The 492,202-nt window shown below is 43.6% G+C and overlaps 10 protein-coding genes, 6 long non-coding RNA genes, 2 other non-coding genes and 5 pseudogenes across 63 annotated transcripts, besides 47 other annotated features; 9 read left to right on the forward strand and 14 right to left on the reverse strand.

Annotated features, from left to right (window-relative positions):
* Positions 1,288–1,789: an enhancer, noted in NCBI's record as "NANOG hESC enhancer chr16:71595643-71596144 (GRCh37/hg19 assembly coordinates)". NCBI's record gives its function as "activates a minimal SCP1, AML or CMV promoter by ChIP-STARR-seq in naive H9 embryonic stem cells {active_cell/tissue: H9 hESC(naive)}" and the evidence as "EXISTENCE:reporter gene assay evidence [ECO:0000049][PMID:30033119]".
* RNU6-1061P (RNA, U6 small nuclear 1061, pseudogene) lies at positions 2,978–3,076 on the reverse strand (annotated as a pseudogene).
* Positions 3,201–4,488, reverse strand: LOC124903710 (uncharacterized). Its single transcript, XR_007065106.1, has 2 exons — positions 4,441–4,488; positions 3,201–4,372 (listed from the first exon to the last, which is right to left on the reverse strand). It is a non-coding gene; the product is annotated as an uncharacterized LOC124903710 (long non-coding RNA).
* TAT-AS1 (TAT antisense RNA 1) lies at positions 4,564–11,986 on the forward strand. 2 transcript variants are annotated; one of them, NR_103852.1, is made up of 3 exons: positions 4,564–4,670; positions 5,599–5,749; positions 11,568–11,986. It is a non-coding gene; the product is annotated as a TAT antisense RNA 1 (long non-coding RNA). The 2 variants fall into 2 exon arrangements; NR_103851.1 differs by lacking the exon at positions 4,564–4,670 and adding an exon at positions 5,337–5,469.
* Positions 4,984–5,515: an enhancer, noted in NCBI's record as "H3K27ac hESC enhancer chr16:71599339-71599870 (GRCh37/hg19 assembly coordinates)". NCBI's record gives its function as "activates a minimal SCP1, AML or CMV promoter by ChIP-STARR-seq in primed H9 embryonic stem cells {active_cell/tissue: H9 hESC(primed)}" and the evidence as "EXISTENCE:reporter gene assay evidence [ECO:0000049][PMID:30033119]".
* Positions 5,208–16,640, reverse strand: TAT (tyrosine aminotransferase). Its single transcript, NM_000353.3, has 12 exons — positions 16,557–16,640; positions 15,729–15,975; positions 15,470–15,574; positions 13,087–13,154; positions 12,078–12,236; positions 11,734–11,872; positions 11,154–11,206; positions 10,227–10,379; positions 9,817–9,945; positions 9,402–9,485; positions 8,259–8,357; positions 5,208–7,832 (listed from the first exon to the last, which is right to left on the reverse strand). The coding sequence occupies exons 2-12, from the start codon at positions 15,961–15,963 to the stop codon at positions 7,692–7,694; spliced, it is 1,365 nt and encodes a 454-aa protein (NP_000344.1). The 5' UTR covers positions 15,964–15,975; positions 16,557–16,640; the 3' UTR covers positions 5,208–7,691.
* Positions 11,342–12,541: an enhancer, noted in NCBI's record as "BRD4-independent group 4 enhancer chr16:71605697-71606896 (GRCh37/hg19 assembly coordinates)". NCBI's record gives its function as "activates an origin of replication core promoter dependent on BRD2, P300/CBP, MED14 and CDK7 cofactors, and independent of BRD4, by STARR-seq in HCT116 cells {active_cell/tissue: HCT116}" and the evidence as "EXISTENCE:reporter gene assay evidence [ECO:0000049][PMID:35650434]".
* Positions 11,342–12,594: a biological region, named in NCBI's record as "BRD4-independent group 4 enhancer GRCh37_chr16:71605697-71606896".
* Positions 12,445–12,589: an enhancer, noted in NCBI's record as "145 bp enhancer 32 fragment used in the MPRA reporter construct; PK_construct_590". NCBI's record gives its function as "activates an SV40 promoter by MPRA in HepG2 cells {active_cell/tissue: HepG2}" and the evidence as "EXISTENCE:reporter gene assay evidence [ECO:0000049][PMID:23512712]".
* Positions 12,450–12,594: an enhancer, noted in NCBI's record as "145 bp enhancer 166 fragment used in the MPRA reporter construct; PK_construct_971". NCBI's record gives its function as "activates an SV40 promoter by MPRA in HepG2 cells {active_cell/tissue: HepG2}" and the evidence as "EXISTENCE:reporter gene assay evidence [ECO:0000049][PMID:23512712]".
* Positions 12,510–12,523: a transcriptional cis regulatory region, noted in NCBI's record as "HNF1 motif; enhancer 32 activity is reduced when this motif is scrambled". NCBI's record gives its function as "necessary for full MPRA enhancer 32 activity {active_cell/tissue: HepG2}" and the evidence as "EXISTENCE:site-directed mutagenesis evidence [ECO:0005528][PMID:23512712]".
* Positions 12,517–12,528: a transcriptional cis regulatory region, noted in NCBI's record as "FOXA motif; enhancer 166 activity is reduced when this motif is scrambled". NCBI's record gives its function as "necessary for full MPRA enhancer 166 activity {active_cell/tissue: HepG2}" and the evidence as "EXISTENCE:site-directed mutagenesis evidence [ECO:0005528][PMID:23512712]".
* LOC105371334 (uncharacterized) lies at positions 23,317–60,929 on the reverse strand. The gene is made up of 3 exons (XR_933717.2): positions 60,827–60,929; positions 51,322–51,457; positions 23,317–23,398 (listed from the first exon to the last, which is right to left on the reverse strand). It is a non-coding gene; the product is annotated as an uncharacterized LOC105371334 (long non-coding RNA).
* Positions 47,522–47,571: a silencer, noted in NCBI's record as "silent region_7681". NCBI's record gives its function as "represses an Ori minimal core promoter by ATAC-STARR-seq in GM12878 lymphoblastoid cells {active_cell/tissue: GM12878}" and the evidence as "EXISTENCE:reporter gene assay evidence [ECO:0000049][PMID:35858748]".
* A 4,802-nt stretch (positions 60,930–65,731) lies between the features above and the next one.
* On the forward strand, positions 65,732–81,513 carry MARVELD3 (MARVEL domain containing 3). 4 transcript variants are annotated; one of them, NM_001017967.4, is made up of 3 exons: positions 65,732–66,244; positions 68,915–69,042; positions 79,938–81,513. In NM_001017967.4, exons 1-3 carry the CDS (start codon positions 65,778–65,780, stop codon positions 80,573–80,575), a joined length of 1,233 nt encoding a protein of 410 aa, NP_001017967.2. In that variant the 5' UTR covers positions 65,732–65,777; the 3' UTR covers positions 80,576–81,513. The 4 variants fall into 4 exon arrangements, with proteins under 4 accessions (NP_001017967.2, NP_001258258.1, XP_011521751.1 ...); NM_001271329.2 differs by having other exon boundaries at positions 65,732–66,081; XM_011523449.4 differs by lacking the exon at positions 79,938–81,513 and adding an exon at positions 77,459–79,443.
* Positions 66,553–66,602: a silencer, noted in NCBI's record as "silent region_7682". NCBI's record gives its function as "represses an Ori minimal core promoter by ATAC-STARR-seq in GM12878 lymphoblastoid cells {active_cell/tissue: GM12878}" and the evidence as "EXISTENCE:reporter gene assay evidence [ECO:0000049][PMID:35858748]".
* Positions 77,032–77,583: an enhancer, noted in NCBI's record as "OCT4-NANOG-H3K27ac hESC enhancer chr16:71671387-71671938 (GRCh37/hg19 assembly coordinates)". NCBI's record gives its function as "activates a minimal SCP1, AML or CMV promoter by ChIP-STARR-seq in naive H9 embryonic stem cells {active_cell/tissue: H9 hESC(naive)}" and the evidence as "EXISTENCE:reporter gene assay evidence [ECO:0000049][PMID:30033119]".
* Positions 77,383–80,468, reverse strand: LOC124903711 (uncharacterized). 2 transcript variants are annotated; one of them, XR_007065108.1, is made up of 2 exons: positions 80,383–80,468; positions 77,383–77,931 (listed from the first exon to the last, which is right to left on the reverse strand). It is a non-coding gene; the product is annotated as an uncharacterized LOC124903711 (long non-coding RNA). The 2 variants fall into 2 exon arrangements; XR_007065107.1 differs by lacking the exon at positions 80,383–80,468 and adding an exon at positions 80,070–80,156.
* Positions 81,514–84,471: 2,958 nt separating the features above from the next.
* PHLPP2 (PH domain and leucine rich repeat protein phosphatase 2) lies at positions 84,472–164,249 on the reverse strand. Of its 2 annotated transcripts, NM_015020.3 has the most exons (19): positions 163,877–164,249; positions 154,060–154,349; positions 142,146–142,279; positions 130,067–130,257; positions 124,024–124,149; positions 121,299–121,453; positions 118,937–119,083; positions 118,303–118,533; positions 115,995–116,197; positions 111,810–111,870; positions 108,823–108,918; positions 106,726–106,881; positions 103,447–103,647; positions 98,201–98,363; positions 97,781–97,911; positions 96,119–96,229; positions 94,788–94,982; positions 92,338–92,569; positions 84,472–89,592 (listed from the first exon to the last, which is right to left on the reverse strand). In NM_015020.3, the coding sequence occupies exons 2-19, from the start codon at positions 154,341–154,343 to the stop codon at positions 88,438–88,440; spliced, it is 3,972 nt and encodes a 1,323-aa protein (NP_055835.2). In that variant the 5' UTR covers positions 154,344–154,349; positions 163,877–164,249; the 3' UTR covers positions 84,472–88,437. The 2 variants fall into 2 exon arrangements, with proteins under 2 accessions (NP_055835.2, NP_001275932.1); NM_001289003.1 differs by lacking the exons at positions 103,447–103,647; positions 163,877–164,249 and adding an exon at positions 155,102–155,388 and having other exon boundaries at positions 154,060–154,782.
* On the forward strand, positions 105,639–105,745 carry RNU6-208P (RNA, U6 small nuclear 208, pseudogene; annotated as a pseudogene).
* Positions 110,134–110,428: an enhancer, noted in NCBI's record as "tiled region #2747; HepG2 Activating DNase matched - State 5:Enh". NCBI's record gives its function as "activates a minimal TATA promoter and a strong SV40 promoter by Sharpr-MPRA in HepG2 cells {active_cell/tissue: HepG2}" and the evidence as "EXISTENCE:reporter gene assay evidence [ECO:0000049][PMID:27701403]".
* Positions 110,348–139,121, forward strand: LOC124903712 (uncharacterized). The gene is made up of 2 exons (XR_007065109.1): positions 110,348–110,435; positions 138,906–139,121. It is a non-coding gene; the product is annotated as an uncharacterized LOC124903712 (long non-coding RNA).
* Positions 138,115–138,249, reverse strand: SNORA70D (small nucleolar RNA, H/ACA box 70D). The gene has a single exon (NR_033337.1). It is a non-coding gene; the product is annotated as a small nucleolar RNA, H/ACA box 70D (small nucleolar RNA).
* Positions 140,502–140,561: an enhancer, noted in NCBI's record as "active region_11076". NCBI's record gives its function as "activates an Ori minimal core promoter by ATAC-STARR-seq in GM12878 lymphoblastoid cells {active_cell/tissue: GM12878}" and the evidence as "EXISTENCE:reporter gene assay evidence [ECO:0000049][PMID:35858748]".
* Positions 147,429–148,057: an enhancer, noted in NCBI's record as "NANOG-H3K27ac-H3K4me1 hESC enhancer chr16:71741784-71742412 (GRCh37/hg19 assembly coordinates)". NCBI's record gives its function as "activates a minimal SCP1, AML or CMV promoter by ChIP-STARR-seq in primed H9 embryonic stem cells {active_cell/tissue: H9 hESC(primed)}" and the evidence as "EXISTENCE:reporter gene assay evidence [ECO:0000049][PMID:30033119]".
* Positions 162,586–163,087: an enhancer, noted in NCBI's record as "H3K27ac hESC enhancer chr16:71756941-71757442 (GRCh37/hg19 assembly coordinates)". NCBI's record gives its function as "activates a minimal SCP1, AML or CMV promoter by ChIP-STARR-seq in primed H9 embryonic stem cells {active_cell/tissue: H9 hESC(primed)}" and the evidence as "EXISTENCE:reporter gene assay evidence [ECO:0000049][PMID:30033119]".
* Positions 162,586–163,822: a biological region, named in NCBI's record as "H3K27ac hESC enhancer GRCh37_chr16:71756941-71757442".
* Positions 162,853–163,822: a silencer, noted in NCBI's record as "silent region_7683". NCBI's record gives its function as "represses an Ori minimal core promoter by ATAC-STARR-seq in GM12878 lymphoblastoid cells {active_cell/tissue: GM12878}" and the evidence as "EXISTENCE:reporter gene assay evidence [ECO:0000049][PMID:35858748]".
* Positions 167,605–167,674: a silencer, noted in NCBI's record as "silent region_7684". NCBI's record gives its function as "represses an Ori minimal core promoter by ATAC-STARR-seq in GM12878 lymphoblastoid cells {active_cell/tissue: GM12878}" and the evidence as "EXISTENCE:reporter gene assay evidence [ECO:0000049][PMID:35858748]".
* On the reverse strand, positions 168,548–248,382 carry AP1G1 (adaptor related protein complex 1 subunit gamma 1). 2 transcript variants are annotated; one of them, NM_001030007.2, is made up of 24 exons: positions 248,311–248,382; positions 228,827–229,030; positions 214,016–214,140; positions 212,769–212,910; positions 210,704–210,800; positions 209,171–209,247; positions 207,425–207,433; positions 205,037–205,132; positions 204,194–204,274; positions 203,898–203,996; positions 201,060–201,115; positions 198,356–198,469; positions 195,567–195,707; positions 193,381–193,435; positions 189,758–189,880; positions 189,442–189,531; positions 187,799–187,926; positions 186,136–186,240; positions 185,021–185,162; positions 184,692–184,818; positions 178,782–178,889; positions 178,490–178,650; positions 174,157–174,255; positions 168,548–172,707 (listed from the first exon to the last, which is right to left on the reverse strand). In NM_001030007.2, the coding sequence occupies exons 2-24, from the start codon at positions 229,025–229,027 to the stop codon at positions 172,606–172,608; spliced, it is 2,478 nt and encodes an 825-aa protein (NP_001025178.1). In that variant the 5' UTR covers positions 229,028–229,030; positions 248,311–248,382; the 3' UTR covers positions 168,548–172,605. The 2 variants fall into 2 exon arrangements, with proteins under 2 accessions (NP_001025178.1, NP_001119.3); NM_001128.6 differs by lacking the exon at positions 207,425–207,433.
* Positions 197,950–198,035, reverse strand: SNORD71 (small nucleolar RNA, C/D box 71). Its single transcript, NR_003059.1, has one exon. It is a non-coding gene; the product is annotated as a small nucleolar RNA, C/D box 71 (small nucleolar RNA).
* Positions 214,519–214,746: a silencer, noted in NCBI's record as "fragment chr16:71808874-71809101 (GRCh37/hg19 assembly coordinates)". NCBI's record gives its function as "represses an EF-1alpha promoter that drives an FKBP-Casp9 reporter gene in an ReSE screen in K562 erythroleukemia cells {active_cell/tissue: K562}" and the evidence as "EXISTENCE:reporter gene assay evidence [ECO:0000049][PMID:32094911]".
* Positions 217,085–217,471, reverse strand: LOC124903713 (parathymosin-like). The gene has a single exon (XM_047435017.1). It carries the CDS (start codon positions 217,380–217,382, stop codon positions 217,182–217,184), a length of 201 nt encoding a protein of 66 aa, XP_047290973.1. The 5' UTR covers positions 217,383–217,471; the 3' UTR covers positions 217,085–217,181.
* Positions 247,513–248,160: an enhancer, noted in NCBI's record as "H3K27ac hESC enhancer chr16:71841868-71842515 (GRCh37/hg19 assembly coordinates)". NCBI's record gives its function as "activates a minimal SCP1, AML or CMV promoter by ChIP-STARR-seq in primed H9 embryonic stem cells {active_cell/tissue: H9 hESC(primed)}" and the evidence as "EXISTENCE:reporter gene assay evidence [ECO:0000049][PMID:30033119]".
* Positions 247,513–248,793: a biological region, named in NCBI's record as "H3K27ac hESC enhancer GRCh37_chr16:71841868-71842515".
* Positions 248,104–248,793: an enhancer, noted in NCBI's record as "active region_11077". NCBI's record gives its function as "activates an Ori minimal core promoter by ATAC-STARR-seq in GM12878 lymphoblastoid cells {active_cell/tissue: GM12878}" and the evidence as "EXISTENCE:reporter gene assay evidence [ECO:0000049][PMID:35858748]".
* LOC124903714 (uncharacterized) lies at positions 248,506–257,906 on the forward strand. The gene is made up of 2 exons (XR_007065110.1): positions 248,506–248,750; positions 257,610–257,906. It is a non-coding gene; the product is annotated as an uncharacterized LOC124903714 (long non-coding RNA).
* Positions 249,354–249,433: an enhancer, noted in NCBI's record as "active region_11078". NCBI's record gives its function as "activates an Ori minimal core promoter by ATAC-STARR-seq in GM12878 lymphoblastoid cells {active_cell/tissue: GM12878}" and the evidence as "EXISTENCE:reporter gene assay evidence [ECO:0000049][PMID:35858748]".
* Positions 257,846–257,895: an enhancer, noted in NCBI's record as "active region_11079". NCBI's record gives its function as "activates an Ori minimal core promoter by ATAC-STARR-seq in GM12878 lymphoblastoid cells {active_cell/tissue: GM12878}" and the evidence as "EXISTENCE:reporter gene assay evidence [ECO:0000049][PMID:35858748]".
* On the forward strand, positions 273,864–275,486 carry LOC100420489 (tripartite motif containing 13 pseudogene; annotated as a pseudogene).
* Positions 281,862–281,981: an enhancer, noted in NCBI's record as "active region_11080". NCBI's record gives its function as "activates an Ori minimal core promoter by ATAC-STARR-seq in GM12878 lymphoblastoid cells {active_cell/tissue: GM12878}" and the evidence as "EXISTENCE:reporter gene assay evidence [ECO:0000049][PMID:35858748]".
* Positions 284,596–285,368: an enhancer, noted in NCBI's record as "H3K27ac hESC enhancer chr16:71878951-71879723 (GRCh37/hg19 assembly coordinates)". NCBI's record gives its function as "activates a minimal SCP1, AML or CMV promoter by ChIP-STARR-seq in naive H9 embryonic stem cells {active_cell/tissue: H9 hESC(naive)}" and the evidence as "EXISTENCE:reporter gene assay evidence [ECO:0000049][PMID:30033119]".
* Positions 285,102–285,151: an enhancer, noted in NCBI's record as "active region_11081". NCBI's record gives its function as "activates an Ori minimal core promoter by ATAC-STARR-seq in GM12878 lymphoblastoid cells {active_cell/tissue: GM12878}" and the evidence as "EXISTENCE:reporter gene assay evidence [ECO:0000049][PMID:35858748]".
* Positions 285,369–286,140: an enhancer, noted in NCBI's record as "H3K27ac hESC enhancer chr16:71879724-71880495 (GRCh37/hg19 assembly coordinates)". NCBI's record gives its function as "activates a minimal SCP1, AML or CMV promoter by ChIP-STARR-seq in naive H9 embryonic stem cells {active_cell/tissue: H9 hESC(naive)}" and the evidence as "EXISTENCE:reporter gene assay evidence [ECO:0000049][PMID:30033119]".
* Positions 285,412–285,721: a silencer, noted in NCBI's record as "silent region_7685". NCBI's record gives its function as "represses an Ori minimal core promoter by ATAC-STARR-seq in GM12878 lymphoblastoid cells {active_cell/tissue: GM12878}" and the evidence as "EXISTENCE:reporter gene assay evidence [ECO:0000049][PMID:35858748]".
* ATXN1L (ataxin 1 like) lies at positions 285,524–296,876 on the forward strand. The gene is made up of 3 exons (NM_001137675.4): positions 285,524–285,652; positions 287,558–287,619; positions 289,172–296,876. Exon 3 carries the CDS (start codon positions 289,289–289,291, stop codon positions 291,356–291,358), a length of 2,070 nt encoding a protein of 689 aa, NP_001131147.1. The 5' UTR covers positions 285,524–285,652; positions 287,558–287,619; positions 289,172–289,288; the 3' UTR covers positions 291,359–296,876.
* Positions 285,942–286,011: an enhancer, noted in NCBI's record as "active region_11082". NCBI's record gives its function as "activates an Ori minimal core promoter by ATAC-STARR-seq in GM12878 lymphoblastoid cells {active_cell/tissue: GM12878}" and the evidence as "EXISTENCE:reporter gene assay evidence [ECO:0000049][PMID:35858748]".
* Positions 290,248–291,027: an enhancer, noted in NCBI's record as "H3K4me1 hESC enhancer chr16:71884603-71885382 (GRCh37/hg19 assembly coordinates)". NCBI's record gives its function as "activates a minimal SCP1, AML or CMV promoter by ChIP-STARR-seq in primed H9 embryonic stem cells {active_cell/tissue: H9 hESC(primed)}" and the evidence as "EXISTENCE:reporter gene assay evidence [ECO:0000049][PMID:30033119]".
* Positions 292,847–292,986: an enhancer, noted in NCBI's record as "active region_11083". NCBI's record gives its function as "activates an Ori minimal core promoter by ATAC-STARR-seq in GM12878 lymphoblastoid cells {active_cell/tissue: GM12878}" and the evidence as "EXISTENCE:reporter gene assay evidence [ECO:0000049][PMID:35858748]".
* Positions 295,487–295,536: an enhancer, noted in NCBI's record as "active region_11084". NCBI's record gives its function as "activates an Ori minimal core promoter by ATAC-STARR-seq in GM12878 lymphoblastoid cells {active_cell/tissue: GM12878}" and the evidence as "EXISTENCE:reporter gene assay evidence [ECO:0000049][PMID:35858748]".
* Positions 296,877–299,227: 2,351 nt separating the features above from the next.
* Positions 299,228–334,804, reverse strand: ZNF821 (zinc finger protein 821). 21 transcript variants are annotated; one of them, XM_047434342.1, is made up of 9 exons: positions 333,724–334,804; positions 324,717–324,824; positions 322,759–322,821; positions 319,455–319,571; positions 307,460–307,585; positions 304,451–304,596; positions 303,686–303,790; positions 301,324–301,490; positions 299,228–300,220 (listed from the first exon to the last, which is right to left on the reverse strand). In XM_047434342.1, exons 4-9 carry the CDS (start codon positions 319,492–319,494, stop codon positions 299,566–299,568), a joined length of 1,239 nt encoding a protein of 412 aa, XP_047290298.1. In that variant the 5' UTR covers positions 319,495–319,571; positions 322,759–322,821; positions 324,717–324,824; positions 333,724–334,804; the 3' UTR covers positions 299,228–299,565. The 21 variants fall into 21 exon arrangements, with proteins under 21 accessions (XP_047290298.1, XP_011521514.1, NP_001188483.1 ...); NM_001376298.1 differs by lacking the exons at positions 324,717–324,824; positions 333,724–334,804 and adding exons at positions 320,865–320,982; positions 323,456–323,730 and having other exon boundaries at positions 299,233–300,220; NM_001376297.1 differs by lacking the exons at positions 324,717–324,824; positions 333,724–334,804 and adding an exon at positions 324,142–324,204 and having other exon boundaries at positions 299,233–300,220.
* Positions 322,556–322,755: an enhancer, noted in NCBI's record as "active region_11085". NCBI's record gives its function as "activates an Ori minimal core promoter by ATAC-STARR-seq in GM12878 lymphoblastoid cells {active_cell/tissue: GM12878}" and the evidence as "EXISTENCE:reporter gene assay evidence [ECO:0000049][PMID:35858748]".
* Positions 323,116–323,235: a silencer, noted in NCBI's record as "silent region_7686". NCBI's record gives its function as "represses an Ori minimal core promoter by ATAC-STARR-seq in GM12878 lymphoblastoid cells {active_cell/tissue: GM12878}" and the evidence as "EXISTENCE:reporter gene assay evidence [ECO:0000049][PMID:35858748]".
* Positions 323,256–324,015: a silencer, noted in NCBI's record as "silent region_7687". NCBI's record gives its function as "represses an Ori minimal core promoter by ATAC-STARR-seq in GM12878 lymphoblastoid cells {active_cell/tissue: GM12878}" and the evidence as "EXISTENCE:reporter gene assay evidence [ECO:0000049][PMID:35858748]".
* Positions 324,596–325,096: an enhancer, noted in NCBI's record as "H3K4me1 hESC enhancer chr16:71918951-71919451 (GRCh37/hg19 assembly coordinates)". NCBI's record gives its function as "activates a minimal SCP1, AML or CMV promoter by ChIP-STARR-seq in naive H9 embryonic stem cells {active_cell/tissue: H9 hESC(naive)}" and the evidence as "EXISTENCE:reporter gene assay evidence [ECO:0000049][PMID:30033119]".
* Positions 333,956–370,747, forward strand: IST1 (IST1 factor associated with ESCRT-III). 6 transcript variants are annotated; one of them, NM_001270976.1, is made up of 11 exons: positions 333,956–334,029; positions 334,269–334,406; positions 355,174–355,276; positions 356,010–356,190; positions 356,595–356,682; positions 360,287–360,370; positions 360,891–361,001; positions 362,022–362,228; positions 362,836–362,928; positions 364,317–364,365; positions 367,162–370,187. In NM_001270976.1, the coding sequence occupies exons 2-11, from the start codon at positions 334,383–334,385 to the stop codon at positions 367,359–367,361; spliced, it is 1,140 nt and encodes a 379-aa protein (NP_001257905.1). In that variant the 5' UTR covers positions 333,956–334,029; positions 334,269–334,382; the 3' UTR covers positions 367,362–370,187. The 6 variants fall into 6 exon arrangements, with proteins under 6 accessions (NP_001257905.1, NP_001257908.1, NP_001257904.1 ...); NM_001270975.2 differs by lacking the exons at positions 333,956–334,029; positions 334,269–334,406 and adding an exon at positions 335,079–335,137 and having other exon boundaries at positions 367,162–370,747; NM_014761.4 differs by lacking the exons at positions 333,956–334,029; positions 334,269–334,406 and adding an exon at positions 335,079–335,137 and having other exon boundaries at positions 364,321–364,365; positions 367,162–370,747.
* Positions 334,467–334,976: an enhancer, noted in NCBI's record as "active region_11086". NCBI's record gives its function as "activates an Ori minimal core promoter by ATAC-STARR-seq in GM12878 lymphoblastoid cells {active_cell/tissue: GM12878}" and the evidence as "EXISTENCE:reporter gene assay evidence [ECO:0000049][PMID:35858748]".
* Positions 334,467–335,419: a biological region, named in NCBI's record as "H3K27ac hESC enhancer GRCh37_chr16:71929209-71929774".
* Positions 334,854–335,419: an enhancer, noted in NCBI's record as "H3K27ac hESC enhancer chr16:71929209-71929774 (GRCh37/hg19 assembly coordinates)". NCBI's record gives its function as "activates a minimal SCP1, AML or CMV promoter by ChIP-STARR-seq in naive H9 embryonic stem cells {active_cell/tissue: H9 hESC(naive)}" and the evidence as "EXISTENCE:reporter gene assay evidence [ECO:0000049][PMID:30033119]".
* Positions 335,147–335,336: an enhancer, noted in NCBI's record as "active region_11087". NCBI's record gives its function as "activates an Ori minimal core promoter by ATAC-STARR-seq in GM12878 lymphoblastoid cells {active_cell/tissue: GM12878}" and the evidence as "EXISTENCE:reporter gene assay evidence [ECO:0000049][PMID:35858748]".
* Positions 358,881–359,060: an enhancer, noted in NCBI's record as "active region_11088". NCBI's record gives its function as "activates an Ori minimal core promoter by ATAC-STARR-seq in GM12878 lymphoblastoid cells {active_cell/tissue: GM12878}" and the evidence as "EXISTENCE:reporter gene assay evidence [ECO:0000049][PMID:35858748]".
* Positions 369,086–439,950, reverse strand: PKD1L3 (polycystin 1 like 3, transient receptor potential channel interacting). Of its 12 annotated transcripts, none has more exons than XM_024450254.2 (30): positions 439,232–439,950; positions 437,820–437,939; positions 432,764–432,880; positions 429,828–429,877; positions 425,769–426,017; positions 423,584–423,715; positions 421,607–421,783; positions 419,555–419,682; positions 419,334–419,460; positions 417,803–417,931; positions 416,784–417,015; positions 412,872–413,065; positions 409,423–409,653; positions 407,454–407,555; positions 406,685–406,863; positions 402,753–402,899; positions 393,653–393,849; positions 392,442–392,641; positions 391,112–391,292; positions 389,666–389,858; positions 389,331–389,565; positions 387,040–387,139; positions 383,578–383,718; positions 382,108–382,572; positions 376,840–376,967; positions 374,906–375,066; positions 373,463–373,673; positions 372,968–373,069; positions 369,600–369,731; positions 369,086–369,226 (listed from the first exon to the last, which is right to left on the reverse strand). In XM_024450254.2, exons 1-30 carry the CDS (start codon positions 439,524–439,526, stop codon positions 369,086–369,088), a joined length of 5,196 nt encoding a protein of 1,731 aa, XP_024306022.1. In that variant the 5' UTR covers positions 439,527–439,950. The 12 variants fall into 12 exon arrangements, with proteins under 12 accessions (XP_024306022.1, XP_024306025.1, XP_024306023.1 ...); XM_024450257.2 differs by having other exon boundaries at positions 425,955–426,017; positions 437,820–437,942; XM_024450255.2 differs by having other exon boundaries at positions 383,578–383,700; positions 437,820–437,942.
* Positions 377,153–377,730: an enhancer, noted in NCBI's record as "H3K27ac-H3K4me1 hESC enhancer chr16:71971508-71972085 (GRCh37/hg19 assembly coordinates)". NCBI's record gives its function as "activates a minimal SCP1, AML or CMV promoter by ChIP-STARR-seq in primed H9 embryonic stem cells {active_cell/tissue: H9 hESC(primed)}" and the evidence as "EXISTENCE:reporter gene assay evidence [ECO:0000049][PMID:30033119]".
* On the reverse strand, positions 430,599–430,953 carry RPL39P31 (ribosomal protein L39 pseudogene 31; annotated as a pseudogene).
* Positions 444,451–446,292, reverse strand: ATP5F1AP3 (ATP synthase F1 subunit alpha pseudogene 3; annotated as a pseudogene).
* Positions 448,044–448,143: a silencer, noted in NCBI's record as "silent region_7688". NCBI's record gives its function as "represses an Ori minimal core promoter by ATAC-STARR-seq in GM12878 lymphoblastoid cells {active_cell/tissue: GM12878}" and the evidence as "EXISTENCE:reporter gene assay evidence [ECO:0000049][PMID:35858748]".
* Positions 448,044–448,286: a biological region, named in NCBI's record as "ReSE screen-validated silencer GRCh37_chr16:72042438-72042637".
* Positions 448,087–448,286: a silencer, noted in NCBI's record as "fragment chr16:72042438-72042637 (GRCh37/hg19 assembly coordinates)". NCBI's record gives its function as "represses an EF-1alpha promoter that drives an FKBP-Casp9 reporter gene in an ReSE screen in K562 erythroleukemia cells {active_cell/tissue: K562}" and the evidence as "EXISTENCE:reporter gene assay evidence [ECO:0000049][PMID:32094911]".
* DHODH (dihydroorotate dehydrogenase (quinone)) lies at positions 448,292–467,207 on the forward strand. 3 transcript variants are annotated; one of them, XM_047433674.1, is made up of 9 exons: positions 448,292–448,457; positions 451,598–451,810; positions 454,021–454,220; positions 456,572–456,654; positions 460,672–460,859; positions 461,910–462,023; positions 462,713–462,866; positions 463,022–463,181; positions 463,693–467,207. In XM_047433674.1, exons 2-9 carry the CDS (start codon positions 451,661–451,663, stop codon positions 463,745–463,747), a joined length of 1,104 nt encoding a protein of 367 aa, XP_047289630.1. In that variant the 5' UTR covers positions 448,292–448,457; positions 451,598–451,660; the 3' UTR covers positions 463,748–467,207. The 3 variants fall into 3 exon arrangements, with proteins under 3 accessions (XP_047289630.1, NP_001352.2, XP_005255886.1); NM_001361.5 differs by having other exon boundaries at positions 448,292–448,333; XM_005255829.5 differs by lacking the exons at positions 448,292–448,457; positions 451,598–451,810; positions 454,021–454,220 and adding an exon at positions 455,279–455,406.
* Positions 462,956–464,155: an enhancer, noted in NCBI's record as "MED14-independent group 3 enhancer chr16:72057307-72058506 (GRCh37/hg19 assembly coordinates)". NCBI's record gives its function as "activates an origin of replication core promoter dependent on BRD2, BRD4, P300/CBP and CDK7 cofactors, and independent of MED14, by STARR-seq in HCT116 cells {active_cell/tissue: HCT116}" and the evidence as "EXISTENCE:reporter gene assay evidence [ECO:0000049][PMID:35650434]".

Below are 492,202 nucleotides of genomic sequence, written 5' to 3' on the forward strand. Positions count from 1 at the left end.
ATGTTTTCTTCTAGGAGTTTTATAGTTTGGGGTATTACATTTAGGTCTTTAGTCTATTTTGAGTTAATTTTTATATATGGTGTAATATAAGGGCCCAGTTTCCTTTGCATGTGGATATCTAGTTTTCCCAAAACCATTTGTTGAAGACACTTTTCTTTCCCCATTCAGTCATCTTGGCACCCTTGTCAAAGATCATTTGACCATATATACAAGGGTTTATTTCTTGGCTATTCTATTTCATTGGCCCATTTATCTGTTTTTATGCCAGTACCACACTGTTCTGATTACTGTGGTTTCGTAATATCTTTTGAAATCAGAAAGTGTGACTCCTTCAACTTTATTCTTCCTTTTCAAAATTTTTTTTGGTTATTCAGGGTCCCTTGAGATTTTGTGTGAATTTTAGGGTGATTTTTTTCTATTTTGAAAAAAAATGCTATTGGGATTTTGATATGGATTGTGTTGAAATCTATTGATCACTTGGGGCAGCATGAATATCTTCACAGCATTAAGTACTGCAATCCATGAGAATGGGACGCCTTCTCATTTATTTGTGTCTCCTTTAGTTTCTTACAGCAATGTTTTGTAGTTTTGATTGTACAAATCTTTTTATTTTTTTTCTGAGACAGAGTCTTGCTCTCTCACCCAGGCTGGAGTGCAGTGGCATGATTGCAGCTCACTGCAGCCTCCACCTCATGGGTTCAAGCAATTCTCCTGCCTCAGACTCTTGAGTAGCTAGGATTACAGGTGTGCACCACCATGCCCAGCTAATTTTTGTATTTTTAGTAGAGATGGGTATTCACCATGTTCATCAGGCTGGTCCCGAATGCCTGACCTCGTGATCCACCCACCTTGTCCTCCCAAAGTGCTGGGATTACAGGCATGAGCCACCATGCCCAGCTGATTGTACAAATAATTTACCTCCTTGCTTAGGTTTATTCCTAAGTATTTTATTCTTTTCGATGCTGTTGTAAGTGGAACTGTTTTCTTAATTTTCTTTTTGGATTGTTCATTGTTAGTGTATAGAAAAGCAACTGACTTTTGCATATCAATTTTGTATTCTACAATTTTGCTGAATTTGGTTATTAGTTCTAACAGAGTTTTTGTGGAATCTTTTAAGGTTTTCTACATATAAGATCATGTCATCTGTGAACAAAGATAATTTTACTTCTTCCTTTCCAATTTGAATGCTACTGGGGGAACCAGCCCCCAATATTTCAACATGGTTCTTTCTATTTTCCCTAAGTGTCGGCTGGTCTGAGAAATAAAGAGAAATAGTACAAAGAGAGGAATTTTACAGCTGGGCCTCTGGGGGTGACATCACATATTGGTAGGACCGTGATGATGACCCCGAGCCGCAAAACCAGCAAGTTTTTATTAGGGATTTTAAAAGGGGAGGGGGTGTACAAACAGGGAGTAGGTCACAAGGATCACATGCTTCAAAGGGCAATAAAGATCACAAGGCAAGGCAAAATTAGAATTACTGATGAGGGTCTATGTCCCACTGTGCACACATTGTCTTGATAAACATCTTAACAGGAAACACGGTTCAAGAGCAGAGAACTGGTCTGACTAGAATTTACCAGGCTGGAATTTCCCAAAGCCTGAGGGTACTGCAGGAGACCAGGGCGTATTTCAGTCCTTATCTTAACGGCGTAAGACAGACACTCCCAGAGCGGCCGTCTATAGACCTACCCCCAGGAATGAATTCCTTCCCCAGGGTTACTCCTTGCTGGGAAAAGAATTCAGCAGTATTTCTCCTACTCACACATCCGTCTATAGGCTTTCTGTGAGAAGAAAAATATGGCTGTATTCTGCCTGACCCCGCAGGCAGTGAGACCCTATGGTTATCTTCCCTTGTTCCCTGAAAATCACTGTTATTCTGTTCTTTTTCAGGGTGCACTGATTTCATATTGTTCAAACACACCTGTTTTACAATCAGATTTCATATTGTTCAAACACACATGTTCTACAATCAATTTGTACAATAGTGGTCCTGAGGTGACGTACATTCTCAGCTTACAAAGATAACAGGATTAAGAGATTAAAGTAAAGACAGACATAAGAAATTATAAGAGTATTATTAGGGAAGTGATAAATGTCCATGAAATCTTCACAATTTATGTTCAAAGATTGCAGTAAAGACAGGCGTAAGAAACTTTAAAAGTATTAATTTTGGGAATTGATAAATGTCCATGAAATCCTCATAATTTATGTTCTTCTGCCTCAGCTCCAGCTGGTCCCTCCATTTGGGGTCCCTGACTTCCTGCAACACAATGCCTTTTATTTCTTTTTCTTGTCTTATTGCTCTGGCCACTACTTCCAATACTATGTTGAATCAAAGTGGTGAAAGTGGGCATCCATGCTTTTTTCCTGATCTTAGAAAAAGAGATTTTAGTCTTTCACCATTGAGTATGAAGTTAAATATAAGCTTTTCTTTTCTTTCTTTGTTTCTTTCTTTATTTGGAGATGGAGTCTTGCTCTGTCACCCAGGCTGGAGTGCAGTGGCACGATCTTGGCTCACTACAGCCTCTGCCTCCTGGGTTCAAGCAATTCTCCTGCCTCAGCCTCCTGAGTAGCTGGAACTACAGGCATGTGCCACCACGCCTGGCTAATTTTTGTATTTTTAGTAGAGATGAGGTTTCGCCATGTTGTCCAGGCTGGTCTCAAACTCCTGACCTCAGGTGATCCACCCACCTCGGCCTCCCAAAGTGTTAGGATTACAGGCGTGAGCCACCTTGCCTGGCCGATACAAGCTATTCATAGATGGTCCTTATTATTATCTTGAGGTAGGTTCCTTCTGTTTCTAGTTTGTTGAGTGTTTCTATCGTGAAAAGGTGTCAAATCTTGTCAACTAACTTTTCTACATCAGTTGAGATGATCATGTGGTTTTTGTCCTTCATTCTGTTAATGTGGCATATTATATTGATTGATTTTTATATGTTGCATCTCAGTAATAAATCCCACTTGATCATGGTGTATAATCCTTGTAACATACTGTTGAATTTGGTTTGCTAGTACCATGCTAATCTTCTCTGTATTGTTCCAATTTTAGAATATGCACTGCCAAAGGGAACACTCCCACAGCTTTACTTTTTAAATATGGTATAACGTAAAAATACATTAAATTTAGGCTATCAAATGAGTTAAAGACCAATAATTCTTTTCTACATTTGAAACACACAAAAATTAAGACACACATGTGCTAGTTCTTCTGTTTATTGTTTTCTTTGAGGAATTGGGCATCACCTCCTATACAGCTTCAACCTTAACCTTAGCAAATGACTGACTGCCTCTTTGGAAGGTGCTGTGAAACAATTTGGCCTATAGAGAGCATCTGTATTTGCAGGTTCTATAACATTATATGAAACTTGTTTGTAAATAAACCTAAATTGTTTAAAATAAATAAGGATATAAATAATATGTACTGAGAATTCAGTTCTTTTCCAACATATATGCAATAATTCAAACTTCAGGGTACGTAAAATACAACACCTCACACAGAATAATGTGCAGAATATGCGGAGTAACAAAAATTCTCTCCTTGACCAAACTCTAGCCAGGTTCCTCTGAGCCATTTGTGGACTAGGCCTCAACAGACTTGAACAAAACTCTAACACAGTCTCTAACAGTTCAAGGTAGCATCTCTAGGATGACTCCAGCCCCGCTTTAAAGGGCCTGCCTAAAAAAACTCAGGCTGCCAAAGGAATTTACTGTTCCAGCCAACACCTTAAGATATGGCTCCTATCTCCCAGCATCTGTAGGAGGATAAAAGCCTAACTTCCAGAAACACCCTTTAACAAACCCAGATGGGTTTCACATGGACTAACCCCTACTTCGCACTTTTTGTAATCTTTCACTTCCCTCACTCTTCTGAGCGCCCCCTCATTCCTCTCCCCTTCCCTATTTCCCCATTTTTCCTTTAAAGTCTGAGTAACATTTGTACAAATCAAAGTTGAGTTCAGTTCGTGCTGGACTCCTCCTTATTCCATTAGTATATTACTGGTTAAAACCTGTCTCAACCGCTTTACTGTCCTGCTTTGTCTTTGACAAAGGCACGGGGGTGGATTTATTTTTCTGGCTGAGTAGAGATCCTAATGTCAGGCACTGCGGACGGTGAGGGCCACGATTCTTTGGAGAAAAGTTCCAAGGGGCTATACCATTGGAAACTAACACCAGCTAATAGAATTGTCTGCTCTGCGTCACAACTCATGGAAGTTGCTGCTTCTGATCCAGAGCTGGGAAAGGTTAACAGGTGATTACAAAAGCCTAGGATGTTTTGTCAACTTCCTGGAACAATTCCACCAGTCAGAGCCCAAACCGGGGGCAAAGGAGGAAGAGAAACTCGAAGCAGGGTGTGACCAGGGTAGACAGGCTGAAAAAGGAAACAAAATGTAACATCCTAAGAGAACGCAGAGGCCGAATAAAGGAACTAACCCTCACCTGCAGCTCAGATTCTACGCCGGCGCCCGGAGCTGTGTCCTGTTGCCTAGCGACGGCGCATGCGCACTGACTAGCGCAGCCCCCTAAACATGCATCCGCGCCTGCGCAGCCGCGGGTCGCCCAGGGTTGGGATGTTGGTGTCGGCTGGGGGCTGCTGTGAGGCGCTTGGTAGCACCCAGTCCTGATACTCTCCAGTTACCCGGTAGGCGGGGCTCGGACACAAAGAAAAGGTGAATTCGCAGCTGAGAGCCCTTGTTTCCGGTCCTTTTTTTTTTTTTTTTGAGATGGAGTCTCGCTCTGTCACCCAGGCTGGAGTGCAGTGGCGCCATCTCGGCTCACTGCAAGCTCTGCCTCCGGTGTTCAAGCGATTCTCCTGCCTCAGCCTTCTAAGTAGCTAGGATTACAGGCGCGCGTCACCACGCTTGGCTAATTTTTGTATTTTTAGTAGAGCCGAGGTTTCACCAAGTTGGTCAAGATGGTCTCAAACTTCTGACCTCGTGATCCGCCCGCCTCGGCCTCCCAAAGTGCCGGGATTACAGGCGTGAGCCACCGCGCCCGGCCGTCTCCGATCTTTACACGCATTCTTCGTGTTATCTGAAGACACTCTGACGCCACCACCCAAAGCAACTGGCAGTTGACTCTTGGCAATTTTAAGCTTGTGTGGAAAGCAGCCGCCGCCCGGTAGCTCCTTTTTATCTAGAGACACTCAGGATGTGGGGGACACCCCAGCAATGCCATCCCTCCTTTGACCTCCAGAGCGCGCAGAATTACAAAGTTGAGTAATACTTTATTTGAAAAAATGAAAAGTGCACACACACACACACACACACACACTTACATAGGCACAGTATAATCTGGAAGTATGACCAGCAAATGATAACTGATTCCCTCAGGGGAGAAGAAACTGGGTGGCTGAAGGACAGGAATGAGAAAGAAGGACAGTTGCGTTTGTTTGTATCGTTTGAAATTGTCCAGTGTGTATGTGTTCTTTTCAAATGTTTGAAGAACCATTGGCTCCCTTATCAAAATGTAAATACCAAGGAAAATCAGGAATTTAAGAAGTCTAAGAATTCTGTAATGCTGGGTAGAATTTTCTGTACGTGTAAAACTAAAATGTCTTTTGTAAATCACTGAGTCTTCCTGTTTATTTCTGGTTAGAGATCTTTGGGGGCTTGGATGGAGGAACAGGAAAAGAGGAGCCAGGCTTTTTTGGAAAATTGGCGGCAGCGGTGGCATACGGGAAACTGAAATCTTTATCTAATCTCATCCTTTGTATATTCGTCTTGGATTTGCTGAAGAAAATTAAAAGGTAAATTTTGCTGTGAGCTCACTGAACTCAAATTGAAAGGGAACATATGCTGTTTATTTTTGTGAAGGACATTAATTGGGTGTGACTGGCAGGGTTGAGACCTGAAGTTCCTCTTTTAGATAAGGAAAATTTCCCTTGGTGAGAAATCTCTAGACTAGTTATGATAGATTCCTAACCCCCAACCTTGAAAGGTAACTTAAGGCTCCCTCCTCTAAGGGAAGGGCTGAAGAAAAAATTAAACAGGCAACTGTGCCTATGAAGATTTGCGAAAAAAAAAAAAAAAAAAAAACATCTAGGACACTTCTCATTCACTGGGTCAAGCCAGAGCCATCAACTTTGTGACCTAGTGAGTGGTTAGTGGATATAGGCAAGCGTAGTAACTTGGGACCAGAGGTTAGGGATCCAGAAAGTTGAAAATGTAAAGACAAAGGCCAGAGGTTATAACTTACTGCCTCTTGGTAAGTAGGAAGCCAGAAGTTGAGCTCCCAAATAAAATGTTTTAGGAACTGTGGTTCTTAAGTAACTCCAAAAGTCAGTACATTTACAAAGAAGTAAATGAAACCTCATAGGTAATGAAACAATGAGACTGAGGAGTGCCTGGGATTAGAAATTCCCAAACGGAGAAAAAAACACATCACAGAAGAGCCATACTTGGTGAAATTTATTAAAAAAAAAAAAAGAAAAACAATAATTTATGCCCTTGGCAAAATAAAAGATCTTATCAATATAAATGTTTCTTAGAAAATGTATGAAAAGATAATATATATTAATAAATCAATATTAACATTACAGCAAAAGTAATAATGATTATATAACAATGACAAGTGAAGATATTTCTGGCCCTTACACAGTAGTATTTCTGGAAGGTCTCTGATTCCTGCTTGCTCTAGTACAGGCGTGCTCTCACTTTAAGAAAGCCTGATGCCGCTGGGCGAGGTGGCTCACGCCTGTAATCCCAGTACTTTAGGAGACCCAGGCGGGCAGATTGCCTGAGGTCAGGAGTTTGAGACCAGCCTGGCTAACATGGTGAAACCCTGTCTCTACTAAAAATACAAAAATTAGCCGGGCATGGTGGCTCACGCCTGTAGTCCCAACTGCTTGGGAGGTTGAGGCAAGAGAATCGCTTGAACCCAGGAGGTGGAGGTTGCAGTGAGCCGAGATCGCGCCACTGCACTCCAGCATGGGCGACAGAGCAAGACTCCATCTCAAAATAAAGAAAGAAAGAAACAAAGAAAAGAAAAGCTTATATTGAACTTCTCTAAAAAAAGAAAAAAAAGAAAGCCTGATGCACACAAATCTAAATTTGGCAAGTCGATCAATTAAAGGATATTTATTTGCATCACAAAATAATTCTTTACTCCCCCCAAAAATCAATAAAAAGTTCAAATAGCAACTTTTCCTAATGTGTTTAAAATGTAATCACCAAATACATGTGTCCCCAACTTCTTTCCAGTTATAATTCTATTGTGTAAAGTGAGGTATACCTGAAGTGAGGCAATAAGAGAGTTGAGCTTCAGACCTGCCTGGAGAGAGCGTGTTCTTTCTTAGAGTCTGAGGAAATGGTTGGGGGCACAAATTCTCTCAATCTTTTTCTTTTCCCTCATCCTGAGCTCTTATTTTCTTGTCTCAACTGCTTTCTGGTAAACTTTGTTCACCTGGTACTTTCAAGAAAAAAAGAAGGAAATCTTACGAGAGGGAGGCAGATTAATGAATTAGTGAGTCACTCTAGCAGCGCAGAGCAAGGGAGAATCTGCGATGTGAATGAGGAGGATCTGAGTGTGGGTGTGGTTGTACTTGGGGAAAAGCAGGAACAATCTTGAACCCTTGACATGGTGCATTTGAGGCCCCTCTCCCAGTAGGGCCACCTGAGTCCCTGAGGAGCCGCAAGGCCTAGTCCAGCCTTCCCTAGATGGGACACATCCTCAGGAGAATGGATGCAGGCCTATTTATCACACTCCTCCTGGCTGCCTTCAGCACAATGGTAGTGCTGCTCACAGAACTCCTGGATCCGGCTGCACGCCTCCAGCATCATCACCTCGGGGACTGTGATGACCACTCGGATGAAATTCGGGTACTCAAAGCACTGCAAAAAGAAGAGTCTGTTACTTTCAGAGCAATTGAGTCTGGTACTGGACCACCCTAAAATGGTCAGGACCCTGATCCACAAGAAGTGGTACCATTTCATCAGGGCCATCAGTTCATTCAGCTCCCATGACTGGGATGCTAAGTCAGCAACTGAGTTCATTCATCTTAAAATGACTTGTGGGACAGGATCAATTTCCTCTCACCTAGAACGTTTGTTTACAACTTTTCTTCCCAGTATGGATGGGATTATGATGGGGGGGAGAAGCAAATTTTAAATAGGATCCATGAGACACATCAGTTTGAATCTTATCAAATGAGAAGACATTTTGTTGGAGGAGAAAAGATCAGGCTAAAAACCAGCTCAGAACTTGCTTCTGGGGCTCTAGAAACTGTTGAGAATGTCCTGAGGGACACAGGCACCCACCGTTGCTGGGAGGCAGTGGACAGACTGCTCAGCAACTAACCGCTCCGTGAACTCCACATCGTTCTCAAATTCTGGGAAATGTTCCATCTCAATTCCAACCTATACCAACAGGAGGGAGAGGCCAACTTATCAGAAGGAGGGAGAACAGGCCAATTTCCTGTGCCAGAAATTAAGGTAGGGGCTACTTTAAAAGATATCTTGGAACTGTGCTACTGATCACTGATAAATAAGAGGGCTAATATTTATGGAATTTTTCTCAGGGAAGACAGGATATATTTTTATTAATAAATATTAAAGAGTTCCTTCCCTGATGCTGATAAATAAAAGCTGGAAATAGAATGCTAGTATGTCTCAAAAGAGACACTACTGGCATTAGGGCCAGGCAACTCTTTATGGCATGAGACTAGCCCACCCCTTGCAGGATATTTAACATCCCTGACCCACAAAATGGCAGCCCCTAGTCATTCTGAAAACAAACAAAATTCCCATACATTCCCAGATACCCTTAGGGAACCAGTATCACTCCCAGTTGAGAATTACAATGGTATGAAAAGCCTCTTATTTGTGTTTTAAATCTTCCCTGTATCTACATATATAAAATGATTCTCTGTACTGAAAAATTAAATCTTTTTTTTTTTTCTTTTCGGATGGGGTCTCACTCTGTCTCCCAGACGGGAGTACAGTGGCACGATTATGGCTCACTACAGCCTCAACCTCCAAGGCTCAAGTCATTCTTCCATCTCAGCCTCCCAAGGAGCTAGGACTACAGGAGTGTGCCACCACGCCCAGCTCATTTTTTTTATTTCTTGTAGAGACAATAGAGTTTCACCATGTTGCCCAGGCTGGTCTCTAACTCCTGCGCTCAAGTGATCCGTCCACCTTGGCCTCCCAAAGTGCTGGCATTGCAGGCGTGAGCCACCATGCCCTGCCTAATTAAGTCATTTAAAGAGTTTTATGAGAACTGATAGAGGCTAAATTACCTCAGTGGGACAATTCAGAATAAGACAACTCCTAAACTGCTTGGCTTAGGAGGCCAGCTGGTTGTCTTTGTACCCTGCGTGACTGCCTGTGGCAATTCTGCTGAATGACTGCCCTTTGCCTTACAACATGCATTGACCTAGTGCCTGCCACCCACATACTCACCATGAGGTACATAGCCCCAGAAGGGCGGACTGGCCGGAGTCCAGGGATGGCAGCCAACGCCCCATAACAGAGATCAGCATTGGACTACAAGAAGAGGCAAGGAGAAATCAAGGATCAAAATTTAAGTAAAAGAAAAGCCAAGTCATTAAAAATAGCCCCCTCATTGAAGAGTGGGAACGTAGGTGTGATGTTCTGGCATAAGGAGTGAAAAAGAAAAAGCTCTATTACTTGAAGCTTTTCACCAGGGGCAGAGAGAATGGCCGGAAGTGAGAAACGTGTGTGTGGATGCTTACACCGATGCCGTCTCCTAATATTGGAACATGGCTCCAGAAAGGAGAACCAATTATTCCTAATTCCACGGGCGGCATTCTCTGACTCCCAAACTCCCAAAGTGGAGGGCAGGAGCTGCCCTTACCTTGAGGAAGCTCAGAGTGTTGTGGTAAAACTCTCCCGGGGTGCGACATAGGATGCTTTTCAGAGCTCCCTGGACAATGGTACAGGGTCCCAAAATGCGCTGACTCAGCTTCACCAGCCCATCTCGGATCTAAAAGACACCCACAAGAAACATGTTGTTTAGCTTTTCTTAAGCATCTCTGTCTTAGAGTTTCTTGTTCTGACCTTTCTATCAGGTTTTTAATCTTGGAAAGTGATGGTGTCTAGTGGCATTCTTAGATCAGACCCTCTGGGTTCGTAGCCCAGCTCTGCCACACACATGCTGCTTGACTGACAAGGAGAAAGAAAAGAAAAAAGCCTCCCTTGTCCCCACTGTGCTCATGAAATAAATATATACCCTAAATTACACATACTCTTTCACCATATTATCACCTCATTGCCAAAAATGTCTCTTCGGTCATGAATGAGGATCCAGCCCAACCTCCAGCCAGGAACCAGCCAGCGCTTGGCCAGCCCTCCACAGGACAGGATGGGGACATCGGTGCTGAGGGTGGCCAGTGGTTCATATTTGCAATCCGAAAACACCTGAGAAGAGGCACTTGTTATGGTTGTTTTCTTGTCTACTTCTCACTGCAATCCCAGATCCCGTGGCTCCCACCCATTTCCTTCTATCACTAGGGACAGGTCCTTGGATTAATGGGATCATCCCTACCCTGAAGCATGACTGGGATTGCAAGAGGCTTTGAAGGGGACTACACAAAGACATTTAATTTGGTGTCTGGACTGGATTAAAGGAAGCCTAAAATGAGGAAACTGACCCTAGCCCAGTAATATTTACAACTCCATGAAGCTGGCTCTATGAAATTACTGTCTATAGGAGTTACAGATTTAAAATATAAGTCCACAATCCCTTATCTGAAATTCCTGGGGCCAGGTATTTTCATAATGCAAAATGGTTTGGGCTTCAGAAAGGCCATGTAGCACACTTACCATACGTTATGTAACACTCCCAGAGCTGTCTAGGATAGTACCCCTAATCAAGAATATTAACATTTCTGCCATTTTCCCCACACTCTTAACAAATATATAGATCCACAAGTGGGAAAAATAAAAATCTACAAATATCAGGTCAAATCAGGTTTTGTAACCAAATGAATTCCAGGAATCTTTGGATTTCCAAAGTTCTTTGGGTTTCAGAAAACTGGCTAAGGAGTTGTGGGTCTATATATTTGTAAAAAGTGCAGGGATGCTGATTTGCTGTAATGAAACGATTAGGAGTTGTTTCTGATTATTCCACTTCTAAAGTTCCCATAAAATAATTTGAGATTACTGTAGTGATATATCCTGATCAAGACTCACCATGTCTCCATAGATCTCATCAGCTAAGATGGGGACACACTGCCGTGCAGCCACTGAAAATAAAACATGCTGAAATCAGTTTTAATGTGAATTGCTTTATCATGTAATAGTCACATAATATCATGTAATTTCCCTATCCCGTAATATTAAGAAGTTACAATTCTTAAAGAGAAAGACAAAAAGCACAAGCAAAGTGTGATTTGCATTTCATGTTTGTGTGTTTTGTCTTCCTATTTAAGAACTGTAAATTCTTAACATACTCTTCCAGAGTGCAGAGCCTGAATTCACCATTTAAGTAACTAGATATTTCAGACCCTATCTTCAACGTGATGGGAGTGATGAAGAGGCAAGTACTATTTCTTTTTCTCCTGGGAGTGATGAAGAGACAAGTATTTCTTCTTTTTCTTCTTTTAGGCCAGGCCTACCACTCCTATGGCACAGTATTGATGAGAGACATCAGTGGAGCTCCCCACCTCCACCCCAGGCTTGGAACTTAGGGAATGACTGGTTTTTGTCATTTCACACAACAGCTGAAGGATTCTGTCCCCACCTCGTCCTCTGTGAAGTCTGCTGGACGTACCTGCCAGAATCTTCTGAAGATGACGTTTGCTGAACACTGACCCACAGGGGTTTGATGGATTATTGACAATGAGACAAGCTGTCTTTTCATCAATTAGATATTCCAGTTGTTTCAGGTCAATTTCCCAAGATTTCTCTGGCTGGAGAGAAAGAAAGGATGAGACTAAGATGATTCTGAAACATTTAGGGGGAATCCTCACTTATCTCAAGGGTCCAATGTAAGCAATAAAGTCTGTCTCTGGCTTCAACCACCACTTTGAGACCTTCCTCTGCTGAAGTAATGTTCATATATTTTTTACAGGTTAGTAACTGAGCATTTGAGTCTAAGATTAAAAAGTCATTTACCAACAAATTGTAGAGTTTGACCTCAATTCCCATAGACTCAGCCAGAGTCTTGTAGAGAGAGAAACCAGGTCTTGGAACCAGGATGTTTTGCCCTGGGTTGGCCAACACAGCTAAACAAAGGTCAATAGCTTGGCTGCAGCCACTTGTCAGAATGACGTCCTGTGAAGGAAATAAAAGGTTAATTTCATTAGGGGTTCCAACAGCAACAGGAGAAAAGAAGTTGTCAGGTGGGTGAGTTGGGAGCAATTGTGAACTTCCTTTAACAAGTTGTAAGTAGTAGGAAATGTACTAAGCCAAAACCAAAAGAAATTTATATATGTTGATAACTATTGTTGAAATGTTGGCCACTTAAATCACTTTAAAAAGGATAGGTTGGCTGTGACTCAGCAGACTTCCATGAGAGAGCATGCTGGCCTTGGACCTTTTTCGCTTGGTTATTTATTTACTTTTGGCCAGAGATTTGAAGCCTGGCTCTTCGCTGACATACAGGTGACAGACACACATTATGTTAGAAAATGCTGACCCCACACAGTAGACTATAGAGGGAAGGACATCATTTAAACTTGGCACTGCCATCAATTCAGTATGTCCTGGTACTTCTATCTTTCTCTCTAAATGACCTTACAGTAAATGAGAAAAGCTACAATTTTTTTTAAAAAAGAAAGATCCTATTGGTAAAATTTTTTAAAATAATTTTTTAGTGTTTATGAGTTGTTCTCAAATGATCTTTTACAGACAATCAAATATAGGTGCTCTCTGGATCCTTTCGGCCTCCTTGAGACAGACACCACATTAAGTTGTATGGGATGGTCATTATCACACTGTAATGACATTAACTATAATCACTGATTAGTGACCCCAACTATATGAGAAGTCTTCTAATTGCTAAAGGGAAATTGTTCTCAGCTTTTCCCCCTCTGACACCCGTACTTCTTGTGGAACAGAAACAAGTAAAAAGGGATAGTTTGCCCTAAATTGCTTCAGAGCTGGTGTCTTGTATAAGGCTCACCTTAGCTTCTAGGGGTGCCTCAGGACAGTGGTAATAAGAAGCAATCTCCTCCCGACTGGATAGGAAGCCTGAAAGAAAAGAGTGGAAAGTGGAGCTTTTTTGGTTTTTAGAGACTGTGTCTCACTCTGTCACCCGGACTTGGAGTGCAGTGACACAGCCATAGCTCACTGCGGCCTCAAATTCCTGGGCTCAAGGGATCCTCCCACCTTAGCCTCCTGAGTAGCTGGGACTATAGTCGTGCTCCCCCACATTCAGCTAATTTTTGAATTTTTTTGTTTTGTTTTTTGTTTGTTTGTTTTGTTTTGTTTTTGTTTGTTTTTTTTGTAGAGACAGAATCTCCCTCTGTTGCCCAGGCTGATTTCACACTCCTGGGCTCAGGGGCTCCTCCCACCTCAGCCTCCTGAAAGTGCTGGGATTACAGGGGTGAGCCACTGTGCCTGGCAAGAAGATGAAGTTTTCATCCCTCAACTGACAGCTATGCCCTGGAGGCCCAGCATGGGCTTCAGGCTGCCTCTGCCCCTGCTCAGAGGGCATTCTATTTAGTTCAGCTCTCAGCCATTGTGGATAAAGGAGATTCACTTCACATTTTATGTTTTACAATTTTAGTATAAGCACGAATGTATAAATGATAACAAGGAAGAGCTCCCCAAATACTCTGCACCATCTTGATTTCTGTGATTATATTTTATTCTGTGTAATACAAGGATTTCTATTATTCCCAAATCTTTTTTAGGGACTGTATTTTTTAAGAAGTTGTAATCGCCAGGCGCGGTGGCTCACGCCTGTAATCCCAGCACTTTGGGAGGCCAAGGTGGGTGGATCACCTGAGGTCGGGAGATTGAGACCAGTCTGACCAACATGGAGAAATCTCATCTCTACTAAAAATACAAAAATTAGCTGGGCATTGTGGCGCGTGCCTGTAATCCGAGCTACTCAGGAGGCTGAGACAGGAGAATCACTTGAACCCGGGAGGCGGAGGTTGCGGTGAGCCAAGATCATGCCACTGCACTCCGCCTGGGCAACAAGAGCGAAAACTTCGTCTCAAAAAAAAAAAAAAAAAAAAAAAAAGAAGTTGTAATCAGTGCATTCAATTCATGTGGTCCATTTTAAGTTTTTTATGTTATGTAATATTCTTATCAGTATTTTTGTACAAATTTTTATTTCAAATTATTTTTGTACAATATTTCCAAATGTTGGCTTACAAGCTTGAAGTATCAGCAGTTTCATGCCCATCATAATATTTTGCAAAATTTATGTTCAAAAAGACAACTTAGCAAGGCTAGAGGCACTATTTCATAATGTTTACTAATTTAATAGGTATAGATGGGTGTCTCAAAGTTATACAAATCAGCACTTCCTTAATTACTAATGAGGAAGAACACTTTTTTAGACATATATTAACACCTGTATCTCCTTTGAAATGAAATGTTCAGAACCTTTGAACATTTGTCAAATGGAGACTTGGTTTTGGTTTTTCAGGTTAAATCAGTTTCCTAATATTTGGATGTTAAAGTCATTAGAAACTTTTTTTATAACAACTTTTGGTCTTGATTTTGCTTTTATTTTTGTTGTATGAAACTTTATAAAATGTAAGTAATCAACCGAAAAACCACGAAGTCCCCGATATAACTCTTTAAAGTGTTTTTAAAATTTGATTTTATCATGAAACTGGGGTTTTATTCTGCATTAAGAATGTGTTTCTATGTACACATAAGGAAAAAAAATGTTCAATACTGAAAGTCAAGGAATCATGTACTTTACCAAAATATTCAGGGTAGAAATTTTTAATAGATGGAGAGAAACCTAAAAAGGAGTAATTTCAATCTATCAGAAACAACCTTCTATCCTTCAGTTTGACAGCCCATTTTTTGTTGTTCTTGGGTGTTTGTTTATTTGTTTGTTTAAACCCGTTAGTCATAAACGGTAACAATTGCATTTCAATGTGCTCAGGACCATAATGAAAATAGGCCTTCAATACATAGAGAAGCAGAAATGAAGCAAAGGAGCTATATACACAGAGCAATAAGTAAATCCATTTAGGACCTAGAGGCTCAGCAAACACAAAGCTCCTGCCAGACTCAAGGCCTTCAGATTAGAATTAGTAATGATAGGATAGGAGCTTTACTTGACAAATAAGTATGTTTGGGAGCCTAGAGGGGAAGTGCCCATATGTCAAAGAAAGCCAGGAAAGAAGTTGGACCTTGATGCCTTGTATTTAAGCATCCCGAGACCCGGTTCCCAAATCCAAAGGACCATGTAATCTTAGCCTCTCCTTAGGAATTGTGCATCAGGAAAGTGAAGAGGATTGCTAGACATTTAGTCCTGTTATAAGAGCACTAAAGATTTGGCAGTCACCAGGTATGGAGTCTCAGGAGGAGCTTACCGATGGATGGGGCATAGCCATTATATTTGCCCGAGTCCAGGGCATCTTTCATTGCCTGGGTAACTTCAGGGTCTGTAGGCAGGTTTCCAAACACAGTAGGGTCCCCTTTTTATGGGAGGAAAACACAAAAGGAGCCAAGAGGTTATTCTCCCATGTTCAGTACTCAGACTCACCCCCAACTGCCATCTTCTCCAACCAGCCTGTGAACATGAGAGTAGAGGAGGACAATGACAGCCCCTCAGTAGTGTCCCCAACTCACCAATGGACAGGGAAATCATGGTTTTGTTTGGATTTGGTTTCACCTTCATGTTGTCCACAATGGCTCGGATGGGGTTGAAAGTTTTCTTGGCCATGTCTGAGGGCCTCACAGACCACCTGGCCTTTCTGCCTTTCATTTTTCCCGGCACAGAGCTTCTCCCACCAACGTTGACATGCACGTCCAGAATTGAGGGGAGGTTGCCTTTGCTGCTCATCTGAATCATGTATGGGTCCATCACTAGCGAAGCCTGCGAGGGGAAAGAAGTTCCCTGTGATGTTGATAACATAGCGCTGGGGGACAGAGGAGCTACATTTGGACCTAAACATTGGGTGACTTCACTAAAAGTGTCTTTCCAAACTCTCTCTTTATTTTTTTTTCTACTTTCTGTTGTAAAGTAGCTTTACTATGAATGGGGGAGTTTTAAGAGTTTTTACTGAGATGGAAAATAAAGCAAGAACCCATTCTACTTAAGTAGGATTTGCTACACGCATCTGCAATTCCTGTCAAAGCTTAACCATGCTCTATGTGAAACCAAGAAGGAATAAGATGAAAATTGTTCATCAGTCAAAGCATAGGTTCTCCTTCCTTTCCATGCGAGCCTATCCAAGAAAATCTACCTAATGCTTCTTGTCATCTGCAGAGGACCAGGAAGAACCACTCCATCTTGTTAGAAGTTCCATGTAAATATCATTGTTAGTAAAAGTAAAACCTTATCCCATAAGCATGTTACAGCCCTAGCTGGAAAAAGAAATCAATACACCAAAAAGAAAAAAATTAACAGCTCAATCAGTCACCACTGCCTGATCAGCTTGGGCTTGAGATTTTTACCTTCCAAGTAAAGGAGAAAGCAGCCTCCAAGAAGCCAACCCCGAAAGCTCCCTTAGCTCTTCTTTGACAGGTTACAGGGGCAATGAACTCAGATGCAAATCCTAACTCCTGAAATAGTCTCCACAAATGGGCGTTGGGCTTGAAACTTTCATGCCATTGGTTGGAATGACAACTCAGCAGCCAGCTCTCCCCTCAGCTTCTTTCCTCCTCTCCCCCGTCATTGCCTCTCATCCCTAAGCCCACCTCCCACCCTCAAAGCAGGAATTTGTCCTCACTTCAAACATCTGGAATTCTCCTGTGTTAACTCTTTCTGGGCACTTGGTGAGATGGTTTGAGAACATCTACTGTCAGAAAGTACTTCTGGTTACAGTTGATAGCTTTTATTAAATTTTTTTTACAAAACAGCCTGTTAAAATTTTAACAGTACAGAAATATATAAAGTAAGAAGTGAGCATTCTTCCTTGCACCTGCTCCCTGTACACTTCATTCTCACTCCCAGGGGTAGAGGGTGGTAATGGTCAGGCTCTTTCCCTCCATTCAGAGATAGATACATTACATATAGGTGCATAGATACATAATTTCATAGATTTCAAAACACAGATAGGATCGTGCTCTACACCTTGTTTGGCAACATTTTTTTTTTAACTTCCTACATCTTGGACGCCCATCCTTGTCAGTCCACAAAGTTTTGCTCCAATCAGAACAAATTGGGCACTTAAGTTCCATTCAACAAATAGCTGAAAAGCACAGGGTGTCCAAGGCAGCTGAAACCTGTGCAGTTTTATCCTTGCACTGTGCATGAATTCTTCATTTACCTCCTATGGTTGTTGGAAGAATTTAAAATGTCAGGTGCGATCCACACAAAACAACTTTGCTAAGCAAAACACAAGGTCCACAGCCAAAATCTCAACATTCCTGTGAGCAGATGGAAAATACCACCCACTGAAGGGTTAAGAGAAGCCTCAGTGATCTCCCCAGGGCTCAGATCCTGTCTGTTTATTTGTTGGAAGACAAAGATTTTTCACATCAGTTTGTTCTTCTCCATTCACTTTTCAGGGAGTCAAGCCTCCAGTGGGGTTGAATACAGTAGTCCCCCCTTATCCACAGGGAGCACACTCCAAGACCTCCAGTGGATGCCTGAAATTATGGATGTCTGAAACCATGGGTAGTACTGAGCCCTAGGTACACTATGTTTTTTCTTATACAGTAATGGCAGGTAACGTCTATAGCATGGATACACTAGAAAAAATTATTCACGTCTTGGGCCAAGGGCATCCTTGTCATAAATGTTAGTTTACATATTTGATTATTTCCTTAAGACAGATTTCTATACAAGGACTGTGTTGCAAAGAATAAGCATTTCTCTTTTACATTTTTAGTAAATATGATATATCCTTATATAATAAATTCAAATAGAGATGTACGTGAATTAAACCCTGATCACCTTCCCTCCCTGCATTCTCATTTTATATAAAAAAATCATTTTTAGTCATTTCTTGTGTACCCTTCCAAATGTTTTCTATGTTTATTACAATACGTATAAAGCTGGTTTGGGAGTTGCTAAAAAAATGGAGAGTAAACGTGGTCTATAGTTGCACTGTCTAATATTGTAGCTACTAGTCATAAGTGGCCGTTGAATACTTGAAATGTGACTGGTCTGAATTAAGATGTGTTGTAAAATACACATCAGGTTTTGAAGACTTAGTATAAAAAAAGAATGTTAATATCTCATATAATTTTGTATGATTACATGTTTAAAGAATATTTTGGGGCTGGGCATGGTGGCTCACACCTTTGGTAATCCCAGCCTTTCGGGAGGCCAAGGTGGATGGATCACTTGAGCTAAGGAATTCAAGACCAGCTTGGGCAACATAGTGAAACCCCGTCTATACAAAAAGATACAAAAACTAGCCAGGCATGGTGGCATGAGCCTATAGTCCCAGCTACTTGGGAGGCTGAGGTAGGAAGATCACCTGAACCCAGGAGGTCAAGGCTGCAGAGAGCTGTGATCATGCCATTGCACTCCAGCCTGGGTGACAGAATGAGACCTTGCCTCAGAAAAAAAAAAAAAAAAAAATATATATATATATATATATATGTATATATATATATAAAATGTATTTTATTTTACTCAGTACACCGTATATATATAATAAAATATATAATAAAATATATGATAATAAAATACATGGTGTGCTGAGTAAAATAAAATACATTCTTAAAATTAATTTCACCTATTTGTTTTTATATCTTAAAATATTTCTATTAGGAAATTTGAAGTCACTATGTGGCTTGCATTCTGTCTATTGGACAGGGCTGTTCTGTAGCTTGCTTTTTTTAAAATCTTAATAATGTGTGGGCTGGGCGTGGCAGCTCATGCCTGTAACCCCAGCACTTTGGAGGCCAAGGCAGGCAGATCATCTGAGATCAGGAGTTCAAGACCAACCTGGCCAACATGGCAAAACCCCATCTCTACTAAAAATACAACAATTAGCCAGGCACAGTGGTGCACACCTGTAATCCCAGCAACTCAGGAGGCTGAGGCAGGAGAATCGCTTGAACCCAGGAGGTGGAGGTTGTGGTGAGCCGAGATCGTGCCACTGCACTCCAGTCTGGGCGACAGAGTGAGACTCCGTCTCAAAAAATAAAAAATAAAAATAAATAGCCTGGTGTGGTGGCTCACGCCTATAATCCCAGCACTTTGGGGTTGCTGAGGCAGGCGGATCACGAGGTCAGGAGATGGAGACCATCCTGGCTAACACCGTGAAACCCCATCTCCGCTAAAAATACAAAAGTTAGCCCAGCCTGGTGGCGGGTGCCTGTAGTCCCAGCTACTCGGGAGGCTGAGGGAGGAGAATGGCATGAATCCGGGAGGTGGAGCTTGCAGTGAACTGAGGTCGCGCCACTGCACTCCAGCCTGGGCGACAGAGCCAGACTCTGTCTCAATAAATAAATAAATAAAATAAAAAATAAAGCATATCGAATGTCCTTGTACATTCATGATTGATAGAGAACTTTTATGCATATCCTGTTATTTGAGGGATAGTTTCAATTACGGACTATACAAAGACGAAAGCAATGCAAATATGTTTAATTTGAACAACCTCTTGGAGTTCAGACTACCTGTCATGACAATATACTGTGCTTGAGAGATGACACAGGTACCTCACTGAGTGTTACTGTAGTGGTTCTCCAGGTGGACAGAGACTCAGAGGTGTTAAAAAAAATTATTCAATAACACTTGTTAAAGCATGGTAAGGCAGACTTTATTCAGGACCATTCCAATAGCTAGACGGCCCACTGCAATGGATTTTCCAGTGGGGAAGAGAAATTGGATTCAACTCCAAATATGGTGATGGCAAGTGTGGATTTATAGCCAAGGATGGAAAAAGTAAGAGGAATCATCAGGAGTAAGGGGGATTCTGCTAAACTGACCTAGAAGGCCAGTGTCAGTGTCATCCTGCTGAAGACAGGCCATGGTGACCAAACATTCCCTGGGGGACGGCAAAGAATGAGGAACCTGGTCAGATATGCAGGGTGGGAAATCTTGCCAAAATGACTCAGGGTTCTTTGCTAAAACTGGATCTTGCAAGGAAGTGCAGATGGGCTTAGAAGAAGATCCAGAAGCCTGACAAAAGTCTGGTCAATCAGAGAATCTTTGTCAGAGGTTGAGACCACTGGTCTTTAAAAGAGATCAAGTAAGAATCAGATTTTTCTCAATGTGAGAAGGCTACTATGACTGATTTCTGTCACTCAAGGTTCAGATTTTCTTTTCTTTTTTTTGAGACGGAGTCTCACCCTCCTCACCCAAGCTGGAGTGCAACGACGCTATCTCAGTTCACGGCAACCTCCGCCTCCCGGGTTCATGCCATTCTCCTGCCTCAGCCTCCCGAGTAGCTGGGACTACAGGCACACACTACCACATCCGGCTAATTTTTGTATTTTTAGTAGAGACGGGGTTTCACCATATTGGCCAGGCTGGTCTTGAACTCCTGACATCAAGTGATCCTCCCGCCTCGGCCTCCCAAAGTGCTGGGATTACAGGCGTGAGCCACTGCACCTGGCCTCAAGGTTCAGATTTTCAAGGAGACACGGATCCAACTCCCCCTCCCACATTTACACAGCCTGTAAGATTGGTGTCCTGTCTCCAACTGGACATTAAACCAGGAGACTTAGATTATTCCCTTATAGGTTGTGACCCCTGGGGTCTTCCCTTTTTATCTTGGGAGCTCAGGCATTTTGTTATATTTTATCAAGTATGTCTAAATATTTTTGTAATGGAAGATTTTCTAGGTTATCCTGTCCTCAATACAGCCAGAAAAGGAAATCTGTCTTCTTCCTTACTTAAAATGTCACTTTGTACTAAATTCCTGTATCTTCTTGACTCTCTTTCTGGCATATGCTATTCCAGAATGAACATTCTTACAGTTTTTTATACACACAGCCACATTGCTTTAAAAAAGGCCATTTACCTTTCTATCAGTAATTGTCTGCAAACCCTGGGAATTATTTTCTTAAAAAAATCTTTGCCAAACTGATTGATGGAGGAAAAATGGTATCCAAGTGCTGCTGTTATTTCTGTTAACTCTGTCCCCTCTATTTTAGCGAGGGTGGTCATGTTTCATGTTTCTTTGCTCTTCCCATTTTGTGAATTGTCTGTTCATGTCCCTCACCCGTCTGTCTACAAGGGGACTCATCTTTCTCGTAGGTAGGACTTTGGCCTAGGAAGCCACTGCAAAGCAACAAGACAGCTGCTTTGAGATCACTGGCCCAGTCTCCTCTGTGTCAACCTGACTGGCTGAGACTCAGGTTTACAGATCAAAAAACAGCAAGCAGCACAAAATTTTGGCGGGTTGTCCTGCAAATAGTGCCGCTGACGCAGAATCTGCAGGCCAAGGGGTGTGTGATGGGGACAAGAGCTGCTGTACCAGAAGGTCATCACCATGGACACACCCTCGCCTCGGCTTTGGCAGTTGACAACGAAACCTAAATCAGAAGGAAAAACAGACAAGGCAAACAAGTTTTGGTCATGCGCTCTTCTGTAGCTAATGTTTTCCCTCGGTAGAAAGCAGACAGAGAGGGCCAGGCGCGGTGGCTCACGCCTGTAATCCCAGCACGTTGGGAGGCCGAGGCGGGTGGATCACAAGGTCAGGAGATCGAGACCATCCTGGCTAACACGGTGAAACCCCGTCTCTACTAAAAATACAAAAAAAAAAAAAAAAATTAGCCTGGCATGGTGGCGGGCGCCTGTAGTCCCACCTGGAGGCCGAGGCAGGAGAATGGTGTGAACCCAGGAGGCGGAGCTTGCAGTGAGCCGAAAGTGCTCCGACAGAGCGAGACTCCGTCTCAAAAAAAAAAAAAAAATGCAGACAGAGAGAACGTGAGAGGACCCAAGTCTACTTAGGAAGCTTTCCTGATGCCAGATAAACTTTACAGGGAAGTCAGGACCCAGTAAAGTGTAGAAACACTCGTTTTTTGTTTGTTCGTTTGTTTTAAGACAAAGTTTCGTTCTTGTTGCCCAGACTGAAGTGCAATGGCACTATCTCAGCTCACTGCAACCTCCGCCTCCCATGTTCAAGCGTTTCTCTTGCCTCAGCCTCCCAAGTAGCTGGGATTACAGGTGTCCACCACCACTCTCGGCTAATTTTTTGTATTTTTAGTAGAGACAGGGGTTCACCATGTTGGCCAGGTTGGTCTCGAACTCCTGTCCTCAGGTGATCCACCCGCCTCAGCCTCTCAAAGTGCTAGGATTACTGGTGTGAGCCACCACACCTGGCCTTTTTTTTTCTTAAGTATAAAATTGTTGTTTGCCATTTTGTATTTAAAATTTTTTAATTGTGGTAAAAAAAAATACTTAACATTAAATTTACCATCTTAACTTTTTTTAAGAGGCAGGGCCTGGCTCTGTTGCCCAGGCTGGAGTGCAGTGGTGTGATCATAGCTCACTGCAGCCTCAAACTCCTGGGCTCAAGTGATCCTCATACCCCAGCCTTCAGAGCAGCTAGAACTACAGATACACACCACCACGCCCTGCCAATTTTTTATTTTATCGTAGAGACGGGATCTCGCTATGTTGTCCAGGCTGGTCTTGAGCTCCTGGCCTCAAGTGATCCTCCCACGTCAGCCTCCCAAAGTACTGGGATTACAGGCATAAGCCAGCATGCCCAGCCAACTTAAACATTTTTAAATGTACAGTTTAGTTTATTCACGTTGTTGTACAACAGATCTCCAGAACTGTTTCATCTTGTAAAACTGAAGCTCTACACCCATTAAGCACGAATTCCCCCTTCAATTTCCCCTTAGCCCTTCACAACTACCTTTCCACTTTCTGATAGAAAAGTATTTGTGAAATAGCGCCATCACCTAGAGATAACCACTGTGAACCATTTTGCCCACAATTAACATCTTGAAATTTCTACTTTTTTCTAGATATACAGAGTTTTGTATTCCGTGGTTTTCATTTTACAATATATTGTGAACATTTTCCTAAGACTATAAAAATTTTTGTAAACTTGCTTATCAATAGTCGCCTAAAACCCCAGGGCCCTCATTTTTACAGACCTGTTTCCCACACCCTTTCTTTTCTCCACCTATGCAGATTGGGCATCTATCCCACACCAAGCACTGTCTGGCATCTTGAACCTGAATCGAGTCATGTAATCTTCACATCAGTCCTAGAAGTAGAGGCTGTTTCATTCCCACTTTACAAACGAAAGCTAAGTCACACTGGTAATTGGTGGCGAGTTGGAGTTCAAGCTTCATAATCTGGCTCCAGAGCTCACTACACAAGTCTGCCTCTCTTCAGCGGACAAAGTAAGTTGAGAAGCACAGTCTTTTCTTCTCTAAGGAATATAAAAAGAGAAAACATGAAGACAGAGCCAACTGGGAAAGCCTTAAGAAAATAGTGAATTAACTATGTGGATTAAGTATGGACTACTCTCTGAACTTTTATTGCTCATCTTTATTAATTATTTTGTATCTTTGCACCCTGAATCATCATTAGTTATCACTCATCCTTGTTGGGTACAGAGAATGTACATGTTCTACTTCTCCTAGCCGACTGTATGTTACGTGAGGAAGTGCACAGCGGGGACATTCCTAATACTTTCAACATCCTCCTTTGTATCTGGCCCAGCACTTTATAGAAGCCGTGTTCAATACTCATTAGCCAGTTGGCAATAAATTACAGTACATGATACAGAGGGGGAAAAATGGTGGAAGAAGTGGTAATTGAAGGGAAACCAAAGTCTCTTCATATTTATTGTATTTGTAGATGGTGGGGTGAAGAATTTAGGAGGGATTAAGAGACCAGGTTGGACTTTGATAATGTATAATGCCTTACATTTATAGAGGGCTTTGTGGTTTGATCTCCCACTCATTATCTCAATTATCTTATGTCATTCTCTCTTTCTCTCTCTCTCTCTTTCTCTCTCTATCTCTCTCTCTCTCTCTCTCTCTCTCTCTCTCTCTCTCTCTCTCTCACCCCATAAGCTAGACAGGGAGAAGGCTGTCAGAATGGAGAGGTAAGCCTGGTTGAGCTTTCTTTTTTTTAATGAAACTATTTATTTATTTAAAGATTTTCACAGCCAGGGTGGTGGCTCACACCTGTAATCCCAGCACTTTGGGAAGCCAAGATGGGCGGATCACCTGAGGTCAGGAGTTCGAGACCAGCCTGAGCAACAACCCTGTCTCTACTAAGAATGCAAAAATTAGCTGAGCATGGTAGCACATGCATGTAATCCCAGCTACACTGGAGGTTGAGGCAGGAGAACCACTTGAACCTGGGAGGCAGAGGTTGCAGTGAGTTGAGATCATGCCACTGCACTTCAGCCTGGGCAATGGAGTGAAACTCTATCTCAAATGAAAAAAAAAAGAGATTTTCAGAAAAGCTGCAGATAGTAGAGTTCCCACATACCTCTCACCCAGTTTCTCCCTTTTCAAACATATTATATTTACCATGGTAAATTCTTAGTCACAACTAAGAAACAAACATTGGCCCGTTAATATTAACTAAACTCCACACTTTATTCAGATCTCACTAGTTTCTCCTACTAACAACCTTTCTCTGTTCCAAGATCCCATCTGGGATATCACATTATATTTGGTGGTCATGTCTCCTTAGTCCCCTCTGGTCTGTGACAGTTTCTTAGACTTTGTTTTTCATGACCTTGGCAGCTTTGGTGTAGAATATTCTTGAATTTGGGTTTGTCTGATATTTTTCTCATGGGTTCTGGAAAGACCAGTTGAGCTTTCAGAGTTACAGCCACTCATTCCACATCAGAGCTCTAAAGGTTAAAAAAGAAATAGAATCTTCATCTGTTTGCTGATTGAAATGCTTGCGGGCCACTTCCTCATGAAGCTTAGCAAATAACATCATCCTGTTTGTTTTGAGCTTTGCATAACCGTTTAAACCATGGCCATTAACTCAGTCATTTTCATTTCGTTGGAACTTAGTGTTCCTTCACTTGTGAATGGTTAAAACCTGAACCCCACTCTAGTTCTTAGCATTCATCAAGAAAGGCTGTCATTTGTACTCACAGAGGAAGCCACCAAGCAAATACACCTAGGTTCCTGGGAAATCATTCTGCATTCTTGCCATTCTGACATTCAGAATAATCTAGAGTCCAAACCATGGTCCAATCTATCAGCCGACCTCTGGACCACAATGTCCTATTATTTTTATAGTAACACATTGTTGATTGTGTTTTTCTTAATTGAAATATAATTCACATACCATAAAATGCATCCTTTTCAAGAGTACAATTCAGTGGCTTTTATTATATTCACAAATGATACAACCATCACCACTATCCAATTTCAGAACCTTGTTATCATCCCAGAAGGAAACCTTATGCCCTATCCCATTAGCAGTTACTCCCATTTCTCTCTGTTCCAGCCCTTGGCAATCACTAATCTACCTTTCACCTCTATGGATCTGTCTATACCAGACACTTCATAAAAGTGGAATCACATAATATGTGGTCTTTTGTATCTGACTTCTTTCACTTAGCATAATGTCGTCAAGGTTCAGCCATGTTATAGCATGTACCAGCACTTCATTCCTTTTTGTGGATGAATAATATTCCATTATTCACATGGACTATGCCACATTTTGCATATCTATTCACCAGCTAATGGAAATTTGGTTCATGTCCTAGTTGACTATGTTTTGGTAGCTGCTCAGTGTTTACTAATTGACTCAGTTCCTGGTGTCACACCTTGTTTTCCTTGTTAATCCCATGTCTAGCCCACAAACAAAATATAGCCAAACAGTGGCTATAGCTAAAAACAAACACAGGAACACCAAAAGATCACCTACAGCCAGGCGCGGTGGCTCACACCTGTAATCCCAGCACTTTGGGAGGCCGAGGCGGGTGGATCACGAGGTCAGGAGATAGAGACCATCCTAGCTAACATGGTGAAACCCCATCTCTACTAAAAATACAAAAAAATTAGCTGGGCATGGTGGTGGGTGCCTGTTGTCCCAGCTACTCGGGAGGCTAAGGCAAGAGAATGGCCTGAACCTGGGAGTTGGAGCTTGCAGTGAGCTGAAATCACGCCACTGCACTCCAGCCTGGGCGACAGAGCAAGACTCCATCTCAATAAAAAAGATGACCTTTACAGAAACCATTGCTGGTTTTTCTATCAGATGCATACAGTAATGGATTCACACATATTTACTGAGTATCTACTACAGGTTAAACGTTCTATGTCCTACAGATGTAGGGGTCAAGAAGATAGATACAGACTCCACTGTCATGGAGCTTAGAGTTTAGTGTCACAGATAGACGTGAAGCAAATTATTATAGAAATTAATATTTCAATTGCTATTAGAGTAAGTTCCATAAAGGAAAAGTGCATGGAGAATAGCTTGGAGTGAGGATACGGGTTAAAGGAGTCTTCACTGGAGAAGTGGCATTTAATTTGAGTTGGAAAGATGAGGTTTTGGGCAGAAGGGGGGACAGAGATTCCAAACTGTGAAAATAGCATGCTGAAGCCTTGATGGGCTAGAGGCCTGAGAGAAAGTGGTGGTGCAGGGTGAGTAACAGGGGAGTCATGGACAATGAGGCTAGAGAGACGCAGAGGGAGCTGGCTGGACTGTGCTTATGGGTAAAGTGATCAGTAGCTGTAGCAGCTACTTTTCCCCAAAAAACAAGGCTTGAACTGTCTCTCAACACACCAGGGCATTTAGAAATCCTACGAGCTGCTCAAAAGTAGGCAGTTTTCCTTCCAGTCCCAAAAGGAGTAATTTTGGTCCTAAACCTTATTCTTGCCCATGGATAACATATCCTCGATGTTTTTGTTATCCACTGATATGTTGGATGTCTTCTGTTTGCCTCCTTAGATCTACTCTTTGCCCTTCTCCATCCTTCTCATTGCTCCATGGAGCTGCCCTGCAGGAACCCAGTCAAAGGGGTCTCTTGACCATTGGGGGTCACTGGCAGGAGATTTGAAAGGGAGATGTGCAAAGTTGAGCAATTCATCCTCGGCTCCCTTCTTGTTGGGTTGCATCTTCCAGAGGCCACTGCTAGTATCAGGAGGCTGTTTTCATACAGCCATTCTTTCTGGGTCCTTTGAATCACTTCCTCCCCTTGTCCCTTGAGGCTTCATTGGGGCCAGCTCCCCTGTTGTTTGCTGTAATCCCTCTTCACACCTTTTATGGTAGACTTTAGTCTCCAAAAATAACTGCAGCAATACCCCTATCCCACATGCTCTTCAGCAATGTAACCTTGCCAGGTCCCCAGTGAGACGTAGAGTTTATTTCTCTACCCTCTTGCCTCTGGCCATGCCCTGTGGCTTCTTTGATCAATGGAAGTTGGGGGAAGTGGCGCTGTGACAGTTCCAGAGATAGGCTTGTTACTGTGCCGACTTCTGCTTCCTGCTCTTGGCACCCTGAGCATCCATGTAAGAAATCCAGTTTACTCTGCTGGTGAGAGAGGACGCAGAGAGAAGCACTTAGGTACTAGACAGGTAAGTGAGGAAGCTACCTTGGATGTCCAGCCCATCTGAGCCTTCAGATGACACCAGACCAAGATGGCTGCAACTGCATGAGAAATCCCAGGTGAGATTCACTCAAATATTCCCAGTCAATATTCTGAAGTACAAGACATCAAAAGTAAATTATTTTATGCCAGAACATCTTTGCATATGTTTCCTTTATTAAATTCTTTTCAAATTGCCAAGTTTGTGCACAACATTTGTTTCCTTCTGGGACTCCATGACCACAACCCCAAACCACAACCAAAAATGCCTGGAAACCAAAACCCTAACTTTTCACCTGGATCACAGGATCCTATGAGTAATAAAGGTTGGGATAATCCTGAAAAGCCATCAGCTTTAGGTCATCCTGCATACATGGGTCTCTATTCACCCTATTTTAAACACAGAACCTCAGTGTTTAAATCTCAGGACTTTTCACAAGCCACTTTCAAGAGGAGAGATAGCATCCTGCTACATATTGAATTACTTATACTCTCAAGAAAGCGTCGTTTGTTTTTTTCTTTTCCAGGCTAAACAAATCAATTTTTTGTAGCTTCCTCCAAGATCCCATAATTGGTCAGCCCTTGCATATTATTCCTTGTCCTTCCCGGAAAACTTTCATGAATGTTGGTACCCAAAATGGAGCCCATTTCCTCTTGTAAACATCTAACTAGTTCTGTAAATAAGAGGAACATATATAGATGCAGCTATAATATGTGTACAAAGGGAAAGAAAGAGATTATTTTCCCATCAAGCCTGATTTCTGAGCAATCAACCAAAAATATGGTTTAAATAATGACATGCCTCTGCCTCTGCCTCCGCCTCCGCCTCCGCCTCCGCCTCTGCCTCTCCCCACGGTCTCCCTCTCCCTCTCTTTCCACGGTCTCCCTCTGATGCCCAGCCGAAGCTGGACTGTACTGCTGCCATCTCAGCTCACTGCAACCTCCCTGCCTGATTCTCCTGCCTCAGCCTGCCGAGTGCCTGCGATGGCAGGCGCGTGCCGCCACGCCTGACTGGTTTTCGTATTTTTTTGGTGGAGACGGGGTTTCGCTGTGTTGGCCTGGCTGGTCTCCAGCTCCTAACCGCGAGTGATCTGCCAGCCTCAGCCTCCCGAGGTGCCGGGATTGCAGACGGAGTCTTGTTCACTCAGTGCTCAATGGTGCCCAGGCTGGAGTGCAGTGGCGTGCTCTCGGCTCGCTACAACCTCCACCTCCCAGCCGCCTGCCTTGGCCTCCCAAAGTGCCGAGATTGCAGCCTCTGCCCGGCCACCATCCCGTCTGGCAAGTGAGGAGCGTCTCTGCCTGGCCGCCCATCATCTGGGATGTGAGGAGCCCCTCTGCCTGGCTGCCCAGTCTGGAAAGTGAGGAGCGTCTCTGCCCGCCCGCCATCCCATCTAGGAAGTGAGGAGCGCCTCTTCCCGGCCACCCATCGTCTGAGATGTGGGGAGCGCCTCTGCCCCGCCACCCCGTCTGGGATGTGAGGAGTGCCTCTGCCCGGCCACGACCCCATCTGGGAGGTGAGGAGCGTCTCTGCCCGGCCGCCCCGTCTGAGAAGTGAGGAGACCCTCTGCCCGGCAGCCGCCCCGTCTGGGAAAGTGAGGAGCGTCTCCGCCCGGCAGCCACCCCGTCCGGGAGGGAGGTGGGGGTCAGCCCCCACCAGGCCAGCCGCCCCGTCCGGGAGGTGAGGGACGCCTCTGCCCGGCCGCCCCTACTGGAAGTGAGGAGCCCCTCTGCCCGGCCACCACCCCGTCTGGGAGGTGTACCCAACAGCTCATTGAGAACGGGCCATGATGACAATGGCAGTTTTGTGGAATAGAAAAGGGGGAAAGGTGGGGAAAAGATTGAGAAATCGGATGGTTGCTGTGTCTGTGTAGAAAGAAGTAGACATGGGAGACTTTTCATTTTGTTCTGTACTAAGAAAAATTCTTCTGCCTTGGGATCCTGTTGATCTATGACCTTACCCCCAACCCTGTGCTCTCTGAAACATGTGCTGTGTCCACTCAGGGTTAAATGGATTAAGGGCGGTGCAAGATGTGCTTTGTTAAACAGATGCTTGAAGGCAGCATGCTCCTTAAGAGTCATCACCACTCCCTAATCTCAAGTACCCAGGGACACAAACACTGCGGAAGGCCGCAGGGTCCTCTGCCTAGGAAAACCAGAGACCTTTGTTCACTTGTTTATCTGCTGACCTTCCCTCCACTATTGTCCTATAACCCTGCCAAATCCCCCTCTGCAAGAAACACCCAGGAATGATCAATTAAAAAATAATAATAATAAAATAAAAATAAAAATAAAAAATAAAAATAAATAATGACATGATATACAAAACCTTTCTCTCTCTTGCTGACCTATTTGGGATCCCTGGCCTTGGGAGTTCCATCCTTTGACCTTTTACTCAGGCCTACATTTCCACTGCAGTGAGAGCTCTGAGCACAAGACAGGGCTTTTCATGAGGAAGATTATCTTGGGGTAGCACAGTATATTGAAGCATCCCCTATTCTGTGCTTTGGTGGGTAATACAAGGTCTGCTTTCCATACGAGACAGGAACTGAGCTTAGCGTCTATGCTGTAGAGAGGCCTGAGTAGATCCCCATGGTCTGTAGTTCTGAAGAATTCTGTCAGCCAAGAATCATAGAATGCTCCAAAGGTAAAAGGGTTTGTCATGGCCATCCCCCAGGGAGGCCTCAAGACCACTCCTTCCCTATTCTGCCTGGAAACAAGTGCCAGAGGTGATGCAACTCAGCAAACTTTATCCAGATTCACTTCCAGAATCTGCAGAAGGGACAGTACCATCGATGGGGCCAAATGACAGTTGAATTACCCAAGTCTGGGAACATCAAGTTCCCGCAGCACCATGGGCAAAACAAAGATGAGACACAATGCGGTCTCCAGGATTGGAGAAGATGAGTACATATGTTTCGTGGGAGGACTGGTAGGGACAGAGTGAAAAAGAATGAGATGGGATAAGAGTGAACCAAGTCAAATAAGAGGATTCAGGTTTGAACCAAGTCAAACCTGGAGAGGTGGGACAGGAGAGGTGGGACATTGTGCCTACTTGTCACTTAAAGCTCTTCCATAGCAAGAGTCCTGCAATCATGTTTCATTAATACACTCATTCAGTAAGTGTTTATGAGCCAGGCTCTGTTCTGAATGCAGGGGATACTGCAATGAAAGAACCAAACCAAGCCCTACTTTCATGAAGCTGACATTCTTGTTGGGAGAGAGAAGTAATAAATAGAGAAACAGATGTTAGAAGCCACCAATGCCATAAAGAAAAATAAAGCAAGATGTAGGGTTAGAAAGGGCAGTATTTTGTGTATAATCACTAGAATTGTCCCCTAAGGTAGTGATGGTTAATGGGAGATGGGAATGATTCCTGTGGATGACTGGGTGAACAATGCCCCAGGCAGAGGGAATGGCAGGGGCAAATGCCTTGGGGTGGGACTGCGCTTGGTGTGCTCAAGGCACAACCAGCCAAGGGGGCTGGGGTGAGCAAAGCAGAACGTGCAGGGATGTCAGAGTGAAAGTGCTTTGTCTTGCTTCCAAGAGGATGAACAAGGGCTACTGGTTCAACACAGATAAATTTGTTCTCGTGTACCCGGTTGTATAGATGTCAACTAGTCACCTATGAATGCCTCTGGATATGAAGGGATGGGAGAGTGTGTCTGCCCCACTCAGAAATTAAAATATTAATAAAATCCACAGTAGGCATGTGCTGCTAACAGAGTGGGTCAGCAGGGTCACCCTACTCTGTGGGAGTTGGGCTCAGACTTGTGGGATCAAACAAGAGATGCAGATGAGGGCTGTCCTTCTGCTCGCATCTGCACAGAACCAGGGCTCTGCACTCCTCCCAGCACAGGGATTTCACACACACCCATCTCACCGAAGGACCTTCAAATCCAGTCATTTTCTTGGCCCTTCTCTGAGAGTCCTATGGACAGATGGTTTCAAGGAACAATGATTTCAGTCCCTGTTGGGTTCTATAGGAGGAATTTGAAAGCTATTAGTTAATTAGTTAATTATTTAATATCCCACTCTTTCCCCCCCCCCCCCCCCCCCGCTAGAGACAGGGCCTCACTCATTTGCCCAGGCTGGAGTACAGTTGCACAATCATAGCTCACTGTAGCCTCGAACTGCTAGGAAGCAATCCTCCCACCTCAACCTCCTGAGTAGCTGGGACTACAGCATGTCCCATTATGCCTGGCTTATTTATTTATTTATTTATGGTTGAGATGGGATCTCACTATGTTTCCCAGGCTAGTCTCAAACTCCTGACCTCAAGCAGTCCTCTCGCTTCAGCCTCCCAAAGTGCTGGGATTACAGGCTTGAGCCACCTCACTGGTTTCAGTCTTGTTCTAGAAATTAGTTATGGACCAATTGACTGCTAGATAGGATTTCTCTCTTAATCAGGTTTAACAAGGGTGAAGTGGGCAAACATAGACTGTCACAACTTAGGAGGAAATTATCCGGGGCCAATTGGATTTCATCTATCCCCAACCCCCCACCGCACTGAGTGCTGGGCCTGGGCTTCTTCCATCCAAGCTTAGACAGCTTCCCTTTCTCCTCCCTCCTCTCCATCCCATGTTCTGGGCCCACCTTCTGTATCCTGATCTTAGTGAATGTCACTGGCTGTTGGACAGCTTGTTGTCTACACAGGGCAGTTCAATGAGTCTCCAAGTTTGGTCTCTAAAGTGGGAAGTCATCTGCAGGATGGTGGCAGGAGGACTATGAGAGTGACAGAGCTCCTAGCCACTTTGCCCCCTCCCAGGTCCCAGTTGTAATCCTCTGCTTAGGGAAGGGTTGTTCTGCTTTTTCATCTGAGCTGTCTTTTCAATCCATTGCATGTAAACTATGAACTTTGCTTCATTGGATTTGCCAAAAGCCTTTTTCCTTTCCTTTTCCAAAGTGAAGAGAATCAAAAGCTCTGACTTTTATAACTATTACCTCTAAAATGGATTTCAATAATCCTTTTTGGAAATCAAAGACTGAGTGGAGATTATTCCTCTGCTGTAACAGTCCTCAGCTTCCCTGTGAAATGGGTACTTCTGCTTGTTCAAGGACCCAAAAGGCTGGTGTGGCCAAGCTTGGAGAATTGGGGGGAATGTGGTAGGATGGTGGTGGGGGAGCCTTCTGGATAGCTTAGATTTTACTTCAAGTACAAGGGGAAGCCCTCTGAAGGTTTAAAGGAGGAATGTGAAGTTTAAGATCTTTCTGGCAATGAAACATGGAGAATGGGCTCCAGGGGCGAGCAATCCAGTTGAGTTTACATTGCAATGGTGATGAGGACAGGGATTTTTGTGTCCCCTAAATTGGAATGCAAACATTCCTCAATTGGGAGACTCCTAACGGCAAAACCACACCAAGCTGCTGTCCTCCTGATACTGAATATATTTTGTTCCCAAAGGATAGTTACCTGAAAGGACCAGTAAGACACCCTCCAACTGAGGTCATTCCACCTATTTCTGCAAAATTACTTTGAAGGGTCAAATATGAGACCGAGATTCAGTGGCACCTTTCTCAGCCAGGTTTTTGCTTTGTTTGTTTTGTTTGGTCTTGTTTTTTGGAGGTGATCTTTTTTCTTTTCTGTCTCTCTGTCTTTCTCTCTCTCTCTCTCTCTCTGTGTGTGTGTGTGTGTGTGTGTGTGTGTGTGTGTTGTGTGTGTGTGTCTTCCTCCCTCCCTTCCTCTCTCTCTCTCTATTGGTACAGTACTTAAGTGGCATTTAAGAAATCAATAAAGCAACAAAAATTATTAACTTTTGTGACCAAAGTGACCTCCCTTCAGCCCCCAGTTGATTAGGCTTTTTTGTTTCCTGGCTGGTGAATATCAATAGGCAAAAGTAAGACCAAGTCAACCTGCCCTGGTTGCTTTTTGTTTTATTGACATTTGCTGGGTGCCCTTGATGTGAAAAGCATTGTGCTAGTTGCTGGGGATAGGTAGATAAGACACAGGCATTCCCAACACAGAGGTGAGAGGACAGTAAAAAATGATTATCACCATGGAGGTCTGTAGGAGGTTCAGGATGAGCCTGGAGGAAGAGAGGGGACCATATCTACCTTGAGTTGAAACTTGAAGGAGGAATTACAGTTTGCCAAGTGGACAAACAAAGGAACACTGGACGTACTGCCCTCCAAACCTCCTGCCCTCTAGACCTAAAGCTGGGTGTATTTGCTCCCTTCTCTTTACAAAATAGTTTTTGGTCCCCTGGAACAAAAGATCAGCTTTAGCTCCCTACCTCTGCCAGAGCAAATATTGGGAAATGTTGAGCTCGATGAGTTTAGTGTTGCACCTTATTGCGTGTGCCACAGGGATGAATCTATTCATCCCCCTCACCCCCACTCCCTCCACAAATGAGAATCAAGTGGCCAAAGCAAAGCTAAATCCCAGTAAATGAGATGGGGAAGAACTAGGGGCCACCCAGGGATGCAAGAGGGCGACAAAAGAACCAACAAACAGTGACCAATAATTGATCCTGCAAAGTTCCTTGTACAAAGGCCCACAGAATGTGCAGAGATGGTGATGTAATATTGCCTGATGTCAGAGCAACAATCAATAACTATAAGAAATGTGAATGCTGGCTATTCTGGGGTCTCCCAGGAACTCCTGTTTCCTTTCCTTAAAACAAAACAAAACAAAAAAAATAGATAAATAAGGGCCGGGCAAGGTGGCTCACGCCTGTAATCCCAACACCTTGGGAGGCCAAGGCGGGTGTGTCACCTGAGGTCAGGAGTTCGAGACCAGCCTGGCAAACATGGTGAAACCCCGTCTCTACTAAAAATACAAAAATTAGCCAGGCATAATGGCATGTACCTGTAATCCCAGCTACTCAGGAGGCTGAAGCAGGAGAATCACTTGAACCCGGGAGGTGGAGGTTGCAGTGAGCTGAGATCCCAACAGTGCACTCCAGCGTGGGTGACAGAGTGAGACTCTGTCTCAAAAAGAAAAAAAAAAGCAAAAACAAAAAACAAAACCAAAGTACACAGGCAACAAAGAGCACAATACCTCACATTTCAATACTAACATTGAATGGAATTGAATATAAATGGCCTAAATGCTCCCACTCAAAAGATACAGAACCATAGAATGGATAAGAACTCACCAACCATCTCCTGCCTTCAAGAGATTCACCTAAGACATAAGGACTCATATAAACTTAAAGTAAAGGAGTGGAAAAAGACATTTCATGTAAATAGACACCAAAAGCGAGCAGAGGTAGCTATTCTTACAAAACAAACTTTAAAGCAACAGCAGTTAAAAGAGACAAAGAGGAACCATATATAATGGTAAAAGGCCTTGTCCAACAGAAAAATATCACAATCCTAAACATATATGCACCTAACACTGGAGCTCCCAAATTTATAAAACAATTACTAGAGGCTGGGTGCAGTGGCTCATGCCTGTAATCCCAGCATTTTGGGAGGCCGAGGTGGGTGGATCACCTGAGGTCGGGAGTTCGAGACCAGCCTGACCAACATGGAGAAACCCCGTCCCTACTAAAAATACAAAAAATTAGCCAGGCATGGTGGTGCATGCCTGTAATCCCAGCTACTCAGGAGGCTGAGGCAGGAGAATCACTTGAACCTGGGAGGCAGAGGTTGCAGTGAGCCAAGATTGCGCCATTGCATTCCAGCCTGGGCAACAAGAGTGAAACTCCATCTCAAAAAAAAAAAAAAAAAAAAAAAAACTCCACTGTCAACACTAGACAGGTCATCAAGACAGAAAGTCAACAAAGAAACAAGAGATTTCAAGTATACCTTGGAACAAACGAACTTAACAGATATATACAGAACATTTCATCCAACAACTGCAGAATACACTTTCTACTCCACAGCACGTGGAACTTTCTCCAAGATAGACCATATGATAGGCCATAAAACAAGCCTCAATAAATTTAAGAAAATTGAAATTATATCAAGCACTCTTTTAGACCATAGTGGAATAAAACTGGAAATCAACTCCAAAAGGAACCTTTAAAACCATGCAAATACATGGAAATTAAATAACCTGCTCCTGAATGAGCACTGGTCAAAAACAAAATCAAGATGGAAATTTAAAAATTCTTCAAACTGACAATAATGACACAACCTATCAAAACCTCTGGGATACAGGAAAGGCAGTGCTAAGAGGAAAGTTCATATCCCTAAATGCCTACATCAAAAAGTCTGAAAGAGGCTGGGCATGGTGGCTCATGCCCTGTAACCCCAGCACATTGGGAGGCCGAGGCGGGTGGATCATCTAAGGTCAGTAGTTCAAGACCAACCTGGCCAACAAGGTGAAACCCCGTCTCTACTAAAAATACAAAAATTAGCTGGGCGTGGCGACGTGCGCCTGTAATCCCAGCTACTTGGGAGGCTGAGGCACGAGAATTGCTTGAACCCAAGAGGCGAAGATTGCATTGAGCTGACATCGCACCACTGCACTCCAGCCTGGGCAACAGAGTGGGACCCTGTCTCAAAAAAAATAAAATAAATAAAAATGAAGTCTGAAAGAGCACAGACAATCTAAGGTCACACCTCAAGGAACTAGAGAACCAAGAACAAACCAAACCCAAACCCAGCAGAAGAAAGGAAATAACGAAGATCAGAGCAGAACCAAATGAAATTGAAACAAACAAACAAAAAAAAATACAAAAAATAAATGAAATAAAAAGCTGGTTCTTTGAAGGTAAATAAAATTGATAGACCATTAGCAAGATTAACCAAGAAAAGAAGAGAGAAAATCCAAATAACCTTACTAAGAAACAAAACAGGAGATATTATAACTGACACCACTGAAATACAAAAGATCATTCACAGCTGCTATGAACACCTTTACACACATAAACTAGAAAACCTAGAAGAGATGGATAAATTCCGGGAAAAATACAACCCTCCTAGCTTAAATCAGGAAGAATTAGATACCCTGAACAGATCAATAATAATAAGTAAGATTGAAATGGTGATTTTAAAATTACAAACAAAAAAATCCAGGACCAGATGGATTCACAGCAGAATTCTACCAGATATTCAAAGAAGAATTGGTACCAATCCTTTTGACACTATTCCACAAGATAGAGAAGGAAGGAACACTCCCTAATTCATTCTATGACGCCAGCATCACCCTAATACCAAAACCAGGAAAGGAGATAACCAAAAAAGAAAACTGCAGACCAATATCCTTGATGAATATAGATGCTAAAATCCTTAACAAAATACTAGCTAACTGAATCCCAACAACATATCAAAAAGATAATCCACCATGATCAAGTGGGTTTCATACCAGGGAAGCAGGGATGGTTTAATATATGCAAGTCAATAAATGTGATACACCACATAAACAGAATTAAGAAACAAAAATCACATGATTATCTCAATAGATGCAGAAAAAGGATTCTACAAAATCCAGCATATCTTTATGATTAAAACGCTCAGCAAAATCAGCATACAAGGGACATATCTTAATATAATAAAAGCCATCTATGACAAACCCACAACCAACATAATACTGAATGGGGAAAGTTGAAAGCATTCCCTCTGAGAACTGGAACAAGACAAGGATGCCCACTCTCACCACTCCTCTTCAACAAAGTACTGGAAGTCCTAGCCACAGCAATCAGATAAGAGGAAGAAATAAAGGGCATCCAAACTGGTAAAGAGGAAGTCAAACTGTCACTGTTTGCTGATAATATGATTGTTTACCTTGAAAACCCTAAGGACTCCTCCAGAAAGCTCCTAGAACTGATAAAAGAATTCGGCAAAGTTTCAGGATACAAGATTAATGTACACAAATCAGTAACTCTTCTATATATCAACAGCGACCAAACAGAGAATCAAATCAAGAACTCAACCCCTTTTACAATAGCTGCAAAAAAAAAAAAAAAAAAAAAAAAAAAGCTTAGGAATATACTTAACAAAGGAGTCGAAAGGCCTCTACAAGGAAAACTACAAAACACTGCTGAAAGAAATCATAGACAACACAAACAAATGGAAACATCCCATGCTCATGGATGTCTATCAATATTGTGAAAATGACCATACTGCCAAAAGCAATCTACAGATTCAACACAATCCCCATCAGAATACCACCATCATTCTTCACAGAATTAGAAAAAAAAAATTCTGAAATTCATATGGAACCAAAAAAGAGCCCGCATAGCCAAAGCAAGACTCAGCAAAAAGAACAAATCTGGAGGCATCACACTACCCGATTTCAAACTATACTATAAGGCCATAGTCACCAAAACAGCATGCTACTGGTATAAAAACAGGCACATAGACCAATGGAATAGAATAGAGAACCCAGAAATAAACCCAAATACTTATGGCCAAGTGATCTTTGCAAAACAAACAAAAACGTAAAGTGAGGAAAGGGCACCCTTTTCAACAAATGGTGCTGGGATAATTGGCTAGCCACATGTAGGAGAATAAAACTGGATCCTCATCTCTCACCTTATACAAAAATCAACTCGAGATGGATTAAGGACTTAAACCTAAGACCTGAAACTATAAAAATTCTACAAGGTAACACTGGAAAACTCCTTCTATGCATTGGCTTAGGCAAGGATTTCATGACCAAAAACCCAAAAGCAAATGCAATACAAACAAAGATAATAGCTAGGACCTAACTGAACTAAAGAGCTTGTGCATAGCAAAAGGAACAGTCAGCAAAGTAAACAGACAACCCACAGAGTGAGAGAAAATCTTCACAATCTGTACATCTGACAAAGGACTAATATCCAGAATCTACGACCAACTCAAACAAATCAGTAAGAAAAAAATCAAACAATCCTATCAAAAAGTGGGCTAAGGACAAGAATAGGCAATTCTCAAAAGAAGATATACACATGGCCAACAAACATATGAAAAAATGCTTAACGTCACTAATAATCGGGGAAATGCAAATCAAAACCACAATGCGATACCACCTTATTCCCGCAAGAATGGCCATAATCAAAAAATCATAAAACAGTAGGTGTTGGTGTGGATGTGGTGAACAGGGAACACTTCTACACTGCTGGTGGGAATGTAAACCAATACAGCCACTATGGAAAACAGTGTGGAGACGCCTTAAAAAGCTAAAAGTAGAACTACCATTTGATCCAGCAATCCCACTATCGGGTATCTACCCAGAGGAAAAGAAGTCATTATTCAAAAAAGATACTTGCACACGCATGTTTATAGCAGCACAATTCACAATTGCAAAATCATGGAACCAACCCAAATGCCCGTCAATGAGTGGATAAAGAAACTGTGGTATATATATAGAGATGGAATAGTACATAGCCATAAAAAGGAATTAATTAATAGCATTTGCCTGTGACCTGGATGAGATTGGAGACTATTATTCTAAGTGATGTAACTCAGTAATGGAAAACCAAATATCGTATGTTCTCACTGATATGTGGGAGCCAAGCTATGAGGACACAAAGGCATAAGAATGATACAATGGACTTTGGGGACTCGGGGGGAAGAGTGGAAGGGGGACGAGGAATAAAAAACTTCAAATATGGTACAGTGTGCACATGGGTGATAGGTGCAACGAAATCTCACTAATCACCACTAAAGAACTTACTCATGTAACCAAATACCACCTTAACCCCAATAACTTATGGAAAATTAAAAAATAAACAAAATAAACAAAAAAATTTACTTCCTAAATATCTCCGGAATCCATTTCCTTCTCCTTATTTCATCATCTCCTCCTAGCCCTAGCTACATCACCATCACCTCTTGGCAGAACTATGTGTAATCGCCTCCTTGGTAATCTTCCCTCATCCTAACCTGTTCTCCGTATTGCAGTCAGAGTAATATCATCCCAAAGTATTTTCTGATCATGTCACATTTCTCTCCTTCATCCTTGCTTAAAACTTTTTACTCCAGGCTGGGTGCAGTAACTCACGCCTGTAATCCCAGCACTTCGGGAGGCCGAGGCGGGTGGATCACGAGGCCACGAGATCGAGACCATCCTGGCTAACACGGTGAAACCCCGTCTCTACTAAAAATACAAAAAAATTAGCCGGGTGTGGTGGCGGGTGCCTGGAGTCCCAGCTACTCGGGAGGCTGAGGCAAGAGGAATGGCGTGAACCTGGGAGGCGGAGCTTGCAGCGAGCCGAGATCGCGCCACTGCACTCCAGCCTGGGCGACAGAGCAAGATTCCATCTCAAAAAAATAAAAAACAAAAAACTTTTTGCTCCAGCCTGGCCAACATGGTGAAACCTCGTCTCTACAAAAAAAATACAAAAATAAGTTGGATATGGTGGCATGTGCCTATAATCCCAGCTACTCCAGAGGCTGAGGCAGGAGAATCACTTGAACCCGGGAGGCAGAGGTTGCAGTGAGCTGAGATCACGCCACTGCACTCCAGCCTGAGTGAGGCTGACTCAAAAAAATAAATAAATAAATAAAAATTTTTAAAAAAACATAAATAAACAAAAAAAATTAAAAATTAGCACCTGCAGATTGTCCTGGCTGCTTGGGAGGCCAAGGTGGGAGGATGGCTTGAGCCCGAGAGTTTGAGGCTGCAGTGAGCTATGATCATACCGCTGCACTCCAGCCTCGGCCACGGAGCAAGACCCTGTCTCTAAATTAAAAAAAAAAATTAAGAAACAGAAAAAAAGAAATAGATCATTTGTTCCTCTGTGTGAAAGTTAACTTGGAGCAAATTCTGGGGGATAGGGGATGTGGAGGTAAAGACTGCAGCCTGCTGGGGGTGACATGCATTCCCAGAGAAGGAAAAGATGCTGAATGGAGAAGTCTCAACGTGGTGAACAGCACTCTTTGTTTGTGTCCAGACTGTACTGGAAACTGGCTCTTAGAGTCAGAGTTCCAGAGTTCCACCCTCCTTGGTCCTAGCCTGCTTCTTGCTTTCATCCACCTTCCTTGGGAGATTGTGAAACCCACGTTGGGAATCACCAACACCAAGGTACGATTGGGAGAGGCGGGGCATGAGAGCAGGATAGGGCACACAGCGAACATCAGTGTGCAGAAGGTCGCCCAGGCCCACAGATGGGCTGATGCAGGTGCCGTTCCTTGGCAAGGACTGTCCATGTGTCATCACTGACCTCTTCAGGTCTAGAGAACTGCAGTTTTCTCCAGCACCTCCTGGACTTCATCCATGGGTGCTATGACAGAAAACAGAACGATGTTCAGAGGGCACTGTGCAGTCCTCAAACCGTGGAGAGGCCCAGAAGAGAGACAAATAACTACACAGGACTCCAATCTGCTATGGCTATGTTTCAGATGTAGGCCACAACAGTTCTCTTTGTTTGGAAAAACAAAGTGGCAAAACACATTGTGACACAAAAAGATCTCAGCCGGGCGCAGTGGCTCATGCCTGTAATCCCAGCACTTTGGGAAGCCGAAGCAGGCAGATCAAGAGATCAGGAGATCAAGACCATCCTGGCTAACACGGTGAAACTCCATCTCTACTAAAAATCCAAAAAATTAGCCGGGCATGGTGGCGGGCGCCTGAAGTCCCAGCTACTCAGGAGGCTGAGGCAGGAGAACGGCGTGAACGCAGGAGGTGGAGCTTGCAGTGAGCCGAGATGGTACCACTGCACTCCAGCCTGGGTGACAGAGCAAGACTCCGTCTCAAAAAAAAAAAAAGATCTCTATTCTTCGGTCCAGGAATTTTACTCTTGAGAATGTATCCTAAAAAATAAATGGCGTGGAAATAAATCTTTGGTCTATAGTGTTTAAAATCCTGGACTTCAGTATTAGAGAAACCCAGATTTTGAATCCAGTATCTACCACTTAAGTCAACTGTGACCTTGGATGAGTTACTTAACTTCCACTTCCTCACCCGCAAAACGAAGATAATAATTTTCCTACTTTGAGCTGGGCATGGTGGCGTGTGCCTGCAATCCTAGCTACTCGGGAAGCTGAGGCAGGAAGACTGCTTGAGCCCAGGAGTTCAAGATAAGCTTTGGCAAAATAGCGAGATCCCTCTTGCTCTCAAAATAATAATAATCATCATCATCATCATCTTCCTATTTCACAGAGTTTTTGAGAAATATGTAAGATAATGCAGTAAAGATCAGTGCATAGAAGGCCAGGCGCGGTGGCTCATGCCTGTAATCCCAGCACTTTGGGAGGCCGAGGCGGGAGGATCACCTGAGGTTGGGAGTTCGAGACCAGCCCCACCAACATGGAGAAACCCCGTCTCTACTGAAAATACAAGAAAGTATCCAGGCGTGGTGGCGGGCACCTGTAGTCCCAGCTACTTGGAGAGGGTGAGGCAGGAGAATGGCATGAACCCGGGAGGCAGAGCTTGCAGTGAGCCAAAATTGCGCCACTGCACTCCAGCCTGGGTGGCAGAGCGAGACTCTGTCTCAAAATAATAATAATAATAATAATAAATAAAATGTAAATAATATTTTTGCAGACAAAGCCTTTATAGGATATGCAAAAATGAAAATAGTACATAGTTAGAGGAGGGGTTATTTTTTACATTATTACATTACTTTTAAAATTAATAAGGCTAGGAGTACTGGCTCACTCCTGTAATCCCAGCTGTTTGGGAAGCCAAGATGGGTGTATTGCTTGAGGACAGGAGTTTGAGACCAGCCTGACCAACATGGCAAAATTCTGTCTCTACTAAAAATACAAAAATTAGCTGTACGTGGTGGTGTGCACCTGTAATCCCAGCTACTCAGGAGGCTGAGACAGGAGAATAACTTGAACCCAGGAGGCGGAGGTTGCAGTGAGCCAAGATTCTACCATTGCACTCCAGCCTGGGTGACAGACTGAGACTCTGTCTAAAAAAATAAATAAATAAAATTAATATATATACATGATTTTATAGACCTTTTCTGAAAACAAGGGATGCTTTGAAAAAGGCGTCACAATCTGGGAAAATTCTTTTTTTTTTTTTTATTATACTTTAAGTTTTAGGGTACATGTGCACATTGTGCAGGTTAGTTACATATGTATACATGTGCCATGCTGGTGCGCTGCACCCACTAACTCGTCATCTAGCATTATGTATATCTCCCAATGCTATCCCTCCCCCCTCCCCCCACCCCACCACAGTCCCCAGAGTGTGATATTCCCCTTCCTGTGTCCATGTGATCTCATTGTTCAATTCCCACCTATGAGTGAGAATATGTGGTGTTTGGTTTTTTGTTCTTGCGATAGTTTACTGAGAATGATGATTTCCAATTTCATCCATGTCCCTACAAAGGACATGAACTCATCATTTTTATGGCTGCATAGTATTCCATGGTGTATATGTGCCACATTTTCTTAATCCAGTCTATCATTGTTGGACATTTGGGTTGGTTCCAAGTCTTTGCTATTGTGAATAATGCCGCAATAAACATACGTGTGCATGTGTCTTTATAGCAGCATGATTTATAGTCCTTTGGGTATATACCCAGTAATGGGATGGCTGGGTCAAATGGTATTTCTAGTTCTAGATCCCTGAGGAATCGCCACACTGACTTCCACAATGGTTGAACTAGTTTACAGTCCCACCAACAGTGTAAAAGTGTTCCTATTTCTCCACATCCTCTCCAGCACCTGTTGTTTCCTGACTTTTTAATGATTGCCATTCTAACTGGTGTGAGATGGTATCTCATTGTGGTTTTGATTTGCATTTCTCTGATGGCCAGTGATGATGAGCATTTTTTCATGTGTTTTTTGGCTGCATAAATGTCTTCTTTTGAGAAGTGTCTGTTCATGTCCTTCGCCCACTTTTTGATGGGGTTGTTTGTTTTTTTCTTGTAAATTTGTTTGAGTTCATTGTAGATTCTGGATATTAGCCCTTTGTCAGATGAGTAGGTTGTGAAAATTTTCTCCCATTTTGTAGGTTGCCTGTTCACTCTGATGGTAGTTTCTTTTGCTGTGCAGAAGCTCTTTAGTTTAATTAGATCCCATTTGTCAATTTTGTCTTTTGTTGCCATTGCTTTTGGTGTTTTGGACATGAAGTCCTTGCCCATGCCTATGTCCTGAATGGTAATGCCTAGGTTTTCTTCTAGGGTTTTTATGGTTTTAGGTCTAACGTTTAAGTCTTTAATCCATCTTGAATTGATCTTTGTATAAGGTGTAAGGAAGGGATCCAGTTTCAGCTTTCTACATATGGCTAGCCAGTTTTCCCAGCACCATTTATTAAATAGGGAATCCTTTCCCCATTGCTTGTTTTTCTCAGGTTTGTCAAAGATCAGATAGTTGTAGATATGTGGCATTATTTCTGAGGGCTCTGTTCTGTTCCATTGATCTATATCTCTGTTTTGGTACCAGTACCATGCTGTTTTGGTTACTGTAGCCTTGTAGTATAGTTTGAAGTCAGGTAGTGTGATGCCTCCAGCTTTGTTCTTTTGGCTTAGGGGATATCACCACCGATCCCACAGAAATACAAACTACCATCAGAGAATACTACAAACACCTCTACGCAAATAAACTAGAAAATCTAGAAGAAATGGATAAATTCCTCGACACATACACTCTCCCAAGACTAAACCAGAAAGAAGTTGAATCTCTGAATAGACCAATAACAGGAGCTGAAATTGTGGCAATAATTAATAGTTTACCAACCAAAAAGAGTCCAGGACCAGATGGATTCACAGCCGAATTCTACCAGAGGTACAAGGAGGAACTGGTACCATTCCTTCTGAAACTATTCCAATCAATAGAAAAAGAGGGAATCCTCCCTAACTCATTTTATGAGGCCAGCATCATTCTGATACCAAAGCCTGACAGAGACACAACCAAAAAAGAGAATTTTAGACCAATATCCTTGATGAACATTGATGCAAAAATCCTCAGTAAAATACTGGCAAAACGAATCCAGCAGCACATCAAAAAGCTTATCCACCATGATCAAGTGGGCTTCATCCATGGGGTGCAAGGCTGGTTCAATATACGCAAATCAATAAATGTAATCCAGCATATAAACAGAGCCAAAGACAAAAACCACATGATTATCTCAATAGATGCAGAAAAAGCCTTTGACAAAATTCAACAATGCTTCATGCTAAAAACTCTCAATAAATTAGGTATTGATGGGACGTATTTCAAAATAATAAGAGCTGTCTATGACAAACCCACAGCCAATATCATACTGAATGGGCAAAAACTGGAAGCGTTCCCTTTGAAAACTGGCACAAGACCGGGATGCCCTCTCTCACCACTCCTATTCAACATAGTGTTGGAAGTTCTGGCCAGGGCAATTAGGCAGGAGAAGGAAATAAAGGGTATTCAATTAGGAAAAGAGGAAGTCAAATTGTCCCTGTTTGCAGATGACATGATTGTATATCTAGAAAACCCCATTGTCTCAGCCCAAAATCTCCTTAAGCTGATAAGCAACTTCAGCAAAGTCTCAGGATACAAAATCAATGTACAAAAATCACAGGCATTCTTATACACCAACAACAGACAAACAGAGAGCCAAATCATGGGTGAACTCCCATTCACAATTGCTTCAAAGAGAATAAAATACCTAGGAATCCAACTTACAAGGGATGTGAAGGACCTCTTCAAGGAGAACTACAAACCACTGCTCAAGGAAATAAAAGAGGATACAAACAAATGGAAGAACATTCCTTGCTCATGGATAGGAAGAATCAATATCGTGAAAATGGCCATAGTGCCCAAGGTAATTTACAGATTCAATGCCATCCCCATAAAGCCACCAATGACTTTCTTCACAGAATTGGAAAAAACTACTTGAAAGTTCATATGGAACCAAAAAAGAGCCCGCATCGCCAAGGCAATCCTAAGCCAAAGGGAAAATTCTTAAGGATATTATATATCAGAAGAAGAGTGATAAAGCTGGGTGCCATGGCATGTGCCTGTAATCCCAGCTACTCGGGAGGCTGAGGCGGGAGAACTGCTTGAGACCAACCTGGGCAACATAGTGCAACATCAACTTCATCTCAAAAAAAAAAAAAAAAAAAGGGCCGGGTGCAGTGGCTCACGCCTGTAATCCCAGCACTTTGGGAGGCCAAGGTGGGTGGATCACCTGAGGTCAGGAGTTCAAGACCAGCCTGGCCAACATGGCGAAAACCCATCTCTATTAAAAATACAAAAATTAGCTGGGCATGGTGGCAGGCGCCTGTAATCCCAGCTACCGGGTAGGCTAAGGCAGGAGAATCGCTTGAACCTGGGAGGCAGAGGTTGCAGTGAGCCAAGATCGTGCCATTGCACTCCAGCCTGGGCGACAAAAGCAAAACTCTGTCTCAAAAAAAAAAAAAAGCTATAATTCCCATTTGGGATACCAGTCTCCAAGACAGTCCCAATGACCCTTGCCTTCTGTAATTTAGACCTTGCTGTGTTCCTCCCACATTCCAGGGCTGGCTTGTGTGACCAATAGAATACTGTGGAACTAATAGCATGTGGCTTCCAAGGTAAAACTCAAAAAAGGCATTGCAGGCTGGACACGGTGGCTCACACCCATAATCCCAGAACTTGGGGAGGCCGAGGCGGGTGGATCACTTGAGGCCAGGAGTTCGAGACCAGCCTGGCCAATATGGCAAAAGCCTGTCTCTACTAATTATACAAAAATTAGCCAGACATGGTGGTGCACACCTGTAATCCCAAGTACTCGGGAGGCTAAGGCAGGAGAATCACTTGAACCTGGGAGGCAGAGGTTGCAATGAGCCAAGATTGCGCCACTGCACTCCAGCCTGGGAGACAGAGCAAAAACTCCATCTCAAAAAAAATATCGTTTTTTTTTTAAAGGCATTAAGTTTCCATCTTGGTCTCTTGGCTCTCTTGCTCTGGGAAAAGGCAGCTGCCATATTATGCTGACACCACAGCAGCCCTGTGGAGAGGCTCACCTTGGGCAAGCCAGCTTTGGAGGAGATCCTCAAGCCCTGTGAAGACTCAGGTGTCTCCATCTTGGATGCTAATCCACCATGCTGACTTCTGATTAACCCCAGTCCCCAGGAGTGCCTCCTGATTCCAACGTTGTTTACTGCCCTTTATGTAAGAATATGTACTCACTATAAATCCTCCCTTTAAGCCAAAGCAACCTTGAAGTTATCGTGCAAATTATAGGCTGTGACACACATAGCATTCTTGCCTGTTCTGGAGGGCTGCCTTTAATTCCTTTAATTGCGTCTATACGGCAGGCATGTACACCCCTTCCCTCTGGCGTATAAACCCTCTGGGAAGTAACGGTACAGTGATCTACCTATGTTGCTGCCGTCCAAGACCACACTTCCACCTGTAAATTCCCCAATAATTCATCCTCTACTGACAAACTGGATTCACCTGCCTTGTTCTTTAGTTTCTCCGCTCCTTCTGTGTTTGGGGGTTACTTTGCATACACAGCCCTTCCACAGAATAAGCCCCATTAAAGCCTAAATGACTGCAGTCCCTGACAACCTCTTGGCTGTAATGTCGAGGGAGACTCACAAACCCACAGTCAAGCCGCTCTTGAATTTCTGATCCGCAGTGTGGTAGAGAATATTTTCAGCATTTGTAGTTCATTATTGAATCATCAGTAACTCACTGTTCTCATTTAATGCTATTGATCACCTGCTCCTTCTTGCTAAGGTAATCACCCTTAATATCTTTCACGTTCACTTTTTCTCCCTCCCTAGGCCTCAGCTGGGACCTGCTCTCCCTCCAGAATATTTTGGAATGTTATTTATTTTTTATTTTTCTTTTTTGAGATAGAGTCTCACTCTGTCGCCCAGACTGGAGTGCAGTGGTGCAATCATGACTCACTGCAGCCTCGACATCCTGGGCTCAAATGATCATCCCACCTCAGCCTCCCAAGTAGCTGAGACTACAGACACACACCACCACACCCGGCTAAAAAATTTTTTTTAACAGATAGGGGTCTGCCTATGTAGCCCAGACTGGTCTCCAGCAATCATTCTGCTCTGTCCTCCCGAAGTGTTGCGGTTACAGGCATGAGCCGCCACGCTTAGCCTGAAATGCTTTTTGGTTTTTTTGTTTTGAGACGGAGTCTTGCTGTGTCGCCCAGGCTGGAGTGCAATGGCGCCATCTAGGCTCACTGCAACCTCTGCCTCCCAGATTCAAGCGATTCTCCTGCCTCAGCCTCCTGAGTAGCTGGGACTACAGGTGCGTGCCAACACGCCCGGCTAATTTTCATATTTTTAGTAGAGACGGGGTTTCACCATGTTGGCCAGGCTGGTCTCAAACCCCTGACCTTGTGGTCCGCCCGCGTTGGCCTCCCAAAGTGCTGGAATTATAGGCATGAGCCACCGTGCCTGGCCTGGAATGTTATTTTTATAACAAATTTGACTGAGGTACTTCTCTGATTAAAAGCCATCTCTGGTGGCTCCATACAGCCTGTACTCTCAAACCTAACCCCAACATGAACACATGTATTTATAAATTATATCTATGAACTGCTGTATTAACATACCATTTACATTATAAATCAGATACAGAAAAAGAGATTCCCAAAAAGACAATATTTCCAGATTAAATAGAGGTCTAGGATTTTTTCCCTTCACCACATTGAGAGGTTGTGTGCACCTGCTTGGAGACCACAGACCCAGAGAGAATACACGATCAGTGACTCATTGCCTGAGAACAATGAGTCACTGATGGTCAAATAAATATTCAATGAACTACAGATGCTCAAAATACTCGGTGAATGTCAGGTTCTCAATGAATGTCAGCTGCTACTGGTAGCTGTAAAATTTTTATTACAGAGAAGCTGAGTAAGTTCAAGATTGAAACGTGTCATTTGTGTTTGGAAGATGTCAATGATCTTAGACAGATCATTTTCAGGTTGCCAGGAAGGAGTCAGACTGTGTCTTGGGTGAGAAGAGTAGGAGAAATGACTAACTGCATATGCCTGGCTTTGCAGGCTTCTTATAATCTGACCCCTGCCTCCCTCTTCTGCCTTTTTTCCCTTTACTTCTTCCCTTGTGGTTCAAACGTAAGGATTACAGGGCCGGGAGTGGTGGCTCATGCCTGTAATCCCAGTTCTTTGGGAGGCTGAGGCAGGTGGATCACTTGAGGTCAGGAGTTCGAGACCAGCCTGGCCAACATGGTGAAACCCCATCTCTACTAAAAATACAAAAATTAGCTGGGTGTGGTGACACATGCCTGTAATCTCAGCTACTCAGGGGGCTGAGGCAGGAGAATTGCTTGAACCCGGGAGGCAGAGGTTGCAGTGAGCTGAGATCCTGCCACTGCACTCCAGCCTGGACCATGGAGCAAGACTCCATCTCAAAAAAAAAAAAAAAAAAAGGAAGGATTACAGTCCTACTCATTCCTAAAAACTCTCCTTAAGCACTCTCTCTCCTGGAAGTCACTAAAGGAAACGAAAAACTTTTGCCCCAAAATATACTTCTTTGACACATTTCAAGCTGGCTATTCAGAAGAACTGGAAATACAAGAATAGCTGAAAAGCCGTCTTTTGTGGGAGAGATTTTTATCTATAGAGAAAATCTGCCTTGATGCAGCCAGGCTTTCTCTGAAGCCCTCCTTTGTCCAAATCTAGGGAAGGTTAAGTAAGTGTCTAATACCTTTAAAGGTTTGAAAGGGGTTAGCTGTGTGGGAGGCCAAGGCTGGCAGATCACTTGAGCCCATGAGTTCGAGACCACCCTGGGCAACATAGTGAGACCCCCCCCCCGCCATCTCTACAAAAAATAAAAATAAAAAATAAAGGTTTGAAAGAAACATTCATATCTATTCTCTCTGAGAGTGGTTACCTGTGAAACTTTAGCTACATAACAAGACTACCTTCGCTAGCCAGGCCTGCTCCTTTCCCTCTCCCATAGTCTGTTGTGCCAGAGTCCAACCCCTATTCTTCCTGTAACCTCAAGATGGTATAAAAGCATCCAACCCAGCCTGGGCGCGCCAACCCAGCCCGGGCGCAGTGGCTCACGCCTGTAATCCCAGCACTTTGGGAGGCCAAGGCGAGTGGATCATTTGAGGTCAGGAGTTTGAGATCAGCCTGGCCAACATCGTGAAACCTCTTCTCTACTAAAAATACAAAAATTAGTCAGGTTTGGTGGCACACACCTGTAATCCCAGCTACTTGGAGGCTGAGGCAGGAGAATTGCTTGAACCTGGGAGGCGAAGGTTGCAGTGAGCCAAGATCACACTATTGTACTCCAGGCTGGGCGGCAGCGAGACTCTGTCTCCAAAAAAAAAAAAAAAAAGGCATACAACCCTCTTCCCTTTCTTTGAGATCTTATATTTTGTAAGACTCTCCGACACATTAATAAATTTCTATTTCTCCTATTAATCTGCCTTTTGTCAGTTAATTTTCAGCAACCCTTCAGAGGGCGAAGGGAATGCTCTCCCTTCACTCCTTCGTTGCTTTTGGTTCCTTTTTTTTTTTTTTTTTGAGAGTCTTGCTCTGTTGCCCAGGCTGGAGTGCAGTGGGGTGATCTCTGCCCACTGCAACCTCCACCTCCTGGATTCAAGTGATTCTCCTACCTCAGCCTCCCGAGTAGCTGGGACCACAGGCGCACACCACCACACCCAGCTAATTTTTGTATTTTTAATAGAGACAAGGTTTCTCCATGTTGGCCAGGCTGGTCTCGAACTCCTGACCTCAGATGATCTGCCTGCCTCAGCCTCCCAAAGACTTTTGGTTACTTCTGCCTCCATACCCTGCCCACATCTCATGCTCATCTTTTTCTTCCCAGTGTCACAAAGAATTTACTTAGCTGCCTCTCTCATGAGGCTGTGAGCTCTCAGCCAGCACGGCTATCTTATTTCTCTTCCTTGCATCACAGTGGCATCCACAGTGCCTGATAAGCGGTAGCAATGCAATAACAATAGCTAATACAGGCCAGGCGCGGGGGCTCACACCTGTCATCCCAGGACTTTGGAGGCTGAGGCAGGAGGATGGCTTGAACCCAGGAGTTCAAGACCAGCCTGGGCAATATAGTAAGACCCCTGTCTCTAAAAAAAATTTTAAATAAAATAAAAGAATAGCTAATACATGTGTAGTTTAAATATATGTTAGGCACTGCTCCAGTGTGTTATGCATATTACTTATTTAAGCCTATGAAGTAGGTACAATTATCCCCATTTTGCAAGCGAGAGGGTTGCATTTTGGGCAGAGGGAGGGTGAGTGATTTCCCAAGCTCAGTCTCACCTGTGTATTAGGCGAAGTTCAGGAAATAGTGAACCTATTTAGTGAACCTAAATAGTGAACTCCAGGCGTTGTTTCACAGCTGGATGAGAGAACTCTGGTCACCCAGGCTGAGTCGGGGGAGGGGATTCTCGAAACTGAGGAAGACGGCATCCTATGGGCTCCCGCGCCTCCCAGCCTGAGCCTGTGCTGCCCCCTGCTGGCCAGCTCTGGGCCCCCTGCAGGCTCCCTTTCCCACCTAGAGCGCCTGCGTAGGAACTAACCCAGCCAGAAGTCCCCTCTGCCACCAGAGCTTGAGTCTAGGGTCTGACAGCAAGCACAGGATGTGCTGAGTGGGGAAGAGAATCAAAAGATCTCGCGGGGAATGTGCAAGGATTTCCCCCTTGATCCACATACCTAAGGACTGCCTCCCTCATAAGTGAAGGCTGAAAGAAACCATTCAAAGAAACCAAATGGGAAAAGTCAGCTCTGTCCCCAAATGCCATTGCCTGTACCCAAAATCAATAGAAATGTTTATTTGTTTAAAGAAAAACTTAGGTAAATATTTGGATTATTCTTACATTAGATTCTCCTTTAGGATGGAATATTGAGTGCTAAATTAACACACCGGTTCTTAATTAGGGTGCCTGATGGAGCTATTCGAAAACACAGATGCCCGGGCTCTGTTCCCAGCCTGCTGAATCAGAATCACCGGGAGGCGCTACTTCTTCTCCGGACTAGCCTCAAACCCAGATTTTCCCAAACCCCAAAGCTCCCAGACCGTTTAATATCTCACCTTTCCAGCTGGAGGAAAACCAATGCCTTTCCACTTGAACTTCAGTGAAAAACTTCATTGTCTAGAGAATACTCCTCCAGGGTATCTGACTCTAGTCTTTCATTGACTTTGAGCTATTTTACAAAATAGCTAATTGCTGGCAATGCAAAAAAAAAATTATTGTTTATAAACATGCAAATTATGTTCTGTCTAGTAGAAAGTCAATTGATTTTGCTTACCCTCTGTAAAAAAAAAAATCCGTTTGCCTCCATTTGCACATTTATTTCATTATTCCTGGTCTACAAATGGGTCTATTTTTTGAACCTATTGTAATATCTGCTTGATTTCTTCAATGATCATTGAGTTAAAGAAAATCTTGAACATGTTCATTTTATATCTATGTGAGAGTTTCTTTCTTTTTTTCTTTTTTTTTTTTTTTTTTGAGATGGGAGTCTCGCTCTCTCTCCCAGGCTGCGGTGCAGTGGCCCGATCTCGGCTCACTGCAACCTCCGCCTCCCGGGTTCAAGTGATTCTCCTACCTCAGCCTCCTGAGTAGCTGGGATTACAGGCGCACGCCACCAAACCCGGCTAATTTTTGTATTTTTAGTAGAGACAGGGTTTCACAACGTTGGCCAGGCTGGTCTCGAACTCCTGACCTCAAGCAATCTGCCTGTCTCGGCCTCTCAAAGTGCTGGGATTACAGGCTTGAGCCACCACATCCGGGCGAGAGTTTCTTTTTTGGAAAATTATTTTTAATATACCAGTGACAAGTACTTTCCTATTCTCTACTCTTTGGTCATCTGCCACTTACACTCTTTGCTTTGGTTAAAGTTTACTCGGGGGATTTTCTCAGAAAATAACTCCCTTTTTGTAACTTTCCACTGTATGCATAATGTCTGTCCGAAGATTCCTGGAAGAACAGCAGAATAACCAAAAGGTGTTATATTTTTAATTAAGGCAAAAGAGAGGTCAGAAGATTGGTTCCTAAACTTCTCTTCCACAAATAAAATAAACTCATCAGATGTTCACTAGGCTTTAACTCTCAACTACCTTACTTACTCCGTCCTTACTTGTGTGGTTGATTAATTTATCAAAAATTACACATATTAGAGACAGAGTCTCACTCTGTTGCTCAGGCTGGAGTGCAGTGGCATGATCTCGGCTCACTGCAACCTCCACCTACCTGGTTCAAGAGATTCTCCTGCCCCAGCCTCCCAAGTAGGTGGGATTACAGGCATGCACCACCACACCCAGTGGATTGTTTTACTTTTACTGTACCTAATGATGTTATAAGTTGCAACAGAAAATAAAAGATCCCTGTCATCTCCTTGAGTACATAGAATTAATTTGTAAGAACTAATGTTTCCAAGCATGGTGGTTCACTCCTATAATCTCAGCAGTTTGGGAGGCTGAAGCAGGAGTAACGCTTGAGCCCAGGAGTTTCAGACCAGCCTGGGCAACATAGCAAGACCCTATCTCTCTCTACAAAAAAAAAAGAAAAGAAAAGAAAAGAAAAGAAAAAACTTAGCCAGACATGGTGGCATATGCCTGTAGTCCCAGCTACTCAGGAGGCTGAGGCGGGAGAATCGCTTGGGCCCAGGAGGCCAAGGCTACAGTGAGCCATGATTGTGCCACTACACACCAGCCTTGGTGACAGAGCAAGATCTTGTTATTTACCCAATGATTATTTATTGAGCATCTACCAGGTGCCAGGCATAATGGCAAAGGCATAGTCTATGGGAGCTGACAGTCCAGAGAGAGGTGCAGACACTACACAAATACAGTCATGCGTTGCTTAATGTCAGGGGTATGTTCTGAGAAATGCATCATTTGGTGATTTTGTCATCGTGTGAACATCATAGAGTGTATTTATACACAGAGTGTACCTACTTGGTATAGCCTACTAAACGCACCTAGGCTATATGGTATGGCCTATTGCTCCTAGACTGCAAATCTGTATAGCATGTTATTGTACTGAATTTTTTTTTTTTTTTTTTTTGAGGCAGAGTCTCGCTCTGTCACCCAGGCTGGAGTGCAGTGGTGCCATCTCAGCTCACTGCAACCTCTGTCTCCTGGGTTCAAGTGATTCTTCTGCCTCAGCCTTCTGAGTAGCTGGGGACTAAAGTCGTGGGCCACCATACCCGGCTAATTTTTGCATTTTTTTTTCTTTTTTTTTTTTTAGTAGAGATGGGGTTTCACTATGTTGGCCAGGCTGGTCTTAAACTCCTGACTTCAAATGATCCACCCACCTCAGTCTCCCAAAGTGCTGGGATTACAGGCTTGAGCCACCACACCCGGCCAATTAAATGTATACTTTCAAATTTTGAGAACAGCAGATGAAATGCATGTTTTGAGCCAAAATTGCAACAATTCAAAAAAGGACAGGCCAGTATGAGCTGAAGTCGTGGGAAATATTCTGGTTATCTTTTGCTGAGTATCAAATCACTCCCAAACTTAGAGGTATAAGACAACCATTTATTATGCTCATGGATTCTGTGGGTCGGGAATTTGGAAAGGGCACAGTAGGAAGGGCTTGTCTCTGTGCCACAATGTCTAGGGTCTGAGCAGAGAGACCCAAAGGCTGGGGGTCACCTGATGGCTGGGGCTGGAAGCTTCGAGAGCTCATTCACTAATGTCTCGAGACTGATGCTGGCTGTAGACTAAGATCTTAGCTAGAGACAACGAAACACCTATACATGGCCTTTTTATGTCACCTGGGATTCCTTACATTATTGTGACTGGGTTCCAAGGTAGAGCAGCCTCAGAGAGAGCCAGGTAGAAGCTGTATCACCTTTGTTGATGAGCCCAAAAAATCACTCAGCATCACTTCCACTGCATTCTATTCAGGACCAGCTTAATGGGCGTGTGACCTGTGTGGTCACACAGAGCCCCATGCTTGGTTTAATGCTCTGCTCTCACCCCCTGGAAATTCGTAATAATATTTGATGGCCAGGCACAGTGACTCACACCTGTAATCCCAGCACTTTGGGAGGCTGAGGCAGGAGGATCGCTTGAGGCCAGGAGTTCAAGATCAGTCTGGGAAACATGGCAAGATCTCATCTCCACAAAAGAAACTGAAAAAAAAATTAGCCAGCTATGATGATTATGCACACCTGTAATCGCAGCTACTCAGAAGGCTGAAGTGGGAGGATCACTTGAGCCCAGGAGTTTGAGGCTACAGTGAGCTGTGATCACACCACTGCACTCCAGCCTGAGCAACATAGCAAGACCCTGTCTCAAAACAAATAACTAAATAAATGTTTGTACAAGGGCCCCGTATTTTCATTTGACTGGGACCCACAAATGATGTAGCCGGTTTTGATTCTATTTGTCCAGGCAGTCACAAGGGCCTGCGCAGGCTCACAGGGTGGGGACACTGACTTCCCCTCTAGATGGGGCAGTAGCAAGGTTCTGGAAAAGCATGTGAAACTGGAAATATTGGTGTGGCCTTTTTTTTTTTTTTTTTGAGATGGAGTTTCGCTCTTGTTGCCCAGGCTGGAGTGCAATGGCACGATCTCGGCTCACTGCAACCTCCGCCTCCCGGGTTCAAGCAGATTCTCCTGCCTCAGCCTCCCAGGTAGCTGGGATTACAGGCATGTGTCACCATGCCCAGCTAATTTTGCATTTTTAGTAGAGACGGGATTTCTCCATGTTGGTCAGCCTGGTCTCCAACTCCTGACCTCAGGTGATCTGCCCGCCTCGGCCTGCCAAAGTGCTGGGATTACAGGAGTGAGCCACCGCGCCCAGCTGGCGTGGCCTTTCTCAGAAAGTACAATCTGCCACAGAGGGTTTGTAGAGAATTTAAGATGTAGCCTGGACCTGTAAAAGACTTTTAAGTGTGTAAATTTCTCAGGCTCCCAGGAAGATATCCTCAGGTCCCACCTGTTTCAACAAACCCTCTTAAAGAGCCCACAGCTGATATTTATCTATCCCCATATCTATTCAGCAAATCCTGGTTGAGTGCATTTGGGGACAGGGGAGCATTTACAGGTGATTTGGAGATGTTGGCTTGGGGTTCACAGTGCTGGTGTCAGTAAAAGGAGAAAAAAAGCCTGGGCATGGTGGCTCATGCCTGTAATCCCAGCACTTTTTGGGAGGCTGAGGCAGGCAGACCACGAGGTCAAGAGATCGAGACCATGCTGGCCAACATGGTAAAACCCTGTCTCTACTAAAAATACAAAAATTAGCTGGGCGTAGTGGCGTGCGCCTGTAGTCCCAGCTACTCAGGAAGCTGAGGCAGGAGAATCACTTGAACCAGGGAGAAGGAGGTTGCAGTGAGCCAAGATCGTGCCACTGCACTCCAGCCTGGCAACAGAGCAAGACTTCATCTCAAAGAAAAAAAAAAGAGAGAAAAAAAGCTACAGGGCAAAGCACAAAAACCCTATAAACAAAGTGTCAGGATGTTAAAGAGAGCCAAAGACCACTTTTAGCTGGAGGAATTTGAGCCGGCTTCCTGGAGACATGGCCCCGGGTGGCTCCCCTCCATTCATTCAAGAGTCACTTATTCATTGAACAAGTGTCTTCCGTGCCATTGGAGTTCGAGGCCCTGGGGATTTATCAGGGAGCAGGATATGTCCCCGCTTTCATGCAGCCTACTCTACAAGGTACAGTCAAATAACAGACACATTAAAAAATAAACATAGAGGCCCAGTATAGTGGCTCACGCCTGTAATCCCAACGCTTTGAGAGGCCAAGGCAGGCAGGTCACCTGAGGTCAGGAGTTCGAAACCAGCCTGGCCAACATAGTGAAACCCCGCCTCTACTAAAAATACAAAAATTAGCCAGGCGTGGTGGCACATGCCTGTAGTCCCAGCTACTCGGGAGGCTGAGGCAGGAGAATCACTTGAATCCAGGAGGTGGAGGTTGCAATGAGCCGAGATCGCACCACTGCACTCCAGCCTGGGCAACAAGAGCGAAGACTCCCTCTCAAAAAATAATAATAATAAAGTTGTGATTTCTTTAAAGTATTTTGACTGCTTGTGAGCAGACTTTTAGGCAATTAAGAGAAAAATATCCTTAGACTAAGTGGATAAAATTTTTTCTCAAATATTTAAACATAGGCAAAACATAACAAGCTTAAAGACTGTACTTTTCAAATGTTCTACAAGTGGACATGTATTATTATTGTTATTATCATTATTTTGAGACAGGGTCTCACTCCATTGCCCAGGCTGGAGTGCAGGGGTGCCATCACAGCTCACTATAGCCTTGACCTCCTGGGCCCAAGCGATCCTCTCACCTCAACCTCCCAAGTATCTGGGACTAGAGGTGTGCACCACCACACCCAGCTAATTTTTGTATTTTTTGTAGAGACAGGGGTCTCCCTATGCTGCCCAGGCTGGTTTTGAACTCCTTGGCTCAAGCAATCCTCCCGCCTCAGCCTCCCAAAGTGCTGGGATTACAAGTGTGAGCCACCATGCCTAGCCTGTGTATTATTTTTATAATCAGAAAAAAATAGTTCTTAAAATCACTGGGAAGGTGATTTTAATCACATTTCCACCGATGTACAGAGTGCAAGAGCTATGGGGACATGGCTACCTCTGCCTAGATTTTAAAGGACATTTAGTTTAGGAGAAAAACCAAAAGTTTGGTAATACATGCTGTTGATGAACTTGTGGGGAAATAAACGCTCTCATGTATAACTAATGGGAATACAAACCTATATAATTCCTATGAAGGACATTTGGCAATCTGTCAAAAGTTTAATGTCTTGGGAGGCTGAGGTGGGTGGATAACTTGAGGTCAGGAGTTCAAGACCAGCCTGGCCAACATGGCAAAACCCTGTCTCTACTAAAAATACAAAAATTAGCCAGGTATGGTGGTGGGTGCCTGTAGTCCCAGCTACTTGGGAGGCTGAGGCAGGAGAATCACTTGAACCCAGGAGGTGGAGGTTGCAGTGAGCCGAGATCATGGCACTGATCATGGCACTGCACTCCAACCTGGGCGACAGAGTGAGACTCAGTCTCAGAAAAAAAAAAAAAAAAAAAAAAAGATTAATGTCTAGGTCACTTTTTAGACTGGTTCCTTCACCACTTCATTAAAGACTCACCCCATTCCAAGCCCTGCCATGATCACCATTGAGGCTACAGATACAATATACCAGGCTCTTTTTTTTGTTTTTGAGACAGAGTTTTGCTGTGTCTCCCAGTCTGGAGGGAAATGGCGTGATCTCAGCTCACTGCAACCTCTGCCTCCCAGGTTCAAGTGATTCTCCCACCTTTGGATGGCTAGGTCACTTTTTAGACATTAAACTTTTGGAGATATACCCCACAGATGTACATGTGAGAATGCAAAATAACACACAAGGTCATTCATACAGCTTTATAGTAGCAAAAGATTAGAAATAATCATACAGCTTTATAGTAGCAAAAGATTAGAAATAATCCAAATGTCTATCAAGAGAGCACTAATTAAATCAGTTATGATACAGTCATACAGCAGGGCACTATGCAGCTTGAAAAAAAGAATGAGGACCTTTTTTATTTACCAATATGAAAAGATCTTCAAGATAATTACATGAAAAAAGCAAGTCACAGAACAGAGAACACTATGCTACCTTTCGTGTGAATCGGAAAGAAGGGTATATAGATTTGATCTGCTTATATTTATGTGAATCAAACCCTAGAACAATTCACAAGAAAATCATTGCAATGATTGTTTGTTGAGGGGGGCTCTGGATCCCCTTTTCCTGCTGATATACCCATCCCCCAGCCACGATGACACTGACTGACAGCAAGTCACAGCTGTTCCTTCTCTGGGGAATTGCCTGCCACCCAAAAGAGGGCCACCTGACTTGGAAAGGGTATGCTATGGTCTGAACATCGGTGTTCCCCAAAATTCATATGTTGGAACCCAATACCCAATGTGACAGTATCAAGAGACAGAGCCTCGGGGAAAGTGATGAGGTCATAAGGGCTCTGCCTTCATGAATGGAATTCGTGCTCTTATAAAAGAGGTTGAAGGGAGCTTCCTTGCTCCTTTTACCATGTGAGGACACTTAGAAGGCATCATCTATGAGGAACAGGCCTTCATCAGACACCAAATCTGCTAGCATCTTGATCTTGGACTTCCTGGTCTCCAGAATTAATGAGAAATAAATTTCTATCATTTACAAATTATTCAGTCTATGGTATTTTGTTATAGCAGCCCAAATGGACTGAACAGAAATTGGTAGGAGAAGTGGGGTGCTGCTGTAACAAATACCTAAAAATGTGGGAGCAGCTTTGGAACTAGGTAATGGCCAGAGGTTAGAAGAATTTGGAAGAGCACACTAGAAAAATCCTATATTGCCATAAACATACTGTAAAGGGCAGTTCTTGTGAGGAATCAGAAGGAGAGGAGAGCTGTAGAGACCTCAACCTTCTTAGAGATTACCTAAGCATACCGGCACAGTGGCTCACACCTGTAATCCCAGCACTTTGGGTGGCAGAGGCCAGCGGATCATCAGGTCAGGAGTTCAAGACCAGCCTGGCCAACATGGTGAAACCTTGTCTCTACTAAAAATACAAAAATTAGCCAGCCGTGGCGGCACATATCTGTAATCCCAGCTACTCAGGAGCCTGAGGCAGAAGAATTGCTTGAACCCAGGAGGCAGAGGTTGCAATGAGCCAAGATGGCACCACTACACTCCAGCCTGGGTGACAGAGCGAGATTCTGTCTCGAAAAAAAAAAAAAAAAGAGATTACCTAAGCAATCGTGATCAGGATGTTCATGGAAATATAGACTGTCAAGGCCATTCTGATGAGCTCTCCGACAGCAGTGAGAAACATGTTATTATAAACTGGAGGAAAGGCCATCCTTGTTATAGAGTGGCAAAGAACTTGGCTGAATTGTGTTCATGTCATAGTGTTTTGTGGAAGGTAAAACTTGCAAGCAATGAAATAGGCTATTTGGCAGAAGAAATCTCTAAGTAAGTGTTGAAGGTGTGGCATGGTTTCTCTTGACTGCTTACAGTAAAATATGAGAAGAAAGAATTGAATTAAAAATAAAATTTATAATTAAAAGAGAAGTTGAGGGCTGGGTGCAGTGGCTCACGCCTGTAATCCCAGCACTTTGGGAGTCTGAGGCGGGTGGATCACGAGGTCAAGAGTTCGAGACCATCCTGGCCAACATGGTGAAATCCCGTCTCTAATAAAAAAAATACAAAAATTAGCCAGGCATGGTGGCACATGCCTGTAATCCCAGCTACTTGGGAGGCTGAGGCAGGAGAATCACTTGAACCAGAAGGCAGAGGTTGCAGTGAGCCAAGATCGCTCCATTTCACTCCAGCCTGGGAGACACAGCAAAACTCTGTCTCAAAAACAACAACAAAAAAGAGACTGGTATATTGTATCTGTAGCCACAATGGTGATCATGGCAGGGCTTGGAATGGAGTGAGTCTTCAATGAAATGCTGAAGGGACCAGGAGCCCAGTTCATGACATTATCAAAACACAGTAGAAAGTGAATGAATCGCCGAAGACCGATTCAGACTTTGAATGACAAAGACTTCTGACTCTTCCCTAACTTCCATTCTCCCCTGTCCTGGTCCAACTGGGCTGCTCTAAGAATATACCCTAGATGGGTAATTTATAGACAGACTTTTATTTCTCACAGTTCTGGAGGCTGGGAACTCCAAGATCATGGAAATGGCAGATTCAATGACTGGTGAAGGGCTGCATTCTCTCATGGCAGAAGAGACAAATGCTGCATCTTCACACAGTGGAGGGACACAGGAGCTCCTTTCAAACTTTTTAATAAGAGCATGAATCCTATTCACAAGGGCTCTCCCCTCGTGACTTAATCACCTCCTGAAGGCCCCACCTCTTAATACTATCACATTGGCGATTGAGTTTCAACATATGAATTGTAGGGGCACACATTCAGACCATAGCATCCCCCTTACTCTTATAAAAACGCCAAGTTTTTAGCTGGGTATATGGCCACACTTCCCAGCTTCCTTTGCACTTATACATGGTCATGTTACCATCTTGGTCAACAAGAATTGAGAAGAATTAATATCTGCAACTTGTGGGTCTCATTCTTACAGAAGGAAAGCCCTTCCTGGTCCCCTTTCTTCCTCCCTCCCTGCAGACTGTAGTGTAGACATGGTGTTGGCCATCCTGGACCACGTAGATGAGGGCAATATCTAAAGGGTAGCAGAAAAAGAAGCTAGAAGGGGTGTGGACTTCTGACAATGTCACAGAGCAGAGCCACCAGATCAGTCATTTCCAAGAGAGAAATAACTATCTTGTTTAAGATACTTTTATGTTGAGTCTCTAGCCCATCCAGCCAAACTTATAACCTAACTATGACAAGCCTCAAAGGAAAGAGAATCACTCTGCATATGGAAGCAAGCAGAATGCACCTATGCAGGGCTCCAGAATGAGTATTCTCCACTCGAGGGAGCATCCAGGGAAGTGGGAACTTCAGGGGAGAGGTAGGTTAGACCAGGAGGCAAAGCAGTTATGTCAGTCGGTTCTTGCATTGCTTTAAGGAAATACCTGAGGCTGGGTAATTTATAAAGAAAAGAGGCTTAATTGGCTCACGTTTCTACAGGCTCTACAGGAAGTGTGTTGCCAGCATCTGCTTCTTGTGAGGGCCTTCGGAAGCTTCCAGTCATGATGGAAGGTGAAGGGTGAGCAGGCACCTAACATGTCGAGAGAGGGAGCAAGGGTGGGAGGAGATACCACACTCTTTTAAATGACCAGATGGATCTCTTGTGAACACAGAGCAACAACTCACTTATCAACAATGGAATGGTGCTAAGCCATTCATGAGGGATCCGCCCTCATGATCCAATCACCTCCCACCAGGCCCCACCTCCAACACTGGGAATCACATTTCATCCTGAAATTTGGAGGGGACCAACATCCAAACCATATCAGCAATTCAGCGACAAAATGAAGTCACAAAAACTGATAGGTGTATCAGGGTAATTCTTTTTTTTTTTTTTTTTGAGATGGAGTCTCACTCTGTTGCCCAGGCTGGAATGCAGTGGTGCAATCTCTGCTCACTGCAACTTCCGCCTCCCAGGTTCAAGTGATTCTCCTGCCTCAGCCTCCCAAGTATCTGGGATCACAGGCACGCGCCACCACACCTGGCTAAATTTTGTATTTTTAGTAGAGATTTGGTTTCACCATATTGGCCCAGGTTGGTCTCGAACTCCTTACCTCACGTGATCCGCCTGCCTCAGCCTCCCAAAGTGCTAGGATTACAGGCATAAGCCACCATGCCTGGCCTAGGGTAATTCTTCTGATGTCAAAAGAACAGAGAAGGCAGCTTCAAGGGACTCCCACTGGCCAAATTGGGGCAATTTTAAATATCAGAAAAACAAACAGAATTAATGGATTACAATGCATTATTAGGGAAAAAATGAGTCTACAGAGATAATAGTTTGCCTCCATTTTTTATGTCTAACTCCCAACAGCTTTGAAGCCTCATTCTGCTCCTGCCTTTTTATCCCACATGTGGTGAACTAATAAGAAAACCCAGGTATGCCCTTGGCACAGACAGGAAACTGACAAGAACCCTCACCCTAGTGCTACTCTCTAACCACAATAAAACCCCAAAGCCAGTCACCCCTTCCTGCTTTCTCAAACCATTTCAGACCTACTTGGAAACCTGCTCTGCTCTCCCCAGAAAGCCTCATTATGGCACTAATAAATATTTTTATTCCTTCATGGTATGTTTTGGGCATCTGTCTCAGTTTTGGAACCAAATTTTGGGTGTGGTTTTCAAATTGTTTCTGTGGGATGATCAGCTGGATAAGAGGGAAAATTCTTCTTTACAGGAGAATGTCAACAAATTAATAAATTTAGAAGAATTCATAGAATTAGAAACCATGACTTTGCAACTATCATTGCAATAATTGATTCAGGCAAGAAAGGTTGTGGGGAAACACATTGTCTCAAAGTTATTAAATATAAAAGTGGAAGTACTTTTAAAATGGAGAATATAGCAGACACCACCTTGCCCAAGTGATCAATTTGACATCACCAATAATGGGACAAACTGACATCTTGTGCCTCCTGATAGGATGTACCAAGAAGGATACAACATCACCTATTTTAATCTGCCTGCCAAAAATATTGAACATAAATATAATCATAAGGAAACCATAAGACAAGCTCAAAATGAGAGTCAGTCTGAAAAAAAAAAAAATAACTGGACTAAACTCTCCTAAAAAATCAGTGCTGTGTGGCCTGGCACAGTGGTTCATGCCTATAATCCCAGCACTTTGGGAGGCAAAGGTAGGCAGATCACTTAAGCCCAGAGTCCGAGACCAGCCTGACCAACATGGTGAAATCCCATCTCTACTAAAAATACAAAAATTAGCTGGGCGTAGTGGTGCATGCCTGTAATCCCAGCTACTCGGGAGGCTGAGGCAGAGAATAGCTTGAACCCAGGAGGCAGAGGTTGCAGTGAGCTGAGATGGCGCCACTGCACTCCAGCCTGGCAACAGAGCGAGACTCGTCTCAAAAAAAAAAAAAAAAAAAAAAAAAAAAAAAAGTCAATGCTGTGAAAGAGAAAAAAAATGTTGGGAAACTGTTACAGATTGAAGGAGACTTAAGGGAGACTAAACAGACATGATGATGATGATGTGACAATGCATTATTCACATATCATGAATAGTCCTTAATTGAATCCTCAGATTTTAAGTGGGGAGGGAGTACATATAAAGGACATTATTGGAATAATAGGGGAATTGGGTTATAGAGTATATATTCGATAACATAATATCAATGCTAAATTTCTGGATTGTGGTCACTGTAATGTGGCTGTGTAGGAGGAAGTTATTCTTTGGAAAAATATGTTGAAGTATTTAGGGGAAGAGCCATGTGTCTGGAATTTAGCACACATGTTTCATTTTTTAAAGTTTTCATCCATATATAGAGAGATGGAACAAATGTGGCAAAATGATAATAATTTGTGTATAAAGACACAAAACAAAGAGAAATGAAACTAAAAGGCAAGCTGGTTTGAGGGTTTGTTTATTCTGAAAGAGGTCTGCAGAAGTCAAGAGCGAAGGTCGAAGAGAGGAAGGGCTATGCTGTTCCACAAACCATCCTGTGTCTGCTTGTTTACCAGGCTTCCTCTGCATCCATAGTTGTCCCGGGTTCAGAACAGGGCTTTGCTCAATAAAGATTTGTGGAAGGTCCTAGAATTTGGCCCCATCCTCTCCACTCTGGGAAGAAAGGCTTCAGGGGTCACAGTAGCACTTCTGTGGGTTGGAGGTTGATGTCTTGTCACCCCCACCCTCTTCTTTTTCCTTCTACTCACTCATCACTTCTTAATCCTCTTGAGTCTTAGCTCTAAAAGTTAGAATTCCCTAGGGACTCTGCCTAAGGCCTCTTCTCCATTCTACTTTCCTCCTTTCTCTACTCCCACAGAGCATCTCCAGCCCAATCCTCTCCCCATATTTCAGACTCATATATTCAACTGCAACTAGACATCTACACTTGGATGAATTATAGCCATCTCAAATTTACCATGTCCAAAATGGAACTCTCTAATTTCCCCGCAAATCTGGTTCTGTCCAGTCTCCCCCGTCTCAGTGAAAAACCCCACCATTCACCTGGTCACTCCTCCCCTCCCCTCATTTCCCCACATCTGATCCATACTGTAAATTCTTCCCCAAAACTACAACCTGGATCTGTCAACTTGTCACTGTCTCCATGGCCACCGTCACCCTCACCTGGACTCCTTCAGCAGCAGCTTTGTAACTCATCTCTTCCCTCTACTCTGGGCCTCCATCATCCACCCTCCTCACAGAAGCCAGAGTGGTCTTTCAAAAATATCAATCAGAAAGGTTTACTCTCCTCCTCAAAATCTTCAATGTTCTCCCATTGTTTAGAATAAAAATGCACACTGTCGTCTACACCATCTGCCTGGTCCACTTCTCCAGCCTCAATTCATGCCCACCAACTCTACTCCCAGGGACCTCCTTGTCCAGCTCCCGCGTTCCTCAACCTTCTCTCTTTCTGGGACATTTTCTCAGCCTTCTTGTCATCCAGAACTCAATTCAAACGACATCTTCCCAGGTCTATATGAGGAAACCTGCCCTTCCCATTAAACTTTAGACACTGTCTTCTTTGTTTACTACCTGTTTTCCCTTTTCCTGACACACTAGAATGCAATCACCCTGCAAGCAAATTTTCCACTATATCTCCAGTACCTGCTAAAGCAGGTGCTCATACATATTTGCTGAAAGAATTAATTACCAGATGGCAATTGTATATATTTTGTAATATCCTTACTTGGCAGAATTAAAAGCTGCCAATTTTGTGTAAGTCCCCATTTTAAAAAACAGGGCTATTTGTAAGCCCAGGACTATTGTGATAGATGAACTGGCTGCAAGCCCCTTACAACATAGGTGTTATAAGGAAAACAGGAGAAGGGAGAAAGAGGGACAGTGGATGGGTGGAGGGAGAAGTGGAAGGTGGGTGACTGGGTGGATGTGTGGGTAGGTTAGTGGCCAGATGGATGGATGAATGGGTGAGTGGATGAATGGTGGATGGGTGGATGCGTGGGTGGGTGGCTGGATGGGTGAGTGGGTGGATGAATGGGTGGATGGATGGGTGAGTTGGTAGATGGGTGGGTGAGTGGGTGGGTGGATGGGTGGATGAGTGAATGGGTGGGTGGATGGATGGTGGATGGGTGGGTGAGAGTGGATGGTTAGGTGAGTGGGTGGATGGATGGGCAGGTGAGTGGGTGAGTGGGCGGATGGTAGATGGGTGGGTGGATGGGTGGGTGAGTGGGTGGATGGGTGGATGGATGGATGGAGGGTGGGTGGGTGGGCGGATGGGCAGGTGAGTGGGCGGGTAGATGGGTGGTGGATGGGTGGGTGAGTGGGTGGATAGATGGATGGATGGGTGGATGGTTAGATGGGTAGGTGAGTAGGTGGATAGGTGGATAGACGGGTGTATGGATGGGTGAGTGGTTGAATGGGTGGATGGTTGGACGGGTGGGTGAGTGGGTGGATGGGTGGATGGATGGTGGATGGGTGGGTGAGTGGGTGGATGGGTGGGTGAGTGGGTGGATGGGTGGGTGAATGGATGAGCGGGTAGTGGGTGATTGGGTGAATGAATGAGTGTCTGGCTGAGTGAGTGAGAGGATGGGTACCTCTGGGAAGGTAAATCCAAGTTGCAGTGTAAGTTGAGCCAGGGGAGGTGGCCACAGTTGGCTCCCTTAGGCCGCCCACCTCGTGGGGTCACCAAGGGGTTACTTCGGGGCAGAAAGGTGCGGCTGTGGGTCGCCCCGCCCGGGTTTCCAGCAGCAGCACCCCAGCCCCCACCCAGCACACAGGCACCCCTCCCGCCCGGGCCCCAGACGCGCTCAGGCCGCCCCCTGAGGGCGCCCGTTCTCAGGTGAGCTCCCGGACTAGCGCGCATGCGCACAGGTGAGTGCCCGCCCCGCCCCCGGGCTTGGCCACCTGCCCAAGAAACTTGTTGGTTGTTGCCCTCAGGTCGCTCCCGGGCGGGGACACGGAACCCGGCCATGGAAGATCCGTCGGGGGCTCGCGAGCCCCGGGCCCGGCCGAGAGAGCGGGACCCGGGACGGCGCCCCCACCCAGACCAAGGCCGCACCCACGATCGACCGCGGGACCGACCCGGGGACCCGCGCAGGAAGCGAAGCAGCGACGGGAACCGGCGAAGGGACGGGGACCGGGACCCGGAGAGAGACCAGGAGAGGGACGGGAACCGCGACCGGAACCGGGACCGGGAGAGGGAGAGAGAGAGGGAAAGAGACCCGGACCGAGGCCCCCGCCGGGACACACACAGGGACGCGGGCCCTCGCGCAGGTGAACACGGAGTTTGGGAAAAACCGCGCCAAAGCCGGACGCGGGACGGAGCCCGGGGACTGACCTGGGACGCAGCCGCGCCTCCTGGGCCCGCGCCCTGGGAAGCCCCGGAGCCGCCGCAGCCGCAGAGGAAGGGAGACCCCGGGCGCCGCAGACCCGAAAGGTGAGAGGGGCCGGGGCGCTGCGACCTCCGCGCCGGGGACACCTGTGGCCCAGGCCGGCCCGCGAGGCCCTGGCGTCCCCGGGTTCTCGTCCTAGGAGCCCGTTTAAATGAACAAATGCCGTTTCTCCCTTCTGCGCTCTCAGAGGCGACCTGGCAGGGAAGGAAAACTTTAGGGTTCCCCCTTCTCGTGGCCTGAACCCAACTAACAAAGCAAAAACCACCCCTGTGAGCAGTGGCTGGGCTGGAGGACCTGGAGAAGAGAAAGAGAGGCCCCGGGACCCGAGAGGGAGGGGTGGGAGGAGACCAGGCGGGTGGGGTTCACCCCAGGCTCCTCCCCGGCCCGGCCCGCATGGTCACAGGACTGCGCCTTGGGGTTCAGACCCTTGTCCCGTGTTCCAGAGCCAGCCCTTCCCGACTCCAAAGTCCCCTTCCTTGTGGCCGGGCCGCCCACTTGGGAAGCCCGATGAAGAGTTAATAGTTTAATGTGTTACCCCTCCCAGGAATAGGTGCCTTCAGAAACAGGTGGGCCGGCGCGGTGGCTCATGCCTGTAATCCCAACACTTTGGGAGGCCGAGGCGGGCGGATCACCTGAGGCCAGGAGTTCGAGACCAGCCTGGCCAACATGGTGAAACCCCGTCTTTACTAAAAATACAAAAACTTAGCCAGGCGTGATGGCAGATGCCTGTAATCCCAGCTACTTGGGAGGCTGAGGAGGGAGAATCGCTTGAACCCGGGAGGCGGAGGTTGCAGTGAGCCGAGATCGCACCACTGCACTCCAGCCTGGGCGACAAAGCGAGACTCCGTCTCAAAAAAAAAAAAAAAAGTCAGATGGGAGACGCTACATTTTTAACCAAAGAACAAAGTCTACGTAAAATTCTCCCACTGAAGGGTACAGGTTTGTTTTCCCTTTTGCCAGTGAGGTCTCTCTAGGCAGCGTCATTCGAATCCCACGGCTGCTTGAGACCGCACCCTCCTAATGAAAAAACTTTGCCATCTCTGCCTTGCACAGAATTCCCATAGGCCCCTTGTAAGGAGAAAGGTTCAGGGTGTACTGGAAGACTCTGTGAGCTAGGGGAGGGTGGGGGGGGAAGGGAAGACAAGAGGGGACCTGGTCCCCACACCGCCTCCTAGGGACCTGGTGTTTTTTCCATCCATTGAATACCCAGATAATGTGCCCCACACGGTGAACTGTGAGCAGATGGGATATCTCCCCTGCCAGCTCCAACAGGAGACAGGTCCGAGGTGACGACTGCTTCTGGTTTTTGACACCTGGCCTCTCCTCTAGGGAGGAGTCAGGCTCCCCTCTCCCAGGGACTTGGAGGCTGAGTCCAGTCTGTCTCCCTGCTATGTCCACACAGCGGGAGAGCTCCTATCCTGAGTTTATGTTACATTATCTAAAACTAACTAGCATAACAAAGGGTGCGCCCAGATACAGTCAAAGCTTCGCCCAGGGAAACAGCTGTTGTTTCCCTGACTAAAGCCCATTGCACTTGCAACTGCAGGACCTGGGAGAATTCAGAGCTGCATTTTTAGGTTTCTTTAAAAACCACTGTCCGAGCCGGACGCGGTGGCTCACACCTGTAATCCCAGAACTTTGGGAGGCCGAAGCGGGCAGATCATTGGAGGTAAGGAGTTCGAGACCAGCCTGGCCAACACTGCGAAACCCCATCTCTACTAAACATACAAAAAAATTAGCAGAGCGCGGTGGCGCACGCCTGTAATCTCAGCTACTCGGGAGGCTGAGGTGGGAGGACTGCTTGAACCTGGGAGGCGGAGGTTGCAGTGAGCTGAGATCTCGACACTGCACTCCAGCCTGGGTGACAGAGTGAGACTCCATCTCAAAACAAAAAAAAAAAAAGGAAGACTGAGGAGGAAGAGGAAAGGTGTCCCAAGGAGAAGAATAGCTTCTGTAGTAACCCAGAGGCATGGAAAAGCAGTCATCTTTTGAGGGGAAGGGGGTAGTTCAGTATGGCTGGGTCTGCGAGCATGAGGTTGTGAGTGTAGAGAGATGAACAGGGGCCTCCTGTGCATGCTAAAAGTTTGAAAAATTTCAAACCTAAGAGAGACATGATGTTCTAGAAAGACTGTGGGAGCCTGGCAAGTAGAATGCAGCCCCCTGTTGAATCTTGGACAAAGCCCAGGATGTGCTGCATAAAGCAAGGAGAGAAGGGACAGAAAATGCTAGGGCTGCCAGAGGAGGAAATGATGTGATGATGTCAAAATCCGTGGTCTGCAGCTCCCATGCTCCTGGAGAGTTATTGCTGACTCAACACTTTCCAAAGTAACAAAGGGAGGAAGAGAATGCCTGCCTGGGCATCAGAGTCATGTGAATGCAAACTGGTTTTGAAGAGGCCTGGTGCATGCTGAACTGAGAACTTGCACTCACAGGAAGGCAGCTCGCAGCTACCTGGTGAGACAGCTCCCAGGGGCAGACAAACCATCAGCGGTACCAATCACAGCATCTGTCACGTGGTTAGTGGAGCTGGGCCAAGTATTTGGATGTCCCGTGGGGCCACTAAACCAGAGAATTCTCTGGAGTTTAAAATACCGGGACAAATTCTATTTCTGTTCTGCTAATATTTGGGCCCAGCACGAGGAGTCAAGAGTTCTAATCCTGAACGCTATTGAATGAGACACCCCCTAATGACCATGTATGCTTTTTGGTTATAGTGAACCCCCTTCGGAGAGATATCTGCCCTCGACCCCCAGGCCTGGACGAGAGGAGGTGGAATATTACCAGTCAGAGGCGGAAGGACTCCTGGAATGCCACAAATGCAAATACTTGTGCACTGGGAGAGGTGAGCCGTTTTGCAGGCTGTTTGATCATTTACTGTCACTGGTGGTTCTGGAAGGGATGGTCTGAGCTGGTGAAGCAAAAATTTAAGCAGATTCCCTTGTGGGTTCCTAGCATTTTCATTTCTGTACTTGTGAGGTTCTTGTTTTCTTAAAAAAAAAAAAAAAAAAAAAGGAGGAACGTCTCAAAAGTGCTGCTAGATTTCCTGTGCTTCTCCTTAAACATGCCCTGGGTTTGCAAAGGCAAGCAGCCATGTTTGCAGCTTTCAGACTCCAGGTGGAAGTGCAGAGGCCTGTAGGTGGAACTGGCTATGAGCTGCCAGCTGTCAGAGGAGGGATCTTCTGGCGAGGCAGCTGAATTAACAGAGAGGGAAAGTCACCTGGCGTGGGCAGCCAAGTTGCAGCACCTGTTCTCCTTGAAGATCTGACGCCCAACATTTGATCAATGGCTTTTAAACTTTATTGACTGAGGCCAGGCACAGTGGCTCATGCCTGTAATCTCAGCACTTTGGAAGGCCCAGGAGGGAGGATCACTTGAGCCCAGGAGTTTGAGACCAACTTGGGCAACATAGCAATACCCCATCTCTAGTTTAAAAAAAAAAAAAAAAGGGAAAAAGGCTGGCGTAGTGGCTTACGCCTGTAATCCCAGCACTCTGGGAGGTCAAGGTGGGTGGATCACTTGAGGTCAGGGGTTCGAGACCAGCCTGGCCAACGTGGTGAGGAGGAGAATTGCTTGAACCTGGGAGGAGGAGGTTGCAGTGAGCAGAGATCACGTCACTGCACTCCAGCCTGGGTGACAGAGTAAGACTCCATCTCAAAAATATTAAAAATTTAAAAAATTTTTAAAATAATAAGGCCAGGCACGATGGCTCACGCCTGTAATCCCAGCACTTTGGGAGGCCAAGGTGGGTGGATCACCTGAGGTCGGGAGTTCAAGACCAGCCTGACTAACATGGAGAAACCCTGTCTCTACTAAAAATATAAAATTAGCCGGGGTGGTGGCTCATGCCTGTAATCCCAGCTACTTAGGAGGCTAAGGCAGGAGAATCGCTTGAACCCGGGAGGCGGAGGTTGCAGTGAGCCAAGATTTCGCCATTGCACTCTAGCCTGGGCAACAAGAGCGAAACTACGTCTTAAAAAAAAAAACAAAAATAATAAAATATATGTATATATATATATACACACACATAATATATTCACAAGGTTGTTACGTATATACATTTTTTACATTAAGACCGAGTTCACACACACACAGAAACAAAAATGTTGTGAAACCATACTGACCCTATTATATACCAAATATTCTGATATTTTCTATCCCGTTCATTAAGAACAAAATCATTTTTTAAAAACCATAGTTATTTAGGACCCACAGTCTGAAAAACACTTCCAGCCTATCATGTATCCACCCCAAATGTGGCGTCCCCAGGTTCCCATTCTAGCGGTCTTGGCCTTGCCAGCAATGAAGAAAATCTGGTTTGTCTGGGTGAGAGCTTATAGTTCACATGATTTGGTGAGAAATAGTTCTTGGTTTACTATGACTAAGGGAGAAAACGTTCCAGCCTAAGGGAGAGAACTTATGGAGCTCATACCTGAAAATGTAATCTCAGGATAATTCCAAAGATGCATATGATTATAGGATTATAGGAACTTTGAGGAAAGTGCTCTAGGCAATGCAGGTACAAGGATCATTACTCTAGTTGCAGATATTGGCACAACCTCACAGCCTGTAATTCTGTCAGCAGCTCCTGAGCTTCAGAGAAGTACAGTAAGATATCCAGAGGACTGTGTTCTTAATGAGAGAAAAAAACAAAAGTTATGAAGATACAAATAAAGTTCAGGAAAAAATATAATATTCACAGTGATTTTTTTAAATTGGTTGTATTACAGGCAATTGTTACATTGCATGTTTTCTTAACTCTACATTTTCTTTTTTTGTTGTTGTTATAAGTAAGTATAACTGTCTTTTTTTTTTTGAGAGTCTTGCTCTGTAGCCCAGGCTGGAGTGCAGTGGCATGATCTCGGCTCACTGCAACCTCTGCCTCCCGGGTGCCAGTTGAAGCAATTCTCCTGCCTCAGCCTCCCGAGTGGCTGGGAGGTAGCGCGTGCCACCATGCCCAGCTAATTGTTGTATTTTTAGTAGAGACAGGGTTTTACCATGTTGGCCAGGCCGGTCTTGAACTCCTGACCTCGTGATCTGCCCGCCTTGGCCTCCCAAAGTGCTAGGATTACAGGCATGAGCCACCACGCCTGGCCATATAACTTTCATAAATAAAATGGTGACAGAGTGAGACCCTGTCTGTAAAAAAAAGAAAGAAAACAATAATGTTGTTTGCATTCTGGGGGAAAATTATACAGTGTAAAGATCGCACTTGAGAGAGCATCATCATTTCATTTAGACAATGTGTAGCTGTGGTTTCATGAATAGACCAACTGGAACCAGGCATTAAATCTGGTTATCAAACATCAGGCAGGATGTTGACAGGCCGACGTTGGCAGCATGTACAATTTCCAGCTCAGCAGCACCCAGCTTATATGATGTTGAGCAAAAGAAACCACACACACAAAAGGACATAACCGTATTATTCCATTAACATGATATTCTAGAAAAGGCAGAACTAGTTTCTAACCTTCTTTCCTTTCATACAACACAAGGCAGAACTAGTTTCTAATGAGAGAGGGCTGATCAGTGGTTTGCTGACAAGGAAAGTGAGGGATTGACTGCAAAGCGTCACTAAGGAAATTTCTAGGCTAATGAGAATGTTCTGTGTCTTGATTATGGTTACATGGTACATAAATTTGTCAAAACGCATCAAGCTGTAAGCTTAATGTGGGTCATTTTGTTGCATATAAGTTATATTTCACTAACGTTGATTTTAAGGAAAGCAGCCAGTTTTCTTTGTCCAAGATAAAGAAGCCAAGGGACCGGGAAGAATCCAGCTCTGGGAAAATATCACAGCCCAGATACACTCTTTAGGGAACTAAATAAAACAGCATTAAACTTTAAGACATACTTATAAGTTAAAGTCTAAGAACAATAAAACAACTTTTTAATTCAGTAAGCATTAAGGGTTTAATTAACTTAATTTTTCCTATTTCTTTTTTTTTTTATTTTTTATTTATTTATTTATCTTTTTTTTGAGGCAGAGCCTCACTCTGTCACCCAGGCTGGGGTACAGTGGTGCAATCTCAGCTCACTGCAAACTCCGCCTCCTGGGTTCAAGCGATTCTTCCACCTCAGCCTCCTGAGGAGCTGAGATTACAGGCATGCACCACCACACCTGGCTAATTTTTGTATTTTTAGTAGAGACAGGGTTTCACCATGTTGGCCAGGCTGGTCTAGAACTCGTGACCGCAGGTGATCTGCCTGCCTCGGCCTCCCAAAATGCTGGGATTACAGGCGTGAGCCACCGCGCCTGGCCAATTTTTCTTATTTCTAATACACGAACCACAGTTAACATTTTGATGTATAACTTCCACGCTTTTTTTCTGAATTATTATATTGTTTAAGCTCTGTGATTTTCTTCAAACTTGGAGAACTCTCCCCTTACAAATTGTATTCACCACAGAACATATATAAAGAGGAGATAACGACCAGTGCAGTGGCTCACGCCTGTAATCCCAGCACTTTGGGAGGCCAAGGCAGGAGGATCGCCTGAAGCAAGGAATTTGAGACCAGCCTAGGCAACACAGCAAGACCTTTATCACGAGAAAATACAAAAATTAGCCAGGCCCAGGTTCATGCATTTGTAGTCCCAGCTATGTGGGAGGCTGAGGCAGGATGATTGCTTGAGCCTGGGAGGTCAAGGCTATAGTGAGCTGTGATTGTGCCACTGTACTCCAGCCTAGGTGACAGAGACCTTGTCTCAAAAAAGAAGAGACAACTTGTTTAGTTTTTTGTGTTGTTGTTTGTGTTTGCTTTTGTTTTTTGAGACGGAGTGTCGCCCAGGCTAGAATGCAGTGGCGCGATCTCAGTTCACTGTAACCTCCACCTCTCGGGTTCAAGTGATTCTCCTACCTCAGCCTCCCAAGTAGCTGGGACTACAGGTGCTTACCACCATGCCTGGCTAATTTTTGTATTTTTTAGTAAAGACAGGGTACCACCATGTTGGCCAGGCTGGTCTCAAACTCCTGACCTCAAATGATCCACCTGCCTTGGCCTCCCAAAGTGCTGGGATTACAGGCGTGAGCCACCATACCCAGTCTTTTTTTTTTTTTTTTTTTTAAATTAGAGATGGGGTATCACTATGTTGCCCAGGTTAGTCTCAAACTCCTGGGCTCAAGCAGCCCTCCCACCTTGGCTTCCCAATGTGCTGGGATTACAGGCGTGAGCCACCTCGCCCGGCCTTGTTTCATCTTTCTGGTGGTGGGAGGTGGAATGTTCTTGCCCTTCCATCCAGGATGGCTTTGTTCCTGCTCACTGGCCTGATCTCTCCCATCATCCTCCTGCCGCTCTCTCAGGGCACACCGCTTTGCTCTTTTGAGAGTCACCCCTCTGAGTCCATAGTATTTCTGGCACCATTTCTGGAGACCACAGTTCCCTACTGCCCCCTAGTTTTAATCGCGCTGCTTTGGCCTCGGGTCTTCCACAGGGCCAGAAGCCTTCAGGGGTCTGAGCCCTGCGCGGAAGGTGGGCCTCAGGTGGAAGAGTCTCCTGGTGCCAAACAGCATCACTCAAAAATGGTAACACCCTTTTTTTGCAGCCTGCTGCCAAATGCTGGAGGTTCTCCTGAACTTGCTGATCCTGGCCTGCAGCTCTGTGTCTTACAGTTCCACAGGGGGCTACACGGGCATCACCAGCTTGGGGGGCATTTACTACTATCAGTTCGGAGGGGCTTACAGTGGCTTTGATGGTGCTGACGGGGAGAAGGCCCAGCAACTGGATGTCCAGTTCTACCAGCTAAAGCTGCCCATGGTCACTGTGGCAATGGCCTGTAGTGGAGCCCTCACAGCCCTCTGCTGCCTCTTCGTTGCCATGGGTGTCCTGCGGGTCCCGTGGCATTGTCCACTGTTGCTGGTGACCGAAGGCTTGTTGGACATGCTCATCGCGGGGGGGTACATCCCGGCCTTGTACTTCTACTTCCACTACCTCTCTGCTGCCTATGGCTCTCCTGTGTGTAAAGAGAGGCAGGCGCTGTACCAAAGCAAAGGCTACAGCGGTTTCGGCTGCAGTTTCCACGGAGCAGATATAGGAGCTGGAATCTTTGCTGCCCTGGGCATTGTGGTCTTTGCCCTGGGGGCTGTCCTGGCCATAAAGGGCTACCGAAAAGTTAGGAAGCTAAAAGAGAAGCCAGCAGAAATGTTTGAATTTTAAGGGTTTCTAAAACGCTCTGACAGATGCAAGTGGTGGTGGAAGGTAGTCTGAGCCACTGCCTTTCCCAAGAATCCCTTGTTGTGGAAGTTTCCAGTGCTGGAAAAGCAGCGAGCCAGCGTTGGTGTGGTGGGCGGAGCTCCCAGTCGCATGGAGCGGTGTTCATGGATGCAACAGACCCTGGCTTCTGGAGTCCTCTGTGAGTGAGGGACCAATCAAAATTATTTTTCAAAAAGCAAAAAAATGGCCGGCCTCGGCGGCTCACACCTGTAACCCCAGCACTTTGGGAGGCTGAGGTGGGTGGATCACTTGAGGTCAGGAGCTCGAGACCAGCTTGGCCAACATGGTGAGCCCCCGTCTCTACTAAAATACAAAAAAATTAGCCAGGCGTGGTGGCGGGCGCCTGTAATCCCAGCTACTTGGGAGGCTGAGGCAGGAGAATCGCTTGAATCTGGGAGGCGGAGATTGCAGTGAGCCGAGATCCCGCCACTGCACTCCAGCCCAGGTGACAGAGCGAGACTCCATCTCAAAAAAAAAAAAAAGCAAAAAAACTGGACCCCAAGAGCCACAAGGAAAAAGCATGTACTACAACAGAGTGCACCTCTTCATTCAGTAAAGGGAGGTCACCAAGAGAATTTGATGAACCTTACCTTCAAAGTTCCTGGGCACAGTGGCTCACACCTGTAATCCCAGAGCTTTGGGAGGCTGAGGTAGGAGGATTGCTTGAACCCAGGAGTTCAAGTTTGCAGTGCGCTATGATTGTCCCACTACACTCTAGCCTGAGCAACAGACCAAGACCGTATTGCCAAAATACCAAAAAAAAAAAAAGTTCATGGAGAGCCACATAGACATGAGACCACACTTCAGCCTGAATTTTTCTAAAACACAGTTGTCTCAAGCAGATTACTCCACACGTTTTTCCACACTGAACTCTCCAGTCCTTCCACTTCCTTAATTCTGCAAATGGAGGGGGTGGGGACTCTTGGGAAACTACTCCTGTAAAATTGAAGTTGGAGGTAGGCGTGGGCTGAGGAAAGAGGAATCAGATTAATTCTCTGGGTTGCAAAGAGGCTATTCTGCAAGCCCCTTACAGTGGCCCTGAAAGCTCAATAAGTGTTTTGTACCTCTTGTAAATGTGCCATTGTGTGAAGCATTAAACCCAACATCTAGAATTCAGGATTCATCCAGAATAAAAGGATGTAAAATCTTTCCCAACAGAAGAGTGTTACTTTTGGTCAGACAACTTCATGGGTTCTTACTGCACATTAAATTATGACTTATGGAACATTGCAATATATTCTCGGTCCTTAAGTTATGACTTATGGAACATTACAATATATTCTCGGTCCAAGTGAGTAAGTTCTTTGCTTTATGTGAATCCAATAAAAAATCCAAAGAATTTTAATTTGGAGTTGATGTCCTCTTTACAATACATTTATAATATTCTCTTAAATACAGACAATTTTTCACATTTAAAAGGTGAGTTCCATTTGAGTTTAGAAAAGGAAATATATATATACATGCTTGTATATGATTGGAAAATTTCTTGAAGAATAACATCAGAAAGTATTAAGTTTTGCTTTTGAAGAGAAGGGGACTTTTCATTTATACATGGCTTGACTGCACATGTATTAATTTTAGAAAAATAAAAAGTAAAAAAGTTGACTTGCTCTCCTCAGTTTTTTTCAGGACCACATTTAAAGTTCAAAGGCAGGTATGGATATATAGTTAAGCAGATTATTAAATGATCAGCCACAAAAACAGCCTCACCCAGAAAGACTTTTTTTATTTTTTTATTTCTTATTTTTGAGACAGGATCTGGCTCTGTCACCCAGGCTGGAGTGCAGTGGTGGGATCTCAGCTTACTGCAACCTCTGCCTCCCAGGCTTAAGCTGTCCTCCCACCTTAGCCTCCCGAGTCACTGGAACTACAGGCCCGTGCCACTGTGCCTGGCTAATTTGTTTATTTTTAGTAGAGATGGGGTTTCACCATGTTGCCCAGGCTCATCTCGAACTCCTGGGCTCAAGTGATCCACCCACCTCAGCCTCCCAAAGTGCTGGGATTATAGGCGTGAGCCACCACGCCAGACCCAGAAAGACGTTATTTACAACAAAGATCTCATGTCGTTTCAGGATCTCTGCTTCCCTCTACCAAACCCTCTGCTGTCTTTCCGGAGACGTGTCCCATCCCACCATAGAGATAAACTGCTAGCTCTGCTCGCCACCCTTTTCCCCTTCCCCTGCCCCATGTGTCTTTCTGCACTAAAAGCATGCTTGGAAATACTTGAGCCTGCCTTGATATTGATAGCTAAGCCAGGCCAACCCTGGCTGGAACCTGGGATAATATTCCCTGGCCATATTCCTTCAACAGTCCGAATATCATTGGACCCAGCAGAAGACCATTATTCCTGTCAGTTGGCGCAGTCAACAGGTGATTGACAAGATCTAGATTTATTCCATTGTAGCCTAACAGATAGATGCTGCCTGGGTTTTGAATCCGTCCCAGAGGAATTTCAGTATTTTCAGTATAGTATTTCTGTTTTCCTTCAGGGGGCGAAATATTAACGTCCATGAAGAAGGAAAACCAAGGGAGAGAAAGGTGTAGGGTCCACTAACCCCCATGAATTAAAATGATGTCTGGGTCAATTCACTTGCTCTGCTGTAGGGAGAGTGTAAACCAGCAGCTTACTGTGCCGGAGTGATGAGTGGGCAGTTTTAGTCTGACGTTATTTTCAGTTTTAAATTAGAGGAATGTAACTTCTCAACTATCAGAGCCCTCAACTACTATGTCCCTGTGGACCGCTAGGAATTTGTGTGGGCCCAGCAGGAGATAGGATTAGCAAGCTGAGTAGCTGTTGCCTAAGTACTTTAGAGTCTTTCACTGCCCTGATTATAAACATCATGGTACCCCCTAGTGTGTTAGAGGGTTGTCCTGATTTCTGGGAAACCACACTCTTCTTAAATTTATCCCATTCTTTATTATGTTTCTCACCAATCCCCTTCCATTTTGGAAACATTACTGAGTAGCGTCACTATCCATTTGTACATTATTTTATTTTTAGAGTATTTTCACATACTTGCTTTTTTGTTGTTGTTGTTAACTTCCCACAGTATCACACGGTTGCTTTCATTTGAGCCTCCCCACATCCCTGTGGGTGAAGATTGGCAGACTTAGCTTCATTTGTCATATTGTCTGAGGCTTAGAAGGACTGAATGGCTTGGCCAAGATGACAAGGCAGTAAAAAGCGGGGACTTGAACCTGGTGGTCCTGCTCTCGGTTCATTTGTATTTCTCTTCATGCTCATCCCTGAACACCACGGGAATGGCAGGAGACCCTCTCCCAGAAGGACACCTAAGAAGGATTTGGGGCCTCTGTCAGTAACAAATAAAAGCTGACCTCGGACAAGAAGATCTTCAGTCTGTTGGCCTGTTGGCTTCCTCTGCCTCGTGCCATTTGTGGGTTCCTTTCAGTCCAAATATCTATCAGTAAGGTCCTGGTTGAATAGACAAATCCATCCATACAATGAAGTCGAAGGCCACTTAACAAAATGTGGCTCCTCTTGTAGGAACTGATCTGAAAACATCTGGAAGATACAGTAAATGAAAAAATCAAGATGCAGAACAGTGTACATGGTACACTTACTTTTGTGGAAAAATGCAGGGAAGGGAATGAAATGCAGATTTAAATGTGCTTTTTATTTGCATAAAGGAACACTGGACAATTATATTGAAACCAATGAAAGCGGTTGGCAACATTGAAGAGACGGTATGAGTGAAATTTCTCAGTTTATATCTTATGTCATTTCAATTTTTTAGAAACTTTTCGTTTTGAAATATAGATTTGCAAGAAGTCACAAAAACAGTGCAGAGTACTCCTGTGTATCCTTAACCCAGTTTTCTCCAATGATAATATACTGCATAACTAGTACAATATCAAGACCAGGAAAGTCACAATCTACAGAGCTCATTTAGGTTTCCCCCTTTTACCTGCACACATATGTATGTGTTTGTAGTTCTAAGCCGTTTTATCTCATGTGTAGATTTGTGTGAGCAGCACCATGATGCAATCCAGAACTGTTCCCTCACCCTGGACATCCCTGTGCTAAGTCTTCATAGTCACATCCATCTTCTTCCTTCCTCCCCCATCCCTACTCATTCCTGTCCCCTGTTGATCACCAATCTGGGCTTCTCTATAATTTTGTCCTTTTGAGACTGTTACATACATGAAATCACACGGTATGTAACTTTTTCAGACTGGTTCTTTTTTTTTTTTTTTTTTTTTTTTTTTTGAGACAGAGTTTCACTCTTGTCGCCCAGGCTAGAATACAATGGCGCAATCTCGGCTCATTGCAACCTCTGCCTTCCGGGTTCAAGTAATTCTCATGCCTCAGCCTTCCAAGTGGGTGGGATTACAGGCGCCTGCCACCACACCTGGCTAATTTTGTATTTTTAGTAGAGCTGGGGTTTCACCACGTTGTCCAGGCTGGTCATGAACTCCTGACCTCAGGTGATCTGCCCGCCTCGGCCTCCCAAAGTGCTGGGATTACAGGCATGAGCCATTGCGCCCAGCCAAGACTGGTTCTTTTTCACTCATCATAATTCCCTTGAGATTCATTCAAGTCATTGCATGTATCAGGATTTCATTCCTTTTTTTTTTTTTTTTTTGAGATGGAGTCTCGCTTTGTCACCCAGACTGGAGTGCAGTGGCATGATCTCGGCTCACTGAAACCTCTGCCTCCTGGGTTCAAGCAATTCTCCTGCCTCAGCCTCCAGAGTAGCTGGAACTACAGGCACGTGCTGCCACACCCGGCTAATTTTTGTATTTTTAGTAGAGATGGGGTTTCACCATGTTGGTCAGGCTGGTCTCCAACTCCTGACCTCAAGTGATCTGCCCGCCTCAGCCTCCCAAAGTGCTGAGATTACAGGCGTGAGCCACTGCACCCAGCCTAGGAGTTCATCCCTTTTTATCGCTGAGTAGGGTAGTCCATGGTATGGGTGTACCCGTTTGTGTAACCAGAGTCACCCACTGAAGGACACTGGGGTTGTTTCCAATATTTGGCTATTATAAATAAAGCTACAATGAATATTTATGTCCACGTCTTTGTTTTCAGAGTGGTAATTTGATTTTTCAAACATAGATTGAAAACAAAACAAAAACAAAAAGCAAATTAAATATACTGATGTTGAGGCTGGGTGAGGTGGCTTACGCCTGTAATCTCAGGACTTTGGGAGGCCAAGGCAGGTGGATCACTTGAGGTCAGGAGTTTGAGACCAGCCTGGCCAACATGGTGAAACCCCGTCTCTACTAAAAATACAAAAATTAGCCAGGCAGGGTGGTGCGTGCCTGTAGTTCCAGCTACTCAGGAGGCTGAGGCAGGAGAATCGCTTGAAGCCAGGAGGTGGAGGTTGCAGTGAGCCAATCACACCATTGCACTCCAGCCTGGATGACAGAGTGACACCGTCTCAAAAAAAAAAAAAAAAGTTGACATTGAATCAACCACGTCCTTAAAATCAGGTGGCCTGTGGTATGTCTCTGGCTTGGCCTGGGTGAGTAATGTCAGTGTTAAAGCCCGAATCTCTCTTCTCCTAGGTGTGGTGCAGATAGTGGAGGTGGTCTTGAATGGGATGGTTCTCATATGCATCGTGGCCTCCTACTTTGTCCTTGCCGGATTCAGTGCCAGCTTTTCCAGCGGCGGTGGCTTTGGGAACAACTACTACTCACCGTTCGAGGGCACTGAGCTAGAGCAGGTTCGGCAGCTGGACCAGCAGTACACGATCCTCCGCTCGCCCCTGATATACGGTGGCGTGGCTGTTTCTCTGGGTCTGGGGGTCCTCACCATGGGTGTTTTACTCCAAGGAGCCAAGAGTCGAACAATGTTGTCAGGGAAGTGGCTCCTCACGGAGGCCGCCTTCAGCCTCCTAGCGGCAGTGGGCTACTGCACAGGCATTGGTGTTTACCTCCACGTGGCTCTGCAGATCAATAGCACCGACACTTGCAAAACAAGAGAGAGGCTCTATGCCCGCAAGGGTCTCACCTGGATGGACTGCCAGCTGGCAGGCACCGACGGAGCAGCAGCCACCTTTGCTTGTCTTCTCGTGATCATGTACGGCGCCAGCGTGGTGCTGGCCCTGCGTAGCTACCGAGAACAGAAGCGCTACAAAGGCAGCCGAGAACAGCCCGGAAGTTACAGTGATGCACCGGAATATCTGTGGTCTGGAACTCTTTGAGATCTTCCGGAACCTAAATGTGAACGCACATTGTTTCTCTCAAAAAGACAGGTCTTTTAAAACTCCGCATTAGACAACTATGGTTTTCACACACTTGACTTTATAAATGCTCTCTTTGGACTGAGGCAAAGTTAAAGAATTGAGGACGGGCATGGTGGCTCATGCCTGTAATCCCAGCACTTTGGGAGGCTGAGGTGGGCGGATCGCTTGAGGTCAGCAGATTGAGTCCAGCCTGGCTCACATAGCGAAACCCTGTCTCTACTAAAAATACAAAAAATCGCCGGGCATGGTGGCTCACGCCTGTAATCCCAGCACTTTAGGAGGCCAAGGCAGGCAGATCACCTGAGGTCAGGTGTTTGAAACCAGTCTGGCAAACATGGTGAAACCCCATCTCTACTAAAAATACAAAAATTAGCTGGGCGTGGTGGCAGGCACCTGTAATTCCAGCTACTCTGGAGGCTGAGGCAGGAGAATCTCTTAAACCCGGGAGGCAGAGGTTGCAGTGAGCCAAGACCATTGCACTCCAGCCTGGGCAACAAGAGCGAGACTCCGTCTCAAAAAAATACAAAAAATCATCTGGGCTTGGTGGTGAACGCCTGTAATCCCAGTTACTCAGGAGGCTAAACCACAAGAATCACTTGAACCTGGGAGGCAGAGGTTGCAGTGAGCAAACTCCACTCCACGTCACTGCACTCCAGCCTGGGTAACAGAGCGAGGCTCTGTCTCAAAAACAACAACTACAACAAAAAAGATAGGACAGTAGATTTTATTAGACCCTGAAGCATACTGGAGGCTTTTTCATTTCTGCATTCCCTGACAGTGCTCCATAGAGTAGGTCTTCAAAGGTAGATAGTAATCTCATTACCCTGGACTGTTCTCATAATGTAACAGATCACTAACACTGAATCTTAAAAATAAAGTTCTTTTAGTAATTTTAATCTTACGTGTTTTATACCTATTCTTATACTTTACAGCTTGCCCCAAATATATTAGTTCAAATCAGATGCAACTAGAAATATACATTCTCGTTATGGTCTTTTTGCTAATTGTCCTCTTGCTTTTTAGTAGTGAATTCTTATGGAACCTGTTCAGGACAAAGGATCGAAGCTAAGCCTCCTACCTAAGCGGAAAAGATCTAGATTATACTTTTATAAAAATAAAGCTTGGAAAATAATCAACTGGAGATCTACATCGCTAGGTTAAAAGTTGTGGTGTCTTGGCCGGGCACGGTGGCTCACACATGTAATCCCAGCACTTTGGGAGGCCAAGGCAGGTGGATCACCAGGTCAAGAGTTCAAGACCAGCCTGGCCAAAATGGTGAAACCCTGTCTCTACAAAAAATACAAAAAAAATTAGCCGGCCTGGTGGCAGGCACCTGTAATCCCAGCTGCGTGGGAGGCTGAGGCAGAGAACTGCTTGAACCGGGGAGGCAGAGGTTGCAATGGGCTGAGATCGCGCCACTGCACTCCAGCCTGGGTGACAGAGTGAGACTCCGTCTCAAAAAAAAAAAAAAAGTTGTGGTGCCTCAGAAAAGTGTCTCCACTCCATCACCCTTAGCCCAAGGCAGTGGCTAGAGTCCCACACAATTTTCACTCAGTGGTAGATGAGAAGTATAACTGCAGCCAGAATCAAGCGACCCACTCTCCACCTACCCTCCAGAGAAATACCACCAACCCCAGCCACTATTCTCACCTAGCATGTATTCCCCGAAATAGGTCCTTATTAGATCCTTGCCCACGTCTGGGTCCTTTGGTTGATAAAATGGAGACTTTGGCCTATCTGACCCCAACCTTGTGCCCAGGCCCAGCGCCAGTACTGCTCCGGAGAGGCAGCTCCTCTCAAGGGAATGGAGCCATCACTGTAACAACACTCCCACATCTTACGGCTTTATAACATTCACGATGCTTTAGCAAGTCTTCTCTTACTACCACTTGTCAGTCAGACAGGCCAACGTGTATTGTTCACACTTTACCGATAAGGAGACAAGCTTCAAGGTTAGGTGGTTTATGAAAGAGTTAATGCCCACTGTGTGCCAGGTATGTACAGTACTGTGATAAAGAAGACCTTTGATAAAAGATATTAGTATTAACATTTAATGAGAAAAACAGCCTTAGAGAGGTTAAGTAACTGCCTGAAGTCACAAAACTTTTAAGGAGCAGAGGCAAAACTCAGCCCCACTGAATCACACACTGGAATGTGTTCTAACATACTAACATACTCTTGTGGCCTTTGGTGTACCGGGGAATTTATATAGCATGACATTGATTCATTTCTGCCATGCTGGCCTAGGGAGGTGTGTGTCTCGTGGAACTGAGGTATAAAAGCATGTTGAAGGTGCTCAATAAATGGTTGTTGAACCATTTCTGGCCAGGTGTGGTGGCTCATGCCTGTAATCCCAGCACTTTGGGAGGCCGAGGCAGGTGGATCACCTGAGGTCAGGAGTTTTGAGACCAGCCTGGCCAACATGGTGAAACCCCGTCTCTACTAAAAATACAAAAATTAGCCAGGCATGGTGGCGCATGCCTATAATCCCACCTACTTGGGAGGCTGAGGCAGGAGAATCGCTTGAACCTGCGAGGCAGGGGTTGCAGTGAGCTGGGATCGCACCATTGCACTCCAGCCTGGACGACAGAGCGAGATTCCGTCTCAAAAAAATAAATAAATAAATGGCCGGGCGCGGTGGCTCATGCCACCTCAGCACTTTGGGAGGCCGAGGCGGGTGGACTGCCTGAGCTCAGGAGTTCAAGACCCACCTGGGTAACAGTGAAACCCTGTCTGCACTAAAAATACAAAAAATTTGCTAGGTGTGGCAGCGCTAGTCCCAGCTACTTGGGAGGCTGAGGCAGCAGAATAGCTTGAAGCCAGGAGGCAGAGGTTGCACTGAGCCAAGATCACACCACTGCACTTCCAGCCTGGGTGACAGAGCAAGATATCATCTTAAATAAATAAATAAATGTTCCTTCTGGTAGATGAAGAGGAAACTTCCAAAATGACTTTATCTTGACCTTTATTTAAAATGAGAGGTAGCAGGCAGTGTGCAGTGGCTCATGCCTGTAATCCCAGCACCTTGAGAAGCCAAGGCAGGCAGATCCCTTGAGCCCAGGGGTTCGAGACCAGCCTGGGCAACATGGCAAAACCATGTCTCTACAAAAAATACAAAAATTAGCTGGGTGTGATGATGCCTGCCTGTAGCCCTGGCTACTCAGGAGGCTAAGGTGGGAGGATCATGCTAGCATGGGAGGTAGAGGTTGCAATGAGCCAAAATCACACCACTGCACTCCAGCCTGGGCAACAGAGCAAGACCCTGTCTCAATCAATCAATCAATCAATGAGAGGTAGCTAATATTGCTTGAAAGCCCAGAGATTATGGGAGACACCCACAGGAGTGGGGGTAGGCCAGCGACAATTTAGAGGCTTAACTGGAGCTCATGAGCCAAGACTCTGAAGTTCCTTCTTACACCAAAGCTGTCAAGAAAAATGTGACCGGCTTTTCCATGGTGTCGTCAGCTGTCATTTAGACAGAACTGTGGATTGTTTACAGTTGAGTTTCTGCTAGTCAACTAATTTGCATGTCAATAAGGACGGTGTTTCCTGATTTTTTCCTTTTTCCTGGCGTTGTGATTTCTGTAAGCATATAAACCAAGGCAAAATATAGTGTTTCATAAAGTAAAAATCTGTATTGCCATTTCAGCTTAAAAGCAGATCAAAAATATTTATTCTTGCCTTAACTCATAGCTTTGCAGTGTCAGGGAATGTGGTTTCATGTGTTTGTTCTCACTTATCTTCCCCAGGAAAATCCTGCAGGTGCTTTTGGTTAAGAACCCAATTCTACAAACAAGTTAGGAGAGAAAATTATAGCTTCATGCTAAAATACTTATGAAATAACAAGCACTCCATTTTAAAACAAAGCCATGAAAAAGATTCCACTTTATTTTATTTATTATTGTTATTGTTATTTTTACAAACAATAGATTTGCTGCAACATGCTCTGGCTCATATTATTGAATTAAAAAATTTAACACATTTCAAAAATATCAAAAATACACTATAATGAGTCTTAAGACTACAATACGACAATGATTGCACAAAACCGTAAGATATGAGCCCACTGTCTGGATGACATCCACTGGCAACAGTGAGAGAAAACCCTATAGCATCTGGGAGAAGTGCATGAAATTTAGAATACAAGGAACTTATGTGTGACTGACTGATCACCAAATGAGGCAAACAGAGCAGGATTGACTGTAGCTGCTTTTTCTCAATCTAGGAAGTGCTTACCCCAACTATGGGGCAAAAGTCACTAACTGGAAAGATTAACTTGCCTTCATGATTGGGAGTCGGAAAGCCTCCACCCAGAAGGAAGTAAAAAGTGACACTAGACAGTCCTATAGTGATGCTGAAGACATCACTGAATGGCTTGGAGACTAATTATTTAATAATTGGTACATTTATCGATAACAGCCAGCTGCTCCCTTATGGAGGTCTCTTCATTAATAATTATTGGATAGATAGAGAAGGTGAGCCTGTGGCTTCCAAGTACCGGCTTTTGCTGAAGGTCTACATGGGAAGAAGAGCATCATTTGATATTCAGTAGATCTGCCACACCCAACTGGCTCCATCTCCTGGAAAACAGCACTCACTACAAGCAACTGTAATAGCACCCAGCAATGACCACGCTGCTCCTGCTGGCTCTTCCGTACACCAGTAAATGAACTCACCAATGTATTGCACACATACACTTCACAGTAGTACAATAAAGCCCTGTATCAGGAGTGGTAATTCAATGACTTGACTCTATAGTGCACTGCAGCTTTATGTCATACCAACATTCAAATATTCAAATATCCTTCCAATCCATTTGGACAAAAATACACCATGGCTGCCAAGACACATGTATTTTTCTTTCTTCCATGGACTCCTAAACTGCTCCCACAATCAGCAGTGTTCTTCTCTCAGAAATTATCTTAAGCTTCTCTACTCAATGGGAGGTACACACAGAGACCTGAGAATATGCAGAGGCCAGAATCTCTGTCTGTGCTAGAGATCAACTGTACTCTGCCCACCTGGGGAACACATCCTCTGGGTAAAGTACTCGGAAGTAAATTACATTCACCTGGAGACAGATACGGGCTTTCACTGACAGCCTGTTTAGAAAACACAATGTCTGTAAGTTACCTCATAGGTCAAAGAGTTTTGTATTATATTTTTCATAATGGGCTATGGCCTTTTTACCCTGTTTTAATACAGAGCAACTGCAGAAGGACATGAATTAAAGCAGACTGCAAAAAAGAATAATCAGTTTTGGTATCGCCTATAACAAAGATTTTCAATACAACCTAATGGTTCCTGAAAAAAAATTCTACCACACAGAACAACATTTGGAATTACAGAGTTCTGCTGACTAAAAAATAAATACATTTACTTTTGGTAAGGTCATTTCAGAACTGGGTTTTGAGGTGGTTCCAATAAGTAGGTTGGGAAACGAATAGCAGACAAGAAGGGTTCACCATAATGAATAATTTTTATAAGACTATACTATTAAAGTGGTGTATTCCCAAAATAACTTTAATTTTTAGACATCACTATTCTACAACCCGAAGGTTCTGCCATCTAAGTAAGATGTTTTACATCACTCATCACTATCATCCTGTTATTTCATTTTCATTTTTTCTTCATTAAAAAAAATTTCCCATATAAAAATAAGGTGGCAAAACACTCTTGTTCCCATCTTTCTAACAGCACCTAAACTCTGTGTGAGCCACTATGTTCCCTACTTCAAATCAAAGACCTGAGTTCTAAAATTCTCAATAGCTGACCAGTAGTTTGACAATCTGGGGACTCAAGTTCAGATTCTCGAGGGGTTGAACATTAGACATCCATTAGAGTGTACCAAATCCCCCAAGAGTGTATCCCAATGACACGTGCATATGAGCATGGGGCCTCTGAGAAGATGAAGACACATAATTATTATGGACAGGTCATCTGATTTTGACTATTGCTTTGAACAAAAATCTTCCCAAAAATACACACGAAAATATATTTATATTTAACCCTCTCTTTAACATAGTTTCTGATGAAACAAATTAAAAATGGCCCTACTTTATTTTTAATTGTAAAAGTGTTCCAAAAATTCAAAGCACATTCCCCATTGGGTAAAATCAAGCAATGCCAACATTTTGTGGGAATAAATAGGAATTAATTTTCCTAAGCAAATCTTCCAATGGAAAAAGTGACAGAAGTATGAAGAAACTGCATTTTGCTAGGGTTATGTGGAATGTGCAAAGAGTATAGGTTTTCTGTAAGCTTAAGAATTTCTCAATGAAGTGTCTTTCTTATGTTAGTATTGAGCCCAGTATTCTGAAACCACATAAAGTGAATATGCAGTTTTCAGAAGAGTACACTGTTCAACATTCAAGAGGCGAGCTCTCAACTCACCTCCAACATTCTAGAGAACCATCCCTCTCCTCCAGCATAGGAGAAGGAACAAGTCTAACCTGAGTGCTCCATCCATCTGTTCTCATTGGCCTCAGTCCGTTTCAGAGTCATCTGCCATAACTTAAGGTCACGTGGATGCAAGCAGTGTCAGCCTTGGGCCCCCGCTCCCCGCCCTTAGGAAGCTGTCTGCCAATTCCTCCACATGCTAGGGAAAGACGCCAATCCCTAAATTTCCCTGGGAAATACCTAGCAGGTATCATATTTGTCAAGGGGTAATTCTCTTTTTCTGATCTAGGGAGAAGTAGTCTAGGTCCTCACGCCTTCCCCATTTTCATCCCCAAAAGAAGATCCTATTACCCCAAGTTTCTCAGGAGCTTTCACAGTCTGACATCCAAAAGTTAAATCAACTTCACAGGGCCCTTCCTATACCCTCGAATAAGTCTCCAACACCCAGTTCTCTCTCTGCCTATGGATGAAGGTGCCGGGCTGCCTCTAAGAAGATTGGCTCGAGTGCAGATTCAAAAATAAAAAGTTCACAGTCAATGAAAAGTGCTCTCATTACATTACATACATAAATTATCTGTTTGATTGGTTCTACATTTCCAACAGACATCATTTTGATAGGCTGTATTCTCGTAGAGAAGAATGAAAAGCCATGTGACTAGTCACATCACACCCCATTAGTCTGAGATAAGGTGATTTCTCTGTCACAGAGATCCATCAGCAGCAACTAGTAAAGAGAATCAATCTTCACTTTTTTCCTCCACAGAAATAGTCCCTTTCCTGCCCAGGCAGGCAAATTCTCAAAATGATCCTAGGAGAGAAAGGGTTAATGGCAGGTGGTAGGACTGATACAGAACAGCTGCTTTCTTCCCAGTACCCCTGGGAATTCCAATGCAGGTTAAATGTGAAACTTAACACTGATAGTGGCTACCAGTTTATCCAGAGCCAGCCCCTGATGGCTCTCACACTTTTTGGCTCCGAGTTCAACCCCACACAGCTATGGTTTAGAAATGTAGACGCAGGGCTGGGCATGGTGGCTGAGGCCTGTAATCACAGCACTTTGGGAGGCAGAGGAGGGTGGATCACCTGAGGTCAAGAGTTCAACACCAGCCTGGCCAACATGGTGAAACCCCGTCTCTAAAAAAAAAAAATAAAACTTAGCCGGGCATAATGGCAGGTGCCTGTAATCCCAGCTACTCGGGAGGCTGAGACAGGAGAATGGCTTGAACCCAGGGACAGAGGCTGCAGTGACCCGAGACCCCACCATTGCACTCCAGCCTGAGCGACTGAGCAAGACTCCGTCTCAAAACAAACAAACAAAAAAAAAACGAACAAACAAAAAGAAATGTAGAGGCAGAATGCCTCTAGCAAGTCCCTACCCCAACCCTGCACAGCCTCCTCCCACACTGTGCCCAGTGGGGCAGTCATAGTGCTGTGTCGAACTCCTCCGGGGGCTCGGTCCGATCCTCTTCATGGGGCTCAGGCTCGAGCCGGCTGTCCTGGTGCTGTTTCATTTGTTCCTTCACTTCTTCTTCCAGGTCATGAGGCACAACAAACTGGTCCTCTGGTTCCATCTGAGTGGGGGCAGCAAAATAGCCAGTTTTCCTCTTGGGCACTTCTGTGGCCACTTCAATGAGGTTCAGGCTGTCCTCTAGGGGCACAATAGAGCCATTGGAGAGTTTCTTCCCATAGAGGCAGGAGGTGGAGGGAGACTTCTGTAACTCCATCCTGTCCTTGCTCATTGGCAGGAGCATGCCACTATTCACACTGTTCTGTCTTCGGATCCCAAAACACGACCCTCTAGCATGTTCCTCAGAACACAGGGTAGGAGAACTCTCTATGAGAGGGGGTGAGTTCTCCAGATCCCTCCCCCTGCAGCAGTGGATGTCTACTTCCACCTCTACCTTGCTGCCATTGGTTATGACCCCCTCAACGGGCTGGTCATCATCACTGTCCAGGCCGTTGTCAGACTGGTTACTGGAGAAGGTAGCAGAAGAAGGCTGGCGCTGAAACAGCCCAGAGGTGGGTGTTGGGTGGAGGCTGCAGCGCCGCTCTGGCCTCGGAAGCAAGGCAGTGTCCAGGCCCCCAGCATTATGCTCATCAGAAGCAGTGGACCCCACTTCACTGCTCACCTCTGAGGTGGACATCTCACTGCTGAACTCAGAGGCAATCCCACTGCTAGAGGATGGAGTGGCTGGCTTAGGGGCATCCTTGATAGTGGTGGTTGAAGCAAATCCCACAGGACCTGGGAGGGTGAGCCCATTCATTTCACAAGTGCAGCCTTCCTCACCAATATTCAAATAAACTACCATCGCCCCTACATTGTCCTGACAGCCATAGCTCTGCGCTAATGTGCACAGCTTCTTAGCAGCTGCTAATGGGTCTTGTACGTGACGTACAGCATTGACAGCTTCTGTGTAGGACAAGTGTTCCCACAATGCTTTGTTTCCCAGAATCAGCAACTCATCTTGAATGGTCAGCGGAGTGGAAGATATGTGGGGCTTGGGGAGGATCCAAGGGTAGAGGTATGTACAGCCCAGCATCCGGGTACAGCAGGTTACCCCATTCACTTTGTTGTCCTACAGAAGAGCAGGACACAAATTCTGAGAAACAAGCAACGATGAGAGCCAACTTATCTTTCTAGATCACAGTGCTTAGGGAACTATAATAAAACAATTTATATATGATTTTTCCTATGGATTAGTATAATTTTAAATGGATGCACACAAATAAATGTAGAGAAGTCCTAAAAGACAAAATATTATATGGTTACTATAGAGCCAAGTAAAAATAAGTGACTAAAAGGCACCACCATCCCAAAAGATGTTTGCTTTAACATGAAGAACAGGCCTCAGTATGTCTATAAATAGAGAAACATGACAGAAAAACAGTAAGCAGAACTATCATTAATTCTCTATCACTAGTACTCTCAGAGAGGATGAAACAGAAAGGTCACTAAAAGTGATTTCTCACTTAAAGGGATGTCAGCTGGGACTGAAAAGATACCAATGGCAAAGACAATCTTGGCAGTTAAGGCATCAAATAATCTCTAAGGTTATTCAGCCTAAAAAAGGGGAGTCTGAGATGTGCAGCATAATTTACCTATGCTCTGGGGACTGTATCAAGAATAAATAGCGATCAAATCAAAATCCCTGTAATTCAAAACTTAGAGGAAACAGAGTAACCCTGCTTGCAGGTTGGGAATGCTCACAAGCCAGACACTTTGTTGTACTGATTTCAAGAAACGAAAAAAATACAAAACAAAACTCTAAAGTCATCAATAAATTAATATCACAGTTGCAATCACCCTCTGGGAGAAGACCTGAGCTTATTCGCCAGAATTTGTCATAAACTCTAAACTGTACTTTCTTCATCTGTAAAATGAAAATGGGAGTTTAACAACTACCCACTGAATTAGAAACTCTGGGGCTAGGGCCCAACAATTCATGGGAGTTACTGTTAAGATTAAGGAAAATAATAAAGGTATGGTGTTTGGCAAATAATGGACAAACAATAAATGCTTGTGGCTAAAATAACATTTATAAAAATACTTCCTACTTGTCTACAATCCCCTAAGAAAAATCTAAACATTGGCCAGGGACGGTGGCTCACGCCTGTAATCCTAGCACTTTGGGAGGCCGAGGTGGACGGATCACCTGAGATGGGAGTTGGATACCAGCCTGACCAACATGGAAAAACCCCATCTCTACTAAAAACACAAAATTAGCCAGGTATAGTGGCGCATGCCTATAGTCCCAGCTACTCGGGAGGCTGAGGCAGGAGAATCGCTTGAACCTGGGAGGTGGAGATTGTGGTGAGCCAAGATCACGCCATTGCACTCCAGCCTAGGCAATAAGAACGAAATTCTGCCTCAAAAAAAAAAAAAGAAAAGAAAAATCTAAACATTATCCAAATTCTATAAAAAGACTAGTCAAACAAAAAGTTATCTGAAGCCAGGCGCAGTGGCATGTGCCTATAGTCCCAGCTACTCAGGAGGCTAAAGCAGGAGGATCACTTAATCCAGGAGTTCAAGTCCAAACTGGATAACACAGCAAGACCTTGTCTCTAAAAAAAATAAAAATAAAATAACTAAAAATTTAAAACACTATCTTTTATCTTTCATTTGTTTTGACTGAAAGAGCTTCCCAAAACTAATGCCTCATACTTCCAGAATTCTAATAGTATCAATCACATAAAAATGATGGTTTTTGATTTTGTTTCCTTAGATGAACTCTAATATAGAATTCTGACAAAACAGCCCAGAAATGGACCCACACAAATACAGTCAACTGATCTCTGAAAATCAAAGAGCAAAGACCATACAAAGGATAGTCTTTTCAACAAATGGTCCTGGAACAAGAGGACACCTACATGCAAAACATGAATATAGATACAGAGCTTACACTTTTCACAAATATTAACTCAAAACAGACCATGGACCAAAATGTAAAACACAAAACTAAACTTCTAGAAGATAACACAGAAGAAAATCTAGGTGACCTTGGGTTTGGCGATGAGTTTTAGATACAATACCAAAAGCACGATCCATGAGATAAAAACTGACAGGTGGGCCTTCATTAAAACTAAAAGCTCTGCAAAAAAACACTGTTAAAAGAATGGAAAGACAAGCCCCAGACTGGGAGAAAATATTTGCAAAACAGGTATCTGATAAAGAACTTGTTTCCAAAATATACAAAGACTCTTAAAACTCAACAATACAGAAACAAACAATCCAATTTACAGTTCTCAAAAGATCTGAACGGAATTCATCACGGAATTCCACTTTGTGATAAACAATGTTCACAAGTAATTGCTAAAGTTCTTCTGAAAGCAAAAATGTTAATTTCTAAAAAAGGAGAAAAGCTATAAAACAGTAGAAATACTGATGTTTCATTATCAAAAGAGAACACCAGAGCATACTACACCACATAGAGTATAAACACAAAACATTTTGAAACTTTGCATTTCAGAATGGGGATGTCAAACTAGAGAACTCTTTCTTCTATTTGGAATAACAAACCAGATGAGCTGGAAATTAGCTAAGGCAGATATTTAACATCCATCTTACAACCCAGCTATCAATATACAGGATCACAAATTAGGATTTTGTATTTCTAATTCACTTTGCTTTTTCTTTGTGCTAGTCACTAACTGATCAGATTTTCCTCCAGTACTGTTGCTGAAACCATCTGCATTGAACTTTTATCTGGATTGGATACAATTTACAGGGCATGATAGGAAGAAAATGGGCCTTCATCACCTCTACACAAAGCAGCCTCCACTGATTTGGGGAGCAGAAGTGACTGGCGGGGAGCGGAACACACCTCTGTGATGATGGCTTTTTGGTCCTTCACCCTTTGAGCCTCCTCTGGGTCCTGCTCCAGGCTGAAGACTTTAGAGAGGGGCACTGGCTTCCCACCTCGGCACAGGACTGCTTGGCACGTGCCAACATTGGCTACAGTCAAGCTAAAGCTACTTGCTGGATCGGCAGTGTCAGGGCGGATGTAGCACAGGAGAGCGGAGGAGCCCAACTTCTGGCCAGCCATTCCTAATTTCCTGTTCAGAAAGAAAAGGAAAAGAAGACGTGGTGGCTAGTTTTAGAAGAAAGTGGTGGTCCTGCACGTACATCCCTTCTTTTTTTTTTTTTTTTTTTTTACCATGTGATCGTGAACCAGCCTTACCCTTATCCACCTAAATGCAGACTTGCTGTGGCTGATGGTGGTGGAGACAGTTCTGCCTTCCACTCTCGCTGAGGAAAAGGTTTTACAAAAGGGAGATAATCTCCCTTTTGCATCTTTCTCCATAGCTTTTGTGTCTGATCAAAGACTTCCTAATTCAGGGGCTCTCAAACTTTAACACATCAGAATCCCCTGAGGGCTTGTCAGAACAGGGACTGCTGGGCCCTAGGCCCAGAGTTTCTGAATCAGTGGGTAAGAGGCTGGCCCAATAAACTATACTTTAAGCAATTTCTGGTGAGGCTGAGAGGCTGCTGTTCCTAGAACAACACTTTGAGAACCACTCACTTAGGTTCTAAGTTCCTCGAGGGAAGGACCATGATTCTTGCATTTCCCCCATATGCAGGGCATCCACGCGTCTGTACTTGGAAACAATGTTAACGAGGAACAGACACTAGCAGAAAGACCTAGTTTCAAATCTCAGCTCTGCCATTTTCTGGCTACAGACACTCAGCAAGCCATTTCTCCAGGAAATTTCTCTGATAAAATATATAGCATGGAAAATACTTGCTACAATTCCTGGCTTGAGTTGCTTCATAAATGGAGTTCCCTTTCCTAAACCCTTTATTTTTGCAAAGTCTCTAGCTCAATTATACTACTGAAAAACTGACTTCTTCCTAACACTTTGCTTTGTGTTATGACAGATAAAACTAATTCAAGCCCATCCTGGCTAACACGGTGAAACCCCATCCCTACTAAAAATACAAAAAATTAGCCTGGTGCAGTGGCTCACGCCTGTAATCCCAGCACTTTGGGAGGCCGAGGTGGGCAGATCACGAGGTCAGGAGATCGAGACCATCCTGGCTAACACGGTGAAAACCCATCTCTACTAAAAATACAAAAAATTAGCCGGGTGAGGTGGCGGGCACCTGTAGTCCCAGCTACTCGGGAGGCTGAGGCAGGAGAATGGCGTGAACCCGGGAGACGGAGCTTGCAGTGAGCCGAGATTGCACTACTGCACTCCAGCCTGGGGGACAGAGCAAGAAGACTCCGTCTCAAAAAAGAAAAAAAAAAAAAAAAAAAAAAAACTAGTTCAAGCTCCAAGCTGTTCCATTTCAACCTGGATTATACAAGTTGACAAACAACCTCTCAGTTGTTCCTATCCTTTATCGGTCCACCTGACATGCAAATGCTCCATTACAGTTAGGTTATACAGATGTCCTCAACTTATGATGGTTCAACTTAAGATTTTTTGACTTCACGATGGTGCAAAAGCAATACTGTATGCATTTAGTAGAAACTGTACTTTGTATTTTGATCTTTTCCTGGGCTAGTGACATGTGGTACGATGTTCTCTCATGATGCTGGGCAGAGGTAGCGACCCATAGCTCCCAGCCAGCCACTTGATCACAAGGGTAAACAACCAATACAGTGCCCTGTGTCACCACATGATTTTGCCCAACTATAAGCTAATGGGGTAAGCGTTCTGAGCACACTTAACGTAGGCTAGGTGAAGCCATGATGTTCGTTAGGTTAGGTGTATTAAATGTAGTTTCTACTTACCACATTTTCAACTTATGATGTCAGGCTTACATCCTTATCAGGGTGTAACCCTATTCTAAGTTGAGGAGCATCTGTATATGGTTTTTGCCCTTAAGTGGCTTATACTTTACTTAGAAGATTAGTTTGGTAAAACCCCAGAAAGAGGCATTCTAAACGTTATCAATCTGATAAGTATTTGGTTAACTGTTTTGTAGGTCACTGACTGCTTGGACAATCTTATGAAAGCTGACCACCTTCCTCCTCAAAATGTACAACCACATATATATACACACACAACATTTTGCACATAAATTCTGGGCTTCCCAGATCCTCAGCAGCCTTTGGATTCAACAGAGAAAACAGATGACCCCCACAGGCTTTTGAAAGAGCCGAAGTCCCCGCACTCCATGCTCATATAGAGAATGATCATAGAAGACAACAACGTGAGTTCTCTCCTTGATCCTGTATCCATAATTTAGACCCTGACCTTCTGGTTTAGAAAAATATATTTTCCAAAAGTAGAACTGAGTTAGGGATTTTTCAACCCACCTGCTTACCTGTGAGATACCAAGAAGGTGTTAGCCATGAAAACTGTGTCATTAGTTGACTGCTGTACCTCTTCTAAAAGCACATCTGCCATCGTACACTGCAGCAGGCGCGGGAGCTCCTCATTTCGGTCTCCATCAAACATGCCATACACAGCTCCCACCCCCTCTGCAAAGCTATCCATAGCAAGTGCTGAGACACACAGCCTATAATAGAAACATGAAAACAGAAAACAGAAAAGTTACTGGTAAAATATTATTCTCCAGGGAGCATTCTTTTTTTTTTTTTTTTTGAGAGGGAGTCTTGCACTGTCACCCAGGCTGGAGTGCAGTGGCATGATCTTGCCTCACTGCAAGCTCCACCTCCCAGGTTCACGCCATTCTCCTGCCTCAGCCTCCCGAGAAGCTGGGACTACAGGTGCCTGCCACCACGCTGGGCTAATTTTTTTGTATTTTTAGTAGAGATGTTAGCCAGGATGGTCTTGATCTCCTGACCTCATGATCCGCCCACCTTGGCCTCCCAAAGTCCTGGGATTACAGGTGTGAGCCACCGCGCCTGGCCAGGAGCATTCTTTTAAAAAGTAAGTATTAATTAAAGGTGGCAAAGACTACTAGCAAATCGTAATCTACACGTAAGAAAAGTCCCTAGACATGATAATTAAGCAACATCTGAAAGAGCTAATGTCCTAAGGAAAGGGGAAACAGTCGCATTCATGGGCAGTACATATTAGCTTTGCAATGCTGCCAAAGGCTGGTAAGATAAAGCACTTTCTCTTAGTAGTGACTAAGGATTAGCTTTGTCAAGGCCTATCAGTCAAAGACCACCAGAGCACACCTATGGTTGAAAAAGTTGAGTTTATTACCCCTTATAGCAAATGAGAGTGCACCCCATGGAACCCCGGGGTATACAGGTAAGTCTTGCTGAAAAGAACCCAGTATAGGGTTTGGACTTTGGTTTGGTCACTTTGGGGAGGGTCTAAGGAAGAGGATCATACTAGACTGGGTGTCATCAGAAAGTGAGGCCATTCTATTGCTGGGTATAAAACTTATCTATAGGGAAGGAAAATTAGCAGAAGGATAAAGCTGTAACTGGTAAAGAAAGTAGCATCTACCCATCTTAGCCATGAAAGGGGGTGTTTGGTATTCTGTTGACTACACATTAGTATTGTTTTTGTCTTAAAACGTTATCATGATCCCAAAGGGATCTTATCTGACGCTGATGTTCTATGATTTGTCTGTGTACAACAGAACAACATGGCCTAGCTATTATGAGCATCAGGCCAGTTCTCAGATGCCAGGGGCTGCCTTTTTTCTTTCTCAGTCTCCATGGCCAATATACTCACTTATTTCTCTGCCCTGCCATCTCAGCCAGTCCATGGCTCCAGAAGGTTGACGTAACTGTAGAATCTGTGGTTGGCAAAGGTTTCTGATCAATTTTCAGGGTTGTGATATGGCTGTGGGAGGTGAAGGAAGATTAAACCATATATTCTTCTGTATTTTACAAAAACTATCCCAACAATAGTATTCTTTTTTTTTTTTTGAGATGGAGTCTCCCTCTTGTCACCCAGGCTGGAGTGCAGTGGTGTGACCTCAGCTCACTGCAACTGCTGCCTCCCGGTTCAAGCAATTCTCCTGCCTCAGCCTCCTAAGCAGCTGAGATTACAGGTGTATGCCACCATGCCCGGCTAATTTTTGTATTTCTTTATTTTATTCTATTTTATTTATTTATTTTTTTGAGACGATCTCCCTCTGTTGCCCAGGCTGGAGTGCAGTGGCGCAATCTCGGCTCACTGCAACCTTCGCTTCCTGAGTTCAAACGATTCTCCTGCCTCAACCTCCCAAGTAGCTGGGATTACAGGCACCTGCCGTAACAACCAGCTAATTTCTGTATTTTTAGTAGAGACGGGGTTTCACCATGTTGGCCAGGCTGGTCTCGAACTCCTGACCTCAAGTGATCCGCCCGCCTCGGCCTCCCAAAGTGCTGGGATTACAGGTGTGAGCCACCGCTCCCGGCTAATTTTTGTATTTTTAATAGGGATGGAGTTTTGTCATGTTGACCAGGCTGGTCTCAAACTCCTGACCTCAGGTGATCCACCCACCTTGGCCCCTCAAAGTGCTGGAATTACAGGCGTGAGCCACCACGCCCGGCCAACAATAATATTATCTTTTTTTTTTTCTCTTTTTTGAGAAGGAGTCTCGCTGTGTCGCCCAGGCTGGAGTGCAGTGGCGTGATCTCTGCTCATTACAAGCTCCGCCTCCCGGGTTCACGCCATTCTCCTGCCTCAGCCTCCTGAGTAGCTGGGACTACAGGCGCCCGCCACCTCGCCCGGCTAATTTTTTGTATTTTTAGTAGAGACGGGGTTTCACCATGCTAGCCAGGATGGTCTCGATCTCCTGACCTCGTGATCCACCCACCTTGGCCTCCCAAAGTGCTGGGATTACAGGCGTGAGCCACCGCACACGGCCAATAATATTATCTTTTAATAAAATAATCTATGGACTGACTAAGATTCATTTCCAGAGAGACTGATGAAAGTAGTATGCTGAACTACTGGCAAAGAAGGAGGGGAGAGAAAGGAAAGGGGTAGGAGGATCAAAGGGGTAGGAGTTTCAATAAAAAACTAAGCACAACAAAGATTTCTATGTTTTAGCCAACCATCTATTTATGTTAAGTATTTTGATACAATGAAGTCTTGGTACAATGGATGAACTTGTATTGTCTCTTAGATATTATATAATCTGTGCCACCTAAAACATCTATGCCTGTTGTGAAAATATTCAGTATGTTGGGGGGTAGTAGCCATGGAGTAGTCCTAATATAAACAGGTTGACTACTGGATAGAACATCTATTCATAACTTAATCAAAGAAGAGAACCTAGGGGCTTTATAGCCTAACTTCATTCTGTTCTTTTAATTAATCAAGATCTCCACAGTACTAAGGAAGACCTACACATGGCTGGTGGGCTAAGAGCACATAGAGATTCCATTTCAAATTTTTTCCTACCTAAATATGTCCAGTGTCTTGTGTTCCAGAACCAGATTTGTATTTCCAGTCAGGTCAAGGTCTTGTAATGTAGCAGGCAAAGCCTCTGGAATCAGGATTTCTGTCAAGTCGTTGCAACTTAGGTCTACAAACTAAGAAAAAATTGAGAAATCAAAAGAAAATACATCACAGAGACTTAGTTCTTTACTCCCAAGTGTCCAATCTCTTACTATATCCCCAAAGAGGAACTTAATTTCTTCCCAGGAATCCATTACATAAATTCTGGTCCCAAACTGGAGCACATAAGAAGACAATAATATTTTTCCTTATAAGAATAATCTCATTCACACTCCTTTCTTCTTCTTTATAAAAGGAAAATAATGTCATTCACTCTCCTGCCATTTCCCCCAATAAGGACATCATTCCAGCACACAGAAGTACCTGGATCTGAGGCAACTGCAGTATTTCTGGGAAAATGCTGATGTTGTTGGAGTGTGCAACAAGGGTGTGCAGCCTTTTACAGTTTGCTATGGTTGTGGGAATGGTTTTAAGCTTGTTGCCACTTAGGTTCAGTTCCTCCAATTGCTCCAATTTATTTAGTTTGCTGAAAAAGAAACAACAGAATACTATAATGCACCAAGACTGAGCAGCTGCCAAGGAAGTGCTATTCTACAGCAGCCACAGAGTACAGAAGGCCGACACGGTCCACTGCCAGATGACTGGTGAGAAATGAAACCGATACCAGGAATACCAGGAAAGGCAATGGCTCAAGAAGATAACTACTCCTGCTATAACTAAGCCTGATCTGCCTCAGTGTGTTTCAAGGGCTGTTGGATCTTGTGGGCAGGAACATCTTCCTGTTACCTAATGTACAAAAAGTGGCTAGAAAAGGAGTGGCCTCAAGTTGGGGGATTAGTCTTGATGCTTGCTTTACCACTAACTAGCGGCAAAATACTAAGTAAGTCAATGTCAGCAGTCTTTAATACCCTCAGCTGTAAAAAATGAAAAATGAGGTTGTACTAAATCATCACAAAGATTTTTTTTTTTTTTTTTTTTTGAGATGGAGTTTCACTCTTGTTGCCCAGGCTGGAGTGCAATGGCCTGATTTCAGCTCACCACAATCTCTGCCTCCTGGATTCAAGCAATTCTCCTGCCTCAGCCTCCCGAGTAGCTGGGATTACAGGCATGCGCCACCACGCCCGGCTAATTGTGTATTTTTAGTAGAGACAGGGTTTCTCCATGTTGGCCAGGATGGTCTCAAACTCCCAACCTCAGGTGATCTGCCCACCTCAGCCTCCCAAAGTGCTGGTATTATAGGCATGAGCCACCGCACCCGGCCCATCACTAAGATTCTTTACAGTTTTAAATTTCTATACTTACCCATTCATGACATTAACTCATCTCCACTAAACATTTATCAAGTTCTTATTATACACACAGCACTGTGCTGTGAGGCAAGTGATTCACACTGTTCCATGACTGAGCAAAGCTTTCTACATGGTAAGCAAAATAACTTAAGTGAGACTAACACCTTCAGGTTATTACAAATAGTTCTAATTTATTTTGATTTATTGGTTTAAAAATTACAAAAATAATAAACTGCTGTTAACATGGAGAGAAAGTGAAAAATAAAGAAATACATCACCAATACCAGCAATCTGAAAGAATCACTTTTATCATTTTGCTGAATTTCCTATCAAATGTTTCATATATTTGTTTTACAAAAATTTTATATCTTGCCTTTTTCATATAACATATCATAAATAATTTCTACTCCTAGAAATTTCATATTTTTAAATAACTAAGCTTTGTAAATTACAATTATTTTTTCTGATAAAAATAATATATACTCACTGAAAAAAACTGAAAAATAGAGACAAACAGGAAAAAAAATCTTTTAATGCTACTTCATTAAAATAAATTAAATAATCTCTGATAACATTTTAGTAGATAGTATTCTCGTCTTTCTTAAGGCATGAAACTACACTTTTCAAATTAAAAAATGGTATTATAGGCCAGGTAGGTGTGGTGGCTCACACTTGTAATCCCAGTACTTTCAGAGGCTAAGGCAGGTCAGTCGCTTGAGCCCAGGAGTTTGAGGCTGCAGTGAGTTATTACTGCACCACTGCACACCAGCCTGGGTGACACAAGACCTTGTCTCAAAAAAAAAAAAAAAAAAAAAAAAAAGGTACTATATTATATACACTGTATTTTTTTTTTTTTTTTTTTTTTGAGATGGAGTCTTGCTCTGTTGCCCAGGCTGGAGTGCAGTGGCGCAATCTTGGCTCGCTGCAACCTCTGCCTCCTGGGTTCACACCATTCTCCTGTCTCAGCCTCCCAAGTAGCTGGGACTACAGGCACCCGCCACCATGCCCGGCTAATTTTTTGTATTTTTAGTAGAGATGGATGGTCTCGATCTCCTGACCTCGTGATCTGCCCACCTCGGCCTCCCAAAGTGCTGGGATTACAGGCGTGAGCCACTGCGCCCGGCCTATACATTGTATTTATGATTTTATTTAACAATATATTTTAAAAGTGTTCCCATGTCCAAATCTCGTGCTTTTTTCCCTTATCCTGCCTGGATTTTTCTGACTTGTAAATAGAAATGCAGCCTCCTCAATCAGTTTCTGAGTACCCAGAACTGTGCTAGATTCTGAAAATAGTTCAAAAGAAACAAACAAGATTTCTATTGTGCCTATACAATTACAACACTGCTCAGGAAATGAACTGATAGTGGATTTATTATTTAGTACAGAACACACATTTTTAAAAATATGTTGTTCCTGAATTCCATTCAGTTTTATTATATATATTCAGATTACTCTATTTTTTGTGATGTTAATTCTTGTCTTTGTCTTTTTTTTTTTTTTTTTGAGATAGGGTCCCGCTCTGTTGCCCAGGCTGCAGTGCAATGGCGCAATCTCAGTTCACTGGAACCTCCACCTCCCAGGTTGAAGCGATTCTCATGCCTTGGCCTCCTGAGTAGCTGGGATTACAGGCAGGCACACAACACCACACTCAGCTGATTTTTGTATTTTTAGTAGAGACAGGGTTTCACCATGTTGCCCAGGCTGGTCTTAAACTCCTGATCTCACGTGATCCACCCAACTCAGCTTCCCAAAGTGCTGGGATTACAGGCGTGAGCCACCGTGCCAGGCCTAATTCTTGTCTTTATTACTAACTTCTTATTTTCATTTTCTTTGATATGTTTTAAGTTTTATATCAACCTGCTTTTGACCCCTCCAACAATAAAAGTGTCATCAAATTAGGTTTTACAGCATTATGCCTGGTACCATCCAACAGCTTCCAGTGGTCTATTATTTTCACTTTATATGAACATATTTGAGGTCAATTAGGTTAATCTGATAAAATTTCAAGAGAGCTACCACACCCTGAAATTAAGATTCTGCATTCATTTTAGAAGTCATTAAAAAAAAATGTAAAAGTAAAAAGTCATTGTTTTAATTCTTTCAAGGAGGCTGACCAGGCACAGTGGTTCACACCTATAATCCCAGCATTTTGGCAGGCTAAGGTGAGATGATCACTTGAGGCCAGGAGTTCAAGACCAGCCTGGACAACACAGCGAGATCCCACCTACACAAGTTTGTTTTGTTTTGTTTTGTTTTTTTTGAGATGGAGTCTTGCTCCGTTGCCAGGTTGGAGTTGCAGTGATACGATCTTGGCTCACTGCAACCTCTGCCTCCGGGGTTCAAGCGATTCTCCTGCCTCAGCCTCCCAAGTGGCTGGGATTACAGGCGCCCACCACCACACCTGGCTAATTTTTGTATTTTTAGTAGAGACGGGGTTTCACCATGTTGGCCAGAATGGTCTTGATTTCTTGACCTCGTGATCCGCCCGCCTCGGCCTGCCAAAGTGCTGGGATTACAGGCATGAGCGGCCACGCCCGGCCTCTACAAGTAAAAGGTTAGTCGGGTGCGGGCCGGGCGCAGTGGCTCACACCTGTAATCCCAGTACTTTGGGGGGCCAAGGTGGGCGGATCACGAGGCCAGGAGTTCGAGACTAGTCTGGCCAATATGGTGAAACCCTGTCTCTACAAAAATACAAAAAATTAGCCAGGTGTGGTGGCACATGCTTATAATCCCAGCTACTTGGGAGGCTGAGGCAGGAGAATCACTTGAACCTGGGAGGCAGAGGTTGCAGTGAGCCAAGACCACGCCACAGCACTCCAGCCTGGCCAACAGAGCAAGACTCCATCTCAAATAAATAAATAAATAAATAAGTTGGGTATGGTGGTGCATGCCTGTAGTCCCATCTCCTTGGAAGGTTGAGGCAGGAGAATCACCTGAACTCCAATCAAGTTTCTCCTGTATGTCTTCTGAAGCTCTATCTCATGTTGTAAATGGTAAATGTTCATAAAAATTATAATTTTATAATTTACATACATATAATTTCATCCAAAATTATTAATATCAAATGTCATTGCCTCACATTCTTAGTTTTTGAAAATATTATTTTTAATGACTACCTTCATGGCATAGATTTTTCTGGTGTTAAATTTTCCAGGTTTTAGCTGGTCATGGTGGCATGTGTCTGCAGTTTCAGGTACTTGAGAGGCTGAGGTAGGAGAATCACTTCAGCCCAGGAGTTTGAGACCAGCCTGGCCAACGTAATGAGATCCCATCTCTTAAAAAAAAAGTTCTAAAGTTGTTTTTTTTTTAACCAAATGTACTTTGAAAGGTATTTACTTATCCACTGACACTGTCTCAAACTTTCACAGCATTAAACATCTTTCTTATGTCTTCTTATAGGTATAGCCTGGCTAACTACTATTCATCTCTTCCTCCAGGGAGCCTAGCCCCATCCCCAGGCTCTGTGCAGTGTGACCGGCAATGTATGCATATCGTCTTTAACAGCCTGCCTTTCTATTTATTTATTTTATTTACTTAGTTATTTTTTTGAGACACAGTCTCACTCTGTCGCCCAGGCTGGAGTGCAGTGGTGCAATCTTGGCTCACTGCAACCTCCGCCTTCTGGGTTCAAGCAATTCTCCTGCCTGAGCCTCTCGAGTAGCTGTGATTACAGGCATGTGCCACCACGTACGGCTAATATTTTGTAGTTTTAGTAGAGATGGGGTTTCACCATATGGGCCAGGCTGGTCTCGAACTCACGAACTTGTGATCCGCCCGCCTTGGCCTCCCAAAGTGTTGGGATTACAGGCGTGAGCCACCACTCCCAGCCAAACACCCTGCCTTTCTTAGACTGCACTGCAACTGCCCATCCACTTGTTTATTTTCCCAATTTGACTATACATTCCTAGAGGACAGAGACTGTAACTGTTCACAATACTTGACATATAGTAAGCATTCCATTTTTGTATTATGAATAAATAGATAACAGTATTTTACAAAACAGTGCTGACAAGAGAAAAGAAAAAATTGTCTTCAGAATCTGTTTCATAAGCCTGTACTTTTCTAGATTGACTATTAGACCATAATTAAGAAGTCACAACTAAAAATTAAACATATTTTAACCAATTTTCCTGGTTACCAATACTTAACAGGGTACTAACTATTAAGATGAGATTTTGCCACTCAACTAGTGAAATCATAGCATCTGTAAGTCAGTGAACGTAAACAAAGAGTCATAGTCAGATGGCTATATTTTTTCTGACAAATATAGAATTAATGTTGTGTATTTGAAATGATCAAAGTTTGCATTCATTTTACCTTGCAGGAAAGGTCTGTAACTGATTGTTTGCAAGGTGCAAGATTCGCAGGTGCAGGTGCCCTACCAGGACAGGTATGCACTGATCCGTCAGGAGATTGTTGGTCAGATAAAGCAGCTGCAGCATACTCAAACTCTCCTCTCCAGTGCAGGCGGATGGTAAAGACTCCAGACTATTTGCAGATGCATTCAAGTATCTGAGACTGACAGAACACACACAGATCATCACCTCCTTTAAGTTTATTTGCTGCCTTCCTATATAGAAACCATCATGTCACCTCAGTATGGAATGCTGCCATTCTAAGCTTCCAAATGGGAAAAAAAAAAAAATCTCCACGTAGTTTTTCTCTAATTGATCCTATCCAACCCAAAGTTCCTTTTACTCAACTCATGCAAACCAAGTAGAGAGGAAAAAGTACAAGCCTGGTTGTTTTCCCAGGCTTCTGGAGTGCCTGATTCTAACCTAACTTCATCTTTTACTCTCAAACTGCCTACTGAAAGGATGTTGCTGAATATCATGTTCACATGTTTTTGAACTGTGAAGACACCATTTAGAAAAACTTTTGTCTGGGCCAGGCGCAGTGGCTCACGCCTATAATCCCAGCACTTTGGGAGGCTGAGGTGGGCAGACTACAAGGTCAAGAGATCAAGACCATCCTGGCCACCATGGTGAAACCCCGTCTCTACTAAAAAAAAAATACAAAAATTAGCTGGGTGTGGTGGTGCACTCCTGTAGTCCCAGCTACTCGGGAGGCTGAGGCAGGAGAATTGCTTGAACCCAGGAGGCTGAGGTTGCAGTGAGCCGAGATCGTGCCACTGCACTCCAGCCTGGCAACAGAGTGAGACTCCATCTCAAAGAAGAAAAAAAAAATTTTTTTGTCTGGTTTTAATAGCATCATTATGTATTCAGCCAATTCCATAATCCCCTAATAAAGAACATATAGGCTGTTTCCATTTCTATACACATGCTATTATAGACACTGTAATGAGCATCTTTGTATCCTTAACCAATTACTTCCTTAGGGTACATTCCTAAAAACAGAATTTGTGGGATCAAAGGATATACATTTTTTAGAGATTTAATATATTGCCAAACTGAGCTCTTGAAAGAGTATATGAAATTATACTTCCGGCTGGGCGAGGTGGCTCACGCCTGTAATCCCAGCACTTTGGGAGGCCAAGGTGGGTGGATCACGAGGTCAGGAGATGGTTAACATCCTGGCCAACATGGTGAAACCTCATCTCTACTAAAAATACAAAAAAAAAGCTGAGTGTGGCGGCACATGGCTGTAATCCCAGCTACTTGGGAGGCTGAGGCAGGAGAAATCGCTTGAACCCAGGAGGCGGAGGTTGCAGTGAGCTGAGATCGTGCCACCGCACTCCAGCCTGGCGACACAGCTAGACTGCATTTCAAAAAAAAATAAACTATACTTCCACAAGAAGACTATTAAGAATGCCAGTTTGTCACACCTTTGTCAACACTGAATATTACAAATCCATTAATCTTTGCCAGTCTAGTAGATAAAACATGGTATAATTTTAAAATTTGCTAACATAGTGTTTAGTATATACAGAACATTCTCAATAAAAGGCAGCTATTATTACTAAACTTGTGTGTTCTCAGGTCTTCTTCATGTTGTATGATCCATAATCCCTGATTCACTTTTTATATTGAAATATAAGTTTTACATAACGAATTAGCTTTTAAGCTAATGGCAGGTACTGTGTGTCTGCTTGTGCTGTGGTCTCAACAAAGCTCTTTCCAGAGTTTGTATTAAATAAATACCACTGACAGTTCGCTACAGCTAAGTTACTCACTAAAGATTCTAAGGTTGTAAACTAATTTCATTCAGACTACCATAAGGACCAAATGCAGCGTTATGCATTGCTAACAAACATTTGTAGATTAACAACTGCATCAATACTCCATTAAATGTTACATAAAGAAAACTTCCTTTAAATACGTTTTAGAATTTCCAAAGATTTTATTTTGAAGACTATCCAATCAACTGTATTATACATTAAGAGATGTATAAGCTGCTAAAGAGAGAACAAGCCAGACAACTGTGGGCTAAACAGTTTTTTACGTCTCCTATTCATTTACTTCTGCTCACCTCTGTTTTCTCCATTTCTAAATTGAAGACAATATTGCTTTCTCCACGTTGTAGAAAAATATAATAAAAACTAGTTTTCAGTGCTTGCTTTGGCAGCACATGTACTAAAATTGGAACGATATAGAGAAGATTAGCATGGACCCTGAGCAAGGATGACAGGCAAATTTGTGAACCATTCCGTATTAAAAAAAAAGAAAAGAAAAAGAAAAAAACTAGTTGTCAGGTTGGGTGCAGTGGCTCATGCCTGTTAATCCCAACACTTTGAGAGGCCAAGACAGGCAGATCACTTGAGTCCAGGAGTTTGAGACCAGCCTGAACAAAACGGTGAAACTGTGTCTCTACAAAAAATAAAATTAGCCAGGTGTGGTGGTGCATCCCTGTGGTCCCAACTACTTAGTAGGCTGAGGAGGAAGGATCACTTGGACCCAGGAGGTCAAGGCTGCAGTGAGCTATGATTGCACCACTGCACTCCAGCCTGAGTGACAGAGTGAAACCATGTCTCTAAAAGCAAAAAACAAACAAAACAAACCCCACAAAAAACAAATAAACTCCACAAAACTAGTTTTCACTTAAAGGTGATGTACACATTAGGTAAACCTGATTACAGGCCTAAAATAGGAAGACATGTCATCTATTTGTTAATTTATAGTGAGAAGGCAAATGACACCTTCTGGAAGGACATTATCTGTAAATACAGTTTTCAAAAAGTACACAAAAAGGTTTGCACATAAAGACTGTAATTCAAAGGCGGTTTGGTAAAGCTAGGAGCAAAAACCAAATTAACTTTAGTGGTACGTCCTTTTCTCTCCAATGCAAAAGCTCAAAATTGCCCAAAGAAGCCACAGCAGAATGTTGTAATTTCTCTTTAAATATCATAACTATATTCATTTTCAGAGATGAAAGCCTGAATCTTCTCAACCTGTCTGAAATTGTTTACAACACAGAAACCTCTTTAAGGATTTAACAGTTATTTCAACTATGAGTTACTGCCTCATAAAACAGTGTCATATTTTGTTTCATAAAAATTGCAAATAAGTCTCCACTCATAGTTGGACTATTAGGTAAACGCTCTGTAAATACAGTTCCAAAGGTCACTCCAATGATAAGTCACTGCAGTCTGTTTAGCCAATGATTCTGCTCTTCCGAAAAAAATCCTATGATACTTACTTTAAGGCCTTGGAGAAGAGGGTGTCTGGCAGCCTCGTGAGTGCATTATGCTGAAGATCCAGCACCTCGAGGGGGATGTGCTCTACCAGTGTTGGAAGGTTTTGCACATGATTGTGTCCCAGCATCAGTTTTCTAAGACTCAAGCTACTCAGAATTCTAAGGGGGGAGCATACAAACAAACACATTAAAAACTTACTTAAATCATTCTTTCTGAGGCTGTCCTAGCCTATTTAACTGAAATTAGTTAACTTATAGAAACATATTCTCCTAGATTGTATACTCACTGACAAGTGCCTGAGCCAAGAAAGCAGCTATGACCATATGTTTACCTACCACCCACCAGGAAGTCATTAAGGTCATTCTGAGAAAAGGTGAATTAATGAAGGCAAACAGCACAGAGGAGATCTATACTAAAAAGGCAATTTCTAGAATAAATCAATTTAGATTTTAAGTCTAAGCAGCACCAAAAATTCAGTATATTAATATTAACACATCTTGTGAATAAATTCATAACATTTCATTACAATAAAAACTACTATTTATGGAGTGCTTAAAATGTGCTAAGCCACTTAACAATGAAGTTAATTCAGAAAGGTTCAGTAACTTTGATTTGCCTAAGATTTCACACTGCATAGTAAATGGTAAAGTCTGGACTTGAATTAAGGTTTGACTCCAAAGATTGTGTTCATATTTAGTATGTTAAACGCCTCTAGTTTAATTTTAAAGACTCCATAGAAAATAACATTTTATACCTCAATGCTTTGGAATGTATCATTCCCTGCCGCCTTCACCAAGCCCCACTCTCTTTCTCCCACCACTTAGAAAAATCCCATCATCTAGTAAAGGTCAATTCAAATGCCATCTTCTCCATGAAACATTCCCTAATTATTCAAATTTCTTCTGATTTTCTCCATTTAATTTATACAGTGTAGTGATTAAGAGTGAAGGCTCTGGCCGGGGGTGGTGGCTCATGCCTGTAATCCCAGCACTTTGGGAGGCAGAGGCGGGCAGATCACAAAGTCAGGAGATCGAGACCATCCTGGCTAACACGGTGAAACCCCGTTCTCTACTAAAAATACAAAAAAAAATTTAGCCGGGCGTGGCAGCATGTGCCTGTAGTCCCAGCTACTCCGGAAGCTGAGGCAGGAGGATGGTGTGAACTCAGGAGGCAGAGCTTGCAGTGAGCCGAGATCGCGCCACTGCACTCCAGCCTGGGCGATAGAGCGAGACTCTGTCTCAAAAAAAAAAAAAAAAAAAAAAAAAAAAGAGTGAAGGCTCTGGAGTAAAAACGACTACATCCAAGGCCAGGTGTGGTGGCTCACGCCTGTAATCTCAACACTTTGGGAGGCTGAGATGGGCCCATTGCTTGAGCCCAGGAGTTTGAGACCAGTGTGGCCAATATAGCAAAGCCCCGTCTCTACTAAAAATACAAAAATTAGCTGGGTGTGGTGGTGTGCACCCATAGTCCCAGCTACTGAGGGGGAGCTGAGGACAGAGAATCACCTGAGCCCAGCAGGTTGATGCTGCAGTGAGGAGTGACTGTGCCACTACACTCCAGCCTGGGTGACAGAATGAGACCCTGTCTCCAAAAAAAAAAGACTACCTTCAAATGCCAGCTCCCGTCACTTCCTGGTTAAGTGTAACCTTCAACAAGTTACCTAACTGCTCTAAGCTTTACATTCCTCATTTCTAAGATGAAGATAACAGCACCTATTAAATATATGATAAGGTTTTTAAAGGATTAGGTAAGATCATAAAAGTGATGTTCTTAGAACATTGCTCAGCTTATAATAGCTCATCCTATAAAAATTAACTATTATTACTATCATGTCACCAACCTATGGCAGCAACTCTTAGTGTATTTATTTCATCACAGTTATCCACATATGTTACACTATCTTCTCATTAAGTTCCTTGCAAGCCAAGCCCATGCTTTAGCCTTTACTATGTTCCTTACAGCACATCACACTGCCTCATGCTCAGCAGGTACTCAACACACTGAACAAATAAAAGGCAACCCAAATCTAGAAAAAAATTTAAATACGCACACACGTAAATGTTAGTATATACATAATATATGCATCCAGGCACACATACCTCACGGGAACCTCTGTGAGAAGATTATAGCTCACATCTAATACTTCTATCTTCTTTGCTTCACAGGCCCAGTCAGGGACACACTCTAGCAGGTTTCTGCAGAAAATAAATAATTAAATGGCACCATTTAAGATGACAAGTGGAACTCATTTCAGTAGGCTATAATGTATCCATTAACCAGCCTGTGAGCCCTTGAGGGCAGGAACACTGTCTCCAAGGCATCCCTTGGAACACTGCCTGGAATATAGTAGGTGCTCATTGAATGCTGCTGAATTAGAAGGGAGAGGAGAGACAAGTACCTGAAAATGTATAATACTGGATCAATTATGTTGCATGCTCAAAGAAGATAAAAAGGCTTTCTGCAATAGAAAAGCACACTTGTGGTGGGATGGGATGAGGGAAAGACAAGGAATTATAATTAACAAACCTTCAAAGATGAGTTAAGACTTCCACAGGTAATGACTGGGTGAGAAGAGAAGCAAATTCCAGGGAAAATTAACAGAATGAATACAAGTGAGACAGTAGAAGCAAAAGATAACTAGTGGGGGAAAAGTTTCAAACCATTTAGAATGTGAGCTCAAATAATTAGTAGAGCACTAGGCAGATATTTAGTCAAGAGAATTTTTTTTCAGATGTGACAGCTTCTCTAGGCCTCAAGGTATCTACAGGTTTATCAAGCGATATAATGAGGCAGAATGAAGCAGCGCTATGTAAGAGAAACACACATATTGCTATACCTTAGTGAAGGAAACCCTTTACCTAAAATGGATCAAAACAAGCTCTCTAAGAAATATGTGGGTTAGAATATGAAGATGTTGTACAAAGGCCTGAGGTGAGGAGCACATTCCAAGCACAGGGTGGCAACATGAGCTAGAGCACAGAGGCAAGAGAAGAAACATATGATGTGTATGGGGAATAACAAGCAGCTTGGTGATGCTGGAGCACCCGGAGGAGACGGCCTGGGCTGGAGATCTGAGTGTAGCTGAAATAACTGCAGTAAATGAGGTCACGTCCAATGAAGTATAGCAGACCAAGGACAGAACCTTGGGGATAATCGACCTTTAAAGGGCTAGCTGAGGAAGAAGGGTATGCAAAAGAAACATGGCCAAAGTGGCATGAAAAAAAATCAGACTGTATTAGCTAGCCAAGGAAAAAGCATGTTTGGAGAAAAGAGAGCAAAATTAACTGTGTCAACACAGAAAAGTTCCAATAAGAGCAGAACTAAACTGAGCTGTTAGAGGGATAAGCAGATGGGGACTGAAGAAACTAAGCCAACAAATGCACATAATTCTTGAGAAATTTGGACAAAAGGGGGAAGAAAGGAATTAAGAAAATAGTTAGGGGGATTGTGAGGTAAAGGGAACTTTGTTATGACAGAAGAGACAAAGTATGTGTACAGACTAAGAAAAAAGAGGCTGAAAACACACACACACACACACACACACACGAGAGGAGGGGAAGAGGAGGGGGAGAGAGGAGGACAATAATGACGACGAACAGTGCAAGGTCCAGGGCAGTGGGAGTGGAGGAGTCACAGGCACAGACAGCTGGACTGGCCATGAACAGAGGAGAGAAGCTGAGAATGAATACGCATCTATATAAATTCAAGCAAGGTGGGTGTTTGGAAGCTGAGGGAAATTGCCCACAATGGCCTCTATTTTCCCAATCAAGTAGGAAGCTAAGTTCCAGCATGGAGGAGACTGGGGAGGGGGACACTGAGGGAGGTAGATGCTGAGGACACTGGAAGGAGCTGGCAAGACAAAGAACCAATAAGCTCCAGATGAGGTTGGAAATTTTGAGTTTGTAGTGGTGTCTACTTGGATGTGATTTTCTTCGGCAATGATCAAGCTCAACGGAAAAGGTAAAATTTTAGTACTGATCCATGCTGGGGTTTTGCTGGGAAGATAAGCAGGAAGAAATGGAAGGGAATCTAAAACATTAGCTTAAAATGATAATGATAAAGTAACGAAATCAACAAAAAGAAACCTGGCTACAACAGTTAGTATTTCTTGAGATGACTACACGTCAGGTACTATCTTATGCATTTTGCATTTATCATCTCACTCAGTCTTCACAACAACCCTGACCAAATAGGACCCTGCCCACTGCCCCTTTGATCTGCTTTGGGCACCCTGTACTCACAGCACTTAGGATGCTGCCCTGTCACTGCTTGTTTGATTGTTCATCTTGCCACTAGACTGCAAAACTCTACCGCTGAACCCAGAATGCCCAACAGTGGTTATAAATGAATAAAAAGTAATAAAATCCTGAATATAATTAATGTCCCTTCAAAAATAAGACCAACATGAGTTATAGGAGTACAAAAAAATTAAATAATATTTTAAAAACCCACTATCTGGCTGGGCTCGGTGGCTCACGCCTGTAATCCCAGCACTTTGGAAGGCCAAGGCAGGCAGATCACAAGGTCAGGAGATCCAGACCATCCTGGCTAATGCAGTGAAACCCCATCTCTACTAAAAAAACAAAAAATTAGCCAGGCGTGGTGGTGGGCGCCTTTAGTCCCAGCTACTCGGGAGGCTGAGGCAGGAGAATGACGTGAACCCGGGAGGCAGAGCTTGCAGCGAGCCGAGATCACGCCACTGCACTCCAGCCTGGCCGACAGAGCAAGACTCCGTCTCAAACAAACAAACAAACACCCACTATCTAAAAATCAAGAATTATCTGATTCCAACTGACAAAACGGGAATCAGTGCCTTGAAGATAACAGGTCTTCCTTGTTTGCATCTCATCCTACATCTATAGTCTTTAAGAAAGAGTAATTCACAGACACCTTACTATTTCAAGAGAATCCTTCCTTTATACAGTAAGGCTATTAAACTTATTCGTCCATTCATCCTTTCTCCTTTTTCCAGGTTATCCAAGTATTTCAAAATACTTAGATTTCTTGTACATCAAAACTGCCAAAAAATCCACATGTATCTCTTAAATAGTAAGAAGCAAGCGCCACCCTCATGAAAGACACTCACCGGGAGAGATCCAAGAAAGTGAGCAGGCTGGGTACTGGATAGACGTTCACTGCTGTCAGCCCTAATCCAAAAACAAACAGGTGTTAGTGACATCCTCTAAAAAAGAAAGTAACTGAGAGCTGACAATGGAAAAGTAGCTTAGTGAAATCACCAGAGAGAAAACTGATGTATTCTACCAAGATGAGCTAAAGACAAAAACTACTGAAAACTCACTTTGACTAACTGATCCCAATTTGTCTTGAAAAACAAATGTAACAGCTAATTGAAGGATCCTGTGTACTGCACTGCCTTTATACAATATTAAGCAGTAGTTAAATGTTAACAGTAACTACTTAGCTTTTTAACTTGATAAAAATAATTAGACTTTTACTGGCAATATTTTAACTTTTAATTGAAGTATAACAAAAATACAGAAGAGTGCAACAATTCAGTAAATTTTCACAAACTGAACACACTAGTGGAACCAACACCCGGATCAAGAAACAGAACATTACCAGCTCCCTGGGAACTGCCCCATGTTTCCCTTTCCAGTCACTTCCCCTCAAGGAGTCCTGACTCCAAGTACCAAATTACTTTTACCTGTCTACATAAATATATGCATGCGGTATGTATAATTACTTTTGCCTATCTATGTAAACATATGCATGCAGTATGTATAATTATTTCTGCCTATCTACATAAATATATGCACACAGTATGTATAATTTACTTGTCTGGCTTCATTCACTCCACAATATGCTTACAGGATTTGTTTATACAGTTGCATATGATTATAGCTCATTCATTCTCATGCCTGTAAAAAATTATTTTATGTGAATATACCACAATTTATTTGCCCATTTTAGAGTTGATGACATGTTAAGTCTTTTCCAGTCTGCAGTTACTATGAATAGTACTTCTGTGAACATATTTGTCCGTGTCTTTTGTGGACTAATATAAGTCCTTATATTGAACGTAAGCCTAGAAGAGGCACTGCTGGGTACAGGGTATGTTTCTGTTCACCTTAGCAGATACTACTGAACAGTTTTCCAAAGTGGTTGTACCAATTTACACTCCAACAGCTGCCCCTGGGATTTTTAGGCCTTTCCATTCTAGTCATTCTGGTAGGTGTATAGTGGTGCCACGCAGGAGTTTCAATTTGCATATCCCTGATGACTAGTCAAGTTCAGTGCTTTCCCTATATTAACTGATCACATTTAGATAACTTCTTTTTGTAAAGCAGAGTTCTTGACTTTGAGGCATCAAAACTGCAAGTTTTTATGTGAATTCTTCCAGGTTGTAGAATTTAAGGATTTTGTAAACGGAGTAGCAGACCTCAAACAAGCCCTGTTCAGTTAACTGCTGTGATAGAATCCTGGTGACTTTTTCATGTATTTAAGTATTTAAATACTATTAAAATATTTCATTTATCTGTACATACTTAAATATTTACAAAGAGTAAATATTTAGGACTGTGTGCCTGTTGATGAGGTCTTTTCCAGTAGGGCCAGGAATTCACTGTTTAGACACATTAAGGATAGGGATGGGCCTGATAACAAAAATCTCCACAGCTAGGACTTACTACAATGTCAGGCATCTATAAACAGCATAAGTCAACACTCACCAGTTTTAACACTCTTCTGACCAAGCAATTAATCTAAGCTACAATTTGAAGCTTCTATAACATAATAAAAGGCAACGCAAACAGAAGTCCTCAACTTTTATCTGTATAATCTAGTTTACAGATACAGAAAAATAAAGAGCATAAAATAATGAACCCTCTTTCACCTATCATATAGCTTTTAACAAACCTACATTCTGCTTTATATGTGGCAGACTTTTTTTTTTTTTTTTGAGATGGAGCTTTGCTCTTGTTGCCCAAGCTGGAGTGTAATGGCATGACCTTGGCTCACTGCAACCTCCACCTCCGGGGTTCAAGCAATTCTCCTGCCTTAGCCTCCCGAATAGCTGGGATTACAGGCACGCGCCACCATGCCCAGCTAATTTTTTGTATTTTTAGTAGAGATGGGGTTTCACCATAATAGCCAGGCTGGTCTTGAACTCCTGACCTCAGGTGATCTGCCCACCTAGGCCTCCAAAGTGTTGGGATTACGGGCTTGAGCCACTGTGCCAGGCCCAGACTTTTTTTTTTTTTTTTAAAGAATTAAAATACCACACATACCAAGAGTAAACATCATCCTGAATATGGTTTTCATCACTCTCATGTATTCTTTCATAGTTATGGCATATTTATAACGAAGAAAACAATATTTCTGTGAGTGTTTTAAATTTTGATATAACTATCACAATATACATTTAATTATGCACTTTTCCTTGCTCAAAAAAAAGTGTGCAATTTATCCATATTACCATGCAAAGCTTTAGTACATTCATTTTCACTGCTGTGCAATATTCTATTGCATGAATATATCACTACCGATTTGCCCATTTTCCTATTAATAATCCTACTTTTAGGCCGGGTGTAATGGCTCACACCTGTAATCCCAACCCTTTGGGAGGCTGAGGTGGGCAGCTAACTAGAGGTTAGGAGTTCAAGAACAGCAAGGCCAATATGGTGAAACCATGTCTCTACTAAAAATACAAAAATTAGATGGGCATGGTGGCACACTCCTGTAATCCCAGCTACTCAGGAGGCTAAGAGAAGAGAATCGCTTGAACCTGGGCAGCAGAGGTTGCAGTGAGCTGAGACCAGGCAACTGCACTCCAGCCTGGGCAACAGAGCTAGACTCCGTCTCAAAATCCTACTTTTTCATGCTCACAAAAAGTGATAAACAATCTGTTATACATCTCCTTGTGCACATGTGGGTGTCTTTGGGATATATCCCAATCAGGAAACTTCTAGAATATGGTATGTGTGTGTCTCGACATCTCTAACACTGTCACATTACTCTCTGGGGTGGTTTTACCAGTCACCTCTCACTGGCAGTGTGTGAGTGCTCAGGAAGATGCTTCTCCTCGCCTCTGGAAACACTCAGAATTACCTTTTTTTAAATGTGATGAGTATAAAATGTTATTATTTACATTTGCATTTTTCTGACAGTAAAATTTAACCTATTTTCCTTTCCTTCCTTAAACACATATCAAAAGTAAACAAAGGTAAAGAACTTTCCATAAAAAGAATGGCCTCGACAAATATGAGGACCTTTTCATTGAAAAATATTCTTAGAGCAAATCACTATTGAAATCAGTGGCTTCTCATTCTAGCACTGAGGCTACACAAGCTTTTAAACCACGAATTGGCAAACTTTTTCTGTAAAAGGCTAAATAGTAAACATTTTAGGCTTTGCGGACCATATCACAGTCTCTCTTACTACTATTCAATTCTGCCACTGTAGCACAAGAGCAAGAATGTATAAACAATATGCAAGCAAACCACTGTGGCTGCATTCCAGTACAACTTCATTCAGAAACATAGAAACTTGAATTTCATAGTAATTTTCACATGTCACAAAATTCTTCTTTCTTTTTTTGAGATGGGGTCTCACAAGTCTCACCCAGTTCTCTCATGAGAACATGCAATGGCACGGTCTCAGCTCACTGTAACCTCTGCCTTCCAGGCTCAAGTGATCCTCCCATCTCAGCCTCCTGAGTAGCTGGGACCACAGGTTTGCCACCATGCTGGCTAACTTTTGTATTTTTTGTAGAAATGGGGTTTCACCATGTTGCCCAGGCTAATCTCGAACTCCTGAGCTCAGGTGATCAGCCCACCTCAGCCTCCCAAAGTGCTGGGATTACAGGCATGAGCCCCCATGATTGGCCACAAAATTCTCCTTTTGACTTTTTTTTTTACCCAACCATTAGAAAAATGTAAAAACCATTCCGTATGGGCCATAAAAAAAGAGGTGGCAGGCCAGATGCAGTCCTGGGGTATAGTTTGCCAACCTGTTTTAGACTATTATTGATGCTCTGTTTTGAACATGCTTGCCCACCTCCCCACCACCACTATTCTGTGGAATGCCTCTTATTATGCTCAATTAGTAAAGCTCAAAGTATCCTGCCATGTCTTTTTATGCACACTGCAACCACTTAAGTATTGACAGCAAAGTGAAGAGATAAAGCTTTGCCTCAATGAGCCACAAACCCCATCCTGCAGAGTGGCTGAGGAACACCACAGGTGCCACTGTTCTCAGAAAGCACTGACAACAGCTGAAAGAGAAAAAACAAAAGGCTGCAGAGAAAACTCACTGTTGGAACTGGCATAGAGGGTCCGAAGGGAAAAGCCACTGAGTGTTAGCTCCCTCAGCTGATTCCGCCCACAGTGCAGCTGTTCCAAGCTGCATAAGGAGCTAAGATCCAAGTCAGTCAGTCGGTTGTCCCGCAGATCCACGTGGGTGATGTGTTTATTTCCCTCCAGATTTTCAATAACCATGGTTTTCAAATGGTTCATCCTTAATACGCAGAAACAAGAAAATAATCATAAATAAGAGTCTATTAAATGTGCTTACCAGAATAAAAATAAAAAATAGGACAGGTATGATCCCTTTCTCTGTTTACTTTTTTTTTTTGAGATGGAGTTTCACTGTGTTGCGCAGGCTGGAGTGCAATGGCGTGATCTCGGTTCACTGCAACCTCTGCCTCCCAGGTTAAAGCGATTCTCCTGCTTCAGCCTCCCAAGTTGCTGGGATTAGAATCACCCCCACCATGCCAGGCTAATTTTTTGTATTTTTAGTAGAGCTGGGGTTTCACCATGTTGGCCAGGCTTGAACTCCTAACCTCAGATGATCTGCCTGCCTCGGCCTCCCAAAGTGCTGGGATTACAGGCATGAGCCACCGTGCCCGGCCCCCTTTCTCTGTTTCCTAAACAACTTAAGAATTTCACTACTCGCCTCATTTTGCAAGGTACTATATAAATAATTAGTTGATGAATAACTCAAGGTACAGCTAAGTTAGACAATCCAAATTGGCAAATACGTATACAAATTAATAAAGAGAAGGAAAAAAGAGGCCATATCTACGAACAGTTAAACACTTATATCCAAATACCTAATAATGTCAGGTGGGCACTAAGTAGGACAAAGGAACAGGAAGATGAACACAACCTTTTGAGTCAGTGAGTAGCAAAGCAGTCACAACAGTACCATGTCCAGAGTATAAGGATGGAGCCATACTTCTTCCTGTTGCTATGCCTGCTCTATCTCTAGAGCTAAGGTTCAAACATAAAATTAATTAACAGACAAGGAAATAATCTGCACATATATATATATATATATATATATATATATATATATATATGGAAGAGTTCAAAGGCAAATTATAGAAAATGACCTCTGGGTTTTTTCTACACAGGTGTATGATTTAATTTATGCAGGTCTATTCTCACTTTCCTGTATTTCTATAAATCTCTCTCTTAAGTCTCCAGTGTGGTTTAAAAAAAAAAAAAAACTCTCTTACTGTCTTTACAAGCTACATCAATGGCTTACTGTAAATAACAGAACATCCAGTAGGTGTCTTTTTACCAGCTTCCTTTAGGAAAATATTATGACTAGAAAATAAAACTCTCATAAAAAGTTCTTAGTAATGAAACCCTTAACATTTTAATTGTAATACAATGGGTATCAAGAAGAAACCCAATGACTCAACAGAAAAATGGTCATTTATGGAAATCTACAAACTACTAATATACATATAAAAAGATGTTCAACCTCACTGCTATGTAAATAAACGTTGATTAAAACAATGAAATACTTTTTTCAACCTACTAGACTGATGATAAATAAAAAGAAATGCTAAAATCCAATACTGACAAAGATATGAGAAAATGGGAATTCTCATAAAATGGTGGAGGGGTCGGGCACACTGGCTCACACCTGTAATCCCAACACTTTAGGAGGCCAAGGCAGGAGGATTACTTGAGCCAGGGAGTTCAAGACCAGCCTGGGCAACACAGCAAGACCCCATCTCTATAAAAAATTTTTAAAATAAAAAATATACACTGATGGGAGGGTAAGTGAGAACAATCTTTGTCAAAGGCAATTTGATAGTCTCTATCACATGGTACAACTACCTGATCCTTAATCTCTCTGCTACTGAGTGATAAATAAAGTCTTACTATACCTTTGAAAACATATATTTCTACACTATTCAAAAAACCTAAAGTTATGGGCCAGGTGCGGTGGCTGTAATCCCAGCACTTTGGGAGGCTGAGGTGGGTGGACTGCTCGAGTCCAGGAGTTCGAGACCTGCCTGCACAACATGGTGAAACCTCATCTCTACTAAAAGTAGAAAAAAATTAGCCAGGCCTCGTGGTGCGCACCTGAAGTCCCAACTACTCGGGAGGCTGAGGTGGGAGAATCGCCTGAGAACGGGAGGTCAAGACTGCAGTGGGCCGAGATCGTGCCACTGTATGCCAGCTTGGGTGACAAAGTGAGACCTTGTCTCAAAACAACAACAAAATTTTAAAAACCCTAATGTTTTAAACAAATCTTCATAAACAGAAGACATAAAGGTCCACCAGAGTCAATTTAAAGGAAGGTGTGGTAAAGAATAACCTTACCTTAAATCCACATGCTTGATATGGTTCATCCTATTCAGCACCCCTAAGTTCAGGACTTCCAGGCAATTTCCTGCCATAACCACTCTATCTAACATAGTGAGTTTCTCATAAACCTCAGGAATTTGACTAAAGTTGTTGAAGGAAATTCCCAAGGAGGAAAGCTGTTGTAGATTTCCCAATTCTTCAGGTAAAGTAGTCAGAAAGTTGCCATCAAGACAGAGGGTTTGAAGACTATAGGAAGAAAACAAAACAAGTCTACTTTATGAAAGGTTTCACTGGAATGCACAGAATCAGAGTTAGGGATTCTGATTTATGTCACTAATTTATTATCAATCCCAAAATAGTAAAGTGTCCTAACTCTCCATCTATGCAGACTTAATAGATGATTTACACACAACTTAAACAAATGGTCCCTCCAACATTAAAAGAGTTAAGACCGCTGCTGTTGAAGCTGAGGGATCAGTCACTGCTATGGGCAGGTATATCTCTGAGGTCAAAAACTGCTGCTGACTAGAATCCTAAGTAGTACATGATATAGTTCACTGCAAGAGTTCAAGATACTACCTTCATTCCAAACCCCAGGCAAGTTCCTTATTCTGCAAGGGAAAAGAGGAATCTAGTAAAAGTTACTTACTTTAGCAGATTGCCAATTTGACTTGGTAGGTCATGAAATCCATTACAGGAAAGGTTGAGCTCAGTCAGGGTAGAGATCTCGCATAACAATATAGGAAACAACCCAAGTTTATTATGGGACAAGTTCAGGCCCTTCAGTTGAGAAAATCTAAAGAGCAAAGGCAAAAATGGGTATTGCATTTCAATACATCTATTACTGTATCTTTACAAGGGACATCAACGGCCTTTGATATCTATTTTAAATGTCTATAATAGAATTTATTCCAAAAATACTTATTGAGCACTCGCTGCATATCAAACACTGAGTGGGGACAGAGGACACCAAGATGACTAATTCACAGTCCATGTGATGAAGGAAACCACGTCTAGCATTACAGGAGCTCTCTTTTCTCCTTAAAAAGGAAGACAATCTTGGCCGGATGCAGTGGCTTATACCTGTAATCCCAGCACTTTGGAAGGCCGAGGCAGGTGGATCACGAGGTTAGGAGATCGAGACCATTCTGGCTAACTTGGTGAAACCCCATCTCTACTAAAAAACAGAAAAAATTAGCCGGGCGTGGTGGCAGACACCTGTAGTCCCAGCTACTTGGGAGGCTGAGGGAGGAGAATGGCATCAACCCGGGAGGCGGAGCTTGCAGTGAGCCGACATTGCGCCACTGCACTCCAGCCTGGGCCACAGAGTGAGACTCTGTCTCAAAAAAAAAAAAGAAAAAAGGTAGACAATCTTGAAGAACAGCTCTTGCTGGTACAATTCTTTTGTATTTCTTCATACTTGATATGCTTGAAATCTTTTTCCATTATTAAATTTCTACATGTAATATACAAAATCCTTGCAAGAATTAATCAACTCATAGACAGAGCAATAGCTAACAAATAGGTAGATCAAATCCCATTTATAAGCAACTTCTACTTTCATACTGAAATTATGTTGGCTAAAATGTCACATAAAATGAATAAACCAGTTAGAGCTTGAAAATACAAATGTGACAGCATTTTACCATTATGTGACCTGATACACAACACAAAATAATTTTTAGTGCTTCTATTTTGTTCATGGAAGTAAAAGTATCTATATTGTCTTACCCAGAGATAGCATTGTTATAAAATGGATCTCCTGGGTTTCTTCTTGATATCCACTGCATTATAATTAAGATGTTAAAGGTTTCATTACTAAGAACTTTTTATGAGAGACTCTGGTAATTCCACTGGGGAGTAGGATACTTCGTTATTATACAAGTGCAAGATGGTAAGGCTGAGATGTTCTCCATGATGATGATCTATCACCTACTTTTAGATTTGAATCCCTGGTACCTCACTGTAACGCTTCTCTTCCAAATTTTCAACTTCTGATTTCCGGATGACCTAACCTTGATTACTGATTATTCCTTTGGCTTGGTGCTTTAAATTCAGAATTTATGATACAGCCCTCAAACTGGACTAATTCTTTTTCATAGCAACTCACAAAGAAATGCTAGAAACCAACTTCCTTAAAATTATTGCTTGTTTTCATTTTTACATGCCAATATTACTAAAATAACTACCTCATTACTAAACAGAGGCTTATACTTGAAACACTTTCTAAAACAATTATCAGATGAGATTAAAAAAACAACATTTTCTGGACATTAGAATTATTAGCTATTAAGGAAGTACGTAAAATATGTCATTTTAATGTATATTATCTTTTTAGTCACCATCTAATTTAAATCACTTTGAATGCTTTAATTTCCAATTTCTCCCTTCTCCTCCAGAAGCCCAGACAATTACTTACAACACATATTTATTCACTGCGTCCATTTTTAAGTGGAGGAATGAGGTGGGATGAGTGGAGTGTGGGAATGGGGTATATATTTTAATAAAGGACATGGAATAACAAGTAGGTCATAGTACTGTAGGGCTAAAATGGTTCCTGTATTAGAACAGAGAAGCTTCACAGCTGACTAAACGCATAAGAGTTGGCAGTGGAAGGTACAAAGAGAAGATAGAGCCTTGTCTCTCAGAGTGAAATTCTTATAATTAGGCCTATCTCCTTTAAGTTACTGAAATTTTATACTTCTAATTCAAAAATTTCCCGTATACTAAATCTCCTGATGTAACTTGGCAGCAGATCATACATCGGTGTCAATGATTCACATGAAAAGATTACCCAGATCAACAGAAGCTCACAGAACATTTACATCAATCTTCTGTTTTATGGGGGGAAAGGGCAGGTAGGAGAACTCTGTGAATAAACATTTTTACTTCCTCTTCAAAAGGGAGGGGAAATTTTAGAATATACATACAATGGTAGCAGGTAGAAGCCATAAGATACTGATTATGAGTTGGTTTTAACAGGTTAGTCTGGAAACCCATTCTCCACATACTTGTAGAGTGTATCGAGGCCTCCGGGTCTTTCTAACTGCATGAAGTTGTGTCGCAAGTTGAGGTAGGTAATATCTTGACTATAGAAGAGATGCTCAGGAACCTCCTCGAGGCTGTAACACGAGAGATCCACGGTACTGATTCGCTGGGACACCACCTGAATAATGTCAAAGAGAAGAGCCTTCTGAGCTAGTACTGGATGTCTATCACCCAGCAAAGAATGGAATGGCATTTACACAAAAAGACGCTAATTAAAAAGATAGGAAAAAAAAGGCAATAAGATCCAATTATTCATTTATAAATACCAGTTAATTTTTACTTTTTCCTAAAACCATAAGCTGCTTGAAAAACAAGGGTATAAATTATAAAGTCTCTATAAGTACAAGGTTAAAAAAAAACACATATCATTAAAGATGGAAAGTTAACACTTCATGCAAGAAGTAATCTTTTTTGTTTGTTTTGTTTTTGGGTTTTTTTTTTTTTTTTTGGGACAGAGTCTTGCTCTGTCAGCCAGGCTGGAGTGCAGTGGCACGATCTCAGCTTACTGCATCCTCCGTCTCCTGGGCTCAAGCAATTCTCCTGTGCCACCATGCCAGGCTAATTTTTGTATTTTTAGTAGAGACGGGGTTTCACCATGTTGGCCAGGCTGGTTTCGAACTCCTGACCTCAGGTAATCCACCCACCTCAACCTCCCAAAGTGCTGGGATTACAGGCGTGAGTCACAGCACCCGGTCGCAAGAAGTTATCTTAAGATGATTCGAAATAAATGGAAAAAACTTTAAGAGGCAGTGTGATATGAAAAGACATGGCCTTCTGTAGCCACACTAGCTCTGCTACTTATCAGCAGTTTCTTCACCTGTTTTGAGGATAAAAGTAAATAACCAAGCACACAGCACACTGCTAAACATGCAAAAGACACTCAAAAAATATTAACTTCTCTTTAAAAGGGCAGAAGAATGGAATAGGTACTTAAAACTGGGACTAGTTTTATAGCCAGATTTTATAGCCAACACAATATAACTGTAAAATAGTCAATAAAATCAAAACAAGCTTGATAGTTCTATAATAGTATGCTAATATAATATGGGTTATAAAAATTGATCTAAAAAAAGAAACAATATATCACTAGAAAAGTCATTCATGGCTAGGCGTGGTGGCTCACACCATAATCCAGCACTGTGGGAGGCCAAGGCGGGCGGATCACCTGAGGTCAGGAGTTCGAGACCAGCCTGGCCAACATGGTGAAACCCTGTCTCTACTAAAAATACACAGATTAGCTGGGCGTGATGGCGCACACCTGTAATCCCAGCTACTCAAGAGGCTGAGGCAGGAGAACTGCTTGAACCCAGGAGACAAAGGTTGTAGTGAGCCAAGACTATACCACTGCACTCCAGCCTGGGTGACAGTGAGACTCTGTCTCCAAAAAAAAAAAGGAAAAGAAAAGTCATTCATGTTTTGATGGCATGTCCTTATACTATAACAATCTCTTATACAAAATCCTGCAAAGATGGCTAGAAGAAAAAGAGAATTTGGAAATCACAATACACTTTATTGCTTTTCAAAGGCTAAAGTGCAGAAATTATGTTGAAAGACTAATTATCCTTGGCATATAGGAATAATGGTTTGTGGCAGCATTAGAGGTCACTGTCCCATCAATAACTGCACATTTGAAGTAATTCACCAAGGCTGTTCTGAACATATGCAGACCAAGAAGCACTGGGACCCAAGTTATGGAATGAATCCATCTATCACTGACTATTACGGTTGAGGGAAGGTCATTTAAATCTCATTGTATCTCAATTCCTTCAAAGGTCAAATCTCTTTGTGTCTTAATTCCTTCTAAGGCCCTAACTCCCACAGACAGTACAGAGGAAAATGCACCTGCAAACATTTTTGACAGCATTTTGTACTATGCACATATAAATAAGTTAAAGACCTGGTGGAATTCCATGATTTTACTCATTATATACTCAGAAAAGGCCTAGAAAGGAAATTAAAAATTATAATTTGCTATCTTGGGAATAAGTTCAGTTTCTTTTCTTGTCTTTTGTTTTTTTTTCAGACGGACTTTTGCTCTTGTTGCCCGGGCTGGAGTGCAATGGAATGATCTTGGCTCACTGCAATCTCCGCCTCCTGGGTTCAAGCGATTCTCCTGCAGCTCAGCATCCCAAGTAGCTGGGATTACAGGCATGTGCCACTACACCCCGCTAATTTTGTATTTTTAGTAGAGACGGGGTTTCTCCATGTTGGTCAGGCTGGTCTGAAACTCCCGACCTCAGGTGATCCACCTGCCCCAGCCTCCCAAAGTGCTAGGATTACATGCATGAGCCACTGCACCCGGCCATCAGTTTCAAAATACATTTCTCTTGAGGTACTCTTTTTTTTTTTTTTTTTTTGAGATAGAGTCTTGCTCTGTCATCAGGCTGGAGTGCAGTGGCGCGATGTCGGCTCACTGCAACCTCTACCTCCCGGATTCAAGCGATTCGCCTGCCTCAGCCTTCCGAGTAGCTGGGACTACAGGTGCATGCCACCACACCCAGCTAATTTTTTGTATTTTAGTAGAGACAGGGTTTCACCATGTTGGTCAGACTGGTCTCGAACTCCCAACCTCAGGTGATCCGTCCACCTCGGCCTCCCAAAGTGCTGGGATTACAGACGTGAGCCACCACGCCCGGCCTAGGGTTCTCTATTCTTATCTCCACATCAGAACATCCCATTACTTTTCACCTTGGATGCTTGCCGTTGCCATCGCTGGTACTCGGCCAAAGTCTCGAAGCTGACATGATAGGTCTGAGCTTGGGCTCCTGCTGAGCTGAAAGCAAGGGAGTATTGCCGTCGCTTCACTTCTTCTATCTGAAGAAGAGGAGGGGAGAAAACCAGAACCACTAAAAAAAAAAATCCTAGTCAAAAAGCAAAAGGCAATCACAAGACGAACAACTGAATTTTTAAAAATAGTTATTTTTTATTTTTTCTCTCTCCCTCCTTGTCCCCCTCCATCTGCCAATGGGTCACACATGAACACACCCAAGGAGTACACAATGATCCCAACACATTAGCTGTGCTTTTGCTCTATCACCAGCAGCTGGGTAGCACCTCTTGTCCTCAGGACTTGCAGGTCAGGAAGCAGGATACCAGTCCACTATGTCCCCCTTACTGCACGGAACTCTTAACAAGTCCTCTTCAGTCCAATTCAAATCTCTTTACTAGGCTTGAGAAAAGAGGCAAAAACCTCCCCCATTCCTATTGGAGCGGTGGCAGGAATTCACAGCACAAAAATAGCTCCTTAAAGAAATTCTCGGCCAGGCGTGGTGGCTCACGCCTGTAATCCCAGCACTTTGGGAGGCCGAGGCGGGCGGATCACGAGGTCAGGAGTTCGAGACGAGCCTGATCAACATAGTGAAACCCTGTCTCTACTAAAAATACAAAAAATTAGCCGGGTGTGGTCACGGGCTCCTGTAATCCCAGCTACTTGGGAGGCTGAGGCAGGAGAATCGCTTGAACCCAGGGGGCGGAGGTTGCAGCAAGCTAAGATCGCGTCACTGCATACCAGTCCAGGCGACAGTGCGAGACTCCGTCTCAAACAAAAAAAGAAATTCTCCCCCAAATTCCAACAACTCAACCTATATAGCTTTGATGAGGAAGCAGTCTTTTTATAGTCATGGAACCACTTACATCTTTTTGTCTGGTATCTCACTTTGTTACGTCACAGCTTGGCAAATCAGATGGAAACTTACATTAGGTTTCTGTGCCAACTGAAGATTGAACCAAGCGGCAGAAACAAAATACTTCCAGAAAAGAGAATCATATTAAAAAGATTCATTAAAATTAAATAATTTTCACAATATTAAATTGTGATACAACATAACCATTTTTCATTAGTAACAAATCATTGCAACTGAATGAGTCTGTGTCAAAATAAAGAATATTATTGAAATGAAGAATAGATACTGACTGTTTTAGCATAATCTTTTAAATATTTTATTTTGGAATGCTTGACATTGAAAAGTACAGAGAATCATATAATGTCAAATACTGAGACAGATCTGTAAATCTCTCACTGTAAGTTAATTTGTCAACTTCCCTGAGTATTTTAATTTCTGTATTACAGATGTTGAAATTATATTGTTACATATATATAACTTTGGAATTATTAAATATTCATGGTAAAATGTTCCTTTTATCATTTTGTAATGAGTCTCTTTATCCTTACTAATGCTTTTTGTATTAAAGTCCTTTTGGCCCAGCTACTTGGGAGGCTGAGGCAGGAGAACTGCTTGAATCCGGGAGGTGGAGGCTGCAGTGAGCTGAGATCGTGCCACTGCACTCCAGCCTGGGTGACAGAGCGAGACTCTGTCTCAAACACACACACAAAAAAGTCCTTTTGGGGATCAGTCTTACTGAGGTATAACCTAAAATAAAATTCACTGGTTTTTGTTGTATTTTTTTGAAACAGGCCACTCTTCACCCAGGCTGGAGTACAATGGCGTGATCATGGCTCAATGCAGCCTCAACCTTACGGGTTCAAGTGATCCTCCCGCCTTAGCTTCCTGAGTAGCTAGAACTACAAGTGTCTGCCATTGTTCCTGGCTAATTTTTTATTTTTTTGTAGAGACAGAGTCCCATTTATGTTGCCCAGGCTGGTCTTGAACTCCTAGACTCAAACAATTCTCCTGCCTCAGCCTCCCAAAGTGCTAGGATTACAGGTGTGAGCCACTGTGCCATGCCTGGCCTTGATTTTTTTTTAATTCACTAAGTAACCAATTTCATGAGTTTTTATAAATGAATAAATACAGTGTGCAACCCCATGGCCCCCAAACTTCCCTCTGTGCTCCTTTACAGTCAGCCCCCTCCCCACCATGCCCTGGCAATCACTGATCTGTTTTCTATCACTACAATTTTTTGCCTTTTTCAGAATTTCATATAAATTGAATAATTCAATAAATAGACTTTTGTATCTGGCTTCTTTCACTCAGAATTATGCTGTTAAGATTTATCCTTGTTCTTGTATCAGCAGTTCTTTCCCTTTTTTTTTTTTCGCTTAGCAGTATTTCCTGGTATAGATATATCACATTTGTTTATCACTTCACAAGTCAGTGAACATTTAAGTTGTTTCTAGTTTTTAGCCATTATGAATAAAGCTGCTATGAACATTCATGTACAAGTCTTTTAAAGAACATATGTTCATTTCTTTTGGATAAAAACTAGAAACAGAATTACTGGGTTATTTGAAAAGCACACGTTTAATTTTACAAAAAATGAATAACTGTTTTGCAAAGTAACTTCATTCCTACCATGATGTATAAATGTTCCAGTTGCTCCGCATCTTTGCCAAACTTGTTATTCATCAGTCTTTTAATTTCAGCCATTCTAGTGGTGTGCCGTATCTCACTATTATTTTTATTTGCATTTCCCTAATGACTGAGGTTGAAGATCTTTTCATGTGTTTGTTACCTGTATATCTGCTTTGGTGACAGGTCTCTTCAAATCTTTGGCCCAGTTTTTTAATGGGTTTGTCTTTTTGTTACTTAGTTGCAAAAGTTCCTTACATATTCTGAATACAAGTCCTTTGTTGCACATAAACTTTCATATAAATGTCTCATATGCTATTAATATAACCACACCAGTTTTCTTTTGATTGCTATTTGATGAGTATATATTCTTTCATCATTTCACCTTCAACCTTCTAAGAGTAAGTTTTAATTATGTCTCTTATGAACAGCAAATAGTATTTAAAATAACATCTGACTATCACAATCATTATGATTACTGATATATTCGGATTTATTACTATCACTATAATTTGTGAAAATTTAACATGTTATTTTGCTCCTTTTTCTCAATTCTTCTTGCCTTATTTTAGCGTTACAAAGTCTTCTATATTCTCTTTTCCTCCTCTAATTTTAGTGGCTATTGTTAAATTTTCCTAATAAATTTTAAGATTATTTGATGTCTCTATCCTCTTATCCCGAGTGTATCACATTTTACTTAATAAACACATTGCCACATCTAAACACTCATTTTGTCTTCACTTCTAGAAAATGTTCAGCTATTATTTTTTCAGATATTATTTCTCTTTTCTCTTCCTCTCTCTTCTCTAGAACTCCTATTAGATGTATACCAGAGCCTTTCTGAAGGATTCTTTTATAGTTTTTATCTGTGAAATTCTTCAGTACATCAGTTAATTACATTCAGCTACTAAACAGTGGCTTAAAAAAAATAGAGGAGTCAGTCCAGGACTAGCCTAACAGCTCCATAGGCCAGCAAGGACCCAGGCTCCTTCTTCCTCAAACGTTACACTGGACATATGTTTGCCAACTCATAGTCATCGTATGACTGCTCCACCTCTGACACTGAGGAACTGGCAAAGGGTCAAGCCATCCCTTTATGACCTTTAAAGGTCAAGCTCTTTAAAAGTCTATCCCATTTTAAAGAGCTTTTCCAAAAGTCCTTCCAGGAAACTTCTGTGTATATCTCAGTAGCTACAAGAGGGTTCCGCTAGAAGATTTAGTTTTTGATCCTGGGCATATTGCTACCCTGAACAAAATTCTATTAGCAAACAGAAGACACAAAATTACTCTTCATCAATTCTCTCTTTGTCTGATCTAGAGTTTAACCACTTAAGTTTTAAATTTTAGTAACTGTATTTTTATTTCCAATATTCTACTTGGCTCTTTCATAGGCAGATATTCTTATTTCTGAATTTGTTTTCCATTTTTGTTCTTCCATTCTCTCTTAGAAAATTCTAAACACATTTATTTTCAAGACGTTTGCTCATTTATTTCCATTTCAATCTGAAGTGAGTTTATCTTCTGATGGTTGAGTTTGTGGAAATCCTCCCTAGTATTAAATTTCTCTGTGGGTTTTTTTTTTTTTTTTTGTATGTGTGTGAGAGGGAGTTTACATTTCAGGTTCATTTGAATGGTAGGTTCATTTTCTCTCTCACCCTATCTGCTGCTTCCTCTCCACCAATCCCCAGCCTTGTCCTCATTCACTCTTTCCCTCTCAAGCAACTCTACTTACTTTCTTCACTTTGTCCTTCAGCCCCTAAGACCTCATACTGACAGTGGTGGGCTCCTGCCCCATGGTTGATACTGGAGTTACAAACACTCATTCATTAAACTAGTAGGGATTTCATTCATTTCCTGGTCAAAGGCCATGTAACTGGATTCTCCCACCTCTTTAGGACCAAACCTAGAAATAAGCCTTGGTTTCAGTCAGTGCTTAATGGCAGTTATTGTTTTAGCTTTCTTGCAGAAACAAAAGATACCAACCAGCCTGGCATTAGGCCGTAAGACTAACCCAGGACCCCCATTATGAGCAGAAAACTATTACTAAATACTTATAAGAGCCAAATTCCGAGGCTGCCACAACCTTTCAGACCCAGAGCCCAGGAGGCCCACAGACCTTCTGATCATTTTATGTTTCTATTCTGTATTTGTAAGCTCAGCTAGGTCTTTTCATATTTTTATTATTATTTTTTTTAAGAGACAGGGACTCACTCTGTCACATAAGGCTAGGATACGGTAGCACGATCACAGCTCACAGCAACTCGAACTCCTGGGCTCAAGCCATCCTCCTCCCACCTCAACCTCCCACCAAGCAGTTGACACTTCAGGCGCCACACCACTACACCTGGCTTTTTTTTTTTTTTTTTTTTTTTTTGAGACGAAGTCTTGCTCTGTCTCCCAGGCTGGGGTGCAATGGCATGATCTTGGCTCACCACAACCTCCGCCTCCCAGGTTCAAGCGATTCTCCTGCCTCAGCCTCCCAAGTAACTGGGATTACAGGCACCCACCACCATGCCCAGCTAATTTTTTAAAATTATTTTTAGTAGAGACGGGGTTTCACTATGTTGGCCAGGCTGGTTTTGAACTCCTGACCTCAAGTGATCCGCCCACCTAGGCCTCCCAAAGTGCTAGGATTACAGGCACGAGCCACCGCACCCGGCCAAGACAGGGTCTTGCTAATGTTGCTCAGGCTGGTTTCAAACTCCTGGCCTCAAGTGATCCTCCCACCTCAGCCTCCTGAGTAGCTGGGATTACAGGCACAAGCTACCACGCCCAGCTTATTTATCTTTTTCATACATGTATTCTATCAATATTGCTGTGTATTTGGATCAGAATGGATGCCTGATCCAAAGTGTGAATTCATGAGGTAATTTTGTCTGGAAGTCTTCCAGACAAACTCAGATTGGTTTATGACAGTCAAGATTCAAAACAGAGTAAAATCATGTATAGATAGCTTCCTAAAAATATTAACATATCTGTTTATGGTCATTTGTCATTCATTCTGTTTGACTAACAAGTGAACTCCTTTCCTGGGATGGAGACTCCTCTAGGACAGATGGAAGAAATGGCATGGCTCCCTGGCTGCTGGATCACAACTTATGACTACCTCAGACTCTGAATTTTAATTTAATTGGGGGGGAAAAAAAACCCCGAAAGAATCTATTTGGTGATGGATGCTGGCAGCTACTTCTAATTTCCAAAGGCAGCTTCTAATGGTAGCATCCACTGTCTACTCTGGCTATTGTGAGCCCCAGAATCTAATGCCTAGCAGTGGAGGTGGGGATGTCTTGAACAGATAGTTCTGCAACAGGATTTGGGGCATAATAGCCTCTGAACCTCTGAAACAGTCTCTGATATAATCTTTAATAATGCCCATACTGGCTTCTTTGAAAAGATATGACTAAAAGCTATGAAAAGCATTATGTGATATTTTCTTAATTAAGATGATCAAATGAAAAATAATTCATCTTTGTGAGTCTTACCTTTCCACCAACCAGAGGCAAAATGTGCATCTTTCCAGTTTGACAATCCTTCACTGAGGAAACGATAAGGCAGGTACCACAGAGGACAACTAGGCGCTCAGCCCACTTATGCAGCTGGGTCTTTCCCTTGCGTACATTATAGATGCCAGACAATAGGATTCGATCCAAACGATCCATGTGGCATGGTTTTTCTGAAAAGGAAATAATACTTCAGAATCCACCATTAAAGTAGTGTAAGAATACAGAAATGGAAAAAGAAAGCATTGTGTGTCAACATTCAACAACCTTATTTATAGATATAAGTAACCAAGCAATATAGTTAAGACAAAATTAGATCTAGTCCATCACTGAATTATATACAGTAGGAGTACCTTTGAATTTTGGTCTATGAAGCAAAATTGTACTTTGGATGCCATTGTTACATTAACCCTTCTTCCAACAGCCATATCTCCTATGTACCCAGAGAAAGGCAGTATGGTAGAGTGGTTAAGATCATGAACTCTGAAGTCAGAGATACTTGAATTTGAATGCTGGTTCTGTCACTTTGTTTACTTGAACTATTTATTCTCATTACGCTTTACTTTACTCATTTATACAGTTTGAATCTTAACACAACCTACCTTCTGGGGATTCTTATAAAAATTAAGTAAGATGGCCAGCTGCAGTGGCTCCCGCCTGCAATCCCAGCACTTTGGGGGGGCCAAGGCGGGCATATCACAAGGTCAGGAGATCGAGACCATCCTGGCTAGCACGGTGAAACCCCGTCTCTACTAAAAATACAAAAACAAAAAAATTAGCCGGGCATGGTGGCGGACACCTATAGTCCCAGCTGCTCAGGAAGCTGAGGCAGGAGAATGGCGTGAACCCAGAAGGCAAAGCTTGCAGTGAGCCAAGATCATGCCACTGCACTCCAGCCTGGGCGACAGAGCAAGACGCTGTCTCAAATAAATAAATAAATAAATAAATAAATAAATAAATAAATAAATAAATAAATAAGGAATATAAAATACTAAGCATAGTTTTAGGTACAAAAAGAACATGGAATAAATGACAACCACTATTGTTACTAATCTACCCTAGAAGGAAGAAATTAGTAACTACAGGAGTACTCTAATTTTGTACATAATCCTCCATCTCTCTGCCACTAATATGGAAAAGCTTATGGGTGGTACTTCAATCAACTATTCCGATCACGGTGGTGGAAATTCTACTTCTCATCAGAGGCCTTCATGACTGAGATACAGTGAACAAAACAGCACATAATAACAGAAAAGACGTGAAGTTCTTGGTAAGAGCACTATTAAAAGAAGTGTGCACCTGTAGTCCCAGGTACTCAGGAGGCTGAGGCAGGAAGACTGTTTGAGCCCAGGAGTTCAAGGCCAACCTGGACATCATAGTAAGACCCTGTGTCTTAAAAACAAAAAAAAACAAAACAACAACAACAAAAAGGGACAACTAACTATACACAGAAATGAGCAGGAGTAGCAGTATGAGGTGGTCCAAACAGTAACACAGAAGTTGGAAAGACTGGGTTGTACTCCTGGTATTATTACATAATTTTTTTTTTTTGAGACGGAGTCTTGCTCTGTCGCCCAGGTTGGAGTGCAGTGGCGCGATCTCGGCTCACTGCGAGCCCCGCCTCCCAGCTTCATGCCATTCTCCTGCCTCAGCCTCCCGAGTAGCTGGGACTACAAGCACCCGCCAACACGCCCGGCTAATATTTTGTATTTTTAGTAGAGACGGGGTTTCACTGTGTTAGCCAGGATGGTCTCCATCTCCTGACCTCGTGATCCGCCTGCCTCGGCCTCCCAAAGTGCTGGGATTACAAGTGTGAGCCACCGCACCTGGCCACTTAATTGTTTATACAATTAGGTATCACTTTGCCTATTTAAATTAGGTATCACTTTGCCTATTTAACTTAGGTATCACTTTGCCTATTTAACCATGTGTTTCCCATATACAATATGAGGAAATGAGCTAGATTACTTCAAAGCCTTAAAATTGTATTATTCAATAAAACTTTGTATATTAATACACTATACAGGATAAGCATTTCACCTTCTATTCTAGGTCAATCCTTTCATCTATACAGTCGTTCCTTGGTATTGGCAAGTGATTGATTCCAGGACCTCCCCAAGGATACCAAAATCCACAGATGCTATAGTCTCTTATATAAAATGAAATGGTATTTGCATATAACCTACGCACAACTTCCTGTATAATTTGAATAATCTCTAGATTACTTATAATATCTAAAACAATGTAAATGTTAAGTAAATAGTTGTTATGCCATATTTTTCTTTGTTTTTTTATTTTTTTAAAATATTTTTGATCCATTGTGGATATGGACGACTGACTGTATTCTAAATTCCACCTTCCTCAGAGAGTTTGGTTCTCCCAGATCTATATTCCTAAGTTCTAGTTCCACATTTCCAACTATCCAGATATCTCCAACTACATGTTTACCATCACTTAAAATTCAACATGCCTGGCCAGGAGCAGTGGCTTATGCCTGTAATCCCAGCACTTTGGGAGGCTGAGGCGGGCGGATCACGAGGTCAGAAGTTCAAGACCAGCCTGACCAACATGGAAACCCCATCTCTACTAAAAATACAAAAATTAGCCAGGCATGGTGGCGTATGCCTGTAATCCCAGCTACTCAGGAGGCTGAGGCAGGAGAATCGCTTGAACCCAGGAGGCGGAGGTTGCAGTGAGCTGAGATCGCACCATTGCACTCCAGCCTGGGGGACAAAGCGAGACTCTGTCTCACAAAAGAAAAAAAAGATCAACATGCCTAAACCAAGTCATCACCATCCCTGTACAGCAGCAGCTCCTTCTCACAACTCAAGCTCATCTCCTGAAGTCACCCATGCTCAAAACCTCAGAAGCAGCTTCAACTCTTGGGTTCGCTTTCTCAACTTCTCTTTTCAATCAATCATTAAGTCTTACTGATTACTCCTTCAAAAAGTCTCTCACATGAACAATTCCTTCCTATTCCCTAGTTCAGATCCTTATCAATTCACACCTGAATCACTATCCACACTGGCACCAGACTGATCTTCCCTGGGCTCACTTGGATCCCATCACTTCCTGCTACCATCTGCCAAATGACGGCTAAACTCCTGATGGAGCACCCATGGCCCAAAACAATCTGGACTCAAATTAACTGTGATTCATGAACATGCAATGAAATTTTTAATCTCCCACGGCTGCCTTCTTTTTCATTTCTGCTTAGTGAAACGTTGTCAATTTTTAAAGAACCAACTCAAATACAACTTCTTCACAAAGACTTCCCCCAATTTCTTGACATCTCTGATTTTCCAGAGAACAGGGACAGAAAACTTTCCTATCAGCTAGCAAAATATATCATATATGTATATTAGTAAAAATCTGGCCAGGTGTAGTGGCTTACAACTGTAATCCCAGCACTTTGGGAGGCCCGGGCAGTTGGATCACTTGAGGCCAGGAGTTCAAGACCAGTCTGGCCAACATGGCAAAATCCCCATCTCTACTAAAAACACAACAATTAGCTGGGCGTGGTAGCAGGCACCTGTAATCTCAGCTACTCGGGAGGCTGAGGCAGGAGAATCGATTGCACCAGGGAGGTAGAAGCTGCAGTGAGCTGAGATCATGCCACTGCACTCCAACCTGGGTGACAGAGCAATACTGTCTCAAAAATAATAAAATAAAATAAAATAATTTTTAAAATTGACTGGCTGGATCACCTGAGGTCAAGAGTTTGAGACCAGCGTGACCAACATGGTGAAATCCCATCTCTACTAAAATACAAAAATTAGCTGGGCATGGTGGCAGACACCTGTAATCCCAGCTACTCAGGAGGCTGAGGCAGGAGAATTGCTTGAACCTGGGAGGCCGAGCTTGCAGTGAGCCGAGATCATGCCATTGCACTCCTACCTGGGCAACAGAGCAAGACTCCGTCTCAAAAAATAAATAAAATAAATAAATTGACTAAACAGTGACTAAATAAAAATTTTAAACTTATGCACAATAAAAAGTAATAAATAAAATAAAAAGTTACAGGCTGGAAAAAAATTGAGTCACAAATATAGTACCCAAAAGATATATATTCAGAATACATGCAGAAGTCCTTTAAATCAATATGAAAAAAGAGAAACAGAAACATGTACAAAAATATCAATGAGTAGTTCAAAGAAACTGAAAGATCCAATAAAAATATGAAATAATTCTCAATCACACTAGTAATCAGGGGAAAAAAATTTAAACAAAGAGACCATCATTTTTTAAATTTTTTTTTTTATTTTTGAGACGGAGTCTTGCTCTGTCGCCCAGGCTGGAGTGCAGTGGCTCGATCTTGGCTCACTGCAAGCTCCGCCTTTTGGGTTCACGCCATTCTCCTGCCTCAGCCTCCCGAGTAGCTGGGACTACAGGCGCCTGCCACCACGCCCGGCTAATATTTTGTATTTTTTAGTAGAGACAAGGGTTCACTGTGTTAGCCAGGATGGTCTCGATCTCCCGACCTCATGATCCGCCCGTCTTGGCATCCCAAAGTGCTGGGATTACAGGCATGAGCCACCGTGCCCAGCCAAGACCATCATTTTATCTATCAGATTAGTAAATATTTTAAAGCCTAATAATATTGAAAGGTTATAGGCAAAGGGGTACTCTGTTATACTGACAGGATATAAAAGTGTTCTGCAGTAGTAACTATTAATATTTTAAACGTGAGTAACCTATAACCCAATAATTTCATTCTTAGAGATCACTCTGAAGGAATACAGGTGCATAAAGAGATAATTTTACTAAAATGGCTGTTTTAACCGTCCAAAACTGGAAACAAAGTAAATGTCCATCACTAAGGAGATGGTTACACAGACTATAATGCATACATGATGTCCAATACTATGCCCCTGAAAGAAATGTATACAGGGCCGGGCACAGTGGCTCATGCCTGTAATCCCAGCACTTTGGGAGGCCAAGGCCGTCGGATCACCTGAGGTCAGGAGTTCAAGACCAGCCTGGCCAACATGGTGAAACCCCGCCTCTACTAAAAATACAAAAATTAGCTGGGTGTGGTGGTAAGCCACCTGTAATCCCAGCTAGTTGGGAGGCTGAGGCAGCAGAATCGCTTGAACCTGGGGGGTGGAGGTTGCAGTGAGCCGAGGTCATGCCACTGCACTCCAGCCTGGGAAACAAGAGTGAGACTCTGTCTCAGAAAAAAAAAAAAAAAGAAATGCATACAGAAGATGGTTCTGCAAATGCTGACAAGGTAAGATCTCCAAGACAAACTCTTGGGTGAAAAAAGCATGAAGACCAATACCAAATAATACCATTTATGTAAACAAAATCCATATGGTTCTATGAATATATACTATATAAAAATAATCAAGTTGGAAAATTCTGAACAGATATACACCAAATTGATGGTGGTTATCTATAGAGCAGTTAATGGACTTAGGAGGTGATTATAACAAATTAAAACACCACAGATAATGACACCATAGTCATATTACACTTGTGTAGTTAAACACCCAATGTTTTAAATGCAAAAATATATGAACAATAAATAAAAATATAAAATATGCATATAAAATAAGACTAAGAAAATACACAATCATAAAAATAATTGTATTAGGGTGGTGGAATGTTTTTCTACCACGTTACTCCTATATTTTAACAAAGAAGCTTTAAATATGCAAATTAACATGAGATAGTATTTTTGCAATCGGGGAAAAGATGATACCTGATGTTGTCAAAGGTGTAGGGAAATAAGTACTCTCAAATTCTACCAAATCAACTACACACTAGTAACACCTATTTGTGCAACTTGGGAATGCTCAGTCAAAATTTTAAATGTGGCCGGGCGCAGTGGCTCACGCCTGCAATCCTAGCACTTCAGGAGGCCAAGGTGGGCAGATCACCTGAGGTCAGGAGTTCGAGACCAGCCTGACCAACATGGTGAAACCCTGTCTCTACTAAAAATACAAAAACTAGCCAGGCATGGTGGTGGGTGCCTGTAGCTCCAGCTACTTGGGAGGCTGAGGCATGAGAATTGCTTGAACCCAGGAGGCAGAGGCTGCAGTGAGCTGAGATTGCACCCGGCCTAGACGACACTGCACTCCAGCCTGGGCCACAGTGAGACTCCATCTCAAAAAAAAAAAAAAAAATTCTACTTGTAAGAATCATGTCCTCTTCCCTGCACTCCTCAGTCACTCCCTTGACTTTTATAATAATTTCCTTGCTCTCTTTATATTTTTGCCACTTTCGTATATATCCTGTATTAACTATGGCTGTAGCAAACAATATAATGGCTCAAGCAACAGGAATTTAATTCATTCAAGTGAGCATTCTGTTTTGCCAGGGGTTAACACTGTCATTCAAAAACTCAGGTTCTGGCCACGCACAGTGGCTCACACCTGTAATCCCAGCACATTTGGGAGGCCGAGGTAGGCGGATGACTTGAGGTCAGGAATTCGAGACCTGGCCAACATGGTGAAACCCCATCTCTACTAAAAATACAAAAATTAGCCAGCTGTGGTGGTGGGTTCCTCTAATCCCAGTCACTCAGGAGGCTGAGGAAGGAGAACTGTTTGAATCTTTGAGAGGCGGAGGTTGCAGTGAGCTGAGATGGCACCACTGCACTCAAGCCTGGGCGACAGAGCAAGACTCTGTCTCAATAAATAAATAAATAAATAAATAAATAAATAAATAAATAAATAAAAAGAAACTCAGGGTCTGCAATTTTCCACACTTGACTTCAATTATTGCTCTGATTATTGCCATCCTAGCCCACCAGACAGGAAAAGAGCACCACAGCCCTGAGAAGCACACACTGGGGGTTTTAGGAACCAGGTAGAAGTGGCGCACATCAAGTCCACTCCATACAATGGAAGAAAATTTTGTCACATGTACACACCTAACCGCAAGAAAGGCTGCGAAATGGGCTGTAGCTAGGCAGTTATATGCCCCACTACAATTTTGTTACTATGAAAGAACAGATTTTGATAAACAATAGTATTGCCACACATTTCAAAATAATATGGCTGTGTTTTAGCCTGTTTTCTGAACTTTAAATGAATGGAAATATACGATGTAATTCTTTTGCGTCTGGCTTCTGATGTTTGTATTTATGCTCTTTTGACAAAGCTGTTTTAAACAATATGTGCAGAGAATGCAGTACACAGAGAAACGTTCAGGCAGGGAGTTGTGCTACCTGAGCCATACAGTCCCAGAGCTACAACTTCCCTCACAAATCATACCCTCTATATGCCACTTTCTCCAACGCAAATAAGAGGTTTGCTCTTTCTCTCTCTCTCTCTCTTTTTTTTTTTAAGGTGAACAGGAAGTAGGATTTTTTTTTTTTTTTTTGAGATGGAGTCTTGCTCTGTCGCCCAGGCTGGAGTGCAGTGGCACCATCTCAGCTCACTGCAAGCTCTGCCTCCCGGGTTCACACCATTCTCCCACCTCAGCCTCCAGAGTAGCTGGGACTACAGGCACCCGCCACCACGTCCAGCTAATTTTTTGTATTTTTAGTAGAGACGGGGTTTCACTGTGTTAGCCAGGATGGTCTCAATCTCCTGACCTCGTGATCCGCCTGCCACAGCCTCCCAAAGTGCTGGGATTACAGGTGTGAGCCACCGCGCCCGGCCCAGAAAGTAGGATTTATTGGTGAGCATTAAGAGGGGGCAGCACAGTGGAAGCCCTCACAAGAGCAGGGCCCGCCACTTGTCCAGAGGGCCACTACTGGGGATGTAACTGACCCCGCAGCCATCTGGGATGAGCTGCTTCTCAGCCCCCATGTCTTCAAATTCATCTGCATTGAACTTGGTAAAGCCCCACTTCTTAGAGATGTGGGATCTTCTGGCAACCAGGGAACTTCAACTTGGCCCTACATAGGGCCTCAATCATGTGCTCCTTGTTATGCAGCTTGGTGCAGATGGACATGGTAACTTGGCCAATGTGAACCTCGGCCACAGTGCCCTGCGGCTTTCCAAAGGCACCTCGCATACCTGTTTGGAGCCTAGACTGGGGATAGCACAAAGTCAGAGACATGAACATCCATCTGAAAGGCCTGTCTCTAAGGTCCCTTAGAGCAACCCATACAAGAAACAGGCTGAGTACGCTACCAAGGAAGCTGCTGTGGGCAGCCATTGTACACTGGGCCTCCCTGAGGAAAGGAACTCAGTTGGCTTAACTGTCTGCAGAGGATTTACATGCTCTCTTAATCCCATGATTAATCATGCTACCTACTCAACTTGACTTTAGTGAAATGTTATCTCCACAGCTTTTATATCATGAATTCGAACTGAGAGAGCCATTCCACTCACTTTTCCCCCAGCACTCCCTCTCCAGCAAGACTGATAACTGGCATTTGCATAATGGCTGACTGGGACACTACCCAGTGTCCTTTTATAACCAGAGAACACAACATTAACTGGTTCGCACTCGGGCCCTTATGACCTTGGCTTTATTAACACTATATTCCAAATAAGCTGATGCACCAAAAATTCTACACATAAAATATTTGAAGCTGATTACTAAGCTATTTACTTCAAAGAGAATACTTCAACTCTTTCCTTCCGTAACAATAGTTGTGTCTGGTTTCAGGAACTGGGTGGTTGGAGGAAAAAGGTGAGAGGGAAGCATATTTTCTATGATAGTTTTGATAGAGACAGGAGGCAGAGAAATTCTAGGCAGACAGGGACAGGTGCCCAGCAAAACCCCACCTTCGAGCCAAAAAGCCTGAAACCTGTGGCCCAAAGTGAGAATTTCCATCCCTGTTTGTCTGCTCTCTCCTGAATGGTTCTTTCTGAGTGTCTTTTTACCAATCGAATGTTGCCTTTTCCAAAACTACCTACAGCACCTCCCATCCTGTGCCCATGAAGACCCCAGACTCAGCGAGCAGAGAAGAGAAGCAGCTGGACATCAGGGAGAGGCGACTTGACTTCAGAAGACAGTGGCAGGGAGGCAACTTGACTTCAAGGGAGAGTGAGCTGCCCTTCCCATTCCCTTTCCAGCTCCACTCTTCACTGAGAGCTGCTTTCATCATTCAATAAAATTCTCCGCATTCACCATCTTTCAATTTGTCCACATGACCTCATGCCTCTTAGGCACCAGACAAGAATTTGGGACGCACCAAGTGCCGGTATTCAAAAAGGCTGTCACACTGGCCCTTTACCCTCACTGGTGGAAAGCAGCCGCCCTACGCAACAAGGCAAAGGGACCACTGACCTGGTAACACATTGCCGTCTGCAGATGAGAGAGGTAAGAGAGCATTATAACATGTCCTCTGGGGCCTTGGGATCACAGACACCCCCACCTGGACGCTGCTGCAAGCCTACACAGAGTTTGCTTCTGCTGGTGCTAAAGCAGGCAGCCAGTTCCTGCACTCGCTCTCCTATGCGCTACATCCCACAAAGGGTGGAGCACAACAGACCCCAGTGAACACGGTTTGTTCCCACCAGCGTCCAATCAGCTAGCCAGTTCACGCACTCATTCACCTGCGCATTCCCTCCCACAAGGGGTTGAGCGGGGTGGGCTGAGTAAATGGGGTACCCCTGTCACAAGTCCCAAAGAGGGGTCAAGAAAATATCCTGCATCAGTTTTATTATAGATCCGGCTGCTCACAGTGGCTCGTGCCTGTAATCCCAGCACTTTAGGAGGCCAAGATAGGAGGATCACTTGAGCCCAGGAGTTTGAGACCAGCCTCGAGCCATGAGCAACATGGCGAGACCTCAGCTCTACAAAAAATACAAAAATTAGCCAGGTGCAGTGGTGCGCACGTGTAGTTCCAGCTACTTGGGAGGCTGAGGTGGGAGAATCATTTGGGCCCAGGAGGTTGAGGCTGCAGTGAGCCATGATGGCAGCATTGCACTACAGCCTAGGCAACTGGGTGATACCCTGTCTCAAAAAAAATAAAAAATTAAAAAAAAAAATAGACCCACAAATTCTTTGACACTCCTTTCAAAAACTGGAGCTAATTCCTCTCTCTATAGTATGGGCTGTGTTTAGTGACTCATTTCTTTTTTTTTTTTTTTTTTTTTTTTGAGACAGAGTCTCGCTCTGTCACCCAGGCTTGAGTGCAGGGGCACGATCTCGGCTCACTGCAAGCTCTACCTCCCAGGTTGACGCCATTCTCCTGCCTCAGCCTTCCCAGTAGCTGGGACTATAGGTGCCCGCCACCAGGCCCAGCTAATTTTTTGTATTTTTAGTAGAGACAGGGTTTCACTGTGTTAGCCAGGATGGTCTCAATCTCCTGACCTTGTGATCTGCCCGCCTCAGCCTCCCAAAGTGCTGGGATTACAGGCGTGAGCCACCGCACCTGGCCTGTGACTCATTTCTTAATAAGTAAAAAGTGGTAAAAGTAAAGGTGACTTACAAAGCTTGGTTATAAAAGACACTGAGGCCTCTGTGCACGTGCATGCATGTGTGTATACGTGTGTCTCATCACTGGGGAAACTAGCCACTATGTTGTGAAGACGCCTAGGAAGCCCTATGGAAAGATCCACAGAAGAGGGAACTGAAGCCTCCTACCAGCAGCTGGTGAGGAACTGAGGCCATGTGAGTGAACCGTGTTGAAAGTGAATCTTCCAGGCCTACTCAGGCCTTCAGATGACTAAAATCTCATGAAACCCAAGCCAGGACCATCCCTCCAGCTAAACTGCTCCTAGATTTCTGGCCCACAAAAACTATATAATTATTAAGTATTAATCATTTTAAGTCCTAACTTTTGAGGCAATTTGTTACAGAGCCAACAGATAACTAATTCATCTATCTATCTATCTATCTATCTATCTATCTATCTATCTATCTATCTATATATCTATCTACCTACCTACCTACCTACTACCTACGTTTTGTTTTTGGTACCAGGTACATTATTACTTTTCAAAGATTATTAACTTTAAGTTTCATCCCAAACTTAATTTCCTCACTCAAACCATACTAGCTTTTCTATGTCAACAGAACTCACTTTTGGAAAGATCCCTCAAAATTTAAGTACTACAAACTGGTACTCTTTTAGACTCTACTGGAAATATCCTCTTAAGGGTATAGTACATTAAGATCCTGCATATGCTGTCATTTATCAGATGGTGGTAGGAAAAGTAGGGGCATCAGAGCCAACCACTGTGCAGTATAACTGCACGTAAAAGAAAGGTTCAACTTTCATTCTAGAAAAAAATATACACAGTAGCCCCCCTGCCACCTGTGGTCTTGCTTTCCAAGGTTTTAGTTATCTGCAGTCAATCATGGTCTGAAAATAGGAAGTAAAGTACAAGATATTTTGAGAGAGAGAACATTCACTAACTTTTATTACAGCATATTGCTATAATTATACTATTTTATAATTAAATATTGTTAATCTCTTACTTTGCCTAATTTATCAATTAAACTTTACCATAGGTATGTGTATACAGGAAAACACATAGTACATATAGAGTTCAGTACTATCTGCAATTTCAGTCATCCACTAAGGATCTTGGAACGCAATCCCAGTGGATAAGGGGGGACTACCATAATGAAGAACTAGGGTTCAACCACAATCAGATAAGAAGCATGTTACTGTTCCAAGTTTTTGTTTTTTTAACTATTATAGTGATAGATGGGTCGTGTTCCTCAAATTCATCTTAAAATATTTTTCTCAGAAGAGTCAAAAATCCTAGATTTAAACCCCACTAAATTCACCAATATACAAATTTGACAGGTATACTCATCAACGTCAAGTCATATATGATAATGATTACTTACTCTCAACATTTTTGAGCTATCCAGAAGTTCACAGACTTTACCAGGAGCTTGAAAAAATAATTTACTAAAGCATGATCCAGTCAAGATTCTGGCAAAGGTATAAAATAATGCTAGTAAGTTAGCAAAATACAAGTGCAAAATGAGCAAAAATAAAAAGAGAAGATATTTTTAAAGTGTTCCCTTACCCCTGACCTCTTGGCTTTTGTTGTTGTTTGGTTGGTGTTAACTACGTTAGTTAATTGGCTTAAAACTAGCTTTTGATAAAATACCTTTAAAAAGCTGACGGCAGATAAGAGGCACAAATGATCAACCTAAAAGTAGTTAACATACAAAGCCACTGATAAATTCTTACCACCATAAAATCGAATCATACAGCCGAGGTCAGGATTTGTAGCCTCCTCCTGTATGCGCACAGGATCATCAAATCCCAGCCTGGATAAGTAATCATAAACGATCTGAAGAGGTCGTTCAGTAGGTTCCAGTCTCCTGATTACACAATTCAAAAAAATATATATATTTGGTAAGTAATAAAAATGGTTCATTTAATTTTTTAGTATTTTTATTTGTATAAATTTCAGGGGTACAAGTGCTATTCTGTCACATGAATATACTGCTTAGTAGTGAAGTCTGGGCTTTTAGTGTAATCCTCACCTGAATCATGTATATTGTATTCATTAAGTAATTTCTCATCCTTCACTCCCACCCCACCCTCACACCCTTCTGCTTTTCCAATGTCTATTACCCCACACTCTATTATTTAGCTACCACTTGTAAGAGAGAACAGGTAGTATTTGACTTTCTGTTTCTGAGTTATTTCACTGAAGATAATGACTTCCAGGTCCATCCATGTTGCTACATTAAGACATGACTTCATTCCTTTTTCATGGCTGAGTAGTAACTCAACATACAAAATCTGCTCTTGATTTTTATTCCTAGGTCAAGTTTTTCTTTAATATTCTATGATACAACTAATCTAAACAAGTGTTTTTTTAACTTTTTGGTGTCAGGACCCCTTTATACTTTGGGGATCACAAAGAGCTTTTGTTTACATGTGTTATATCTATTGATATTTACCAAATTAGAAATTAAAATTGAGAATTTCCATTTATTAATTCACCTTAAAATAACTCCCTAAAGATCATTCTACTACATGGTCCTAATTGAAAGCTAAGGTAAAACCAGAATGTCCTGCAATCACTTGTGGCCTCTGGTGACACTGTATTTTAAATCACAGACTTAAAATACTGAAAAATATTTAAAAAAAAAACAAAAGTGATGAATGTGCATTTTGATAGAAGGGGCTATAATAGTCATAATAGCAAGACAGCTCTTTTATAATGCTTTTACCAGAAACCAAACAGTTATAAATACAGTGGCTAAACGTATAGGCTCCAACAGTCAACTGCCTGGGTTCAAGTCTTAGTCCTGCCACTTACCAACTGCATGCCCCAGTATATTTACTCTCACTGTTTTAAATCCTCATCAGTATCATGGGAATAGCAACAATACCTAACTCATAAGATGTTTAAATTTATTTATTTACTTTCAACAAGATACTATATAGTATGAAAAGTGCTTAGCAAAATATCTCACATGTAGTAAGTGTTCAGTAAGATACTGACAATTATTATTCTAAAAAATTTTAAGATTGGAATCAATTTTAGAATAAAAATAGAGTATTTCTCCCATCTCAAACAACAACCAAAAGCAAGCACAGGAAAGTCCGTATGTGTTCAAAAGGTCTGAAAGAACATTTAAAGAACCTGTTAAGAACCTGTTCAGAAAACTTAAGAATAGCCGGGCGCAGTGGCTCACGCCTGTAATCCCAGCACTTCAGGAGGCTGAGGCGGGCGGATCACGAGGTCAGGAGATGGCTAACATGGTGAAACTCCATCTCTGCTAAAAATACAAAAAAATTAGCCAGGCATGGTGGCGGGCACCTGCAGTCCCAGCTACTCGGGAGGCTGAGGCAGGAGAATGGCATGAACCTGGGAGAAGAGCTTGCAGTGAGCCGAGATGGTGCCACCGCACTCCAGCCTGGGCGACAGTGAGACTCTGTCTCAAAAAAAAAAAAAAAAAACTTAATAATTATAGTATTAATAACTATAAGAAACATGATGCATTTCCCATCATGACAAAAACATATGAATGATGTCTGCATTTTGTAGTTTAAGAACTAGAAAATGCTGTTGGCAACAAGCTGAACATAAACAACTACAAAGCTGAACATAAACAACTGTAACAAAATGATAATTTTGGAACAGAAATCATACTGATGTACAAAAAAGACAAAAATAAAACAACCACCTGGCCTCTCCTGACTGCTCAGTTCAGTATTTTAGCTTCCAGAAACTATCACATAAACTCAGAATGAACTGCTACATGGGGAATGATCAAAGAAAAAAAAGCCTGTAACGACCAATAAAGATTGAATTAAAGAGAAATGGGAAATAAACTTTTCAGATTATGTAGACATCAATTACAATTAATCCCTAGCCAAACAAAACCAAAATTTACAAAACTCATTGTCTATGACAATCTTAGGCATTTTCCCAGCACAATGGTGGGATTCTTCTGAGAGAAAGACACGTTTTAAGGGGGACTTTTAATAAACTGCATCCTGGAGAGAGGTCAACTAACCATATAATATGAATAAACTGATGGAGGATTAACTTCAAGACAAGGAGAGTAAGGATATAAAGAGACAGATCTTCAAATGTTCAGACGGATTGGACTTAACTCTGTACTGCTCCAAAGAATGGGACTCAGAACAATGAGAAGGTGCATAGGTAGATTTAAGCTAAACATGAGGAAGAATTTTAACCATTAGAGATGCTCAACCATGAAATGAACTGCCTCTCAGAACTGTTCAGAGAGACCTGGAGAGCCATCTGTCACAGACATTTTAGAAGAAACACCTGTAAGAACCAAACGGGGCCAGATGATCTTCAGGGCATTTCAGAAATCAAGGGTCTATGAGGTATCTAAGGCACCTTCCTAATATAATACAAATTCTACCTGACCCCTACAGTTCAGTGTATTTAAACACTATAATTCCATATAAGGACCACGTATTCAGGACCAACAAACAATTATACTTTCAGGCTAAATCTCGAGTGCTCAATTTTTCTATTTCTCTCTAGAAAACTGAAAGAAATGGAAGCATCCTAATTCTGACATATTTTACACAACCAAATTTCCTGGCCTAAAAAGGCTCTGTAGATTTTGGAAACCCTCCTTACACATGTCTTTTTTTTCTTTTTCTTTTTCTTTTTCTTTTTTTTGAGCCGAAGTCTCGCTCTGTTGCCCAGGCTGGAGTGCAGTGGTGCGATCTTGGTTCACTGCAACCCCTGCCACCCAGGTTCAAGCAATTCTTCTGCCTCAGCCTCCCGAGTAGCTGGGACTACAGGCCCACGCCACCATGCCCAGCTAATTTTTGTATTTTTAGTAGGGACAGGGTTTTATCATACTGGCCAGGCTGCTCTCAAACCCCTGACCTCATGATCTGCCCGCCTTGGCCTCCCAAAGTGCTGGGATTACAGGCATGAGCCACCACACCCAGACCTCCTTATACATATCTACCGTAAGAAAGTATTTTCTTTCTTCTAAGTAAACAAGTAATATTTCAAGAAGTACAAAAACAAGTAAAATGAAGGACTAATTCCATTTACTCATTAAACTCTTCTGCTGAAAAAAGTAGACAGTATTGGGGAGGGAAATGCTATAATGTGCTTACAGTTCAATTTTGTGTTTCAAAGTTCCAAAAGTTTAAGAATCTGGTAATTAGCTATTTGTTAAATCTCTCACCAATCAAAGGGAAATAATATACTGCAAAACAGGTGTGAGAGAAAGTAATACTGGCAACAAAAAGTTCTATTCAGCATTTGAACTATTTCTACTACTGCTTTAAGGAGACAATAGTTTTGGAGTAACAGTTTTGGTTTGCTTCAAATGCTTGTGAGACCTACTATAGTCCATGTAAATTTGAATATATATGCATATGGTAATTTCTCTCCAAACCAGCCAACGGACATAGCAATGCTGTTAACAGCAGATTATACCGCTTAGCCAAGAGTAGTATCATTCTGTATTAGTTATTCTAAGCAGTCCCTATAGTTAAGATATATGTAAGAAGAGTAAATTTCATTCCAAGTATCATTTCACAAGAGTTTTAGTTAATAGTGGGGTGGCCAAACTATACACTATTAAAATCAAACACATGGAATCAAAGACCCTAACAAAGTATAGTACCATGTTCTACATCAAATTCAGATTAAAACTCAATCCTTGACTGCCTATAAAGGTAAAATCTGCAAATGTTAAAATCAGTAATATAGATAATAATACAAATAGAAACAATAGGGATACTTCAACAAATGTTTATTTCATACCTGACACTATGCTGAAAATGTTTAATTATTACAAAACTATGTCTATTTTGCAAATAAGAAAAATGAGATTCAGAGTCACACAATTAGTACATAATGACATCAGGGTAGGAACCTGTGTCGGTTTCATAAAACCTAGGTTCTTTTCAGGAAAACCAAATTATTTTATATATAGTTAAAATAAATTAAGCAGAAGAGAGCTCAAACCACTTTATGTGTTAACTTATTCACACCAAGAAACCTAAAAAAGCTATGTTTTAAAATTACCATTATTTCATTAAGTCCAATATATCATGATTTAAAAGATACACCATTTTTTTTTTTTTTTTTTTTTTTTTTTGAGACGGAGTCTTGCTGTCGCCCAGGCTGGAGTGCAGTGGCGCAATCTCGGCTCACTGCAGGCTCCGCCCCCTGGGGTTCACGCCATTCTCCTGCCTCAGCCTCCCGAGTAGCTGGGACTACAGGCGCCCGCCACCTCGCCCGGCTAATTTTTTTGTATTTTTAGTAGAGACGGGGTTTCACCGTGTTAGCCAGGATGGTCTCGATCTCCTGACCTCGTGATCCGCCCGCCTCGGCCTCCCAAAGTGCTGGGATTACAGGAGTGAGCCACCGCGCCCGGCCAAGATACACCATTTTTTACGCACCACTGCTGAATAATAAAGAATACAGCTGGTCTTTGTCCCTGGTTCCTGTGAGGAGACTCTAATCCTTAGCATTTCCTGAATAATAGGAGTGTCTTTGTTATTCATGACCCCCTTGGATCACCCCCCAGTTTATGCTAAGAGATGAGAAGACTCAGGACAGCGGCTGGTCACCAGAAAAGACCAACCACCATGTGATTAGAGGGTTGGGGCTCTGAGCCACCCTGACCTGGGTGGGGAAGCACAGGGGGCTGGAGACTGAGTTGAATCATGAGGTCAAAGATTCAACCAATTATGCCTTCATAATGATTCCCCAATAAAAACATTGTACTGAACACCAGTGGAGTTTCCCAGCTGATGAACTGTTCGATATGGTAGGAGGGTGACAGGCCTTGATTCCACTGGGAGAGGGTACAAAGTTCTGTATTTGGGACTCTTCTAGACCTCACCCTATGTGTCTCTTCAGTTGGCTGGTGCTGATTTGCATCAAGCTAAAACTGTAATTGTAAGTATAGCACCTTCCTGAGTTCTGCCAAGTTCTTCCTTGCAGACAGTTGGTCAGAAGTGCAGCTGGAGTCTGAAGGGCAGTCTTGCTGGGGCCTTGCCCTTTAACTTGTGAATTCTGCACTAACTCTGGCAGTCAGTGTCAGATCTGTATTACAGCAAGCCAGCTGGTGTCAGAATAACCATTAAGAAAAATCGGCAGGGCACAGTGGCTCACCCCTGTAATACGAGCACTTTGGGAAGCAGCAGTGGGTGAATCACCAGGTCAAAGCCTTTCTTTAAGGTGTCCACGCCGCCCCTAATCCTGCTCGAAGCAGCCCTGAGAAACATCGCCCATTATCTCTCCATACCACCCCCAAACATTTTTGCCATCCCAATACTCCACCACTGTTTTGTTTTGTGTTTCTTATTAATATAAAAAGACAGGAATGTCAAGCCTCTGAGCCCAAGACTGCCTGTACACATCCAGATGGCCTGAGGCAACTGAAGAACCACAAGAGAAGTGAAAATGGCCGGCTCCTGCCTTAACTGATGACATTACCTTGTGAAATTCCTTCTCCTGGACAATGAGTCTCAGAAGCTCCTCCACTGAGCATCTTGTAACCCCCAACCCTGCCCGCAAGAGCAGGTTGACTGTAATTTTCCACTACCTACCCAAATCCTATAAAACTGCCCCACCCCATCTCCCTTTGCTGATTCCTTTTTCCGACTCAGCCCGCCTGCACCCATGTGATTAAAAAGCTTTATTGCTCACACAAAGCCTGTTTGGTGGTCTCTTCGCACGGATGTCCCTGACAAAGAGATCAAGACCATCCTGGCCAACATGGTGAAACCCCGTCTCTACTAAAAATACAAAAATTAGCTGCGCCTGGTGTTGCGCGCCTGTAGTCCCAGCTACTCGGGAGGCTGAGGCATGAGAATCACTTGAACCCAGGAAGCGGATGTTGCAGTGAGCTGAGATTGTGCCACTACACTCCAGCTTGGGCAACAGAATGAGACTCCATCTCAGAAACCAAAAAAAAGAAAAATCTAGCCAGATGCAGCAGCGTGCCCCTGTAGTCCCAGCTACTCAGGAGGCTGAGACAGGAGAATCACTTGAGCCCAGGAGGTCAAGGTTGTAGTGTGTTATGATAGGGCCTGTGAATAGCCACAGTACTCCAGCCTGGACAACATAGCATGATCCAATCTCTATTTTTTTAAAAAAAGAAAAATAAATTTTAAAAAATTCTGCCAATTAAACTATAACCTACCATCAACTCTAATATATATGCTGATTTCAGAAGTTTTAAAATGGATAAAAAATGTTTCAAAATAAAGAAAATTATTTACCTATATTCCAATTTTGTAACATATAATGCATTCTTTTAAAATTTTTAAATAGCACAAAAACATGTAGGAAAAAAAACTCCCTTTCCCCTATTCAGTGGTAATCAGTTCAGTATGTATCCTAAAACAGGATGTTTCATTCCACCTTTATAATTTCAAAATATGGCAAACAAAATTTTAGTGACTCAGCAAATGGGAATCAGAACTCAGCATCCCAAATCCCAAGGGTGCTATTTTCTGTTATACACACCCTATTGGTTCTAAACTAATTTTAAAAGATAGCTACTGACTATTTAGAAATCTTAGTTTCTCTTCTCATCTGGTTAATGAAAAAATAAAAATTAAAAAAAAAGAAAAACAGTTGGTTATTTCGATGACTAAGAATAAAAGTATATGACCATCAGCCAAAGGGCAATCCATTTTATCACAAATGATCTTAACAACTTTTCAGACAGGAGGCAATGATTACACTAAGCTTCACTAGTGAGTCATTTTTATCACTCGAAACAGTTCAATAGAAAAGACAAGCCAAATATTTTAATTGTAAGTAGCAGCAGATTGAGAGACAAGACCAATCTATCACCAGCCAGCTGCAGGAATGTGCATTCAACCTGAACCCTCTGAGTCTGTTTTCACTGAGGGAAATGGCCTCAGTGATTCCTAATGGGGAAGTTTCTGACTTTTGGGACAGGAAAATCCTTGGCTGTACAAGGTTGTCCCACACACATTTTTCTTTTTCTTTTTTTTCTGAGACAGGATCTCTCTGTCGCCCAGGCTGGAATGCAGTGGTGCAATCTTGGCTCACTGCAACCTCCGCCTCCCAGGCTCAAGCGATTCTCCTACCTCAGCGTCCCAAGAAGTGCGCGCACTGGAACCACAGGTGTGCACCACCATGCCTGTCTAATTTTTTATATTAATATTTTTGGTAGCGACGGGGCTTCACCATGTTGCCCAGGCTGATCTAGGACTCCTGAGCCCAAGCAATCCTTCTGCCTTGGCCTCCCAAAGTGCTAGGATTACAGACTTGAGCCACTGCACTTGGCACACACACATTTCAATAAGTCTCTCTGGACCTTGCCACCTAAATTCTGTAACTCTTCCCAGCAGTTATGACAACCAAAAAACCCTGTCCCCACACATATTTCCAAATGGCAAGGTGGGAGGGTTACAGGGTAGATTTAGTTTCACCACCAGATGATCTCTCTAAGGTTTCCTCAAGTGCTAAAATTCTATAAATTAGTAATTCTTGAGTTATAGTCAAGTGATAACTCATGGTTAAAAAAAACATAAAGTAGTAATGAATAACTCAGAGAAAACGTGGGGTAATTTTAATCCCAGTAATCCCATTTCCAGGACCTAGCCTAGGGAAATCAGCAATGTGACAATACATGGGCAATGGTTTAGTCAATGCAACACCAATTCTAAGACTTGCATGATTTCAGACAACTGAAATAGGTAATATTTATTGAGCACTTGTTAGGTGCCAGACATCAATCTAAGTACTTTATTGCTATCTGAAGTACAGCACATCTCTTAGGAGCTTAATTGAAATGTACATTCTCAGGCTCCACCTAAACCTACTGAATCAGAATCTGTACTTGAACAAGCCCCACAGGTGGACAGTTTAAGCAGCACTACAAATATTAATTCATTTAATCTTCATATCATTTATAATTTAATCCTCATGACAACTCAACAATGTAAATATTATCATCTTCCATTTTACAGATTACTACACTGAAGCACAGAGCATTATATATCCTGCATAGTAACTGTCGAAGCCAGGATTTGAACCCATACACTCTCATTCCAGAATCCAATCTCTAAACCATTGCTGCATATTATGTCTCAATTTATAGTATATCCATACAGAGGAATATTCTGTAACTATTAAAACTGGTGTCTAAAGAATTTCTAATGACACCATGAAATTAAGATGATCCAGCCGGGCACGGTGGCTCATGCCTGTAATCCCAGCACTTTGGGAGGCCGAGGCGGGCAGATCACCTGAGGTCAGGAATTTGAGACTAGGCTGCCCAATATGGAGAAACCCCGTCTCTACTAAAAATACAGAAAATTAGCCAAGTGTGGTGGCTCATGCCTGTAATCCCAGCAACTCAGGAGGCTGAGGCAGGAGAATCGCTTGAACCCAGGAGGCAGAGGTTGCAGTGAGCCGAGATCGCACCACTGCACTCCAGCCTGGGCAACAAGAGTGAAACTCCGTCTCAAAAAAAAAAAAAGGAATTAAGATGATCCACTAAGTAGACAGGAGACAGGATATAAAACTGAATATGATGTGAGCCCAAATACATAAATATTTAAAAGTATGTGGGATTGAAAAAAGATCTGGGTAAAAATAATGTTACTATGGGGAGGCAATACAGAAGACAGACGTAGTATAAGAATGCCAGGATTCAAACTCCAGCTCTACCACTTAGTAGCCGATTGCACTTAGATGAGATGCTTAACCCTGTGAAACTTTAATTTCCTCATTTATAAAATGGGGACAGCGTCTACCTCACAAGATGGTTGTGAGGATTAAATGAGGTAATTTACATAAAGCATAAGCATTGATTATCATTTCTCTTTATGCTTTTTCATTTTCCAAAATTTCTTCGGTGAACATACTTCAGTAATCAGCAAAAAGTTCCTTAAAAAGATAATGCCTTAGATTGTCAACTATCTGACAAAGGGCTTTTACGCAGAAAATACTCCCTTGATTAGATAATGTAAAACTGATCATAAACAAGTAACAGCTGAGTAACAGATCTAAAAACAATCTTGAAATAAGCATGATTAAATAGTGAAACTGAGGAAGTGTCACTGCTGCGCCAGTTCCTGTCACAGCTGGCCTTTACTCAGAAAGAAGTCCATCATCTACCTTGAATGATTCAGGCATTCCAACTGCAGGGCAGTACCTGCCTGTCCTTGAGCAGGTTACTGAATCTCTCTCAAGGCCTCAATCTTCCTCATCTAAAAGCAACGATACTACCTCCCTTGGAGTTATTGTGAGGATTTAATGAGAAAATGTGCATAAAGCACTAAGCATACCAACACATGAAAGCACTTAATGTTAGCTGAAATCTACCATCATCATCATCCTTAGCTGGATAAAAGTTATTGAGCTCCTACTCCAGCAATGAAAATATATTCATTCTTTGAAACCACAGTTCAATAGTGCTTTCATTATTTTCTAATCAATTATACCTTCAAAGGGCTATTTCATTATAAATGATGAAGGCTACAGGGCACATAAGTAAATAAACACATAAGTAAATAAACTATCACATTCGGATTCTTAACTAATTACACAACTACTAGTAGCAAGCCATTCCAGTGGGGTTTTCTTCGTATTTCTAATATCTTTGTATACATAAACATTACTATACAAATGAATACACCATATACTTAAATAAGTTAATCAATCACTACCAGATATAATATAGGTCAAGGCTTTCCACCTGATAAAATTAGATCAGAATCAGTGTTAAGACTTAGAAAAGCCTAAGGATCACCCAGTCTGATCCTTTCGTTTTACAAATGGATTTAGCAAATGTAGTAAACTGGTGAACAAGGAAAACATTCAAATGCTAATCTACTTTTTCAGGAATTAGTCCAAATCCTAAAAGGAACACATAGTAGATCTCAGTTTAGACTTTAAAAATGACATCAAATTTTAGCTCAGCTAAAGGTGTTACTATTATTACCACACTTTTAAGGTGTAAGTGGGAGCTTCCTTTTCACTTTCAACAGTATTAAATCCACAGCTTTGAATTCTGTTTCAAGACACTTTTTCAATGACAGGAAATGCAGAAAGGAGAAAAATCATGGTCAGGCATTTAAAGACCTCTTATTTGACAACTAATTCAAAGAACTAACAGCGATTTTCTTTAAAAAGCTGAATCAAAGAGTTCACATGCATAGTATAAGACTATTATAAAAATATTTTCTTCACATTTGCATAAAAATTTTTCAACACACAAATGGCTTTTAAACCCATGAAAATATGCTCATTAAGAGAAATGAAAATTAAAATAACAAAACAACAAAATTCCTCTCACATTTGCAGAAATCTAAGTCACTTGGCCTAGAAAAAGATTTGTCGTTGGAATGCTGACTTTATGATTCTCTAATTTTAAAACTTTTAACAATCATTTCTATTTAAGAGCAAGTCTGAGCTCATTCATGTGTATGTGCCTCTATTTATACATAAAATTTACTACTAACATATTTTTGAGAAAGTAAGGAGAAAATAGATATACTTTCATATTTCTGATGGAAATATAACCTCTATGAAGAAGAATTTGACAGTAACTATGAAAATTAACAATACTAATATCCTTTGACCCAGCAGTTCCACTTCTAGGAGTTTATCATACAGACTCTCACATATGAGAGATACCACAGGTACATGGATACTCACTGCAGCACTTCTTGTAGTAGCAAAAAACTGGTAACAACTTGAATGTCCATTAATAGAAGACTGGCTAAAATTATAGTAGACTCAAAATTGAACACTACTGCAGCCATTAAATAAGTGACAACTATATAAATTTTAACATGGAAAGATCTCTAAAAGATATTAAGTCAATAATGTGTTGCATACAGCACCATGAGTTTTAAAATTTATAATATATGTAGAGACACATACTCACGCATGGGCACATATATGCTTATAATTTAACAGAATATTCCTAGCGTGCATAAAGAAGCTGGTAATAACTATCAAGAACAGGCCTGGGTAGTTGGGGAATGAGGGACAGAAAAGTACTTCTCACTCTATACCCTTTTTAAAAATTTCATTCTATTTACACTTTTCAAAAAAAAAACAACAACTTTTCTTTTTTTTTTTTTTGAGACAGTGTCTTGCTGTCACCCAGGCTGCAGTGCAGTGGCATGATCTCGGCTCACCGCAACCTTGGTCTCCCAGGTTCAAGAGATTCTCATATCTCAGCCTCCTGACTAGCTGGGATTACAGGTGCGCACTACCATGCCTGGCTAATTTTTATATTTTTAGTAGCAGCAGGGTTTCGCCATGTTGACCAGGCTGGTCTCGAACTCCTGACCTCAAGTGATACACCCACCTCAGCCTCCCCAAGTGCTGGGATTATAGGCATAAGCCACTGTGCCCAGCCAAAAAAATTTAACTTTTAAAATACTTATTTTTAAATTTAGATATCTGACCTATGGTGTATTCCAAATCAAAGAACTCTCAAATTTTCCTTGGTCAATAGTTTTTAAATTCAAGATTCATAAAGTCAGCCTTCCAAGGACAAATCTTGAAGCCCAGTGAGTCCGTAATCAACATCAGTTCCGGCAGAATTAAAATCCTAAAGTCCAGTTCTAAGCAGAAACACATTATTATTTATATTACGGTAGAATTAGAGTGGTAAAACTGAGACCTCACCTGACCAGGTCTCCATGAAGCTGTAAATAAAGACTTTCTCTTCCCTCTCCAGCACATATTTCTGATGCTGGTGTCTCTACAGTGCAAAGGACGAGATGTAAGTCAGAGGAAGAGGAGGAGGAGGAAGAGGAAGAGGAGGTGGTGGTGGTTGTAGTGGCAGTGGTAGTGTCTGCTCCATAAAGGTAAACACAGCCTCTCTTTACATCTTCTCTTAGCCAGTCTCTTTCTCGAGAACCAAACCTACTTCTCCTATTCAAACAATTTCTGCTCCCATTGCGTTTCATATTTCTCTAAAAAATATCAAGAGAAAGAAATCGTTAGCTAGAACATCTGACTGAATTAGACATTTCAGTCCTCACCCCACCTCTCTCTACTTTATATTCCCCAACATTCTGCTCAAGTATCCCCTCCTTTTGTGGAGCACTTCACATCTATCATGCTCATTCGTAATAACTCAGATAACTTAATTTTCTTTACTGCTGTCTGTGTTTCCATCCATCATCTTCGTTGACCTCTCTTTTCCTTGTGTTTTCAGAAACGTGTCAAGAATAACGAAACAGCGGGTTGCAGTGGCTCAGGCCTGTAATCCCAGCACTTTGGGGGGCCAAGGTAAGAGGACTGCTTGAGGCCAGGAGTTCAAGACTAGCCTAGGTAAGATGGCAACATCCCATCTCTACAAAAGAAATTTTTTTTTATATATTAGCCAGGCATGGTGGCACACGCCTGTAGTCCCAGCTACTTGAGGGTGGAGAACAGATTGAGTTGGAGAACAGATTGAACCCGGGAGATTGAGGTTGCAGTGAGCCGTGATTGTGCCACTGCAACCCTATCTGGGTGACAGAGCGAGACCTTGTCTCTCAAAAATAGAAATTTTAATATTTTGCCTGGGCACAGTGGCTCACATCTGTAATCCCAGCACTTTGGGAGGCCAAGGCTGGCGGATCACCTGAGGTCAGGAATTCGAGACCAGCCTGGCCAGCATGGTGAAACCCTATCTCTACTAAAAAATACAAAAAAATTAGCCAGCTGTGGTGGCACACGCCTGTAATCCTAGCTACCTGGGAGGCAGAGGTGTGAAGATTGCTTGAACCTGGGAGGCAGAGGTTTCAGTGAGCCAAGACAGCGCCACTGCACTCCGGCCTGGGTGACAGAGCAAGACTCCATCTCAAAAAAAAAGAAACTTTAGGCTGGGCAAGGTGGCTCACACCTGTAATCCCAACACTTTAGGAGGCCCAGGTGAGGGATCATTTGAGGTCAAGAATTCGAGACCAGCTTGGCCAACATGGTAAAGCCCCATCTCCACTAAAAATACAAAAAAAAAAAAAAAACAAAAAATTAGCCGAGTGTGGTGGCACGTGCCTGTAATCCCAGCTACTTGGGAGGCTGAGGTAGGAGAATCACTTGAACCCAGGAGGCAGAGATTGCAGTGAGCCGAGATTGTGCCACCGCACTCCAGTCTGGGCAACAGAGACTCTGTCTCAAAAAAAAAAAAAAAACTTTAATCTATAAACCATACACAGTATTGTCTTATCTAATTTAAACTTCATCTAATCCTTAACAATACTTATGTTTCACCCTGTAATTTTATTTAGTTCAATATTGCTTTAGAGATACAACTGTGTTAATATACCCAGTTCATTCATTTGAATAATATTCCCTTATACAAATACACCAAACTTTATCCACTCTCCTGTTGACAGCATTCAGTTTGCTTCCAATTTTTCACTGCTAGAAACAATCCAGCAATAAACATTTTTGTACATGTCTCCTTATGAAAATGTGTGTTTCTCTAGGGTCCTAACCCTTTGCTTTACATCCCAAATAAGCCAAGTGTAGTATCAACACAATACTGCACAAATATACTTTCCATTCCTGCCCTGTTTCAAAAAAAATTAATGTCGCATTTGATAATTTAGGTATGTGAAATTCATATATTGCCAAGTTATCTCAAAGCAAAAACAATTTCTACAGGTAATATAACAAGTTTCTAAAGATCAGCATTTGCCTGCTCTATTTTTATGATGGGCTATTTCTGTTCTTTTTGATAAAAAAGAAATTTCCACTGACATTTCCGCAGCCATACCTCTCCAGCTTCGTTCCCTACTACTGCCCTTTACTCCATGTTTCAATCACCTCCAACTACCTGCAGCTCTCCAAACACACCAAGTACACCACAATTCTGTGGCCTGTCTGAAATGGCTTTCTCCACCTCATCCATATGACAAGTTATTCTTCAAAATCCTACTCAGGCATCACCTTCTCTATGGAGCCTTCCATATCTCCTATCCTTATTCTCCCTAGACAGAATTAATGACTACCAGACATTTTTACTAGACAGAATTAATGAATTATCTAGACAGAATTAAGAACTTCTTCACCTTGAGTACACCTCTAATACTACATCGATGACAATGGGTTTTATTTATTTATTTGATATTTCTTCCTCTTCTCCATTTCTAGCATGTTAACACCTGGGTGACACAGAAGTGTTTGTAGAACTCAGCTGACATCACAGAAACCTATTCCCAATCTGTACCTTAGTCCAATTAGCTCTGGCAAGAAGCTGAACAAACTTGGGGGGGAAAATTCCCATTTCTATGGAGAACCCTACATCTTTGCAGCAGCTGCAAAGTGAATGGGAGTAAATAAAATACTTTCAGTAGTATTCCTCATTGGAAAATAGAAATACCTATAAATACAGCAAATACTATTTTTATAATTACTAAGATTAAATATTTGAGGGTAATACATTTCTAAAGATGTCAGAGAAAGAGGAATGAAAAGTTAGCAGGTATTTCTATGTGGGAAAAAAGAAAAACAAGAGTAAGAATGGCTTTATTGTTTAAATTTAGAACTCAGGAAAACTGATCATTTTGCAGATCTTGGGGATTTAGGCATTGCTATTCAAAACCATGAGGATTATTGAATCTAACTTTAGAGAAGTAGGATAAATCCCTGCTACAAGTGAGAACTAGTTTTCTCATCAAATGCATTTTCTCAAAGCTGAACATCTCAGAATGAAAGGGCTTTCAAGGGCTTACTGCATAAACATAGGGACCATCGTATTTGTACTAAGTAATTTTAACCACTGAATAGTCAAATACTGCTAATAGTTAAATATTTAGTAGGTAAATACTGTTAAATTTTAAATACTCCTCATTTTTTAATCTTTGGGAAAGATTAACTGGACCATCTGAAAACAGTATTCCATATAGTATAGCAATATTTATACAAAGCTCCGCATTCTCTACTCAGTGGAGAAAAAAGAGTAAGCAGACACTGTTTCACACAAACAAAAAAGTCGTCTTCAGAACAACTTTCTAAGGTCAAATAATGGTCCACTGACCTTCTAAATCTTAGAAAAGTCAAGGAAGACTCCAGGAAGTTTTGTTTGTTTTGAGACACGATCTCGCTCTGTCACCCAGCCTGGACTACAGTGGCGTGATCATAGCCCACGGCAGCTTCGAACTCCTGACCTCAAGTGATCCTAAAGCCTCAGCCTTCAGAGTAGCTGGGACTACATGCACATGCCACCACACCCAGCTAATTTTTTGTATGTTTTTAAGAGATGGAGTCTTGCTATGTTGCCCAGGCTGGTCTTGAATTTCTGGACTCAAGCAATCCTCCTGCTTGGGCCTTCCAAAGTGCTGGGATTACAAGCATGAGCCACCACACCAGGCCTGATTTTTCTTCTGTGAGGATTTTTAACAGTCATTTTTAGTGCATATATATTTACCTTAGATTATAAATTCCTTAAGGAACTTTACATTATCAAAACATATATGCGGTCGGGCGCAGTGGCTCACACCTGTAATCCCAGCACTTTGGGAGGCCAAGGCAGGCGGATCACAAGGTCAGGAGTTCGAGACCAGCCTGGCCAACATAGTGAAACCCCGTCTCTACTAAAAATACAAAAACATTAGCTGGGCGTGGTGGTGCACGCCTGAAATCCCAAATACTTGGGAGGCTGAGGCAAGGAAATCACTTGAACCTGGGAGGCGGAGGCCACAGTGAGCCGAGATTGCGCCACTGCAATCCAGCCTGGGTGACAGTGCAAGACTCTATCTCAAAAAAAAAAAAAACAAAACACATGCCTGTAATCCCAGCACTTCAGGAGGCCAAGGAGGGAGGATCACTTGAGGTCAGGGGTTCAAGACCAGCCTGGGCAACATAGTGAAACCGCGTCTCAAAAAAAATTAAAATAAAATAAAGATTAAAACAACAACAACAAAATATACACGCTGTTGGTCATCATTTACCTCAAAGGATCTATCTCCTGTCTACATGATACATTCCGCCCTAAGAAGATAAACTGCTAAGTTACAACTTCAGTATATATCATTCTCTTAAACCTGACCGATGGGCACTTAAAAGGCCTGGATATTAAGCAAAGCAAAGGCTTACAGCAACAATCTAGATGGACTGTTTAGCTGTTATTAGCCACTGCTGAATTGCCTAGTGCTTCCTTCTTCTCAAGAATGTCTTGCTCCACTGCTTAACACATCAGTTAACTGCTGGAAAAACCTTCCTAGGAGCCAGGACTGCAGATGACACGGTCCTCTGAGGTGCTTTCAACTTTTAGAATCACCATTCTACTGGAATTGCTAGGTTGAGAAAATTATTTTCCCCTTACTCTTATAGAATTGTTATCACAAATTTATTTGAAAGGGAACACAATGACAATTACCTCTTACATCAAACAAGTATACAAAGAGCGTATTTTAGATTTAAAGATCTTTCTAGCCGGGCGCAGTGGCTCATGCCTGTAATCCCAGCACTTTGGGAGGCTGAGGCGGGCAGGATCACCTGAGGTCAGGAGCTCGAGACCAGCCTGGCCAACGTAGCAAAACCCCGTCTCTATTAAAAATACAGAAGAATTACCCGGGGGTGGTGGCACGCATGCCTGTAATCCCAGCTACCCTGGAGGCTGAGGCATGAGAATCGCTTGAACACAGTAGGTGGAGACTGCAGTGAGCGGAGATCACGCCACTGTACTCCAGCGTGGGCTACACAATGAGGCTATCTCTCTAAAAAGTATCTTTTTTAATTTTTTTGGCATTAATTGTTTATACATACTTTGCTCAACACCCAAAACTATTCTTGAAAAAAAAAAAAGAATCTCATGACACACACCGACATTAGTTGTAACTTCGTATCTTCTATAAGCTATGGGCCTGGGTGACACAAGGAGACTCTGTCTTTAAAAAAAAAAAAAATCTTTCTAGAAGGCAAAAGTCTTGAGGGTAAGCCATGAATTAAATACCCACTGCTTCAATTTTACACTTTTGTTTGTTTGTTTTTTTGGAGACAGCATCTCCCTCTGTTGCCCAGGCTGGAGTGCCGTGGCACGATCTCGGCTCACCGCAACCTCCACCGCCCGGGTTCAAGCGATTTTCCTGCCTCAGGCTCCTGAGTAGCTGGGATTACAGGTGCACAACACCATGCCCAGCTAATTTTTTTTTTTTTTTTTTTTTTTTGAGACGGAGTGTCGCTGTTGTCCAGGCTGCAGTGCAGTGGCACAATCTCGGCTCACTGCAGGCTCCGCCCCCCGGGGTTCATGCCATTCTCCTGCCTCAGCCTCCCGAGTAGCTGGGACTACAGGCGCCCACCACCTCGCCTGGCTAATTTTTTGTATTTTTAGTAGAGACGGGGTTTCACTGTGTTAGCCAGGATGGTCTCGATCTCCTGACCTCGTGATCCACCAGCCTCGGCCTCCCAAAGTGCTGGGATTACAGGCGTGAGCCACCGCGCCTGGCCACGCCCAGCTAATTTTTAAAAATATTTTTAGCAGAGACGGGGTTTCACTATGTTGGCCAGGCTGGTCTTGAACTCTTGGCCTCAAATGATCCACCCGCCTCGGCCTCCCAAAGTGTTGGGATTATAGTAGTTAGCCACTGTGCCCAGCCCAGTTTTATACTTTTAACTCTAAAAGTGTTCCATGAGGGCAATGATCAGTTCAAAGGTGATATACTATTACACACTCACATACAATAATAAGATATACATGGTATAAACAGGGTCTGGTAAAGTAACTCTCCATATTCAGTTAGTTCTGCAAGAATGTGAAATACGGCCGGGTGCGGTGGCTCATGCCTGTAATCCCAGCACTTTGGCAGGCTGAGGCAGGCGGATCACCTGAGGCCAGGACTTCAACACCAGCCTGACCAACATAGAGAAACCCTGTCTCTACTAAAAATACAAAATTAGCCAGGCGTAGTGGCACATGCCTGTAATCCCAGCTACACGAGAGGCTGAGGCAGGAGAATCGCTTGAACCCGGGAGGCGGTGAGCCAAGATCGTGCCATTGCACTCCAGCATGGGCAACAAGAGCGAAACTCCACCTCGGAAAAAAAAACAAAAGACGAAAAAAAAAAAAACAATGTGAAATACTCTTAGGTAGAAGATGTTTCTGCATTCAAAACTTTAAAACAATATAGACTCATATCTGGGAATACACACGTTATTAAATATTGTGAAAGCGGTGGGGAGGGATGGGATGAGATAGAGAAAGAATATGTCAGCGCTTTAAAAATGTTTTGGGGCTGGGTGCGGTGGCTCATGCCTGTAATCCCAGCACTTTGGGATGCCGAGGAGGGACAGCCTTTAAGCCCAGGAGTTGAAGGCCAGCCTAGGCAACAAGGTAAGACCTCATCTCTACTAAAAAAACAAAACAAACAAACAAAAAAAAAAACGTGCCTATGATCCCAGCTACTCAGGAAGCTAAGGCAGGAGGATCACTTGAGCCATGATCGCGCCACTGCATTCTAGCCTGGGCAAGAGAGAGGCTCTGCCTCAAAAAAATAATAACAATAATAACGTTTTGGGCTGGGTGCAGTGGCTCATGCCTGTAATTCCAGTGCTTTCGGAGCCCAAGGTTAAGAGGATCACTTGAGGCCAGGAGTTTGAGATCAACATAGCAAGACCCCATCTCTACAAAAATAAAAATAAAAATTAGCCAGGCATGTGCCTATAGTCCTAGCTACTTGAGAGGCTGAGGTACTTGAGCTCAGGAGTTTGAACCTGCAGTGAGCTATGATCACACCACTGCACTCCAGCGTGGGCTACACAATGAAGCTATGTCTCTAAAAAAAAATCTTTTTAAATTTTTTTTGGCATTAATTGTTTATACATACTTTGCTAAACACCCAAAACTGTTCTTGAAAAAAAAAAAATGAATCTCATGACACACACCGACATTAGCTGTAACTTCCTATCTTCTATAAGCTGAGTAAAAAAGTTAATCATTACTAAAAAAAAACCATAAACCCCAAATTGTAGGAAACACCTGGAAAATTTACAAACCTATGGTCCAGCAATTCGCTAAATAAATCTGGGGGCACATTTTGAAGGAAATTTTCCAGTATCCCAGGATAGATGGAACTGGATCTAGTCTGGCTAAGTTAGACTGGCTTAGTTATATTAGCCTTTTGAAGAATATCTGTATTATCTGACAATAATGTTCATGATTTGGTATTAGGTATAAAAGAGTTACAAAAAAGAATGAAGTTTTGGAAGGGTCTTCAGAGAAAAATGAGTGGGAGATGACTCTTCCCAATTCAGAGTATTCTACTGTAATACTTCTTTTCCAGCATCACTTGGCACAATTCAACCACTCAGCTACTTAACAAAACTGTATGAGGCCGGGCGTGGTGGCTCATCCTTGTAATTCCAACACTTCGGGAGGCCAAGGCGGGCGGATCACTGGAGATCAGGAGTTCAAGACCAGCCTGGGAAACATAGCGCAACCCTGTCTCTACTAAAAATACAAAAAAATCAGTGGGGTGTGGTGGCGGGTGCCCGTGATCCTAGCTACTCAAGAGGCTGAGGCAGGAGAATCGCTTGAACCCTGGAGGCAGAGGTTGCAGAGATCGAGTCACTGCACTCAGGCTTGGGTGACAGAGTGAGACCCTGTCTCAAAAAATAAATAAAAAGAAAAAAAACTGAGAGGCAGTAGCACAAAAAATGTTTTATATTTTACAGAGTTCTAGTTTACGTTGTTCCATGGATTCACTGGGTTCTATTATTGTTTTTCCGTGTTCCCATCTTTGTAACATCGTACTAACCTTCATAACATGTAAATACTGCTGAACCTCAATCCCAATAAACTACTAAAGGATTTTTAACATCATACGTTTTGTTTTGCAATGTATTTTTGAAACACATCAAATTTAAATTTTCTTTCCTTTCCATCCTTCTACTGGGCAAGTTTCATATCCTGAATTCCTCATGTAGAACTCTAGAAGGAATTCCATTCCACCTGCGGAAGGACACCTAGTTTACGTATTTGACCTACAGAAAAATTTCTCTGCAACTCTTTCAAATGCTAGTAAAAAACTCCACCCAGTCAGCCTCCCACAACCCCTCCCTTTAACCATCTTCTCCTCCCCACTATCGCCACCCTACCTTGTGCATTCCTTCGTAAACTTACTTCTCATCACCTTCAAGGTTCCACTCCCCTCTTGCCTACATCTGTTTTCATATCCTCCCACTCCCCCAATTCCTGCCAAGAAGCCCCGCTAGCTGCCTGTTGCATAACGGCTCCCCCATTCCGTCTCCCTCGGCAGTCGGCCCCGCTCCCGGGAGCAGGAATGCCCCTTTCGGCCCGGCCCCTCCTCCCTTCCGCAACACGCCCAGCAAGTCCCCGCGACGCAGCTCCAGCGGGGATTCTCTCTCCAAGCTGGGCGGGTCGTCCTTGCCGGCTGGCACCTCGGGTAGCGAGCCCCGAGGGCAGAGGAGCCGGCTCCACCCGGCCTGGCCCCGAACCCTCCGCGGCGCCGGCCAATCGCCGCTGCCATCCTCCCGCTGGGGTGATGTCTTCAGGTGTCCGGGAGGGGAGAAAGCCCTGCGTACTTCCAGCCCCGCTCCTGTGCCAGGAACCGGCGGCCCTCCGAGCCCTCCGGAGCCGGCCTCCGGGCCCCGAGCGCGGCGAGGCAAGCAGGGGCGGCGAAGGGTCCGGGTGGGCGGCGGCTACCCGCAGCCCAAAGGCGTGGGCCTGCGAGGCGGGCGGCGCGCGGCCAGGGATGGGCAGCAGCGGGGTACCGAGGCGCCGAGGCCTGGACGCGGGCGCGGCGCGGAGGCCTCGGCGTCCCCAGCCGGGTGTGGGGCGGCCGACTGACTGACGCCGGGCGGGGGCCGCCGACTGCCTCAGCCACTGCGCGGGGCGGGGGCGGCAGCGGCCTCTAGCCTCCCTCGTTCCCTCCCTAGTCCGCTTGCCCGCTCGCCCGCTCGCTCGCTCGCTGGTCCATCCGCCTCCTCACCTTCAGGACCCGGATCCCTCCCGGCCGGCGGCTCGCGGGCGCTTCGGGCGGCTCCGGGGGCTCCAGCGGGCCCGCGGGCCCCGGCTCCACCTCCCCCATCGGCGACCCAGGATTCACAGAGACGCCCGGCCCGCGCGACGGCGTGCGGAGCCTCGGCGGCGCGCGCGAGCAACCGGTGGCCCCGCCCCCCGCGGCCCGCCGGCTCCGCCCCTCCGGCGGCTCGCCAGCTCCGCCCCTCCCGCAGCCCCGCTGGACCTAAGCAGCTGCCGGCGCCGAGTGGCCCGGGCGCCACCGAGCCGCATTCCGGCCGCGGCCCGCGTGGCGGAACCTGGCACCACCGCAGAGCGCTGGGCCTCCACTGCCCGCCGCCCTAGGCTTGGAGGACTAGAGCGCAAGGAGGGGTATTTGCTGCTTTCCCCGCCCTCTAAGAAACCCGCGGGAGAAAGAAGCAGGTGGCGCCGGCACCTGTCAATTGTGACAAGACGCTGCCCTCCGCCAGGGTGGCTCTTGTAACTTCCCTCACCTGCCAAGCCGTTGAACGAACTGTTGAGAATACTCACCTTGGCAAGGCCTTTTCTCTTCCTTATCAGAGATGCGTGCGACCTTCTTAAGCAAATTCAACCCAACCTCGTACAAAACGTCCGCTCACCTCCCAGCCATGTTTTAATTCCCTTGCCTCCTCCTGGAGCAAAATTATCAGAATTCGGTGCTCTGCTTCAAGCAGTAATATGGCCTGTGACCCGGTTTATGATTTATTTGCAAGGCTGATTCAGAAAAAAACTTTTAAAAGTTAACTTCTTTTCTTTTCTTTGTTTTGTTTTTCTTTTCGTTCTCGCAGTGATAGTAGTTTTGTTGCCAATGGGCCAAATTTGGAGTCAGCCAGCCTGTTTCCAGATCTCCCCTCTGCCCTTCTTTAGATCTATACCCCTGTGCAAGTTACTTGATCTAAGCCTTTCGTTCTTAAGCTGTGAGAAAGAGATTAAAATCTGCCAAGTAGTTATGATGAAGATTTAGTGCATACAAAGTGCCTAACGTATAGTGGGGATCCATAGTAGCCATTATAATTCCAAAATTCTAAATTGAAGATCCAATCGGTTTCTCGAAAAGTACTCTGTCGATTCCTCCTAAATTTTCCTAGGAAGGCTTCTAGACTTCCAGATTTTTAGGGCTTCCCCTCATACATAGGGTGTTGAATCTTCAAGCAACTTGTAAGGAATTAGACAGCAAAAAACAGTAATTTCTTCACTTTCATAGAACTGTAATTCCAGTACTTTGGGAAGCCAAGGCAGGCAGATTACTTGAGGCCAGGAGTCCGAGACCAGCCTGACCAACATAGCGAAACCCTGTCTATACCAAAAATACAAAAAAATGAGCTGGGCAGGGTGGCGCACGCCTGTAATCCCAGCCACTTGGGAGGTGGAGGCAGGAGAATCGCTTGAACCCGGGAGGCGGAGGTTGCAGTGAGACGAGATCGTGCCACTGCACTCCAGCCTGGGTGACAAAGCAGGACCCTTTGTCCCTATTATCCATTGCTTCAGTTTGCCTCATTCAGACTAACTGTATGTCTAGAATAATTGCAGGCTTAGTACAAGACTTTTAGATTTAACAGAGCAGTCTGTGTCCCCCATCTGAGATATGTATCCATTTGGAGATATTTTAAATGCCAGGACCAAATTTGGCTCTTGCAGGTTCCGACCCCTTTCTGACCTACTTTCTCCCTTCACAAGTTAGCTTTGTATATACCAAAATTCCAATCTCCAGTAATCTTCATTTCTTGGCCTCATTTTAATGCATTAAAAACGATTTGTCACTGTGAGTCTGGTTTAAGGTGGGAGAAAACTCTTAGGTCATCCACCTCCTGGATTTTCCTTCCACCTTGAAATTATTTTCAGGAAAGGTACTCAAAGTAGTTGGATTCCCATTTCAGTGCTTACTGGGTAATTTCTCCCAACAAGAAAACTGGTATATAAGCAATAGGCACCAATATGGAGACAGAAGCAAATTTTAACAAGGGCAGGCAAGCAGTGATAAGAAAAAAATGTGGTTTAGAACAAGTGTTTCTGGCTGGGTGCAGTGGCTCATGCCTGTAATTCAGCACTTTGGGAGGCCAAGACGGGCAGATCACCTGAGGTCAGGAGTTTGAACCCAGCCTGGCCAACATGGCAAAACCCCATCTCTACTAAAAATACAAAAATTAGGCAGTGTGGGGGCACGAGCCTGTAGGCCCAGCTACTCAGGAGGCTGAGGCAGGAGAATCACTTGAACTTGGGAGGTGGAGGTTGCAGTGAGCCGAGATATCGCGCCACTGCACTGCAGTCTGGGTGACAGAGGGAGACTCTTGTCTCAAGGAAAAAAAAAAGTGTTTTTCAAAAGCCTTTTATATTTTTTTTATTTTTGAGACAGGGTCTCGCTTTGTTGCTCAGGCTGGAGTACGGTATGGACACAATCATAGCTCACTGCAGGTTCAACCTCCATGGGCTAAGGTGATCATGCCACCTCAGCCTCCCAGTAGCTGGGACCACAAGTGAGCACCACCCTACGCTTGGCTACTTTTTGCATTTTTTTTGTAGAGATGGGGCTTCACCATATTGTCCAAGCTGGTCTCGAACTCCTGAGCTCAAGCCATCCGCCCACTTCAGCCTCCCAAAATGCTGGGATTACAGGTGTGAGCCACCACACCTGGCTGTAAGAGTCTGTTTCTTGAGGCATTATACATTACCTTTTCCAGATTTCATGAGTAGAAGCTCTTTATTGACTGACTACACAAAAAGGAAAGATCTTGTTGCAGAACTAAAGTTTCAGCTCATGCTGGGGAACAGCAGTGGTGAATAATTGTTTAATTAAAGGGATAGTAGGCATAAGCATTGCTATTTACTTCTTCATTCTGGCAACAGTAGTTCCTCTTTCAAAAGGGAAAACATAAAAAAAAAAACCCATCCGCCCAAAAGTTTCAGGGGCTAATTTATGATGTAACTACCTTTAATGGTTCCCATGATTTAAGATCCAATTCAGTAGTGACAACCAGTTGATTTTTTTCAAATCATGTAGTGCCATTAACATTTTATACTTTGTTTCAAAGGTCACATATTGATGTTCTCCCCCAGTTCAAGGCACTGTGCATTATGTATGCCAAGGGTTATGTAACTACAATTTCTGGAAATGGTAAACAGCTGAGACTAACCCTAAAAATAAATTCCTCTGGGATTTTTTTTGTGCGAAAATCCATCTGCCCTCACTGCAGGTTCATCATTACAAAAATCACTGTTTAGCTCAAACCAAGAGACAGAGAAGTCATCATGATCTCTCCTTTCTGTCTCCTTCCTGTAGCAGCTGTGCTTCCCCTCTCTGGTATGTACACACGCACACACCTTCTTTATGCCAGGAGCTTTTCCAGATCTTCACTACAAAATGGGAAGTCTGGAGAAGGGAAGCTCATGCCTATCAGATGTTGGGAGAGGAAGCAGATGAGACTTATATTTACTTATTTATATCTAGTACGCACTCCAGTGATCCACAAAGTCATCTTTGGGCCTAAATCCCTTGTTATTCTACCAATAGGTTAAGCAGATTTGGATATTCCTAATTTTGGTTCCAAATAAACAGGCAGTGTTTACCTAGCTTCAAAGTTTGGAGAATTTTTCTGTGAACATTTTGATATTTTTCAAATATGGGGACAATTGAATTGACAATTGAAGACATAGGATAGAAAACCCTTAAAAGTGATAAAAATTAATTTGGTGCTTCTGAATTGAAATTCAGATCTGAATACTATTTGTTGTATTGTTAAATGTCTATTACTGGCTAAACTTTTCTATTTTCCTCTAATTACATGAAGGTGCCAACTAAATTTAATATTAGAAACAACTATGAATTTTAACTAACTCATACATAAGATTATAGAAATGTTGCTTATCAAACAGTACCAAAGGGCACTTCTGCATAAACTAGATAACTGCCAGGGCCTACACCCTTCCCCTTTTCAATCGGGACTATCACACTCTCCCCTTTCTCAATCAAGGGACTGTCAGGGATCATCAGAATAACAGAAAACCTAAAGCTACCAACCTCCAAAACACAGAGTTGACAGCCAGGCACAGTGACTCACGCCTGTAATCCCAGAACTTTGGGAGGCAGAGGCTAGTGGATCACTTGAGCCCAGGAGTTTGAGACTAGCTTGGGCAACATAGTGAGACCCTGTCTCTACCAAAGGAAAAAAAAAAATACAAAAATTAGCCAGGCATGGTGGTGCATGCCAGTAGTCCCAGCTACTAGAACGGCTGAGGTGGGAGGACTGCCTGAACCAGGGCAGTCAAAGCTGAAGTGATCAGTGACCGCACCACTGCACTCCAGCTGGGTGACACAGCGAGACTCTGTCTTAAAAAAAGACAAGCCAGGTGCGGTGGCTTACGCCTGTAATCCCCGCACTTTGGGAAGTTGAGGCAAGAGGATTGCTTGAGGCCAAGAGTTCAAGACCAGCCTAGGCAACATAGCAAGACCACATCCCTACAAAAGTTAATATATACAAAATACACAGTTCATATAAAATAGACCATGAAATATAACTCATTTTGACTGGTCAAGCCTTCCTCTGCCCAGTCACAGATACACTTGAAAAATTCACAAAAAGCAGCTTATAAAGAAAACCCATAACCACCCTTAATATACATTTCATCTTGGTTTCTCTGCCTTGAGAATTGACCTATGGAGATTAAGCATGAAATTAATCATATTATAGTTAAAATGTCCAATTGCACTTAGGACTTTTTTACTGTCTATAACACAAGTTTGTTGTTGTTGTTGTTTTTGAGATGAAGTTTCACTCTTGTCACCCCAGGCTGGAGTGCAATGGCGTGATCTCGGCTCACTGTAACCTCCGCTTCCTGTGGTCAAGCAATTCTCCTGCCTCAGCCTCCCGAGTAGCTGGGATTACAGGCATGCGCCACCACACGTGGCTGATTTTGTATTTTTAGTAGAGACAGGGATTCTCCATGTTGGTCAGGCTGGTCTCTAACTCCCAACCTCAGGTGATCCGCCCACCTCGGCCTCCCAAAGTGCTGGGATTACAGGCGTGAGCCACCGCGCCTGGCTACAAGTTTTTAAGTGATTCAAATTCCTCTCTTGGTGAGACTTATGTGTGAAAGGAATACTAACAGGTCAGTAAGTTAGCTCAACCTCTGGAATAAGAATTCATCTAAGTCTTCTAATCCAATTGTAAGAAGCAAGGAAGCAAATTTTAAATCATTGGGTATTGACTTTTTATTATTAGTCACTGTTCATAATTTGTTTCAACCAAAAGACAGTACACACAGCAGAATTCTAATGCATCCCATGTAAATGTTTACATCCATTTTATTCCTCACTCGCCTCTAAGACTTATCATTTAACTTTAAATTTTTTTTTTTACATCTCAAAAATATGTCTGCAATAATTAGAGCTTCATTAGCTGTCCCACTTGGAAACAGCTTTTTAATATTTTTACAGTAAAGAAGATGTGATGGGGCATAATGAAAATGTAACTTACAACACTAAGAAAGAAAAGGGCCTTTATAGGAACACAGTGGGAGTTCATAAAGGAAAGAGTTCAGAAGCTCTTTCCCATGGGGCCCCCAAATGGAAAACAAAAACAAAACACACAAAGCGCAACCGCAGGTTCTTTGAGGGAAGAAAAAAAAAAAAAAAAAAACCAACTCCAAGGCTCCATCTTGAAGCCAGAATCAGCCTCTTGGAAGTCTGTAAAGCAACTGTGCAAGCTGCTTCGGCATTTCCTTCTGTTAAAGTGTTCCAGGTCCTGGAACCCTGTCGATGGGACCCACTCACTGATATTGCTTGAAAAAGTTATTCACTTCCAGTTCTACAAGCAGCCCCACTCTCCCGAGCCAAAGCTGGTCAAAAGTGTTTTAAACTTCAGGACTTTCTGTGCAATTCTCTCTCCAATGATCCTACCCACTCCCAAAGTCATGAATACACAGACATGTAAAACCACTCTCCCAACTACAAAGTTCATGAACACCCACTTTTTCCTCTCTAGTTTTCTCAGTTTAGGACACTGTGGTTAAAATACATTCACTAGAAAAAAATAGACACATTCAAACTCCTTTCCCCTAGTTCTCATGGCCCAAATATTTTCCAATGCAGAAGATAATGAAGTTGAACCTTGAAAGCAGTACTCCCTAACTTCCAATTTCTACGACATAAAAAAAATGGGAAGCATGTTATATAAACCATTAGTGTTGGACAGTTTTAAAAGTCTATTTTCATATATGAATGGGACAAACAAGGAGTACAAATCACACCTTTAAACTAGCAAGAGGAAAGAATCCCCTCCCAAATGTTACACTGAGGAATGTTTCTTTAAATGATAAAGACCTTAAAATTAACAGATGATCACTATGCACAGCCTAAAACTTCCGTGACTGTCCAAACCACCTCAAGGTAACAGCACCAAAGCACTGTGGGAGAAGCTTCTCAGGGAGAGCACCCTTCCTACAGTTTTTTGAGATTACTTAGATGAATTAATTCTCCTTTAGGATTCCCCGGGATGGGGCAGAAACTAGAATAGAAACGACTCTTGAAGAGGGAAATAATGAAGTACAAGTGCATGTGAAATTGTCAAAGTAAGTGTGTGAGGGCTCACTGCTTATCACCCCAGGGTTATCAAAACAGCCTTGGAAAATGCTCTTTCCTCACAATGCCTGTGAAGTCGTAAATCCATCCAAATTTGCTCCCCCTTGAGTGGTTATACTCGGGAAAGGAATTATTGAAATGTGCAAGTATTCAAAGAAATTGAAACATTTCTCCATTTAGCTGCAAGGCCAAGTGAGAGGAAAACTAATTCTGATCCTAGAAACTAAGGCACGCTGAAGCTTTCAAAGATCCAATCATTTGAAACAGTCTTCACAACCATCAGTATCCTAGGCAGTTATTTGGCTGCTAGTCCTTCAGTATGGTGCTTGTGTTCTGATTCCAAAATCAATTCATATTCTACGCAGCACCCTTTGTGTTAAGGCCATGATATTTTACTCCTTCTAGACAAAGCTATGAATGATCATAAACTCTACCTCGAAACTATGATCACCCAAGGAAATGCTCTGTCAGCAGAGTAGACCCTTCCCAGCTCCATTAGCTGACAGTGTCTTATAGCATGGTCTTGAACAGATTTCTTCAGAGATTCAACCCAGTTCAAATAAAAAAACCTGAGCTGGTTAGCTACAAATATAAGAGAGAAAATAAAGCCTCTACACAAAGAGGAATGTTAAGACAAATTCTATTCAAGAAATCCACCAACATTATGTTAATCCTATCATGTTTCACAGCATTAAGTATCCATCCAATGAAATCAGTCTGCAAAGAAACCCTTAAAGGCTATTTTTCATTGCACAGGCAGAGCAGTTGTCTGAAATATGCACTAGTCCACACTTACATTACTGAAAACTATGCAGGAGATATTATCCTGTTCTTGACTCAGTCAACCATTTACCCAGTGGAGTAAGTTTTAGCAGATCTTGCTCATACACACTAGTAAGACCAGAAACTTTCCCGTGGAGCCTTTAGTTCAACTCCAGTTTGTCAAATGTTAGGAATATTCCAGCATCTGATACAGAGCTAGATTTGACAAGACACTGAAGATTTTAAGTAAAGGCTTGGTGAAATGAAGGGGAAAAAAAGGGATATTTGTTTCCAGGTTTAAGATTGAAGCCATAGTAGTCATTATACTGTATTCAATACAGTAACAATTGCAAACATTGTAAGAGCAAGGTGGGCCTCACTTTTTCTTTCTTCAGTATATAAGACATGGCGCCTGAATACTTGAACATACATAGTACATTCAATGTGTACCACAGAGAGAGTCACCTCTACTTCATTCCAGCAACTCAATTTCAAAGTTTGATAACATATGGGTCCTTTCTAAAAAGCACTTGGCACTCTCACTAGTTTAAAAAGCTCAAGTCTTTGATGTGAATATTCATGAGATTCGTCTTTTAAAAGAGACCAATTTCTCAGACTGAGGAAAGGCTATTCCTACCCTATGGTGTCCGTAAGACCTCCTCTGACATAGGGGTATGGAAGCTACAAGGCTTCACTCCAACACCATAAAGTACAATATGGAAAGATTTCTTTAACCGTGTGGTCTTTATTTCAGTGCCAGTGTTACAGATACAACACAAATGTTCCAGTTAGAAGGAATTCAAACGGAATGCCAAGGTCCAAGCCAGGCTCAAGAAATAAAAAGGGAGGTTTGGAGTAATAGATAAGATGACTCCAATACTCACTCTTCCTAAGGGCAAAGGTACTTTTGATACAGAGTCTGATCTTTGAAACTGGTGAACTCCTCTTCCACCCATTACCATAGTTCAAACAGGCAAGTTATGGGCTTAGGAGCACTTTAAAATTTGTGGTGGGAATAGGGTCATTAATAACTATGAATATATCTTTTAGAAGGTGACCATTTTGCACTTTAAAGGGAATCAATTTTGAAAATCATGGAGACTATTCATGACTACAGCTAAAGAATGGCGAGAAAGGGGAGCTGGAAGAGCCTTGGAAGTTTCTATTACAAATAGAGCACCATATCCTTCATGCCAAATCTCAACAAAAGCTCTTTTTAACTCCATCTGTCCAGTGTTTACAAATAAACTCGCAAGGTCTGACCAGTTCTTGGTAACAAACATACATGTGTGTGTCTGTGTGTATACAGCAATGCACAGAAAAGGCTACCAGGAGCCTAATGCCTCTTTCAAACATTGGGGGAACCAGTAGAAAAAGGCAGGGCTCCCTAATGTCCATTATTACATTTCCATTCCGAATGCCAGATGTTAAAAGTGCCTGAAGATGGTAACCCAGCTAGTGAGGAATAAATACCCCACCTTGCCCAGTCCACAGAGAAACAACAGTAGAAAGAAGGGGCAACTCTTTGCTGCAGAGACAAAGTGAGTGTTTTTTCGCCATGGATTGCAGTCCTCTCCTCCAGACCAGCTGCTTATTTCCTCAGGGGCCCAGGGAATGTTGATTCTGGCTGTAAATGTGGGAGGGGTGGAGAAGTGCGGAAAAAGGAGAAGAGGAAGAGTGCAAAGTAGCCTCCAGAAGCAGCCAGCCTCAACAGTGGAGGAGAGGACATTAGTCTTTAACAATGCTTCAAGGTCAGCAGTAACTTTAGGAAAATCCTCCTCAGCAGTTCTCTTCAGCTCCTCATGCCCGTGGTACAGTTGGGGGGGACTTGCCAGCAATCACAACCTCCTTCCCAGAGTTCCTTTGATTGAGTGGGATAAAGAATGAGAATGGTGCCAAACCCTCATTGCCAGGACTGAGGGGGAAAGTTGTTCACCTCTGCTAGATCTTGCATTGCTGAGCCCTTGTGATTATATGTAAGCTTGATCCGCATTCGCAGCTGTTGCTATAAGAGGAAAAGAGAAGTGCAAATTATATACTGAAATGAAATCTCCAGAATCTGTCCGGTCCACAAATAGACTTTTAATCTTAGAGGTCAAAACTTAAAGCAAAGCTGTCTGTTAAGAATGACAGGTAAACAACAACAAAAAACACCCAGTACTCTAGGCTTGAGCCAAGAAGCTAACAATGTCATGCCACCAAGTTGAGAAAGCGCATCTGCAGAATACACGGTTAGCTTTAATCCTTGAACTGCATTAAAAGGACAGAACTCCTTGGGAGCATTTTTTCTTTTCTTTTCTTTTGAAACAGGGTTTTGTTCTTATTGCCCAGGCTGGAGTGCAGTGGCACAATCTTGGCTCACCGCCACACCAGACTAATATTTTTATTTTTAGTAGAGACGGGGTTTCACCATGTTGGCCAGGCTGGTCTTCAACTCCTGACCTCAGATAATACACCCACCTCAGCCTCCTAAAATGCTGGCATTACAGGCGTGAGCCACCATGGAGCATTCTCCTAGTAACATTTTGCTGAGTCCTTTTCAAAAAGATTCAAACCTTGTATCCAAGTCTCTTAAAAAATGAGGTGAACATATACTCATCGTACGCTCTCCATTCAGATACACTGTTGCTTTATCTGAAAAACCTACAGTAAATGTGAACATGACCTTTTGTTCCTAAAGCATAAAATTTTAAAAAATGACTTAACTCACAGGTAACAGCAGTAGTTTTAAGAGAACTCAATTAGACACTTTTTGTATGGCAGATTTCAAATACAAATGCACTAAGACATTTTTTACTCTCTGTATCAGATGGTCAAAGGAGTTTGTGCTTGTACTATAGAGGCCGATGCTCAAAATATAGTGAATAGCAGAGGAAAGGCAAGTGTTACAAGAGAAAGAAAGTATACTGTTACTTATGAGCAACTAGTAGAGCTCTATTAAAGAAATTCTCTGAACCATTTTCAAAAACTGAAAACCAACTGATTACTATTAAGGTGAGCTTATTTCTTTGAGAAGAGATAATAAAAATATTGCTTAATTTCAGTTTCTAAAGCTATTTTTCATTTGGCTGCTTCATTTAAAATGCCTCTATTTTTCTATTCATACTTAATAACTGTAGCAGTAAATGTAGGTATTTGGTTTCAACAAATGCTCTTACCTCAGATTTCAACTTGTGTATAAATTAAAATGTCTAAGCTTCTCCCCTACCCCCAAAAACCAGACCTTTAATCTAGCTTTTTTTGAAGTTGCATTTTAATAAGATGCCACTAAGCCACCTGATGTCTCTGGGTTCCATTTGTTATTTACAAAAGAGCAAGGAAGTTAGACCAGGCATTTTCATTGATCTCTTCTCTAACTATGAGTCAGAAAAACCTAAAGAAACAAAGCAGAATTTTATTTCGGGAAATATGCTTACACTTCGGCTCAGATATTGGCTACAAATGTGCTACTCACCTTCTGAGGGTTCAGAACTTTAATGACTTGTGTGATGGTCCCCGTGTTAAATGCTGGGACAATGCTGCTGCTAGGAGACAAGAGCTGCAGCTGGAATGTCTAGGGGGGAACAAAGGGCACTCTTCAGAAAAAGAATTACACAACGCTAGGTCAGAGATACCAAAAACCATTTAGACACCCAGATGATGGGTCAAGCAACAGATTTCACTACTACTAAGTTTTGCCTACTACTTGTTTTCTAGATATCAGGAATTCACAGCACGTGAGTTGACTCCCTGTGGTATTTGTAAAAATCCACTGTTCGGTTCTTTGATCATGACAACTAGTAATAAACCACATTCTCCTTTCTGGCAGAAGGAATTCTAGCCTACCTCTTTTCAAAAGCTGACCAATTCTTCTTCTGGCAACTTCACTTAATGGTAACTGATCAACTATGCAAGTAAAATATCGGTGCTTTTGGCTTAAAAAACAGCCAGAAAGAAATGAAAAGAAAAGCTTCCCAAAAATAGCAAACCAACATACTGGTCACCAACTATAAGCTTTTAGGCTTTTGTGTGATTGGATAACTGGGATGCAGAGACTTGAACTTTTGTTTTTTAAAGCCTGCATAATCTATAATGTGTCAGAGCCTCCTCTCCACATGACAGAAGGAACGGAAAGACTTGCAGAACCAGCCTATACAGCAAAAGACCTAGATAAGCCAAACAGTATTAATTTGTTGAATGCTGGTGGGGTTTATTTGCTTGCTTATAGAAATAAGAGTTGAAAGTGCTGGCTGGGTGTGGTGGCTCAAGCCTGTAATCCCAGCACTTTGGGAGGTCAAGGCGAGCGGATCACGAGGTCAGGAGTTCGAGACCAGCCTGGCCAACACAGTGAAACCCCGTCTCTACTAAAAATACAAAAATTAGCTGGGCATGGTGGCACATGCCTGTAGTCCCAGCTACTCGGGAGGCTGAGGCAGGAGAATCGCTTGAACCCAGGAGGTTGTGGTGAGCCGAGACTGTGCCACTGCACTCCAGCCTGGGCAACAGAGCAAGACTCCGTCTCAAAAAAAAAAAAAAAGTGCTATATAGGGCAAGCTAGGTAAACCATACTGTACTACGTAGCTATTGTATGAACTAGCATTTGAAAATCTTTCCTAAAAGTAGATTAAACTTCTAAAATATTTGAGAGAGAGAGACACTAGTCTTCTCTAGGGCCAAAAGTTGCAAGAGTGAAGATTCACTCTCAATGTACAGATATATTACACTGGGGGCTGGGCACGGTATTCCCAGCACTTTGGGAGGCCAAGGCGGGCAGATCACCTGAGGTCAGGAGATCTAGATTAGTCTGGTCAACATGGCAAAACCCCATCTCTACTAAAAATACAAAAATTAGCTGGGTATGGTGGCGCATGCCTGTAATCCCAGCTACTCAGGAGGCTGAGGCAAGAGATTTGCTTGAACCCAGGAGGCAGAGGTTGCCTGGGTGACAGAGTGAGACTCCATCTCAAAAAAAAAAAAAAAAAAAATATATATATATATATATATATATATATATGGTCTTATTCATAATTCTGCCACATTAAAATTATGTAAGCTAAAGTATTATTCATTACTACCATATTTCATTAAATGTAAGATACCAATCGTAATTCACACCATTATTTTATGTACCACTGAGATAGAAAACATGCTGCCCACTGAATTATGACAAGATACCAATTTTTAAATGTATCCTAATTTTAGAAACATTAAAACACGAAATTAGTACATAGTAGAACCTATAAAATATGACTTTTTTTTTTTTTTTAGATGGAGTCTCGCTCTGTCGCCCAGGCTGGAGTGCAGTGGTGCGATCTCGGCTCACTGCAAGCTCCATCTCCCAGGTTCATGCCATTCTCCTGCCTCAGCCTCCTGAGTAGCTGGGACTACAGGCGCCCGCCACCACGCCCGGCTAATTTATTATTTATTTATTTATTTATTTATTTATTTATTTATTTATTTATTTATTTTTTGAGACGAGTCTCGCTCTGTTGCCCAGGCTGGAGTCCAGTGGGGTGATCTCGGCTCACTGCAAGCTCCACCTCCCGGGCTCACGCCATTCTCCCGCCTCAGCCTCCCAAGTAGCTGACACTACAGGCGCCCGCCACCACGCCCGGCTAATTTTTTTTTTTTTTTTTTTTTTAGTAGAGACGGGGTTTCACCGTGTTAGCCAGGATGGTCTCAATCTCCTGACCTCGTGGGATCCGCCTGCCTCGGCCTCCCAAAGTGCTGGGATTACAGGCGTGAGCCACCGCGCCCAGCAAAATATGACATTTTAAGTTGAAAATACATTATCATGTTGCACTGTACAGTACACCACCAAAAATGTCATGTTTTAATAGCAGAAGTGATAAGTCACTAGAGCAGCAGCCTAAAGTAACAAGTATAAAACCTAAGTTGAAGAAACTAAATATACTGAGCACTGAACAGATGAAAAGTGCTTCAAACAGTGCCTGATTCAAAAAACTTATTTATTCCTTTAAGCAACCTTAGGAAGTGGCTATCATTATCACCACCCTCTTTGCAAATGAAGACACTGAGGCATAGAGGTTCAGTGACTTTCTTCATGTCATACAACTACTACTAAAATCCAAACAGAATGGCTCTAGAGTTCATTAGTGGTCTTTCACCAATTGACACTACTGCTCCCCTTTTTTTTCTTCTTTTTTTTGGACAGCGTCTCACTCTATCACCCAGGCTAAAGTGCAGTGGCATGATCTTGGCTAACTGCAACTTCCACCTCCTGGGTTCAAGTGAGTCTCCCACCTCAGCCTCCTGAGTAGCTGGGACCACAGGCACGCACCATTGCACCTGGCTAATTTTTTGTATTTTTGGTAAAGATGGTGTTTCACCATGTTGCTGAGGCTGGTCTCAAACTCCTGAGCTCAAGCGATCCACCCGCCTCAGCCTCCCAAATTGCTGGGATTACAGGCGTGAGATACCGTGTCCAGCTAACTGCTTCTTAAACATCTAAATTATTCTGGCTCCTACAAAGTGTAAGCAAAGAGGGTTGCATGAGAGTCAGAGGATGGGGAAAAAATAAAAAAAGACTGCAAAGTCAGCAGTACCCACAAACAAAGAAAACATCCTCAATTTCCAAGTCCAAGTGTGTTGTCGGAATGTCTAAATGCCATATTTCACATGCCACTGCCAAGATTAGGTTAGCTTAGTCTAAACCAGTGGTTGGCAAACTATGGCCCACTGGCCAAGAATCGCCCAACATCTGATTTTGCAAATAACATTTTATTGGAACAGAACTATGTTCATTCATTTACATGTCATCTACAGCTGTTTCTGTACTATAAGAGCAGAACTGAGTACCAATAAAGACCAGATAGCAGCCTAAAATACTTACTGTCTCATCTTTTTAAGAAAAACTACCCACTCCTCATTCTCAACTTTTCTTTATTTAGAACTCTTTGTTTGTTTGTTTTGAGATGGAGTCTCGCTCTGTCACCCAGGCTGGAGTGCAGTGGCATAATCTGAGCTCACTGCATCCTCAGCCTCCTGGGTTCAAGCAATTCTCCTGCCTCATCAGCCTCCCGAGTAACTGGGATTAGAGGAACCTGCCATCACGCCCGGCTAATTTTTTTTTTTTTTTGTACTTTTAGTAGAGACGGGAGTTTCACCATGTTGGCCAGGTTCTCGAACTCCTGATCTCAAGTGATCTGCCTGCCTCAGCCTCCCAAAGTACTGGGATTACAGCCGTGAGCCACTGCACCCGGCCTCAAGATTTTTCACTATTCATAAATGAACATAAATATCCTTAAACTAAAATTTGGTGTAAACCAAACCTTGATTCACAAAAACAGTTACTGTATCTATAATAAATTGGATGTTAACGAAGGAGGAATGTTTCTCTCATTTATGTATCAAGAGAGAAAAAATTTCAATTCTGATCTGGTTAACTAGAAGATAATACCAGATAGACAAAGTCTCTCATCTTACTTAACTTTAATCCTATGCCATATTTTATGTTTTTAGGTCTTTAACACTGTATTACTAAAGCCTAACCTATCCTCAATGCCCTGAGCATTAACTGATCACCTCGTAGAATTCTGCTCTCACTACTATTAGAATTGTTTTTCTTTATCCTACAATGCTAACCATCAGAATACTTGTAACCTAGTAAAAATTATTCACTAAAAATGATATGCTTCCATGAACCATAAGCTACATTATTGTTAGTTTGAATTAAGTCTACAAATTTAATCTGTAAACATTAAAACATATCCTTTACCAAACACATGAAAAAAAAAAGCCAGCCAATCTTTAATCAAAGGAAACATCTAAAGAAGACATTGTAGTACCTTTGGTACTGCAGCTTGGAAAACAAAGTCCGTCATATCTAGCTCTGTGCTGTTGGAGGCCTGTATCGTTATCACTGTTACACTGGGGTTGGTATTTGACCGTTCAAAGGTGAATTCTATCTTCAAGCCATTCTTACTGTATGCTGTGATGGAGGGGATGCCTGAGAAAGTACAGGAAGATAAGTCTTATTGTAGTCAGCCTAATGCTTGCAGAATTATTACTTCTTTTTCTTAATAACCACATCTCATTACTCAGTGCTCCATGTAATGATGGTAACAACAGTCATCGTACCTGCAGCAATATCATTGAAGAGAGGCTGTGATGAAAGCCCATCCAACAAGAAGGGGGGCTGGGATATCTGTGGGACTGAGGCAGGGGCAGGAGCAGCAGCTGGAGCACCTAAAGGAAATATTTTAATGGAAAGTTAACCTTAGGCAGCATGACAAAGCTTACCAAGAAATTATAGGGAAAATTATTTCGGTCTCAGGTTAAGGAAAGATTCCTTAAACAAGATGCAAAAAGCATAGACCACAAAGAGAAAGAACTAAAAACTCAAGTACTTTAAAACGAGCAACTTCTGTTTATTAAAAAATACTGTAAGAAAAAGTACAGTCTGAGCAACATGGCGAGACCCTGTCTCTACAAAAAAAAATACAAAAATTAGCCAGGCATGGTGGTGTGCGCCTGTAGTCCCAGCTACTTGGGAGACTGCAGTGGGAGGATCACTGGAGCCTGGAAAGTTGAGGCTACAGTGAGCTTGCACCACTGTACTCCAGCCTGGGGGACAGAGCGAGACTCTGTCGCAAAAAAAAAAAAAAAAGTAAAGAGAGAGAGCCCACAGACAGGAGAAAATGTTTGCTATACAGTAATGAATGGATAAGTATCCAAACGATAACTGTCTTCTATAAAACCAATAAGAAACAGATAACCCAATTTAAAAGTGTCAAGATATAAAAACACGCAAGTCACAAAAGAGGAAACCTGAATGAAAAGGGAATCTTACAAACAGATGCTCAATTTTACCAGTAATGATGGAAGTGGAATTTAAAATTATAGTGAGATACTACCTCATGTCTACCAGAATGGTGAAAATTTCGATGTCTGATAATTCCAGATGTTGGCAAGAAGATGGAACGATGGGAAATTTTAAGCTCTGCTATAGGAAGGTAAACTGGCACAACCAATCTAGAGAGTAATTTGGCAACAGTAGAGTTGAACATCAGTATATCCTTAAACTGAGGTTTCTCAACCTTGACAGTAATAGCTTTTAGGCTTCCTAATTCTTTGTTGTAGGGGGCTGCCTTGTTTATTGTAGGATATTAAGTAGCACCCCTGGGCTTTTATGCATTAGACGGTAGCATCCTCCCAGTTGTAACAACCAAAAATATCTTCAGACACTGCCAACCCCTGGAGGGCAAAATCTTCCCCAGTTGAGAACCGATTACCCCTTCTTAGGAATGCTTTTAATTAATCCTTGCATGTGTTCACTGGGAGATACATCCAAAAGCATTCATAGCAGGAACACTCCTAATGGTGAAATACTGGAAACAACCAAAATGTCTGTCATCTTGATAATGAATAAGTAAACTGATATATTGATATACTAAAATACTACACATGTACAACAGTAAAAAGTGAATTCACTAGAAATACACTTAACATGGATTATTCATAACTCATTCTCACAATTACAATGTTTAGCAAAAAAAGGTGCAAAAAAGAACACATTCAGTTGGATACCTTGTCTAAAAAGGTAAAAATTGGCAAAATAATACTACATACTATATCAAGAAATGCACAGGAATGGCAAACACCAATGTTAAACACTACTTTAGGATAGACAGTAGTTACGTCTGGAATCAAAAAGAAATGGGATGAGAGGGAAATACACAAAGAACATCAACCCTCTTAATATTTTATTTTACAAACTAGGTAGATCAAAACATTCATTAAATTTTGTAGATGTTAAATGCTGTATAATAAAATTTTCACACACACACACGCACCCTGTGAGGGGTGGTATAAAGTGGGGTGGGAAAAAGAAATAGATTACCATTCTTATTTAATCTTTCCAAATAAGAACAACTTGACAATCATACAATAGAAGATAATTCATAGAACATGAGGGATATCAAGATTCGAAGAAGAAGCATAAGGAAATTCAGTAAAATTAAGAGAATGTATTTAATATTTAAATAGATTTCAAACTACTTGTGAAATTAACTGAAAATATGCCATTTAAAAAAGAACTATCACAATGAAATAAAGGAAGGCTAGAATATCATCTTTTTTTAAGAAATTGACAGCAAGAATGAGGGGGAAAAAAGATACTAAAGAATACTAGAAAAGTAAATGACAGGCTGGGCGCGATGGCTCATGCCTGTAATCCCAGCACTTTGGGAGGTCGAGGCGGGTGGATCACCTGAGGTCAGGAGTTTGAGACCAGCCTGGCCAACACAGCGAAACCCTATCTCTACTAAAAATACAAAAATTAGCCGGGTGTGGTGGCACGCGCCTATAGTCCCAGCCACTCGGGAGGCTGAGGCAGGAGAATCGCTTGAATCTGGGAGGCAAAGGTTGCAGTGAGCCAAGATCACACCATTGCACTCCAGCCTGGGTGACAGAGCAAGACACCATCTCAAAAACAAAAACAAGTAAATGACATATTAAAAATTAGCAAAGAGAATAGAAATACGGATGGCTAAGCAAGCACGAGAAGCTAAAATAAATGCAAACACCATTTGTGCAGTCCAGCAGATTATCAATGAAGCAGACAAAGAAATATTCATACAGTTCTCCTAGTCTAAAAAATCAAATCGAGAAAATTTCCCCCAATTCCCATTTTCAAAACAATTTTAGAAATGTGTTCTCATGGAAAATCAGAGGCTACTCAAGATACAGGCAGCATATAGGTCCCCAACTCCCTCAAATTTTCACTTTTCTTTGTCCTGTAAAAGTATAGCAAGGTAGTTTAGGAGAAGAGCAGAAACTTACTGCTCCAAACCCTTTAAAAACACATGTTAAATCTATTCTGAATTTCTACTGACTTAAATTTCTATATAATGGGGTAAAACTGTAATGATAAATTAAGAAATCTAGAATTCAAAATTTTAAAACTTAATGTAAAAAGTGGAAAAACATCTTTAAAACACATTATGAATAAGGCAAGAAAACCCAGACTTTTTAACATTTTATCATTTTGCTTTAACATATAACACTAGGAAAACAAGACAGTAGGAACAAAAAGAAAAGACTCCACAATAAATGAGCTAAGGATACAGGAATGTTCAGAAAGGAACCTCATCTATAATACAAATATGTGAATAAATATTAAACATTCTCTGTGATCAAAAAATAATAGGGCCTCTCTCTGCTGACCAAGCCTGGCAGAGGGCTACAAAATTTAAAAAATAATAATAAAAATAAAATATAATAGGACCAAATTTTCACCCAATAGGGCTTTTTAAAATGATAATATACAATGCTTATGACTGTGCGGTTAAACATATAAATTGAGGAAAAGGTAAATAATATTTACCAAGTGCCTACTATGTATCATGCACTGAATAGGTCAATGGGCCTCACAAATATCTTATGGAGTAAGTATTAATCATCCTAATTTTAACCAGATTCAGAAAGACTAAGTCACTTAGTCTAACAAATTAATCTAAAATAAGAACAAATTGATGTAATATTTGTTGAGGCCGCTAGGTAAGAAAAATCTAGAAACAAAATACCCCATACTGGCTGGGTGCGGTGACTCATGCCTGTAATCCCAGCACTTTGGGAGGCCAAGGCGGGAGGATCATTTGAGGTCAGGAGTTCAAGACCAGCCTGGCCAACATGGTGAAACCCCATCTCTAATAAAAAAATACAAAAATTAGCTGGGCATGGTGGCACGTGCCTATAAATCCCAGCTACTCGGGAGGCTGAGGCAGGAGAATCACTTGAACCCGGGAGGCAGAGGTTGCAGTGAGCCGAGATCGTGCTGTTGCACTCCAGCCCGGGCAACAAAGCAAGATTCCGTTTCAAAAAAACCAAAAAAAAAAGCCAAACTACCCAATACTAACGAACTGAGTAAACAGAGCAAATTTGTTGATAAAGTATTAGTCACCTAAAATTATAATTATGAAGGCTATATATATTAACATGGAAATACTAACATATTAGGTGAAGTATATGCTATGGTTTAACTGTGGGGTTGTTTTTTCTTTGCCGGTTATCCAGTACAGCTTTGACATTTGAGGATTTGAAATTGACCATTTGTAAATGATTCATAAGTACATGACAAGTAACATTTTGAAATTTTGTTAAGACACAGACATAAATCCTATACTCTGTGACTCCACTGTATTAGGAAAAAAAAAAATCAGCCTGTGGGAATGAGCTTAGCTAACCATCCAACTTGTTATCCTATGTCTATTTTTTACTCAAGGTCATGTGTGCTTTAACTCTTCATTATCCTCTTAAAGAAGACAGCAAAACCCCGTCTCTACTAAAAATACAAAAAATTAGCCGGGCATGGTGGCATTCGCCTATAATCCCAGCTACTCAGGAGGCTGAGGCAGGAGGCTCACTTGAACGCAGGAGGCAGAGGTTGAAGTGAGCCGAGATAATCCCACTGCACTCCAGCCTGGCTGACAGAGTGAGACTCTGTCTCAAAAAAAAAAAAAAAAAGACACTTTAACCTTTCAGCTATACTTTACACTGAAATTTAGGATAGAAGTTGTAGGCCAGGCGTGGTGGCTCACACCTGTAATCCCAGCACTTTGGGAGGCTGAGGTGGGTGGATCACGAGGTCGGGACCAACCTGGCCTACATGGTGAAACCCTGTCTCTCCTAAAACTACAAAAATTAGCCAGGCGCAGTAGCAGGCGCCTGTAATCCCAGCTATTCAGGAGGCTGAGGCAGGAGACCTGCTTGAACCCAGGTTGCAGAGGCTGCAGTGAGCCGAGATCATGCTACTGCACTCCAGCCTGGGTGACAGAGTGAGACTCTGTCTCAAAAAAAAAAAAAAAAAGGCCAGGCGAAGTGGCTCACGCCTGTAATCCCAGCACTTTGGGAGGCCGAGGCAGGGGGATCATGAGGTCAGGAGTTCAGGACCAGCCTGACGAACATGGAGAAACCCCATCTCTACTAAAAATACGAAAATTAGCCAGGGCATGGTGGTGCGTGCCTGTGATCCCAGCTACTCAGGAGGCTGAGGCAGAAGAATCGCTTGAACCCGGGAGGCGGAGGTTGCAGTGAGTCGAGATCGTGCCACTGCACTCCAGCCTGTGCAACAGAGCAAGACTCCATCTCAAAATAAAAATAAAAGTTGTATTGGACTCGGGTTTATCATATTGCTGAACATGTCAATTACAAATGACTGGTATATATGAACAGAAGAAAAAATATTCCCAAATGAAAAGTTATGTTTGAATATTATGAGTGATTGCCCTTCAGTTGCTTTAATTACAGAAAGTGTGAAAGGGAAGAGGTAAGTAGCAGGTTAACATCTCTCCACAAATGGCCACAGCTACTGAAAACTAACCATTAGTGGGAAGGAACCAAGAAGAAGTCATGTCTTGGGACACTAAAAGCAAAGGTGATACGGGATATATTTTTTGAGCTTGAAAGAGAAAGTGTGTTTTTTTTTTTTTTTTTTTGGAGACAGAGTCTTGCTCTGTCACCCAGGCTGCAGTACACACTGGCGCGATCTCGGCTCACTGCAACCTCCGTCTCTCAGGTTCAAGCGATTCTCCTGCCTCAGCCTCCGGAGTAGCTGGGATTATAGGCATGCACCACTTCACCCGGCTAATTGTTGTATTTTTAGTAGAGATGGCGTTTCACCATGTTGGCCAGGCTGGTCTAGAACTCCTGACCTCAGGTGATCCACCTGCCTCTGCCTCCCAAAGTGCTGGGATTACAGGCATGAGCCACTGCGCCCAGCCAGGAAAAGTAGTTTCTATCTTAAAACACTATGAATAATTTATTCACCCAAAATTAGGAGTTTGCCTTTAAGAAATCCGTATAAATTATCTTTAGAGCATTATTAGTATACAACATATAACCCGGATATTGTGAAGATTTGACTCTTGCTTCTGATTTAGCCTCTCCCATCTTCAAATGATTCACGTGCTGGAAAGTCTGGGTTCAGTTTAGTTTTTCCCTGAGGCCTCTATCTTTTCCCAGGTATTAAATAGCTCCAGACTGCCTCACCTGTAAGGTTGATGTCTCCCAGCAAATCAAGAAGTTCTCCACCAGCAGAAGATGGTTTGCTTGTAGGCGCAGTTGGAATAACAGGTGTTATGTCATTTCCTCCCAACAAATCCAATAAATCATTGGCCTAAACAAGGTAACAACACCTCAATTCATTATTATTTGATTTGTCTAGTATACATCTAATGCAAAGCTCTTTCAATATGTAAAAATAAGGAAGGAAATCATCAACCAACCCAGGAACATTAAAGGGACTCAGCTAAGAGACAAGCTGTAAGGGACTATAAAATCGTAAGAAGCCCCAGATGAGCAAGTGAAAGGCTGGCTACCTGGCTGGTGGGCTGTGGCCCAGAGGGTGGCGGTTTGGTCTCTAGTGGAGCTGGTTCTGTCTCTCCATTTGTCTGCACAATCTCAGTAGGGCCATTTGTGGTCACTTTTTCCATGACAGGCATTCTCTCAAGTAGGGCAGACCTAGAAGAATCTGAAGTGGTTAAATTCTAGGCAGTTAACCTAGATTCCCTACCCAAAATAATCACCATTAACTATGTTGAGCCCAAGCATGGAGATCTATCTCCCCTCCCCATCCAACACACACACTAAAATAGAAGGTAGATTACAAGAATACATGACCTAAATTCCTGGCTGGATTAAGGGCAGACAAAAAAATCTTGAATAAACAGACTGCCCAGCTAAATCCCAAAGCATATATTTCAGTGGTAGAGAGACTGAGATGAAAGAAAGGTAAATCCATAGGTATTAACAGTCAAGAAGATACTGTATAATAGAAGAATAAAAGATGACCCAAACACTAGAATGTTAACAGTAAAAGAATTTGAATGAGATTATTTGTCTTGAAAAAATACAACTCCCACTTCTTTTTTTTTTGAGACAGAGTCTTGCTCTGTCGCCAGGCTGGAGTGCAGTGGCATGATCTTGGCTCACTGAAACATCCGCCTCCCAGGTTCAAATGATTCTCCTGCTTCAGCCTCTCGAGTAGCTGGGAATACAGGCATGCGCCACCATGCCCAACTAATTTTTTTGTATTTTTAGTAGAGACGGGGTTTCACCATGTTGGCCAGGATGGTCTCGATCTCTTGACCTCGTGATCTGCCCGCCTCGGCCTCCCAAAGTGCTGGGATTACAGGCGTGAGCCACCACGCCCGGCCTCCCACTTCTTAACTAAATAAAATAGAAAATAAAGCAAACTTTCCATATCAAAAAAAGTGTAAGTGTTGGAGGTGGAATGAAAGAGAGTTAATTTATTTCTTTAGAGACTAGGCAGAATAGAAGATGGACAAAACAGAAGCAGACAAGCAATTAGAACTAAATAGGGATACGAGGAACAATTAATAAAGCACAAGGAATGAATCTTCTTTATGGATTACCATGACAATTTAGTCAGGATGCTAAGAGATACACGCATTGCTTAGTTTCTTTCGCTCACCTCATGTGGTCATATTTCTTGAAAAGTGCATTATATTCTACTGCCCTCTGCTGGAGTTCCACATCAATGCTGCTTCCGTAGATGGAAACCACTTTCTTAATTCGGCTATAGATAAAATGACAAACGAAATAAAATACCCAAAAGAAAATTCACAAATAAGCAGAGATAATGTTTAATAAGCCAGAATTTTCTGGTTAAAATACTGAAATACTCATTTTTTCTTAATTTATATAGTTTTTCAAAAACAAAACACTTTACTTTCATCCATTTATCTGACATTCGCATTATACTATTCTCATTGTAACACTAGATTTTTGTCTGTTAAATATGCCATCCCCATTCAGCAACAATGATGGTGTGGAAAAAACACATATATATATGCCACTCCCTAAACTTTGCTAGACAAAAGTACCAACTATTACTTTGCCACAAAAGAAATTTGTACTGTTCATTCTCTTCTTTGATAATTTTTAAATAATTTTTAATCTATAAAAGGGTCAGAGCCTCAAAATGTTGACCCCAAATTCTTCCAGTTCAGAATTTTAAAAGTAATTCAATACCATTTTTTATAAGACTTCACATTTAAAAGTGAAGCAGAAAGACTACAAGAACTACGTTGGCCTTAAATATGCTTGGGTGGGAAAGTGACCTGAGAATCTACTTTATTCAAAAAAGCAAAGAGGAGAATTAAAAGATTTAATCACCAAAACATTCATGATTTTATTCCTATTAAGACTTGTCAAAATATAATAAACCAAAACCTTGGCCAGATTACAAGGTCAGGAGTTCGAGACCAGTCTGGCCAAAATGGTGAAACCCCATCTCCACCAAAAAATACAAAAATTAGCCAGGCATGGTGGTGTGCGCCTGTAATCCCAGCTACTCAGGAGGCTGAGGCAGGAGAATTGCTTGAACCCTGGAGATGGAGATTGCAGTGAGCCGAGATTGTATGCCACTGCACTCCAGCCTGGCAACAGAGCAAGATTCTGTCATAAAATAAAATGAAATATAAAATACAAATAAACCAAAACCTTTATATGGGGAAGTAGATTCTCAACTTAAAAAGAAAAAAAAAAGGTATTAGAAATCTCATTCTAAAAACGTAACTTTTAGGCCAGGTGGAGTGGGTCACATCTGTAATCCCTGCACTTTGGGAGGTCAGGGCAGGAGGATCACTTGAGCCCAGGAGTTTGAGACCAGCCTGGGCAAACAAACGAAACACTTTCTCTACAAAAAAATGTAAAAATTAGCCAGGCACGATGGTGTGCACTTATAGTCCCAGCTCCTCTGGAGGCTGAGACAGGAAGATCCCTTAAGCCCAGGAGTTCAAGGTTGCAGTAAAATATGATGGCGCCACTGCACCCCATCCTGGGTAAGAGAGCGAGACCCTGTCTCAACAAACAAACAAAACCCCCTAAACTTTTCTGCTTCAAAATAATCCACAAGGGAGTAAAAGAATGAGAGGGAACAAAGTGCTGATGAATAAAGATTAACCACAAATTGATCACTGTGACTGTGGAGAAATAAGTAATGGAAATTTGTGTTATTATTCTCTCTACTTTTGTCTATGCTTGAAATTTTCCATGATAACAAGTTTTTTGGGATTTTTTTTGTTTTTTAATTACAAAACAACCTGTTCACCCTATGTTTCTTCAATACTCACTTTACAGTACAAGTGAATCGAGTGGAAAGCTTCATAATGGCAGTGAGGGCATAACCTCGTGTCACAGAGGTGGACATATTAGAGATTAGGACACTTTCTAAAATATCCAACACTTCATCCTCTGTTACCTGAGGAGGAGGAGGAAAAAGAAGACGATGAAGAATGAGTAGCATGATTAAGCATCTAAATCTGATATCAAGTCAGGGGAAGCAGCCAGAAAGACAATCCTACCGTTACAAAAGCCTCTAACTCAACCTGTGCTTTGCCAGGGTAACTGTCCAAGCTGTTCTATCAACCAGAGTAGTTGGGGGTAAAAAAAAGTGCTCTGGTTCTATCAACCAGAGCAGGTGGGGGTAAAAAGAGTGAAAAATGACCACTGGGGCTGAGAGGCAATATTAGAGCTTCAAGTGGCAGAAACAGAAGAAGAAAAGAAAAACATACAGAGTTCAAGTGTTGTTGCCACAATTTTCCCTTTTAAAGCCAGTCCTTTAATGTGCAAATAAGAACATGGATACATGTCTCATTTCTTCTTGTTTACCAGCCAGAGGGTAAGAGAAACAGTAATTCAGTCCACTAGGACAGAGACTTGGGCCTAAAGTGGTTTTAAAATCTCACAATGGGGCCAGGCAAAGTGGCTCACACCTGTTTTGTTTTTTTTTTGTTTTTTTTGTTTTGAGACGGAGTCTGGCTCTGTCACCCAGGCTGGAATGCAGTGGCGCAATCTTGGCTCACTGCAAGCTCCACCTCCCGGGTTCACGCCATTCTCCTGCCTCAGCCTCCCGAGTAGCTGGGACTACAGGTGCCTGCCACCACGCCCGGCCAATTTTTTCTACTTTTTAGTAGAGATAGGGTTTCACTGTGTTAGCCAGGATGGTCTGGCTAACCACCCTGCAGGTGACCTCATGATCCACCCGCCTTGGCCTCCCAAAGTGCTGGGATTACAGGCATGAGCCACCACACTCAGCAATGCCTGTTAATCCCAACACTTTGAGAGGCCAAGGCAGGCAGATTGCTTGAGTCCAGAAGTTCAAGACCAGCCTGGGCAACACGGTGAAACCCTGTCTCTACAAAAAAAAAGTAGAATAAACTAGCCAGGGTGGTGCCTGCCTATAGTCCCAGCTACTCAGGAGGCTGAGGTGGGAAGATCGCTTGAAACCCAGGAGATCAAGGCTGCAGTGAATTGTGATCCCACCATGGCACTCCAGCTTGGGTGACAGAGTGAGACTCTATTAAAAAAAAAAAAACAAAAAACCTCACAATGGCTCAATAAGTTCCATCTCAAAAAATGGCAGGTTTTCCAATATAATTCGCGTTTGCTTCTTTAAAAAGTTGGGTATTTTTTAAATTTTTTTGAGACAGGGTCTCACTCCTGAGTAGCTGGGACTAGACACCATCATACCTGTCTAATATTTGTGTCTTTTGTAGAGACAGAGTTTCACCATGTTGCCCAGGCTGGTCTCAAACTCCTGGGCTCAAGCGATGCTCCCATCTCAGCCTCCCAAAGCGCTGGGATTATAGGCATGAGCCACCACGCCTGGCCTAAAAAGTTTTCAAGGAATCAACCTCAACTCCCCATTAAACACTACTCTCCTATAACCAAAACCACTATTTTCCCCCACTTAACCAAGAGTGACAAGGAGTACCTGAATAGGCTCTTCCTCTTCACACTGGCCAGATACAAGAAGATCACCATATTCACCTATACACCATGCAGCCACTTGTACCAAAGGTTGCTGTGAAAAGAAAAGTCAACGTTTCTCAAGAACTTCAATTTTTCCAAAGTTATTTAATGCAAATCATAGGTCATCTCATAATAAAGATCAAAACTGTGCATATCTAGAGTGTTAGAAATAAAGACATACCAAAGGGGAGAGAGGAGGGGGGAAAAAAAAGAAGAAAAACATACCAGAAAAATTGAGGGTAAAATTACCCCCTAAAATAGTTGAATGAAGTACTTACTTGAGAATAATCACCAAGAATTGCTTTGTACAGGCGCTGGACAGTATAGGCATGCATCTCCACACTATTAGTTATTAACTGGATTAAATTGGGGACTGCATCATCACGAACATAACTTCCTGCCTAAAAGGAAATGCAGACAATTACCCCTAGAAACACACAGAAATGATGATAACAAGTGTTAGCTATTATTATTACTGTGTGTTTTTTCCTTTCTTTTTTTGAGACAGAGTCTCGCTCTGTCACCCAGGCTGGAGTGCGATAGCGCGATCTTGGCTCACTGCAACCTCCACCTCCCAGGTTCAAGCGATTCTCATGCCTCAGCCTCCCAAGTAGCTGGGACTACAGGTACATGCCACCACACCTGGCTAATTTTTTCTATTTTTAGTAGAGATGGGGTTTCACCATGTTGGTCAGGGTGGTCTCGAACTCCTGACCTCAGATGATCCACCTGCCTCGGCCTCTCAAAGTGCTGGGATTACAGGCGTGTGCCACTGCGCCCAGCCATTACTATTGTTTTTAAAAGAAGAATACCAGAAAACACCCTCAAAGATAAATTTGGTTCCAATTCTCAGGTTCATAACAGCTCAAACTTCAAAGTCTTATTTAAATATGTTACATTTTTAAATTTTATTTTATTTTTAAAAATTTTCTCTTTGTCCAAAGGCCGGGTGTGGTGGCTCACGCCTGTAATCCCAGCACTTTGGGAGGCCAAGGCGGGTGGATCACAAGGTCAGGAGATCGAGACCATCCTGGCTAACACGATGAAACCCCGTCTCTACTAAAAATACAAAAAATTAGCCGGGCATGTGGTGGGTGCTTGTAGTCCCAGCTACTCAGGAGGCTGAGACAGCAGAATGGCGTGAACCCAGGAGGCCGAGCTTGCAGTGAGCCGAGTTTGCGCCACTGCACTCCAGCCTGAGCAACAGACTGAGACTCCGTCTCAAAAAAAAAAAAAAAAAAATTTCTCTTTGTCCAAATTAAAAAAGGAAGGCTGGACACAGTGGCTCACACCTGTAATCGCAGCACTTTGGATGGCTGAAGCAAGATGACTGCTTGAGGCCAGGAGTTTGACACAAGCCTGGGCCACACAGCAAGACTCCATCACTACCAACAATAATAATAATAATAATAATAATGTAAAGGTTTAAAACTTTATCACCCAACCTTGGTCAATCTCCCATTCCTAAATAGAACAATAGATTTAATTTGTAAGACTGAGACCAGTCCTAACCATGTGTATTTTGGAAAGGAAAAAAAAGAAAAAAAAAAAAAAACAGCCAGGTGATCAGGGTTTTATCAGGTCACTCCTGTTAAGAAACACAAAGACAGAGGAAGAATTCTGGGAAAATGATCAGAAGGAAAGGTGAGAAGCTAAAAAGCAGGTAATTTGCAGTATAGTTTATTTACATCCTTCCGTAAAGCAGAGTGCATTAAATACAAGAAAGCATCAGGGTGATCTAATGGGTTTGTATAATAAGACTACTTCATTCAACAGCAGCAGAATACACATTTTTCTTAAACTTACACTGAACCAAGAAAGACCATATTCTGGGTCATAAAAAATATCTTAACAAATTTCAAATAACATAAATCATAGACAGTATGCTCTTAGACCACACAGAATTAAACTAGAAATCTGCAACACAAAGACAGGTGCAAAAAAATCCCAAAATATTTGGAGATTAAAAGAACATACTTCTAAATAACACATGGGTCAAAAACAACATTATAAGAGAAAACTATAAGCCAATCTCTCTCATGAATACACATATAAAAATACTCAACAAGATATTAGCAAATCAAACCCAACAAAGTTATAAAAAGAATAATATACCCTGACCACGTATTCCAGGTATGTAAGGCTGGTTAGGCATTCAAATATCAATGTAACCCAGCATGTAACAGGCTAAAGAAAACAAATCACATGATCATAAGAGAACACAAGTCAGTTAGAAAAATAAAATCAGGGGCACAAAAAAAAAGCTTTTGAATTCTCATAAACACTTTCCTTCAGGAGTGTTAATTTCTCCCTTCTTTTGAGCCTCATGAAAACTAGGAAAACATGTCCTGTTCATCATTATGTTAATTACATTTTGTTAGATTATAATTTTTCCCCTTGCTAATCAAATTTATTAACTTTTAACCTTTTACCAAGTTAATTCATTGTAAGTAAACTAAAAAACGAGTATGCCCCAGAGAGAATTCCACAGCAACAAATACATATACATATAAGTCATAATTTCATAAGTCAACAAATACATATAAGTCATAATTTCAATGATATAATTTTCTCCCTACAGATGTTTCATAATTTACTTAATCCCCATTTGGGGACTACTAGTTGTTTCCGGTTTTCTCCTACTATAAACAATATTAGGATGAATACTTTTACATACACATTTTTGTGTACTTGTCCTATTATTTTTTCAGGCTAAAGTCCTAAAAATTGAATTAATGAATCAAAGGGTACAATTTAAGGCTTTTCCTACATGCTACCAAACTGCATAGTAAAAAGATGGCATCATCCTATACTCCCATAAAGTGAAGAGTACTGCCTGTTTCTCTATTTTCTAACACTGGGAATTAGATTAAAAAATACGAAATGTGAAAAATGATACCTCAATTTTACTTTATTTCTTTAATAAGAAAATTTTTTCAAATGTTAATTAGCCATTTCTTTCTTCATGAATTGCTGGTTCAAATACCAATTTTTCCATTAGAGTGGTATTTCCTATCAATTATAAATTATTCATAGATTGAATATATTAATATGCTGTCATAAGTTAATGTTTTCCCCAGTTGTTAATTTGCCTTTTAAATCGTAGACTGTTCCCCTTTTTGTTATTCAATTTTTAAATTTTAATATGGTTAAATTTGTGGCTTTTCCTTTACAGTAGCTACTTCTAGTGACTTAATTAATGGAAATGGTTTTCTTTACATGTCACTGCACTTTCATTTTTACTCTTAAATACCTAATCCTTGCCTACTAATTGAATAATAAACACAGAAACCCTGAATTTCTGCAAGAATGCCAAAGAAAGGATCCCATCCAAAACAGGATTTCAAATCCTGAGTAACTTTAGCCATTCAAAACCCTGCAATGGCTTCCTAACATATTCAAAATAAAATGCAAGCTCCCATGAGGCCTACATAGTCTGGCTCCGCTTATGTCTCTGACATCCATCCTACCATTCTCTGCCTCTCTCACTTTATGGCTTCACTTGCCTTCCTGTTGCTCTCCAAGCAAGCTATGCTTGTTCCTACCTCAGGTCTTTGCACTTAGGGTTCCCTCCGTATGGTACACTATTCCTCACGATCTCTGCATGGCTTGCACCTCATGTCTCTTAGGTCTCTACTCAAATGTTATCTCCTCTGAGAGACCTCCCTGACTAACTCTAATCTAAAACACTTGGCCAGTTGCCCTATATCCCACCTTATCCTGCCATCATTATATTCCTCCATGCTGCTTTAGGTTTTTCTTCATGGCATTTATTCCTAACTGACATTAATGTTACCTATTTACTTGTGAATTTCTTACCTCCCTGACTAGAACATAAACTTCATGATAACATCAGTATATCCCAGCACTTCGTATATGCTGTCTGAAAGAAGCTACTTACCGTTGTCAAAACACGCATAATTGTGTCTATATGCCATCGTTTGGAAGGTGCATACCTGAAAAAAACAATGGAAAGGGACACTTGGAACCAGTAAAATATACCGTTTTCAGTGACTAGAAAATCCTGCCCAAGCAGGGTGACTCACACCTGTCATCCCAACATCTTGGGAGGCCGAGGTGGGAGATCACCTGAGCTCAGGAGTTCGAGACCAGCCTGGGCAACACGGTGAAACTCCATCTCACCAAAAAATACAAAAATTAGCTGGGTGTGGTGGTGGGTGCCTGTAGTTCAGCTACTCTGGGAGGTTGAGGTAGGAGGATTGCCTGAGCCTAGGAGGTTGAGGCTACAGTGAGAAAGAAGAGAGAGAAAAGAAAGAGAAGAAACAGAAGAAAGAAAAGAAAGGGAAGAAAGAGAAGAGAAGAAAGAAAAGAAAGAAGGAAAGAAGATGGAAGGAAAGAAGGAAGGAAGGAAGGAAGGAACAAAAAAGAGAGAGAAAGAAAAGAAAGAAAAAGAAAGAAAGAAAGAAAGGAAGGAAAGGAAAAGAAAGGAAAAGAAAAGAGAAGAAAATCCTGTCCTACAGTCTTTTCTAGGTTCCCTGGATAAGTGAACATATCTGGAAACATTTCAACTTCAAATCTAGCAGCAAATGCCATTTCAAAGAGTGATAAAAAGGTATACAGTCAACTGACTTCAGTGGCTCATGCCTATAATCCCAGTACTTTGGGACGCCAAGGAGGAAGGAGTGCTTGAGGCCAGGAGTTCCACACAAACCTGGGTAACATAGCAAGACCCCATCTCTACAAAATAAAAATTAAAAAATTAGTGGCACATGATGATTTGCAGCTACAGTCCCAGCTACTCAGGAGGCTGAGGCAGAAGGATGGCTTAAGCCCAGAAGTCCAGGCTGCAGTAAGCTATGACTGGGCCACTGCCCTCCAGCCTGGGTGACAGAGCAAGACTCCGTTTCTAAAATTAAAGAAAAAAAAAAAAGAGGGTACATAGTCAAACTCAGATGTTTCCCATAAGATTGCAATAAGAGTTGCTAAGCTGAGAAATGAGATTTGTTTTCAGTTTCAGAGAAAATGAATCATTCAGTCAGGGCAGGAGACGATAAAGAAGAAAGAAGAAAAGGGACTGTTTTCAGACCAAGACAACATTTGGACTAAAAACTTGTTTCCTTAAATTCAGAGTGGAAAGAAGAGAAAGAATAGCTGTACTACTAAAATCATAAGGTACTTCCTCAAAATTCTGCATAGAGCTGCAATTCAGGTGCTGTAACTGTTCTATTGCCTTTATTAAAACAGCATCACAGGCCAGGTGTGGTGGCTGATGCCTGTAATCCTAGCACTTTGGGAGGCTGAGGCAGGCGAATCGCTTGAGTCCAGGAGTTCGAGACCAGCCTGGACAACATAGCGAAACCCCATCTCTACAAAAAGAAAAAAACAAACCCAGAAATTAGCAGGGTGTGGTGGCGTAAGCCTATGGTCCCAGCTACTTGGGGGGCTGAGGCAGGAGGATCCCCTGAACCTGGGAGGTCAAGGTTGCACTGAGCCGAGACTGTGCCACTGCACTCCAGCCTAGGTGACAAAGTGAGACCCTGTCTCAAAAAAACCCAAAACAAAAAAAACCAGCATCATAGATGAGAGGTTAAAGAACAGATAAAGGAGAAGATTTCATAAAAGTGTGAAATTTTTTTGGTCTCAGCATATTTAAATGCTGGCTATAATAGCCTTCTCCAAGCTAATTTATAATTGAGGGTTTGAAATAAATGTTATGTGTTTTAAACATATTTAAAGTAGTTTCCCCATTTTTTTTTTTTTGTTTTGTTTTTGAGATGGAGTCTTGCTCTGTCACCTAGGCTGGAGTGCAGTGGCATAACCTTGGCTCACTGCAACCTCCACCTCCCAGGTTCAAGTGATTCTCCTGCCTCAGCCTGCCGAGTAGCTGGGACTACAGGCGCGTGCCACCAGGCCCAACAAATTTTTGTATTTTTAGTGGCGACAGGGTTTCACTATGTTGGCCAGGCTGGTCTCGAACTCCTGACTTCATGATCCACCTGCCTTGGCCTCCCAAACTGCTGAGACTGCAGGCGTGTGCCACCGCGCCCAGCCCCCTCCCCATGTTTTAAAGACACTTCCAAAAGTTCCAAGCAGACTTTACCAATAAAGGTAAAAATTAAATCTTACTTTTCTGCAGCAAGAAAGATTCCAGATGCACAGTCTGCTTTAAATTCTGGCTCACACGAATCCAGAAAATAAAGTAATTCTTTCATCATGCCTCGGATATTATTCCCATTTACCAGGGCAAAACTCAATTCCATTGCACGCCTTGCAGAAGGGAAAAATTAAAAACAGTTAAGAAATTTATAGTGGAAATGAAACAAAGACCCAGGTATGCACTCTGTGAACACCAAGTACTGCCAGATGTGCTGACGTCCTTGCACGATCTTGTGATCCCAATCTTTGCACACGAAATAACCAAGGAGATGTATTCTTACATAATCAAAGTTAGTTTTGATATTTTGAATCTTCATGCAATATTCTTCTTCAAAAGTCCCTACGAGATATACCACTAATGTCCAAACATGCAGCTTGGGTTCAACAGGCTGTTCTACAAAGGTGGAAGTTAGAATACCTGAGAGTCTCAAAAAGAGGGGCAACAAATAAATGTATTACCCAATAATAATACCTATCTGCCTCATTCCTTAAAAATGTGACATGTTAAGTCACCATATTCTACTTTTATTACACCCCACTCTGTCCAAACATGATGTAATATAGTTTATGTCAAAAGGTATGCAGAAAATTCAAATTAAAAACAAATTCAAGGCCGAGCGTGGTGGCTCACACCTGTTTTCTCACCACTTTGGGAGGCCAAGGCAGGCGAATCACCTGAGGTCAGGAGTTTGAGACCAGCATGGCCAACATGGTGAAAGCACTTCTGTACTAAAAATACAAAAATTAGCCGGGCATGGTGGTGGGCGCCTGTAGTCCCAGGTACTAGGGAGGCTGAGGTAGGAGAATTGCTTGAACCCAGGAGACAGAGATTGCAGTGAAGTGAGGCACTCCAGCCTCGGAAACAGAGTGAGACTCTGTCTCAAAAAAAAAAAAAAAAAATTCAAAGGGAAAATGAGGGCCATGAGAAGGAAAAAAAAAATGGCATGTCCTAGGAGGACAAATAAGAGTTTCTATAACTGCCTATTCAAAGTTGGCAATGAAGTTAAAAATAGGAATGTTTAACATGTAAAAGCTGTAAGGTTGCTATATGCATCTTTCCATACTTGGTCAATAATATCAAACACTATATGTACACTGACTTTCAAAAGTAACAATTTAGGCTGGGCACAAGTGGCTCACGCCTGTAATCCCAGCACTTTGGGAGGCCAAGGCAGGCAGATCACCTGAGGTCAGGAGTTCGAGACCAACCTAGCCAATACGGCAAAACCCTGTCTCTACTAAAAATATAAAAATTAGCCGGGTGTGGTGGCAGGCGCCTGTAATCCCAGGTACTTGAGAGGCTGAGACAGGAGAATCGCTTGAACTCAGGAGACGGAAGTTGCAGTGAGCCGAGGTCGCACCACCACACTCCAGCCTGAGCGACACAAGACTCCGTCTCCAAAAAAAAAAAAAAATTAACGAGTGGGGATACTTTCATCTTAGCTAACATGTAAGTAGCAAAAAATTCAATCCTTAGATATAATAACTTTTATAGGGTGCTTATGTAATTTACATATATTAATTCAATTTATCCTGCATAACCCTATGAAGTGGTTGCCCTTCTATCTGTATTTTACTTATGAGGCAATTGAGGCACTGAAAGTTTAAGTAATTTGACCCAGTCTATTAAAGGCAGAGTCAGAAAATGAAATGAGGCAGTCTGGCTCCAGAGTCTAAGCTCTTACTGTTATATATCCTTTCAAAGAGACACAAGTTTCACTTTTTTTGAAATTCACAGCCCAGTAATGAGCTAGAGAGAAACAACACAAAAAGAGTCAGAAGGCTAATATCTATTCCCAGGACTGCCCCTTACAAGGATTAAGGTTTAGGTTAAGTCATTTGATCCCCATGGGACTGAATTGTAACTAATCTGTTAATTAGGGATAGAAGTAGTTGCTTAGGCTCTCTCATTGGCCTGCTCTGAGAACCCACTGAGAGGGTACTTATAAAATCTTTTGCAAAGCACTATATAAAAGTTGGTGTTATTAAGTTTAGGTCTTATCTTTAGATTGCTCAAGCACTTAGCACCTTTTATTTGTACCTGTTCTGTGCAAATCAAAGGAACTCACCATCAATAAATGTTTGTTAACTGAATGGTTTCAGAGATCACTTTAAATATACTTTGTTCTAGATTTGAACATACAACCAAAAGTTCAGAGGCCAACTTTAGCTAAGTTCTACATATTCTACAAACATCTAGAGTTCTAAGAAGACATCCAGTAGAATTACTCCACTGAGGGAAGAGATTTATGCTTTTTGAGAGTGCTACCTGCTGCCTAACAGTCATTTCAGGATACACTGTTCTAAGCAATATGCTGCCTTCAGGATCCTGGGGCGTAAGTACTGTGAAAAACGTGTGCTGTCAGCAGTTTGAGTGTCAGCATTGTGACAAGACACTTAGCCGATGGATCACTCCGTACTTTCATCCTCCAACACACAAAGCACAGTACCTCCACTAGGTAAACTTTTGCCTAGCTTATCTGTGCCTGTTGTATTTATCAAAGAGCCAAGGACAACTTCAGTGTGCACTTAAGTATTCTTATTGGCCTCCTTAACAACCTAAACTTCTCCCTGCCAATCCTTTCTAAAAAAAGGATTCACTGAGCAGAGTCCATCTGTGAACACAATGACTAAATACATAAATGTCAACACTCTTGCTCTGAAAACAAAGTATCACATGGCAGCGGCATAGAGCTATCAATAATCTGTCACTCAATTTACCAAAAACACTAGACTGAGAAAGGCTCTCAGTTTGTTACCGTTTTATTGAGACATCCAAATCTTTAAGACAGTCCACAATTGTGCTTCTGTGCCTCTGTACTGCATTATGATCTGTCTGTACAGTCTTCAACAAAGATGTCAGAGCCACATATCTGGATGAAACAGTTGCAAAATAACAGAGTTAAAATGTAAAATTCAGGATAGTTTTTCTCCGTTTAAATAATAAAAAGAAAGACGTCTAATGGATAAGAGAAAGCATACATTTTTATTTAAAAGAAAGTTAGTGAACATAAAAGTAACATTTCAAAGGTATAAGCGATACCATAATCTAAAATAGTGGCAACCAGGAGGTGCTTTGGATTTTAGATTTGTATTCATGGTCAAGTCCTTTTAAACTTCTAAAAGTAGGCCGGGCATGGTGGCTCACACCTGTAATCCCAGCACTGTGGGAGGCCGAGGCAGGTGGATACCTGAGGTCAGGAGTTCAAGACCAGCCTGGCCAACATGGTGAAACCCTATCTCTAATAAAAATATAAAAAGTAGCTGGGCACATGGGTGTTAGGTGCCTGTAGTCCCAGCTACTCGAGGGGCTGAGGCATGAGAATTGCTGGAACCTGGGAGGCTGCGGTTGCAGTGGGCTGAGATCATGCCACTGCACTCCAGCCTGGGTGACAGAGCGAGACTCTGTCTCAAAAAAAAATAAAATTGGGACTGGGCGCGGTGGCTCATGCCTATAATCCCAGCACTTTGGGAGGCCCAGGTGGGCGGATCAAGAGGTCAGGAGATTAAGACCACCCTGGCTACCATGGTGAAACCACGTCTCTACTAAAAATACAAAAAACTAGCTGGGCGTGGTGGCAGGCACCTGTAGTCCCAGCTACTCAGGAGGCTGAGGCAGGAGAATGGCGTGAACCCAGGAGGTGGAGCTTGCAGTCAGCGGAGATCGTGCCACTGCACTCCAGCCTAGGCGACAGAGCGAGACTCTGTCTCAAAAAAAAAAAAAATTAATTAAATTAAATTAAATATAAAATATAAAATAAATAGAAGTGACTGACTCAATTCTTTAAAAGTTTTCCAAATAGTAAAACAAAAAGAGCATATAATATGTCTTTTAAGGCTGCCTTTCCCCCAAAATGCAATTTTACTTTTAACATGTGAGTTTTCTCTGCTTTTATTTGATCTAGTACCAAAACTGTATCTATAAAAATTTGAGTTTAAAATCCAAGTATTTAACTTAGTATGTTAGTGTTTTAACATTTTATTTATGTATTTATTTTTTAATAGAGATGGGGTCCCCCACTATGTTGCCCAGGCTGGTCTCAAACTCTTGGGCTCAAGCGTTCCTCCCACCTTAGCCTGCCAAAGTGCTGGATTACAGGTGTGAGCCACCACGCCCGGCAATCCAAGTGTTCTTTAGAAGGAGAAGATAACTCAGGGTGCCACAATAATTATTTCCACATCTTTTTTTTTTTTTTTTTGAAACAGGGTCTCGGCCAGGTGTGGTGGCTCACGCCTGTAATCCCAGCACTTCAGGAGGACAAGGTGGGCTGATTACCTAAGGTTAGGAGTTAAAGACCAGCCCAGCCAACATGGTGAAACCCCGTCTCTACTAAAAATACAAAAAAATTAGCTGGGCGTGGTGGCGTTCGCCTGTAAACCCAGCTACTCGGGAGGGTGAGGCAAGAGAATCGCTTGAACTCGGGAGGCGGAGGTTGCAGTGAGCCAAGATTGTGCCACTGCACTCCAGCCTGGGCAACAAGAGCGAAACTCCATCTCAAAAAAAAAAAAAAAAAGAAACAGGGTCTCTCTGTGTCACCTAGACTGGAATGCAGTGGCATGATCACAGCTCACTGCAGCTTTAACCTCCTGGGTTCAGGTGATCCTCCCACCTCAGCCTCCTGAGTAGCTGGGACTACAGGTGCACATCACCAAGCCACCTGGCTCATTTTTGTATTTTTCTGTAGAGATGGAGTTTTGCCATGTTGCCCAGGCTGGTCTCGAACTCCTGGGATCATGATCTACCCATCTCTGCCTCCCAAAGTGTTGGCATTACAGGGGTGAACCACTACGCCTAGCTTCCACATCTTTTCATGTTTAATACAAGAAAAATTTCTCCTGATTAGAAAAACAGGTAAGCAGGAATACGTACTACATACAGGAAAATAACAAAATAAAAGATAATACTGATCAATTCATTTACCTAAAAAACTAGCTAGAGTTCACAAAGACATTCCAGATTTGCTACCTGAAATGTTACATATTTCTTAATTTAGAGCAGGGGTCAACAAACTACAGCCCACCTGTAAAACCCAGCTCTCTGCTGTTTTCGTACATCAAAATATTTTTTTCATACTAGCTCCCAAGTTTCATGTAAATAAATCAATTTACTGAACACAGACACACTCATCATTTACATATTATCTATGGCTAATTTCATGCTAAGGGGCAGAGGTGAGTAGTTACCAAAGACTCCATGGCCCACAAAGCCTAAAATATTTACCATCTGACCCTTTACAGAAAAATTTTGCTGACTCCTGATTTACAGAACAAATAGGAATATATGCCATGAGATAAATCCTCAAGTTCTTCACAAAACAGTGTTTTAAGACCAGAAAAACATAAAAATTCTGAGCTAAAAGTTCTAAATATGTGACTTAATACATGTATGATCTTGAGCAGAATCGCTCTTAAAATACTGGGCTTATAATATCCAAGATAAAAGACATATTTCAGTTAACTTACCTAATATTCTTGTCATTGTTCAATAAGAAACGACCCAGGATATTTATGGCTAGGACCTAAAGAGAAACAGCATAGGTCGAAATTTAGGAAAATGGAAGTTTTATATTGTTTCCTGAGTTTAAAGGATCACTTCATGACCTCTGGTGCTTCACAGACTGCTAGCAAAAAAAAAAAGGAGCTGGGTGCGGTGGCTCACGCCTGTAATCCCAGAACTTTGGGAGGCCAAGGCCGGTGGATCGCCAGGTCAGTGAGTCAAGATCATACCACTGTATTCCAGTCGGAGCAACAGAGCAAGACTCCATCTCAAAAAAAAAAAAAAAAAAAAAAAGGAAAAAATCTAAAGGCAAACTCTTAAAATCATATTCTAAAGGTAAGTGCTGGAAGGTTGTTTTAATGCTTTGACAGTGTTTTGTCAGTGGAAGAATAATATTAGTACAGCCTCTTTAGAGGGAAATCTGGCAATAACTATATTTAAAATGAATATATATTCCCTGTTTTATCAATTTCACTTTTAGGAATTGATCTGACAAACAACTGTACATATAGACAAAAGTCTACTGTGGCACTACTGATAACTGCAAATGATAGGAGATACCCTAAAACTCCGTTAATAGCAAATTTGCTAATTATACTATGGCACACCCATGCAATATGGAATGTCACGCAGCCATTAAGACAGAATGCATTCTGACACATGGTTCAACCTTGAAGACATTATGTTAAATGAAATAAGATAATCTGCTTTTCAAAAGGATAAAAACTGAACAATTCCACTTATATGAGGTACTGTGATATGGTGAAATACATATGTGGTTTTTGTCCCTGTTTCCTGGCATACAACTCCTAAATCCCTTGGAATTTCCTGTGTGACAGCATCTTTAGTTCTAATGATATGACTCTCAATGGGCTCCTAAGATAGCCTCAGAATGGAGACTGGTTTCCAGGGGAACAACCATGATATTAGACGATTGGAACTTTCAGTCTCATCCCCCAACCTTGGGGAGGGGAGAGATGCTGAAGGTTAAGCTGATCACCGATGATTTAATCAATCATGTCTGTGTAATGAGGCCTCCAAAAATCCCAAATGGACAGGGTTCAGAGGAGCTTCCAGATAGCTGAACATGTGGAGCTTCCTGGAGGGCAGCACATCTGGAGAGGGTATGGAAGCTTCCAACTCCTTCCCACATGCCTTGCCCTATGCATCTCTTCCATCTGGCTGTTCATCTATATCCTTTATAACAAACCAGCAAGCATAAGTAAAGTGTTTTCCTGAGTTCTGTGAGCCACTCTAGCAAACTAACCAAAACTGAGGAGGGGGTTGTGGGAACCCTGACTTACAACTGGTTAGTCAGAAGCACAGGTCACAATCTGAGCTTGGGAGTGGCATCTGAAGTTGGGGCGGCGGGGGGTCAGTCTTCTGGGACTGAGCCCTCAAACTGTGGGATGTGACACCTTATCTCCAGGGAGACAGTGTCAGAATTGAATTCAATTAGAAGATACCCAGCTGGTATTCACCAGAAAACTGCTTGATGTATAGGGAAATAGCCCCAACACATATGGCGTCAGAAGTGAAATGCTGGAGCTGGACATGATGGCTCACATTACTCGGGAGGCTGAGGTGGAAAGATTGCTTGAGGCCAGGAGTTCAAGATCAGCCTGAGCAACAGGGAGAGACCCTGTCACTAAAACAAAACAAAAAAGAAGTGAAGTGTTGAATGATTGTGTGAGAGTAGAGAGTAAAAAGTAGAAAAAACATTTTGGGTTTTTTTCTTGTATCTCTTCAGAGGCACCTGAGAGTAGTCAAATTCACAGACGGAAAGTAGAATGGTGGTTGCCAGGGACTACAGATAGTTACAGCATGGAGAGTTATTGTTTAATGGATACAGACTTTAAGAACACAAAAAAGTTCTGGAGATAAACTATAGTACTGGTTACACAACAAGATGAGTGTACTAACTGAACTGTTCACTTAAAAATGCTTAAAATGGTTAATTTTATGTTATATATATTTTATCACAATTAAGAAAAAAAGAACATGACTTATCTCTATGCATGAATTTGGAAGTGGCTCCAAGATAATGTTAGGTGAACAAAGTATGGTGCGAACAATATATATGGTATGTTACCATTCTGTCTGAAAGGTGGGGAGAGGAAAAGAACTTAACCTAAGTTACTTTGGTTATCTAACTAGATACTATAATGCTACCGACAAAAAGAACTGTACACAAATATTATACTCTAGTAAATTTGCTTTTTACAAGGCTATAGGCTAATAGTTCTAATATTAATAAATGATAGAATGAACAAATTCATGAAGGAGAAGGGATAACTCCTCTTTATAGAAGAATTCCAATTAATGAGAAAAAAATGAGGGAAATGAAAAATTGTCATTAGAATACATCTTAATAATTGTTGTGGGCCAGATCCTCTGGTGGATACTAAAACTGATAGGTAAAAGTCTGAGAATAGGATATTTACATAGTCTCAAAATATCTGCCAAAATATTTTTAATTACAAAAGAAAAAATAATGACTTTACAGTGGACAGACCCAGCAGACACCATCTCAACCAAATGATCAAGGTTAACGTCACCAATGATAAGACAAATATATCTACTATATTGCTACACCTGAGATCTCCCAAAGTTTATTATAATCAATGTTAAGCCTTCAGTGGGAAGGAATATTTCAGATACCAAAAATCCAGCATTCCACATTTTGCATCATTCTTTCTTAAAGTCGAGTTCCAAATGGAATACAATTCTGAAGTACTGAAGTCCAAGTCAACCATTCTAAGTGAAACATTTAGGGGGGGAAGAAAAGATTCAAAAAGACTTACTCGCAATCCACTCTCTGACTTAATATCCATGATAGTCAAAACCGTTTCATAAAGAATAGCATTTCCTACATTTTTACTAGTCTCAGTATTAGTGGCAACCTGAAAAGACATATCGAGGGCAGTACATAAGTGATAAAAACAATGCTCCCAAAACATATTCACAGGTAACAAGAGGCATTTTGTGATTACAGCTATGAATGAGGAAACACAAATAAAAACTGCTCCATATAACCATAATCATTCTACTCCCAGCGAAACTAAAATAAATATATATTTAATATGTTTGGTCTACTCACCTGTGCTAATATATCATTCATAGCTTCACTTGAATCATCATCATTTCGTCCTAAAATTCTTAATAACCGCAAAATTCGTACCTAACGTGCAAAAGATGAGAGGTGTCAACAAATTATGTCTCACACAAAGAAATCTCACTTGGTATGAAATTCAAATAACTAAATGAAGTCTTAGAAATTCATTTGGAACCATTTATTCATATCAGAAATAGTCAAAAATCAAACAGAAGAATTGAAAACATTTTCTTTATTTAGAGAAGCTATATATGCTTCTACATCTAATAAAGTTATTATAAAACAACCCACACTTCAGTACTCCACAGCTAAAGGATACTACCAGATACTACCACCTGCAGAGCTATATTAAATAATTCAAATAATAAATGATTTTGACTATTAAAACTGTAATTTGAAGTGGGGCACAGTGGCTCTTGCCTGTAATCCCAGTACTTTGAGAGGCTGAGGGGGGCGGGCTACTTGAGTCCAGGAGTTTGAGACCAGCCTAGGCAACATGGCAAAACCCTGTCTCTACAAAATATACAAAATGAGCCGGGCATGGTGGCATGCACCTGAAATCCCAGCTACTTGGGAAGATCACTTGACCCTGGGAGGTCGAGGCTGCAGTGAGGCAAGATTGTGCCACTGCACTCCAGCCTAAGTGACAGAGCAAGACCTGTAATTGTATCCTCTTAATCTAATATAGAATTGTGTCACTATTCATTAATATAATTAATCAATTAACTACCAAATTTCTACTCAACACAAACTTAAGAGGAAGGAAATTGTCTACTTAAAGATATTAAATTCATATAACATTTATTTAAAACGTTCTTTCAACCTCACCTGCAAAAAGGGGTCACTGATACCAGAAACATCATGTTCTGGTGAATATCCGGACATGATGAGGTTCTTTAAAATACGAACTAATTGGGGCACAAGCTGCAGAGAAGAAAGATGCATCAAAAAACAGTGAATATTGAAGAATGTCTCATGAATAAGCAGGTCCTTTGGTTTAGAAAAAGGGTGTAAGGGTCCCAGTCCAAGCAAATTCTACTGATTTAATATACTAGTGTATTGTAGATGTTTGATAAACTTAGGAGTAACTTAGGGCAATATTCAAGAAGTAGTATGTATTTTATCTGGATAAAACCAAACCAGACTTTTTTATGCAAGAGTTATATGTAAAGATATTACAAATAATATTGGGTCAGAAAGCCTATGGGAACCAGGTAAAACAGATGCCTATGGGGCATACCGCATTTCTAGTTCTGTAGAACTTGAAAAGCCTAGGTGGCAAAAACATGTTCAGTTTTCACCCATTCAAACATTTGCATGTAACATGTCATCATGCCAAAATACAACTAGTGATCTTATTAAAATTATAGCTTTAAAACATACAACCTCAAATAGAGAAAAAAATCTCTTCTCTTAAGATAGAAGAGTTATACCCTTTTCCAACAAACAACAGGGAATACCAAAGCTGACAATAGTAATACGGTAATCAAATGGAAGACACATGAAAAAATTACATCTTTCATCTTAAGAGACATCAAGGCCATGAATAATTTCCTCTTCCTATTCTTAACTCCTATGATACAATTTTTTTAAATTTCAGGACTTATTTATATATATGGCTTTATGGCCTGTTTTCTTGTCTTTTCAATGAGACTATACATTCCTTATAATCAGGAATTTCCTTCCTATCCTTCCTTTACTTTATCCATTAAGAGTCCTAACACATAGTAAAGGCAATTTTACTGCCAAGCCGAAGATGTTTTAAATATTGGCACTCATTTCATTTCTGTTGATCAATTACTTGATATTAAAACAAAAGGTTTGCCACAATAGGAACTTTTTATGTTTCCAACTAAAAACTCAATTTTTAGCTATATAAACAACTCTAATGACCAAAAATTAAGTTAAATAGTGTGCAAAGTGAATTGCATTCCATCTCTTTTGCAGGCAATTTTAGCTACAACTCTGCTGCAACTCAGTTATTTTTTCTCACTATATTTAGACTCTGTCCCTTCCCTACTCCCCAAGCCTAAAAGGGGATCAAGATTGAAATGAAAAGCCAAGCTATATCCAAGGCATGCACTCAAAGCATTCAAAACATTAAGGCCACTTATAAACACAAGAAAACACAGTATGTAAGAATTTAAATAAGTTGAGCCATAACAGTTTGGAATTAAGTAACTTATAAGTCACCTAAACAAAAGTCTACTTTGGACAACTCCAAATAAGACAAATCTAAGCCATGGAGATCTGTAAATTCATTAAATCTGTCAACTATGGGCAAAGTTATATTAGAGATAATAATATACCTTTTAAAACCACTTTAAATCAATATTTTTGTAATAAAATGAAGACCAAGTAGTTACCAACCTTATCTTACATACTTCCCAATGGTCTGTTTTTTTTGTACTAGATATAACCCTAGTTATTTTTTATCTGGTTTATTTCTTGGAAAAGTCATTTTTCCTTGGGCTACTAAATTCAGAAATTGTTTTATCCACTGCCAAAAAGGCCAGCACATCACATAACATTACCCTGGGACACAGAGCACAAATGACTAAATGTTCAGCATACAATTCTTGGAACCCAGTTTCATTTTTCAGACAAAAATGCAAGTTATTAAAACTGATGACAAGACAAACAAAATAAGATGACACAGGGAAAGGCTGCAGCCATGAAAATCAGTTGGTGCCCACTACTCTACCTCAAAATCCTTTTAATATTCCAAAACTTCTATGTAAGATTAAGTACAGGTAAGAGAGAAATAAAATCTCTAAGTGTGAACTGAAAGCTCAGCAGTACATACGGAGCTTTTTAAAGTATGAGGTTACCCACATGCGGTTCTAAAATATCTACTTCAAAAAGCAGCAGCATTTTGTGTCAAAGCTCCAGACTAATCTGGAATTGCCATCACCAAAGCCACTGGGAAACTGCTCAAAGTTTCTCAAGTAAAGATAAAGAAAAGGCAGAGAAGAAGGCTTACAACTCAGGAAAGGCTGCAACTGAAATCCAAGGCTGACTTTGGAGTCAGGAGTTTAAGTGACAAAACAAAAACTAGACTAGGAAGTTAGCCAAAGATGGTAGAACAATAACTCACAGTATTAAGCACAGCTTCAGCATTAGTATATTTTAAAAGCCACATTTGTGGATCGATACACAAAAGCTACTAAGGACCTAATGCCAGCATGCACCATCTAAAAGAGGGTTAATTCTTACCTTTTCATTCTAACATACAGCAGGATTCCAAACAGACAACAGGAACAAAACATACAAAGCAAGCATTAGGGACAGATACGGGTCTCATACTATATTACAATAATTTAATCAAGACATGAACATCTAAGGGAAAAAAAGCCAAAAAAGAACTCCTGTTAGAGCCTTACTAGATCTAAAGTACAAAGTGAGTTCTATTTATGGAATGACCAGCATCCTATAAAAGAAGTTCAATGCATGTAACTACCCAAAGAACAGTCTTCTTCTGAGTCTAAAATTAAGTGGAGAAACAGAAATGTCCAGTTTAAAATACTAGTTTAAAAAAAAAAAAAAAAAAAAAAAGGCCGGGCGCGGTAGCTCACGCCTGTAATCCCAGCACTTGAGGAGGCTGAGGCGGGTGGATCACCTGAGGTCAAGAGTTCGAACCAGCCTGGCTAACATGGTGAAACCCCATCTCTACTAAAAATACAAAACAAAATTAGCCGGGCATGGTGGCAGGCGCCTGTAGTCCCAGCTACTCAGGAGGCTGAGGGAGGAGAATCACTTGAACCCAGGAGGTGGAGGTTGCAGTGAGCCAAGATTGCACCACTGCACCTCAGCCTGGGCGACAGAGCCAGACTCCGCCACAAAAAAAAAAAAAGAGAGAAGGGAGTACTTAAGAGAACTAAGACTTCCATCACAGGAGTCAATGTCCTAAAACGAACAGTAGAGTAAAAGTAATAAAAAAATTTTTAGTTTTAACCTTAAAAAAATAGAAAAGAGCTGGGCGCGGTGGCTCACGCCTGTAATCACAGCACTTTGGGAGGCTGAGGCGGGTGGATCACGAGGTCAGGAGATCAAGACCATCCTGGCTAACACAGTGAAACCCTGACTCTACTAAAAATACAAAAAATTAGCCAGGCGTGGTGCCAGGCACCTGCAGTCCCAGCTACTTGGGAGGCTGAGGCAGCAGGAGAATGGCATGAACCCGGGAGGCGGAACTTGCAGCGAGCCAAGATCGCGCCACTGCACTCCAGCATGGGCGACAGAGCAAGACTCTGTCTCAAAAAAAAAAAAAAAAAAAAAAAGAAAAGAAAAGAAATTCCTGCCTTTAAAAAAAAAATACAAAAAAAAAAAAAAAAAAAACAGGCCAGGAGCAGTGGCTCACACCTGTAATCCCAGCACTTTGGGAGGCTGAGGCGGGCTGATCACCTGAGGTCAGGAGTTCAAGACCAGCTTGGCCAACATGGTGAAACCCCGACTCTCCTAAAAATACAAAAATTAGATGGGCATGGTGGCGCGCACCTGTAATCCCAGCTACAAGGAAGGCTGAGGCAGGAGAATCACTTGAACCCAGGAGGAGGAGGTTGCAGTGAGCTGAGATCACGCCATTGCACTCCAGCCTGGGCAAAAAGAGCAAAACTACATCTCAAAAAAAAAAACAACACACACAAAACTCCTATTTCTAATTTGACCTCAGATCATGTTTCTTGACTCAAATGTGAAAACAGTAGATAAAACACATGAGATTGGTGTGTCTGCCAACAATGAGAGAAGACTTCTATTATGAAAGGGAAAACACAATACTAGTGCCAGTTCTCACTTATATGCCTAAATCTGGCTTCCAGGCCAATTGCATAGCAGGGCTAGTTAAATCCCTTATTCAGATCCATAGCTTGCTTTCAAAAAAAAATAAGAAGAAAATCATGTACTTTTCAGGAAAATCATTTTTCAATCAAGAAAGGCTTAGGCATACAGAATGGCACCTACCTTTCTGAAATGCGCAAGCATGTCTGGGCTTCGCTCACACATTTCTGTGAGGAGGACTACAGATGTGTGGAGGACACCTGAAAGAAAAGATCAAAGGAAAACTAAAAATGAGGCCTATTATTCAATTTTATAGAACAGGACTTTGAGTTCCTGAAGGTCAATTCCAAAAGGATAGTTGCTACTTTTGCTTTTTAATCCCCCAAAGCATCTAAGCATTGAAGTGAATACAAAGGAAGAACTTAATAGATGCCTGATTTAAAACTGGCCAAGTTGGTAAAATCGGAATGTTTTCAACAATTATGTGATCAAAATAATTATGAAAAAGTGACGACCAATACATATGTCTCTCCATCTGAGAATATCCATAAAAACACACAATGCAAGCTAGGTATGATCTGTTCTATACTTAATCAGTAAGCTATTATCTGAGTACTAACAGATAATTCAAGAGGCAAAAATCTTAGTAAGATTTTACATTTCCAGATAAAACGCATCAAAACTCTGAGAAAACTTTGGATGACAAAGTAAATTTAACTGCTCCAGAGTCAGTAAAAACAATCTCACAATGCTTTTCACTAAATAATAAATACGTGCTCCAAATAATTCAGTTGTTCAACAAGTATATTTTGAGCATTCTGGGCACAGCACTGAATTTGTCAAATTAAATATACCATACAATTTTTCCTCTTAGCATTTAAGCCACATGAATTTTCTTTATTCAGAACTTATTTCACTGACTTCAAATAAAAATAAAATGTTTGAGAAAAGAACAGTCACATTCCATTTAATTCCTCTGTTTTATACAAAGATTCTGAGTACCTAATACAAGCTTCTGTCAGAAATAACCCAAAAGAATTCTCACAATTTTTGAGTCTGGCAGGGTCTGGCTCTGTAGCCCAGGCTATAGTGCAGTGGTACAATCTTGGCTCATTGCAACTTCTGCCTCCCAGGTACAAGCCATCCTCCCACTTCAGCCTCCTGAGTGGCTGGGACCACAGGCATGTGCCATCACACCCAGCTAATTCTGGTATTTTTTACAGAGATGGGTTCTGACTTTGTTGCCCAGGCTGGTCCTGAGCTCAAATGATCTGCCCACCTTGGCCTCCCAAAGTGCTGGGATTACAGGCATGAGCTACCACGCCCAGCCGCACAAATCTTATACTCCTACCACATGATAATGGAATTTTTTCTTTTATTGTAAAATAGGCAAGAAATCAAAGGATTTTACACATGAAAATTATGGGTAGGCTCATTTGTATATTACACTAAATATTAACAACTTAATATTTTTAATAAAGTAAAAGAGGACCAGAGATGAAAGATAAGTTTACTATGAAGGAATCAATCTCTTAATATAAAACTAGGATATGTGAGTGGAAAGACTTGTCAGACCAGACCTTCCTGGAAAAGTGTCTAAGGCACAGCAGAAACGCGACTCCACTGTTCTGAGAGACACAGGACTAACATAGCCTTAAGCCTTTTCTCTTTCCCTTTCTCCCTCAATACTTCATGAATACATCCAAATTACATTACCATGGTTCTTCTCATTCAATAAATTTTTTGTTGCTGGTAAAAACATCTCCATAAGTTCAGGAACTTTCCTGATGACATGAACAGCACACAGTGCTGCCTATGAAAAAAAAAATAAAAGAACAAAAGGTTTATTTCAATTATGCCAGGGCAACCAATCTTATTAAAAAACCACCAACACAAAAATCTCACCAACTAGTTCATCTACTAGAAAAATAAAGAAGGAAGAGGTTAGATATTAGATTTATGGCTCGACACAGTGATAGCCCACTCCTATAATCCAGCACTTTGGGAGCCCCAAGGCAGGAGAATCACTTGAGCCCAGGAGTTTGAGAACAGCCTGGGCAACACAGTAAGAACCTGCCTCTATTTAAAAAAAATTAAGAGGAGAGAAAATTATTTATTAACTGGTTGGGGAGTTCCAGTTTATACTATTATATTAAAGAGATCTTCTAGTTCACCTCTCCCTTTGTTCATATATTGCTAGACAAGTAGGCAAAAACTTTCTACATTAGACTATGTATGGTTAATATGAATTTATCAAAAAGTTAAACATAATTTATGTGGAGTTTTAAGGAAGTAAAAATAGATAACAATCTCAATCTGTGATAATCATACCTCTGAGTAAGATGACTAACAGCCTATAAAAACATCACACAACTGAAAGATATATACTGTAAATGCTATAAATCTACTGTTATGTTTAATAGTATCTATGTGGCCCTCAAATGACTCTACTGACATCAAGAAAATCATTTGAAAAATACTTAGTCTCTACTAAAGAAAAGATGGTTTTACTAGCTTGTTCACTGGAAAATAAAAGTACATTTAAACACTGATTTTTGTATATCCCCCAAAGTAACTATAACTACTATATGTTTGAGTCAAATACCATAAAAGTTTAGATATATTAACAAAAAAAATTTCTGCTAATTCCATCCATGTTATATTTGGGAGGAAAAAATATCTTTTTTTCTTTTCTTTTCTTTTTTTTTTGAGACGGAGTCTCGCTCAGTCGCCCAGGCTAGAGTACAATGGCGCAATGTCGGCTCACTGCAAGCTCCGCCTCCTGGGTTCACATCATTCTCCTGCCTCAGCCTCCAGGTGAGGGACTACAGGCGCCCGCCACCACGCCCGGCTAATTTTTTTTGTATTTTTAGTAGAGACGGGGTTTCACCATGTTAGCCAGGATGGTCTTGATCTCCTGACCTTGTGATCCACCCATCTTGGCCTCCCAAAGTGCTGGGATTACAGGCATGAGCCACCATGCCCAGCCTATCTTTTTTTTCTAACCTGCAGGAATGTTTCATTTTAATATGACAATGAGCTTTCTGAACAAGAGTAGCTCACATATTCTTTAAGAAAAAGGACCAGCTTACAAATTAAGAAAATAATTTAACTTTGTTTGCAGCCATCATTAACTGCATATCATCCTGGGAAATGGCTTGGCCTTTTCAATGCCTCTTTCCCAAACCATTAATAGAGAGGCACAGTAAATGCCAAACAGATCACAGTTTATGTTCATTTCTTGGACTTCTAAATTCCATACACTTCATTTTCAAAGGTTGTAGGGTTCAAGCAATTTTTAAAAACTCAATAAAATGCTTATATCAACAAATAAAATCAGATAGAAGAATAATTCTCTTCTATTACTAATCCATTCAGAAAGTGGGTTCTACATCATTCCCTAATAATTATCTAGGTCCCAATAGAACTGCCCTTCCAGAGACACAAAGGCACTAATACAAAGATATGGGTATTAATTATTAGGACAAAAGTAAATTCATAAAAATCTGTTCATAATCACCTTGCTGTAATACTGTTTAGAATCAGATAACTTAGGAATTTGGTATGCCACCTAGGATATATCCAGTAACATTTGTTTGTTTATAAATCATTTCCTTAAGAAAAGAGGAATTAAGGTTAATATATAATCATGTAAAACAGATTTACTACACAGAAAAAATGACTTTACATTATCATCAGATCTTTCAAAAATGAGTAATCTGCCTTCTCATCTCCATAATACTCCCTAATCCAAACAGACATTTGGTTCATTAAAAGTTACCTTTTTTCTTAAGTAAGAGTTGGAGGTTTTCAGGAGCTTCTCTACCTCTCCTGCAAGATCTCTGCACATCTCTGAGGAGCCCATGCAGCCGAGGGTACAAAGTGCTAACCCCTGTACGAATTGCGTGCTATGATTAAGATCACTGCAAAAGAAAAGAGGAAGGTAGGAACAAGCCTGGTGCTCCCCAAGAAGCAGCTTCACAATTTCAAACTAGTTCAGGATGACTCAAGATTTCTCCAATAACAAAAACAATAGGATTATTTGTTGCAGAAAATGTTTATCCCAACTTTATTACAAATTATCAATATAGTAAACAGACTGACAGTCCCTCCTATAGGCTTACAAGCCAATGTTTCCAGGTACCAAAGCAGTGGAAGTTGAAAAACATGTTATCTACTGGATGTCAGACACACACTTTAGAAAACTCAGCAAACTTGGCAGCAGGGTAGGGGTGGTTCACACCTGTAATCCTAGCACTTTCAGAGGCCGAGGCAAGTGGATCACCTGAAGTCAAGAGTTCGAGACCAGCCTGGCCAACATGGTGAAACCTCATCTCCACTAAAACTGTAAAAATTGGCCGAGCGTGGTGGCGGGCGCCTATAATCCCAGCTACTTGGGAGGCTGAGTAGCTACCCAGGTTCAAGTGATTCTTCTGCCTCAGCCTCTCAAGTAGCTGGGACTACAGGCGCACGCCACCACGTCCCATTAATTTTTGTATTTTGTATTTTTAGTAGAAACGGGGTTTCACCACATTGGCCAGGCTGGTCTTGAACTCCTGACCTCGTGATCTGAGATCACGCCACTGCAGTCCAGCCTGGGCAACAGAGCGAGACTCCGTCTCAAAAAGAAAAAAAAAAAAAAACCAGAACAAAGTAGGCCAGGCACAGTGGCTCAAGCCTGTAACCCTAGTACTTTGGGAAGCCGAGGTGCATGGATAATCTGAGGTCAGGAGTTCGAGACCAGCCTGGCCAACATGGTGAAACCCCGTCTCTACTAAAAATACAAAAATTAGCCAGGCGTGGTGGCAGGTGCCTATAATCCCAGCTACGCAGGAGGCTGAGGCAGGAGAATCACTTCAACCAGACTGGCAGTTGGGGGAGGACGGTGGCAGCGGAGGAGGATGCAGTGAGTCAAGATCACGCCACTTCACTCCAGCCTGGGCAAAAGAGCAAGACTCCGTCTCAAAGAAAATACAAAAAAGAACAAAGTAGTTAACAGTTGTTAGAAGAAAGAAAAGTAAGACTTACTTCTTGATACAGTTGGTCATGAGAAGATGGACATCTTGTCTTTCATCTAACAGCAGCATTGCCCCTAAATAGCCAATGCGTTTGTCTGTAAATTTTTGAGAGGCAATAAGCTTGAGGCACTCCAACTGCAAAAAAAGAAAAAAAAAAAGAAGGAAATTAAAACTTGCTACCACAATCTAGAAAAGCAGTGTTTTTAACCCAGAGTCCCCAGCTGGCTAAAGTAAAGTACAAATGTGTTTCATCAAACTACCTAAATCTTTTCTTTTTTTTGAGACGGGGTTTCGCTCTGGTTGGCCAGGCTGGAGTGCAATGGTGTGATCTCGGCTCACTGCAACCTCTGCCTCCCAGGTTCAAGCCATTCTCCTGCCTCAGCCTCCCGAGTAGCTGGGATTACAGGAATTAGCCACCATGCCTGGCTAATTTTTGCATTTTTAGTAGAGACAGGGTTTCACCATGTTGGTCAGGCTGGTCTCAAACTCCTGACCTCTGCCGATCCACCTGCCTTGGCCTCCCAAAGTGCTGGGATTACAGGCATGAGCCACCGCGCCTGGCTTTTTTTTTTTTTTTTTTTTTTTGAGATGGGGTTTTTGCTCTTGTCGCCCAGGCTAGAGTGCAATGGCGCGATCCCAGCTTACTGCAACCTCCACCTCCTGGGTTCAAGCGATTCTCCTGCCTCAGCCTCCCAAGTAAATGGGACTACAGGCCCCCACCACCAAACCCAGGTAATTTTTTTTTTGTATTTTTAGAACAGACAGGGTTTCAACATGTTGGCCAGGCTGGTCACGGACTCCTGACCACAGATGATTCGCCCGCCTCAGCCTCCCAAAGTGCTGGTATTACAGGCCTGAGCCACCGCGCCCGGCCAAACTACCTAAATCTTTTTAGAAGGCAAAGATTTAAGACCTTTGGATATCTTAATAGAAATCAAGTTCTAGAACAGATCATTTTATCAAGGCCCCATGATATTTGCCATTCAAATAATCTCTCAGTTTTGCATTAGTTTTGCAGATTCACACAAACACAAACTAGAAGTATTATAAGAGATTAACAAACCAAATTCCTACTTTAATCCCCAAGTTACATTAAATGAGCACCTAACGTGTACTTAAGGTATAGTTCCATTTTGGGAATTAAAAAAAACTCAATAACTAGAAATACACCAACCCATACTAACCATGAGGAATGTATAATTAATTTAAAAAGAGAGAGGCAATAACTAAGTTTAATATAATGTGGAAAGTATGTGAACCAAGTACATTCAGAGCTTGATCCAAGTACTACGGGAGAGGGCGAGGGTTTAGGAATCCAATACAGAAAAAACAAAAAACAGAGGAAAACTCAGTAGTGGAATTAAGCTAAAACGATTTACATTTCTTCTTTACATCATTGTTAGAAATAGCTTCTTAGGGCTTAAGAGTTCTTGTAAATTAGTTTGTCCCTCTACTTTGCCTTTCTTGAACCACCTTCAAAATCACTTTGACATACTTTATCACTCCATCTTGACAAACATGGAAAAGGCCAAAACATTACCTCTAGAGCAGTATTCAAAGTGCGTACACAAGACAGACTAACCAAGAAGAGTTATAAAAACCATGATCCCCTTTAGAATCATACCTCCCAAGGGAAGGGGCTCAAATGGATACCTGTGTATACAGGAAGCTAAAATCACGTGAGACTACTTTCCATTATGAATTTATCTACTAAATTCGAAAGTGAAATTGAGGAAAGTAAAACAGTTCCACAGAGTTGTTTCAAGCTATTTAAAAATTGCTCTCTCAATGTACCTGCATTAAAAACATCTAAAGTTAGCTGAATGACTATACTATCACGAGCATTTCAAAGAAGTCTCCAAGGAACATAACCAGGATCAAAAAGGAAAACATAAATGCCTGTGAAATGGAAAAGATTATGTAAGTAACAAATCTTCCCTTTCTTCTTCACATTGAATTTAAATTTAAACAGCAATTTCTGAAACAGAAGTTGATGAAAGTCATCTTTACAATGTCAACAGAAAATTTACTAAGGTGAATGAGAAAATCAGAAGCTAAAATATTATCAAACAAACCTTACTCTTTTTCAAACTGGTTTTTCAATCTTCTCATTTCATAATTCTATAAGTATTTTAGTAGTGAAAGCAAATGTTCCAAGAATCAGATATCAGAGTTTTCATCATCCTCATTCAATCTTACTTCTGACAAACTCCAAGCATTACACAGATAAATTATCCAAAAATATTTTATTAGGAATAGGACATACTCTTAGGCATTAATACTACTTTGTGGTTTTAGGGTCAAGTGTGGTTTTTTTGTTTTGGTTTTTTTTGCACGACCATTTCTTATTAAACTATACAAAAAAAGGCAGGCCAGGAGCAGTGGCTCATGCCTGTAATCCCAGCACTTTGGGAGGCCAAGGTGGATGGATCACCTGAGATCAGGAGTTCGAGACCAGCCTGGTCAACATGATGAAACCCCGTTTCTACTAAAAATAAAAAATTAGCCAGGTGTGGTGGTGGGCGCCTGTAATCCCAGCTACTCGGGAGGCTGAGGCAGGAGAATGGTTTGAAATTTGAAGGCGGGAGGTTGCAGTGAGCTGAGATCGCGCCACTGCACTCCAGCCTAGGAAAACAGCCAAACTGTTACAAAAAAAAAAAAAAAAAAAAAAAAAAAACTATACCAAAAAGGGAGGGGAGGGAGGCAGCTGTGGGGTTTGGCCCCAACCCCAGCCCACCCCCAGTCTGGCGCTGTCTTAGAGGAGGGGATCTGAGGGAGATCCCAGGCAGGATAGGGATGAGGCAGGACATGAGGCTAGGGGATGCAGAGGTTAGGCAGGAGAGGCTACCAGAGGGTGGGGGGAGCGGGAGGGAGGCAAGAAGAAAACAAAGAGAGAGGAGCAACTGGGGGCCAGCTGGGGAGCTCAGATGGAGTAGGTCAGGAGGTGGAACAATGGTAGAGTGAGGGTGGAGGGGTCAGTGTCTGGGAGAGGTGGAAATGAGAAAGCTGGGGAGAAAGAAGAGGGTGGCGGCTCTGGTGCAGGGCCCATAGCAAGGAGCCAGGCGAAGAGTGGCTGGACTTGTCTGTTCCCACCCCAACCTCCAGGCCGAGAGAGGCCTCCCATCCCCAGCCTGTTGGCAGGCGGTCATGCCGATGCCCCATTCTGTCTTCTACTGCTAGGGATCCGGTTCATCCTCCTCTTCGGCAGCTCTCTTCAGCTCGGGCCCTTCATCATCTCCTTCTTCCTCTTCGGGCCCGTTCTCCTCCTCCTCCACCACTTCTTTCTTTCGCTCTTTCTGGCTTGCCTCCTCCTCCACCTTCTCCTTCAGGTCCTTGGTGCCCAACTCAGCCACTGCCTCCATGCTTTTCTCCAACATGGTGCTAGGACTGGAGCTGGCAGGCAGCTAGGGTCCCAGGGCCAAGACAGAGGGGCCCTGGACAGTGGAGGGCGGCTGAGACCAGAACCTGGCATTGTGACAGTGGTGGCGGCAGCAGCAGTTGCTCAGTCGGGTCAAGTTTTAAGATAGTCACACTAAGTCACCAGTGACTGACGAATACAAGCTGTTTTTTGTAACATTTAAGACATACCTAAAATTTGCTCTCTTCCTCTGTGTGCAGTAGGCACAGAGAAGAAGTGGAAAAACAAAACAAATAACAACAACAAAAAAACCTTACCTAAAAACTAAACAGCAAAAAGAAAAGCTGAAATTTAAAGGGGCAAGCATTATTTCAATATTCCCCCATTTATAGTGACTCTGCTTCAAAAACAAGCATTTGCTTTTTGAAGGTGACAAATCTAAGGGAAAATATAAGGTTATATGACTGGAAATAGCATCTGATATATACACTCCAGTGATGGATTAACTCTGATCACACTTTATACTTAAGTGGCCAGCCATAGTGCTGAGAACATACCATGTTTAATCTTTAAGAATATTATCAAGGCCGGGCGCAGTGGCTCACACCTGTAATCCTAGCACTTTGGGAGGCCGAGGTGGGTGGACTGCCTGAGCTCAGGAGTTCTAGACCAGCCTGCGCAACACGGTGAAACCCTGTCTCTACTGAAATACAAAAAATTAGCCAGGCGTAGCGGCGTGAGCCTGTAATCCCAGCTACCCGGGAGGCTGAGGAAGGAGAATCACTTGAAAGCAGGAGGAGTAGGTTGCAGTGAGCTGAGATCGCGCCACTGCCCTCCAGCCAGGGCAACAAATTGAGATTCTGTCTTAAAAAAAAAAAAAGAAAGAAAGAAAAAAAAAAAGAATGTTATCAAAGTTATCAAATGTTGAAAAAGAAAGATAAAGGTTTGGGGGGAAAAAGTACAATGGGGGAGATGCACACAAAAGGAGGGCATCCGTTTTTCCGCAGCAATCTCCAAATCTCCAAAAGCAAAACTCCACACTGTTGCATGAGTTAAAGAACAGAAGGAAAAAAGTAATCAATTACATGCATCTGCCCCTTAGGTAACAATCTCAAATATTTCAATGGAGTACTACTACTCCACTTAAAGCGACTTGAAAAACCTACCTGAAACATTTCTAACCACAACTCTAGCAGACGCTTTAATAAGACCAGAGTAAACAGTCCAGCTTTTATATCCAAATTCCACACAATTAATGGAAAACTTTTACTTCAAACTCTTCTCAGCAGAAGCATTCTAGTCAGCCATTAGCAACAAGCCTAAGAGATCGAAGTTTTCAGCCCCCTTTGTAACAAATACAGTGCCTGAAGAAGTGGTTCCCAAACTTAACTGGTCAGAACAGGTAGGAGAGTTTTGAAAACTATGGGTCACCGCCCCCACCCCACCCCCGCCAATATTCTGATGGAGTAAATTTGACATAGACACTGACAATTTAATTTTTACAAAGTTTTTCTATATGACTCTCTTTTTTGGGGAGTAGGGGGGAGAGTCTCACTCTGACACCCAGGCTGGAGTGCAGTGGTGCTATCTCGGCTCAACACAACCTCCTCTGACTCTCACGTTCAAGCAGTTCTCGTGCCTCAACCTCCCAAGTAGCTGGAACTACAGATGCGTGCCACCAACCCCAGCTAATTTTTGTGTTTTTAGTAGAGATGGGGTTTTGTCACGTTAACCAGGCTGGTCTCAAACTCCTGGCTTCAAGTGATCTGCCCACCTCGCCTCCCAAAGCACTGGTATTACAGGTGTGAGCAATCACACCCCGCCAAATGGCTCTTAATGTTACAATTTTCTTTGAATTTCAAAGCTATTTTACGAAGAGAATTTTCCATGTTTCTGGCCTTTTTACATCTTCCTGTAGCAAGTACAAATGTTGCCATTTATCAGTGTTTAATCCGGTTACCCCTGGATAAAAGCTGCACCTATTTTGTTAGCTTTTAGAACAGTTTCGCACACGGTCAGATGCACATCTAAATTGCTCACACCTGTAATCCCAGCACTTTGGGGAGGCCAAGGCGGGAGTATTCCTTAAGCCCAGGAGCTCGAGACAAGTCCAGGCAACCCAGCAAGACCCCATCTCTACAAAATTTAAAAACAAAAAATTTTGTTTCAGTTTTTTTTTGTTTTTTTTTTTTTTTTGAGACGAAGTCTGGCTCTGTCACCCAGGCTGGGGTGCAGTGGTGCGATCTCGGCTCACTGCAACCTCTGCCTCCTGGGTTCAAGCAATTCTCCTGCCTCAGCTTCCCAAGTAGCTAAGACTACAGGCACGCACCACTATATCCGGCTAATTTTTGTATTTTTAGTAGAGATGGGGTTCCGCCATGTTGGCCAGGCTGGTCTTGAACTCCTGACCTCAAGCAATCCACCCGTTTTGGCCTCGTGCTGGGATTACAGGCGTGAGCCACCGCGCCGGCCAAAAGTTTCTTAAACAAAGTTTTGTCTTAAAATTTTGTTTAAAAATTTTTTTAAATCAGCCAGGCGTGGTGGCATGCACCTGTAGTCTCAACTACTCAGGAGGCTCAGGCACCAGGATCGCTTGAGCCTCCTGTTGAAGGCTGCAGTGAACTACGATTGCACCACTGCACTCCAGCCTGAGTGACAGAGTAAGATCCTGTCTCTTAATTTAAAAAAAAAAAAAAAAAAAATTGCAGCTTTATGATATGAACAATCACCTTAATGAAAACATGCAATTGAAATTCTGTAAATTTTAACAGGCCTGCAACTGATTGGGTAGACCTTTTTAAAAGTCACCTTTATTTATTTTATTTTTTTGTTTAGAGACAGGTCTTGCTCTATCGCCCAAGCTGAAGTACAATGGCATGATCACAGTTCACTGTTAGTTCACAGTTAGTAACCTCTAACTCTTGGGCTCAGGCCATCCTGCTGCCTCAGCCTCCCAAGTAGCTACAACTACAGGCATATGCCACCACATGAGGCTAATTTTTTACTTTTTTTTTTTTTTTTGAGCTGGAGTCTCACTCTGTCGCCCAGGCTGGAGCGGGGTTTCACCGTATTGCCCTGGCTAGTGTCAAACTCCTGAGCTCAGGCCATCCGCCTGCCTCAGCTTCCTAAAGTGCTGGAATTACATGCATGAGCCACTGTACCCTACCCTAACTTTTTACTTTTGTAGAGATGAGGTCTCACTATGTTACCTGGGCTGGTCTTGAATTCCTGTCCTCAAACGATCCTTCTGCCTTGGCCTCCCAAAGTGCTGGGATTATAGGCATGGGGCACCATACCCAACCTATTTCTTTTTAATATTCAGAAATAACTGCCTGGTTTATACACACACACACCTAAAATCATCATTTTTGAAAAGCAAGCTTGTTACAACTGCACTACCACTATGTAGGCCTGACAACATAAAATCTATATAGACCAGAGTCTGTTTCTTCATTCTTCTGGCAGAAAAACAAAAAACAAAAACCTGACATTCCTAGTGAATCCAATTTTTTCTTTTGAGAAAATTATGAAATATTCCACTCAAAATACATAAAAATCACGTAACTGTCACTGACACACCAAGCAGCTTTATCAAATCTTAACATTTCACCCTATTTATTTTACATTACAAATTCAAATGAAGTCTTCTGTGTACTGGGCCTCAATCTCATTTCTCCATCCCAGAAGTAATCAGAACCCTAAACTGCTGCTCATGACTGCCATGCCATATATTCTTACTACACATGGAGAGACAGGTGGTTTTAAATGTTTTAAACTTTAAACAAATATCAAACTGTATTCCCGCTCTTTTCACTCAACAGCTTTGAGTATTACTCACATCAAGACAAGAAGATCTAATTCAGTCATAACTCACTGCTACATAGTATCCCACTTTTGAATATAAACTTACCTATTATCTGAGGACAAACAGATTGTTTGCAATGTTTTACCTATTAGAAACACTGCTGAAATGAATACTCTTATACATACATGTCTTTGTATACTGGAAAATTTATCTAGGTTATATACCTAAGGAGGCTTGATCAAATTCAGACTTTTCAGGTTTTGCTTTGTTCTGTTGTGATCTCATTTTGCAAATATGCACCACTTAGAGCCAGTGGTATGAACTTTCACCAGGAGGCGTATAATTATTTCTGGTAGTCGTCTCTCTTTTGTGACATTAGCAGCAACTGACGATCATCATGGGTTGCAAAATGATTAGATTCTAATTCATTCCTTCATTTATTAGTTGGACTACAGCTCTAAGAAGAAACTTCTCTATACAGAAGGAAGGCCATACTATTGCTAAGGAAAGGCAATATAAACGTTTATTTCAATCAATTGCAATTATTATCCTTTTTTTATTGACACAGAGTCTCACTCTGCCAACCAGGATGGAGTGCAGTGGCACGATCTCGCCTCACTGCAACCTCCGCCTCCCAGGTTCAAGTGATTCTCAAGCCTCAGCCTCCGGAATACCTGGGATTACAGGTATCTGCCACCATGCCCGGCTAATTTTTGTATTTTTAGTAGAGATGGGGTTTCACTATGTTTGTCAGGCTGGTCTCGAACTCCTGAGCTCAAGCAATCTGCCCGCCTCAGCCTCACAAAAGACTGAGATTACAAGTTTAGTCACCGCACCCAGCCTACAATTATTATTATTATTATTATTATTTTTATTATTATTTTGAGATGGAGTCTCGCTCTGTTGCCCAGGGTGGAGTGCAGTGGCGCAGTCTTGGCTCACTGCAACCTCCACCTCCCGGGTTCAAGCGATTCTCCTGCCTCAGTCTCCTGAGTAGCTGGGATTAATAGGCGCCTGACACCACACCTGGTTAATTTTTGTATTTTTAGTAGAGACAGGGTTTCATCATGTTGGCCAGGATGGTATTGAACTCCTGACCTCGTGATCTGCCTGCCTCGGCCTCCCAAAGTGCTGGGATTACAGGTGTGAGCCACCATGCCCAGCCGATTATTATTCTTATTAATACTCAAATTATCTCTTTTGGGGGTATGACTGCCTCTTCTGGTGATTACTGAAACCTTCTGACATGATCTTTGCAGTCTTTCTTGCTTTCTGGCATAGTAACATCATTCAAGCTTATTTTGTACATTTCCTTACCCTGGATTTGGGATCAGCCATCTTTCCAATGGGCTGAAAATAGTATCTGGAGACCACAGTCTAGGCTTAAGGATAGCTCATTGCTTCTGGTCTGGTCATTAATTCTAAGGCTTTTCAAGGAATAGTACTAGCTTAAGTACTTTATTTTAAGAAAAAAATTCCTTAATGTGAGAAAGCGTGTCTACTAAACCCTATGACAGTCACCCACATATTACTGTAGAGCATTTGTTTACGGCTTTAACAAGAGTGGCTATTATCATCACTTATTTGCAATAATGTACTACCTGTACAGTGTAATAAGAAAATAAGAAAATGTATAAGGATATCAAAGGAAAAAAAAGAACTGCCATTGTTTGCAGACAATAGTAGTATTGACTACATGGAAACAATGACGTCCACAGAGACTCTTAGAACCAAGTTCAATAATGTGGCAAAGTAGATAAATATTATTAAAAATCAATTATATCACTACAGATCTACAACATAATTATTTAAAATTTTAAAGGATACTATTTGCAACAGAAACAAGAGCTCTAAAGAACCTACAAATATATTTCTCCAAAGATGTGTTAAGACTTAAAAATCCTGTGTTTTAAAGGAAATTTTTTTTTAATTTTTTAAAAAGATGTATAAGACTGTACAGAAAACATTGTAAAATTTAGAGAAGCTAAAGAAGTGCAGTCCTATGCTACACAGATGGAAGGGAAGAATATCCTACACAGGTAATTGGGTATGGCAAGCAAGGCTAGAACTGAGGAAAAACAGAATCAGGCCCAGCCTAAAAGCAGCACACTACTGACATATGGAAATGTAGATTTCCATTCCACAAATCTTACTATGTTTCTAAGAGAAACTAGAAGTCCAGATTTCTATGGAAATTCTTTTTTCTTTTTTATGTACTGGCAGAAACAATTTTAAATACCACACAGGACAAAAAAGAACACATCTGTGGAAGAATTTGGCCCCGAGCCACCAGTTTTCTACTCCTGCAATCTACCTACTTATCTTTAGATAATTCATTAATATTTCTGGGTTGTGCTTAACCTACACACGCAAAAGGTTACACACACTACAGGAAATCTATCACCACTTTTGTTATAAAAATGCTGAGGATACTGTCTCTTACATTATTAAGAGACTCCTAGACAAAAGGTCCATATAAAAAATCTCTTAGAATTCAGTGCTTCAAAAAACATTGCCGTCCTTTAGGAAATGGTAAAATGCATAACATGAGGCTTTTTATATACAAAATGTGTCTAACACTTATAACTTAATCTTCATAATAACACTATAAAGTAGGCATTAAGATTGTCCCCATTTTACAGATGAGGAAACTGAGACACAGAAAGGTTAAAGATCTTGCTCAAAGCCAGAAGTCACATCCAGGCAATCTGGTTCTCTGCAGTTTTGCTCTTCCATCTTGGCAATAACAACTACCTGAGAGGTGACTGTCTCTTTTCTTGCCTTAGCTGTCGCACCAACAGCAACTACACTGGCCTTATGCTCTAAATGCTTCCTTTTTCCAACTCTTAATTTCTACTATTATTTTTCTCTTTAATGTAGATGCTGGTAGTTTATGCCATCTCAAATCCTTTGTACAGCAAGGCAGGGCTAAGATATTTTTTTGTTGTTGTTGTTTGAGACAGAGTCTCGCTTTGTCGCCCAGGCTGGAGTGCAATGGTATGATCTCGGCTCACTGCAACCTCCACCTTCCAGGTTCAAGTGATTCTCCTGCCTCAGCCTCCCAAGTAGCTGGGATTACAGGCACCCACCATCACGCCTGGCTAATTTTTGTATTTTTAGTAGAGACAGAGTTTCACCATGTTGGCCAGGATGGTCTCAAACTCCTGACTTCAGGTGATCCCCCTACCTTGGCCTCCCAAAGTGCCAGGATTACAGGCGTAAGTCACCGTGTCCATCCTACCCCTTAAGTTTTATTGCAAAACTTAAGACTTTTAAAATATAGCTACTAGAAATTTTTAAATTTCTATGTAGCTTGTGTTTTATTTCTATCAGCACCATACTAGATACTGTAGTAAAAAGTTTTAAAAAGGTGAAATTAGTTTTAATAATATTCTTTAATCAATATATCTAAAATATCATTTCAACGTATGATCAACACAAAAATTATAATTAGGTATTTTACACTTGCTTTTGCACTAAAGCTTCTATATACAGTATGTACTTTACACTTACAGCACATCTCAATTTGTACATTTTCATCAGAAATAGCTAAACTAAAAAGAAAAAAAAAGAAATAGCTGAACTGTATTTAGATTTCATAAAATTTACTATTTATAAAGTAGACTCACATACCCAAGTTGTTTAAAACATATTTAAAAGTCTTCCAATAACTAGGCTGGGTGTGGTGGCTCACACCTGTAATTCCAGCACTTTGGGAGGCCAAGACGGTGGATCATTTGAGGTCAGGAGTTCAAGACTAGTCTGGACAACATGGTGAAACCCTGTCTCTACCAAAAATACAAAAATTAGCCGGGTGTGGTGGCAGGTGCCTGTAGCCCAGCTACTCAGGAGGCTGAGGCAGGAGAATCGCTTGAACCTGGGTAGTGAAGGCTGCAATGAGCCAAGATTGTGCCATTGTACTCCAGCCTGAGTGACAAGAGCGAAACCCTGCCTCAAAAAAAAAAAAAAAAAAAAAAAAGTGGGCTGGGAATGGTGGCTCACGCCTGTAATCCCAGCACTTTGGGAGGCCGAGGCGGGCAGATCACGAGGTCAGATCGAGACCACCCTGGCTAACACAGTGAAATCCCGTCTCTACTAAAAACACAAAAAAATTAGCCAGGCATGGTGGCAGGCGCCTGTAGTCCCAGCTACTAGGGAGGCTGAGGAAGGAGAATGGCGTGAACCCAGGAGGCAGAGTTTGCAGTGAGCTGAGATCACACCATTGCACTCCAGCCTGGGCAACAGGGCGAGACTCCATCTCAAAGAAAAAAAAAAGTGGCTATTATTATACACTAAATGAAAATGGCACTGTGATCATACGTGCAGGTGACAAAATCTAGATATGAACCTTTTAAAGGCATATTATAAAGGTAATTCCAACGGATGGGGTACCAAATTACTGATATGAACAAGATGGTGACTCATTGAAACAGAGGAAACAGAATAAGAACTTAAAATTATGATTCCCAGTCCCATTCAGAAAAATATTTTATGATAAAATTTTAGCACAGTTTTCTCGAGCATTTACTTTCTAAGAATTAAATATTTTATCAAATAATTAAGTCCCAAAATACCCCCAAATGCCACCTAACCTTAAAAGCACATTCTATTTAAACATATTAAAGAAATGAATCTTAGAAAATATAGAGAGATTTTTTACAAAATGAAATATCCCCCAAAGTCTTAAATCTACTCTGATTCCAAATTCAAGAATTTGCCCTTAGTCCAGGGACTGTGGCTTACACCTATAATCACAGCACTTTGGGAGGTTGAGGCCCAAAGATCACTTGAGCCCAGGAGTTCAACACCAACCAGGGAACTGTGGCAGAAATCCAACTCAACAAAAATTTTTTTTTTTTGAGAAAGAGTCTCATTCTGTTGCCAGGCTGGAGTACAGTGGCACGATCTCAGCTCACTGCAACCTGTACCTCCCGGATTCAAACGATTCTCCTGCTTCAGCCTCCTGAGTAGCTGGGACTACAGGCACGCACCACCATGCCCAGCTAATTTTTGTATTTTTAGTAGAGAGGGGGTTCCACCATGTTGGCCAGGATAGCCTCTATCTCTTGACCTCATGATCCACCCACCTCGGCCTCCCAAAGTTCTGGGTGTACAGGCGTGAGCCACCGCACCCAGCCCAAATTTTTTTTTTAATTAGCTGACCGGGCACAATAGTGCACGCCTGTAATCTCAGTACTTTGAGAGGCCAAGACACATGGATTGCTTGAGCTCAAGAGTTCAAAATGAGCCTGAGCAACACAGCAAAGCCCTGTCTCTATAAAAAATACAAAAATTAGCCGGGTGTGGTTCCCAGAAGGTCGAGGCTGCAGTGAGCCCAGTAGAAAGTAAGCCTGAGGTGTCCACTGCACAATCCAGCCTGGGCAACAGAGTGAGATCCCGTCTCAAAAAATTAGCTGGGCCCGGGCACAGTGGCTCACTTCTGTAATCCCAGAACTTTAGGAGGCCGAGACAGACAGATAACGAGGTCAGGAATTCGAGACCAGCCTGGCCAATATGGTAACATTCCGTCTCTACTAAAAATACAAAAATTAGCCGGGTGTGGTGGCACACACCTGTAGTCCCAGCTACTCGGGAGGCTGAGGCAGAAGAATCTTTTGAACCCAGTAGGTGGAGGTTGAAGTGAGCCGAGATCACGCCACTGGACTCCAGCCTGGGCAACACAGCGAGACTCTGTCTCAAAAAAAAAAAAAAAAAAAAAAAAAATTAGCTGGGTGTGGTGCCATGCACCTGCAGTCCCAGTGACTCGAGAGGCTGAGGTAGGAGAACTTGAGCCCAGTAGGTTGAGGTGACAGTGAGCCATCACAGAGCCACAGCATGGGCCATAGAGCAAGACCCTGCCTCTAAAAACAACAAAAAAAGAATATGCTCTTAAAGAACTTCCTTGGGAATATGTAAATGTACTGCTTCCAAAATGTTAATAATGCTTATCGCTGAGGAATTAAGAGTCTTCTCCCTCACTAGACTTTTTTATAGCCCAATTTCTAATATATCAGATTTCTGTAAATCTAACCTAATACTTAAAATCAATCAACCGATCAACAAGAACACGTAGGCATCTATTTGCTTTATACTATGACACACAGTATATGGATAACCACCTGGATCAATTTTTGATGTGGTAAAGCTTATAACTGAAACATCAGAGCCTCAGGGTTTCATTCCACTCCTAACACTCTACGAATGAAATATGAAATATATTTCAAAGAACATATTATATTTTTAGAAACTATTCATGTGAAAGAGAAGAATGCTATTATGACACTAATTCTGTCCCAAACCAAATATATGACTATATTGATGACCCAGCAGTTGCTTCTGCCTGGCTCCTTTTCTTTTGATCCAGTCCCCTTTCCTCTGATACTAACACATCAATTTTTCTTTGGGAAATTAATGGACTCCCACTCTTGATCATGTATTTCTAAAGATGTTGACCCCACTCCAAACCCCAAGATGACCATAAAACCCAAGTCAGTCTGATAAGATTAAATCCCAGTACTTTTTTGTTTTAACTTGGGGGCAGGAGATCTCCTTCCACTGAAATTACTGACCTAAACAGTAAATAAGCTGATGACTATCTTTCCTGATAGTGTTGCACATTCTTTCTTTCAGTTGGGCAGTCTGTTCCTTAGAGAGACTATTTAGCATATAATACAATTCTTAAATTATTAAAATAAAATTTAATAGCACTAATATGAAATAAAAAAAACCCACTATTTCCTTTTCCATGACTAAATCCCACTTATGACAATATAAACATGCAAAGAAGAAAGTACTTATCATTGAGACTATCATTCTCAAAGCCCAGAATGGACATCTTAGATAGTAACCATTTGTGCATGGGAGAGAATCAGCTGCCAGATCTGCTCTAGTTACAGCAATCAAGGCACAAAGTAACTAGAACAAAATAGACGCCACCAATTGGCAACCACCTAATTTCCTTAACTGAAAAACATATTGTGAACTTCTCCACACAACGCTGTGCCCAGATAAAGCAATTAAGAAGACATTTAGCAAGCTTTTTTTTTTAAAAAAAAAAGAAATAGGATCTTACTCTATTGCCCAGGCTGGAGTACAGTGGTGCAATCGTAGCTCAATGAGGCCTCAAAACTCCTGGGGCACAAGCAATCCTCTTGACTTAGCTTCCTGAGTAGCTGGGACTAAAGGCATGCTCTACCACACCATGCTTTTTTTTTTTTTTAAGAGCAGGGTCTCACTATGTTGCCCAGGCTGATCTCAAACTCCTGGCCTCAAGTGATTCTCCCACTTCAGTGTCCCAAGTAGCTGGGATTACAGGCACAAGCCACCATGCCCAGCAAGAAACATTTTCTTAAATATTCATTATAGTCCAGGTACTCTGGCAGAACCACCACATAATCCTGGTCAATCTTTAAGCAAGCTAGCTGCCACCATCAAAACATTCTCTCATCCGTATAATGAGACTCCCAGTGGAAAGGATAATTGATAGCAATATCATGCCTTTCCAGGTCTGTGGCTTGCTCTCTCAATCTTACCCTCAGTTCCACAATGATCAGACTACAAGGCTATCAAAAGTACCTCCCCACCAGAAAAAGATGGACAATCCCTGAGCAACAATGTCAAAGAATACCCTTGCTACATGTAGTCTCAGCCCAGCCTACCTGTCCAAAGTGAGCAGGGTAGCCCAGCATGTGCATATACAGTAATTTTGCCACATTCCGACATCGGTATGTATTGTCTTCTTCTCTAAAAGATGACCGGATTGCAGCACATTCTTTCTGGATCATTTCTCGTTCTTCAGCTTGGGTTCGGGCTGTCCGGATGGTCCGGATCAGCTCCCGCAATCTGATGGGGGCTGGCATCCTCTGGATATGGAAAGACATTAAATAGAGATGTTCACATTTTTTACTACCAAAGCTATTCACACAACTTCCCATTTAAATTTTTGACTAGTTTTTAAGAATTCAAGACTTGCCAAATCCAGCTTAGCGAAGCTAAACAAAGCGTGCTAAGCTTCCGCAAAGCTATTACATACAGACCTCTCAACTCTGTACATTTCTGGAAAGGCTACAAACAAATATGGTTAAGTATTAAATTAAGCAAAATAAAACAAAGAATACACTAAATATGTAAAGTCTATCACTAATATCAAAATATCTCAGAAACTAATACAACTCAAATCTTTACTCAATCCTTAAAGTAATAAGGAAAGGCCTATGCCTAACCTTAGAAAAGATAGATATTATCTGTTCAACTGCTGTTAAACATAACATAGCTCAACAAAAATAAATATGGTCACAATCATAGCTCAACTCAACAAAATATGAGAGATTAAGAGAGAAGACCAATTGTCAGATTAAAACACATTCAACAAACTGTAACCATCCCAGTACACTGTGTGTATACTTTGAAAATGTGATGAGAAAAAAATAAACTAACCTCAGAAAATAAGGCTATTAGTGTCATGAATATCTTTTAAAAGTAAAAAAAAAAAAACGTTAATAAGGGACATATAACAGCCTAAATAATTGTTAACAAACAGAAAAAACAGAACGTGCACTACCTAATTTCAAGAATTACTACAAAGCTATAGTAATCAGGGAAATGTGGAACTAACTGAATGTAAGAATAGACTGAAGCAGGCCAGGCACGGTGGCTCACGCCTGTAATCCCAGCACTTTGGGAGGCCAAGGTGGGCGGATCACCTGAGGTCGGGAGTTCGAGACCAGCCTGACCAACATGGAGAAACCCCATCTCTACTAAAAATACAAAATTAGCCGGCCATGGTGGCACATGCCTGTAATCCCAGCTACTCAGGAGAATTGCTTGAACCCAGGAGGTGGAGGTTTCAGTGAGCCAAGATTGCACCATTGCCCTCTAGCCTGAGCAACAAGAGTGAAACTCCATCTCAAAAAAAAAAAAAAAAGAATAGAAACAAAACTGAAAGTTTAGGAATAAACCCACACAAATATACACAAGTGATTTTTAACAAAGAGGCCAAAGTTATTCAATAGGAGCAAGATAGTCTTTCAATGAATGGTGCTGGCAACTATTTCTCTCCATGGGGGAAAAAAATTAACCTCAATCCTAACCACACACAATACACAAAAATTAACTAAAAATGGATCACAAACCTAAAAGTCAAAGCTAAAACTAAAAATCTTCCAGAAGAAAACACAGAGGAAAATCTTTGCAAACAGGTTAAACAGAGAGACTTCACACACAACCACAAAGTATAAAAGAAAAACTTAATAACTGTACCCTATCAAAGTTTAAAATTTTTGCTCTCCAAAGGACATCATTATGAAAATAGGACACACCAGCTGGGCACAGTGGCTCACGCCTTTAATGCCAGCACTTTGGGAGGCCAAGGCAGGCAGATCACCTGAGGTCAGAAGTTCGAAACCAGCCTGGCCAACATTGCAAAACCCTGTCTCTACAAAAAATACAAAAATTAGCTGGGCATGGTGGCACACACCTGTAGGCTCAGCTACTTGGGATACTGAGGGAGGAGGATTGCTTGAGCCTGGGAGGCAAGACTGCAGTGAGCCAAGATCACACCACTGCAATCCAGCCTGGGCAACAGAGCAAGACTGTCTCAAAAAAACAAAAAAAAAAAACAAAAAAAACAAAAACAAAAAATCCTCACAGAACTGTAAAACAATAAACCAGAAGAGTCAATTTTACCATATGTTAACTTTAAAGAGTTTATTTTAAAGTAAACAAAAAAGCCCTTGAACTAAACAATTGAGACCTATTTGATCAGTTATAGAATATATACCTGAGAAAATTACTAGTTATTCTAACCTGCTTAAAGGCATATTTAACCACTCAAGTAACAAAACATTACTGTAAAATCTTGTGAAGAATGTTGTATGTAGATAGGGAAACGCTGTCTCTACAAATAATAAAAAAAAGTTAGCCAAACATAGTGGCACACGACTACTGTCCCAGCTACTCAGGAGATTGAGGCAGGAGGATAGCCTGAGCCCTAGAGGCTGAGGCTGCAGTAAGCTGTGACACTGTATCCTGGGTGACAGAGTGAGACCCTGTCTCAAAAAAAAAAAAAAAAAAAGTTGTGTGTAATGGGTATATTAAGATATGGTCACACGGCTGGGCCTATAAAAGCTAACACTAAACTCTGACTTTTTTTTTTTTTTTTTTTGGTGGAGTTTCGCTCGTTGCCCAGGCTGGAGTGCAATGGCGCAATCTCGGCTCACTGCAACCTCCACCTCCTGGGTTCAAGCACTTCTCCTGCCTCAGCCTCCCAAGTAGGTGGTATTACAGGCATGCACCACCATGCTTGGCTAATTTTTGTATTTTTAGTAGAGACAGGGTTTCACCATGTTGGTCAGGTTGGTCTCGAACTCCTGACCTCAGGTGATCCACCCGCCTTGGCCTCCCAAAGTGCTGGGATTACAGGTGTGAGCCACCACGCCAGGCCAACACTAAACTCTTATACAAGGGATGGCTGAAGGTAGTCTCACCTCAAAAATGAAGTCATTTTCGGAGTCAATAAACTAGAGACGTGAACTATGGGGGATGGAAGGCTAAAATAAGGTTCTATTAATCTGAACCATAAAGGTGTCAAGATGTCTACACAGGAGTTTCAGTATGGCAGGTTGAAAGACCGTGCCCTCCAAACACAGGCAGGTCAAAAAAGCCACCAGTTAAGCTATGTCCCTTTTGGCATTCTAAACTGGTAAAATCAGACTGAAAGAGAAGATAATGCTTAACATATGTGGAGAAGGGCAATGACAAATCTTCAGGAATTTTTACTTATTTCTACCCTAGATATATAAGAAAGTCTATTCTGAAAATCCCAGCCCTTTCCAACCCTGAAAAACAAAGAAATGTGAGTCCGTATTTTGGCCAAAGCACTGAAAGGAAGGAGGCACACCACAGGAACCAAGCATTGGAAGTAACAGGAAGTTAAAGAATTACAAGTGAGGAGGCCGGGTGCAGTGGCTCACACCTGTAATCCTAGCACTTTGGGAGCATTGAGATGGGTGGATCACCTGAGGTCAGGAGTTCGAGACCAGCCTGGCCAACATGGCAAAACCCCGTCTCTACTAAAGATACAAAAAATAGCCAGGCGTGGTGGCGCACACCTGTGATCCCAGCTCCTACAGAGGCTGAGGCAGGAGAATCGCTTTAACCCGGGAAGTGGAGATTGCAGTGAGTCAAGATCGCACCACTGCACTCCAGCCAGGGTGACGGAGCGAGACTCTGTCAAAAAGAAAGAAAAAAAAAAGGAATTACAAGTGAGGCTGGGCACGGTGGCTCACACCTGCAATCACAGCACTTTGGGACACAGACCCGAGCAGATCGCTTGAGCCCAAGAGTTCAAGAATAGCCTGGGCGACATGCTGAAACCCTGTCTCTACAGAACATAAACAAAATGAGCCAGGCATGGTGGCATGCACCTGTGGTCCCAGCTACTTGGGAGGCTGAGGTGGGAGGATGACCTGAGCCTAGGAGTGAGGCTGCAGTGAGCTGAGATCAGGCCACTGCACTCCAGCCTGGGCGATGGCACAAGATCCTGTCTCAAAAAACAGAAAAAGCAAACAAACAAAACAAATAACAATAATAAACTCCAACCTTTTTTTAAAAAGTCCGGAACACAGTAATGAAACTATACAGAACATAGCTGAGAATCCAAAAACACATTTTTATTATCTCAAGCAGCCAATATAGAGAGTGACACATCAACACACTATAACATCTACTTTACTCCAGATAGAAGTCCTCATTCAGCCCGTTCTGGAATAGAAGCTACAAATCAGAAAACTGTAAGGGAAAGAGGGGAGGAGGGTGGACCCAGGAGATAGAAACTGCTTTAGAAAAGGGTATCTATGATAGTTAAAAATGTCACCCAACACCAAGGGAAGAAACAAAAGCAGCAACAAAAACAAACAAATAAATAAAAACCTATATACAGCAGAAACAAGCATTTTTAAAACAGTCTGGAGCTACTTAGTGTGTAACCAAAAAGTAGCCAACTCCCACTAAGGTCCTAAGAGCACCAATAAATTATAAACAGTACCACAATATAGTTTTTGTTGTTGTTTTTTGCTTTCTTTTTGAGACAGGGTCTCACTCTGCCACCCAGGCTGGAGTGCAGTGGTGCGATCTCGGCTCACTGCAATCTCTGCCTCCTTGGCTCACTGCAATCTCTGCCTCCTTGGCTCAAGCGATCCTCCCACCTCAGCTCCCCAAGTAGCTGGGACTACAGGCGCAAGCCACCACACCAGGCTGACTGGCTGATTTTTGTATTTTTTTTAGAGATGAGGTTTCATCATGTTGCCCAGGCTGGTCTCAAACTCCTGAGCTCAAGTGATCCACCCACCTTGGCCTCCCAAAGCCCTGGGATTACAGGCATGAGCAACCGCACCTGGACCATAATGTGGTTTTATAAAAAGACCTTGATTCTCCAAGAAGTGGTTAAAATAAGATTAACATTTAACATTCAATGCACAGGGAAAAAACATGAATACAAAATTATATCTGTATTATAACCAACTTCTAAAAATCTTACAGTTCAGATACCATCTGCCCTTACTAATTTAACTACCTGACCCATCAAAGACTGAGAAAGGTATGTTAAAGTCTACCACTATGATTGTGCTTCTGTCAATTTCTCCATTTACATATAACCACTTACATTTAGTATTTCGATGGTTTCACTCTATGCTTAAGTGTTCCATATTTTATATTCATTATGGCTTGTACACTATAACAAAATAAAATGTCCCTCTTTGTCCTGTTTTTTTAAAGCAAATAATAAAAACATCTCTTAAAACAAGGATGGAAAGCGAACACAAAAATATTAAAAGTCTGACTTAAGGGACACGGATTATAGATTAATGTGTTTCAGTTTTTATTAACAGTTATATGATAAATAATGATAAAAACAGAGGAAAAAAGGAAACATAAAATTCATTTTAGAAAAATTTCTATCCAAAATGGTTAAGCAAAATTGGGTTTTGGAGCTTAAACTAAATAAGATTACTTTATATGCCCAAAGAATCAAAATTATAAACAAACTAAAGGAAAAAAATGTAAATAGAAGAAAAAAATAATGTGTGCATGTTTCAATTCTCCTAAAATTTATGGCCAAAATGGTGAAGATGGCTATTTTCCAACATCTCCACAAATCCCTTTAAGGATAAAGATTTTTCTCATACAGCAATACCATTCTCAGGCCATGAGAAGTGCTTTTTTTTTTTTTTTTTTTTTTTTTTTTTACTTTGAAATGCCTATTTTTCCCACTAAATACAAGCTCCCTAAGGCTAGATCTTCATTTGCCTTGTTCACTCTTGTATCCTCCTATAAGAATACAAACTTGATAAATACTATATTTATTAAATCCTAAATGCTAAAATATCTTTAAAAAAATTGAATTGTCCTTTCCAAAGCACACAAAATAAAGGTGTACCAGCTGCTCACCAACAGCTATGGAAAAAGGGTGTCAGAACTCAACCCAGTTCTCTCTTCTACCCTGCCCAGATAACGTTCTCCCTGCTTTAGAACTCACACTGCCCACTGTGCACTTTCAGCTACTGACAGCCAACTATCAAGGACACAACCAAAAAGCTGGAGCTTCTGCAACTATGTGGTCAGTCTTCCCCTAACAGACCTCAAGTTATTTGAGCTCTAAATCTAAAAACAAAATTCTAAAACTTAACTTTTCAACATTAAAATCACCTATTTTTCTATCCAACAAAGATTGTACTTGAAGAAGTCTTTCTGGCTAAACAATGAGAAAAGACCCAAGCAAATAAGCAAGACTTCAATTAACTTCACCATTGACTACTGTGTCAGTCACAGAATGTCAGTCTAGCTGAGAATGTTCAAGGGATGTAAGTTAACATCAGGCAAAACCCTCCAAAGAAGTTACCATGCTTTCCCTCTTGCATTCTCCAGATGGCCTATATTTTTATATTATGGGCCATACAGAACCCCTATTTCAGATTTTTATTTCATATGTATATCTGAGTTGCTTTAACGCCATTTACAACCTGCAAAATACTATGACTAGAATGTGACACTAGAAAAGCTTAAATCAAATCAACTGATTGTATTATGCTTCAATCAGACTTTTACTTTACAATACATCTTATTCTGGCTATCATTACACTGATCTAGCCTAGCTGGTTTTCTCACTGCCTGTGTTTTTGTGGTTTTCTTTCTTTTGAGGGGAGTAGAGGGGTGCATACCTATTTCCCCTATATGAAGAAATGTGTTCACAGAAGGGAAATGGTCTACAGTGAATAAACGGAAAAGACCAGAGTTAGAACTTCACTGTTTGAATAGGAGAGATTAAATCTGGGGATAGGCCAGGCGTGGTGGCTCACGCCTGTAATCCCAGCACTTTGGGAGGCCGAGGCAGGTAGACTGCTCAAGTCCAGGAGTTCAAGACCAGCCTGAGCAACATGGCGACACCCAGTCTCTACTAAAAATACAAAAATTAGTTGGGAGTGGTGGCGCATGCGTCTGTAGTCCTAGCTATTCGGGAGGCTGATGTGGGAGGATCACTTGAGCCAAGGGGACTTGGGTTGCAGTGAGCTGAGATCGAATCACTGCACTCCAGCCTGGGTTGTGAAGTAAGACCGTCTCAAAAATAATAATAATACAATGAAATAAATCTGGGGATAAGTATTCTGGTCTTTAGAGAGGCAAACAGCATTGTAAGACAAGCATAATTCTTTGATCAGGTTTCACCATGGCTTAAAATGACAAAACACTCAAGACCAACTTTATATGGTCTGTTTCAGGCTCACAGTGCAACTTTCTGATTATTAAATACTTCCTTAAGCGCCTCAACTCCCAAGTACCTCCATACAAGGAATAGTGTCCTGTGGAATGCAGACACAAGTAATTCAGGAGAAAAGCATATCCCCCCCTTGTGAATTACAATACTACAGTATTATTATAACTTACAAATCAGTGTGTTTGATTGGTCTCAATCACCCCTAGGAGATGAACTACTAAAATGGAATTTCTGGATCTTCAAGGCTAAAGAATAGGCTGTGGAATGTAGGATCACATTGAGATACCACCCCACCCTGTCTAGGCAGCCAGCTGGCATCCCTCTAAGAGGACTTAAGTTCAATTCTCCCTAAATTGTCACAGTAATTACAGGAATCTTATTTTATGCTTAATTATCCATAACCAAAATTCACCAGAACTGAGATCTAAAAAGCAGATGTCTATAAATGCAAACATGCCTACTGAACAATTCAACAGCACTGAGATGCATAAAAAGCAGACTGGGCACAGTGGCTCAGGCCTGTAATCCCAGCACTCTGGGAGGCCGAGGAGGGCAGAATGCTTGATTCCAGGAGTTCAAGACCAGCCTAGGCAACACAGCAAGACCCTGACTCTTAAAAAAAAAATTATATATATATATATATATGTATGTATATGTATATAAGCATGAAAAGCAATAAAGGCCAAGTAAACAATGATCGCTAAACAAGACAAACATCTAATCTGACACTAATGAAATAAAAAAAAATTTCATTCTCCCAACCATAATCTTATTAGCAAAACCATACTAAAGTACTCTCAATTCAAGAAGTATCATCAAATTCTCAAAACGAAAATTTGGCTTAAAGACATGACCCAAAGGGTATAATTAATGTTGAAGGAGGTTATCTGATGTAAATATGGATGCCTTTTTAACTTCTATATATAGTCTGCTATCTTTCAAGTAATGAGCATGTAAAACTTGGAATAAAACTTGCTTTGAAAAAAAGCAAACAAATTAACAAAAACGTATAAATAAAGCAACTGTAAACTTTCAAACCTAGTAAGGTGTCATTCATTCCAGAAAAACTTATCTAAGTGTACTCTTCCCTAGGATGACAAGCAGAAACATTAGAAAGTTACTTAATATAGCCGGAGACGGTGGCTCACCCCTGTAATCCCAGCACTTTGGGAGGCTGAGGTAGGCAGATCATGAGGTCAGGAGTTCAAGACCAGCCTGACCAACATAGTGAAACCCCATCTCTACTAAAAATACAAAAATTAGCCGGGCGCAGTGGTGCACGCCTGTGACCCCAGCTACTCAGGAGGCTGAGGCAGGAGAATCGCTTGAACCCAGGAGGCGGGGATTGCAGTGACCTGAGATCGTGCCACTGCACTCCAGCCTGGGCGACAGAGCAAGACGCAGTCTCAAAAAAAAAAAGTTACTTAATACTAAGATGACAAATTTTCCCTAGCATATTCTTCATGAATCCAAGTTCTATTAATTCTGGATATACAAGGAGAGTGGGGGAGTTGTCCAAAGAAAATTAAAGATGGTATAATATTTACTTTTAATTAATGTATCTGATATTAACTAGTTAGAAATGGAGGGTAAACAGTCCCATTGACAATAGTGTCAAAATAAAATACGTAGGAATAAATTTAGTAAGAAAGGTATAGGAACTATACGAAAAAAACTACGAAATCTATAAAATATTTGTTGAAAGACCTAAAATAAACTTGAACAAACAGACACACACTACAGCAAGGAAAAATTATCATCAAAAACTGTTAAGGCTGGGTGCGGTGGCTCACGCCAGTAATCCCAACACTTTAGAGGCCAAGGTGGGAGGATCACTTGAGGCCATGAGTTAGAAACCAGCCTGGGCAATACAGTGAGACTGTGTCTCTACACTGCCTCCCAGATTCAAGCAATTCTCCTGCCTTACCCTACCGAGTAGCCAGGACTATAGGCGCGTGCCACCACGCTCAGCTAATTTTTTTGTATTTTTAGTAGAGACAAGGTTTCACCTTGTTAGCTAGGATGATCTCAGTCTCCTGACCTCGTGATCCGCCAGCCTCGGCCTCCCAAAGTGCTGGGATTACAGGCATGAGCCACTGCACCCAGCTGGAATGGATTCTAAGACAGTTTCAGAAACCAAAGAGGAAAAGAGGGATATATATAATTACCTGAAAATGTCTGTGACATAAATAAGATTAAAAGATAAATGAGGCCGGGCGTGGTGCGGTGGCTCACGCCTGTAATCCCAGCACTTTGGAAGGCAGAGGCAGGCAGATCACCTGAGGTCAGGAGTTTGAGACCAGCCTGGCCAACATGGCGAATCTCTGTCTCTACTAAAAGTACAAAAATTAGCCGGGCATGGTGGCGGGCACCTGTAATCCCAGCTACCCAGGAAGCTGAGGCAGGAGAATTGCTTGAACCCAGGAGGCAGAGGCTGCAGTGAGCCGAGATCACACCACTGCACTCTAGCCTGGGCGACAAGGGTGAGACTCTGTCTCCCAGGAAAAAAAAAAAGGATAAATGAAAGACAAGAAAAATACACGTGCCATATAACAAAGAATTAACATTCCATAAGCGCTCCTACAGGAGGAAAAAAAAAGAGAAAGAAAAATGAAGCAAGGACATGAGCAGACAATTCTCGGTAAAGGAAATCCAATGGCTATTATACGTATCAAATAAGGCTAGCCCCAGTAACAGGGAAGTTAAAATTAAGACAAACTGCATGACCCATTTATCATCTAGCAGACTAGTAAAAATTAAACTATGTATTTATACCCAGTGGTTTCATGATATGGAGAAGTTACTGCTATTTGGGATGAAAATTATGATAACCTATTTAGAGAGTAATCTAGCAATAATAATATTTAAAATATATTTCTCTGTTAACCCAGAATTCCCCCTTTGGAGACTACAGAAATAAAAGCATCAGCATATAAGGCGGCATGTACAAGGATATTTATTGTAGCACTTTGTTAAGTGGCAAAAATCTAGAAATGATCTAAATGTCCACAGGAAAATAATAAATTATGGTACATCCACGCTATAAGACACAATAGGACTGTTTAAAGGAACAAGATAGAATTATATTTACTGTGGGCTGAGTGCAGTGGCTCACACCTGTAATCTCAGCACTTTGGGAGGCCACAGGAGGCAGACTGCTCAAGTCCAGGAGTTTGAGACCAGCCTGAGCAATACAGCTATATCTCATCTCTTATTAAAAAACTAATAGGCTGGGAGCGGTGGCTCACACCTGTAATCCCAGCACTTTGGGAGGCCAAGGTAGGCGGATCATGAAGTCAGGAGATCAAGACCATCCTGGCTAACATGGTGAAACCCAATTCTACTAAAAATACAGAAAATTAGCGGGGTGTGGTGACAGGTGCCTGCAGTCCCAGCTACTCGGGAGGCTGATGCAGGAGAATGGCGTGAACCCAGGAAGCAGAGCATGCAGTGAGCCGAGACTGCGCCACTGCACTCCAGCCTTCGTGACAGAGCGAGGTTCCATCTTAAAAATAATAATAATAATAATAATAATAAAAAATTATATTGGCTGGGTGCGGTGGCTCACGCCTGTAACCCCAGCACTTTGGGAGGCCGATGCAGGCAGATTGCTCAAGCCCAGGAGTTCGAGATCAGCCTGAGCAACATAGCAAAATGTCATCTTTTAAAAAAATAATAATAAAGAATTATATTGCCGGGCACGGTGGCTCACGCCTGTAATCCCAGCACTTTGGGAGGCCGAGGCAGGTGGATCACGAGGTCAGGAGATCAAGACCATCCTGGTTAACATGGTGAAACTCTGTCTCTACTAAAAAAAAAAATACAAAAAAATTAGCCGGGTGTGGTGGTGGGCGCCTGTAGTCCCAGCTACTCGGGAGGCTGAGGCAGGAGAATGGCGTGAACCCAGGAGGTGGAGCTTGCAGTGAGCCGAGATCGCACCACTGCACTCTAGCCTGGGTGATAGAGCAAGACTCCCCATCTCAAAAAAAAAAAAAAAAAGAATTATATTGGCCAGGCACGGTGGCTCACACCTGTAATCCTAGCACTTTGGGAGGCCAAGGTGGGAGGATCATGTGAGGTCGGGAGTTCAAAACCAGCCTGACCAACATGGAGAAACCCCCCCGTCTCGGGTCGGGTGCGGGGGCTCACGCCTTTAATCCTAGCACTTTGGGAGGCCAAGGTGGGCAGATCACGAGGTCAGGAGATGGAGACCATCCTGGCTAACATGGTGAAACCCCATCTCTACTAAAAATACAGAACATTAGCCAGGCGTGGTGGTGGGTGCCTGTAGTCCCAGCTACTCGGGAGGCTGACGCAGGAGAATGGCGTGAACCTGGGAGGCAGAACTTGCAGTGAGCTGGGATCGCGCCACTGCACTCCAGCCTGGGCAACACAGCGAGACTCCGTCTCAAAAAAAAAAAAGAAAGAAACCCCATCTCTACTAAAAATACAAACTTAGCGGGGCATGGTGGCACATGTCTGTAATCCCAACTACTCGGGAGGCTGAGGCAGGAGAATCACTTGAACCTGGGAGGCGGAGGTTGCGGTGAGCTGAGATCACGCCATTGCACTCCAGCCTGGGCAGCAAAAGCAAAACTCCGTCTCAAAAAAACAAAACAAAAATGAATTATATTGGCTGGGCGCGGTGGCTCATGCCTGTAATCCCAGCACTTTGGGAGGCCAAGGCAGGCAGATCACTTAAGGTCAGGAGTTTGATACCAGCCAGGCCAACATGGCGAAACCTCATCTCTACTAAAAATACAAAAATTATCTGGGTGTGGTGGCAGGTGCCTATAATCCCAGCTACTCTGAAGTCTGAGGCAGGAGAATCACTGAACCCAGGAGGCGGAGATTCCCACCACCTGGGTGACAGGGTAAGACTCCATCTCAAAAAAAACAAACAAACAAAAAAAAAGAATTATATTTACTGACCATGACATGTTAAAAAAAAAAAAAAGCGTGTCATAGAGTAATATAAATAATATGATCTCTCTTTAGTAAAAACAAAAAATTCCTATGTACACTTACGTGAGTATGTACAGTACTTAACTAAGCATTGAGAGAAATATTGAAGCGTAAATTCATTCATAATCTGTTAAAATTTGGGGTTAAAATTAAGACTGTCATAGAACAGATGATGTAACACTACAGGGTAAACACTATAGGGTAAACATCCCTAATCCAAAATCTGAAATTCTCCAAAACCTGACATTTTTTGATTGTTGACATGATGCTTGAAGAAATGCTCTTCAAGGCCGGGCGCGGTGGGTCACGCCTGTTATCCCAGCAGGGGAGGCTGAGGCGGGCAGATCACAAGGTCAGGAGATCACGACCATCCTGGCTAACATGGTGAAAGCCCGTCTCTACTGAAAATACAAAAAATTAGCCAGGCGTGGTGGCGGGCGCCTGCAGTCCCAGCTACTCTGGAGACTGAGGCAGGAGAATGGCATGAACCCGGGAGGCGGAGCTTGCAGTGAGCCGAGATTGCGCCACTGCACTCCAGCCTGGGCGACAGGGCGAGACTCCGTAACCAAAAAAAAAAAAAAAAAAGAAAAGAAAAAAATGCTCTGCAAGTGTTTCAGATTTTGGATTTTAGGATTAGGGATGTACAAGTGGTGTAACGCAAATATTCCAAAATCTGAAAAAATCCAAAATATGAAACATTTCTGGTCTCAAGCATTTCAGATAAGAGATACTCAATGTGTATTTGGTTGAAAGAGCTAACTTATATAAATGATTATACAGTTGTACAACTCAAAGTAAAAGGAGTTCCATTAGTGTTTTTACAGCTCAAGTTAGTGAACCTATTTAACTAAACCTCAAAACTAAACAACTGAAAAAGTGTTCAGTCTTAAAAGGAAGCAAAAGAAGCGTTTTTTACTTACCTCTTTTTTTTGAGACAGTCTATCTCTGTCACCCAGGCTGGAGTGCAGTGGCACAGTCTTAGCTCACTGCAGCCTTGAACTCCTGGGTTCAAGTGATCTTCCTGCCTCAGGCTCCCAGGCAGCTAAGGCTACTGGCAAAGACACCACAACCCAGCTACTTTAAAAAATTTTGGGCCAGGCGCGGTAGCTCATGCCTGTAATCCCGGCACTTTGGGAGGCCGAGGTGGGTGGATCACCTGAGGTCAGGAGGTCAAGACCAGCCTGTCCAACATGGTGAAACCCCATCTCTACTAAAAGTACAAAAATTAACTGGGCATGGTGGCGGGCGCCTGTAATTCTAGCTACTTGGGAGGCTGAGGCAGAAGAATCGCTTGAACCCAGGAGGCGGAGGTTGAGGTGAGCCGAGATCGCACCACTGCACTCCAGCCTGGGTGACAGAGCAAGACTCTGTCTCAAAAAAAAAATTCGTACAGCCAGAGTCCCACTGTGTTTCCCAGGCTGGTTTCAAACTCCTGTCCTCAAGTGATCCTTCTGACTTGGCTTCCCAAAGTACTGGGATTACAGACATGAGCCACCAGGTCTGGCCAGCGAAGTTTATTTTTAGGTTGAGAAAACACGTAACATCTTTACATATCTTTGAAAGATTTAAAATATTTTAGCCAGGCTCGGTGGCTCACACCTATAATCCCAGCACTTTGGGAGGCTGAAGCAGGTGAATCACCTGAGGTCAGGATTTCGAGACCAGCCTGGCCAACGTGACAAAACCCCGTCTCCACTAAAAATACAAAAAGTAGCCAGGTACAGTGGTGCACGCCTGCAGTCCCAGCTACTCGGGAGGCTGAGCACAAGAATCGCGGGAACCCAGGAGGTAGAGGCTGTAGTAAGCTGAGATGGCACCACTGCACTCCAGCCTGGGTGACAGAGTGAGACTCTGTCTCAAAAAGAATAAATAAATAAATAATAAGATGTTTTTATTTATAAATTACAAAAGTCACATGTATTTTTTCCTCATCTTTTAAAAAAATGACTTCTTCCTTCTAAACCTACTTAATTTGTTGCCAACATTTATGATTTACTAATTAAATCTCTCCAATGGTCTGAGTAGGCTTTTTTTTAAAGTAAAATTTCCAAGTACCTAGTGAAAAAAAGCATTTCTCATTTCAATCATCTCATCCTAAACCTTGCCCTTTTATGCTAAAGTGTTAGTTAATGCTGACTCAACACATTTGGCAAGTGAGTTTTTTTTCTCCCACTTCTGGACCCTTCAAACTTTAACCAGTTTTTCCAGCAACCAAAACTCATGCCATATTAAGTGTATTGTGTTACTAGGTCAGTGAAGAAAAAAACTTAACACGTATCTTCAAAGTAAAAATGACACCTCATTCATGCCTGTAATCCCAGCACTTTGGGAGGCCAAGGCTGGTGGATCACTTGAGCCCAGGAATTCAAGATCAGCCTGGTCAACAGGGTGAAGCCCTGTCTCTACTAAAAATACAAAAATTAGCTAGGCATGGTGGCGCACACCTGTAGTCCCAGCTACTCGGGAGGCTGAGGCAGAAGAATTGCTTGAACCAGGGGGCGGAGGTTGCAGTAAGCAGAGATGGCTCCGATGCACTCCAGCCTGGGCAACAGAGGAGGACTCCGTCTCAAAAAAAAAAAAAAAAAAGACACCTCTTTTCCCTTTTCTATTTCTTGACCTCATTGAAATAAAATTTTCTATACAAAAAGGCAACTGTAAAAATGCTACTACATTTTGATAAACATATTTTATTTATTTATTTTTTTTTTGGAGACAAGAGTCTCGCTCTGTCCCCAGGCTGGAGTGCAGTGGCGTGATCTCAGCTCACCACAACCTCCACCTCCCAGGTTCAAGTGATTCTCCTGCCTCAGTCTCCCGAGTAGCTGGGACTACAGGCGCGCACCATCATGCCCAGCTAATTTTTCTATTTTTTTGTAGAGATGGGGTTTAACCATGTTGGCCAGGATGGTCTCGATCTCCTGACCTCGTGATCCACCCGCCTCGGCCTCCCAAAGTGCTGGGATTACAGGCATGAGCCACCTCGCCCAGCCAACAAAGATCATTTCAAAACCTGTAAGCCAAGAAATACAAAAGATTTCTATATGCTCTCTTAATTTTTTTTTTTTTTTTTTGAGACAGAGCCTCCATCTGTCACCCAGGCTGGAGTGCAGTGGCGTGATCTCAGCTCACTGCAACCTCCACCTCCCTGTTCAAGCAATCCTCCCACCTGAGCCTCCTAAGTAGCTGGGAATGCAGGTGCACATCACCATGCCCGGCTAACTTTTGTATTTTTAGTACAGACGGGATTTCATCATGTTGACCAGGCTAGTATCAAACTCCTGACCTCAAGTGATCCGCCTGCCTCGGCCTCCCAAAGTGCTGGGATTACAGGCATGAACCACTGCACCAGCCTGCTCTCTTAAGTTTAAAATTGCTTGTGGGCAAGGCATGGTGGCACACACCTTTAATACCAGCACTTTGGGAGACAGAGGTGGGAGGACCTCTTGAGCCCAGGAATTTGAAACCAGCCTGGGCAACATGGCGAATCCCCGTCTCCACAAAAAAATAATAAATCAGGCGGCACATGCCTACAGTCCCAGCTACTTAGGAGGCTGAAGTGGGAGGATCACTTGAACCTGGGAGGAGGTCGAGGCTGCAGTGAGCTGAGATTGCACCACTGCACTCCAGCCTGGGTGAAAGAGTGAGAACCTGTCTCAATCAATCAATCAATAAAAATAAAATTGCTTGTTACTTATAAGCTGAGAGGAGTTGAAAAAAAATTGTTTGCTACTTTCAACATTATTCTGCATTAGAAACTGAGTAAAAGCAACAGAGAATAAAGAAAGCCAAAATCAAGAACCGAAAACAGACTGAACGCAGTGGCTCCTCCTGCCTGTAATCCCAGCACTTTGGGAGGCCAAGGTGGGTGGATCACTTGAGCTCAGGAGTTCGAGACCAGCCTAGCCAACATGGTGAAACCCCGCCTCTACTAAAAATACAAAAATTAGCTGGGCATGGTGGCGCACGCTTGTAATCCCAGCTACTCGGGAGGCTGAGGCAGCAGAAATCACTGGAATCCAGGAGGTGGAGGTTGCACAGTGAGCCGAGATCGAGCCACTGCACTCCAGCCTGGGAGACAGAGTAAGACTTTGTCTCAAAAAACAAACAAAAAAGAACTGAAAACAATTCATAAAGCAAGGACAGACTAAATTACAAACACCTAAAACAGTATTTTTAAATGTTCTGAAGCTCTAAGTAAGAGTTTTAAAGTTTTGATAGCAATTAAGTCCTGCTATATACACAAAATTTTAAAATCCTCATCAAATGCAAATAAGGGGATTAAGCATTGTGGAAAATCTGTTTTGGTATGTAGATTGCCAATTCAATTTTTTTAATTAAAAATAATATCTTGGAAAATACTCATTCAACTTTTTAAATTTGTATAAATTAAAAGTTTTGGCCAGGTGAGGTGGCTCACACCTGTAATCTCAGCACTTTGCGAGGCCGAGGCAAGAGGATTGCTTGAGCCCAGCCTGGGCAACATGACAAAACACTATCTATACAAAAAATACAAAAATTAGCCCTGCGTGGTAGCACACGCCTGTAGTCCCAGCTACGTGGAGGGCTGAGGCAGGAGGATCGCTTGAGTCCAGGAGGTCCAGGCTGCAGTGAGCTGAGACCACTGCACTCCAGCCTGGGCAACAGAGTGAGACCCTGTCTCAAACAATAAAAATAATAAAAAAAAAAAAAAAGAGTTTTTATAAATCATAAAGAAGTTGGTTTTGTTTGCATACCACTGATTTTTAAAACTCCTTTTTTAAATAAACACTGGGGTGAAATATCACCAAGGCATTCCTGGCAAATTCTGTACTTTAAAGTTTCACTCTAAAATCTGCCCTCAAATCTAGAACTGCTATCAATGACAGAGGTCAGACCAAAGAACAAGCAACTGCCCCCAAAAGAAAACGGAGGTTTCCTAAACGCAAAGCAGACATTCAAATATGCACTGATCAATGGTGCACTAAACAACACTTTGCTAGGAATTTGTTAAGGCAAAAGGACCCTTTCTACAGTGAATGCAAACTATCTAAGAATGAATTTTTAAAAGTTTAATATTTTTAAATATTTTGGTAGAGACGGAGTCTCATTAGGTTGCCCAGGCTGGCCTCCAACTCCTGGGCTCAAGGGATCCACCTTCCACCTCCCAAAGTGTTGGGATTACAAGCATGAGCCACTGAGCGCCCGCCTGAATGACATTTAAATACCAATATATTAAAGCATGAAAAACACTGAGTTAACTAACATCTATGTGATAGCTCTTCTAACACCTTACTTGAAAAGTCTAAGTCAGAAATGGAACATTTCAGTAGTAACTGCGAGGGCATACTTACTAAATGAGTGAGCATTACATAGGTGTTCAGTGTTTGACAGTTCCTTTAAACCAAAAGAGAAAATTCCATTGCTTCAGGGTAATACAGAACTCACGTATCTAATAGTAACTAATATATTTTTGAAAAATCTGCTTAAATAACAAGATCACTGAGTATTTAAACTGAAAATATTGTTTTCTTCTGAGACATCATATGACCTATAGAGGAATTTATCTACAATCTCATTTCAATAACCTGATAATAATAATGCATCTATAAGTGGCTTAGCAATATTAAAAAGCTTGACTCAATTCAAGTTATAAATTTAAACTTCAACCACTAGACTGTGATCTCAAATAAGTTAATTTCTCTTTTGCAGATGTGAAAACCCAGGCTGAGATGAAATAAGGGTGATTCAATCACACTCGCCTAACTTGAAACGTAGGAAATGTATCAGTGAATAACTGTGAAATACTTTTTGCCAGGCACGGTGGCTCACGCCTGTAATCCTAGCACTTTGGGAGGCCGAGGCGGGCGGATTACCTGAGCTCAGGAGTTCGAGATCTGCCTGGGCAACATGATGAAACCCCATCTCTACTAAAATACAACAACAAAAAATTAGCCGGGCGTGGCGGCGTGTGCCTGTAGTCCCAGCTACTTGGGAGGCTGAGGCAGGAGAACTGCTTGAACCCGGGAGGCGTAGGTTGCAGTGAGCCGAGACCGTGCCACTGCACTCCAGCCTGGAGACAGAGGGAGACTTCGTCTCAAAAAATAAATAAATAAAAATAAAGACATACTTTTTATTCAAGCATGCTAGACTGCAAACATGCCTTTAGAATAAAAGTGACGAGATTACGAGTACTTAGAGGGTTCATATTTTTCAAACGTGAAAGTTAGGGTGTGTGACAAGTTAGGTATTTGACAAGTATTCTAGGGAACGGTGGAAGTGAATATTTAAAATTCAGCTATCCCCAGAAAAACCCAATACATGAAATCATTACAAGTATTTTTTAGAATCAGTCAGCAAAGATCATTACTGTACAAACACTTCAAAGTTAAGGTCACTAAGAAAGCACTAACTCCTCCCTTCTGTTAACTAATCACTGTAAAGCAGCCCAACTCTCCTTTCTACCTACCTCAGATTAATATTTTTCTCCATGGACAGATTTCCGTGCTCAGGGATATATAATAGGGGAGAAAAAAAAATACCACACAAGTGTCAGTAAGCACCAAAAAGCTAAGTATTCAGCACAGGGAGGGAATCCACATATGAGAAAACATTTGACAGCTCTTGCCTCCCAAAAGCCATTTAATCTGCTTCATAAACATAATCTGCTTCATAAACATTACCCTGAGCGAGTGGTTCGATGGATCTCCTACACCGAGTCCTAACCGGGAAACACAATCAACCGAACCGTCCCGACTCTTTCAGGCAATCAGGAAGACCGGGAGAATTATTAGACGCTGACGTCCGCAGGGCCAGGAGCTGAGAAAAGGGTAAACAGTATACTCGCAGGTAGGTTGAAAAAAACAAAACAACAACATATACACACACACACGAAAAATTGGGAAAGAAGTTGGTCGGAAGGTTAGAGAGAGGCGAGGCCGATGTCCGGTTCCGAGAGGACGGCACTGCAGGGGCAGGCAGCGATTAACTGGGCATTTGGATATGCTGGGAGTTATCTGACAGACCTGACACGGGTACAAGACACAAGAACGCTGATACGTGGCTCAGAGAAGACACGCGGGGGTGGGGCCCGCCCCGCTAAACCCCAGGCTCCCTGAATGAGCCCTCAAAGATCGCAGCCTGAGAAAGTCAAGGGTTCAAGGAGGCCCGTACCGGCGGGGCAACGCCACAACACGGAACGCCGCGGCGCGCGGAACCTCCCGGTCCGAGGCCTCGGGGTCGGCCCTCCAGAAGTCGGAGCAGCCCCTGGGGCTCCCGGCCTCTCCTGGCCCAGCTTCTCTGTCTTCTCTTCTCAACACCCACAGCCTGGGACTGGACCCCTGAAACTGAAAGGAAGCTTCCGGTCGAGCGCCCGCGGCAGCGGCGGGGCAAAAGCAGCAATATGCTCTCAGCGCCGGGAGTGACACTCACCGGCCCGAAACCTCGAATGAAACCAGCAGCTCCGGGGGCGGCGGCAGCAGTGGCAGCAGGAACCGAACATCCAAAATGGCGGCTCCCTCGGCCTCACCACCGCTACCGCAGGCGGAGGGATCCTGAGGAAGGAGGGAGTTTTTAACTAACTTCACACACTATTGAGGAAACTTCGCTCCCTGTCCTCCTCTCCTGGTCGTTTCCGTGTCCTCGTACTGCAACTTATCGTGCCTTTTCTCTCGAATTATCCAAGAACTCGGACCCTGCCGAGGACTATTTGCCAAGGAGGAGGCGACTGCTCCTGGCAGAGCGACGCAAACGTAGCAAGGATCGGGGCTGTCACTGATGACGCGAGACGCTGCTGCCGAGTCACCGCTGCGATGAGTCTGAGCGAGAAAGATCCGGCCTACCCCGTAGCGGACGGACATTGGTTCCGCTTGGTGAGGGGGTAGGGGGGTGGGGGGTAGGGGGGTGGGGGGGTAGGGGGGGTGGAGCTGGGCTACCAGGAAGCGGTGGAGCCACCTGGAGGGGGCGGAGCTAAGTCAGGTAGCCCAGGAAGTGAGAGCAAGCGAGACAGGTGGGGGCGGAGAAGACAGCAGGGCTGAAAAGGTCTTCGTCCACGGGAATCCCGAACTCTTTGCTGTCTCCTTTAAGATTTTTGCTTTCTTTATAACTTAAGGAGCATGCTCCAGGTGGTATTCTATGGTTTTATGGTGTCTTTGCAACATATTTTATGAAGAGTTAAGAGGATGACTGAAAAGAATGGATTCCACGCCCGGTACCGCGGTGCTTGCACTGCTCAAGTCACTTAAACTCTCCAGGGATTCAATTTCCTCATATGTAGAAAGAAGACTTGGACTCATGTTAGCTGAAACCCTTACAGAATGGGCTTTCGGTCTATGACTCCATGAATTAATAACCAGGGCCAAAGAAAGTCTAACCAGACAGTTCCTAACCTGATAAATAATTACTAACATATGACGTGAGTCTTTTCCATGTGAATGTAAAGAGGGCCTGATATCTTGGCCTGTTTAAAGGAAAGGTGACCTACCTAGACTAAAATCCTTCTGCTAGATTGGCAACAAAGTACAATACAACACAGCAGCAGGCTGGGTGCCAAAGAGAACAGAACCAACCACACAAAAAAAATTTTTTTTTTTTTTTTGAGACAAAGTCTCGCTCTGTTGCCCAGGCTGGAGTGCAGTGGCGGGATCCCGGCTCACTACAACCTTGCCTCCCGGGGTCAAGCAATTTCTCGTGCTTCAGCCTCGCAAGTAGCTGGGATTACAGGCTCCCGCCACCACGGCCGTCTAATATTTGCATTTTTAGTAGAGAGAGGGTTTCGCCATGTTGGCCAGGCTGGTCTTGAACTCCTGACCTCAGGTGATCTGCCTGCGTCGGCCTCCCAAAGTGTGGAGATGACAGGTGTGAGCCACCGGCCTGGCCAGAACTAACCACAAATCTTGAGTTTAGGATTTGGGTGTCATAGAGAGAAGGTTGCACTTTTTTCCTTAGTCATTTTCATGCAGGGATTTCAAAACACTTAACAAAAATTGCTCTAAGTAGGCCGGGCACAGTGGCTGACGCATGTAATCCCAGTACTTTAGGAGGCCGGGGTGGGCGGATCACCTGAGGTCAGGAGTTCGAGACCAGACTGGCCAACATGGTGAAACTCCATCTCCACTAAAAATACAAAATTAGCCGGGCATGGTGGTGGGCACCTGTAATCCCAGCTACTCGGAAGGCTGAGACAGGAGAATCGCTTGAACCTGGGAGGCAGAGGTTGCAGATAGCCGAGTCTGGGCGACAGAGTGAGACCCTGTCTCACAAAAACAAAAAAAAATTGAACCAAGTAGGCCCATCTGTACAATTTTGTCCCTGAACTACTGGGGCATGCCAAGTGGCTGGAAAGAAAGGAGGCCATGGGTGCGATAATAATTATCATTTGTATTATTAAATATTGATATCACATTGTTCATAAGGCACTTTCATGTGTATAATCTAATCTGACCCTCTGGACAACCTCCTGAGTCAGGCTAGGCAAGCATAAGTAACTTAGTTTTACAAATAAGGAAAAAGAGGCTCCAAGAAACTAACTTGGCTAAAAGACACATCCTCTCCCCTCCTCCACTGGGGTTCTGCTACAGAGCTATAGAGTGCCTTTTTTTTTGAGACAGAGTTTCACTCTTGTTGCCCGAGCTGGAGTGCAATGGCGTGATCTTGGCTCACTGCAGCCTCCGCCTCCCAGGTTCAAGTGATTGTCCTGCCTCAGTCTCCCAAGTAGCTGGGACTACAGGCGCATGCCACCACGCCCAGCTAATTTTTTGTATTTTTAGTAGAAACGGGGTTTCACCATGTTACCCAAGCTGGTCTCGAACTCCTGACCTCAGGTGATTCACCCACCTCGGCCTCCCAAAGTGCTGGGATTACAGGCATGAGCCACCATGCCAGGCCAGAGTGCCATTTTATAAATTAGCATAGGGTACCACAATCTTCCACCACCCCTACCTACCCACCCACCTACCTACCTACCTACCTACACACATACCTACACTCTCAGGGTGGATGGAGTCAACCCCCAACAAGTGGTTTAGAGAACAGAATGTTTACAGAATTCAGATCCTCTGCCATGCTGCTACTGTACAGTGCAACCATGGACTACAAGGCTAGTAAATAGTGGAATGAAGCCAAAACACAATTTCCTCTGAGGTATAGCTATGCAGGGAACACAGGCCAAACTTAGTTTGGGGTTTCCACATAAGTAAGAAGTTTGCAGGTTGCAAAGCAGAGTTAGCTAAAGTATTCCGTTTGGAACACCACAAAAAAATGCTTAGAGGTCAAATTTAAATGTGTATCATTGTGAACCACAAAAGAAAAATTAAGCCAGCTACCTAAGGAGGAGAGAGCTTTTTTTTTTTTTGAGACGGAGTCTCACTCTGTCCCCAGGCTGGAGTGCAGTGGCACGATCTCAACTCACTGCAAACTCCGCCTCCTGAGTTCACGCCATTCTGCTGCCTCAGCCTCCAGAGCAGCTGGGACTACAGGCGCCCGCCACCACACCTGGCTAGTTTTTTGTGTTTTTAGTAGAGACGAGGTTTCACATGTTAGCCAGGATGGTCTTGATCTCCTGACCTCGTGATCCGCCCGCCTTGGCCTCCCAAAGTACTGGGATTACAGGCGTGAGCCACCGCTCCCGGCCCCGGAAAGATCTTTTTTCCTACCATATCGAGTGCAGAGCGTTAAAGAGTTTTAAACATTAAAAACTAAACCCTTTCTCAGTACTTTTTAACTTACATTTCTCTTTATTTTGTTTTTGTTTTTGAGACAGAGTCTCTGTCGCCAGGCCGGAGTGCAGTGGCATGATCTCAGCTTGCTGCAACCTCCACCTCCCGAGTTCAAGTGGTTCTCCTGCCTCAGCCTCCCGAGTAGCTGGGACTACAGGCACGTGCCACTACATCCGGCTAATTTTTGTATTTTTAGTACAGACGGGGTTTCATCATGTTGGCCAGGCTGGTCTTGATCTCTTGACCTTATGATCTGCCCGCCTCAGCCTCCCAAAGTGCTGGGATTACAGACGTGAGCCACCGCGCCCAGGCCATTTATCTTTATTTATAATTACCAAACCCTTCTTCCATGCAACTAAAATTAAAAGCAGTTGCCCCAGCTGGGCACAGTGGCTCACACCTGTAATCCTAGCACTTCGGGGGGCCAAGGTGGGAGGATCACTTGATCCAAGGAGTTTGAGAACAGCCCAGGTAACATAGTGAGACCCTATCTTTCTTCCTTCCTTCCTTCCTCCCTTCCTCCCCCCTCCCCGCCCCTCTTTCTTTCTTTCTTTCTTTCACGGAGTTTCACTCTTGTTGCCCAGGCTGGAGTGCAATGGCACAATCTCGGCTCACTGCAGCCTCCACCTCCCGGGTTCAAGCAATTCTCCTGCCTCAGCCTCCTGAGTAGCTGGGATTACAGGCATGCGCCACCACGCCCAGCTAATTTTGTATATTTTAGTAGAGACAGGGTTTCTCCATGTTGGCCAGGCTGGTCTCGAACTCCTGGCTTCAGGTGATCCACCTGCCTCGGCCTCCCAAAGGGCTGAGATTACAGGCATGAGCCACCATGCCCGGCCTCCTCATCTTTTAAATAAATGAATAAAATAAATAAATAAAAGCAATTGCCCCAATATGTAGCATAGTCACATTATCTTGGAATCTTTGGTTTCCATGGCTAGTGATTTAAGTTTAGAAAGGCTTACTCCCCATCTTCTCAAACATAATCCCTAATTCCAGATAAATAAATTACAGCACATCTATAAAAGGTAATACTATGCTACCAATAAAATGAAAACCTTATTATTATAGTATGGCAGACTTTAAAAGGAAATATTATAAAACAATGTTATAAAATGAGCTTGCAAAGTGTATATTGAGCCACCTCAGGCTCCTGAGTAGCTGGGACTACAGGTGCATACCACCATGCCCGCCTAATTTTTTTAAAAATTTTTTGTAGAGACACGGTTTTGCCATGTTACCCAAGCTGGTCTGGAACTCATGGGCTCATGCGATCCTCCCACTTTGCCCTCCCAAAGTGCTGGAATTACAGGCGTGAGGCACTGCCATTGGCCAAAGATTATTATTTTTATGGGTTTGTTTACTACTGATAACTTACATGCATAGAAAAAAATTGAAGGACAAAACTAAAATTTAAAAATGGCTTTTTTGGGCCGGGCGCAGTGGCTCACACCTGTAATCCCAGCACTTTGGGAGGCCAAGGCAGGCAGATCATGAGGTCAGGAGATCAAGACCATCCTGGCTAACATGGTGCAACCCCGTCTCTACTAAAAATACAAAAAATTAGCCGGGTGTGGTGGTGGGCGCCTGTAGTCCCAGCTACTCGGGAGGCTGAGGCACGAGAATGGTGTGAACCCAGGAGGCGGAGCTTGCAGTGAGCAGAGATTGCACCACTGCACTCCAGCCTGGGGGACAGAGCGAGACTCCGTCTTAAACAAAACAAACAACAACAAAAAAATGGCTTTTTTGGATGATGGGATTACAGATAATTTTTACTTTATTATATTATATTATATTTTGTTTTTGCAACGAGCACACCATTCTTTTAGTTAAAAAGAAAATTCTTATAAGAAAATGCAGTTTTATGGATTTTTGTTTTTATTTTATTTATTTATTATTTTGAGACAGAGTCTTGCTCTGTTGCCCAGGCTGGAGTACAGTGGCGTGATCTCAGCTCACTGCAACCTCTGCCTGCCAGGTTCAAGAGATTGTCATGCCTCAGCCTCTCGAGTAGCTGGGATTACAGGTGCCTGCCACCACACTCAGCTAATTTGTGTATTTTTAGTAGAGATGGGGTTTCACCATGTTGGCCAGGCTGGTCTGGAACTCCTGACCTCAGGTGATCTGCCCACCTTCACCTCCTAAAGTGCTGGTATTACCGTGCCTGGCCAATTTTTGTTTTTAAAACAACAATATCCTGAAAGTGTTAAACAAACTTAGTAAGAGATAATAACTAGGAAAAAAATTTTGGTTTTTTTTTTTTTGAGACAAGGTGTTGCTCTGTTGCCCAGGCTGGGGTGCAGTGGCACAATCACAGCTCACTGCAGCCTCGACTTCCCGAGCTCAAGTGATCCTCCCACCTCAGCCGGGACTACAGGTGCATACCACCATACCCAGCTAATTTTTTTTTTTTTTTTGTAGAGACGGGGTTTTGCTATGTTAGCCAAGCTGGTCTGGAATTCTTGGGCTCAAGTGATCCTCCCACCTCACCCTCCCCAAGTGCTGGAATTACAGGCATGAGCCACTGTGCTTGGCCAAAGATTATTATTTTTATGGTTTTGTTTACTACCGAGGACTGCTTCAATTTAACAATGAATAGGCCGGGCACGGTGGCTCACACCTGTAATCCCAACATGATTACTTTGGGAGGCTGAGGCAGGCAGATCACCTGAGGTCAGGAGTTCAAAACCAGCCTTCCCAACATGGCAAAACCCCATCTCTACTAAAAATACAAAAATTAGCCAGGCATGGTGGCGTACACCTGTAATCCCAGCTACTCGGGAGGCTGAGGCAGGAAAATCACTTGAAAATCACAGAAGTCGCAGTTAGCCAAGATCGCGCCACTGCACTCCAGCCTGGGCGATAGAGCAAGACTCCATCTCGAAAATAAATAAGTAAATAATAATAATAACAACAATTTAACAAAGAACAACAACAAAAAATAAAACTGAAGAAACATTGGCTAGCAGACAGACCACTTAGATGCCAGTCTTGGCTAGGTTTAATTCATTTTTTGCCCAGAGCAAGGTGTTAAACATCTCTGAGCCTGTTTACTCAGCTTTCCAATATTTATTTGTCTTGCCTGTTCCAAAATGGATTTAGAGTGGCTTGTTATGCAAAAGGGATCAGCTACATGAAAGCACTTTGAAAAGCCTGAAGCATCATAAGAATGTAAATACTGAAATTTTTGTGCCGCCTCATCATTCAACTAAAGCATTTACTGACTGCCCTTTATAAGTAACAGTAGTACAGTGTGTCTTACATTTACAAAAGTATTTTCAGGCTGGGCGCAGTGGCTCATGCCTGTAATCCCAGCACTTTGGGAGGCCAAGGTGGGTGGATCACTTGAGGTCAGGAGTTCGAGACCAGCCTGGCCAACATGGTGAAACCTTGTCTCTACTAAAAACACAAAAATTAGCCGGGCATGGTGGCACGCACCAGTAATCCCAGCTACTCAGGAGGCTGAGGCAGGAGAATTGCTTGAACCCATGAGACAGAGGTTGCAGTGAGCCAAGATCGCGCCACTGCATTCCATCCTAGGTGACAAAGTGAGATGCTGTCTCAAAAAAAAAAAAATTAATTAGTTGGACATCATGGCATGTGCCTGTAGTCCCAGCTACTCAGAAGGCTAAGGCAGGATTTTTTGACACCAGAAAGGTAAGGCTGCAGTGAGCAATGATTGCACCACTGCACTCCAGTCTGAGTGGCAGAATAGGACTCTGTCTCAAAAAATATATTAAAAAAAGAAAGAGTGAGAGAGAGAGAGAAACAAAAGGAGGAGGGGAGGGGAGGAGAGGCTCAGAGAGATTAAATGATCGGTCACACTTTCATACAGTAGAGGCCAGACTCAAATGTAGTCCTTCCATCTCTGGATTTGTCTTCTAGCCCATATAGTAATCATTCAAACAGGCTACCTGATTATTTCCCCTATGCCACACTGTCCTGGGTGCACCAGAATCTGTAATAGACATAACAAAAGAGACTGCCCCTATCCTTCAGATAATTACAATCTCATTGAGGAAAACGAGATTTTTTAAAAATCCAAAAATATAAAATAAGCCAGTGATATCATTCAGCAGATAAGTCCTAGTTCAGAAAGAGAAGAAAACGGAGAGGTCGCTGAAGTTCTAGTTCAGAAGGAGCAGAAGAAGGAGAGGTTGCTGGGAGCTAGAGCAGTGAAAGATGGCTTTTGGAATACATAGTATCTGGTGGAATCTGGGGTACTAGAGGGGAACTGTCTTGTTTGGGCTTAGGATGCAGTGAGTTTCTTTCTTTCTTTTTTTTTTTTTTTTTTTTTGGAGACAAAAAAAAAAGGGTCTCGCTATGTTGCCCAGGCTGGAGTGCAGTGACACAATCTCGGCTGACTGCAACCTCCACCTCCTGGATTCAAGTGATTCTCCTGCCTCAGCCTCCTGAGTAGCTAGGACTACAGGGGTATGCCACTGCACCCAGCTAATTTTTGTATTTTTAGTAGAGATGGGGTTTCATCATGTTGGCCAGGCTGGTCTCGAACTCCTGACCTCGTGATCCTCCCACCTCAGCCTCCCAAAGTGCTAGGATTACAGACTTGAGCCACCTCATCCGGCACAGTGAGTTTCTTAAATGATTCGGTCAGTATCAGCAGCTGAAGCCCATGTGACCTTTAGAGCAGATGGGGAAAGCTCTCTCTGAAGAAATGCAGTTAGCATCTTTCACAAAGAACCCTTCCTGCCTCTCCACGTGCCAGAGATCTCAGCCGAGAAAGGAGAGTGAAGAGGGGCACAGCCGTGTAAGAAATACAATGACGTGAGTCAAAGAGGCGGCTCCACTGGCCTGTTTTGTTATCCTTTGAGTCACACGAATCTATAAATAAGACTGAAAGACAGAGAGAAATTAGTCTGTCTGCTGTTTCTGTAATGTTTTCACAAAAAGCATTTTCACAATTCTTTTAAAGCACAGTCCCTAATCACGATGTATGCTGGCCTGAGACAAGAGTTTAGGAATTCATCTTTAACTTATGACAAAAGCCAGAAAGGATGTAAAAATTAAAATTCCAACAGCCAACTCCATACACTCTTTGACCTCTTACCAAGAGCATTAGGAATTCTGCTATATGTAGAAGAGTAAAGACCAAAGCCCGGAGGACATTAGCTTCTGCCAACCTTCTTCTTTGTTTCAGAATTTTTTTTTTTTAAAGAGGCAGCCCTAGGCCGGGCGCGGTGGCTCGTGTCTGTAATCCAGCACTTTGGGAAGCCAAGGCAGGTGGATCACCTGAGGTCAGGAGTTCAAGACCAGCCTGGCCCACATGGCGAAACCCTGTCTCTTCTAAAAATACAAAAATTAGCCAGGCGTGGTTGCAGGCACCGGTAATCCCAGCTACTTGGGAGGCTGAGCCAGGATAATCACCTGAAACCGGGAGGTGGAGGTTGCAGTGAGCCGAGACTGTACCACTGCACTCCAGCCTGGGCAATAGAGTGAGACTCCATCTCAAAAAAAAAAAAAAAAAAAAAAAGAGGCAGCCCAAAGTGCCACCTGAGATGCTTTATGTTACAATATTTTCTTTTTCTTAGAGTAGTTTTTCTTGACTTGTAAATTATTCTGTATTATTTTGGCACTTTTGGAGGGAAAAACTTTACCAGGTATGAGACTGCAATCAACTTAAATTCCAAATTGAGGAAATGGTGCCATTCTCCTGTTAGGAATGACAAAATTAAGGTCACTAGAAGAGAATGCACCATCTAGAAACAAAGCAGGATTTCTGACCCATTGTTTTCTACTCAAGTAATTTTATTTCCTTAATATGGACACCATTAAGCCAGGAGCAGTGGCTCATACATGTAGTACCAGCTACTCAGGAGGATGAGGCAGGAAAAACCCTTGAGCCCAGGAGTTTGAGACCAGCTAGGACAGCATAGTGAAACCTCATCTCGAAAATATGTATAAATGTGGGCACCGTCATTTGTCTAGAAAAATCTATAGTAAATTGTTTTGTTTTCCTTTCATTGCAAAGTCTCATACTTGTTCTTCCAAAATCAGTTCTATGAGTTGCTTTAAAATTAGCCTGGGACGTCCAAGAAGTGTTAAGACATCTGCAGTAACTGGGGCAGCCAGTCCCTGGAGGCCAACTCAGGGAACAACAAACTCCTTCGCCAAGCCGTCCACACATGCCAGCTGATGGTCTAGGACCCAAGTATGTGCCAAGAGTGAGGTGTCTTACTTCTAAGGAGAGGCAAGCAGTTTGCTATGCAAGCGGGTCGCTGGCCCTGGACCTAAAGATCTTCTCTCTAACTCCATATTCTTTAAATAAACTTGTCTTTTATGAGGAGTGGAAAATCTTAGAATGAAGCATTCAAAATGAAACTGATTTTTTTTTTTTTTTTTTTTTTTTTTTGAGATGGAGTCTCGCTCTGGCACACAGGCTGGAGTGCAGTGTTGCAATCTCGGCTCACTGCAACCTCTGCCTCCCGGGTTCAAGCTATTCTCCTGTCTCAGCCTCCTGAGTAGCTGGGATTACAGGCGCGTGCCACCACGCCTGGCTAATTTTTTTGTATTTTTAGTAGAGACAGGGTTTCACCATGTTGGTCAGGCTGGTCTCCAACTCCTGTCCTCCTGATCCGCCCGCCATGGCCTCCCAAAATGCTGGGATTACAGGCGTGAGCCACCGCGCCCGGCCCCAAACCGGGTTTTTAAAGAGTCATTGGTTTATAGGTATCACCTTCTCATATGCAAAAGGAGGAATGTAAACTCCCCCGGATATGTAAAAGAGAATTCTGAACCAAAAATTTTGCATAACCAATAATTACATCTAAAAATTAATTTGGCTTTTGGGTATGAGCCTAAAACGAAACTTAAAAATAAAGTATATTGAAAAGAAAAATGGGGCCGGGCGCGGTGGCTCATACCCCTAATCCCAGCACTTTGGGAGGCCAAGGCGGGTGGATCACAAGGTCAGGAGATCAACACCATCCTGGCTAACACGGTGAAACCCCGTCTCCACTAAAAATGCAAAAAAAAAATTAGCCGGGCGTGGTGGCGGGTGCCTGTAGTCCCAGCTACTCGGGAGGCTGAGGCAGGAGAATGGTGTGAACCCGGGAGGCGGAACTTGCAGTGAGCGGAGATCGCGCACCATTGCACTCCAGCCTGGGGTACAGAGGGAGACTCCGTCTCAAAAAAAAAAAGAAAAAGAAAAAGGAAAAATGGGCCAGGTGTGGTGGCTCATGCCAATAATCCTAACACTTCGGGAGGCTGAGGTGGGAGGATTGCTTGAGTCCAGGAGTTCAAGACCAGCCTGGGCAACATGGCGAAACCCTGTCTCTACAAAAAATACTAAAGAAGCCAGGCGTGGTGGCTTATGCCTGTAATCCCAGCACTTTGGGAGGCTGAGGTGGGCAGATCACCTGAGGTCAGGAGTTCGAGACCAGCCTGGCCAACATGGTGAAACCCTGTCTCTACTAAAAATACAAAAATTAGCCAGGCGTGGTGGTGCATGCCTGTAATCCCAGTTACTCGGGAGGCTGAGGCAGGAGAATCGGTTGAACTCGGGAGGCAGAGGCTGCAGTGAGCAGAGATCGTGCCATTACACTCCAGCCTGGGCAACAAGAGTGAAACTCCGTCTCAAAAAAAAAAAAAAAAAAGTCCAGATGCAGTGGCTCACGCCTGTAATCCATCACTTTGGGAGGCTGAGGAGGGCAGATCACGAGGTCAGAAGATTGAGACCATCCTGGCTAACACGGTGAAACCCCGTCTCTACTAAAAATACAAAAAATTAGCCAGGCGTGTTGGCATGCACCTGTAGTCCCAGCTACTTGGGAGGCTGAGGCAGGAGAATCTCCTGAATCTGGGAGTCAGAAGTTGCAGTGAGCCGAGATAGTGCCACTGCACTCCAGCCTGGGCGACAGAGCGAGATTCCATCTCGAAAGGAAGAAAGAAAGACAGAGAGAGAGAGAGAGAGAGAGAGAGAGAGAGAGAGAGAGGAAGGAAGGAAAGAAGGAAGGAAGGGAGGGAGGGAGGAAATTAACCAGGTGTGTTGATGCCTGCCTGTAGTCCCAGCTACTCAGGAGGCTGAGATGGGAGGATCACCTGAGCTGGGGGAGGTAAAGACTGCAGTGAGCAGTGATCAAGCCACTGTACTCCAGCCTGGGCGACAGAGTAAGACCCTGTCTCAAAAAATAAAAAATAAAAACAAACAAAAGCTAGTTACGCAAGAAACCAAAAAATAATAATATTTTGGCCTTCTTTTCTAGCCTCTCCAGTCTCACAGAATCACTAACATTTAGTCCACTAGAAGATAAGAAATAATGGAAACTAATATTTGTTGCGCACATACTAAGTGCTAAAGAAATTTATATATATTATTTATTTTTTCTTTTCTTTTTTTCTTGAAAGGGAGTTTCACTTCATTGCCCAGACGGGAATGCAATGTCATAATCATGGCTCACTGCAGCTTCAACCTCCTGGGATCAAGCCATCCTCCCACGTTAGCCTCCGAAGTAGCTAGGAATACAGGCGTGCACCACCATGCCCAGCTATTTTTGTTTTTTAATTCTTTTATAGAGATGGGGTCTCACCATGTTGCCCAGGCTGGTCATGAACTCCTGGACTCAAGCAATTATCTCTCCTTGACCTCCCAAAGTGCTGGGATTATAGGCGTGAGAAACAGTACTTGGACAAAATAAATAGTCTTATAACAACTCAAATATCTTCAATGAGGCCAGGTGTGGTGGCTCACACCTGTAATCCCAGCAATTTGAGAAGCCAATGTGGGAGGGTCACTTGAAGCCAAGAGTTCAGACCAGCCTGGCCAACATGGCGAAACCACGTTTCTACTAAAAATACAAAAAATACCCGGGGGTTGTGGCACACAACTGTAATCCCAGCTACTTGGGAGGCTGAGGTAGGAGAATCGCTTGAACCTGGGAGGTGGATGTTGCAGTGAGCTGAGATCACGCCACTGCACTCCAGCCTGGGCAACAGAGCAAGACTCCATCTCAAAAAAAAAAAAAAAAAAAAAAAAAAAAAAATATATATATATATATATATATATATATATATATATATATATATCTTCAGTGAATACTAAACAACTCCAACTTCTACCAGCATTCTCTATAATTACCAGGAACCAATGAAGGAAGGAAATCATTCTTCCAGTCATCATTCTGAAAGAAAAAAGATCACTGGTGGGAAGTAGAGGAGGGCAGATATCTGAAGTCAGGAGTTCCAGACCAGCCTGGCCAACATGGTGAAACCCCGTCTCCACTAAAAATACAAAAATTAACTGGGCATGGTGTCGCGCACCTGTAATCCCAGCTACTCGGGAGGCAGAGGTTGCAGTAAGCCAAGACTGTGCCACTGCACTCCAGCCTGGGCAACAGAGCAAGACCCTGCCTCAAAAAAAAAAAAAGAAAAGAAAAGAAAAAAGATCACTGGGAAGTAATTGGTTTGTGTTACAAATGCATATTTCGCACATAGTAGGCCTTCAATAAATATCTCTTAAAATGAATAGAAATTTAGTTACCCATTATCACAGTCGAGCTTCCTTCCTGTTTGGGGTGAAGTTTTTTTGTTTTTTGTTTTTTTTTTGAGATGGAGTCTGCCTCTGTCCCCAGGCTGGAGTGCAGTGCTGCCACCTTGGCTCACTGCAAGCTCCGCCTCCCAGGTTCATGCCATTCTCCTGCCTCAGCCTCCCGAGTAGCTGGGACTACAGGCACCCGCCACCATGCCCGGCTAATTTTGTTTTTGTATTTTTAGTAGAGACGGGGTTTCACTGTGTTAGCCAGGATGGTCTCAATCTCCTGTCCTCGAGATCCGCCCGCCTCAGCCTCCCAAAGTGCTGGGATTACAGGCGTGAGCCACCGCGCCTGGCCTGTTTGGGGTGAAGTTTTTTTTTTAGTGCTTTCTAACAATTAGCCTTAGAGTGACCATAGGTCTTGCTGCTTCTGTCATGTATGGCCTCATATAAGAACCCAGGAAATGTTTTGTCTTTGAACCTGGAGATGCTATTTGTGAAAGATGTTTGTTTAATAAAATCAGAGGAGGCGGCCGGGCGCAGTGGCTCACACCTGTAATCCTAGCACTTTGGGAGGCTGAGGCAGGCGGATCACCTGAGGTCGGGAGTTCAAGACCAGTCTGACCAACATGGAGAAACCCCGTCTCTACTAAAAATACAAAATTAGCCGGGCATGGTGGCACATGCCTGTAATCCCAGCTACTCGAGACGCTGAGGCAGGAGAATCGCTTGAACCCAGGAGGCAGAGGTTGCAGTGAGCCGAGATTGCGCCATTGCACTCCAGCCTGGGCAACAAGAGCAAAACTCCATCTCAAAAAAAAAAAAAAAAAAAAATCAGAAGGCACCTTCTCCAATAAATAAACAGAGAGGGGAAAAGGAGTAATGGGAAAAAAAGGAAGTGTTGAAGATTAAAAGACTTCAGATACATATCAACCAAATACAATATGTGGATCTTTTTGGATCTTGATTTCACAAAATAACTGCAAAATTCATTTTTGACAGTTGGATAAATTTAATATATAGATGAATATTATATGATATTAAGGACTTCTTTTATTTATATTTTATTTTATTTATTTATTTATTTTGAGATGGAGTCTCACTCTTGTCACCCAGGCTGGGATGCAATGGTGTGATCTCGGCTCACTGCTACCTCCGCCTTCCGGGTTCAAGCAATTCTCCTGCCTCAGCCTCCTGAGTAGCTGGGATTACAGGCGCGCACCACCACGCCCAGCTAATTTCTGTATTTTTAGTAGAAACAGGGTTCCACCATGTTGGACAGGTTGGTCTTGAACTCCTGACTTCATGATCCACCCGCCTCAGCCTCCCAAAGTGCTGGGATTACAGGTGTGAGCCACCGTGCCTGGCCAGGACTTATTTTCATTATAATGAGAATAATGACATTGTTTTATGTTAAACAAAGGATATGTGTTAGAGATATGTAATGAAGTATTTACAGTTGCAATTATATAATTTCTCACATTTGCTTAAATTCTTCCTCTGCTTTCTCCCCCAGAAAAGTTAAGAAGAGTCCGGGCGCGGTGGCTCACGCATGTAATCCCAGCACTTTGGGAGGCTAAGGCGGGTGGATCACGAGGTCAGGAGATCGAGATCATCCTGGTTAACACAGTGAAACCCTGTCTCTACTAAAAATACAAAAATTAGCCAGGCGTGGTGGTAGGTGCCTGTAGTCCTAGCTACTCGGGAGGCTGAGGCAGGAGAATAGTGTGAACCCGGGAGGTGGAGCTTGCAGTGAACCGAGATGGCACCACTGCACTCCAGCCTGGGTGACAGGGCGAAACTCCAACTCAAGAAAAAAAAAGGAAAAGAAAAGAAAAGTTGAGAAGAGATAGATGAAATAAGAGCAGCAGAATATTGATAACTATTGAAACTGAATGATAGGTACATGGGAGTTCATATGTAATACTAATTTTATAAAGGCAGTATCTAAAATTTTCCTTAATAAAGTTTTCTTTGTTTTATTTTTAAATCAGAGGACTCGACTTTCGAGAATAGAAGCTGAGCAATATACAAGGTGTGGTTGAGACAAATAATTTCAACAAGAAAATCAGACTTGGATTATGTCTGAAATATAAAGTCTCAGAAAAAGAGCTTCAGGCTCAGAAATGCCTAGCAAGTAATGAGGAAAATTTTGAAGTAAAAACAAACAAACAAACAAAAAAAGCCTAGCAAAGTAATCAAAGAAGTTCTCTTTATGCTGAAGGAAGAAAAAGTGAAGAAAATTAGTGCCTACAGCTCTTTAGTTTTTATTTATTTGACCTCTTCAGATTTATGTATACATATTTTGTGAGGTTTTCTTTTTTATTGAGAAAAGGTCTTGCTCTGTCACGAGGGCTGGAGTGCAGTGATGCGATCGTGGCTCACTGCAACCTTGACCCCTTGGGTTCAAGATCCTCCCACCTCAGACCCCAGAATAGCTGGGACCACAGGAACACACCATCACGTCCAGCTAATTTATTTTTATATTTTGTAGAAATGAAGTTTCCCCATGTCGCCAAGGCTGGTCTCAAACTCTTGGGCTCAAATGATTCTCTTGCCTTGGCATCGCAAAATGCTGAGATTATAGGTGTGAGCCCCCATACCCACCCAAAGTTTTAATACTATTTTCTTTCTTTTTTCTTTTTCTTTTTTTTTTTGAGACAGAGTTTCACTCTTGTTGCCCAGGTTGGAGTGCAATGATGCGCTCTCGGCTCAATGCAACCTCCGCCTCCTGGATTCAAATGATTCTCCTGCCTCAGCCTCCCGAGTAGCTAGGATTACAGGTATGTGCCACCATGCCAGGCTAATTTTGTATTTTTAGTAGAGATGGGTTTCACCATGTTGACCAGGCTGGTCTTGAACTCCTGACCTCAGGTGATCCACCCGCCTCCACCTCCCAAAGTGCTGGGATTACAGGCGTGAGTCACTGCACCTGGACTTAATACTATTTTCAACATAAAAGTAAATTGTTTTCCATATTATATGAATTGAATATATCTAATCTAAAACATGAGTCTAAATCACTGTACATTAAAGACTTTCAAATTTGTCCAGCTCATAAAAATGTTCTCTGCAGTCTGTACTGTTTTATTGTTAAGAGGTTGATGAGAGACTATAGCCTTGTTTTCTTATGATTTAAGTGTAAAAATATATCACATATCAGCTAAATGATTGCAAATATCCCTCCATCCTTAAAAACATTGCAAAGATCAGACCGGGTACAGTGCCTCATGCCTATAATCCCAGCACTTCAGGAGGCCGAGGCAGGCGGATCATGATGTCAGGAGTTCAAGATCAGCCTGGCCAATATGGTGAAACCATGTCTCTACTGAAAATACAAAAATTAGCTGGGCGTGCTGGCGCATGCCTGTAGTCTCAGCTGCTCGGGAGGCTGAGGCAGGAGAATTTGTTGAACCCAGAAGGCAGAGGTCGCAGTGAGCAAAGATCGCGCCACTGCACTCTAGCCTAGGTGACAGAGTGAGACTCCATCTCAAAAAAAAAAAAAAAAAGAAGAAAAAGAAATGTATTTTTGGCTGGGTGCAGTGGCTCACACTTGTAATCCCAGCACTTTGAGAGGCCAAGGAGGGAGAATCACTTGAGCTCAGGAGTTCAGAGACCAGCCTGGGAAACATAATGAGACCTTATCTCTATAAAAAATTTTTAAAATTAGCTGGGCACGGTAGTGTGCATCTGTGGTCCAAGTTACTCAGGAGACTGAGATGAGAGGATTGCTTGAGTCTGAAAGGCAGAGGTTACAGTGAGCCAAGAACACGCAACTGAACCCCAGCCTGGGCAACAGAGTGAGACCCTGTCTCAAAAAAAAAAAAAAATGTGGCTGGGCGCAGTGGCTCATGCCTGTAAATCCCAGAACTTTGGGAGGCTGAGGCGGACAGATCACTTGAGGTCAGGAGTTCAAGACCAGCCTGACCAAGATGGTGAAACCCCATCTCTACAAAAAATACGAAAATCAGCTGGGCGTGATGGAGTGCACCTGTAATCCAGCTACTTGGGTGGCTGAGGTGGGAGGATCACTTGAACCCGGGAGGCAAAGGTTGTAGTGAGCTGAGATCACACCACTGCACTCCAGCCTAGGCAACAGAGCAAGACTCAATCTCAAAACAACAACAACCAAAAAAAAAAACGTATTTTGGCACTACCCAAGTATCCTTCCAGATTTTGTTTCCCTATCCATACTGATCTTTTAGGAGGAAGGACAGAGCAACAAAGGGCTGGAGATGACATGTAAGGGTCCTGGTGCACATAGTGTTGATACCCTAAGTTGATCACCAGTTCCTACTTCAGTACCACCTCCTCTGCCACGGCCATCTTTCTTGACATCATCAGTAAATCCAATATTGACCAGGTCTGCTGGGGCTTCAGCCTTACAAGAGAGAAAGAATTCCACTAGGTTCTCAATATTTTTTTTTTTTTCAGACAGAGTTTTGCTCTTGTTGCCCAGGCTGGAATGCAATGCCATGATCTTGGCTCACCACAACCTCTGCCTCCCAAGTTCAAGCAATTCTCCTGCCTCAGCCTCCGAAGTAGCTGGGATTACAGGCATGCACCACCACGCCTGGCTAATTTTGTATTTTTAGTAGAGACGGGGTTTCTCCATGTTGGTTAGGTTGGTCTCGAACTCCCGACCTCAGGTGATCCACCCACCTCGGCCTCCCAAAGTGCTGGGATTACAGGTGTGAGCCACTGCACCTGGCCAGGTTCTCTATCTTTTACACATTGGTTTATTGCACGCTTACTACATGCCAAACATTCCTGGACTCCCTGGGGAAGAAATGGTGAGCAAAGAGACATGGTTCCTGCCCTCATGAAGCTTATAGTCTAGTCAATGAGAATTAAAAGCAAACTTTGGGCCTTCCAGTCCACAGGCTTCTTCCTTCTCTCTCTTTCCATGCCTATGTTTTCAGTACCTATGAGGTTAGACACTAGCACACAAACAGTTAAGAGCTAACTGTAAATACGAATAGATAGGTCTACAAGAAAGTTTATTAAACTTTAGCAGTGGTAAACTCCAGATTTATTCATTCATTTGACAAAATGAACAGACAGGAACAGGGCTGGGGATGCAACTGTGACAAAAGTCCCTGCCCTCATGGAGCTGACATTCTAGTGGGGGAGACGAATAATCAACACGATCACTAAGTGAACTATGCAAGATGTGAGCTAGAGATAAGTGCTACAGAGGAAAAAAAAAATAGCAGAGAAGAGGGAGGAGGTTGACATTTTAGAGAAGATAGCCAGGGAGGGCCTCACAGAGAAGAGAACATTTAAGTATAGACTTCCAGGAAGTAAGGGAGGAACGAGGCAGATATCTAGAGAACACAGAATACCGGAAGGAGATACAAAGGCCCTGACGTTGGAATGTTCTTGGGCATTTGAAGAAGCATAAAGTGGCCAGTGTGGCTAAGGCAGAGTAAACAAGGAGGAAGGTTGGGGGGAATGAAGTCAGAGTGATGGGGAGGGAAGGTATGGGTTGTGGGAAAGACTTTGCCTATTATTCTAAGTGAAATATGGCCAAGTGTGGTGGCTCACGTCTGTAATGCCAGCACTTTGGGAGGTGGAGATGGGTGGATCACTTGAGGTCAGGAGTTCGAGACCAGCCTGGCCAACATGGTGAAACCCCATCTCTACCAAAAATATAAAAAATTAGCTGGGTGTGGTGGCAGTCGCCTGTAATCCCAGCTACTCAGGAGGCTGAGGCAGGAGAATTGCTTGAACCCAGGAGGCAGAGGTTGCAGTGAGCTGAAATTGAGCCACTGCACTCCAGTGTGGGTGACAGAGTGAGACTCTATCTCAAAGAAAAAAAAAAAGAAATGAAAAGGCACTGGAGGCCAGGTGCAGTGGCTCATGTCTGTAACCCCAGCACTTTGGGAGGCCGAGACAGGTGGATCACTTGAGGTCAGGAGTTGAAGACCGCCTGGCCAACATGGTGAAACCCTGTCTTTACTAAAAATAAAAAAATCAGCTGGGCGAGGTGGCGTGTGCCTGTAATTCCTGCTATTTGGGAGGCTGAGGCACGAGAATCACTTGAACCCAGGAGGCAAAGGTTGCAGTGAGCCAAGATTGCACCACTGCACTCCAGCCTGGATGGGTAGGGGTTGAGAGAAAGGGAAGAATCAAGGAAGATATGAGTATTTTTGTCGTAGCATAGAATTACCATTAACGGTAGAATAGGTAGATATTTTGGAAGGGGTGAGAGCACTTTGGGACGTGTTAAGTTGGTGATGTCTATGAAACACTCAAGTGAAGATGTCAAGAAGGCAGGAGGATATATGAACCTGGAGCTCATATAAACTGAGAAGCCTTAGGTAATGCTATACATGTAGAAGCCCCCACCATAAAGAAGGTATTGAAAAACATGTGGTTGGATGAAGTCAGCTCAAGAGTTGGGAAGAGGTCCAAAGACTAAGCCCTTGAGCACATCTCTAGTGGCATTTCATATGTCTTTTACTGCTTTAAAGTCCCTTTCTGTATTGTTTAAATGTATACAATGTGTCATTTTTCAAAAAGCTATATAATTCTTTGGAAGAGAACAAGAGTAAAAGAATCCCTATCAGGAAACCATCATCAGCAAAGATAAATGTGCCCCATTCTCTGGAATCCAACATGATACATCCAGCAATCTGAAAGCAGAGCAGTGGGAACACAGGAGATGGAACAGACTTTTTGCTTCATGCCTGCACTAAGCAGAAGTTTGGCACCCAAGTATGAAGCCATCCTTTATAAAGAAGTCACCAGAGACAGCTTAATCAATCACTAAAACAAGTAGCTCCCTACATGGAATGATGTGAGATGCATTAGGGGAAAATCTCTCTTGTCCTAAGACAGTTCATGACCATCTTCTGGAAGCTTAATTCACCCCCATGATAATGATTACAATGAAAAAAAAGCAAAAGCAAAATTTGATTACATTTGTTATGTTCCAGGCATTGCATTTAAGTTCCTTATGTGTATTAGCTAATTGAGTCATCTCAACAAACTTATGAGTTAGGAAATATTATTATCCCCAACCCAGAAAACTGAGTTGTTGACACTTGGCCTGAGGTCTCACAGTTAATATATGGTGGAGCAAGGATTTGAATATGTATCGTTTCACTCCTGAACCCATACTCTTCTTTCTTTTTTCTTTTTTTTTTTTTTAGAAGGAGTTCCGCTCTTGTTGCCCAGGCTGGAGTGCAATGGTGTGATCTCAGCTCACCATAACCTCTGCCTCCTGGGTTCAAGCGATTCTCCTGCCTCAGCCTCCCAAGTAGCCGGAATTACAGGCATGCGCCACCATGCCCAGCTAATTTTTTTTTTTTTGTATTTTTATTAGAGGATGGGGGAGAAAAGAACTAAAAATGTTTCACACACTTCTGGATATAACACTTTTAGGTACCTTCGTTTTTTTGTTTTCTACTCTATTGTTAACCACTTATAAGGGTCTGTTAGGAATAGTATGTGGGCAGAGAAAAAGTACAAATTTTACCTGCTTTACAATTCTTCCAGAGCTACTCTAGAAGCCACATGACTAAGTAGAAAAAAATCTTTCAGTGCACAATAAAAACCTCAGCTTTAAGTCAATTTTCCCATCTTAAAAGTACTTACCATGGGCCGGACATGGTGGCTCACACCTGTAATCCCAGCACTTTGGGAGGCCAAGGAGGGTGGATCACAAGGTCAGGGGATCAAGACCATCCTGGCCAATATGGTGAAACCTCATCTCTACTAAAAATACAAATATTAGCTGGGCATGGTGGTGCACGCCTGTAATCCCAGCTACTCGGGAGGCTGAGGCAGGAGAATCACTTGAACCCGGGAGGTGGAGGTTGCAGTGAGCCAAGATCATGCCATTGCACTCCAGCCTGGGGGACAAGAGCAAAATTCCGTCTCAAAAAAAAAAAAAAAAAAAAAGTGTAAGGATAGAAAAAAAATCATACGGTAAGGTTGCAAAGAGCAAAGATCTATGGGTAGCATGAATCTTTTTTTTTTTTTTCTTTTTTTTTGAGACAGGGTCTCGCTGTCACCCAGGCTGAAGTTCAGTGGCAGGACCTCGGCTTTCTGCAACCTCTGCCTCCCAGGCTTAAGGTATCCTCCCACCTCAGCCTCCTGAGTAGCTGAGACTACAGGCACGTGCCACCACAGCTGGCTAATATTTTAAAAATTAATTTTTGGTAGAGACAGGGTTTAGGTTTCACCATGTTGCCCAGGCTGGTCTCTAACTCCTGGGCTCAAGCGATCCACCTGCCTGGCCTCCCAAAATGCTAGGGTTACAGGTGTCAGCTACCATGCTCAGCCAAGAACAAATCTTCTATTTGTGAAATTGTGAAGAAGGAAAAAGAAATTCATGCTAGTTTGCCTGTCGCAGCTCAAACAAACTGCAAAACTTTTGGTCGTAGAGCGTGATAAATGCTTAGTGAGGATGGAAAAAGCCTTAATTTTGGGGGTGGGAAACATGTACAGAAACTTACTCAGGTTTGGTATTATCTGCAGTTTCAGGCATCCAATGGGGGTTTTGGTAGTGTTCCCCACGGATAAGCAGGGACTACTGTATATTTTTTTTAGATGATGTATAATTTAGCAACAAAAAGGGGCCTTGCTTGTGAATGTATAAGACAGCCCTATTCCAGAGTTAGAGAACTTCAAACCAAGCAGAATATGAGGAAGAAAGTGAACATAAGAAAAGGCCGGGCGTGGTGGCTCACGCCTGTAATCTCGGCACTTTGGGAGGCCGAGGTGGGTGGATCACCTAAGGCTAGGATTTCAAGACCAGTCTGGCCAACATGGCGAGACCCTGTTTCTACTAAAAATACAGCAGTGAGCTGAGATCGCACCACTGCACTCCAGCCTGGGCTACAGAGCAAGACTCTGTCTCAAAAAAAATCCAAACTTTGAATCAACAGTTCTGATTTTGTGATAAGTATTTGAATTATGTCAAGGGTGACAGTAAATATATTCAAGAACCAGTACTACATGGCACTAACCAATCAGAATGGACACCCTGAATGACAAAAAATGTCCACCAGCCTGAAGCAACTGCTGTGGCCAGGTCTCTGTGTTCCATTGAATGTCAGTTTTGAATTATGTAAATGTGGTCATGATGTCAGATGTTCAAAAGTCGAAACTTCTAAATTTCATTAGCTTCCTTTATATTACTAAGCCAGTTACATTTAGTCAAATATGTACTTTCTTTTTTTTCTTTTTTTTTTTTCCTGAGATGGAATCTCGCTCTGTCCTCCAGGCTGGAGTGCAGTGGTATGATCTCAGCTCACTGCAACCTCCACCTTCCAGGTTCAAGCGATTCTCCTGCCTCGGCCTTCTGAGTAGCTAGGATTACAGGCATGCACCACCACGCCTGGCTAATTTTTGTAGTTTTAGTAGAGACGGGGTTTCACCATGTTGGCCAGGATGGTCTCTATCTCTTGACCTCGTGATCCACCTGCCTCAGCCTCCCAAAGTGCTGGGATTACAGGCGTGAGCCACTGCACCCGGCCAATGTGTACTTTCTTAAAAAAGAAATCAGCTCAGTTTTCTTGGCTTTAGCTTTTTTTTTTTTTTTTTTTTTTTTTTTTGAGACAGAGTCTCACTCTGTTGCCCAGGCTGGAGTGCAATGGCACAATCTCGGCTCACTGCAACCTGCACCTCCCGGGTTCAAGCGATTCTCCTGCCTCAGCCTCCTGAGTAGCTGGGATTACAGGCGCCTGCCACCACGTCCAGCTAATTTTTTGTATTTTTATTTTATTTATTTACGTATTTATTTATTTTTGAGCCGGAGTCTCGCTCTGTTGCCCAGGCTGGAGTGCAGTGGCACGATCTCCCCTCACTGCAAGCTCCGCCTCCCAGGTTCATGCCATTCTCCTGCCTCAGCCTCCCGAGTAGCTGAGACTACAGGCACCCGCCACCACGCCTGGCTAATTTTTTTGTATTTTTAGTAGAGATGGGGTTTCACCATGTTCGCCAGGATGGTCTCGATCTCCTCACCTCGTGATCCACCTGCCTCGGCCTCCCAAAGTGCTGGGATTACAGGTGTGAGCCACTGCGCCCGGCCCAATTTTTTGTATTTTTAATAGAGATGGGGTTTCATCATGTTGGCCAGGCTGGTCTTGAACTCCTGACCTCAAGTGATCCTCCCACCTCAGCCTCCTAAAGTGCTGGGATTACAGGCGTGAGCCACCATGCCTGGTGGCATTAGCTTTTTTATAAAGTTCAATTCTCTAGTTTGAGACCTTTATCCAAGTTGCTTTGCCTCCAATGCAAAACTTATTTCTATACATTTTTCCGTCTGCACCAAATTATGTGTTCTGAGTTGCTCAGCTTTTCTGAGACTTCTTCATTTAGAAAAAGTATGTGTCACTGGGGTGGTGGTTCACTCTTGCAATCCCAGCACTTTGGGAGGCTAAGGCAGGTGGGTCACTTGAGGTCAGGAGTTTGAGACCAGCATAGCCAACATGGTAAAACCCCGTCTCTACTAAAAATACAAAAAAATTTGCCAGGTGTGGTACCGAGTGCCTGTAATCCCAGCTACTCTGGAGGCTGAGGCAGGAGAATCACTTGAACCCAGGAGGCAGAGGTTGCAGTGAGATGAGATCGTGCCATTGCACTCCAGCCTGGGCAAAAGAGTGAGACTCTGTCTCAAAAAAAAAAAAAAAAGAAAAGAAAAGAAGAAAAGAAGAAGAAGAGGAAGAAGAGGAAGAAGAAGAAGAAGAAGAAGAAGAAGAAGAAGAAGAAGAAGAAGAAGAAGAAGAAGTAGAAGAAGAAGAAGAAGAAGAAGAAGAAGAAAGAAAGAAAGAAAAAGAGAAAAGAAAAAATAAGTGTCTCCAGAAATGGTACTACTTGAGAGCTGACAATTCCAATCTCATTGATTATATTCTTGGCTGTATTTAGCACACAGCTGATTAGATACCTGCAGCAAATCATCACCAAGAAAGAAAGAAAGGCAAGATTCATCAGTTATGATGAATTTGTTTTAGACGAAGAACAACTGGGGCCAGGTGCGGTGGCTCACACCTATAATCCCAGAATTTTGGGAGGCTGAGGTGGGTGGATCACTTGAGCCCAGGAGTTCAAGACCAGCCTGGGCAACATGGCAAAACCCCATCTTTACAAAAAAATACAAAAAATTAGCCCAGTGTGGTGGTGTGTGCCTGTAGTCCTGGCTACTTTGGAGGCTGAGATGGGAGGATCGCTTGAACCCAGGAGGTGGAAGTTGCAGTGACTCGAGATCATGCCACTGCACTCCAGCCTGGGCAACAGAGCAAGGCTTGTCAAAAACAAAAAACAGAAAACAAAAAAAAAAAACCTTTAATTCTAAACAAACTCACTTTTTAAGTTTTGTTTTGTTTTTAGTTAAAGCTTATTTAGTTTTTATACCATTGCCATAATAAAGTATTTATGTTTCACTTTTTAAAAAGACTAATAAAAGGAAATACTTTTTGGTTATCCCTTAACAGAAAAAAGGATTCCCCAAATAATCCTACAATTCCAAACAAGTAACACTAGGAATACCCTCATATACAATTACAGCACAGACACACCAGGCACGGTGGCTCACGCCTGTAATCCCAACTCTTTGGGAGGCCAAGGTGGGCAGATCGCTTGAGCTCAGGAGTTTGAGACCAGCCTGGGCAACATGGCAAAACCCTGTCTCTACAAAAAATACAAAATTTGGCAGGGCGTGTTGGCGTGCACCTGTGGTTCTAGCTACTTGGGAGGCTGAGGTGGGAGGATCACTTGAGCCTGGGAGGCGGAGGTTGCAGTGAGCCGAGATCGCACAACTGCACTCCAGCCTGGGTGACAGAGTGAGACCCTGCCTAAAAACAAACAAAAAACAATTATGGTGCAGAGAGTTAGAACTGGTCAAACTCAGTTCAACTGAGGCAACTCTACGTGCAATTGACAACTGCCCAGATTAGTATAGATATAGATTCAGCCAGACAAGAATCTAGTTCCCTAAGGAAAGCATGATATTATGAAATTCAGGGCCTTATGTTTCCCTCTTTTCCTTGCTTCAAGAGTAGTCCATGGACAATGCTCACAATATAATGTTAAATCAGTTTTAAAAACTAAAATTGAAACATAAACCTATACATTAATATACCTGTGTCTACACACTTGTGTATGTTACATATAGTTACATACATAGGGACTGAAAGGAGAGACACCACAATTCTTTTGTCTAGATCTGGAGATAAATGTGATTGCTTTGCCCTGGGAGATGGTAACCCTGCTGAATACATCTGTTGGCAGGGGACAAAGTATGTGATGGAGGTGCTGAAAGATCTCATATGCCCAATTTGTTACAGTCTGTTTGATATCCTTGAGTTTTGGCTTACTTGCACAACTTCCGGGAAAAAAAAATGCTTAGAAGGCATGGGATGATTAATACTGAGAATCAACTTGATTGAAGGATACAAAGTATTGATGCTGGGTGTGTCTGTGAGGGTGTTGCCAAAAGAGATTAACATCTGAGTCAGTGGGCTGGGGAAGGCAGACCCACCCTTGATCTGGTGGGCACAGTTTAATTAGCTGCCAGCGAATATAAAGCAGGTAGAAAAACGTGAAAAGGAGAGATGGGCCTAGCATCCCAGCCTACATCTTTCTCCCGAGCAAGATGCTTCCTGCCTTCAAACATCAGACTCCAAGTTCTTCAGTTTTGGGACTCGGACTGGCTCTCCTTGCTCCTCAGCTTGCAGACAGCCTGTTGTGGGACCTTGTGATCATGTAAGTTAATACTTAATAAACTCCCATATATAAAAACTATTAGTTCTGCCCCTCTGAGAGAACTCTAATACAAGGTAGCTTAAAGGAGAATGTGCAGAATTCATTGTGGAGACTACCTCCATTCAGTCAAGTGCCCTGGGGTGCTGTAAGGAAACTTCAGCAACTGGAGTCAACAGCCTGCAGGTTAATTACTCCCTGAAGGGTTTGAAGAAAATATAACTAGATCAAGATCTCTTCTAAAATGCCAGTGTTCAAAGGACATCTGGAGTACCTCTGAGCATTCTCGGGCTGACTGATACACAGCTAATCTGTGGAATCCGTGCTACTGGTGTTGACCACACCAAGCATTGTCTTCTGTTCTATTGAAGAAGTTCATGCTCAGAAAAGAAATGGCTATGCCTTTGAATCCCTCTTTTAGAGTTTTGAGAACTGGCGTTGGGGAGATGTTCTTTCTCGCCTGAATACCATGGAGACTAGCAAGTTACTGATTAAAATATTTAAGTAAAGTATTAAAGAATTGAAATAAAGGCCGGGTGCAGTGGCTCACACCTGTAATCCCAGCCCTTTGGGAGGTCGAGGCGAGTGGGTCACTTGAGGTCAGGAGTTCAAGACCAGCCTGGCCAACATGGTGAAACCTCGTCTCCACTAAAAATACAAAAATTAGGTCGGGCGCAGTGGCTCACGCCTGTAATCCCACTGAGGGATTTGGGAGGCTGAGGCAGGTGGATCACAAGGTCAGGAGATTGAGACCATCCTGGCGAACACGGTGAAACCCTGTGTCTACTAAAAATACAAAAACAAAATTAGCTGGGCACGGTGGCGGGCACCTGTAGTCCCAGCTACTCGGGAGGCTGAGGCGGGAGAATGGCATGAACCCAGGTGGCAGAGCTTGCAGTGAGCCGAGATGGCGCCACTGGACTCCAGCCTGGGCAACAGAGTGAGACTCCGTCTCAAAAAAAAAAAAAATTAGCCAGGCACGGTGGCATGCACCTGTAGTACCAGCTACTTGGGAGGCTGAGGCAGGAGGATCACCTGAAACCAGGAGGCGAAGGCTGCAGTGAGCCGAGATTGTGCCACTCTACTCCAGCCTGGGTGACAGAACGAGACTCTATCAAAAAAAAAAAAATTAAATCAAGTGAATTGGATCCAAAAAATAAAAAATTAAACTTTTTTTTTTTTTGAGATGGAGTTTTCCTCTTGTTACCCAGTCTGGAGTGCAATGGCACAGTCTCAGCTCACTGCAACCTCCACCTCCTAGGTTCAAGTGATTCTCCTGCCTCAGCCTCCCTTGACCTCAGGTGACCCACCCGCCTCCGCCTCCCAAAGTGCTGGAATTACAGGCATGAGCCACTGTACCCAGCCTCAAAAAATGAAACTTAAAATTAGGCAAACCACTGATCCAGAGATCAACAAACTCAACACCGTCTTGCAGGAGCAGTGAATGGCCTTAACATTGCTGAAGCTATCAAAGTCGTTTCAGAACCCGTCATGTGCTGCAACAGATGCAGGAATTCTGGGAGGTAATCAAGAAAACTCCTTTACCTCCCTCTAATTTGCCCACAAGTTCCCTAATGAAGAACTTTGATACCAGTCAGTGGGAGGACATAAAACTAGTAGTTGTGCATACATGTTCTTTGCCTCAACACATTGGCACATTCATTAACAAGATTCCCTGGAGCTTTTTTTTTTTTCTTTTTTGAGATGGAGTCTCACTCTGTCGCCCAGGCTGGAGTGCAGTGGTGCAATCTCGGCTGCAGTGCAACCTCCGCCTCCCAGGTTCAAGCGATTCTCCTGCCTCACCCTCCCGAGTAGCTGAGATTACAGGCGTGTGCCACTGTGCCTGGCCTGTTTATTTATTTTTTGAGCCTCATTCTCAAAATTTTGAGACTCTGCCTCCTGGGTTCAAGCATTTCTCCTGCCTTAGGGTCCCGAGTAGCTGCAGCTACAGGTGTCTGCCACCACGCCCAGCTAGTTTTTGTATTTTTAGTAGAGATAGGGTTTTGCCATGTTGGCCAGGCTGGTCTTGAACTCCTGGCCTCAAGCAATCTGCCTGTCTCGGCTTCCAAGAAAGTGCTGGGATTACAGGCGTGAACCACCATGTCCAGCTGTCTACAAATAATTTTAAAATTAGCCTGGCATGGTGATACATACCTGTGATCCCAGCTACTCATCAGACTGAGGCAGGAGGATCGTCTAAGCCCAGGAGATCGAGGCTGCTGTGATCATGCCACTGCACTCCAGCCTGCACAACAAACCAAAACTCTGTCTTAAAAAAAAAGAAAAGAAAAAAATTATATTAAGAAGAAAATAAAAAAGAAAAACGTGTTTGTGTATGTATACAGTTCCATTTGATCCCAGCAACACCTGTGTGTTTGTATTATTTGCATTTTATAGCTGAGAGAATTGAGGCTCTGGTGGATTAAATGGCTTGCCCATGGTCACATGATTAGGAGTAATTTGTTGAATTGGAACTTGAGGCCAAACTTTCCGGCTGCAAATTCCTATGATTTTTTTTTTTTTAACCACATTATGCCACAGAATGAACAAGTGGAGTCATGTTGGAAAGGTAACAAATGTAACCTCTCCCAGGCCAATCCACTGAGACAAAAAAAGTCGTTCTACTTTGTAGGCCGGGTGCGGTGTCTCACGCCTGTAATCCCAGCACTTTGGGAGGCCGAGGCGGGTGGATCACGAGGTCAGGAGATCGAGACCATCCTGGCTAACACGGCGAAACCCCATCTCCACTAAAAATACAAAAAATTAGTCGGGTGTGGTGATGGGCGCCTGTAGTCCCAGTTACTTGGGAGGCTGAGGCAGGAGAATGGCGTGAACCCGGGAGGTGGAGCTTGCAGTGAGCCGAGATTGCACCACTGCACTCCAGCCTGGGCGACAGACCAAGACTCCATCTCAAAAAACAACAACAACAACAACAACTTTGTGTTATCAATTGATGACTGAGTCCTGAGGAAATGGTCTTTTCACAAGCCGGGAAAACCTGTGAGCCTCCAAATTACATATGCTGTCTGTCCGCCATACCCTAACAAGTGATGTTTACCATCTAATCATGAATAGACAGAGTTACTCTGTTACTGCAAAACATGCTGACATGAGATTACATTTGGATCTGAGATAAGCACAAGGCCCAGTGCTTGAAAGGGGGCATGACTAAATCCAAAGTAGGAAAATGTTCTTTGCACTAGACAGCTCAAGGAAAAGAAATCATGGTAATACCAGACTTGTTTCAGATAAATGCTGAGCCACCGTTACACCAATACCAATATCAGCACACATTTATTGTGTGCCCAGGTAATAGATCTGTGTTACAAATAGAACTCTGGAGAAATAGAAGGTCAAGATTATTATCTCCTTTCAAAAAAACAGTAAACTTCAGTAAGACAGGGCTAATTTGTTTTATATCAAATCACTTGGGTGCTTCGTTTAAATTTTTTCATTTGTAAAAAGAGGGTAATATTTATCTGGATAATATGTGTCCCCAGATTGTCAGGATAAAATAAAAGAACATGTGGACATGCAGTTTAAAATATATATGTATAGTTTTTTTGAGAAAGTCTCACTCTGTCGTCCAGGCTGCAGTGGTGCGATCTTGCCTCCCGGGTTCGAGTGATTCTCCTGCCTCAGCCTCCAGAGTAGCTGGGATTACGGGCATGCGCTACAACGCCTGACTAATTTTTTTTTTCCTATTTTTAGTAGAGACAGGATTTTAACATGTTGGCCTGGCTGGTCTTGAACTCCTGACCTCAAATGATCTGCCTGCCTCAGCCTCCCAAAGTGCTGGGATTACAGGTTTGAGCCACCGTGCCCGGCCTACAGTTTAAAATTTACAAGGGCTGTTTATACCATCAATGTCATCCTCATTGTTCATGGTCATAATAATGGATACCAATGGGTTTGCATAAATCTCATGTGTTTTTTGGATACTTTCCTTAGGTCTTTGTTGTCTAAATAATGCACAAACATCTTCAAGACCTGGCTAAAGAAGCCCAAAAATCAATTTGAAAGTCTAAGCAACGGCTACCTTCCTACTAATAGATGATGATAAATCAACAGGGCTGTTAACTGTAGACTCAGGGAACTGCAGTTAATTAACATATGCAATATTTATTTCACCTGAACCTTTCTCAGAATCAGAGATCATCAGTTTTTTAGTTTATTGAGGGGTTAATGACTCATGTGACCCATAGGAATGAGGAAAGAGCAAAAGGCAACAGAAAACAAGTTGAACTTAAGAAAAACAACACTCAGCACTACCCCTGCTCATGGGTGTACTCTGACTTGAGCTGTCACCTGATGGAAGGAATAGCATTGTGTGTGCGTGTTTGAAAAAAGGTAAAGGAGCCAGGCGCGGTGGCTCACGCCTGTAATCCCAGCACTTTGGGAGGCCGAGGCTGGCGGATCAAGAGGTCAGGAGATCAAGACCATCGTGGCTAACACAGTGAAACCCCGTCTCTACTAAAAATACAAAAAATTAGCCGGGCGTGGTGGCGGGCGCCTGTAGTCCCAGCTACTCAGGAGGCTGAGGCAGGAGAATAGCGTGAACCCGGGAGGTAGAGCTTGCAGTGAGCCAAGATGGCACCACTGCACTCCAACTTGGGTGACAGAGTGAGACTCCATCTCAAAAAAAAAAAGAAGAAAAAAGAAAAAAATAAAGGAGCCCTTCCAGAGAAATTTGCCCAGAGGGCTCAAACTTAATAGCTATATAATTTAAAAGACTGACCAGATAAAAGTTCTCTGCCTTTGTGGAGAGAAGTCCAGTAATCTGGACATCTGGACATTGGTTTTTTTTTTGAGATGGAGTCTCGCTCTGTCGACCAGGCTGGAGTGCAGCGGCAAGATCTTGGCTCACTGCAACCTCCACCTCCTGGGTTCAAGAGAGTCTCCTGCCTCAGCCTCCTGAGTAGCTGGGATTACCAGTGCACACCACCACACCCGGCCAATTTTTGTATTTTTAGTAGGCACGGGAATTTGCCATATTGGTCAGGCTGGTATTGAATTCCTGACCTTGTGATCTGCCGGCCTTGGCCTCCGAAAGTGCTGAGATTACAGGCGTGAGCCACCGTGCCCATCCTGGGCATTGTTTTACATTTAAAACTTCAGAAACTTTTTTAAATTTAAACTTTTTATTTTGAGACAATGGTAGATTCACATGTAATTCACACGTTGTAAGAAACAATACAGAGAAATCTGGAGTACCATATCCTCTAGCTTTCCCCAAAGGTGTAGTTGAATATCACAACCAGGATCTCGATATTGATAGTCAAGATACAGAACAGATTTTGCAAACTTTTTTTTTTTTGAGATGGAGTCCCACGTTGTCACCCAGGCTGGAGTGCACTGGTGCAATCTCGGCTCACTGCAACCTCCGCCTCCCAGGTTCAAGCAATTCTCCTGCCTCAGCCTCCAGAGTAGCTGGGATTACAGGCTCTCGCCACCACGCCTGTCTAATTTTTTTTATTTTTTATTTTTTTGAGATGGAGTTTCGCTCGTCGCCCAGGCTGGAGTGCAATGGCACGATGTCAGCACACTGCAACCTCCGCCTCCTGGGTTCAAGCAATTCTCCTGCCTCAGCCACCCAAGTAGCTGAGATTACAGGCTCCCACCACCGCACCCAGCTAATTTTTGTATTTTTAGTAGAGATGGAGTTTCACCATGTTGGCCAGGCTGGTGTCAAACTCCTAACCTCAGGCGATCCCACCCACCTCAGCCTCCCAAAGCGCTGGGATTTCAGGCATGAGCCCCCGCGCCTGGCCAATTTTTGTATTTTTAGTTGAGACAGGGTTTCACCATGTTGGCCAGGCTGGTCTTGAACTCCTGGCCTCGAGTGATCCGCCCGCCTCAGCCTTCCAAAGTGCTGGGATTACAGGCATGAGTCACGGTGCCCTTCCAGTCTTTGGAAACATTTAAAATGAGTTGATCACTATCATAATTATTACCACATTCTCACAAGTCAGAAACATTCCTTTAAATTCCAAAATTGCTAAGTGAGGTCTTAGGCGATGTATTGCCTTGAGGACTGTGCAGTGATCTGAGAGGCAGCTTGCCATGCTGCCTAGAATATTTACTCACGTTTTTCCCAGGAGTTACAGGCGATTTATAACTAGTTGCCAATTAACTACAAAGTTAACTTTGCAGGTAGAGCTGAACATTTCATCACAGGACACAAGAGCTCACAAGTTACCTTGCTGAGCAAGCTTCCCAGAGAAAGTTATTAGTATTACGAATGGCTCCAGTTTTTCCACACTCAATTTATTCATTCAACAAGCCTCCTGTAAGGAACTTCTGGCCACTCAGCAATGGCCTGAATGCACTTGCTTCTCTGTGGGCCAGTTCCCCAGATATGACTCTTACAGTGCAAATAAGGGTTAGCTTTCCTTCAATTTATTCCAATGGTCATTCTTTCTACTGTAACCTGTAAGAGTTCTGCAGGAAGTTTTTGACAAAAACTGGCAAGGGTCTGAGGAAATATACAAGAGATGGAGATCCCCCTCCCCAGAGGAAATAGTAGTCACTTACAGAGAAATTGTAAGACCTCCTTTTAAATAAAATATTAATGAATTTTCAAGGGAAATCCCTTTTGGAATCTGGCAAGGTCACATAACATTAAAAGCAGGTGGAAATGAGGACACAGAATTGTTCAGAGAAGTAGCTAAAACAGAAGCTTGAGAATTGCCTATCTCTACATTTGGATATCCAGAAAAGCTTTTGAAAAGTAACATAAGGCCAGGCACAGTGGCTCACCCCTGTAATCCCAGCTCTTTTGGAGGCTGAGGCGGGGATCACCTGAGGTCAGGAGTTCTAGACCAGCCTGACTAACGTGGCGAAACCCTTCCTCTATTAAAAATACAAAATTTAGCCGGGCGCGGTGGCTCACGCCTGTAATCCCAGCACTTTGGGAGGCTGAGGCCGGTGGATCACGAGGTCAGGAGATCGAGACCATCCTGGCTAACACGGTGAAACCCCGTCTCTACTAAAAATACAAAAAATTAGGCGGGCATGGTGTCGGGTGCCTGTAGTCCCAGCTACTCGGGAGGCTGAGGCAGGAGAATGGAGTGAACCCGGGAGGCGGAGCTCGCAGTGAGCCGAGATCGTGCCACTGCACTCCAGCCTGGGCGACAGAGCGAGACTCCGTCTCAAAAAAAAAAAAAAAAAAAAAAAATTTAGCTGGGCATGGTATCAGGCACATGTAATCCCAGCTACTCGGGAGGCTGAGGCAGGAGAGTCAATTGAACCTGGGAGGTAGAGGCTGCAGTGAGCCAAGATTGGGTCACTGCACTCTAGCCTGGGAGACAGATTAAGACTCCATCTCAAATAAAAAAGAAAAAAAATGTAATCTAGTACTAGGCACCGATACATTTCTAGAGTATCAGTATAATTTCCTTCTTTTTTTTTTTTTTTTTTGAGACAGCGTCTCGCTCTGTTGCCCAGGCTGGAGTGCAGTGGCGCGGTCTCGGCTCACTGCAACCTCCACCTCCTGAGTTCAAGCAATTCTCCTGCCTCAGCCTCCCGAGTAGCTGGGACTACAGGCACGTACCACCACGTCCGGCTAATTTTTTGTATTTTTAGTAGAGATGGGGTTTCACTGTGTTAGTCAGGATGGTCTCGATCTCCTGACCTCGTGATCCACCCGCCTCGGCCTCCCAAAGTGCTGGGATTACAGGTGTGAGCCACTGCACCTGGCCTAGTACAATTTCAGTGTATTCTTGGGATTTGCTGTTCTTTTTTTTTAAACAGAGTCTCACTCTGTCACTGGGGCTGGAGTGCAGTGGTGCAATCTCAGCTCACTGTAACCTGTGCCTCCTGGGTTCAAGCCATTCTCCTGCCTCAGCCTCCCGAGTAGCCGGGATTCAGGCACCTGCCACAATGCCTGGCTCATTTTTGTATTTTCAGTAGAGAGAGGGTTTCACCCTGTTGCCCAGGCTGGTCTCGAACTCCTGACCTCGAGTGATCTGCCTGCCTTGGCCTCATGAAGTGCTGGGATTACAGGCATGAGCCACCGCGCCTGGCTGGTTTGTTGTTGTTTCTGCCATTGGCATCCAAAGATAAAGTTCCTTTCCTAAAATGACACCTTGACATGCTCAAGTATACAAACAGGAAGACATGACAGTATGAAAGACGCCACCTACTCCTCTTGTTATGACACGCATGGTTTCCCAAGTTACCAGTGCTTCTCTCTGGTTTGATCTGCATTGTCAAAAAAGAGTTGGGGTAGTTTCCTGAGTTTCCTCTCCCTGTATTACAGGACAAGAAATGTCACCAGTGAGAACTAGGTAACACAGAGAGCTAGTTTGCAACTCCTGACTGCTCAGGGAGAAAAATAACCAGCATTAACAGGGTTTTATTTTTGTTTTCCTTCCAACAGAGCAGCTCAAGCTCTTCCATCACAAAAATTCAATCTATACACAACAATGGAATTCAGTAGGAATCCAGGGAAAGGGAAGAAGTGGACAAAACAGATTGAAGTTTAACTTATCATTTTCCAAATACCCCAAATACCTAAAACACATCAAAAACAAAAAAACATTTACTTTATCAGTTTTTGTTTGTTTGTGTTTTTGAGACAGAGTCTCACTTTGTTGCCCAGGCTGGAGTGCAGTGGCACGATCTCGGCTCACTGCAACCTTTGCCGCCTGGGTTCAAGTGATTATCCTGCCTCAGCCTCTCATGTAGCTGGAATTATAGGCACAGGCCACCATGCCCAACTAATTTTTGTATTTTTAGTACAGATGGGGTTTCACCAAGCTGGCCAGGCTAGTCTTGAACTCCTGACCTCAGGTGATTCACCTGCTTTGGCCTCCCAAAGTGCTGGGATTACAGGCGTGAGCCACCACACCCGGCCTGGTTTACTGAATATAAATAGCTTAAATAGGGGTGTTACCCAGATTCCAGAAAAATAATACAGATATTTGGATAAATTAGGTAACTTTTGGTTATTTTTGTGCCATAAATCTAAAAACTTTATTAGTTTACTTATCACTAATATACCTGTCAAACTGTTGCTATGGAGCTTTCTACCATCAGGATATACAACCAAAGAAAAAAAGATTACTCAGAGTAGTAAAGAGTTTGGGAATGGGATACAGCGGACATATGACCCACCCTTTTGGGACTGCAGTGCCAAACCCGGAAATCACCTGTGTTTCACCAATCAGAACATCCTGTTTTTACTTTTTAATGGACATGCTTTTGTATCATGTACATCATTATGTTAATGGTTGGTAGCCATAAAACTTTTTTTTTGCTTACATCTACCTGTGTCTACTCTTTCAAATTTGTACAGAAAACCCAGCTCTGAGTGTATATCTTGATCTGGGAGAAACTAGCTATCCTTGAATATGCTTGGATAGTCCAAGGGTTCCTATCTTGACTATTTTAATGCCAGTTTAGTGAGCTAAGAAATGAACTAGAAACCAGAATGCTAGTTAGTGCTAAAACGGACACACTGAGTGACCACAGGACTTCCTTCTTGGCCAAACTGAGAGAGAAGGAGACTGTCATGAACAATATTAATATTAATGAAGCAAAACACTCAGATGATTTAGATGACAGCAGTAACTTCACTATGTTTTTTCCCATTTGTGCTGTGTGTATGTGTGCGTGTGTGTGTGTGTCTGTGTGTGTGTCTGTGTGGTACTTGATAATTTTTTATGGCCCTATGTGTCCATCCAGGTGAGAAAATATAATTGAGATCTAAGGCTTCCCTAGAAAGAATCTTAGAGATCATGCATTGTATCTGGATCTCAACTTACTTTTTTTATTTCTAAGATAATATTCTCCTAAATATTCAAACAATAATATAAGTTGTTTCTTTGCCTTTTGACCACCACCCAATTCCACTTTCCTTCCCAAAAATAACCAATGTTAATTAGTTATGTGTTCTACTCCTTTTCTGTACAGATACACAGAAATACATACAACCGACGCTGGGTGTGGTTGGCTCATGACTGAAATGTCAGCACTTTGGGAGGCCGAGGAGGGAAGATCACTTGAGCACAGGAGTCTAAGACCAGCCTGGGCAACATAGCAAGACCTTGTCTCTGCAAGAAATTTTAAAAAATTAGCTGGGCATGGTAGTGCATGCCTATCATCGCACCTACCCCAGAGGCTGAGGTGGGAGGACTGCTTGAGCACAGGAATTTGAGGCTGCAGTGAGCTAAGATGGCACCACTGCACTCTAACCTGGGCGACAGGGCTAAAAAAAAAAAAAAATTATATGTACACACACACACACACATACACGCAACTGCAATGACATATCTTTTTTTTTCTTTTTTTTTTTTTAAGACGGAGTCTCACTCTATTGCCCAGGCTGGAGTGCAGTGGCACGATCTCGGCTCACTGCAAGCTCTGCCTCCCGGGTTCATGCCATTCTCCTGCTTCAGCCTCCCGAGTAGCTGGGAGTACAGGTGCCCGCCACCATGCCCGGCTAATTTTCTGTATTTTTAGTAGAGACGGGGTTTCGCCGTGTTAGCCAGGATGGTCTGCGATCTCCTGACCTCGTGATCCGCCGGCCTTGGCCTCCCAAAGTGCTGGGATTGCAGGCGTGAGCCACCGCGCCTGGCCCAATTGTTATTTATTGAACAGAGTTTGAAGAAACTGAAAGTCTCCATTTCGGTGGCCAAAACCGCAATTACTTTTGCACCAACCTAATACTTTAAAACAAACAACAACAAAAACACAGTTGTTATTCAAACATAAATTCAACTGGCGCTCACTTTTGTCTTCACTTAAGTTAATCAGATGTTCATGTTACTATGAAGTTGACCAGTTAATTTGTAATGAATAATTAGTTAATTTGTAATGAATAATATTTCACTGAGTAGTCAAGCCCTCTTTCCACTAAACCAAGCTGCTTCTCACTGTACTAAACCCCGGGCTCTCTCTAAACTTTCAGGTGTTCCACTCCTTGTCACCTTCCCCTAGATCCTGAGTGGGGTTCACTCTTAGCTCCCTCGGGGGCCACTTCTCAACACTTACAGAGCTCCTATTGACCTGGCACGGTGGCTCACGCCTGTAATCCCAGCACTTTGGCAGGCCGAGGTGTGGGGATCACCTGAGGTCGGGAGTTCGAGACCAGCCTGACCAGCAAGGAGAAACCCTGTCTCTACTAAAAATACAAAAAATTAGCCAGGTGTGGTGGCGCATGCCTGTAATCCCAGCTACTCGGGAGGCTGAGATAGGAGAATTGCTTGAACCTGGCAGGCGGAGGTTGGGTGAGCCGAGATCGTGCCATTGCACTCTAGCCTGGGCAACAAGAGCGAAACTGTCTCCAAAAAAAAGAAAGAAAAGAAAAAAAGAAGACTTCCTATCTCCACCTGGGTCCCCAAGAGGTAAGAGGTATCTCCTTTTCTCCTGAGCCTAGGTCACCTCGGGGTCCCCCGAAGTTCCCCAGAAGGGGCTGCACAAGTCAGGACAAGAAGTCCAGGAAATGGGGGGTCGCCGATGACCACGCCCCGGGGCTCTGTTTGGGAACCCCCAAAATTTACTGAGGTGGAAAGATTGCGGGGTCATTGTGGGGTCAGGCTGAGGGGGCCGGGCCCAGCCCTATTCACGTGACCCGGTCCCAGGGAGAGGAGTTTGTTCACCCACCAGAGGGAACGCCCGACGCGAAGGCAGTGTGGCACCCTCCCTTCCCGGGGAGTCCTGGGCGTTGCTCTCCCACCCCGGCCGTGACGCAATCTCTCCGCGCCGGGGGCGGGACGAGCTTGACGCCATCTCCGGGCGCCCGGCTGTGGGGGGCGCTGGGTGTGGGGCGGCTCCGGGGCCGGGGATGGCGGCGGCCGCGGTTGCGGCGGCTCCGGGACGAGTGAGTGGATCCTGGGAAGCGCTGTGAAATGGGCTGGTGAGTGTCCCTGGAAGTGGTGGCCGCCGGGGCCAGGCAGGCCTGGGGTCGGTGCTCCGGAGGAAGTGGCCCTCAGGAGCCCGTTGCTCCGGCGGGCCGGGGCCCATGAACCGTGGACAGACGGAGGGGAGAGGCCGCACCTAGACCCCCTCGCGCTTCTCTCTGGCCTGTCCTGGAAGGTGGCCTCAGGCCCCGGCGCCCCGGAGGCTGTGTGCCTGCGAGCCAAGGTGTCCGAGTCTGTGGGGCGGGAAGGGCCCCCAAACAAGGAAGCGTCGCCTGCAGGGCCTCGCCCCTGCCCCCTTGGTGAAGGGTGGACCCCCTACTCTCTAAACGCAGAATTCCCAATTTCGAGCCCTACCCTTGTTGGATCAAGGATTGCGGGACCACTGGGAGCCATAACCGTAGTCTCTGACAAGCTTCTCCCTTTCTGTCGGGCGCACCTCTCGCCCGCAGAGAATTTGGGTCTCCAGCTGGGTTCAGCCCCTTGATTCCGACCCAAGCGTGATGAGGAGCTTGGTTCCGGGCTCTGCTAGCAGCGTTGGCAACTCTCCTGAACAGCCTGTTAGCTCGGTTGGGGTCACAAGCTGCGTTTTCCCTTTGAGATGCTCAGTGAGGTTCTCGAGAGGCGGAGGTTTCGGATTCTTAAGTGTGTTTTGCGTTGTGGGAACCTGGCGCACAGGCTTGGCTCTTTGTTTTCCTTTCTGCAGACCTTTTGCCTCTTTCGGTCCCTTTACTAGCCTGTGTTTGCTAACTTCTCGGTGACCTGGAGGCAGGTTTTCTTTAAAGTTTTCGTTACAGAAAGCAAGGATCATTTTGGGATTGAAGTGTGACCCCAGTTTCTGTTGGGAATGAAGAAGAAAGCAAGCTGCTTTTCAGTTATTAAAGCTGCTGGTGGAGAAAAGAGTCATTATTTATGCCACTGTGTAATAATATGTGTTTGTGGAATTAGGAATTTGTTTTCCCACTGTGTTTTCCTATCCTTCCACCTTTTGTGTACACCTGCACCTTGCCAATCTTAAGAGAGAAATGTTGCATTCGGTTTGGGTTGAGGCTTAGAGTGTTCTATAGGACTTGGACAGGATAGTCAGTTTCTCAGAGCACTCACTCATCTGTACTGCCTTCTCTGTTTTCAGAGGTTAAGGCTCCATTCTTTCTCGCTTTGCGTTTCTGGCAAGTGTAGATTCACATAGTGATGGTTTAGTGGTAGTTTTGTTTCACCAGTGTTAGCCAGCTGAGGACCAAGGCAATATTTTCAGTTTCTTTCATACCTGATTCAGCACTTGGTATACTGTCACTCAGAAAATTTTACATACACACACACATATGCTCATTTTTTTTTAACCCTGAAAATCTCTTAATAAGTCTTCTCCTTGAGTGACTCCCCCCTGACCTCTTTTTCTGCCCCAGAAACATAAATAATTGTTCTTTTTCATCTACTGCTGCTTTTTTTCATTTAAATAACTCCACATTTATGTTTTCATAGGCCCAGAATAAAGGGGAAATCCATAGAGTTGATTTTTCCTGCTTCCCATTGTTCATATGGGAACAGTGTTAAAGCTTCCATTTTTATTTGTGCGTTTATCTGAAATTTGGATTGGAGCAAATTTAACCTTTGGGGAACAGGCACAGGTAGATGTTAGGGAAATGATGTTACGGAAAACCAATGAAATTTGATACATGGAAATTTTTTTTCAGGGATGTCTTCTTACAAGTTGGAGCATTAGAGGTGTTTTTCTCTCTGTTCAACTGCCTGGGCACTCTGGGTAAATGTACTGTTTACCTGTGGAGAAGAAGATGAGGCAAGGACGTGTATACTCTAATGCTTTGGAATTACCTTTCATGGTGACCCTGGGGAGAATTAGAGGTCAGGCAGCCGCTTACTCCATTCCTGTTTCTATCTTCTAGGCTCCCGAGCCAGCCGGGAGGACACTTACTACAGCTGCTCAGAAGCACCACTGGAAACTCAGGTAATACCGGCACTTTGAATTCCTTGTTTCAGGAAAATATCTGGGATGTCACAGTGGAAAAACAGAACAGAATGTAATATAGAAAGCTCTTTTCAGATCCAAAGAACTGGAACCTGGTTGGAAGAAATAGGCAGCAAAGTTCATGTGCACTGAAGTGTTCAGACCAAAAAGTTGCTTTATAACAATGGACAAAAGCATTTGTGAAAGGTGACAATAAGAGAAAAGGGAAAGAGAACTTTCTTATGAATCATACAGATACGGGGAAAAAAACAGGCATGTTTAGAGGAATGGAACCAGAATTTCATGGAGTGGTGCCTGGAGCAGACCTACAGTGGAGAAGGAGCTATTGGTAAAAGAAAGCACAAAGAAAAAAGAAAGGGAATGAATAGAGAAGGCAAATTGAAGGTGATCATTGAGAAGAAGCCTTTTGAGACTAGGGAACCGGAAGTGTACGTAAGGTCAGAAGAATTTAGAATTTTGTTGTTCTTTGGTGAAGAGGAGAAACAAGTTGACAGCAAACTAGTTTAATCACTTTCACTATATAGAGGCTGAGTTAAAATGTATTATTTCATGGGTCAAAGATGTTAATTTTCATAACCTGGTTAGGGAGCAAAGTCTTAAAAAAAAAAACAAAACACGAGCAGACCTGAGGGTTTTGGCACCTAGGTCCTTGAGGTACTGATGAGATGAGGCAAAGGAGGAAGAGAGTTTTTAGCCAGGCTTGGGATAGCAGTAGGTGAGATCATAACCCAAATTAGGCTACAGAAAGGAAGCAAGGATGAGGTCATATGTTCAGGAAAGAAGGTGGCACATTCATGTTTGGTAGCAAAAGGAGAAACTTAAGAAAAAGAGCCAGCAGGAGGCTGGGCGCTGTGGCTCACACCCGTAATCCCAGCACTTTGGGAGGCTGAGGTGGGCGGATCACCCAAGGGCAGGCGTTCGAGACTAGCCTGGCCAACATGGTGAAACCCCATCTCTACTAAAAATACAAAGTTAGCCAGGCGTGGTGGTGCATGCCTGTAGTCCCAGCTGCTTGGGAGGCTGAGGCAGGAGAATTGCTTGAACCCGGGAGGCGAGGTTGCGGTGAGCTGAGATTGCACCATGTACTGTGGCCAGGGCAACAAGAGCAAAACTCCATGTGTTTTAAAAAAAAAAAAAAAAAAAAAAAAAAGCAAAAGAGCCAGCAGGAAAGACCATGTGTTCAAAGCCCCCTTTGGGAAGAAGGCAGAAAAGAGACAAGGTGCTTATGAGACACATGACTAACCGTGAAGCTGTTGGTCTCCCTGGGCTTGTGGAGCCCACAGGTTATTTGTGCATTGGTGAATGCGTGTCCCTGTAGCTCTTTGTGCCTTGTGATTTCCCCGACTGTTTCTCTCATGTCCCAGGCTGGATGAGTTGGGGGTAGCCTCCTTGTCTGCCCCTTTCTCTTTCCTCCTTATTTTCTAACAGTCCCCTTTGTTACATCTTCCTCCATGGCACAGTTCTTTCTATTTCCTTTGTCTTGGCTCATCCCTAGGTTACTTTTCTTTGCCTCTGATTTGTTCCCTAATAGATGTGGGCGCCCCAGCCAGAAGCAGAGAGGGGTACAGGGAAGCTACAGAGAAGCCCCTTCTGATGCCCCAGGGAGCAAGTCGACTCCTTCCAGGCTCCAGGAACACCACAAAGCAATATGAAACCTGTTCATGAAAGGAGTCAGGAATGCCTTCCACCAAAGAAACGAGACCTCCCCGTGACCAGCGAGGATATGGGGAGAACTACCAGCTGCTCCACTAACCACACACCCTCCAGTGATGCTTCTGAATGGTCCCGAGGGGTTGTGGTGGCTGGGCAGAGCCAGGCAGGAGCCAGAGTCAGCCTGGGGGGTGATGGAGCTGAGGCCATCACCGGTCTGACAGTGGACCAGTATGGCATGCTGTATAAGGTGGCTGTGCCGCCTGCCACCTTTTCACCAACTGGACTCCCATCTGTGGTGAATATGAGTCCCTTGCCCCCAACGTTTAATGTAGCGTCTTCACTAATTCAACATCCAGGCATCCACTATCCTCCACTCCACTATGCTCAGCTCCCATCCACCTCGCTGCAGTTCATTGGGTCTCCTTATAGCCTTCCCTATGCTGTGCCACCTAATTTCCTACCGAGTCCCCTCCTATCTCCTTCTGCCAACCTTGCCACCTCTCACCTTCCACACTTTGTGCCATATGCCTCACTTCTGGCTGAAGGAGCCACTCCTCCCCCACAGGCTCCCTCCCCGGCCCACTCATTTAACAAAGCTCCCTCTGCCACCTCCCCATCTGGGCAATTGCCACATCATTCAAGTACTCAGCCGCTGGACCTTGCTCCAGGTCGGATGCCCATTTATTATCAGATGTCCAGGCTACCTGCTGGGTATACTTTGCATGAAACCCCTCCAGCAGGTGCCAGCCCAGTTCTTACCCCTCAGGAGAGCCAGTCTGCTCTGGAAGCAGCTGCTGCAAATGGAGGACAGAGACCACGAGAGCGAAATTTAGTAAGACGGGAAAGTGAAGCCCTTGACTCCCCCAACAGCAAGGGTGAAGGCCAGGGACTGGTGCCAGTGGTAGAATGTGTGGTGGATGGACAGTTGTTTTCAGGTTCTCAGACTCCACGGGTAGAGGTAGCAGCACCAGCACACCGGGGGACCCCGGACACTGACCTTGAGGTCCAGCGGGTGGTTGGCGCTTTAGCTTCTCAGGACTATCGTGTGGTGGCAGCTCAGAGGAAGGAGGAACCCAGCCCCCTCAACCTATCCCATCATACCCCCGACCATCAGGGTGAGGGGCGAGGGTCAGCCAGGAACCCTGCAGAGCTGGCAGAGAAAAGTCAGGCCCGTGGGTTCTACCCTCAGTCCCATCAGGAACCAGTAAAACATAGACCTTTACCCAAAGCAATGGTTGTAGCCAATGGCAACCTGGTGCCCACTGGAACTGACTCAGGCCTGCTGCCTGTGGGCTCGGAGATCCTGGTAGCATCAAGTCTGGACGTGCAGGCCAGAGCCACCTTCCCAGACAAGGAGCCAACGCCGCCCCCCATTACCTCCTCTCACTTGCCTTCCCATTTCATGAAAGGCGCCATCATCCAGCTGGCTACGGGAGAGCTGAAGCGGGTGGAGGACCTCCAGACCCAGGATTTTGTGCGCAGTGCCGAAGTGAGCGGGGGGCTGAAGATTGACTCTAGCACGGTCGTGGACATTCAGGAGAGCCAATGGCCTGGATTTGTCATGCTGCATTTTGTGGTTGGTGAGCAGCAGAGCAAAGTGAGCATCGAAGTGCCCCCCGAGCACCCCTTCTTTGTATATGGCCAGGGTTGGTCCTCTTGCAGCCCTGGGCGGACGACACAACTCTTCTCTCTGCCCTGCCATCGGCTACAGGTGGGAGATGTCTGCATCTCTATCAGTTTACAGAGCTTGAACAGTAACTCAGTTTCTCAGGCCAGCTGTGCTCCCCCAAGCCAGCTGGGTCCCCCCCGAGAAAGGCCTGAGAGGACGGTCTTGGGATCCAGAGAGCTATGTGACAGTGAGGGGAAGAGCCAGCCGGCAGGAGAGGGCTCCCGTGTGGTAGAGCCTTCCCAGCCTGAGTCCGGTGCTCAGGCCTGCTGGCCAGCCCCGAGCTTCCAAAGATACAGCATGCAAGGGGAGGAGGCACGGGCTGCGCTGCTCCGTCCCTCTTTCATTCCACAGGAGGTAAAGCTGTCCATTGAAGGGCGTTCCAATGCGGGAAAATGAACCTCTTCCCCAGACCAGGACTGGGGCTTTACCCCAGAGCCTCGCCTCGCCGCCGTGAGCAGGCAGAGGATTTGCACACGCCGAGCAGGGAATGGCTTTCTTGGCAGTGAGATTTGGGGGAAAGGGGAGGCATGAAGTCAGCCTCCCAAGGCAGGATCTGTTGTTCATTACCCCATGGCATCCTTTCAGGACAACCCCAGAGGGTGTTGTGATGGGGAGCAGCAGGCCTGGGGCAAGGAAGGAAGGGGGTGCACACAGGAGAAGAAACATTCCAAAATCAGGGCCTCCCTGTTCTTTCCTCCCCATCCCTAGCTCCTGCAAGAGAAAGTCCAGGCTTTGGGAGCAGATGGCAGAGGGAGGGAGTAAAGAAAGAGCCAAAAATGATGATCCACAGCTTATAGTAGCAGTTAAACTGTCAGAAGTTTTTTTTCTTTTTTGTGGTAGAAGGGCAGGAGGCCCCAAGGTTGGAAATAAGAGGGTTCCCACCCAGAACCCTTCTTGTGAGAGATGCGCACTTTAAAGGGTGATTTTGTTCCAGATGTCTATGGCTGGGTGTGTGGGGGAGGAGCACTCTCATCTGCAGGACTCTGCTTGATCCTCTGCTTCATAGCCCTTCCCCATCTCTCCTCACCATTCTGCCTACAAGGCTTCTAGCAGCACGGGGGCCCGGAGGGAGAGCCCCTTCAGGGTTCAGAGTGAAGTACTACCTTGCCAGGGACTCAGTCAGGGGACTTTGGGAGAAAGACTTGATAGCCAGGCTGACTGGGTTCTAGGCAGGCCCTCTGGAAAGGTAGCTCACCTAACAAAGCTCCTCCATCTCAGCATGCCAGACCCACTTTGAAATCTCACAGAATCTTGCTGGTAATGGTGACTTTAGAACTAGTAGACCCTTTTTCCCAGGCACTGACCCCCCACCTTTGTCTGTGTTGTGCCCAAGTGCCTGCGCCACCCCCACCCTCCTGCTGCGCTGACCGCTGCATGGTGTCGTGACCTGGGCCTCATTTGTAGCTGCACTGCCTTTCCTTGTCTGCAAAGTTGGTTTTGTCCACTCTGACCAAGACCTCTAGTTTTTGGTGGGTAGGGGGTCTCTCTGGTTTCCCCTTCAGCTATAATCTCTATTTTTAAAATCTCAAAATCATGTCCCCTCCACTTCCACTGCCAAACAGCTTGGTGAAGAAACAAGAAGGGAACTATGCCCTGGGCCAGGGCGAATGCGTGGCTGGGCAGTGCCCATCATGGCATTTTCACATGTCCCATATGCCCCTCCTGTCTTATTCCACTGCTTCTCCCAGCATTCTGGTGCCTCCAAGCCATCCCCTCCCACCACCAGCTCTAAGATTCTAGGATAGTCTTGATAACATTTCAGTACCTGAATAGATGTCATTTTGTGTTGGTATATTCCTCTGCAAAAAGTATTTTCAATCTTGGTTGCATTGGCACCCCCCCTACCCCCCACCAATGTCTTAATCCCACATTTTCTTCACAACTTTTAGCATCAGCTCAGACCGTGGGGTTCCACTGGGTATTGGGAATTAGGCTCCCCCACTAGCTTTCAGGTGGGTAAGTTTTTTTGTTTGTTTTTTGGGGGTCTTTAGACTCTTGAAGGCAACTCAGGGTATTGTCCACGCAGCTCTCTGGTTAGACTTCTCCCAGGCTATGATCCTGGCATGTCCTTTATAAGGTATACTTGGATTGGCCGAGACCTGGCCTGGCATCAGGAGTCCAAACCTCTGAGGTCTGATCTCTGCTCTGTCAAGGACTTTCGGCAAGTCTCGTGACCTCTGGCTCTTTCACTTCCTCCCCACCTGCCAAATGGGGATAAATAATCTTACCTACCTCCTGGGGGGAGGGGAAGTTCTGAGAATGGAGTCATTCTTAGTGTTCAGGTGCTAAAGGTTGTTCTCCTGGGGGAACAGAGTGACTGAAACTGGCTTGTTTGCTACAAGCCCTACCCTCCACTCTTTCATTCCTTGAAAGCAGTTTGCCTGGTCAGTCAGCTTTTGGGGGTCCATCAAAGGAGGTTGCTGACCTGACCGTGAGTGCTTCAGTATCTGGTTTGTGTCAGAACCAGACGCCAACTTTGTACTGCATTTGGGATCATATCTTTCCCCTTCTCTGTCCCCCATTCTCTGAATGCTGCTTTCTCTGGCTTGTTTCCTACAGTGGGGGCCTGTGGGGTTGAGTCTTGAGGAATCCCCTCAAATGAGAAGGCCTTGGGAGAAGGCCTCATCTCTGGCTGTTTCATGAGCAACTCATTCCTAGAGTTCATTGTTTGCATGGGTTTCTCACAAGCGTCCTTCCTCATAGGAAGGCTCATCAACTGAATTTAGTGACATGTACACAGTAGATGCTCAAGCAGTGTCTGCAAGGACACAAGCTGAGCTTTCTCCTTATGGGGCAAACCTATGTCTAACCAGATACAGACCAATTAGTTTAGATCAAATCACCTTCCACTTGGGCTACTTGTGACTTTCCAACCTGGTAACTTCCACTGAATTCTGGAAAGAGAAATTCTTGAGGACCCTGGCAAGTTGGGCCCTGACCTTTCTGTTGCTGTCTCTTGCTGGTGAAGCAATACCAGCAGTTCCTGTAATACCACAATATCGTTCCATGCATATATAACATATTAATACTTGATTTTGCTGAGCTGCAAAGGTATCTGTCATAAAATATGGTCCCCAGGAAAAGAATCTCTGTGCTCTAAATCTCGGTCAGAGCTGTGGCCTCCCCCTTGCCTTTAACCTCTAGTTTAGTCTTTTCCTCCAGGCATGAAAAATATGACTAACCTGTGGTGTGTCCATTCTTCCTTATAGGAATTTCCTGAGTTTGCAGGAGACATGAGAGCAGTTTTTAGCGAGTATTTTAGTGGGAAGTTGCCAACTTTTTAAGAATGAGCAGTTGACAAGGGCCAGAGCCTGTCCCTTGTCAGCAGTAGGACATTTCCAGCTCTTAGGAATAGAAAGGAGGACTGCTGACTGTCTGGCGCTGTATAAAAATGTGTATACCAATTTGGGAATAGGGGAACCCAGTCATGGATGGATAATAAGCCAAGTCTTGAATCATTCCTATCAAGATTAGTATACATGAGGAAGAGGTGGCATGGGGGGAAGGGGCTCTGGGAGTTCAGAGCTGAGTACTTGTACCTGAGGGAGGGCCCCCAGCCAATCTGGGCTGGTCCTTCTATATTCTTGGTCCCAGTTGGTCATAACACCAAGGGCTTTGCCCTGCGCTGCTTTGCCACTGCTGCTGTCCGCTCACTGTCCTGCCTGCTGTCCTCTACAGCTCCCTATCCTTCCATGTCTTTGGCCATGTAGATTAAGTGTAGGCGTCCGGTTCATTCTTACCTGTGTTAGGCCATGTTATTTTATAGCGAAGTCATGTTCGATAGGGATGGTATGAAATGCTGCTGGTGGGCTGGTAAATCCAAAGGGATAAGGCTTCAGTGCTGTTGGGAGCCCTCTGGCTCCAAATGTCTGACTATCTTGAGGGAGAAACAAGCAGGTTTCTACTAGTGGTGTCTTCTGTTGTATTAACTTCTTTCCTTTGTGGTATCTTGTATCCTGTTTTAAAAACTAAATGAAGGGAACCACATTAGGGCCCATGCCAGCATCCCAGTGAAGTTCGTCCAGCTCCAGTTAGGTGGATTCTGGAGTTCGGAGAGGGTTTAAAGTTTGGCTGAAATAGCACCTCAAGTGGGGTTTAGTTTTATTTTTACCTGCGGGCATCATGGGCGATTTAGGGGGAAGCACAGGATGGTGGTGTGGTTTAAACCTGCAGCAAGCAGGCATGTTGAAGAGTTGAGTGATCACGCTGGAGATGAAGGGTTGGACATGGATTGACTGGGAAAAGGCCTGGGTCCATTGGAGTAAAGATAACCTAGTCGATTGAATTGGCCATGGGAAGTTAGGTCACAGTCTTATAAACAAAGTAAATAGGACAGAGACTAAGTTTTAGGGAGACATCTTGGCCTCCTAGGCTAAGTTTACTAAACCACACTGAAGCTATAGTACCTTCCAGATGGGCAAAAGTGTACACTACAGTTGAGGAGCTGAACCTTATTAGGTTGGATGTCGATCAGGAACCTGTTTGCCCTTTGCTGGGAAGCCTTCACTCTCCAGCTTTCCTGGGGTAGGGAAGGTCTCCCACATTATGCAATAATAAAATAAGCATCTGGGTCTTTGCAGCTGTCAGTTGCTCTTTCAACTCTAGGATCCATCTTTGGACCAGAAGCCTGGTCTGTGCCTAGGATGACACTGGCCCCAGAGATGCTAGAGTCGACTGCACTCTCTCCTTAGCTGCAGACCATGCACAGTGCCTGGGGCGGAAGGAGGAGAGGTGTTGCGGTTTGCCCTGCTGCCTCCCCAGCAGGAACAATAGTCATAAATGCACTTTTCACACTAAAGGTTTCTTTATTAGTTCTCCAGTTAAACCTAGATCCCTCCCTGGTAGATTGCGAACTCAAAGTTTTGTGATCCCAAAGCCATTCCACTGCAAATGCCCAGCAGTGAAGATGGCCTCAAATTGGGTTCTTGCCTGCAGTGTGTGTGGCAGCAGCCCATGTGCCTTTACCTGTTGTCAAACTTGCAAGCATTTATTTGTCTTTATGACTGTCATGGGGACTGAGGTTCTTCAGAGAAAGAGTGTGAGCTGATGACACAGTGGTTTTACACCCACCCCCTGGGCAGGGAGTTTGCACGTAGTTGTGAGCTGTGAGTGGTTAGTGCATTGCTGGTATTGCTGAAGGCAGGGTTGATCCCTCACTTGACTGATACTTGCATTCAAGAGAATCTAGATTGTGTTGGGGGAGGGACTGACTGTACTCATGGCTAACTTAAAGTATTAAAATAAGGCTGTCCCCTACAACCTTCTTAGTCACACAGGATCCCTGTAGCCAAAACAGTATATGATCCAGCTGCAGAGAGCAGACTGCTCTCAGCTTGCACAGCACCTTAGGCGAGGGAAGAATATACGGATAGGGAATGGGGTGGAGAAAGGATGGGAATGTTGTCATCCAGGTGGCTTTAGGGTCCTAAGGAGTGGAGAAGGATGGCACTGGGGAGGTCTGGATGGATCTGTGTAGGAGTTCCCTGTAGATAAATTACTGATCCCCCATCTACTATCCCCAGTATGTAATGGCTGAATTAATATGTAATCAACTGCATTGTATCTAAAGCCTTAGAACTAGTCAGGTGCTCCCTCCACCCAATACCATTTCTTACCCTCTAATCCTACCTGATCTTTAACAAAGCATTAATAATTCTAAGGATAATCTCTATTTTGTTGTGCTTTTTTGTAACTGTTTTAAATAAATCAATTTGTACTGTATATTTGTACTTTTGTGAGATCCTTTTTGCTGTTTTACCATTTTAAGTCTCTGTACTTGGCTACACACAGATTGTATTTTTATTGTTAATGCTCTTCTTATGGATACCTGCATTTAACTTGTGGACTATGTAAACACAATATCTATCAATATCTATATATCTATATATCTATCTATATAAACTACTAGCTTTTCCTTTTGGTGTTTGCGCCTTCTTCCTATCCCAGCCTTAGATGGTGGCCATGGGGTGGGGGATAGAAACCTTTGTGGGAGCAGTTGTAATGGAACACAAATGGTGGCTTTATTTGTGCGGTGAGCTCAAGGGAGATGGCATGAGCTTGTCCTCAAGCATGGTCTTTCCCCTCTGTTGGTGTGGATTTCAGAGACCCGGAAGTCTACCTGAACACTTAGATTCTAGTGGAATCACAAGGATCTGTAGGTGCCTTCGCTGCTGGCCTTCTCCCCAATTCTTTACTCAGGAATACTGCCAGAAATTGCTGGAATAAGTCAGCCCCAATCATAGCTACTGCCTAAAATTTAGAAAGCTTGCCACTAGTAATGGCATTTATGGAACACTTATTATGGGCTACAAAATATCCTAAGTGCTTTGTATGTACGGACAAGCTTTTTTTGCTAGTATTATTTCCATTTTGTGGATGGGGAAGCCAAGACATAGAGGTTAAGTAACCTCCCCAAAGTTACACAGCTAGTGTGGCAGGGCACTTCTGAACCCAGAGGTGCAACTCTTGAGTTTGTATGAATTCAGAGTTTCTTGTGAAGATTGAGATCATCTATGTAAAGCGCTTAGAATCATCTGTGGCACATGGTGAGGACTCAGTCATTTTAAAGCATCCCAAGTAGGACTCCAGTATGGAGCTCTGGGAGAAAGGCATTTGGGTCAATTAAGTAAATTAAACAGTTTTTGTTTGTTTTTTTTTGTTGTTGTTTTTTTTTTTTTAGATAGAGTCTCACTGTGTTGACAGGCTGGAGTGCAGTGGCACAATCTCAGCTCACTGCAACTTCCACCTCCCGGGTTCAAGTGATTCTCGTCTTCGGCCTCCCGAGTAGCTGGGATTGATTACAAGCACGCCAACTAAGTATTTTCTTTTAAATGTATTTTTCAAAACAAATATTTTAGCCTGCTTGGTGAAAGTACCTTAGTTTGTTAGCTGGGTGTGGTGGTGCACACCTATAGTCCCAGCTACTTGGGAGGCTGAGGCAGGGGGATCACTTGAGTCCAGGAGTTAGAGGTTATGGTGAGCTATGATCTTGTCACTGTACTCCAGCCTAGGTGACAGAGTGATATCCTTTCTCAAAAAAGCAAACTCCAGGCAGGGTTCTACGTAGCTCGCGCCTGTAATCCCAGCACTTTGGGAGGCCAAGGCAGGGGATCACCTGAGGTCAGGAGTTCAAGACCAGCCTGGCCAACATGGCGAAACCCTGTCTCTACTAAAAATACAAAAAGTAGCCGGGTGTGGTGGCACGTGTCTGTAACACCAGCTACTCGGGAGGCTGAGGCAGAATTGCTTGAACTCGGGAGGCAGGGGTTGCAGTGAGCCAAGATCACGTCATTACACTCCAGCCTGGGCAACAGAGCGAGACTCCGTCTCAAAAAACAAACAAAAAACAAAAAACAAAACCCCTAGTTTGGCGGGGGTCAGTTGACACTGTTAAACAGCCTTGGACCTATGGAGGTCAGAGAGGAATCCAAGTTTCCCTGTTAAGATATTGGAAGAAGTCCGCATTCCTGGCATAGTTATTTTTCTGGCTACAATTTAACTAGGGCACTTCCTTCTGGACCTCAAGATCTATAATTATCTAAACTGAACACAACCTTTGGTGCAGGCTAGGAAGGTTCTGTGCCTGTTCTGTACCATCACAGAAACTTTTTAGAAATGACCTCAGCTCTTGTCTCCTCCATGGTTTGGCAGTCATACAACCTGCCAGAGTAATCATTTTGCCCTAGCCTTAACCTGAGCTCTCTTACCACCTTAATTCTGGATTTTCTTCAGTGAGCTTATTTTCCTTCCTTGCCTCTGGTGAACAAATAAAACACAAATAAAATGCAAACATGAGTTTCTTGGTGCTGTGCACCTTAATATTGCAGCTATTTCTATGAGCCTATTCCTAGATGCAGCTGACTACTGTCTAGAATTGTAAATGTTCGACAATATTGCTGGGAAAAGTTGCACACCTAGTTGAAGGTATTGCATAGTCTTTAGAAAACAGCAGTTATGAGAAGAGACTTCTTCTGAGTTTGGAAAAGGTAAGCTAGGTTTAAACAGCCCTTGGGACCACAGGTATCTTCATTATGGTTGTGGGAATAATCATCACAGTCAACATCGGTTCTTTCTTCGGTGTCATGCTAATTCCTCGGCAACTTGTAAAGGCCCAAATAAGGACCTCTGCTTGGACAGCCTAAGCTGAGGAGCATCCTCCCTAAGAAAACGGCAAGCCACCAGAAGCCACTGTCTGAAAATTTCCACCCAGGTTTCTCCTAGATCACTTCATTTGCTAGAATGACATTGAGAGAAAAGCAAGAAAGGGGCAGTAAAGATAAAATTAATTTATTTGACTTCACAACTTCATGGGCCACACAGGGGCCCCACAGTCCTAGAAGCACAGCCTGTGGCAGTGGGCTGGGGAGGCCAGTTCTCTGGACTGCCTGCTCCCTTGTCCAGAGCTGCCTTGAGCCAGGTCCCTCCTGACCCCATCATCCTGTTCCCATATGCAAGGGCTGCTCAGGTCCACCTGCAATAAACCCAGGCCTGCCTCTGGCAGCAAGGACAGGGCCTCGTGGGTGGCAGCAGCACTGGTCCTCGTGGCTGTGGGTGTGGGTGGGTGGGTAGGTAGGTGGGAAGGAGGGCAGGCAGGAGGGTGTGGTTCAGTGCAGAGAGCTGCTGTTCTGCTCTTCAAAGGCCATCTTGCCCAGAAGCTGGCTGTCCAACTCCACCCCACTTACAGGCAGCTGGAAGAAGTTCATTTCAGCTGCTAAGGCTGCCATGGCAGAAGGGTCCTGGCCAAACTGAGCTCGCAACATCATGTCCATTTTCTCCAGCCTCCTCTTGAGCCGCTTGGCCTCTCGCTCTCGGATGAGCCGGGCCTGCCGCTTTTCCGGGGTTTCATTGGCCCGCTTCAGCCTCATGGCCTCCCGATCCCGCTGCAGCCGGCGTGCCCGCTGCTCGTCTGTCTCCTGCATGCGCTGCAAGCGCTTGGCTTCACGGTCCCTCATGCGCCTCACCTCCCGCTCCTCGGGGGTCTCATTGTCCCGCCGGCTCTTCTTGGCCGTGCGCTCTCGTTCCAGCCGCTGCAGCCGTACTTCCAAAGGCTCATTCTGTCGACGTAGAGCCCACTTGCGTACACTGGGAGTCTGGGCTTCCAGCAGTTTACGGTAGGCAGCACAGTTGTTGCACACAAGCAGAATTCCAGCAGGGTACACTGGAGGACTAAAGGCAATATCCTTCCCCTCAGCACTGGAGGGACCCTCATTGTGGACTGTGGGTAGGGATTCCATATTTAGTACTTCAGGAAGTTTCTCACTGGAAAGGAAACATTTTGGATGGTTAGTGTTTCCTTCTAGCAAGAGTCGGGACTCCAGCCCTGCCTTATTCTTTTCCTATGAGGCCAGTGGCTCCACGCTCACCACAAGGGGTCAGTTTGAATGCTTGGTGGACCTCTTCTGCTGCTCCATCCCTTCTCTTCGCGTGAGAGTTGTCTACCAACTTTTTTTTTTTTTTTTTGAGACAGAGTCTTGCTCTGTCGCCCAGGCTGGAGTACAATGGTGCAATCTCAGCTCACTGCAACCTCCGCCTCCTAGGTTCAAGCCATTCTCCTGCCTCAGCCTCCTGAGTAGCTGGGATTACAGGCGCACGCCACCACGCCCGGCTAATTTTTGTATTTTTAGTAGAGACGGGGTTTCACCACATTGGTCAGGCTGGTCTCAAACTCCTGACCTTGTGATCCACCCGCCTCGGCCTCCCAAAGTGCTGGGATTACAGGCGTGAGCCACTGTGCCCGGCCGGGTGTCTACCAACTCTAAAAGCCCATCTGGAGTTAACTGAGCCACCTGCCACAGCAATGCACCAGAAATCAGACAAACCCTTGGTGTTTTCACTCAAGCCAGAATAATGATTTTGATAAGAGCTTTGCAGGGGCAGTCCTGCTGTGGGAATGGAGGCTCCTGGAGGTGGAGACCTCCTTCAGGCAAGGTGCAGACCACCAACTCACCTCCTTCCCTCACACTACCTGCATGCAAAGGCAGACTCTGCACTGTACACTAGACAAACGGGACAAGGACACAACGTTCCAGTCTTCCTAGGACACGATGGAGACTGCATCCTCATGCCAGGGTCCTCTCTACCCTATAACTTCTTTCTCCATGCTTTATCATGAGTGTTCTTGGAATTGCCTACATCTCTTTCTAGTTGAAGATATTCTGATGGGAAAATAAATGGGAATTCATTTTCCTTTGGGGCTATGTGAGGGAATAGGCATATTTCCTAGCCTTCTTACTTGTACTTCCAAGGAGCATGCATCAGCTGCCTTTGCATTACCTATTTCTAGCCTTCGCTTTGACTTCAGAAAGCAGAACTCACACCCAGTAATTTGCTCCCAGCACAACAGGGATAAGTGCCCAGCTGACCTGTTAAAAGTGGCATGGCTGGTGAACCGGGCTCCACACACAGCACAGTTAGATCGCTGGTCCTCCGAGTGGATTAAGAGGTGGCGACCCAATGACCCCGGGGAGCTAAGGGCCCGGCCACAGACAGGACACATGTAGCTCTTGGCGCTCACCACTGCTGCAGTGTGCTGTAAAACAGAGCCTTGATCTGTCAGTCTTGCGCTACCTCCAGGACAATCTGCACCCACTTAGAAATGACTTTTGGGAAATGTCCCCTTTCTTTAGTCTCAGAATAAGGAACTTCCAAGTATTCTGTTTAGCCCCTAGAAAAGTCAGTCTCTTACATTAGAGGCCCTGGCCATTTAGACCACTGCTTAGATTTCATTAGCTTGAGCTCTGCCTACGTTCTGGGACATGTGGCTGACTTAAGGAACAGTGGGAGCCAGGCACAGTGGCTCATGCCTGTAATCCCAACACTTTGGGAGGCCGAGGCAGGTGGATCACGAGGTCAGGAGTTCAAGACCAGCCTGGCCAATATGGTGAAACCCCATCTCTACTAAAAATACAAAAATTAGCCTGGTGTGGGGGCAGGTGCCTGTAGTCCCAGCTACTTGGGAAGCTGAGGCAAGAGAATCACTTGAACCTGAGAGGTGGAGTTCACAGTGAGCCAAGATCACACCACTGCACTCCAGCCTAGGTAATACAGCGAAATTCTGTCTCAAAAACAAAACAAAACAAAACAACAACAACAGTGGGGCGCCAGAGCCCTCTTCAGAGCCTAAGAGGAATTCATGTCTCGGATAATTTCTCTCTGTCTCCCTGGCTCACACTGTGCAGGTACAAATTACGTGTTAAGGGAACAATAAAGGCCAAATCTAGAAGCTGGCCTGGAATACTGGTATGCAACAGGTATTTATATCTTGCTTTCTCAATCTTTTCAAGATAGTCTTCTGAAGAAATACTTGTCCTCATGAACCAACTATCTTTATGGTACAGCCCAGGCTGCCATGTGTGCTGATACCTTGTCAACACCGACCAGGAGGTACAGGTGCCCTGTGATTGGATCATGGTAAAAAGAACACAAAAGTCTGGTATTCGGATCCCCTGGTTCACACTAATTTTTAACATACCATTTGTGTTAACTAATTTTTTTTTTTTAAGACACGTCTCGTTTTGTCACCCAGGCTGGAGTGCAGTGGCATAATCTCAGCTCACTGCAGCCTCCGCCTCCCAGGTTCAAGCCATTCTCCTGCCTCAGCTTCCCGAGTAGCTGGGATTATAGGCGTGCGCCACCACACCTGGATAATTTTTTTTGTATTTTATTAGAGACAGGGTTTCACCATGTTGGCCAGGCTGGTCTCAAACTCCTGACCTCAAGTGATCCGCCCACCTTGGCCTCCCAAGGTGCTGGGATTACAGGCGTGAGCCACTGCGCCTGGCCCATGTTAACTAATTTTCTTTTCTTTAACACAAAGCCCTCATTATTAGTATACATTAGTTTCTATTTCACTATTTAAAATATACATTAAATAATTTAGAAAAAAAATCACTTAATTTTCACAGTGTGTCTGCCCGGAAACCCAGAATGTGTTTATCTAATATATCTCATTTATTTTCTAAAATGTTGGAAGCTTGGAGCAGAATCTCTTTTTTTTTTTTTTTTTTTTAATACAGTCTCACTCTGTCACCCTAGCTGAAGCATGATCACTGCAGCCTCAACCTCCTAGGCTCAAGCTATCCTTCCACCTCAGTCTTCCAAGTAACTGGTACTACAGGTGCAAGCCACCATGCCCAACTAATTTAAAAAAAAATTTTGTAGGGCTGGGGTCTTGCTATGTTGCCTAGGCTGGTCTTGAACTCCTGAGGTTAAGCAATCCTCCCCACTTCAGCCTCTCAAAGTGCTGGAATTCTGGGTGTGAGCCACCACACCTGGCTTTGGGCTGAATTTTTTTTTTCTTTTTGAGACAGAGTCTAACTCTGTCACCCAGGCTGGAGTGTAATTGCGTGATCTTGGCTCACTGCGACCTCCGCCTACTGGGTTCAAGCAATTCTCCTGTCACAGCATCCCGAGTAGCTGGGACTACAGGCGCATGCCACCACACCTGGCTAATATTTGTATTTTTGGTAGAGACAGGGTTTCGCCATGTTGGCCAGGATGGTCTCGAACTCCTGACTTCAAGTGATCTACCCGCCTCGGCTTCCCACAGTGCTGGGATTACAGGCGTGAGCCACTGCGCCCAGCCTCCCTAAGACGAATCTTAATAGAAGTGACAACCCAAGACTCCTTCAGGAGCCAGAGAGAGACAAAGGCCAAACCAGGATCTGGGCTACAGACAAGCTGCCCACACTTGTGTTCCAGAGCACACAGCTCCCCCATCCATACCTGGTACACGTGAGCAATCAACTGCTCCCGGCTCCCGCAGTCTAGCTGGCAGAGGGGACACTGGCAGAGTTCAAGCAAGGGGTCAGAATTCAAATTCCCTGTGACCTGTGATTCAACAAATAGGCAACTCATTAGGACTCTTTACTCATCTCTTCCCTGCCCCAGCTTTTTAAACAGGGTATCCTGTTAAAAGGAACCCAGACTGATGGCGCATGTTATTCTTAGCTTCCCTTTGTGGGCTGAAGGAAAAAGTAATAGTTGAGAGGGAATTATGGCTTTCAGCCATGAGGACACAGGATTGCCTCAGAGAGAGCCAATCAATTTTTTTCCCTGAAGATAAACTCTGCAGACAGGGGTAGCGTTTTTCCTGTCATGTTCCTTTCAGGAATCCTCAGGAAACAAGTTAGTGAGAAGGTGGCACTCCAGGTGACACCTTGACTTAGATTTGCAAGCACATTCAAGAGTCCACCTTGGGAAGTCAGCTTTCTACTTCAACAAAGTTTCTCTCATGTCTGGAAAGACGTGGGGAGCTGCAGGAAAGAGAGCTGTGCACAGGCGCAGCGATTCGTGGATGGAAAAGGAAAACTGAGTGTGGCGAGAACTGAGAGTCTGAGGTGTGGGTTCTGGTGCCATGAAGGAAGAGGCCTCCCATGCAGGCCCAGGAGACCATCAGAGGCAAGACTGTGCCACAGGGGTGAGCAGCATCAGGGCAGGCAGAAGGGTAGGGCATTGCTGGACCTGGACCCAGGGGCCATCGTCACTTGCCTCGTGCTCTACCACTTCGTTCCCACCAACAGGCTGTTCTGTATTTTCTAACTCTTTCTCCACTTTGACCACCCCTCCATCTTCCTCTGATGTGTGGGAAGAGACTTCATCTTGTGTCGTCTCCTCTTCATCACCCTCACTGTCACCTGGAACACACAAACTGGTCACTTGTTCTGATTTTTGCATGAATACATCCTGAGCTGCTCTCCACCCTAGAGTTGGCAGTTACAATAGAAAACATTTTCAGATCTTCCATAATATAGTTTATATAGTTTTGTTGGGTACATATTATGTCAAGTGGAAACCAACTATAGCTGTCATTTGTTATGCCATATACACGTAAAGGGAAGATGTGAAGCAAAACTGCATTGGAAATGGTTATCGTGCCCTCTACATGATTATAAAAATAATCTTTCTGACTCATGGTTTTCAAATATCTCACACTTCAAATCACACCTCCCCAAGCACCTTACACTGAGCTCATTCCCACTGTACACCACCTCTGACTTACCAACACTTTCCACTGATTTTGCCATGAGCCCCCTGCACAACTTCTCCACGGTGTCACTATACTATTCTACTCTGAACCCCACTAATCTCTTCTTTCCCAGCAAACCTCAAGGCACACTTACAGAAACATCAAGTTTTTCTTCCCTCTTACCAGCAATGGAAGCAGTAGTAAATGAGTTTGAAATGATGTCACTTTATAGGGAAAGGGCTGCTCATTACAGTGGAAAAATTAGCACAGCAACCAACCTCAGGCACTTTGCAGTGGTATCCGACTCACTCGGTTCTTACTCTACTATTGTAACATGGCATTCTAAACTAAGTAAGTCCATTGTTTCTGTTGATTATTTGGATTATCTCAATGGGTAACCGAATGCATTAAGTGGAAGGAACGGGCCATTCTTTAGGATGAAATGTAATTTCTTGTGACTAACATAGGAATTGAGTTTGTTTTAGTTTTAGGGGTAGGATGTGGCTATGAGGAGGTCTGCCTGTGGCTGGGGAGTCTGCAAGGTTTATGTGAGCTGATTTTTCTTCTCTATTACTTATAAAATAGAAAATGAAAACAGATCAGAAAAACAAATAACGAACGTAGTTCTTTCTGAAAGGGAAAAAATAAAGTGCTAGTACCTTGAAGATCACAAGAAGTAGCCAAGCCTAGGGAAGCTGTCACACTCCAGCCCTATCTTAACCCCACCTGGATCCTGGACTTCTGGGCCTGATGTGAGCAAGAGAGAAATATAGGGCAGAGTCTCACCAGGCTGTCCGCAGGAAACTCAGATTTCCTAGCTAACAGTGTGCCTGTCTTCTCTACTACCCTTGCATAATATCTAAATCCACCAGTATGAGAGCAACATATTTCCCTTCTTCCTGGGCAAAACTAGTTATATTCCCTTTCTTCATGAGAAGGTCTAACCAAATCATCTGCTAGTAGTTACATGTGTCCTTATTAGATAAATACTCCAGGCAACTGGTGGACTGGATTTGGGGCCTGGAAAGAGCTATGGTTTGTGTGTCTTATTTCCCAGCCCAAAGCTCCTTTCATTTGAATCCAACTCAATAATGAAGGATTGGCACAGATTACATCATACCATGTTTTCTCCCCAGCTTATCTGAAATACTTGTAAACTTTATATAATATAAAGTGATATATCAAACATATTTTTGTAATTTTGCAATAATCCAAATATATCTCGCTACTAGAAAAATTTTTTAAAAATGTGTACTGTCTAGAGGGATAGTACATCCTTCAGAATGGAAAACTATTAGATGTTTGCAGATATTGTAATTCCCACCTGCTACTCAAGAAAGTGGTGGCTTCCATAGGTTTTCCAGACATGTTTGGGTTCATTTTTTTGTGCCCGAGCAATTAATTGCTAAGTTATTTTATGTTGTTGATGTTGCTTAATTATTAGCTTGGGTGGAAACAAGTTCCTAGAAGGTTGCAGAGTCCTCTCTCCATTTTCACCCAACCCAGCCTCAAATGTGGTGAAAAATTGGAAAAGTCATTCTGAATTCATACTAATAATAACCAATATCAAATGGATGAGGTGGGGAAAGTGCTGAAATCTTCCTAGGAAAACACATCTCAAGACGTGTTTGTTCAGACAGGTCACAGGACAGACAGACAATCCATGAGGCTCAACTTGTAACAGCTACTGTCGTAACCACAGGGATCTTCTTAGGGAATTGGTATGGGAAGACCTTGACGTTAGCATTTTATACACTGCATAACCTCATTACTAAGCAAATCTTCTTGTTTAACATTAAAACTGGGCCTTCAAGCAAGGTTTCATTAATGCCACCCTTATATTTTATTGATTACAAATACATAGATCCTAGGAGACAGGGATTTTTTTTCTTTTCATTTGACCTAACCCAGGGACTGCTTGAGCACTATTTATTCCTATATCCTTGCCTATCACAACCAACAAACCTATCTGTATGTGGCACTGTGCCAAGTACTGTAGTCCATAAGTTAAAAATATATATATCGGCCAGGTGCAGTGGCTCACGCCTATAATCCCAGCACTTTGGGAGGCCGAGGTGAGTGGATCGCCTGAGGTCAGGAGTTCGATACCAGCCTGACCAACATGGAGAAACCCCGTCTCTACTAAAAATACAAAATTAGCTGGGCATGGTGGTGTATGCCTGTAATCCCAGCTACTCAGGAGGCTGAGGCAGGAGAATCGCTTGAACCTGGGAGGTGGAGGTTGCAGTGAGCTGAGATCATGCCAATGCACTCCAGCCTGGGCAACAAGAGCGAAACTCTGTCACAAAAAAAAAAAAGTATATATATATAAATAAAATGCCAAACCTGTCCTCTTTTTCTGGATAAACACATGCCCACACACCTTAGACCACCTTTGGGGACACTGAGGATCCACATATCTCCTTTTTCATGTCTTTCTCCCAACCCCCATGCACAATCCCCAGAGCACACACACTCTGATAATTCTTCTCCCATTGCCCTGAGTCATTACCAGAAGGTGCAGAACTCACTGCTACTGGAGTCCTGATCTCTTAGTTGTTGGATAGCTTGTCGCTGACTGCCAAGGTCTCCAGGAAAATCAGTTTTCATCATCGCCTGGCGGGCTTGCTCTTCTAGCCCAGCAAATACTTGATCCCCTGGTGGTCACAAGGAAAAATAGTCAGGCCACCAGCTGGGCAGCATATCCCCAGGCAAGCTGGTTGGAAGGTCAGACCATTCAAAGGTAGGAGACAGGCAGGTACCCTGTGGTGGAGTCATTCATCTCCAAGTCAGCTTGCTGCCTCCAACAGCTTCTGGGTGCAGCTGCTCTTCCTGGGCAGTAAGCCAGATGCTCTAGACAGCATCACTTGCTCCTCTTAAATCCTCCTAGTCTTGACTCCTTTCAAAAGGTGATCAACTGCTACTTCACAAATGTAACTGCAGACTCTCAAATCCATTTACAACCTTCCATCAGGATTGGGAAGATAGAGGCAAGAAGGGGCAAAGTGATGGGATGAAGACAGGGCAACAAATCTGGGCCAAGTCTCTGTACCTTAATGTATTAGCATTATGGTCTTGACTCAGTGTCTTATCTCTGACTATAAACAAGTGCTTCAAATCATCCTTCTAAATAACAATCTCTCTAACCCCATCTTTCATCCACTCTTCTTCCAAAACGTACCCTGGAAGTTCTTCCTTGACTTTCTTTATAATGTTTATCATAATTAGCCATGAGAAAATTAACAACTGGTTGAATAGTGGACTAGAAGAAGAATGGATATGAACTCACTTCTGCAGAAGAACAAACTTCCTGAAACACACTGCTAATTTACAACAAATAATATTCATGTAGTCTTCTTGGTCCAGTTTTTTTTTTTTTGAGAGAGAGTCTCACTCTGTCACCCAGGCTGGAGTACAGTGCTGGCACCCGCCTCCATGCCCAGCTAATTTTTTTGTATTTTTTAGTAGAGACGGGGTTTCACCGTGTTAGCCAGGATGGTCTCTATCTCCTGACCTCATGATCCGCCCGCCTCGGCCTCCCAAAGTGCTGGGATTACAGGCGTGAGCCACCATGCCTGGCCAGTCCAGTTTTTTTTTAAATGTAGTACCCCAAGGCCCCAGGCCTATCCTTGATTTTGCATTTACTTCTCATGAACTCTGCTTGGGATCCATGAGGCTACTGAAGAGTTAGTATACTAAGTGCCCTTTTATTTCCAGGAGACCAGGCATAAGGAGAAAAGAGAGTTGGGTTTCTTGAGGTTTCTATTATCTCAGTCAGAGTAGAAACTACAGTCCTCATTCACCAGACAGCAAGAGGGAATAATAAAAAGCCCTAGTGAAATGTCTGACAATAGCCAGGCCCTTTCCTGCTGAAGATAGAAAGGAAAGTACGCAGGCATACAGGCTCAGGTTCTGAGATAGGATACAGTGATGTGGGAGGAACTAAATGGTGAGCTGACCTGCACTCCTAGACCTTGGGCAGTGAAAGACTTGATGTGGAGTAGGCTTCATGTGATCCCCTTAGTCATTCATTCAGCAAACATTCATTGGGCATCTATTATATGCCAGCTACCAAACACTAATAATAGTTTGACACTTGCAAGCTCCAGGCTCTATGGTGTTTTGTAGTTATCACCTCACCTTAATTCTCTGCAAAACTCCGTGTGGTAGGGATTACTATCTATATTTACTTAGGAGAAAACTAAGGTTAACGGTGGAACCAAGTATTCAAACCCACATCTAACTCTAATGTCCTTTTTCTTTTTTTTTCTTTTTGAGACAGGGTCTCATTCTCTCCTCCAGGCTAGAGTGCAGTGGTGTGATCATGGCTTACTCCAGTCTCAACCTCGCAGTCTCAAGCAATCCTCCCACCTCAGCTTCCAGAGTAGCTGGGACTACAGGTGTGCACCATCATGCCTGGCAATATTTTTATTTTTTGTATAGACAGGGTCTCACTGTGTTGTCCAGGCTGATCTGCAACTCCTGCTCTCAAGGGATCCCCCTACCTCGACCTCCTAAAGTGTTGGAATTACAGGTGTGAGTCACTGCGCCCAGCCTAATGTCTATATTCCTTAACTGCCTTCTAATAGAGATGTAATTAGAAGGTTAGAAGCTTCCTCAGATGGTTTTGCTGAAAACAAACTCTTATCTCTGTGTGAGAACGGCTCTGATCCTAGTGTTAGTGTTTCCTTCATACCATGAGAAATGGATACATACAACTCAAATAGCAAAATTATGTTATCAGGGCCAGTATATGATCAAAAGACAAATGATGGTTCTGATACCACATCATGAGTTATCATGCTTGGATTACAGTAACTAACATTATGGCTATTATGACTCATACTGTGATTGGGAATGGAGGTGGTTCATGTTAAAGTCTACTCTTAGCTACATATCCCTCAAGGAAAGGAAAAATAAGCTGTTTTAAGTCCATCTTCACAATATCCAAGATGACACATTGGATATAAATTACTGGGTAGAGAAAACAAAAAAAAAAAATGAATTTGATGGGGGAATACTTCCTTGTCCCTTTGCAGAAGTGAAATACTTAATTTCTCCATGCTGGTTACACTGCACCAGGACCAGGGCCAATTGGTACTTTCCTTTTTTTTTTTTTTTTTAATATGAGACAAGAGTCTCAGGCTGGAGTGCAGTGGCGTGATCTTGGCTCACTGCAGCCTCTGCTTCCTGTGTTCAAGAGATTCTCCTGCCTTAGCCTCCTGAGTAGCAGGGATTACAAGTGCCCAGTACCACGCCTGGCTAATTTTTGTATTTTTAGTAGAGATGGGGTTTCACCATGTTGGCCAGGCTGGTCTTGAACTCCTGACCTCAAGTGATCCTCCCGCCTCGGCCTCCCAAAGTGCTGGGATTACAAGCATGAGCCACTGTGCCTGGCCAAGGGCCAACTGTAATAGTTATTGAATTCTTTCGGGTAGGTGCATGTTTTCAGACCTAGGAGCTATGGGCAGACATAGCACTAAGGAACAAGTTATGTACTAGCATATAATTATCAAGGGGAAGACCTTTCTCATCAGTGATACTTCTGGTCTCCAAAGAAACTTAGAAACCAGCTAGATTTAGAACATACTAAGAATAAACATTCTATCCTCTTTCTTGGATTCACCATTGGATTAGTAAAAAGACACCTAAAAGGATATGTACCTTTCAAGATGAGTCAGTAATTCAGTTTCGTCTCCAACTTGAGCTCAAAAGTTATTTTTTTCTATTGATGTTGTCTAAATATTGAGGCTTTCATGGAAAGAGAGAGAGTCTGTTCAACACAACTTGCCTATCTAGGACTCTTAGGCAATCTCACCTGGTGTAACCGGGAGAAGTTAATTCTGTCATTCCTTTTTGGCAATTTGGAAAGAAAAGCTTGTGTTCTTATATTTTAGTCTATTCCTGACTTGGGAAAAAGAATAAAGGTGAACTTTATTCCTCAGAACTATTCCTATTTTAAATATCACCATAAAGCAAAATATATCAAAACCATAAAAAAGAAGCAATTTTAGCAGACCTCATAAGAAAAGATATGTGAATTATCTTCCAGTAGTTACTATTTACCTAATCTCCAAATAAAATTGTCCAGAATTATCCCTTCATAAGAAGGCAGTGAGACTTGCTAAAAGCATGTCATGTTAACTGCCGTATAATGTCTAATGTGATCTATGGAGATACTAGTGATTAAGAAGTGTTACAGAACTGCCTATTTTTATAATATTAGAATTATTATTCCCTTCTGTCTTGAGACCTCTGGAGTAGGTTTAAAAAAATCCTCTGGTCCCTAGATATTAATGTAGGGCAGCCATCTTATTTAATATGTGTATTTATTTGTCTATTAATAGCTAAGAGTCAACTACACTCTCACAATAAAAACCAAGGTGTTCTCTCTCCTTTTATTTTTGGATACAAAATCAAGAAAATACTGTTTGTCTGCAATTTGGCTAAGGTTTTTTTTTTTTTTTGAAACAGAGTTTTTCGCTCTGTCACCCAGGCTGGAGTGCAATGGCGCAATCTCGGCTCACTGCCACCTCCGCCTCCTGAGTTCAAGCGATTCTCCTGCCTCAACTTCCCAAGTAGTTGGGATTACAGGCAAGCACCACCACGCCTGGCTAATTTTGTATTTTTAGTAGAGACGGGGTTTCTCCATGTTGGTCAGGCTGGTCTCGAACTCCCAACCTCAGGTGATCCACCCACCTTGGCCTCCCAAAGTGGTGGGATTACAGGAGTGAGCCACTGCGCCCGGCCTGGTTAAGGTTTTTCAGACCAGATGAGAACAAGGCCATGTAAGCAAGTTTGGAGAACAGATGAGAGGAATGAGATGAAAGTTATTAGAAAGGTAAAGATTTTACAGTTCTCTCTTGGGTCCTTGGTGCAGTTAAACAAATGTAATTTCAAGCTGACTACAATTAAGTAAAGCAGCTGGAACATTCTTTAAGAGAGCAGATAGGCCGGGCGCGGTGGCTCACGCCTGTAATCCCAGTACTTTGGAAGGCCAAGGTGGGTAGATCATGAGGTCAGGAGATCGAGACCATCCTGGCTAACACAGTGAAACCCCGTCTCTACTAAAAATACAAAAACATTAGCCGGCGTGGTGGCAGGCGCCTGTAGTCCCAGCTACTCGGGAGGCTGAGGCAGGAGAATGGAGTGAACTCAGGAGGTGGAGCTTGCAGTGAGCCGAGATCACGCCACTGCACTCCAGCCTGGGCGACAGAGCGAGACTCCGTCTCAAAAAAAAGAAAAAAAAGAGAGCAGATATCCAGTTCAGGAAAAATGAGCTAGTATTGGGAGTGAGGAGCTTAGGATTCCATCTCTAGCTGACAGTCTTTGTAATCCACGGTGCTATCCAAAGTGGGGAACATAGCCATTTACTTCACGAGGATGCTAACAGAATAAATAAAAACTAAGCAAGTTGTGCTTTTTATAAGAGAAAGGACTTCAAAGGCTTTTATTCCTCCTTCTCTTTGTAAAGCTTTTAGTTGAAGTTGAAAGTTTTAAGTCACTCATGTGTTTTACAATCTGAAAGCAAAAGTCTCTCAAGTAAAAGAGGTTTTCATTTGCTTAGTGGTTTGGTTAGTTCAAACACACTAAATGAAAGTGTACAACACACTGTATTTTCAACCTTTCTACAAGTAGTTGACAGAAATGTGTACTCAGGGCTGGGCGAGGTGGCTCATGCCTGTAATCCCAGTACTTTGGGAGGCTGAGGTGGGCAGATCACTTGAGATCAGGAGTTTGAGACCACCCTGGCCAACATGGCATAACCCTGTCTCTACTAAAAATACAAAAATTAGCTGGGCATGGTGATGAACGCAAGTAATCCCTGCTACTTGGGAGGCTGAGGCAGGAGAATTGCCTGAACCTGGGAGGCGGAGGTTGCAGTGAGCCAAGATCATGCCACTGCACTCTAGCCTGGGCGACTGAGCAGGATGCTGTCTCAAAAAAAAAAAAACTGTACTCAGAAGGGGTAAAATGGGGAAGGAGGTAGGGAGAAGGTCTAACACAGATTTCAGCCCGTCAGCAGTTTTTCCATAACTAATAACAATTTTGGGCTTTTATTCCAAAAGCTCTGTAACGAGTCTGTTAATGAAGTGAAGTGGGCAAAATACAAGAGTCTAACTAGATATTTCTGAGGAAAGGATCATGCCAGTGATTTAGACATAAAAACAGTCCTGATAAAAACCCAGCAAGTGCCAAAGCAGCTGCCCACTGGCTTCTAATGTGGATCCATCAAATGTTGCTGGGTTACAGCAGTGGGATTCTTTTTTAAAAATATATATATATTTTTTGAGATAGGGTTTTGGTCTGTCACCCAGGCTGGAGTGCAGTGGTGCAATCATAGCTCATTGCAGCCTTGGACTCCCAGGCTCAAACAATCCTCTCACCTCAACCTCCTAAAGTATTGGGATTACAGGCATGAGCACTGTGCCTGGCTAATTTTTAAATTTTTTGTAGAAATCAGGTCCCACTATGTTGCCCAAGCTGGTCTCGAACTCCTGGCCTCAAGCAATTCTCCTGTCTCAGACTCCCAAAGTGCTGAGATTACAGGTGTGAGCGACCACGCCCGGCTGGAATTTTTTTTTTTTTTTTTTTGAGATGGAGTTTTGCTCTTGTTGCCCAGGCTGGAGTGCAATGGCGCGACCTTGGCTCACTGCAACCTCCATCTCCCAGGTCAGAGCGATTTTCCTGCCTTAGCCTCCCGAGTAGCTGGGATTACAGGCACCCGCCACCATGCCCAGCTAATTTTTGTATTTTTTTTAGTAGAGGCAGGGTTTCACCATGTTGGCCAGGCTGGTCTTGAACTCCTGACCTCAGGTGATCCACCCGCCTCGGCCTCCCAAAGTGCTGGGATTACAGGCATGAGCCACTGAGCCCGACCTGGGAATTCTTAATATATCCCTTTAGGTGGCCTATTAGTTTCATGCCACACAATCTTCGTCTTCCCAGAAGGCAGATCTAATGAAGCTCAGCCGTTACTCTGCTCAAGTGTCAATTAACTTTTATATTTAAGCAAAGCTTAATGCAGACTTTCCTGCCCCCCAGACCTTGAGTCCATTTCATTTACTTTATTTTGTGTATTTATTTTTTTGAGACCAAGTCTCATTCTGTCGTCCAGGCTGGAGTCCAGTGGCGTGATCTCGGCTCACTGCAACCTTTGCCTCCTGGGTTCAAGCAATCCTCCTGCCTCAGCCCCCCAAGTAGCTAGGATTACAGGCGTGTGTCACCATGCCCAGCTATTTTTTTGGATTTTAGTGGAGACAGGGTTTTGCCATGTTGGCCAGGCTGGTCTTGAATTCCTGACCTCAAGTGATCTGCCTGCCTCGGCCTCCAAAAGTGCTGAGATGACAGGTATGAGCCACCACGCTAGGCCCCATTTCATTTACTTTTAATAGACAAGCAGCATTAAATTAAATATATTTAGTTGGTTCTATTTCACTGCAAGGTGATAGGAGACTCACATGGTCAGAAAATGAAATTACCTATTTCTACTTGCCACTATTGCCATACGCAATGAAAAGATGATCTTTTGAAAAGGGTAGGGTCAGCTTCAGTTCCCAAATAACAAATAAATAGAAGGTCCTCTGAAACTAGCAAATCTCAGTTTTTCTTTTTTAGTCAAGCTTAGTGTATCACCTGAGAAGCCTTCATGGCTCCCTGACCAAATGCATGACTGAAAACAGCCCCTCCCTGGGGGTCTGCTCTTTAGTTGTAGCTGAACATCTGTGCTCACAGCCCCGCAGTAAAGGCCCTTGTAATGGCCACCTCCACAGAGCCTGCAAAGTCCCACCTACTCCACCTCAAAACAATGTTCTTTCGCTTGACTCTGTAACTTCATTTATGCAACTGTGGATGTGTGATATTCTCCTCACCTCCATGGCCTGTTTTTCCATCTGTTTTTCTTTTTTTCCTTTTTTTTGAGATGGAGTCTCACTCCGTCGCCCAGGCTGGAGTGCAGTGGTGTGATCTTGGCTCACTGCAACCTCTGCTTCCCAGGCTCAAGTGATTCTCCCGTGTTAGTCTCCTGAGTAGCTGGGATTATAGGCGTGCGCCACCATGCCCAGCTAATTTTTTTCTTTTTTTTTTTTTTTGAGACGGAGTCTTGCTCTGTCACCCAGGCTGGAGCGCAGTGGTGCGATCTCGGCTCACTGCAAGCTCCACCTCCCAGGTTCACACCATTCTCCTGCCTCAGTCTCCCGAGTAGCTGGGATTACAGGCACCCACCACCACGCCCGGCTAATTTTTTGTTTGTTTTGTATTTTTAGTAGAGACGGGGTTACACCGTGTTAGCCAGGATGGTCTCGATCTCCTGACCTCGTGATCCGCCGGCCTCGCCCTCCCGAAGTGCTGGGATTACAGGCGTGAGCCACCACGCCTGGCGCTAATTTTTATATTTTTAGTAGAGACAGGGTTTCACCATGTTGTCCAGGGTGGTCTCAAACTCCTGACCTCAGGTGATCCGCCCACCTTGGCCTCCCAAAGTGCTGGGATTACAAGCGTGAGCTATCACGCCTAGCCTCCATCTATTTTTCAACTCCATTAATAGCTCATCTTGGCTTTGACTATGGTGCAGGGAGATGCAGCTTATGGATATATGCTACGTGGGCATAGACATTGGCCACACAAGCCTGAAGTGGCTCCCCTGGCCTTACTACAATCACACCATCACCCCACCAGCTACTTTCCTCAAATCTAAGCAGGCTCTTGGACAGATGGCTTTTGTAGGTGAACACCCAACTCCTATACTTGCCTTGTTTGTGAACCTATCATTTCTACTAAGAGTACCTTTCCAGATGCCTTCTTGGGGTCACACTTGTGTCTTTTTATTTATTTATTTTTTTGAGACGGGGTCTTGCTCTGTTGCCCAGGCTAGAGTGCAGTGGCACTATCTCGGCTCACTGCAACCTCTGCCTCCCGAGTTCAAGTGATTCTCCTGCCTCAGCCTCCCGAGTAGCTGGGATTACAGGCACCCGCCACTGCACCCGGCTAATTTTTGTATTTTTAGTAGAGATGGGGTTTCAACATCTTGGCCAGGCTGGTCTCAAACTCCTGACCTCATGATCCACCTCCTGCCTCGGCCTCCCAAAGTGCTGGGATTACAGGCGTGCACCACCTGTGCCCGGCCACTTGTGTCTTTTATCAACCAGAGAGGAGAAACAATCCTAAACCCCTGTGATGGATGGCCTATGCTAAAATACTTCATTTTTTTCTTTCTCTTTTTCTTTTTTTGTTTTTGGAGACAGGATCTCACTCCGACGCTCAGGCTGGAGTGCAGTGGCATGATCTCAGCTCTCTCAGCTCACTGCAGCCTCGACCTTTTGGGTTCAAGCGATCCTCCCACCTCTGTCTCCCAAGTAGCTGGCGCTACAGGTGTGTGCCACCTCGCCCAGCTAATTTTTGTATTTTTGGTACAGATGGAGTTTTGCCTTGTTGCCCATGCTGCACTCAAACTCCTGGCCTCAAGTTATCCTGCACTGGCCTCCCAAAGTGTTGGGATTACAGGCATGAGCCACCGAGCTCGGCTAAAGATACTTCATTTTATCTTCCTTGACAATCCTCACGTGCAAGCCCACTGCATTTTGCTGTTTTAGCAGCAATTTCTAAATCTTCCCTAAACCACTCATCTGTGTATTAAGTAGCCTTTGCACACCCCCATTCCAGAATATACTCCTAGAAGCATCCAACTCGTTCCGTTTTACACTTTTCCGGGACTTAAATAGAAGAAAGAATTTTATATGGAGGTTTGCTATTGTAATCTCATTAATGTATAAAATGTCAAAACCCTCTTAATTCCTCTGTTTATACTATTTTGTCTTCTACTCTTGAAGTAACCCAGTAAGATTCAGATAAAGTGCATAGTGCCTGGGATATAGTTTTTTGGTTTTTGTTTGTTTGTTTGAGACGGGGTCTCACTCTGGCACCCAGACTGGAGTGCAGTGGCATAATCTTGGCTCACTGCAGCCTCAACTTCCCAGGCTCCAGCCATCCTCCCACCTCAGCCTTCTGAGTAGCTGGGACTATAGATGTATGCCCCCAGGCCTAGTTTTTTTGTATTTTTTTGAAAAAACGGGGTTTTGCCATGTTGCTCAGGCTGGTCTCGAACTCTTGGGCTCATGCAATCCTCCTGCCTTGGCCTCCCAAAGTGTTGGGATTACAGTGGTGAGCCACTGCGCCCAGCCTATATAGCATGTTTTTAAGAAATTTTAGTTATCTTGTCAATTACTTGACTAATCTGTCCTCTCCAATGTAGGGTTTTAGCCAGCTGCAGTGGCTCATGCCTATAATCCCAGCACTTTGGGAGGCTGAGGTGGGTAGGTCACTTGAGCTCAGGAGTTCAAGACCAGCCTGGGCAACATGGTGAAACCCCGTCTCTACAAAAAATACAAATATTTAGCCGGGCGTGGTGGCATGCACCTGTAGTCCCAGCTACTCGGGAGGCTGAGGTGGGAGGATCGCTTGAGCCCAGGAGGTCGAGGTTGCAGTGAGCTGAGATCACGCCACTGCACTCCAGCCTGGGCAACAGAGCAACACCTCATCTCAAAAAAAAATTATATATATTATATAAAAAAATAAAATATATATAAATATATATGTATATATATTTTATATATATATACACACATATATAGGTTTTTTGTTTTTTACAAACTTTTCATCTGTTATACCTCTGAATTCTCTTCAAATGTTGCTGCACTTTACTCAAACAGTTCATAATAATAGGGAACTATTTGTCTTTTTTTTTTTTTTTTTGATGGAGTCTATGTTTGCCCAGGCTGGAGTCAGTGACACGATCTTGGCTCACTGCAACCTCCACCTCCCAGGTTCAAGTGATTCTCCTGCCTCAGCCTCCCAAGTAGAGTAGCTGGGATTATAGGTGCCTGCCACCATGCCTGGTTAATTTTTTTTGTATTTTTAGTGGAGATGAGTTTTTTGCCACGTTGGCCAGACTGGTCTCCAACTCCTTACCCCAGGTGATATGGCCCACCTCGGCCTCCCAAAGTGCTGGGATTACAGGTGCAAGCCACCGCGCCCGGCCACTATTTGTCTTTTTAACGAACATTTGGGTGGGAACGATTATCTTCCCAGATAATAGGAAAATGGCTAATTATCTCAAATCTGTGTAGATATTAATGTCAATTTAAGAAGGCACTTTTTGAACACCTTCTATGAGTAGTGCTAGAAGTAAAGAGGATACATAAGGAAATACATATGGCACATAGTCTCTGCCTTCTAGAAGTTTACTATGCAATTACTGAAATAAAATATGCAACAGGTGCGGTGGCTCATGCCTGTAATCCCAGCACTTTGGGAGCCCGAGGTGGCCAGATCACCTGAGGTCAGGAGTTCAAGGCCAGCCTCGCCAACATGGTGAAACCCTGTCTCTACTAAAAATACAAAAAAATTAGCTGGGCATGGTGGCGAGCACCTTAATCCCAGCTACTCGGCAGGTTGCAGCAGGAGAATTGCTTGAAGCCAGGAGGCCGATGTTGCAGAGATCACACTGCTACACTCCAGCCTGGGTGACAGAGCGAGACTCTGTCTCAAAAAAAAAAAAAAAAGCAAAGAAAAACATGCATGTGACACTGTTGAAAACAACACAAGGTAATAGTGTATACTTGGCCTTCTGGTTTCTAGCCTCTCCCTCTTGTGATCCATCCCACAAATTGCTTCATAGTACCAAAACGCTGTATTCTAAATGTCACTCCCCTCTCCCTGCTTAAAAACCTTCAGTAGTTCCCTACGGACTATAGAATGAACTTTGAACTTGGCCTGGCATTCAGCCTTCCACGTGTAGAGTTAAGCATCTCTAACCTCACATCTTCTGACTTTTGAACAAATGAGACCTCTGCTTCATATAAAGTCTCCTTGTCCTCTGAACATGTGGATTCCCGCTTCTGTCTTTGCTCACTTCACTTTCCCTACCTGATGTTCCCTCTCCCTGCCTCTTGTTTTTTAATTTTTTTTTTCAAATCCATTTTCTACCCTCTAAGGCCCAGTTCAGGCGCATGGTCTAGAGGCTTTTCCATTAAGCATTCCCCTTGCTACTTCAGTCCACTGAGCTCTTTTAACTTCCTTCCTCCGAACTTCTCTAGTACATACAGTCTGCAGCATCTGTTTGGCAATTAGCATATACTATCATTCATATTTATATATCTGAGGTTACAATACGGTCTTATAGATCTTATATTGGTTTAGAGCCCTGACATCTAGCACAAGGATCTGCAGAGAGTAGGTATCCTATAACTGTTTGTTAATGTGATATTAAAGATATATCAAGTGTACATACCCCTAAGATAGGTTTCCAACACCTCCCCCAGCAACCAGACACACTTTAAATCCACCATTTCCAACATTTTTAACCCTTTTTCTTTCTTTCTTTTTTTCTCTTCTGCTCAGCAAACTGTGTTTTACATTTAAACTTTTCTTCTTCACAAATTAGCGTGAGCTTCTCCCCTAAATTCAGGTTACTCTTCCATTCCACCCCTTAGCATTCCCAGGTTCCAGAAGACAAAGCCCGATACTCACAGTGAACTTTATTTGGATTTGTCTGTTTCCGACGGGACATGTTTCCCTGATGCAAGAGCTCTGGTCTTTCCCAGTTTCACGACTGGATATGTTACTACCTCCTTGCAAGATGCTAACCTGCAATAAAAAAGGTTATTGTTAGCACATGTCATTTTCCCCAGCAGTTACACAAAATTTAAAGATAAAATGTCCTTAAAAAACAGCTCCTGAGCATATAAAACTCACCAGTTATAAATAATTGAACTAATGAAAGAAAGAAAGAAATGAATAAATCTCTAGCCTAACGTCAAGGTCCCAGAAAGTTTAAGAGGGGACTCCCTCAGAGGACTTAGAGAATTATACTCTAAATCCATCTTTGGAATCCAGAATACTGTTAAGTGATCATGATCAAGGTCACAGGATAAAAGAGGAAGTAAAACTCAGGCATCCAGGGTTAGAAGTACTGTGGGCTCAAGGGGATAACTCCGATGAATTGCAAAAGGAAGCAAAAGGAAGCCAAAGAGGGTGGCAGCTCACATGTCACATGCCCACTGGAAGTCAAGCCCTGCAGTCTACACCAGCGGATTTTTCATGATGTTATCTTGCCTAGAGGTAGCAAAGGCATCACATCCCTGCGAGACAGAAAATGTCTCAAATAGGCATCTGTAAATGAGAACAGCATGGGAAATAAAGCCTCTATCTGGTGATACAGGCGCAATGCTATGCTGCACTGTGAATGACATGGCACTAAGCAAATCAAACTTCTAATGTTGAAGATGGGCTCTCACCAGAAGAGACAGATGCCATCCACATTGATGAGTACTAATTCAACACCCCAGTGTGGAATACCACCTGGCCCTCCTCACACATTCCAGAGAGGTGGTCAAAGTTAATAACTTTAGAGGCTCTTCTCAATCTAGCCTCTGGGTAGCAAAGAGAACAGTGGGAGGAATAAAGAGAAAAGTTCCCCAAACGAAAAATGCTGCCAAGACATGCATCTGCTCCCCACCCCATATAGGAGGGGATATATACGTAAGCCTGAAGGTTCCTGATTAACTACAGAAAGAGTGCCCCAGCCTTAAGCATTGTTAGAGAATCTGAGATGGATTAGTATTGATAGCTGTGTCATTTTCTTAGAAAGAGTGAATAAAGACATAGAATAAAAAGGGATTGTCTTTCCTACCAAAGACAGGAATATGGATCTGGTCACACTCTTAAGTTTTCTTTCAGTTCCTGCCTTCTTGAGTTATACTCACATTGAATAAGCAAACATAAAATCATAGTTTATTGCCTTAAGAGGAGTTATGGGAGACTACTGCTAGCTATATTTTGTACTCCAGTTAATGAAGACTCACCTCCTGTTATGCCAACTAACTCCTCTATGTAGCTAGAAGGACCTCAAACCTATAATCAGATCCTGCCTCCCCTTACCAAAAGAATAAAGAAACCGCAAATGGCAAAGACAGGCCTCCACAGGAAGTGGCAAAGGAAGCAGCTTTCAGGCAGTCTTCTAGCATATCTGCATATCAAACACAGTTCTTTTTCAGACCTTTAATTAAAAACAAAACAAAACAAAACTCTAAATGTATACAATAAAAATCAATTTAAACTATTTAGAGGGCAATATACTGAGTGCTGATAGTGTATGTTCTCTAAGTTTTGTGTATGTCATTTTTTTCTAATCAAGTAGTTGTTTTATTCACGGAAGCAGTGAATGAATATCACACTTTGGATTTCCTATATGTGTGTGGAATCACCAAGTGGAAAGGTAATGAAATGCAGGCTCTATTAATATTTTTAAAAATATGGCCAGGCACCGTGGCTCACGCCTGTAATCCCAACACTTTGGGAGGCCAAGGCAGGCAGATCACTTGAGGCCAGGAGTTTGAGACCAGCCTGGCCAATATGGGGAAACCTCTAATAAAAATACAAAAATTAGCTGGGCATGGTGGTGCACACCTGTAAATTCCAGCTACTCGGGAAGCTGAGGCATGAGAATCGCTTGAACCTGGGGAGGGGAGGTTGCAGTGAGCTGGGATGGAGGCACTACACTGCAGCTTGGGCAACAGAGTGAGACTCCATCTCAAAAAAAGATAAAAAACTGCCATGGGCGGTGGCTCTCGCCTGTAATCCCAGCACTTTGGGAGGCTGAGGCGGGTGGATCACCTGAGGTCGGGAGTTTGAGAACAGCCTGGCCAACATGGTGAAACCCCGTCTGTACTAAAAATACAAAAACTAGCTGGGCGTGGTGATGCATGTCTGTAATCTCAGCTACTCAGGAGGTTGAGGCAGGGAATTGCTTGAACCCGGGAGGCGGAGGTTGCAGTGAGCCAAGAACGCACCACTGCACTCCAGCCTGGGCGACAGAACGAGACTCCGTCTCAAAAAAAAAAAAAAAAGATAAATAAAAATTTAAAAAAATAAAATATACTCCTCTAATGTGATAATCTATTGAGGCTAAATATATATATACTCTATTATAGAAGAAAAAACAGAATCTTGACTAATTTTTATATTTTCTCCCTTCAAGATCAGAAACTGAAACTGTAAGATAAAGGTAATAAAGTCCCTTCTGAAGGAAGGCCAAATAATTTGAACCAGACAACATTTCAATATTAAAGCTCCAAGTCAAAAGACAGAGATGAGTGTCTGCGTATTTAAATCAGCAATGCCCGCTGCATCTTATAATCCTCCTAGTGGCCAAATGGGGAACTGACCAGATGGTACCCAATGGGACTTCACACCTGAGTGATCAAGAGAAAAATAAGCAATTACAGTCCCCTCCCACACAACGAAACGAAAATAATAACAAAAACACCCACAAAAACAGGCCTGTGGGGTCATGGGCTGTTGAAAATCAATAAGTAAATAAATAAATGGCGCTGAAAGGACACTCTTGACCACAAAGCAAGATCTCAGAGGCCAGATGACTTGTTTTATAGGCAGTTAAAGCTAATAAAACCCAGAGACATACAGCCCTAAAGGTCACTCATTTTGTTTTACTTTTAACACTGCCTCAATTTCCAAGCCAAAACCTGAAACCAAACCAAACCAAAAATGTAAATAGATAGCTGCCTGAACATGGGCTGGGAAGACAGGTAAACGGTGAGATTCAGGTCTAAAGGGATTCCATTTTAAAAGGAAAGCAGTTCTGTCTGTCTTCAGAGCAAGGTTAAGAGTCCTCGGGAAGGTGCAACGTCTCCCCTGAACACTGTCTCTGCTCTCCCACAGGTATTAGGTTGCAGCGTCTAGGGCACACCACAGACTTTGGCAAGAAAAAAAACGAGTGAAATCTCAGCTTGATGAAAAGAGAGTGCGTTCCCACCTCCAGCTCTGGTGCAGTTCCCACGGAGCAAAGCAAACTCGACTGAATCCAAGTGATCTGTATCTGCCAAAAAGGAGAGGACAAGAAAGCTGGTCACTTAGCCGCCTGGCTGTTCACCTGACCCCTGGGGTTGGGTCTGGGGCGTGTCTAATCAGCCGAGATGGTCCCTCTGCTTCTTCAAGCATGAGCCCAGGTAAATTCCCAGGAATTACCAGACAAGAGCCTGACAAGAGCCGGAGGTCTTCCGAGGCGGCTCAGACAAACCCTTAGACAACACAATCTCCGAAATCTAAATTTAGAAGCTTTTCTGCGAGACCCAGACGCGGGGACTGATACCCCCCGGTCTGCACGCCCACGCCCATCCTCCCCTCCCCCAGCTCCACCCAAGGCTGTCAGACGCCGGGGCCGTCCCCGCCGGGGCCCGAGGAGGCGGGGTGCCCGCGGCCCGCGCAAAAGCCCCCCGGCCCCGCACCCCGCGCCCCGCGCCCGAGAGCGCCAAGGGGCAGCAGGAGGAGCGGCCGGGGAGGAATTGGGGTTGGAAGCGGGGAGGGTGAGCCCGGGCTGCCCCCCTAGGCCGGAGCTGGCCCCCGGCCCTCTCCCCAGTGCAGACAAAAGGACCAACAGCCGGCGGCCGCGAGGGGGCGAGGAGCCCGCATCCCCAGCCCGGACCCGGAGGGAGGGCAGGGGGTCTTTTTACCCGGCGCCTCGGCGCTGCGCTGCGCTCTGGGTCCCTGGGCCCCGCCTCCGGACAGACGGACCGCCGGACAATGGACCCGGGACCGCAGCCCAAGCCAGCCGGGCCGGGGCGCTCCGGGACTGGGCCCCGGCGAGCGGAAGGGGCTCCGGGCCGAGCCGAGCCGGTGGCGGGGAGCCGAGGGGCGGCGCTGCAGACGGACAAAGCCAACAGCAGACAGACAGACGGAGGGGGAAAAAGATGGCGACGCGGGCGGCGGGAGCGCGCGGCTCGCGCACCCGCAGCTAGTGAGGCGCGTGCACGAGCCTCCCTCTCCCCCTCCCCCGCGCCGGCCAGGTCCCCTTCCCCGCGGCCCGGCGCGCGCCTGGCGTTGTGGGCGGGGCCTGAGGAGAGGGGCTCTGGAGAGGAGGGGCTCCGGGGAGCGCCCAATCCCGGGCGCCCGAGAGGGGCTCGCCCGCGTTCCAGGGCTCCGGAACCCCCCGCCTCGCCCATTCCCGGGTCTTTCTCTGGCTGTCTCAGCCGCTCAGCTCCCCCAGACCTTCCTGGACGTGTAAACGCCACCCTACCCAGCCCCGATCCTGGTTTCTTACCCCACCATCGAGTTCAGCCACAAAACCCACAACCCCCAACCACAGCTCCGCCGCAGGCACCCCCTCTCCTTAGCCCGGATCCCCACCACCGTCACAAACCCTCTTCGCCTCATTCCCCCACGCTTCGCGGTGGCTTCGGCTCCCGAGGCTTTGAATGTGACCACGGGCCTTGGTGGGAGGGGCCAAGTTCAGCTGTCAGAACCTCAGAGCTGGGAAATCTTGAGATTTCTTTTGAGTATTTAATTTTCTGACATGATTCTCAACTGATAAAATAACATTGGCTGCAGACCCAGGGGCAGGGGAACTTGTGGCACTGTTGTCACTTGAGGGATGTTTGGGGGCAATGGAGAGCCGTTGGACCTTTTTTTTTTTTTTTTTTTTGAGACAGAGTCTCGCTCTGTCACCCAGGCTGCAATGCAATGGCGCGATCTTCGCTCACTGCAACCTGCGCCTCCCAGGTTCAAGCGATTCTCGTGCTTCAGCCTCCCGAGTAGCTGGGACTACAGGCGTGCACCACCACGCCCAGCTAATTTTTGTATTTTTAGTAGACGGGGTTTCACCATGTTGGCCAGGCTGGTCCCGAACTCCTGACCTCAGGTGATCCTCCCGCCTCGGCCTCTCAAAGTGCTGGGATTACAGGCGTAAGCCACTGTGCCCGGCCTGGTTGGACGCACTTCTAGTCAAACACCTCCTCCTGTCCACGTCCTTCTCTCTCCTAGTTCCTGTTGCCTTCTTTTCTTCCTCTCTTCTAGAATGCCTGAGCCTGCCCTGGCATCGCTTACCTGGAGAAGCAGGGAATGCAGAGGAAAGAAGATGAGATCTGGTATTAGAAGATCTGGCTTTGAGCCCCAGCTCTGCCACCCACCAGCCTGTTGACTTTGGGCAAGTCACTTCCCTGTTCTGAGCCTCTGCTTCCTAAGATGTCAAATGGATAATGATGCAATAATTCCTGGCCTTTACTCTCCGAGGGTTGTTGTGCCAGTTAAGTAAAACAAATGGCTAAAAGCATCATGCAAATGTTTTTCGTGATTACTGGCTGCACAAAGGCAGGGCTAACGAGGATGCTGTCATTTGCTGATAAAGTGACAAGTCCTGGTATTTGCATAGAACATTCTTGCAAATTGTCTTTCCCCTAAATCTTTTATGAGATGATCTCATTGTCTGCATCTTGTGTTCAATGTAATAGAATGATTACATTGAGGGATCTTGGTCCTTCACAATTCTGTGATAAATAGCTCATTCATCATTCACTCATTTATTTATTGTGATTAGGATACTTAGATAGCAATTATTGTTGTTTAACTTCAGTCAAGGAAACATTTTAATTTCATTTAAAAACTTAGTTTCCAAGTAGACAGAAAATGGAATATTATCATCCAACCCGCAAGTGTTTGTACTATTTTGTGTAAGAATACAACCTAGAATACACACTGGCTTTTATATTTAACAGTAATTCTTGATCAGTTTGGACTGAGGGATACAAGTATGGCTTTATTATGTCACTTTAAAGCTGACTTAGTTGACATTTTCAACAGAAAAGTAGCAAACAGGTAAAGTTTGCCTCCAGTGAAATTTCTTGGATGCATTATTATTATGTAATGTTGGGCAGCTTATTCCATCTCCTTGACTTCCAAATAAAATGAGATGATAATAATGCTATTCTTATGACTTCCCTGTGCTCTAAAAATTTCTCAGAGGTGTTGTGATTCAAGGTTACAACCAAATAATGAAAAAATTATTAAATACGTAATTAGTTTAAGTTAGGCATGGTGGCTGGCACCTATAGTCCCAGCTACTCAGGAGGCTGAGATGGTATGATGACTTGAGCCCAAGTGTTTGAGGCCAGCTTGGGCCACATAGTGAAACCCTTGTCTCTTTAAAAAAGAAGAATTAATTTATTTTTCCTCTGCTTTCACCTAAACTTGTTCTACATCTAGAAGACCTTTTAATTAACCATATATATTTTTTTAGCTTCACTTTTTTCTACTTTCCCAATCTACTCACAGTTATGTCATCATTTTGCCACTTCAACTATTTAACTTTCCACTTGAAATATCTTCCTAATCCATTTTATATTTGTTGGCTTCTACAATGACCTTGTTAGGGCTCTATATTCCAACAATAAAGGTAGGAGGATTTTAAGAACCTCATGTTACATTTTTTTAAATTAAGGTATAATTCACATACCATGAAACTCATGCTTTTAAAGTGTACAATTCAGTGGGTTTTGGTACATTCACAGGGTTGACAACATCACTAGTATCTAATTCCGGAATATTTTCATCACCCCAAAAAGAAATCCCATACCCAGTAGCAGTAACTCACCATTCTCCCTTCCTCCAGCTCCTGGCACCCACAAATCTACTTTCTGTCTGTGTGGATTTGCCTATTCTGGACATTTCATATAAATGTGATTGATTATACAGTATGGGACCTCTCGTGTCTGGCTTTTGTCACTTAATCTGGCTTTTGTCACTTAATAGGTTTTCAAGGTTCATTCATGTTGTAGCATATATCAGTACTTAATTCCTTTTTATGGCTGAATTATATTCTGTTGTATGGATATGCCACATTTTATTTATCCATTCATTAGTGGAACGATATTTGGCTTGGGCCTACTTTTTGGCTACTATGCATAATGCTACTATGAACATTTGTGTACAGTTTTTGTGTAAACATATGTCTTTACATTATGTATGGACATGGGTGCATACATATATCTAAGAGTGGAATTGCTTGGTCAAATGGTAACTCTATATTCAACCTTTTTTTTTTTTTTTTTTGAGACCGAGTCTTGCTCTGTCGCCCAGGCTGGAGTGCAGTGGCGCGATCTCGGCTCATTGCAAGCTCCACCTCCTGAGTTCACGCCATTCTCCTGCCTCAGCCTCCCAAGCAGCTGGGACTACAGGTGCCCGCCACCACGCCCGGCTAATTTTTTTTGTATTTTTAGTAGAGACGAGGTTTCACCGTGTTAGCCAGGATGGTCTTGATCTCCTGACCTCGTGATCCGCCCGCCTCGGCCTCCCAAAGTGCTGGGATTACAGGCGTGAGCCATCGCGCGCAGCCCTCTGTGTTCAACTTTTTGAGGAAGTGCTAAACTGTTTTCCTAAGTGGCTGCACCATTTTATATTCCTATCAGCAACATATGGTGTTTCCAATTTCTGCACAACCTGGTCAACATTTGTTATTGTTTGTCTTTGACATTAATGGCCACCCTAGTGGATATAAAGTCATATCTCATTGTGATTTTAATTTGCATTTCTCTAATGACTAAGGATGTTGAATATTTTTTCATGTGCTTATTATTGACCATTTGGAGAATGTCTATTCAAATCCTTTGCCTATTTTTAAATTGAGTTGTCTTTTTTTTTTTTTTTTTGGAATCAGGGTCTCACTCTGTTGCCCAGGCTGGAGTGCAGCACAGTGGTATGATCACAGCTCACTGCAGCATTGACCTCCCTGAGCTCAGGTGATCATCCCACCTCAGCCTCCCGAGTAGCTGGGACTACTGGCATGCCCTTACAGGCACACGCCACCACACCTGAATAATTTTTGTATTTTTTGTAGAGACGGGGTCTCACCATGTTGCTCAGGCTGGTCTGGAACACCTAGGCTCAAGCAATCTCCCCGCCTCAGCCTCCCAAAGTGCTGGGATTACAGGCATGAACCACTGCGCCTGGCCTAAAATTTATTTTTATTTATTTGGTATCCCAAATAAAAATAATATTTATTTTTATTTATTTGGTCACGGCACATAGTGTCCTTTGAAGCACAAAGTTTTTGATTTATATGAAGTCTAATTTATTTTTTCCTTCATTGCTTGTGGTTTGGATGCCATGTCTACGAAACTATCACCGCCTAGTCATGAAAATTTACACCTATGTTTTCTCTTAGGAGTTTTTTAGCTCCTACATTTAGGTCTTCACTCCATTTTGAGTTAGTTTTTGCATATGGTGTGAGGCCGGGGTGGGGGGCAATTTTATTCTTTTGCATGCAGTTATCCAGTTTTCTTAGCACCATTTGTTGTAAAGACTGTTCTTTCCCCCTTTGAATTGTCTTGGTATCCTTGTTGAGAATCAATTGGTTATAAATGCATGGGTTTATTTCTGGACTCTCAGTTCTATTCCATTGACCTATATGCCTATCCTTATGCCACTATCATACAGTCTTGATAAAAATCTGATATTTTAAAGGACAATGTTTAAACTTTTGTGTTTATATTTAGAATCTAGAGTTACAAGTTTTCATGGCTTTGAGTTCATTTAAGGAAAAATTAAGTTTTCTAGATGATTACAATGATGATAAATGTAAAAACCTGATTTGAAAATTTTTTGATCTTATATATGAACCCAAATCACAGTAATAACTGTGATTTAATGCATTTTATTTTCATGTATTGATAAACTCCATATACACAAATTGAAAGTAAAACAGGGCTGGAAATTATTATGGAAACATGGATATACAGGAAGTATATAATCGGGCCAAGCGAGGTGGCTCATGCCTTTGGGAGGCTGAGGTGAGAGAATCACTTGAGGCCAGGAGTTTGAGACCAGTCTGGGCAACATAGTGAGATCCTGTCTCTACAAAAATGTTTTTTAAAAATTAGCCAGGCATGGTGGCATGTACCTGTAGTCCAAGCTACTTAGGAGGATGAGATGGGAACCCAGCAGTTTGAGGCTGCAGGGAGCTGTGATAGTACCCTTGCACTTCAGCCTGATGACAGAGTGAAACCATGTCTTAAAATAAAAAATAAATAAATGAAAAGAAAATATATGATGTTCAGTGTCAAAGTCTGGGTTCAAGATCTGATCCTGGCATTTATAGCTGTTGACCTTAGATTGGTCACTTCATAGCTTTAAGCTTCACTTTCCTCCTATAAAAACTGACAATAGCCGGGTGCGGTGGCTCACACCTGTTGTAATCCCAGCACTTTGGGAGGCTGAGGTGCATGGATCACTTGAGATCAGGAGTTCAAGACCAGCCTGGCCAACATGGTGAAACTCTTTCTCTAATAAAAATACAAAAATTAGCCGGGTGTGGTGGTGCATGCCTGTAAATCCCAGCTACCTGGAAGGCTAAGGCAGGAAAGTCACTTGAACCTGGGAGGTGGAGGTTGCAGTGATCCAAGATTATGCCATTGCACTCCAGCCTAGGAGACAGAGTGAGACTCTGTCTCAAAAAACAAAACAAAAAACAAAACAACAACAAAAAAACAAAAACAAAAGAAAACCCGAAAAAACCTGACCTGATAATGCCAGACCGGGCAGCATGGCAAAACCCCATCTCTACCAAATAAATATAAGAAATTACCCAGGTATGGTGGCATGGCATGTGCCTATAGTCCCAGCTACTCAGGAGGCTGATGTGGGAGGATCATCTGGGCCCAAGATCATGGCTGCAGTGAGCCATGATTGCACCACTGCACTTCAGCCTGCACAACAGAGCGAGACCCTGTCTCAGGCAAAACAAAACAAAAACAAAAACAAAAAAATGATTTTTGACCTGCAGCTGCTTCACAGAAATGTCAGCCTGAAATTGAGATAATGTGTTTATAGGTGCTTTGTAAACTGTAAAATGCCACAAAGATAAGTTAATATTTGTATATAGCCCTAATTAGTGACATTAATTAGTTTTCTGAAGACTTGTTTCATGGGTTCTTTAACAAGTGATCTTGATTTTTTTTTCCTAGGCTTTAGGAAGATGTCCAGAGCAGTTCCTATATCCTTGTATATTCTTTTTTTTATTGTTTTTCTTCTTTTTCTTTTTTTGTTTCATTGTATATTCTTTAGTCTAAATGTTAATAGTTAAAACAAAGGAAATAACTCTATGCCCATCATCTTTCCCTTCTTTCTCTTACACAATGTGTAGTACTTTTATGCAGAAGTCAGCAAACTTTTTTTTTTTTTTCAGACAGGATCTCACTCTGTCTCCCAGCCTGGAGTACAGTGGCACAATCTCGGCTCACTGCAGCCTCCTCTGCCTCCCAGGTTCAAGTGATTCTCCTGCCTCAGCCTCCTGAGTAGCTGGGATTACAGTGCACCACCACACCTGGCTAATTTTTGTATTTTTAATAGAGACAGATTTTCGCAATGTTGACCAGGCTGGTCTCGAACTCCTGACCTCAAGTGATCCCCCTGCCTTACCCTCCCAAAATGCTGGGATTACAGGTGAGCAAACTTTTTCTATAAAGGACCACATAGTAAATATTTTGGGATTTGTGGGCAACATAAAGTCACTGTCACACATTCATGCTCCTCCCCTTCCTGCTTTTTTTTTTTTTTTTTTTTTTTTTGAGAGGGAGTCTCACTCTGTCACCCAGGCTGGAGTGCAGTGGCGCATTCTCGGCTCACTGCAAGCTCCGCCTCCCAGGTTCACGCCATTCTCCTGCCTCAGCCTCCCAAGCAGCTGGGACTACAGGCGCCCGCACCACGCCCAGCTAATTTTTTTTTGTATTTTTTAGCGGAGACGGGGTTTCACTGTGTTAGCCAGGATGGTCTCCATCTCCTAACCTCGTGATCCGCCCGCCTCACCCTCCCAAAGTGCTGGGATTACAGGCGTGAGCCACCGCGCCCAGCCCCTTCCTGCTTTTTAACCTTTTAACAATATAAAAATCATTCTTAGCTGGAGAGGCTGTACACAAAACAGGTTGGCTGATTAAGGCTTGCAGGCCTGTTATAGATTCTTATTTTATTGGGCTCAAACACTGTGTCTGGTTTTAGTTACAGCTACTAGTTATAGTCATTTACACAAAAAAAGTACCTGGTTAGTTACCAAAGAAATGTAATGTGTTAACATTTGTCCCAACAGCAAAACTGGATTTTCAAGGGAAACAGTGTTTATTTTTCAGTATGTTTAGCTTCTGAATGAAACTTGTCTGTTCAGCCAGGGACAGAGATAATATTGTGTTTTTTAATTCCCTCAGAGATACTGTTTCGAATAATTGGCTTGTTGGGGTACAATTCACAGTTGATATATTACAGGATCTAAATAGACAGGTAGGTTTTGTTAAAGCCCAGGACACAGGTGATGATTGCTAAATCTTTACAACTCCCGAGTAGAAAGCAATTTTTCTAAACGAATAAATGAATCATGTCGGCTGGGCATGGTGGCGCACGCCTGTAATCCTAGCACCCTGGGAGGCCGAAGCCGGCAGATCACTTGAGGTCAGGAGTTCGAAACCAGCCTGGCCAACATGGTGAAACCTCATCACTACTAAAAATACAAAAAATCGGCCAAGCGTGGTGTCCCACGCCTTTAATCCCAGCACTTTAGGAGGCTGAGGCGGGCGGATCATGAGGTCAGGGGTTTGAGACTAGCCTGACCAACACGGTGAAACCTCATCTTTACTAAAAATAGCCAGGCGTGGTGGTGCAGGCCTGTAGCAGCTACTCAGGAGGCTGAGGCAGCAGAATCGCTTGAACCCGGGAGGCGGAGGTTGGAGTGAGCTGAGATTGAGCCACTGCACTCCACCCTGGGCGACAGAGAGAGACTCCGTCTCAAAAAAAAAAAAAAAAAAAAAAAAAATTAGCTGGACTTGGTGGTGGATGCCTGTAATCCCAGCTACTTGGTACTTGTAAGGCTGCGACAGGAGAATCGCTTTAACCCGGGAGGTGGAGGTTGCAGTGAGCTGAGATCGCGCCATTGCACTCCAGCCTGGGCAACAAGAGAGAAACTCCGTCTCAAAAAAAAAAAAAAAAAAAAAAAAAAAAAAAAGAATCATGTCACCTTTAGCGCTTTTAGTTAGGTGGGGCTCAATGATACTTTTAGCTTATCTTTTTTCAGTCTGTGAGACAGAGTCTCCCTCTGTCACCCAGGCTGGAGGGCAGGGGCGCGATCTCGGCTCACTGCAAGCTCCGCCTCCCGGGTTCACACCATTCTCCTGCCTCAGCCTCCCCAGTAGCTGGGACTACAGGCGCCCGCCACCAAGCCCGGCTAATTTTTTTTGTATTTTTAGTAGAGACGGGGTTTCACCGTGTTAGCCAGGATGGTCTCTATCTCCTGACCTCGTGATCCACCCGCCTCGGCCTCCCAAAGTGCTGCGATTACAGGTGTGAACCACCGTGCCCGGCCAAAATTTTTTTTTTTTTTTTTTGAGAGGGAGTCTTCCTCTGTCGCTCAAGCTGGAATGCAGGGGCGTTATCTCGGCTCATTGCAACCTCCGCCTCCCCGGTTCAAGCGATTCTCTTGCCTCTGCCTCCGAATTAGCTGAAATTATAGGCACGAGCCACAAACCAGGCTTTTTTTTTTTTTTTGAGACAGAGTCTTGCTCTGTCACCCAGGCTGGAGTGCAATGGCATGATCTCGGGTCACTGCAACCTCCGCCTCCCGGTTCAAGCGATTCTTCTGCCTCAGCCTCCAAGTAGCTGGGATTACAGGCGCCCGCCACCATGCCCTGCTAATTTTTTATATTTTTAGTAGACACAGGGTTTCACCATGTTGGCCTGGTCGGTTTCGAACTCCTAACCTCAAGTGATCCACCCACCTCGGCCTCTCAAAGTGCTGGGATTACAGGCATGAGCCACCCTGCCTGGCTTTTTTTTTTTTTTTTTTGAGATATAGTCTGGCTCTGTCACCCAGGCTGGAGTGCAGCGGCGCCATCTCGGCTCACTGCAATCTCTATCTCCTGGCGCCATTCTCCTGCCTCAGCCTCCCGAGTAGCTGGGACTACAGGCGCCCGCCACAACCCCCAGCTAATTTTTTTTTGTATTGTTGGTAGAGACGGGGTTTCACCGTGTTAGCCAGGGTGGTCTTCATCTCCTGACCTCGTGATCCTCCCGCCTCGGCCTCCCAAAGTGCTGGGATTACAGGCGTGAGCCACCGCGCCCGGCCAATTTTTTGTATTTTTAGTAGAGATGGGGTTTCACCATGTGGCCAGGCTGCTCTCCAACTCCTGACCTCAGGTGATCCACTCGCCTCAGCCTCCCAAAGTGCTAGGATTACAGGCGTGAGCCACCACGCCTGGCCCACTTTTTTTTTTTTTGGGACAGGGTCTCACTCTGCTGCCCAGGCTGGAGTGCAGTGGCACAATCTCACATCACTGCAACCTCCGCCTCCCAGGTTCAAGCGATTCTCCTGCCTCAGCCTCCCAAGTAGCTGGGATTACAGGTGTGTTGCCACCACATCCGGCTAATTTTTGTATTTTTAGTAGAGACGGTTTCACCATGTTGGCCAGGCTGGTCTTGAACTTCTTACCTCAGGTGATCCACCCGCCTCGGCCACCCAAAGTGCTGAGATTACAGGCATAAGCCACCATGCCCAGCCAAAAAAATCTGCACTTTTTTTTTTTTTGGTTGGAGTCTTGCTCTATTGCCTAGGCTAGATTGCAATGGGGAGATCTCGGCTCACTGCAACCTCCGCCTTCTGGGTTCAAGCGATTCTCCTGCCTCAGCCTCCGGAGTAGCTGGGATTACAGGTATGTGCCTACACGCCTGGCTAATTTTTTCTTTTTTTTGTATTTTTTTTAGTAGAGACGAGATTTCACAATGTTGGTCAGGCTGGTCTTGAACTCCTGACCTCAGGTGATCCACCTGCCTCAGTCTCCCCAAGTGCTGGGATTACAGGCATGTGCCACCGCGCCTGGCATGGAACCTGGTTTTATCTTGAAATGTTGCAAACGTTTATAAAGATACAGTATTTCTAAATTCACATCAACATCTTATGATAAGGGCTAGCTCCTACTTGTCATATGACTGCCCCGGTACAAGCATTAGATGCAGCCTCCACAGCAGGGAGCAGATGACTTCCTTCTGGAGGCCCCTTTTTCTTTTTTCCCTTTTTTTTTTTGAGACGTTTCGCTCTTGTTGCCCAGGCTGGAGGGCAATCGCCGGATCTCGGCTCACTGTAACTCGAGAATCAAGCGATTCTCCTGCCTCAGCCTCCGGAGTAGCTGGGATTACAGGCTTGCGCCACCATGCGTAATTTCCTCTTTAGTAGAGACGGGGTTCCTCTGTGTTGGCCAGGCTGGTCTCGAATTACCGACTTCAGGTGATACACCTGCCTCGGCCTCCCAAAATGTTGAGATTACAGGCGTGAGCCACCGCACCCGGCCCTTTTTCTTTTTTTCTGTAGCCTAGGCTGGAGTGCTGTGACGTGATCACGGTTTACTGCAGCAGCGACCTTCTGGGCTCAAGCGATCTTCCTGCCTCAGCCTCCCGAGTAGCTGAGACCACAAGTGCTCACTGCTGCTCCCCTAATTTTTAACTTTTTTTTTTTTTTTTTTGTAGCGATGCGGTTTCACTATGGTGTCCAGGCTGGTCTGCAACTCCCGGGCTCAAGCGATCCTCCCGCCCCGCCTCTCAAAGTGCTGGGAAGGTCCCTTCCAGGCTTAAGCAGCGATAATGGTTTTCAAGTTAAAAACAAAGGTAACCAAGGAAAAAGTTTTCTCTGAATACCGAGATAAATTAGGGAAATCGCCAGAGACTGTGGTGCTGAGGAAACACTACTGAATTATACCACACAGACCGGAGCGATGCTGGTCCAAAGGGCAACCGGACGGCTTAAAAGCGGGGCGGGGGAACGCTTAGAGCCCGTAGAGGGACACGGAGGCGCTGGGTGAAGAGTCAGGGATACGCAGGCTTCGAAACCCCCTCGGCCGCTCCACCCAGGGGGAAAGTCCAGCGAAAGGCGGCAGCAGATCTTAGGGAGCAACTCCCGGCGTCAGAGAGGCGGTACTGGCAGCCGGTTATGGAAGAATCCGGAACCAAGGCACTGGGCGCGGTGAGGCCGTGGGCGCAGAGTCCGAGAATCAACAGCTGTGGCTGGCCTCCCCGCGCCCAGAGCGAAATTAAGGGCATGCCCCCAGCAGCTGACTCAGTCGGCGTGGCGCTTCCCCCAACGTCTGCCGTGCCCCCGCCGCGGGAAGTAGTCCCCGGCCGCGCCGACTCCAAAGGAAACCGAGGGAGGGTGCCCCGAGTCAGCGCGTGGGTCCCGGCAGCGGCGATCGCGCAGCCAATCCCTGGAAAGGAGGGCGTGGCTATATCGGCCCCGTGGATCCCTCCGCCCGCGCTTGTTGTGCTGAGGCCGAGGGAGTCGCCATTTTGGATGGTGAACCCTGAAGTCGGTGTCTGCTGCGTTCACGGCAGGATTCGGTTAGGTGAGTGTGGCATCCTCGGCGTCAGAGGTCTCTGTCTTCCTCTTCTCTCTGCGCTCCTGATTTAGCGGTCTCTAGTTAGCGCTAGGGCCCGGGATTCAAACGACTTCGGAGGGGGCAGCTGAGGAGAAAGGGAAGGATAGTGGAAGTGGGGGTCAGACCGGAGGTCAGGCCCTCGAGGGCCCGCGGCGCAGGAGGCTGCCCAGGCCTGGGTGGGGGGCGTGGCAGGGCCGCGAGCGGGTCGGAGGCCTCTGGTCCTGGATCCTCGAAGCCCCTTAACTTTCCCCTAGTCTTCCTGCCCCGAGGTGTGTCTTCCTTGGGGCGGAAACGCCGCGGCCTCGGCGAGGGCTCCTCGGCGACACCCCTACCCCGTCTTTTCTGGCCCGGAGAGACTTCGGGAAGGTCAGAGCTTCCAGTGCCGCGAGAGGCGGATGCCCTCCAGTCCGGGCCGCTTCCACCGGGCGGGGTGGCCTCCTGGGCTTGTTCCTGGGTTGGGGGAACGGACTTGGGTCCACTTTGGCCTGAGAAAATTACAATTTCTTTCGCTGAAGTAAGGAGCGGCCTCTGCCCGCTTTCTCGGATCCCTGCGTGTGTAGTGAGAGGTCTTGGAAGGATCCTTGCGCCTCTCCTCTTTGTTTTTCTCGGTGCTCTTCTTCCGGGGTGCTGGAGGTGACCTCTTGGAACTCAACAGCATAAACTTTGAGGAGGGTCGGGACCCAGGAGCTGTAGGTTAATTACAAAAGACACTGTCTGTCGTAGTAAACTTAAAGTCTGGTCTTAGATCTTTAGGGGAAACTTGAATTTTAAAATTATGTGTAATATTTTAACTTTTTATTATGGAAAATTTCAAGCAGACAGGAGTATAATGAATTCTCTCATCCAGCTTCAAACACGATCAACTCATGCCTAATCTTGTTTTATCTATACCCTTCCTATGTCTGTATTTTTCTAATTTAATAATAGTTGAAATATATATGTATATATTTCCCTCTCCTTTCCCAGTAGAAGCCTTTTGGCTTTTGTACCTACAAGCCAATAGTTTGTGGGAAATTTGCTTCCTCAGAACTTCTGGGATAGGGGGACTTGGTAATAGTCATTAGAAGATAAAACTGGCCAGATGTGGTGGCTCACCCCTGTAATCCCAGTACTTGGGGAGGGCTAGGTGGGATGATCACTTGAGCTTGGGAGTTGGAGAACAGCGTGGGCAACATAGCAAAATCCCGTTCTCTACAAAAATAAAAACAGCCAGGCGTGGAGGCCCGCATCTATAGTCCAGGAGGCTGAGGTAGGAGGATTGCTTGAGCCTGGGAGGTGGAGATTATAGTGAGTCGGTAATCGTGCCACTGCATTTCAGTCTGGAGGACAGAGTGAGACCCTGTGTAAAAAAAGAAAAAAAAAAAGAAATTAAAACACTTCCTCTTTTTTTGTATTTATTTTTGTTTTTGTTCTGCAGACGGGGGTCTCACTCTGTTTCCCAGGCTGGAGTGCTGTAGTGCACTCCCTGCAGCTTCGACCTTTCAGGACTCAAGTGATCCTCCCGCCCCAGCCTTGGGAGTAGTAGCTGACACTACAGGCCCACGCCTGGCTTTTTTTTTTTTTTTTTTTTGGTCGGGGTCGGGAGGGGAGAGTTTCTTAATGTTGCCCAGACTGGTCTTGAACTCGTGGGCTCAAGTGATCCTCCCAAAATGCTGGGATTAGAAGTATTTTGAATCCCCAGTGTTAGTGTTACGTTTTAAAGTCATCCAGTTTCGTATATCTTATTTTAAAATAGTATTATTATTTTGTCCAAATACTTTTTCATTCTCCCTCTTTGTTCTTATGTCTCTGGCTTCTAAATTATCAGGAGCTCCAGAATCTCCATCTCTAGTTTGTTTGATTTAAGCTCTGGTTCTTGTAAGATAATCAGAATCAAGTCCCAGGGTTTTACAATAAAACTAGAAAAATGAAAGGGTAGTATAGTTAGTCATTCCAAATACAGGAAAAGTAACATGCCTATGAACACTTATTTCAGCATTACTTATATGGTACAGATGGTCAAAAGTTTGGAGAATTGGTAAGAAAATTCTTATTGAGTGGAGGCCGGGCACGGTGGCTCACGCCTGTAATCCCAGCACTTTGGGAGGCCGAGGCGGGTGGATCACCTGAGGTCAGGAGTTTGAGACCAGCCTGGACAACATGGTGAAACCCTGTCTCTACTAAAAATACAAAAATTAGCCAGGAGTGTTGGTGTGGCCTGTAGTCCCAGCTACTCCAAAGGCTGAGGTAGGAGAATTGCTTGCTCGAACCCGAGAGGCGGAGGTTGCAGTGAGCTGAGATCGTGCCACTGCACTCCAGCCTGGGCGACAGAGTGAGAATCCGTCTCAAAAAGAAAAAATTATTACTGAGTGGAATATTAGACAGCGTTTACTACAAGGTTTTAGACTGTAACAAGATACGATGAGAAGGATTCTATATTGCTCAGTCCATGAGTATAGCTTTGTAAAACTATACCTTAAGAAAAACCCTTGGCCAGGCACCGTGGCTCACGCCTGTAATCCCAGCACTTTGGGAGGCTGAGGCAGGCAGATCACTTGAGGTAAAGAGTTTGAGACCAGCCTGGCCAACATGGTAAAACCCCTTCTCTACTAAAAATACAAAAAAATTAGCCAGGTGTGGTGGTGGGCACCTGTAATCCCAGCTACTTGGGAGGCCAAGGCAGGGGAATCATTTGAACCTGGGAGGTGGAGGTTGCAATGTGCCAAGATTGCACCACCTGCCTGGTGACAGAGACACTCTCTCTCTCAGAAAAAAAAAAAAAAAAAAGAAACTCTCTTGGTGCGGGGCACTGTGGCTCATGCCTGTAATCCCAGCACTTTGAGAGGCTGAGGTGAACGGATCATGTGAGGTTAGGAGTTCAAGACCAGCCTGGCCAACATGGTGAAACCCCCTCTCTACTGTAAATACAAAAATTAGTTGGGCATGGTGGCGGGCGCCTGTAATACTTGGGAGGCTGAGGCAGGAGAATTGCTTGAACCCAGGAGGTGGAGGTTGCAGTGAGCCAAGATCCAGCTTGGGCCACAGAGTGAGACTCTGTCTTAAAAAAAAAAAAAAAACAAAAAAGGAAACACTGAGGCCAGGAGTGGTGGCTCACGCCTGTAATCCCAGCACTTTGGGAGGCCAAGGCGGGCAGATCAGGACATCAGGCGTTGGAGACCAGCCTGGTCAACATGGCGAAACCTCGTCGCTACTAAAAATAAAAAAATTAGCGGGGTGCCTGTTCTCCCAGCTACTCGGGAGGCTGAGGCAGGAGAATCACTTGAACCTAGGAGGCGGAGATTGCAGTGAGCCGAGATGGCACCGCTGCACTCCAGCCTGGGCAGCAGAGCAAGCCTCTATCTCAAAAAAAAAAAAAAAAAAAGAAACACTCTTGGTAAAAGACCCAATGAATTTCCCATAATGTTTTTATCTCAATTTTATTGAGAACAAGATGAAGATACTTTCTTTATGCCTGTGCATTTCAGTATTTATAGCTCCTTCAAGAAAATTTTGATGGTCTCTGAATTCTGAAGCCTTATTTTCTTGTGAATAACACATGATGCTGTTGATCTTACAGTTTTTTTTTTAAATTAATTTTCAGTCTTAGTTTGACCAGTGAAGATTTTATTATAGTGTGAAAATACACAGTGAACTTTGTGCCACTTGTACATGTAATGCTTCTAAAGGAATTGGACCACCAGGTGTGGCGGCTCATGCCTGTAATCCCAGCACTTCGGGAGGTTGAGGCGGGAGGATTGCTGAGCCCAAGAGTTGGGAGACCAGCCTGGGCAACATAGCAAGGCCCCATCTCTGCTAATAAAAATTTTTAAAAAGATAAAGGAATTGGGCTGTATTATCTTGGAAATGTGTCCTAGCACCTCATTGTGTCTGTTTCTACTCTAACATCACATCTTCATAACTGCGATACAGTGGTCATACCAAAATTTGTTCAAATTACTTCTTTTATAAGAACAACAACAAAAGAAACCTCAGGCTGGGAGTGGTGGCTCATACCTGTAATCCCAGCACTCTGGGAGGCCGAGGCGGGTGGATCACCTGAGGTCAGGAGTTTGAGACCAGCCTAGCCAACATGGTGAAACCCTGTCTCTACTAAAAATAGAAAAAATTAGCTGGGCGAACAGCCGGGCATGGTGGCTAACGCCTGTAATCCCAGCACTTCGGGAGGCCGAGGCGGGTGGATCACAAGGTCAGGAGATCGAGACCATCCTGGCTAACACGGTGAAACCCTGTCTCTACTAAAAATATAAAAAATTAGCTGGGTATGGTGGTGGGTGCCTGTAGTCCCAGCTACTCGGGAGGCTGAGGCAGAGGTAGTAGTGAGCCAAGATTGCGCCACTGCACTCTAGCCTCGGCGACAGAACAAGACTCTGTCTCAAAAAAAAAAAAAAAAAAAATTAGCTGGGCGTGATGGCAGACACCTGTAATCCTAGCTACCTGGGAGGTTGAGGCAGGAGAATCGCTTGGACCTGGGAGGTGGAGGTTGCAGTAGGCTGAAATCGCACCATTGCATTCCAGCCTGGGCAACAAGAGTGAAACTCGGTCTCAAAAAAAAAAAAAAAGATCAGAATAAATAAAATAACACACGTCAAAACCAAAAGCTTTTGTACGTATTGGAGTGTCTGTAGCCAGTCTTGACCTTGCTCTCTCCCCTCCTCACTTCGTACTTTTAGAGCTACAAACACTGAGTTTACTCCCTTAGGAAGTCTTTTTTTTTTTTTTTTTTTTTTTGGCTACTTTTAGCTGCTACTACTTTGAATAGAGCTTTCAGGATCACTACTTCTGGGCAGCTTCACTATTTTGGGCAGCAGTTCTGATTCTTTTCCTCCTCCAGATATCCTAAGAGGAAGGACTCAGTCCATGGTTTTACTTTGCTTATTCAGGATGGGGAGGCTAACTAGCTCGCGAAGTCTCAGCGAGCTGAGTGATAAAAGAGGAACTAGATGGGTTTGCTATGCCAGTGTTAAGAATTGGAGTAAAGTGAAGGATTGGGCTGCTGATCCATGTGTGACACTAATAAAAATAATGGTGTTACACTAATAAAGATAAGTATATATGTATATAAACAGAATACCGAGAACTAGGATTGTGGTCACTAGTTCATAACCATTTTTTAGAGTTTATGTTATAATTGCTTACTTGTCTTATAGTTGTTTTTATGTCAGCTATACCCATTTGATTGTGAGCCCCTTGAAGGCTAGGGAAGCTCTCATTTGAATGTCTGTTGTAGACAGTGGCTTAGCACAGTGCTTAATAGAATAGCACTCAATAAATATTTGGTGAGTGAGTGAATGACAGTAAAGATGTTGAAGCACAGTGATTTTAGAGTAACGTCTGAATCACAAAAAGAATTTTAGATTACTTACTGGACAATGTTAGTATGTGATGTGTATATAATCACATATGTATAAAAATTTGTTTATGTTTGTTAATGTATATATGAATAGTAAATGTTGACTAGAATATTTTATTAACTTTTAGGTTATTATTTCCAAAATTAATGTTCCTAATCATACAGGATAACAAAGTTTATGTTATGTTTAGCTTTGGAAACAGGTTCAAATTCTGAGATAGTAATTAAGTCAGTCTTTTGGTTTTTTTTCTTTTTTTTTGAGACGGAATCTTGCTCTGTCGCCCAGGCTGGAGTGCAGTAGCACGATCTCGGCTCACTGCAAGCTCCACCTCCCGGGTTCACGCCATTCTCCTGCCTCACCCTCCCAAATAGCTGGGACTACAGGCACCCATCACCACACCCAGCTAATTTTTTGTGTTTTTAGTAGAGATGGGGTTTCACTGCGTTAGCCAGAATGGTCTCGATCTCCTGACCTCGTGATCCACCCACCTCGGCCTCCCAAAGTGCTGGGATTACAGGTGTGAGCCACCGCGCCCTGCGTAGTCTTTTGCTTTAAATTCGTTTTTAGTCTGATTTATTTAATGTACTGGTAATCATTTAGGATATATCCTTTAGTTACTACTTTTGTGGTTTACTGTCATTGTCTTTAATGATTAGTTTCTTCGTAAAATGGGGATCTGTTGAATAGGAGTTGAAAAATCCTCAGTACTTAACAAAATAGTTTAGCAAATTGCTTTTCTTTCCTTAATTCTAAAACAAAACTAGATTATGTAAATTTGTAGAATTTTTTTAAAAGCATGTGGTTTTTAATTAAATTTTCTACTAATTAACATAATACATGAGCGACAGCTTTGTACAAAACACTGTGCTAGGCAGTGTGTGGGTGACATACCGTTCTAGGCAGTATGTAAGAAACAGTTGTCTTGCAGTGAGATTGAAACAGATTAATCAGAATTGTTAAACCGAGGGAAAAAGATATAAAGCATGCCTTAAACATCTTATTTTAACATAAAACACACAAAAGAGGCTAGCTAATCTTTAGATGAAGAGCTAAGACTTTTTAAAATATGGGTCCATTGACTGGAATTTATTTAACAAATGTTTACATGGTGCTTACTGTGTACATATAACACAATGTGCTAATTTCTTTACAAATTTTCACTTAATTCTCATACCAGCCCAAGAGGTGTGAAGGTTCATGTAATATTAGTACTGATTTTCCTCAGATGTTTGATAGAATTTGCCAGAGAAGCCACCTGGGCCTGGATTTTCTTTGGGAATGGTTCTTAATTTTAGATTTAATTGTTTTTTTTTTGAGACAAAGTCTGGCTCTGTCATCCAGGCTGGAATGCAGTGGTGTGATCTCGGCTCACTGCAACCTCCACCTCCTGGGTTCAAGCAATTCTTCTGCCTCAGCCTCCCGAGTAGCTGGGATTACAGATGCCTGCCACCACGCCTGGCTAATTTTTGTATTTTTAGTAGAGATGGGGTTTCACCATGTTGGCCAACCTGGTTTCGAACTCTTGACCACAAGTAATCTGCCCGCCTCGGCTTCCCAAAGTGCTGGGATTATAGGCGTAAGCCACCGCGCCCAGCCTAGATTCAATTTTTGTAATAGATCTAGTGCAGCTATATTTTCTATTTCTTTGTGTCAAATTTAGTAAATTTGAGTTTCTGAGGGATTTGTTTATTTCATTTAATTGTTGAATTTATAGATATATGTTGGTTATAATATCGCCTTTAAAAGTCTTTAGAATCTGTAGTGATATTCACCCTTTCATCGCTGATACTGATAATTTATATGTTTATATGTTCCTTTTCTTTGTGAGTTTGTTATATAGGTATGTCAGTTTTTAAAAAATCGTTTTGAAGAATCAGCATTTAGTTTCCTTGATTTTTTTTCTATTTTTTCTTCTATTTCATTGATTTTTGCTTTCTTTTTGTTGTTTTTGCTTACTTTGGTTTGATTTTGCTCTTTTTCTGGTTCCTTAATGTGGAAGCTTAGATTAGTAATTTGAGACCTTTTTTCTGGAGAGACAGAGTCTTGCTCTGTTGTCCAGCCTAGAGTGCAGTGGGCATGATCATAGCTCACTGCCTCCTCAAACTCTCGTGCTCACTGCCTCAGCCTTGCAAGTAGCTGGGACTCCAGGTGTGTGCCACCATGCCCTGCTAATGTTTTAATTTTTTTGTAGAGAATGGGGTCTTGCTACATTGTCCAAGCTGGTCTCAAACTCCTGGCCTCAAGTGATCCTCTCCCCTTGGCCTCCCAAAGTGCTGGAATTACAGGTGTGAACCACTGAGCCTGGCCTCTTCTTTTCTAATTAAAACCTTAATGATATAATTTTTTCTCTAAGCACTGCCTTAGCTACATCCCACAAATTCGTTACATATATATATTTTTTTTTTCAGTACAAACCTTTAAAAAATTTTTTTCACTTGAAGCTTTCTCTTTGACCTCCAAGCAGTTCATCTAGAAGTATATTGTTGAATTCCCAAATGTTAAGAGATTTTCTGTTGATTTCTAGTTTAATTCCATTACAGTTAAAGAACATTCTTGGTATGACTTCAATTCTATTTAATTTGGGTTTTGTTTTCCTCTTCTTTAAAAATTTAATAGAGACGAGGTCTTACTGTGTTACTCAGGCTGGTCCCTTGGCCTCAAACGATCCTTCTACCTCAGCCTCTCAAGTAGCTGAGGTTATAGGTGAGAGCTACCATGCCTGGTCCTATTTAATTTGTTAAGTTTGATTTTAGAACCCCAGCTATGTCCTACATTCATGAATGTTCTAGTACACTGCTGTGTTGGGTGTAATGTTCTGTAAGTGTCAGTGAGATGCCGTCAGTTGGTGGTGGTGTTCAGTTCACTGTCCTTGTTTGTGTTCTGTCTGCTAGGTTGATCAGTTATGGTGGGAGGTATGTTGAAGCCTCTAACTATAATTAGATTTATTTCTCCTTTCCTCTCTGTTAGTTTTTGCTTTTTGTTTTTGAAGCTCTGTTGTTGGGTGCATTCACAGTTAGGATTGTTGTATCTTCCTGGTGACTTCACCCTTTTATGCTTATGTAATGTCCTTCTGTATCCCTGGTTTTCCTTTCTCTGAAGTCTACTTTGTCTGATTTTAATGTAACCCCTCCAACGTTCTATTTGTTTGGTGGTGGTGGTGGTTGTTTTGAGACGGAGTTTCGCTGTTGTTGCCCAGGCTGAGTGCAGTGGTGTGATCTCCGCTCGCTGCAATCTCTGCCTGCCAGGTTCAAGCAATTTTCCTGCCTCAGCCTCCCAAGTAGCTGGGATTACAGGCTTATGCCACCACGCCTGGCTAATTTTTTATTTTTAGTAGAGATGGGGTTTCGTCATGTTGACCAGGCTGATCTCGAACTCCTGACCTAAGTGATCCACCTGCCTCGGCCTGCCAAAGTTTTGGGATTACAGGCGTGAGCCATTGCGCCCGGCCTGTTGTTTTGAGACAGGATCTTGCTCTGTTGCCCAGTCTGGAGTGCACTTGCACAAACATGGCTGTCTGCAGCCTTGACCTCCTGGGCTTAAGCAGTTCTCCCACTTCAGTCCCCCCGAGTAGCTGGGACTACAGGCACATGCTACCGTGTCCAGCTAATTTTTATTTTTAATTGTAGAGATGGGATCTTGCTCTTAGTCTGGTCTTGAACTCCTGAGCTCCAGCGATCCTCCCACATCAGCCTCCCAAAGTGCTGGGCTTACGGCATGAGCCACCATACCTGGCCTCCAACTTTCTTTTGATTAGTGTTTGCATATATACCTTTCCCATACTTTACTTTTAAACTACCTACATTATTATATTTGAAGTGAGTTTGTTGTTGACAGTATATAGTGGATCATTTTTTGGTTCATTCTCACAATATCTGTCTTTTAATTGTGTTTATACCATTTTCATTTAATTATGTAATTTTTGAATGTTTGAGTTTAGGTCTACATTTTATTATTTGTTTTCTGTTCTCTCATTTTTGTTTCTGTTTCCTGCTTTTTGAGCTATTTGAACATATTTTTAAATTCCATTAAAAAATTTTTTTTTTGCTTTTTTTGTGTAGTATTTTTGTTTTTTTGTTTTTTGAGATGGAGTCTCACTGTGTCACCCAGGCTGGAGTGTAGTGGCGTGGTCTCAGCTCACTGCAGCCTCTGCCTCCCGTGTTCAAGCAATTCTCCCGCCTCAGCCTCCCAAGTAGCTGGGACTGCAGGTGCGTGCCATCACACCGGGCTAATTTTTGTATTTTTAGTAGAGATGGGGTTTTACTATGTTGGCCAGGCTGGTCTCGAACTCCTGACCTCGTGATCCACCCACCTTGCCCTCCCAAAGTGCTGCGATTATGGGCATGAGCCACCATGCCTGGCCGTATACAATTTTTTAGTGGTTGCTCTAGGGGTTACAATGGATGAACTTTTCTTTTTTTTTTTTTGAGACAGTTTCACTCTCGTTGCCCAGGCTGGAGTGCGATGGCACCATGTCAGCTCACTGCAACCTTCGTCTGCTGGGTTCAAGTGATTCTTTTGCCTCAGCCTCCCTAGTAGCTGGGATTACAGGCGCCCACCACCATGCCCAGCTACTTTTTTGTATTTTTAGTAGAGACGGGGTTTCACCATGTTGGCCAGGCTGGTCTTGAACTCCTGACCTCAGGCGATCCACCTGCCTTGGCCTTCCAAAGTGCTGGGATTACAGGCGTGAGCCACCGCACCCAGTCGAACTTGTTTTCATAGGCTACTTCCAGTCAATGTTTTTCCACTTCTCATGGAGTATGAAAACCTTACTATTCTATAGATGATCTCTTTACCCTTCTTCCCTTTATCCCATAATGTTTTGGTTATCTTATGTATTACATTTACATACATTGAAAGCTCTATCAGACAGTACTGGTTTTGTTTTTAATTGTCAAACATATTTTAAGAGACTTGCAGAGCCATCTGTAACAGATATTCGCCGTTTCTGTAACTCTTGCTTTATAATGTTCTGGGTTTCCTTCTGGTTAACACTTCCTTTCTGCATTAAAAACTTCTTAAGCAATTCTTTTTTTTTTTTTTTTTTGGAGACAGAATCTCACTCTGTCACTGAGGCTGGAGTGCAGTGGTGCCATCTCGGCTCACTGCAGCCTCTGCCTCCCAGGTTCAACCAATTCTCCTGCCTCAGCCTCCCGAGTAGCTGAGACTACAGGCGAGTGCCACTGCGCCCAGCTGATTTTTTGTGTTTTTAGTAGAGACGGGGTTTCGCTGTGTTAGCCAGGATGGTCTCAATCTCCTGACCTCGTGATCCACCCACCTCAGCCTCCCAAAGTGCTGGGATTAGAGGTGCGAGCCACTGCGCCCGGCCTTTTTGTTTTGTTTTGTTTTTTGAGACACAGTTTTGCGCTTGTTGCCCAGGCTGGAATGCAGTGGTCCGATCTCAGCTCACTGCAGCCTCTACCTACTGTGTTCAAGCGGTTCTCCTGCCTCAGCTTCCTGAGTAGCTAGGATTACAGGTGCCCGCCACCACGCCCAGCTAATTTTTTGTATTTTTTTTTTTCGTAGAGACGGGGTTTCACCATGTTGGCCAGGCTGGTCTCAAACTCCTGACCCCAGGTGATCCCACCTGACTTGGCCTCCCAAAGTGCTGAGATTACCAGGTGTGAGCCACCAGACCTGGCCCGCAATTCTTTTAGATCAGGTCTACTGGTGACAAATTCTCTTACTAGTTTTCCCTCATCTGAGAATGACTTTATTTTTGAGGGATATTTTCCCTGGATATATAATTTTAAGTTGACAGTTCTTTTTTTTCAGCACTTTAAAAACGTTGTTTCGCTTCCTTTTGGTCTCCCTGGTTTCTGAAGTGAAATCTACAGTCATTTAATAGGTCCCTTGTAGGTAATGCATCGTTTTTCCCAGACTGCTTTCAATATTTTAAAAAATTGTCAGCTGGGTACGGTTGTCTCATGCCTGTAGTCCCAGCTACTTGGGAGGCTGAGGCAGGGGAATCACTTGAACCTGGAAGGCAGAAGTTGGAGTGAGCAGAGATCGTGCCACTACACTCCAGCCTGGGTAACAGAGTGAGACTCCGTCTCAAAAAAAAAATTGTCTTTGGGTTTTAGCAGTTTGATTATGAGTCTGGACATGAATTTCTTTGTATTTTGTCTGATTCAAGTTTGCTAAGCTTTTGGAGTCTGTAGAGTTAATATGTTTTGCTAAATTTGGGAAGTTTTCAGGCAGTATTTTTTCTTTCTTTTTTTTTTTTTTAAATCGAGATCTGAGAAAGGCCATATTTTAAATAATGTTTTTAAAGAATAAAAATACTCTTTCTCCTATCCTTATGGGATTTTTTTTTTTTTTTGAGACAGTCTCTCTCTCTGTCGCCCATGCTGGAGTGCAGTGGTGCGATCTCCGCTCACTGCAAGCTTCGCCTCCTGGGTTCATGCCATTCTCCTGCCTCAGCCTCCCGAGTAGCTGGGACTATAGGCACCCGCCACCACGCCCGGCTAATTTTTTGCATTTTTAGTAGAGACGGGGTTTCACTGTGTTGGCCAGGGTGGTTTCGATCTTTTGACCTCGTGATCCGCCCGCCTCGGCTTCCCAAAGTGCTGGGATTACAGGCGTGAGCCACTGCGCCTGGCCCCCTTATAGGATTTAATGACCCAACTGTCATTAAGACATTAAGACCCCTTGCTGTTGTCCTACAGATCTGTAAGGCTTTGTTCACTGTTTTCAATTTTTTTCTCTCTTTTTTTCAGATTAGATACTTTCTATTGACTTACCTACAAGTGTCCTGGCTCTTTTCTCTGTCATTTCCCATTCTGGTGTTTAGTCCATACAGTTTCTTTCTTTGGTTTGTAATTTTTTATTCTAAGATTTTGTTTTTATTTTTATTTTGAGACAGGATCTTACCATATTGCTCAGGCTAGTCAACTAAACTAGACTCAAGCAGTCCTCCTGCCTCAGCCCCCTGAGAAGCAAGGATTAGTTCTGAGATTTGTCTCCTCTTTATGTCTTTACTTTTTTTTTGAGACGGAGTCTCGCTCTGTTGCCCAGCTGGAGTGCAGTGGTGTGATCTCAGTCCACTTCACCGTCCGCCTCCCGGGTTCAAGCAGTTCTCTGCCTCAGCCTCCTGAGAAGCTGGGACTACAGGCACGTGCCACCACACCAAGCTAATTTTTGTATTTTGAGTAGAGATGGGGTTTCATCATGTTAGCCAGGCTGGTCTTGAACTCCTGACCTCACGATCCACCCGCCTCTGCCTCCCAAAGTGCTGGGATTAGAGGCGTGAGCCACTGCGCCTGGCCTGTCTTTACTTTTTAATCTTTCCATTCAAGAGAAATTTCCCTTACTCGTTGTAGCTTTTTTTTTTTTTTTTTTTTTTGGAGACAGTCTTGCTCTGTCGCCCAGGCTGGAGTGCAATGGCACGATCTCGGCTCACTGCAACCTCCGCCTCCCCAGTTCAAGCGATTCTCCTGCCTCAGCCCCTTGAGTAGCTGGGACTACAGGCGTGTGCCACCACGCCCGGATAATTTTTGTATTTTTCATAGAAGAGTTTCACCATGTTGGCCAGGCTGGTCTCGAATACCACCCGCCTTGGCCTCCCACAGTGTTGGGATTACAGGTGTGAGCCACTGCACCCAGCCAGCATTTTTATAGTAGCTGCTTTAAAGTCTTTGTCAGTTAATTCCAACATTGGTGTTGTCTCAGGTTGATGTGTGAGTTGAGATTTTCCCAGTGAGTATCACCCACTTTCTGTCTATACCAGCGGTCCCCTTTCTAGTTCCTCAAGCCAGGACTAGAGAGCTCTTGATGCTCTTTCTCTCTGCTGATGCTCATTTCCGGGTTTCAGCCTGCTGTGCATCCAGGCTGGGGAACATCAGAGGGAAAAATGATAAACTCGCCGCCAGTTTATTGGTACTTCAAATTGTGGTCTTCTTCATCCATCTGCTATTATTTTTCATAGTTCTCAGATAGCTGCTACATGCATTCTGTTCAGGTTTTACAGCTTCATTCAGTGAAAGAGACACTGAACCTAGAACCCTGTTCCTTACATCTTTTGTTTCTATTTTTAAGGACCATCCATGTTGCTTTAAGTACAGCTGTTTAATTTTGTCTGCTGCATAGTATTCTGTCATGTTTTTGTCAAATTTTGTTTGTCTTTTTTTTTTTTTTTTTTTTGGATACAGGGTCTCACTCTGTCACCCAGGCCTGGAGTGCAGTGTCATGAACATAGCTCTCTGTTGCCTCCTTGACTTGACCTCCTGGGTGCAAGTGAGCCTCCCACCTCACCCTTGCAAGTAGCTAGGACTACAGGCGTGCACCCCCACAGCCAGCTAATTTCTAAATATTCTGTAGAGAGGGTCTTGCCATGTTGCCCAGGCTGTTCTTGAACACCGGCCTCAAGCGATCCTCCTGCCCGGACCTCCCAAACTGCTGGGATTATAGGCATGGACCACCGTACTTGGCCTCATTTGTCCTCTTGAAATGAACACTTAGCATTCTTCTACTTCCTTACTACCACAAAATGCATACATGCGTCTTCATGGTGCTGTGTACAAATTTCTGTGGTGGTGCGTGTCCAGGAATGGAATTGCTGTGTCTTAAGGTATATGGGTACCTTTCATTAAAGCATACTTTTCATTAAATACTGCCAAATTAGTGTCTAAAATGATCATATCAGTTTATACATTTATATTGGCCAGTATTTGAAAGTCTACTTCTAATTTTTGCCAGTCTGGCAGGTATAATCTTATCTTTGTTAACATGTTCACTTCTAGGATTATACAAAATAGTAAATGAAAACTCGAGAATAACGCCTTAGGTTATCCTTCTCTTAGAAATGTCACTGTTTACTTGACAAGTTTGGTGTATCCGTGTTTAAGCTGGAGTAGTTGTCTACTAAGGGCAAGATCTTTGTAGGACCCATGATAGAGCCATACTCAGGAATATTTTTTGTACCTTTTTAAACCTAATTACCTTATTAATCATGGGTATATTGAGTAATTTAACGGCAAGTTGGATAATGTTCCTTAGGTTAATGTCTTCTAATTTCAGTCACTACTGATAAAAATAAATTGTGTGGGAGTTGATTTGTTATCTTGGTTATATATTAAAAGGCCTTGATGTACAGCAGTCCTCCCTTATCCATGTTTTCATTGTCTGGGGTTTCAGCTACTTTGGTCAAGTGTGGTCTAAAATTGCAGGAATAAACAGTTCATACATTTTAAATTGTGTGTCATTCTGAGTAGTTTGATGAAATCTCGTGCCATCCTGCTCATCCCACCTGGGATGTGAATTACCCCTTTGTCCAGCATATCCACGCTGTGTATGCTACCTGCCCATTAGTCACTTAGCCCTCTTGGATATCAGATTGAAAAACATGGTACTGGCCAGGTGTGGAGGCTCAAGTCTGTAATCCCAGTACTTTGGGAGGCCGAGGCAGGCGGATTACAAAGTCAGGAGATCGAGACCATCCTGGCTAACACGGTGAAACCCCGTCTCTACTAAAAATATAAAAAATTAGCTGGGTGTGGTGGCGGGCGCCCGTAGTCCCAGCTACTCGGGAGGCTGAGGCAGGAGAATGGCGTGAACCTGGGAGGCGGAGCTTGCAGTGGGCCGAGATTGTGCCGCTGCACTCCAGCCTGGGTGACAGAGCAAGACTCTGTCTCAAAAAAAAAAAAAGAAAAAAAAGAAAAAAAGGTACTATGTATAGGATTCGGTATGATCTGCGATTTCAGGCATCCACTAGGGTCTTGAAACGTAACCCTTGGATAAGGGGGTACTACTGTACTTCATAAGGGCAAGGGTGGTTATGTATTAATAGAAATATTCTTACTCAAGTATATGTGAATACATTTTTGTAAATATTCATCAATTTGGAGTATAAAAGAGAAAATACTGAGGCTTCCCTTCAGCTCTACTTTCCAGAGTTAACACCATTAAAATGTTAATACCTGTTTTTATAGGCCCCTTCTCCATGCATTTATATATGTGTATAAAGTAGTATTATAATGTGTATGCTACTTTTCAGCTTGATTTAAAAACAAACAAAAAAAACATTGGGAGGCTGAGGTGGGTGGATCACTTGAGGTCAGGAGTTCAAGACCAGCGTGTCCAACATGGTGAAACCCCGTCTCTACTAAAAATACAAAAAATTAGCTAGGCGTGGTGGTGTGTGCCTATAATCTCAGTTACTTGGGAGGCTGAGGCAGGAGAATAGCTTAAACCCAGGAGGCAGAGGTTGCAGTGAGCGGTGATTGCACCACTGCACTCCAGCCTGGGTGAGAGTGAGACTCTTACGTCAAAAACAAAACAATAAAAGTAACACATCTTGGAGCTCCTCCCTTTCATTTGTTCGGCAGTTATTATCTGAGTGCTTGCTTTGTGCTAAAATGTTTTAGAATGCTACGTTACCTTTTTTTAAAAAAAACTATTGCTATACAAAGTTCAGCCAGGTGTGGTGGTTCACGCCTGTAATCCCAGACACTCCGGAGGCTGAGGCAAGAGAATTGCTTGAACTTGGGAGGCAGGGGTTGCAGTGAGCTAAGATCACAGCACTGCACTCCAGCCTGGGCGACAAAGTGAAGATTGTCTCAAAAACAAACAAAACACCAAAAAACAAAACAAAACTACTGCCATGTATCCCATAAAATAGATGTGTCTTAATTTAATCAGTTTCTAATTGGTGGAATTTAGATGATTTTATCATTGTATGTTCCCCTCTGTATACATGTGAATGTGAACTGTTCTTCAGGATAGACATTTAAACTTCGATTTTTTTTTTTTTTTTTTTTTTTTGAGACAGGGTTTTGCTCTGTTGCCCAGGCTGGAGTGCAGTGGCACAGTAATGGCTCACGTTAGCCTTGACTTCCCAGGCTCCAGTGATCCTCCCACTCCTGCCTCCGGAGTAGCTGGAACTACAGGCTCGCACCACCATGCCATGGCGAATTTTTGTAGTTTTGGTACAGTTGGAGTTTCACCATGTTGCCCGGGCTGGTCTCACTCCTGAGCTCAAGTCTCTGCCTCCCAAAGTGTTGGGATTACAGGTGTGAGCCACTACTCCCGGCCAAACTTGGAAGTTTGAAAGAGTGACCTTGAGAGGTGGTGCCAATTTACGTTTCCAGCAGGAGTTTGAGAATGCACCAGTTTTCTCACTCATCATCATGATCAAGTTTAGAATAATCTCCATTGCAGATTTCCCCCCAAATATTGCTTACCTTTTAATTTTTTTATAGTTTAGGTAATTTTTCCATACAAAATAATTTTATGTCTCTTCTTAAAAAGGCCTGTTCTGTCTCCATTATAAAAATTTTTTTTTTGAGACGGAATCTCGCTCTGTCACTCAGGCTGGAGTGCGGTGGCGCGGTCTCAGCTTACTGCAAGCTCCGCCTCCTGGGTTCACGCCATTCTCTTGCCTCAGCCTCCTGAGAAGCTGGGACTACAGGCGCCCGCCACCATGCCTGGCTAATTTTTTGTATTTTTAGTGGAGACGGGGTTTCACCGTGTTAGCCAGGATGGTCTCGATCTCCTGACTTCGTGATCTGCCCACCTCGGCCTCCCAAAGTACTGGGATTACAGGTGTGAGCCACCGCGCCCGGCCTAAAATATTCTTTTATGTTTATCCTATGTTAATAGTTTTATTTTAGCTCTTGAGAATTAAAAATTTAACTGTGGTGAAGAACACATGGCAACATGACAATTTACCAACTTGCCTGTTTCTAAGTGTAGAGTTCAGTAGTGTGTACTCACATCGTTGTGCAACAGATCTCCATAAACTTTCATCTTTCAAAACTGAAACTCTGTACTCATTAAACAATTCCCTGTTTCCCCCTACTCCCGGACCCTGGTAACCACCATTCTACTTTCTGTTTCTCTGAATTTTAGATACCTCACAAAAGCAGAATCTTACAGTATTTGTTTTTCGTGACTGGCTTATTTCACTTACCATGATGTCCTCAAATTTCATCCATGTTGTAGCATGTGATGGGTAGGATTTCCTTTCCTTTCTAAGGCTGATTAGTACTCTGTTGTATGTGTAGACCACATTTTGTTTATCCATGAATCCCTCAGTGGCCATTTGGGTTGCCTCCACCTCTTGGCCATTGTGAATAATGCTGCTGGGAACATAGGTATGCAAATAGCTCTTTAAAGTTCTGCTTTCCGTTCTTTTGGATATATACCAGAAGTGGGATTTCTAGATTATGTGGTAGTTCCATTTTTAATTTTAATTTTTGAGGAACCGCCATACTGTCTTTCCATAATGGTTGTACCGTTTTGCAATCCCACCAACAGTGCACAAGGGTTCCATTTTCTCCACAGCCTCATCAGTACTTGAAATTTTCTTTTTTTTTTTGATAGTAGCCATCCTAATGGGTGTGAGGTGGTATCTCATTGTGATTTCATTTTGCCTTTCTCTAGATATTAATGATATTGGCACTTTTGATATGCTTATTGACCACTTGTATATCATTTTTGGAGAAATATCTTCAAGTATTTTGCCCAGTTTTTAATCAGGTTGTTGTTATTGAGTTACAGGAGTCATTTACATGCAATTAGCTCTTGGTTTTTGTTTGTTTGTTTTTGAGACAGAGTCTTGCTCTCTCACCTAGCCTGGAATACTGTGGTGTGATCTTGGCTCACCACAGCCTCTGCTTCTGGGACTCCAGCAATCCTCCCGGCTCAGCCTCCCGAGTAGCTGGGACCACAGGTGCATGCCACCACGCCCGGCTAATTTTTGTATTTTTTGTAAAGATGGGGTTTCTCCATGTTGCCTAGGCTCGTCTTGAACTCATGGGCTCAAGCAGTCCTCCCACCTTGGCCTCCCAAAGGACTGGGATTACAGACATAAGCCACCACACTCACACCCTACTATTTAGCTTTTTATTTTTGGATACGGAGTTTCACTCTTGTTGCCCAGGCTGGAGTGCAATGGTGTGATCTCAGCTCACTGCAAACTCCGCCTCCTGGGTTAAAGCAATTCTCCTGCCTCAGCCTCCGGAGTAGCTGGGATTACAGGCATGCGCCACCACGCCTGGCTAATTTTGTATTTTTAGTAGAGATGGGGTTTCTCCGTGTTGGTCAGGCTGATCTCGAACTCCCGACCTCAGGTGATCCACCCACCTAGGCCTCCCAAAGTGCTGGGATTACAGGCGTGAGCCACTGCGCCCGGCTGGTTTTTGTTGTTTGTTGTTTTTCCAGTAGAATACAGGTTCATTTGAGGACAGGGGTTGTACCTTTTTTTTTTTTTTTTGAGACAGAGTCTTGTTCCTCCAGGCGGGAGTGCACGATCTTGGCTCACTGCAACCTCCACCTCCCGGGTTCAAGCGATTCTCCTGTCTCAGTCTCCCGAGTAGCTGGGACTACAGGTGTGCGTCACCACGCCCAGCTAATTTTTTTTGTATTTTTAGTAGAGATGGGGTTTCACCATGTTGGCCAGGATGGTCTCCATCTCCTGACCTCATGATCTGCCCACCTCGGCCTCCCAAAGTGCTAGGATTACAGATGTGAGCCGCCGCACCCAGCAAGGAGTGTACCTTAATTTATGCTTTTTATCTCCATCAAGCCAATGTCTCACATACAGGTAATCAGTAAATACTTATTGCATGGATTGAACATAATTTAATTACTGGATTCCAGATACTTGATGACATAAATGCCCCATTTTAACCTGGGACTTAGGTTAATTCTTAAATGTAGGGTAAAGAAAGGCTTTTGGGGGCAATTTTACAAAAGGAAAACACATCTGATGTTTTTTATTAGTGGTTAATTCACTAGTAGACAAGTACTATTCCTACTGCTCTTTCTTTCTTTGGTGCTCTTTTGATTTGTCTGTTCTTCAGTTACTTTGTTTGACCTATCTTTTGTTTGGATATTACATGTTTTTAAGTTTGAGTCCAGAATTTAAATTTAGAGAAATAGAAATTGTGCTGTTTTGAAATAGAATGCACAGTGGTCAGTGCACAATGGTATACCCTAAAGTCTTGCGGGTAGAGGACGGGTGGTTTTGTTTACTGTAACTCTGCTATTCAGTGAAATTCCTGGTAAAGAGCCTTCTGTTGTAGAATTTTGTAGAGCAGTGTTTTCCTTGGACTTTTCACCCCTTTGTGTAACCCTGTATGTGAGTAGATGTCAATGATATTTCTGTACTCTTGGGTACTAGCTTTTCCCCAAAAACTGAGACTTGTTGGCAGGATTTGGGGAGTTAAGATGAAAATATTTTCAATTATGGGTCTAAATTTAATCATCTTCCCCCATTGCCATCCCTGTTGAGATTTTTTTGGGAGAAGCAGGGAGCCCTTCTGCTTCTTTATCTTTTTATCACACCACCCCCATGCCAATATCTAGGTATTAATTTCATCTGTCACCAAATTCTTTCAGCTGTGCCTTTAAAGTAGATTTCAAATCCAGTTGCTGACACTGCTAACCACCCTAGTCTGAGCTATTACCATCTCTTGTCTGGATGATAATAATAGCCTTCCCATTGGTCTTCCTGCTTCCAGTATTATCCTTCCCCAATCAGTTTTTTTTACAACAGCCAAAACAATCTGTAAAAAATGTGAATTAGATCATGTCATTTTCCTGTATTAGAAAAACACTCTGTTTTTGTTTCACATAATTCACCCCTAAGAGGTGTTAGTTCCTGAACTAATGTTGACTTGAAAATAGTCATTGTGCTTCTTCTGTTTCTAGGAGGAACAGCACAGCATGCTGGGCTCTGGATTTAAAGCTGAGCGCTTAAGAGTGAATTTGAGATTAGTCATAAATCGCCTTAAACTATTGGAGAAAAAGAAAAGTGAGTAGTGTACTTTTTTTCCCCAAAAATAAATCACTGGATACTAGCACCCCAGTAATGGGTCTTTCAGGCCAGTACTATGAAGTCTTAGGGATCATATTTTTTTTTGTTGTTTTTGTTGAGACAGGGTCTCACTCTGTCGCCCAGGATGGAGTGCAGTGGTGTGATCTCGGCTCACTGCAACCTCCATCTCGTGGGTTCAAGTGATTCTTGTGCCTCAGCCTCCCAAGTAGCTGGGATTACAGGTGTGTGCCACCACACCTGGCTAATTTTCATGTTTTTAGTAGAGACGGGATTTCACCACGTTGGCCAGGCTGGTCTTGCACTCATGACCTCAAAGTCATCTGCCTGCCTCAGCCTCCCAAAGTGCTGGGATTACAGGCGTGAGCTACCATGCCCGCCCTGGGATCATATCTTTTAAGCTTTGGATCCATTTCTGCCCTTTGTGACTTTTAGACTGAGTACCTTTTTTGCAGAGAAAGGGACATACTCTGTTGTTGTGGCATTAGGTCACCTGACTCTTGAGTTGGAAATGTCAAGCCACATGAGCTATATTTTCTCACCTAGACAGAGTAGCAAATTCTACAGTAGAGGGGATGGGATTAGATTTGCTAAAGGAGAGGAGCTAGGATATAGTAGAAACACCCAGTTCTTCCTGTTGGGGGGAGATTGGCCTGTAGGCCAGATGCAAGTGCTCTACTGCTGTGAGATCGGAGTGGGATTTGTGTCTTAGCGGAACTGGCCCAGAAAGCAAGGAAGGAGATTGCTGACTATCTGGCTGCTGGGAAAGATGAACGAGCTCGGATCCGTGTGGAGCACATTATCCGGGAAGACTACCTCGTGGAGGCCATGGAGATCCTGGAGCTGTACTGTGACCTGCTGCTGGCTCGGTTTGGCCTTATCCAGTCTATGAAGTAAGATATTTTGATTCAGAGACCTAAATCATTTCTGGAATTTGAGAAAGGAGTAATATGATCTCTTTCTGCATTAAGGGACTATTTCACATGCCCAAGGATCTGCTGCCTAACAGTTGCTGAAAGGCCTGTTAAAAAGAAAATACAGAATCTGAAACTGAGAAGCCTAAATTTGAATCTTGGCTCGACCATTTTCCGAGTTCATGGCCTTGAGCTTGTTGCCTAGTTTTGAGTTCCTCCAAAAGTAAAATAAGATCACGAAAATGGCTAGAAGCCTAGAGTTATTGTGAGAATCTAGTGAGATTCACAGAATGGCTTTGGAGGCTATAAAGTATATGAAACAAAAGCTAGGATTTTGTTGGTTTGTTTTAAAGAATGTTATATTAATTTTTTTCCTTGATTAGGGAACTAGATTCTGGTCTGGCTGAATCTGTGTCTACATTGATCTGGGCTGCTCCTCGACTCCAGTCAGAAGTGGCTGAGTTGAAAATAGTGAGTACAAGTAGTTTCAGTGATGTCTGTAGCTTTTCATATTGTTAGAAAGGTTGGTTAATATAAGTTACTTCTGCTGATTTGACCAGATATTTTGTACCATTCTTATGTTGCTTTTGAAATAGGTTTTGTAAATTTGTTTCTCCCTTTCAGCCTTATATCGTAGAATAGAACAGTGTTTTGCAAACTTGAGCAGTTTTTTTAAGGAGCAAAGTTTTGTGTATCTCCAGTTTTGTCTTAATGTTATTTAACTCTATGCAAATAGAAAAGTTCTTATACAACTGTAAACCAGTAAAGTTAAAATAACATTAAGGTGACAGATGTTTTTGCTTTATTTATTAATTCCACAAATATTTATTAAATAAATTGTATGAGCTATGTAAGTGCTGGGGGTAACAGTGGTGAACAAAATATGGCACCAGCCATACTCCTGTAGCTTAGAGTCTAGCAGAAGAGACAGACATTAACCAGAAAATTGCACATCACAACATGGATATGGTACTGACTCCTAGGATACAAATTCAGTTGTGTTGTTTTCTATTTTCTACATCTTTGCCTTTCTGTTTTATTTCCTAGGAGACTGTGTCATTCTTATCTCTCAACCCATCTACTGAGATTTCCTTCTTTTCTAGGTTTTTTTCAAGAGCTCTTTTTAATTCTCTGAATATTTTTTATGGTTTGTTTCATGGCTACAATTTTTTCTAAGTCTCTGAGGATATTAATTATGGTTTATTTTTAAACGTCTGTCATGTTTGTTTCTCTCAAGTTCATTTTTCCTATTTCTTAGTTTTATAGTAGAGGCTTTCCAAAGATTTAGTGGTCCTTGGCTGTCGGTTTACATTTAAGAGTGAGGCACTAAAAAGGAGATTGGAACCTCTCGTGTGCATGGGTGGGTTTTTACTGCCAGATGCCTTCATTGCTGAGTGATCTGGTTAAGCTCTTATTTGGAGGAATTCCAGACTGTGAGGAACTAGTCATCTTTCCTTGGGTTGGTCGTTTTCTCCAGAATCCTCCTATCTTCTGTCGAGTGTATAAGCTGGCTGCCAGCATTTCTGAGAGCCCAGTGGAGAAGGAAGCCAAAAATCTATTTGATACATAGAAGACTTACACTTAATTCTTCTGTTGTAAGTATCACTGTTGTCTCCTGTGTGTAGACTCGAGTCGCTTTAGTTAACTCCCCCCAGAGAATAAACTTCCAATAGTCCAATAGGGTACCAGGGATAGTAATTGAGTTTTGTGGGCAGAGAAGAGGGACAGTAGAGGCAACTGATTCTTATGTAGGCTTTTTTTTTTTTTTTTTGAGATGGAGTCTTGCAGTGTTGCCTGGGCTGGAGTGCAGTGGTACAATTTTGGCTCACTGCAACCTCTGCCTCCTGGGTTGAAGCGATTCTTTTGCCTCATCGTCCTTAGTAGCTGGGATTACAGGTGCCCGCCACCATGCCCAGCTAATTTTTTGTATTTTTGGTAGAGACGGGATTTCATCATGTTGACCAGGCTGGTCTCGAACTCCTGACCTCGTGATCCGCCTGCCTCGGCCTCCCAAAGTGTTGGGATTACAGGCGTGAGCCACCATGTTGAGCCGTTTTTGGTCTCTTCTGTACTCCTTTAAAATTAATTTTGGAAAAGGCTTAAATATGTTACAAAACTCAAAAGCCATAAACAGAGTGATAAATTAATGTGAATAAAAAAATCTCTGTGTAGTATAAACCAGCCAAAACAAAAACCATAAAAGACAAATGCCATTTATATCATAGGTGTCAGGTACCCCTGAAAGTCTTCATAATGAACAGTGAGAACTCTCCTACTGGGCTTCTGGAATGTTGGGACCACTCTGGTCCAATGCTACTGTCGTTTCCTGTCTGGAAATGAGAGTAGCTTCTTGAATATTCTTCCTATTCCTACTTTGGCTTCTTTTAATCTATTCACACCATTCCATCAGAACCACCTGAGGGTTTTGTCCAAAACACAGCTCCGATCCTGTCACGACCTCTTGCTTTAAAGCCCATTAGTAGCTTTCTGTTGCTCTTGTGATAGAAACAAAACTCCCTGATACAGCCTACATGGTCCTGCATTGTCTGGCTCCCACTTCCCTTTTTCATTTCTTACCACACTCCTTGGCCTCTGCACTAGAGGCTCACTGGCTGATTGCAGGCTTGAGAACTGACCATGTTTGTTTCTGCCAGAGGCCTTTGCACTGCTGTTTTCTTTTCCTGGAATGTGCTTCCTTCCCTATTTAGTTAACTCCTAGTCATCCTTTAATTTATTATTTGAGACGGTCTTGATCTGTCACCCAGGCTGGAGTGCAGTGGCACGATCTTGCCTCACTGCAGCCTCGGCTTCCTGGGCTCAACTGATCATCCTCCCACCTCAGCCCCCTGAGTAGCTGAGACAAGAGGTGCGTGCCACCATGCCCAGCTAATTTTTGTATCTTTTAAAAATAGAGACTAGGGTTTTGCTGCGTTGCCCAGGCTGGTCTTGAACACCTGAACTCAAGTGATCAGCCTGCCTCAGCCTCACAAAGTGTTGGGATTACAGGCATGAGCCACGATGCCTGGCCTTAGTCATCCTTTAAATCTCAGCAAAGCATCACTTCCCTCAGGAAGCCTTACCTGACTTTTCTGATCAGATTTGATTCTGCTGTTAGAAGCTGGTGATAGCATGGTGCACCTTCCCTTGGTATCACTTACTGTAGTTGCAGTTGTACCTTTATCTGTGTGATTATTTTGTTAGAAATGCTTGTTCCCCAGTGCCACAGAGAAATAGCACTCAAATATAAATTTATTTCAGCAAGGCAATTTTTACCTTCTGCAGAAAGGGTGCTCCTTGCAGATGGAACAATGGCGAGCGCACACTGAACAAAGGGGGTAAAAATATTTATATCCTACACATCTGGACCCTACTGCTGTGTCCTGATTCCATTGGCTGGAACTGGACCTCACAGTCTGGGCTACACCCGTTTGGCTAAAGGTTTTAAAAGTTTTTAAAATAGATATATGCAAGGGAGAACAAAGGAAAAGAGGAACTTGCTTATGAGAAGACTTAGAAAAGTACTAACATTCCCAAATAAGGAAGGGGCATAGGCTGCGAGCTGGGACTTGCCTGTGAGCACATCTAGCACAGATATCTTGGTTAAAGTACAAGGACATAGAATGTATTTCTTATATTTAACAGCTACATAGGATACGGCTTAACAAAGAGTTATTAGCACAAAGCAAGGAGGCTTGAAGGAAGTTAGTCTTTTAAAAGAAGCTTATTTCTAACACTTATGATTTATTCTTTAACAAGGGAAATTTTGAAGAGGAAACTTTACTTTGTACAATTTGATTAATGTAAGACTCTATAAGAGTAAGAACAGTATCTGTTTTGTTCATTTTATTTATATTGTATAATACTCATGATAGTGTTTGGCACTCGAGTGCTGCTCATTGGATGGATGGATGGATGGATGAACAAATAGTGGATTAATGCATACCCCTTAAGGTTTTGCAGACTCCAGTGTTTTGGAAATCTTGTAATAGACGCGTGTTTACTGTTGCCAGGAAGAAGCTTAAAGCAGTCCGTTGGAGTGGTCTCTATTTTTATTTGCTGTCCTTTTTCTTTTTAGGTTGCTGATCAGCTCTGTGCCAAGTATAGCAAGGAATATGGCAAGCTATGTAGGACCAACCAGATTGGAACTGTGAATGACAGGGTAATGAACATACTTGGTAAACATGAAGGCAGTGTGTGGGAGCAGTTTATTGTACTGCTTGTGGCAATTCTAGTGGGTACCACTGTATTGCTCAGTATGGGGTTTCACCTTTCATAGTGGGGTGAGGAGGACAGCTGTGTGGCTGGCAGTGTGGTCCAATCCTTACACCTGCCCAATTCCTCTGGTTACTGTCATTCCTGACTCCACTTCCCCACTTTGTATGCCTCGTGTCATTTGTGAAGGTTGGAAGTGAGGTGGGGAGAAGGGTGGATGAATTGAACTGTGGAAGGCAGCAGTATCATCTTTTGCCAGCATCTGGGTCATGTGTAATGAGAATGTGAAAGAGAGACTTGGGTCCTCTGATGTGTCTTGTGACTCTGAAAAAAATCATTTAACTGCTCTGAACCTTTTTTTCCCTCAATATTACCTGTAAAATGAGAGGAGCTAACTTCGCATAGTGAGGTGAGGATTAGGCTGGTTGGTATACATGCATCTTAGCCCTGGGTCTTTTTACTTACAGCTAATGCACAAGCTGAGTGTGGAAGCCCCACCCAAAATCCTGGTGGAGAGATACCTGATTGAAATTGCAAAGAATTACAACGTACCCTATGAACCTGACTCTGTGGTCATGGTAAGTTTATCCCAGAATACAAAGAAAAATGAGTTTGTAGGTATGACCTTCTTTGGAAAACAAAAAAAACATTCTTTGCACTAACTTAAATTTGTGTGAGTTTAAGCCTTTGTCCAGTTAGTACCTTTATGACAATAAATGTGCCTGCATATCTCACAGGGTACTTAAGGAATTAGATGAATGACAACACTTTGAGAAGGTCAAAACCTTGATACAAATGTAAAATGGCACTATTATTGCTACTTTTTGGTGAACTTCAGGAATTGAGAAACCTCCTGTTCATAGCAAGAAATGCCCCAAGACCCAAACAGTTCCCGAAACATTTATTGGGTACCCACCATGTGTCTGATAGTGCACAGAAAGCTGAGGATACAGGGATAAAAAATCATCCACCAGTTGGCCAGGTGCGGTGGCTGGCTCACGCCTGTAATCCCAGCACTTTGGGAGGCCGAGGCAGGCGGATCACAAGGTCAGGAGATCGAGACCATCCTGGCTAACACGGTGAAACCCTGTCTCTACTAAAAATACAAAAAATTAGCTGGGTGTGGTGGTGGGCACCTGTAATCTCAGCTACTCGGGAGGCTGAGGCAGGAGAATGGCTTGAACCCAGGAGGTGGAAGAGCTTGTGGTGAGCCAAGATTGTGCCACTGCACTCCAGTCTGGGTGACAGAGTGAGACTCCGTCTCAAAAAAAAAAACCATCCGCCAGTTAAGGTCAGTGGGGTGTGGTGGATGCTTTGGTGTGTACTGCTCAGACATCCCTATTACCCACAGTTGGAAACACCATCAGGTCCATTCCAGCTGCAGAAGTCATTGGGGAATTGGCTGAGGCCTTTGTTGTGACTGTGTTGCAGCCCAACTTCTCCTTCCACCTAACTCTGCCTTTTCTTCCCCCACAGGTGTTGATCCCAGAAGCACTCCAGTAAACTTGCTTTATGCTAATCTCCATCTCAGACTCCGCTTTCTGGGGAACCTGGCCTTGGACATGGGTTAATGACCTGGGTTTCTCTTTTTTTCTCAGGCAGAAGCTCCTCCTGGGGTAGAGACAGATCTTATTGATGTTGGATTCACAGATGATGTGAAGAAAGGAGGCCCTGGAAGAGGAGGGAGTGGTGGCTTCACAGCACCAGTTGGTGGACCTGATGGAACGGTGCCAATGCCCATGCCCATGCCCATGCCTATGCCATCTGCAAATACGCCTTTCTCATATCCACTGCCAAAGGGACCAGTAAGTATATATAAGTGTGGATGTAAGCTTTAGAAAATGTTATAGATAACAAGTTGGCTCTGTGAACACACTCAGGAATCATAGGTTGTCAGGAGCCATTAGCAGTAAGAACATTTGGTATTAGCTGGCAGTCATCTTGTGGGGAAAAAACACATTGGATTCAGAGAAGGTCTTCTAGTTCAGCTGTAGGAAAATCTATAGAGTTGGTGCTAGAAAAACACTTTTCATATAGGTTTACTGAATATCTTTGGGATCTGTTATAGTCATACTAGTAGTTTTTTCCACAAATGAATAAACCACCAATTATTACCAGGCAGAACAACCTTTGTAGATAAGATGGTCATTGGTAGTAAGAAAGTCTCGTTAGAGTTTTCCCTTGTAAACACTGAAGCACTTGATTCAATAAAGAATAGCCTTTGGCTCTAGATCTTTAAAAATCTGGAATCCTGACCACATGTGGTCCTTTTGGGCATTTTTAAGGATCTTGAATATTTATATATATTTAGTATGAGAATATAAATGTATTTCTTTCTCCCTTCCCATACCCAAACCTTCGAGATTGCAAACTGGAGGCAGTGTCTCTGATGTTGCCTTTCTCCTCTTACAGTCAGATTTCAATGGACTGCCAATGGGGACTTATCAGGCCTTTCCCAATATTCATCCACCTCAGATACCAGCAACTCCCCCATCGTATGAATCTGTAAGTGCCTGAGCCTCTTTTATAAGCAACAGGAGAGTGAATGCCATGAAGAGCGAGCAAAATAATGACCACAGGGAAGGCAGAGTTTTGATCAACTCCTAGTACTGTCATCATTTTTGCTTTGGGATTCTTGTGTTGCTTTATAACACTACCCTGGAAATGTGGAGTGGGTGGTGATGGCAGTATCATTGGTGGCAATGCTTTGTCTGCAATTAAGCCAGGAATCAGGAAGGAACTGCAGATTTCTTAGAAAGTTGTAGTGCTCTATGAGGGCACTTAGCCAGTTGTTTTGACCGACTAGGCAGATAATCACACTGAGCTGATACAATCGTGGTGCTAAAGTATCATAATTATTAAAATATTAGTCCTATGTGTTCTCAACACATGTAAAGGAAGAGTGACCAGATTGATCTTAATCAGAAATGTCCAGTTACATGTCGGCCGACAGCATTGATTTCACATTTTAGTATTCTAGTTAAAATTTGCTAATGAATAGCTAATATAATACCTCGAACTGTAGGTGGTTCAGGTTACTTGTTTTTGACCAGCCTTGTTTCTTCAGTTACTGTAGGCCTTTTGAGACCTGTCTCCATCTAGTATTTTACTGAGAAACAAATTGGTGTGGCATTTGCTATGTAAATTACTCATCTAGGAAGATCTTCCTGTTCCTGAGCTTGCTTTCTGTTCTTTCCTTTGGTTCCCATCTGTAGCTGATGTGTTCTACCTTGGGCCTGAGTTTTTCTTATGCTTTGGTTTTGCATGCGTCACATAACCCACAGCCGTTGGTAGGAATGAGGTCGAAAATCTTCATCAGTATTTGAGGACTTGGTTCTTAAGATATATTCAAGAATGCTTTCCCTTTGCCCAAAGGTGAAAGTATCATTAAAGTTGTCTTAGTATGGTAAGGATTTTTTTTTCTCTGCTTGGCAGTTAAGAGTTCAACATGGGGCTGGGCGGGGTGGTTCACGCCTGTAATCCCAGCACTTTGGGAGGCTTAGGCAGGCGTTCGAGACCAGCCTGGGCAACATGGCGAAACCCTGTCTCTACCCAAAATACAAAAATTGGCCAGGCATAGTGCTGCATGCCTGTGGTCCCAGCTATGCAGGAGGCTGAGGCGGGGCAATGGCTGGAGGCCAGGAAGTGGAGGCTGTGGTGAGCCGTGATTGTATCACTGCACTCCAGCCTGGGTGACAGGAGACCCTGTCTCAAAATCAAAGGAGTTCAACATAGTATCTACCTGATTGGAAAAAATGCAGGGGCAGTTTCTTTGGAACAGGCTCTGTTGCATTTGGTGAGCAACTTAACTTTTGGAAACACAGGGGCTTACACCAGTACTTTCTCCAGTGACACTATTGCTGTCTCCTCTGGTAACAATCTTTGTGTTTCAGGTAGATGACATTAATGCTGATAAGAATATCTCTTCTGCACAGATTGTTGGTGAGTAGTATCAATCAGAAACCTGCAGAGCTCAGTGCTGAACCCTCTGCTGTTTTCTCATTATTGTTCCTCCCTTAGAGACTGTTTCCATGTCCATGGACTTCTATCTGCATGCCCTGTTCTCTTCCCAAATGCTAAAATAGAACTCAGGATATCCTGCTTCTAAGTACAAATCCTAAGTGATAGCTCAGTGATTTTTTTTTTTTTTTTTTTGAGATGGAGTCTTGCTCTGTTGTCCAGGCTGGAGTGCAGTGTTGTGATCTTGGCTCACTGCAAGCTCCGCCTCCCGGGTTCACGCCATTCTCCTGCCTCAGCCTCCTGAGTAGCTGGGACTACAGGCGCCCGCCACCATGCCTGGCTAATTTTTTTGTATTTTTAGTAGAGACGGGGTTTCACCGTGTTAGCCAGGATGGTCTCGATCTCCTGACCTTGTGAGATCCGCCTGCCTTGGCCTCCCAAAGTGCTTGGATTACAGACATGAGCCACTGCCCCCAGCTGATTTTTTTTTTTTTTTTTTGAGACGGAGTCTTGCTCTGTTGCCCAGGCTGGAGTGTGGTGGCACAGTCTTGGCTCACTGCAACCTCTGCCTCCCGGGTTCAGGCTATTCTCCTGCCTCACCTCTTGAGTAGCTGGGATTATAGGCACACGCCACCACGCCCAGCTAATTTTTGTATTTTTAGTAGAGACAGGGTTTCACCACGTTGGTCAGGCTGGTCTTGAACTCCTGACCTTGTGATCCGCCTGCCTCAGCCTCCCAAAGTGCTGAGATTACAGGCATGAGCCACCGTGCCCGGCCAGCTCAGTGAATTTTGTAAAGCAATCATGTTCATGTAGCTACCACTCAATTAAAAAAGTACTGGCCAGGTGTGGTGATTCACATTTGTAATCCAAGCACTTTGGGAAGCTGAGGCAGGAGGATCACTTGAGGCCAGGAGTTTGAGAACAGCCTGGGCAAGATCCTTGTTTCCACAAAAAATTTTTAAAAAACCCATCTGAGCTTGGTGGTATGGACTTGTGGTCACAGCTACTCAAGAGGCGTTCTTAGCCCAGGAGTTCAAGATTACAGTGAGTGATCATTGTACTCCAGCCTGGGGGACAAAAGTGAGACCCTGTCTTAAAAAACAAAAATTAAGATAATACCTACCAGCAAAAACCAGAGGGAAGAATACTTTTAAAATTAGAGGCCGGGTGCGGTGGCTCACCCCTGTAATCCCAGCACCTTGGGAGGCCTAGGTGGGCAGATCACCTGAGGTCAGGTGTTCAAGACCAGGCTGGTCAACATGGTGAAACCCTGTCTCTACTAAAAATACACAAATTAGCTGGGTGTGGTGGCAGGCGCCTGTAATCCCAGCTACTCGGGAAGCTGAGGCAGAAGAATCTCTTGAACCCGGGAAGCGGAGGTTGTAGTGAACCAAGATTATGCCATTGCACTCCAGCCTGGGCGACAGAGTGAGACTTTGTCTAAAAAGAATATAAATAATATTAGACAGTTGTCTTATGGAGATACAATTTACATTTTAAAAAAACTCATAGTTTTTTTTTTTTTTAGGCAGTCTTGCTCTGTCACCCAGGCTGGAATGCAGTGGCGTGATCTCGGCTCATTGCAAGCTCCACCTCCCGGGTTCACGCCATTCTCCTGCCTCAACCTCCCAAGTAGCTGGGACTACAGGCATCCCCCACCACGCCTGGCTAATTTTTTTTTGTATTTTTAGTAGAGATGGGGTTTCACCATGTTAGCCAGGATGGTCTTGATCTCCTGACCTTGTGATCTGCCCACATCGGCCTCCCAAAGTGCTGGGATTACAGGCGTGAGCCACCACGCCCGGCAAACCCATACATTTTAAGTGTATACACAGACAATTCCACTCTCTGATCAAGGTATACAACATTACTCTTACCTCAAAGTTCCCTTGTTGCCAGTCAACTCTGCCCTTCCCTCCAGAGTCAGAGCACTATTTTGATTTTTTTGTAATTTAGTTTTCCTGAATCTAGAACTTAAGGAAACATACAGTAGATGTGTGTGGGGGCATGATCTTAATATAAAATACTAGATGGAAGACTGGAAATACAGATCAGACTATTATAACAAAATAACTTGGACATTATATTCCTTTAAAAAAACTTTGCCCCCAATCCCTAAAGAATGTTGGTTCTTAAGGAAGCAGTGTTTGTTCTATCAGAATCCTATTATCACTCCTTGGACTTAGTTGGTAAAGTAACAGACCTTATGAAAAGGAACAGTCGATTGCTCTGTGGATGTGGCCCCATGTATCCCACTTTGATTTCCCTTAAACTTTTTTCTCACCACAGGAAAGTAAAACAGGATTCAACCCTAATTAGAAAATGTAGATATTAACTGTCATTCAAATGTTTATTAGCCTCTAGAATTAACTTTTTTTTAGCCAGATGCGGTGGCTCACACCTGTAATCCAGCACTTTGGGAGGCTGAGGTGTGTGGATCACTTGAGATCAGAGTTCAAGGCCAACCTGGTGAAACCCTCTCTCTACTAAAAATACAAAAATTAGCCAGGTGTGGTGGCATGCGCCTGTAATCCCAGCTACTCAGGAGGCTGAGGCAGGAGAATTGCCTGAACCCAGGAGGCAGAGGTGCAGTGAGCTGAGATCACGCCAACTGCACTCCAGCCTGGGTGACAGAGGGAGACTGTCTCAAAAAAAAAAAAAAAAGTTTGTGAACTAAGGTTTTCTCCTGTGTTTTGATCATTTTATTTTTACTGCCAAAGGGGATCTGAGTCATTTCTCTGGTATTTGTAACGTTGTGCTCCTTGCCCTAATTAGGTCCTGGACCCAAGCCAGAAGCCTCTGCAAAGCTTCCTTCCAGACCTGCAGATAACTATGACAACTTTGTCCTACCAGAGTTGCCATCTGTGCCAGACACACTACCAACTGCATCTGCTGGTGCCAGCACCTCAGCATCTGAAGACATTGACTTTGATGATCTTTCCCGGAGGTTTGAAGAGCTGAAAAAGAAAACATAGGTCTCTTAAACCAGGCAACTTTCACGTTTTGGGAGTTGAGACTGAGCAATTTCTCCTTGTAACAAAGAATCTCCATGAAATTCTGTTTCATCTGTTAACCGTCACTCAGCACAACACTCCCTCTGGGCTCTCTTCCTGCTCCTCCAGATTCTGCTGCTTTCCAGTTCTCTGTTGATCCTGAGACTAACAATTGGAGACTGAGGCCAGAGCAACTGGCTCCTGGCAGCTGTGCTTGTCCGTTTCCTGTCAGAGTGATCCCAGGTTTCCTCCTGGCCCGTCCCATGGTCCCTCCACAGGAGTGTGAGAGGATGGGGGAAGCACTGTGGGAAGACCACCAAAGATGGCTGGACAGTGGGAGAGAGCACGTTGTGAAGCATCCCAGCCTCGTGTTGAGGTTCCAGACTTAGAAACAGACCCCTCTGTACAGGGGGATTGTGGTGAGTGAGAATCAAGGCCACCTTGTGTGTTTTCTCACTCTCGAATGCAAGTGGGAGAGGGAAAATGACTCGGGACGCCATTGTAACGGTTCCTGGAAGCTGGGCCCTCTCATTGGCATATACAGTACTCCTCGCTGCAGGGCACTGTCCCACCGGGATCCAGTTGCAAAGTTTGTCTTGACAGTTGAAGGCCTCGCTTAGTTGTACTGGATTCTCAGGGAGCCCTCTGTGGCCTTTTGCTTTGCGTGCTGTTTCCCTTGTACCAGAGGGCGGCACCGTGGAAATTCTGTTTTCCCTGTAGCATATTGTGTTGGATTGCATTACTGGCAGAGAAAGGACAAGGTGCCATTCAAGTCCTAGGGTGGGCTTCCAGCTGCCTTAATAGAAGTACTCAAGTCTTTTGGGTAGTGAGCTGGAAAGCCTACAGGAAAAGAGGGGTACCTGTTTTCATTTGAAAACTTTGATTCATGGAACCTTTAAAACTAATCTCAGAAAAATTTTTGGTGCCCATGCAGCTGTAGTTGTTCACTGCTTTCCTGGATGGATGGGACTCTTATGTCATAACTTCTGTTACTCCTTTGGCCCATAGCTAAGGTCATCCTTCCCCACAGGGGTGGCTTTGGGATTGGATGATACAGCTTTTGCTTCTGTGTAGTATACCTGTACATACTTGTTTCAGGCAGCCTTTCTTTAATGTTTTCAGTTGGTTTGTATTCTGTAGCTCAGTAGCTGCTAATAAAGTTAAAGATCCTGTGTCCTGCTTTCTCTACTGTTTGGTCAGATGATGAAGTATAAATCTGGATTTTAGTGGAGAATATTTTAACCAAGTGATCCATGTAAACCAGCCCTTAGTTTCAGGATTCCTGGAGCAGTACAGAGCTCATTTTGATCTCTGTATTTAGATAGCCCAGATAGCATCTGTGAATTTCCTTGGTCTTCCTCAGTGGCAGGGCTCCGCATCTGCCATGCCTCATCCTTGGATGTTTATTTTTAGTAAGTTGCAGTGAGCTCACTTCTGACTGCTTCATTTCCCGCAGCCATCCTGGGCCATGGGTGGTGAGTTCTGTTACTTGCTGCTTGGCAGCAGAGCTAGTTTGTCTCGTAGTATTCTTGCATTGTTAATCCTATCTTGACAGTGCCAAGATCCATAAGAACTTGGGACCAAGGGGATTTTGATTCCTAACTTACAGAATTAAAAACAAAGTATATTATAATTTTAAAGCTATGCCATGCAAAGATAAGTAGTAATACGCTAATAAATACTAAGCCAAGTAGGAGATAACAGGATTAAGGTAGTTCATCTAAAACTTCAGTGTCACTGCCCACTGCTGTCGTGGCTGCTTGCTCAGATGAGGTTTTTTGGGGCCAACTGATTCCTAACAAATTTGAGAGCTTCTGTAGCAGTGTATCTATTAGTGCAGCTTCTTTCTGAGTATTGAAGACAAAAAGAGAAAAGTGAGAAAATTGAAATTACTGCTAATAGTGGAGTAAAAAAAGTACCAAAGATTTTTAAAAAATTAGTAAATGTAAAGATACTATTTCTTTAATAATTTGCAGTCAGGCATTGGAGTGTTTCCACTAATGGTTGCGAGCCAACTATTTATAGGACAATGGCTATAGAATATTATGTAGTCTTATAAATTGGGTTTCCTAGGAAGATAGCTGGCAGAGCTTTTGAAACTAATAAAGGGAATATGATACTGTGCATTATAAATTATGTCAGCCCGTCATCTTAGGGGCAGTTACAGTGGAGCTTTCCCAGTGATATAACAGCATGCTAGTTTATCTTTTAGTTACCTACCTTAAGCGACTTTCTTTCTTTTCCAAAGGCCATGAGAATGGCCGAAACGAAAAGATTAATTACCACAAGTACCATCAAGATGACACTGGTGAGGATCAGAAAGGTGCCCAGGACTGGGTCTAAAGCGAAAACCTGGGAAAACAATAAGAACACTTGCAGTGACTGACAATTTAGTTTATACTTTACAAACATAAGCTATATGCTAGTGTTTGGGATCTTATCAGAAGAAAAGCTTATCCGAAGGAAACTTAGGGAGAGAGTCAAAAGATAATAAGAAGGAAAATACTTTTAAATGGACAGAAGAGCAGGAATGACTCATTTTAAGGAGGTTAAGATAATTGTGACTGCAGGGCTTTCACAAGAAAACAGGTGAGTTGCAGTGGAATTGGAAATGATTCAAATGTCACATGAGTTTTGGCAAAAAATACATCTAATCATGGAAGCTAAAAGTGGGAGGGGGGTAAGCAAACACTGAAAGATTAAATGCATACCAGAAATGAGAATGCACACTGTCTCTGCCATATCAAGAAACTACAACCCTAAACACAGGAGCATTCCAATAAAAGTTAACAGGTTGGCCACAGAAAACTGGCTTTTTAGTATTTTTTTTTTTCCATTGTCATTTTTAAAGGTACAAGCATTGAGTTCTGCCATTCTTTACTTTTCTGCATACATAAATATCAAGTTCTGGGCTTATTGGAATGGTTCCCATAACAAAAACTGTTGTTTAAAATTTAGATGTTCTTTTTCAACAAATGGTATTTATTTTCCCTTGGTATTGGCCCATTCATTGTTGCCACTAGGGCACTGTTTAAAAATATCCCAACAGAGGGGTTGATTACAGTCAATGCCACCCTGATGGAAATCTATATGGCAAAATATTTTCAAGCACCAAACTGTTTTACCTACTTAAAAATGATTATTATAACAATTTCAGGTCAACCAGATAATGTGGGCAATCTCTGAGTTTGTGATACAAGACTTATTTCCAATAAGTTTATTTTTATGTACAATTTTACTGTTTATTTTTTGTTTGCTCTATTTGTTTTTTAATGTTTTTTACTTTATGTTTACTGTATTTTTATGTACAATTACATCCAAAGCAGAAAAGTTCCTTTTTTATCCCCAAAAGGAGGTGTCAGCAAAAATTTGTTACTCTGATTACTTCCTTCACAGCTTTAGGATACGAAGTGCTGCAGTGGCAAAGGCTCATCCCCTAGTTATTGGAGCTAGAACCACAACAGAACACAGCCTAGTCAGCCAAAACAGCAGTTACAGTTGTCCCTTAGTATCTGAGAGAGATTGGCGCCAGGGCCCCCACAGGTACCAAAATCTGAGGATGCTTAAGTCCCTTATTTTTATTTTTTAATTGCAAGCTTCCCTAAAGGTTAAGAAAGTGTCTTCTCCCCCACTTTTTTTTTTTTTTTTTTTTTTTGAAATGGTCTTGCTCTCACCCCGGCTGGAGTGCAGTGGCGTGATCTTGGCTCACTGCAACCTCCACCTCCCAGGTTCAAGCGATTCTCCTCAGTCAGTCTCCTGAGTGGCTGGGATTACAGGTTCCCACCACCATGCCTGGCTAATTTTTGTATTTTAGTAGAGACGGGATTTTACCATGTTGGCCAGGCTGGTCTTGAACTCCTGACCTCAAGTGATCAGCCCCACCTTGGCCTTCTAGAGTGCTGGGATTACAGGCGTGAGCTACTGTGCCCGGCTCAAAGTCCCTTTTTAAAAATGGCACAGTATTTGCATAAACCCTATATACATCTCTCTTATACTTGAAATAAACTTTAGATTACCTCTAGTACTTTATAGTGGAACTGCTACGTAAAATAGTTGTTACACCGGTTTGTGGTTTTTTGTGGGAGACAGTCTCGCTCAGAGGGCAGTGGGATGATCATAGCTCATTGCATCCTCACTCCTGAGCTCAAGCAATCTTTTCACTTTGGCCTCCTAAGTAACAGGAACTACAGGTACATGCTACCATGCCTGACTCTTCTACTGTATTTTAAAATGTGTGTTATATTTTATTGTTACCTTTCAAATATTTTCATTCTGGGATTGGTTGAATCTGTGGATGCAGACCCTGCAGATACAACATTAGAAACTGAACCTACCCATTTTAATTAGTAATTTTGGAATTCTAGATCATTAGAATGATCAACCATGATCAAAATCTTGCCAGTTTCACTGCTTAAATGGCAGGTTTTTCCTTGCTTGGTCATATCTACCCTTTACATACCAGGGTTTGGAGCCCAGTGCCTCATTTGGGTTTCCTACTTTATATGTTGAGGAGGAAGGCAGGGATTTCTGTTGGTAGTTCCTGGGAGGAAATAATAGGCTCTCTGAAGTGAGTAGTTATTAACTCAACAGAAATAACGCAGTTTCTCTTAGAACTGTACCTTCCTAATTCTTTGTCACTTCCATTATGTCACTTTTTTTTTTGAGACAGTTTCACTGTCTTGCCCAGGCTGGAGTGCAGTGGCACAATCTCAGCTCACTGCAACCTCCGCCTGCCAGGTTAAGGCAATTCTCCTGCATCAACCTCCTGAGGAGCTGGGATTACAGGTGTGCACCACCACGCCTGGCTAGGCTAATTTTTGTGTTTTTATTAGAGATGGGGTTTCACCATGTTGGCCAGGCTGGTCTTGAACTCCTGACCTCAAAAGTGATCCGCTGGCTTCGGCTTCCCAAAGTATTAGGATTATAGGCATGAGCCACCGCACCTGGCCTTTTTTTTTTTTTTTTTTTTTTTTTAATTTAAATAGACATAGGGTCTGGAGTGTAGTGGCATGATCATGGCTTATTGCAGCTTCCAACTCCTGGGCTCACAGGATTCTCTCTCCTCAGCCTCCAGCCTCCTGAGTGGCTAGGACTACAGGTGCATGCCACCACACCTGGCTAATTTTTATTTTTTATTTTTAGTAGAGACAAAGTCTCTATGTTGCCCAGGCTGGTCTCAAATTCTTGGCCTCAAGCAGTCCTCCCCTTCTTGGCCTCTCATGGCTTGAACCAACTTACCCTACCCTGTTAATGCACTTTCAAGGGGCCATTGAGAAGCAGAGAATCTTGTTAATCTGGCCAAGCACAAGAGCACAAGCTTCGGCTCAGTGTCCTTTGCCAATAAGATTAAGGACACAAGAAGTGAGGAAGGAGGGACTGAGTGCTTAGGAAAGGGCAGGTTTCTGAAAGCAACAGCCATGTAAATGCTGTATGCATAGGCAGTACCATAAAGCAGTAGAGCAAAGGACTGAAATTTTCCCCCTTTTCCAGTGTGCAGTGTACAGTAGGGGGCTGTTTTCATAAGGACCCCCCCAATTTTCCTTGTTCAATATATTGAATTCTGTGAGGAAACAAATTATTATTTTTACCTCCTCTTGGTGAGAAATTCCCATCAGGAGACCAACAACAGTCACTGCTGAGCTGAAAAATGTCCGGTAGTCAGAGATGCTGCATCCAAACAGCAGGTTAAACTGAACAGAAGGAGAAAGGCCAGTTAGTGCAAGCCGAGCGCACATCTTTCTATCCTGAGGTGCTTGGGGATGTGGCCAACATAGAAGCAATGGAACAGAAATTCCTTGTGGCCAAATTATGCCCAAAGAATACATAAACTTCCTTTGTAATAACATAGTGTTTTCATAGAAGTTTATTTGACCTTTATATTACCGTGTGAGCTAAGTTTTATCCCCATTTTAGAGAAAAATATGTGGGTTTAAGTCATACCAGTTAAGTGTGGAACTAGATCTAAACCCGGCTTTCCTACTGTACCACCTCGGGTTTCTGTGTTGTGACCATTTCTATGGGAAGCGATGCGATTCCAAGACCACAGCACACGGAGAAGGAGAGACAGCAACGTGGGGGCTTACGGCAATGGCATAGCCTGTCAGCAGGATTAGGATGATCAGCAGAAAGCCCACCACCTCGTCCCAGGCTCGGCTCAGTGTCCTGCTGATGACCCGCAGCCTGGGGCTATGACGCAGCAGGTTCCATAACTGAACAGTTGCCAGGAGAACCGGGAAGCCCACAAGGTGAGTCGCAGCAGAGTTCACTTTTACTGCCTCATAGAAGCTGATGAATCTGCACCAAGGAAAGCTGACAGTTACTCAGCAAGAAGTATGTGCCTATACTGCAGTTTCCCCAGCGCCCCTGCTGCTGATCGTGGCAGCCCTGAGTCCTGTGAGGTCAAATGCTTGTTGATGTGAGAACTGCTTTCTATTGTGGCCTCCTGTGAGTTGTGGATATGGGAGTAACAGAAGGCCACATACTATTCAAGTGATCTACCTGCTGCAGATTGCACTGGGAGCTGTGCCGAAGAAGCCTTAAAATGTGACCTCTAGCTGATTTCTTTATTCCAAATTCATCCTGGGAAGCAAAACCAGCCTCCTGCACTGCTCTGAGCCAAATCTCTCCTCTCAAAAGGAGATTAACTCAGCCCAGAGAGAGGAGCCATGCTGCTGGTCTGTTTTCTGTGGCACACTAATCCTGTGTTCTCTGGCAGTACAGGATTGCTGTAATAGGTGCAATCAAGCTTAGAACAAAATGATGGGTGGTAGACTAGAGGCGAGGGGTGTTGCTTAGCAATTAGGTTTTGTTTTGAGAGAGAGACATTCATAATTTTAGGTTGCAGCAACCAGGTTACTTGGAAGGAGCCCCACAGACACTAGCAAGTGGCACTCTGCACAGATCCGCTGTCACTGCATAAACTGCTCTCCATAAGGCCTACTTGAAACAATGCCTCAGGAAAAGTTACACAGATCACCACCCAGGCTGTTGGCCACTGATGCAAAGGTTAGCAAAGCACCACTTGGCAACACTTGGCATGGGAAACATAGATGTTCCTCTCCATGGGAAAAACCAGAGAAGGTGCCCAAAGAGGCACCAAAAATCTCTTAGTATGGATGAGTGAATAGATGAACATCCCTACCCAGAAAGCAGCTCCCTTTGCATTTAAAGGATGGGACTATGTGTTGTGGTTTTATTTAAAGGATTATTTGTCGTGCGTTAGGCTTTATGCCTTCGCCAGAGGGCAAAATAATGACCAATTCCAGGCCCTTCTGAAATTTAAATGCATTATCCTTAAGCACATACCTAAGCACTAATGAAGGCAGAAGAGCTCTTCAATGTGACTAGCAGTTAAATGGCTTCTAGTTCACTGTCTTCTCTGCTGTGGACATGAGTCCAAGTTCTCTTTTAACTCTAATGTTATGCAAATACAGATCTGGTAGGGGAGTTTGAAGAATACTTGTGTATAAACAGGAAACTTTAGACATGAGGTAGGAATATGCTGTGCCCCTCAGGCTTCCTCTCACCTGTCCTGGTCATCGCGGTATCGTGCCATGTTTTTCTTATGTAGAGAAATACTCTTCATGTCAAGCCCCAGGAGGATGAAGCTAATGAGGATTATACTTGTGTCCAGAATGTTTCTTTTCCCAGTGAAGAACCTCCACTTCTGCTGTTTCAGCTGACAACCCTAAACATAGACAGCACAGTCACTGTTGCTTGTCTGAGAGATTAGCTAGGTCTCTCCCTGCTCAAGTGTGATGAACGCAGCTGATGTCTGTGGGCAAAGCACACTGCCAGGCATTTATCAGATCTCACTTGGACAAATGGGTTATGGTCTTAGTTCAGGTCTGTAGTCTTCAGAAATGCTGCTTACAAAAAAGTTATCTTCAAACAACTTCCATTGGATACATTTATTCTTTTTCTTGGAGATCATAAACTGTCACTTAAAAATCAATAATACAAAAGTTTCTTTCTTTGAGACAGGGTCGCGCTCTGTTGCCCAGGCTGGAGTGCAGTGGTGCGATCATAGCTCACTGCAGCCTCAACCTCCCAGGCTCAGGCTCAAGCAGTCCTCCTACCTCAGCCTCCCAAGTAGCAGGGACCACGAGCACATGCCACCATGCCCGGCTAAGTTTTGTATTTTTTGTAGAGACAGGGTTTTGACATTTTGCCCAGGCTAGTCTTGAACTCCTGGCTTCAAGTGATCTGCCTACCTCAGCCTCCCAAGGTGCTGGGATTACAGGCGTGAGCCACCATGCCCAGCAAAAATTTCTAAATTAGTTATCAAGCCTGAGAATGAAAAAAAAAATACTATGTTTGGCTTAAGATATAAATATATTTTCTTCTGAGTGTAATCATCTGTATTTTTTTTTCTTTTCTTTTTTTTTTTTTGAGACAGAGTTTCACTCTTGTCACCCAGGCTGGAGTGTAGTGGTGCCATCTTGGCTCACTGCAACCTCTGCCTCCCAGGTTCAAGCAATTCTGCCCCAGTCTCCCGAGTAGCTGGGACTATAGGAGCCCGCCACCATGCCCAGCTGATTTTTGTATTTTTAGTAGAGACAGGGTTTCGCCATGTTGGCCAGGCTGGTCTTGAACTCCTGACCTCAGGTGATCAACCCATCTTGGCCTCCCAAAATGTTGGGATTACAGGCGTGAGCCACTGTGCCTGGCCAATCACTTTTTTTTTTCTTTTTTTTTTTTTTTTTGAGATGCAGTTTCACTCTTGTTGCCCAAGCTGAAGTGCAAGGGCGCGATCTCGGCTCACTGCAACCTCCGCCTCCCGAGCAGCTGGGATTACAGGCATATGCCACCACGCCCGGCTAAATTTGTATTTTTAGTAGAGACGGCATTTCTCTATGTTGGCCAGGCTGGTCTCGAACTCCCTCAGGTAATCCGCCTGCCTCGGCCTCCTAAAGTGCTTGAACTACAGGCATGAGCCAATCATTTGTATTTTTGAGTGCTTGCTCTTTGTTCATCATACTTGCTTGGTATTACTTCATATAGGGCTAATAAAACTACAAAAGTACTATTTCTATAGACTTAATTCTTTAGCTCCTGAAAAATTGAAAGAGCCAATCTATTTGGTGGAAAACCAGTCAGCCTTTAACTGAATTCAGGTTTCTGAAAAGGACCAAAATTATAGCCATAATTCTAGTAACATGTCATTGTAGAGCTTCCCAAATAAAATGTGGCAACCTTTATTTCTCACATCTAACACCATCATCATCATCATCATTATTTTTGAGACAGGGTCTTGCTCTGTCGCCCAGGCTGAAGTGCAGTGGCGTGATCTTAGCTCACTGCAACCTCTGCCTCCCAGGCTCAAGCAATTCTCACATCTCAGCCTCCCGAGTAGCTGGGACCACAGGTGCATGCCACCACACCTGGGTAATTTTTGTAGTCTGGTAAAGATGAGGTTTTGCCATGTTGCCCAGGCTGACATCTAACATTATTGACTCACCTGTATGAAGGCATAGTAACAGACCAGTAGATAATAGATGACTTGTGAGATGATAGACCAGACACAGCCCTTCTTTGACATCTGAAGGGAAGTGAAGCTTTCCAGTCTCAAAGAGGTGAAGAAAGCACCTGAGAATAACAAAGAACACCTGGAGTCAAGAGTCTAAAACTTTTGCCCTCTTCTTGTTAAACTTTGTCTTTGAATAACCCCAACTCTTCCTGTATCATCAAATGTTTCTGAGTCTCAGTGCTCCACTTAGTATTTCCTTTAGAGCTGTCATGAACATTAAAGGAGATCATGTATGCAAAGCTATTGGAGAAATACTGGTTTTACAAAAGTCAGTAGTGGGAAAGGATATGCTGTTGACCCTACCTTGAAGGGAGGTGTCGGTGGCTTAACAGTTATTATAGATGTTACCCTATCCATGTCAGAGTGGCTGCAGAGAGAGGTCTAAAGCACTGATACCCCACGAGTACTAACGGTATCCCATGGATACTCAGTCATTTACATAAGGATGGACTAAAAGGCTTCAGCCTCCACCTGGAAGGACATTGAAAATGTTGACGTTTATAAAATCATGAAAGGTCTTGTGAATACAAACCTTTCACAAAGCTTCAAAATATTAGTGATGGCAGCAGCACCCTGTCTGGAGTGGCTGCTGCCATGACATCGGCTGCAGTGGGAGGCATGGCCGGGGCTTTGTGCGCTGTTGAGCTGCGGGAGCCAGTAACAGGTGGGAGCCCTGCCCCCTTCTGAGTTGGAGGGTTGGGAGCCCCACACTCCTGGGCAGAGCTGCAGCTGCCCAGCCACAGCTGCAGACCTGGGCATCCCTGCACTCGGGGGCTCAGGAAACCCCCCTGCCCCTGCAGGTTCAGAAGTGCCTGCTCCCACTGCATGGCCTCTCCCCACTCCCAGCACCTGCTCTGATTTTGGAGCAAAGTTTTGGCCAAGCCTGGGTGTGTGTGCGCTTGGGGCAGTGCTGACAAGCAGCCCCCTACTGCCTCGGCCTTCTCCGAACTTTGGACACGGACAAGCATGTGAGGCAGGGAGGGTAAGGGGGGGCTGAGGGTGGCTTGCCATGGGCCCGCAGGTGCCCCTTGGCACAAACAGCCTGGGCACCATGGGTGACATGGATGGCAGCAGGAGGCAGACAGGCTCCTGGGCAGAAAGGGGCAGGTCCCCAGTAAAGCCCCACCTTTAAAGCCAGGGATCATTTGAAGCCTGGGGGCTGGGCTGCCAGTTCTGGAACCTGCCAGTTTCACTAACTCAATTGAGAACTTATGGCGCTTCTTCTGGGCCCACCCATGGCTGCCCATGGACCAATAAGCACACACTTACTCCCCTCTGAAGCCCATAAAAACACCAGACTCAGCCAGACTTGGGCAGATGGCAGGATGACCTGCCTGCAGATAGGAGCTACCCACTCCAGATCTCTCTGCTGAGGGCTACACAAACAATGGGACGACCTGCCTGTGGATAGGAGCTACCAACTCCAGGTTTCCTGAAAACTGTCTTGTCACTCAATGAAGCTCCTCTCCACCTCTCTCACCCTCCAGTTGTCAGTGTACCTCATTCTTCCTGGATGCAGGACAAGAACTCGGGACCCGCTGAGTGGTGGGACTGAAAGAGCTGTAACACAAACAGGGCTGAAACACACCCCCTTGCTTGCCACACTGCAAGCAATGAGAAGGACAGAATAGCTGTGGCCCTTTGGGGGAGCCCAGACCTACAGGCTCCCTGAGCCAGGGCTGTGACACCCTCTTTGGGGCTCTGTGCTTCTGGCATCTCGAAGATTCTAGGCACCATGGCATTCCTCAGATGCAGTTACCCACAGCAGAAACCACATGCAGTACATCTGGTCCAGCTTCAGTCTTTCAGGGAGCCGGCACCTGTGCCAGCACATAGAGCTGCCCAACTCACTGCAGCAGCCAGCGTGCCTGGCTGTGTGCAATGGCTGGACCCCGTGCTTGCTCATCCATACATACCTCACTGCTCTGTACCTGGCTGTCTCTTGGCAGGTGTGGGATCCAGGCCAGTAGCAGGAGCTGAGTACAGGCTACCAGGCCAATTCGGCAGAACGAGCACAGTGGCTGCAAGCAATACTCAGGCAGAAGGTGCTGCCGGCCACAGAGGTTTCTGGCTGGCAAAGCAACACCCTAAGGATGCTGTGACATTAGAACTAAGATGTACCCCTTGTAGGTAAAAAAGACATTTAAGAACAAAAGGAATTTCTATTTCACCTAGCTAGCTCTCAAGACTGGAACTTTTCCCATGTTTATTTTAATCCCTGTCTATATTTTGTTAGTAACTAAAAACCCCATGAAGACCCTTAGGAAGCCTTTGTGCTTCATTAGAAACAAGCATAAGAGAAGTGGTCTACTCTCTGCAGGTCTGAGAGAAGAATTCTTGATTAGGAGAAAGATGTGATGGAAAATGGAAGGATACTTGTGAGCCAATTCTGGGAGAAGAAAGAGAAGTTGGATTAGGATAGATGTCCTGTGAAAGGTGGGGGAACTGAATGGACCAGTTTAACTCCAATCCCTTACAAAATGCCACTATAATGAAAGTGACAGGATAAAGTAAAAACTTCAATAGATGAAGAAAAGGAGGGCAGATGAGAGCAACAAACTGCTGGAAGCTGAAAAGTAGAGGAATCACATTGACTTAGCAAGTTCAAGAAAGCTGAAATCTAAGGCAGCTGTACAGGAAACCCGGAAGCAAGCTAATTCTAACCAAGAAACCTTGGAAAGCCTCAGAAATTGCAGGCATCAGGTACTTCTGAAGGTAGAAGTTCAGGTGGAACTGAAAATAGCATCAACTGAAAGTCAATATATATATAAACAACAACTAGATTCCAAATTTCCTCCCTCACCATTCACAACCAGGTATTTGCTACCTATCTTGCCTTCTACCACCCCATGACTAAAGGTTTGTTTCCCAGTGATGCTGTATGAGAGAATCTGGACTTGGGGGCACCAGCTACCTCTGAGAGTAATGGTTTACTGGAAAAGGGGATTAAGGGAAAGTTTACGTGCTGCATGGTGAGACACTTCCCAGATCCCTTCCCTCAACTTGCTCTGATAAGTATAATAGGCTCATATACTCAAGATTGGAGTTTGTAGGGTCTCTAAAAACTGACTGCCCAAAAAGAGAGACTTAGATACCCAGTTGATAAGCTCTATGCATGGGCACAGAGCTTTGTTTTTTATTTTTTTTTTATTTTTTTGAGATGGAGTCTCACTCTGTCCCCCAGGCTGGAGTGCAGTGGCACGATCTCAGCTCACTGCAACCTCCGCCTCCTGGGTTCAAGCAATTCTCCTGTCTCAGCCTCCTGAGTAGCTGGGATTACAGGCATGTGCCACCATGCCTGGCTAATTTTTGTATTTTTAGTAGATATGGGGTTTTGCCAAGTTAGCCAGGCTAGTCTCAAACTCCTGACTTCAGGTCATCTGCCTGCCTCGGCCTCCCAAAGTGCTGGGATTACAGGTGTGAGCTACCATGCCCAGCCAGGCACAGAGCTTATAATTAGCATTTATTTGCTTTTTATTGCCTTTTTTTTTTCTTGATACAGGGTCTGGCTCTCACCCAGGCTGGAGTGCACTGGTATGATCTCAGCTCACTACAACCTTTGATTCCCAGGATCAAACCATTCTGCCACCTCAGCCTCCCAAGTAGCTGAGACAACATGTGCACACCACCATGCCAGGCTAATTTTTGTATTTTTGGTAGAGACGAGGTTTCACACCATGTTGCCCAGGCTGGTCTCGAACTCCTGGGCTCAAGTGATCTTCCTGCCTTGGCCTCCCAAAGTGCTGGGATTATAGGCTTGAGACACCGCACCCAGCCTGCCTTTCTTTAAAAGGACAGCCAGGCACTTGAACCTCTAATGCTGAAAACTGTAGATCAAAACAAACAACAAATCAAAAAACTAGAGACAGTAAAGGATCAGAAGGAAAAAAACCACCATAATATCCTCAGAGTTAAGAGGATATTGCATCCGTAAAAGAACAATAAGAGACTATGAAAAAAACAATTTGGAAATTAAATATTATAGAAAGAAAAAATAGTTTAGAAGATAAAAATTAAATACTGCAGATATTAGATGAAAAAGATGGAAAACAGAAGCAAAAATATAAGAAAATCAGAACTCCAGGAGTTACAATGTCAAAATGCTAGAAAATCAGAAAAAGTGAACAGAAAAAATGGAGAAGAAATTAACCAAAAAAATGCAAGAAAATTCCTCAGAACTTAAGGTCACGTTTCCAGATGATAGAACATTCTATGACATTCTTTTTTTTTTTTTTTTTTTTTGAGATGGAGTCTCGCTCTGTCACCCAGGCTGGAGAGCAGTGGCACCGTCTCAGCTCACTGCAACCTCCACCTCCTGGGTTCAAGCGATTCTTCTGCTTCAGCCTCCCGAATAGTTGGGACTGCAGGCGCGAGCCACCATGCCTGGGTAATTTTTGTATTTTTAGTAGAGACGGGGTGTCACCATATTGGCCAGGCTGGTCTCGAACTCCTAGACCTTGTGATCCACCTGCCTCGGCCTCCCAAAGTGCTGGGATTACAGGCATGAGCCACCGTGCCCGACCTCTATGACATTCTTTCATAACTCAGAGGACAAAGAAAAAAACCTAAAAACTTTTGGGGTTGGGGACTGGGAATCAGCATGCCAGCATAATACTTTTTAACACTAACATGAAAAGCTAGAAAGCAATGGAGCTACACTTTTCAAAATTCTGGCTGGGCACGGTGGCTCATACCTGTAATCCCAGCACTTTCGGAGGCCAAGGTGGTCAGTTCACTTGAGGTCAGGAGTTCAAGACCAGCCTGGCAAACATGGCGAAACCCCATAAAATATGTAAATACATAAATTGTAAAAATAAAAAAATCAGCCAGGCATGGTGGCGGGCACCTGTAATCCCAGTTACTTGGGAGGCTCAGGCAGGGAGAACTGCTTGAACCCAGGAGGCAGAGGGTACAGAGAGCCAAGATGGTGCCACTGCACTCCAGCCTGGGCGACAGAGCAAGACTCCGTCTCAAACAAACGAACCAAAATCCTGCAAGAAAGAAATTATATACAGATAAATTAGAATCTAATGTGATGGGAGAATAAAAACACTTTTGGAGATGTAAGTCTCCAACAAATTTACCTCTCTTGTACTCTTCCAGGAAGTTACCTTCAATGAAACCACATTCCTGGTTTTGCACTTATTGAACAGCCTTCTTTGCTACGTGTGGTTGAATTCCAGGGGTCACTCCAGTTACCTCTCATGATGTAACTGAATCCATTCTCATTCTTGCTTGTCAGCCTTTCGTGAAGCTCATCAGTGGGAATCAGCACCATGGGCCTGGGTGAACAGATGTAACTGAACCTCCTTAGATGAAGTCCAGGGAATAGGCTCTTGGGACGCCCACAGGTATGGCCGTTATCACAAAACGCCAGCTGACCTTCGTCCACTTTCTCATAGGTCTTGGTACGGGGTATTTGGAAAATTAATTGTACCCCACATTTGCAATGACTGGGCTCCAGGACTGCATTCTTACCTCTGTAATCCCCATACAGGCTAGGAAGAAGGATATGATTGGCCCAGGGGTAGAAATCCTGAAGAAGTTTGATTTCCGAGAACTGGTGCGAAAATGTCTTCCAGATAGCTTGGTGGAGGTAAAATCTATTGGAGTTCTTTGCAGAGTAGATTGCAGTCATCAACAGGGTAAGGAAGAGGATTTGTACTTGTTTAGAAGAGGAAAAAAATGTCATAGTTGAGTGGTTAACTTAGAAATCCTCTATGTCTTTTTCATTTTTCCTAAGTCTATAGACTTATGCAGGTCAAAACCAGTCAAAAACTGGCTGTTTCATATGGTTCAATCTAATAATTATAAATACATACATACACATTTCCTTCCCAGAATTATTCTGCCACTAATGATACATTTTACTTAAAATAAGATACAATGGCTGTGGCTGGGCACAGTGGCTCACACCTGTAATCCTAGCACTTTGGGAAGCTGAGACGGGCAGATCACCTGAGGTCAGGAGTTCGAGACCAGCCTGACCAACATAGTAAAACCCCCCCATCTACTAGAAATACAAAAATTAGCTGGGCGTGGTGGTCTGTGCCTGTAATCCCAGCTAACCAGGAGGCCGAGGTAGGAGAATCGCTAGAACCCAGGAGGCACAGGATGCAGTGAGCTGACATTGCACCACTGCACTCCAGCCTGGGCAACAAAGTGAGACTCCGTCTCAAAAAAAAAAAAAAAAAAAAACATAAAATCCCGCACAAGAAATATGGTGTTTAGCTCTAAGGACTAAGCATGCACTCTGTCTCTCATGTGATTGTGTTTACAAGAAGTGAAGTCATGATAAAAGCAGAATTTGTCTTATTTGGACTAGGGAATCCAATAATGAACTAGATGTGTTGAAGCCAGTCAACTGGCACCTACAGAAGAGCCATCTGCCAAAGCATTTTCATTTTCCCTCCATAGATCAAGTGTTATTACATTTTGCAGGTGGAGAAAGTGACTTACTCAAGCACACAATAAAACCTCTAGACTCCAAGGTCAGGGATCTGTCCAGTTACCATCCCACCTGCTTTACTGGAATCCCAAATCTCACAGGGTGAAGATTTTAAAAGACAGCTTTTTAACCCTTCTTTATTTTCCATTTTATTCTCTCTCTTCCTTTCCCTTCTGGAAAAGGTGCTGTGTTATCAGTATGTTGCCATTTCCTCTCCATACCCAAAATATCTCCAGTCAGCTTGAAGAGTTTCTTCTTTTTCAAGGTTCTTTCTGGGTGCTTAGTTGGACTATTTATAGCTGGGGCTACATAGACGGGGTTGTTCTTATCTCTTGAACCTGGTACTGACGAAGAACATTTTGCTGTCAAAAATTCAAATATAGACCAAAGAAATGTTATATTTCATTAAGCAGTCACTCACCATTCATTGAGCATCTACTGTGAGCACCTCCTTTTAAATGTTAAACAAGGAATAAAACTACCTATGCAGTGCTTCTTAAACTCTCTATTATAAAGGACCTGTTTTTTAAAAAATTCCAATCAATTGGGGACTGATACTTTTGTACAATACAGTAAAAATGAGTTACTAGGCTGAACACAGCGGCTCATGCCTGTAATTCCAATTCTAGCACTTTGGGAGGCCAAGGCAGCAGGATCACTTGAGGCCAGGAGTTGACCAGCCTGGTCAACATAGTGAGACGTTGTCTCTACAAAAAAATAAAAAATTAGCCAGGCATAGTGGCTCATGCCTGTGGTCCCGGCTACTAGGGAGACTGAGGTGAGAGGACTGATTAAGCCCAGGAGTTTGATGTTGTACTGAGACTAGCAGATAGTTTGAGCTCAGGAGTTTGAGACCAGCCTGGGCAACATAGCAAGACCATATCTGTTTTTTGTTTGTTTTTTTTTTTTGAGACGGAGTCTCACTTCGTTGTCGAGGCTGGAGTGCAATGCATGATCTTGGCTCACTGCAGTCTCCACCTCCCAGATTCAAGCGATTCTCTTGCCTCAACCTCCTGAGTAGCTGGGATTACAGGCACATGCCACCACACCTGGCTAATTTTTGTATTTTCAGTAGAGACAGGGTTTTGCCATGTTGCCCAGGCTGATCTCGAACTCCTACCTCAGGCGATCAACCCGAGACCCTGTCTCTTAAAAAAAAATTAAAACATATATTAAAAAAAGAAAAAAATAAAGCAGAAGCATGCAAAATACAAGCCCTGTTTTTGATAATTAGATTTAGTACATATAAAGTTAATCTGCCAAATTGTTAAAGTTTTTAAATGCTCATTCCTGATTCCTGTACTTAGACTAGAAACAAACTGTTCTAGTCAGTGGATCACACTTTGGGAGCACTGTTCTATAGTGGTATTCTCAGATTTTAATGTGCATAGGAATCATCTGGGAATTTTATTAAAATATGGATTCTGGAGTGAGGCCTAAGATTCTGAATTTCTTAACTATATATATATATATATATATATATATATATATATATATACACACACACACACACATATATACACACACACACACATATATTTATATATGTATTTATATACACACACGCACACACACATATATATATATATATTTATTTATTTATTTATTTATTTATTTATATATGTATTGGGAGGCCAAGGAGGACTGATCACCTGAGCTGAGGAGTTCAAGACCAGCCTGGCCAATATGGGAAAAACTTGTCTCTACTAAAAATAAAAAGTTATCCAGGCGTGGTGGAGTGCACCTGTAATCACAGCTACTCGGGAGGCTGACACAGGAGAACTGCTTGAATCTGGGAGGCAGAGGTTGCAGTGAGCCGAGATTGTGCCACTGCACTCCAACCTGGGCGACAGAGCAAGACTCCATCTCATAAATAAATAAATAAAAATAAAAATAACTAGAGGAGGGCATGAAACTTGCCAGCATGTGTGTTCCAAGCACCATGGGATCAGTGAAGAGTGAGCAAATAAATCTCTCCAAGAAAGTCAGAGAAGGCGCCACAGAGGAAGTGACATTTGACATTTGTTTTGAAGGATGAATCAGAGCTCTCCAGATGAACAAGGGTGATGATAAGGGGAAAAAAGTCTCTTTTAGGCAGAGAAACCAACAGTTCAGAATGCACAGAGAAACAAAATAAGTGCAAGGAAGGCAATTTATTATTATTTTTGAGACGAAGTTCCGCTCTTGTCACCCAGGCTGGAGTACGATGGCACGATCTTGGCTCACTGCAACCTCCGCCTCCCAGGTTCAAGCGATTCTCCTGCCTCAGCCTCCCACGTAGCTGGGATTACAGGCATGCACCACCACACCCAGCTAATTTTGTATTTTTAGTAGAGACAGGGTTTCACCATGTTGGCCAGGCTGGTCACAAATGGAAGGCAGTTTAAAGTCAGATTAAGTTTTTTCATCTCACAAGGAATGGAGTGCCTACTGCTTAGCAGTAGATCACCACTTAAGAATAAGTGACTGCCAACATAAAGTGTGCTGTGTACCCCTCTGTGATGGCATTCCTTCTTTCCCTCACAGGTAGTCCTTTCCTGAATTCTGGAGTTTATCATTCCCATGCATTTCTTTATACTTTATCTATAAATGCATAGAGGAGATACATATATAACCTCTTGTCAAGACATGCATCGTTTTTACATGATTAAGATATTGTGCCAATTTTTCTGCAACCTCTTGTTTTGCCCAAGATTGTGTTTGTGAGGTTCATCCAGGTGATAAGTTAGCCCTAGTCAGTTAGAGGGTAGGCCAGTTAGCCTTAGCCAGTTAGAGGGTAGGCACTCTCCAGCATGGTGACTAAATGTGGAAACTAACAGAGGAATTTAGGATTATGTACTCCGACTTTTTCAGAGAATGCTGATGCTCTTGACTGAAATGAGAAAATATAGTAAAGAAGTGGATTTGTGGGGCAGGCAAACAATTCAGTTTAATTTGACATACTTGGAGGCATCTAGCTCCAGATAGGGAGCAGTGGAGAACAGCACCTGGGGCTCATGAGAGAGGGGGAGGAGGAGGGAGAAGGGGATGAGGGAGAGAAGGAGAGAGGGAGAGAGAGAGGGAGAGAGAGAGGGAGAGAGAGAGGGAGAGAGGGAGGGGGAGAGAGAGAGAGAGAAAGGGAGAGAGAGAGGGAGAGAGAGATGAAAAAGATCTAAAATGTAGGGGAGTCCGGGGGCGGTGGCTCACGCCTGTAATCCCAGCACTTGGGAGGCCGAGGAGAGTGGATCACCTGAGGTCAGGAGTTCAAGACCAGCCTGGCCAACATGGCAAAACCCTGTCTCTACTAATACTACAAAAAAATTAGCCAGGCATGGTGGCAGAGGCCTGTAATCCCAGCTACTCGGAGGCTGAGACAGGAGAATCGCTTGAACCCAGGAGGTGGAGGTTGTAGTGAGCTGAGAACACATCATTGCACTCCAGCCTTGACAACAAGAGTGAAACTCCGTCTCAAAAAAATAAAATTAAATAAAATGCAGGGGAGAGATGAAGCACTGGGAGAGAGGATGTGATGACTGAGGTGAAGATCCTCATCTGGAAGGGCATTAGTCTTGGGCAGAAAAGGAGAAATAACCAGTTGGTTAGAGACAAGTCCTTTGAATGGGTTAATTTATCGAGTCAGCAAGGTGGCCAGATCTAATTTGCTTTTTGCAAAATTAGGTAGTTGTTAGAACTACTTGAGTTACCCAAGAGTGCCAAGATCCTCTTTGTTTGTTGTTCATTCTCTTTGTTAAGCCGTGGCATCCTGCTCATCATCAGTGAGTATAAGAATGTGAAGAAGACCACCTGGGCAGGAGAATCACAGAACATCGTGAGCAGACATTACAGACCCAGGAAGATAATACCGTATGTAAAGGAAGAGGTGGGCACTCATGAAAAACTTCAATTATTTGGCTCTTCATTTTAATGAAAAACTAATTTCACATTAATTTTTGCACAATGATGGGTACCAGGAGAAGGACCATCAGACTCTAAATAATGCTAATATTCATATTTTTTGCTTATAGTTCTTAATCTGGTTGGCTGGGGGAGCTTACACTGTCAAACGATTTGTGTTGTCTATTCAATAACATCTCTCAGTATCTTTGGAAAACCTCTGATAAAGATCCAGACTCTTTTTTTTTTTTTTGAGACGGAGTCTCGCTCTGTCACCCAGGCTGGAATGCAGTGGCGCAATCTCGGCTCACTGCAACCTCCGCTTCCTGGGTTCAAGCGATTCTCTTCCTTCAGCCTCCCGAGTAGCTGGGACTACAGGTGCATACCACACCCAGTTTATTTTATTATTATTTTTTTTGAGACAGAGTCTTGTTCTGTTGCCCAGGCTGGAGTACAACGGCACGATCTTGGCTCAGTGCAACCTCTGCCTCCCGGGTTCAAGTGATTCTCCCTGCCTCAGCCTCCTGAGTAGCTGGGATTACAGGCACTCACCACTATACCTGGCTAATTTTTATATTTTTAGTAGAGACACGGTTTCGCCATGTTGGCCAGGCTGGTCTCAAACTCCTGACCTCAGGTAATCCGCCTGCCTCGGCCTCCCAAAGTGCTGGGTTTACAGGCGTGAGCCCCCACAGCTGGCCTGGGATTTTTGTATTCTTAATAGAGACAGGGTTTCACTGTGTTGACCAGGTTGGTCTTGAACTCCCAACCTCAAGTGATCTGCCCACCTTGGCCTCCCAAAGTGCTAGGATTACAGGCATGAGCCACTGCGCCCAGCCACTATGGATTTTCTTGAGATGGATCCTTAGATGTGAAACCTCTCTAGCAAAAGGTGCAGAAGTTGCAGGTTGTCACTACATATTGCCAGATTTTCCTTAACGAGCACTGGCTGTTCATTTCCTTGGCATTACTGTGTATTATTATTTTTCTTTGCCATTATTAAAACAAAAATGCAATATTATCATTTTATTGGACTAGTGAAACTGAATTTCTTACATGTGTTTTGGCCACTGCAATTACAGGTTTTGCTTTAAAAAATTTATATCTTAACTTACATATAGTAAAAAAAAAAAAAAAAAAAAAAGTCACTTTTTGGTGTGTAATTCCATGAGTGTTGTTTAATACTTAGAGTTGTATATCCACCACTACAGTCAAGATACCAAGTAGTTTCATCACCCCCAAAATTCCCTCAGGCTGTCCCTTTGTATTTATATTTATTTTCCATATCTAAAAGATACAGAACAGTCTGTATCTTTTAGAAATATAAAGTCTGAAGTACATGAAATGGATAAAATGATATGAAGTCTGATATTGTTCCCCCCAAATAATAGATGAAACAAATTGGCCATGAGTTGGTTATTGTTGAAGCTGGGTGGTACGACTTTAGAATGCATTGTACTAGTCTCTACACTTTTGTGTGGGTTTGACATTTTTCTTAATTAAAAACATTTTAAGTTTTTTGTTGTTTATTTTTTTCAAAGTGCTTTGGGTTGTTGATTTGTTACTGTCCTCTTCACTCCTCAATCCTTTTCTGCCATACTTCTTAGTTTTTTCTGTCATGAATTACACTTATCCCTAACAAATGTCAGTTAAATGTCAGTTTGCTTTTTTTTTTTTTTTTTTAGTTTTGAGACAGGGTCTCACTCTGTCACCTAGGCTGGAGTACAGTGGCGCAATCACGGCTTACTGCAGCCTCGACCTCCTGGGCCAAGCAATCCTCCCACCTTAGACTCCTAAGTAGCTGGAACTATAGGAGCACACCACCATGCCTGGCTAATTTTTTCTAATTTTTGTAGACATGGAGTTTCATCATGTTGCCCAGGCTGGTCTCGAACACCTGGACTCAAGCAATCTGCCTGCCTTGGCCTCCCAAATTGCTGGGATTACATGTGTGAGCCACTACACCCAGCCTGGTTTGCCTATTTGTTTTTTGTTGTTTATGTTACATTGTCAAAACCACTAGGCACCTTGGATTGACACCCAGGGACCTCAGTTCCCCTAACTTCTGCAACTCCAATGGTTCTTCCCATCCCTCACATACCTTTACTGGCTGGCTGATGAAGATGTTCTGAAGCACTGATAAAATAATTGAAATCATCCAGCTGGTGGCTTGGTCTTTGCTCAATTCCAAGCTATAAAGTGCTGTAAAAAAGGCTGAAGCCAGGCTAGTGAAACCTAAGAGGAGCCAGCAGACTGAAGTCAACCATTTGGACAGGCCATTTGAGATGGGCTTTTTTCCTTCTTCTGAGCTCAGGATGGCAAAACTGGTGACTTCCCTGAAGCACAAAAGTTGAGGGAATAATCTTGTATGCATCGGCTGAGATAGAGGATGAGGAAGATTACAGGGGATAAAGAAGGCTTGGTGTGGTGCATTACCTGGATGGCTCTTGCTCCGTGGGAAGAATATGTGTTTCCAAGAGTTCCTGGAGTTTTTGAAGTTGGCTGGCTGCATCTAGGAAGTCACAGGACTGGTGACCCTGGGTGAGACCCAGCGTGCCTAAGTGAGATTTCAGCCTCTGCAGAACTCTATGCAGGTAACAGCAGAAATGATGGTGGTTTTCAGGAACAACTGAAAATATATTTCAAGTTGACACTTTCACAAGTGGATTTCAATAAGAAGCAATTAGTGGTAGAGATTAACAATTCATTGATGGATGATGAGGCTATATTTTCCCACTACTAGCAGAGATTGGACCGTACCCCACATTTGCAGTACTACCATCTTCTCTAAGGATGCTGGTGAATTTTTAACAATTGTAAAATTCTAAGCTTTGATCTAAAGACTTTTAAAACCTTATTGAGTTCTTCACCAGAATGGCAGTACATGTGACCTATACTAGTAAGTGCCCAGGAGACTCAAACAGTATTTGAGAATCCATAAATTCCATAATCTCATCATCTCATAAAAGAAAAAGGATGACAAGTTTCAACAGCCTTTGACAAAGCAGAAAGGATATGTGGGTATAATACAGAAAACTTTTTTTTGTATTTCTCTCTTTTTTTTTTTTTTGAGATGGAGTCTTGGTCTGTCGTCCAGGCTGAGTGTAGTGGCACGATCTTGGCTCACTGAAACCTCTGCCTCCCGGGTTCAAGTGATCCTCCTGCCTCAGCCTCTCTAGTAGCTAAGATTACAGGCATCTGCCACCATGACCAGCTAATTTTTTTTTTTTTTTGTATTTTTAGTAGAGACAGGGTTTTGTCACATTGGCCAGGCTGGTTTTGAACTTCTGACCTCAGGTGATCTGCATGCCTTGGCCTCCCAAAATGCTGGGATTACAGGCGTGAGCCACCCTGCCCGACCTGTGTTTTTTTCTTTTTTCAAGACAGAGCCTATGTTGCCCAAGCTGGAGTGTAGTGGCGCGATCTCAGCTCACTGCAACCTCTGCCTCCTGAGTTCAAGCAATTCTCCTGCCTCAGCCTCCCCCGTAGCTGGGATTACAGGCGCCCGCCACTACACCTGGCTAATTTTTGTATTTTTAGTAGAGACAGGGTTTCGCCATGTTGGCTAGGCTGGCCCTGATCTCCTGACCTCAGGTAATCTGCCCACCTCGGCCTCTCAAAGTGCCGGGATTACAGGCGTGACCCACATCTGGCTTGTGTTTTTTTCTTAATCCTGTACTTTGTTTCACCAGATAGAGAAAGATTGTCTACAAGTCATCAAGGAGAACAAAGCTATCAACTCTATACTAGAAGCTTAAGGAAATTAAAACAACCAGAAGGTTGTATCAGGCCTGTCGGTTATGAATGAGTAAGAAAGTAAGACATATGCAAGGGAGTGGGAGGCAGATGGAAGATTCGTTACTGAAATCTACTGAAGTTTACCACGTGCCCAGTGGCGCTCTCCCTGCTGATGACAGCCTTGACCCTCCAAGTGAGATGATACGAGGCTGGATAAAAGTTTCACCAGCTTAGTAATGTCCCAAGAACTCCATGGCGGCTGCTCACACTTGGAGAGTAGGTATGTATTTCTCCTGAGCAGGAATCTCACAGTTTCCTTTAATTCCTGAATGTAGGACCAGATGAGAAAAATCAGCCTGTTTTTCATTAACCCAGGATTTGTACCAATTACAGGTGGTAAGGCCGTTCCCTTTCGTCAGAAGGGGATATGCTTAGCACAAAGAACCTCAATTTTTCATGTTCCTCTAATTTTTCAGAAAGCAGTCACCTCACAGCTCATGGTAGCTGCAATACCAGTTTTATGAGACAATACAGAATGAAAAAAGAGACAATTTGATCAAACATCAAAGACTAAAGCAAGGCCAGAGTGGTACCATGCACTCCCATTTAGTTCTCAGAATACTTAATCATCAAGAGTAAAAGCTAAGCATGTGGTTGATCACGGCTCAGGGCACAGGAATTGGGAAAAATATATTACAGGTAACAGGACCCTGACAGCCTCCCATGAGATTCTTCCCACTGCTCTCTTCCACTGCGTGGGGAAAGGGAGCATGTCATTTTTTTTTTTTTTTTTTTTTTTTTTTTTTGAGACGGAGTCTTGCTCTGTCTCTGTTGCCAGGCTGGAGTGCAGGGGCGCAATCTTGGCTCACTGCAACCTCCGCCTCCTGGGTTCAAGTGATTCTCCTGGCTCAGCTTCCTGAGTAGCTGGGACTACAGATGCATGCCATCACGCCTGGCTAATTATTATTTTTTTGTCTTTTTAGTAGAGACGGGGTTTCACCATGTTAGCCAGGATGGTCTCGATCTCCTGACCTCGTGATCCGCCTGCCTCGGCCTCCCAAAGTGCTGAGATTACAGGCGTGAGCCACCGTGCCCAGCTGGGAGCACGTAATTTATCTGTAAAATTTGATACTGGCTGGGCACGGTGGCTTACGCCTGAAATCCCAGCACTTTGGGAGGCCAAGGTGGGAGGATGGCTTGAGCCCAAGGGTTTGAGACCAGCCTGGGTAACATGGTGAAACCCTGTCTCTACAAAAAAATACAAAAATTAGCCAGACATGGTGTCACATGCCTGTAGTCCCAGCTACTTGGGAGGCTGAGGTGGGAGGACCACTTGAGCCGGGAGTTTGAGGCTGCCACAGTGAGCCGAGGTTGCACCACTACACTCCAGTCTGTGCAACAGAGCCAGACCCTATGTCAAAACAAACAAGCAGGCAATAAAATAAGATAAAATAAAATTTGATACCAATCTTACCTCAACTACCATTGTGGCAGAGAGAGGCTCAACAGAAGCATCTGAGAGGCAGGAGGCCTGGATGGGAGGAAAGAGGGGCAGAGTCTCCTGTGGCTCAATCAACGGGAAGAGCCGCCCTATGACAAGATTGATTGGGAAGAGGATGACAGCAGTATGGATGCTGACCAGCAGTTCAGACCAGGCCACAGCAAATGGACGCACTGAAAGAAAAGCATGACATCAACTTTCATCTTCAACAATTAAAATAATCGCAAAGTCATTCCTCTCCTAGGTTTAACTATTTACTGAGGAAGTTAACTACGTTTATCTAGAGATAAAATTATCCTGGCAGTAAAGACCATGTTGTGTTCCTAATACTGCTTCATTTGTTAATGAATGAGAACACTGAGAAAATTTGTTAGAGTATTCTAACGTTAGGGCAGTGGAAGAAAAATGAAGGCACAATGTATTAGTCTGTTTTCACACTGCTATAAAGAACTATCTGAGACTGGGTAATTTATAAAGAAAAGTTCTTCATGGCTGGGGAGGCCTCAGGAAACTCACTGTCATGGCAGGAGGTGAAGAGGAAGCAAGAAACCTTACATGGCATTACAAAGCATTACAAAGCACTACAAAGCACCTTACCTGGCATTAACACTTTACATGCCTTACAAAGCAAAGCATCTTACATGGTGGCAGAAGAGTGACAGGGGAACTGCCACACACTTTTTTTTAATCCCCGAGACGGGGTTTTGCTGTCACCCAGGCTGGAGTGCAGTGGTGCAATCTCGGCTCACTGCAACCTCCGCCTCCTGGGTTTAAGCAATTCAACCATCAGATCTCATGAGAACTCACTATCATGGGAAAAGCATGGGAGAAACTGCCCCCATGATCCAGTCACCTCCCAGCAAGTCCTCCCCCCGCCCCAACACAGGGGGATTACAGTTGGACGTGAGATTTGGGTGGGGACACAGAGCCAAACCATATCACACCACATGATTCTGTTTCTTTCTAATCCTGAAAGTAAGGGTAGTGGAGTTTAGTTAAAGTATTGCATAGTAGGCTGGGCATGGTGACTCGTGCCTGTAATCCTAGCACTTCAGGAGGCTGAGGCAGGAGGATCACTTGAGGCCAGGAGTTCTAGACCAGCCTGGGTAACAGAGCAAGACCCTGTCTCAAAAAAAAAAAAGGATTGCTTACTACAAACAACACACATCAGGGCTCATCCATACTTTGCTCATCTCTCTTGGCAGTGGTGCTGTTTATCTTCCAGAACATAACATTGATGACCATGTTGCAGAGTAGCAGTGTCATGCAGCAAGACAGCCGTTGGACCCTTGTAAACTGGTTCCAGGGATGCCGAGTTGCAATTGAAAGCCACAGATAATCCTGGGTGAACTTTTCCACAATCATGGAGGAAAACAGATGTCTGAAAAGAGAAATCAGAAGAGGAAATACATGAGATTTTATTCTGAAAGTGCACCAGTTTAAGATGTGATTTGCCCAGCAACAAGCGACATAGCAACTCCCAAGCCTCTATTCAACACCTCTGTGAATAAGCTTTCAGATATTTTAATTCTTTTTTTATTTTAAATTCTTTTACCATCACCCGAATGTGTCCATGTAAGATTCTTTTGTTGTTTTAGGATAAAAGGTTGTTGAGGATAATTTATATGCTATGCGAGTTTAAAATTAAAAATGGTTGTTTTAGCTTTATAAGAGTTTTGATGAATTTTTTACTCTTCAAAAGTTTACATTAAACTTCTGCTCAAAATAGTTTGGTAAATTCATACTCTGAGCACTTTCTCTACTCCAAATATGGAGGAACTATAAATAATATATAAAAAGAAAGAACCAAAAAGACTTTGCTGGGCTTAAACACAAAATAAACCTTTTCTGAGGAAGAGAAGCAGAATGAGAAAACAAGGTGGTCAGAGTGAGGTAGAAGCCACAGGATTACTGAGCTCCAGACCTGGAGGAAGGTAGTACAAAAGTGGGAGTTTGACTTTTGTACAGTAACTGAAACTAAAAATGATTCACTGGGTGCAGAAAAGGGAGGGACAAAGCCAACTTCATTGCTAGAAGCCAGTGTTGAGCCTGGAGCTCATGAAAGGATACTTGAGAACAAAAAAACCTCTGTAGGGCTACACATTTATAGTAAGGAGGTGAGAAAAAAAGGACAGCTTCATGACCAGGAACTAAGTCAAGAGATCCAAGGCTCATGACAAGATCTGCAATACTCCTAGTTCCATTAATTTCATTGAAAAATAGGAGCTCCAAGGTCCCATATAATAAGGCCCAGTTCTAGACTGGAGATGTGAAGGGTTGGAATGAAAACAGTAGCAAAACCAGTCACGGGTGGTGTTTGTGGTGGAAGGGGTGGAAGGGATGGTATGTGTGTGTGTGTGGAGGTGCAGTGGCAGGGAGAGGAGTGGGAGGGAGAGGGAAAGTAATAATCCAGCCCAAAAGAAATTAATTTAATGGGACCCAGGAGGCAGAGGTTGCAGTGAGCTGAGATCGCACCACTGCACTCCAGCCTGGGCTACAGAGAGACTCCATCTAAAAAACAAACAAAAAAAGGGGTGTATATAAACACACACACATAACAGAATATCATTTAGTTTTTTGTTTTTGAGACAGGGTCTTGCTGCGTCACCCAGGTTGGAGTGGAGTGCAGTGGTGAGATCTCAGCTCATTGCAACCTCCATCCCCCTGGCTCAAGTGATCCTCCCACCTCAGTGGTGTGCAGGTGCACACCACTACACCTAATAGGGCTTAGCTGTATCCCCACCCAAATCTCATCTTGAATTGTAGTTTCCACAATCCTCTCCTCTGTCATGGGAGGAACCAGGTGGAGATAACTGAATCATGGGGTCAGTTTCCCCCATCCTGTTCTTGTGATCGTGAGCGAGTTCTCACAAGACCTGATGGTTTTATAAGGTGCTCCCCACTTCACTGGGCACTCATTCTCCTTGCTGCCATGTGAAGAAGGATGTGTTTGCTTCCCCTTCTGCCATGATTGTAAGTCTCCTGAGGCCTCCCAAGCCATGCTTAACTGTGAGTCAATTAAACGTCTTTCCTTTACAAATTACCCAGTCTTAGGTACGTCTCCATAGCAGCATGAGAATAGACTAAATATAACACCTGGCTAAATTTTGTATTTTTTGTAGAGATGGAGTTTTACCATGTTGCCCAGGCTGGTCTCGAACTCCTGAGCTCAAGTGATCCACTTGTCTCAGCCTCCCAAAGCGCTGGGATTCCAGGTGTGAGCCACTGCACCTGGCCCATCATTTAGCTTTAAAAAGGAAGGAATTTTTTTTTTTTTTTTTTTTTTTTGTGAGATGGAGTTTCACTCTTGTCACCTAGGATGGAGTGCAATGGCCTGATCTTGGCTCACTGCAACCTTCACCTCCCAAGTTCAAGCAATCCTTCTGTGTCAGCCTCCCAAGTAGCTGGGATTACAGGCAACCACAGCCATGCCTGGCTAATTTTTGTATTTTTAGTAGAGATGGAGTTTCACCATGTTGGCCAAGCTATCTCAAACTCCGGACCTCTGGTGATCCACCCGACCCGGCCTCCCAAAGTGCTGAGATTACAGGTGTGAGCCACCGCACCCGGCCCAAAAAGGAAGGAAATTCTTGCACATGCTACAGCATGAATGAACCTTGAGGACATTGTGATAAATGAAATAAGCCAGTCACCGACAGACAAATACTGTATGGTTCTGCTTACATGAGGAATGTGAAGTAATGAAATTTATAGAAATAGAAAGAATAGTTGCCAAGGGTTGGAAGGGGGAGGGAACAGGAAGTTGTTCAATGGGTGTAGAGTTTCAGTTTTGCAAAGTGAAAAAGCTCTGGAGCTCTGTTGCACAGCAGTATCAATATATATACTACTACTGCACTACACACTTAAAAATGGTGAAGATGGTAAATGTTATGTGTTTTTACCGTAATTTTAAAAGTTGTAAAAACAGTGTAAACATACACATAAATAAATATATAGATTGCAACTCTTCTGCCTTAAAAAATAACTACATGCAGCAGTGATTAAGAATCTATATGATGGACACACAATGCATGAAGATGTAATTTGTATGACAACAATAGCACAAAAGAGTGGGAAAGGAACTGAGCTACAGGAGTGAAGTTTTTGTATACTATTGAAATTAAGTTGATAGTAATCCAGCTAGGTTTTCATAAATTAGAATTTTAATTATAATCCCCAGGGGAGGCATAAAGAAAATAATTTAAAAATATATAGTAAAAGATACGACAAAAGAATACGGTAGACTAGAAAATATCCATTTAACACAGAGAAGGCAGTGATGTCCTCTGGGAGATTCTATGCCAGTAGGTGTGGGTAACTGTTGAACCCCATTTGTGATGGTGATTAAAAAAAAGGCAGTGATAAAGAAACAGAGGAACAAAAAAGATACAATACGTATAGAAAACAAATAGCAAAATGGCAGATATAAACCTTACCTTATTAGTAATTATATCAAATGTAAATAGGTTAAACTCACAAATTAAAAGATAGAGATTGGCAGAATGGACCAAAAAAATGCCTAATCCAACTGTATTCTGTCTACAAGAGACATAATTTAGATATGAAGACACAAATGAATTGAAATTAAAAGGATGGGCCAGTAGTGGTAGCTCACACCTGTAATCCCAGCACTTTGGGAGGAGAAGGTGGGAGGATCATTTGAGGTCAGGAGTTCGAGACCAGCCTGGCCAACATGGTGAAACCCCATCTCTAAAAAAATACAAAAATTAGCAAGGCATGGTGGCACATGCCTGTATTTCTAGCTACTCGGGAGGCTAAGGCAGGACAATTGCTTGAACCCAGGAGGTTGCAGTGAGCCAAGATCAAGCCACTGGACTAAAAAGATGGAAGAAGGTATTCCATGTAAACAGCAATCAAAAAAGGGCTGGAGTGGCTATACTCATATAGGACAAAATATACTTCAAGACAAGAATTATTACTAGAGCCAAAGACATTTTATTAAAGGGTCAATTAAGAAGATAAATTCATCTGTGCTGTCTTCTTACAAGCCAAGTGGAAGTGTTGCTAGCCAGCCATATAGCTGTCACAATGTTTCTGCTTAGGAACTGCTCCACAGGCAGAAGACAATGTATTAAAATCTTCAAAGTGTTAAGGGAAAAATAACAAAAAATTTCTATCCACTTAAATAGCTAACTATGAGTCAAGAGTAAAGATGGACACACACGGCCGGGCGCGGTGGCTCACGCCTGTAATCCCAGCACTTTGGGAGGCCGAGGCGGGCGGATCACGAGGTCAGGAGATCGAGACCATCCCGGCTAAAACGGTGAAACCCCGTCTCTACTAAAAATACAAAAAATTAGCTGGGCGTAGTGGCGGGCGCCTGTAGTCCCAGCTACTTGGGAGGCTGAGGCAGGAGAATGGCTTGAACCCGGGAGGCGGAGCTTGCAGTGAGCCGAGATCCCGCCACTGCACTCCAGCCTGGGCGACAGAGCGAGACTCCGTCTCAAAAAAAAAAAAAAAAGATGGACACACACACACTTCTCATTAGAACTATTAAAAGAGCTACTTCAACAAGGAGAAAAAAGCCCAGAGTAATGATAAGAAATACAGAAAACTGGCTGGACGTGGTAGCTCATGCCTGTAATCCCAGCATTTTGGGAGGCCGAGGTGAGTGGATCACCCTGAGGTCAGGAGTTTGAGACCAGCCTGGCCAACATGGTGAAACCCCATCTCTACTAAAAATAGAAAAATTAGCCAGGCGTGGTGGTGGGCGCCTGTAATCCCAGCTACTCAGGAGGCTGAGGCAGGAGAATCACTTGAATCCAGGAGGCGGAGGTTGCAGTGAGCCGAGATCATGTCACTGCACTCCAGCCTAGGCGATAGAGCAAGACTCTATCTCAAAAAAAAAAAAAAAAAAAAAAAAAGTCGGGCACGGTGGCTCACACCTGTAATCTTAGCACTTTGGGAGGGTGAGGCAGGTGGACTGCTTGAGCGCAGGAGTTTGAGACCAGCCTGGGCAACAGAGTGAAACGCCGTCTCTAATAAAATACAAAAAATTAGCCAGGCATGGCAGCGTGTGCCTGTAATCCCAGCTACTCCGGAGGCTGAGAAAGAATTGCTTGAACGTGGGAGGCAGAGGTTATAGTAAGCTGAGATTGCACCACTGCACTCCAGCCTGGATGACAGAGCAAGACTCCCGTCTCAAAAAAAAAAAAAAAAAAAAGACACTAAAAGAATACAGAAAACTAGGCTGGGCACGGTGGCCCTCACCTGTAATCTCAGCACTTTGGGAGGCCAAGGTGGGTGGATCACCTGAGGTCAGGAGTTTGAGACCAGCCCGACCAACATGGAGAAACCTGTCTCTACTAAAAATACAAAATTAGTCGGGCATGGTGGCGCATGTCTGTAATCCCAGCTGCTCAGGAGGCTGAGGCAGGAGAATCACTTGAACCTGGGAGGTGGAGGTTGTGGTGAGCTGAGATCGTGCCATTGTACTCCAGCCTGGGCAACAAGAGCAAAAATCCGTCTCAAAAACCAACCAACTAAACAAACAAACAAAAAACAAAGAATACAGAAAACTAGAATAAACAGAGAAATTGATATTAATTATTTAATTAACTGTGAAATATGAAAGGAAAAACCTTTTTTGTGCATCTAAAAACAAAATGGTAAAACCATAACACTAGAGAGTAATTTAAAACATGGGAATTGGGAGAGAGGTTACTCAAGAACGGTTAAAGCATTGCTAATTCTTTGTCATGTTCAGGCAGAAGAAACGTTATTCTTAGAAAATTAATATGGAGAAAAAGTGTGTTAAAAATTAAAAGTAACCAATAAAAAGAATTAGAAGAGGAAGAAGAGGAACAGAAGCAGGAAGTGGAAAAACAAGAGGAGAAAGAGGAAAAAATACAATGTATAGTTTCTAAACCAGCAAAGATTAAAAATACAAGAAGTGGTCAGGCATGGTGGCTCACACCTGTAATCCTAGCACTTTGGGAGACCAAGACATGCAGATCACTTGAACCCAGGAGTTCAAGAACTAGCTTGGGCAACATGGTGAGACCCTGTTTCTACAAAAATAGTTTTAAAATTAGCCAGGCATGGTGGCACACACCTGTAGTCCCAGCTACTCAGGAAGCTGAGGTGGGAGGATCACCTGAGGCTGGCGAGGTTGAGGCTACAGTGAGCTGTGATCCATGTCACAGCACTCCAGCTGGGGTGACAGAGCAAGACCCCATCTGAAAGAAACAACCAACCAACCAACAAACCAAGAGGCAGAGAACCTTAAAAAAAAAAAACCAAAAAAAACTACAAAACCTGTCAATTTGACAATGTGGAAAGTAGATAAAGGAAAGAGAATGGATTATAACAAATAATGCAAAATAATATGGTAAATTAAGTCCAAATGGATTGGTAATCATGGTTAATGTAAACATATTAAACTCATGTATTAAAAGAGATTATTAGATCTGGTTTTTTAAACATCCAGTTATATGTTGCTTGCAAGACATAACTCTAAGCAAAACCATAAAAAGGGCTGAAAGTAAAAAGATAAGAACAAACAATAGAAATAATATCAGTATGTCAACTTTCTTTAGTTAATATAAAATGGAATTTAAGATACAAAGTGTCAACAGGATCAAAGGGAGACCTATATAATAAAAAAAAAAGTATCCAGAAGAAATAACATACACTTAAATGCTCCTAATAAACATCCAATAGACATATAAAATATGTCTATACGGTAAAAACTTACATAACTGAAGGAGAATTAAACTCACAGTCTTTCCTCTATTGGAAACACAGAGATTAAACAGATAAAAAATCACATTTCTGCAACAAAAATGAGTATGTTTGAATAAATATGTCTATATATGTTTTAAAAATACTAGAACTTTGGATGCAATGGTATATGCCTGTAATCCTAGCTACTCGGGAAGCTGAGGTGGGAGGACTGCTTGAGCCTAGGTGTTTGGGACCAGCTTGGCAAACACAGTGAGACCCTATCTCAAAAATCAAAACAAAACAAACCTAGAACTGTATCAGGTCTAGGGAGGGGAAATAGTATTCGCTACCCCTTAAGTTTTGGTGAAGGAGAGAAAATTTCTACCAGTTTATTCCTATACACAAGCAACACACAATTTAAAACATATATTTTTGGTTTGTTTTTTAGAGACAGGATCTCATTTTTTTTTTCCCACTTCTTGCTGAGAGTCCATGATTTTTAGTTTCAAGACTTATTTGTTTTCTCTGTTTTGTTTTGAGATGGAGTCTTCACTCCTTCGCACAGGCTGGAGTGCAGTGGCGTGATCTCAGCTCACTGCAGCCTTGACCTCCCGGGTTCAACTTCCCTGCCTCAGCCTCCCCAGTAGCTGGGACTACAGGCGTGCACCACTGCGCATGGCTAACTTTTGTATTTTTGGTAGAGAAGGGGTTTTACCATGTTGGCCAGGCTGGTCTCGAACTCCTGACTTCAGGTGATCTGCCCACCTCAGCCTCCCAAAATGTTGGGATTACAGGAGTGAGACACCGTACCTTGGCCCTTCTCCTTGAATCTGATTTTCAAAGTTAGGACATAAAAGGCTAAAGCCCCTACTTAGTTCTGTTGAACTGCCCATTCTGGAGGGAGACAGCCACCCCTGTGAAAAATGCCACTCTCTTGAGGTTGCCACGCAGAAGCCATACATAGGTGCTTTGTTGACAGCCACAGATGAGCTCTCAGTTGACAGCCAGCGCCCCCTGCTGACCTTGTGAGCGAATCATTTTTGGAAATCTAACACAGAGGAGCTTACAGATGAGTAACAGACCCAGCCAGGATGAAAGATCCCAAGGGAAAACTCCCCAGCCATGGCCTCACTGAATTTCTGACCCACAAAACCAGGAGAAAAGTAACATGGTTGTTTTAATCCACTCAGTTTTGGGAGTAATTTCTTATATGCCGCAATTGTAATTGGAGCAGATCTTAACAAAGAAATACACATTTCTTGTTTGTTCTGGGAGTCAAGTACCAGAAGAAACAGTTCCATGTTTTTTTGCCTTTAGGCATTTTAATGTAAGGACGTGGTGTTTGGTTGATAGAGCCACTGAGGCTGGAGCACAGTGGCTGTATCTCGGCTCACTGCAACTTCCGCTTCCTGGGTTCAAGCCACTCTTCTGATTCAGCCTTCCAAGTAGCTGGGACTACAGTCTCATGCTACCAAGTCTGGCTAATTTTTGTACTTTGGTAGAGATGGGGTTTTGCTATGTTGGCCAGGCTGGTCTCAAACTCCTGGCCTCAAGTGATTTGTCCACCTCGGCCTCCCAAAGTGCTGGGATTACAGGTGTGAGCCACCATGCCCGGCTAGGACATGGTGTGTGGGCCTCTTGCAATCATCTTGTTCCCATGAGGAAAAAGCCGAGAGCCGTAATATTGAACCAGAAAGCTGAAGGTAAGAAGGAGGTCAGATAGCAGAGGTATATTCTCCTAGGAATATTCTCATCTTTAGCATTCAGGAGACATAGAAAGATACATGGATACCTAGAAAGATACAGAAGTTGATACGTATATTATACCGTTCTCCTGGTCTGTGAATTCACCAGTACATTGCTTTAATTATTTTGGTTTACTAACATCTTTGCATTTTTTGAGATGGAGTTTCGCTCCGTTGCCCAGGCTGGAGTGCAGTGGCAATCTTGGCTCACTGCAACCTCTGCCTCCCAGGTTCAAGCAGTTCTCCTACCTTAGCCTCCCGAGTAGCTGGGATCACAGGTGTGCACCACCACGCCTGGCTAATTTTTGTATTTTTAGTAGGTCTTGCTATGTTGGCTAGGCTGGTCTTGAACTCCTGACCTCAAGTGATCTGCCTGCCTCAGCCTCCCAAAGTGCAGGGATTGCAAACATGAGTCACGGTGCCTGGCCAGTTTACTAGTGTCTTTGAAAGTCAGTTGAAGGCTACAGCCCTCTAATACTTTCCTTTATTTTTATATTTTGTTCTCATAAATATTTGTATCATCGAAGTAGTGGTATCCTTTTTATATTCCATTGATCTGAGTGATTCTTTTATTCCTAGATATCTTAGTAAATTTATAAATGATTCTCTAGGTAAACAGTTTCAGAAAATAAGGGCAATATTTATAATTTTTATACTTCGAATCTCTTTTTGTCTTCCTTCTGATTTTTAAGGTAATGGTTACACCAGTTACAACCACAACAGTAATGCTTATGTATGTTTGAAATAATACATTAATAAAATGTTAATTTGCATTAAAAACAATTCAATCGTGAACAATTCAATTAATAGTGAACATCAATATTCACTGTTAATAGTAATTTTCCAACAGTACCTAAAGGAAAAGAGCTCTCTCTTTGAAACTGGGATGAAGACCCGGTCAAGCTCACAGTCTCCGAGGTCCACAGCCAGCCAGCAATTGCACAGGAAATGCCACTTCCTCTTAACTGCCATGTCACAGACAATTACCTGGCTGACATACCTATAGTAAAATGAAGATAACCACATTAGGGAGATGGGCTTGAATCAGTTGTCTGTAGTAAGACGTAATCTCAGACCATTAGTAAACTGTCCAAGTAAATGAACTGTTTCATTGCAAGGCAAGAACTAAGGAAAGGAAAGAAAGTTGAGGCCAGACATGGTGATGCACACCTACAATCCCAGCACTGCGTGAGGCTGAGGCAGGTGGATTGCTTGAGCTCAGGCATTTGAGCACAGCTTGGGCAACGTCGCAAAATCCCAACTCTACAAAATATATAAAAATTAGCTGGGCGTGGTGGTGTGCACCTGTAGTCCTGAGCTACTTGAAAGGCTGAGGTGGAAGGATTGTTTGAGCCCGGGAGGTCAAGGCTGCAGTGAGTTGAAATTGCACCACTGCATTCTAGCTTGGGTGACAGAATGAGACTCTGTCAAAAAAAACAAAAAGAAAAGAGAGTAGATCTTATCTTTCCCTTCCCAACTTCTAAGGGAGTTCATGTACCAGACACCAGACTGCAAACCTTTCTCACCTATGAATAGATAAGTATGTATCTACACATTTTATAACCTTTCTCTGTCCCATATGTGACAGTGGCTTGCCACCTTTTCAAATATCCCATCTGCCTTTCATCATCAGGGGGCATAAATGGGTTGTAGTCTTTATCATTTACATTAATGACTTCTCACTCTACTTAGTCTCATCTCCGCTTCACAGGCCTCATCTCCACTTCACAGAGCCATAGGCCCTGAGAGCTCATCCTTTTCCCAACCAGTGTTTTATCACTAATTTCTCTGCTAACTTCAGCCGTTCACACCCCTGTCCTCTGGGACACCTGATTATTCAACCTGTTTGATTTCACCTCACAACTATTCGGCAAACCTCCTCCTTTACTGTAATGATGCTATTTTCCCCAAGGGTCTGTGTTTGTCATGAAACCACTTAAATTTCTCTCGTCAAAATCTTTTTTTTTTTTTTTTTTTTTTTTTTTTTTTTTTTTTTTTTTTTTTTGAGACAGAGTTTCACTCTCTTGCACAGGCTGGAGTGCAGTGGTGTGATCTTGGCTCACTGCAACCTCCACCTCCCAGGTTCAAGCAATTCTCCTGCCTCAGCCTCCCAAGTAGCTGGGACTACAGGAAGGAGCCACCACGCCCGGCTAGTTTTTGTATTTTTAGTAGAGATGGGGTTTCACTGTGTTATAGCCAGGATGGTCTCGATCTCCTGACCTCGTGATCTGCCCGCCCTGGCCTCCCAAAGTGCTGGGATCACAGGCATGAGACACCATGCCTGGCCAATTCAATGTATTTTGACAAACGTTTATACACCAGCACCATCAAAATATCACCCCCAAAAGCTCCCTATCCCTCCTTCCAGTCACCTCCTGCCCCCTCATTCCTGGCCTTAGGAGAACAATGATCTGCTGTCCTCTGTCTTTATAGAATAGTTAGCCTTTTATGGAATTTTATGTGTGTGGAATCATATGCTCTCTCTCTATATATATGTATTTTTTTTTTTTTTTGAGGCAGGATCTTGCTCTGTTGCCCAGGCTGGAGTGCAGCGGTGCGATCTTGGCTCACTGCAACCTCCACCTCTTGGGCTCAAGTGATTCTCCCGCCTCAGCCCCCCAAGTAGCTGGGAGTACAGGCATGAGCCATCACGCCCAGCTAATTTTTGTATTTTTTTGTAGAGACAGAATTTCACCATGTTGCCCAGGCTGGTCTCAAACTCCTGACCTCAAGTGATCTAACCACCTTGGCCCCCCAAAGTGCTGAGATTAGAGGTGTGAGCCACTGTGTCTGGCCTATACATTCTTTATGTACAGCTTCTTTCACTAAGCATAATTTAAAAAAATTCATCCACGTAGTCATATGTAACAATCGTTTCCTTTTCGTTGAGTAGTATTACATTGAATCAATACACTAACATTTGTTTATTCATTCAATAGACATTTGTGATGTTTTCTGTTTTGGGCTACTAATAAAGCTGCTATGAATATATGTGTACAGGTCTTGCAGTGGACACATGTTTTTGTTTATCTTGGGTAAATACCTATGAGTGTGATTTCTGGGTCACATGGTCAGTGTATGTTTAACTTCACAAGAAACTGGCAAGCTGTTCTCTGAAGTGGCCATACCATTTTACACTCTCACTAGGGGCGTGTGAGTGTTTCAGTTGCTCCCCATCCTCCCCTAAACTTGGTTTTGTGAGAATTTTTTTTTTTTTTTTTTGGAGATGGTCTCACTCTGTTGCCAAGTTGGACTGCGGTGGCACCATCTCTGCTCAACGCAATCTCTGCCTCCCAGGTTCAAGCAATTCTCCTGCCTCGGTCTCTCGAGCAGCTGGGGTGACAGGCATTTACCACCATGCCCGGCTAATTTTTGTATTTTTAGTAGAGACAGGGTTTCACCATGTTGGCCAGGCTGGTCTCAAACTCCTGACCTCAAGTGATCTGCCAACCTCGGCCTCCCAAAGTGCTGGGATTACAGGCGTGAGCCACTGTGCCTGGCCTTTTGTGAGAGTTTTTAATTTAAGCCATTCTGATGGATGGCTAGTGCTGTCATTTTCATTTACTGATGACTAACCAGGTTGAACATCTTTTCAAGTGCTTACTATACATTATTCACTTTTTTAAATAAAACTGGAAGGATGGTTTACAAGCTGATTTGTGCATACTGGAACAGAATGGAAGCAGCAAGGAAGTTATTAGGCTCTACCAGCCCAGTGGCTGGTATGTCTAGCTAGGGGGAAAAATGTATTTTGCTAACAAATTTAGGGAGACCATATGCTCTTTGTGGGTGGGCAACATGTGGCAACAGATTGAGTGCCTGAGCCTTAAGACTTCTACTTCATTTTTCTCTTTTTTCCTAACTCCAAGGAACCAGTAATCCTCATTCTTAATTAATTGTATCATCTACTTTCTCTAGCACCTCTCCTAATTCTGGGTGCTGCTCAAGGAAGATACTGAATCATTCAAACCTAACACGTTAGGTTCAAGGACTTTATCATCGTCTAGTTATTTCTCTAACTCCTTAGGCACATCTCATACAGTAATTCTTTCTCCTTCCTTAAGATCTTGACTTTTTTTTTTTTTTCCTTCCCTCCGAGACAGGGTCTTGCTGTTGCCCAGGCTGGTGTGCAGTGGTGCAGACATGCTCACTGCAGCTTCAACCTCCGAGGCTCAAGTTATCCTCCCACTTCAGTCTCCTGAGTAGCTGGGATTATAGGTGCACACAACCATGCCTGGCGATTTTTTTTGAAATTTTTTTTGTAGAGGTGGGGTCTTCCTATGTAGCTCAGGCTGTTCTCAAACTCCTGGCCTCAAGTGATCTTCCTGCCTTGGCCTCCCAAAGTACTGGGATTACAGGCGTGAGCTGCTGCGCCCTGCCCTTAAGCTCTTAAATTTGACTCAAAGTTTGACTGTCAGTAGACAGTTGTTTACTAAAGTTAGTCTTTAAGGATATTTTTTCATATTTAGAAATACTTTTAATTTGTGGCACTTTCAGGCAATATTTCATTGGTGTTATTTGCTGTTCACAATCATGACATTTAATGAAAATGAGATTAGAGAAAACAAAACATCTATTATTCTACTATCCAAAAAAAATCACATTGTTAATCTCTCACACTTCTTTCCAGGGCTTATTCTGTGTAGACAGCTTTGAAACTGAAATCTAATAGTCATTTGTTACTATTTGGCTCAAAGCTTTACTGTGATTTATTGTGGTGATCTTCTTTCTTCTCTCTTGGATCCACAAAGCAGCAGCAACAGCCAACAGGATATAAGTACTCACCAGGAGGGACTGACGCCAGAATTGTCATGCCAGAGCCGAAGGCTGTGCAGGTTCCCTAGAGAGGTCCAAGTGGTGAGAAGGAAGACATCCAGGCCCCCTCGTTCAAAGACTGTCTTCTGGGGGTCACAGAGGTGATGGGGCTCACTCCGTCCCTCTGATCCATAGAGGGTGATGACAACCTACAATGAGACAGGGAAAGATAAAATATAAGGAATTTTAACACAATTCTTTGGGTTTATCCCTAAGGAGAAAGACGAAGACATAGAAAACTATTTAGATCAAGTCTTTCGGATCTTAGACAAGCATAGATAATTCTTCATATATGCAGTATAGATATATTTTTTCTGACATGAAGTCTTGCTCTGTCACCCAGGCTGGAGTGCAGTGGTGTGATCTTGGCTTAGTGCAACCTCTGCCTCCCAAGTTGAAGCAATTTTCGTGCCTCAACCTCCTGAGTAGCTGTGATTATAGTCATGGGCCATCACGCTCAGCTAATTTCTGCATTTTTAGTAGAGAAGGGTTTTCACCTTGTTGGCCAGGCTGGTCTCAAACTCCTGACCTTAGGTGACCTCCCCACCTTGGCCTCCCAAAGTATTGGGATTACAGGCGTGAACCCCCATGTGCGGCCCACATGTACAGTTTAGAACTAGAAAATACCAATCTCTAGTCTCTTTTAAAGTGCTATTGGTTGCCAGGATATCACCAACTCAGAGTGTGTCTCATGTGGCAGAAGACACAAGGCAATGTGAAAAACATTTATTTCATTAACCTTAGCTGTTGTAGCAGCGCTTCTTCGATATCCGGTGTAGACCTGAATAAGGTAGTGAAATTGAGCGCTGGGGTCATTATCAGCCAGGACAGTGACCTTCACCTGCAAGAAAAGCAGAACCATGCAACTTACTAGGCCTCCACTTGGTATAGTTCCTGCCTCCTCCAGCTGAGGAGCAGGAGGATGAACTCCGGCAGGTGTCTGGCAGCCCTGCAGAAAGCAGGGCTGAGGTGTGGGCAGCAGACAGACACATGAGCAGACCTAAGTCACTAAAGTGGGGATGAGGCCTGAACCTCCAGGGCCTGTGCCTCTCAAGTGAAACAGTCATAGAATCACCCGATCAGGTCTTGGGCCTCTAAATCCTTCCACCTCCTTCCCACTTAGGTACAGTCACCAGATAACAGAGAATACCCAGCTAAATCTGCATTTCAGATAAACTATGAATAATTTGGGGCACACTTACACTAACGATGCACTGTTCATTTAAAATGCAAATTTAACTAGGTAGCCTGTATTTTTGTTTACTAATGCTGACAACCCTACACCCAGGGCAACAAGAAGTGAACACTTGGCGTATTCTAGAATTTCCAAGTGCAAGAAAACATAGGAAGAACAAACACATGGAAAGAAGAGGCTGTCAAAAGATTTTTGTTTTAAAAAACATGCCATATAAATTTCTTGTATATTATAGTTATATTCTTATTTTTTGAGACGGAGTCTTGCTATGTTGCCCAGGCTGGAGTGCAGTGGTTCATTCTTGGCTCACTGCAACCTCTGCCTCCCAGGTTCAAGTGATCCTCCCACCTCAGCCTCCTGAGTAGTTGGGACTACAGACATGCACCACCACAGCCGGCTAATTTTTGTATTTTTAGTAGAGACAGGGTTTCACCATGTTGGCCAGGCTGGTCTTGAACTCTTGACCTCAAGCGATCCACCTGCCTCGGCCTCCCAGTGTGCTGGGATTATAGGCGTGAGCCACTTCACCCAGCCAGTTACATTAAGTTACAATTTGATTTACATATAACTTTTTTTTTTTTGAGACAGAATCTCACTCTGTCGGCCAGGCTGGAGTGCAGTGGGGCAATCTCGATCTCAGCTCACCGCAACCTCTGTCTCCCGGGCTCAAGCAATTCTCCTGCCTCAGCCTCCCGAGCAGCTGGGATTACAGGCACATGCCACCATGCCTGGCTAATTTTTGTATTTTTAGTAGAGATGGAGTTTCATCATGTTGGCCAGGCTGGTCTCAAACTCCTGACCTCAGGTGATCCACCTGCCTCGGCCTCCCAAAGTGCTGGGATTACAGGCGTGAGCCACTGCACCCAGCCAAGTTACATGTAACTTTCATATCCAATGTATAAAGTAAGATAAACTTGCATTTAACTTTAGTTAAGCTCTCTAGGTCTTTTCTTTTCTTTTTCTTTTTGGAGACTGGGTCTCTGTTGCCCAGGCTGGAGTAAAATGGCACAATAGCTCACTGCAGCTTCAAGGCTCCTGGGCTCAAGCGATCTTCCCACCTCAGCTGCCCAAGTAGCTGGGACTACAAGCATGCACCACCATGCCAGGCTCTTTTTTTTTTTTTTTTTTTTAGTAGAGACAAGGTCTTGTTATGGTGGCCAGGCTGGCCTTGAACTCTTGAGCTCAAGTGATCCTCCTGCCCTGGCCTCCCCAAGTGTTGGAATTATAGGCATGAGCCACTACACCTGGCTAGTGTTTTCTTTTGGCTCATTCCTGTCCTAAAAGGAGTCCTGCAAGGTCCAATCTTGGAACCAAAGGAAAAAAAAATAGAGAGAAAAAGTTCTCAGGTCTTGAGTCAGCAGACACGAAGATAAATTTAAGAAAAGTTTCACTTGAATTTCTATGCCTCCCAGTACCAGGCTTCCTGCTGCTTTTGACGAAGGTGTTTTTTCCTTCATCTTATTTAATTACTCAAAACATCATGGCAAATCTGTTGAAATCAAAGTCTCATTACCTTCTGCATATCTGCTTGATCCTTTTTCCGAGCCCACACAACTGTGATCACATAAAATCCTAAAAGGCTGGCCAGCAGTGACACCCCAACAGGATTGTTGGTCACGCGAAGGAACAGTTTGATCGTGTCTTCAACATTCACGGTCCTGGGCACGACAAAGAAGTCGCTGGCAAAGAAGGTCAGGTGGTTACAGAGACACTGTGTCCTCAGAATTGTGCTCTGTGGCCCAACCTGGAATTAGAATCAAGACGTTGATTCTAGTCAGACAGAGTGCTAAGGAGGGGACAGACATAAAACAAACACCAGCAATTTAGAGATGGAAAGAGGTATCTGGTTCTCTCATTCACAGCTGGTGATGGCGTAAATTGGTATAACCAATGTGGAAAGTAATTTAGCAACATCTAGTACAGCTGAAGCAGAACAAACTCTTTGAATCCTGCAATTCCAGTTCTGAGTGTATACATGTTCTAGGGGAACTGTGCACATGTGTATGAAGATATATGAAAAGGAATGTTTTGTCACCTTTGTCTATAATTATCAAAAATAGGAAACAACTTACATGTTCAATAGCAGAACATACAAATGAACAAGTACATAAGTAAGCAGAGGCAAACTGATTGAATTCTATACAGCAGTTAAAAATGAATGAATCAGCGGGTGTGGTGGCTCATATCTGTAATCCTAGCACTTTGGGAGGCTGAGGCAGGTGGATCACCTGAGGCTAGGAGTTTGAGACCAGCCTGGACAACATGGTGAAACCCCATCTCTACTAAAAATATAAAAATTAGCCAGGCTTGGAGGCGCATGCCTGTAGTCCCAGCTACTTGGGAGGCTGAGGCAGGAGAATTGCTTGAACCTGAGAGACAGAGGTTGCAGTGAGCCCAGATCACACCACTGCATTCCACCCTGGGTGACAGAGCAAGACTCTGTCTCCAAAATAAATAAATAATACATAAATATAAAAATTTTAAAAAATGGATGAATTAGAGGTAGATGTATCAACATGGATAAATGCTAAGTGAATACAACAAGAGATATGTACAGTATAATGCCATTTGCCCAAAGCCTAAGAAGCATGCAAAACACTTATTTATCTATTCATTGTCAGTTTCCCTCTCCAGAATGTCAGTTCATGAGGCGATTGTCTTGTTCACTGCTGTGTCTCTAGTTCCTAGACTTGGGCATGGCACGTAGAAGACACTCAATAAATATTCGGTGAAAGAATGAATTCCCCCCTCAAATTCAGGCCAGTAGTTACCCTTTGGTGGAAGGGAAGGAAGGAGAGAGACTAGAGAGGGATACTCAGAGGGCTTCAATTATTCATGAGTGTTTTATTATTTAAGAAAATATGAAGCAGAGCAAAATACTAACTTTGATAAAGCTGAATGTGCATTCAATGTTTTTTATTATTCTTTATGGCTTTCCATATGTTGGAACATTTCTGCATAATATTTAAAAATATGTCAGTAGGTGATTACATGGAAGCTACCAATTCTGTGTTTGGTTTCGTGGGTGAAAAGCCTCCAGTACTGTCATTATGACTACTTCTTTCCATGGCACAGAATTAAGTCCTGGAGGCCCAATCTAGTCTGCCTTTGGAAGAACTCTTGCGCTGTATTTGGGGCAGCTCAATTCCTTTCATGGAGTCCAAGCACTTCAGCGTGCTTCAAGGAGGTGGGAAATATCCGATGCCTTCTGCAATCAACTGGTCTGTGCTGTGAGAGGAGAAAAGCTCTCAAGCTTCTCTACTCAAAGTATGGTTTCCCTAACAAGCAGCACTGGGATCAGCTGGAAGCTTGTTAGAAAGGCCTGACCAGAGCTACTGCTTCAGAATCTACATTTTAACAAACTGATTATAGATTTGCTTGATAGCCATTGTCCAGCTATGACTGCCTGAGGCTATGAATGGTGCAGATGCCTTCCTAAGAATCCTCTCTCTGTCATGCCTGTAATTCCAGCACTTTGAGAGGCCAAGGCGGGCAGATCACCTGAGGTCGGGAGTTTGAGACCAGCCTGACCAACATGGAGAAACCCCATCTCTACTAAAAATACAGTAATTAGGCCGGGCACGGTGGCTCACACCTGTAATCCCAGCACTTTGGGAGGCCGAGGCAGGCGGATCACGAGGACAGGAGATCGAGACCATCCTGGCTAACACGGTGAAACCCTGTCTCTAATAAACATACACAAAATTAGCCGGGCGCAGTGGTGGGTGCCTGTAGTCCTAGCTACTTGGGAGGCTGAGGCAGGAGAATGGCATGAACCTGGGAGGCAGAGTTTGCAGTGAGCCAAGATCGCGCCACTGCACCCCAGCCTGGCCGATAGAGCAAGACTGGTCTCAAAAAAACACACAAAAAAACAAAAAAAAACAATAATTAGCTGGGTGTGGTGGTGCATGCCTGTAATCCCAGCTACTGGGGAGGCCGAGGCAGGAGAATCGCTTGAGCCCAGCGGGGCAGAGGTTGCGGTGAGCCGAGATCATGCCATTGCACTCCAGCCTGGGCAACAAGAGGGAAACTCCCTCTATAAGTAATCATCATCATCCTCCTCCTCCTCCTTCTGGCCTCCCAAAGTGCAGGAGGGAGGATTGCTTGAGCTCAGAAGTTCAAGACCAGCATAGGCACCATGGCGAGACCCTGTCTGTTCAAAAATCTAAAACATTAGCCAGGCATGGTGGCACATGCCTGTGGTCCTCATTACTTGAAAGTTTGAGGCAGGCGGATCTTTTGAGCCCAGGAGGTTGAGGCTGCAGTAAGCCGTGATCATGCCACTGCACTCCAGCCTGAGGGACAGAATGAGATCCCACCTCAAAAAAAAAAGAAAATTATCTTTCCTTCTCTTTCCAATCTAGATGGCACTTTCTCAGCTCTTTTTAGAACAGCTTGCTGATTTGCAAGACCTTACACCACATTCTTTGAGCAACCAAACCAGGACTTTCATCAGGCAGGATCTCACAGAATCACGAGTGTGCAAATATAATAGTGCTGGTTTAAAGCAGTTGGACACCAGGAACAAGGTGATAATTACAAAAGTGACAACCTGTCCTCACCTGGCCTGGAACGTAAAAGAATCTGAGAATGTATTTCTTGAGCTATGAAAGTTCTCCTTCGTTTAGCAAGAGGTTTCATTTTACCCACCCACAACATATTTAATACTTGTAGAATTTTATGGCTTCCACACGCTATTTTATCCACACTTGTCAGATCCACCCTGGACTGTGTTTGAGAAAGAAATCACAAAGATAAAGCACAAAGCTGCTCCTGCTTCGAAGAGGCACACTTGCCCTGCCCACCACACACAACCCTCCTCCCTCCTTTTGCCCAGGCAGAGTTATTTCAAACCACCTGATTATTTTTCTTTCTGGGCTGCCCCAAATGAGATAACGGATGCATTGGGCTTAACAGTAGCTATGGCAGAAGAGAGGCCCAAGAAGCGGCTCAGTTTCTTACTTGGCATCCGGCGCTGCTCCATGTCTGGTTGTGGATCTCCCAGTAGTAACACTGAGTGACGGCGGTGATGACCGAGACCAAGCTGGGTGTCTGCTGAGCACCCTCCTGCCTCTCACTCAGCACAGCTGTTATATAGTAGGTGCCAATCCCGTGCTGCAGATGCTCTGGATTCAGCACCCACGTGTACTCCTCATCTTAGAACAAAGAAGAGTGCTTACTTGTATATCAAATGGAACAAAAACACCAATGAACCTCTCTTCTAAAGGATCTATTATTAATATTTTACAAATGAGACCATGATGAAACTAGAGTCACAAATGATTTGAAAGAAAATGACCAGTGATACAACCCTGGGCTCTGGATTACTACTGTTCCAGTAAAGAACTACAGTCTTTTGGCCAGGTGTGGTGACTCACGCCTATAATCTCAGCACTTTGGGAAGCTGATGCGGGCGGATCACTTGAGGTCAGGAGTTCGAGACCAGCCTGGTGAACATGGTGAAACCCCATCTCTACTAAAAATACAAAAATTAGTGGGGTGTGGTGATGTGAGCCTGTAATCCCAGCTACTCAGGAGGCTGAGGCAGGAAAATTGCTTGAACTTGGGAGGTGGAAGTTGCAGTGAGCCGAAATCGCACCACTATACTCTAGCCTGGGCAACAGAGTGAGATTTTGTCTCAAAAAAAAAAAAAAATATATATATTCTTCTGGTATGTGAACATGTGAACATTTAGGTCTAATGATTTAGAATGTATTACGAGGTTTAGAAAAATGAAATGAGCACATATCTAAGTTAGCAGATAGAAGACTAAGGTAACAAACCCCAGGGTGAAGCAAACATAGAGATAGGGCAGCTTCAGGAACAAAGCCCAGGACTGCACGCTAGGGACCGGAGGTCGGGCCTGGCTCTGTCACCAGCTGGCTGGTAGGGGCTAAGGTGAGTCATCCAGTCTCTCTGGGCCTCAGCTTTCTCATCTTTCAAATAGTCCTGTCTCTCAAAAAAAGGTTCCTGAAGGCCCCTTCCGGCTCTGAATGACATATCATTGCCAAGATCACCAAGAAAAACTGAGTCCATGGCCAGGCGCAGTGGCTCAGGCCTATAATCCAAGCACTTTGGGAGGTTAAGGCAGGAGGATTATTTGAGCCCAGGAGTTTGAGACCTAGCTTGGCGAACATGGCAAAACCCTGTCTCTACTAAAAACACAAAAAATTAGCCAGGCATGGTGGCATATGCGCCTGCAGTCCCAGCTGCTTGGGAGGCTGAGGCATGAGAATCGCTTGAGCCCAGGAGGCGGAGGCTACAGTGAGTGGAGATCGCACCACTGCGCTCCACCCTGGGCGACACAGTGAGCCTGTCTCAAAACAGAAACAGAAACAAAACTGAGTACACCTTTGGAATTGGGAAAGGGCCCGTTGGTAATTTCCACAGATTCTGTAGTGGGCAGCCTGGTAGTGAGCATTGCTGCCTCGGGGACTTTGCCTAAAAGCAAGAACTTAGAAGTGATTGTTCCTGTGTGAGTGGTGCCCATGCGAGAGCCAGAGAAAGTTCTTTCCAGTATGGAAGGTGGTCATGACGGGAGACTGTAGCATGCTTTCTCCATTCAGATTTTTCCCAACGTAAAAATAAATACAGAAGTGTAGCTCTTATTAAGACTTTTCAGTACTATATTTAAAGTTGATACCCACAGAGCATGGTTTTGATCAAGTATATCTGGGCACTATTTATATATATCAGGAATTTTTATTTTTTAGAGACAGTGTCTTGCTCTGTCACCCAGGCTGGAGTGCAGTGGTATCATCGAAACTCATTGTGGCTTTGAACTCCTTGGCTCAAGCAATCCTCTTGCCTCAGCCTCCCAAGTAGTTAGGACTACAGGTGCACGCCACCACGCTCGGCTAATTTTTTTTTTTTTTTTGTGGAGACAGAGTCTCGCTCTGTTGCCCAGGCTAGTCTCAAATTCCTGGGCTTAAGTGATCCTCCTGCCTTGGCCTCTCAAAGTGCTGGCGTTACAGGGGTGAGCCACTACACCAGGCCAGACATTTTTAACTGTAATGTTATGTCTCAGAAATTCTTAACTTTTCTAAACTACAATACATTCATTCTGATTTTATACCAAGGCATACTGAGATATCATCAGGCCTTTCTTCCTCAAATCTAAGATTAGAAATAAAGTTGAAATACATAGGACATATTTCATATATAGTCATCTACAATATATAAATGTGAAGTATATTTAACTCATGGTGCTGTGAGCCTTACTTCTGCTGTGGGTCTCAACATGTTATTATGAAAATCTTCAACCATACAAAGAATTTTACAGGGAATAACCATATAACCATTAACTAGATTCTACAATTAACATCCTACTAAGTCTGCTTCCTTACATACATATCCTTATCCATCCTATAATCCATCTTTAAAAAAAAATGATTTTATGGTCACGTGTCTACACATGTGGTAAAATCACACAGGACTCAATACACACACATACAGAAATGTGCTTGTAAACCTGGTGAAATCGGAATAAAATCAGTGATTGTATTAATGTTATTTTCTGGTTGTGATATACTCTAGTTATGCAAGATACTACCATTCAGAGAAACTGGATGAGAGGTATACAAGCTGTTTCTGTTCTTTTTTTTTTTTTTGAGGCAGGGTCTGTCACCCAGGCTGGACAGCAGTGGCACAATCTCAGCTCACTGCAACCTCTGCCTCCTGGGTTCAAGTGATTCTCATGCCTCAGTCTCCCGAGTAGCTGGGATTACATGTGTGCACCACCATGACCAGCTAATTTTTATACTTTTAGGAGAGATGGGGTTTCACCGTGTGGGCCAGCGTAGTCTTAAACTCCTGACCTAAGTTGATCCACCTGCCTCTGCCTCCCAAAGTGCTAGGATTACAGTGGGATTTCAGGCATGAGCCACTGAGTGCCCAGCCTGTCTTTTTTTTTTTTTTTTAAGACAGTCTTGCTCTGTAGCCTGGAGCGCAATGGTGCGATCTTGGCTCACGGCAACCTCTGCCTCCCAGGCTTAAGCAATTCTTCTGCCTCAGCCTCCCAAGTAGCTGGGATTACAGGTGCCCGCCACCACACCCATCTAATTTTTTGTATTTTTAGCAGAGATGGGGTTTCATCATGTTGACCAGGCTGGTCTCCAACTCCTGACCTCAGGTGATCCACCCGCCTCAGCCTCCCAAAGTGCTGGGGTTACAGGTATGAGCCACTCTGCCTGGCCTGTCTCTGTTATTTCTTATAACTGCATGTGAATCTACAATTATCTCAAAATGAAAATTTTTTTAAAAAAGAAAAAAAAGTGGCCACATGAAGTAGCTCATGTCTGTAATCCCAGCACTTCAGGAGGCTGAGACAGGAAGATTGCTTGAAGCTGGGAGTTCAAGACCAGCCTGGGCAACATGGCAAGACCCTGTCTCCACTTTTTGAGACGGAGTCTGTCTCTGTCTCCCAGGCTGGAGTGCAGTGGCACGGTGTCAGCTCACTGCAAGCTCCGTCTCCCAGGTTCAGGACATTTTCCTGCCTCAGCCTCCCAAATAGCTGGGACTACAGGCACCTGCCACCACACCTGGCTAATTTTTTTGCATTTTTAGTAGAGACAGGGTTTCACTGTGTTAGCCAGGATGGTCTCGATCTCCTGACCTTGTGATCTGCCCGCCTCGGCCTCCCAAAGTGCTGGGATTATAGGCGCAAGCCACCGCGCCCGGCCCACAAAATTTTTTTTAAGAAATTAGCCAGATGTGGTGGTGCGCACTTGTAGTCCCAGCTACTTAAGAGGCTAAGGCAGGAGGATCCCCTGAGCCTGACAGTTTGAGGCTGCAGTCAACAATGATGGTGCCACTGCACTACATCCTAGGCAAAAAGAAATCAAAGTAAGTTTCTGACAGCTGATTGGGTTTTACCTTTTTGCCACACCTTATCCTTTGGAAGGGTGATGTTCAGGTGGAAGTGAGTGCAGTTAGGCTGATACTGGAACCCCAGGTAGAGTGTCATTAAAAGGGGACTGTCAGGATCTATGCTCACTATCAAGGATTTCTCCAAGGAAGTGACGTTCACTGTGATTGTAAGCTGATGTGTGCTCATGTTGAGGCTGGTGGGATGGGTTTCCAAGCTAACATTTCTCCAGAGCATGATCTAGAATAAGAGACAGTTAATCATTATAATGGTCCATCCATTGATGTCTTTCAAAATCCTTTATATTGATAAGGTAAGGAAACGTCCTAGCTCTTTTTTTTTTTTTTTTTTTTGAGATGGGGTCTTGCTATGTTGGCCACGTTGGTCTTGAACTCCTGGTCTCAAGCAATCCTCCCGCTTCAGTCTCTCAAAATGCTAGGATTATATGCATGAGCCACTGTGCCCAGCCAGGTCTTCCTCATTGGATGTTAGTAGCTAATACTGCTGGGGTTAAGGATAAGTACATAGTCCCAGACCTATAACACTTCTTATTCTTCTTATTTTTGAGACCAAGCATTACTCTGTCACCCAGGCTGGTGTGCAGCAGTGCGATCTCAGCTCACTGCAAACTCCACCTCCTGGATTCAAGCTATTCTCCTGCCTCAGCCTCCAGAGTAGCTGGGATAACAGCCACCCACTGCCATGCCAGTTAATTTTTGTATTTTTAGTAGAGATGGGGTTTCACTATGTTGGCCAGGCTGGTCTCGAACTCCTGACCTCAAGTGATCTGCCTGCCTCAGCCTCCCAAAGTGCTGGGATTACAGGCATGAGCCACTGCGCCCAGCCCTTTAAAACACTTTTTCTAAGGATAAGGTGTATCTCTTTGTAAAAGTTCCTAAGATGTTAATAACAAAACAATGGCACTGCCATCAATCTAACATAATTCCCTTTAAGTTGTTGCATCCTTCCATCCTGTTGCAGAATATCCCATTCTCTTCTATTTTATTCCCTAAGAATCAGTTCCTACCTCAATGTCCTCCATTAAATCATGGACTTGGAGCAATTTACGATTAGCGCTTAGTAACACACTTCCAATGCTTCCAACAATGTTTCTGTTGTCCAAATCCTTGAAGGGATTGAAAGCTAGTCCTGTTATCTAAAGACAAAGAGAAGCCCAGTTTTATCCATTGCTGAAATATTTTTAAGTGACCCCACTAGAAAGATATATCATATATACATATGTATATATGTGTGTGTGTGTGTGTGTGTATATATATATATATATATATATATACATACATACATACATACATACTTTTTTTTTTTTTTTGAGAAAGAGTCACACTCTGTCAATCAGGATGGAGTGCAGTGGCACAACCTCAGCTCACTGCAATCTCCACCTCCCAGGTTCAAGCGATTCTCCTGCCTCAGCCTCCCAAGTAGCTGGGACTACAGGTGCACACCACCATGCCTGGCTAATTTTTGTATTTTTAGTAGAGACAGGGTTTCGCTATGTTGGCCACGCTGGTCTCGAACTCCTGGCTTCAAGTAATCCACCTGCCTCAGCCTCCCAAAGTGTTGAGATTACAGGCTTGAGCTATCATGCCCAGCCGGATATCATATATTAAATATTGGGATGTGCCCCCTACTAATACCGCAAATGAAATAACATTCCCCATTTATAACCTCTATGAGAAACAGTAAATTAAAGATGAATTATCGTTGGGATCCCCAGAATTATTATTTTTAATCTTTATATCTAGAGGATTCTATTTTACTAGGAAGTAACTGTTCTGCTCTTCAGGATAAGGCAACAATGCTACTTGTATTTGTCAGGTAACTGCTGAAAGGAATACAATATATTGATATGACTGGGTTGGTATACTGAGTCAATAATTATTTAGATAGTCTCAGCTTTTTGTAAATAGTGCAGAGGCTGGGCATGGTGGCTCACACCTGTAATCCCAGCACTACGGGAGGCTCAGGTGGGTGAATCACTTGAGGTCCGTAGTTTGAGACCAGTCTGGCCAAAATGGCGAAACCCCGCCTCTACTAAAAATACAAAAATTAGCCAGGCATGGTGGCCCATGCCTGTAATCCCAGCTACTTGGGAGGCTGAGGCAGGGGAATCGCTTGAACCTGGGAGGCAGAGGTTGCAGTGAGCCGAGATCACGCCACTGCACTCCAGCCTGGGTGACAGATTGAGACTCCATCTCAACAAAACAAAACAAAACAAAACAAGACAAAACAAAACAAAACAAAACAAGAAAACAAAAAACACAACAACAAAAAACAAACTGCAGAGTTGAAATCAATTCAAATTACAACACAAATTTAGTTAAATCCAGAAATCTGTTTAATGTTCCCAACTTCTACAGTGGATCATTTTTAAGAGGCCTCTATCCCTGCCAGTGTAAAATAAAAATGAATGCTACATAAACTCTCTCATCTGATCTGGTCTGTTCAGTTTACATTTCATGATACATTACTTTCACCCAAATGCCTACATGGCCATCAGATCCCATTTTCATTCTGATCACAATCAATTTCACACTCACTTGGACATTAACTCCTGGATGTTTATTCAAGAGCTCCTTCAAAGCTAAAGCCGACGGAAAGCCTAGCCTCACAGGGGCTGGGTGACCCAGAGTGTAAGAGCTCAGCGGTAAAGTTGATATGTTTTGTCTAATGAGAAAAGTTAAAATGGAAGTCAATTTTTGTGTGTCCTCTGAAAGTGAAAAACACAGTGAAACTCTCCCCGTTCCTTCTTCCCATTAACCTGCTCAGCAGCAGAGTAGCATTGGCAGAGGTCAAAGTCACTGAAGACTCGGGAGACTGGTTCTGCTCTAGAAATGCTTCCCCGATATTCCCAAACTCCACCAAGGACATTTCCAGGATGTCTTCTACCTGCATGGAAAGGAAAACAGTGTGTGACTTGTAAAACCTCAGTGTCTTATGTTAGTAAAATAATGTTTTGGAGAAGATTGGAAGGGGAATTTTCACAGTGTTGTAATGAAGGGTAGTATTCCTTAGAGAGGACCTTGGAATCTCACAGAAAGTACTTGCAACCTGGCTAAAGACTTAGCATCCTTTGAACCAAACTAAGAGGGCTGGCCAAGGAAATATGCCTTTGCCCCATCATATAATTGCCCTAGACCTGCTCACGATAGAGTTTTTAAATGACAGCTTTATTGAGGTAACTTTCACATATACAGTTCATCCACTCAGAGTATATAATTTAACGTTTTTTAGTATATTCACAGGATTGTGCAACCATCACCACAATCTAATTTTAGGATTCATCCTCCCTAAAATAAACATGGTGGCCGGGTGTGGTGGCTCATACCTGTAATCCCAACACTTTGGGAGGCTGAGGCAGGTGGGTCACTTGAGGTCAAAAGTTTGAGACCTACCTGGCCGACATTGTGAAACCCTGTCTCTACTAAAAGTACCAAAAATTAGGCAGGCATGGTGGTGTGCACCTGTAGTCTCAGCTACTTGGGAGGCTGAGGTGGAAGAATTGCTTAAACCCGGGAGGTGGAGGTTGCAGAGCACCCAGATCACACTACTGCACTCCAGCCTGGGCAACAGAGCGAGACTCTGTCTCATAAAATAAAATAAACCTGGTACCCATTAGCAGTCACTCTCCATTCCCTCATCCCTAGTCCCTCTAGCTCTAGGCAACAACGAATCTACTTTATGTGTCTACAGATTTGCCTCTTTGGGACATTTCATATAAGTGAATCACAACATACAGTCTTTTGTGATAGGCTTCTTTCACCTGGCATAATGTTTTCAAAGCTCATGTTGGAGCATGTACCAGGACTTCATTCCTTTTTGTTGCTGAATAATATTCCATTGTATGAATAGACCAGATTCTACTTAGCCATCCATTAGATCATAGATGTGTGGGTTATCTCCACTTTTTGGCTATTTAGCTATTAAACCATGCTGCTACAAACTTGAGTGTACAAGTTTCTGTATGGACATGTTTTCAACTCTCTTGGGTAGACACTAGGAGTAGAATTGCTAGGTTACATGGCGATTCTATTTTTTACATTTTAAGCAACTGATAAATTGTTTTCCAAAGTGGCTGCATCATTTTACAATCGAACAATGGATAGGGTGGCAAGTTCTCTGCATCCTTGCCAGTACTTGTTATTTTCTGTCTTTTTGGGTGTGAAGTGGTATCTCATTTTAGTTTTGATTTGCATTTCCCTAATGACCAATGATGTCGAGCATCTTTTCATGTGAATAGCAAACATAACCTGTTGAGTGTTTGCTTTATGCCAACACTTTCCTAAATTCTTTTTTTTTTTTTTTTTTTTTTTTTTTATGGAATCTCGCTCTGTTGTCTGGGCTGTGTGCAGTGGCATGATCTCGATTCACTGCAACCTCTGCCTCCCAGGTTCAAGCGATTCTCCTGCCTCAGCCTCCTGAGTAGCTGGGATTACAGGCATGTACCACAATGCCTGGCTCATTTTTGTATTTTTAGTAGAGATGCAGTTTCGCCATGTGGGCCAGGCTGGTCTCGAACTCCTGACCTCAGGTGATCTGCCTGCCTTGGCCTCCCAAAGTGCTGGGATTACAGGTGTGAGCCACCGGGTCCAGCCCCTAAGTCCTTTTCACTTGATTACAGCACTAGGGAGTCTTGGCTCACTGGTGGGGTGGGGAGGGAGACCTTGGAGAAGGCATGGCAGAGGAGTTTCTTCTGCAGCAGAAACTTCAGCAAGATTATCTTTAAAGGTCTGGGGAGAGGCTGTGATACCTGGACCTGTCAAGATTAAAATGCTTCTAAGCAGATCTGGCCACCTGCATATCTGGCACCTACCGGCTCAGTATGACGCTTGGATTCCAGCCAACTTCCTTCTCCAGCTTTGGTGACATTGTTGAGGGAATGAAAGGGGCAGACAGTTGGAGGAACTTTGAAGCCCAGACTGTTGTTGTTCTGAAATGGGATCCTGAGTAACTCCTCACTCAGGTAAATAAGGGAATTGATGAGATTAACCTGGGAGGATTAGAAAGCAAACATACACCCTTGAATTGTTTGCTTTTTTTTTTTTTTTTTTTTTTTGGTGACAGAGTTTCACTCTTGTTGCCCAGGCTAGAGTGCAATGGCGTGATATCGACTCACTGCAACCTCTGCCTCCCGGGTTCAAGCAATTCTCCTGCCTCAGCCTCCTGAGTAGCTAGGACTACAGGCATGAGCCACCATGCTCAACTAATTTTGTATTTTTAGCAGAGATGGAGTTTCTCCATGTTGGTCAGGCTGGTCTCCAACTCCTGACCTCAGGTGATCTTCCTACCCTGGCCTCCCAAAGTGCTGGGATTACAGGTGTGAGCCACCACGCCCAGCCTATGATTGCTTTTTAAAATTTTACTTTTAAGAGATGGGGTCTTGCTCTGTTGCCCCGTCTGGAGTGCAGTGGTACAATCATGCCTCACTGCAGCCTCGAACTTCTGGACTCAAGCAATCCTCCTTCCTCAGCCTCCCCAGTAGCTAGGACACAGGTGGGTACCACCACACCTAATTTTTAAAAATTTTTTGTAGAGGCAGGGGCTCACTGTATTGCCCAGGCTGGTCTCAAACACCTGGCCCCAAGAGATCCTCCTGTCTTGGCCTCCCAAAGTGTTTAGATTACAGACATGAGCCACACACCTAGCACATGATTATTTTCAATTTGCATACTTCTTATTAGCAGCTTAATATTCGTTATACATTTCAAATGCATTTTATAAAAAAAAAGTTACAATTTGACAGGGAAGGAGAATATATTATTTCATATAACCTATAAGGGAGGATTCATATTTCATGTTATTCTGACAAACTGACAATTCTTTTTGAGTGGTGAGTAGACCAAATATCCAATTAATACCATCAGACTAAAAAAAGGAATGAAGAAAAGACCAATGCTGAGTTTTTTGTCTTTTTAATTTCAGACAGAGTGTGGCTCTGTCACCCAGGCTGGAGTGCAGTGGCAGAGTCTTGGCTCACTGCAACCTCCACCTTCCGGGCTCAAACCATCCTCCCATCTCAGCCTCCCAAGTAGCTGCAACTACAGGTGAGCACCACCACACCCAGTTAAGTTTTGTATTTTTGATAGAGACAGGGTTTCACCATGTTGCCCAGGCTGGTCTCGAACTCCTGGGCTCAAGCTATCCGCCTGATTCAGCCTCCCAAAGTGCTGGGACTACAGGTGGGAGCCAATGTGTTCCACTGAATGCCGACAGACTTCTAACAAATGCATCAGCAAGGCAGTACCAGCTGATTAATCAACAAATGAACATAAACACAGTATATCCAACAATGTCACTACTGATCAATTTAATTCATAACTTTCCAGATTTAAAGGTAAAAAAATATGCTTGCTAAAATTTAAATACAGTCTTTATAATGCTAAGCTTGGCATAAGGCACAATCTCCAGATTCTCTTTCTTTTTTTTTTTTTTTTTTTTTTGGAGACACAGTCTCTCAGCCACCCAGGCTGGAGTGGAGTGGCGGGATCTTGGCTCATTGCCTCTGCCTCCTGGGTTCAAGTGATTATTGTGCCTCAGCCTTCCAAGTAGCTGAGATTACAGGTGCCCGCCACCGAGCCCAGCTAATTTTTGTTTTTTCAGTAGAGACGGGTTTTGCCATGTTGCCCAGTCAGGTCTTGAACTCCTGGCCTCATGTGATCCGCCCGCCTCGGCCTTCTAAAGTGCTGGGATTACAGGCGTGAGCCACCGCACCCAGCCTCAGATTCTCTTTTTCTGTTTTCCGCTTTTCCCTCTCTCCTACCTTCTTCCCTCCCAGTCACCCTCCACTTACCTGAGCTGGCTTAGAAAATCTTGGGGTTAAGGCTGTTAGTTTCTGGAGGAACTCACAAGCTTCCTGTAGTTTGTTAAGAGCTTGCAAACCATGAACTGCTCTGCTGAAGTTCCCTGCTATCTCATCTATGACCTATTGGGAACAAAGAAGTTGTCAAAATTACTCATACAAAATTACTGTACTGTAGTAGTCAGGGAGATTATTTTCATCCAAGTTGACCTTGGGTAACTTTATAAACCCTATGAACCACAGCTCTCTAAAACAGTGATTACTTTCAGAAGCTTTTCTGCGAGTGGACAGAATTTATTTCTACTTCTTCCATACGATAGAGAAAATGAATAACGAGATTATATAATGATTGCTCCAAGGGCAAATGAGTCTGGAAATAAGATTTATAGCAGTAACTTTAAGTGTTAAGGCCATGAAGATGAGGGAAACTTGGAAATTAAAAAGCCAAAACCAAACTTTTCTATTCAGAAGTATGTTTTCCTCTCAGGCTTCCCTGTGTGTGTGTTTCCCTCCATTCAAGTATTCGTATTTAAGGCTGGGCGTGATGGCTCACGCCTGTCATCCCAGCACTTGGGAGGCTAAGGCAGGCAGATCACTTGAGGTCAGGAGTTCAAGAGCAACCTGGCCTACATAGCAAAACCCTGTCTCTACTAAAAATACAAAAATTAACCAGGCTTGGTGGTGTACACCTGTAGTCCCAGCTACTCGGGAGGCTGAGGCAGGAGAATCTCTTGAACCCGGGAGGCAGAGGTTGCAGTGAGCCGAGATTGCGCCACTGCACTCCAGCCTGGGCGACAGATCGAGAATCTGTCTCAAAAAAAGAGTCCATATTCAAGAGGTAATGACTTAAAATGACTCATAGCAAGAGGTGGGAAGCAGAAAACCTCCCTGCCCTAAGAAACAGACTGAGCAAATGGCCGCGGTCCCAAAGCTTAAGTGGCTACTGCACTTGAACTCAAAGTCCAACCCTGAGACAATCACCATTAATGCCAACTACATGGTCCATTTCTGGAGAATACCTCACTCACAGCCTAATTCAACCACATATTCAAGAAATCTTGATTAAATGCTGACATTGCTAAATCCTCTTAATATTTCTAATAATTTATTATAGATCCTTTTAGATATTCTGTACTTCAGGATTTCCAAGAAAAACAAAAACAAAAACAAAAATCTTTGTTTAAACTCCTGTAGGTCAGTTTCTCCCCCAAATAGAACACTGAATTTCCATTACCATTGCAAGCAGATCCAGAGTGAACAGGATTGTTTTAGCAGGGAAATGTTCAACTGCATATAAACAGGGCTCGTTTGAGTTTAGGGAAAAAAAAGCATGAGGGAAGCAGGATTATTTTCTTCAGTCAATACTGTCAAAGGGACTTTGCCTTTTTTTGAGAGAGAGTTTTGTTCTGTTGCCCAGCCTACAGTATACAGTGGCACAATCATGGCTCACTGCAGTCTGGACCTCCCAGGCTCAAGCAACCCTCCCACCTCAGCCCCTGCCCCGCCACCCCCAAGTAGCTGGGACTACAGGCACATGCCACCACACCTGGCTAATTTTTTTTTGAAGTTTAATAGAGAAAAGGTCTCATAAAGTTGCCTAAGCTGGTCTCAAACTCGGGCTTACGTGATCCTCCACCTCGGCCTCCCAAAGTGCTGGAATTACAGGCGTGAGCCACTGTGCCTGGCTAATTTTTTTGAACTTTAGTAGAGAAAGGTCTTGCTACGTTGCCCAGTCTGGTCTAAAACTCCTGGGCTCAAGTGATCCTCTCACCTTGGCCTCCCAAATGCTGGGATTATAGGCGTGACTCAGTGAGCCTGGCTGCCTTGTCCATGTTTTTGGGAGGAAGGAAACAAGGCGGAGAGAGGGGACAGTGAGTAGGAGGAATTGTCTAGAGGTTTGCTGCTGCTGAAAAAGCAGGGTAGGTGAACAGAACTTCTTCCCCATCTGAAGCATTAAATAGAATAGCATTAAATAGTGTCATTAATGAAACGTTGGGCTGTATATGTGCTGTCAAATTGGCTGTTTCCATGGACTTGTTTAGTTTTTGTTTTGGATTGGCATATACGCTGGTCTGTCAGGCATTCTTAGGTGTAGTTCTGCAGGGAGGCAAATGGGTGAACCAAGTACTTTTTGGGGGTCACAAAGCTACCTGTGACTTGAATTTCCCATGTTTACCTGACCAGATGCCTTCTGCAATGACACTTGTAGATAAGAGGTGAAGGTATTCGGATGACCTTCTTCCTTTGGGCTTGAAGTTGTTTCTGCCAGAGATTGCCCAGCATGCGTGACAGACACGGGCATGGTGAGCTGTGTTATCACAGGGAGAGGCTGGCTGCTGGGTTCAGATGCGGCTGATGTTACCTGTGATGTGATACTTGATAGTACTGAAGGAAACTGGCTGATGGGATGACACAGGGTCTTGGACTAAAAGATAAAAATATGTAAAGGAAAAGACTGAATCTGATTTTACCATTTTATAATTAAGGCAGCATTTCCCCAAATACTCTGAAACTCTGTCCTATGAGATACTAATAGGCATTTCTGTTAAAAAAAATTCTGTGCTCAAACAGAATTTTGAAATTTCAAGAAATCTGCATATTACTTGAGATTCATGATTTATATTAGTGTATTTATTGTCAATCGTTCAATAAATTCTTAAACATTTATAAGTTGCTAAGAATGTTCTAGAGAACTGAATATGGCAATGAGCAAAAGGAGCCAAGTTCCTGCGCTTGTCGAGCCCCTGTGTTAGTGGTAGAGGCAGAGAAACAAATTATGTCACATATTAAATACGTGCTATGAAGAAAACAATAATGCTAAGCAGAGAGAAAGTGGATGTCATGGAGGATGTTCAGTGGTAAGGAGAGGATTTTTTTTTTTTTTTTTTTTTTTTTTTTGAGACAGAGTCTCACTCTGTCTCCCAGGCTGGAGTGCAGTGGCACGATCTCGGCTCACTGCAGCCTCCGCCTCCTGGGTTCAAGTGATTCTCCTGCCTCAGCCTCCTCAGTAGCTGGGATTACAGGCGTGCACCACCATGCCCGGCTAATTTTTGTATTTTTAGTAGAGATGGGGTTTCACCATGTTGGCCAGGATGGTCTCGATCTCCTGACCTTGTGATCCACCCACCTTGGCCTCCCAAAGTGCTAGGATTACAGGCGTGAGCCACTGCACCCGGCTGAGGAGAGGATTTCTTGAGACTGGTTGTCACTCTGTCACCCGGGCTGGAGTACAGTGGCACAATCATGGCTCCTTGCAGCCTTGACCTCCTGGGTTCAGGTAATCCTCCTGCCTCAGCCTCCCAAGCAGCTGGGACTACAGGCACACACCACCATGCCTGGCTACTTTTGAGATGGAGTCTTGCTCTGTTACCCAGGCTGGAGTGCAGTGGCGCCACCTCAGCTCACTGCAGCCTCCTCTTCCCGGTTCAAGCAATTCTCCTGGCTCAGCCTCCTGAGTGGCTGGGACTACAGGACCACATCACCACACCCGGCTAATTTTTGTATTTTTAGTAGAGACAGGGTTTCACCACCATGTTGCCCAGGCTGGTCTCAAACTCCTGACCTCAAGTGATCCGCCACCTCGGCCTCCCAAAGTGCTGGGATTACAGGTGTGAGCCACTGCACCCGGCCTTTTTTCACTTTTTTAGACAGGATTTCACTACGTTGCCCAGGCTGGTCTTGAACTCCTAGCTTAAGCGATCCTCCTGCCTCGGAGTCCCAGAGTGCTGAGATTACAGGCATGAGGCACTGTGTCTGATGGAGGGACATTTTTGCTGAGTTGAATACAGGGAGAGAGAGAGCTCTGCCCATAGGTTAGTGACGGTATGTGAGGAGTGCAAAGGCCCCCAAGCCCACAGCCAGCTAGCTCTGAGGAAGACCAAGGAAGCTAGAGGAGTGATGGTGGCAGGAGGGGGATTCAATAAGATCCCAGGGCCAGGGGAGTGTCATATATCAGGCAGTTGAAGGGAATGCAGATGTTATTTTTAATGAGGCAGGAAGACAAAGGGCTTTGCAGAACAGTGGCATGATTTCACTTGTTTTCACGGATCCTTCTGTGTTTTAAATGATCAACCATTCTGTTGAGAAGGGTCAGAAAAGGGGGCAACAGTAGAAGCAGATCAGTAGGAGGCAAATGTAAAAGTTCATTTGTAAATTTTTTTTTTGTTTTGAAATCGTGTCTCCTTCTGTCACCCAGGCTGGAGTTCAGCGGTGCGATCTTGGCTCACCGCAACCTCCACCTCCCAGGTTCAAGGAATTCTTCTGCCTCACCCTCCCCAGTAGCTGGGATTACGGGCACCTGCCATCACACCCGGCTAATTTTCATATTTTTAGTAGAGATGGGGTTTCGCCATGTTGGCCTGGCTGGCCTCGAAATCCTGGCCTCAAGTGATCCACCCACCTTGGCCTCCCAAAGTATGGGGACTGCAGGCATAAGCCACCGCACCAAGCCAGCAAACGTGAAAGTTCAGATGGGAGATGGTGACTTGGACCATGTGGTGATCGTGGTGACCATGGTGAGAAGGGGTTAGATTTGGGACCTGTGAAAGACTGCAAAGTCCTATAGTCAAAAGCCTTTGTTGTCTTCTCTTCCAGCAACATATTATAGGGGTGGCAAAACTCCACCTCCATTCTCTTAGGGCTCCAGCTGGGCCTGAGAATTAAACTAACATAAGATAAACGGGAGAAAAGCACACACATTTATTGAGTCCAAGTTTTATGTGGCACAGGAGCCCTCATAAAAAAAATGAAGACCTGAAGCAGCAGTTAGAGTCCATCTCTCCTATGCTGAATTGGACAAATAGTTGTGAAGAAGTGAAATTATGTGGGGAGGCTTAAAAGATAAGCGTTATCTTAACAAGTCCTGTGCAGAATTCTCCAGGTCTTGACTTCTCCTGGAGGACAACAATGTTGCATATTTCACAAGAGAATTTTACCTTGTTTTTAAGAAACGGTACCAAGGTCAGAGTGCTGTTTTTGCACCTGCCATTTTTCAAATGCCTTTAACTGAAATCATCAATATAGCAGAGTGGCATATTTTTATCTCTTTCAATTTCAAGGGCTAGTGGTTGTTGCTCTGCAGAAAACAGCGTGGGAAATACTGAGGGTTTTTTTGTTTTGTTTTGTTTTTGAGATGCAGTCTCCCTCTGTCGCCCAAGCTGGAGTGCAATGGCACAATCTTGGCCCACTGCAAACTCCGCCTCCTGGGTTCAAGTGATTCTCCTGCCTCAGCCTCCCAAGTAGCTGGGATTACAGGCGCTCCACCAAGCCTGGCTAATTTTTATACTTTTAGTAGAGACGAGGTTTCACCATGTTGGCCAGGCTGGTCTCGAACTCCCGACCTCAGGTGATCCGCCCGCCTCGGCCTCCCAAAGGGCTGGGATTACGGGCGTGAGCCACCGTGCCCAGCCTCTGTTCTTTTATACTGTTAGAAACACTTATTTTTGCAGCGAGCATTGAGTCAAACAAATGCATATCTGTGTTTAGGCATCAACTAAAGGGTTTCTACATAGGACACAAGGGCAAGAATGCTGAGAGATTTCTTGAAGGTGAAATTTTATAGATTATGTGGACAGTTTCTACCTTTATTTCCTTTCCCTTTCTGTTAGATGTTTACGTTTTATTGCATTGTATTTTTGTAAGATGCCACAAGTCCTTTCTGGAATGAAGCAGGGAATAAATACCCAACCAACAAACACTTGATAATTACATCAGCATGAAAGCCAGAAAGAGAGGCTTTAAAAATTCCAAGTTTGGAGGTGGTGGCTCACACGTGTAATCCCAGCAGTTTGGGAGGCTGAGGCAGGTGAATTGCTTGAGGTCAGGAGTTTGAGACCAGCCTGGCCAACATAGCAAAACTCCATCTCTACTAAAAATACAAAAATTAGCTGGGTGTGGTGGCGCAGGCCTGTAATCCCAGCTACTTGGGAGGCTGAGGCAGGAGAATCACTTGAACCCGGGAGGTAGAGGTTGCAGTGAGCCAAGATGGATGGCACCATTGCACTCCAGCCTGGGTGACAAAGTGAGACCCTGTCTCTCCCACCAAAAAAAAAAAAAAAAAAAATCCTTGAATGAAGTACCTATTAAATCCAATTTTTTTCTTGCACGTAAGTACTTTATTTTCCTTATTAGAAAACTATATTCAGAACACTCTACAAGATAGAGCTCTAACCAGATCTACTAGGTATGACAAAGAGATCAACATTTCACAATGTATGTTGTCAAGGGAAGCACTTACAAGATGAGCAGGAAGAGGATAGTGACATGTGGTTGGAAGATGACCAGGTCCTATAGAAAAAAGAAAGCAGACTAAGTTCAAGTAAAAGCCTAAGACAGAAATATTCGTTTTACTTGAGGACTTCTTATTCATGGCTAAAAATAATGCAAATTGTTTTACATAGAAAACCAAGGCCGGACATGGTAGCTCATGTCTGTAATCCCAGCACTTTGGGAGGCTGAGGCAGGCAGATCACTTGAGGTCAGGAGTTTGAGACCAGCCTGGCCAGTGTGGTGAAACCCCTATCTCTACTAAAAACATAATAATTAGCCGGGCGTGGTGGCGGATGCATATAATCCCAGCTACTCGGGAGGCTGAGGCAGGACAATTGTTTGAACCTGGGAGGCAGAGGTTGCAGTGAGCCGAGATTGTGCCACTGCACTCTAGCCTGGGCAACAGAGCTAGATTCCACCCCCACCCCCTGCCAAAAAAAAATAAAGGTAAGGAAGGAAAAGACAAAAGGGAACCTATGATGATCACTCGAGGACCTGGGAATGGAATCCAGAGGACTCCAAGGAAAGCACAGCCCTGAAAATTATCAACAACAAAATCCAGAAAAAAAGTTCAGAAAGCTGTTAATACATCCTTAATAAGAACATCCTTAATAGAACGAAAAAGGTTATTTCCCCAAATAAAAGGTCTCACCTATTTATTACTGCATCAGCTTATGAGTGAAGAACACAGAAACAAAGAGAAAAACCATTTTCCCAGTAAAAAATGCCTGAACATATGGGACATTTTCAGCTTGAAAAGGTAAGATGACAGTGATTGATACAGGGACGACCTTGATTGATACAGCATAAGTATATGTGCCATCTTAACGTGCAGTTCCTTACAGACCCAGCATGCCTGTTCTCCAGTGTCTCCTCTTGGAGTTGTACCTGATTTTATCACCGGTTTCATCCGAATCCACTGGGGAATAAAATGATTTTGCTTTTATTTCTTGGCCAGGAATCACATGATCCTGAAAGTCTTGTGAGAAGACATGGCAAGAAACCGAGTCAACCACACCCACCATGATGATGGAGAAAGGTAGAGGTAACCAAACAAAATCCTAAGGATAACCACTTGAAGCTAACATGCACCAGAATGAGGTACATTAAAAGAAAAATAAACGATATCAAAGGATTTCAAGATGACAAAAAAAATACTGTAGAAAAATTAAAATCCACATGGGAGGGAATACTGAGCAGATGTGGAAAAATTAGTCCCTGATATGGAAGATAAATGTAAGGTGCTCTCCTAACAACAAAAAGGGTGATAAATACGAAACCATTCTTTTTCATTTAAAGAGTACAGGAAAGACACAGAGGGTAGGAAGCAGCAATATGGCACGTAGATATCTGGTATTTCCTAAGGACAAAACCACAACAAATGAAATAGAAGTGATACATACGTAGGATATTCTTGATTCAAAAAAGATGTGTATATGTAGCATCATGTTCTAAGCACAATTAGTGAAAAGTAACCTAGATACACACTGAGAAAATTTCTGAATTACAAAAAACTTTTACAAGCAATCTGATAGAGATTTTAAAAGGATGCCTGGAGTGCGGTATGGCTCTAACAGCCTCTAACTCCTGGATTTAAACTATCCTCCTTCCTCAGCCTCCTGAGTAGCTGAGACTATAGGCATGGACCACCACATCTAATTTTTTTAATTTTTATTTTTAAAAGTTTTTTGTAGAGACAGAGACCCAGTATGTTGCCCAGGTTGGACTGGAACTCCTGGCCTCAAGCAGTCCTTCCAACTCAGCCTCCCACGGTGCTGGGATTACAGGTGTGAGCCACCGTATTACACCCAAGCCACACCTAGGATTACAGGTGTGAGCAAATGTCTGCTGAGGGGAGATCCAGCCCGCAAACTTTTTAAAGGACCCTACGTACATAAATATTAGGCATATTGCTTGTTAGGTAAATTGCCCCACAATAAGGCAGTCTACATTTTTCCCAATGAGGAGATTTTAAAAAGTATTCCTGGGGCAAGCTTGACAATATAAACTTAAAGGATATAGGTGAAATAGTCAAATGTCTATTTAATTCAGTAATTTAGTTTTACTATGACACTTAAAGCCACATGTTACGTAAGGTAATAATGGAAGCATTGCTCTCACTAAACTCACATTGCGGGACACAGCTTAAACATTTCAAATGTGTCTTTAACATCATTGCATTAATTATCATCAGAACAACTTTTGGATTTAACAGTTTTCCAAAATATGTCATCTTTACTTCCACCTAATGCTATCACTAAACATTTTCCTACAACTCACAAGTCCCAATTTACAAAGGATTGAGAAAAGCTGGATTTTACATTTGTTCTTTAAATATATATTCATGTCTCTAAATAAAACCTTCTATATTGCTAAGTGATATTTAAAGGGTTTGTTGATCAGGACATCTAACATTTGCAGCTGTGAGGTCATACCCCGAAGAGTGATCACGAGATCCACTTTAAATCGATCTGTTTCACTTCTTTCTTTCAGTTGATCTCTATAACCACCCATCCACCGATATTGATTGCCGTCATTTCAGGCTAATGCATCCTTCCCAAATAGTACTTGTTTTTCAAAATTAAATAAACAAGTGATAACACCATAATTTGAAAGACTTTGCAAGAACTTTAAGACGACTACTTTGTTGATGAAAAATTTTGTGGGAATAAAACCTTGTCTTTTATTTGGGAATATATGAAAAGACGGCGGCCAAGGGCATATCAAGAAAACACATACATAAAATGAAGGCAAAGACTGCCATATTAAGATCAGACAGAATAGAATGCAACGAATATTGGGCACATGTTATAACACATTTCAGCATTAATTCAGTCTTGTGCATTCTTTTAGCAGAAATTGATTCCACGGATTTTTAAGGTTACTAGAGGAGTAACGCATTACCTGGGGGCATTTTGTCTCTTGCTATTGCAACTCCTCTTTTTGTCTTCTTGTGTCTCTGGTACAAATGGGAATTATTTCCATTTCTTTCATAATGGGCATCTCCGTCCAAAAAGTCACCTATTTGAAAGCCAACACACAAGTTAATTTATAGGTTATAGCTATGGCTACAAGTCTATAAAACCATCATTACATGCACGTATGTGATAATCAGGAAAACACAAATTAAAAATTCCTATCCAGTTTTTTAAGGACACTAAGAATTCTGCAGTAGCCCTTTTGCTCTGCTCACATTATGGTGTCCCACATTTCAAATTAAGTTCACTAGTTGGGTCAACACTGAGAAGTTCATTAACCCATTTATGCCTAGTGTTCCATTATTGGAACACTAGGCATGTGGAGTTATTTACATCCTACTGCTTAAGGTCATCGCCAGGGTCTGATTTTTCACCAAAAAAGTTTGCAACCTCCAGCATAAATGGAAAATTCCATACTAAGCGTAATATTCTCCTTTGAGTTCTGTAACTCTCATTGGTAGAGATAAAAGAGTTCAGAAGGTGGATGATAACATTCTTTTTTTTGAGACAATTTTTGCTCTGTTGCCCAGGCTGGAATGCAATGGCACGATCTGGGCTCACTGCAATCTGCACCTTCTGGGTTCAAGTGATTCTCCTGCCTCAGCCTCCCGAGTAGCTGGGATTACAGGCACGTGCCACCACGCCTAATTTTTTATTTTTAGTAGAAACGAGGTTTCACCATGTTGGCCAGGCTGGTCTTGAACTCCTGACCTCAGGTAATGTGCCCGCCTTGGCCTCCCAAAGTGCTAGGATTACAGGTGTGAGCCACCACGCCCGTCTGGCAATAACATTCTTGAACATGCCTCCTTGCATACACGAGCAAGAGTTTCTCACACACACAATTGGACATGGCTAGAGAAAATCATATAACCATGATGACTATGGCTCAGCTTAAATTCGCTATCGTGAAGCTCGAGCAGCCTGCCTTCATACTGCCTGGCAGTCATACTGTTTCCACTCTCCCAGGTGACTCCCACTTCCCTCTCTCTACTCAACCTCCAACACCTGGGAGCCTCCCTCAGTCTCATTCTTAGGTCAGGTGATAACCTTGCTTTCTAACTCAAGGGGAATATCAAAGCAATTTAGAGTCCTTCCATGACTCTGACCATCAAATCTAGCTGTCTACCAGCACCTGTACCTGTAGCGAGACAATGCCTTCTCTCATGCTGCTACAAATCTTCCTACTCCTACCCAAAGTGAATCCCTCTAGTTGTTTGGTAGCTCAGATTAAGTACATCATTCCTGCATGCTATTTCTTCTGCCTTAAAAAAAACCCAGCAACTTATATTGGCCTCATGAACTATTGCCCCAGCTGTTTCCTGCTCTTGAGCAAAATTACCTTAAAAATTGTCCAAACTTATCAGCTCCAATTCTTCTCCTCCCCTCTTTTTCCCTACATTTAGGGATTGCTTTTTACAATGTTAACAGGCTGGGTGTGGTGGCTCATGCCTGTAATCCCCGCACTTAGGGAGGCCGAGGAGACTGTATCACCTGAGGTCAGGAGTTCGAGACCAGCCTGGCCAGGATGGTGAAACCGCCGTCTCTACTAAAAATACAAAAATTAGCCGAGTGCCTATAATCCCAGCTACTTGGGAGGCTGAGGCAGGAGAATCACTTGAACCCAGGAGGTGGAGGTTGCAGTGAGCCAAGATCACGCCATTACACTCCAGCCTGGGCAACAAGAGTAAAACTCCATCTCAAGAAAAAAAAACAGTTGACTTAAATTTGTTTTATAATTGCTTTAGTCTGTTTTGCACTGCTATAACAGACTACCACAAACAGGGTAATTTATAAAGAACAGAAATCTAATGCTCACAGTTCTGGAGGCTGGACGTCCAAGAAGAAGGCACTGGCACTTGGAGTTGGGGGAAGGCTGCAACCTCGTAAGGTGAAAAGGCAAGAGAAGCCCTCCCTCTGCCAAGTCCTTTTATAAGGGCCCCTAATCCCATTCACAAGGGAGGAGCCCTGTAGGCCAACCCACCTCTTAAAGCCCCACGTCTTAATGCGATCACATTGGCAACACCTGTTTTGGAAGGGGCACATTCAAACCATAGCAATAATTATGGAAAACATTTAAAGAGTTCCAATGCCAAACTATAAAACCAGGTACATTTCGAAAGGTCTCATTTCCATCTTCATCCTTTCTGCCCTATTTTCTCTCTCCCTCATAGGTAACCATTTTCATTAGTTTTTGTTTCTCCTTCTGTTATATTTATACGTACGTGTATGTATACAGGCAAATATATATGTTCTGTACCTTTATTTTCCACTAAAAAAATACATCATAGAGATAACCCCACTGCAGTACATGGAGATTGTTGTTATTTGCTTTTTACAACCAGTTCCCTCTTGATGGGCATGTGGATTATTCCTACTTTTTTCTATCACAGAGAGCTACAATGAATAGCCTTACGTGTGCATCTTTTTGTACTTTTGCTGGTTTGACTTTGGGATAGATTCCTAGCAGTGGACACTGGGTCAAGGGTAGATGTATATGTAATTTTGCTAGATATTGCTGAATTCCCCTTTATTTATAAATATATACAGATTATATCTTACTGCATTCTCACTAGCAACTTATGAGAGTACCTATTTTCTTATGGCCTTGCCAACGGAAAGTGTTGTTAAGTTTGTGGATTTATGCCAATCTGATAGGTGGGAAAGGGTATCTCAGTTTATTTTTAATTTGCATTACGCTATTTTTTTTGGCAAAAATACTGTGTAAGTGATGTGTATACTTACATCAGTGCATTTTTCTTTTTTTTAAAAAATGTAACTTATTATTTTGAGATAATTGTATATTCACATGCCGATGTAAGAGAAAATGCAGAGAGATGCCTTTATCCAGTTTCCAAGGGTAACATCTTGCAAGGGTAACAACAGGATATGGACGCTGATACAGTCATGTCAAAATTTTTTTTCAATTGCTATAAGAATCCCTCACATTGACCCACCTCCCCCGCCTTTTTTTTTTTTTTTTTTTTTTTTTCTGAGACGGAGTCTTGCTCTGTCACCAGGCTAGAGTGCAGTGGCGCAATCTTGGCTGACTGCAACCTCCGCCTCCCGGTTCAAGCGATTCTCCTGCCTCAGCCTCCTGAGTACCTGGGACTACAGGTGCACACCACCACGCCTGGCTAATTTTTGTATTTTTAGTAGAGACTGGGGTTTCACCATGTTGGCCAGGATGGTCTCAATCTCTTTACCTCGTGATCCACCCGCCTTGGCCTCCCAAAGTGCTGGGATTACAGGCATGAGCCACTGTGCCTGGCCCACATTGTCCTTTTATAGCGACGCCTACTTCCTTCCTGCCCCCATGCCCTTCTTAGACCCCGACAACCACTAATCTGTTCTCCATTTCTATCATGTTATCATTTCAAGAATGCTCAATAAATGGCACCATAGAGTACGTAACATTTTGAGATTGGCTTTGTTCACTTGGCACAATTCTCTGGAGATTGCTGTGTGTATCAATAGTTTGTTTCTTTTTATTACTGAATTGGACTCCATGGAATCCAATTCAACAACCAGAGGGATTCACTTTGGGTAGGAGTATGAAGGTTTGTAGCAGCATGAGAGAAGGCATTATCTCTCTACAGGTACAGGTGCTGGTAGGTGGGTAGATTTGGTGGTCCGAGCCTTGGACGGACTCCAAATTGCTTTGATTTTTTTTTTTTTTTTTTTTCTCCTTGAGTTAGAAAGCGAGGTTATCACCTGACCTAAGAATGAGACTGAGGGAGGCTCCCAGTTGTTGGAGGTTAAGTAGAGAGAGGAAAGTGGGAAAGAGTCACCCGGGAGAGTGGAAACAGTATGACTGCTATGGCTAGACCACAGTGGTTTAATCATTCACCTGTTGACAGACATCTGAATTGTTTCCAGTTTTGTTCTGTTATGAATAAAGCTGCTATAAGCATCCATATACATAGTTTTACGTGAGCACAGGTTTTCTCATTCTGCGATAAATGCCCAGCAATTGCTCAGTTGTATGGTAGTTGTTTTTTTTTTAAGAAATCACCAAGGCCGGGCACGGTGGCTCATTCCTGTAATCCTAGCACTTTGAGAGGCCGAGGTGGGAGGATTGCTTGAGTCCAGGAGTTCGAGACCAGCCTGGACAACATAACAAGACCCCCCCCCCCACAACCACTCCCCACTCCACCGTCTCCACATAAAAAAATAAATAGGCTGGGCGCAGTGGCTCATGCCTGTAATCCCAACACTTTGGGAGGCCAAGGCAGGCGGATCATCTGAGGTTGGGAGTTCGAGACTGGCCTGACCAACATGGAGAAACCCCATCTCTACTAAAAATACAAAATTAGCCGGGCATGGTGGCACATGCCTGTAATCCCAGCTACTAGGGAGGCTGAGGCAGGAGAATCACTGGAACCCGGGAGGCGGAGCTTGTGGTGAGCCGAGATTGTGCCATTGCACTCCAGCCTGGGCAACAAGAGCAAAACTCAGTCTTGGAAAAATAAATAAATAAATAAATAAATAAATAAATAAATACAACAACTACACACACACAAATGCATACGTACATACATACATAGCTTAATCCTGATCTACTTCTGCAGAGGCGAACCTCGGATAACAGCCCTCTCACCGTTCGACTTCTCATCTTCCTCTGCCTTATTCTCTTCTCCTCCTTCTCTTTCCCATCCTTCCCTCTGAAGCCCAAATGCTGACTGAATTATGAGTGTGCATGTGGAAAATGGTGTCACCAATACAATTTCTCCCACACTCTGCCCAAGTCAAAACACGAGGAGGACATCAAGGCACAACTCTTCCAACTCCCAGTGGGGATGGATCCAAGGAAGTCACTCCAGATAATTTTCTCATGCTAATCAGCATCATGAAAATCAAAAGCCCTGTATCATCCCATGGTCTAACACTCACAGACTATTTAACCAATATTCTCACATGCACTCCTTATTTAGAATCAGTTTCTAAAATTTGGGTCTTTGGCAGCATGTAGCTTTATCACTTACCAGTCTGGCAAATGAAATAGTATTTCAGTAAGCACTTGTCCCCTTTGGATGAGATCCGAATGAAGTTTCTGGACAGGTAGGTGCAGCTGAGGGGCTTTGGGGGCCCGTTGGCTGCAACGTCTGCTGAGGGGAGATCAGACGCAGATGAGCCTCATACTCGAAAGCCAGGCTTTTAGGTTTATTTTTTATTATTGTTTTTGAGACAGTCCCACTCAGTCACCCAAGCTGGAGTGCAGTGGTGTGATCTTCACTCACTGCAATCTCTGCCTCCTGGGTTCCAGTAATTCTCCTGCCTCAGCCTCCCAAGTAGCTGGGATTACAGGCACCCGCCACCACGCCCAGCTAATTTTTGTATTTTTAGTAGAGATGGGGTTTCACCATGTTGGCCAGGCTGGTCTCGAACTCCTGATCTCAGGTGATCCATCCACCTCCACCTTCCAAAGTGCTAGGATTACAGGCGTGAGCCACCACACCCACCCTGCCAGGCATTTTTTAAAAGTAAATATGAAAGCCAAATTTGACTGACTTCCAATAGATAAAAATGTAGAATTTCCTCCCATACATTATAGTTTATTTTTTCATATGTGTTCCTTACCACAAGGCTTAGTATTACTTTATCTACACGTTAATGAAGATGATGAGAATGATATAATAATGGCTTGGATTTGTCTCTAAAACTTCAAGATTATGGTGCATAACTTTGAAAACACTTTGTAAGGGCCGGGCGCGGTGGCTCACGCCTGTAATCCCAGCACTTTTGGAGGCCGAGGCGGGCGGATCACGAGGTCAGGAGATCAAGACCATCCTGGCTAACACAGTGAAACCCCGTCTCTACTAAAAATACAAAAAATTAGTCGGGCGTGGTGGCGGCCACCTGTAGTCCCAGCTACTCGGGAGGTTGAGGCAGGAGAATGGCGTGAACCCGGGAGGCGGAGCTTGCAGTGAGCCAAGATGGCACCACTGCACTCCAGCCTGGGCGACAGAGCGAGACTCCATCTCAAAAAAAAAAAAAAAGAAAAAGAAAACACTTTGTAAGAAAGACAATAGGTAGATACTCTTCCTCTTAGTTTTGTGTTAGGAAACTTAGAGATCAGAATAATGAAGAGATGTTTATTAGGAAAAAAATGACCATCAAAGTTTCTGTCTTTGGAACGTAGCATAATTCTTTTAGTGAAAGGTCAGGTAAGTTAACTTTAGATGGGTTCCAGGAAAAATTGCATCATTTTTGCTAACAGACAAATCAAAGGCTGTCGCACAAAATGGAAATATTTCAGAGGAAAGATGGTAATGAAGTAAAGTGACTGGTTTTTCTGTCTACAAAAGCAGAAAGATTAAGATTTTCTTTTTTTTTTCTGTCCCAGAATAAAATATAAGGAAGTTTCCTTCATAAACACTGAACCCCAGGGTCTTACCTGGGTATTTGTTGTCTTGATGCTTTTTCAATGGCATTACATTTTGCCCAATCCACCACTTCTTTCCTTCTTCCAGATAGTCCCGGATGAGATCTTGAACTTCCTTGTTCCAAATATGAGCTAGGAATCCTCTCTGCACATGACAGTAATGCTGTGCTTCCTCAAAGCTGCATTGAAATCTGTTAAGCTGGTAACAATTATTTTGCCCATGTGGTGCTGGGCTGTTTAGCTCACTTCCTAGAATAATACTTGTTCTGATGTATAACCAAAGCCAGCTTCCTCCTTTGAAGAACATTTTCTCTGAATTGTAGCAAGAAAAAGTGTGGGGGTTTAGCAGCTGCCTGGTCCTTTAAATATATATATTGGCGGGCTTGTCTTATTAGTATTATTCTTTTATGAATTGGGAACAATTTACCAAGGATACAAAAGGTTTTGTTTTGAGGACCCAGGTGCAGGTCCTACAAGCTGAAAACAAATAGCAGAGATCAATAAAACAATGGCCCTTTTTATCTGGGGCCCCACCATCTGTGTCTACCTACCGAATATGCCTTTAGCAAATAGAGATCGATTATAAAGCTGAGTCTAAGCTGCACTGGGTAGAGGATGATGAATATCTAACATCTAAGTTAGTGCTGCTAAAAATTAATAAGTGTAGCTTTTTCTTTTCTGAGGCAGGGTCTCATTCTGTTGGTCAGGCTGGAGTGCAGTGGCATGATCTCAGCTCACTGCGCCTCAACCTCCCACCTCAGCCTCCTCAGTAGCTGGGGACTATAGGAGTGCACTACCATGCCCACCTAATTTTTTTTTTTTTTTGAGATAGGGTCTTGCTATGTTGCCCAGGGTGTTCTTCTGGGCTCAAGCCATCTGCTCACCTCGGCCTCCCAAAGTTCTGGAATTACAGGTGTGAGCCACCACACTCAGCCACATTTTTTTTTTTTTTTTAAAGAAAGTTATTCTTGCAGATCCCCTAGGATTGATTTTTTTTTTCTTTGAGATAGAGTTTTGCTCTTGCTGCCCAGGTTGGAGTGCAATGGTGTCATCTCAGCAACTTCTGCCTCCTGGGTTCAAGCGATTCTCCTGCCTCAGCCTCCCAAGTAGTTGAGGCATGTGCCACCACACCTGGCTAATTTTGTATTTTTAGTAGAGATGGAGTTTTGCCATGTTGGTCAGACTGGTCTCAAACTCCTAACCTTAGGTGATCCACCCACCTCGGCCTCCCAAAGTGCTGGGATTACAGACGTGAGCTACTGCACCTGGCCTGACTTTTTAAAAAAATAAATGTTATTGTGTATATTTAAGGCACACAGCATGATGTCATGGGATACATATAGATATTAAGAAGGTTACTATAGTAAAACAAACATATCCATCATCTCACATTAGTTACCCACTTTTTTTTTTGTTTTTGTAGCAAGAGCAGCTAAAATCTCATCTAGCATGAATCCTGTCTACTGTATGGTTTTATTACCTGTAATCTTCAGTTTGTACACTAAATCTCTTGACTTGTTCATCCTACATCTCTGCTACCCCCAGGACTGATTTAAATTACTGTATTCTGTCTCTTAAGTACATGCAAACAGAACTAGGCATAAATGCTATTTTTTTTTTATGGGGTCTCACTATGCCACCCAGGCTGGAGGGCAGTAGCATGATCATAGCTCAGTGCAGCCTTGAACTCCTGGACTCAAACGATCCTCTCACCTTGGCCTCCCAAACTGCAGGTGTGAGCCACCGTCCCTGGTCCATGAACTTTATCTTAAAACTCTTACACGGTCATAAAAACAAAACAATATTAAATGGAAGAATGAATACAAATTAAATACAAACAAAACTGAAAATCAATGAGATCCAAGTTTTGCCAAGCTAAATGGCAGATAAACAGGGCTCTGGCCTACGACTACACAGGTTCCTTTGAATCTGGCATGCATGCTATTTTATGATATGGGGAGGGTTCAGTTCTGATACCACGTTTCTTTATTTGACTCACACACACACATACACACACAAAAAAAACCTTTGTTCACACAGCAGGTCATTTGGTCTCCACCTGTTGCATATCCATCACGTGTATTACAGCTCGTTCTTTCTTGGTGCCAAAAAGTGATCATAAACTCAAACAAATGTGGGCACTGAACTGCTTGGTAGGTTTCAGGGTTAAGATGGTTATCCAGATAGTCCAAATGATGCTTATGTTACTCTAAAAATCAGTACAGAAGTGGTCACCAAAATTATGAAATTCTCTAAAACACAGACTGCAAGAATACATCCTGTTTGAAAAACACTGCAGTAATCAGCCAGGCGTAGTGGCTCACGCCTGTAATCCCAGTGCTTTGGGAGGCCGAGGTGGGCGGATCACTTGAGGTCAGGAGCTCAAGACCAGCCTGGCCAATATGATGAAACCCCGTCTCTACTAAAAATACAAAAACTAGCCGTGCATGGTGGCGCGTGCCTGTAATCCCAGCTACTCGGGAGGCTGAGGCAGTAGGATCACTTGGCAGTAGGTTGGCAGAGGTTGCAGTAAACTGAGATTGCACCACTGCACTCCAGCCTGGGGGACAGAGCAAGACCCTGTCTCAAAAAAAAAAAAAAACAATAAAAAAAAACCCAAAAGAAAAACACCAAAAACACTGCAGTAATCAAATGAAAGATAAATACAGTATGATCCTCCCTTTCATAAAGTCCAATTAGGGAAGAAAAGGCATAATAATTGTAATTAATATAGGCAGTGAAAAGTGCCAGCCCAGAGGGACAGCTTAGGTGCTGCTGGGAAGGTTCAGATAAGGAAGAAATTACTTCCAGCTTTTGGAATGAACATATTAAGATGGCAATATTTAGACAGATGAAATGGACATCTCGACAGAGGAGTCGATGTGAATAAATACACAGAGGTGGGAAAGTGGAAGGTATTGATAAAGAGAAAGAAATACTTGAGTGTGTGTGTGTGTGTGTGTGTGTGTGTGTGTACATGTAGGGGGTACTTGGTGGAACAGTAGTAGGAACTGTAACCAGAAAATGGGAGAGTTTCAAATGCCAGAATAAAGGGCTTGCAGTTTATTTGGAAGGTTTCTGAGCAGAGTAGTCCACCCTTTCAAGAGTTTGTGACAATGGAATCATCTGGATGTGGGATGCTTTTGTTTTCAAAGTTCACAGAGCCTCAACTTCTAAACATCTTCATATACATACATAAATAAATGCATGATACATCCACACATATGTTTCAAGCTTTTTTTCCAGATTAAAAAATGATACTTTATTATAATTTTTAAAATTGCAGAACGTCAGGCTGAATATCATTAGACACATACACAAAACCACTCATCTCTAAAGTCATCTTCTATACCCTCTCAAAATTTGGCCAATGAATTATGCCTCAGGGAATTTTCCAGTTCAACCCCATACATAAATGGAAACACTAGCCTTTTGGTTTTGCCCACAGTTCCAAAGTGCTATTACAGGTGGAGTATCTGCTGCAGGAGGTCATTCTTGCTGCTGTGGGTGTGAGTAAAATGTCTATCTGTATGCCTCTGGTCCTGCAGGCTTTGTTCTCTTTCTCCTTGTTTGGTCTCCTTCTACAGGGGTTACCTTACATACTGCAATCAAAAGACATCTTCTGCTCGGAATCAAAACAGATAGTGAGAGGTTCAAGTGAGAAGTAATGTTACATAGTAAGTTACTGAATTTACAATGAGAAATTGAACTCTGGGGTTACAACTCAAATATGATTTCAAGGTAAAGAAAATAATTACTTGGCTGGCTGGTGAAATGCTTAGTTCCTTCTAAAATCATAATTGCAATATGGACTTCTGCTTCATGCTGCATTCCAAGGCACCAATCAGGTAACCTACATCTCCCAAATGATCAACAGAGCGTTCCTTCCTATTTTACCCTCAGTGCTGAGAAATTACTCCTGAGCCCAGAAGTTGTTGTGTAGGTGACTTGGGTGACTTGGTGCCCAGGCAACAACTGCCACAGGCCCCACCTTGATGAACACCATTGATTTCTTTAAATATGATGATACTAAGATGGAGGCCCCTGCTCAGAGGAAGCAAGGACGTAAAAGCCAGGACAGGCTGCGCTGAGGGTCACTACACTAACAGACCCAGACGACACGATGGAACGTGAATACTGAAGCCAACAATCTTCTGGAACTCTCTTTTCCAAAACTCATATGCTGTTTTTTCTAATTGGGAAATCAGGGACAGGGAAACATTCGCATAATTACCCACCAACATGTTCTTCTTAACAGAAATGAAGATTATTATTATTTTTTTTTTGAGACAGACTGTTGCTTTGTCGCCCAGGCTCGAGTTCAGTGGCGCAATCTCAGCTCACTGCAAGCTCCGCCTCCCGGGTTCACGCCATTCTCCTGCCTCAGCCTCCCGAGTAGCTGGGACTACAGGCGCCTGCCACCACGCCCGGCTAATTTTTTGTATTTTTAGTAGAGACGGGGTTTCACCGTGTTAGCCAGGATGGTCTCGATCTCCTGACCTCGTGATCCGCCCTCCTCAGCCTCCCAAAGTGCTGGGATTACAGACATGAGCCATCGTGCCCGGCTCCACTTTGGTTTTTTCTAATCGGTTCAGGATCTCATTTACTTTCTTCTCCATTGTCACAATTTTTACATCCTTCTGCCTGTGAAAGCCTATCTGCCTCACATCCACGTCAGCTGTTTTCTTCAGGTTAGACCGTGGAGTATTTACCACATTAACGTTGTTCTTGCAGCCTTGAGTGCTATTGGCCTTCACAAGGTGGGCGCAGTCTGTCAGCACTTCCTTTGGAATGTCCTCTATATTCTCTCCCTTATGCAATTGAAGGTATACATGAGCCAAAGAGAGTCTGTCCGCACGAAACCAGATATATTCAGGCCAGCCATGCTTCATCAGATCTTCATGATGATTTATGGGTTAGTAGGAGAGATATAAAACTCAAGGGCCGGGCGCGGTGGCTCATGCCTGTAATCCCAGCACTTTGGGAGGCTGAGGTGGGCGGATCACGAGGTCAGGAGATTGAGACCATTCTGGCCAAAATGGTGAAACCCTGTCTCTATTTCATATTTATCCTTTCCCATGTAAATAGCGCAGGCAGATGAATTAACGCTGCTGCTGGTGAAGTAGAACACCATGATGCTGGCGGGGGTGCGGTGACTCCACCGTGGAGCAGCAGCGTTCAACTGTGGCGGTTGCCTGGTCCCCGGAACTCTCCTCTTTTTTTTTTTTTTAATGCATTATGGAAACTTTTTTATGTGATTTTTGTACATAAGGAATATGAGAGTAACTCTTTTACAAATGAAACTAATTTACTAGAACAAACAGTGACAAAACTGAACTGATATTTGATGTGAATCCATAGGAGTTTAAGCTTCAAATCCAGCCAAGAAATTTGTTACAACTCCATCAGCTTTGCATCTGAGTCTTCTGAGATCTTTCCATCAGCCCTGATAGTGCCCAACAGGGCTTAGCGCTGGCTGACAACATGAGACAAGAAAGCATTCTCAAACTTTGTAATCTTGCTGGGCTCCAGTTTATCAAGATACCCCCTTACACCCGCACAGATAACAGCCACTTGTTGTTCAGTAACCATGGGAGGATACTGTCCTTGCTTCAGCAACTCAGTTAGACGCACACCGCGACTCAATAGTTGTTGAGTGGGAGCATTGAGGTCAGAACCAAACTGGGCAAAAGCAGCAACCTCACGATCCTGAGCCAATTCCAGCTTCATGGTACCTGCCGCCTGCTTCATAGTCCTGGTTTGGGCAGCAGATCCAACACAAGACACAGACAGACCCAATGTTAATGGCAGAGCGGATATCTTTGTAGAACAATTCTGTTTCCAAGATCTGTCTGTCAGTGATGGAAATGACATTTGTTGGAATGTAAGCAGACACATCATCGGCCTGTGTTTCTATGACTAGCAAAGCAGTCAAGGAGCCACCACCAAAAGCATCATTCATTTTGGCTGCTCTCTCCAGCAACCGGGAGTATAGGTAAAACACATCACCAGGACAGGCCTTACGACCAGGGGGGTCGGTGGAGCAACAGAGACATCTGACAGTAAGCGACAGCCTGTTTGGATAAGTCGTCATAGATGATCAAAGTATATTTGCCATCGTCTCTAAAATACTCTCCCATGGAACAGTCAGAGTAAGGAGCCAGGTACTGAAGTAGGGCAGCATCTGAGGCCATAGCTGACACCACAGTGGTGTACTTCACGGCATCTGCATCTGTAAGTCTCTTCACCAACTGAGCAACAGTGGATCTCTTTCGACCAATAGCAACATAGATACAGTACAGCTTCTTCTTTTCTTCAGATCTATCATTGAAATGTTTCTGGTTAATGATTGTGTCAATAGCAATTGAGGTTTTCCCAGTCCTTCGGTCACCAATAATGAGCTCATGCTGACCACGACCAATTGGCACCAAGCTATCCACAGCCTTAATGCCAGTCGGCATTGGTTCCCACACTGAAGTTCGAGGAATGATTCTGGGGGCTTTCAGACCGACTCACTTATGGGTCTTGGAACCCATTGGACCCTTTCCATCAATAGCATTACCAAGGGCATCAACTACACGACCCAACAGCTCCTCACCGACTGGAACGTCCACAATGGTTCCTGTCCTCTTCACTATACCTCCTTCCTTACTTTATTATTTTCAAACACTACAATGCCAACATTGTCAGTTTCGAAGTTCAAGGACATATCCTTTAAGCCTGAAGAAAACTCTACCATTTCTTCTGCTTGGAACATTCCTCAGCCCATGTACATGGACAATACCATCACCAATACTTAAGACATGCCCAGTTTCTTCAAGGTCAGCAGAGGTATCAGCTCCAAGAACATGCTCTTTAAGAATAGAGGACATCTCAGCAGTCCCAGTCTTCTGAAGATGAGTGTTAGAGGCATGGAGGTTCCTTGCAGCAATGAAAGATGAACCCAAAGCATTTCTGGAGACCAGTCCTGCCCACCGAGTGAGGTCACGGGCTACGGCCGCGGAGACACACACAGACAGCATCTTTGCAGTTTCTCCACAGGTGGTACCTCCACAGCCGCAGCCTCTGGACTGACTGGGACCGTTTCAAGCATTTTTAAATGAAACCTGATGTTGATGAAATCTCTGAAAGTCAAGTCAGGTATCTTACACAATGCTGTAATTTCATTTCAATCCTTTTCATAAAGGGTAAAGTCCTTGTATATATTCTTTCAATACATGCTTTATCTAAGACACAAGCACTCTATCAATAAAAGTTTTAATTTAAACGACCAAAAAATTGGTGAGAGAGTGCTCAGAACTGAGGATAAACATGTAAGTAGTTTTTTGTCCCAGATGAGCAATGATTTATGTTGACTAAGGTGTGCTGAATTAACTTATTCCATTAAAGTGTAAAGGGAAGACAGGTTGATAAGCATAACTTTTACCTTGATAAATGTTTTCAATGATTTCTATTGCATGTAGACTGAAACACCTAGCATGTAAATTATTGCAGTAGAATCTGTCTCTAAGTCTCAGCTGGGTCTGTGAATTTGTTCTAATTTGATAGCTTCATACAACTGATGAAGCTCAAAAATGGCTTGACTCAAGATATTTCATACACCTTTCTTTTGCTCTAATTTCTGCTACGACAATAACCCAGCTATTTCAGCTGATGGCGGGAACACTGCAACTGGACAAAAATGACACGGATGGGTGTAGAGCCTCCAAACAATAAGTATCTGATTAATGCTGTTGACACCTAAGTCTACAGAGGCTATTCTCCAACGGCCAGGACATCATTAGGTAAGACATTTCAAAATTCTTCGTGAGGGCACGATTGCTTCAGAGGACTACAAAGTGACACATTAGGTCGTCATAAATCACCGCAGTACCATCCTGGCTAACACGGTGAAACCCCGTCTCTAAAATACAAAACAATGAGCCGGGCATGGTTGCGGGCGCCTGTAGTCCCAGCTACTCGGGAGGCTGACGCAGGAGAATGGCGTGAACCCGGGAGGCGGAGCTTGTAGTGAGCCGAGATCGCGCCACTGCACTGCAGCCTGGGCAACAGAGCAAGACTCTGTCAAAAAAAAAAAAAAAAAAAAAAAAAAATCACCGCAGTAAACCACACTCCAACGGGCCTGCACACTCAGGGTCTTGATTAGAAACAGTATTTAAAAAAATACCTCCACATCTGTTGCACCACAATGCCAAGGTATAACCAGGGCCACTTTCTCCAGGAGGCACAACAGGCGCAGGGCCAGGGAAGGGCCTCTGACACTTTTAGGATCTCAAGAAATTTTTTTTTTTTGGTTATTTTTCTTTGTTTGTTTTTGAGACAGAGTCTTGCTTTGTCGCCCAGGCTGGAGTGCAGTGGTGCTATCTCGGCTCACTGCAACCTCCACCTTCTGGGTTCAAGCGATTCTCCTGCCTCAGCCTCCCGAGTACCTGGGATTACAGGCGCCTGCCACTACGCCCGGCTAATTTTTGTATTTTATTTTATTTTTTAGTAGACACGGGGTTTTGGGTGTTGACCAGGTCTCGAACTCCTGACCTCAAGTGATCTGCCTGCCTCAGCCTCCCAAAGTGCTGGGACTACAGGCGTGAGCCACCATGCCCGGCCTCAAGAAAATGTTTTAATTTCCTTAAAAAACCTTAAGAAAAATCAACTTTTAAGTTGAAAAAGTTTATATATTAACATATTCATCTTTATATCAACACAGCAGTAAAATTTATTTTTTAAAGTGATAAAAACTGTACAAATATTTCTGGTGTGAAACACAGTGTTTTGATGCTCGCGGACTCTTGGATTCGAGGCTGCGGTAGTACGGACAAACACCGTGCAGCGGCATCTCATCTCCGCCAACAGCCGGCGATCAAGCGGGCAGGCTGGGAGAGGGCGGGCGGAAGAGGCGTGGCCGCCGCTACTGCGCACGTGCACCCAACCAGAACCTGGGGGTGGTGCCGGGCCTTCCCCGCTGCGCGGAGGCGTCCTCTCAACCCTTCTGCCCGGCGACTGGTGGGTTGGCGGCTAAGGGGCGGAGACAAGAGGGGCCGCCACCATCTCCTCCAATGGAAGGGAGACAGGGGCGGGCTTAATGACGGAAGGAGCATGGCGTGGAGACACCTGAAAGTGAGTCCCGCGAGTGAGCAGTGTGGATGGGGGACCAGGGACCGGGGAGGGCGAGAACGGAGAGTCAGGCCGGGCGAGGCATGGACCGAAGGCGGCTCCGGGAGTGTGGGCCCCCCTGGGACGTGTGCGTGTTTCCGGGGTCTCCTGCAAATGCTCGTGCGTGTGCATTTGCACGTGGACTCGGTCAGGCGTGTGCAGACAGCGCCTGCAGGTCTGGGTGGGTGCTGATCTGAGTGTCTGCGCCTGGGCCATGTTTTTGAGCCTGGCACAGGGGTGCTTAGTGAACACATGACCGCCTAGCGTTGTGTGCCGGATCCAACGGGGAATGAAACTAGAGTAGGACATGCTCCCAACCCTTTTAGGTAAAGTTTTGTTAGGGGCGGGGGTCTCTGTGAAAAGTTCTTAGCTGTATCCCCGTATGTAATAGGTGTTCAGAGGCCGGGCGCGGTGGCTCACGCCTGTAATCCCAGCACTTTGGGAGGCCGAGGCGGGTGGATCATGAGGTCAGGAGATCGAGACCATCCTGGCTAACAAGGTGAAACCCCGTCTCTACTAAAAATACAAAAAATTAGCCGGGCGCGGTGGCGGGCGCCTGTAGTCCCAGCTACTCGGGAGGCTGAGGCAGGAGAATGGCGTGAACCCGGGAAGCGGAGCTTGCAGTGAGCCGAGATTGCGCCACTGCAGTCCGCAGTCCGGCCTGGGCGACAGAGCGAGACTCCGTCTCAAAAAAAAAAAAAAAAAAAAAAAAAATAGGTGTTCAGATATTTGTTGATTGACATGGTGGGGGGGAGTACAGTCTCCAAGGGAGGCAATGAATAACCTTGACTTTCTTTTTATATGTTTATTTGAGACGGAGTCTTGGGCTGTCGCCCAGGCTGGAGTGCAGTGGCGCGATCTTGGCTCACTGCAACCTCCGCCTCCCGGGTTCAACCGATTTTCCTGCCTCGGCCTCCTGCGTAGCTGAGATTACAGGCGCGCGCCACCACGACTGGCTAATTTTGGTATTTTTAGTAGAGACTGCAGTTTCACCATGTTGGTCAGGCTGGTCTCGAACTCCTCACCTCGTGAGCCTCCCAAAGTGCTGGGATTACTGGCGTGAGCCACCGCGCTCGGCCTGAGTCTCTTTTTAAAATAAATAAATGGAGAGAGATGGGATCTCACTGTGTTGCCCAGGCTGGTCTAGAACTATTGGCCTCAAGGGATCTTCCCGCCTCAGCCTCCCAAAGTGGTGGGATTACAGGCGTGGGCTACCGCGCCCAGCCAATGAATACTTGATCTACATGTCTTTAGCAGTTTGGAAGGATCCTTAAAAGCAAATCTAATCATGTCATTTCCTGGCTTAGGGAACAAAACCCAAATCTTTATTTTGGCCAAGACTCCTGCTCCTTTCTCCTGCCTCGTCTTAAGCCTTACTTTCCCTCACTCCTCTGTTCCAAACTTTCTCCCTTTTTCATTCTCTTCTGCTACTGAGAGAGCCTTTACACTTTTTCCTCTCCGTACTGCCTTCTGGTTAACTATTTTTTTAAATAATTGAACCAGAATAGGTTCAGAGAGACCCCCATCAACTCGTTTATCCCTTGAGTATCAGCTTTAAGTCATTTCCTTAAGGAAGCCTTTCCTTACCTCTAAGATTAGGTTGAATACTTCCATTACCTTATACTTTTTATCCTTCATCACAGTTGCTATGACTACATATTTGCATGATCATTAATTTCTGTCTGTCGCTTCATAAGATCACACTCTCCATGAGGGTAGGGGCAAGATCTGTTTTGTCATCTTTGCTCAATCAGTATTTGATGAATGACTGAACTAATGAATGAATAACTCAGCATGTGGCAGTGATAGAGAAAAGCATTGTGAACCACTTTTGATCCAATAAGATCTGAAGCTTCTGTTTTATATTTTACACCCCCGTTACCTTGAAATGGAATATATGTATAATGTCTTTGTATGTATACATTTTTGAGAGAGTCTGACTCTGTCGCCCAGGTGGAGTGCAGTGGTGTCATCCCGGCTCACTGCAGCCTGGACCTCCTGGGCTCAAGGGATCCACCCACTTCTGCCTCCCAAGTAGCTGAGACCGCAGGCGCACCACCATGCCTGGCTAATTTTTTATATTTTGTAGAGACGGGGTCTCACTATGTTCCCCAGGCTGGTCTCAAGCGCCTGAGCTCAAGCAGTCCTCCCACTTCAGCCTCCCAAAGTGCCGGGATTACAAGCATGAGCCACCAAGTCCAGCTATGTGCAATTTTTAAAAGCCAGCATAATTAATACCCTAACTGGAATATAAAGGAGAAAATGTAAAAGTAGTTTATATTAATAATAAAATTACATGTATTTCAGTATGTAAATATTGCTATGACTCCCCTAGTGAGATAGTTGTGTTTAAGTCTCTACTTAGAAATGCAGGTACACAGGTGTGTTACATATCAGGCACCCCAGGAAAGCACTGTACCATTCCCGATGAGATTTTCTGAAATGGTGAACAATTCTTGGGAATGTTCTATGTGAAACTGTACAGTTGTCCCTCAATTTACAAGATATTTGTACTGTATGTGAAAACCATGTAGAGGCTGGGCACGGTGGCTCATGCCTGTAATCCCAGCACTTTGGGAGGCCAAAGCAGGAGTACTGCTTGAGCCTAAGGGTTCAAGACCAGCCTGGGCAACATAAAGAGGCTCTATCTCTTCAAAAAATTGGCTGGGCTTGGTGGCATGTGCCTGTGGTCCCAGTTACTTGGGGAGGCTGAGGAGGGGAGGATTGCTTGAGACCAGGAGGTCAGGAAAGACAGTTTGTGTTTATGTGGTAAAATATAGTTTGGCTTAGATAATATGAACGGATAATTTTTACCCACACAAATGTCAGAATGTTCAAAAGTCACACAGGAAATGGGGCAGTTCATGTCAGATAGTCTCAAGCCAAGAAGGATGTCTGACTTTATGGATTCCTGCCCACCACATCTATTAGCATTACCCTGTCACTGTAACCAGTAGCAGTGTCCACCACGATCACCCTAGGGGACAGTACTGTCCCTCTTTAAATTTCTGGCCTGGAGTCCCAGGACAGCCTTTAGGGCCTGAAGAAGGTGTGTAGGCAGAAGTATAGATACAGCCTCTGACTGTAGAGACCAGTGTCAGCGGAAGGCTAAGGGCGTCTGTTTCATGTGACCTGCCGTTATGCCCTCTGTGTACCTGGGTGTGAAGGGCTCAGGAAGGGTGCTGCAGCCTGGCCTGGGGGACCCCCCTAATATGCTCTTTTTTGCAGAAGCGGGCCCAGGATGCTGTGATCATCCTGGGGGGAGGAGGACTTCTCTTCGCCTCCTACCTGATGGCCACGGGAGATGAGCGTTTCTATGCTGAACACCTGATGCCGACTCTGCAGGGGCTGCTGGACCCGGAGTCAGCCCACAGACTGGCTGTTCGCTTCACCTCCCTGGGGCTCCTTCCACGGGCCAGATTTCAAGACTCTGACATGCTGGTAGTGCTCCCAGACACCCTATACATTAAATACAAAGGCGAAGGCTGCAGTCCCCTAAACTTCTCAGCTGGGACTGATCTTTTTGAAAACCAGAACCCCAAGTGAGCAGTGGGGATTTGGAATTCAGTCTGAGCATTATTATTTTATGTCATGTAATTAGCAACGATGATTATCTATTACGTATATGGGATTGTGTTAGGCGGTGTTCTTGTTTGATCCTCCCAGCTGCTCCATGAGCTGGATCCTGTTACCATCCCCAGCCATGGATCAGGAAACTGAGGAACAGATTAGCAACATAAAGGAACTCAAGTCACACAGCTAGGAGGTAGCAGGACCAGGATTCAAACCCACAGAGTCTGACGCTGGCTTCCCGCCCCTTGGCCACTGTCCTGCCTTGCTGAGGTCGTGGGTAGCTCAGTCTTCCCCTCAGCTAAATGGGGAAGCTGCCAGAGTCATTAAGCACTGGTGAGAGGCAGGAGCATCGTGTCCCAGCCTCACTCAGCCACGTGTTCAGCACACGGGCCCTCTCCATATGCTTGAAATCTTTGGCCTAGAGTCCCAGGAAAGCCTCTAGGGCAGGAAGAGGGTGTGTAGGCAGAAGTGTAGATACAGCCTCTGACTGCAGAGGCCAGTGTCAGCGGAAGGCTAAGGGCCTCTGTTTCATGTGACCTTCCGGGCTTAGTGCAGCAAACCGAATAAAAGAGTCCCCATCCTCATGGAAGCTGCTTCCTCATGGAAGCCTTGGCAGTTTCCTTTCGAGAGGCTTCTTACCAAATGGGAGGACATCAGAATGATGAGTGTGAAAATGCAAACAAGAAGCCCTCAGAACTCTGGTGGGAAGGGTCACTGTTATAAATTAAAGGGGCCTTCACCGCATTTTCTCTTCCTACCTTAGACTCCTCTTCACTATCTGATTATATGGTGTTGAGCAGACGTGTCATTTCCCCTGACTGGCCATGCTCACACACTAACAGGCACTGTAGGCTCAGAAAGAGCACTCCGTTAAGGTGTCCTCACCTCAGACTGCTAGTTTGAGAGCCCTGGAACCAGTGTAAAATGGGAGTGAATAATGAGTGGGGTGCAGAGATGGGGTGAATTTAGAAGGAAGTGCGGGGTGCCTGAGGGTGCAAGCTGTGTCTGTATAAACACAGATGACAGAGACAGGCAAACCTGACCTCTGAGGTGTTGTCCTCAACACCTCTGCGTGGGCCCACACTTGCAGCAGCTCATTTAGAATGTGACTCAGACTTTTTAACCGGTAACCAGGATTCTTGATTTCACAACTTTCCTGGTTTGGCTCTCCACCCTTCACCTATGTCAGGCATGTTAGAATCCCCCGGGGGTGCACTTGGAATATTCAGATGCCCTGGCCTGGTGCCAGACCAGTTTCACCGCCACATCTGAGAGCAGGACCTGAAAGCTGCCAGGGGCCTTTGTGGTGCAGCTGGAGCTGAGAACCACGGTCCTGGAGGAAGGCCCCTACACATCTTGCCTACCAGTCTCCTGAGGTGCTGTGAGCATTCTCACCTTCATTTGTTGCTCTTCCTTCTTGGAGCATCTCTCTTAATCCCCTGCTTCCAGGATCCGACCGTGTTCACCCCGGGAGGCCTTTGCTAGTCTCCTGAAAGGTCGCTGGAGCCCATCAGTCAGTTCTGCCCAGCTGAACATCTTCCTTCCTCTGGTTCCCCGTGGGAGGCTGGGGGACGTGGCTGGGGCTTCTTGCCAGCCCGGATGAGGAGGGACACAGCTGGAGCTGATGTTTATTAAGCTGATTAAAGGGTTTTGCTGCTTGACACGCCTTGGTTTCAGGGAAGCACTATCTAGGGCCTGACACCAGCGAGCTACTCCCTCCCACCAAGGCTAGTTGATAAGAAGGTATGAACCTTAACCACAATTGGAAAAGACAGTGCTCGTCTCCGCTTCAACCCACGGTGGAAACACCATTTCTCCCCCCAGGCTTGCTAATAATAAAGCCCCGTGGTTTTCAAACTCTAGCTGGTGTCACAGTCCCCTGGAGAGCCAGCACTGTTAAAAATAGTTCCCCCAGTGCTCCATTCCACCCCCAAAGATTTTGACCTTGGGGGTGGGCCCTGGGATCTGAGGTTTCACAAGCTTCCCAGGTCATTCTGATGTAGCTGTGCCAGGAACCATGCTTTGAGAAATACCGGGATAGCCTTAGCGTGCCTCTGACTTTGTCTTCCTCTTCCCAGGAAGTGAGAGTTCTGGGCCATAAATTCCGAAATCCAGTAGGAATTGCTGCAGGATTTGACAAGCATGGGGAAGCCGTGGACGGACTTTATAAGATGGGCTTTGGTTTTGTTGAGATAGGAAGTGTGACTCCAAAACCTCAGGAAGGAAACCCTAGACCCAGAGTCTTCCGCCTCCCTGAGGACCAAGCTGTCATTAACAGGTAGGTGAGCGGCCCAGAGTTAACGGGGGATGCCCTCTTTCCAGCTGGGGGCGTTCAGAGATATAAGATCTGCCTCTGTTTTTTTTCTCTCATACAATGTGGACATTCTTCTGTCATTTGGAATGTTCAGGAACCCTGTTCAGCATCTACTATGTGCCCCAGGCATCTATCTTGAAAAGCATGCTTTGTTACGTCCATTTAACAGTTGGGTAGATGGAGGCTCATAGAGCTAAATAACTCCGCTTCGGTCACGGAGATAATAAGCAGGAGAGCTTGGGCATGGCCTGGGCTTATTGGACTTGAGAGTTTGTGCTCTGTCCATGTTGTTTCTCCAATGCTCTTACTCGACACTGTCCAGGAGAAATGTAATGTGAGCCCCATATGTAATTTAAAGTACTCTAGTGACCACATTAACACAGTAAACAGAAATGAGTGAAGTTAATACTTACTTAAAATTATAATTTATATTTAATGTTACAAGTATTTAAAAAAACGTATATTTAAAACACCATAAAAAGTATTAATTCGCTGTTTTTACCTTCTTTTGCCTGTACCAAGTCTTCAAGAGCCAGTGTGCATTTTACTTCCAGCACCTCTCCCTTTGGACCAGCTGCATTCCCAGCAGCCAGTAGCCACATGCGGCCAGCAGGCTTGTATTGGCTAGCACAGCCCCAGCCTTTAGCAAACAGGGAAATGTAATATTCAACATGCACAGCTGCTCTTAGTAAGAGAAATCCTTCTAGACTGTATAAAGCCCTTCCCTTTGTCATCCCTGGGCAATTTTTACTACAGCAAACCCAAAAGGTGAAGAAGTGCTTACTTTTTGGTAAGAGGATTTTGAAGAGCCTCCTTGGGGAGATTTCGATGGGCATCTTTGGGGCCACTGGTGGCCTCCTGGGAGACGGACCTGTAGGACATTTACTTGGCCGTGCTTCCTGCTTTCTTGTGCTTGTTTCAGGGAAATTCTCCAGCATTAGAGATCAAGTTATTGATCTTTCTGCTGCATTGCAGGTGGGGATCAATATCTTCAGAATTGGCCAGGCAAAATATATTTGCTTAACATTCAGCTGCTACAGATAACTGCAGGTGCTGGGATGATGGTACTTGGTGAATCCTATAGGTGAGCAGGGGTGTGAGATCCTGCTCTGAGCCCTGTGTGTGCGGCCTCCTGGTTGTGTGGCATGTGGTAAGTGTGTAGTAAACACTTAATGAATGGGTGAAGTTATGAAGTCATCAGATATGTGTGCCAGTGTGTCTGTTATTATGGATGCTTTTGGCTCTAACAAAGTGGCTTAAACAACAGGCACATTTGATATTATTTTCTTCTCATAACAGGTGCAATGGGCAGGTCCAGGGTTGGTTGAGCACCAGGGCAGTGTTGAGACTCTGGTCCAACTTCTCTGGGCGTTTTCTTTTTGCTTGTCAGAGAGCGACCTCGGCTGCAAGTATTATGTTCTTACACGGACGCCCAAGAGCAGAAAGGAAAAAGGGCAGGGATGTTCTCAGAGGCTCCCAGTAGGTCTCACTTGTGTCTCAGTGTCTACACTTGGCATACACTTACGCTTCCCTTGCCAGCAAGGCTGGGAAAGGAGTCATTAGCATTTTTACCCTGTATCAGGGCAGGTGGGTTTCACTGGCAAAGAGGAAGAGGAAGGGGACTGGCCACTAGGTCAAAACCCACAGTGGGGCTGGGGATACAGGGATGAAAGAGAGATGAGGCTCCTGCCTTCAGGGAGTGTCTAGTGACAGTGACAGAGGGATGAGAGAAGTATGAGATGTTGCTCACCCTCAAGAAGATTGTAACCTAGGGACCTTAAGCATATATGTATGTATCTATCCCAAGCCAGGAGAAAGGTGGGGCCAAAGCTCTGTATGAAGGCCAGGGGGATGAGGGATCCTTTGCAGCTGCGAGCTCTGTGCAGGAGGAGAGGGAGCGTTTGCTCTGAGCTAGGAAGAGAGGTGATTTTCAGACAGAAAGCCTAGAGAGATGGAGTGGCTGCAGGGGCTTCAGGAGGCTGTTTGGGAGCCCAGGCAGAAGGTGGCAAGTGAGTGTGCAATTCTCAGAGAGTGGCTGGGTAAGGAGTGGGGATCCAGCAGGTCTGGGGCAGCTGCTGCTGAGTCTGGGCTGTTTCCAGTGCTAGCTGGCTGAGCATTTGCAAATTTTAATCTTTCCCTGGGTATTGGATGGTGTTCTGGCAAGTTCTCTAGGAGTCCCAGTGGTGTTTAGACCCTGGAAGTGTAAGAACTGACTGTGATTTTTTTTTTTCTCTTGTTTGAAAAAGTCCTAAGTGTATGGGAAGTGGCTATGGTGCCGTCTCACTCTGCCCCTCCCGTGTGCTTGTGCTCTGCAGGTATGGATTTAACAGTCACGGGCTTTCAGTGGTGGAACACAGGTTACGGGCCAGACAGCAGAAGCAGGCCAAGCTCACAGAAGGTAAAGTGGGGTTGTGTCAGTGGGCCTTTCTTATTTATTAGGAGGAAACGTGGGAGAAATGCTGGGAACATTTCTAGTGAAATAAACATGATTGAGCAATAGCAAAAACCACTGAGGACCTCAGGACACCTCTCCTAGAGCGATTTTCCTGGTCCCACACAGCTTCCAAGAGTTTAACTGGATTTTGCAATTTAGCAAATACTCACTTTGCCTCTGCCTTGTTATGTAACCTGTTACCGTAACTAGGGAGGCCTGAAAGCAAGCGAAGCAAAGCGGCTGGGCAATGATCACACAGGCAATGAGGGCAGGAGCAGGACTTGAATGTCATCCTCCCGTGGCCCACTCTGTCCTCCCTTTTTTGTCATCCATTGTGTAAATAATGTTCATTAATTATAGAAGACTTAGTAAATACAGAGAAGCGTAAAGAAAGAATGTTCAAGAAACAGATACTCCTCCCTACTCAAGGCTAACTAATATTAGCATTTGGGAAAATATTCTTCATGAGTTGTTTTGGAAACTCATTTTTGGTTCGGGACAGTTCACACCTGTAATCTCAATACTTTGGGTGCCCAAGTTGGGAGGATCACTTGAACTCAGGAGTTTAAGACCAGCCTGGGCAACATGGTGAGATCCCATTTCTCTAAAAAAACCAAAAACAACATGCTTTTTTTTTTTTTTTTTTGAGACGGAGTCTCGCTCTGTCGCCCCAGGCTAGAGTGCAGTGGCGGGATCTCGGCTCACTGCAAGCTCTGCTTCCCGCGTTCTCACTATTCTCCTGCCTCAGCCTCCCGAGTAGCTGGGACTTCAGGCACCCGCCGCCACACCCAGCTAATTTCTTTTTGTATTTTTAGTAGAGACGGGGTTTCACTGTGTTAGCCAGGATGGTCTCGATTTCCTGACCTGGTGATCCGCCTGCCTCGGCCTCCCAAAGTGCTGGGATTACAGGCGTGAGCCACCGCGCCTGGCCACAACATGCATTTTTGAAGACGCCTCCGGCGATGCGGGTGTTCTCTGTGGCCTCTGCCTCACTTGCTCTCAGGATGCACTTAGTGGTCGCAGCCCTCTGTTGTCCTGACCCTAATGCCCCTGGGACCCTCTGGGATTGTGTGGGGTTGTGGCTCAGTAGCGACCATTTTCTTCTTTGGGTCCCTCTGAAACTCCTTCCAGGATGTCTTAGTCTCAGATAGTCCTGGTAGCAGGATGAAGAAACCAATGGATATGGGATTCATTTCAGGAAGTGAGGTGGAAAGGGCTGAGGCACTCAGCAGTGTCAGATTTGGGGAATAGGAAATTATCTTTTGGAAACCCCTGGGTTGGGTGGAACCAGACCCCGCTGTACTGCAGAGCCGCCCACCTGGGGAGCTTTGGAGGTCATCACAGGACTTGCATGGTTTGTGATGCTTGCCCGCCTTCGTGCTTGCTTTTTCTTCTCCTCGGTGTCTGCAGTGCAGTGTCCTGGCTTTATCTCCTGTTCTTCCTCACCCAGCCCTCCCTCCCTGTGGCCCTCCTGGTCTACGGAGTGAAGCGGAGCCTGCAGCAGTGCTCTGCACGGATGTGTCTGCCAGCAGCTTAGGGGCCTTCATGGCAGCTTGTTGTTAGCACCATGCCAAGGAACACGCGTTGACAAAAGCTTTGGTGCCCTCTGGGGACAGAGTAATCCAGCAATTTCTGTCTAACTCCCAAATCTTGTCAGTTTGGGCAGATGACTCCTAATCCGTTAGCTACATGAAAGTGATATTCTCCTTCAAGTCAGTTTACTTGTGAGGAAAAGAATTCAAGCTTACAGATGATCTTGGCTTGATGGGTGCTAGACTGGGAAGCTTGGAGACCTTATGATAAACCTTTTGTCTAATTGGATTCTTTGTTTCTTTTGAGACAGAGTCTCCCGCTATTGCCCAGGCAACAGTGGTGCAATCTCAGCTCACAGTAGCCTCCACCTCCCAGGTTCAAGCGATTCTCCTTTCTCAGCCTCCCAAGTAGCTGAGATTATAGGCGCCCACCACCATGCCTGACTAATTTTTATATTTTTAGTAGAGACAGGGTTTCACCGTGTTGGCCAGGCTGGTCTTGAACTCCTGACCTCAATTGATCCACCCACCTCAGCCTCCCAAAGTGCTGGGATTACAGGCGTGAGCTGCTGCGCCCGGCTTCTAATTGGGTTCTGATCCCCTCCTCCAGTCCCCACCCTGGAAAGTAGCTACACTCATCTCATTTGCTGATGATGCGAGAGTGTGATTGGGGTTGGGAAGGTGGTGAGCAGTACAATAGATGTTGTTTGATCCTCTCTGGCCTGACAACACATTTTGTGAGCTACTTGGTGTTCTAATTCTTCCCCCAACTCTCAGATCAAAAGTACAGCCTGTACCATTGATGTACCACTCCCCGTGCAGATAAGATAGTAAACTTAGAAGAAGTCAAGTAGAGACAACCCGTTTCTTTTACACATAGTGTGTTTCTGAAAATGTATTTTTTCTGGAGGTCCAAAATGCAAGTCCATTGATAGTCCTGTGGATTTTTAAGTAAGCTGACCTAATTGCTTACATGTAAACTGAGACCCTCTTGAGAGTAAAAAGGGGCAGGTGTTAACAATGATGCCCAGGCTAGGGGAGTAATCAGGTTGTCCAGGGAGCACCTAAGATACAGGGTACCCTCAGTTATTATATGAGGGAGAGTCCCTTTCCTCAGAGAACTAAAATTATAAGTTAGAAAACAATTACACCTCTACATTTTAGGCATGATAATTGAAAACATTTGGCCGGGCATGGTGGCTCACGCCTGTAATCCTAACACTCTGGAAGGCCAAGGCAAGCGGATCATTTGAGGTCAGGGGTTTGAGACCAGCCTGGCCAACATGGTGAAACCCCTTCTCTACTAAAAATACAAAAATTAGGCCGGTTGCAGTGGCTCACGCCTGTAATCCCAGCACTTTGGGAGGCTGAGGTGGGCAGATCATGAGGTCTGGAGATGGAGACCATCCTGGCCAACATGGTGAAACCCCATCTCTACTAAAAATACAAAAATTAGCTGGGCGTGGTGGCACATGCGTGTAATCCCAGCTACTCAGGAGGCTGAGACAGGAGAATTGCTTGAATTCAGGGGACGGAGGTTGCAGTGAGCCAAGATTGTGCCACCACATTCCAGCCTGGGCAACAGTGAGACTCCATCTCAAAAAAAAAAACAAAAAACATTTTCCAGTATATATATATGTGTATATGTATATGTGTATATATATATATATATATATATATGTGTATATATATATATATTTTTTTTTTTTTTCTTTTTTTTGAGACAGAGTCTTGCTCTGCTCCTTAGGCTGGAGTGCAGTGGCGCGATCACGGTTCATTGGAGCCTCAATCCTACTTCAGCCTCCCGAGCAGCTAGGACTACAGGTGTGCACCACTGCTCCCGGCTGAGTTTTCAATTATAGAGATAGGGTTTCACCATGTTGCCCAGACTGGTCTTGAATTCCTGGGCTCAAGCAATCCTCTGCCCTTGACCACCCAAAGTGCTGGGATTATAGGCGTGAGCCACCGCACCTGGCCTGTTTTTCAGTATTTTATACATGTTCTTTCATTTTGTTTTTTCTTCGCAACTGTACATCCAGTCAACCGAGCCAAGGCCAACAAGCATTCCTTGAGGTGAGAGTTGCGGGCCTGATGTGCCTACTGAGTTCTCTCTGTTCTCAGTTTTATTCAATTTATGAGGCCCATCTTTTGCCCCACAAGTATTTGCAGTAATTTGTCCATTTTCCATGAAAATTTTAAAAATAAAAAGGGCAAAATGCAGCAAAACATCCTCGTAGCTGCCCAGACTTTGCTAGACAAAGCCAGTGAGTGGTTTTGGTCAGCAGGCGGGCCCAGGCCGCAGTTGAGCACCTGTCAGCCGGTGTCGGGCAGGTCAGGTTTGGAGGGAAGGCCTGCGCGGCTGTCCACAGGTGGTTTGGTCAAGGGCAGCCTCAGAAGGTGGCACAGGAAAGGGTGTGCGGGGTGCAGGCCTGACCAGCGATGTTTGCAGATGGACTGCCTCTGGGGGTCAACTTGGGGAAGAACAAGACCTCAGTGGACGCCGCGGAGGACTACGCAGAAGGGGTGCGCGTACTGGGCCCCCTGGCCGACTACCTGGTGGTGAATGTGTCCAGCCCCAACACTGCCGGGCTGCGGAGCCTTCAGGGAAAGGCCGAGCTGCGCCGCCTGCTGACCAAGGTGGGCAGCTGCACCCCTCTCCAGGCCCTGTCCCACCAGCCTGTCCCACCTGCTCCCCTTCATTCTCCAGGGCGAACCTTCAGCATCACCCTCAGAAGCTGTCCTTAGCACCTAGACCAGTAGGACCCCTGGCTATACCTTCCCAGAGTCCCCTCTGATCCCCTCTCATGACACTGATTATATGCGACGGTGACAAATTATCTGTCCCTGCTGCTATAAATCACGGGGTCTGTAAGAGCAGACACCACGTCTCTCTCATTTGTCACTCTGACCCTAGCGCCCAGAGCTCTGAGTGAACTGAAGGACTTCATCACCCAGTACATGTGGTAATATTTCCTGGTTATCTTTTAGGAATAAAAGTCTAAAAAACGTTGGACACCGTGGCTCATGCCTGTAATACCAGCACTATGGGAGGCCAAGGCAGGTGGATCACTTATAACCCAGGAATTTGAGACCAGCCTGGGCAAAAGAGCAAGACCCTGTCTCTACAAAAATTTAAAAATTAGCCAGGCACAGTGGCTCAAGCCTATAGCCCCAGCTACTTGGAGGCCGAGGCAGGCAGATCACTTGAGCTCAGGAGCTGACCAGCCTGGGCAACTTGGCAAAACCCCATCTTACAAGAAATACAGAAATTAGCTGGGCATGGTGGTGCACACCTGTAGTCCCTGATACTCTGGAGGCTGAAGTGGAAGGATCGCCTGAGCCCAGGGAGGTGCAGGCTACAGTGAGCCGTGATCATGCTACTACACTCCAGTGTGGGTGACAGAGTGCGACCTTGTCTCAAAAAAAAAAAAAAAAAAAGAAAAGAAAAGTCTAAAACACCCTTGAGCTATTAGCCAATGTCCACGGGATCCCTTGGCCTAAAAGAATGGAATCGGATCCATCTCGACTGTACTCCTCACGTCTGAGGGCTGGCTTTCCTGAAAAGAAATTGTTTCTGCTTTAGTTTGATCGCTATTGTGGAAACCCACTGACCTGCAGCGTAGGTCACAGCTGCACTGCAGGGCTGTGGTCTGCGGGGTCCCCAGCTCTGGCCGTGTGTCGCCCTAGGTGCTGCAGGAGAGGGATGGCTTGCGGAGAGTGCACAGGCCGGCAGTCCTGGTGAAGATCGCTCCTGACCTCACCAGCCAGGATAAGGAGGACATTGCCAGTGTGGTCAAAGAGGTTTGAGTCGGGGCCTGGGCCCAGGGTGTGCCTCCCATGGTCTGCAGAGGCCGTTTGGCCAGCTGGGCTAGCCCAGAATGGCGTTCTTTGTGATTTCCTCTCCTTGGTATTCAAGGCTGGTTTGGTGTGTGTCATGGTGTAACTCACCCTGTGGTCAAAAGCGAATGTTGGAATAAGTGCTTGAAGGAGTTTTTCTAATGCCTCTTCCTCTCTTTTGTCAACTGCATCCAGCAAGTTTAAGGCTTGAGCTTGGCTCCTTGGCCAGTCTTGACTGGGACTGAAAATTCTTTCTCTCACTCCTCTCTCCAGCCTGTCTGGACAGCGGGTCTCTGTGGCATAGGAGAGTAGTGGAAACAGACTGAGCCCGGCCATCGTGGGTTCAAATCCTGGTTCCACCACTTACTACCTGGGGGCCTCAGACAAGACACTGTAATTGGGTTGTTGTAAGGACTGGACCCTGTCCTAGGGGAATGTTGTGGGTGGTCAGCGTGTGATGGCTGCTGTCGTCATGTTATGGCTCATTCTAAAACTTGTTGAGGAAAAGATGAGTAGTGAGGTCTGGTGTAGCTCTTGCTTTGGGGGCTGTAGGTGTGGGTACCTGGCCCGGCTGCTGCCTTCGACCTCCAGAGAAGCGCCTCTGGGTCCTTCGGTGCTATGACTCATGGCTTTTTCTCTATCTCGCACTGCAGTTGGGCATCGATGGGCTGATTGTTACGAACACCACCGTGAGTCGCCCTGCGGGCCTCCAGGGTGCCCTGCGCTCTGAAACAGGAGGGCTGAGTGGGAAGCCCCTCCGGGATTTATCAACTCAAACCATTCGGGAGATGTATGCACTCACCCAAGGCAAGGTTTCCCGTGTTTGTGTCTTCAGATCTGCGTGTGGCTTGGGCTCCTGGGTCGTGATGGGAATCATCATTCCCTAATCTGTCTTGATTGTGGGGGACTCTGGGGCTGAAGCCACATCCTTCTTTATGGTGTCGCCATGTGCTTCTCTGTAGGCCGAGTTCCCATAATTGGGGTTGGTGGTGTGAGCAGCGGGCAGGACGCGCTGGAGAAGATCCGGGCAGGGGCCTCCCTGGTGCAGCTGTACACGGCCCTCACCTTCTGGGGGCCACCCGTTGTGGGCAAAGTCAAGCGGGAACTGGAGGCCCTTCTGAAGTGAGTGAGGTCATGTGTGGCTTGAAACAGAAGTTAGGCAGAGGTTCATTTAGATCACTCAAGTCAACGAGATACTGTTGATCTGTTTCTTATTCATTCAAAAAGGAGTTGAGGGGTACACTCTGAAGGGGAGAGAAATTCTGGGTTACTCTTTTGATGAAGGACAAACAATGCCAAGGAGAACTGAGGATTAACCTCCAAGGCAATGGTGTTTCTAAGGTGGAGTTGTCCATTTGCTCAAGGGAGGGGAGCCTGAGGAATCCCATCAGCATTCCCATTAATTAAGCAACACTGGTTCAATGTTGGGAGCTGTCAATACTTAAAAGCAATTTCCTTCCTGCTCTGTTCCTACCTGGGTAGAAATATCCCTAGGTCTCTGGGTGAAGAGTGTAGAGGAAACCAGATGTGCCTGGGCCGGGATGATGCGTTTCTGGGTGAACGTGGGCTTCCTGTAAGAGCAGGGCCTGTTCTCCACTGTTTGCTGAAATTGCTTTGTTTGCTCTTTTTCCAGAGAGCAGGGCTTTGGCGGAGTCACAGATGCCATTGGAGCAGATCATCGGAGGTGAGGACAGCGTCTGACGGGAAGCCTGATCTGGAACCTTCCCAAGGACTCAGGCAAGCCTTTGTGGCTGGATCATGAGAGGAGGGACTCCATCTTGAGCCATGTCCCCCAGCCATGGCATGGCTGCACTGTAAACGCCAATCGGGGGGTCACCAGGATCAACCGCAGGCTTTCTTCAGTCCCTTGGTCAGACCATAAACTGCATTTTTGATTCTTTGTGGATTCAAACCCTAGGATCCATCAGTCTTGCAAGGACATTGAATATTAGGAGGAAAAAGTCATGGAAAAAATAAAGCCATTTAGAACCTGGGTTTCAACGCTAGCCCTTTCTGGTTTGCCATAGGCCCTGCCAAGATACTGCAGGTCCATCCAGGCCTCTGCTATCTGCATCTGCAGTGGGCTTCCCAGGAACTTGACTGTCTTTCATTTGATCTTTATTTTTGTTTATTTAATATTTTAAACTTTATTTTAAAAATATTTCAAACATAAGGGCGGGGTGTGGTGGCTCATGCCTGTAATCCCAGCACTTTGGGAGGCCGAGGCGGGCGGATCACCTGAGGCCAGGAGTTGGAGACCAGCCAGGCCACCATGGTGAAACCCTGTCTCTACCAAAAATACAAAAAATTAGCCAGATATTGTGGCAGGCACTTTTAATCCCAGCTACTCGGGAGGCTGAGGCAGGAGAATTGCTTGAACCTGGGAGGCGGAGGTTGCAGTGAGCCAAGATTGCACCAGTGCACTCCAGCTTGGGCGACAGATCAAGACTCTGTCACACACAAAACAAACAAACAAATTTTCCCGTTTCTCTCTGTCCCTTTCTCTATAACATGGATAAAATATTCACGTCTTATGTATTTATTATTGCTGAGTCATTGGTGCCTTATTCTTCAGTGTTTCAGTCTGTATCTCCTAAGCATCCTGATGTTAGTTTTTTGACTATAAAATTGACCTGCATTCTTTACTAGCAATTCAAACGGTACAGCACTCTTGAAGTGTAAACATTCCTGTTCCTCCTCACCCCACTCTGCAGACATGCCTTTCTGTCTGTCCTCCCAGACTTTTCCCCTGCATAAAGATGTTCATTTTGTACATACACTCAGACATACATGTGGCTGTATTTTTTGTATACCGATTTCTGGATGGAATGCACACTGTTATCTGTTTAGTTACTTTATGTTTTCATACAAATGACATCATCCCACAAATAGAATTCTGCCATTTACTTTCTTCACTATTCTTATGTGGCATGGTTCATGCTGGGCCTCGGTCTTTTGAGTGGGGTCTGTTTACCCAGTCCCCTGTTGGTGATCACATCGCTAACTTCCGGCGTTTTCCTATCACCATCGGTGCCTCCGTGAACACCTTGTGAATGTGCCTGTGCCTTCGTTCTGGTGTCGGTGCAGAGCAGGGTCCAAGGGGCGTGACAGCTGGGCTGAGGGGCTGGCATGTTTCACATTCTGATAGATAGAGCCAAGTTGCTCCTATCAGGTTTTCAAGCTGCCCATTTCCCACCGTGGAGACAGCAACAGAGGGGACATCCCCAGCTCCTCTGGCTCTGCCTGTTCAAAGCTACCCTGTGAGGCCTGAAGACAGAGCTGCCCTGAAGGCAGCTCATGTCCACTGAACACTGACTGTGGGCTGGATGCTGTGCCAAGGGCTTGACGTTTCCTCTTTAAGGATGAGGAAACGGGCAGAGAAGCGGCTGATTGTCCAGTCCCCCTGCGTGGAGGCTGCTTGGCTGGGCTCGAGCCCAGCGGTGTGGTCATAGAGCATGTTGTGCTGAATGGCTCTGCCATGGACCAAGCCTTGGCTGCTCTAAAAGCCGGCTCATTGCCTTCTGCTTCTCCGGATTCGTTCCTTACTCCAGGAAGAGCAGTGCACTGAAGGAGAAATGGGAATGGGCAAAAGGAACCACATGCTGGCCAGACCCCTGCGGGGTCACTTTCCTCAGCCTGGGCTCCGACATGCCACGTCAGGTGCCAGCGCACATACTCTGGACACCCTCCTCATTCTCTCTGGGCTTTGATGCTCTCTGTGAGTCATCTGCCCTCCCTTTCCCATGCTACAGGCATCTACCTTGCTCTGTCCCACCTAATAGCTTCAGGACTGAACAATTCAGGAAAGGGAAGGGAAGGGGTGGAGGAGAAGAGGGAAGAGTCGGCCCTTGGAAGGTTCTCCACGGAAGACTGCCTTTTTTTTTTTTGAGATGGAGTCTCGCTGTGTCGCCCAGCCTGGAGTGCAGTGGCATGATCTCAGCTCACTGCAAACTCCGCCTCCTGGGTTCAGGGGATTCTTCAGCCTCAGCCTCCAGAGTAGCTGGGACTACAGGTGCATGCCACTGTGCCCTGCTAATTTTTGTATTTTTAGTAGAGACGGGGTTTCACCATATTGGCCAGGCTGGTCTCGAACTCCTGACCTCTTGGTCCACCCGCCTCAGCCTCCCAAAGTGCTGGGATTACAGGTGCAAGCCACCGCGCCTGGCTCGAGAGACTGACATTCTGTCTCAGCACAGCTGGAAGAGGCTGCTTGAGCACCAGGATAAGGAGTTGTCTTGCATTCAGGGGCCATGTGGTGTGCGGATACCTATTTTTCTTTCTTTTCTTTTTTTTTTCTGAGACAGAGTCTCGCTCTGTCTCCCAGGCTAGAGTGCAGTGGCATGATCTCAGCTCACTGCAACCTCTGTCTCCCGGGTTCAAGCAATTCTTCTGCCTCAGCCTCCCAAGTAGCTGGGATTACAGGTGCCCACTACCACACCCAGCTAATTTGTGTGTGTGTGTGTGTGTGTGTGTGTGTGTGTGTGTGTGTGTGTGTGTGTTTTTGAGATGGAGTCCTGCTCTGTCACCCCGGCTGGAGTGCAGTGGTGCGATCTCAGCTCACTGCAAGCTCCGCCTCCCGGGTTCACACTATTCTCCTGCCTCAGCCTCCCGAGTAGCTGGGACTACAGGCGCCTGCCACCATGCCTGGCTAGTTTTTTTGTATTTTAAGTAGAGACAGGGTTTCACCGTGTTAGCCAGGATGGTTCGATCTCCTGACCTCATGATCTGGCCGCCTCAGTCTCCCAAAGTGCTGAGATTACAGGCGTGAGCCAGCGTGCCTGGCTAATTTTTGTATTTTTAGTAGAGACGGGGTTTCACCATGTTGGCCAGGCTGGTCTCGAACCCCTGACCTCAAGCAATCCACCCACCTTGGCCTCCCAAAGAGCTGAGATTACAGGTGTGAGCCACCGCACCCGGCCCAAGGATACCTATTTTTCTTAATGCTGGAAGCCACACTCAGACACCAGAGCAGCTCTCAATGCTGGGAATCCTGGGAGACTGATGATGACCGCGTCTCCCTCTGGGACCAAGGATGGTGGAAGGGTGTGCAGAATTCCAAATGTTATTTACATCACTCACTCTTGTGTGGAGTGCATAATTGTCTTTGCTTGCCAATTTCATATCAGTTAAATATAAGCAGTAAGCTAATCCTATTCTGTGACTTACTTTTCTCACGTGTCATCATAATGATATACGTCAATATTCATCCCTCAGATCGGCCTTGCTCTAACAGCCCTTTTCACGGCATAAATGCATCAATGTTTGCTTATGGGAAACACAAAGGATATTTTCAGGTTTTCACATCAGACAGTGCTTCAGTGCTCAGGGCTTATGTATCTTTGTGGTCTTCTGGTAGAATTTCTGTAGATTCCCAGAAGTGGTATTGCTTGGGCAAAGGTTATACACACTGAACATGTTGATACTTACTGCCAAATTGCCATGCGAGAGGGCTGTCCAACTTTGTAAGGGAAGGCCTCTTTCCTCTTATGTTGTTCCACATGGGAATTTCAATTTCACTGGTCTGGAATAAGCTGTTCTTCCTTCTCAACTTTTCCACTAGGAATGGCTTGCATTATGGCTCTCCCTTGGTTAAAAAAAAAAAAAAAAAGAGAGAAAAGAAATGGAGGGTTTAGCAGGTTACTTTGGGCTGCAGCCAGAGTGATTGCCACATGCATTTCTCTCTTTATCTCCTCTCTCTCCTACCATAGGCTCAGTTCTGTATCAGAAAGGGCTGAGGTTCCTACATGCACCACCTTCCTTCAAAGGGGCAGGTACGTCAGGTCACATACACTCAAGTGTTTTGAAAGAATCCATTTCCCCACTGACTTTCTGATAGGCTGCTTCTGGGTCAAGTTCTGTAGCCAATACTTTTTTTAGTCTGTTTTCCCCATGAGGAAAACATCCAGTCAGAATGGCAGTCTCAAGGACAAGTGGGGAACTGTGATGTAGCGTGGAGACGATTTGCTTACTTCCATCTTGGAGGCCAAGGGTGTAACTTGGCTACCTCAGTAGCTCCTTGGTGGTGCTTACTCAGTGCCCCTGGGTAGGAAAATCAAGTTGTCAGGACACCGAGGATTCACTCAGCTCTGCTCTCAGCAGCAGATGGGAGGCACGGGCTCCATCTGGAAGAAGACCTTGCTCTTGCACTCCAGCTAGTTTGCTGCCCACAACGCTGGCCAGCCTTTAATAAGAGAAGGCAGGCCGGGCATGGTAGCTCATGCCTGTAATCCCAGCATTTTGGGAGGCCAAGGCGGGCGGATCATGAAGTCAAGAGATCAAGACAATCCTGGCCGCTGGGCACGGTGGCTCACGCCTGTAATCCCAGCACTTTGGGAGGCCAAGGCAGGCAGATCACCTGAGGTCGGGCGTTCGAGACCAGCCTCACCAACATGGAGAAACCCTGTCTCTACTAAAAATACAAAATTAGCCGGGCGTGGTGGCACATGCCTGTAATCCCAGCTACTAGGGAGGCTGAGGCAGAAGACTCTCTTGAACCTGGGAGGCAGAGGTTGCGGTGAGCCAAGATCGCGCCATTGCACTCCAGTCTGGGCAACAAGAGTGAAACTCCGTCTCAAAAAAAAAAAAAAAAAAAAAAAAAAAAAAAAAAAAAAAAAAAGACCATCCTGGCCAATATGGTGAAACCCTGTCTCTACTAAAAATAGAAAAATTTGCTGGGTGTGGTGGCATGCACCTGTAATCCCAGCTACTTGGGAGGCTGAGGCAGGAGAATCACTTGAACTTGGGAGGTGGAGGTTGCAGTGAGCTGAGATCGTGCCACTGCACTCCAGCCTGGCGACAGAGCAAGACTCCATCTTAAAAAATAAATACATAAAAATAAGAGAAGGCAGAAATCTGCATGTTTTGTGGATCATCTCCAGTTTTTAAGACATTAACTGATACTGTGCCAGTCCATTGAAACTGGTTTATGGGCCATATGTGAATTAGGGCTTCTAATTTAAATCCATACTGTTAACAAAAGACCACGAGATTTGCAGAGGCAAAAGGGAGAACTTTGTTTTCTGAAGGCAGTCTGCAGATTGGGGAGACACAGGCTTTGGTGTAAAATGAAAGTGCGCTCAGAGAATGTGTGAGAGAGTAGGACGTTATAAAGGCAAAAAACCACAGGAGAGGAGTGAGGAACAGCCTTAAGTGTCTTGCTTTGTCACCCATGCTAGAGTGCAGTGACACAATCATGGCTCACTGCAACCTTGAACTCCCAGGCTCAAAGAGTCCTCCCGCCTCAGCCTCCTGAGTGTGCACCACCATGCTTGGCTATTTAAAAAATTTTTTGTAGACATGGAGTCTCACTCAGACTGGTCTCAAACTACTGAGATCAAGTGATCCTCCTGCTTCAGCCTCCAAAAGTGCTGTGATTACAGGTGTGAGCCATCGTGCCTGGCCAGGAACAGTCTTGATTGGATGACGTTTAAGCCCCAAATCACCAGTCTCTTCATTGGCTGGTTCCAGGTGGTTGGTCAGTTGGGACCTGGTGGTCTGCTGGTGGTCAGTTTGGGAATTTCCAGGTACGATTGTTTTCAGGCACTGTTCTTTGACTTGGTTGCAGAAAAACAGATTTTGCAACACTTTCCAAGGACACAGTGTTACCACTCCCTCACCCTGCCATGGCCTCTTGGTTCTGCTTTTAACTTCTGAGCCTCAGGGAGTCCATCTTGTCTGTCAACTGGGGGTATAACTCGTCATTTTCCCCCTTTTGGTAGAAACTTGCCATAGGCAGCACTGATGACCAATTTATGCTCCATCACATATTGTTGCCAGCATGGTGTGGCTACCTGCCCTGGGACCATCTAGTCCCCCGGTGGGACTCATGTGGCTAAGAAACTTATGACAATTGAACAACTTGGGCCAAGCAGAGTGTAAAGTGGGCAGACACCTGCTAGATATATATATATTTTTGGAGACTGAGTTTCACACTTGTTGCACAAGCTGGAGTGCAATGGTGTGATCTCGGCTCACTGCAACCTCCGCCTCCCAGATTCAAGTGATTCTCCTGCCTCAACCTCCAGAGTAGCTGGGATTACAGGAGCCTGCCACCATGTCTGGCTAATTATTATATTTTTAGTAGAGACAGGGTTTCACCATGTTGGCCAGGCTGGTCTCAAACTCCTGACCTCAGGTGATCCACCTGCCTCAGCCTCCCAAAGTGCTGGGATTACAGGCATATCTAGTAGTTTTACTTATATATATTAACTATAATTTTAACTCTTAGTAGCCCTAATTTCTAGTGGAAAACTTAGGAAGTGCCGTTGAATTATTTTATATCAGTATTTGTAGATGAAAACCATTTTGTTTCCTCAATTTTTTATTAACAGATCGAAGTATATTGTTTTCTATACCATATAGGTGACTTAGACATTCTATGATTACCTATTATTTAACATAGCATGATTTTAAGATTTTTAAATTAATAATTTGAAATGATGACACAGGTACCCTTCCTAATGTTTTTTTCTGTTGTCTGGCATCTCACATGTCCATGTGGCACCCAAGGACAGCTATGAAGGACAGGCCTTGTTGGGGTCCCAAATTTACATACCAAGTATAGAGCTCAGGACAGGACAGAGTTGTGAAGATAATGCCTGGAGAATCCAACCCATCCCAGCATGGCAAAGAGGCAAAACTGGGCCAGGGAGAATGGGGCCATATTGGGCTTGGTTCTGCCTTAAGCTGGTGGTCAGGAACTGAGGACATGTCCCCAGGTCCCACCATGGCCAGCCTGTCCAGACCCTAGACTCCAGATGCTCAAAACCGAAAAGAAGCTGACAGTAAGATATGTCCAAGGCTTTGGGGAGCACAACAGCCAACCCTCACAACTCTACCTCACAGACAAAACAAGCAACAGTTTTATGACCTTAAAACATCTACAGGCTGGGCGCAGTGGCTCACACCTGTAATCCCAGTACTTTGGGAGGCCAGGGTGGGTGGATCACGAGGTCACGAGATTGAGACCATCCTGGCCAACATGGTGAAACCCCGTCTCTACTAAAAATACAAAAATTAGCTGGCCGTGGTGGCATGTGCCTGTAGTCCCAGCTACTCGGGAGGCTGAGGCAGAAGAATCGCTTGAACCAGGGAGTTGGAGGTTGCAGTGAGCTGAGATCGCACCACTGCACTCCAGTCTGGGTGACTGAGTGAGACTCCGTCTCAACAAAAACAGAAACAAAAACAAAAACAAAAGCAAAAACAAAAACATCTACAGAAATTAATTAAATCTGTCTGACCAGTACATTCAGGCAAGAAGTCTGAGTCAAATTTAATACGGACAATTCTGAAGACATTTAATTTTATTTTGCCAACAATTTAAACCAGTTTTATTTACCAGAGATTACTAGAGTCACATGAGCTAAAAAGCATTTGAGTTAGTTTCTATTTTTCTGATACAGTATTTTGATTTAAGCACTTACTTTTTCATTAAGCCAACTAATTAGAGCTCTTTCATATATTTTGGTAGTGAAATATCACATACACATGACACATAAACATACAGACAGAAGATTTTATAGCTTTATAAGATTCTTCATTTGCCAGTTTTCAAATAGTTTTTCTCCCCCCTGCAGACAGACTATTAAGCTCTAAGCAGTTGTTAGCTAGGCAACCTGAAATTTGTACTCTCCAAGACAGGACTTCTTTGGTAAAAATTTACGTATCAAAGACACAGAACTTAGATATAAACACCATTATTTGCCAAGACAAAAAGGGGTAGGTAAAAGCCCATTCAAGACAAGCTTTCCAGGAAAAGTGTCTTAAACAAATTTAAGGTTTGTTAGGTAAACTTTAGGACATCTTCCTTGTTGGAAAGTTTCTAGTGGTTTAAGTGCGGGGATGCAGATGCCCTTACAAATGGAGATTTTTTATACATGTAAATTTATTTTACAAAGAATTTCAAAATAGCCAGCTAAATTCCAGAAAATATTTTGGAGACCAATCTAATTAGACTGGTCTTTTTAAATTAGGCTGTTTCTTGATTAGATTATTGAGTCCTTTAACAGGGTAAAAGCAGCCTTTTCTATGCTTGGACTTAGGAAGTCTATTTTTACCTGAGGACCTATCTTTTATAAACACTTTAGTTAGCTTGTTTTTTCTTTTGAACCAAAGGTACCTTTTCAAATAGTTTACCAAAAGCAATAACCCTTAACCAAGGTTATGACTTGGTTAGTCAAGGATGAACCAGGCACCTCCAAGAGGTGCAAAGCAGTCCTCACAAGATCCAGAACTACCCCAAAGTCAGCTCAAAGATAAAAAGTCTTTTTAGCCACAAATGGAATACAACTTATACTTCTAACTGGCCATATTTTCTAGGATCTCAGCTTCTCAGCTGACCACCTATGCATAAAGGCCCAAAGGTCCCATATGCCCTACAGAAGGAAAAAGACGGGAAATCAAATCATGTTTTAGGTTACGTTTTTGCTCTTTAATTTTGTGAAGAGAATTTCCAAGGCTAGCCATGACACTCCTAAGCGTCCATGGAAGGAAAAAGGATCAGTAACAAATGGGTACCCAAAAAAGGTCAATAGTCAAACAATTTAAAACAAATGGGATTGCTTCTCTGACTCGGAATTGAACCTGGGCTACAGCCACAAGAGCCCAGAATCTCAGCCACTAGACCACAGAGTGGAGGGCTTTTTGTAAATCCTACAGGGGATCAATAGCAGGCAGTTTGAGCATAAAAAATATTTTAACTTTGTTTTAGATCATGTTTTTGCTCTTTAATTTTGTCAAGAGAATTTCTAAGGCTAGCCATGAAACTATTAAGTGTCTTTATATTTTAACTTAATTTTTTTTAAATACAAAGAAAGTATTTGTTTAGAATGAGAGATCTCTAAGATATTTTTAAAATTTAGGAGGGTAATTTAAAGGATCTGTTTTCTGGCCATTGACATTTAGAATTTTCAATCATGTACTCCTTTCAATAATGGCACAATCCAATAGCCTCTTTACGGAAAGTCCAGAATGTAATTTTCCAGGTGTAGAGAAAGTTTTGTTTTTTGTTTTTTTTAAACCAGTTAAGAAACAGATGTTTCCTGGAAAGGGTATAGAAGAGGCAATGCCAAATATCCCCCTATGCAAAAAAGTTCACTCCCAGGAATAGGCTAAGTTGGCAAAAGACTCTTGTTGCCACAGATGGTTAAGGATGACGGTGTTTGTGCATATGCTGCCTCCAGCAACCTATAAGTCTGTGGGGGGTCGCTAGTCACAGACCTCTCAATCTGTGACACTGGGCAGACCCTCCTGGAATTGGACTTTCCCAGGACTAACCAGGCAACAAGGGTTGAGATGAGAGAAGCCCCACAGCGACTTCTTCTTTTCTTTTTTTTTTTTTTTGAGACGGAGTCTCGCTCTGTCGCCCAGGCTGGAGTGCAGTGGCGTGATCTCGGCTCACTGCAACCTCCGCCTCCCGGGTTCCAGCGATTCTCCTGCCTCAGCCTCCCAGGTAGCTGGGACTACAGGCACGTGCCACCACACTCAGCTGATTTTTTGTACTTTTAGTAGAGACAGGGTTTCACTACGTTGGCCAGGCTGGTCTCAAACTCTTGACCTCGTGATCTGCCCGCCTTAGCCTCCCAAAGTGCTGGGATTACAGGCATGAGCCACTGCGCCCGGCCCCCACAGTGACTTCTTAAGACAAACCCCTCCAAGAACTTGACATGTTCAGAACAAAATGTGTGTTGAAGCCAGGCACTGCAGCTCATACCTGTAATCCCAGCACTTTGGGAGGCCAAGGTGGGAGAACTGCTTGAGCCCAGTAAGGCAGGAGAATAGGGTCTGGAGATAGGGAACATAAGGCCAATTCATGCTGACTTCCTAGAACTAAATCAAATGGAAACACTTCAGCTATGACAGGAAATACCCTCTCCATTTACATAGGACATACACTGAGTAAATGACTTTCTAACTTTACTTCATCCTCTTCATTTACATAGGACATACACCAAGTAATCAATGGAAACCCCTAGAGGGTATTGAAACCCCAGAAAATTCTATAATGGGGCTCTTGAGCCCCTGTGCTCAGGCCCGCTCCCACCCTGTGGAGTGTACCTTCATTTTCAAAAAACCTCTGCTTTTGTTGCTTCATTCTTTCCTTGCTCTGTTTGTGCATTTTGTCCAATTCTTTGTTCAAGACTCCAAGAACCTGGACACCTTCAACCGGTAACACCAGGAGTTCAGGACCAACCTGGGCAACACAGTGAGACTCTGTTGCTTTTTTTAATGTGTGTACTTTTATTGGGACAGAAAAGAGACCTTGTCTCTATAAAAAATTTCAAAACTGGCCAGGTGTGGTGGCAACCACCTGTAGTCCCAGCTACTCAGGAGGCTCAGGTGAGAGGACTGCTTGAGACCTGGAGGTTGAGGCTGCAGTAAGCCATGATTGTGCCACTGCCCTCCAGCCTGAGCGGCAGAGCAAGACCCTGTCTCAGTAAAAGTATGTTGATCGGAACGACAAACTGAGCAGTCTGCAGGGCTGGGTTGAATAAGCGGGCTTCTAGCGGCTTAGCCTTGTGTTCTACCCCTCTTGGTGACAGAACGACACAGAAAGATGAAGACAAAGGAAAACACTATTTCAGTCAGTTAAAGGGATCAAACAATAAGAATATGCATACCAAAAACTACCAAAAAGCACACCAGAGTTCTACACCCAAAACTAGTCACACAAATCCTTTTCTCCCTGAATAAGTCAGTTCTCTGCTGCTAACAAAGACATACCTGAGTCCGGGCGCGGTGGCTCACCCCTGTAATCCCAGCTCTCAGGGAGGCAAGAGGTGGGAGGATAGCTTGAGCCCAGGAGTTTGAGACCTGCCTGGGCAATATAGCGAGACCCCGTTCTCCAGAAAAAGGAAAAAAAAAAAAAGACAAAAAAAAAAAAAGCATAACAAAGACATACGTGAGACTGGGTAATTTATAAAGAAAAGACATTTAATGGACTCACAGTTTCACATGGCTGGGAAGGCCTCACAATCATGGTGGAAGATGAAGGAAGCGCAAAGGGATGTCATACATGGCGGCAGGCAAGAGAGAGCGTGTGCAGTGGAACTCCCCTTTATAAAACCATCAGATCTTGTGAGACTTATTCACTATCAGGAGAACAGCATGGGAAAAATCTGCCCCCATGATTCAATTACCTCCCACTGGGTTCCTCCCATGACACATGGGGATTACTACAATTCAAGGTGAGAGTTTTGTGGAAACACAGAGCCAAACCATATCACTCCCATTAATTGAGATTATGTAGAGGAGATAAACGGTTATTTTTTTCCTGTCTGCTCAACTGGGTTTCACAGGAAGACAGGCTGGGAGCCTGACTGTTGAGGAATTCTTACCCTTTTGCCCGTTGTCAAGCCCTGGGTTCCCTTCACTGTGGCTTCTAGAAGAGCAGAGTGGCTTTGGTGAGCCTGCCCACAGCACCAAAACTGTAGGGTCCAAGGGAAAGCTTCCCCTTTGCCTTCTGAAAGTTCACTGAAAAATCACCTCACAAAGGAGTTGAGCAAGAGAAATGGCATACAGTTATCCACGTGCACACAGGGGAGAACCCCAGAGTGATTACCCCCTTCCTGAGAAACAAAAAGTCTCAAGGAAAAACTCACGACTTCATCGAGGAGTGAGAATATCTAGCTGAACAGAACTCAGGACCGGAATTATGTGGGAAGTCTGAGACTCAGGAGAAATGCAGCCAGTTGTCTGCAATCTTGGAGGAGCTGGAGGGGCTCAAAGGGCTTTTGCTGGTACCCTCAGGGTCCCTGCAATATTCCAGGCAAAGAGAGTGGTGGTGAGATGGAAAAAATGGAGGTGGAATGCAAGTGGGGGAGCAGGGAGATACAGGGCTCTCTGTTTTACAGACATTGGTTAATTGTTCCGGTTAGTCTCCTTTAAAAATTTAGAGACTGCCAATTGCGTTTGGAGCTTTCAAAAATGCTGATTAAAGGAAAGCCTCTTAGTATTTTTGAGAAATCCAGACTCCTCTTTGTTCTAATTGTGTGCATAGTTTAATTTAGATGCATCCCTCAGGTCGATCTTGTCTGGGGGCAAAATTTGACAATACCAATCCTTGGTAGTGATTAGTAATGTCCATGAACGAGGAGCACCGGCAGAGGACTTAGGGGTATATCAGGAAAATGGCCCATTCCATCCAGGGGTGGGGCAGGAGGGCACCGGGGGTGTGCTATTGACCCCAGACTCACTGGGGGTATAGGGTGGAAGTATAGACATTGGAGTCAGCCTTGTAAGATTTACCTAACCTCCCTGAGGCCCTGTTTTCTCAACTGTAAAAACAGTGGTTTGGAGGGTTCAATGATATGCTAACAGCAAATTTTTTTAAATTAATTAATTAATTAATTAATTAATTAATTTTTTTTGAGATGTTGTCTTACTCTGTTTCCTAGGCTGGAGTGCAGGCAGTGGCGCGATCTCAGCTCACTGCAACCTCTGCCTCCCGAGTTCCAGCGATTCTCCCACCTCAGCCTCCAGAGTAGCTAGGATTACAGGCGCTCACCACCACGCCCAGCTAATTTTTTGTATTTTTAGTAGAGATGGGGTTTCACCATGTTGGCCAGGCTGGTCTCCAACTCCTGACCTGAAGTGATCCGCCACCTCGGCCTCCCAAAGTGCTGGGATTACAGGTGTGAGCCACCGTGCCCAGCCTCAACAGCAACTTTTAAAAAGATAAATATTGGCCAGGCATGGTGGCTCACACCTGTAATCCCAGCACTTTGAGAGGCTGAGGTGGGCAGATTACTTGAGGCCAGAATTTTGAGACCAGCCTGGGCAACATGGCGAAACCCCATCTCTACTAAAAATACAAAAATTAGCCGGGCATGGTGGTGTGCACCTATATCTAGTCCCAGCAACTCGGGAGGCTGCGGTAGGAGAATCATTTGAACCTGAGAGGTGGAGGTTGCAGTGAGCCAAGATGGCGCCACTTCACTCCAGCCTGAGCGACAGAGCAAGACTCTGTCTCAAAAAAAATAAAAGGATGCAGGCTGGGCGCAGTGGCTCAAGCCTGTAATCCCAGCACTTTGGGAGGCCAAGGCGGGAGGACTGCTTGAGCTTAGGAGTTCGAGGCCAGCCTGGGCAACATGGCGAAAACCCATCTCTACAAAATATACAAAAATTAGCTGCGCATGGTGGTGCACGCCTGTAATCCCAGCTACTCGGGAGGCTGAGGCAGGAGAATCACTTGAACCCAGGGGGCAGAAGTTTGCAGTGAGCCGAGATTAGGCCATTGCACTCCATCCTGGGCAACAAGAGCAAGACTCTGTCTCAAAAAAAAAAAAAAAAAAAGGATGCATGTTATGTGCCCATCAGATTATGTACTTATTAGCTGTGGGTGATCATGTAAATTTTGTGTGCCTCAGTTTCCCAATGTGTAAAATGGGAATAAGGACAGCACCGATCTCAGAGGGTTACTACACGGATTAAATGTGAAGTGCTTAGAATAGTGCTTAGCATATTCTAAATTTCTAATAAATGTTAGCTATTATTTTTATATTTCTGATTATCACAAATGGGTCCTGAAAATAGATATTAGTATACCCATAGTTACAGATAAAACAAAGGCTTTGAGAGATTAAATAACTTCCCTAAACCATACGGCCAGGATTCAATAGAACTGGAGCCCCCAGGGTATGAACATCTCCTCCCGATGCAAGCTGTTGGCAGGAAGTGTAGGTGAACCTCTCCATAGGGCTGCTTGAGTGTTCTCACAACATGGCATCCAGCTCCTCCAGCGTGAGTGATCTAAGAGGGAGCAAGGTGGAAGCTACAGTGCCTTTATGACCTAGTCTTGGAAGTCACACATCATTACTTATGCCACATTCATTCTAATTTTATTTATGGAGACAGGGTCTTGCTCTGTCACCCAGGCTGGAGTGCAACGGCATGATCACGGCTCACCGCAACCTCCCAGGCTCAAGCAATCCTCCCACCTCAGCCTCCTGAGTAGCTGGGACTACAGGCACGTGCCACTAGGGCTCCCTAAGTTTTGTATTTTTTGTAGAGATTGGATCTTACTATGTTGCCCAGGCTGGTCTCGAACTCCTGGGTTCCAGTGATCCTCCAGTCTTGGCCTTCCAAAGTGCTAGGATTACAAGCATGAGCTACTGTGCCCAGCCTCATTCTACACATTGGAATAGAGTTGCTAGTTTAAGCAAAACTAAAACAAAAGGATGCCCAGTTAAATTTGAATTTGAGATAAACAATGAATACACTTTTAGTATAAGTCTATCGTCTATCCCATGCAGTATTCAGGACATACTTATTCTAAAATTTATTTGTTGTTTATCTGAACTCAAATTTCATTGGGTATCATATATTTTCTCTGGCAACCCTATGTTAGAAGCAAGTCATTTAGTCCAGCCCACCACTCAAGGGAAGGGCTTCCACTTTTGAAGGGAGGAATGTCCAATAATTTGTGGAGATATTTTTCAGCCACCACAAGCAGGGTTTTGGAAAAGTTCACCTGGTTCTGGGGTCTGTGGATAATTGTATGCGAGCCTAACAGGATGAAGCAGTAGTTCAGGGACAAGAAGGTTTTCTTCCAAATGGTCTTGCACATTTTCCAGAAATCACACACATTATCTTATTTGAGCCTCAGACAGCTCTGTGGAGTAGGTGAGGGTGGCAATTACAATCCCCATTTTACAGGCGAGGAAACAGATTAAGCACCTGCTCCAAGGTGATATGGGCAGAAATGGTGGAGGGGACAACAAATTCCCCTAATCTCAAGTCTGGCATTTGTTCTACTCCACCCAGTCATGTCCTGACAGAGTACTGATGTCTCCACTATATAAGATGTCTTAGATTCATTTTCTGTCTTCTGCCATGTTGTTATCTCACATAAGTGATGGGATTTGTGGATCCTCGCAGCAGTGCTGGGTGATGACAGAAGACTATTGGAGAAGCTGCGGCTGGAGGGCAGCTTTCTCTCCCCACATCCACAAGCTCTGAGATCCATCTTGGCTGAGACCATGGGCTTCAACCCACTCCTCAGACCCTTTGTGTTGACTGGTTCCAGAATACTGCCAGGAACCTCACTCATTTTCACCAGGAGGCCATCGGCCTCACATGAGAAAGCTGAGGAACAGTCAGCCCAAATAGATAATTACCCTCCTGTAATTTGTATTATAAGGAATTTTAGGCTGGGCATGGTGGCTCATGCCTGTAATCTCAGCACTTAGGGAGGCCAAGATGGGCTGATCACTTGAGGCCAGGAGTTCTAGACCAGTCTAGGCAACATGGGGAACCCTGTCTCTACTAAAAAAACAAATAACAGCCAAGCATGGTGGTGTATGTCTGTAGTCCCAGCTACTCAGGAGTCTGAGGCAGGAGAATTGCTTGAACCTGGGAGGCAGAGGCTACACTGAGCCAGGATTGTGCCACTGCACTCCAGCCTGGGTGACAGAGCAAGACTCTGTCTCAAAAAAAAGAAAATTTAGATATACAGAAAATCAGAAAGAATAGTATAATAGATATCCATACTCCTTCCACCTACACTCAGTAATTCTTACTATCTTTTCCCTGTTGGCTCTGCCAATCTTTTAACCTATTTTTATTGTGTATTTTGATTCACTCCTAAGTACTTTGTAACCTGCATTATCTAAGTACATGCTCCTATGTAACCATAAGTCTATAATCACACATAAGAGAATTAACCATGATTTGCTAATATCATCTAACACTGAGTTCGTGTTCAAATTTCTCCTGTTGTATCCAAAATATCTTCCATATCCAATCAACGCTCATCCATATGCCTCTTTAGTTTCTTTTATTTCTTTTATTTTATTTTATTTATTTTTATTTTTTGAGACGGAGTCTCGCTCTGTTGCCCAGGCTGGAGTGCAGTGGAGCGATCTCGGCTCACTGCAAGCTCCGCCTCCTGCGTTCACGCCACTCTTCTGCCTCAGCCTCCCGAGTAGCTGGGACTACAGGCGCCTGCCACTACGCCTGGCTAATTTTTTGTATTTTTTAGTAGAGATGGGGTTTCACTGTGTTAGCCAGGATGGTCTTGATCTCCTGACCTCATGATCCACCAGCCTTGGCCTCCCAGAGTGCTGGGATTACAGGCATGAGCCACTGTGCCCGGCCTATTTTTTTTTTTTTTTTTTGAGAGGGAGTCTCACTCTGTTGCCCAGGCTGGAGTGCAATGCGCAATCTCTGCTCACTGCAACCTCCACCTCCTGGGTTCAAGCGATTCTCCTGCCTCAGCTTCCCGAGTAGCTGGGATTACAGGCGGCTGCCACCACACCCAGCTAATTTTTTTTGTATTTTTAGTAGAGACAGGGTTTCACCATGCTGGCCAGCTGGTCTCAAACTCCTGACCTCAGGTGATCCGCCCACCTTGGCCTGCCAAAGTGCTGGGATTACAGGCATTGAGCCACCGCACCCAGCTAGTTTCTTTTAATCTAGAACAGTAACCTCTCATGAGATCAGTCCAGTTATCTTGTAGATGGCTGTTTTAGTCTATTCTCATGCTGCTAATAAAGACATACCTGAGACTGGGTAATTTATAAAGGAAAGAGGTTTAATTGACTCACAGTTCAGCATGGCTGGGGAGTTCTCAGGAAACTTACAATCATGGTGGAAGGGGGAAGCAAACATGTTCTTCTTCACATGGCGGCAGACTGAGAAGTGCAGAGTGAAGGTCGGGGGAAAGCCCCTTATAAAACCATCAGATCTCATGAGAACTCACTATCATGAGAACAGCATGAGGATAACTGCCCCCTGATTCAATTACCTTCCACCAGGTCCCTTCCATGACATGTGGGGATTATGGGAACTACAATTCAAGATAAGATTTTGGTGGGGACACAGCCAAACCATATCAATGGTTCCATGTTCTGGATTCCCAGCATAAAGACATTTCCTGATTTCCAGTATAGTTGGATGTGGTCCAGTGACCAAGTTCTATTCAATGACATATATATGAAAGTATTGTGTGAAGTTTCTGGAAAGTCTGCTGCTGCCTGGAATATGGGTATGATGGCTGGAGCTCTGGCATCCATTTTAGACCTAAGGATCAGGGTCATTCTGCAGGGATGATGGAGGCAAAAGCTGGAAACAGCTTAATGCTGACACTAATACCAGCTCTGTCTGCCTACTTCCCTACCTCTTTTACTTGAGAAAACAGAACCTTGTGTATGTGTGTGTGTGTGTGTAATTAAAAATTAAAAAAAAATTTTTTAGACGAGGTCTCACTTGCTCTGTCACCCAGGCTGGAGTACACTGGCATGATCATGGCTCACTGCAGCCTCAATCTCCTGGGCTCAAGTGATCCTCCCACCTCAGCCTCCAGAGCATCTGGGACTACAGGTGTGTGCCACCACACCTGGCTAATTTTTGTATTTTTTGTAGGCATGGGGTTTCACTCTGTTGCCCAGGCTGGGACCTTGTGTGCTTTAATCCCTGTTAAGTCACTTAGTCAAATTTAATCCTAGCTAATAAAGAAGACAGATTGAGGTCTACTATAGTTTTATATTTGCTTGGAAGAGATGTTATGTGCTTACTACTTGGCTAAAACATGTTTCAGGATTTCTCTTTTTCCTCCAGGTACAGACCTCCGGTCCCAACACACCATAAGAACATTCTGAGATGATAATGTTACCTACCCTCTAGTCTGGGCCACCTATGATGTTGAATGAGTCTTGGCAGCCAGGGAAAATTTCTGTAAGAGCCTTGTGGTTAGACACATAGGAAATAAAGTCACTGTGGCTTGTCACATGCAAGAGGACAGCAGGGGACAGGGCATAGCGCTGTGTGTGCAGGAACAGTGTGGGAATGATCTGGAATTTGTGAAATACCTGGGCAGCAATACAAGGACGAGGCTCCAAAGGGCAGGGCTTCAGGAGAGGAAATGGATAAACACTGCACTTCTTGCATTACTGCCAGCCACAAAGAGGTTTCCTGAGTGCTGAAAACCCCATCTGGAAAGTGTCCCATAGGAAACAAAAGGAGTTACAGTGTGTGAAGGTCACTTGGCTGCTGCACCACCTGCCACCCCATTAATCACTTGAGTTGGTGGGTACAGGAACAAAGCTGTGGGCAGAGGGTCAGAACACTTCCTGTCTGCCCCAGGCACATGGAAGACATTCTCCTGAGTAGTAACCTTGGCACTGCCTTGGCTATTTGAGAAGCTGGCCAGTTACGTATTTCAGTCACTGGGTATTTGAGAAGCTGGCCAGTCTTTTGAGCTTCAACCATTCTCACAGATGTTGAATTTGCAGTTCTTAATGGATCTAGTGACACCTTCCTACCTCAGTAGAGCAAAAAATGTGGATCCCAGGTCTGGGAACCTAAAAGAAATCACTCTGAGTAGGTTAGAATTTCACCTCTATCTGAGACCCTGACAGAATCATTTAAAAATAAAAACACATATATACAAATATCTATACACACATAGGTGTGTGTGTGTGAATAGGGTGGCCCACCTTCATGTTCTTTTACTCCCTTGTTCTTCCAGTCATTCACTGAGATGCTGAGTTTTCCAGCATCTCTCAGTCTCTCAGAAGAACCGCCTGCCAGCATCCAGTGGGTCACATCCTACGACAAGCCCAGCACCTCTTCAGTGGAAGGGGATTTGCTTTGCGGCTTGGCAAGTTTATGCAAGTCCCTGATTTCTTGCACTGACTGCTGAAAAGCAGAGCTCCATTTAAATTCCATTCCTTCTGAAGATCTGTCCTATGACCAGGGTGCATGGTTCAACTCCTCTCTGCATCTGGCTGGCACCCAGGGCACTCTTGCCCAAATGCTTTGTCAGGTAGTTTACTTGATCTGTTTCCTAACGTGCTTCCCAGCCATGGTCCACATGGTTTCAGACTGCTCCAGGGCCCCCAAGGCCAACACAGGGGTCATGCTTGGAGAAAACCTTCAATTCTTTGCAGCCTCAGGCTTCTCCAGCCTTGGGTGCCAGTGCTTTAAGGTCCTCCTTATCCTCTTTGCTGGGCATCACTGCCTCAGTCATGGTTTAAATCTGATACACAAGGTTCTTAATGGGCCTCCATAGCCATGTACAATTGACACCCTTAGCCTGGCTAATGTGGTTAGCTAGCAAGTTTGTTATCCCTTCCAGGTAAGAAATGCCTTAACCCAGTGAAAGATCTGTCTCCAGATGACCCTTAAAAGTGACTCTAATGGTGAGCCCTTGATGCTGATTATGTGAGGGAATCTTTTTTATTTTATTTTTGAGACAGGGTCTTGATCTGTTGCCCAGGCTGGAGTACAGTGGCGCAATCAGAGCTCACTGCAGCCTCTCCCAGGCTCAAGTGATCCTCCCCACTCAGTCCCCTGAGTAGCTGGAACTATAGGTGCATACCACTATGCCTGGCTAACTTCTTATTTTTTTATTTTTGTAGAGATGGATCTCCCTATGTTGCCCAGGCTCACCTTGAACTCTTGGCTTCAAGCAATCCTCCAGCATGTCCTCCCAAGTGCTGGGATTATAGGCATGAGCCACTGTGCCCAGCACATGTGAGGGAGTCTTGAGAATTCTGTGTAGTTTGTCATGTGGGAGAGGTAGCACCCCAGGGTGGTCAAGGGCTTGGCCTGGGTTTGAATCCTGGCTCCTCTCTTTGCTAGCTGTGTTACCTTGAACAAGTTCCTTATCCTCTCTGTGCCCCATTTATAAAAAACGGGATTATTAGATAATAAAAAGACCCAATGCTTATGGGCTGTTGAAGAATTAAATGAGTAAATACACAGAAAGCACATAGCACAGTGCCTGGCACACAGAACCCTCCCAATGTTACCTGTTATTACTAGGAGTTGACTGGCTTTTCTCCTAAAGTACCTGCAGGGCTGGTTCTGCGGACAGCTTTTATGCTTCTGAGGGCTGGATCTTCTCCACTGCAGACAGAAGATGACAATACAGGCATTACTTACTCGTGTTACAGTTTTTATTTCTGCCCCTATTCTGAACTCTTTGAAGGCAGAGGCTATGTTTATCCCCCATTCAATTCAACCAACCGGACTGAGCCTCTGTTGTATGCCAGGCATTGCTGGGCCATGGAGATAAGGGTGAATGAAAAAACACCGACTTGGTCCTACCTTGTTTCCTGGGACCCATCCCACAAACGTGGTAGGTTGAAGAAATTAAGGAAGGTTGATATGAATTCTTTTGAATATAGAGTCAGTTTTTACACTCGTACTAATATCCTCATGCCTTTGACATCTGACCAGTTTCATGCTGGGAAAGGCAGCATTTCTTTGTAAGTTTTGACAGGCTGTGTGGGTTTCCCACCTTGGTTGGCTGTCTTTGCTGACAGGAAGCTGGTCTGAGGATAATATTTGATTTAGCAGCCTGGATCTTGGAAGTTCCTCATTTACAAACTGTCAGGGATGATCCTACTTTTAAGAAGCTCTTAAAAAGCTTAAAATATCAATGTGTATGGTACAAAATATCAATATGTGTGTCTGCCAGTGGCTCAGTTTTGGAGAAGAGAATTGCTGACCGTAAGGCAGTGCAACTGGGAAGCAATGCCTATGTTCCAGGCACCGTGGGACCCTGTAGCCCCTGGTCCTGGTGACTGTGAAAAAAAGGAGAAATTCTAGAAATAGGTGTAATCATGTGAATGTCTTTGTTTAATTTTCTTATCAAGATAAACTGCAATTCTGAACAACATGTGCTGTTCTGAATTCAACAGTCCACTCTCCATTCTGTTTGAAGGTCATGTATACTCTTGTGAAAATCCAGGGTTCTCATTTCATGGCTACTGAGGTATTTATTCCTATACTATTTAAATCAATTAAAAAATATCATTTACAATAACATAAACATCAAATGCTTAAGAATAAATCTAATGAAAGAGGTGCCAGAGGTCTGTATCAATATGAACAAGGCATTAAAATTAAAGACAGCCTAAATAAATGAAGAGAGATGCTACGTGCATTACTCGAAAGACTCAACAGAGTCAAGATGTCAACTCTCCCCAAAGTGATCTGGAGATTCAATGTAATCCCAATAAAAATCCCATCAGGACATTTTGTGAGAATTGGAAAGTTGATTTTAAAATTTACATAAAATGGAAAAGACCTAGAATAGTCAAGACAAACTCTGAAAGAAAATAAAGTTGGAACACTTATAATACCAGATAGCAAGATTTAGTATAAAGTTCCCATTATTGGCCAGGTGTGGAGGCTCATGCCTGTAATGCCAGCACTTTAGGAAGCTGAGGTGGGTGGATCACTTGAGCCCAAGAGTTCAAGTCCAGCCTGGTCAACATGGCAAAACCACATCTCTACAACTACAACAACAACAAGTTGGCTGTGTGTGGTTGCGCATACCTGTAGTCTCAGTTACCTGTGAGGCTGAGGTGGGAGGATTGTTGGAGATCATTGTTGAGGCTGCAGATTGTGTCCCTGCACTCCTGCCTGGGGGACAGTGAGACCCTGTCTCAAAAAAAGTTCCCATTTGTGAACCCCCAAAATTTGAGACAGGTTTCGGTTAATTTAGAAAGCTTATTTTGCCAAGGTTGAGGACGCACACCCAACACAACCTCAGGAGGTCCTGATATATGTCCAAGGCGGTCAGAGCACAGTTTGGTTTTATACATTTTAGGGAGACCTGAGACATCAATCAACATACGTAAGATGAACACTGGTTCCGTCCGCAGAGGCGGGACAAGTCTCAAAGCCAGGAGGGGGCTTCCAGGTCATAGGTAGATAAGAGACAAATGGTTACATTCTTTTGAGGTTCTGATGAGCCTCTCCAAAAGAGGCAAAAGGATATGCATTTATCTCAGTGAGCAGAGGGGTGGCATTGAATAGAATGGGAGGCAGGTTTGCCCTAAGCAGTTCTCTGCTTCACTTTTCCCTTTAGCTTAGTGATTCTGGGGGTTTAAGATAGTTTCCTTTCACACATTATTATTATTATTATTATTATTATTATTTATTTTTTTATTTTTATTTTTTGAGACAGAATCTCGTTCTGTCGCCCAGGCTGGAGTGCAGTGGCGCGATCTCAGCTCACTGCAACTTCCGCCTTCCGGGTTCAAGCGATTCCCCTGCCTCAGCCTCCGAGTAGCTGGGACTACAGGCGCCCGCCACCATGCCCAGCTAATTTTTTGTACTTTAGTAGGGATGGGGTTTCACCATGTTGGCCAGAATGATCTCGATCTCCTGACCTCGTGATCCACCCGCCTCGGCCTCCCAAAATGCTGGGATTACAGGCGTGAGCCACCGCACCCAACCTCCTTTCACACATTATTAAGACAGTATGACAATGGCTCCAGATTAGACAAATAGACTAATGGAAAAGAATAGAGGATTCAGGAGGAGGCCAACACATATATAATCACCTGATGTATAATAAAGATACCACTGGAATTCAGGGACAAAGGATGGTCATTTTAGCAAATAATACTGGATCGATTGCATGCCTATATGGAAAAAATGAACTTTTCTCTCACATCCTATACCAACATTAATTCCAAATGGATCATAGACCTAGATTTGAAAGGTAAAACAATACACTTTTAGAAAAACATATAGGAGAATATTGTCACAACCTTGTAGGCAAAAATTTCTTAATCAGAACACAGAAATCACTAACTATGAAATTTAAAAAACTGACAAATTAGGACTTATTTAAGATTAAGAACTTCTGTACTTCTGTTCATCAAAATACAAGATTAAAAGAATTAAAGGACAAACCATGGAATGGGAGAACATGTTTACAATACATTTATCCAAAAAAAGACTAGTATTCAGAATATTTTAGAAAAAGACAACAAATCTACAAGGAGAAGACATACTGTAAAGAGGATATCTAAGTGGTCCAACACAAATCTAAAAAGTGGTCTACATCATTTGATATTGGGGAAATGCAAAATTAAAGCCATTATTATTATTTTTATTTATTTATTTATTTTTTGAGATGGAGTCTTGCTCTTTCCCCCAGGCTGAAGTGCAGTGGTGCGATCTCAGTTCACTGCAACCTCTGCCCCCAGGTTCAAACGATTCTCCTGCCTCAGTCTCCTGAGTAGCTGGGACTACAGGCCCATGCCACCACACCCGGCTGATTTTTGTATTTTTAGTAGAGACGGGGTTTCGCTGTGTTGGCCAGGCTGGTCTCGAACTCCTGACCTCAGGTGATCCACCTGCCTTGGCCTCCCAAAGTGCTAGGATTACAGGCGTGAGCCACTGTGCCTGGCCTCCATTATTATGTTTTACTACACATATGCAGAATGGCAAAACTTAAAAAGTATTGGCAAGGATGCAGAGCAACTGGAACTTTGATATACTGATGATAGGAGAGTTTATTGAAAAACTGGTAGAATCTATTAAAGCTAGACATATGCCTACCCTATGACAAAACCAGGTACGTATCCAAGAGAAATGAATGCAGGTAACCACCAAACAATATATGCAAGAATGTTCATAGCAGCTTGGTTTGCAGTAGCCCCCGGATGGAATCAATCCACACATCCATCTACAGGAGAATGGATAAATCAATTGTGCTTTAGTCACACAATGGAATACTTCTCAGCAATAAAAAAAGAAACTAATGTGACAACATGGATGTTTCTCACAGACATTATGTTGAAAAAACAAGCCAGAAACCAAGAATGCCTACTATTTGATTCTATTTATACAAAGTTCAGGACCAGGCAAAAGTATTCCATCATGACAGATGTCAGGACAGTGGTTACTTTGGTAGGGGTGGGGTGTGGGCTGAGAGGAACCCAAAGGAGTTTTCTGGGGTGCTAGAAATATTTCATACTATAAAGATTCATTGAGATGAACACTTAAGGTTTGGTATTTTTAGTAAATGATGCTGGATCAATTGTACATCCAAATGGAGTAAAATGAGTGTGGTCTCCTTACCTCACTTCCCTGTGTGTATGCAAGCTATTTATAACAGTAAAATTAAAGTACATGTGATACCTCCTTAAGTTAGGAGTATAATATAGCATTTAAGATTTTTTTTTTTTTTTTTTTTTTTGAGACAGAGTCTCGCTCTGTCACCCAGGCTGGAGTGCAGTGGCGCGATCTTGGCTCACTGCAACCTCCGCCCCCCAGGTTCAAGTGATTCTCCTGCCTCAGCCTCCTGAGTAGCTGGGATTACAGGCGCACGCCATCACACCTGGCTAATTTTTGTATTTTTAGTAGGATGGGGTTTCACCATGTTGGTCAGCCTGGTCTCAAACTCCTGACCTCGTGATCTGCCTGCCACGGCCTCCCAAAGTGCTGGGATTACAGGTGTGAGCCACCGTGCCTGGCCTAAAATGTTTTAAGAGTTTTCTACAACATGGAAAATGCCTACAACATTGGGTGATGTAGAAAGCAAAAAGTTCCTCTTCAAAATTTCCCTTCTTGTTAAAGAATAAATCATAAGTGTTAGAGATAATAGTTTCTTTTAAAAACTAACTTCCTTCAAACTTCCTTGCTTTGTGCTAATAACTCTTTGTTAAGCCCTATCCTATGTAGTTATTAAATGTAAGAAAATTAAATACATTCTATGTCCCTGTACTTTAACCAAGATATCTGTGCTAGACCTGTGCACAGGCATGTCACAGCTTGCAGCCTATGCCCCTTCCTTATTTGGGAATGTTATTACTTTTCTGAGTCTTTTCATAAGCAACTTCCTCTTTTCCTTTCTTCTCCTCTGCCATTACCTCTTTAGAAAAAGTTTTAAACCTTTAGCCAACTGGGTGCTGCCTAGACTGTCAGGTCCAGTTCCAGCCAATGGAATCAGGACACAGCAGTAGGGTCTGGATGGGTCAGATATAAATGTTTTGTACCTCCTTTGTTCAAGTGTGCTCTTGTCTTTGTTCCATCTGTGATGGGCACCCTTTCTGCAGAAAGTAAAAATTGCCTTGCTGAGAGAATTAAATTTATGTTCAAGTGCTATTTCTTTATGGCACTGGGGAACAAGCATTTTGCATTTCTAACAGATGAAAAGGTTAGGCCAAAAAATTCTATATAAAGAATGATCAAAATTGTGTAAAAGTATGCACAGAGAAAATCTGAAAGGAAGTAACACTAAAATGTTAATAGTGGTTATTGGTTGTCTTGAGGTGGTGAAATTATCGGAGACTTATTTCTTATTTTTATTTTTTGGTAGCTTATAAAATTTCAAGACTTTTGTAATGGCAGAGTAAACTTTTTGTTTTTTTGAGACAGGGTCTCACTGTCACCCAGGCTGAAGTGCAGTGGCATGATCATAGCTCACTACAGCCTCAACTCCCAGGTGCAAGCAATCCTCCCACCTCAGCCTCCAGAGTAGCTGGGACTACAGGCATGTGCCACTGTTCTTGGATAATTTTTTACGTATTTTCTGTAGAGACGGAGTTTTACCATGTTGCCCATTTTATTCCATATGGTCTCCAACTCTTGGGCTCAAGCAATCGACCCGCCTTGGCCTCCCAAAGCACTGGGATTACAGGCATGAGCCACTATGCCTGGCTGGCAGAGTGAACTTTTAAAAATCATATTTTCCTTCTAAAATCAAAACTCTCCCCTTCAAGCTCCTCTGTCAACTGCTGTCCTGGCCTATTAATATTTCAAGCTTTCCTGCTTTCTATTCTCCCAAGAAAATATATGCCTACTTTCCTTGGTGGAGTCTTCTGACTTGCTATCTCCCATCTTGACTTGTCCAGTGATAGAGAGAAGCCTTTTGGGCTGGATTCTGTTTCTCCTCAAGTTAATGAAAGATGCCCAGGGCAGGAAGGCTGTGTGTGAATGCTCCCCTGTTGCCCAAGACAAGGGGTCAGAGTAATAGAGTTCAGGGTATGTTCAGAGGAGGAACGTGAATTTTCACGTACCTGGTGAGTAAACAATTGTTCTACAAAAGTGGTGAGAAATGTTTCATTTTAGACACCCTAGGAGGGCACCAGTCTGAGGAGGAAGTCTCTCCCTCCATTTCATAGGACCAGCATTCTCCCCACTTCCCTGAGGACCCACAGAGCTGCAGAAATAGAGGCCATCTCTTCCCTCTGTGGAAAAGTAGCAGCAACTGGACAGAAAAGAAAAAAGAAGCCTGGGGCTGTGACATTTGCAAGACTCTAGATAGAGGACTGTGAGAGGCTGAGATTTGACAGTTTCTGTGGGGAGGGATGATGGACTGGATGAGGTGGGAGGGGGAGGAGGGCATGAGGATGCCATAGGACAGAAGTGCTCCAGGTTTAGTGGAATCCTTCACAGTCTACAGTGCGGGTTCTCTTTGGAAAACGTAGGGTGTAGCTCCCTCCTTCTGGCCATTGAAGGAAGACCTGGGTGGCAAAGCACAGGTAAAGACAAGCTGTGACAGAGGATAGCAGGAACCCAGGGACCTAGGGAGCAGAATTCTAACACCTTCACCCCAGATTCAGCCAGAGCAGCTCCATTTCCATCATTGCACACACCAGTTCTACTGGTTAACATCTGCTACCTATGAGTGTTCCTCACGCTTTGTAGCTTAGGACAGTCATCTTCTATTTAGCTTATGATTCTGTGGGTCAGCAATGTGGGCTGGGCTTAGCTGGAGGTGGTTTTGGTCAGGATCAGTTTCAGCTGATCTTGGCAGGAGCTCACTCATGCATCTGTGGAGGACTTCTGGAAATTTGGGGCTGGCTGTCTGTCAGCTGGAATGCCTGGGTTCCACTCTATGGGGACCTTTCATTCTCCAGCAATGGAGGAATAACTTGGGCTCATTCACAGGGTAGCCCCCAGATTCCGGGTGCTGTAAAAGCAGTCAAACCCCAATTCACAAGCATGTTTCAAGACTATCCTTGTTACATCTGCTACTATTTCAACATAGTCACAGAGCCAACCCCAGATTCCAGGGGTGGAGAAATGGGCTCCTACTTATGACTGAAGAGCTGCAGTCTATTGCCTCATACCTGCAGGGCTGGGGAGAAGTTATGGACGCTTGAAATGTAGATTCTCACATCCCCACACACACCTGTTGGATCCAATTCATGGAAAAGGGGCCTCTCACTATGTCCTTCGGGTGACTCCCTCCTCCTTAATATTTTAAAATATTTTATTTGATACTTATAATATATTATATGTGACATATATGTGTGGGCATATATGTGTTTTATTAAAAATAAAGCACAATAATATAATGTACGTTAATGAACCTACTACCCAGCCCAAAAGCTGGGTCATTAACAATTTATTTATATTTACCTAAGTGTCTTTCTCTTATGCCTTCCTCCTACCTCCTCTTGAGATGTAACATTTTACATTTTGGGTTTTCCATTCCAACAAGAAATTTAAAAATACAGTTTTGACTCTTTGATATCTATGCCTGAACAACATACTGCTGAGTCTTCTTTCTTTCTCTTTCTTCCTTCCTTTTCTCTCTTCTTTTTCTTTCTTTCTTTCCTTCCTTCTCTTTCTTTCTCTTTCTCCAATAAAAATAAGTTTACTTATTTACTTCTTGAATTTTTTGTGCTAAAATATTTGTAACATAAAATTTCCGATTTTAACCATTCTGAAGTGTACAATTCGGCAGCATTTATTACACCAGCAATGTTGTGCAACCATCACCACTATCAGTTTCCAAAATTTTTTCATCACCCCAAACAGGAACTCTGTACCCATTAAGCAATCACTTCCCATTTCTTGCTTCTCCCAGCCCCTAGTAAAGTCTAACCTACTTTTTCTTCTATGCATTTGCCTATTCTCTAGATACTTTATTATAAGTGGAATCAAGTAATATTTGTCCCTTTATGTCTGGCTTCTTTCACTTAGTATGTTTTCAAGGTTTATTCATGTTGTAGCACGTATCAACTTCATTCCTTTTTATACGTGAATAATATTCCATTGTATGTAGATATCACAGTTTGTTTATCCATTTGTCTGTGGATGGACGCTTGGATTGCTTCTACCTTTTGGATACTGTGAAAATGCTGCTATGAACATTGGTGTACACGTCTCTGAGTCTCTGATTTTAATTCTTTGGGTGTATACCCTGAAGTGGAATTGCTGGGTCAGATGGCAATTCTATGCTTAGCTTTTTGAGGAACGATAAAACTGTTTTCTACAGCAACTGCACCATTTTACATTCTTACTAGCAAGGTAATGTACCAGGGTTCTAACTCTTCCACATCCTTGCCAACATTTCTCTCTCACACACACACACACACACAAATTTGTAGCCATCCTAGTAGGTGTGAAGTGGTGTTTCATTGTGGTATTGATTTGCAAATTTCCCT

The sequence above is a fragment of the Homo sapiens genome, chromosome 16 (assembly GCF_000001405.40).
Source record: "Homo sapiens chromosome 16, GRCh38.p14 Primary Assembly".
NCBI lineage: Eukaryota > Metazoa > Chordata > Mammalia > Primates > Hominidae > Homo > Homo sapiens.

Coding starts and splice junctions, on each gene's coding strand:
- ZNF821 (XM_047434342.1), bottom strand. CDS start 319,494: ATGTCCCGTCGGAAACAGACAAATCCAAATAAAGTTCACT. Junction 307,586..319,454: donor AAATCCAAATAAAGTTCACT/GTGAGTATCGGG, acceptor TGTGACCACCAG/GGGATCAAGTATTTGCTGGG. Junction 304,597..307,459: donor AGATCAGGACTCCAGTAGCA/GTGAGTTCTGCA, acceptor TGTGTGTTCCAG/GTGACAGTGAGGGTGATGAA.
- LOC124903713 (XM_047435017.1), bottom strand. CDS start 217,382: ATGTTGGAGAAAAGCATGGAGGCAGTGGCTGAGTTGGGCACCAAGGAC.
- TAT (NM_000353.3), bottom strand. CDS start 15,963: ATGGACCCATACATGATTCAGATGAGCAGCAAAGGCAACCTCCCCTCA. Junction 15,575..15,728: donor CATGATTTCCCTGTCCATTG/GTGAGTTGGGGA, acceptor TCCCATAAAAAG/GGGACCCTACTGTGTTTGGA. Junction 8,358..9,401: donor CTGGGGCTATGTACCTCATG/GTGAGTATGTGG, acceptor CTGTTGGTATAG/GTTGGAATTGAGATGGAACA.
- MARVELD3 (NM_001017967.4), top strand. CDS start 65,778: ATGGAAGATCCGTCGGGGGCTCGCGAGCCCCGGGCCCGGCCGAGAGAG. Junction 66,245..68,914: donor GGGCGCCGCAGACCCGAAAG/GTGAGAGGGGCC, acceptor TTTTGGTTATAG/TGAACCCCCTTCGGAGAGAT. Junction 69,043..79,937: donor ATACTTGTGCACTGGGAGAG/GTGAGCCGTTTT, acceptor CTCTTCTCCTAG/GTGTGGTGCAGATAGTGGAG.
- ATXN1L (NM_001137675.4), top strand. CDS start 289,289: ATGAAACCTGTTCATGAAAGGAGTCAGGAATGCCTTCCACCAAAGAAA.
- PHLPP2 (NM_015020.3), bottom strand. CDS start 154,343: ATGAAACGCAATGGGAGCAGAAATTGTTTGAATAGGAGAAGTAGGTTT. Junction 116,198..118,302: donor ATCAAGCATGTGGATTTAAG/GTAAGGTTATTC, acceptor CTGCGTATTAAG/GATGAACCATTTGAAAACCA. Junction 108,919..111,809: donor ACTTTCTTGGATCTCTCCCG/GTGAGTGTCTTT, acceptor TATTTTCTGCAG/AAACCTGCTAGAGTGTGTCC.
- PKD1L3 (NM_181536.2), bottom strand. CDS start 439,526: ATGTTCTTCAAAGGAGGAAGCTGGCTTTGGTTATACATCAGAACAAGT. Junction 419,461..419,554: donor GCTACTCTGCTGCTGAGCAG/GTTAATGGGAAG, acceptor TTTTCTCATTAG/ACAAAACATATCAACTTTAC. Junction 393,850..402,752: donor AGAGAGCTCTTTTCCTTTAG/GTACTGTTGGAA, acceptor TTCTCTTTTCAG/ACATCTGTTTTCCTCCATGA.
- IST1 (NM_001270976.1), top strand. CDS start 334,383: ATGGTTTTCAAGTTAAAAACAAAG. Junction 356,191..356,594: donor GGCCTTATCCAGTCTATGAA/GTAAGATATTTT, acceptor TTCCTTGATTAG/GGAACTAGATTCTGGTCTGG. Junction 362,929..364,316: donor CTCCCCCATCGTATGAATCT/GTAAGTGCCTGA, acceptor TTTGTGTTTCAG/GTAGATGACATTAATGCTGA.
- AP1G1 (NM_001030007.2), bottom strand. CDS start 229,027: ATGCCAGCCCCCATCAGATTGCGGGAGCTGATCCGGACCATCCGGACA. Junction 201,116..203,897: donor AGTCAGAGAGTGGATTGCGA/GTAAGTCTTTTT, acceptor GTTTCTCTTTAG/GTCCTAGCCATAAATATCCT. Junction 178,651..178,781: donor CTTCAATGATATTGCTGCAG/GTACGATGACTG, acceptor GTACTTTCTCAG/GCATCCCCTCCATCACAGCA.
- DHODH (NM_001361.5), top strand. CDS start 448,313: ATGGCGTGGAGACACCTGAAA. Junction 448,334..451,597: donor TGGCGTGGAGACACCTGAAA/GTGAGTCCCGCG, acceptor TCTTTTTTGCAG/AAGCGGGCCCAGGATGCTGT. Junction 463,182..463,692: donor GAACTGGAGGCCCTTCTGAA/GTGAGTGAGGTC, acceptor CTCTTTTTCCAG/AGAGCAGGGCTTTGGCGGAG.